This window comes from Lates calcarifer, linkage group LG9 (assembly GCF_001640805.2).
Source record: "Lates calcarifer isolate ASB-BC8 linkage group LG9, TLL_Latcal_v3, whole genome shotgun sequence".
NCBI classification, from domain to species: Eukaryota; Metazoa; Chordata; class Actinopteri; family Centropomidae; genus Lates; species Lates calcarifer.
In genome coordinates, this window is record NC_066841.1 from 10,060,677 (window position 1) to 10,623,423 (window position 562,747).

General features: G+C 40.5%; 48 protein-coding genes, 2 long non-coding RNA genes and 1 other non-coding gene across 70 annotated transcripts in view; 23 read left to right on the forward strand and 28 right to left on the reverse strand.

Moving 5' to 3' along the window:
• Positions 1-991: 991 nt before the first annotated feature.
• Positions 992-21,433, reverse strand: LOC108879849 (AP2-associated protein kinase 1). Of its 2 annotated transcripts, none has more exons than XM_018671268.2 (20): positions 20,025-21,433; positions 18,429-18,547; positions 17,049-17,157; positions 16,656-16,798; positions 15,884-16,005; positions 15,465-15,546; positions 14,838-14,970; positions 14,604-14,707; positions 14,172-14,254; positions 13,848-14,008; positions 13,232-13,353; positions 12,418-12,774; positions 12,171-12,307; positions 11,880-12,088; positions 11,716-11,805; positions 10,622-10,717; positions 9,975-10,082; positions 9,421-9,591; positions 8,733-8,840; positions 992-3,022 (listed from the first exon to the last, which is right to left on the reverse strand). In XM_018671268.2, the coding sequence occupies exons 1-20, from the start codon at positions 20,185-20,187 to the stop codon at positions 2,343-2,345; spliced, it is 3,297 nt and encodes a 1,098-aa protein (XP_018526784.1). In that variant the 5' UTR covers positions 20,188-21,433; the 3' UTR covers positions 992-2,342. The 2 variants fall into 2 exon arrangements, with proteins under 2 accessions (XP_018526784.1, XP_018526785.1); XM_018671269.2 differs by lacking the exon at positions 992-3,022 and adding an exon at positions 4,617-8,353.
• A 135-nt stretch (positions 21,434-21,568) lies between these two features.
• On the forward strand, positions 21,569-30,100 carry anxa4 (annexin A4). Its single transcript, XM_018671274.2, has 13 exons — positions 21,569-21,713; positions 23,012-23,061; positions 24,059-24,146; positions 24,881-24,975; positions 25,895-26,008; positions 26,701-26,791; positions 27,360-27,439; positions 27,858-27,914; positions 28,003-28,096; positions 28,415-28,510; positions 29,021-29,079; positions 29,442-29,564; positions 29,863-30,100. The coding sequence occupies exons 2-13, from the start codon at positions 23,053-23,055 to the stop codon at positions 29,917-29,919; spliced, it is 963 nt and encodes a 320-aa protein (XP_018526790.1). The 5' UTR covers positions 21,569-21,713; positions 23,012-23,052; the 3' UTR covers positions 29,920-30,100.
• Positions 30,101-37,504: 7,404 nt separating this feature from the next.
• On the forward strand, positions 37,505-42,933 carry prlhr2b (prolactin releasing hormone receptor 2b). Its single transcript, XM_018671272.2, has 3 exons — positions 37,505-37,570; positions 40,328-40,811; positions 42,069-42,933. The coding sequence occupies exons 2-3, from the start codon at positions 40,363-40,365 to the stop codon at positions 42,700-42,702; spliced, it is 1,083 nt and encodes a 360-aa protein (XP_018526788.1). The 5' UTR covers positions 37,505-37,570; positions 40,328-40,362; the 3' UTR covers positions 42,703-42,933.
• Positions 42,934-44,517: 1,584 nt separating this feature from the next.
• Positions 44,518-49,950, reverse strand: brf2 (BRF2 RNA polymerase III transcription initiation factor subunit). 2 transcript variants are annotated; one of them, XM_018671271.1, is made up of 4 exons: positions 49,587-49,950; positions 47,246-47,305; positions 46,798-47,119; positions 44,518-46,479 (listed from the first exon to the last, which is right to left on the reverse strand). In XM_018671271.1, exons 1-4 carry the CDS (start codon positions 49,732-49,734, stop codon positions 45,642-45,644), a joined length of 1,368 nt encoding a protein of 455 aa, XP_018526787.1. In that variant the 5' UTR covers positions 49,735-49,950; the 3' UTR covers positions 44,518-45,641. The 2 variants fall into 2 exon arrangements, with proteins under 2 accessions (XP_018526787.1, XP_050928855.1); XM_051072898.1 differs by lacking the exon at positions 49,587-49,950 and adding an exon at positions 48,462-48,545.
• Positions 49,951-50,376: 426 nt separating this feature from the next.
• rab11fip1b (RAB11 family interacting protein 1 (class I) b) lies at positions 50,377-65,130 on the reverse strand. The gene is made up of 6 exons (XM_018671327.2): positions 64,628-65,130; positions 56,282-56,712; positions 54,271-56,176; positions 52,090-52,860; positions 51,506-51,620; positions 50,377-51,334 (listed from the first exon to the last, which is right to left on the reverse strand). Exons 1-6 carry the CDS (start codon positions 64,978-64,980, stop codon positions 51,128-51,130), a joined length of 3,783 nt encoding a protein of 1,260 aa, XP_018526843.2. The 5' UTR covers positions 64,981-65,130; the 3' UTR covers positions 50,377-51,127.
• Positions 65,131-65,584: 454 nt separating this feature from the next.
• LOC108879897 (glycerol-3-phosphate acyltransferase 4) lies at positions 65,585-72,592 on the reverse strand. 2 transcript variants are annotated; one of them, XM_018671341.2, is made up of 13 exons: positions 72,242-72,592; positions 71,061-71,369; positions 69,973-70,042; positions 69,572-69,869; positions 69,395-69,469; positions 69,045-69,134; positions 68,722-68,815; positions 68,513-68,628; positions 67,547-67,602; positions 67,371-67,456; positions 67,155-67,283; positions 66,987-67,066; positions 65,585-66,718 (listed from the first exon to the last, which is right to left on the reverse strand). In XM_018671341.2, the coding sequence occupies exons 2-13, from the start codon at positions 71,226-71,228 to the stop codon at positions 66,541-66,543; spliced, it is 1,440 nt and encodes a 479-aa protein (XP_018526857.1). In that variant the 5' UTR covers positions 71,229-71,369; positions 72,242-72,592; the 3' UTR covers positions 65,585-66,540. The 2 variants fall into 2 exon arrangements, with proteins under 2 accessions (XP_018526857.1, XP_018526860.1); XM_018671344.2 differs by lacking the exons at positions 69,973-70,042; positions 72,242-72,592 and having other exon boundaries at positions 71,061-71,197.
• A 2,535-nt stretch (positions 72,593-75,127) lies between these two features.
• Positions 75,128-89,851, reverse strand: LOC108879895 (calcium-binding protein 1). 2 transcript variants are annotated; one of them, XM_018671340.2, is made up of 8 exons: positions 81,251-81,860; positions 78,242-78,409; positions 77,215-77,245; positions 76,959-77,102; positions 76,676-76,785; positions 76,305-76,379; positions 76,091-76,163; positions 75,128-75,526 (listed from the first exon to the last, which is right to left on the reverse strand). In XM_018671340.2, exons 1-8 carry the CDS (start codon positions 81,290-81,292, stop codon positions 75,501-75,503), a joined length of 669 nt encoding a protein of 222 aa, XP_018526856.1. In that variant the 5' UTR covers positions 81,293-81,860; the 3' UTR covers positions 75,128-75,500. The 2 variants fall into 2 exon arrangements, with proteins under 2 accessions (XP_018526856.1, XP_018526854.1); XM_018671338.2 differs by lacking the exons at positions 78,242-78,409; positions 81,251-81,860 and adding an exon at positions 88,624-89,851.
• A 10,552-nt stretch (positions 89,852-100,403) lies between these two features.
• ggt5b (gamma-glutamyltransferase 5b) lies at positions 100,404-107,726 on the forward strand. The gene is made up of 12 exons (XM_018671328.2): positions 100,404-100,908; positions 102,521-102,648; positions 102,747-102,842; positions 102,982-103,177; positions 103,813-103,979; positions 104,115-104,261; positions 104,430-104,560; positions 105,636-105,823; positions 105,947-106,038; positions 106,156-106,265; positions 106,350-106,460; positions 106,691-107,726. The coding sequence occupies exons 1-12, from the start codon at positions 100,736-100,738 to the stop codon at positions 106,835-106,837; spliced, it is 1,686 nt and encodes a 561-aa protein (XP_018526844.1). The 5' UTR covers positions 100,404-100,735; the 3' UTR covers positions 106,838-107,726.
• Positions 107,727-109,335: 1,609 nt separating this feature from the next.
• On the reverse strand, positions 109,336-118,208 carry ggt1b (gamma-glutamyltransferase 1b). The gene is made up of 13 exons (XM_018671336.2): positions 117,907-118,208; positions 116,648-116,843; positions 116,288-116,418; positions 116,078-116,167; positions 115,613-115,805; positions 115,327-115,487; positions 114,656-114,805; positions 112,490-112,626; positions 111,707-111,894; positions 111,478-111,605; positions 111,127-111,239; positions 110,881-110,994; positions 109,336-110,070 (listed from the first exon to the last, which is right to left on the reverse strand). The coding sequence occupies exons 2-13, from the start codon at positions 116,803-116,805 to the stop codon at positions 109,924-109,926; spliced, it is 1,710 nt and encodes a 569-aa protein (XP_018526852.1). The 5' UTR covers positions 116,806-116,843; positions 117,907-118,208; the 3' UTR covers positions 109,336-109,923.
• Positions 118,209-122,065: 3,857 nt separating this feature from the next.
• On the forward strand, positions 122,066-149,346 carry lrrc75bb (leucine rich repeat containing 75Bb). Its single transcript, XM_018671326.2, has 4 exons — positions 122,066-123,045; positions 128,164-128,292; positions 131,302-131,414; positions 146,786-149,346. Exons 1-4 carry the CDS (start codon positions 122,755-122,757, stop codon positions 147,387-147,389), a joined length of 1,137 nt encoding a protein of 378 aa, XP_018526842.1. The 5' UTR covers positions 122,066-122,754; the 3' UTR covers positions 147,390-149,346.
• Positions 149,347-155,035: 5,689 nt separating this feature from the next.
• On the forward strand, positions 155,036-172,604 carry rnf34b (ring finger protein 34b). Its single transcript, XM_018671220.2, is given in 9 exon segments — positions 155,036-155,181; positions 161,617-161,835; positions 164,735-165,097; positions 165,100-165,243; positions 167,846-167,908; positions 168,034-168,235; positions 168,337-168,360; positions 168,586-168,627; positions 169,861-172,604. Coding segments are annotated over 9 exon segments (1,371 nt in total). The 5' UTR covers positions 155,036-155,052; the 3' UTR covers positions 170,046-172,604.
• A 113-nt stretch (positions 172,605-172,717) lies between these two features.
• LOC108879821 (lysine-specific demethylase 2B) lies at positions 172,718-195,217 on the reverse strand. Its single transcript, XM_018671219.2, has 21 exons — positions 194,746-195,217; positions 194,014-194,158; positions 193,761-193,839; positions 193,579-193,625; positions 192,257-192,435; positions 192,011-192,117; positions 190,317-190,410; positions 190,017-190,170; positions 189,719-189,834; positions 188,691-188,817; positions 187,712-188,118; positions 187,538-187,624; positions 181,806-182,036; positions 180,083-180,226; positions 179,896-179,982; positions 179,436-179,762; positions 178,022-179,100; positions 177,765-177,928; positions 176,571-176,732; positions 175,865-176,083; positions 172,718-174,976 (listed from the first exon to the last, which is right to left on the reverse strand). Exons 1-21 carry the CDS (start codon positions 194,788-194,790, stop codon positions 174,795-174,797), a joined length of 4,182 nt encoding a protein of 1,393 aa, XP_018526735.1. The 5' UTR covers positions 194,791-195,217; the 3' UTR covers positions 172,718-174,794.
• A 155-nt stretch (positions 195,218-195,372) lies between these two features.
• orai1b (ORAI calcium release-activated calcium modulator 1b) lies at positions 195,373-196,958 on the forward strand. Its single transcript, XM_018671224.2, has 2 exons — positions 195,373-195,717; positions 195,825-196,958. Exons 1-2 carry the CDS (start codon positions 195,604-195,606, stop codon positions 196,380-196,382), a joined length of 672 nt encoding a protein of 223 aa, XP_018526740.1. The 5' UTR covers positions 195,373-195,603; the 3' UTR covers positions 196,383-196,958.
• A 1,065-nt stretch (positions 196,959-198,023) lies between these two features.
• On the reverse strand, positions 198,024-200,088 carry morn3 (MORN repeat containing 3). Of its 2 annotated transcripts, XM_018671223.2 has the most exons (7): positions 200,016-200,088; positions 199,748-199,817; positions 199,125-199,294; positions 198,850-199,007; positions 198,615-198,774; positions 198,326-198,510; positions 198,024-198,180 (listed from the first exon to the last, which is right to left on the reverse strand). In XM_018671223.2, exons 3-7 carry the CDS (start codon positions 199,267-199,269, stop codon positions 198,112-198,114), a joined length of 717 nt encoding a protein of 238 aa, XP_018526739.1. In that variant the 5' UTR covers positions 199,270-199,294; positions 199,748-199,817; positions 200,016-200,088; the 3' UTR covers positions 198,024-198,111. The 2 variants fall into 2 exon arrangements, with proteins under 2 accessions (XP_018526739.1, XP_018526738.1); XM_018671222.2 differs by lacking the exon at positions 200,016-200,088 and having other exon boundaries at positions 199,748-199,891.
• A 5-nt stretch (positions 200,089-200,093) lies between these two features.
• On the forward strand, positions 200,094-207,774 carry tmem120b (transmembrane protein 120B). Its single transcript, XM_018671221.2, has 12 exons — positions 200,094-200,251; positions 202,248-202,366; positions 202,977-203,093; positions 203,182-203,241; positions 203,351-203,446; positions 203,545-203,634; positions 203,752-203,817; positions 203,926-203,987; positions 205,318-205,410; positions 205,699-205,763; positions 206,074-206,142; positions 206,513-207,774. The coding sequence occupies exons 1-12, from the start codon at positions 200,189-200,191 to the stop codon at positions 206,627-206,629; spliced, it is 1,017 nt and encodes a 338-aa protein (XP_018526737.1). The 5' UTR covers positions 200,094-200,188; the 3' UTR covers positions 206,630-207,774.
• Positions 207,775-208,057: 283 nt separating this feature from the next.
• Positions 208,058-211,838, reverse strand: rhof (ras homolog family member F). Its single transcript, XM_018671226.2, has 5 exons — positions 211,381-211,838; positions 211,016-211,103; positions 209,949-210,058; positions 209,465-209,599; positions 208,058-209,235 (listed from the first exon to the last, which is right to left on the reverse strand). The coding sequence occupies exons 1-5, from the start codon at positions 211,513-211,515 to the stop codon at positions 209,071-209,073; spliced, it is 633 nt and encodes a 210-aa protein (XP_018526742.1). The 5' UTR covers positions 211,516-211,838; the 3' UTR covers positions 208,058-209,070.
• Positions 211,839-212,635: 797 nt separating this feature from the next.
• setd1ba (SET domain containing 1B, histone lysine methyltransferase a) lies at positions 212,636-232,828 on the forward strand. Its single transcript, XM_051072897.1, is given in 20 exon segments — positions 212,636-218,221; positions 218,451-218,602; positions 218,866-218,964; positions 219,283-219,553; positions 220,567-220,688; positions 221,314-221,559; positions 221,561-221,707; positions 221,709-222,419; positions 224,207-224,959; positions 225,779-225,952; positions 226,064-226,157; positions 226,275-226,486; positions 226,574-226,655; positions 226,744-227,112; positions 227,230-228,512; positions 228,833-229,000; positions 229,123-229,248; positions 229,425-229,544; positions 229,930-230,067; positions 230,212-232,828. Coding segments are annotated over 20 exon segments (5,502 nt in total). The 5' UTR covers positions 212,636-218,160; the 3' UTR covers positions 230,386-232,828.
• A 1,901-nt stretch (positions 232,829-234,729) lies between these two features.
• On the reverse strand, positions 234,730-238,035 carry car15 (carbonic anhydrase 15). The gene is made up of 8 exons (XM_018671295.2): positions 237,779-238,035; positions 237,618-237,647; positions 236,476-236,652; positions 236,238-236,383; positions 236,035-236,127; positions 235,883-235,949; positions 235,632-235,792; positions 234,730-235,535 (listed from the first exon to the last, which is right to left on the reverse strand). Exons 1-8 carry the CDS (start codon positions 237,828-237,830, stop codon positions 235,311-235,313), a joined length of 951 nt encoding a protein of 316 aa, XP_018526811.1. The 5' UTR covers positions 237,831-238,035; the 3' UTR covers positions 234,730-235,310.
• Positions 238,036-239,261: 1,226 nt separating this feature from the next.
• Positions 239,262-255,026, reverse strand: dgcr2 (DiGeorge syndrome critical region gene 2). Of its 2 annotated transcripts, XM_018671293.2 has the most exons (11): positions 254,501-255,026; positions 248,295-248,327; positions 247,007-247,129; positions 244,571-244,657; positions 244,232-244,442; positions 243,574-243,650; positions 243,277-243,459; positions 242,964-243,167; positions 242,198-242,350; positions 241,748-241,984; positions 239,262-241,655 (listed from the first exon to the last, which is right to left on the reverse strand). In XM_018671293.2, the coding sequence occupies exons 1-11, from the start codon at positions 254,580-254,582 to the stop codon at positions 241,426-241,428; spliced, it is 1,620 nt and encodes a 539-aa protein (XP_018526809.1). In that variant the 5' UTR covers positions 254,583-255,026; the 3' UTR covers positions 239,262-241,425. The 2 variants fall into 2 exon arrangements, with proteins under 2 accessions (XP_018526809.1, XP_018526810.1); XM_018671294.2 differs by lacking the exon at positions 248,295-248,327 and having other exon boundaries at positions 254,501-255,024.
• A 1,696-nt stretch (positions 255,027-256,722) lies between these two features.
• ess2 (ess-2 splicing factor homolog) lies at positions 256,723-260,942 on the reverse strand. 2 transcript variants are annotated; one of them, XM_018671333.2, is made up of 11 exons: positions 260,852-260,942; positions 260,525-260,763; positions 259,584-259,752; positions 259,357-259,440; positions 259,013-259,182; positions 258,564-258,681; positions 258,321-258,454; positions 258,025-258,127; positions 257,787-257,896; positions 257,571-257,686; positions 256,723-257,439 (listed from the first exon to the last, which is right to left on the reverse strand). In XM_018671333.2, exons 2-11 carry the CDS (start codon positions 260,669-260,671, stop codon positions 257,160-257,162), a joined length of 1,431 nt encoding a protein of 476 aa, XP_018526849.1. In that variant the 5' UTR covers positions 260,672-260,763; positions 260,852-260,942; the 3' UTR covers positions 256,723-257,159. The 2 variants fall into 2 exon arrangements, with proteins under 2 accessions (XP_018526849.1, XP_018526848.1); XM_018671332.2 differs by having other exon boundaries at positions 260,525-260,903.
• Positions 260,943-261,471: 529 nt separating this feature from the next.
• Positions 261,472-265,029, reverse strand: LOC108879843 (homeobox protein goosecoid-2). The gene is made up of 3 exons (XM_018671258.2): positions 262,634-265,029; positions 262,286-262,521; positions 261,472-262,007 (listed from the first exon to the last, which is right to left on the reverse strand). Exons 1-3 carry the CDS (start codon positions 262,869-262,871, stop codon positions 261,930-261,932), a joined length of 552 nt encoding a protein of 183 aa, XP_018526774.1. The 5' UTR covers positions 262,872-265,029; the 3' UTR covers positions 261,472-261,929.
• Positions 265,030-265,866: 837 nt separating this feature from the next.
• LOC108879841 (uncharacterized) lies at positions 265,867-268,361 on the forward strand. 2 transcript variants are annotated; one of them, XM_018671256.2, is made up of 2 exons: positions 265,867-266,089; positions 267,420-268,361. In XM_018671256.2, the coding sequence occupies exons 1-2, from the start codon at positions 265,960-265,962 to the stop codon at positions 268,130-268,132; spliced, it is 843 nt and encodes a 280-aa protein (XP_018526772.1). In that variant the 5' UTR covers positions 265,867-265,959; the 3' UTR covers positions 268,133-268,361. The 2 variants fall into 2 exon arrangements, with proteins under 2 accessions (XP_018526772.1, XP_050928857.1); XM_051072900.1 differs by lacking the exon at positions 265,867-266,089 and adding an exon at positions 266,128-266,628.
• Positions 268,362-268,444: 83 nt separating this feature from the next.
• Positions 268,445-271,892, reverse strand: rnf185 (ring finger protein 185). 2 transcript variants are annotated; one of them, XM_018671257.2, is made up of 7 exons: positions 271,813-271,892; positions 271,269-271,462; positions 270,466-270,484; positions 270,227-270,339; positions 269,959-270,013; positions 269,443-269,560; positions 268,445-269,345 (listed from the first exon to the last, which is right to left on the reverse strand). In XM_018671257.2, the coding sequence occupies exons 2-7, from the start codon at positions 271,445-271,447 to the stop codon at positions 269,248-269,250; spliced, it is 582 nt and encodes a 193-aa protein (XP_018526773.1). In that variant the 5' UTR covers positions 271,448-271,462; positions 271,813-271,892; the 3' UTR covers positions 268,445-269,247. The 2 variants fall into 2 exon arrangements, with proteins under 2 accessions (XP_018526773.1, XP_050928858.1); XM_051072901.1 differs by having other exon boundaries at positions 271,269-271,874.
• A 428-nt stretch (positions 271,893-272,320) lies between these two features.
• On the reverse strand, positions 272,321-276,041 carry LOC108879839 (chemerin-like receptor 1). 2 transcript variants are annotated; one of them, XM_018671251.2, is made up of 2 exons: positions 274,197-276,041; positions 272,321-274,060 (listed from the first exon to the last, which is right to left on the reverse strand). In XM_018671251.2, exons 1-2 carry the CDS (start codon positions 274,216-274,218, stop codon positions 273,036-273,038), a joined length of 1,047 nt encoding a protein of 348 aa, XP_018526767.1. In that variant the 5' UTR covers positions 274,219-276,041; the 3' UTR covers positions 272,321-273,035. The 2 variants fall into 2 exon arrangements, with proteins under 2 accessions (XP_018526767.1, XP_018526768.1); XM_018671252.2 differs by having other exon boundaries at positions 274,183-276,041.
• Positions 276,042-276,152: 111 nt separating this feature from the next.
• On the forward strand, positions 276,153-279,327 carry LOC127142806 (iron-sulfur cluster assembly scaffold protein IscU). The gene is made up of 5 exons (XM_051072902.1): positions 276,153-276,316; positions 277,873-277,986; positions 278,302-278,412; positions 278,549-278,627; positions 278,724-279,327. The coding sequence occupies exons 1-5, from the start codon at positions 276,215-276,217 to the stop codon at positions 278,813-278,815; spliced, it is 498 nt and encodes a 165-aa protein (XP_050928859.1). The 5' UTR covers positions 276,153-276,214; the 3' UTR covers positions 278,816-279,327.
• Positions 279,328-279,502: 175 nt separating this feature from the next.
• tmem119b (transmembrane protein 119b) lies at positions 279,503-283,514 on the reverse strand. Its single transcript, XM_018671255.2, has 2 exons — positions 282,125-283,514; positions 279,503-280,804 (listed from the first exon to the last, which is right to left on the reverse strand). The coding sequence occupies exon 2, from the start codon at positions 280,786-280,788 to the stop codon at positions 279,934-279,936; it is 855 nt and encodes a 284-aa protein (XP_018526771.1). The 5' UTR covers positions 280,789-280,804; positions 282,125-283,514; the 3' UTR covers positions 279,503-279,933.
• A 143-nt stretch (positions 283,515-283,657) lies between these two features.
• selplg (selectin P ligand) lies at positions 283,658-286,905 on the reverse strand. The gene is made up of 3 exons (XM_018671248.2): positions 286,571-286,905; positions 286,241-286,360; positions 283,658-285,672 (listed from the first exon to the last, which is right to left on the reverse strand). Exon 3 carries the CDS (start codon positions 285,655-285,657, stop codon positions 284,308-284,310), a length of 1,350 nt encoding a protein of 449 aa, XP_018526764.1. The 5' UTR covers positions 285,658-285,672; positions 286,241-286,360; positions 286,571-286,905; the 3' UTR covers positions 283,658-284,307.
• A 1,530-nt stretch (positions 286,906-288,435) lies between these two features.
• Positions 288,436-302,280, reverse strand: coro1cb (coronin, actin binding protein, 1Cb). Of its 3 annotated transcripts, none has more exons than XM_018671243.2 (11): positions 299,783-302,280; positions 294,488-294,687; positions 292,569-292,691; positions 292,354-292,483; positions 291,964-292,145; positions 291,725-291,844; positions 291,164-291,268; positions 290,922-291,067; positions 290,408-290,465; positions 290,014-290,259; positions 288,436-289,461 (listed from the first exon to the last, which is right to left on the reverse strand). In XM_018671243.2, exons 1-11 carry the CDS (start codon positions 302,265-302,267, stop codon positions 289,342-289,344), a joined length of 3,915 nt encoding a protein of 1,304 aa, XP_018526759.2. In that variant the 5' UTR covers positions 302,268-302,280; the 3' UTR covers positions 288,436-289,341. The 3 variants fall into 3 exon arrangements, with proteins under 3 accessions (XP_018526759.2, XP_018526760.1, XP_018526761.1); XM_018671244.2 differs by lacking the exon at positions 299,783-302,280 and adding an exon at positions 298,080-298,393; XM_018671245.2 differs by lacking the exon at positions 299,783-302,280 and adding an exon at positions 297,171-297,262.
• On the forward strand, positions 297,338-311,926 carry LOC108879844 (uncharacterized). Its single transcript, XR_001960401.2, has 3 exons — positions 297,338-297,484; positions 299,095-299,174; positions 311,353-311,926. It is a non-coding gene; the product is annotated as an uncharacterized LOC108879844 (long non-coding RNA).
• Positions 304,833-321,820, reverse strand: ssh1b (slingshot protein phosphatase 1b). Of its 2 annotated transcripts, XM_018671247.2 has the most exons (15): positions 321,393-321,820; positions 319,987-320,024; positions 316,495-316,595; positions 315,167-315,231; positions 314,831-314,952; positions 314,667-314,735; positions 314,178-314,243; positions 313,263-313,457; positions 312,840-312,933; positions 312,410-312,538; positions 312,172-312,218; positions 311,361-311,507; positions 310,652-310,852; positions 309,885-310,527; positions 304,833-309,721 (listed from the first exon to the last, which is right to left on the reverse strand). In XM_018671247.2, the coding sequence occupies exons 1-15, from the start codon at positions 321,471-321,473 to the stop codon at positions 309,077-309,079; spliced, it is 2,643 nt and encodes an 880-aa protein (XP_018526763.1). In that variant the 5' UTR covers positions 321,474-321,820; the 3' UTR covers positions 304,833-309,076. The 2 variants fall into 2 exon arrangements, with proteins under 2 accessions (XP_018526763.1, XP_018526762.1); XM_018671246.2 differs by lacking the exons at positions 319,987-320,024; positions 321,393-321,820 and adding an exon at positions 318,306-319,019.
• Positions 321,821-322,608: 788 nt separating this feature from the next.
• On the reverse strand, positions 322,609-332,557 carry svopb (SV2 related protein b). Its single transcript, XM_051072899.1, is given in 17 exon segments — positions 322,609-323,107; positions 323,264-323,353; positions 323,446-323,527; positions 323,612-323,723; positions 324,008-324,112; positions 324,204-324,280; positions 324,568-324,641; positions 324,749-324,877; positions 324,963-325,043; positions 325,045-325,089; positions 325,206-325,269; positions 325,343-325,467; positions 325,589-325,660; positions 325,747-325,845; positions 325,939-326,024; positions 331,976-332,145; positions 332,342-332,557. Coding segments are annotated over 17 exon segments (1,641 nt in total). The 5' UTR covers positions 332,404-332,557; the 3' UTR covers positions 322,609-322,939.
• A 5,477-nt stretch (positions 332,558-338,034) lies between these two features.
• On the forward strand, positions 338,035-347,161 carry myo1hb (myosin IHb). The gene is made up of 31 exons (XM_018671309.2): positions 338,035-338,096; positions 339,065-339,226; positions 339,636-339,751; positions 340,041-340,239; positions 340,339-340,419; positions 340,531-340,710; positions 340,792-340,890; positions 341,005-341,118; positions 341,242-341,313; positions 341,399-341,518; positions 341,711-341,778; positions 341,868-341,973; positions 342,071-342,151; positions 342,239-342,330; positions 342,469-342,563; positions 342,888-342,934; positions 343,211-343,291; positions 343,376-343,481; positions 343,638-343,869; positions 343,975-344,051; positions 344,143-344,211; positions 344,323-344,407; positions 344,516-344,678; positions 344,773-344,856; positions 345,090-345,183; positions 345,319-345,374; positions 345,451-345,586; positions 345,715-345,785; positions 346,248-346,345; positions 346,457-346,556; positions 346,634-347,161. The coding sequence occupies exons 2-31, from the start codon at positions 339,089-339,091 to the stop codon at positions 346,658-346,660; spliced, it is 3,087 nt and encodes a 1,028-aa protein (XP_018526825.1). The 5' UTR covers positions 338,035-338,096; positions 339,065-339,088; the 3' UTR covers positions 346,661-347,161.
• A 586-nt stretch (positions 347,162-347,747) lies between these two features.
• On the forward strand, positions 347,748-355,461 carry LOC108879890 (sushi domain containing 2). Its single transcript, XM_018671331.2, has 16 exons — positions 347,748-347,879; positions 348,295-348,493; positions 348,675-348,826; positions 348,961-349,128; positions 349,218-349,392; positions 349,618-349,819; positions 350,492-350,577; positions 351,355-351,623; positions 351,706-351,840; positions 351,933-352,088; positions 352,287-352,535; positions 352,683-352,866; positions 352,979-353,073; positions 353,191-353,370; positions 354,300-354,396; positions 354,554-355,461. Exons 1-16 carry the CDS (start codon positions 347,816-347,818, stop codon positions 354,597-354,599), a joined length of 2,457 nt encoding a protein of 818 aa, XP_018526847.1. The 5' UTR covers positions 347,748-347,815; the 3' UTR covers positions 354,600-355,461.
• A 1,228-nt stretch (positions 355,462-356,689) lies between these two features.
• Positions 356,690-358,490, forward strand: LOC108879898 (heat shock protein beta-1-like). Its single transcript, XM_018671345.2, is given in 4 exon segments — positions 356,690-357,030; positions 357,032-357,362; positions 357,482-357,545; positions 357,803-358,490. Coding segments are annotated over 4 exon segments (615 nt in total). The 5' UTR covers positions 356,690-356,970; the 3' UTR covers positions 357,963-358,490.
• Positions 358,491-360,618: 2,128 nt separating this feature from the next.
• Positions 360,619-367,709, forward strand: taok3b (TAO kinase 3b). The gene is made up of 8 exons (XM_018671330.2): positions 360,619-361,386; positions 362,192-362,428; positions 362,554-362,682; positions 362,783-362,986; positions 363,235-363,474; positions 364,068-364,280; positions 364,539-364,721; positions 365,810-367,709. The coding sequence occupies exons 2-8, from the start codon at positions 362,243-362,245 to the stop codon at positions 365,969-365,971; spliced, it is 1,317 nt and encodes a 438-aa protein (XP_018526846.1). The 5' UTR covers positions 360,619-361,386; positions 362,192-362,242; the 3' UTR covers positions 365,972-367,709.
• A 2,615-nt stretch (positions 367,710-370,324) lies between these two features.
• m17 (IL-6 subfamily cytokine M17) lies at positions 370,325-371,997 on the forward strand. Its single transcript, XM_018671215.2, has 3 exons — positions 370,325-370,462; positions 370,937-371,085; positions 371,236-371,997. Exons 1-3 carry the CDS (start codon positions 370,408-370,410, stop codon positions 371,698-371,700), a joined length of 669 nt encoding a protein of 222 aa, XP_018526731.1. The 5' UTR covers positions 370,325-370,407; the 3' UTR covers positions 371,701-371,997.
• A 2,429-nt stretch (positions 371,998-374,426) lies between these two features.
• Positions 374,427-377,581, reverse strand: tescb (tescalcin b). The gene is made up of 8 exons (XM_018671211.2): positions 377,282-377,581; positions 376,631-376,700; positions 376,262-376,342; positions 376,025-376,164; positions 375,868-375,929; positions 375,325-375,432; positions 375,188-375,235; positions 374,427-375,034 (listed from the first exon to the last, which is right to left on the reverse strand). Exons 1-8 carry the CDS (start codon positions 377,343-377,345, stop codon positions 374,957-374,959), a joined length of 651 nt encoding a protein of 216 aa, XP_018526727.1. The 5' UTR covers positions 377,346-377,581; the 3' UTR covers positions 374,427-374,956.
• Positions 377,582-398,978: 21,397 nt separating this feature from the next.
• trnar-ucg (transfer RNA arginine (anticodon UCG)) lies at positions 398,979-399,051 on the reverse strand. Its single transcript has one exon. It is a non-coding gene; the product is annotated as a tRNA-Arg (tRNA).
• A 263-nt stretch (positions 399,052-399,314) lies between these two features.
• LOC108879819 (uncharacterized) lies at positions 399,315-400,515 on the reverse strand. The gene is made up of 2 exons (XR_001960400.2): positions 400,417-400,515; positions 399,315-400,326 (listed from the first exon to the last, which is right to left on the reverse strand). It is a non-coding gene; the product is annotated as an uncharacterized LOC108879819 (long non-coding RNA).
• Positions 400,516-411,752: 11,237 nt separating this feature from the next.
• cabp7b (calcium binding protein 7b) lies at positions 411,753-430,598 on the forward strand. The gene is made up of 5 exons (XM_018671305.2): positions 411,753-412,751; positions 425,844-425,987; positions 426,109-426,221; positions 426,771-426,918; positions 427,018-430,598. The coding sequence occupies exons 1-5, from the start codon at positions 412,643-412,645 to the stop codon at positions 427,143-427,145; spliced, it is 642 nt and encodes a 213-aa protein (XP_018526821.1). The 5' UTR covers positions 411,753-412,642; the 3' UTR covers positions 427,146-430,598.
• Positions 430,599-431,284: 686 nt separating this feature from the next.
• Positions 431,285-434,310, reverse strand: zmat5 (zinc finger, matrin-type 5). Its single transcript, XM_018671307.2, has 6 exons — positions 434,150-434,310; positions 433,184-433,366; positions 432,822-432,884; positions 432,619-432,699; positions 432,291-432,399; positions 431,285-432,182 (listed from the first exon to the last, which is right to left on the reverse strand). Exons 2-6 carry the CDS (start codon positions 433,308-433,310, stop codon positions 432,035-432,037), a joined length of 528 nt encoding a protein of 175 aa, XP_018526823.1. The 5' UTR covers positions 433,311-433,366; positions 434,150-434,310; the 3' UTR covers positions 431,285-432,034.
• LOC108879875 (cytochrome b-c1 complex subunit 9) lies at positions 434,302-435,029 on the forward strand. The gene is made up of 2 exons (XM_018671308.2): positions 434,302-434,473; positions 434,679-435,029. The coding sequence occupies exons 1-2, from the start codon at positions 434,333-434,335 to the stop codon at positions 434,727-434,729; spliced, it is 192 nt and encodes a 63-aa protein (XP_018526824.1). The 5' UTR covers positions 434,302-434,332; the 3' UTR covers positions 434,730-435,029.
• Positions 435,030-435,181: 152 nt separating this feature from the next.
• On the reverse strand, positions 435,182-439,353 carry gal3st1b (galactose-3-O-sulfotransferase 1b). The gene is made up of 3 exons (XM_018671304.2): positions 439,205-439,353; positions 437,955-438,094; positions 435,182-437,875 (listed from the first exon to the last, which is right to left on the reverse strand). Exons 1-3 carry the CDS (start codon positions 439,301-439,303, stop codon positions 436,717-436,719), a joined length of 1,398 nt encoding a protein of 465 aa, XP_018526820.2. The 5' UTR covers positions 439,304-439,353; the 3' UTR covers positions 435,182-436,716.
• Positions 439,354-441,765: 2,412 nt separating this feature from the next.
• Positions 441,766-449,448, reverse strand: prodha (proline dehydrogenase (oxidase) 1a). The gene is made up of 14 exons (XM_018671285.2): positions 448,997-449,448; positions 448,660-448,868; positions 446,784-446,818; positions 446,245-446,394; positions 446,060-446,124; positions 445,467-445,583; positions 445,225-445,304; positions 444,995-445,076; positions 444,580-444,672; positions 444,289-444,435; positions 443,974-444,149; positions 443,789-443,887; positions 443,551-443,639; positions 441,766-442,561 (listed from the first exon to the last, which is right to left on the reverse strand). The coding sequence occupies exons 1-14, from the start codon at positions 449,333-449,335 to the stop codon at positions 442,371-442,373; spliced, it is 1,872 nt and encodes a 623-aa protein (XP_018526801.1). The 5' UTR covers positions 449,336-449,448; the 3' UTR covers positions 441,766-442,370.
• A 574-nt stretch (positions 449,449-450,022) lies between these two features.
• Positions 450,023-455,009, forward strand: srsf9 (serine and arginine rich splicing factor 9). Of its 4 annotated transcripts, none has more exons than XM_018671291.2 (5): positions 450,023-450,307; positions 451,775-451,955; positions 452,123-452,301; positions 453,850-454,022; positions 454,111-455,009. In XM_018671291.2, the coding sequence occupies exons 2-5, from the start codon at positions 451,798-451,800 to the stop codon at positions 454,336-454,338; spliced, it is 738 nt and encodes a 245-aa protein (XP_018526807.1). In that variant the 5' UTR covers positions 450,023-450,307; positions 451,775-451,797; the 3' UTR covers positions 454,339-455,009. The 4 variants fall into 4 exon arrangements, with proteins under 4 accessions (XP_018526807.1, XP_018526805.1, XP_018526803.1 ...); XM_018671289.2 differs by having other exon boundaries at positions 450,024-450,307; positions 451,754-451,955; XM_018671287.2 differs by having other exon boundaries at positions 450,025-450,307; positions 451,544-451,955.
• Positions 455,010-456,050: 1,041 nt separating this feature from the next.
• Positions 456,051-468,635, reverse strand: sgsm1b (small G protein signaling modulator 1b). Its single transcript, XM_051072905.1, has 24 exons — positions 468,573-468,635; positions 466,511-466,586; positions 465,477-465,639; positions 465,092-465,244; positions 464,715-464,782; positions 464,414-464,556; positions 464,195-464,326; positions 463,928-464,052; positions 463,770-463,837; positions 463,518-463,681; positions 463,269-463,398; positions 462,699-462,825; positions 462,552-462,616; positions 462,290-462,435; positions 462,034-462,162; positions 461,756-461,929; positions 461,524-461,592; positions 459,791-461,038; positions 459,586-459,710; positions 459,411-459,493; positions 459,169-459,278; positions 458,981-459,077; positions 458,710-458,877; positions 456,051-458,424 (listed from the first exon to the last, which is right to left on the reverse strand). The coding sequence occupies exons 1-24, from the start codon at positions 468,633-468,635 to the stop codon at positions 458,336-458,338; spliced, it is 3,915 nt and encodes a 1,304-aa protein (XP_050928862.1). The 3' UTR covers positions 456,051-458,335.
• Positions 468,636-470,025: 1,390 nt separating this feature from the next.
• git2b (G protein-coupled receptor kinase interacting ArfGAP 2b) lies at positions 470,026-485,668 on the forward strand. Of its 3 annotated transcripts, none has more exons than XM_018671261.2 (20): positions 470,026-470,255; positions 470,801-470,934; positions 471,043-471,155; positions 472,443-472,548; positions 473,334-473,420; positions 473,509-473,639; positions 474,585-474,679; positions 474,783-474,828; positions 475,114-475,165; positions 475,275-475,347; positions 475,453-475,550; positions 475,651-475,762; positions 476,354-476,505; positions 476,602-476,754; positions 479,131-479,340; positions 479,509-479,598; positions 480,207-480,289; positions 481,130-481,285; positions 482,613-482,676; positions 482,961-485,668. In XM_018671261.2, the coding sequence occupies exons 1-20, from the start codon at positions 470,204-470,206 to the stop codon at positions 483,168-483,170; spliced, it is 2,217 nt and encodes a 738-aa protein (XP_018526777.1). In that variant the 5' UTR covers positions 470,026-470,203; the 3' UTR covers positions 483,171-485,668. The 3 variants fall into 3 exon arrangements, with proteins under 3 accessions (XP_018526777.1, XP_018526778.1, XP_050928860.1); XM_018671262.2 differs by having other exon boundaries at positions 475,117-475,165; XM_051072903.1 differs by lacking the exon at positions 479,509-479,598 and having other exon boundaries at positions 470,027-470,255.
• A 105-nt stretch (positions 485,669-485,773) lies between these two features.
• Positions 485,774-505,387, forward strand: LOC108879848 (glycolipid transfer protein). Of its 2 annotated transcripts, XM_051072904.1 has the most exons (6): positions 485,774-485,985; positions 486,461-486,519; positions 486,678-486,811; positions 486,939-487,089; positions 487,247-487,458; positions 501,841-505,387. In XM_051072904.1, the coding sequence occupies exons 1-5, from the start codon at positions 485,883-485,885 to the stop codon at positions 487,427-487,429; spliced, it is 630 nt and encodes a 209-aa protein (XP_050928861.1). In that variant the 5' UTR covers positions 485,774-485,882; the 3' UTR covers positions 487,430-487,458; positions 501,841-505,387. The 2 variants fall into 2 exon arrangements, with proteins under 2 accessions (XP_050928861.1, XP_018526783.1); XM_018671267.2 differs by lacking the exon at positions 501,841-505,387 and having other exon boundaries at positions 485,775-485,985; positions 487,247-488,507.
• Positions 489,851-501,958, reverse strand: LOC108879847 (protein FAM222A). Its single transcript, XM_018671266.2, has 2 exons — positions 501,827-501,958; positions 489,851-492,572 (listed from the first exon to the last, which is right to left on the reverse strand). The coding sequence occupies exons 1-2, from the start codon at positions 501,954-501,956 to the stop codon at positions 491,143-491,145; spliced, it is 1,560 nt and encodes a 519-aa protein (XP_018526782.1). The 5' UTR covers positions 501,957-501,958; the 3' UTR covers positions 489,851-491,142.
• Positions 505,388-515,416: 10,029 nt separating the features above from the next.
• On the forward strand, positions 515,417-533,536 carry cplane1 (ciliogenesis and planar polarity effector 1). Its single transcript, XM_051072807.1, has 49 exons — positions 515,417-515,573; positions 515,767-515,944; positions 516,033-516,168; positions 516,270-516,389; positions 516,636-516,868; positions 516,976-517,079; positions 517,164-517,320; positions 517,427-517,530; positions 517,850-518,032; positions 518,302-518,551; positions 518,670-518,870; positions 519,027-519,817; positions 519,960-520,150; positions 520,357-520,437; positions 520,525-520,689; positions 520,939-521,103; positions 521,186-521,417; positions 521,547-521,683; positions 521,774-521,991; positions 522,073-522,237; positions 522,336-522,483; positions 522,566-522,675; positions 522,763-522,912; positions 523,023-523,134; positions 523,344-523,659; positions 523,747-524,871; positions 525,183-525,334; positions 525,422-525,495; positions 525,927-526,202; positions 526,286-526,660; positions 526,767-527,450; positions 527,540-527,721; positions 527,820-527,907; positions 528,003-528,078; positions 528,714-528,848; positions 529,078-529,140; positions 529,254-529,339; positions 529,627-529,867; positions 529,963-530,225; positions 530,360-530,459; positions 530,651-530,788; positions 531,117-531,159; positions 531,266-531,397; positions 531,486-531,663; positions 531,772-531,827; positions 531,909-532,076; positions 532,268-532,407; positions 532,557-532,828; positions 532,983-533,536. Exons 2-49 carry the CDS (start codon positions 515,864-515,866, stop codon positions 533,139-533,141), a joined length of 9,756 nt encoding a protein of 3,251 aa, XP_050928764.1. The 5' UTR covers positions 515,417-515,573; positions 515,767-515,863; the 3' UTR covers positions 533,142-533,536.
• Positions 533,537-533,986: 450 nt separating this feature from the next.
• Positions 533,987-562,747, forward strand: part of LOC108879867 (WD repeat-containing protein 70) — a 36,565-nt gene continuing 7,804 nt past the window's right edge. Inside the window, 14 exon segments of the mRNA XM_018671300.1 lie at positions 533,987-534,077; positions 534,754-534,813; positions 534,919-535,002; positions 535,080-535,185; positions 535,333-535,558; positions 536,812-536,838; positions 536,840-536,872; positions 537,454-537,587; positions 538,853-539,006; positions 541,596-541,672; positions 548,972-549,146; positions 557,171-557,270; positions 557,676-557,760; positions 557,866-558,004. Of these exon segments, the coding sequence (XP_018526816.1) occupies positions 534,053-534,077; positions 534,754-534,813; positions 534,919-535,002; positions 535,080-535,185; positions 535,333-535,558; positions 536,812-536,838; positions 536,840-536,872; positions 537,454-537,587; positions 538,853-539,006; positions 541,596-541,672; positions 548,972-549,146; positions 557,171-557,270; positions 557,676-557,760; positions 557,866-558,004 (1,425 nt within the window). The 5' untranslated portion in view covers positions 533,987-534,052.

Below are 562,747 nucleotides of genomic sequence, written 5' to 3' on the forward strand. Positions count from 1 at the left end.
AAAAATATGCTCAGCAGTGGCCTCAGCTTGGCCCAGTGTCACGGTCCACCTTGGCCGCACTAACAACTGCAATCACCGACGTCACACAGCTAATCAGCTCCACAGTCATGCGCAGTTTATGAACCAGTGTAGCTTCCACACAACCTTGAACCAATTTCCAATAAAAACCCCCAGATTTATCTATTTCCATTTACTCACCCTCCACTGTTTTTTTTCCATTGTGCTCTGCTCGTTCCAAGTTCAGGAAAGTGAATCTCGCACAAAAATGTCACATGACATTTTTTTGCGCATTGTTGAACAAAAACAAGTGGCTCATTTTTCACACAAGCTCAACTCCCTTTACCTCCCTGCAGAAGAGGTCTGAGCTGTAACTCATTTGTTTTTGTGCTGGTTTATTGGGGACTCGGCCTGACATGAAAAGTACTCATGAAATAGCAGACATAGTTTTATGGTGTTTATAGTCTTTTTTGGATCGTCCAGTTTTTATCTTTCCATTTTCATTTCGCCTCTGCGTGCGGTTTAATCTGCATAATCTGGTATTAATAAAAACAAAAATACAAGAGAAACCTTCTTGGAAAAACAATACCTTTGGCCTCTGTGCCCTGAGTGAAATTGAAAGTTGTATATTTTATAAAGACAGGAGTGTGACACTAACGCTGCAGAGCAACAACATCCTGCTGCACTTATTCAGACTCAGAAGACTGGGAGTCATTACTCACTTCAAGCAAAGCTCAGCAATCAGCACAATAAAGATGCCAAACATGCCACTAGCACCATTATGGAAATGAAAAAACATCTTAACCTCCTCAACACTCTCATTGCTGTCATCTGGCTAAAATTCAAACAGACATTTGTCATTATGTTCCATGACAGGTAGAGGCCGTGAAGGCCTGGGTCCTCTGGTGTGAAACAAGTTGGCATCTACCTTGACACACAGTACCACCAAATTATTATCAGGCTAAAGAGGGAGAAATTCAACATGACTGTAAAATTAGGATGCCATTATGTTCACAAAGCTTTAATAAAACACAATGTTTAAGTTTTCCTGACAATCCTTCCTAATGTCCAGTATTAATATTCAGAAAATATAAATGAAAAATACTATGCATCAAGCAAAGGCAGCATGGTTTACAAAAAGTCCTTATCTCTGCCAAAGTACAAGGCAAAATATATATAAATTATTGAAAATCTTATCAGTTTACGAGAAACTATTAAAAACTCGGCTCAGCAGAGATGATGTTGTGTTTCCTTTGTCTTTAGCAGCTCTCGAGAATGCCGTCTGACCTACTGTATAACCTTAAACTGTAAGACATCAGTGGATCTGAACCACTGACATGATATGTTTCATGCAAAATACAAAGATCAAAGACAAACAACAGTAACAGTTTCATCAAAATCAAACTCCTTTCAAGAAAGGTCTCAGAACACTGGTGTCGTTTGTGGGGAAATGGCAGCAGCAGTCTGTGAACAATTATTAAGCAGTAAAGCAGGTAAATTGAGCTTGAAATCACTGAAGTCTTAAACCAGCCATTTGGGATTTTTTTGTATGTCGCCTGTCTTTTCTGTAAATATTTGTAAAAATTCACAGTGCTTTAACATAAGTAACAGCTACAAAAGTACTTTCCCTCCTTCAACTGTGTGAAAATGTTTCACACCATTACATTTGACTTCTCTGGATTTTCTTTAGCTTGTAGCAAAACGTTTGGTATCTTTTGTAGCACTAATGCTACAACACTGATATTAAAGGCACAATCCGTAATGGAAATATGAACAAAAAAGGATAAAAAACTAGAAAGATTTAAAACTTAATGACTGCCAAATTGATTGACAGTTTTTTTTTAAGTAGGCAGAATAAAACTGAAAGCAGCTTCTTTACATCTTAGGTATTGATGTTTTCTGATGCTGTGAATATTTGTCCTCACAAAAGAAATGTTTGTGAAGAGTTCAGTAAAATAGGACACGCTGAGATACATGGTAAATACTGAAAAAAAGAAATTACAGTTTGGGCCTTTAACAAAACCCTTTTCAATGTCCTAAGTAGAGTTTTAAATTGAGTCCAGGATCTATCCACTGAACTTCATCCTAATAACTTCTCAGTCTAAGTTCAGAGTGTTGCAAATCAGATAACTGAGGTAGAACATTAAGTTTTAACAAGTACATACTTGGTATAGGGATAATTTAGTCATTTTAATACTGCAGCAATAATGACCATAGTAAAACTACTTTAGAAAATGGGTAATACTGCAACTTATTTATACTTTATGCTATACTTTTATGTTTATATTCCTTCATTTGTTGCAGAAAAAGCTCTGACTTGGCATTTTTAAGAGACGATTATATAATCAACGTTTCCCCTGAGAGAATCTTGGCTGAAAAGGTGCAGCAGTAAAGGGGTCATCGAGAGCTCTTCCCCCTATGGTCCAGGAATGCAGAGGCCCCACAGCCACAGAACCCACAGCGGCCTGCTGACCGATCCTGGACACGACCCTGTGCACCGCCACCGGCTGCTGGAGCAGAGGCTGACGAGGGGCCTGGATACCGAGAGATTGAGGAGCAGGGAGAGATGATACTGGGACCGGTTGACACTGTTTGCTGGTTTGAATTTGCTGTTTGACAGACTTAAATATGGGAGCGTTAGCTTTGGCGGTTTCCTGCCTCTTTCCAAACGGTGCCTGGAGGAAAACATCAGACGCCTCAACAGGTTTATGAGATGCAGAAAAGGAGGAGCCACTGAATGCCATCTTGCTTTCTTTTCCTGGTGTCTTAAAAGGGGCCAGCTGGAAGACATCAGAGGTGACTGGGCTGTTTGGAGGCTGGGGTACTTGGTTGACAGGCATGAAGTGAAAACTGGTGGAAGGAGTTGAAATCATATGGTGTTGCATGCTCCTCTCATCTGATTGCAGCATGTGTTTATTATAGTCACATGCAGCTGTGTGCTGGATCCATGGCCTTTGCTTCTCCTGCACAGAAGCCACAGTCCCAGAGCCTCGCAGCACATTACTGTTGAGCTCCCTCTGCAGGTCTGTATGTGGAAGAAATTGGAGAAACATGAAGACACATGCTTAGGAGCTTTGACTTTTAAACAAAGTCAAATTTAGCTCTTGACTCTCTTGCATATTCATTAAATAGAAAATAGCATCTATCAATGATATCAAATATAAAGAAATGAATGATTATCTGAATAAAATCTCTCTCAAATAGTTCAAAACACAGTGACACAAAGTGATCAAGGGGAAATAGTGTATAGTTTTAGTGAGAAAATACTGCATACTGCCGTGTTTTTAAATGCCAGGTCGAGTATGTGTTGTTCATCAGTGAGCTCAGATGGGCGGTGTGAAATATAGTGAAATATCAAGACAGGATTTTTGAGGCCAATATGGAGAAAAGCACCTTAACAATGTCTCTGATCTATTTAAGTGTTTCAATTATCCATGACAGTGTGTTGGTGAGTCAGCATGCACAGCACCTGGACCCACGAAACCAAAGCAGCTAAATGAAATCCAGACATCAATAATTTTATTATTTATATCTGTGCTTTTCCTACTGCGACATGTCAACATGTCCTCAGTGATAATAACTAAGATCTAATACTTTATTGTCCAATGTTCTTTTACTTTCCCCCTTTTCCTATTATTACACATTTTGAAATGAAACTGTTAAATCTGGCATTTAAATAAGTGTGACCAGGATTTATATTGAACGGGACATTTTATAGTAAAAAATTAAATGGTCAGTTATTTTTAGCATCTCATTGTTTACTGTCACACATCTAAAGCACATCTTTGTCATTTCTTTACTGCAATAATGTGACTTATGGGTCAATGAATAAACTGATACTGATGTCCTGTATCCCTGATTAGCTACGTTATGGCAATATGTCTATTGGTCAGGCTCTAGTATGAAATAAGCCTGAGTCAATCAACCAATCATCATTCCTAACTCTGTTATGTTTGGGAAAGTAAGATATGATTATCTTTCTGAAGACAAAGGCATAGTCAGAAAAATATAAAAACCAAAGATGGATTGAGATTTTAATGGGGCATGAAGCTGATGTTTGCTCTTACCTGAGAAGACTTAACCTGCTATCCAAGTAAAATAAGATGATTAGTGCATTACACAGTTAAACCAGCCCTGCTTTATTACGCTCCAGTTTAACAAATCATTTACTTTGTAAATTAAGCCCTTAGTCTCCCACCTAAAGTAATTCATGCACATATCTTTGCATGCAACTCTGATGAGAAACAATTAAAAGCATCAAATTCAATGCAGCTGAACCAGTGATATCATCTTTTTTATTCCACACATTTTTCTATTTTGTCAAAAACTGGTGTCTAAATTAGTCATAAGGCAACTCGACCACCTACTCCTCAGTCAGGTGTTAGGTTAGCAGTGGTGGCAGACTTAGGAACAACAGATAAAAATTGGGCTAAGTTTAAAAAGAAGTTGTTTAAAATGTGGAATATAATTACAAATGCTTATTTTTTCCCCTTTTACTGACAAATAATTATCAGCCCATAATTTTGTATAAATATCATGAACTTCTGTTGAGTTATATTAACCAATAATCTCAACAACAGTGATGACATAGGAAAATCTGACAATCAACACTCAACACATTGACATTCACATTTGTATTTTATTTGCCATCCCTTTATAATTCTTTAATTATCTCACAAAAATAGAAGGAGCACACGATACCACAGCTCTGACGCAGGTTTGGGCCATACAGACAAGAGGCGTCTCAAAACACTCAATAGTATCAGATTTCATTTTTGGCAAAACAACAGAGAGAACGAGGGGCTCCTGTTTTTCACATCAAGTACTAATCTCACTACCTGCTTGGCTTTACCAATTACAACAGCACACAGGCGGCTACAGGGAGAAAGCTCGGGAGTTGCATAGGTTCAAACAGTTAACTGCAAATGACTGAGCTGTTCAGTCCAAGGATCAGAAAGATGATGATTTAACAACATAAGCCTTCAGTTGTACATGCAGTACCTACAGTAAATACAACCAAAAGAGGCTGTTGCTTTGAAACCAGCCTCTCCTTGACTATTACAGGATGTGATTCAAATTTTAAATCAGTGAGTTCTGCTCAAAATACTCTCAAAAGTATGGGCAAAGGGATAACATTGAAACCAATGTTTAAACCCATCATCATGAATCATTTTTTATAATCAAAGAACATTTGAATAAATTGCTAACTTTGCAGCATAATTTTGGCACTACTCTTGGATTCTAGATTTTATGATTTAAGATTCAAAGTAGTGAGGTGACGTGTGATTTATTTTCTACTGCCACCTTAACTTTTCAACAGCCGCTGAATAGGTAGCAACATTTTACTCTGTAGTACATGTATGTAAGTGGAATATATCAGCGTAACATTTAAAGGGCATTTAAATGTTGAATAATGATTACATAATTAATTCTGGTCATTTACACGTGTCTTGCCCTCTTCAAGAATGGAGTATTTTGAGTAGATCTCACAAAAACATACTGTAACATACAGTATATGCTATTTAAAATCAGTTTCTAATATGACAAAATTGAAAAGAGGAGGTGGAGGTAGTCTTCCCACTGTAATCATGCATGGGAAGCAAAGTGACCTTGTTTGATCCTACAGAAACATTTATATTGCTGATTGGAGCTGATTTTTCAAACCCTGGACAGCTGACTTAATGCTGTCTGATAATCAAACCACTGCTACAGTGAGTGTTTTATCTTCACTGCAAAACTGGCAGATGACATCTTTTCCTCACACTTCACAGAGCCCCTCACATGTTACACATCAGACAAATTCTCTTAACTGTAATATGGAGCGCAGACTTCCAGAGGACAGCGAGACCGGGGAGCGGAAAGCCAATATGTTATCCAACCCTCAGAAAGAGTCATGTAACTCTAACTACCTGAGAGAATTTAGGGGGGCCTGTGCTTTCAGAAGAGATTTTAATGACAACATGATCCGTCGTCATGTTTGCAGCAAACAACAACACAAGTAGGCTACTGGAAAACACATCCAACAAGTCTGACTCCACACACACATACATACTTATCATAACACTGTATACCAACACACATGAACATAACATTCAACAACACTGCCATGCTTTTTTGATATGAATTCTGTGATCACTAAATCCAGTAAAGCAAAACAAAGCTTTACAAAGCACAATTTCAGAAAAAAGTTCTAGTTTAGCGATGAAATGAAACAGGACTAAGATTCAAGAGGTTAAGCTCCCACTCTCCAGAAAACTGTCGACTGTTTGGAATAAAAATACTGTATGATCCTTCATCAGTCCATGTAAACAAACATTACACAGGCTCACTTTCTTTTCACAAAGGTGGGATAAGACATGGGATTTAGCCTAATCTTCCAGGTCGAACAAAGACTAGGATTATCATCTATACATTTTAATGTACTGACAGTTATTGAGTAGATATAACCAAGAAAAAAAAAACTTTCTCAACACACAATTCCACAAAGAGGAATGAAATATTTATAGAGTATTCTTCAATATTATTCAGTGATTATGGTGTTAAGAATTATAGATATTTTTTATTTTATTATAGACTAATATTTATTTCTTACATTCATTCTCTAACACTCTATTCATATTAACATTTATTAACAGGAAAACAATGTCATGTCATGTATATAAATATACATATATATGTATATATTTATATATATGAGAGATTTCACAAGTAAAGCAATATGTTTTCCACAAGTAAAGCTTTATGACAATGACTTCATATATACATGGGAAGAATAACCAATTCTATGGTCTGGATAAGAGCCTGCAGGGGGTGCAGAAGATATCTATTTACATAAATTAGGAGTAAACAAATGACAGGAATGTAGGAAGGATTGCTCAATGTGGAATTAATGTTTGTGTTGATATTAAAAATAAAATGTGAGTGTGTGAAGATCATTTTTAAAATGCCACATTAGGTTGTTTTCTGTTCTGTGCCAAAAAATTACCTGAATAGTTATGAATGCTCTCTCTATATATAACAGTTACTGTATTCTACTATTTCCTATTACTGTTGATTATTCAAATTATTTTCATGATTTCATGCATTTCCTATACGTATGGCACACTGCTATAAACACTGTTAAATAACCGTGATGTGTCATTTAAATCCAAAACAACGTATTGCTCGCATCAAGGAAGAACAAATAAGCTAACAGCAAATGGTAACAGGTCCTTGTTTTAAAAGTACACTTTGTCTGTAAAACAAGTTTGCGTTGGATTGATGACATAATTTTTAAGATGTTTTTTAAGTAGTTATATTTAGAGTTTAGCAGATACTGTACACTTTCAGGACTCTTCCAGTCAGTGGTTTGCTTCACAGATTATTTTATGGCACTTCACTGTTTAGTCTGATTGGGGAAACTTTTTGTGTCCTGTTTTTCTCTTCATCACAATAAATTATTATGGTCCAGCGCAGAGAGAGAAGGAGGACGTGTGGTTATGGCTGTTTTGTTTCCAGATTGTGACATGATTTGATTTACTTTTTTCAGTCTAATCTATAGCAGCTTTAAATATTTAAGATATTCCATCCAACAGCCCGAGGCTGATAGAGGTAACACTTATGCTACTGTGCAAAATCAGGCTACATGACGAAGTTTCAAATAAGTTTCCCTTTGTAGAAGAAGTAAACTGACCTTATTTGAACAAATAGTCATTTAACTTTTCCATGGTTTTACTTTAAAATGTGCAAATTAATCTGGGGAGGAGAATTTAAAAGGCAAACAACGACAAATTCACTTGTGCACGATAATAACTACAACCACTTATAACTATGCCTATTGTACATTACAACAATGATCTTCTATTGTTTGCTATTAGACATAATGCAATATTGTTAAAACAAACTGGATAGCAATATTATATCCTGATTGACAGAAAGATGTAATGGTTAATCTTTCGAAAGGATAATGTTAGTGTACTGGCCGCTCTTGAACCAATGGACAATACATGATGCGCAGAGACTACAACATAGAGAAAATGTGAGTGAGAGGGCGAGAGATAAGAGGTGAAGAGAGGCCAGATAATGCAGTCGATATGGCAGAGAGAGGCGGGAATGAAGAAGCACTGAAAGGCGAAGGACATTTCTACTGTTGGAACTACAATGAAGATGACAGCCAGGGGGAGCAGGAAGCTAGCTATGACAACAGTGTTGATTGCAGTTATGCTATGCCAGTCTATAATCCAGTGTTACAGCTTCTACAGGGGAGGGAGGGCCGCCTACAAGTCGATGAGCTGGTCCACCAGCAGCAGGGAGCGGGCCAAGCTGGGCAGGCTGGATTCAGAGCCGCCACTGTTACTGCGCGAGTGGCCTCCTGAAACTGGCCGGAGAGACAAGGGGGGGAGTACAGGCAAACAGAAGGGAGGGAGAAGCAGAGGAGTGGGAGTCACAACGAGCAAACACAGCAGTCAAAGAGAGGGGGAGAGAGTTCAAGAAAGACAGAGAGAGAGAGAGAAAGAGAGAGGAGAGAAAAAGAGGGCAGAATTTACCCAATTACCTCTACTGGTTTTCAAACATTTTTAACTGAGGATGTAAAAACAGCGCAGGCACCTGATCCTGTTATCAGCAGGTTTGACGGTCACTGATTAATTAGCAAATTAGCATGCCACTGAACCTAGACAACACCCCTGGATGTGTCTATAATCTTAAACACAATCTTGACCCACCTGTGCTTCCTTGCAGAGACTGTAAAGACTTACCTTGGGAGTTCTTTCGGCCTGTGACGGGAATAGGATCAAACTCATCTTCTGTGCCGGCCTCTACACTGGCTTGTTGGGGCTCAAAGTCTGAGATCAGGAGAGATGAGTCTGCAGAGAATAGAGGAAGAGTAGGTATTTGATGTAACAGTATGTAAGCCTAATTGTGCCAGATGAAGGGGTGGAAACATAATAAAAAGACCAAAAAAAGTAAGAGTACATCAGCACAGCTACTGCAAAAACACATCCACTGCTCTCCCGTGCTCAAAAGGCAGTTTGATAAGATATTATGAGGAGAGATTAGTAGTAATTAGGATCATGCAGCTGGTGCACGCATTCAGGCTGTGATTCAGAGTTGGCACTGTCAACAACAGTCAAATGCCTTTGTTTTCCAGCCACGAGCAAACAACTCAACCACAGCTGTGGAGCTCTCAATCTGGAACACACAGAGCGGTTTAATAGATGATTCCATCCAAAAGAAGCACTTTTATTTAATGTTAGAAGTTTATGAAGTTATGACTGTCACAACAAATTTGAATTAGATGAATCTATTAAGGTGTGATGGATGCACTTCTGCTGCCACCCAGTGGTTGAAACTTGCAGGTTGCTCAAAAGTGCTGTGCTGCAAATAAATTGCAGATAAATAAACAATTAGTTCACTGCCTTCTTTTGTGAGATTCTGACAGCCTACCTGCTTTAAGCTGTGCGGAGTCTCCAGACAACAGACTGAAATCATCCAAAGCAGAGGCAGCGGAGGTGGGGGCAGAGGAGACGGAGGAGGTGGCACTGCTCACCGCTGGAGGGGCGGACGGACCAGAGATCAGAGAGCAGCCAAGGAGAGAGTCCTCTGCAGTGAGGGGGTCTGCAACAGGTCAGGAGAAGCCAAAGTTAGACAGAAAAGAGGGTAAGATTTTGTTATGGACAAGGACACAGATGCATACACTAACCCTTTGACTACGATTCCTTCTACTACTTACAAACTATAATAGTTCGAGGTTTCTTGAAACCCTTAGAAGTGCTCTGTGAGTAAAGATAAATATAAATAACCCTTCTCTCAGCTTATTAATAGAGAATATTAAAAAATCTACGCGAATTGTCCTGAAAGTAAAAACCTAAAAACCTTTTGTAACTCAAAAGTATTTATTCAAAACAACGTGGCACTAGTTGTGACATCTTAAACCTTTTTTGCTGAAAAACACAAGCCTGCTTATAGAAGAGCACATACACACACACACACACACACACCTTTTGCAGACTCTTCCACAGAGCCACCGAAGGGATCAGACAATGACAATAGGTCAGGAAGCATGAGTGAAGACGTGTCTGGAGATTTGAGTCCTTCAATCAGCTTTTCTAAAGGCCAGAGATAAAGGGCAGGGAGATATACTTGAACCAAGCACAAAAACTGTATCAGCTGGAGCACAACATGTAAAAGGGCTAATAGAAAAATATTACCAGTCTGACTAACAGACAGATAAATACATACAGTGTTCACAAGCATACTCCTTCAAAAGTAGTGGAAAATGTAGCAGGGGTCAAATAAAGAAATCTCCATAACAACAGAAGAGAACAAAGCCATTCAAGAACAGTAGCTGTTGTATAAACAGGTGTACTGGCTCCTCATCTACATAATGTTTAGATCATTATTTATTCATGTTAGTATTAATTTTTTCTAATCATGCATTTCATTTTACTAAGGATATTTTTGGACACATTGTTTTTTTCAGATATTCAGGACATTAGGATTTCTCAAATAACATATGTCTAGATTTTCTTGAAGTCAAAGACTTATCATGAATCTAAACAGATAACTGAGTTTTCAGGTCAAGTGTATGTTATGAGACAGTAACAAAAACAACATACAGCACGGATCCATCAGCAGATATTTTTACCTGGTGCATCGGACAGTTCAAGGGTACGGAAAGGATCTGGGACAGCCAACAGTGAGGCTCCTGAATCCACGTCAACAATGGCTGATGGTCTTTCAGCTGAGAAACAAAACAATGTTATACAAAGATGTGTAATGAAGACTAAAAATAAATGCAAGGAGGGCTTTAATACTAATGCTACAAACTTGTCTGATTTTAAGTGTTTACGGAAGTTACAACAGCTAAGGATATGTGCAATGTGCATTTTAAAGGAGCAGTTCAACATTTCCTCTAAGCTACGGTATTACCTCATTCAGTATATGAGTAAATTAAACCCACACTTTTCTGTCTTGTTAAGGGTAGCTCATAAACCATGAGTACATTTGCTAGGTACAGCAGCAGTCCTGCCAGGACTCTTCACATTAAAAGTCATTAAATGTTGGCATTTCTTTCATTCTGACTAAACCCTTTATTTTATTTATGTGGTGCACATGGGCAGTCTTTGCTTTTGAAAGCTTCATAAAGCTATGAGATTAATGGATCAGGTGCATTAAGAGGTTTACTTCTTGGTTTGACATTATATTGAACTCCTTCAGACTTATACAGTACAACGCATTATGTGGCATCAGAACAGCACTGAGGTATTAAAGTTGGGAACAACTTATCCAGATACTTTACTGTAAATCACAGTCTGAGTGACCTTACCAAAGACATGAATCAATCTTTAAATTTGCTTTGTTCTGATGTCCACAAGCTATTAGCAAGTCCACGCTAACTTATGCTAACTGCTGTTGTTTTCTCCTAAAAACTAAAAAGTTCATATTAAATACTTTTGGACAGTTTAATAAAATCACCTTGATATTCTTGTTCCATTTTATCACACTTACTACACTATTTTTAATGGTGGAACTACACTGGAGAGAAAAGATTTATGTAGCTGCTGTGTATGTGCTGTGTATGAAAACTCAGGATGTAGCATCATCCCATGTTTCTAAGACAGCGTGATTTTGTAATGACGGCACTGAACGGTCAGTGGAGAATAATGGGTTCAGGTCCATGCGTAAGACAGACAAGAGGAAAAACACTGTGGACACTCAGTAGGGAAAAGTGAGACATACCAGTTTCTTGGGGTTCATTTTCCACAGTTGACGCCTGCAAGCCTGGTATCAACTCTTCAGAAGAAGATGTCTCAGCATCTGAAGATTGGTCTAGTAAAAAAAAGGAAAAAAAAGGTTGGCATCTATTAATTAGTTAAAATACTACACACAAACACAAACTTTACCATTAGCCTTTTTGTCTTCCGTTTTGAATTCCTCAGCTGTGAGGTTGGAGAAGTTGTCATCATCGAAGGGGTTCCATGCGGGCTGTGTGGGGGTGTTGGTGGCACCACTGGAGGCAGGGACAGCAGGCCCAGCTTTGCTTTGGTCCTGGACTGCATCTCCAGCACCGAGCTGAACAGGTTGGGTGGTGCTTGGCAGAGATGTAAGTGATCTGGAGAGAAAAATGAAAAAAATATAATAAAACCTGAAATTTAACTGCTCTTCAGGTTTATTCCAGTATATGTATCACTTACTGGGAAGCATCTCCATTAGCTCCCTGCAGCTGCTGTGAATCACTAACTGGAACTGCAGCAACACTGCTCACTGCAGTGTCACTTGGGATGTGTTGGTGGCCTCGTTCTTCAGTTGTCTTTGGAGAAGCAGGTGGAGTCTGATCAAGAGACGTGCAGTGAAATCATAAAAAAGGATGGAAAAATAATTAACTATGTCAACTCTATAATGATGCTATTAAAGTTAGATGGTGAGCAGCATGCCACTCACAGTCTCAGCTGATTTTTGGCTGATCTCAGTGGAGGCAGGCTGAGCAGCTGCTGGCTGAGTTATCTGCTGTTGCTGCTGAGATACAGGCGGCTGACCAGGGACCGGTTTGCTGGGCGAAGGCTGGGCCGCCGGCTGCTGAGCCTGGCTAGCCTGCTTGCGTCGAGCTGGGCGCTGAGGTGGAGCTGGGCTGGACGGAGTCGGTGCTGCCTGCTGGGAGGTGGAGCTGACCACAGAAGGAGGTGTGGTCTGTTGCTGGACTGTTGGCTGTGCTTGTGGTTGGATGTCAGCTTTGGTCACTGGTGACACCGCTGCTGCTGCTGTAGTCTCTGCTCCTGTAGCTGTAACTTGCTGCACAACCTGTCACACAGACACAGACTATTTTATCTGCTGTCACTTATATTGATTCACCATTAAATCCATAATATCAGAAAAATGTCCAGGACTATTTCCCAGAAACCGAGGCTATGTCTTGAAATAGTTTGAAAAACAGAACAAATCCCAGAAATATACAGTTTAAAATGGAGAAAAGCAGCAAAAACTCACATTTAAAGAAAATGAAACCACTATTTTTTTCAAAATAAATGACAAACTATTATCAAACCTGTTGATTGATTGATTTTCTATAAATCAACTAATTGATTCATCAAGTATCTGTTTCAGCACTAGTGCAAAGACCCGTGTATGTCTGCCCTTACACATGCAGCATGTACTATGCTCTACTGAAGCAGTTTGCTTCTGTTGGTTTTGTACATTTGCATACACTTTAGAAAAAAAAATCTCCTTTGGCTGTTCAGTGTATTTAGTCAGTATGTACCTGCTTCTGCTGAGCCACAGCCTGACTGACATTGTTTTGTGACTGGATGAGAGGCAGAGCTGAAGTCTGCGCCTTCTGTGACTGCAGAGCTGCAGCTGGCTGAGAGAGGTCTAAGCTGACTCCTGTGGGATGTTAAAAAGAACACAGACTACACATTACTCCTGGGAGAGCATGACAATATTTTAATCTTAATACTTATACAGACGCAGAACAATGTGAAAATCCAAGTAACCTAAATAGGTTTATAGGAGCATTTGCGTTAATATTCATCTCTGACAAAATGTATTAAAGAGGATTATATAATCTGTTCAATGCTGATTTTAAAAAATCTAAGTGATCTGTAACAGGTACAAAGCTGAAGTGAAGCAGCATTTCAAGTGGCAGAGTGGAGAAAATAACTTCATAATCACTTTGAGTCTGTGGTTAGATTGCTTTAATTTGCTTGAGTCTTAACCTGCGTACCTGATCTGTTCCTGTCGAGAACTGCAGGATTCAAAGTGTGCACACAAAGGATTAGAGGGATTCCCGTCTCTATGCACATCTTTATTCAAAATCTTGGGTTTTCTTTTCTGTGACAGATAGGATAATAAGGACAGGGACTGAGTGCTGTACGTACCCACAGGCTGAGCTGCACCACCAGGGAGATTAGCCCGCTTGCGAGGGGTGAGAGCAGCAGGCTGGATGGGTAGGATGCCAGCAGCAGGCTGGGTATGGGCTGCTTTGGGCCTCTGGCGAGGGGTGATGGAGGTTTCAGTGGTGGGAATTGGATCTGTCAGTCTGGCAACAAAGGGAGGATGTTGGCCTTCTCGTTAATCATGGCAAACAGTGTTAACATAATTATTTAATGAGTATCAGAATACTGCCTGTACCTAATTACTTCCACAAAATGTAGTGTTACTACAGCTTTGATGGTAATACAGTGTAAGCAGGTCATGCTTGCCTGGGCTTAGTCTGGCTCTTCTTTGCTGCTGCAGCTTCACTCGCTTTGACTGGCTCAGGAAGTTTGGAGGGAATTGGAGAATTCTGGATTATGGAAAAAAAAATACAAAAACTTAAACAAAATTCCACAAGACAGAAGTATCAATGACAGCAGCACACAAACAAACTGTACAATAAAAACTTCTCTGATCCTTCAAGTTGGCAGCTCTGTTACTACAGAAGAATATCATCATGGCTAATAAGTATTTTCTCCTCTATGCGAATGATGACTTAGTGCAGATTTTCCTCCCACAGTGTGACAACTAACATGTCTGTTTATGTAGGTCAGGCAGAGAACCCGTGGCAGATTCCACTGAATACAAGAAAATCAATCCCTCATGAGAGAAAGCAAATCCAAATATTTCAGCTGACCCTGGTGCTGAGAGACACTGACCTTCACATTCTGAACAGGGCATGTCCGCTGAGCTAATTTAAAAGCAAAGTAGGACACCTGGTAGATATCTGGTCTTTTGTCTGGGTCCGGCTCCAGCATGTACCCTAAAAGAAACCATGAAGAAACACGAGTGAGACTCAAAAAATGGAGTCAGTGAATTTACACTTAAATCACATGAACATGCCTTTGTGAAAACTGAATTTGATGTTGAATTAATGTTTAAGTGGGACTAACGAATGAGGCAGTGAAGATCATAAGAGTAGCGCGAGTTATCTGGAATGGTGAAACTGCCATCACAGATGGCCACCTGGCTTTCACCAAAGGGCAGAGTGAAGAAGCACAACTTGTACAGCAAACAACCCAGTGCCTGGAGAAGACAATCACATGTATGCCCCATCACACCAAACACAAACAAGGAGAGGAGAGGAGAGGAGAGGAGAGGAGAGGAGAGGAGAGGAGAGGAGAGGAGAGGAGAGGAGAGGAGAGGAAAGGAGAGGAGATTTAACAAGAATACTAATAATGCACAGCAAGTCACACATGAATAAATAAACACCAGCAGGTAGAAGATTATAAAAGTATTCAGTCATAACACAGAGTCAAAAGTTTCTGGCTTTTAGGCAAATACAACTTAACCAACTTTTAACTTGTCTTTTTTAAGTACAAACAATCCCTAAAACTCATACATCTCCTACTTTAAACGTCTCTGTAATATGTAATATACTAACAATGGGACATGATGTCGAACTGGGTTCTACTGGAAAACCAGTTGTTCTGCACAATAGGTATTAGTTTCACAAAATACACTATAATTAAAGATTTTAGAGCAATTATTAGCTAATTGAGCTTGTCCTCTTCACTCACCCAGATATCTGCTTTGGTGGTGATAATCTTGTTGTTGTAGAGGTTCACCATTTCAGGGGCACGATATGATAAAGTGGTGTACCTGAGAGAAGACAGGAACAAATTAGTAAGAAAACGACCTGCTTTTAATATGGCAGTGAAATAAATCAGCCTACGCTGTAATATGTACTGATAAATGTGCATATATCCTAATGAAAGAAAGGATTTTAACTCTTGATAATTACATTGTGCATCAACCAAAACCTCCTTTGCACCCCAAGCATTGTATTTTTAGCAGCAAAGAACTGCTTGTATGTGATACATATGAGGATGAGGTGAACTTTTTTTTCCATTTCAATCACCCAATTAAAAACAACAAAGCATTTCCTTAAAGAAGTGATAAGGATATATCACAAAAGCAGATGAAAAGAGGTACAAACTTTTTGATCTCTTCCTCCACGGTGGCCACTCCTTCAGTCTGTGGACTCTGGAACTTGTTAGTGGCGCTGCCAAAGTCACACAGCACATAATGGCCCTTGTCGTGCAGGAGGATGTTCTCCACCTGTATGTAGATGAGGAAAGAGATGAGACTGTCACAGGGACGTGGAGCTGCTTTGGTTCAGGCCAGTGTGACTATACATAACAACATCCCAGTTTGGACTTTAAATGTCAGGAGGTGGTGCAGTAATTGACCTGCTCTGCAAAGTCAAACATCAGAGATGCTTGCCTCCTGAAACATGTGCACTTGAGTTAATGATGAATACAAATATCGAGGTGCAGCCACCGTCATATTATGACCTGCAGATTTAAACCAGAGTCGAAATTGTCAAACACTCCTATCAAGTTTAAGATTCTTTAAATGTAAATCAAGAGATCTGCACTGCAATAAAAAAGTCATGTTTCCGTGTGGATTAAAACTATTGAGTGACAGTAACCTAAAATTAATGTGACAACCATGCTGCAGTTCACTGGGCTCTGCAGTATTTTAAGTATTTCGACAACTGACAATCTCTTCTGTCTTCCTATTAGAGCTATTCATGATTAAACACAGCTTCAGCTCTACACAAACATATCAATCATGATTCTTCAAAAGACGTCACAGCATGGTGATTTACAGGAGGTTCTGACCCTGCTTTAACAGAGAACGGGCTGCCTGTGCTATCCTGCACACTACAAAGTACTCCACAGAATCAAAGTGGCAAAATGTGTCACCTTAAGGTCTCTGTGGATGATAGGTGTCTTGCGCTGGTGCAGGCGAGAAACAGCATCACAGGTGTCACAGAAGATCTGCAGCACCTCAGCCTCAGTGAAACCAGTCTGCAGCCTCTGATTCATCAAATTGACCACCTGCCCTCCTGTAAAATAACATCCAATTATACAGCAGCACAAACAACATGGGTAATTAACCTCAGTGGTATATGACTAAATGTTAACTTGTGTGTGTTTTTCTATTGTAACACAGATATTGTTTAGACTTGAATGTGTAATAAGTGTTTTTGTCAAACATTCTCTGACACAACTGCAGGTGTTGCTCAAACTCTAATAATTACAATAATCACAGTATGTGGTTACAGCCACACCCCACATGCCCCCGACAGCACTCACCTTTGCAGTAGTCCATAAGTATGAGAACCTCCCATACATCCCTCGATCCCATAGCTGTGATACTGGAGTCCAGATAACCAACAATGTTCTTGTGACCGACAAGGTCTTTCTGCAGGAACGCAAACACAAGTTCAACAGCATTAACAAATCTCTGTGCTTAAGGTTTGCACCAAAACATGCAGCTACTGGAAGGTGCTGCAATGTGTTCGTATACTATGTGGCTGTGGGTGAAGTGACTGGTTAGGTAAAACAGTCTGGGACATCAGGAAAATGTGGGAAAGGGAAGAAATGTTTTCCATTTTCTGCTGCAAAGCCTGCATTGAAAATTTGAATGGCATAAGCCCCAATATGGTCGATGTGAGATGAGATGCAGTGTGAGGCCATCGCCTGCAGAGGGAGCTGTGATGGAGAGCTGAAATCAGGGATCTATTAGGTAATGAAAAAATGTCAAGTACTACTGCTGAGGTGAAGGACTGTCAGTCTATACCTGCCAGTGTGAGGGACAGAGAACGAGAGAGAGAGAGAGAGAGAGAGAGAGAGAGAGAGAGAGAGAGAGAGAGAGAGAGAGAGAGAGAGAGAGAGATTGAGAATGATTGAGAGGTAAAGGACACAGCAGGAATGACTCTAGATATCATCTATCAATTCAAAAGCAAAACAAGGCCCCAAGTTGTTACAATAGTGCTGTTTGTAATTCTGTCCAGTGTTTATACAATATGCCACTTTTTTTTTTAATCTGACCATCTATTGCTTCCTTCCTTCCTTCCTTCCTTCCCAGGTATTCATTCAGACAGAAAAGAATGAGTTCTGTGCACAGAACCTGAACTCAGTGAATGCTACAAAAATGCTTTCCAAGACTGCTGATAGAAAAATTACATTTAGTGGTAGACTATCATGACATAAACGTCTGTTTATAGAGTAAATCAATTTCAGTTCTGCTCTTGTATTTTACCAGGTCAAGAGGTCTGACAGTGCCAGAATAGTCACATTTATAAGTATATGATTCGTATGTACAGTGAGTTTATACCAGGGCCATGTTCGGATTAGTTTTATGTCATATTAGCAAACGGATATCATTTACTATTAATTGTTTATTCATTATAAATATGCAAGGAAATACTATAAAAACAAAAACAAAGCCCAACAAGAGCCAGATGAATAAATAAAGAACAACTGTCCCAACAACACCACTGCAGGCTGTCTGTGTACTGAATTAAACACCAGTTCTGAACAGAGTAAGGCATAAGGAAATTTACAAGCACAGTTTGAGTTTCAGAGACATTTGTTTCCTTGTCACCCTCATATGTGGTTTTATCCAGCATACAAAACCACATGAGCTGAGAGCGAGAATAAGCAGATGAATGTTTAATCCCAGCGACTCACCATTATTTGAATCTCGCGTTTGCACACCTGCAGATCATGCTCATTGTTGACATACATCCTCTTCAGGGCACAACGCACCCCTTGATTTGTTCGTACAAGGAACACAATTGCAAAGCCACCTGCAGGTTTGAGAAAGATAACAAATTAAACTGTCAGCCGTCTAAGAGGTGATAGACATTATCAGCAAAACCTTGACAGTGAACAGTTGGACAGAAACCTAGAAAAAGCATGCTTGTTAACACACACTTAGAAGACTGTTAAAAGATTTAACTATGATCAATACAAAATAAGACAAAATAAGGTGAAAGTCTAGCATCGCACCTCTCTCACATGTCATGACATGCTCATTTTTACACCCAATCACTTCAACAACTGTTGCAATTTTCTGTCTGTGCAGCCTTACATCAATACGGACAACCAGGACCAAATGGTGCAGCCTTATAGTGTTATGTATTAGTCATGTCATTGCTGCAGGGTTTACGTAGAGGCCTACATTGTGGCCTAACCATCTGGTATAGCTCAGACCACAAATTCACTTTGCCGAGTTTAGTTGTGACAGCTTCATCAATTTCAGGCAGACACTGTGGCTTTATACTGCATCCTCATCTTGACACATGTGATGTGGTACTATATGGCTCTGTGGTCGAGATGCCTATAAACATGGGTGCAAGCTGAGGGTCTGCATCCACCCTCTGATGCAAATGTTTTAGTACAGTAGGTGCAGACATTCTGATCAGTTGTCCAACACTATCTTCCTACATTATTGAAAAACTGGACACTGGCTTTAAAAATCTTCACTGGCTGGCAGCCTGACGCACTGATTCATACTGTAACACAGACATAATTACCACAGTCTGTAGTCAGGAAAAATAAGAGTAGATGGGGTAGCTAATGTTCAACCAATAGTCAATGGCATTGAAGAATGTCGACAACAGTCACTCAAAGTACATTACCTCATACATAAATCACTGCAATATTCTCTCATTTAATTTATATACAGTAGTTGTATTAGGATGTACTGAGCCTGTCCTCACACATGATGCTCAATAAACTATTATTTAAAACACCGGATATACAGGAATGACATGAAGATTGAATTGAAAGAGACAGTTCACAATGATGGATTACTTTGTTTTGGTCAAGTACAGGCCTCTAAGTCTGCAATGTTGTACTGATCTCTAACAGTCTTACAAAGTCCCTGCCACTGGTATCTATATAGAAATCTAACAATTGTGTGATCTACAGCTTGTCTAGCTCTTCACTCATTCATTTGGTCAAATAACTGCACTAACTGTCCAGTGCCAAGTAGGTTTCCATCTCCCTTGAATTACACGTCTGAATCAAAAAACAGCAAAATAGGAAACTGTTGTGTTAGTCCGAGTACAGCTGAAAGAAAGCAGCAGGCCTCTGTTTTGCATTTATGTATCCAGGTTACATGTTAGATGCAAAGCTCCATCATTCCTGTGGGGATGGTGTAAGGTTACATCCCTGTACTGATATGTGCATTTGGTTTGAGCATGCAGGAACACACATTATACTCTTGCATCAACAACATGAATGGAAATGTAGAATTTGGTCTGTGCAACCCCTTCTCACCTTCAGCAATAATCTCCTCAACAGTGACTTGGTGTCGCCCGACAGTGAAGGCTCGTCCAATGAAATTTCCGCCTGCATGACTGGACCCGGAGCTGCCACCTCCTCCTCCAGAACCAGGCCCGGAGCTGACCAACTCCCGACGAGAATCAAAGAACTTCCTCATGTTGTCGAAATGACAGGATGAGTATTTGCGGATTCAGACAAGAGACGCACAGACGAGCTGCTTGTTTCCTGTGCACTGAATTATTGCACTGATAGATAACGCGAGTGTGGTTTGTAAAACCTAACGAATCTGACGCTTCGGGCGAAGTCTTATTTGCAGCCTCAAAACATGCAAGTGATGCCTTTGTCACTTATGATGATGTTGAGACAACCCAGATTTTTGGTGGCAAATTTCCCATTTGCTTGCCAACACAAGCCAGTTGGTGATAGCTAGAGCGGTTGCGACTAGCTGTTATGTAAGTGAATTACACCACCCAGGAGGCTAAAGCATCTCCGGAGAAAGTATTTCTTTAGCTATCCATCCAGCTGTTCATGGTCGGCTGCTGATGATGATAACATTAGGTCCTTCTCCATCTCGTCCAGCCATTACCAAGCTAGCTAAGTGCTAGCTACTTACGCGCTATGACATTTCGTGTAAGGTTATCCAGGTTATCCTCTGAAGATAATGTCCCCGAGTGCGATGTATCCGACGTGTAACTTGTGCAATAGCGTTGCCCGAAAAAATCTTTCCATCCTCATTCAAGTGAAGCCACCGTTTGTTGCCACATAGCTGCCCGTCTTGCTATTTAATTGCTCCCGTTTACAATAAAACTGTGATTTTTCGTGAGCTAACGCATTAGCGCGATGCAGCCTCTCTTCAACACAAACAAGCGCGGAGTCGGTAGGAAACTGAAGCCTCCGTCTGCTGCAACTGTGGCTGCAAAACCACGGAATTTGACATCTACCCAAACACAAGGCAGAGGTTTCAACCCAGCAGCCTAATCTCTGCAACCACAGAAATCTTTGGCTGCCAGCGATATCGCAACATCCTAGCTGTTGCTGTTGACGCGCGGAGGGAATTGTGGGTGTTGTAGTTCGGAGCGCAGCTGCAGCCCACCCCCTCCCACAACTCCCCCCTCGCTTATGTGGTCACATGCCGCGTTCAAGAACCACAGGGAATAGTTTACTTCAGCCTCAGTTTCAGTTCTGTAGGTCTATAAATATATATCAGGATTTCCCGAGAGTTTCGGTATTTCCCACTTGGTGAGAAGAACTACAGAGGAGTCAGCAAAACAGCGACAAAATGGCCGCAAAGCCACCATCATTAGCGATTTTACATCGAAATAAAATTCAATATCAACTGCAATTCAGCTAACTGAAAGACAAACTACACATACTATGTTTGTATCCGCTTTCACTTGCTTCTTGTCAAATGTGTAATACGAAAAATAACAAATTCAAGCTATTTCTATTGAGTAACTAGTAGTGCGTGAAGGGGGGGGGGGGGGTTCCGTGTTCCTCGTTTTGCCGACAATCGATGAATGCACCGGCGCGTGCTCGAACGTTCACGCAGGAGGAGGATCCTAAAAAAATTGCATCCTAGTGGGTGGGACGTCAGAGCAGCTGTGACTTTATAAGCTTTTACTGTCTGGGTACAGAGACGCTCCAACCTCCCGTCGGGCTCCAGACTAAGTTAATTGTCTCCAGGTAAGGTGTAGTTTAGTTCACGGCCATTCTTCTTTTCGAGGTGTTTTTGCGGTATATGAATTGACAGAGTACAGCTCAGACAGAGGCGGCTGGTTCTCTGTCTGCAGGGTGTGCCCATTAACTTCATGCCAAGTTAGCTGTTAACCCGCAAAGTGCTTCGCTTCCTGATTCACTTTTAAACGACTTTTTATTTGCACTTTATAATCTTAACCAAGCTCATTAGAGTCCAGATTTCTATGGCTTTGCAGAATACATATGAGTTGCAATAATAACTTTGGAGCTATAATTGTAGTGTCAACCTTGTTCAGTCTTTGCTTTTAACGTACAGTAGAGGAGGAATATCGCTTTCCTACTATTGCTCAATTTCCAGGGAATTGGCTGACGTTGGAGGTTTGTGATTCAAACTTCAATAGGCTATATTGAATAGGCGTTTTATAATTACCATCAACCGGAAGACGTGAGGTACCTTAAAGTTTGACAGGTGCTTGAAAATGACTACACCAAGCACTGACACATTGTTATTGTTGATATAAGTTGTGACTTTGTTTGCACAGTGTTACATAGTAGTTACTCACAACGTTAAACAACAGGAATAACTCTGTCATTACAATCTGTGCTCCATACACATGAAGCAATGTGAATGTCTTTGAGTCACCCGCTCTGTATTTACATAACACACCACTCAGGCATGGCTATTGACCTACACACACAGTTCAGGTCATTGTGTTTTAGTATATGTCTCTACCATCAACTGGAGTCCTGTTTTTGTCTGATTAGTAATTCAGACTTAAATTGTGATTGACTGGAAATAGGAAGAAGGTATTTTAATTAAAATCTCGGCTGTGGATATACACTTTCTGCAGCACAATGGCTTGTAAACTAACTGGGTCTTCTCAATATCTTTTTAACTGAATGGATTTTGATAGACATATGGTGTGGGTAAGTTTATCCCTACAGGCAGGAAAACAAAGAGGAGTGAAACACCACTATCTTTCCTGTTGGAGGAGTAATTACAGGTGTGTCCAAACAAACACTAGCTTAATGAGATTACCTTCGGGGACGCCAGCGTAGACGTGGGACACAGGAGAGCCCATGACCAAATGTGTGTGACGGAGGCCTTCTCTGAGATGATGAACAGCATACAATATTGATCAGAGGTTAATGAGGGTCATGTTCAAAACAGAGACAGTTTACTGCTCCTAAACCTGATGCTGCAGTGCATTTCTTTTTGTGTGTTATAAACAGGCACTTGTGCAATTGACATGCACATAACATGTTACTTATTTGTTCTTTTGTAGCTTTCTGCACCTCCAGTTTGGAAATCCACACCCTTTCTACAATGGCAGCGGTAAGTCAGTCCCGTAGGTGCTGCCCTACCTGTATATAGCCGCATTTACATTTATTTGCCTCTCTAGAAGAAAGTCTGCTCTGGACAATAGACTGTTTCATCGGTCCTTGTTTTGAATAAGGCTGTAGGGCAATTAGATATTCTAATTTAGAATTTTATTATTATATTATACTGCTACTGCGATACAAAATAACTATTGCAGGCCCATGATGCAAAGTAGGTCTGATGTCATTTTTATTATATACTGAACATAAACACAGACTGTACTATAAAAGTTGAATTAATATCAGTTTAAATTTGCATTTGCTCTTAAAGTCAGTCGTGATAGTACCTTGCAGTTCAGTGCAGTTGACAGTGATTTAATCTATTCAGTTAATTCAAAAAGTCATCATGTAATATATTGATAGTGTAAAAAAATCTTTTTGGTCGCCCAGCTTTAGTTGTAGAAATTATTTTCCTGATACATGTATAAAGGTTCATAGTAAATTCCTCAGAGATAGATTTCACAGCTCTTAATTTTTTCCTGCATGCCTGAAATGACAAAATACATCCCATTCTGTCACATGAATAGATGAGAACATTTACAGTGTGACACATTTGCCTTACACTTTACCATAATTGATGCTATTTAGCTTCAAAAAAATTCAATAAACTACTTTAAATTCCTAAAAGCACACCCTCTCCATCTTACTCACAAAAAAATCTAAAATCTGTGTGCATGCATATTTTTTATAATACAAATTTACCTGCTGCGCACAAGATGTCGCCTCCATGACTGAAAAGTCCTGAAATGCACATTGAACAATGATTAGATTCAAAGCTAGTTGAACAAGTCTTGAACTCATACATAAGGCAAGCACAGAGAAACTTTCTCACTTTAGCAGATTAATATGAGAATAGCACAATAAACACCTCCCCTCCACACAGATACTTTGTGTCTGTTTCTTTGTTTAACAGTTAAATAACTGTAATGATGTAATTTTAAATGTGTGACCAGATCGGAAATCGTGGAACAGTGACTGAGGCGGCCGGTTTCGACCCAGAGGCAGATGTCCAGAGGCTTAGAGGAGCTATGAAGGGAGCGGGTGAGTGATCCAGCCTCTGTCATCCAGAAACCATCATTAGCTAAAGATATGTCTTCCTGTGCCCTTAAGACGAGGTCTCCATGGAAGAAAAATATAATTACTCTCTTCCTCCTCTCCAGGAAAGTTTGAAAACTAAATTCAGAGTTGCTTAGTGCTCGTGTTGTCATGGCAGCTTGAAATTTGCTATAGTCCATCCACTCTGCTGGATGTGTCCTCGCACTTTGCCTCACCATTACACAATGTGTTGTAAAGCTTTCTCCTCACTCCTGATATGGAGGGTAAATTGATCTCGACTTCTGCTGATCATGCAGGAAGTAGTAGTAGCGAGCTAATCTCATTATGGGTCGCCCTGCTCTGAAACCATGTTAGCAGGTATGTACAGCTCAAAGAGGTTCATCCTAACAAACATTCAGGAGTGTAACAATCACATTTTTCTCTCTATCAACAAATATCATGGGGTGGAATGTTGATGCTGTTAGGGTTTGCAAGCATAATCATCTTCCCCTGACTCTAGTTTGAGCTCTATTACAAACAGATGGTTTCTGTGCTGTTGCCAACAAACAATGTGTGTTAGGATCATCTCCAGGGATGCAGCACTGGTGTCCGATTCTGTGTCCTACGCGCTGCTCTTAAGCTGAGTAGGAATATTGGAATCCGTGATCCTTACAATTTTAAACATTTAAAACTAATAGCGGCCAAGGTTATTAGATTCAGCATTTTTATATTTCTTGCAGGCACCGATGAGGCAGCAGTCATCGAAGTCATAGCACACCGTACTATTGCCCAGAGGCAGCGCATCAAAGAGGCCTACAAACAAGCGATTGGGAAGGTGAGAGTTTTGAAAGAGCTGTACATAAAGGCAGCAAACCAAGTCTAATTGTGAATGACACTATGTGTTGTCATAATAAATAACTGTGCATGAAGCAGAGAAAGCAGAGAAATGAGAGGTAGAACGCCAGAAGAATTTAAAAACCAGCCTTAAGAGGCTACTGGCAGCTGCTGCAGATGTGTCATCTCTTAGCCTCTTGTTCCATTGTGTACTCTCTCATCATTTTACATTAGGTGGAGTTCGACTGTGCTAGCAGCACTGATAATATGCAAGTTAACTATTGACTATAAAGCAGAAATTAGTACCAACTATATAAACAAAGACCAGGATAGACATGGCTTTGTATTCTGGAAAGGGGAATTTTTACTTCTATATAAACTTTACCCACAGACCTATGCTGCCCGCTTTTTTTGTTTCGTTACTATGTGGGTCAATATATTAACTAACAGGGAAGTCCGGGATGTTTATTGTATTGACATAATGAGTTAATGACCAGCTCACCACACAGTGTCTGTTAAGAGGTCAGTTATCTGTAAATTCCACTCAGGGAGCTGCAGAAAAAGCAAAGATTGTGAGTGGAATCCTCGCAGGCAGAAAGAGTGAGTCATGTTGCACACGGTGACGCCCACATGTGGTCACACAGGCCGGTTATGTGGAACAGCTTCTCTGTTCACAAGAAAACTGTGTCCAGAAAACCACACCCTCTAGCGGAGACTCAAGTCTTGTTGCTGGAATGTGTGAATGTCCACGCTGGCAGCACAAACCTCAACATGAAGCCACTGTTAACGGATATTTAATGTTATAGTTGATTAGATTTCATCACAGATTATTTTGTTATATATATATATATATATATATATATATATATATGATTTGGCTCTTTTCCTACTAATCCATCTGTTCCTGCCCCTCCCTGCAGGACCTGGCAGATGACCTGTCCTCAGAGCTGAGTGGGAACTTCAGGAGTGTTGTTCTAGGTCTGCTGATGCTGGCACCAGTGTACGATGCCTACGAGCTGAAAAATGCAATGAAGGTCAGTATTCGTCATCCATTTGTCCTGTTTTTAAAGGATAAGTCTGGTGATATATTCGATTTTTCCTATTGCCGTGAAATCATCTGAAAAGACCAGAACTGACGATGATCAAGTATTGTCCGTGTAGCTATAACAAAATTAGATTGTGCCATGGGGCTCCATTGTTGTCCAGAAACTATTAAAAACACTTGCGTGAGCCATACTGTGGCATTGTATGACATGTTTCCTCTATACAATGAACCTGGGCACTGTAGTTTATTTTGAATCAATCCCACATCCACTGTCCTGCTCCCCTTGATACTGTTATTCCCCAAACTTGTATTAATCCGCAGCTGAAAATAGTCCCTAAAACATATGTAGTTTACACCTGTTTGAGTAACATTTTCTAACAACTACAGTGCCCAGCTGAATTATTAAAAAATTATTTAGGTTGTTTTTTTTTGTTTGTTTGTTTGTTTGTTTTTTTGTTGTTGTTGTTTGTGATATGTCCTCAGTGAGTCCTCAGAGACTGACTCACTCATTGTTGGTTTTGAGGGAATTTGTGAGCAATAACAACAATAAAGAATATCACCAGCCTTATCCTTTAAGCAAATTCTTCTTCTATTGATAAGCTTGTCTTGTGTATTCAGTCAAAAGCATCACACCACCTTCATGTGCTCATATCTTGTTTTATCTGTACTATGTCATCACAGGGGGCTGGAACAGAAGAGGCTTGTCTCATTGATATTCTCGCCTCAAGGTCAAATGCTGAAATAAAAACCATCAATGCCTTCTACAAGAAAGGTAACTGCGCAATTTCTGTGAATAGAATTTCTGACATCAGATCATGGTATATCTCAGCGTCCGCAGATGCCTATGTGCTGTGTATGACATCCAATACCATGTACCAGTGACTATGCATTATTAGAAAACAGTGGGTGGAATAAATTATTCATAAAAGCCATTGTTGCTCTGTATGTGGCAGTTTATTGTTTGCTTATTTGTTCCTCTGTGGTTGTACTGACAGTAGTTGGCACATATTTTCAAAGTGGCTTTTAAATGGCTTAGTTTACATGTACAAGTTTCTTACATCCATAGTATCCTAGTTGGTGAATTTAGTTCACTATACATGAACATTAATGGAACCTCATTACTTTTACTAATCTCATAAAAGGTCTGGTCCTTAACATGTTGTATCTTGAACTAGGTAACTATTTGCTAACAGCATAAGCCATTAAAATGAACCAGGTTACTGGTTTTAATGTTGTGGCTGCTCACTGTATATCCATCATCATGTTGCATGTGGTGGCTGATTTTCTCTATTGGATTACACATTCTGTATTCTAATTTTGTTATGTATTTTTGTGGCCAGAATATGGGAAAGACCTGGAAGAGGATGTGTGTGGAGACACATCTGGGATGTTTCAGAGAGTTTTGGTCTCTTTACTCACGGTAAGCAAACATCAGCCTATATCTTCTCTGGGCTTGGGCCAATGCAAATGTTTCAATGGCACATTTAAATTAAAATTCAGTTTGATTTAAAAAAAAGAATGAAATTCAAGTAGAAACATAATGTATTCATTTCTTTGTATCTTCTGGAAAACATCACTGTTTCAGTAGATCAATTTTCTTTTCACTTGATTTGTAAGAAATTAAGTATTTTGAAATACGTCGGGACACACGAGTTGGAAAGTGTTAATAGGAACTTTGTGAAAACTTTTCCCAACCTCTGTTTGTTTAATAGAGGGAATAGTAGTCTCTTCTGTGTCATAAAACACCAGTTTTCCTTCTTTCTTTTTTTATTCTGTCTCCCTCATTAAGCAATACTACATTTATTTTAACTTAAGCTGCTCTGTTTTCTACGCTGTAGGCTGGACGGGATGAAAGCGATAAAGTGGATGAGGCCCAGGCTGTTCAAGATGCCAAGGTAAAGGTTCTGGTCTGTAGATGAAAGGCTGTGTTTAAGTCATGACTCCCTGTATACTCTGATTTTTTCTACATTCTTGTGATTGCAGGAAATCTATGAGGCTGGTGAGGCTCGATGGGGCACGGACGAGGTTAAATTCCTCACTGTGCTTTGTGTGAGGAACCGAAACCATCTGTTGCGAGGTACTCTCACTGTACCACTGTATTGACAAATATTATGTTAAGATCTGCAGATCTTCTAATATCCTTGTGTCTATTAGTGTTGTGTATCATGTGATTATACTTCCCTTTACCCAAGGCGGGTACAGAAGTCATGTAGAAGACTCAGGGGATTTTACTGACCCCTTGTGGGAGTTTTAGGCATAAACCTACTCTTTTTGTTGAAACACCGTTCATTCATGTTGTGTGTATTGTCATGACTTAAATGATGAATTTACTCTTTAATTATAACTTATGTAACTGTATTCTATTTACCTGTATATTATTGTTTCCTTCTTCCAGTGTTTGAGGAGTATCAGAAGATTTCTGGAAGAGACATTGAGGACAGCATTAAGAGGGAGATGTCTGGCTGTCTGGAGGACGTCTTCCTGGCCATAGGTCTGTCTCCTCTATGTCTTGCTCCTACAAATAGATATCAATAGATATAGAGATTCAAACTTGTCATTGGCAGCTGTTAACATTCAAGTTCAAATGAGCACAGATAGAGAAACTAGAACCCAGAAAATGAATGGAAATACCATTTACAGATACAGTATAGTAGTTGGTCTGAGGGAAATTTAGCAAAGAAACACACTGCGACAACTGCCTGGCACTTAGGTCACCAAAATAAACCTATGCAATAAATACTAATATTGTGAAGCTGCTATTCAGCTTTTGTTGACTCTATCATAGAGGTATTGATTTAACTCTGTGGAAATTATTTGAGCCTTCAGTTGGTGGTGTATTCCCTTTATTGTGAAGAGTTATGTTACTACACCTTTATGTCAAAACAGGGGACCAGACATTTCAGGTCACACTATATATATACACACACACACACACACACACACACACACACAATACAAAGGTGTTGCATCTTATATACTGGAATTTGTTTTTGCTTTGCAGTGAAATGCATGAGGAGCAAGCCAGCGTTCTTCGCAGAGCGATTATACAAATCAATGAAGGTAAATATTTCATGCTTGTAATGGAGCTACTATGCTAGCTGTGTGGCCATTAATAATCTTTTTTATGGTAAACAAGATGTTTTCAGTCAGAACTATATATCTTTGTGTATTTCTGTGTCCATGTGATAGAAGTGTTATTTTCTGCTTAATGTCGTCATACCCTCCCCTACGTCACAAACATGCTCTCATTACATTGATTCTTACTTTTACTCTGCACAGTTGAATTTACAGGCAATTAGAGTTATGGATATACATAATTACAGTAGTTACTGAACATCAGGAATGAGAAAAGCACATGATGTTATCATACTTAATGACGCAAGGTTTAGCCCAGTGTAAACACAGTCTCTCTCTCTTGTCAGGGGCTGGGCACCACAGATAGTGTCCTCATCAGAATAATGGTTGCTAGGGCTGAGATTGACATGTTGGACATTAAGGCGCAGTTCCTGAAGATGTATGGCAAGACTCTCTACTCCTTCATCAAGGTGAGCACCGGATACAAGGGGCGGGGAGACATTTTAGTCAGCAAAGGTTTTGCAATACGTCAACTCCACTTTAATGTAGCTTTGAACTGTCACTACACTGTAATTTACCACTGCTTTCACTGCATTTGATTGGCCAAATGTTCATCCTTAAGAAACAGTAATGTTATCTGGTTTTTCAAATACCTGAATAAAAATGTCACAGAATTTATTATAATTTTGGTTCTTTGATGAGCACGGCTGAAGTTATTCCCAGCACCGGCCCTTTGAAGTCTCACATATCTTTCTCTTCACTGCGTAGGGAGACACATCTGGAGACTACCGCAAAATCCTGCTGGAGCTGTGTGGAGGCGAGTAAAAAGAAACATCAGAGCAACTAACTCTGTCTTTATTCTGCAGACCACATTCTGAGCTTTTTTTTGTTGATCATGTCTCGTGTATCGTTTTTTCTTCTATGGCCTTCATATTTCACTGATTGACCACAGTGCCTTGTTTTACTGTTTGTAATATCAATTAAACCAAAGACCAATGACCTTTTACACGCGTCTGTGTTTTTGTTATTGATCATGTGTTAAGGATTAATTTATGGTATTGGTTAGAGAGAAGGATATATTCTCTCCACGTCTTAAAAAGCATAAAAGATGAATGTTATTGGTGTCTTGTTACAGCGCAATATTTTCATCACTGTCTCAGTCAGTGAAGTCCATTTGCTTAATTGGTCGCAAGTCCTCATTTGTTGAGTCAGCCCTGCGTCGTTTGACTCAATTACATTAACGGGATGCTGGCTTTATTTGGGCAGGCAGTAAAGTGAGCTTTAATCAAGTTAAGGAGGATGTCCCATAGCTCATACAAACTTACAGCTCCATACAGAACAATGAGCCTGGGAAATAATGTGAAGTGGTTGCACTCAAGGTGACCACTAGGTGGAACCAAAACAATCTCCATGTGTGTAGCAGCTAGGAGCTCAGTAGTACAGGAGATGAATGAGTTTTTAAACAGTACAGCTCTGAATGTTTTTCATTTAGCTGCAAAGTAGGACTCATCTTCAGTTTTCCCCTTCTGGCTGGGGAGCTGCCACCCTCTGTGTCCATCTGGTGAACGCCTCATTTAGTCATTTCTGAGTGTTCAGAGGTTTTCAAGGCAACTGGGAAGTTGATTACGGCACCAGAAATGCTGAGGTTTCTCAGTGGTATATTTGTTCTATGTGTTTTTTTTTTTGTCTCTTTACCCTTATTTACAGCAGCTGTAGCCATGTGCACAATAGTGTACAATACCTTCCAATACTTGACATTAAAACAAGAGAATAGTATTAGTTTATGAATCAAATGAAATGCTTTCAACCTTAGATGCCTCCTTTACTGTGTTCAGTATAAAAATTTTTATAAGCACCTTCGTTTATTTGAATACAAGGTTTGAAGTGTGCTCATTATACATTAAAAGGATTTCTTTTTTTCATCGTGTACTATAAAATATGATGTAATGAAAGCAAAAACTCTTTCAAGACCATTTAAAAAGAACAGGGTTGAGACGTGCAGGAAATCCTTGATAAATGTAAGAAAGTCCTATAAGGTATAACAACAAAAGCAGTGTAAGACAAAGTGGGGGCAGAAAATGAGAAGCACGCTTAATAACTCCAGGAATGTACTGAACATTAAGTCACACTGGGAGACAGTTTGTTCATATCCACTTTCACAGTACTGTAGATATCCTGTGCTGATCCTGAGTAAGTGAACAACAGAAATAACATAGCAACAGAAATAAGATGCATGGCAAAGGAGACGTGTCCTAATGTATACTGTGCACTCATCCCTCTGACTACTGGCATACAGTACGTAGGAGGTAAAGCTACTTACTGCATGAAAAAAGCTGTGAGTCAAAGTAATGCAACTTTCACTTTACTGTTCAACCCTGGTCTAGTTTCAGCATTACAATATACAAAGATAGAAATATAGAAATGTGAAGCAGAATTAAAACTGTTCACAGCCTATATTATTATTTTCAAGAAATACTGTTTATATCCTCCAAAATGTTTTGGCCCAACAAAATTTATTGAATGAGTCAGTTTTAGCTTTAGTTTTGTCATTTTAGCATTCTTTACTCTTATTAAAAATATATGAGAACTCTGGACCAAGACATTTTGATATAAGATCTCTTTTATAATCATATGGAGAGAGAGAGAATAAACAATAATGCTGAATTATCATCATGCATCATGTCTGTGTAGCTTAAAATCAATTCTTACTTTGGTTAAGCCACCTTTTACAAGAACTCATGTCTACACTTCATCTTACTGCATTCAACACAAGATAGTGTGAAAATATTATTATGTAGAGAGACTGATGTGAGATTGACACCACGCTTGTACTTGTCTGTTCAGTATGAAGCTACAACCAGAGGATAGTTAGCTTAGCTTAGCACAAAGACTGGAAATATCAAGCCTGGCTCTGTCCAAACAAAATCCACCTTCCGGCATGTCTAAAGCTTTAGAGCTGGATCTTAGATTTAGAGTAAAAACAATAGTTCTCAGTTTTAGAGAGACTATGTCTTTGGGAACACTGACTTCATGGAAGCCTGTTGTCACTGTGAGCTTGCAAGGCAAATCAAATATCATTATAATAGTCTAGTTCATTTCTTAAAGAAAAATCATACCAGATTGTCTTTGCTGCTTGAAAAAAGAAACTCTTCAATGCAAAGTCAAGCAGAGAAGGAACAGACTGTCTCATTTTAATTGCTCCTACAAAACATCAACACTAACACTGTAATTTTCTGCTCCACAGACAGTCTGGGGTTTCTGTCTGAAACACTATCACAAAGAGGAAAAACTCAGGTACTGAAATATGTGACAAGATCTACAGGATGAAACCTATACATGAGGGCAGTGTGTGTGTGTGTGAGGAGGGGGGCGCGTGTGGAAGGTGGACAGACCACTAGAAAGATAGCGTCAGACAAAGGGAAGGCCTTTGTTCTAATCACAGGGGACAGCTGAGAACAAGGGTGGTGAGAGTAGTGTGAAGCCCGCAGTGGAACCTCAGAGAGTCCACAAGAGGGAAGGGTGGGAGGAGACAGAGGCAGCCAACCGTTTGTTTCAATCATTGTTCAAGGTCAAAATTCTTTCTCTGGTAATCTACTGCTTTTTGTAGTAAAGCACTGACTGTTGGTAGATGCAGAGGAAGCAAACCATGAAACTCAAAACTATTCACTGTTTTTAATCTGATCACATGTCACAGACTGGAATTATTTATGAATTACTTAAAACTCAGCTAATCAGAAAACCTTTTTGACAACATATTTTTTTCTAGAATTCATGACAAGAAAATAAATCATACAATGTGTCTAGATGCACAAACATCTAGACACACACACAAAAATATGTCTGAAGATCACATTTGAAGTGTATATATCTGTAGCAACTACAGTTTAGCTCATAATTTACACAGCCAGCCAAACAAAATGCTTATTATGTTTGACCACTGAGAGATTATGCAGAAATGTGCATAATGCAGTAACACATCAGTGACACAGGCAGGTGGAAGGGAGTCCCCAGTGCAAAGAAAACTGAGATGGCAGATGGGATTTTAAAACGCACTCAGTTTACAGATGCAGAATCTTTTGACAGCCATTACTGTTAAAATTGTCTTTTCTTTGAAATTGCAGCTTCTTTCTATGTAAATGAGCCTCTGTCAGCGGCTCATATCGGGTCCTCGTTTGTAGAATAATAATCATTTCCGATCAGCCTCAGCTTTTCCAGAGATATTTATTCCAATCTGTAAACTTCATTTCCATTCTCATGATCAGTTCTCATAACTTGAACTGCAATGTAATCAATATTTAGTGCACATTTCATTATTCATTTAAGCTGTGAATTATCATGTAGATAGTCCACATTGGAGGCTATGGGCATAGCCAGCGGGCAACACAGAACATAGAAAATAAGAAACTTCCATTTCCACAGGAGAATAAAAAATTTAAAAGATGAACTTGAGTTGTGATTGAGAGAGAGAGGGACACACTGTGAGCCATATCAAGGTTAGAATAAGGGTCGTCCCCCAGAGAGACGTTCAGCCCTTGACTGACTGATGGTCAAAGGACTACTGATAACACACCCATTAATATGGAACAGGGCAAAGCTACTGTCATGAAGTTGAATACAATGAAATCCAAAACGTGACTGTTGCTATTTGCACATGTAACTGCAGGTAGAGCGAACTGGAATACAGACATTGTACCAGCTATATAGTAGATGACGAGAGAATGAAAGAAATCCAGAGACAGCTGTTAGGACACACTGATACTCAAAGATAACACCCAGCAGCAGACATGTGGAATCCATTAATATGATGCACAGAGACACACAACTACATGCTAATGTGAAGTCTGCACATACACATATCTTCATTCTAAATGCATGAGAAAGACTGACAGGACAGGACTCAATTGACAGTACTGTTTCAATGCACAGCACACTTTCTCACTCACCTCATGCTGGTGTCTGACCATGCAGATAGGTTTGATTATATGTGCCCAAAGTCTGAGACATCTGACTGTCTGCTGTTACATGCTGAGCAGGTAGTCTTAGAGATACAGCTGCCTACTACAGTTAAAAAAGAAGATATGAGAGCAGCGAGTGAGAACCAAACCAAAACAATGAGCTGAACGAGTCCAGTGATAATTCTCTGTGGGATTGTCATTTGGGCAACACTAGTCATGTGATTCATTGTATATCTTAATTATAGTCACAAGCTCAAGCTGAGATACCCTGACAACATAATCAGGGTTGCTCCCTCCACAGCCTCAGAAGACATTATACAAGCGTTTACAGTGACTGAGCAGTACTGCTTATAATAAGCAAACTTCATGTGTAAAATCAGTGGATTGAACACTTTGGGTCTCCATCAGATACGACCAAAGGCACATGATGAGAAATTAGTTTTTCCTTTGAAATTTGGTGGAATCAAATGTCATGAAAAGCAAAAGCATGTACAAATCACACCATCCTCTCTGGTCATTTCTGCCTTTCCTACATCAGTACTCTTGGGTCCGGCAGTCAGCAGCCCCATACTGTGCTTGTTTACATTGGACTTCACCAAGACTCCAGGTGTCAGAATGAGTTTTGTCTTCTTGTCATGAAGAAAGAGTTTGCAAGTCTCATGAGTCACATGAAGTGACGACCCACCACTCAGGAGATGCAATGTGAAGATCTTTGTCCTGGAGGGATTTGTTCACACTGAACGGAACAGCACTCTGATCACCAAGACTCCACATTGATGAGAAGTTCCTGAGGGAACAAAGCTTTCTCAGCGGAGCACTATATGAATCTGCTTTGGTGTTAAGTTCAAGCAGCCTCTTGTAGTGCTCAAATGGGCGTTCATTAGCTGTGGCTAGCTATCAGGCTGCTATCAGCTGGAAGCCAAGTGGCAGTGATGCTCAAACAGTACACAGAAAGGTGAACTTGTCATTGCCTTTCCTCTCCTCAAGATGAGGCTGCCTTTAAGTTTAGAGTGCATAATGATGCTTAATGGCATCAAAGAAATGACACAGACGTTAGAAATTCTCAAATGCGACAGAATATATTCATCTGTGATCTTACAGCTTGGTAAGTAAGTAAAGATTCATTTATATGGCACAGACACGCAGCCCACAGAGTTTAACCCAAAAGGCCCTGTTGGAGCCACAGCTTTTAGTTTTTACTCTACCAAGACATGTAATTACCTGCCTGCTGCAATGAGAAGAGCTCCTACATTATACTCATTTCAAATTAAACATGAAAACAAACTTCGAAAATTCATAATGAAGCCCAGCAAGGTGGCGTGGGGGCCACATCTCCTTGACTACTAATCACTCCACACTGGACATATTTGCATCAACAACACATTAACATATTTTAGCATCTTTTAATGGGCAGTTTCACCTGTTTGTTGAAATACTCCCACTTATGCAGATAACTCCATCTGGTTTGTGTCTTTTATTGAAAAGCAGCCACAGGCATGCTTCTCTGGGTGAAAGCACTGTACTGCCAGATAAACTTGTTGCTTCCTATAATGTCATCTTCTAAATCTGTGGTAATGATGTGACTGTCAGTAGATTTCCTCTGGCCCCTTGAGAAATAAACTGAAAACGTTTTTTTCTCTCTTTCCAGTGTCTCACTGATTTGCAACCTTGGCAATACAAAAAGATAGTACTGTCATTACAGTGGCATATGTATGAAGCATGGATGTTTTCACAGTCTTGGTTCTGATATGAACAGGCTGAATAGAGACAATAAAGCCCCTATTTTCCAAACTATATCTGGTTACATGCAGCGATCTGTGATCATATTTCTTCACATAGTTACTGGGAAGGTATGGCAAAGTGCTCCTGAGCAAGGCACTGAACCCAGAGTTGTTACAAAGTGGACAGGCCAGCGCCTTACATGGCAGCTCAGCTGCTGTCAGGGTGTGAGTGGGTGAGGCACTAGCTGTCTGTTAAGGGAGAAAAGCACTATATAGGTACAGTCCATTTACCATTTACTGTTGACAGAGTTTGCCGCTTCCAGAAAGCCTTACTCGTAGCTCTGAAAGTGGCCAAAATGGGTCCCACTGTGTCTACAATGGTTTATCTTTTTCATCTGTTGCTTTTTCTGACATTTTTTTTTTACAAATTTCTAGCTTGTGCTCAGTGCTACAAAACTGAAATGACAGACTAATGTTGTGCGGAGTGCTTACTTAAAGTCCATGCCAATTAATAAGAAGAGGAAGGAAGAACAGTGGAGGCATAACTACAGCCTTACTTCTACCATTCATCTTCCTTAAACAATGAAAAGGTCATTTTGTTGGTATTTTCAGCAAAAGAAATTAAATGTCTTAGCCTTACTTTGCCATTTGCAACTGAAGAGCAAGTAACTGTGAATCACACTGCACTTTAAAACCTTTTTATCGGGGAAGGTTTGTGGACAGTGGAATTACAGCAAGCACTCACTTATCTAGGTGGGAGTTTAGGGTATGATGCTTTAAATGGAGATATTTTTATCTTTTTTTTAAAAGTAAGAAGCTCCACACTGTGTCTCTGTCACTTGCAATTACAACAGATTTTTGTTGGAAACAAGGTTTTGATGAAGAGACAGTCATCAAATTACTATGAGGGGTGCAAATCTTTAGTTCTACCACAAATGAGTTGTGATTGGCATGTTCTGTACATGACGAACGTACCATCTTTTAGTGAGCTTAACAGGCATTTAAATCAGTAAATAGCAAGTAGAAACATCCAAGGACTATGGAAGCCAAGAACAGCCATAATGGCAATTCATTTTTAAATGCTGTTATCTCAAGATTACAACTTTATTATTTCATTATCTTGAAGTACAGAGCATGTTTTCTTGTAATAATGTTTTTCTAATAATAATTTATGTTGTTTATGTTGTTATCTCAAAAAATCATCCTTTTGTTTTATTGAAGCTTTTTATTTTGAGATAATGGCATTTTAAAAATTTATCGAAATGGTCTTTTTCAGCTTCCGTAAAGGACAAATGATGATGTTCTTTATTTGCCAAAGCTTGTTTGAAAGCACAACATTCAAATTAAAATTTTCACCAGCTGCGATGAGTGATAAATGCAAAATTCCTCAACACAGTGCACTAACAGCACAGTAATATGGTGTTAAATCAGAAGACTACTGGCACTGCACCTGGGGACACATCAACAAACAATCAATAATAACCTTCACTGTCTCCATCCTGACACCTATCTATACTGACCACTAACTAATCAGTTCAAGATTAAACGTCATTGTTAAGTCCAACCCAGGCATTAATCTTTTTGGGTCTCTGACATCTTATTGGCTTACTTTCATTTCCACAGACATCTCTCTCCCTCTCTATGTGTTTCTCTGCCTCTCTCTCTCTCTCTCTCTCCTCTCTCTCTCTCTCTTTCTGTCTCTTTCTAAACCAGCAGCAGCTTCAGCTCACTCTCTGTGGAGAGGTGCTTAAGGAAGGTCTGTTCATCATACTCTCACTCTCAACTAATCCAGAGACACAGGTAAGTTACTGGGTGATTTTTATCTGCATGTCTTTGGATGTTTAGTAATTTATTATCTGCTTGCCTCTTGTTGTAGGTATTAGTGGCATAACAAAACAACTAAATAAAGTACAATACAATACAATACAAAGCAATACAATAGAAATATGATCACTCGATTACAATTCTACTCTCAAAAGTAGTGAAAATATTCTTGAGAGTTGTAATAAAATGCATACTTTTCACATTGTTCTATGTCAAATGCTAATGAAAGAAATATTCGCACATCAAAAAGGTCACACTGCTTTTGAATTTCACGAGTTTTCATTTGTGATGCAGGCAACATTGCTAGGGCTCATACTATGTAATGCATGGATTTATGTTCATACCCAAGATTTGCATATCTATTTAAAAAATGCATTTTTTTCTCTGGTATTTAAATGTGCATTGAGGTATAAATTGGTAGAAGTTACACGACCAGAGCTCTGTTATGTAAGACTCCTTGACATTATAATCCAATAACTAACTAAACAGACCAATAACTAAACTTCAATAATAAAGTCGGACGAAATATTAGTGTGGGAGATAAATGTGTGGAAAAGGTTTCAGATATGGTCTTCAAATGATTGAAGATGGCACAGCATCTGTGAGTGTGAACATATCTATCCAACAAAATAAAATAATAATAAAAAGAAAAAGAAAATGATGGGGGAAAAATACATGTTTTTTTTTTTATTACTTTTTTGTGCTCTATTACATCAAAGTTGATAAAATACTGCACCATTTAGTTTGAACTGATTGAATATCTGAATGTTTCATTTTGGTAGATATGAACCTTTGAATTACAGTTAAAATAGAACTGTTCCACTCATAAGTAGCAGTAGCAGTAGTCAGTCTATAACATGAGCACAACAAAGATCACATTCATCCAATAAGTATGCATCAAAAGATTACTGTATACTCTCTACATGTAAGTCAAAGCCCTTTCATACATGGTAATACATAATTCATTTCCTTTTCAAGTTCTTAAGTCATATACAGCAAATACATCTGAGAATTGTGTACTTACTAGCACTGTATATGTCAATTTATATGCTAATTCATTACTGCTGCTTCTTCAGTATGTTATTTATTGATTTATTTGATTGTTTGATTTTATGGTGCAGTATTCACGTTTTAATTTTCCTACTTTTATTCTCCTGTTTCTTTACTTTGTTGTAAAGCACTTTGAGCTAAACTCCCTGTATGAAAATGCTATATAAATAAAGTTTACTATTATAAATTTTATCATTCATTTGAAAAAATGCTCATATAGGAATTGTTGAACATGAGAACTTGTCTTAAGCGCTGCAACTTATATCCAACTGGGATGACTAAAAAACCCAGCAAACAGAAAACAAAATCTGTGGTTACATTTTAGTAAAATCTCTCTTCCACACCCTTCATAAATATCATGATTAGCTGTCAGTGGTAAGTCTTTGCATCAAGTGTAGCATAAATTAGTTTCATATGGAAAAAAGTCCAAAGGTCCCTCTTTCCGAGTCACACTGGGTCATACTAATAAGCAGTGTGTGTCAGCTGTAACAGAACCTTGACAGCAACACTGTCAATGCAGCAGGTACAAGTTATGCAATGTGATAGGGTGAAATGGTGATGAAATTATGTACAAAATATTGGAAAAACCACATTAGCGAAGAGAAGTGACCTCACTGACACTGACCGTTAACAGGACATTTAAAAACACTACAACCGCAGGTTGTAAATCATGATAAAACTGATTTTAACTTTAGGGTATTATACTGCAAAAGTGTTTATATTGTTTCATCCACAACATGTAGTTTAAACAAATTTGATTTGATAGGAGTTTTATATGAGTGAAACATTATAAGAGCACTATATTTCACTAGATCAAGGGCTGTAAAAATGCTGATATGTCTTTAAAGTAACACATATTCTACATTCACCCATCAACCTATAGATTGGGTTAATGAAAGAGATGCTACAGATAATAACCAGTAACATTCATCGCAGCTGAGGCAACACATTCTTAAACAGCTGCCATTCTCCTGTGATAAGACCTAACTGTCAAATTCCAGACATTGCATCAGCAAGCTGGGTGGAAAATCAACCTCAAGCTTTGAAGTGAACTTAGCACCAGAGATTCAATATTTAGAAATCTCACGCCAAAGGGAATATTATGTTACAGACATCTTTCATCTCATTTTCTATGTTAAGCAGTCTCCATGAAATGTATGTGACAATGAAGATCAATTAAAAAGTAAAATATGTTTACTGTTTAATAAAATACAAAAAAATTAAGCATCTGAGTAATGTTGAATAATTGTATTGATGCTGTAAAGAGCTAAACACAGTTTGCTGGTTAGTAATGACACTAAAACAGAGCAGTATGATTTCTAACTGCTGACAGAACCCTGTGATTTGACATTTTCTATATGCACATTTCAGTGGAGGATGCATGACGTTGTGCTGCTCATCTTAGCTATTCACATTCAAATGCCTTCATAATTATAAAGCCTTCTAACAATGTGCTTTTCACCACTCTGTGCAAAAATGTGTTGGTGTTGGTAAAAGCATGGTTATTCAGTAATGGTCTTCCATTTTGTAAATGTCATGACCTGTTTTCATTATAATGTTTATAATGTTTTTGCATGGCATCCTTGGATTGAATACACCAATTTGACAGACATTTGACCTTAAGGAAAGTTGTTCATGTTCTGTTTTAACAGCTGCGAACCTGTTTTACTGTATTTTGAACAGTGTAGGTACTGACAGACTGAGTGAGCTCTGCCGCCATGGAGGGTAATCACAGTGGCTGGGCTGGAAGCACACAGCCGTCTGTGTCAGGAGAGCAGACAGAGGGACACATTTATGAGGTCGCGGTTCAGAGCAACTCCACCAATCGCAGCTCCCAGTTCGCAGATGTGGCCCTGCTGCAAAAATTCAAGCCTCTCATCATCCCCTGTTACGCACTCGTGGTGGTGGTGGGTGTTTTTGGGAATTACTTACTCCTCTATGTCATCTGCCGGACCCGCAAGATGCACAATGTCACCAACTTCTTTATCGGAAACCTGGCCTTCTCTGACATGCTCATGTGTGTGACTTGCGTCCCTTTTACTCTCGCCTACGCCTTCAATCCACATGGTTGGGTTTTTGGCCGCTCAATGTGCTATCTGGTGTTCCTCATCCAGCCTGTCACAGTCTACGTTTCAGTCTTCACACTCACTGCTATTGCTGTTGACAGGTGGGTGGATCTCTATGCACTGCAGGAATTCTGCCAGTGAGATCACAAGTGCAATTTTGAACTCTTCTTAAAGTTTTTTTCTGCTGTTGTCCCTCCTTTTAATCCTCTTCGCAGTTAAGTGCTTGTACCTGTTTGTGTAGCATAACTGTGCTGCTATTTTGACCTTGAAAAACAAATTTAAATCCCAAGAGGCCAAAAAAACAAAATGAATTCCTTCTCTATATAATCTATTTTACATTTTACAACTTTAAGTGTGAGTGGAGTATAATTGCAGGAAATGCAGTCATTACCCATCATCATTTATGTTCTAAAAATGAATTAGATTTATAGGGAGAATAATTAATGAGTGCTCACTCACTTTAAACAGTGGCACTTTAACATTAAAGGTTCACCACTCATGTTTAATAAATGCATGATTAAGACTCATTATGATTCAGTGTGTGCCTTAATACGTGATGTAACATGAACGCCGCTGTAATATTAATCAATGATCAGGCCTTTATTATCTCATGTGATGGAGCTTTAATTGACATAAATGAATTAACACTGAGTATAGCTGCATGAGTGAAATGTTGACATGAGTTTTGTGGTTTAACAAGCTTGTGAATCCATTTATGAATTCATGACCTATACCATTAAATGCAAAAGAGTTTAGGCTTTCAGCAGTATGTACCTGGTGGGACCAGACCAAAATCCAATTATCCGTATCTATGCTTTGAAAGAAGAATCAGGTATGTGCAAAGACATGTCCCCCACTGTTAGAGTCTTGAGATCCACAGGCTATTTGCTGCTCACTGTGAAAATTCAAAGCTTCCTTTTGCACTGAAAACTGCTGATTTCTCTCCCGCTGGAGCTGAGGACCAAATGAGGATTTTAAAAGCCAGTTGAAAACTCACCATTGGCTTTGCTTTCACAGAAAATTTACTATGACTGTCGTTGTTTTACCATGCATTTAAGTGATTTTCCTTTTTTCCTTCGTGGATTGTACTGGTCAAATTTTATACTCTGTCTTTTTTGTAAAGTACATTGTGCTGCATTTTTGCATAGTATAGTAACTGATTTGGAAAAAATTAACTGATTTAATATTCATTAATTAACTAATAATACTAATAGTAATAAAATTATGCTGCAGGACTTCATGATTATTCATTCATTAATTCATACATTGGATTATGATTAATCATGCAATAATTAAGCATTACTTTTAGCGAACTTATTATAAAGTACTACACTGTCTCTTTTTCATTTTCATTGCAGATATTATGCAACAGTTCATCCCTTGAAGAAGCGTACCTCTGTAGCTACTTGTGCTTCTGTCCTCTCTGGCATCTGGTTGCTGTCCTGTGGGCTGGTTGCTCCGGCAGTGACTCACACCTATCACGTAGAATTCAAAGAGGAAGGCTTCACCATCTGTGAGGAGTTCTGGTTGGGACAAGAGAAAGAGAGACGTGCTTATGCGTACAGCACTCTGCTGGTCACATACGTCCTGCCCCTGTCAGCTGTCTTTGTCTCTTATCTTTGCATCACCGTCAAACTGAGGAAATGTGTTGCACCAGGCCATAGGACACAGGACCAGGCAGGTGCTCAACAAGCTCGTAAGAGAAAGATCTTTCGTTTGGTTGCACTTTTGGTGTCTGCCTTTGCAGTGTGCTGGCTTCCTATTCACGTGTTCAATGTGCTGCGAGACATAGACATTCATCTCATTAATAAGCGCTACTTTTTACTCATACAACTGCTATGCCACCTGTGTGCCATGAGCTCATCTTGTTGTAACCCCTTCCTCTATGCATGGCTACATGATCGCTTCCGAGCTGAGTTACGGAAGATGTTCAAGTGCAATCATCGCATTGGAGTGCCCGCCAATCACTGTGCTGCCAGTGTGGTCTTGTAATCACCTACTGAAGAACATTCTCTGTTGTTATTTAAGTGTAAGTTAGTGTAAGTAGGTGATTTAAAACTTTGTTAGTGGCACCAAATAAATGGGAGTACATTCTGTGACCACTAGTGATATCCACACAAACTTTTCTTGGCAATCCAGTCACTATCATGTTGCATACAAAGATAAGGAGGATCAACTGGTTGACACCATCAGTATAGCGTCCATCCTCCATTGTCCACGAATATAAATAAAAGTTGACAATTTGACCTGAGGTTGTTGCTAGGAGAAAGATCGTGCAGAGTCCAACCTAGTAAAGGTTAGATATGCCCAATAAATTTAATCACAATCTGCTGCTTGGATTTTGATATTTCTTCTGTACAAGAGTACATGCTGTTGTTATGGTCTATCCTTTGGGGATCATGAATATCAGCAGCAGATTTTCTGGAAATTCAGTCCATTTTTTCAGTCCAAATTCAGTCCATTTTTTCAGTCCATTAGTGGATGACAGGCTAGGTGGTCAATTAAATCAGGAATAATTAAAAGAAGGTGTAGAAAGCCACTTTGGGACCACCCCCTGGAAACTATGAATATCCACACCCAACTTCAAGGCAACAAGGCCTGCTATTGTCAAGATATTTTTGTCTGGAAGTGTTGGATGAACAGATGGACAATCTGACCAACACCAGCCATTCTGGGGCCAACACTACTTGGGTCAACCCTTGGTGCAAGGGCCAAGCAGCTCTTTGATTATTGATGACATATTCCAAGCTGTGAGAGAGAACTGTGGTGAGGTAAATGCTGGAAATATCTAAAACTGCTCCTCAATATTTGATGTAATACAGTGCATATATCCTGCACATTTAACCTGTATAGAATGATGAGGGCTTCCTTTATAATATTTGTAAGGAGACAATCAATGTGATATAGAAGAAATGAAACCCTAGGGCTGTCCGCTTTCTTTTAACAAATGAATGAGGATACTAAATGAGGACAATCTAAATGACCTAGAAAAAGCCAGATAAGGGCTGCGCATGATGAAAAAGGTGAAGCTTTATTGGATGTGAGGAGCAAATGAAACCATCAGTTCAGATTGTGTTTGGAAATGGTCACTGCAGATGTGATTGTTTCTACTAGGGCACTGATGTCAAGTCTAATCCTTGTGTGGTGCTCCTCCTTGGAGCCCTGTGGAATATATTAAATTCATGAACTTGCTCCCCTGGGCTTTAATTTTCTCAAAGGCTGTAATTGATGAATATGCACCTTACTGCATAATTTATCAAATTGTTTCTGATAGCTTTGACTAATGGCTGTAAAAAATGAAACCATTGTAGTACAGTGTTTGGTTTTGTGTTCTCTCTTCTGTATTTTCTGTACACATATTTGTCTCAATATAGTCAGCAAGTTAGTGCCCATCATCATTCACTCAGTGACTGAATGATGTTGGGTACTTATGTGATGCACTTAAAATGACCACAAAAGTGTTTGTAAATTATGTATATGGTTTTGGTGTGCAAAAAATGTATACTCTGATGTATCAGCCTGTGCTATCACAACGTTGTGAAAAATTGTAAATAAAAATGCAGAGACCAAATGACTTCTTCGTCAGATCAATCTAACTGCATGATGGTAGAAGATAGTAATGAAATTACAACCAACTTGGTTAGAGTGCACTTGCGCAGCTAAATTTACTAATTAAATAATGGGGAGGACAGAGGTGTTTTCTGCATATCAACTAGGCCTGTTTAGGACATTGCGACAATGTGAGAATTTATTAATCGACCTTCATGCCAGCATAGTTGGTGCTTGCCAACAATGACATACACTTCCTGTAGTTGAATGGTGTTTATTCTTTAGTGACACATCCTGTGAAATAAGACCAGTTTAGCACAACTGTATTTCTGTTACTTACACCTGAAGTTCTGATCCAAAAATGTGTGCATCCCTACAAAACCTTAAGTGACTTTTAGTATTTTACTTAGGACCTGAATGTGGGGTCCACTGTATATAACATCCTGTGTTCCAGAGATGTATTAAATGGACTTGTACACTGCAGTTGCTAACATCAAATCACGATCACATCATATTTCAAAATAGCTCAGCGCTTGCAGAAACAGAATAAAATATTAAACTTAACAAAACCCAAGGGCTGATGTGAATCAAAGAAAAAAGAAAAGAATGTTGCCCGTTTCTGTGAAGACCTTAAAAAATTTATCATGTACCATGGCAATATTTTTTTTTTTCACTCTGAAAAGATGTTTAACAGTGTAATCACTATATTCTGAAATGCTAACAGTTTCGGTGAACTGATAGTGGAGTAGTAAACTTTTTTGGTGGAGTGAAAGTACTCCTTACTAACTAGACAATCAATACAATTAATGCTTTCATTGGAGATTTGGCATAGTAGGCCTTTTACACAAGACATTTTGACTTGTCAAAGTAGGAAAAGCAAAGATGGAACTAATAATATTAACAAAGACACTGTTCTATTCAAGTGTCCCAGTGAGCCTTGATAGTGTGACAATTAACCAGCATGCCAGCATCCTGAGACTGAGGCAGTTAAATTGAATTCCACCATTATTAGATGTATTATTTACAACTGTGTTTTTTCTTGCATAACATGACAAAAAAGCTTATTCAAAGGAAAGAGTTGTTATAAATGTGCAAAGCCATATCCTTTGAAAGAAAAGCATTTCACAGTCAGTTTCCCTTGGTTGCACATCATGTGATGGATCCAATAACTAGATTTTTTTTCAACAACTTCAAGCTTTATTTGAAAACAGACAAAATCTGTTTTGACTGGAATGAAACTACATTAAAAAGGTTGGGGGAAGATCTCATTATCAACCCAGTCCTATCAAATTGAAAACAGCTGCATTCAAGCTTAGAAATATATTTTATTTTGTATAATCAATGACCAAAGAGGTACACACTGGTCTCCACAGCATATCGAGCTATGATTTCTCACTTTCAGACATGGAAAACATCTTCTGTGCCAGAGCGAAGTCTCTAGCTTCTCTAGGAGTGCGGATATATGAGTCAATTTCACTGTCAGAGATCTCCTCGTCACCAGTTACATCCTTTGGCTCTGGCTGCTCCACTCTCCTTTTCTTGGCATGAATCACACATGGGGGAGCAAACAGCACTCTCTTTCCCCAGTTTTGTGATGAATCTTGACTACCCTGAGTGTAACTGTGTTGCTCAGATGCTGCACACTGATTATCATCTCCATCACCCGGTTGCTTGGCCCTTTCAGCATTCGATTCACATAGTTCCACAGAAGACAAGTCTGGAGTCTGCTCTACAACCTCTGATATTTGGGATGGAGCAGTTTCCTCAATTAGAGAGTCCTCACAGCTGGCCTGACAATCCGCCAGCAGAGCATCCTCGTGGGTTCTCAGAGCCCTCCTAAGCAGAGCGTCCCTGTGCTGCAGAATATCCTCCATCAGCCGAACAACATTATCTGGAGTCACTGGTTCCTTAACCCAGGGAATTTCCTTACCCAGCTTACACAGCACCTCCTTCATCTCAGTTATTCTCTTCAGAGCAGGCTTGTGCTTATTCACTTTGGCAATCTGACAGAATTTGTCCAGAGAGTATTTGAGCCGCTGCTTGGTGGGTTTCAAGGACTGCCAAGCCAAATAGATGGCTGCCATCATGATGGGGATGGGCTTACGGCCAGTCACAATCCAGGAATCTGCTGCCAGCTCCACCAGAGCCACGGCTCGTTTGGTCAAGTCCTTGGAGTTCTCAGCCAATTCTTCAGGAACATAGACAGAGCTAATTTTGTACCTGACAAAGAAAAACATCTTCAGTACATTTTAGATGATAACAATCAAGGACAATTTATTGAAGGCCTGAGTCATAAAAAATATACAGCAGCCTGTAACATTAGTTTAACTGTCAGTCAGTCTTCTGTATAAAGTGTGAATCATCTGTGAAAATGAAAAAATGAGAATGGATGCAAATGTTTGGACAGGTTGTAATTAGTTGGTATTAATCTGTCTCTATTCTACAATGTAAGAAATTAATCTTTTTAAATCACCTGTTTAACTATGCTATATTATTGAGTACTCCAAAGAAACATTAAGACCATCATCCTTCACTTACTCCTGACTGTGAGCCTCCATTACGTCAGTAACGTTAATAATTGGAGCTTTGATGTTGAGAATCTTAACCATTTCTTCATAAACTGCTCCCACCACCATCGAGTCGGCATCCAGCAGGCAGCTGATGGTTCCCATGGTAATGGGCCAGTTGAGCAGTCTGCAGCTTACAAGCACACAGCAACCAGCCAGAACTTCTTTCTTGTTGAGGCTCACTTTGATGAAACTTTTATGCTGATAGGCCTGGTTGTAGTAAGTCTCTGAAAGATCCTCAATTTCTCTGTTGACCCTGAGAGTCCGACATAAGGCTTTCACACGTTGCAGACCTATAGAAACAAATAAAAGGGGTATGAGCATGGCAATGTGAGAGCAGCGGGTTCAACTATATAGGGAAGTTTCTATGTAAAGACATCTGTATGCAGCAAGAGCCCCATTTAGAAAGAAGATCTCACCTTTTATTAGGTTCATACATGGCTTTTTGGCCACAGCTGTGGTTCTGCTGTAGCTAACCTCTGCAAAAAGAAAAGAGAAGAGTCAAAGCAAAGAAAATGTGATTAAATGGAAGTATCAGAGGCTTGGGTTTAACGATTCCAATACACCAACTGCCATGCTATGTAACAAAACATAAACACTTTTTGCACATTTTTCTGTACAACCTTGTGTAGGGAACAGAATGTGTTTTCGTCAGTATTATTAGTGTCATTTAAATGCTAAAATGCCAAACATGCCATGCCACTTTAGGATGTCTCCTTGCATTATAGCATAATGAAACAGACATTTTTCACTGTTTTCTGATAAACTAAACAATTAACTATTCAAACAATTAGCAGATGAATCAATAAAAAAAATAACTGTTGCAGCCATGTGATTTTACCATGTGATTTACATTTCCCCCCTTAACTCCAAGACACACCAGACACCATGTCTAGTAAAGGTTGTGAGACTGTAACAGACCAAAGTGGGACTACACTGCAGTTTGGTTTCCAAACCTTGTCACTGTACAGCTGTTAATTTCAGCTAGAAGCATCAATGGTCATCGCCTTCACTTTTAAACATACAGCACATTCTGTACCATTATTATTGTAGAGCAGTAAACAACTTAATGCTACCCAAGAAGAGCAGTGTTTTGAAGTTTCCTTTTGGCACACGGCTGGATTACATATCTGACCCTGTGTGTCAGCTGCCTTGAGGAGATTTAATTCATTGTACATTTGTTTGGAATATGCAACATCACAGCACAATATATCAGCTCAAATGATATGGACCTTAAGGCAGGTCCTGCATTATTAAAATCTGATTTAAATACCTAAATTAGGATGTGTTTCACCACATTACCATTAACAGCAAGGTACATGTGGGCCCACAGCCCCCCTTGTGAGTTAATCTGAGTTTTGATCTATGATGATCCTGCTGCAGGGACAGGGTACACTGAGGACAAGATTATCTGACTCTGGGCAGTTAACTCCTTTGCAGTCAAAAGAAAATCTACAAAGAATTAGTAATGCTGTGTAGCTGTCTTCTTAGATATCACTGCCAAGTTCAAAGGTGGCACAGCAAAAAATAATTCTCACAAAATAAATAGTGAATATAGTGGGGATAAAACAGAGAATCAAAATAAATGCACATAGAACACAAACAACTTGGGGAAAAAAGAGAAAAAAGCCTTACCCAATCGCCAGTCTAGACAGGTCCTCTAAGTCTAGACTGGCTGATGAAGAGTGAGTGCTGGCATGCAAATTGATGTGGACTTCTAGAAATGCAGTGAAAATGAACCAAACTGGTCAGGTTTGTCCTTCAAAACAAACCTGATTCTTTAAAAGTGGGGGGCACCAGATCCAATGCTGTGGTTCTGGTGTTTTCCAGTATTGTAGTGAATTGTTCTTCTAGCCAAAAACAATCAACGTAGAGTCTGGTTGCACAGCACAACCAGCAACCTAATCGGAGTTCACGTTTTGGAATCACATAATTTACTTAAACAACTTCAGGAAAATAAATAAGTAATTAAGGGGGTTTGCATCAAGATTGTTTGTTTATTATGTTATCATTTCATGCTACAAAATACCATTGGCTTTTTTTTGAGCAGGGGTGCAATAGGTCCCCAGGCTGGATGTCGTTTTATGAGATACGCAGCATAACCAGGACGAAATCCAGTATTAGTCTGGCCATACTGCCTAGCATTTAAAAAGGATATCTACACTATATCTTTATTAGGCTGTTTGGTAGGTGCTTCTAGCTATAATTAATGCAGTTGAATAGAACAATGACTAATCTAATAGTTTGTGTTTAAACTGTCTTACAGATGTGTTAATTCAACTGTAGGATTAGTTTGGAGGTTACAGTTTGTAGTGCTGTTGAACGGTATTGCATGAAACAGAGAAGTGTTTCTGTTATTTAGTATATCCTCATTAATATAAATGGGGAGGACAAAATAATAGAAACACCTGTGTCCATAAAGCAATATAATTTAACAGCAACACAAACTGCAGCCTCTGAACTAACAACAGAAATGTGGGATTTATTGTTGTATCAGACTGCATTAGTCTTAGATAGGAGTCCCTAATAAACTGCAAACTGATGTCTGTCAGATTTTATTCACAGTGGAGTTCTTAACAACGTTTGACAAAATTAGATGCTCTGGATTTTTTTAAAAATGTAATTCAATACTGAGAGTACCACAACCAAAATGAAATGACAGATAATAATCTCAAAATATGAAAAAACATAAATAAGGAGAGGGAAAGACCGACTCTCGGAGTTGTGACCAACAGGCTTCCGTATCATCACTGTTCATACCTGAACCTCCCACTGGGTCATTGGCCAGCGCTCCCTCGGACACCACGGAGCCACAGTCCACACACACCAGCTGCTGCTGAGCGTACAGGTCATCCTCTACGATGTTTGACGAGCCGCAGCCCGGGCAGCTCAAACCCGGACGAGACATTTTCTAAATAAGTAAATAAACGTCCACAACGCGCGCTCAGCGGAGAGACGGCTAGTTAGAGACAACAAAATAAGTTTTAAGTTTTTCAATTAAGTCTGAACATGATCTTAAACACTACATTGTCACTTAGGCACCCTGGACACTTTCGAAGCCCATGTGGACCGTAAACAGCTGCAGCTGATCGACCAATGAACGTTGCTATCGTCGGTCTGGAGGGGGCGAGTAAAATATGTCCGGGTATATACAATGTTCGGGGCATCATAGGTTCCGCTTGCTGCTTTCGCTCTTGGTTACAAAATGTTAGCTATGCTCATATATTATGTAACTAAGCAATTATCGTACAGTGCAACACTAGAAACTCTTCTGGACATATTTTGGATTAAATTCTAAATTAGTGAATACAAAAGGCTATAATCTCCATAGACAGTAAAGGCAGGTGGTAGGTATTATGAACTGTTAACACAAAACAAGAAAATTTGAAGTTAATTTGAGTGTGCAGTTAGTTTTTTAGGAAAATCACACCAGTGACACAGACATCCAAAGTATTGTCACAGAAAACCAAGACAGAGACAGATTTTATTAGGAAATAAAAAATAAATGTACCTTTCTTGACACCTTGAAGAGAGAAAGAAAAAGACTGAGTCATTTATTCAAGTGTTTATTTTGTTTTCTCATATTTTAATGCCACAAAGCAGTAACCTCAGTACAGTATAGTTATTCAGTGTATATCATGCTAATAGTGTAAGCTTAATTAAAGTGCCTTTTTGGGGTTAGTACAATCATGTAAACTTCTGACATTCAGTTCAAGAGCAGGAAACTTTATCTACATAATTAGTGCATATTTAGAGCAAAATGAGGCTCTTCTTTAAACTGGACATGTCACCAGTGAACAGCAAGGAAAGTGACAGTAGAAAAACAGACAGAATGTGTCATTTTTTGCCATGAAATATAAGAAGTCGTCATGTAGGCAGAATTAAACATTTATCAAAATTATAGCTCAACAGATGTTATGCTCAACATGAAAATAAGTTTTTTTCAGACATGTAAATACTGTAGCAAAGTGTCAAAAATATTACTAAATGCTTAGAAAAATGTAGAATTTCTTTGTGCTCTTTAACATCTTTGATATAATTTGATATAATCCCCCATTTTAAAGGCCCCTGGCTGAAAGTGCAACAGCCTCTGCAAAGGTCATTTTGCAAAAGATATTAGTCTTTATCATTATTCATTTGCCAATATGTTGAACTGTTCAAACCTCGTAAGCCTAAACATTTATTCCAGTAACCTTTCATAATATAATCCTCAAGTATTTCAAAGTGAAGTTTCTGTTGCAGAACCATTGTGAATTGGAGTCTGCACTGATTAGGGTACAGCAGGAATAAAATGAGTCCACCTAGACAGCCTTCTTCAAAGAGCTCATGGACATCAGGATACTGGGTTGCTCTTCCATGACGCGCACAAGTAAGTTGTCAATGTACTGCTCCAGCTCTGATATCTTTCTGTCTCTCTCAGACAGCTGGTTCTCCTGTTTCAGCACCAGAGAGATGAGTTCCTCTCGAGTCAGCTGGGAGTATGGCCCTTTCAGCCCAGTGTCATTTACCTGTGAGAGAATTCAGACCACAGAGAATATGTTGTCAATTCAAATTTCAAATGTTGATCCTATTTAAAGAACCAGGACAGAAACTTTCCTTTGTTCATTTCTTTTGAGAATCATGGTGGAAAATCTTTAAGCCACCCTAAAAAGTTTTGATCTAAAAAAAAAAAAAGATACCTTTGTTTTCTCTTGAACTTCACCAGGGATTCCTGTGGATTTGTTATCTTTTCCTCCTTGCACAATGGAGACAGACTGCTGTTCTTGGGGATTAAGGGGTTTTACAGGTTGAAGCCTGCAACGCAAACAAAAAGAGAGAAAGATGAAAGCACTGTCTGGATGGCAGTAAAAGCAAATGGGAGTGCTGATGTCCAAGTATGACTGTTTGTGAGGTGTATCAATTTCTATGACATCAAAGTGTAACCTATTTAAATATCACTAGTCAAGAGAATATGGTCTGTATTAATACTGCAAGCTAAATTGTCCACACCAACCATAGCAGATACATCACCATTAATAATACAAAGAAAGATGATTGACGAAAGATATAAATAGACAGAAAGATATAAATGATGAAATATAAATGAGGATGAATCATAGAAGACTCTACATTAGAGATTTGTGCAGCGCAAGTAATCTTTTTCCTTTTATGAAAATTAATGAAATTATGGCATGATATTGTGTCTGATCTATAATTTAAGATGAGATAGATGAATTGTATAAATATTCTTTTGCCCCACTGTTGAGGAACTGAGTTGTCTCACCTGCGTGAAGGTACAGGAGGCACTTCCTTTTTCACACCTGCCTCCTCTCCAGTGCTCTGTGCTCTCGCAAGCTTGGGCTCTTTTGGTGAAGTTTTCTGGGCAGTATCATCTGTAACGTGGTCTCCGTCAGTGTTTTGGTGGATTAAAGTGCTTGATGTGGGAGCTTTCTTTGCAGGAGGTGCAGGAGCATGGGCCATCTTTGAGGATTTGAATTTTTCTTGAGAGGCAGCATCTTGGGACACAGCTGGAGGCCATTGGATTGCATCAATAGGGGCTGTTGTGTCATCTTGGGCTGTGAGTTCATCTTCATCGTCTTCAAACGGATTTAAGCCATAAACAACAGGGACTTGTTTTGTCTCTGAAACACCTCTCTGGGAAATGTTGTCATTGGAAGACAAAGCTGTTTTGGGCTCAGATGACTCTTCCACAGAACGAGGTCTAGATGGGGCAGGACGTTTACTGTGTAAGCGTGCACTTGCTGCTCCTTTGGTGGTACTTGTTTGCTCCAAGCTCTGGGTGTTCTTCGTGTCTGTGAGAGGCTGACTCAGAGGAGCAATCATTTTCACCGAGCACTGAGGGAGAACACTGTCGGTTTTGACGTCTTTGTCGTTACCCTGCTTGTTAATTTGTGCCAGATGTCGCGTGGATACATCCTGCTCCCCCCAACTCTCGGCTTGACTCCTTCCTGGAGGCTGAGGAGCTGGTCGCTTCTCCCGTTGAGCACTGATGAGATCCTTTTCATCAGTGGAAATGGTCTTACCTCCCACAGATCTGGAATAGAGACAGACTACATGACGTTTCAGCATACTTAGGAGTGAAATGAAAGAGTCTGGAAACCAGATATAAGAACATGAAGTCATGAAGTATGTTGAACAAAAAGGATTAAAGCTATTTTGTGAACATACAAAAAAAAAAAACATGTCACAGAAGAAATGCCAAGTATCCTCATTTGAAAAAACAGTGTGAAAGCAGTGTAATATGGCAAGACATATTGATGTAATAACAAAAAACTGATTTTAATATGCCAAGCAAAACTCATCTAGAGAATTCTGTGAAAATACCATCCACCACTGTCAAACTCAGATTAACTACCCAAAGTTTTGAGTCATTTTCACTCCCTGTTCATATGACATCCAATACAATGAGGTAAGACTGTGCAATGAACTCCCAATCTCAGTTGACAAACGAAACGTATCCTTGCCAACACACACAGAGCTATGCAATTTTCATGATGGCGCTTTTAAATGAGAAATTGCTGTGCCTTCACTGGCTGTAAAATAGGAGATAAAGTAACAACTGAACATTCAGCCCCACACTTTCTGTACAGATAAAAGACTCTGGCTTTATATCATTTTCATCTCACATTCAAATTAAGTTTCACTGCCTCTTTTGGCGGTGTGTTTCTCATCCTGTTGTGTTATTGATAATGACTAGTTAAACCTTGCTGTGCAACAACTACAACCTTCACAGAGTGAGTGTAATTGATGAGACTGAAACAGCCTAGAAGTAGCCATTATGTATCTTTTTAGTTGCTCTTGTGGTGTGGATTTATGGATGATGATGTTGGTCTAGGCAGCACTTTGGTCCAGACTGAAACATCTCAACAAGCATCAGATGGACTGCTAAGAAATTTAGTACAGACATTCATGGTCCCCAGAGGGTGAATCCTAATGACTTTGGGTATCCTCTGAATTTTCCTGTAGCACCACCATGAGGTTGACATTTTTGGTTTTGATGCCTCAACAACTATTAGAATGACTACTATGAAATTTCATATGCCCTCAGGATGATTTGTGATAACTTTTGCGACTGCTTAGCTTTTCCTCGTCAGGTCAAAATTACAAAAAAATAAAATTTCAAACACTTTAGTTTAAGACCAAATACCTGCTAAACTAATGACATATCCATGACTCTCAGCTGCACTTTGTGTTTAGTGCAGTTATGTCGACATGCTAACACGCTACATGATGGTGAACATGGTAAACATTTTACCTGCTAAACACTCACACACACATTGTTATGAGCATGCTAGCATGCTGATGTTAGCATTTAGCTCAAAGCATCATTATGCACGGCCTCACAATCTAATATTTCTATTTATTATTTTATTTATTTTCTATTATAATATTTTTATTTTATGTATAATAATGTTTGTGATTCATGCAGATAACTTGAACTAACCCTTGTTGGACGTCCGACACTTCGGTTGTGCTGCTTTTGAGTTCAGCAGCTGAGTTGGGAATCTCCTCAAAGGGATTATATGAAAAGTTTTCATCAAAAGGATTAGTAGATGTAACTTCTGCTAGGCTTTCCACAGCTACTTTAGATTTCTGCCCAGCAGCTTTGTGTCCATCTTTTGCTTTATTTTCTCTTTTCTTCCTTTCTTCTTTATCAGCTGTTAACTTTTCGTTCTCCAGCTTCCTGGCCTCCTCTTCTTTCCTCTCCCTTTCAGCTTCCTCCATCCTCTTCTCTTCCTCCCTTTTAATTTTCTCTTCTTCCTCAATCCTCCTCTTCTCTTGTTCCTCTCGTATCCTCTTTTCCTCTGCTAACCTTTCCATTTCTTCCTTTTCCTTTTTAGCCCTCTCTTCCTCCTCCTGTTTCGCCCTCTCCTCCTCTATCCTAATTCTCTCCTCTTCCTCTTTCTGTTTTCGCTCTTGTTCTTCCAATCTCTCACACTCTTCCTTTTCCTTCCTAGCCCTCTCCTCCTCCTCTTGTCTCCTCTCCTTGTCTTTCCTAATCCTTTCCTCCTCCTCCCTCTGCCTTTTTTCTTCTTCCTCAATTCTCATCCTTTCCTGCTCCTCCAGCCTCCTCTTTTCCTCCCGCTCCTCTTCTTCCCTCCTAGCCCTCTCCGCTTCCTCTTCTTTCCTCCTTCTCTCCTCCGCTATCCTAATCCTTTCCTCTTCCTCCCTTCTAATTTTCTCTTCAGTCTCAATCCTTTCCCTTTCTTCCTCCTCTAGTTTTCTCTTTTCCTCTACCAGTCTGTCATATTCTTCCTTTTCCTTCCTAGCCCTCTCCTCTTCCTCTTTTCTTCTCCGCTCTTCCTCAGCTCTCTCTTTTTCCCTCCTTATCCTCTCCTCCTCCTCCTTTCTAGCTTGCTCCTCTTCAATCTTCCTTTCTTCTTCCAGTCTCCTCTTTTCCTCTGCTAATTTCTGCTCTTCTTCTCTCCTAATCCTCTCCTCTTCTTCTTGTCTCCTCCTTTCTTCCTGAATCCTTTCCTCCTCCACCCTGATCCTTTCCTCTTCCTCTCGTTGTCTTCTTTCTTCCTCGTCCATTCTCCGTCTTTCTTGTTCTTCTGTTCTCATCTTTTCTTCTGCTAACCTTTGACGCTCTTGCTCTTCTTCTCTCCTAATCCTCTCCTCTTCCTCTTGTCTTCTCCTCTGCTCCTGAGCCCTTTCCTCCTCCGCCCTAATCCTTTCCTCTTCCTCTCTTTGTCTTTTTTCTTCCTCCTCAACTCTCTTTCTTTCTTGTTCCTCTAGTCTCTTTTCCTCTGCTAACCTTTCCCTCTCTTCTTCCTCTCTCCTAACGCTCTCCTCTTCCTCCTGTCTCCTCCTCTCTTCCTCCCTCTGAATCCTTTCCTCTTCCTCCCTTCTAACTCTCTCTTCTTCTTCTTCAATCCTTCTTCTTTCCTCCTCCTCTTGTCTCCTCCTCTCCTCCGCCAACCTCTCGAGTGCTTCTTGCCTCTTCACTCTCTCTTCCTCCTCCTCCTCCTCTATTTTTCTCCTCCTTTCCTCCTCTTCCTCCCTTCTACGTTCATTTACATCTTCTGCTTTATTTGCTGTTTCAGCTGTCTCCTCTTCATCCTCCTCCTCCTCCGTCCAGGGTGAATATTGTCTCACTGCCCTGAGTGAATCAACAGATGGAGGGGAGCTTTCAGGGACATCTTCCATGGATCCATGGCCTGAGCTTGCCAGACTGAAGTTTGATCCGATGCGAGAGGTCCGAGGCGGTGGCTCTTCACAGTACACGTGACTGCCATTGATGCACAGGTTACTCTGTTCAGCACTGCCATGTTTTTGGTGGCCTGAGGATGAATCTTTGCTGTCTGAGCCTGAGCGTTTATGTATCTTGAACTTGAACTTCTTTTTACCTGAAAGGACATTGGAAAATGAACATGCATTTAATTACAAAGTAGACAATAGTGAATAAAAAGGAGTGAGGGTAATTGAGTGAATTAAAAACTGTTGCTCCTGACCTTCAGATGAATCCACATTCAGACCAGACGACTGGCTGCCGCTCAGTGAGGAGTTCTTCACAGGCAGAACGGACATGGACTGAGACATGTTCTTCTGCAGGTTGGACTTGGGAGAAAATAAAGACTTAATTTTATGTTTCTTCTTCTTCTCATCCTTCCCTGTGGTTAACTCCCCATCCCCATTCGCCGCCTCCTCCTCGCTGTCTGTCAGAACCTGAGTGACGGATGGCACCACACTGGACACGGTGTCTGATTCCTTCTTCTTGCCGCGAACTTTGTCCTTGAACTTGCCCAAGCGAGACCGGGACTTGCCAGCGGCTGAGAGATCGAACATGCTGGCTGTCATGTTGTTTCGCATGAACTGGATGTCCAGAAGCACCTCTCCTCTGTCTTTGTCTGCCTTGCCAGTCTTATCCAGCAACTTAAACCACCTGTTAGAGAGAGACAAACAGTACTTCAGACATAAGCTTTCAGGAAAGAACACATTCCATAGATAATTCTGGATGTCATTAATTTCTTGTTTTCATGTTGGCTCTCTAAAGGTTAAAAACATTCTTAGGCAAACATCAGATTTTTTTGCCCACTTGGGGGCAGGAGAAACAAGTTGTGAACAACACTGATATCACCCTTAAAACTGATATGGCAAATCTCTGTCAAAACAGTAAAGCTGCAGCTACAGAACGTCAGAACAGCCAAACAACTATAGTTTTTGATGCTTTAATGTACTGTTATAGAGTTGTCCTTATCTTATTGTCTTTGGCCATTTCTGGGCAACAAGTGTCTTTATTGACTTCATTTCTATTTATTTAATCTATTTTTTAATGTTTAATTATGTCCATAAACCTACTTTAGGGGTCGTTGTGGAAAGTAAGTAAAGTTAAAAAAAAAAAAAGTTAGACCGTGTAATAAGAGCTTCAAGATATGAAACTCACAGGCAAGTGACCATTACTTATTCACCATCTCCATCTGAGGCTGAGCTATATGGTTGAAATCCATATCACAATTTCAGTAAGAATATTTGATCTGATATCCATGTACAGTATACATCACAGTGTAATTAAATTGATCTGTTCAGCATAACTTCAGACAAAACTTTTCAAATGTGTAAAACAAACTTGTCAGTGTCTGATTCAGTTAGTTTTTAAATTAGAAATTACTCAGAATTACTTATTTGGATGACAGGTGTTTGTAAAAAATAAACACAGTATGATCATGATATGATTAAAAGCCAAGACACAATCATATTAAGTTAATAATTATCCAGTTCTACCAGGGTCCTGTGTTCATGCATGATTAAAACACTGTCTGCTGAGTGTTTCCATTCAGCCTGTACCTTTAAGATCTATCGCCTCATTCACTGTCTGTAAGAACAAGGTGTCACAGGGAAGGTGCCCCACCCCCACCCCCACCCCCTAACTGTTACTCACTATAATGTAAAGTACTGAATGGTTAAAACTGTCAAAACTCAAGCTGAGATTCAGTGCAGTGTGTTAATGTTCAGGCCTTGTCAATTTCTTTGTGGAAACTATGATGAATCCTGTAGCAAACGGAAAGTGACTCAGCAGCAACTTGAATGTTTTTGGAAAGTCTGTGGTGATCTAAGCACGACCAGCAAATTGACCATGAAGGAAAGTTTTTTTAAATAATAATAATGTCCTGTCAGTGGCAGCCTCTAAAGGGGAAGAATTTATGAATGCTTGCACTGTGGGTCTGTACATTTTTTGCATCAATATTTGACAACCTTCACTTTCCTTCTCACGGTCAAAAAGACTACATCAGGATTCTGTTATATACTGCAGCCGCTCATAACACTTTTCCACCCTGACATGTAGCACAGATTTATACTCAGTGAAAGCTTGTGACCCACTATGCCTTGACTACATGCATCAATATGTTCCTAAACATAGAGTGCAGACAATCAACAGGCCAGGTTGGCCGGAGAAGGACATTTTTAATCTAAGGAGATTCTAAGAAGTCTCTGCCTCTCACAAAACTGAAACTAGTCAGGTTCACAGGGAACCAATCTGCTATTAACCTCATCATCACCTTACTGCAGGCTGGTGGCACAGAGCAAGAATCAGCGCCAACAGCAACCGAGCAGGGTCACTTCCTTGATCTGTTACTTTAGATACAACACCCACATGTGGAATAGAAGGATGACAGTCAAAGAACCAAATATAAAAAGAGGTAACAACCTTGGACTAGCAACTTGAAATCTAAGTCTTGTAATAAAACATAGAAAAGCCCAGACAGACTCAGTAATGACAGAGTGTCAGCTCTGCACTGCATCTGCACCTGTGTCATGGTCCAGCACTGACAGTAGGGTCTCAGAATGAGCAGGATAATTTAACAGAACAACAAAAGGGAAGAGTCAGCATAAAAAGTGCTGAGGTCAGCTCACCACTGAACAAACAACTCCAACTGAAATCTGAATTCCTGAGGAAATGAGGAAGGGGCTGTGTGTACATGTGTGTGTGTGTGTGTGTGTGTGTGTGTGTGCGCAAAGAACACGTTTCTGTGCTGTGGCTGTGGTTTATCATCTTTTTCATAATGTGAAACACAAAAGTAGCCCTCAAATTTAACAGGTTGAGCTCACAAACGTTTTACAGAAAAATGTGGAAGCATTACACATTATTATATAAATATATAATGGTGTTTTGTGGATGTGTGTGGCTATGTGCCATAAACTGTATTTTTTTTCCCCACAGTTTACATAACACCTCCCCCTGAGATGCCACTGATGTATAAAATAGACCCAGCTGAATACAGTTATTTCCTCTCATTGGTCCTGAATCAGATATGGTGTCGAGATTCACCCTCCTCCTCCTCCTCCTGCTGCTGTCTCAGGAATGCTTCAGATGTATGGCACAAACAAACTAAAGAGGGAAACATCTTTTCCTGGAATTTGTGAAATGGGTGAAATTGCTGTCACAGTTCCCCTGCCTCCCACTGCTGATGAGTAATGGGATAGGATTTGAAAATTTCAGGCCTCAACATTATAAATATTCCACTGTTAGGCTTCTTTATGATTTGCCTGGTGAATATCCATCAGCAGAACACCACTAGACAGATAATGTAAATATTTATCATGTAAATGCAAACAGTATTCTGCAGCAGTTATGTTCTTACTCCCATGCACAGTGACGTATTTATATGTGGCACAAAGTTATGAAAAAGAATATTTTATTGAATCCCTCTGTAGTATTGTAGCATCCTTTTGAATAGTTTCACTGTCAAAGTAGAACACTTTTACAATTCCACTCAATCTTAACATAGTATTTTAGAAAAGGAAAGCTGATAGTAGTGTAGCATAGTTTCTACAGGCTAGGCATGAGTCACTGTTATTGTTTCTCAACTTTCAGAAGAACTTTCATATCATGATAATATTTTATGTTGTATCATCTCACACATTTCATTTTTTCCACCTGCATTAAGAAGTCTGGTGAATATGAAATTAATAAATATCTTTTTGTTTGTTTGTTTTATGCATATGAAGTGCCTATATGTCATCTGTTTCATTATTACCTCCACCACTGAGGTTATGCTTTCACCTGTGTCTGTCTGTTTTTCACGGTTTAGGCAAAAAGTACAAATGACTTGCACCAAACTTGGTGGAGGGACGGGCATGAGCCAGGAAAGATGTTTTGGTGTGGATCCAGTTAAAGAGGCAGATCCAGGAATTTCTTATCTTGCTCCTTAAAATTGCAAAATAGGGCATTTTTCAAGATTTTGGCCATGGCTGAGGTATGTGCTCTACTGAGGACCACTCTAGTTTTATACATGATTTTGTAAAAATTTGTGATAATGAACTGAACCATTACATCCAGTCCTATAGTATAGTAGTGTAATTCTAATATAATAACAGCAGTACAGTAGCTAATATAACATAGTGTAATGTAGTATAGCACAGCATAGCACATATAGTCTTGGCTTGAGTGTTAGTATTTGTAGACTACAGTATTGTACAGGAATAGCATTAGTATGAATGACTGTGAGTAGCATTAGGATAGTGTAGTACTTGTAAGATAGCATAATATTAGCATTAGTACAGTAATAGCAATAGGATAGGAACATAGGATTAGTACAGAATGGTAATAGTACTAATAGTATATTACAGTAGGTTTAATCCAAAAGCCTAGTCTTTAAAAATACTGTACTTCACTGATGCCTACAGAAGCCACTAATACAAATACATCCACATGTAAAAAAAAGAGAAGGAGTGAGCTACTTCAGTTAAATCAGACGGGAAGTTGCAAAAGTGTTTGGGCGTTAGCTGGTTAGGGTAGTAAGCAGTGTACAGGAGGAGGAACTAAAAGAGGCTTTCACTAAACAATGCCTTGATAATGATGATGCCGTTAAACACAGTAATCCCACACCCCTGTGAATAGTAGAAAGTGTGCTGCTCTGCTGTACAGACAGAACCAGAGGAGGATAATGCATGACTCCACATTTTGTAAATGTATTCTACTTTCTGCACACACACATCCTTCCTCATGTAGCCTGAACTACTGATAAGACAATGCCCCGAGTGCCTCAAGCCTCTCTTATCACAGAACACAGCTGCGTGAGTGGGAGAAGAGCTGAGTGAGTAAAACAGCTCAACAGTGATAATGTCCAAGGACCAAAACCATCCAGGGCTTATCGGATCAGTCCACATCCATAAGTCAGAAAAGCCAAACTGAAGATCCGCACAAAAGAACCAGAGTGAAGCTGAAAAGAAATTCCCTCTCCCATGTGTGTCACAAACCACTGGTTGAACCTTGTGCTATTTTTAAACTAAAATCAATGCTAGAGCACACACTTTTCTGGACAGCGCCTGTAACAGAGACTTTCTTTACTGTCGGTTTCTAAATATCCTTTAGCTACAATGGCTCTAAAGATGCTAGGAGGCTATTCTTCTCTATCTGGGGTTTGAGGCGCAGGTGCTCTTAGACCTGACCGGCAGATTTTGGTAATCGTGTAGGCACTAGAATACAGTCCACGTAATTCAGTGTGTCATTAGCCTCATGGATGTGGGTGTTATAATGAAGTTAGAAAACAGGCCTTCTCAGACATGTGAAGACATTTTGACATGTCTCAGTGGGAAAAGTACAGGTGTAAATGATAAAAGTCACAATGGCTGAATTTAAATCAGCCATTTCAGTTCCAGGGTCCTAGTATTGCACATGCTGGCTCATTATCAAACTGTCATGACTTTTGGAATAGAACAGAGCCAGTGATGATGTGATTATTAACAAATGTCTTTCCTACTGTGACAAGTTAAAATGTCTGCAGGGAAAAAGGCCTTTGACAACCACACATTAGAGTCAACCTTTTTTTTTTTTTTTACTTGAGCAGCCTCTATCAACGTGCTTACATTGTTTTTCTTACTGATATAACTTTTCTGTCCCATCCGTGTGAAACCAAAACAGTTACAGTCTCTGTTTTAGCCAATTCATTTTACTTATTGCTTTGTAAACGTAGCTACAAAGTTTTTTAAGTGCAAACAAAATTTGAACATTTTCAAATTCATGATATGATAATGAGATGCGATTGAAAGCTGATTGAAACAGCCATGGTTCTGCTTTGTCCACAGACTTTGCTTTTAAAGTTAAAAAATTATGGTCAGTGATTAGCATCAAAATGCCGCCATCATCAGACTACTGACACAATACTTACCAAGCGCATCAAAAAGAAGTACTAATGTAGACCTAACAGTATTAAGAATGCATTTATAAAAATATCAATTATTGCCTCACAGAATCTAAAAACATGATGCATCTGAAACAGTAGAGCTGTTGTGCTGGCAGCTGCTGGAACATGTTACACTGTTTGTCTGTCAGGGGTCAGTGCAGCCACAGTAGTTTTCTTCAGTAAGACTGACCTTGCTAGACTGTCCCTGATGCCATCACAGTTTGTTTTTGGTTGATAAAACTGTCAGGAATGTGAGGCTGAAGCTGGATTTAAACCTCAGAGGCAAAGGTGCACAGAAAAGATCAACAGAGACCAAGCGGTGCAATAACTCAAGACCAGCTAGAGCATGTTTGCTGCTTTAACAAAAAATAAAAAAGCAGTGTAAGAAATCCTCATGAAACTCTATGCACGTGTCAACATGCAGCAATGCTGAAGGGAAACTGGATTGTTCAAGGACACACTGCCAAAAAGGGGCAGATGTGAGCAGACAGAGACGCTAAAGCCATGAAACCCAGAACCATGCACGATTAAACATGTAGGATGCAGCCAGGTGAGGCTCAGCTTGAGAGTATGAGAAGTTTTGTGACATGTTGCATAAGTCACATCTCATTTCATGCTCTTAAATCTAATGGAGTATGGATTTTTCACTGTGACAGTCACAGCTTCTAAGAAGGTTTCCCCTTTGCTCTATTTCATGAAAGGTCTGCCATAATACGAGCATATGGTTTTATGATGAACAAAACAGGAGCAGGAATGAGTCACAACGTTGAATTCAACCTTGGGCTGTATTAGAATTCAAACAACGATCCCTAAGACATCAAACAGCTCAGACAGACTCAAACAATACCAAACAATTGTAGTTGAGTGTAGGAGAAGGAAGTGTGTGTGTGTGTGTGTTTGTGCATTGAGGCTGGTATGCAGCCTTCTTTTGTATAATACCAGTCACATGGCGGGGGACTAAAATGCCTTGAAACAGCTTAGCACAACAAAAGTTTTCCATTCGCACTGAACTTCAGACGTCCAACTGCGACGGAAAGATAAATCTCGCATTTCAAATTTTAAAAAGGAGGAAAAGAATTAAAATATTATATATATATTATATTTTCTTTGACCATGCAAAGAGCATATTTGCTGCATGAAGGGGCAGGTATAATCGTTACTGCTGAGACTGTACAGTTGCACCAGCAAGGCCTGTAAAACCTGATCACTGCCACTATTACCACAAACACAGGAGAGATGGGTGTGAATATTTAACACAATAGAAAGTAATCAGTTCATGTAATTACTTCACCTCCTTAGCTCATGTGTGTAATGTGAATTCCAATCAGAACGCTTGATGCTTTTAATCTCGCCAGCCTTATGAAAACGTGCTTCACTGAGCTTCAGTGAGGTGACGTTTGGGTTCTTCTTTGGGGCAATCTCTCTGTCATTGTCCAGTTCAGTCAGTCAAAGAGTGAATCTTTTGACTCACTTCATTCGCCCGAGTAAGTAATGCTGATTGGCATCCTTGAAGTCTGCAGGCGAGGGAGCAAATCCCTTAAGCTGCGGTGGAGCGAGTGGGCAACATTCGTAAGTCAAACCCAACGGGGCAGGCCTGTGTAGTGATGCATGGTTATGAGTGTGTGCGCATGTGTGCCTGAATATCTCACCTCTGTAGGGAAAAAAAAGGTACAAATATCATAGAGGGAAATCATACTCACCTCCAAAGAGTCTGTAGAGATGCACAAATTAAGCAAAACAAATTCATACGGCAAAACTAATCCACAGTTATCACAGACGCTGCATCATTTTTGTATTAAATAAACATGGTTTGTAATTATAAGGGATTTAACAGGGATTGTGTAGTTTTGTCCTGCAATACCACAAAGCCTAGCATGACTGACAGAAGCAGCAACCAGGAGTTGTCCCCCTGTGGTGCAGATGAAAATCAAAGTCACTTAGTCTGTTATGCACATCTCATGATTTACTCATTTACATGGAGCTAAAAGCAGAGAAGAGTAATGTGCCCTACACTAAAGTACTGCCTGTGTGCCAGAACACAGTCTTGGAACCACAGCACTGAGGTAAAGACACATGTAGCCAGTGTGGAGAAGCTTTGATGCCTTCAAAATACAGTGGTCATGTTAGTTGAGAGGATAAATCAGCACTTCCTGTCTCTCGGAGGGGGGGCAGAGGGTCAGCTGAAGAACAAGACTCATTTGATCGCACAAAGACGCTTCAGCAGGATGATTTGTTTTAACCACTCCAGGGGACAAGCTCAGTGCTGCTTCCTTGAAATTAGAGTTAATGTTATTTGTTTGGTAAAAAGCTTCAAGTCCACTGATTGATTAATTGATCAGTTACACTTTACCTGAAACTATTTTTGTTAAAATGAACTTCTTAAATGTGAATTTTATTCGGTTTTCTTGGTCTTCTATGATGATGAACTGAATATCTTTTGGTTTTTGGATTGTTGTTTGGACAATGCTTTCTACTTTACAAGCTACCCAACTGTACATGAAGTAATTAAGTAGACAAACCTTCACCAGCTGCAACACATGCATTAATAATCATAATCCCATAATATAATACAACCCTCAGAATGCTGAAATTGACCATTCTGTATAATGGGTGGGTATTTGGATTGTGATACTCATGTCACATGTCATGTCACTCCCTGTTGTGTGCACTTACTCGGTCTTATTGCGGCTTTTGTCCTCACTGAGCTGCAGCAGGTTGATGACAGCCTGTCCCAGCTGTTTGTCTGGACCCACCAGGGCCCGGTGAGAGACATAGACATGCAGCGTGCCCCGCTCTCCTCCACCTCCCCCGGACTGATGCAGCGGCGGCAGGTCGAAAGAGGCCTCCTCCTTCCACACCGGAGCCACGGTCTTCTCCACCACCGAGGTCTGGTACTTCTCCTTGCCCACTTGCATGACCGCGTACGCATCGTTGGTGCCGTTTTTCCCCTTTATCCTCAGGCCCCTGGCTTGGAGCACCGTTACCTGGACGCTTGTGGGACACCACTGCTGATCCGCCAGGGACATGTTGACGCCACTTGTTGCTGGATTATCGCGGTAGAAAGAGTTAAATCCAAAAACCAGAACGCAGCGGTGCCTACCATCAGCTCACCGCTGACACTGGTCACAAGCGGGGAAAAGTTTTCCCGTGAGCTTCGCTGAAGTTGAGGAAACAGCTGATTGGGCGTGGTTATACCGAGAATGGGTCCTGGTTTAAGACGAGACACTCCCACAGATTAACAGGTTAAAGGCTTTTGTGACGAACTGGACACACTGCTTGGTATGTCGTGTCCATTCACACCATAACAATCACTGACTGGAGACAATAGGCCACACCTGATCCTCTTTGACACCTGCCAGAGTGCATCAGCATCATCCGACATCAGCTGATTGACTGATCTGGGTGCTTCCTCGACACGTTTTAATATCACTCTAAGTCGAGTGCGCCCTCATTAAAGACAACCTTTAGTATTTCCAGTCAAGGCTCGTGTTCTGTAATAATCAGCAGCCACACTGCCATCTGCTCCTGCCTCAACATTCATGGCGCGTAAAAACACGAGACCTCTCTGCTCTAATAATTCTAAGGCTTAGAGAGAGGGAGTGCAGGATACCTGACAAGCCCGTGACAGCTGATAGGGTTCATATGGTTGGGTTCAGTTTCACATGCAGCTCCAGTTTGAATCTTAATCAGGCTGCAGTGCCAGTGTTGACATGGATTTCCTTCCACTTGCAGATCAGACGGATTGAAGGCTCTGAAATACTTTGAATGTGTTAATTTGTTTGCTTGTTTTAGCCCATTGATGGACTGACAACCTGTCCAGAGTTGATTCCCTTTCTGCTTAATACATAAAGGCTAATAATCTCCATGAGCCTGATTGGCTAGTATAGGGTGGGTATGGAAAATGTTAAACAGTTGTAAAACTGTTTAAATAAGTCTATACATTGATATGCACTTTTACTGCAAGATGGTTCATGTCTGAACACTGACTCCTGCTGTTTAAAAAAAGAATTGACAATTTTCTAGTCAAGTCAGTTTGTTTCTGGCTGTTTATGGCTAACACTTAGCACAAGGTCTGATGTTTTATCTCCCCAGCAAAGATTAAAGCTGAAGACACATGTAGAGTCTTGAGCCAATTAGCAGAGTGACGTACAAGTTTTGGCACCACCAAACTGTGTGTGTCTGACTGTGATGTAACACCTGTAGTACGAGACACTTTAAATAGGTGCAGCTTTATAAATAGCTGTGTACCACCAAGGATTATCTTCCATACTGAATTACGTCTTTATCATTCACAAAAAATATTTTAATGAGATAATATGACAGACTCACAGGACAATATGGGGTTTTGCTGTATAAATATTTTTAAAAAGTAAGTGTAACTATTCTGCTAATGTCACAACATATAACACATTAAATAAATATAAATTCAACACGGATAGAGACATAAATATCAAACAAAGCACAATATAACATACTTGTCTTTGGTTCTGAGCCAGGTAAAAATTATACACAATATAAAATTCTATATTGGTACTTTTATATTACATATACATATTAGAAAAATATGTCATACATTCAGTGTGTCCTCATTGTCCTTTGCTTGAATCTTGGTTGTTTCTATCCCCCTCTGGATTTTCCTCCTCTAATTGTCTGTCACCACTTTGGTCCTCCTGGTCCTGCTCACCCACAAGAACTTGGCTGTAGAGTTTCTGCTGCTCTTCTTTAAAAGCATCTTTCACTTTTGTTCGTTTCAGCCCTCCATCCCTGAGAGCACACAGGTAAGAAAGGAAAGGGGTATCACACACACTCAGCACTGTGTCATTAGTTACTGTTTCCACCAATCCTGAGAGGAAGAACTAAGATTGCCCCCATGAATTAGCTTCAGGGCGTAATACTGCACAGTTCCCGTCAAAGCTGAAAGGCTAATAATAATGTGTTTTGTGACACTGACAACTTCCCCCTTTCTAACAACCACTAACACATCAAATTTTATTGATATATATCATGACATTTGAATACAACACTGACTCACCAAATGAGATCCACTAAGCCTCCTTGTGCAGCTATGGCCGCTTTCACTCTGTTAGCAAACTGCACCGCATCCTCCCCTTCCTACCAGAGGACAGTAAAAAGGAACAGGCTGAGAAAAGGTGGAAAAAAAATACTGCAGTCTAGAAGTTATATCAATGATTAGTTTCACCTCTCTGTTCATTGGCGGCAGATACCAAACACTGCAGACAATGGCCCAGCTGCTCATCATCCTCAACAGATAATTCACCATGCCAAACTTACTGCTGTTCCAGAAGGCATCCCCAAACCGAGGATCATACTGCAAGGTGAAAATAAGGTCACATCAAGCCTATGTAAGAGCAACATGAGCGGGAAGAGGAAGAAAAACAAACAAAAAAGGTCCTACCTTAATGGCAACTGGATAGACAGTACAGGCTATTTCAAAGCTGCCTTTTTTGAACATCATCACTGATGTGTTATTGATGCAAGTACCTGGTGATGACATAGTGTGAAGATCTCAGCAACAACAAACCTTATGCGATCTGCACAAGTGTTTAAAAATATCAGGATCATGATACACACCTTCAGGGAAGATGAGGATGGGCTGTTTGGTTTTATCAGCAACATGATCGCCAAGCCTAAAATGACAAAGCAGATACAGTAATCCAAATATTTCAAGAAAATCCAGCCACTTACACAATTTATCTATACTGTAGTTTAAACCCTGGTTCTCTGAAAACTCAATCTGAGCGACTGCTATTATAGGAATGATCAGGACCAAATCATTACAGTGGACTCAGATGGTACAGGAGCCAAATCTGTGAAGCGATGACAGCTGAATTTTGAGATGAGATATGGTCTAAGAAAAGCTGAACAATAACTTGGGTGCTTATTACATGAAATGCAGTATATACTGTGTTTTAAATGCTTTTAAACACAAAGCTGCCAAGTCAGACTAAGACTGATCTACAACCTCCTTTATGTTAGACTATGTCCACTGTCAAGTGAATTGCTTGATGGCAATCAAACAGAGGCAAATCAATCAAAAAAGACTGATGTTTCTACATCAAGAACACAGGTATCTGATACAGTCTGAGGTCCACTCACACTGTTGCTGCCTCTGTGACGTGTATTATTTGCTGTAGTCAAATTTAGATTTCTGTGCAAAAATACTGTACAGTATGTACTGTGTGGTATGTGTAAGAGTATAAGTATACAATGTGTCACAGTAAACTCTGTCCACAATAAATACACATTATATTTCTATTAATAGTTCCCTCTTAGCCATTCTTGACCTTCACTGTGAACCTAATTAAGTGGAATTAAAATCTGAATAAGAAACACACAGGGGTGAATGACAAAGTAATATGCTCCACTGAAATAATCCCTTAATTGTATGTGCCTGACCATCCCCTCTGTGAAACTCACTTGTGTCCATCAGCCATATTACTTATCCAAATGAACATCCCAGATGATTATTGGGTGCTCAGCAGTAACACTAATGTAATCGGAGACAAGAGCAGTAACACTGAGATGCCGCAGTGCTACCTTTTGGCCACTAGGTGTCTGTCTTTGACTTCTGATCTTTCAAACCAGATGTGAGGAGACGATTTGACCATGGCTCTTTGGATCATTCCCATCAACCCTCCATGCGCCTGGCCGACCTGAGAGACAAGTTCAACTCAAGTTCAGCTCAGAAACAGCTTCTCTACTCAGAGAAACACACAAAGTATGCAGAGACACACAAACGTTTCTACCAAAGAGTAGCAGCCATCATTGGCCAAGATGATGACATCAATGGGTGTTGTATGATTGGCCACACAGATACCACCATTCTGTGGTTTGTTCTCCCTGCAATTAAACAAGTTTATTTAAGACACAGACATACAACTCAATGCCACAGATGTAGAACAACTATCACTATATGTGTTAAGCTTCTGTCAATGTTTTTCTTGTCATTATATTATTTGGGACAGAGACATTAAAAAAAAAACATAATGTAACGCCACCATGCTTATGAATGCCACTGTTCTGATAATAAGGAAGCTGATATTGTTGCTGAATATTAAATACCCTGTACCTGTTATGATAAGTGATGATTGCTGTGAGAGCTCTAACACAGATGCGGTAACACATCAGATGAACCTTCTCACTCAGGAAGGACCTCAGCCTGAAGACATACAACATTATACAGTGACAATCACTCCGGTCCCTTTAGTACTGATGCACACTTCAAGGTCTATCAAACAGCTGCTTTGTTTTTAAAGCAGGAGAACGATCCCTCAGGAAATAAATGTTATTTTAAACCTGATTGGCTAAAATGTGTGTGGTGCAGTGTACGTGTTATTACACTTGACAGTCTTGTAGCCAAACTTAGTCCCACCTTCACATGCACACTTTGAACTGTTATGGGAATCAGAGGAAACTTACTCTCTATTTGGCAAAAAGCCCACCAAGGTCGTCAGGACTAGGAGCAAACTAATGCCAGTGACTGCCAGAGTGACCCTGCAGGAAAGAGAACATATAGTTGACTAAAGACTGAAGCAGTTGTTTACCCATTCACAGCTCGTGCACTATGAGATTAATCTGCCTGCCTGTGACTCTGACCTGAGAGGCAGCAGGACGCCGTAGCGGACGAGGACCCCAAACCCCCACAGGACAGTGACTCTGAGACTTATGTGACGGAAGTTGTAGTTGCTTCGAGTCAGCAAGTTCCAGCTCTCCAGCTCCTGGGCCGAGAAGCACTTGGTCACCTCGTCATCCACGATGCTCTCCACGCCTCTCCGGCAGAAGTAGAAGATGTCTGCCATCTCAAACTCAGGCTCTGAGCGTAGGCAGCCTGCTGAACCACGGAGCTCCTGCATCTCCTGCTGCAAAGAAGATGGTGGCTCTTTGGCTATGATACCTGCAATGAGAAGAAGAAGAAAAAAAACATGTATTTGAGGTATTGGTTAAAAAATGACGATACGCATTCATAACTGAGAAATATACAAATATTACTTATTTACCATTACTATATGGCTTATAGAGTTCTTGATTCTTTTCCTTTGCTCCCATCTCCATTCGTAGCATTGCCCACTAATTTAAGAGAAAAAACATCAAGATAACTAAATCAGAAATCTATTAATAACTGTACTGTTTCATATGCAGTAACATAAGAGAGATGTACTATTACTGACCAAGCAGGCCTCCAAATTGCATTCAAGGGTAATAATTCAAAGTGAATATGGGCAACACAGACTGTGATATGATCAAAGTGATAATATTAGGCAGCATTATCCTTGGGGACTGCAGCTCTGCTTTTCTGAGAAGCCTGCAGCTGAGAAAACAACACAGATATTACAGAAACATTCAATACATACAATCCTCCACCCTTTGTCTCTCTTACTCAAACATAAGTAGGTCACAGTTTTGACGGATCAGACCTCTGCGCCACCTACTCCTAGAGAGAGGATGTTTAAAGAACAATCAGCACGCCAAATAAAGAACCACAATGACACCACTGAGAGCCGCATTAGGCTGACCAGCTCCAAGGGCTTCAAACAGAGCCTCATCCTGAGCCCTGAGAACCAACTCCAAGGGCAGGACAACTGGATTACAACAGCTGCCTTTTGGAAAGTGAGAAACTATTTTGCAAAATGCCCCAAAAAAAATTGTAGAAAAAAATGCCAGTAAACTTCATCCCAGGAGTCTGAGCTCCCTGCAGTATCTACACCTCCCCAGATGGTAGTCCCGTGGCTATAAGCTTGTTCTTCCCAGGGGTCTGTCCTAAAGCCTAAGTCTCTGAGGACAAGGATGCAACAACATGCCCTGTGCTTCTAACAGCTTCTCTGAGCTCTCCAGGGGTCCCACCCAGCAAAGAATACATTTTTAACAAATAAGTGAGATTAACACTGCAGGAACATTTTGTGCCAAACAGACTAATAACTCCAGGGCTGTACTATATCACTGTAGCAGTTTAGAGATAATGAAGGTATTTGTTCCAAAATAACCCCTTCAATTCACCAAATCCCCGGTTCAATAACATCAGAATACAAATGTCTTTAATTGTGTGACCCTCTCAAAATATTGTGCATTAAAGAGACCCAAAGCTCACCTCAAAGATTTTGAGAAGTGTCCTCATGTAGAATCTGCGCATACCAAAAGAGACTCCAAACACAGCTGGTATGATTATGAAGACGAACAGAAAAGTCCACCACACAGTGATGGAGATGCCAAGACACCTGCACAGCAGGTTGTCAACAGGAAAGGTAGACCAAGTCATGTTAACAGCCGAGGTGACGCAGAGGACAACGAGACTGCTCACAACACTGAACCCCTCAGCTTTATGGCGAGTCTTCTGGTCTGTTTGAGGCCTCCATGTCTGAAGCCGACAGTGACATGTAAATCAGGTAAAGCTCATTATCTGTGTTGGACAAAGACAGCACAAAATAGTCAGAAGAAGAACAAACTTTATACTTCCCATAGTTCCATTTCAGGTGACTTGTTCTACATTGTGATTGACTTTAAATGATCTTTTGCAGAATATCATATACTGCAGATTGCCAATGTATAAGGTAGATTTTCAGCCACATATTATCACTAATAGAAAAAATGTTTCTGTATTATCATACTGACATGCCACTGATATATTCTATGATCCTGGGCTACAGCGTATATATTGATATATTGGTAATGAATGCCCCTCTCCTGGTCAGTATTACTGGCAGTATGATTATATTATATTGTATTGTGTTGTATTATAGTATATTTTATTATATTAAATGCATCAATCTTCCATTGTGTTCTCTGTATTGTAATTAAAAAAAGAATAAAAATGTATTGTTTATATTGTTAATAATACACTTAAATGACCAATTTCTAGTATCTACCAAAATGTGTGTGATCAATAGTTATAAGTTATTATTGAAAAGCACCTAATTTAGATCATTAAGTACAGTGAATGGCCATTATGTAGAGTCACTGATATCTAGAAACGACGCTTTAGCTAAATATTGTTAAAAACGTTACGAATCGAATTTGAATTACAGAAAATAACTGATTTCGGTGCTTTGCTACATCACCAAACTGAGCATCCTGTAACGGGACACCTTCAACTCCACGTCTCTTTCCTTCAGAAGAGCTATATGTACATTAAATCAGGAAGTTCTGAGAAGTTCGGCTCATGTTATTTTACAAGTTATCTGCTAATAGTTGCAAAGCGCCGCTTTGACCCCCAGCTAACGGCTAATGGCTAATAGTACTGTGTTAGCTACATACAAAGCTAACGGCTCTTACCGTCCTCCGGATTTAACGCTATTAACGTTAGTCCTGTGTCGGAGGAGGATTGAGGTGACAGACGGTCAGGTAGCTCTCCATCTGGACAGTCGAAGCTGGAGCATAGGGATCTCTGACACACTGATATGGCTTTGCCTGCTTTTAGTAGCGTGCTACTGCTGGAGGCTGAGTTGGTTTGAGTCTTCATAGCAACAGGTGCCCAATGAGGGCTGCTGTCACTGCACTGTGGGCTGGACGAAGGTGGATCGCTGAGATGGATGGGGATAATGAAGGGGCAATAATAGTAGTGGGATACAGCTAACAAACATGGGAGATGATGTAGCAATAAAATGAGAACTGTGACTCACAGCTGTAGAGCTAACATAACCTTTAAAACAAGATGATTGCCATATACAAAGACAATAAATCTGCTTACAGTCACAGGTAATCCACCCACACTACTGTAAATGAGGTAAAGTTAATTAGCATGTTTATCCATGTCAATAATTTTCCCAAGTCTTGTATTTTCGGCACAGTACATTATAATATTTTAAGTTTGATCTACTTTATCATCTATAATTAATACATTTTAGTCAAAATGAAACAGGCATTTTGTTTTCATAAGAGAACGACAGCTTACTGAGAAGAAGACCTGTGTGTTTATAATAGTACAGAGGACTTGCCAGTGTGCTAGTCTTCACAGTCTTCATTTGTTGTTATGAAACTCACTACACATGTCAACATATTATTCATTCTGATACTGAAATGTTTGATAATGCTCATTTTGGCTTTTGAACCATAACATCACAGACCTGATTCTGTATTGTCTACAGACTACTGGATTTCAAGAGCTTAATTTTCCACAGCAATCCAAATATTGTCAAGAGGGTCCACTTTATTTTGGTCTCCACAAGCAGGACTGAATGTGAGAGGGAGGCAACGTTTATACAGTTCTGGTTGTACTTATCAAGCATTGTATACAGTATTAAAGTATTATATACTGTATTTACATTAGTCTATGGCCTGTGCGGTTACCAAAAACAAACACCTGTATCACAAGTGTAACTGTCTTGCTACCACTGTCAGGTATTGAAGAGTGTTGATAGGGATTACAATTTGCAATTTAGCAATTACAGTTATTACTGCAGCTACTAAAGCTCCATTACTTTTACTAAACAGATCATTTATAACAGTTTTGCTTCAGTTAACAGAATGGGTTGTGTGAGCTTGGTTGAGGTTCTGATAAGTTTAAAGTCATCTTAATTAAATGCTGTGTCTTCTTAGCTGGCTTGCTGTGTGCAGTCACTGGATCAAAACTAATGGTCATTAAATACCACCAAACCATAGGCTGACTGTTTGTCAAACCATGTCTCATTTTCTGTTTCTACACAACTGTAGCTTTATGGGCTGAGTAATGGAAACTTAAGAGAACTGTAATTAATTCCTTTTTGATGAGTAATGAGAAATTATTTATATTTCAAGCAACTTGCCCAATACTACTGGACACTACAAATGTATAGACACCTGCCATTCAATCAGAGCTGAGAATTCTCAGAGGGATAACCCTAACCCTCATCTTAAAAACATACAAACAAAAGAAAAGAAAGAACAGTCTAAAGCCCCGGTAACACTGTGGGGACCAGCTTTTTTGTCGCCAAATAAGAACTGAGTCTCCATAATGTGTGAGCAGATTCACGTCCCCATTAAACTGTTAATACAAGAGGAAACACACACTCTCCAATAAAAATCTTTATTTTTATATATTCTGCTACAAATTGCAGTTGTTTTCTAGCATGCATAGTTTCACACAGTTAAGACAAGTAAAATCACAAAGTAAGATTTCCCTTTAGAAGAATATCTTAACTTAGCATGCATATACCCCCATGTCCATTCATGAACAGTCAACCAATAATTTAGCTGCCCCAGGAACCACGGGGCATTTCAAGCAGCCATTTTGAAAATGCTATCCAGTGTATCACATTTCTAAAAACATACTGCAGACCCCTTACTACACTGAATGACACTCAAATAATATTTTTATAAACTTTCTTTGGCTTTTTCAGAAGAAGCTAATGTGGCTTCTTTATAAATAATGATAATGAAGGTAAGAGGATTTTAAAAAATTGGTATTAGAGATTATGCTAGGGGCAGTTAATGGATGAGGTTGATTGTTCAATTGATTTTGAGGTATCAAAGTTAAAAGTGAAAATGTTGTACCGAAGTGAAAATCACTTCAGGACTGTTCTATAGACTCAGTAGACTCACAAAACCCCAAAAGACAAGTACACTTATCAGAGCTGTTTGATAATAATCAAAGCATTAATAAAATTCATCTTTCATCTATAGTTTTCACACTCTGTTGATCACCTGCCACTGTGAGTTAGGTGCAGATGATCTGTTGAACTCAAAAAGTGTTTTATGTATTCTGAGTATTCATGCAGAGTAATATTCAGAATTAGTAAAACATACTGTGATTAAAAAGGCCTATCACAGTAGTCAAGATTAGTAACTCACCGTACCTAGAAAGAACTTCCTTCAAGAAATGCTGTAGTTGAAGGAATCTGCTCATTTTATGCACACTGAAAATTACATATATATGTATATATATCACAGTAAGATGTTATTTAAAGTCAGAAGAACTGCATCAGTGCTACATTACACATAATTACAAAACAAATATTGGCTTGCCTTTACCAGGGTTGGACAATAGTCTTAAGGGAGATAATAACTCTACAGTATAGGGTGGAGAGAAACAACAGTAATGCACAAAACACAAACACACAGCTTTGACAGGATCACATGAAATATTTCCATATTGCCATATTGTATTTGTGCTTCTCAGCATAATAAAGGAATGTGTTGTATTTGTGGGGTGTTTGCTGGCATACTGCTGTAGTCGAACATACGTATTCTTGATTGCTACTTTTATTAACAACAATAGTAAAGTGTTTGAGCATAATAAATACCCATTGGGTCAACAGCCACATCAGCATTAGAAATGTCGTTGGTTAAGGAAAATATGCTTTTTAAAATATACTTTGTAAAAGTCAGAAATGCAGCTGTTGGTTTCGTTTACGCTCTAAGAAACAGCGGCAACATGTGTTGCTCCAGGCTGCTGTGGTCAGCCTTTGTGCTTCAGCGTGGCAGTTTCAGGGCAGGGTTGATATGTTTTTGTTTTCTTGTTCATTGACAGAAGTGCAGAAGTTCAAGATCCATCAGGTCTCTCGCTCCCATTCATCCCATACCAACAAAAAATCCATCTTGGTTCTCTACAGCAAACTCATCGAGACATCATCCGCACAAATTCTGTGGGTGAAAGAGAAGGGCAGATTGTTTTACATACCACCTGCTTTAATTTAAATCCACAATAAAATATATGAAGTGCTCTCAATATATAGAACATGCATATCCAATCACAAAAGTCACATTAGTCAAAACTATGTTAACCATGATCTGCATGTATTCTAGCACTCCACAAGTACACTTTCTTTTTCGATGTTGCATGATACTGATGGATTGTATATAGAACACAGAGAAAATGTAAATTTTTGTTGATGTGAGAGCAGTTGTAGCACTGAGAGCAGCAGCACTGTCAGCCCGCATGCATCTTTTTCTCTGTGGGTAATCTATGAGGTGACATAATCCCTCGGTATGGAGATAATCTGACAGACAGACCTACTGCCTTCATCCCCTCACCTCACTATCAGCATGGTATTGGGATATCAGCCAGACACATGTTGGGATTTGGAATGTGTGCGTTTAAGAGCGAGACAGAAAGACGAGGAGGGAAGAGAAAGACTGCAACAGTAAAATGCTTTACTCTGTATGAATTGCAAATTGCAGTGTTGCATACCGCACAGGATTCTTTACCTTCAAAGTCTACATGTCCGTCCCCATTGAGATCTATGTCTCGTAGGATGTCCTCCAGATCTCTGTGTCCAACCTGAAGAAGTCAAATTGTGGCGAATCAAGGTGTGAACTTTGGTGGCACAAACTCAAGATCCAGACAAGATTCAGACAGACACAATGATTGATAGAGAGCTAGAGAGAGGAGGACAGACTCTCCCAGCAGCTCAGTCAGTACCTGTTGTCCTAAAAGTTTTTTCATCGCTTCTCTAAGTTCTGCTGTGCTGATCTGGCCATCACCATTTGTGTCAAACTGAAATTAAGAGAAAATGAGACAAATAATGAAAAAAGAGAAGCAATAATTACAATTTAATCATAGTACTCAATTGCAAAAAATACCTGGTGAACATCCTCAACAATGTTGACACTGGTATCTGACATAAAGTCCATAAAGTTACACCTGAATATAGAGTTTAAACTCTTCAGTCATATAAATTAATAAATTTCTACCTTGATTTTTCAACTCCATTTCAACCCATTGAAATTTTGTTTTGTTTTGTTTTGTTTTTTTTGTTTTTTCACAAGCTTTTCCCTCATGAGTTTCCTCACCTCCTTGAACGCATCCCTCAACTCTTTCACCCCTATCATGTCTGCTGTTTCAGCCAGCAGTTTGGGCCCCATGAGTTCAACAAAGTCTTCAAAGTCAACATGTCCTCCTACTGTTGGACAGAAGGAGAAGAGAATGACAGTTTAACTTTCAGGGTTTGCTTAGAGACATGAAAAGGGACATCATCCTATCTGCGCTCTATCTGATAAATAGTGATGCTTAAACGCTGTTTTTAAAGTGGATCTAAATGTGGAAACATGCACACACAGGCGCAGTTTTACTCACAGTTCATGTTGATCTGCTGGCTGAGTTCTATTAGCTCCATTTCTGTTGGCATGTAGCCCATAGTTCTCATGCAGTTCCCCAGGTCTTTACAGCCGATGAACCCATCTTTGTCTTTGTCGAACTCCCTGAAAGCCTCGCGCAACTCTGAGAGCAGAGATTAAGAATAACTGTGAGACAGATGTTTAAAAAACTGAGAATTTGGTTTTTAAGTTGCAGTTTTACTTTGTATTCTTCATTGTCCTGAAATACAACGTACCATCCATTTCTTCTGGCCTCAACTCTCGGTCCTGTGGAGGATCACAGTGCAAAGTTAGGATCCAAATACTGCTGATATTTCTAAAATCATGCCAATACGCAGCATTCCTTGCGCAACATGATGCTGTAAAAAATAAATAGGCGACTGTGGGTCTGTGCCACACAGTGCCAAGAGCCTGCAGATTTTCTTCCAGCCAGAGAGGAAGAGCTTATCAGTGAGATCACCTGCTGAAGTGTTTGGATGGGAGGAAAACATGCGGATTCTTGGCACACTGTGACACCTGGTCAAAAAATAACACATAATTAGGTATTGGCGTAAAAGTGAAACGGCAGAAACAAGATTAGGTACAAAATCTTGTAGCATTTTTTATGGTAGAAAGGAATCTGAACCATTTACTATGTCCATAGCATGATTTTTTTTCTTTTTAGGTATGTTGCTTACATTTCTGAAAGTGTGGAACAGAGATGGAAAGTATGCAGTAGTTCTTGTATTTGCCAGTCCATTGAATTAAAATGACTCTACGTCAACCCCTACATCCATTAAGAACAACAATCTGAGAACAATCAGTGAAGCAGCAGTCATCTACACAGTTTTCAGCATCCCTGTTTTCTTTAATAGCGAGACCTTGACTCTTCACTGCTGGAAATAGACAGAGAGAGATAATCGCCAGGTGAGCAGCATTTCTGCCGTCGCCATAACCCTGATCTAATAATCCTCCATCCTGCTACTAATGTCCACCATGTTTGTGAGTAATGCAGCCTCATGCATAAATATACGCACACACACACACACACACACACACACTACCAGTCAGCACTCTAGCTATCAAGAGGATTCCGTACTATAAAGATTCCAAGTTGTCATATTGTCAAAATACCATCTTCTCTGTTCTACCACAGTGCTGACATTACAGTTAGAGGTGATTACAGCACACATTCATGATGAGTGTCAGTTATTGTGTGTGTACTGTACAGTGTGCTAATCTTTCTTGGCATGCATGCACATGATATTTTCTGGACTTACGTACAGCCTGCCGGCTCTCAGCGAAGCCCTTGCGTAGAAAGATGCATGCAGGCCCCAGTACGTTGTGCATGTTGGCTCCGTTCTGGGCCAGGGCCACTAGCGGCTCAAGATAGGCCCCCCCAGAGCCCCCTTCCTCACAGGACTGCACTGCTTTGTAGTTCTTCTTCTGGTCCTGGGTCGGACGGGGCATCCCAGACATGGGAGCAGGGGGCAAAGACAGGGGTAAAGACCGTGACTCAGAATGCAGCAGCATGGAGCGAACAGGGAGCCAACATGGAGGTAGGATGGGTGGGGGGGTTCAAAAAGCATGAACAGAGGTCAGTCGTAGTGAGGTGTGAGGTTGGTCAGTCATCATGGAGGAAAGCACCTTGGTCAGAGGGAAGACAGTGTAATATATCCTGACACAAGCAACTGATGCCATCTATGACTCTGTCCTGATGCTCACAATCCTGCACAACAGCACTAAGCCTCCATACTGTTTGTAATAGGCGATGTCAGTATTGGTTAGCATGAATGCACTGCCCATTTTCATGTTAAAAAACACATTTGACAGCCTCATGTAACTGCTCTTTAATTAGTTTGATACATTCTTCACCCGCATATTTTCTTATCATAAAGGCTAATTGCAGTTCATTGAAAAGTCGGGTCTGAGTTTTCTATTTTTCGGCCTCCTTTCTAACTCCTATGATGAAATTTACTCACAAAAACTGCTGAAATCTAAGAAAGAGAAAGATGATCATACAAGTTTTAAAGAGGCCCCCAGGTAAGTCAGACTTCATTGGAATAGAATGTGAAGAGTAAAATAAAAATAATAAAGAGTAAAATTATTACCTACAGTGTATGTTGTGAGCACTACAGCTACAGAATCAACATGAGTGTATGTGGTTTTAACTGACAGCATTATGATTCTAAATAATGAGTCTAAATGTGTTAGTAGTGATAGTGGTGGTACAAGCACAATGTCTGTTAGAATTGAAAAGATTGATGACACAATGCATTTACAAGTACAAGGTGATGGTTACTGGAATTTTTCCAAGAGTGCCTAGTTTTTTGTGCATGCTACAAAATAACTGTGTTGTTCAGACAATAAGATTAAAGTTCAGCCAGCCATTTGATAATAATCTCCAATTAGCCAATCAACCAGGGGGTAAAAGTCGTTCTCACAGTAGTCATCCCAATTACAGAAGGAGCAACAGGTTAATTAAAAGCAGGCAATCGCTGCCTGCCAGTGGACCAAAAAAGCCTCCTCTAAATAAAGTCAAATAAGGTCCAACCATTTCTCTGACTAATATTTGAACTGAAGAGAGCAGCAGCCTAATCTGAGGCTAAATGCAGAACACTTCTAAACACTACTACACTATACACTACTAAAAAAAGGACTCTGTTTTCATGCTCTGCGATTGCTACTGCACATTCTTGCCAAGAAGAGATAAACAGAGTTTAAAGTAGTAACATCTCTTCTTGCTTATGAAACATGATCATTCTGGTCAGGTCTTCAATTACCCCAGTGTACCATCCAACCCGGTGGCTGAAAATCAGGCTAAAAGCAAGTGGAGTAGACTCACTGTCACAGCGAATTACCAAGGGACCTTTTTCTGCTGCTGCTTTAAATCTCTCAGACATGAGCTAGTACCCATCCTCAGATGGTTATTACAGTAAACATAAGACATCTGCATGTATACGAGATGAAAATTTAATATGCATACACATACTACATGCAAATACACACAGTCTTATATGCTCTACAAATGACCTTCACACTCCATCTGTTGCCATGCCAGTCCTAATGCCAGTTCGTGCATTCCTACAGTCCCCACCGCAGGAACGGATGCCCACTGGGTAATCTGACCAAGTGATGCATGGAGCAGGGCTGTCTGCGGGTATAACGTGCCAGAAAAAGTACTATGAAGCCATGCGCTAACAGTTATATAACCAAGAAGAAAAAAACACAGTGTTAGAGAAAGGCTGTAGTCAAGAAAGAACTTCTCCAGCACTTCAACCCCATTTTGCACAGATGGCATCAACAGTTGCTTGTCATATTGTGCCTCCTCAAGGATGTGCAGCTGCTGATATGAAGGGAAATCTATTTGTGGGATAGTCTGCCTGCTACAGAGAGTCTATTCAAGCATACAATGAGGGCAGCAGATGCAAGAGATGTATTGTGCAAATGATGGTGTTTCGTCTTGAGCTTTTAGAGAGACGGCTCTGAATGATCTTCCTACGTCCTCCCTCAAGTGTGCATTTAGGTTGTCATCGAAAAACGCTCAACGTCGGTGGCACATTGGAGCTGACAGAATCTGATATAACTGGAACAAGAAGCACCTGTTTGCAACATTTCCACTGACTGGCCACATCCCGCAGGTGCACGCTCAACAGGGTAAGTGCATCGCTGTGAGATCTGACTTGGCTGGTAAGGTGGCATCGCTGTGAGATCTGACTGACTCTAAAGTTTGGTGACACGATCCAAATTCACTGACTTCACCTCAGCCAGCAGGTCAAACACAAGCAGCACCGACCCAACTCCTATCTGACCTGCCTGAGAGGCTGAGATGTGGTTTCCAGGAAATGGAAACCATTCACTGATAAGCACAGAGAGATTTTTTCTGTATCCAAAAAGGCACATGATAGGATGCAAATGTCACCATTAATGCCTCAGTGCAATCCGATGAGGTACATGCTGAATGAGTTTTAAAGGAAGTCAATAAACTCCTGCATCAATAATCAACACTATAATAACCTGTGTTGGCAAATATTGACTGAAATGACAGCATAAGACACGAGCTTTCTCCTGAAACATTTATCCTGCCATGTGTTTGGGACCCAGCGACACGCAACACAGGGCAACAGCTGAACACAGTTTGGTAGTGAAAACCCAGTCAGATAGTCCACAGTGGTCAGTCAATACAGGTCCAGTCAAACAGCCTTCAGGCAGGTTGGAGAAACACCATGAGACAAACATGCAGGGGATTCAAGGGGATCACATCCAAAAGAAAAACCTCAGAGCAGACCTTACCTTCTTGGTGAAAATTTTAAGCGACTTTACAGAGTTGCCCATTGCAAAAAAAAAAAAAAAAAAAAAAAAGTCCTTCTTGTTTTATGTTTTCTCTCTGACTGTCTCTGTGTTGTGTGTGTGCCTGTATGTGAGTGCACGTGTATGCATGTGTGTTTGCATATGTTTCCGGGCATGCATGGGAAGAATAGGGGTGATCAGAAAGAGGAAGAGGGTTCAGTGGGTCATTGGCTAATGTAAGAGGACATCTGGAGGTAAAAGAAAAGCAGGGAGCGGAGCAGAGGTATCTCAGGAGGTGGCTAGAGGTGAGGAGGGAGAGGACAGAGGACCTAGAGGCAAGGATGCTGGGTGGTACGAAGGGAGGGACACTGAGACAAAAGGAGGGAATATGTAAACAAGAACAAAGGACAGATCAGGAGAACGCAAAGATAAGCGAGGGGAGAGGAAGCATGCATGTGAACAGAGCGAGATGCAAGCGCCAGGAGTAGAAAAAGCAAGATTGCTTATTCATTCCATCCCCTCTCCTACAGTGTCTTTCCTCCCTCCCTTCCCTTTACCCTCTCTCCCTCTCTCACCCTCTCTCCCTCTGTCCGTCTGTCTGTCTCTTGCTCTTTTTCCTTCACTCTCTCACCCACTCTTGCTCACTCCACAGTTTTAAACCATCTATGCGAATGTGACAGAAGAAGCTCGTTCGGACAAGCATATTACCTTCCCCTGAGCAAGATGCTGCAGACACTAATCCAAACACGCGCACACACACACACACACACACACACACACACACTCGATTAAACACACATGGATGTGGGGCTGTGGAGCTAAAAATATAACACATGCTTTCTCTTCCCCCTACTCTCCCATATCTCTCCCCACTCTACCCTCAGCATCCATCCCTCTCTCCCTCACTCTCTCTCCTACACAAACACACACACACACACACACACAGAGAGAGAGAGAGAGAGAGAGAGAGAGATGTAGAAGCATCACAAAGTCATGTTAAGCTTGAAGGGCTTGAATTCAGATCAAAGCCAAAATGTGCAAGAAATGACAAAGGATTCTGAACCACCGAGGATGCAAACTTAACACGTGCAAATGCAAACACACACACACACACACACACACACACACAGGCAGGCAAATAAATGCTCTCTTTCAGCCTTTCGTATGCATGCGCGCGCACACACACCACACACACACACACACACACAGTTTAGAGGGACTTGTGCTTTTTGAGTATTTTCATTTTATGGTACTGTACACTTTACTCTGCTACATCTCAGAGGGAAATGTTATATGGAAAAATGTTTACATCGCTCCATTTACTTTACAGCTATAGGGTTTTGTTGCATCCACGCATCAGTGACAATGATCAATAAGTCGTGAAGCTCCACTTCCCAAACTTTGACAGTGTCACAGGCACAGAGAAGATAAACTAAGCAACTGATATTTTCATTGTCATTAAATGTGGGCACAAAAGGTGTGACGACCAGGCAGAGATGCTGATCTAAGTGTTCGTTGGTGAGTTCACTCCAGTACGGACTGTGAAATGGTGTCATGCAGGTAAAATGAACACACGTTTCTGAGTGAACTCACATTTTTTGAGACATAAAGATTCTCTGCTTTGAATAAAATTTGTGTCTGATATGGTTTTTCCAAAAAAAAAAAAAAGATAGTTTCAATCACTTCCGTAAAAATACTTACACCCCACATTCATTCTCCCACAACCATGAATATGTAAATGTTGTTCATTTCAAGATTTGTAGTTGTGATGTTTTTTAAATCATGCTCACAAATTCACAGCTTAAACTTTACTCCTTCCAGCAGATAAACATAAAAAACAGTCCTCAAACTCTGCACATACAGTTTATCATTCTGCACAGTGAAACCCAAACGTCCACATGGAGTAACAATAAGCCAAACCCAATTTTGAGTGGATGTGGACTTTAAAGAAATGGCTACTTCTATCACCGCTGTCTAAAATGACAAACTACAGCATCCAGAACAAACCCACATTTTTGGGTTTATTCCAGCAGCGTTCACTCCTGAGGTAACTTTAGTGGCAGTCATTGCAACACTGATGTGCATCCTTATTTCCCTCTCCTGTTCGACCTTGTCTATTCTCTGCTATTTTAATAAACACATTCACGCCGAAGTCGTTTCAGATCTCACTCCCATTCAATATCTCTGCGGCTCCTCTGTGCTGCTCTGCGGATGATTCATCCAGCCTCTCACCGGAGGCTCATTGTGAACTTCAGAACACATCAGACGTCAGACACAGGAGCCGTCAGCTCTCATAATGTCAGACCATAGTGTGCACGGGCATGAGATCCATCTCTCCCCTCTCTCTCTCTCTCTCTCTCGTCCCTTCTCTCTAGCTGTATCCTTCTATTTCTCCCTCACAAGCTCTCTCACTCGGATGCACACAGTTTACTTTACACATTTACATAACTGCTTGCATGGCGACAACATCTCAGGAGAAAATCTTATCTGAATATCAGATGACTTTTTTGGGTGGGGGGGCTCATATTTCACAGACTAGTAAGGTGAAGCCATATGATTTTTTACAACATATTTCTTGCAAAGGAATCTATGTGCATGTACTAGACAGGGAGCTCATTCGAAGAGAAAATATTAACAATTGCTTTTGCTTTTTAATGAAGATTTTGAGCTCAAACATAATCTAATTTTATCCACTGCCATCATGTGTGTTAAATGAGCTGGGAGATGTAAAAAAGGGAAGGAAGGGACTGATGTAACAACAAGCTCTTATTTTTATCCTCCGAGCCATTCTCAAGAATCAGAATGTTTCCCTTTATTTGCAAATTTGGATGAAATGTGATCATTTCATGGTCAAACAAGTCATTTCTCTAAAGCCACTGAGTGTTAAATCTCAGTGTATCTGGATGTGAAGACAAAGGGATAAATACAGTGAGAGTGAGAGTTTTTTTGTGTGTGTGTGTCTGTGTGCGTACATTTTTGTCGTCATCAGAAGACGTCTGTGAGAAAACATACAGCACAATGCACACTTGCGTCATCTTCTTCTGCTCAGGCTGAGACGTCACACTTTAATCCTACAGTTGATTAATTCATTCAGATCAGAACAGATACTAAAACCTTCAACTTTCATGCTGATTATTCCGGTATTTCAGTTTTATTTGGGATAGTGCCACATGTACAAACAGCTGTTATTCTAGTTAAAGGTCTTGTGCGTCAGCAGGGGGAAGAAATATTGACAAGTCTCATTTCAGTCAATTAAACCTCTGTTGTTTTTCCTCTGACTCATTTATCCCTTGTCCTCTGTCTCCCAGTGTCTCTCACTGATTTTCCCTCCCAGCCTCAGGTCCTGCATAAATATTTAGCAGCATCACACACACACGTATAACTTAACGTTGCAGCACGTGCAGTTGTGCTCACAGGCTCTTACATTTCACCGCCTAATCCTTATCTCAAAAGGGGATTTAACCAAAGAGAGAATTTTCTACCTCCTCCATGCCAGCATGGATATAAAAATATCCATCTGTGTCTAAAAATAGCCTGCCATACTCTAGACATATGCTGTGGTGAATACAATGATGCTCATCTCTTTTTCCTCTAATTTCCACCCAGATTTCTCCCTATTTTGCCCTTTTTAGTGTCTTTTTTGTGCTGCACTTCTCCTCTGTCCTTTTCATTCCCTCTCAGATGTCATCAAGGTCAACGTGACCCCCCATTCCTCCCCCACCACCACCCCCCAGCAGAGGAAAGAGGGAGAGGAGGAAGAGAGAGATTTTGTAAGGGCAAATAAAAAGGGACCGACAGGCAGGAAACGTCAGCGGCTGCGAGTGTGAGATGAGTAGCAGGAAAACCAGTCAAGGAAGTGAGGAGCTAATCTGCGTTTTAAGACGTTTTCCTCACATTGTCTTCGTGGCTGTCTGGTAGGAGCAGGGAAGTGAGAGCTGATAGGTGTTTGCCTTACTCAACAGTCATCAGGTCTTCCAGCAACGGAACCCTGGTCCTGTTTTATTCCTTGCCCAACTCCCGATTTATCTGCTTCCCTCACTTTCTGCCCTTTTACTTTTCCTGGCTCACTGATGTGACACACAGATGACTATTAATCCCCCCCACCCCCACCCCTCTCTCTCCCTCTCACTCACACACACACCCTGTGGGTTCAAACCTATTAGTGCAAACGGTGCTTGCTCCCTCTGCTGGTTAATACACATATCCGTTCATCTAAATTTAATTTGAAAAGAAAATCGTCAGCTCCTCTGTAATAATTTCCCCCCAGCAGATAACAGACCTCTTTCTATAGCAGGTCTGTGCTGCGTTTTCAGATTTCCTGCGAGGGTGTTTTTGTAGAACAAGGTCAGTGAAGGTCGCAAAATCTGAGGGATGCAGTGATTGTCGAGGATCTCTCAAAATAGAAACTAAATTTCTACTGGGACAAAAAAAATTGTTCACACTGTCCTTGATGAAGGTGGCTGGTGTAACCTGGATAGTTGAATGTACATTAATAATGGTCCTGTTTTAAAAATATAAAATTTTCACATTAAAAAAATCTAATGAATCACTGGATCACAACCTATCTATAACCATCAAGCTGCAATAAAAACACATTCAGGCAGAAAAACCACATTTGTCCTTATTCTAACCCCCACACTAGCCTTTTTTGGTAATCATGATTCATCTTATGAATATGAAAGCGTGGATTATAAACTGGTAGCTTGGAGAAACATGTCTCCTTATGCTCTTCTATTTCTCAAATTTGCTCTGTCAGGTAGCATGTTTGCCAAAGGATTTGAATATTTTTACCAAGACAGGAAAAAAAAAAAAAAACACAGGAAAAAAACATAACAAAACAAAAAACACTCTGCCCTCCTCCAGTCTCTCATAATCAGGTCTTGACAGGCTATTTTTAGCTCCTTCCAAAGGCAGCGAGTGAGTTTTTTTGGGATTGTATGCAGATCTTGATGTTACATAAGAAAAATATGAAATTAAAGAGTTTGTGCTGTCACGTACAGTACATATTCGAGGGGCGTTAAAAGCACATTAGTGTGACTGTGTGGTCACTAGAATGAAACGGCTTGAGTAAGATGCTGAGCAGGTGCAAAAGCATGCGTGCACAAGCTGTCTCAGTTTTATTCGCTCTTTTATCATGTTGTTTCTTTTTCATTCTCGCACATACATCACTCACTCACACACTGTTTCCAGCACACAAACACTGATGTGCACGGCCAACTCTTGTCCACTCATAAATCCTCTTTGACTATTAACAGCTGTGTCTGATATGACTTAACTTCACAGTGACAACATCGCAGAAAACAGACAAACTTGCCCGCACTTTGAAAACTCAATGATTCGGTTACAAAATATATATTCAGAGCTGCTTTGTTTGCACTTTTGCTATGAATAATCTTATTTATTTCATCTGTACTTCTCATTTCTCTTACCAAAAACATTCAGCAGCCAGCATTGCTATTCAAATATACAATAACACAGCACAGTGCTCTCTGTTGCTTGGAAAATTCAAGAATTTCAGGTAGAAATGATCAGAACTTTTCACCTGATCAGTCATACATATGACAAAAACTGCTATTTCCACACACATCAGCAGCTCTGGAGACTTTATATAGCACACTGCTGCATGGATTTTGCCTCGCTGGAACCCCTAAGACTGATTGAAGCTCTGGCCTGGATTGAGAGGAGTTATTTCTGGAACACATTAGCACACAGGGAGGTAATTGTCTCCTCTTGAGCTTTTTATCATCAACACGGAAAGAAGGATTTCACTGGAACAAGAAAAAAAAAGAGACAGGAGTACTGTGCAGCCGCACACTCTGTCTGAGTGACAACGTAGAGCCCCCGTAGAAAACCAATGTGTTAGTGGGTGAACAGGTGATGCAGGGAAAAAGAGATGGACCCTTTATTTTCTGCTAACCCTCGCTCATCACAGTGTCAATAAAAGGTCTTGAAGGTGATTATGTTTTATCAAAACGTCTAATCTGAATGTGTGTCAGTTTAATTGTTCACTTACCTGTGTGTCCATGTGTGTGTGTGTGTGTGTGTGTGTGTGTGTGTGTGTGTTTGAGTGACAAGCTCACATCACTGAAAAGTTTTCCACACAGTCGGGTAAGATGATCCCCCCCACTGCTGTTCAGATGACAGCCACAGTGAAAGCAACTGTATTCATATTGGAGATGCATGACAGACTGGACCCCCTCCACCACCCCTGTCATGAAAGTGATGGATACCAGATACACGCAGAAGCCAGATTTGGACTGAAAACATGCATCCATATTTAATATGCCCTGCTAGGGTGACTGAAGGTCTAGTCACATGTGGCTTAAGAGGTTCCACCTGGTTCCAGGTCCACCTGCTGACAACTACCAGCTCTGCACCTCTGATAATAAGCATCCATGTTTATAGTCAGTTTGGCAAACTCCAATAAAACAGTAGAATATTATTAACATTTGCTCAGTTCAAATCAACACCACATCTGGGCACTTTTATACTGGGAAGATCAATTATTGGACTGGATTGTTTTTTTTTCCTTTTATATTGATACTGGACTTCTACTTATTCACTCTGTAAATCATCTCTCTCTCTTTTTTAGCTGCAATTTTCCCACCTATGGCTCCAATTGCACCCCCAGCTGTTGGTGGAGGGGGATCTCTCTTTGAATGTACCCTCTCCCAAATCCTCCACATTTGATAATGTTCTTTCTTGTCTTCATATAGAGAAGCTAGGTTGGGTATCATTGCTCATAAGGCTGAAAAACCCACTGAAATGGTATCTATGAAAAACATGTGACTGGACTGTAAAATATTGATAAGTGCATTTGTATTGAGACAAAAGTCTCCATGTTGCCATAATTACCTGAACCTATTTTATTCCCATCAGTTATTGTAACATTTTAGCCTTTGTGTCATATAAATGGAGTCAATTGTATTTTTCTTGGACAAAAAGAGACTTTCAGATATTTTTAACAGACTACTGAGACTTTGGGTCACTTCCAACCAAACGCTCTGACTCTGGATTCTTGATTCATGCTGCCGCTGATGATGATTTATTTACTTTACAGCTTGAAATCTTGCCCTTTGCATGGTGTTACACGACAAAACACCCACACATTTTACAGTGCATTATTGAGCTTTGAGCAAGATGATGATTGGACACTGTTTAAACTGATTTTTTTTTTTTTGTTGTTGTTGTTGTTGTTGTTGTTGTGTTTCATTAGGAAGAATAGCACAAACGTTGATTTGGGGAAGTGAGCTGTATAATAAAGCTTTTTTGATGTGTTAATGTGTTATTTTCTATTCCCTGCAGCTTGGGTTGTGCTTTGCATCTACTTTTAGGACGTTTCCAAAAGTTTTAATTTCCTCTCCATGCCTCCTTACCTGCCCAAAGACTGACTTCACTATGGGATGAAGACTAGAGTCATATTCAGAAGAGGTCGCGCTCAGTCTTTTGGATGTGCGGCTGGATGCGGGCTGGACAGGTGCACTCGCCGCAGGTGGGTCGGAGCTGAGGCTGGAGGACGACCCGGTGATGACTCTCTCCCTGGGCTCGAAAAAGAAAGCCGCGTCGTCCGCGTTTTGGGGATATGATGGAGTTGGAGAGGTCCTCCTGTCCTGCCGGGAGCCGCCCTGGTGATGGTGCTCTGCGGGAGGCAGCTCACCTCGGGAGGAGTCGTGGTGGTGATGCGAGTGTTTGGACCTGGAGGACTTGCCGCGCTCTCTCTGATGCCGACTCGTCCTGTGTCTCACGTCCTCCTGAGCGTAACCATCATCCTGCGGGCCGGTTTGCCGGTGAGCGTGGCTTTTCTGCACCCGGTGATGATCACCTAAATTTCGTGAGTCAGCGTGTCTGGGTTGGCAGAGAGGTCTCCGCGCGCTCGGCTCGCAGTCCTCCGTCCAGCCCGCATCATCGCCGCCTCCAGCTCCGGTGGGATGGCAGTGGCCGCGGTGACTCCGGTGACCGTGCGGACCGTGATCCGAGTGCGCGGACCTGCGGTTGAGCCCCGACGATCTCAGCAGAGAAGTGGTCGACTCGCTTTTCGGAAGAGAGGCGCTCATCGTTGGCTTTCTCTCGCTTGACGGGCGGAGCGAGTCTGCAGGCGGCTGGAGGTCGAGTAAAGGAAAAAGAAGGCTGTCTTCCGCCGCCACGTGCAGGTGTTCAGCATCAGCCAGTCGGACCCCCCTTCTCTTTCTCTCTAATCCACATCCACACACTCGACCATCACTGCACAGTCCGCGGTGATGAAGTTGCAGCAGCAGCAGCAGCCACCTGATCGAGCATCTGCAGAAGATGTGAAGTGGAGAGCCTGGTGATCTGGCAGCCAGGCGGTCAGTCTGACGCTTCACATGGGGGCTCCGCTAAGTTTGGATGACAGCACGGTGTTGCGCTGGCCGCGTGTCACACGCAGTCCACGCGCAAAGTTCAGTAAGACCCACGTCACTATAGATGATCCCTCGCATAATGAGCCGCCTGATGAGCATCATTCCCTTTTGATTATACTACAAACTGATTCATCGTTTGAGCGTCTCTATTACCAGCAAACTAACAGGTCTCCATATGCTTAATATCATCAGCATCAGTGGACAAGGCTTGGACCCACTCAAAACTCAACAAGTGGCTGCTGTGACATTAATGCCAGTGGACAGTTGTCTTTACCCAAGGACATGTCAGACAGCTCTGTGTCCTGCATCACTTAAATGTAACTTCATATTTTCACAAACTAAATATATTTAAAATGCCCTGGATCACTGCAAAATAATCTATAAAAGAAGGTGAAAATAAAGAAAAAACTTGAAAGATTACACAAAGTGAGATCATACTACACACCTCAGTAGTTAGCAAGTATTTCAGGCTATTATTAGTTACATAACCTTTTGGAAATTAACACCAAGGCACCAGTTACTTATTAGTCAGCACTGGGATAAACAAACTAGTGAAATGAGACATACAAAGCAGAAAAATATTAGAACAGAAAATCACCAGAGGTCAAACTAAATGATTATTTTGGAAGGAGTAAGCAAGTTTTTTGATGTGAACATGTTGGACGGCAGCTTTTTTGGACCAAATTACTTAAATAAGGAAAAGATTCTTCCAGATTACTTCATTTCTCATAGTCAGAATATTTCCCAGATTCACTATCCCTCAAGAAAAGCATCTAAGATCTCCCTACAAGAGGTAAAATTTCAACACAAAATATGGATCCTAACTTATGGAACTTTTCAGAGGTAATGAATGGGCCGTTTTCCCTCTATGTGCATATTAATTTCACTTTTCTATGTCAATAATTTGATTCTGACTTCACCCTCAATTAACTTTACAACTTTTGCCTACACAAAACAACAAACCAACAACACGGGTGCGTAAATTGGGTGTAATTACATTGCCAGGGCGTGAACATAATGGAACATTTGACTGTGGTCAAAATAATCACAGCAAAGTTCAAAAGGAAAAACACTGAAAATAAAAGCGTGACAATCCTTCGGTCTCATCCCATCTGCACACCCAGGGTCATAATTCTTGCAGCAGATGTCCAGGGATGCAGGGCAAAAAGCACATAATGATGTTAATATACCAAGCCAATTAGATACTCAAACTCTCACGAACTGTGTTTCACAGTGTTAAAGCTGAGAAATGAGCAGATTTTGCCCTCATCTCTCTGGGGAATTTTTGTTCTCTGACATCTGTGTCTCTGTCTTCTCTGCTCCAGGGAGAGGCAAAGTATCTTCACTCCATCACTCCCATCCCCCCTAGCTTCAATATCAGCCTGCTTTAACTCCTCTGCTACCTTTTTTATCCTCTGTGCATCTTAGTGTCACCAGTGCTGAGTCGCTGTTACTCTGTACTGTCATTATCAGGTGAAACCCTATCAGTTACACCACTGGCTTCATCATCCATGTCAACAACCTCTCCTTTTTATGGTAATCTATAAAAAATCTGATGTTTTGATCTCAACCTCAGTGCTGTTTTTTGGAAAACATCATTCTAAGAGAGGTGTGAGTCTTGTCTATTGACAAAATTTCAATGTCTAGCTCTGTCTTTATATGTTTCTCTTCATATGCCCCTCCCTCTCTTTCTCGCTCTCCTCTTCTGTAGACATTGAGCTGCAGCAGGGGACATACAAGCCTCAGGGTGCAATGTGGCCCATTTAATGTCCACAGAGACAGAAAGAGAGTGAAAAAATAACAACAACAACAACAGGAAAATGCGGTGTGTAATAATAAACAAAAATAAACACATATTTCAACAAAAACAAAACATCTGGGGGGAAAAACTGCAGAAAAAAAATTAAAAAAACCCCACAACACTGAAATTCTGTCACGTAAAAGACTAACTAAAAATGAAAGTGCATGTTTTTTTTTTTACTCTTTTTGGGGCCATGTCACATTCTATTTTTGCATTTATCCCCCTCTCCCCACCAACCCCTCCCACCCTGACGTCACCCACTCCAACTCTCAGCAGGGTCAGATGACCAAACTAACTTTCATGGCAAGTGCTGCAAAGCACACAGCTGCTGCTCTGTGTTCACAAACAGCAGAACTACCAGGGATATTTTGGTATTTGGTTGATGTCCTGGGTGAATTTAACAAAGAAAGGGGAAAACACAGCCTCAAGGTCCACTTACACATACTGTTTTGACCACATCACATGGTCTTCAAGGCCCCAGAATAAACAAGTGAGGGGGACTTGATATGAGATTGATTTTTAACTGCTGTCCCAGGTCAAGAATGAACTGAAAGGTCAATTCAATTTTTATTGTCTCGTGTATTAATAGTTATTAAAATCTCATATTGAGGATGAGCATGATTCCAAACTGGAGCACCACAGCATCAACGGTGCCAAATATCTGGGATCCAGCTGAGCGAGAGACCCTTAACTGTCTGAACTGCAACATCTTTGATGCACAGAACATAACGGAATATGAAGGAAAAAAAGAGAAACCTTGTTATACATTATAAAAAATATGTATATAAGCAGTCATTTTGGAAAGCTTACACACTTACACCTAACGCACCTAAAAGGAAAGACTGAGGCAAATGCTTAGAGAAAATACTGAGTCATACACAAATAGATGTATTGTAATGTAAACTTTAAAGATTAAAGGAGAGTGTGAATGAATGAATTAGTATTAGTATATTGAATTGTGTGTTGTTCATTTTTTTCCCCATCACTTTCATATTTCATACCAGAGTATATCTTGCATTGCTGTTGACCTTGTCGTCTAGTGCAGTTTGATACTTCTGAAAGATTAATCAGCGAGGTAAATAATTAACCACGCAGCAGCTGGGGGGCTACAAGGTGAAGAAAGGGCTCCTTCACCTGAATAATCACAACATTTTCCCCTCTCAACTCATGAACCATTTCTGTAGGATGTAGTATCAATACTGAAATAATACAAGCAGGATCACATGGAGCAAGAGGGAACCTAGAAACTGATACTTTGACAAAAGTTTTAAGTTCCGATGACAGACTTGCTGTCATCAATAGACTGATAGGATAATTAACTAAATACTCCTCTTGACCTTAACTTCCAATTAAATTGAATCCTGAAACTTGAAGTTTAAACTTGGAATTTCTATCATAGTGTCTTGCAATGTAGCTCATAAACCATGCTGTGATAAATGCTTAAACAATCATTAATGTAACATATTTTTGATGGATGATGAAAATATTTCAGACAAACAGTGTTATAGTGTGTTATAATTATCAAAGCGTGGTAAATCAGTGTACAGAGTAAGTGAGGCATCATCACCATTATCATGATCATCAGCTATAGCCCAGTTGGTAAACTGCACTGTGACAGACGCACAGCTTGTATTTTATAAATTACTCTCAGTTGTGCCTCTCATGAAACTACAGCAAAAGATATAGCAGGAGCTTTATGTGCTTTCTTTCCAATGCCAAATAAAATAGAAGCATAACACAATATTTATACCGACAACTAGTCACTACAGGCACAATGGATAGTAACAGGAATAGATAGTAACAGGAAGGTTGCTTTATAGATGTGTGTTTTGTTTTCATCTGTGTGGATACAGCAGTTTCCTTTCTTTGTAATCTTCCTAGGAAGAATAGGGAATTTTTTTTATCTGGGTACTGTTTCATTTCAAGGTGTAAGGTTTTATCAGCTGTAATCTCTATAGTTATTATTGAATTGCATTTTGTAATCTTTATTTTTAAGACTATCTGAGCTAATTGTACAGTACTGATACATTTTCTGCTGTAGGCAAGGTGACTTCTGGACATCTGTTTTATAACAGGACTTTTTCACAGAACAGAAATTCATAGCATAAAAGTGTTATAATGCTGTACAGATTGTTTAAGCCCCTTGATGCAAATGGGTGATTTTGGGCAATATACATAAAAACTGGTTTGACTTTGACCTGAAAAGTACAGTATAACCCTGATTAAGGGAGTATTGTTATTAAGTATACCAGTGGCAGAGCCCTGGTTAAAGGCATGTGCATTTGTACAAAGACAACAAAAGACATATCTGTGGGTATTCATTTTGATTACAAATAACAGACAAATAATCATTAGAGGCACATTGGTAGATAGATATTAACAGAGTAGTTGCTTTGTGTGTGTGTGTGTGTGTGTGTGTGTGTGTGTGTGTGTGTGTGTGTGTGTTGCATTTGACCTCATACCCTGAAATGCATCATATTTAACCCCTCTCTTTGTGCTCTCCAGTGTCTCCGTTTTCCTTTCTTTGTAATGTTCTTAGGAAGAGGAGGCTTAGTGTAGGCGATTGTTTATCTGGACACTGCTTCATTTCAAGGAGGTGCCAATGTAAGGTTTTATCAGCTTACCCTGTATGGTAGGCAAGGCGTGTTGATCACAGTTTCCCGCCCCAGGACCAGAGCTGTGTCATAAACAGTCTCAGTGTGGGTGACAAGGAAGGAAATCGCACAACTTTGATGCCAGCCATTGTGGATGTTTACTGTATCTCACCAATTCTGTTTTCCAAGGAGTCCTGGTAGATATTAAAAACAAACAAAAGAGAACACAATAAGAACAAGAAATAACATTTCTTAGTGGTTTTAGAAATACATTAATTGCACCGGGACTGACACGGGCCTGGTTGATGTCCACATCTCATAGTCTCTGCAAGCTCTTGAAAGAACAGAGCAGGCAGGGAGGTAACAGTGAAGTGAGGTCAAGTTGTGTCTGTAGCTGGATGAAAAAAACATTCACCAAATATAAATACCATTGTTATTTATTGTTATTTAAGATGACCAACACAAGAATGAGGGCTTGAGAGTGAGGACTGGACCAACCATGACAGGAAGCTTTAAACTTGAAAGGATAAGCAACATTCATAATATTTATAATAATCATAATAATGCTGTGGATCCTCGTTCCATGGGTGGTGGGGGAGGTTTCTATCACCAACAAGGCCTTTCTCAATCTGCATTGTCTGCACTCATCAGTCCCGGCCTGAGCACATGCTGAGTTCAAAGCCAGTTTTGACTTTTAACTTGGCCGACTGTCGCTGTGTCACCAAATTACCTTTTCAGATTTTTTACAAGAAAAAAATAGTATGCGAAGGTGAGAATTTGCAAGTTGGTGAAGAGGTCTTGGCAGCCCGGCTACAACCAGCCCAGCTCTCAAGAAGTCTTATCTCAGCGAGCACTTCGGTAATTGAAACCGATGTCCAGATGAAATATCATTTGGAAGATTCTAATCATCTCAGAGACTGAATGTAATATTTGCTGCTGCCAAACTGGTTTGAAGATCAAGCTGAGGTTCATGTTTTCAAATGGACAGTTAATACCTCTTTTATTCTTGGCCCTTTATTTGTATATAAACAGGTGATGTTAGCAAGAACACTGTTGTCCCAACTGCAAATCCTCTTCCTCTAAGAAGTCTGAACTCCTGAGTTCAACTTGCCACGTCTAAAGTCCAAATGACGCAAGCGTAAACTTCACATACTCTGTATTGATAAAGGGCTTAAGTCTGTAAACACGCACACCCTCATCAGAAGAAATCTAAACAAGGAAATTAAGGGAAAGCACCAGCAGCAGCTTCAAATTCTAAACACAACTGACCCTTTAAAACACAACATCTGCTCTAAGATTAGCTGTAACCCAAAAGATGAATAGTATAATAGCTGCTTTTTACACAACTGTGTCACCCAAGGATTTTTAGTCATTTGTCGTCTGACAGCTGATAGTTCATTGGACACACAAAACTCTCAGAACCAAAGTGTCCATTTTCTTGCAATGACTATTTTAGATGGGTGGGTAAAAAGGACACGGTGATGTGTTCATGTACTTCTTTCCAATCAGCCACAGCTGGACGAGGGAGGTGTTAATTCCTTTTGAGCTTAAACTACTTAATTTCCACCCACTCCAATAATGGTTTCATCACAGTAAATGGAGGGCTGGTGCAGTTCAATCAGTGTTACTGTTATCAGACACAGCAGGCGTGTTTCACTTTGAATGTGGTCGATGAAAGGAGGGAAATAAAGACTTCTCTAACTTACTACTGAATGTTTACCAATGAGCAACAAAAAGTAAAAAGCTTTTTTTTTTTTTACTTTGTTACTCTACGATAATATTTTTAATAAATGTTCTGACTTACAAATCTCAAAGTAATTCAAGGTTATTCCTTTCATTTCTGCAATGTTTACACTCTCTTACTTCTTTGATAAAACGCAGCAAATAGTGAAATAACAAAAATAATTTGCATGGAAATGTAGTCCATTTTATTATTAATATATTTGTGTCTGTGGCTGTTTTTTCAGCATACAGCAACAAAAATATAGCTGCATAAAGACACTGCATTGACATGGCAGAAGTGTATATTTCTGGAATGATGCAGTATCTGTGAAAACGGTGTGTGATCTGAATTATCTTGAATCTACCCTTCCATCGTGCCCCTGCTGCCCTGTTACATTTCCCTGTCTTTTTCGCTCCTCGGGGTGACTCAGCCAGATGAAAATTGTTTTGGAACTATTTATGCCTCAGAGGGGGGAAAAAAATAAAATATTTTGGTCACTCATCTGTCTATCAGCCTCCCAGTGATTTGTAATGCATGTTAACAATTACATAATCCAAAATTAGCGAAGACAAGACGAGCGACTGTTAGGGATCATGAATCATTCTCCTGGAGAATAAAAAGGTTACAGACTGCAAGAGGAAGTGAAAAGAATGTGACTGTGGATGAAAGAGCCCGTGGACTGAGAGCTGAAAAGGTGCAGCGCTCACATAGGATGCTGGATGTGAGTGAGCAGGGGCTGGCATTGGGTGGGTGGGGGTTTGGGGGGGGTGGGGTCGGTATGACGCAGTGAGGGCAGAATAATAACTATGCACTATTTATAGGAACACAACGACCTACAGTATGGTATCCTTGCAAAATATGCCCCTGCATCATCTCCGTGTGCTTTTCGTCTATGAAGATATTAATTATGATGCATGCAGTGTCTTGTCTTTTATTGAGATTAATTGGCTTCATAATTGAAAATAAACCAAATTACTCAACTTTCTGTGATTGCAGTGCTGTGGGCATTTGCACCCTGTTATGAAAAAATAGGTCATGTTGCCGTGACACTAAGCTAATGCAACATTAATTAACATAAACATACATGTGTTTTCTGGCTAGGTTTTATGTTTACAGGTCTTGTAAAGGTCATTAGTTACTGTACTATCCCTGCTATTTACAAACTCAGCTACAGCAGATGTCATTATAAGCACTCGTCTCTTGGAAAAGGAGTAATTTTGTCTAAATAATTTTAATGTTTAATCTTATCTCATATTATGACTTACAATTTTAAGACTTCAATTCCCAGTTTAAATGACTCACCATTTCACCAAACTACTGAAATTATAGGTGCCACCAAACCTATAGAGGAGCCAAGAACTTTACAAACTGAAAATGCACACACCATCTCCCCCTTGTGTTAGAGTTTCAACTGGCCATAGGCAGCATTGGACAGAATGCATTAAAATCATATAAATGTGCTCTCCTTCAGCACTGAAATAACATTTTACAAAATGCATGCATCACTGATTCAAACTGCAAACATATTTATGCTGTAGACACACTTCACGTGTCTGGCCTGGTAATATACTACTGCTGTGTGATCTACACTAAAAACAAAAAGAAAAATATTTTGGTAACTCATCTGTCTGTCAGCCTCAATATTATTTGTATTGCCCAAAAAAAAAAAAAAAAAAAGAAAACTTGCTGGCGTTATAATCTGTATAACATGTGAACCACTTTATCCTAAGACCAATGGTTCAGAGAAGGAAAATCTCCCAAAATAATAAAAGGGGAAAAAAAAGAAAAAACTAAACACATTCTGCTGAGGTTAAAGGTAAGCCTAGCATTGCAGTCAATATCAAAACAACTTACTATCAAGTAGAATCCAATTCAAGATCATGTTTATGCTTACTAGAAATAGCAGTGGCAGTGCTCACTCCCACGGCACTGGACTCACATGTTTCTCCGGGGCTCTGCCTCAGCTGAGGGTCAGCACCCAGGACAGTGACAGGCGATGCCAGCTTTGCCAGAGCACGTTCAGCACCTTGGTCAGCGACAGACACACTTGGCCACCAGGGAGAGTGCATGCTGAGGGCACTAGACTGAATGCCTTCGGGGTTTTTCATGGCCTGTTTGTTTGTGCCCTGGGCTGCTGCTTCTGTTCTGTGTCCCGGTAGACCAAGACTGTAACAGTTGTTACTCTGGATATGCCCAACCATATCATGATGATTCTAGGATCAATCACCCAGATTCTCTTCCTGTCTCACTCCACACTTTGGAGTACACAGCGCTACACATGCACATATCCTCTCAGTAATGAGCTGAGGGCACTACAGTCATGATAAGGGAAATGCACAGGAGTCATAATACAGCATTACAGAAAGGACTATTAAAAGCAAACAATGGATTTGGGTTAAGGCCAAAAGGTCCTTTGATCCTAACACACCCTCAGGACGTATAAATGATTGTGTGGTGTGTGAATTCCAGCACAAACACCAACACACCGATGCAAATTATTGGTCAGGATATGACAGCACCTTTACCAGATAATTCAAATAAATCACAAGGCTTTGTCTATTTCTCCCACAGGCTAATTATATGGGATCATGTGCAATTAGCTTCGATTATCAGATTGGCTTTCTCCCTTCTTCCCTTGCAGACCTGGTAATATACCAGCTTGCTCAGTCTTGTCTGCCACATCCATCTGCAGAGCTGAAACTCATATGTTTGGGTGGAGCTTTGTGGTTTCTTTGCTAATTTTATTGGTTCTCCCCTATTTTGGGTCACCTCCCAGCTGAGGAAAAAAAAAAAAAGATTCAGGTTCGGAGATAGACTGTCTGAGGTGTTGGCAGCGGCATTGTCCTCATGAGAGCCATGTTCCCAGTCTGGGCTTGTGCCACTTTACACAGCTTGAGGGTAGACTTGGCCATCTGGAGAATCTTAAGATTTGGGCCTGCCAACGTGTGCTGCAACATCAAAAACACAATGAAAGCTCATTGTGTTTTGTACAGCACCTCCATGTTCTCAGATCTGTTTTGGTTCCCTAGTTCACCAAGTTTAATCTACTCAAGGACATGTCAGTTCAAATGTTGCAGACTGGTGAGATTAAGGAGATTTCAATCTTCTTCTTTTTTTAATTGAAATAATCAGGACCAGTTTAAGCTGCAATGCTTTTGTTGCTGTTAGTTTCAAACCACTGGGAAAAAATGGGTCTAATTTTGAAAATGCACTCGCTTAAACTCAAATTTGTATTTTGATCTTAAATCTTTCCATACAATCAGGACTCTGTAGTGAGAGGCACAGGTGCATCTTATTTTTATTGCTCCTGGCACATTTTGCATACTTCACATACCCCACACACATAAAAGCACCTTATCTCTAACTCATATCATCCTTTATTTTTACCCAAAATGCTGCTGGCTCGGGTGTCTTTAAGCTTGATAACTTTATAACACAAGATTGTTTTGGGTGGATAGGTACATTATATCTATCAGCAGAGCACTGCAGCTTCCACTCTTGTTGTTTTGATGGTTTTGTGGGGTGAAAAGTTGAGATGTTATTTTGTAATTTGTTGAGAGCTGGAAACAGTCAAAACAATAGTTGGAAATGGTTCTGGCTGACTTTCAGTTTAGTTTTCAAGTTTCTGTGAGGCATTTGATTACAAACCATTGTTCTGTACATTTTTACTACAGAAGATACAGTTCCCTGATTTATTTTCATTTATATTATTTATCAGTCATTAGATTTATTTAATTAATAATTAAAATCAATTAGTTACTGGTTACTATTAAGATGAGATTAGATAATACAACAAGTTTTTGAAATAAATCACACTGAACCAGTGGTCTCCAACCTGTTTGGCTTCTGACGTCTGTAAGAGCAGCATGTAGTCAGTGTCACATTTCAGATGTCTGTGAGTTGTTAACAGCTCCATTAAACAGATATCTTTCCCTCTAAACCTCTCACATGGTTTCATTCCAGTAAATGTTCAAATGATCCAATATCTCACCAAAAATCAGAAATTAGAGAAAAACTCCTTAAAGTGAAAACAGATTTATGTCTAAGAACTTTGAAGCCCTCAGATCCATCTGGTGTCCCTGAAACTGTGTATAAAGTACTTCAAACCAGCTCCACCTCCAGCAGCTGTAAAAAGTAACATCCTGCTTACACACTGATGCTTCAGTATTACTCATCTTATAGTGTCACACATACTGATGTATCAGCCAGAGGGACCAAACCAATACTTTTACTTTATTACTAGAAGAAAAGTAAACTACTTTTCCTTATGTACTTATACTTAAGTAGGATTTTTCATGCAGTAATTTTACTTAGAATGGAGTATTATTCCATTGCTGTATTGGTAAGTAAATGATCTGATTTCTTCTGCTGTTAAGAATAAATAAACAAAGACTAAAGATACAGTACTTTACAGGCAGAGTTATATACAGCAGCCTGATGTGGTTTTAGCATCTGTGAGGCCTCATTTTAAAGACTCCAGTCTCCGCTGTGTCAGTGACACGGAGTTCACGTCAAGCATAATGGTCGAACGGGGAGCAGGCTGCGTTTCCTAGTACTGTGGCTCAGTTCATTGTTGGAAGAGGGCAAGAGTTGGAGAGCGTCACCAGCGTTGCACAACAATGAAAATGATAAGTTGTTAAACGCTTCAAAGACGCGCTCTGACAAATGATAACGCAGCCTTTCTCTTAAAAGCATGACTCTTATTTAAAGTGTTTCTGACATTCATATAAATGACATCGAAATGGGAATACGCGTGCGTCATGATTCCAAAGTATGGGTGTCGGGGGGCGTAGAGGATGTGGAGTAACACATATGTATGGTCACTGCAGTGCTACTTTCACTTCAGGGTAGTGGCTGATGGAGACAGGACGAGAACACGCACATTGAGGATTAGGCAGTAGTGTAGTAGTATTCACCGAGCGAGAGTGCGCGCGCGGAGAGGCAGCAACAGTTTCCTCACCACAAGGGTCTCCACAACAGAAGAAAAGTGAAATGGCTAAATATAAGCCCTGGCAGGTGTGCTGCTTTATCCTATCATGTCTGATCGGCGCTGTCGCCCTCATCTGCCTCTGCATCGCCTCGCTCGTGGACAGAGGATGTTCCAGCGGCAGCTTCAGGCGAGCGGCTGTGTCTGCGGACTCTCAGCGCTGTTCAGAGATTGGCCGGTAAGTGGGTTTTCTGACGGGAAAAGTTTTGTTCAACAGGAGGGCAAATAATCTGTTCTCGACTTACAGCGTCGAAAACCTCACAAAAGGAGTGATTTTTTTTCTTTTTGGAAATTTGACAGTTCTGTTAAGTCAAGCCTCTGTATGTTACTAGAAATATACATATATTTTCACCATGTGTGGGTTTTTTTATTCACAGTAATAATTGTACTCTCTGAAAACTCAATAGGCAATCAGGTTATACTCGCTGCTCTCCTGGGTGCAGATAAAAAGCTGAACTTAGCAATGGCATAAGCAGTTTAAGAGATTTGGTAGGCTCTGTTTAAAGAATGGAGATAATACCTGCAAGAAGTGAGTGTGGACATGCTATTCACTCTCCTCACCTCCTGCAAATTTGTTTTCATACTATCCTGTTGATGTGACTGTAAGAGAAAACTAGGTTTTTAAACCCACTAACTGGTGTCAGTCTTTCTAATGAGTGAAGAGACTTGGCTCTTTCTCTTATATACTCTGATGCAGTTATTCATTCAGAGGTGAGGCTAATGTGAACTCAATCAATCTGCCATCACAGTAACTTTAAATATAGAACAAAGGTGGAGCTTTTCTCCTTTTTTTCTGGAATGTGCATGTAAGTTTTCCGGCTTTTGTTTTCACAGCAGCAGAGAGGTTTTATCTGTCCCCTGCCAAGATTTGTCAGGGGTTCATTTCCCAGTTCATGTCAGAGACAATGAATATGAGCTCCATTAGTGATAGGGGTAGGTGCACTGAGGCAGCAGGCAAAATGTTTGAGTGATGAAAGACATTTTTCAGATGCAGACTGTGACTTAAATGCACTGATCAGGTTCATTCCTTCTACTGATGAGCAATGAGATAAAGTCTTAAAGAATACAACTGATGATTATAAAGAGAGTTACACAAATATACACCGGCATACAATATACACACACACAGTGCATACAAGTTGTAGCATCAGTTCATTGTTTCATCCTAGATTTCATTTTATCCCTGCTCAAAACTTAATTAACTTTTGGCATCTGGTGTAAAAAGGTATAAACCAGTATCAGTAATTGTTGCATTCATTGCCCTGTCTATGCAGTCTTACACGTTGTTCTGCCTCCTGATGAGAGTCCAGGATTCTGGGTTGACCCAAAGTACATAGAGCCAAAACATTCCCAACACTGCCTTCTCTTGTCACTTAGTGAACACATATGACCCCATGCCAACTTCTTAGTGAAAAGACCCATTCAGGGCTTTCTGAGAAAGGTTTCAGATTTTTTGTTTCTGTTGTGTAGTATAAATTAAGTTGGACAAGCCGATTTAAATCAAATGAGTTGTAATTTCTGAGAAAGACAGTTTACCTCATGAGTCAAGTTAAAAAAAAATTAGGAAAGAAAAGAAAGCACCACTGTATCCAGTGACTTCCAGCTCATGGTTTAAACTTGTCTCTTGGCAGCACTCATACCCTGAAACATAGGACGCTTAGATCTACTTTCATGTCATGTAGCTGTTAAAATATGTGTAAATGTGTGTCTGAGCATGAGTAAATATGTTGGTGACTTACCATGAGTTCTCATGTTTACCAAAACTGGAGTGAAAAATGACTGTTTTCCAGGAACATGCTCCAGCAGGGGGGGTCGGCAGTAGATGGCGCCATTGCAGCTCTTCTGTGCACATCTGTAGTCAATCCTCAGAGCATGGGGATCGGAGGAGGATCTATATTCACTATAAGAGATAAAACAGGTGGGTTTTGTCAATCATTTTTGCAACTTGAATTTTATCTCTTCTTAAATTATCATCATTGAGTTGGCCTGTTATTCTAATGGTTGTTCTCTTCTCAGGCAAAGTTAAAGTCTACAACTTCAGAGAGACTGTCCCACAGTCATTCAAGCCTAACCTGTTAAAGGACTGTCCAACCAATTTCACGTTTTCCACAGGTAGGCAGGGTCGTCCGTTAACGTGTGGTAGCAGATAATACACATCGTCTCCACACACTAAGTCCACCTGAAGTTTTCATCACTGGTTTACATTATTTGTTTAATGCAGCTGCACTGTTTTCCTATCTGTGAATTGCAGGTAGCCAGTGGATCGGCGTTCCTGGAGAGCTGCTGGGCTATCAGGTAGTTCACAAACTCTATGGGAAGCTGCCCTGGGCCAAGCTTTTTCAGCCAACAATCAGACTGGCCAGGGACGGCATCCCTGTGCCAGACTATCTGGAAAGGGTCTTGAACAACAAGCTTGTGAGAGGCCTCGTGAAAAAGTCATCTCTCTGGTACAGCTTCTCATTTTATTGCTTAGTGTCTGTAAGTTTTTAAAGGTCTCCAATAACAGATAAGAAATGTTTGAGGGCACTGATAAATGACAAGGGGCTGTGACCCTCACTTTTCTCATCTGTATATGACTGCAGGAATCATGGAACAAAGGGCTCTCCCATAAATCCCTTTGTGCAAGTCATTTCATGTTAGTTTTATGTAACCCCCCCCCTTGGTTAACAATTAATTCAGAGTATTTAACTTTGAGGATTTCGCATTGCATAATAGTTTAGCCTGGGCGGCATGCTCATTTGAGCACTTTTTGGATTAAGGAAAAATTTGCAAAAAAAAAAAAAAAAGCCAAAAAAAAGGTTCACGCTGTTGTTCTCAGCAGAACATTTCAGACCCACAGATAACAGAGGCACTTCCTTCACAAACGTGTGTGAAATGTTGCTTTCCCCAAATGCAAGGTTTAAAAAGGGGTGAGCTGGGGGTTAAGTGTGATGTGAAAAGCCTGAAACAGTGCATTTGGCTCCAGCCCACTTTAGCAAAAGTGTGCGCGCAGATGCAGAAACAAATTCCTGCACAGTATTTAACAATATTCATTGTTTATAACATGTTGTAATATGTGCTCTTACATTGATACTTTTTCCAGTTCCCTGCAAGTTTTATGCAAAAAGGACAAAACTGTTCTGAGCAAAGGAGACATCCTGAAGTTTTCTAAACTTGCTGAAACCATGGAAACCATTGCAGAGCAAGGGGCAGATGCCTTCTACAGTGGCAAGATAGGACAAGACTTAATCCAAGACATACAAGCTGCAGGTTGGTGCAATGACAACATGCTGTTGGCCAGGCAAGCTGGGGGTGTATACTTAAACAGACTGGAAAAGAAACTTTGAAAAGCAAGTATAATTTAAGATAAATAAGCTGTCTTTATATTCTACATGATTCTTTTAGGTGGGACATTGACAATGGAGGATCTGAGGGCATTCAAGGTGCGGGTGCAGGATGCATGGACAGTTCCTTTAGGAGATACTAAAATGCACATTCCACCACCACCTGCTGGGGGCGCCCTGCTTGCCTTCATTCTCGGACTTATGAAAGGTTTCATGTACTGTGTGATGACTTTTTCATGATCCTTTGAAATGATCTACTGTTGCAACTGAATGAGATTCTAGCTTCTAATAATTTACTGTGGATTACAAAAAGAGTGGAAAGCTCAAAAGGAGAACAAAAAAGTTATAACTTTGGTTGTTGTTCTCTTTTTTGCAGGGTTTTCCTTGACTCCAAACTCTGTGCATGGTGACCAAAGAATTCAGATGTACCATCATTACATAGAGGCAGTTAAATTTGCTAATGGACAAAGGAGGAGCATTACTGATCCTGAATTTAACAACAAAAAGGTTGGGATCTGGCTTACAGTTTAATGTTACAGTTGAGCATTTTAGTGACTTTCAGCTCATTGTTTTGGTTTTATGATCTTTACTGTATTGTGCAGTAGCTGTTCTCATCAACCCTGTTTTGGTGTTTCATAGAAAAAGCTCTGATAAACACAGTGTACGCCACCCGCCCAGCCTCAAACAGCAGACAAAAAGTTAGCGACTCTGTCTCCTGGAAATTACATTCATCTACAACTAATTTGCAACAGAAAATATGTTTTGAAGGAAACGTAACTGCAGCTAGATTATGTTTTCCATCAACATAATGAGGAAACTTAGTTAATTTTCTGGTATTTGGCTAGTTGCAAATTTTTCAGTAATATGTTCACAGACAACATCGTTTGTTTTCTGCTAAAATATCCAGTCCTGCAGATCAGTTTCCACTTCTTGTGCCTACAGCATTATCAAACATTTTTATGGTTATGTTTAAGTACTCACATCACTTGGTTAAGGTTCGGGAAAGATCGTGATCTGTTTTTTTTTTTTCAGAAAAAGTTCACAGTGACTTCAGAGACAACATGTTAATTTACATTTAAAGGTGCTATATGTAAGTTTTTGCTGTCAGTACATAACCAACTTTAGTGCTAACAGCTGTTTACTTATCAGTCTAAAAGAAACATACTAACTACTCACACATAGAACCTTTTGACCAAAACCACAATCATTCCTACCACAACTTAATTGAGAAAAGAGTTTAGTAGTATATTGACTTAATTTCTATGTAGCAGGGTTGCAGCGTGGAAGGTAAAACAGAGTGAGGGTTGGACTTGCATGGGAGTTATGTATCAGACTATTGCCTGACCAACTGGTCCAAGCCAAATAAATAGTTCAGCACATAACCGTGTCAGTACCGACATGTAAGTGGTGTCAGTCTTCTAATCTGACTCAGCAAAAAAGTGAATCAGCGAATTTCAAAAACTGAAGAAAATTAAGGAGAAAGGAAAAAGCAGCCATGTGAGATAAAGTGTATGCATAATATCTTAACCCAGCACTATATACGATGCTTCAGAGCTGTCTCATCATGACATTCTTCTTTCAGAATGCAGATCATTTGATTGATCCCTCCTTCATTAATCGCATCAGAGGGATGATTTCTTCAAACCGCACCCATGACAACTCCTACTACAACAACATGAAACCCTCCTCTGATCACATTGGGACAACACATGTGTCTGTCCTGGATGAAGATGGACTGGCTGTCTCTGCCACCAGCACTATAAACCAATTGTGAGCAGGAAGGATCCTCAAAAAGAAGATTTGTACATCACTGTCTTACTAGGAAAATTAGGAAATTATACTATGATATAATATTAATCCCCTTAGTCTACTGTGTTGTATTCTGTTCTATAGATTCGGAGGAGGTGTTTACTCTCCACGAACGGGCATCATCCTCAACAATGAGCTGTCTGACTTTTGTGGGAAAGCAGACACAGTGAGGGCAGGTAAAGTCCCAGACATAAACATAGCCTTTCAACCCGAGCCAACTCAATTTAAGACATTACTTAGCATAGACATTTAGTCTCTTTACAGTCTCATATAGAGTCTAATTGTTGTCGTAGGTGAACAGCCTCCCTCCTCGATGACTCCAGTAATACTGGAGTTGGGGTCTGGAGGAATCCTTATAATTGGTGGATCGGGAGGAAGCCTGATCACCTCAGCAGTGGCCTTGGTAACTCAATTTAGCTGTGGTTGCATTCTTGTTTGTCTAGTCTCTTATTTGTTTGCTTACATGATTCTCTTTTGTTTTGTGCAGTCTATAATAAATCACCTGTGGCTGGGGATGAGTCTGGAAGATGCCATCAGTGCTTGTATAGTCTTTGTTGATTCAAAGAACAATGTGAATTTTGAGCCTGGTTTCGACAAGGTGAAGTATTCATATTTTCATCCTCACTGTCCATTAATGGAATTCAAATTCACTGGACTGTGATGTCTGTCTAAAGAATAAAATTTCTATTTATGTTCATGAATTCTGATGGAGATTATCAGGACATAATCCTACAAAGATATTTCATTTACCTGTTAATCAGTTTTGAAATCTGAAGTGGGAAGGATAAGCCATGTTAATGTGTTCATGTGTGTGTTGTGTGCCCTCAGTCTGTGATGAATGGCCTCTATGGTCTTGGACACAAAAACGGTGACTGGACATTCTTCGTCAATGTGGTCAATGCCGTGGAAAAGGAGAAAGGCTGCATTGTGGCGGTGTCGGACAAAAGGAAGATGGGAAATTCAGCTGGATACTGACCATACAGACCACTAGGATGCAACACCTTCCCACTAAAATCCGTCCTTAAGACTGACTGAGCCTTTAGCCTTAAGAACAGTGAATGTGCAGCATCCCTGACAACAAAATGTGAGAAATTTGGAGCTCTGTTTTTTTTCTGAGAAAGAACCAGAACTGAAAAGCAACAGGAAGCTACTAATCTTTAAGGATAATTCCAGTTTATTATAACTTGGATTTCATTTTCATAGTTTTGGCCAACTTCTGTACCAACCAAAGTGATGTAGACTAACGCACCATTAGCACACCATCTGGCAGCTACTCATACTGCTTTTATGTACTGTAGGATCACACACTCCTGACCAAAGTGTAATGTGTGTGCAACAGCGAGGCATAAAAGAGTCTACTGTAGTCCAACAAAACCAAACATAGCGCTGTGTAATACTAAGTCTATTAATACCAATGAATGTTTTGTTTTCTGACTGAACTATGTAATTCTACAAAAGAACTGTTTTCTGTAGATGAGCCATGTAACCTGTACACAGACATCCTGACTGAGATATGAGTTGATGGTTGTTGTAGGCTGTCAGCTGCCCAAACAGGAAATTTTTACTGTGACCTTAAAGATTTTGCTGAATGTGAAAAGGATTTATTCAGGTTCTACAGCATATTGTGATCCTTCTTTAAACACTATGAAAATGCTGGAGAATTTCTTTTTAAATGAAACAAGCAGTAGATTCACAATGAACAAAACTATGTCAGAAAGTGTATTTTTACACTATCAGCATGTCATTTTGTATTTTCTCTGTGTTTTAGTATGTCGAAATGTTTTGTAAAATAATTCCACCTTTTTTTTATTACAATTTTTAGCTTTGAATATGTGTTGTCACAATAAAAGAGTCCAAAATAAAACCAGTCTGTCATCTTCGTCTTCAAAGACCATGAACACTGGTTAAACTAACATCTACAATATGCTTTTTACTGTGAACTACAGCTCTTTAAATGTTTATTCCTTGTTGTTAGTATAGTATGATCTGCAATAATCTACTTCATGTATTCCTGTTTGCCTTATTTCAGAGCAGAACTTTTGAACTGAAACAAAAGATGCAGTAATGAGATACGTTTCAGTGGAGAGACTCATGAATTAGAAATGATTTCTTAAGTGGATTCTGTTCCGTTTTCCTTCGAGCCACTAGATGTGAGTTATGAGAACATGCAAATTTTGCTCTGTCTGAAGCACCACTGTCTTTGTTGTACGATAAATGAGTTCATGTGGGTAAGTTATGACTTCATAGCTTTAGTGTCATGATATTACCCTCTTTGTATAAATAACAGCCATTTAAAGTGAGCTGCATTTTAAAGTATGTAAAAACAAAAAGTCTATTCATTGAGTCTTTCAGTCAAAGCAGAAGCTGTTACATAATCCTGTGATGACTCTCTTAACTTCAAGTGATAGCATACTTTCAGCCACAATGTCCCTTGATGAAGAAAATTATCTCAACTGTAGTTATTGGATGTCATTGAATATGCATTTTGTATGTGTGCATCATTATTTAAAACTATCATAATGCCATCCAAGGCAGTGGGATGAATTTAAACTATGTAGACTTTGATATACATAGAGACTTGACATTTTTTCATGCCTAGAGGGTGAGTAAATTGGTCTGTCTGAGTTGCATAACTCTGAAGTCCATTATAACTATGTGGAAGTGAGATTGTGCTTAATTGGGCCTTAAAGGAAAATTCCAGTCCTAACTACTGACTTTTGCAGTCTCCTTCTCCTTAAAAATGATTGTAGCCACACAAGGTAGCACAGCTGAAGCTATTTTAATATTACTTCTGCAGGCATCCTGGTAGACTAAGGAACTAAGGCGCATGCAGTGTATGTCTGCTTAGTTACTGTGTGGTTATGTGAGAAAAAAAATATGGAAAAAAAAACACTTGCAGCATGTGCTGTACCAATCTGACAAAAGTATCACAAACCATTAATGCTGGAAATTACCATTTAATTAAATATAAGTGTATGTCTGGTATGTGTTGTGAATATCAGACCACTGTGTATTACAACACTGTTTTTATCACATTCTTTTGTAGCAAAAAGCTGATAAAGGCATTATAATTTTACACTTTAATGCATTTCAGTAATTATGTAACACATTAACATCCCAGCTGAGAAAGGGAGAGCCCTGAATCCCAGTGGTGACAGTGAACAGCAACAGCTGTAATGTTATTATGGGGGTCATTATAGGCCATTGCACTCTGGGTTGTGGGAAATTACTGTAAGTCATTAAGTATGTGCTGTAGGACTGTTTGTCCCTGATGTGTTATACAGTGGTCCTTTATTTTAACAACAGCTCTTTCCTGCTCGCTCTGTTTGGTGTCACCTCACATGAACAGTCTCACTGAGACACAGTCTGTTAAAGTTTTAAATGACTGAAAATTGATATTTGAGTTTCCTGTTAGTTTTGGTTGATTTTTTTAACGTGTAAACTTCCTTTATTAAGAGTTCAGTCATTAGTAATTATTGTAGAAGTCACATATCATGTATTTAATGGGCAGCAATAACAGAAAACAGCTTCACACAGCTGATGATTTATAAAAGTGCTTCATAAATAGGTAGAAATCAGACACATTAAGACTGACACAGTGTAAACAAATCACTGTTTCTGTAGTGAGTAATGATTTCAACATTTACAGGTATCTCTATTTTCTTATTTCAGTTTCAACTTTTAAAAAAGCCTGAATGACAGTAAGGCTATACTTTTAATCTTAAATAATATCCTATGGCTGCTGCATTCCTTACTTCTCCTTATTTTTCACATAAAAATGAGATGACACAGAAATACAGCAGACATACAGAGTCAGAAGTCCTTTCACACTGAGGCACTTTGTTGTCAAGTTCATAAGCAATAGGTCCATGTTGTGTTATCTGAGTTGCTATGAAGTACATGAACATTATTCTAATGTAATGAGAGAACAGCTGGCGCCCAAGACAGCTGACACTGGTTCCTGGTTCCTTAGTAAATCTCTAATCTCTCAGCTCGTACCACTGGAGTCAAGGTTCACGCCGCTACAGTCTCTCTGCATAATCAGAAGTGTGTTTATGGTCTTAGTACACTGCAGCATACGCCCATTTGCGCGGATCTGACTGAGCGTGAAGTCCGTCATCATGACGAACCACCGCTTGCACCACGGCCCCTGTTGATTTGAGAAACTCTGTCTCGTGGTTCTTTGAAGCCAAACCATCCATGACGTTCTGTAAACAGGAGCATATATGAAGATACACTGACTCCATGCAAAACAAGGGAAACTGAGGAGTTGTGGTATGCTAAGCTTCTTCTGAAATGTATTTAAAGAACATGACAAAAAAAACATGGATTGGTTTTGAAAAACCAGGGTCTGCCTTTTGTAAACAGCTGTTAATGTTAATGTTGGCTATGTAGCAATAGCAAAACTTAAAAATACCACCTTTAAATGTGTGGAATGTGTGGATTGGTATTACTCTTTAAAGTCAGGCTAAAGTGCTTTTTTGGCTATAAATCATTATACTGTAAATCATTATACTGCATTAGAATCAGACAACACATGCACCATAAAGCTGTGTTAGCTTCAATTGAGTCATCAGAAACTCAGATATCTACTGTACAGGAGGAGCAATAGGACTTAAATCTTTACAGCACCTTTTTATCTTTGCCTGAGGAACAATGGCAGCTGATTAGAAAAGCTTATGTACAGGAAAAAGATATATTAGGATGTAAACTGTTCTAACAGGTCATAAAATTAATCAGTCAGTACTGGCCTTTGTTTTGTGATCAGAGGCAACCATGTACAGTATAATAATATGTTTTGCCAGCCTACAAATTATAGTATCACCATAGCAGTGCTGAAATATTTTTCCTCCTTGTTACGTTATGCACATCCCTGAAGGTAAATATAATACACACTGTCCTTGGTGTCAGTCGCGACTGAGGTGTAGAGGTTCAGTGTCCGCAGGGTTTTTCCCAACACACCACACTGCCCTGCTATTAGTCATTTATATCAGTATTATTTGCTTTGTGACACTCACTTTGTCAAAGTCAGGCTCGGCTACAGTGGTGTTTGGACTCAGCTGGTTGTGAAGCCTTGGATCTGAAACGGCTTTTTTCAGATCATAGTTGAAGAACAGTGCATTCAGAATCACCTACAAAACAACAAACATTTCAGCTAATGATAATTTAAACAGTCAAGAAGTGAGTAACATTGTTAATATACTTAACAGTAGAACACAGTGTACAATACACTGATTTTTACAGTACTGCATCAGCTGATGTACCTGTGCAATGGAAGTTGTGATTTTTGTTCCTCCTGAGCCTCCAACCACCATCTTAACTTTGTTGTTTTTATCAAAGAGGATGGTTGGACACATTGAAGACATTGGCCTTTTCCCTTTTAAAAGAATTGAATGGCAATATAAGTTTAAAACAATGTCAAATACTTTTGATTGACTTTGTATTTTTAATCTCAGTGCACAAAAAACACGATCCAAAGCTTTAAACATACTAACACTCTGACCTCAGCGTGACCTTTAATCAGCCTACTGCTGATAAGCCAGTCTGTATTACACTGTTTTTGAGGATCCTTATGTGTGTGTGTAAGTTTATGTGTGTGTTGGTTTTAATCTAACCTGGCCTGATGAAGTTGTTCGGTGAAGGAGGCACTCCAAAGCCGTTTGTGATGTGTGGGGAGCTGAAGTCATCCATCTCATTGTTGAGAATTATCCCAGTTGATCTTGACATGACTTTGGAGCCCAAACTGTAAGAATAAATAATCATTGAGACATCAGGGGAGAGAGAGACACATGCAACCAAGTGTTGATGGTAAAAATTTATCATGGCAGCATCATGAGGTCATACTATTGGTTGATGGTGCTGGTGGCTGCCACAGCGCTTCCATCTTCTGCTACTACGGACAGATGTGAGGTCCCGTGGTTTTCAGGAAGGTAAAACTCTGGCTCGTAGTAGTTCATGTGATGTGTGGTTTCATCCGTGATCTTTGTACGGAGCTCATCAGCATAGTAACTTGAAGTCATATTCTGGATGAGCTTTGGAGGAGAAAGTTGGACATAAAAATAAATGAAAATCAGAGTATTGATTCATTCTCTGGGAAATATTATTATTATTCAAACTTATCCAAAGATAAACATAGTCTTGCATGCTTTTAATTATTCTCTGTGTGGGGTCTTCAGGTGGGAAAGGTTAGAACAAGTCAGTGATGTCTATGGATTAAAGTGGCAGCTATTCTTTACCTCACACTGCACTCTATACAGCAGCTGAATATGTATACATGTATTCCAAACTGGTTACATCCTCCACTTCATACAACTTCTATATGTTCCCTTGCCAATGTTGCCATTGAACATAACTTAGGCAGCAACTCTTTCCAACGAAAACATGACTGGCAAAAAAGAATGTGCTTAATGAGCCACTGAGCAATCCATGGGGTGTAAATAGCCAAATAGCTGCTGTGTGACTATTCTCACCTGGGTGCTGTTTATTTAAAGCCACTATGTGAAGCTTTGTGCAGCAAATTTGAGCCTGGCTTGTGTGGTATCACTCTACCACTCCCTTTAAAACATGGTAAAGGTTACTGTGTGACTCCACAGAAATTAAAACCATCCCTTTAGCTGTTGATCTTACATCTGAAATGTTCAGAAACTTTGGATCTCCAAGTAAGGTCCTCTTTGCATAGGCAAAGCGAAAGGCCTCCACAATGCGATGGTAGGTTAGGATCTTATTCTCTGTGCTCTCCATACTATCTGACGTCAAGCTGTACCCTGTAAAAAAATACAGCAATCATCAGTAACTTGATTTAAACCACAGCCTCATTCATCTGTCTTCATTCAGATGGCTGTTCAGGTAGGGCAGGAGACACCTAAAACTTGACCCAGCCTGTTTCTGTGTTTTTATTTAGTCTAAAAGCTGCTGTGACCAGACTGTCGGTATTAGCCTGAGCTGACAGACACAAGAGGAAACCCGAGGAAAAGGCTCGGGAAATCAGAGAGTTTCGGTTTGATGGGTTTCAGCTGTCCGACAGAGACAGGAGTCACGGTAAATTAGGAGGATGAAAGTTTTGGGAAGTCACTGAAATGTGTGTGTGAAGCTTCCACCACTCAACTGTGTCCAATTAGAGGTAAATTGGTGAGATTAGTGTTAGTGTGCGAGGCAGGGGGGCACAGTGAGTGGGTGGTCAGTCAGACGAAAGGGAAGGTTCAGGGAGATTAATTACTTCAGAAGGAAGTTTCTCGTCTAATCCTCAGAGGCAGACACTGTCACTGTACTGAAAAGTCACTGAAGAGCAGTGAGACAGTGTCTTCAGCATGGATAGTTTGGATTTATGTTACAAATTTATAACCAGCCAACACAGGAGAAAGTTGAATCAGACAGATAACAGTGTACACAGAAATAATATATGACTATATAATGAAAATAACCAGGGTTTTGATTGATTTGATTTGATTGATAATATGTTCATGAACTTTGCTGATCAGACTTGGAGCTCTCAGGTGTGAGGACACAGACAGTAACTATCATTAGATCTTAATTACCTCAGTGATACAAAAGCTCTTCTGTCAGGGTAAGAGAGAAGGTCCCTCAGTGGCTTTAACTTCACTCTCTAAATTGTGGGAAGTTAAATTTAAACTTGATAATATTCTAGCAGCTTATTGCTTTGTGTCATGTTGAGGGAACCATCTGTTAGTGTCAGCAACAACAATCCAGTCAATTTGTCAGTGTCTTCTGAAACGACCCATGTTATGTTCCAAACATTATTCATATGAGCTTTTTTTGATCTTTTTTCACTTCTATAGCATATAGAATATATATGCTAAATGCTGCTAATGTGCTGTTTAGCTGGTAATGCTTACTATGTTTACCATCTTAATTAACATATTAGCACGTTAACATCTTCTAATTGCCATTAAACACACCTAGAGTACAGCTTAGGCTGATAAGAATGTCATTATTATAGATACCTGCACATGAGTCAAGTTACAGGACAAATTAAAATTTTGATATTATGATAGCACCAGATGAAAACTCCAGGAATCACCAAAGTGATTACCAAAATTATTCATCCTGTGGTAACTGAATGTCTGTACCAAATTTCATGGCAATTCAGCCAACAGCCATAAAACATTTTACTCTGAACAACAAATTTCAGCCTGTTGGTGGCACTACATGAAATACCAGGTCATTAGGATGCTTCATCTAGAAACTGAATATCTGTACCAAACTTGTGACTATAGGGTCAGTAGAGTGAGATTTTTTGCTGGAAAATTTTGACATGCTAGTGATGCTAAAATGTAGGATCACAAAGCTATTATGGTTCATCCTCTCTGGACCATGAATGTTATCATTGATAGATGGATATCTGTGAAGGTATTTCAACCTGGTGGACTGACCTACTCAGTAAAAGATGGAGAAGATTTTAGTCATGGTCTGAACCCACCAACATTGACTGTTTGACAAGAGGACAATGGGTCATTGTTTGCATGACCACAAAGTTTGTATCTGACAACGTGAACATTACTTGCACATTGTTTCAAAAATACTCTTTGTTTACAACCTTAATGATATCTGTGGTTGTCATATTACAGATAAATGTAGTGTTTCTCAATATAGTTCAAGCTCCTCTTAGGTAACTTAAGGTCAACACAGATTTTTATTCTAAGTGTATATTTCCTGAACAGTAGATCATCCTGCTGCTCAAAGTGAAGTCTTTCTGTGAGAACGAAGTGAAGGCAGCTCACATTAAAGCACATTCTCTCCCACTCGGGTGTTTTTGGACAAAGCATCAAGGCTTACCATTCAAGATGTTTAATATCAGCGAGAGCACAGGGCCGCTAGCGGGGGCATTGGGAACAGCCATGGTGTACTCCCCCACATTCACCCTTAAAGGGTTCTCATCCAAGACAGGCACATAATCCTTCAGATCCTCCATTGTGATGATACCGCCTAAACATAGATTGACAAACACTGTGAATGCACACTTGGACAGAACTGGAAATACAAATCCCTCTTACCATGGAAATTAGATTTGCAGAGAGAGGTGCATGTTACATATTTTATCACATATCCTGAAGTACTTTCAGCAAATGACTTTTAGTGATAATGGCAGTTCCAATAATGATGATAATGATAATATCCTTTTGCTTTGTGGGTACAGAAACATGATCTGATCTGCACAAATAGCTGTTTTGATTATAAAAGAAAGTCTAGATTAAAAAGATGACTCAACTTTGGAACTTATTCACCATAAATCACAAAGTAGAAACTTGCTATTGCTAGTTACAAAGACAATCAGCTTTTCTGTATATAATATATTATGTGATTTCACATTATTTGGTTATATAATGTATGCTCATCCATTTCCTAATTTAAACAAAAGCAAATTAAGAGCTTCAGGATCAGGATATATGATGACTGCCTCTTCAAACAAAATGTATAAGGTTTCTTGGACAAAAAAAAAATCCTACCTGCTGCCTGAATATCTGTCACAAGGTTCTGAGCTAGTTGTCCCTCATAGAAAGCATTCGGACCCTCTTCAGCTATTTTCCTATAGGTTTCCGCAAGCTCGGTAAATTTAATGGTTTCATTTTCTTTTAGGACGTCACCGTTTTTCCCACAGAACACTTCACTGAAAGAGAGGAGAGGATCGTTTAAGATGGTAATGGACAACGTTTTAGGCTACTTTCAAACCAGCAGACACTGATTTTTTTTACCACAAACACTCAGTCATTGACTCAGGTTGATGTTTCTCACCATAGAGCTTGGTCACTGATGATGGTAGCTTTGTGTCTGGACAGAGCAGAAGCAAGTGCCCTGCCCAAAGGAAAACCTTTTTCTGCAAGATCAATGCTTGGCTGGAACAAGTCTTTCCAAGGCAGTTTACCATGTCGTTTGTGTGCCATCTCATAACCTCGAATCTCCCCTGGTACAGCAATAGACAACCCTCCTACCACAGAAACCAAGGAAACAGTGTCTTATATTATTGCCTCATAAGTTACTCAGACATTATTTTAGGGCACTGGTACAATTTCTGCCCAAAAAGTGTTTTTATTTCTACTTCACCTGAGCTTTGAGTTTGGTATAATTCTTTAAACATACACTCTAACACTAGTGTTTCTTTTGTCTGTCACTATTGTGAAGCCATCCTCTTTCATAATAATGCTAACTGCAGCTTCCCTTGGCTCATTTCCATGTCTGACAGCAAAGGTTAAACATTACCTCTCTGGGATAAATCTGTGCTGTTCCCAAACATGTTCTCCGTTGCATTGCGTGGCGCAGTCTCCCTTGCATCAATGGTCTCAACTTTACCTGCGTATAAGGCACAAATACGGAAATACATTTGGGATCAGGAAGTTGTATGGGTTTGTTGTGTTGGTGGGAAAGTAAACAAAAGAGGAATGTGGGGTGGATATGTGTGTGAAGGTGTACCAGTCGCTGCGTTGTAGATGGTGAAGAAAAGTCCTCCTCCGATGCCCATACTGTGAGCGTTCATAAGTCCAACACACAATAAAGCAGCTATAGAGGCATCTACTGCAGATCCCCCTTTCAATAGTATGTCTCTGTGGTGAAATTAATTAAAACATACATGGGGAGGAGGATTAGGTCTTACACTTAAGATCCTAAGTCCCGGTGCAGGTGAAGCATACAATAAATAAATTAAATAGTGTGTGCGTGATTGGGTATGGCTTTACATGCGAGCGATGTAAAAGCATCTGTGTTTATTTTGTATGTTTGGATGCATGTATAAGTCTGTTTTCAGTATAATCAGTTGTGGAAGCAAGCTCTCACCTGCCGACCTCTGAGCATGGCCCAGCATCTGCTGCCACAGCTGCCTTCACATACACGTTTTGCCTCCTCCGCCCCACACCAAAGAAGACACCCACAAAAGTGGCGACTGCTGCCAAAAGCAGCATCGTCAGGGCCACAATTATTGTCTTCTTGGCCATTATTATATTTCAGGAACAATAAATAATTAATTTAATGTCTGTTAAGAGAAAAAAATATATTATTTGTATCTTAAAATGTATGAAAATTAATTGCACAAGCAAACCCTCTGTAAACTCAGACTTTCAGAATTACACATCATGTTATATAATAAAGGATTCAATATCACATTAATACTGGATTATCAACTGAATCAATAAAAATCCATAACTTTGAAACAATATGAAACTTCCCCTTAGAGGTTTATATTGAAATACAGAAATAGTACATAAAACTACATAATATTCCTTGTGTGGGAAAACAGAAGTAGTGAGTTTCATGTCAACTCTATTTTCAGATGCATGTTCACATTAAATCCCAAAAAATCCAGAAAACTTTTTCACAGGCAACATTAAATACAACCTAATGACAGCTGTTTAATTGTCACATACTGCAAATAACGACAGGTGTTACAGTGCAAAATTATTTCCCTTATCTGGCATAAGGAGAATTAACAAATAAAGGTAGATTAAATGTAAGGATGAAAACATACTATACTGCTCTGTTATACAGAAGTTACATAGTCAACTGCTATGGACTGCTGTGTACTGAGGTCTCTGCCAGCCAATATGCCTCTACATTATTGTGCTAACACATTAATTGTCTGAATCATACATTATACTGCAGAACAGATTTGTAAATGTGGGATGATCTGACTATGAGTGTATATCCTCCTGGCTGTAGCCAATAAGACAAAAAAGAAAAAGCCGTGACTATTTTAGCTTAATAATACCTCCAAACCCTAAAGCCTACTGTTATGCAGATTTTTTGGTTTGTCAAAGGAATGAAAGCAGATTACATAACAGGCAAGTGAATTGATTTAGTTGCAGAGCAAAAGAGCTTCTGTTGAACATTACAGTACACAAACCATTTATACAAAATTGTTGCCTGCCTTCACATCTCTAAGTACAAAGTTACTTCAACAATTAAAAGTTAAAGTGACAATTTGTGAAGTAAAACAACATGGAAGAATCCTTGTTTAAATTTAATTTTCCACAGACACTGTATCACCTGAATAACTGAAATTAACCTTTCAAAACATGTAAAATAATCTTCTGTCTTACCTTGATTTCTCTCAGGGGGCCTCAGCAACAGGCTGCTTGCTGTGTGCGTTTGCCTCGATCTGCAGCAGTTGATAGGTAATAGGCTCGCTGTGGTTCTCAATATGTAACTATCACAAAGTCATTAAACTTTAACCCACCCCACCATAAAGCACCCAACCTGTGTTACCGACAGGGAGGGAAATAAAATGCACACAAAGACAGAAAAAACAACTTGTGAAGATGTTCAAGTTATCACTCAGATACTTTGTCACTTGTATTCAATCTTCACATAAATTTCGAAAGTGCTACAGAGCACGAGCAAACCTTGCATGACCTTGAAACTGAGAGGAAACAACAATCCACTGCATGAATGGTACTTTATCTGCAGTGAGACTTAAACTTATCTATGACAAAGATTAACAAGCAGTAGCTTCAGTTTGCAGGTGGTTCATTTCAAATAGATGACATATGACTCTAGGTAGTCAACACAAAATGATAAAGTAGGGCCCTGTTTCACAGCTCTAAAGCAACGCTGCTCTAGCATAAATATATTGTTCTTTGGTTGTTGTTTTTTTTTTTGCATGACTGCTCACAAAACTTCTGATATTTTTAAGTTTTAAATAAAGTGCCTCCTCACCAGGAAAATGAAGGCTTTCAGGGCTGCAGGGAGAAGATCACATCTGCCATGAGGGGAGGAAAAGAAGAACAAACTGCAGGGGAACAGTGTGAAGGGGCGCAGAGCTGGATGAGTGTGGTCAGTTAAATAAGCAGCTAGGCCAATAGGTGGAGGGCAATGGGAACAAGACATGTCCCTGACTCTCAACTCTGACATGGGATCTCCAGGAAAGCTATTGCAGGTAACAGAAACCAAATCTCCTACTTCCTTTTGAATTGAGTCAGTAATGCTTAAACTTCCAGACTGCGCTGCCCCCAAGAAGCTCCACCAATAAAACAGTTCACAGAGAAAAGGGGGGGGGGGGGCAAAGTGCTCACAAATCTAATTTGTTTAAGCTCCAGATGGCCTGAAGGTGCTCAAGAAGGAATGGTGCATACACAAAATAGAGGAAAGGGGCCTGACAGAAATCCTTGACTTTGTTTCTCAGTCAGAGAGTCATGTTTAGGTTAAAAGTAATTCAGGTAAGCAGAGATTTTTCTTGTAATAAATGAAGCAATGGCAAGAAAAATCATATTCTACTGCAAAAAAAATCTTTCCACTTCCAAAATTGGGCGTTTAATGTGTATTATTGTGCAATTGTAGCCTTCAAAAGCCAAAAAATACTGGCAACACTTAAACAGACTGACAGTGATAGCACCATCCAAAGAGTCACCATAAATGCAGTCTCTTTTTCATTCATTTGATCCCTGCACTGGACAATTAGCTCCAGCTGTATTAACACTAACAGTTCATGTTTGTGTTTTCACAGCTGCAGCCCTTTAGCTGTACTAAATATCCAGTTAGTTTAAAAGAAAAAAGCTCCATTGTAAACAGGAATATATGGAGGTCAACTGCATGGCTATAACCCAAAAAAAGAGTTTTATTTAAATGACAAGTTGGTGACTCATTTTTTTGAGGATTACCATCCTCTGTTTCACATGAGAATTGCAGCTAAAGCTTCACACAGGCTCCCCCTGACTGACTGCCCCCAACAAAGGCTTGGTTTAATAATTCAATGAAAAAGAGATTTGAATACAGAATATGGTTTCTACAGTATAAGAAGATAATACATCAGACCACACATGTAATAAGTAATTATATAAGCCACATCTTGACCTGAGCATCTAGGTCTTTGTACTGGACAACATCTGCTAAACCAGCAGCTGCGCTGTGCTGTTCTTATTCCTTCTTTTGTTCAGAAACATATCCACTGTGTGTTTGCTCTTTATTTCTTGTGCATAGTGCAGAAAAGTCTACTCGTACCACTGACAAAGCAGCTTTTGTGCTGTCATCTTGCTTCCTCTTTTTCTCTTCTTCTCTTGTAAACCCAGTTACTTTGAGTATATAAAGAATATGTGACAAATCCTGATAGTATGTGAAACAACCATCTGTGCTGTAGCGGTGCTACAACAAACAACGCTGGTCTATAAATCACCTCCTATGCTGGAGGCAGGTTTGTAATACCAGTGAGACACCTCGACTGAGAGGAATGGGTCCAGCTCCAGGGCTGACGCTGTATAGACGAGGACCAGCTCGCCCCAAACCACCAGCATGAGGAGTGGGAGACAGTCAGCCACAGTACTTCTCACATCAGTGAAATCCCTAAATCCAGACTAATGATTCACTTTGAATTTAAGTGTTTGTGAACTCATAAACCACAGAATGACAGTGATGTCCCTCCTGTATTGAGGGGCAGAACAGAGGAAGAATGAGCAGCAAACTACATATCATGAAACATTCCCTCTCCTCCATGTTGTACATTTGTTCTTCTGGCTGCTAACTGTGACACATCCTGCACCAAAGCATCCAGGAGTTGACTGCATGTGTCAGGGGACAATAGGGGCGATTAAATGTTACGTGTACAGTTCACAGAAGCAGCTCACAGAGAGTTTCTCTAAGCTTCTCCAATGTCCTCTTGTGCCTATAGTCAGCGATCAGTTACTCGGGTCCCGGGCTGTTGTCTGACAATAATTTCTGACCGCATGCGTTTCTTTTCAGAGACTCCTGAACAGCAGCTCCTGTCTGCTGCCATCAGCCCATGAGGTGCTTGAAGAGAGCTGGCGCTCCATACATCCACATGTACATGTAAATAGGTACAAACCTTGTGGTGACAAGGATGCTGTTTTTTTCTAAGACTCTAAACCCTGCTCAAATCCAGAGTTGAGAAAAAGCAAGAGTCTATACAATCCGGGAGCTCATCGACCCTGAGAACGAGAGGTGGGAAATGAAATCCCTAAATCCAGACAGACAGAGCCAGTGAGTGCCATTAGACTTTAGTACAAGCATGATGGGGATGCACCAGGTGCTGAGGGACTACTCCATTACTCTATTCTCCAGCATAGAGCTCATTACGGTTTCCATGGCTTTGCATTTAGTCTGGGAGGTGAAATTACCTATTAAACTCCATCACAGTGGGGCCTGTGTCTGTTTGGTGATATAAGTGGGTTGCGATCCTCCACTGTTATATTATACAGGGCTGCTAGCGGATTAGGTTTTGAAAGCTTGGGCCCTAACTCATTTCTCATCCTTACTGAGCAGAGACATAAGGATTCACTCCATGTTTTCAGATTGGTAACATGAGCCATCTGTGTCAGTGACAGTGAATGTAGCTGAAGCAATGAGCAATGCAAGCACATCATCTCACCTGTGTAAATTGTCTCAGTTTAGCACTCCTGATGTTAATATTCCTTTGCCTGGAGTTAATCCTTACAGTGCATTTCTTTCTTTTGGTTTCATCAATGAATGTACAGAGGTCTTCACACAATATACAGGTGCCCGTATGAATACTGAAACAGGCTTTGCTTCCTGTAACAATTCCTCCTATTAATACTGGAAGAATAGATGAGGAAATCTTCCTGAAATGCTTGTGATGGAGGACAAAATTGCTGTTCTGTTCAAAAATATATTTCAGTGTTTATCTGCAGCTAATATGAGGCTCCAGTAGTCTGAGTTGGTTAAATCAAGCAGCATTTTTGCACATAACACGGACTGTGGATTTTGTCTCATGCCACTGACTTTGAAAGCACATTAGGAAGGGATCTTTTAGCAGCCAGCATGGAGGAACGGTTACAGCAAATAAACCTATTTCGATGTGCATATGTGCACCTGATTATTGTTTAAAGGAAGACTTGAAAAATTGTGAACCTTTCCTTTGAGGTTCAGTCATCCAAGTCATGATGAGTTATCGGTTAGTGGTAGGCTATGACAAATGCTACAGGAGTTGTATTAAAGAGCATCACTGTAGCAGTAGGGTGAGGCATTAAACCACCAGCTGCTGATTTGTTCTTTTTTAGAGATGTATCACAACTAATCCACTTGTTTTAAACTGATAGTCTTTCTCATGTTTTTTTTTTCTAGTATTATAATTAATTCTGTCCATCAACTCATCTGTGTTGGCTTGATCAATATTGTTACTGTTTTAATGGATACCCAAAGTTAAGCTTATGCAGTCTACATAACCATTGAGTCTCTTTTGCAATTTCAACTGGGGAGTTTTAGCATTATTACTTAGCATGGGTGCCCACCCTGCATACCTGTCATGATTGTACAGTACTGTCCACTGTCTCCAAATCCTAAGAAAGTTAGCACACACTGGTTTGGACAAAACAATATCAACACTTTTAAAAAGCAATATAGTGCAACACCTGTGTAATAAACACATATTTAGTTAATTGTCCTTTTTGGCAAAACAACAAAATATCTATCCATCCATCCAGTCTGTTACATTTTCATATCACCAGATTATGAAATTGTTACATAAGACCCTACAGGATTAAACAAGTCTACTTTCTCTGATTGATTCTGTGTCAAATAAATACCCTGTGCCTCGTGATGTGGGGTCAGACAAGAAAACTAAGCTGGGAGCCGTTTCCTACAGGAGTCTCACTCTCAGGCTGTGCAGAGTCACGATCTGATTGGCTGAGGAGCGCACCAGTTCTGAGTAAAGCAAAGGATGCCAGCGTGTTCAGGCAGTGCATGGACGGATGCAAGCAGGGGGACGACGACGAGACAGGGCGCACATTATTATTATTATGGTGATGCCTCACAGTTCTGACCAAGCTTTAAACTTTATGAGACACTATTTCACTGCAGGTAGATGTATTTCGGCACATCCCGCTGCAAGTTAAGTGTGATGTTTTGGCTGCATGTTGTAAAATCCCTCTCACCACCACCGCCGCCGCCGCCACTTATACCGACACATCCTCTCAGGAGTGATGGGTTCTAAGTTGACCAGGCAGAGAAGTCTCGATTTCGAGGGCAAATTGTCCAAGAGGAGACGGCAGAGAAATGACATCCCCGGAGAGAGCGAGAGAAGTGGCGGCAGAGGCGGCGGGGACTTGTTGTTTACCTCCTTGATGCTCAAGTCCGACAAGCTCCCAGGGATGCTGCGGAAAACCAACCACAGCCCATATGTCAGACGGGTGACTTGGATCCGGGAAATCCAGAGGCTTCTCCGGGAGCAGAAGATGGAGCAAGCAGCGGAAGTGCTCAAACTGCTGAGAAAGGTGAGGGATTGACATTATTTTGGATCCTTTAGTGTTCGTGTACTTGAAACTTTGTTATTGACGGAGGAAACGTGATTTAATTGACGCTTTAAGCGGGGTTAAGATATACACACGTGTGCAAAAAGTTCTTTCATGAGTTTCATGAGCAAATCACATTTAGACTTTGTCTATTTACTGAGAAACTACAGCAAGTTTTGCGTTAAGTCTGTAAAATGCATAATACAACAGCTGTGTATGCACATGTTGTGTCCTTACATCACAGTAAATCTGTCATGCACTTGCTACGGACGCATCTAGTTAAAAGCTCAGCTAGAAATTATATAATGATCACATGCATCTGCAATTGTCAGTGTGTTAATCATTTTCTAAAAGTTAAAATCATGTACTCATTTACTTTTCGCAACTTCTCATAAACGACTTTAGTGCAAGCCTTTGCAATAAAGACACGCCAAAGACAGTGGACTCTTTTGGCTTCTTTTAAAATTCCTGAGGAACAAAGTAGTACTCATAATGCCTCATTTGGTGAGACTCTGGTCTAAATCACCCACCTGTTTTGTCTGAAAGGGAGCGGTCATAGAGCCAAGTAGTTCGTGCTCTGAATATTCAGTGAGCTCCAAATCACACAGAACACTGAGTGTATTTTATGCCAGCCCTTCAGAAAAAACCAAAGCCATTCAAATGGGGAATTAGCAAAATAAACTAATATTGCTTTTATTCCTCAATGTGGCAAACCTTTTGATTTTAAGTGAATGACTGTTATATTTATACTGAGTAACTCTTATTGACAGAGTTAAGACTGCAAGGTTAAAAAAAATCTTGAGTAAATAACCTAAATGAATTGGAAGCTGCCATTGTTTACTGTTTCCTGTGTAAAGAGGGTTTGAAATATACATAAGAAAGAATGTTAAATATACAAATCCACATATAAAGGCACAGTTAATCTAAACTCAAATGTGGTATTGCTAATCTGTCCCTGTTGCACAGCATTGTGCAAACGGCTCTTTGCCGCAGTGTCACAGCTCCGAACTATAGCTAAGGTAAGGTTTTTCTGTCTTATCTGTTACACATTCCTGTGTAACACCTTCCCTGGTTTAATCCTCACTTTCTGAAGATTTATCCAAACTAGAGAGAAGAGGGGAGAGGAGAAAAAAAAAAATTGTTTCTAGAGCTCAGCTTGAGCTTTCTACTGCCTTCTGGTAGCTGTGCATTGATCAAAGGAGAACAGTTTTGAAGTTCAGACAAAAGCAGTTCTGATCAAGAGGGCCCCCTGTCATGAAAACTCCCTGCCCATCTGTACGCTGCCGTAGAATAAATTATACAGATGTGTGCAGATTAAAGCAGGAAACAATGCTACGGGTGCCTGAAAAGTCTGAGAGTGATAGATTTGTAAGTATCTCTGCACTGAAACCATTGACTGAGGATATAATGCTGTAGGTGTGGAATGAATTTAAACCTCTTTGTAAAGCATTATATTCATATTTGTGTGAAGCAGGAGGGACATGACTCATGTGTAGCTTCCTCTAAGACTTCAATGTGTCTGTCCATATTTATCAAAGCAGTCCCACAGTCACTCGTATCTTTTAAGAAAAAGGATTTTAAAGATCAACATGTAGGGTTTTCTCCATAGCTCTGCATTTAAACTGCTCACAAAGCACCAATACTCTCTCCATCGCTCACTGAGGTGAAGCCAGAGAGCTGCTACTGTTGTATGTCATTGGGGCTGAAGCCAAGTGTCTGACTAATAATACTTTCAAGACTGAAGGAAAAAAAAAAACTGGCAGTAGATCTCCTGTTGTTGTTCTCCAGTAGCAAAGCAGCTTTTTCCTGCAGGGATGGATGGATTTGGAGATAATCACCTTGAGATGATGGATGATGGAACATGTCTCTTTCACAAAGAGGAAGTCATTACAAAGAGGAACCAATAACAACAGCCTCCTCCACACTGTATCTCCATCGTAGATCTGCCTTCTGGGCCATTAAGTTAATTAGTTTGGGATCTTCTAGATATTCATTAGTAAACAAAGAATCAGCAATATACTCATATCAATTAAGCTCTGCAGCATGCACACTGGGTAGCCAATGTGCAGCAGTGGAGAAGACGCTAATTAAAGTGTCCTCCGTTGAGTATGAAGACCTTTTAGTATGACGTCTATGGTTAACTGTCACAACACACATTTTATTTATTTAACTTTAAATGCATCAATAAGAAAAAATGCCAGACTTTAGTGCCTGTGTGATCATATTAAATGTTCATCCATGCATCCTTTAATCTACAGTTATGGTGAGAATGCAATTGTTTTTTTAGGTCAAGGGCGAGGGATTAAAACACAATACCCTATTAAAAAAAAACTGTACTTGACACAGACCCACATTACTGGAATTGCTTGACAAAATACAATAGATGAGAGAGCCAATACCACTCTCATGTTGGTACACTAAATAGGCTACAGTCTGCAGCTCGTTAGCTTAGCTTAGCATAGATACACAGTTTGTTAGAGTGGTATCAATCTTCTCATCTGACTCTCAGCAAGAAAACAAATAAGCACACAATGCATGTGGCCTGTAGCTACAGCACAAATATAAAAATTCATGCAGTGGAGTTAAGTGTTCATTTGAAAGTCAAAGAGTGAACACTAGAGACTCACTTTTGGGTGGTGAATTATATTTCAATAAAATACTCATTTATTTAGATCTGAAAAATGAATAAAAGCACAAAGTCTGTAGAAAGTTCTCCTTTACTTGAGGGACACGTCACAAACTGTCTATGACTGTAGCAACATCAGTGGGGATGTGAGCAAAATGCCCTACTGCAAGAACAGTATACCCATGTGTAAGAGCATATAAGAAGCTATTCCTCATATGTCCTCTCACATCTGACTAAGCTGACATATTGACCTTGTCCTCCGCCAAAGCATTGTTGCCCCTGGCTGGGCATTAGTGTCTTTGAAACTTCAGGAAAACAGCTTTACGTTTTCACATGACAACCATGCAGTTATGACTTCATACCCTGGGTTTTGAAATGATTACATAAAGGGTCACAACTTTAAAGAACATTTAATCTTTAACTCTAAGAGAAAAAAAATTAAGTAAACAAAACTGGAGTTGGAAGGTCCATCACCTGACAGCTGTGACATGTTTCTTCCACCGAAGCAGAAAACTGTGGGACTGGATTTGCCGCACTGTGCAGTATATTTAATTGGATTCTAATGAACTGCATGTGTGGGATGATGTTCTGCAATTTGGAGCTCAATGCTTTATTCAGACTTTTTGTTGATGAGGCAGACATTTGATTAGATATGCTGCTTTCACAAGGACATTTGTTGTGGGATCTGAAGTCATGCAGGCATGTACACAGGCATCCTGTTGGTGACAAGTAGGAAAATATTTCATGCTTTTATGATTAGGAATCAGTCAAATTAATCCGTGGGATCAGATCTCTGTGTGTATTTTAGTTTTAGCTGTGAATCCCACACAAAGCTGTACAAAAACATATCTGATGCTGTGGCTTCACTACATGGTTAACACACTTCATCCTCATCATAAAAATAATCCTCAATTTCCTCCCAGCTCCTGTTTTTGGACAGTGAGTATCCACGGTCTGTACTAAATGAGGTTTATTGAAGGGAGAGTTGGTCTGGAGGATAGCCCAGCGCCAGGGAATCCCACAGAGCTCCTCTGTGATAAATCAACTCAAAAGCTGGAGGAGGAGAAAATGCTGATGGGAGTTTTCCTCTTTGCGTCCACTATGCCCCAAAGTGTTAGGGCTGTCAGAGCGTATAGAGCATAAAGCATGTTTTACGCAGCCTCCAGCCTCCTGCCTGCTATTTGAAAAACTGTTCAGCTCCTATAGAGCTGACAGTATTTACTGTTCAGCTTGTACAGTTTTACATGATATAAATATCCCTAGTGCTATAAACAAGAGGATGATGCTCCACTGAAACATGTTGTATCTGTTCTTTTCATGCAGTATGTCTATGATATAACAACATGTAAAAGCAGAGGAATCATCTTTTAACAGTTGTTGCTATGGAATAGGAAAGAAATAATTCACTTTCTTTCCTCTTACTACAAACCTTTCATCTTAATATTTTGTTTCATCTGCTCAGTTTCATGTCTTCCCTGCTGTGTGCTGTTGCTTTTTTAATCTGGTATAGTGTGTGTGCCTGTACTTGTGCTTTTCTCTATGTGAGGACCAGACCCTACAGAGTGGGAACATTTTGGGAAAGTGAGGACATTTTGGCCGGTCCTTAAACTTTAAATGGTTGTTTGAGGGTTAAGACTTGACTTTAGCATTCAGGTTAGACTTAGGTTTAGGTTAGGGTTGAGTAATGGTTGTAATAGCTGGGGTTAGGAAAAGCATTATATCAATGAGTGTCCTCACAAAGACAGAAGTGTGTGTGCGTATGTCTGCCCCGAAAAGGCGATGGATGGCACACGCTGGTGGGGCCATTTGATGTGTCTGAAAATGTTATATCTCAAATACTGGCTGTTAGTGACACGTCAGCACTCAAAGCATCACCTAAAGATGCAGCATCAATATATTTACATTGTCACCACAAATAGAAACAGCCTGAAGATGATACAAATATCATCATCCCCTGGGGATGTGTCCTGGATCCTTCTTTTATTAAACTGTTGTGCACATCACACAGTCTTTTACGAATGAATTCTGAAGATTAAAGGTAAAGGCAGAAGTGCATTTAACAGGAAATCAAAAAACATTTTCCTCAGATGGTTTAGTGTCGTGTTTGGTGAAAATGATAGGAAGTCCCTGTGGGCAATGCTACAAGTGAAACCAGCACACATACACACATATATTTCCTCAGATACATACCACCCCCCACCCCTAATCAGCTGGGTGTTAACACACGACTCTGATGGCAAAACCTTATCAGCTCACAGCCTGATAGCAGTGCAAGATGAAAGGGGATAATGAACAAAGCTTATAATCATCGACAATCTATTTTCATTAAAGTATCCATGAATTACCAGTTGAATATTGAATTAAGCTTGGCTCAGACATGGCTGTTCTAATCAAATGAATTTCTGAATTTATACAGTCCATGTTAGACATAGAAAGAGTTAACCAATTCACTTTCCTCTCTCCTTTTCTCTCAGGACTTGGGCCTCCAGGGAACATCTCTCAATGACATTTTGTACAAGAATGCAGCTTTTCTCAACCTGGTGGACCCCATTTCCCATGAGCTGCTGCTCAGCCTGGCTCGGGACCTGCAGTGTCCAAAGAGGGTAGGAATCATGAAAAACTATCTCTTTGTTCGAAACACAACAGGCTCCACATTAATTAACAGAACTACAATTCGAAACAGAACGGAGGCAAGCTGCAACATGTCCACATTTATTAGCCATGCCTCAGTGCATATGTCATGTTTGGTGTCATGCTATTGTGACAGCAGTGAACTATCAGTTTGCTTTCTCCAAATACATCTTAGCTGTTCAGCCAACAGCATAATGGATCACTATGCATGTCTTGACGTCTTTGAATTATGTTCAGTATTCAGCCTTATCATCTTGTGATTGGCTCAGGGTCAGCACAACATGTTCAGTCAAGTCAAATTAGTTTTATTTATATTGCCCAAAATCACAAAGGGGCTTTACACTCTGAACAACATACGACACCCTTAATCTTTAGACCCTCGATTCAGGTAAGGACAAGCTCCAAGAAAATTCATTAAAAGGCCTCAGGACGAGCAGCAGAGAAGGGACCTTCCTCCAGGACAGGCACACAATAGATGTTATATGTAGAGTTCATAGAAATAATAGTGGTAAAATTACAATATGGAAAAACAATATGTGCTAAATAACAAGCAATATACTGCATGAGAAGAAGAGATCCTATCAGTGATCAGTAGGCCTTCCCACCATGCAAGCAATCTTGCCATTGCAGAAAATAGTCATGAAATTTAAACTGCAAATTGTGTCTGCAACAGGTATCTTCTTTGATATTGTGCGTAGGAATTTTGATGACAAGCTACATGTAAAAAATTTGTTGAATTATTTGCTGCATTAGACTAATTGATTTGACATTTTTGGATGTTCATTTGTTTAGCCACAGTTCACAGTGCATTCTATGTAGTTTCTTTTATCATCAGTGTAAAATCAGATGAGAACTACTCCTGATTTCCAGCTATAAAGAGGGACATGTGCATGCTGTATGGTGAGTTAGAGAGGTCAGGGATGAATGGTAAGGCCAAAGGGAGGTACTGGGCCAGGGTTGGATTCAGCAGTGGCACAGTGTGGTCTGTCTTCCCTGCTGCTCCTGTGCTCTTTCAGTGCTCAGTGGCAAATGGGCAGCAGCTGCGCTCCAAGACCCGCAGGTGTATGAGACTATTGGTTTTGGTTGCTTCCTACTGGCAAGTGTGGGCAGGTGCCCAGTGGTCATCACGCTGAGGTCAACGGGGCTGGTGGCCATGGTCAAGTGGCACTGTGGCCCGTGGGGCAGCATGGCTTTGGCACCAACAGTGAGAGCACTTTCAGGGCAGTGACAGATGGCAGGTGGCCAATAGGATCAAACAGGAGAAGCTGGTGCTGCCAATTGTGCTAGTCCAATTGTGCTGTGAAGTCAGCCGAGTCCCAGGCTACAGACACCTCTTACTGTTTGTAAGGAACTGCACAAAAAATATTTGTTGGTCAGAAAAGGGCGAAGGAGAGGAAAATCTCAAGAGAAGTGTCCAAAGAAGGGTCGTGATATTTTTCAAAATGAAACATAGGGTTCAACCCCACTCACCACCCCAGTAATTTTTGTACAGTCCCTAAAGGTACAGACCTAAAGCAAAGGGTTGGTACAGCGAAAGTACAGTAAAAGATTTGGTCATATCAGTAACAGTTGTGCACAGCGATGTAACAGACGTGACTGCACAAAATGCAGATTTTTTTCATCAAGACAAACTCAGATAAGGATTAAGGTCAGATTTATATGATCAGTAAAATCAAGGACTGGTCCTTTAAGACATAAATTGTGGTTTATCTGGACCGAGAGTCAGCTCATCCACTTGTAGCTTGGAATATAAATCATATATATTAAAAATTCAAATTACATTTCAAACTCAGGTATGAAGGTGAAGACATGAAGAAGCAACTCAGAGAAGCTGTAAAACGCAGACCCAGGAGCCATTACAGTTATCTCAAGTCTGTACTTATCTGTTTTAGGAAAAGATGGGGTTTCCTTAAGATAAAGTCGCTGTGGTCTAGTTTTTATTTACCGACTTGAGATGATAATCACCTGTAAGAGACTCTAATCTTATCTCTTTTTGCTTTGGTGAGGAAAGCCCGGGAGGAAGGAAGGGAAAGTGAGGAGCTGGCAGCAATGTTCTCCTGACTGGCTGGCGACCCGTGGCAGGATACTGTCAGACGTGACAAGGATATAGAGGGGCAGTATGCTGGATTTAGGGCCTGGCAGCATCTGTGGCCACTATTTTCAACCACATTGAGATTTATTTAGATTATATATTCAAAGACATATTGAGGGCTAAAAAAATATATCATTTGTTGGTGTTTTGAATTTCACGGTCATCAGCTACAAACAGTTAATTTAATGTATGTTTACTTTTGATGCACTCAGGTTGACAAACCCATGATTCATTTCTAATAGTGCTTATAGAATTATAGTGCTGCACATTTAGGGACTTTGTTGATTCTTCCAGACCACTGTTTTCTAATAATACTTTCCCACTGCGAATCAGTATGCACCGCTATAACATCATGTTCAGTCATCCAAGTGGCTGCAACAGCAGTACTGAATGTTTTGAAGTATAAGACATGTTTGTTTGTCGCCCAAGAAAAGAAGTGGCAGCGGGAATGGTTAATCGCCTTAAGGTAAATTGCCCCTTTCTTTTTTTCTCTCTCGCCACATTGCCTCTTTCTTGTTGTCGTGTTGTACCATTAATTAGATTTAGCTTGCTCAGCGCAACCCATTCCATTTAAAGTCTTTGACGGAGGAGGAAGCGAGAAAAGAGAAGGCAAAGAGGAGGAGGATGAGGAGACATGGAGGAAGACTGAGGCAAAAGGGACACTAAATTAATGTTTTGATGTAGGAAATGTTTGATGCAGCAGTTTTCAAAGGATAAGACAAAGACTTTGTTACCAAGTGAAAATCAGTACATCAGTAGTTTGCAGGGATAAATAAAGGGAGATCCAGCATTCATAAATGATTTCTACTTTGTAGATATTTAACCTTGTGGAATAGGAACTGGCTTTGTATACACTGTCTATCATTCGTCCTTTGTGTGTGCATTGCAGGAGACTGACTCCCTCAAGTCCACCAACAAGATCTGCCGCCAGCTGATTTACCACCTGACCCCTCACTCCAAGTGGACGAGACAGAGCGTGCCCAGGAGGAAGTCTCAGGCCTGGTGAGTGTGTCCTCTGTGCTGTGCCATCACTCCTCAGATCGACAGTTCCTGCCACAGTAAACACATCCTTGCCGCGCGCATTAGTGCCACTCATAATCCTCCATAGGGTCTCTCTGAAATTCTAGTCTGACTTAGAGGAAGCCTGGGACAAGTCATTTGCCTGTTTCTGGGAAGATTTTCCCCCATTATTACATTTGTGATAATGTGTTAATTAGGTTTTAGGGTTTTCTTGTGGTGTTAAAATTGTTACTTCCTGGGAATCACTCGCTTTTGCAAGATCTTTGGGATTTCTTGCCACAAAGAATAACTGGTTTTAAAAAACAGAACTGCAGATAATTTACAATAAAACAATAACAATAAAATGATTTAATATGTTAGACTATGTGGTGATTATCTCTTCTCACATGTATGCCATCTTTGAGGTGAAAAACAACAGAATAATTTGATCCTTCAACAGATCATTAGTCTTACATATGAGCAGTTATAATGCAGAGTCTGACCATTACACTGTGCTGACCTGAGGTTATTATTGCTCCAGTGGCAGGGAAGGAATAATCCATCACATGCAGAGAGTTCGGTGTGTTATTTTGTTGGGATAGCATGAGGAGCTAGAGCACTGTTCACAGACAGTGATAACGTTAAGGACAATCCTAAACACTCACTGGGACAGATTATTATATTAAGTTTAGGGGACCTTTGTCACTATGGTTACAGTAATAGAGATGGTTATGGTTAGGGTACGACTGTGGTTATGGTTATAAAAACAACACTGACTGTCAGTTGGAAACAAGAAATGAACAGTCATCTCCCATGTTAAAAGCCAGTGTTTTGGTGTCTCTTCCCTATATGGACTTTGTTCCTCCATAACGGTGTCACCTGACTTGCTCCTTTGCTCCCTTCATAATTGTTTCAGCCACTAGTACACCTTATCATATTAACATAAACATACAAAAGTCCACTGTAAATTGTTTCGGAGCATTTGGTGCCTCAACGTTAGTGTTAATGAAGTTCTTTACTGGCCTGAGCCTAAGTCATCCACACCTTCATCTGTTAATTAAAGGTGAAATAAATTGGGCCACGTCCCTGGAGAAACTCAAGAAAAAACAAACTTCTAAATTTTGTGCTTTTAATATGTTGACCCAACAAGGGCTGAATTGAGGGCAGATGGACTTGATAGTAGACACTCAAAGTTGCTTCACCTCTCAACCAAGAGGCTTCTTCAGTTCTCTCTTTGAGGTGGAAAATAACACATTGCCCACCCAAAAGATTAATATGATTCTCTGTTCATCAGCAACAAAACTGAAGAAACATCTTGGATAAGAGGTGAAACGTCTGAGTGTCTACCATCAAATCCAGATCCCCTCCAATCAACCCTCCTTGAATAACCATTTTTCCTTTTGTGCATTTTATTTTTTTAAATAAAAAAAGTTAAAAAAAAAAACCTTTCTCAAGTTCGCATCCTCATACTTTTTGTTTCTTAATACACGAAGGTTTTGTCCACCATATTCTAGATCTAATTTGTAGTCAGGATTTCACTGTGAAGTGTCACTACAATGGTACGTCCATTTTCTCACTTGCCTCAGCAGCAAAACCAGTTTCCCACCTGATACTATCGTGACAAAAACAGCTCCACACCATTCGAAACAGCAGCCATGAGAAAAGAGATTCGTTTTTCAGATTCCCACATCATTAATGTGTACTCCCAAACTGTCTCCAAGAATGATCTGCTGAAACAAGAAACTAAGATAAGTAGCGTGATTGAATAATCTGAGATTTGAACTTGAGCCATCAGAGATCTCATACTGATCATCCACGCTTGAGCAAAATAAAGAACTAACAACAGAAATACACTGATTGTAGCAACTGTGAAAACGCTGTGTAAACAAATAAAAATGCTCTCCAACTCAAATTAAGTAACACTTACATTTGTGGAGATGTTATGAGGGGGAAAAAACCCATCTCTAATGATAATCATGAGGCTCCCTCTCCCTGAGCAATTAACCCAGATTGAAAGATTTTTTGACAGCTTGAGTTAACTTCCCGCCCAAGTCTCTTGGTTGCAATGTTTCGAAATAACACTCAACACAACAACAAGGCAGACTCTCCCAGTGTGCTCATTAGCAAGCTCTGTCTCTCTTTCAGCCTCCACTGCAACCATCCAGACAGCAGCACTTTACTGTGGGGCTCAAACCAGACTTGTTCCTTTTCTCCATGATTATTACGCTCACTACAATGTGCAGAAATTAATGTCTGTGGATCAAATGAAGCATTAAGACACAGTTTACATGATATCAAATGCTTTTCTGTCATTGATCCTTTCATTTTAGCCCAATCCGCCTTTCTCTCTCTCTCTCTCTCTCGCTGTCTGTCTCCTCCTCTTTCACCTTTCTGCTCTCCTCTCTCTTTTTTCCTTGTTCCTATCCCCTTGATTCATCCTATTTTAAAATCCCTTCCTTGCATTGATTTTCTTCCTCTCCTCTTTTTCTGTGGGGACTTTTTTCTCTTCTTCTTCTGAGAGTCCATTTTGTTCAACAGTTGCCACACAGAGCGGTTCTGCAGTTTGAGCTGAGGCTCTGGGGAAACGCTCTTGTCAGATGGAGAGAAAAAGGGGGGTGGGGGCAGGGGCGTGGAATCACTGCAAGGTTGCCGATTAGAAGTCGTAGTATTTCCCTCTTTTTCCTGCCTCGCCTCGAATTGATCGAGAATTTGATCTCTTCATATTTAGGAATGGAAAAGCATTAGCTATCACATAACCTATATTGCACTGGTACATTCTTATTTTCTCAGTGAACTAATATTGAAAAGTCTGTTTTATGAATCTGGGAACGTGCTGCAGCCCTGCTCTCCAACTGTGCCTCAAATTGGATTGGTTTCATGAAATATATGCAATTGGCTGCAAATCTTCCAGAGATCACACATAAATCATAACTCCTGCTTTATTACTCCAGCCTGTGTTGCTTTTACAACACTGTAACTGCAAAGCAAGTGTGTCACACTTAATATATTATCAAGGAAATTTCATTTTTTCTCTCTGCAGCTGCATGTGCCAGGTTTTGGAAAAGTACAATATTGCTGAGTCCCCAGAGGAGTTTTTAATGTTATTGTAATTGGTATTGAATTTCAGATTCATCAAGCTCATTTTTTTATTGTAAAAAAATTGCCCTTCCAGCACATTTTGATGAGATTAGACTCCAATTGCAGATGCTATTTCATTGCTTGTCTTTAGTGCAAGGCAATAATTGATGCTTACAGCAGCTATTGCAGACTTCAGTACAGTTAAAGAAATTACTGTGGTTCAAGAGGACTTCAGTGTTCGGCCTCACATACTAAGAAGACACTCCAAGTGTTGAAGGAATTCTGCATGCATCTGCATCTTTATTTGAGTCACATTATTGACAACATTGTTCAGCAGGATTAAGTTAAATGCTAATATCCAGTCATGCCAACCGGTGATAAGACTGAAACGAGTCATGGCAATGACAGCTGTTTGGGCAGGTGTCATCAACGGTGGGTGAGCGTAGATAGTCTGTCTGAGTCCTGATATTTGACCCGGACCTCCTACTGGTCAGACTAAAGTGCCCTTCCTCCCACGACTCACACTGTGAAAGCTGTCCAAAAGTCATTTTATCACTTTCATTTATCTTCATATGAAGCTTTTACAGTCACTGAACACAGGGTTACTGAAATAGTGACAAACAGTACTTTACCAGCTGCCAAAAATGCAAGTAGCCTGCATCCTCATGAAAGTAATAAAACAGTATTTATGGAAACTTTGTAATAACAAATACTGTCGTCAAATAGCAGGAGACCACAACAGGCATTGCTCTGCTGATTTCACTATCAACAACAGCATCTGGCAACATTTAACATTGCGAAAACGTTTGAAAACACATGTAATGTTGCACGAGTCAGACATTATACAATAAAATGTTCTCAAAGAATACAAAACATTTGACCATAACATGTCAGCAGTTGTGTCATGTCTGACTTTGTCATCTTCATGATGCAAGCAACAATAAGTAAAACACTTAAGAAACCAGGAGTACGAAAAAGACTGAGTCAGAGAGGGATCTGCAATCTTTCATTCAAAAAAAGTACAAAAGGTCTTAAGACTGGTCCTGAGCTTGACCTCGACTCAGACCCAGTCTTGACATGACAAAGATGCTCTTGCCCTTTTCCCATGTCCCATAAATACAGGGGGATTGGGCAAGAGAGGGAGGAAATGCTTAATTTTTTAGCACTGACTTCATACATACTAAAAATTCATCATCTCAGGCTGCTAAAGGCATCAGTATGCTTCCAACTCAAACAGCTTCTCAAACACCCACCACCTTCACCTTTCTAACATCAAAATTGGGAGGCTGAGTCACACAATCTTTGTAGTTTTCCAAAACTGGCAATCCAACAATCAGGCTGTGCTCAATCAGTGACTGGCCAGGTGTGCAGACCATCCAACAAGCACTTCTGATGACGCATATGGCAGTTAAAGTGTCCTGATTTGACACCAGACAACAGAGTGCAAGAACCAGATGCAGCCCAAAGTTGTAGGTCAGAGCTGACAAAGTTTCAGATTCCAACTTTCATCGCTAGAGATTCTGCTCTTCTAAGTGTTCAAGATTAAATCATCTCCTATCTAAACCCCTATCCCAAAATCTCCCAGCTCAGGTCTTGAAATACCAACTCTCTTCCCTTACATAAAATCATCCTGTGCTACTTCCACTGGTTCCCTGTAGCTGCTCAGATTTCAAATCCCAGATGCTGACAGACAGAATGACACTAAAATAACAATGTCCATACTGTACCTATAGGTCATTGTCTGTCCTGCACACCAGCCTGTGTCCTGAATAATGACTCCTCCAGACTACGCTTACAAATTAATCTCCTTATCACTAGTAATGTCCTTCCCACTTCAACAAGGTCACCACCTTCTCCTTGTCTTTGCTCACCGGACAGAAAACTAATTTCCTATAGTGGCACCTTACGTCATCCTCTCACTTCTGAATCATACCCTGGCAAGCATTAGCCGGTGAAAAGCCGTCTCTGCATCTTGTCTAAAACTATATTTGGTTGAGCTGTGAAAGTTTTTTTTTACATGTCTGTGTAATATTCTGGATGCTTATGACCACTTTTTCAAATGCATCTCAACGACTATATTTCTATCCTCGGTTTCCTCGACGGCTTTTCACCGGCTAATCACCAGAGAAGTGCTCACTGGGATTCTCTCTCCAGTTTCTCCCTGCTCTGCTCACGATAATTTGCTCTAATCTTTAAAGAAATCCCTTCTACCTCCCTTCCTCGCTGTTATTTTGAGCCCTTCTCCCTTATATGATCCTTCCAGGGCCGCAGTAATATTGTCAAGACACTACACCTCCCACCTTTGCAGTCCTCATTGTCGTGTGTGTTATTGACCTGTGAAATGAATCTTATTCTGCTCATTCAAGTTCATGTCCACACTGAGATAAGTTAAAGTCTATCTGAAAATCTAGTTTTTTACAGATATTTCATGATTTCCAGAGCGGCTGTGCCTCAGTACAGCCCTAATGCATGGCGTGGCACAGCCTCACAGAGCTATGGTCTTGTTTATGTTTATTTACATCAGTCATATGGAGCAGAGTAATATATGACTTGAGAGGAATGACAGAGAGAAATGTAATATTTCAACAGTTAAATTCTGTTGTTGGTCATCTGGATGCAGCAGCCACTGACTTGACTTGGACCCCTGGAAGGCTGAACAGGCTCTGACTCAGCACGCCTGACCTCTGCCTAACCTACAAGGTCGACTCCTGAGGCGAGGGCAAAGAAATCTGCCAGCACTGGGAAAGAGCATGTGGAAAATCTGAATTTTTGTTTTATTTCGAGTGCACAATCACAGATATGAGCTGTTTGATACAGTTTGCTCTCTCTGGTCATACTTTTATTCAGATATGAAGCATTTCACTTGACAGCATGCTGCGCTCACTCTGCTCTATCCACTTTCTATTTGACCTCCACTTTTAATAGAGACTTAAAGATCCAGCCACTATCCTCGCCCATGAATAATTGAGGGCTTCCCATGGTACAAACTGAGATCCTGGAGGATGAGGGGGAGGAGGAAGAGATGCTCAGTGTCCGCTCCAATCTACAGGGCACAGGGCCATAAGGAGATAATTAGAATGATTAAATATGTTGATAGGTAAACATAAGGTTGAAGGTGTTTTTAATTGAACAGAAATTGAAATTTCAGCATGCATGCTGTTGTAAATATCAGCATTTTCAAAACTTCCTTCGTTTTTATCCAAGGATTTAACCCCTCTTAACCTCTCATTGATTGAATTTTAACTGTAAATCTGAGATAAGGCTGCTGCTGCTTGTGAACAACAGAAACAAAGATTGTTGTACTTCTGATGATCTGTGGGTCTCGATCCTTTAAGGCTGATGCAGATTGCTCCCCCACCCTCCCATCAGGCCCCTCAGTCTGTGTTCGGAGCCCTGCATTTTAATGCTGGTTTCATAACTGTGCCTTGACATAGTATAGCAGACACAGGCGCACTCCTCCATGATATATAGTTATGTAATGCAAACTGTTTTCTATGCGTTCTGTCGCAGTATTCTTTTCTCCTAAGCATCCAGTTTGTCGCATCAAATCAAATCATGGGTGAATTTATAGCTCACCCGTGGAGTACATTTTGCATTTTACACGCTGCACAGTTGCATTATGGTACATTCAGTACCAAACGGTTTTATAATCATTGGCACAACAGCGCAAATATGCTCTTATCTTTGGTTATAAGTCACATATTATTAGGAGTAATCCATGTCTCGTCCATGTTGGGCTGTCTGTGTTATTTCTGGTGTAAACTGAGAGTAGTGGAGTGGAAAGTGAGATTTACAGATGAAATAAGGACTTTTTCTTCCTCCCTTATGTTGTCTTTGCTTCCTCCTTTCATTGCTCTCTCTCTCTCACTTTAGCATGGGCTGTGTGTGGCATTAAAGAAAAATGTTACTCCTGTTTCTGCCGTTTGGCATTTTTCCCACATTCATGCCCCAAGAGCCCATGAGAGGAGTATGAAGGAGGATTAACAGTTGCTGCACTCACTAGACCCCCTTTTTCTGTCTTATGTGCTAGTTAAAACTACACCTTCACATCTGTACAAAAGACTGGTGGGAACTAATTGTGCTACATCCTCAAGGATTTGACTTGTCTGCGTAGAAGTTGGGAGTACTTTAAGGGATTTGGCCCCTGATTTTAATGATTTGTGTCATTTTATGATAGATTCCCTTTTTTATTTTTAAGGGCGCATGTGCCATGTTCCTATCACTGCTTTCAGTTCACTCTGTGTTGACATCAGCATTGCTACTTTCCCCCAAAACTCTGAATTCAAAGTTTCCAAGAACCAAGTGACTGATCTGAGATGTCAAAACACTGCACTGCCCGGAGCTGCTCCATTGACAACGTACAATGGAGGAAGCCTTAATCGCCCCATCCGCTAAATGTTTCACTGAAATTTAATCCAAATCCAAATGAGCTTTGAGGCTATTTTTTCCTTCCCAGAAAATGTGCCATTATCCCCATGAAACTAGAGGACATTGGATAGTATATGCAATCACCACTTTCATGTTTCCCAGTACATTTTCTACAGAACTGTAGTATCAGTGTGACAGGCGCACAGTTGAGAAAATGGCATATTTAACTACATTTTTTGCGCAGAGTGACTGTAAAGGGTTCTCATTAACACAGGCCAAACTGTCCTGAAGTGTGAGAGTCACATATTTGATGCTAAAACTGAGCTGAGTTAAACAAACTGGTTCTATAGCCCAGGCCTGATGGCACATTCAGATAAAACACAAGCACAGGAAACAAAGAAGCAGTCCTTTACCAGCTCACTTTTCAAGCATGAGTTTGTACATTGGACCCTCAAGGCTCTCCCACGGCCATGCCAGACTACTGCACATGTATTATACAGATGCCTGGAGGCAAAACAGCTCAGATCGATCTAAGGAATAAACAAGTCAGGACCAAAGCGTTGATGAAGCAGACATTGATCTGACCAATCCCACGGGTCTGTGGAACAGCATCCACAACCAGTGTTTCTCAAGTGCTTTTATTTCATTCCCCTGAAATGAGTCAAGAGTCTCTGCATGCTCAGCAGGAAATAGATTTGAATTTGTGGAGGAGGAGAAGAGTTTCTCCTGAGATACTATATATTATCTCTGATCGGCTCCGTGATACACTGAAGTTATTATTATTATTCCTAGATATAAATATTTTCACAACCATTTCTATCAAGCTGACTGTGAGACAATCACCTAATAAGGTATATTTTAGAAAGAGTTCATAAGTTGTAAATATTTTTAATGGTTGATAAAAGATTTAGTAACAATTTAAGGATCAGCAATAGCCTAAATCATGAATAATGAGAACATCTTTTGGGTTGCCAGGCCAGCATATATCCTCCTCTAGCATTAGCTTTGTTAACCAACTTCCACTGTCTTTTAATTTTGCTGGTTTATTCACATCAATAAAACCGTGAAGAAATACTTTCACAATTATGCAAGTGTGCTAATTTGCTTTCTTTTGAAGAATTAAAAAAAGCCTTTTGTTAGCTTAAACAAATAAACTGTTAGTGAGCTTTAGCGCTGAAACAATTAGTCAATTCATCAATTAATCTAAATAAAATTAATCAGCCGGAATTTTTGGAATCAGTTTACCATTTTTCAAGCATAAAACACCAATCATTGTCTAATTTCAGCTTCTCCAATATTTTTTCTCCATGTTTTTGTTTTACAGTATGTCATTGTAAATTCATTGTTGGATTATAAATCTTTTATAAAATAAATAAATGGATCAAGAAAATGATGATCAGATTGACTGATTATAGAAATATTTCTTAGCAGCAATCTTAGTGGTGTCAGTCTTCTCATTAGTGTCAGAGGCACACACAGCACAAAAGCACATATCCCAAGATGTTGTACTATTTCTTGAATCCATTAGTTACAACTTATGAACCCTGTACGCAGTATGTCTGGAGTATAAAGTCATCAACCCCGGTAGCTGTAGTGAAGTCTCTGTGAACATACAGCAGTGCTGAAAAGACTGTGAATTCTCAGGAAAAGTCAAGTCAAACATCCATCCATCCATTATCTATACTGTTTATCCTTTAAAGGTTGCAAGGAGCTGAAGCCAGTCCCAGCTGACATTGGGCGAGAGGCAGGGTACACCCTGGACAGATCACCAGTCAATCGCAGGGCTGACATATAAAGACAAATAACCATTCACACTCACAGGCAATTTAGAGTCATCAATTAACCCAAGCATGTCTTCAGACTGTGGGGAGGACGCTGCAGTAAAGAAATCAAACAATTAAATATATTTGTTTTACCAAGCCAGACAGTCTTTTCACACTCACTGCCCATTGTTACATTAAATCACATAGTAACTGAACAGGAGGAAAGGAATATAATCTTTAACACCCCCCCGGTCTCTTGATGTATTACTGATTCATGAGAGTATATGAAGGGGAAAGTGTATTCTATGTGGGTGGGCAGATTACAAGTTTCTCCTGCCATTTGCTTTTAACTCACCCTGGTGGCAGAATACTGAAGTATTGTAAAAAAAAAAAAAAAAATGTCACTGTACTGCAATCTAGGAGAATATATGCCACTCATAGCCCTTTCTGAAACATTCACCTCTTCATTTCTCCATCTCCCTCTGGTTCAGTGTAGAGGAAGGGTTTGGTTGCATTCGAGTGGAAATTGATTAGCAGAAAAGCAAAGGAGAGGAGCTGCAGACTAACGCCGACAATGAGCACTTAACTTTTGTAACATCAAAAGAGACAAATACACCGACAATGAGTGGCACTGGGCCTGGGTTAAAAAATGAGTGCGAATACAGAAATCAATGGATCTGCCATGACCTATAATGAAGAAGCTTTTATCTTGTCTGGGGATGTATAGCACAAGAGATTAAAGATGGAACAATACAATAATCTATGTGGTAAATAACAGTGCAAACAAGCAAAGTGTAAATATTGTGTTATACTGTTAAAACACATTTCCATTATGCTGCATAAATAGACACTGCTGGAGGAGATGTGTCGTGTGTGCAGTTGTTACAGTTGTCTTTGGGCAGCTGAGTCTGTCTGGATAAATCTCTGTATCATCATTGGCAGCCTGCGAGAAAGATCAAGCCACTGTAGGTTTGTTATCTGGTGTGAACTCCATCCAGGGCAGTTTAAATACAGACTGAATCACTAATTCTTCAGCAGTGTATCCCTCAAAAATTCAGTTTCTAAAAATCATGCTTCATTAAAAGACACATCCTCTGGTTTTGCTCTGACCTTTTCCGTAAGCGCAACTCTTTCCCTGCACTCCATTTCAACATCACAAATCCCAGATGTTTCATTTCCTACCTCTGGGGTTTACATAACTATAGAACAGCAAGGACCCTTGTTCAGTGCGTAAAAGTTAACAACATCCCCAAGGAAAGACAGGCTATGAAAAGCAATTAGACAGTCTGCCTGAACCCACATTTAAGCAGCCAATAGTTTGACACATGAGAGTCAGTTCTTATTAGATTCCTGCACTGTTGTATCAGTTGCTCCTGAGGATGTCAATAGATGGATTTGTCTCAGTTGTTTGCTTTTAAATGAGTCTCAGTACAGGGGACGCTCTTGTTTCGCATCATGTTTATGCGGGTTGACTATCCTTTGAAGTTGTTTGTGTCTGTACTGGTCCAAGAGGATATGCACCACTGCCTACGAGCATGGCAGCCACATCAGAGGGAGTGAGATGAGACATTTTGTTGTTTATGTTGTTATCATTTCATGGCGATGGACTAGAGTTTACACTGTGGCTTTAGAAATGCTAGCTGTGCCCTCGGGCCTGCGCCCAGCCGAGCAGCCTGTAGGTGGAAGTGCGCCCACGTAGTCGGGTGGCGCCGGATTTGGAAGGAAGTCTGAAGTTGTCTTTACTCAGTCTCATTAAAAGCACATTAGAGCCCACCCTCCGACTGCATCACCCACTCAGCTACAGGCCCTGCCCTTCCTGTCACATGGACTAGCTCTTCCCACACATGTATAAGCATACAGGTGAGAGGGCAGGGCTCCAGCAGAGGCAGGGAAACCCTCCTATAAATAAGAGAACAAAAGTCGATGCTAATAATCGGTTTCATTACAGTAAAGTGCATAAGCTGCACAGCAGTACAGTAAATCCTCTGAAGTCACAAGAGTAGTCAGTGTGCCAAGAAGCTGCAGAAGCAGTAAGGCTTTCCCAGAATTTTTAAAAAACTACAATGACACAGAAGTCAATGAATCTATTAGTTGAACTTAGAGAAAATGTATCATTAAACATGAATTTAATAATCTGTCAGTTGTTTTAAGGAGTTTGTCATGCAAAGGAGATCAAACATTTACTGATTTCAGCTTCCTAAGTATGAGGACTTGCTATTTTAATTGCATATCCTTAGGTTTTGCACTGTTGGTCAGACAAAAGAAGCTATTTGAAGAGGTCACCTGAGACAGCTGGAAATGATGATGGACATTTTTCAGTATTTTCTGTCATTTTAAGGACTAAACCTGTGGTTCCCTGGCATTTTGGCTTGTTAACCCTAAAAAAAAAATCTATTTTTAGCAGCTACTTTGTTGCAGGTAGCATATATCTACAGATGGTCACAAAAGGAATGATGATTTTGAATATTTTTAGGGGCCTACAGATACCCACAAGACCTTAAATTTATTTTTGCAATTTTTTAGACGGACCTGAAACCCCAGCACACAAATCATTTGACTAAATTATTCATCAATTAATGGAGAAACTAATTGAAAGATTATTGATAATGATGATATAATTGATAGTTGCGACCCTAATATACCAAACCAAAAAATGATGATTTAAAAAAACTACAGGAATCATTTTCACATGAAAACTGATGTTAATATTTTAATCTGTGCATAATTATTTGGGCCTTAAGTGACCAAAATCCTGTTTTAATTCCATAACCTTTCAAGTGAGCCATTCACAAAGGATAAAAGAGAGAGTGAATACAGGTGCTTCAGCATATCAAATTCAGAACAACAGAGACAGTAAGATTGCATGAGGAAAAAAAGAAAAAAGGCCAAGAAATAGAAAGAGAAAGAAAGTGAGAGGCAGTGAGCAAGAGTGAGGATATGAAGGAGGGAGAGATGAATTATAGCCTACTCCTGGAATCAATAATCTTGTGAATCACAGCCCTGGTGTGCTACAGATCTTTTTCTCTCTCTTAACCGAGCAGAGAGGGTGACTGATGTAAAGAGCGCAGCCTGCCGATTTATGAGGCTCCTAGACAGACCAGAGAGCAGAGAGAGATGCGGGGATAATCCTTACTGTGCCTGAGGAAACAGAGGGACAAGCAAAGGCAAACGGGACTAAGACAAAGAGAAGATAAACCTAAGGCCAGTTTTAAACACAACATTTTTCTCCTGTTTGTCAGCTTTTTTAAACAAAGTCTCCCACGCTTCCACTTTATTATCATTTGTTTGACAGATGTCTTCCCTCTGACTCCTTCCAAGTATAAAGTGCCAATAAAAACAAGAGGGACTTACACACTGCAGTAAACTCTGCCTTAACACTTCAGTGCTACCATGACATGCATGCAGATGCCTTATAGTGCTTATGCATATTTCACTACATTCTGGTATAAGGAGAACATTTTGTCTCATATTGCCCAGTGCTTTCAGAGACAGTGAAGGATACAATGATCCAACCTGACAGATGTGATAGTTACAGTAGTACTTTTCCTGAAGATGGATTCACTTCACACCTGTTGTCTTAAGTCATTTGGACTGAAACAGGTGATCACTCGCCTTTATCACTCACCCAGTTTTGTCCCTCTACAGTGTGTCCGTGCGTCCATCATCTACCCTTTTATCCTCCTGTCTGTACCACATATTATCTTCAAAGACATTTATCAAATTCTGACAAGACTTAAAGGAAAAGTTTGACATTTTTGGAAAATATGTGTATTTGCTTCCCTGCTTGGGGTTAAATGAGAAGATTGTTTCAACTCTTATGCATGCACAGGAACTATAAAGGTACAACCATTACTTGAGCAACGTAGCTTTGCGTACCAAAACAGTAGCTCACTAAGTAACACACTGTATCTTGTTTGATTTGTACAAAAATCAAAGTGAAAAAACACAATTCATGGGGCTTAATGTGACCAGCTATGTCTAAGCTAGCTGGCCACTAGCGATAGCTTCATATTTTGACACAAGCTTATTATTTGTTTACACTCTGGAAGGTGAACTGATAAGGGCTACTAAAATATAAACAGACACAAATTTAAATACATGATTGACAAGGGTGCAGAGAGGTGCTTTTTGGAAAACCTATACTGTTATTATGAGCTTTAACTCCCATGCATCACACTTAACACGTTACAGCCCTTATTTCTTTTTCTACTTTAAATAACAGCATCAACACACTTAAATTACATGACAGCTAAACATGGCCAAATGTCAAAACACAAAGATTCAATACAGTAATTGAAAAATATTTATTTAACAACCCAATTTAGTTACTCAGTGGTACCATCCACGTTGGTGCGTTGTTGCAGGTCGTATGAAATCCTCAAGGTAAATATTGTCCGTACTCACTGTTCCTTGGAGATGGCAGAAAGCTGTTAGTAACAATCAACTCAAACCTCTCGTCCAGTGGTTAGCTGGACGATGAAGAAAACCCGTCTGAGTCTTGGTCCACGCGCAAAATGCAGGTTTCTCTGGCAGTGGCAGGTCCTGAGCACCTATACTGCAGCAGCATGTGCGGTAGCGTCCGAAGCACACTATCGACAAAAATCACAAACTCTAATAAACTTCTTGTCTGTTAACAACAAATGTCCATATTATTGCAGTTTCCGGATTCATACTCACTCGAGGGCTTAGTGGGGGGAAAACGTGCTTCCTACAGGCGCGAGAGCGACAGCTAGTTAGCTAAAAACAGTCCACGCGCGGCTGTGGTGTTTATGTTAATGTAGCAATATTACTGACTTTAACCCGCAACAAACACTGCTCATTCTCACACTCTTAGAACAACACCGACTCTTAACTTGGATGAAATACTTTAATTTGACAGTTTAATGGACCTACAAACAGCACCTAGCACCTCTCTGCTCAGACCCCCCTGTCTCATCGCTCTGAGTTTAGTCCCACCCCTTTAAGAATCCGGTAGGGTACAAAATCCCGACTTGACCTGATTGGCTGATAATAGACACCTGGCGGACATGAGAAGTTCAATGTCGACTCAAAACAGAGGAAATTTCAGTATATTTTGGAAAACCCACATTTCTCCATACTGATGCCAAAAATTACCAAATTCATATTCATATTTCAAGATATACAGTATAAGGACTGAACTGAAGTGCATTTTAAAGAGGACAATTGTAAACAAAATTAGTAGACACAGTAGACATGACAGGAGTGTATCAACTCTCTCATCTGAGTCTAAGCAAGAAAGTAAATCCAATAAAACTTTTCTTTAAGGGCAGGATGTGCGCTATTAGTCCATTTTGGTATTTTCAGAATCAATGGAGTGACTATAACTTTTCTCTGTTTATTGCTACCATATTTTATGACAGTTTTTATGTGATGTTGATTGGGTACAACATCAGAAAAGGGGATATCAGCAGTGAATTCTCTTGTTTTTTTAATTTGTAGACCAACTCAAGTGGTTTATTCACCCAGACACAAGTGAGCTGATTTTTAAAAATCTATGATGAATCTCTCTCGTGAATCTCTGAAAATGAGATATACCCCAGGGGTGCAACTACAACCCCAGCTCAAAAGAAGATGACACATTTATTTCTAATTAGGCCGGACAGGAGGTTAAAATGTTTATGTTTACCTTATTCACTCTAATTTCTTGTCATTTTTTTTATTCATTTGTAGTCTTTGATGGTTGATGTGTACTTAGAGACTTAACGCTGGCTTAGAGATGGCTTTACAGGAGAGAAGCAACACCCGAAACTGAAAACAGCTGGCGCCTTTCAGTGGATGACATTCAGCCCAGGAGACAGAATTTGTTGCTTGAGGGACTCAGACCAAGACACATTTAAATGCAAATTCTCTTCTTTACATTATTGATTGCTACACCCTCTACACTTTACTGTTGGATGCTGTTTCTTTTTTGCATACTTTGCAGTTTCCCTCCGCTTGTGGGACAGTGTGGTACCCCATTACAAGAGCCTTTTAAATCAATAACCTCAGTATCATTAAGTAAAGATCATTTGTCTTTACACACATTTGGAAAACTGACTGCTAATGCTGAAGAATTTGCACACTTTTAACACTAACAGATGGCAATTTTGTGCCTCAGAGATTCAACTTGTAAACAACATGAACTCTGTTTTGTCTCACACACAGTCTGAAGACCACCCTGAAGAAGAAACTGTCAGGAGATGTGGTCAACTTGTCAGGCATCCCACTGTCTGGCCGAGACGTCCACCGTGTGGCCTTTTACCTCCAGAGCAGCAGTGACGCGGTGTCGGCCGTGGACCTGAGCTTCACCGAGCTGCAGGATGAGAGCTTACGGCTGCTGCTGCCTTACCTCAGCTGCCTGCCAAAACTCACCATACTCGCAGTCAATGGCAACCGCCTGACAGTGGCCATCCTGAAGGACCTGACAGACACTGTAAAAGATCCCAAGAAGTTCCCCAGCCTGGCCTGGATTGACCTGGGCAACAATGTTGATATCTTCACCGTGCCACAGCCGCTTCTCGTGGCCCTTCGGCGGCGCTTCGGCTTGCGCAGCAGCCTCCCCACCATTTATGAGTACAGTGAGGCGCAGGCATTCGGTCGCTACAACCCAAACATGGAGACCTCCGTGGAGGAGCCCAGTCTCTACGAGGAGGGAGATGTAGAGGATGATGATAGAGAGGAGGAGGAGGACAGGCTGGAGCTTCAAGCCTGGGGCTTTGGAGAAGAAAACATGTCAAAAAATGTGCCGCTGCACCTCTGTGGGAGGTGATCGCCCCGAGCTGCTTTCTTTTAAACTGGCAGCCCCTTATATCCCTCTGTACCACCTCACCCTGAGCCTAGCCTCCTGTGTTAGCAGGTGTCATTGTGGCAGAAGATGCTCACAGTGACCCACATGTTTCTGAAAATAACTTTCAAATAAGTAACTGTGTTGTGTTTCCCTCTGGATGCTCTGTCTGCTGAAACCCAGCAATGCAGTGCAGACATCTCAGTGTTTGTACAGACAATAAGAATATATTTATATGGATTGATTTCACCCTCATGTATCCAAGAGAAGCTAAACTGAACTCAACAGGCTTGCTGTTTTCAGGTGCTTTATGTCCCTAAAGTTTTGTGCTCTCACACCTCGATGTTTCCTGTTATCTGCCACTGTCCATTGGAGCAGCTGGGGGTTAAGTGCCTTGCACAAGGGCACCTCAGCAGTAGCTGTTGAGGACTAGATGAGCGCTACTAATTCCCATTCCCCGCACACTATTTTTTTCTAGCTAGTTTGGCCTCTCTGACAACTTTGCCTCTGCTGCCCCCGTTTCTGTGAGAAGTCTGAATAAAGCAAAGTAACTAAATGTCCTACTTAAGAAATCAATTGGTTTAATTTCAACTGATGCTCTTGCCATGGTATTTATATTTTTAGTAAGAGCTCAGCTGCAGTGAGATTGTGTTCACATAAAATACACTTCCAGTGTTTTTTTCTGTTGGGTCACAGCACTCATTCAGTTATTTTTTAAATAAATCACGACTTAGTATAAATAAATGAAACGTGCTGAATCCATTTTTATTTATATTCCAGCCACTGGTCCTTCAGCACATGTTGATCTACCAATGCTGCAGCTGAATTGAGAGAAGCCCCAGTCTGATACACACATGCAGACATGCAGATGACACACACGCAGCGTTTGGTCGTGAGCTGCCGATGAACTGATTACTGCCTCTATCGGGTCTCGTCAGGCCCCTCCAGTCACAGATGGCGAGCAGGAGATCTTTTTTTTTCCAACTAAATAGGACTAGCCCCAGATAATTTTGTCCACTGGTGGTTCATGAGCGATTCTATTTATGAATCACACCATAAGCAAACCAGAGAGATGCCTGCTCTGTTTTTAAAGGCATACACAGAATTGGCATCACAAACAGCTCTGCTTCTGTCTTCTTCCTCTGTGGTGCTACAGTCTGCACATAAATCTTTGTTGTGGCATGAATAAACTGCATCGTTTTTTTTGTTTTGTTTTGTTTTTTTAGATGTGTAGTTGTCATCTTTTTGTTTTGTTTTTAAAAATGGGCATGACTGTTCACTGTAGCACAACATCAGACTCCATAGAGAAATGTATGTAAATGTATGTAATGTATGTACATTGATATCCCAATAAATTTTAGATTCTTTTTGTGGGTGGGTTGGATAAAAAATGCAACATGTCAACACAACTCTACAAGAGCCCACACTTTCACTGTCCTGCCTACAGATGTTAATGTGTTCTCTTTCCATGCTATTATTCAGGAAAATCTGTTTATTTGTGTTTACAGGGATATTAATGAACAGGATGCTTGGTTTGTGTGTGTGTGTGTGTGTGTGTGTATGAGAGCATAATTAGAGTGTGAGCCTGTGTGCATGAGTGTGTTCTGGACATGCAGAGTAAATTACTACCTTTGATCATAGAAATGAAATGTTTACTCATTTGCACTTTAAGGACAGCTCCGTCCCTGAATACACAAGCTTTGTTTTTCTGTGTTGTTGTTGACATAAAAAGCATACTGAGTCATTCACATCCTAAAGTAAATGTTTAAGTTATTGATAACTCATCAGCCTTGATACAAATTACTGTCATGATAACATTCATTTGTAAATTTATTTAATTTCACCCCCATGGCTCATTAAATTATGGCTCGCTTTTAAAATAAAAGTGATGTTTGCCTGCCGTTGCTTATGAAATAAACACGATTTGTTTGCCTTTTGTGGATTTTTCCTCCCACGCTGTTTATACCAAAGCTAAATATCTTTGGCTGTTAAATGTTCACCCACTCACTGACATTGTCTGTCAGCTGTTTGGTGCTGGGCATGTGCAGTGAATCTATAGAGCTTTTTCACAACCAAAACAGTTTAGGAGCAGAAAACCAAAAAACAATGAGCTGAAAGACAGTAAAGTGGTGGAAATATTCTACGTTTTTACATGTAACTGTCTGATGACTACTTTCAAAGTAAAATATATCATTGCTGATAAGTAGAAATATATATATATATATATATATATATATATATATATATATATAATGAACATTTTCCAGGACTATGAAAAATAGCCTTGTTTTAGCTTGATGACAGAATTTCTAAAGATGACATTTTCTGTAGAAAAGGGAAGAGCTTAGAATATTTCCTCAATTTGCCACAGAGCATGTAATTCTTCAGTCAAACTGAGCTGGAGAAACTGCTGCCTTTTTTTGTAGCGCGCAAAGTGGTGTAAAGTGGATCTTTAGAGCTTTTTCACAACCAAAACAGTTTAGGAGCAGAAAACTAAAACAATGAGCCAAAAGACACTGCAGAGCTCTGAGGTCAGGGGATGATTCTCCACTAAACACAACCTTTTTCACATTACAAACAGTCATCTGATCTATTGTTAATACAGAAATATTGAGTAATGAACCCTTAAAAATTAGGTCTACATGATACCCACACCCACCCTCCTGGAGGTTTGAATCTACATATTCTATTATACTATTTACTCTTTTGATAAATAGTGAAGGCTGGGACTTGATCTTACATTTTATAATGGCAAAAACTGTTTACTGTTTTAAAACTGTCTACTTGATCCTCCATCACACATAATTTGGGCATTATATAAAGCTATGAAGGTTAGTAATTGCTCTAATGCTCCAGGGACACATTAGAGATAGTCTGGTGGCTCTGAGGTTTTTCAGCAGCTGGTTTCCATGTCGGCATATAATATTGTGTGTGGATGAGAATGGTGCCCTGCATGGACCTGTCAGAGGCAGAATAATATCAACATCCTGCAGACTTGTAGAGACTCTGCTAGCGAGGCATTTTCATATTTGCAGGGGGGAGAGCCCAAGGCCATCCATCTACTAGCCCCTATTTGTCCCTCTAAACAGAGGAGAGTCGAATTACAGAGGATCCTGTTCTGGCTCAAACAACCCACAGACATTTAGTGGTTCAAGTCCTTCATATCTGTGCAGTTTGTCAGATTTAAACAGTGTCTCATGTGCAGCAGTGGGAAGTAACGAGGCATATACTCAAGTTGGGCAATTACAGTAAAGCTGAGTACAGGTTTCTGAAAATGATATTTTCTGTACAAATTAAGAAAAGGGAAGAGGTTAGAAAATTTCCTCAAAGTCACAAAAAGCATGTCATTCTTCAGCTGAACTGTAAGCATAAAATCCCCCAAAGTAGACAAGGTCAAAAAGTTAAAATATTATCTATAAAGTTTAAACTGAGCACCCCCTACATGTGCTGTGTATTTTGTCATCACTGAACAACAACTGCTCATGAACATATGATACCAAATGAAATATCGCACAGGAGATTATAATTATGTTTCACCTTTTCGAAGTGTTTGCACTGATGTTTCTGATAGATTACACTCCTTCTTCACTAAACCAACAGTCCAGCAGAGTTGTTATTCATTGACCTGGTTATTCTCAGCTGTGGGATTTTGAGCAGTAACAAGCAACAGGTTAGTACACCATGTACCACAGTGATGTTTGGAGGCGGAGGGAATGTTTTCACTCCTTGTTCAAACTCACACACAACATCCTCCCTTTGATAACAAAAACTCTGTTAGGATAGCTCATAAGACTACAGTGCTGCTTGTACAGCTGGACTTGGGAAGCAGTGGTGGAAGAAGCAGTGAGGTCCTTTAAGTAAAAGCATGAATGTCACTGTGTTAAAATAATCTGTTACGAGTAAAAGTCCTGCATCCAAAATTCAGTGGGATAAATGTGATGAGTTGTTAGATGATTCATGGGAGAGGAAAGAAGAAAATCACAAAGCTCTGATTCACAATTTAACTTCACTCCACTTTAACTTCTGGTTTCTGTAAAAGCAAAATAATTTTTCATCTTTGTGCCTTGAACAATCATTTAAATAAAACCTTGTGAGAAGTTTAGAGGGAAAATGTCTCTTCAGTTAAAACTCAGACATCTGAGACATAATAAAGTGCCCAAACCAGACACTCTTTTCTGTGGACCTGAGGACCACAAGCCACAATGGCTGTGAATAAGTCCTTGTATTTTATAAGCTTATCATAAGTTTTATGTGTAAAATCTCAGTCAGAGAGTGGCTGTAGCTGTGAGTGAAATGTATCATATTTCCTTCTAAATAATTTATTTGATTTGTTTGTCTGTTTATACAGCAAAAAACAAAACACAATTATTATAAAATATATACAACTGGACTCACACAAACTGTACAAACATACATGTAAGTCAGCAAACTCTCTTTACACAGCACTTTTCAACAGAGTAGTTTCTACAGGAAGACAGAAAGTAAAGGCAAGAAAAAGAAACAATGAAAAGACAGCATAGAAATATTAAGTTACTGAGTCTTTATTCTTGAGTTCCCTTTGCATATGAGCCAGTAATGACAAAATGTCTGACTTCTCCATAAATATAAATCCTGAATCAGTCACTTCATGAGCGGCAGATTGAGCTGCAGCAGAGTGCTCTTTTGGAAGGCATACATGCTCCATCTAGTGGCACTTGGCTGCACAGACGTGCTCCAGATGTCAGCTCCACGTGGGGCCTGTCGGTACAAGTAAATAGCTGGATGTTTCTCTAAAACTGGAATGAAACACAGAATGGTAATAATTACATATGAAATTTGGAGGAAATCCGATAAGACAAACACTGAGCTACAGTTGTTGTCTTGCTTGGTGTGTAAGATAAAGATCAGTTTCAGTAATTACTCTTTTCAAAGGAAGTCAAACAAATAAAATGTTTGTGGGAACAGGATCATTCAGATCAAAAATGTAAGTTACACGTGTTGTTTATTCATGTGCTACATCTGGCATGACTGTGTCTGTGTACATATGTGTGTGTGTGTGTGTGTGTGTGTGTGTGTGTGTGTGTGTGTGTGTGATAATAAATTATATTACAGCTCTTGTTGCACAATTGACAGAATGGGGTGTTGGACACTCTCCCAGTTTTAGAAGCCAATAGGTTTAAACTTGTCATCTGCATCCTATCCAAACTTAGTTTGTGACGTCTTTTGCCCATAAACTTCTCCCTGAAAAGTGTGAGGTCCAAAAACATCCCCAAATCGATGCCAGGTCTGAATATTTCATTCTCATTAGTTTCAGAGTAAATGAAAGTAAACTTGGTTTCCCCCAAGGAGACGAGAGGTTTCCGGTAAATGTGTATAATTTTGAATTGTAATTTCCATGACATGATCGCCTTTGTCATAAACTGCATAACAAGAAGCAGAGTGAGCGGATGAATTAGATTAGATTGTGCAACTGGGTGACCATGGGAGGCAGCTGTGAGGAGACAGAGCACAGAGGGCGATGGGGGGCAGCGTGGGAAGAAAGTGTGTGTGCTCACTTAACATATCAACAAATTATAAGTGTATGGAACTGAAATGCTTGGGTGATTGATTATCTGGAGTAAATTTAAAAGCAAAACTGTCAAAGACTCTTTCAAGCTTCTCTGAGACAAAGATATGCTGCTTTTCATTGTTTTATATCATTATTAATTGGACATTTTGAAGTTTTTGACTATTGCTCAGATAAAACAAGCACAATGGAAACATCACTATGGGCTCAGAGAAATCCTGATGGGTAATTTTCATTTTTTGCTTCATCTTTAAGACCAAAAGATTAAAGTTTCCCCCCTCCATGTTAAAATCTGTGCTTACTGTTGTTTCAAGTGGATGTTTGATCTTAACTGTGCAGACCGGTGCATGTGCAGAGTTTAACACTAAAGGGCTGTTTTCACATTCATCTACTAAAGAGAGAGATCTGACTTTATAATACGTACACATATGAGAGCAGGAGACATCTTGTGTCCAGCATTTAAAGTTTTGTGATTTTAACTATTCTCAAAAGCCAGGAGGGAAAAGGAGAGGAAAAAAAGAAAAAAGAAGCGCTGACATATACAGAACTCCCACTAAATGGTAGGTCAGGATTGGACAGGAAACAGGAGCACAACAGGAAACAGGAGTACAACAGATGACCTGTGCACCTTTCACACACTGCAGGACGGATTCAAAGCAGATTTTAATGCTGGCCTCTTCTCTTTTCATACCTGTGTCACTTCTGCCATCCAGCCTCTGTGGTAGATTTATTTCAATGAGTGATCATCAGTAGAATAACATATTGCTTTATTTACACATATTTATATCAGCATATGCTGCTTTGCTTTCCCTGGAAGATCTGGGCTGCACCTGTCACCTCTTTATTCATTTTATTGTTCCACCTTGTTCTTTAAGGATTCAGGAGTGAAGCTACTGTATGAGAACAAAGAGGTGTTTAGTTAAAGGGTCTGTTTACCCAAATTACAAAAAATTCATGTGGTGGTCAGAGCATTGAAACATCACAGTGTCCCAGTTACTCCAGATTATCCTCTGACTGATTTCATGGGAACAGCTTTCTCATATTTTTCGCATGTGAGAAAGAGTTCCACGCTCTAATACAACTTTGATGTTTGGTTTGGACACTGCAGAGGAATATTCAGGCCAATTCTCAAGCTCCTAAGTGTGTCACTGCCTGGCCTGCAGGCCTCAACAGATCTTTTAATGTGGCTGTGTGAAATAAAATAAACATAGAGGGGGTCACTGTTTGATGTACTGGAAATGGCAGAGAATTTAAAGAGACTGGTGCAGCAGCAGCAGCATAATACTGCATTTGCATCATTACGAGTCCTGAGACAGACACCTCAGACACATTTTTGTCTCGTGCACGACCAGATACACAACTTATAAATTCTGTATGATTTGAGGCTGCATTATACAGCGAGAACAGCACGAACAGCCCTCCTCTTCACTGCCCGCGGCTCTGTTCTGTCTGAACGATGATGATAGTGATGATGCAGCGCTATCTGCTGCCCCCTGCGGGCTCAAGGCGGGTAGTGGCGATGTAATGGAAGAACCCCCCCCTTCCTTTAATCTCCTTACTGCAGACAGCAGCCTTGCGTGCATAACATACACGCATTGGCACAGGTATGCACACACACACACACACACACAGGCAATAAATTAGATTGTAGATGCATTTATTTTTTTCATAAAGCAAACATAAATGCTTGGTTTTGCTTCTTCTGATTAAAATAATGCCATGATAGTAATATTGATAATAATCACGCCTCAAGTTGAGGAAAATAAAACATATGTAATTGCCTTGTAATTGCAACTAAATAAATAGTAAAGATTGTTTGTGTGGAAAAAGAAAACCACAACAAAAAATACAGTGATATGTATGTAAAATGTATCATATGTGGCTTACCACACTTACTGCTGACTGAAAAACAAAATATCTACACATGTGAGAGCGAAGCTGTGAAAATAGCATGATGCGTCCGTTAGGTTCGCACATGCGTCTTTACGCACGGCGCACGAACGCCCACTCCCCGCGCCGCGCCGAGGCGGATTGGCTGCTAAAGATACCCAGCGCCTGTGTACGGCCCCGTGGTTGGCTGCGGTTCTCTTGAACCATTACGTTATGCTTACTCCACACACACAGGGCAGTCGGAGAGAGGGAAGACGTAATGGTTTGATTCCCCTGTGCACTTGCGATGGTCGTCGTTCTGACATTACTCGGCAATTTCCTCAAACGGGAGGCGCAATGAAGGTATGTGATCCCGTTTGCGATTTCTTCCTTACGATTTGGGTTCGTTTTTAGCAGGGAGATTTCTTGGAGGGTTTTTTATGCACCGAGACGCAGGGAATATCTCCATCCTAATGTCAATTAATTTTGTGCATGTGCACTTAGTTGCAATTATATCAACAGGCTTGCGTTTTAATGCTGCATTGACTGTTTAATTTCAAGCTGTCATCAGATATCCACTTCATGCTGCTTTTACTGCTCAGTCAGATTTTTTATTATTATTATTTTCCTGGCGAGCTTGCAAGGCTGGAAATGCTTTCCCTGCATCCCCAGTCGCTCGGATAAACAGTAGGTACAGTGTGTAGCCTTTTAATGAGCCTGCTTTGACCCTCAGAGTGATAGTTCAGTGGACTAAAGCCGCAGGAGCGACGTCCATTCATCAGGCTTTAATCCGCTCTAATGAGATAGACACTGCGGTCAGTGAGTGGAGTGAGTGCGGGGATGTTTGGGAGACGTCTCGGTGAATCAGGAGAGAAAGAGAGGATCACCTCTCAGGTCCAGGCTGTGGAGGTTCACCGGAGTCTCTTCCTCTCAGTGTGTGTGTGTGTGTGTGTGTGTGTGTGTGTACTGTAGCAGAGACAGGCTGCAGCAGCAGCAGCACGGGGAGGAAAGGTGATGGTGCTGTCTGGCAGCTCGAGCTCAGGACTGATAATGATGAAGATGACGGCGATGATGTCATTGGTGGCTCTGGTGGCGGCAGGTTTTGTGGCGACAGTCGCGGTGAAAGGTTATAGGCTGGACTGCTACTACAGCCTTCATCATCATTATCATTATCATCATCATCATCATTAGCACTGTGTACACACAGTAAGAGTGAATCACCTGTTATTGCAGTTACAGTGTGAGTGACTGGGTGTCTCCTATTTGCAGCTGCCTCTTGCATCACTGACTTTAAAAGGCCTGAATTTGAAAATAAAACCTCTCTTATTGCCAGAGATGCAAAGTAAATACATGCATTTACTCAAACACAGCACCGCTTTGAAGAACACACACCGCACCTGAGTATTTATCATGCCCCGACTTTTATTCCACTACATTTCAGAGTGAAATATTGTGATGTGTGTGCCAGAGCAGAGGGTTCCCCCCCAAGCACCAGCTGCAAGCTAAACAGCTGGGTACTTGGCTGGTTGGATACTTTTATATCTAAATATCACTAAATGTCTGGAGTTAAGAGACGAGTCTACTGAGGTTTTTTATTTTGGTCAAATTAGTTACTTTGACCAAATCTCCTTCTCATGTGTACACAAGATGTTTTGTAGTAATGCTAATCTCCTGCTTAGTTGTTAAATTATTTGCTATCTTTGCTTCCATACACACATATAGTATTTAAGGTTTGCAGATCACTCTTTTAAAAATAGTAGAAAATGTCCCTTAGGTGCCTACTTTTCTGATCAAAACATAGGCATACATTTTAAGTATTTCCACAGCTGCAGTTAAGGTTTATATGTTAAACTGTCTGAGCTCATTTCATGTGATTTTCTGCTGCTCAAACACAACACAAAGTGGCTTCGCTCTCACACAGTGCACCAATAACACAGTGCCACTGAACAGACCCATTCTTCACAATGAATACTAGGTCATGCATTTAAATATTGGTTATCACAATATTGTGGAAGACAAGAGTACAGAGGTGCTTAAGCTCTGTTGGACGGTGCAGTTAATTTACCTAAGGCACATCATCATCCTCACTGTGTCCCAGGACAACAAAATGGACTTTTTTATTGCCTAATCTGCTTTAAATTGAAAAGCAGCTTTCCTGCCCCTGTGGAACAGACAGCGTTAGCCGAATTGTGTAAGCATACATCTCGGAGCGGGAGAGACTGCCGTACAGTACGTGTTATCGATGGCATTTTAATCAGGGATAGACCTGCGGCTTCATCTATATTATTTCAAAATGCATGTTTGACTTTCACACACGTTCCATTCAAAATCCTCTTACCATTTAATTTTCCCTGTCGTCAATAAGCACACACTGTGCTGTGCTGTGCTGTGCTGTACGTCATGGATGCAAACGCTGGCAAATCTCTGCTTAAATCATAAGATGTAACACTGATGTATGATCCAAAGTGGATCATACTTTATTCCAAATGAGACCAAGCTCGCTCAGGGCTGACTTCTAAAGTGGATGAAGAAGTCTAAAGCTATAAAGAGAGGCTGGGGGGCACAGCAGGTTTCTGGTGATGGTTGTAAAACAGTCCAGTTGTGTTTTAATATTGCAGGACAATCTCTGCAGCAGTCAATATGTGTTTGTATTGCTGCACCAGAAATACTCTCCAGGCTAAATCCTCCCTCCCAAATCATCCTCTGCCTTTGGAGTAAACTGTGTAAATCTGATATTTTGCAGACACAAATCCAAACTTAGCTGGTTAGCTGCTCAAGTTTTATGCGCATATCTCTCCAAACCTCAGTGGATTTGATGTCTGCGGGCTGCAGCAGATGAATCATGTACATCTACTACATGATTCAGCGATGTGTAATTTAAATGAAATACTGCGTTTTAGACCAATGACGAAAAGCGATAAATGAATCATTTTATTTTCTCTGATGTTGTTACTCCAGTCTGAACCGTCGGGCAGCTGAATTCACTTTTCACCGTGTGAGTGACGTTTCCAGTCGATGCCAGAGAAAAACAGGAGAGACAGAAAGAGGAAATGAAGTGTGTGAGAGAGACAGTGGATGATGGAAAGATAGCGAATAATGACGCTCTCTATGAAATAATGATGTTTACAGTGAAAGCATCATAATACTCTGCTGTGTGTCTGTGTATTGATCGCTGTATCATGTTTGCAAATGCATAGACTGGGGGCAGGACATTTGGCAACTATGAGAGATTTTGTCATGCCATATACAGATGGAGCTGTTAAAAGTTTCTTCCATCAGTTCAGAATTGCAACTGTCAGATGGACAGTTTAGAAAATGGATCAAAGTCAATGCAGAACCAGAGATATTATCTTCTTTAGCCCCAGATGATGATGACCCCAGTGACATTCATTAGACTTTAAACAACTTTTTTTTTTTTTTGCACATGCAGTGGTACTTCCCAAGACCTGTAAACACACTTTGATGCTCTCTTAGAACATGGTGCAAAGTGTTGGAAATCAGTGAGCACAGCTGATTTATACCAATGTTTGATTCTCACATTTTTCCATCAGTGTGAAGAAGTACCTTGATTTTTTTTTTAGCTGTTCTCAGAGGCCGTAATGTAGAGCAACAGGAAACATGGGGAGAGAGACAAGGGTTTGACATGGAAAGGTCTATACTGAGAATTGAATGCTACTATTTTGTTAGACTATGATTTTTGGTGTTTATTTCACTTGATTTAATTAACATAGACATTAATACATTAATCACATCAGCCGACTTTCTCGGGTTATGTTTAGAACTGCTTTTCCAAACATACTTTTCAGCAGTGGTTGCACAGAAATCCCATGATAAGTCACCTGATGTTGCTCACAAGAAGGTTAAAAAAAAAAAAAAAGTGTTATCGCTCCATTTCAGACTCGTTTCAGCTCAGAGTTAAACACCCCATAGTCTCCACATGACCCATTTAGGCCTTATCTATGGTCCTGTCCCATATGGTTACACTTGTCTGTGTCAATAGAGTTTTTGAGATTTGATCCTCAAACGCTAATTTTATGAGGTCAAATTACTGTTCATCCGCACGAGGCCTGCTGATTTCCCTCCACTGTGGCGTTTTTTTCTATTTAAATCTGTGCCACAGTTACTTTTTGCTGCTCTACCCCATTGGTGGCTTTGGGTGTGTGTGTGTGTGTGTGCGCGCTACATCTGGATTGTTTGTTGATCGTGTTCCGGCAGCAGTGTGAGAAATATCTCAGTTATTTGGCCGAGACCTGACATTCAAAGTGCTCAGAGGTGACAGTATTTCCAGAGGTATAGTATAAGTGATCAGACAGAGGAGAGAATATAGACGATACAACTAAAAAAAACAACAACAACAGTGTACTCCATGTGATGTTTGCTCTTGTCACTTGTTTGTTCGGGACTCCCTGCCTGCAGAGCTTACAGTGTGCTAATTGAAGTGACAGAGGGATCTCGTGCTGCTGGCTCAAAGCCAGATAAGACTGAGACTTCATGGGCAGACTGCAGCGGCTCCTCGTCCCGGAGAATGCAGTAAATATTCCTTTTTAGTGGCTTTGTTCCCTTACGAGAAAGGAATGCATCTAACCTGAGAGGCTTTTTAGCAGCTGAACATCATGTCAAGTTTAAGCCTTAAGGCGAATAATTCAAGTTGTTATGCATCGTGGTTTTATCGAGTGCATAAAGCTAGGGGAGTATATCATGACAAAGTGAGCTGCGTGTGGTAGATTTAACTGAGGACAAGTTACATAAAGCTAAAAACAGCCAATCAGCTGACAGAAAATCAATTGATAAGTCATTTATCAAGCAGAAATACCAAATATTTACTGCTTCCAGCTCCTCAAATTCAAGGGTTTGCTGATTTTGTCTGTTCTTTTCTACTGTAAATTGAATATTTTCAGGTTGGCCAGACAAAACAAGCTTGTCAAAGATGTCACTTTGGGCTGTGGGTAATGGTGACCAACATTTTTCTTTATTTTTTACATCATATAGACTAATTTGATGAGTCAGAATTTTAGTTTGGTGACAGATAGATGGACAGAAAAGCTGTTAAATGATTAATTCAGTGCGTGATTTGAACTTAGCAAACCCATCCTGGCTGTGTGGCTGCAGCGGGGGCAGACCTTCCTCCTTCTCGCCGTGACTCCACATATAGTGCCTCGCTCCTAAGATTACATAACGGATCCCTAAGCAGATGGGTGAGGTCAGATCACAGGGTGTTTGTGACAAGTCGGTGCAGAGCACTGCCTTAAGAGGAGATGTGGCAGGACCCTGTGAATTCCATTGTTTTCTCCGCATAGAGCCGGGAACCACAGAGGGCTTACATTATGCTCATGTCAGCTATTGATTCTGCAGGCTGGAGGGTGGTGGTGGGGGGGAGTGGGGTGGGGAGACAACAGAAGACATATTCTCTCCTCGCTGTCCTCCCCCTCCCTCCTCCTCTCATCAGTATGCTCCAAGGAGCCGTGGCTCCCATCACGCCATCTTTGCTCCCTGTCTCTGGCCCGTCTTGTGGTCAGCAAACACATCCGACTGATTCTCTCAGTGTGGGCTCTTGCTTTAACTTTACTGGCTGAGTGCACTAACTTAAAGCTAGTTTGTGTGTTTCCTCAGGACATACAGAGGCACCGTAACATACACATCTTCCCATTTGACCCCCACGAGATATTTGCTATTTGCTTGGCTCAGACTCCTCACATACCCTCGTGGCTCATTTGTTTATCAGATTGTAGAAAATAATGCAGTGACTGAGAAATTTAACCCGCAGATCTCTTTGGAGGACATCATTAATAGGAGCTCTTAGAGTCTACTTCTGTCTAATTATCTCTTAACCTCAAAGACTCTTAAAGAGCACTCTCCACTCCTCTTTCTTTTGCATTCATTCTCTTTCTCGTTTTTCTCTCTCATCGCCGTACCAAGGGACTCTATCTCCTTAAGCCATTTTGGGTATTATAGAGCAGAAGGCTGGATGATACAGTACAGTTCAAACAGTTTCATGATAGCACATAAAGGTGTCCAGTGAATGGAAAAACAGGACAAGGTCACAGAATTGTTTGATGAGTATGATGATATGAATCATTTGTGGCCTTCACAATATCCAGTTGAACAGGTGTTGACAGTCCTCTCTAAAGGTGTAATTTCCACTGGAAAATGGGACCATGTCTCCTACTTTTCAGAATTCTGTTTTTGTCCCCCCTCCCCTCGATTATACAGTCTCAGTTTGATTCATTCCCTGAAAGTGCATTAAACCATGTCCTCAACTGTCCAACTGCCAACATCTAAATGGGATGAGCCTTGAGTTGACAAAAATGTTAAAATGTTCATTCTGAGTCGCCTTCAGTTCTTACAATATGCTCGCAGCATTCAAGGTTTGCGAATGATTTGACCTTTGACTTTTTGGCCCTGGATTTTGTCTCTCAGGCAATATACAAGCTGTCCTAACTTCTTGGAGGAGGTTGTTAGGGCTGTATGTAGCTTGTGAGAAATGCTGCAAGCACTTGTCAGGGCAGAAAAAACTCCTCTGCATTTTTGGGTTAAGAAAAAAATAATAATTCAACTGTTTTTATTCACAGATAATTCTCCTAAAAAGACACAAGAGACACAACAGTTTCGTGAAATGTGAACAAAATTATTCACAAGACATGTATAAGATTGTAGCACTAAAAAATATGGAGTCCTGGGTTTGAATACTTCACTCAGAGGAAACACCATTTAGCTTCATTTAAAAACTAGAACAAGCTGAAGCAGAATACATATGACTGTCAGAGTGTGAGTTTGTGTTTCTGTCCGTGTGGTCCATAGGCGGGGGCGTCGTCCATGTGGGCGTCATGCTGCGGACTGCTGAACGAGGTGATGGGCACGGGCACGGTGCGGACGCAGCAACCAGGGTTCGGGGCAGGGGCGGGGCCCTTCCGCTTTGCCCCCAGCGCTGGGTACTCCACCTACCCCCCCACCAGCTCAGGGAGCGCCGGACAGCTGTGCAAGGCCTGCGGACTGGCCTTCTCTGTCTTCAGACGCAAGGTAAACCAGACTTGTGTGAGTGAAAAAAAGAGGTCACATGCTTTCAGAGACCAGCTGAGTAAAAATACAGTTTCATACAGCAAGCTAAGAAGGTGGTTTGAGACAGTAGGCATATGATGTCAAGAGACCATACCAGTGGGCTGCCTGGTTCCCCCCCCTTCACTGTCAGTGCTGTATAAAAATCAACTTGCAGAGACAGGGAACTTGCTTGAGTAATCCTTCACATTCCACATTTAGTCAGCGTTTTTTTTTTTTTTTTCTGAATTATGTAATCATTGCGTGCAGTTGTGAGAAGGACTCCTCATTCATGGTGCATTCACTGACATCCAGAATTAGTAAGTCACTTACTGAACAGAGACCTTTTTAATGTAAAACCCTGCAAGATAGTATGGATTTGATTCATATTTAAATATGTCTTTCCTTTCAAAATGAACCAAATCTGTAGTATGTTCAGTCCATATTAGACCAAACACGGTTGTATGTTGTTTTTCCTTCATCGGCTAAATCGCCTGCATGACATAACTCGTGAATGTGCTTCTTTTTGGGAGGTCAAAGCTCTAAAATATCTGTGTCTCAGTACATGATGAGTATTTATCCATTCTTTATTCTTACTGAGTCAGTTGGCTGAGCACACGTGCTGTTTTACAACAACATCCTTTTTAAGTGTTTTTAAGTGGACAGACAGCCATTAATAGAATGGGACAGCCAGTAAACAAAGCTCAGGCTCTATTAAGGCTAAGGCCACAAACAAGGTACAGGATGATCACATACAGCACAGCAAGTTCTTCACTGTGATGGAAAACTTGTCTGAAGCAAGTTTCAAGTCTCTGCAACTTTGTCTGTCTTGGTGATGGACAGTAGCTAAGTACATTTATTCAACTACTTTTGAGGTATTTATACTTTGCTTGAGTATTTCATTTAAATGATTATGTTATGCACAAAGAAAAAGCAAAGAAAAGCTATAAAAATACATTGATTTGTGTAGCAGAACTTTGTTTTTTCTTTCCTGTCCCAGAGCTGTCTCATGACCCCTCACATTTATCTTGTGAAACTTTTGAATGCTTGGGTGGAAACTAAGGTGAATAGAGAAAATAGAGAAAAAAATTAACTCTACATAAAGTAAAGTTAGCTCCACATTCACTAGTAAATAGTTGGGGAAAGGGAAAACATGTCATGGAGTATTTTTGCAGTGTTGCATTGGTACTTTTGATCTGAAAACGTCCTCTACCACAGTTAAAAGTTAGAAGTTTACTGAAAGTGTAAGTCAGCATTGTCAGTGAGACACAGCCTGTAGTTAATGTATAAAAAAGAACATGTGTGTATTAATTCTGGCATTTCCAGTGTCACTGTGCAGCTGCATGTGTCAGAGTTTAATGGCAGAGTGTATCTGTCTGGCAGTCAGACGCACCGAGACACTGATGAAAAGGCTGCAGCGCCCGCCTTCCTCTGTGCTCACCGCTTCAGATCACCCTATCGCCATCCACACACCAGTTGCCTCTCCAACAGCGGCTCGACTCCCCGGATACACACATTTGTGCACGAGCGTGATATTTTTATTCATAGTATGAAAAAAGACGTGTCAGGGGGATTAACAGCAAATGATGATACTGTCTGTTTCGGTGGAAATGTGCTTCTGCCGGACCAGAGCATATTTGTGCGCAAGTGATAAGAAAATGTTTACAGCTGCGGCCGACCTGCTTCCCTGCCTATTTGAAGTGTCAATCTACTCAGCTGCCTCTGTATCAGGAGACAGTGTAAAGCCTGTAAAATGTCAAACATCACCAGGAGCTATAGACAGTTTACTTCTCTTTTCTTTATTCTTTCCTAGAAAATAACTGAGTACACAGGATATGGGGCACTGTTATAGATGAAACTGTTGTTGGTTTATGGTTTCTCTCTCTTTTATTTAACACATTTCCCAAGGTGTTCATGTTTGTTTTGTCTTGCCAACAGTGCAAAAACTCAGAAATATGAAGTTCATAATATTAGAAAACTGCAAAATCCTCACATTTGACAAGCTGGAACATGCAGATGTTTGACATTTTTGCTTCATAAATGACCTCAAACATTGTTGATCCGTTTCTCACCGACTGGATAGGCTAATAGATCTCTGCAACTCATCGATCCATCACTGATATCAACACATGCTAAACAGAAAATCTATAATATCCACACTTTCTTCACACGTGGAGCAAAAACCTTGCTCATCTAGTTAGTTACAGTTTCTCATTGCAGTTTAAAAATAATTTTTAATAACAAAATAATTTTGTGAAATCTTGACAAAATAAAATCATGTTGTTGTGCACCAGTTCTACTGAAAGTTCCATCCATCCATCCATTTTCTATATCACTTATCCTTTGAGGCTTGTGAGAGGCTGGAGCCTATCCCAGCAGACATTGGGTAATTGCCAGTCTATCGCGGGGCTGACATATAGAGACAAACAACCATTCACACTCGCATTCACACTGTACTGAAAGTTAATACATAATAATAATGGGTTATGGCTCAGTTCTAATCAACAGTACCCTGCAAGTAAAACCACGGGCTGATGAATTATTCTGGTGCAAATTAAAACAAAGTTAACAGAAGCTGCAGTGAGCTCAGTTCTATCATATGACCCATTTTCCAAAACTGAAATCAGTTAAATCCCCGTCAATACATGGTTAATTTATTCATCAAAAGTGACACTGAGGATAAACAGTTTAATATGCTGACAGAAGTCAGACATCAGGGCCTACTTAGAGATAATGAAAAATACAGTTTCTTAAACGACAGTGTTGAAGATGAAATTACTCCAAAGATGAGTTTGGTTGCTCCAGTCAGAAGAAAAAGAATATCTGATCACATCATGTCTGTTTGAATTCGTCTTCCTCTTCTCTCCCTCCCCTCCCCCTACAGCACATCTGCTGTGATTGTAAGAAGAGTTTCTGCGCCCTGTGCTCGGTGCTGCAGGAGAACCTGCGCTGCTGCACGACCTGCCACCTGCTGCGCGGCACGGCCTTCCAGCGGCCCCGGCTCATGCAGCTCCGGGTGAAGGACCTGCGCCAGTACTTGCTGCTGCGCAACATCCCCACCGACACGTGCAGGGAGAAAGAGGACCTGGTGGACCTGGTGCTCTGCCATCAGGGGGCAAGGGAAACCCAGAGGGCAGCGGTGGTGGAGGAAGAGGACGAGGAAGAAGAGGAGGAGGAGGAGGAGGAAGAGGACGCACGTGGGGAGGAGAGAGAGGAGGAGGAGGAGGAGGAGGAGGATGAAGGGGAGATGATACAGACAGTCTGCACTCGCTCCCCCACTCGCATGCCGCCTCACCCCCCTCCGCCACGCGCTCCACCTCTGAGCAGTCGGTCCTCTCTGCCTCTCAGGGAGACGTGCTCAGCCCAAGTGACAGCTCAGGGACCACCAGCCAGGTCTGACAGAGTGCGCAGTTGTGGAAAAAACACACTGCTGACGTTCTAACACCATGTGCTGTGCAGCCACACACACACACACACACACACACACACACACAAACAAACTTGCATTCACTCATTCACTGATTTCCATATGCCTTTCACATCTGTCCTCATTCTATCCAAGATAATTAATTTCAAAGGTGAAATCAGCTTATTTACAAGTTTCAGCGTGGCTGTTTTAAGTCAGGAGAAGGCTTCTTCCTTTCAACTTCCTGACAAACAACCGCCCTCTCGTGCATATCTTTAGATGTCAGAGTTTATTTCATTCATTTCATCTCATCATGCTTTATTCCTTTTTCTGTCTTTGTGTGTGTGTGTGTGGGTGTGTGTGTGTGTGTGTTTTTCCGTTTTGTTCTTGTAGTGCTTTGTTCTGAATGAAGTGTTTCTCCCAGATATACTACATTTGTAGTTTTGTCTTCCCTCCACTGACATTGAAAAAGCTCAGCACTACTAGCTGACTGGTCCAGTGTCCACGTGACAGCTGGAAACAGCTGTGTTAGCTCTCTCTTTGTGTGTGTCTCTCTCTCTCACTCTGTGTGCTCTCTGACCAGCCAGCAACGCAGCTTAAGCCCTTTGCCTTTTTTAGGTCTGTTACATAGGCTGAGTCTGTTATGTAACAGCCACACAGGTTGAGAACTCCCCACAGCGTCACAGCTGCAGCTAAACAACAGAAACACTACAGTACATCCCTCCTCTCATCCCCCTTTAGATAATCTCTCTTCCTCTCTATCTTTTTTTCCCCCTTAGTTTGTGGCACATATATGCTTTAATTCTATGGCATCATATACTGGGTGTATGTATACATGCACTGCAGGAAAACCCCTTTTACAAACAAGCAGACATTTGTGTCGAACAGAAGTGACTTGAAATATTTATTGTGTTAAAATTAGGGCAGCAATCTGCCTTAAATCCAATTAAATTTTAAGTCTGAGATATAAATATAAGATCTAAGATTATCCCACCTTTGATATAGGGTTTCTGCAGTAGAGAGTAAATAGTAAAATAAAGTAAGAAGAGTAAAGTAAAAAGAGTACAGTCTAGTTATGTTGTAATTTGGTGCTATATGAATAAAACTGAATAGATTTTTAGTCCAATAACAACAAAATAAAATAAAATAAAGATATGTAATGTAATTAAAATAACCAGTTCTAGTTTTCCCTGCTTAGATTTTTGGGATATTGGAGTAACAACCATGGTGTCAGATTTCAGTGATATTTGGACCAATGAACCAGTGATTAAATGTTGGTGTGCATCCAGGAATTTTTAAAAGCATTTAATTTTCCTCTACAGAGCTTTTTAGTATTTCCTTATTAACCGGCACATGTAACCAATTTAGATTGTCAATCACCACACATACTTTGATGCAGATGAAACATTTATGAATAAGTTCTATTATTGAAGCAGTAAATTTTGCAGCCTTGACAGAAGTGTGCGCTCTCTGAGAGCTTTCTAGTACTTTCATATGTTTGAAACGGCCTAATGAAATCTTACATCGAGTCAAAGAAAGTTTGCTGCGGAGAGGTTTGGCACTTCGCGCGTGTTGAGGCTGCTGCTCGTTGTTTTTGTCTCAGAGGAGTCTAGCCTGAGTGAAGGCGTGACGTCTGGGCGAGGGCAGGCATCTCGCACCGCGACGCTGACGAATGCATTATTAATACATCTTCATTCGAGGAAGATAATCTGCTGGAATGTGCTGAAGCAGAGAGAGAGACAGAAACAGACCATAGGAGACACGAGAGTTTTCTTTTTTTTTTTTCTTTTTCTTTTTTTTCATGGTACAGAAACAGAGACTCTGCACTCCAGCATGATATCACAGACTTACAGCTTATTTCAGCTCTTCACAAGCTCTCTTTTGTCAAGAAGATAAAAGAATAAAGAGACCATATCTTCTCTAGATAGTACAGAGCCCTACACTCATACCAAACAGCGTCTGAACTGTTCTGCAGCTCCATTTATTCTCCTTTCATCCAACAAATTCCTGACCTCCACCTTCAAAGAGAATAATTAACTGCTGAGTTAAGAGCGGCTGAGTCAGTATTTAAACATCTCCATTTGTTCATTAGATATCTGAACAGTTGCAATTTAAAAATTAGATCACAGATAGCTGTGAAGTGTTTTTTTTTTTTTTAATCAAGGCAGTGATAGTCATACGAAGCAGGAAGAAATTTTAAATATCTTGCCATAGTGTTTAGAATTGTTGATTTAGAAAGAAGGAGCAGGACCAAGCTGTACTTTAATTTGCATTTTTCCTTGCTGAACAGGAAGCGATCGCCCTGTTAGTTGAGACAAAGAGACTGAGTGTCTTTCCAGTTCAGCTGCTTCCAATGTGGAATCAGTTGTTTTAAACTAAGAAGCTGAAGGTCATTTTGACTTTGACATTTCGTGCTGTGTGGTCAAACAGCACATGCTTTTAAGTTTTATCACTAATTAAGAAATTGGTGATAAAACAGTACATGTACAGTGTTTTAATAGGGTGAGAAGTGAGTGGAATGCTGTTAAGAGAGTTTAAACAAGGTAGGTAGGTAAATTGACTCCAGTATGTTGATTTCCACCCACACAGGAGCATGAGGATACTCCAACAGCGTCCCTCTTGAACCTGGAGCCCACTGAAAATATCATAGAGGTGTGTGACACTTAAAGGCACATGTCCACTTGAACCGAACAAACAGCCTTTATACCAGAAGTAAAAAGAGTGCCGGTACTGTCGGCCCTTCAGTGACCGCGGCTCTCTTTCTTTTCTGTTTCTAGGTCAGTCCGGCAACACAGAGGAGGATCAGGGCCTCGCTGTCTGATCTGGACAATGAGGAGGCGATAGAGAACCTGTCCGTCCGCCAGCTGAAAGAGATTCTCGCCAGGAACTTTGTCAATTACTCGGGCTGCTGCGAGAAGTGGGAGCTGCTGGAGCGAGTGCATCGACTCTACAGAGAAAATGAGCAGAACAGGAAATCCAGTAAGCACTTTTGATTTGACTTTTTTCTTTGTTTTTGTATCTAAATTCTATTGTTATATTGTTCTGTATGATAAAAATACCTTTCTCTGTTTTTTTCTCAGTGGAAAATGTGAGCATAACTGCAGGTAATTGTGCTTTTTATTACCATATTTGTAGCTATGATATATGACATTGCCATTTAATGCTTTTACTTACACCGTTAGCTCCCATTGATTATGGAATAAAGCTGCATTTAATGCATAAAAATCTCTTATAATTCCTGCTTCAACATTGTTTTATATTAAAGGGCAAATTCACTGTTTTCAAAACTAATCGATTTTCTTTATTACTGCCCGTTCTTATCTATAAAGTGGTTGCATATCCTCCACCTCTCTGCAACAGTGGAGTTGGAGGTAAGATGTTTTTATAACAAGCCACTTCACAGCACCTTTTGCATCTCTTCCATGAATAGATCCAGTGAAGGCATGCTGAAGCCATTTTTACCCACTTGATCCTATATATCATCCCATATATTATCACATTATGGTCACTTGAGTCATTATCTCCCGTCTTATTCGGTGTCTCCACATTCTGTCACTCGTGTTTCTTTTCCAGTGTGCATCATCTCATTTTACTCTGAAGGACAGCCTCTCATTCTGTCATTAATGCACTCTCTAAGAGCTTTTACCTCTTGATGAGTCATCATATTACTTCAGTGGCAGCATGTCTCCATCAGGTGTAATTACATTGTCAAGCTTCCTAGAGGCTCTCTTGTTGACATATAGGGCTTGAGTATCATATTAGCCCACTTAATAGTTAGACGTGAATGGACAGCAGACAGGCTGCAGCTTGATTGGCTTTTTAAGGTTGTGAGCAGCAGGAGCCAGATTTAGGCCAGTGAGCTGATCAGTCAGCTGTCAGACATTAAACTGACTGATTTGTGGCACATGAGAACATTTTGTGGTTAGTTTTCTATGGTTTATTTGTTACTTAAAATATAAAAGTAACAGGTCTGTAATCTGGGTCTGCTTGGTTTCAGTAGTCAACAAACCAGTTTAATGCTGTTGATAAAACATTCTCTCCGCAGAGTAGCTGTTCTGCAGCTTTCAGCCATATCACATGAACTTTGGCAGCAGATGGAGTTTTCCCACTTAACAGGGAGTTGGATTGTTTAGTTTTTCTGAGCACTTTAAGGACTTCTTGGCCATGTTTGCTTAAAAGCTGAGGGTCAGTTGAATACTGTTATCACTGGTGGATTGCATCAGTGATATGGTACAGTTGAACCTCCCATTAGATATCTGCAATGAGTCTGCTATGAGTCATTTGCTGTTTTTTGAATACCTTAGTTGAACTAAACCAAAAATCTAGCAAAGCAGTTTTGTGTAACAGATGTGGGATTTAGGTTTGGACAACGCTGACAAAACATTTTGTCGACAGATTTGGACACTTAATGACTGCTATAACCTAGAGAGTAGAGATTTAGAAGAGATAATTTACTGCTCATGGCCAAACAGAGGTGAATGACGTGGATATGCTAATTAGTCTGGGACTGCAGGAGCATAACTTCATACAACATCACTGAACTCCATAAAATGTGTTAATGAGCCTTACAGAGAACCATTATAACTTCATATTCCCATCCACAGATGGTGTCAAAGCTCAGCTGGCGGCTGACGAAAACTTGTGTCGCATCTGCATGGACGCTATCATCGACTGCGTGCTGCTGGAATGTGGTCACATGGTTACCTGCACCAAATGTGGGAAGAGGATGAGCGAGTGCCCCATCTGCAGGCAGTACGTAGTGCGGGCCGTGCACGTCTTCAAGTCTTAAAAAAAACTTGCGCATGCGTGTCAGAGCAGTGCCTCTGGCACGCACGCGGCCCGAGCCCTGAATTTATCATCACTGAGGATGAACTGCTGTGCATGACGTCTCGCAGGGCCTAATGCTGCAGCAGGCGTGAGCAACTTTCCGGTCCTTGAAACCAGACTGTTGCCTCTGGCCTACCACGGTTTGTTTCCCCACCCCTCTTACTAACTCATGTTTCAGTCCCACTTCGTCTCCCTGGTGGACCGTCGTCAGCTGCACCGGGACACTCACTCCTTTCTCTCTTTGGTCTGTTAAACACGCCCCCCGCCATCACTTTCTGCTCTCCATTCTCTGTTTAGATTTTACTCACAGGAGAGGAGAGGAGGTGGTCCCGTGGATACTTGAAGTGGTTCGGGGTTGTTCTGTGTGACAAAGAGAAGCAGCGTGATGAAAAATATAAGATCCCAGGGTTAGAGTCAATATGGTTTACACAGTCATGCCACATGACACTGTGTTATCTCCCTCAGTGTTCTTTAGGATGTGCAATATAAAAAAAGAGACTTACACATGTTTAGGACATGTCTATTTGTTAATCCGAATCCCATACGCACCGAGTCATCGCGTCTCACACACAGGAGGGTGTAAGGTGCCAAACGTCATGCCTTTGATTGATATTTGGGTTAGGATTTCACAGTATATGCATCTCATAACCAGCAAGCTTGGTGTGATAGTTTACTCTTTTTTTTTCTCTGTTTCCTCAAATGAACTTTAGGAAATAAAAGTGGGTACATGTAAACCTTTGAACACTTACTGTGTGAATGTGTTTTGCCGTTTCCTCATCTAAAAATTAAGTGCGCCGATGTGATTTCTGCTGTCTGCTGACAACACACACAAACAGTAAAAACCCACTGCTTGGTCACGTGACGTGCCGCACTACATTCCTTTTAGATCTGTTTTGAGAGTCAAAGTTCATTCATGACCTTTTGAAACAGCAGTATGACAAAAAAACCTACTTAAAACTCAAGGCCCGCTTACTAACTTTTTTTTCCACGCTTTCAACCACATCTCACCATTTTCATCAGCAGATAGTTTCCTCACTTGTCACGTCATGGAGATGGTTCAGCTGACATCACGTGATCTAAGGTGGTCATATGCTGTATAATCCCCTGAGATGTGGCTGAAACATGAGGAAAAAGCTAATAAGTGGACCTTGATTTAAGACACTATTTTTAAGTATATCTTAAAGACTTATTCCTCTTTAATTTTGAATAACTTCCACCAAGCAATACCATTTAATTTACAAGTCTACCAAGTGTCTTTGTTTGATTGTGTTGTCCGTTAATGTCAAATCTTAGGTAGGTAACAGGTGCTACTTCCTCTTTTTTGAGTGTAACATCAACATACCTTTTTGTCACGTTGTCACGGCATCCTTCCATCCGTCACACAGCAAGAGGTAGAAGAAGCCTGGTTTACTTTAACCTGTTATGCAAACCAAACACTTTGTTTTCTTGTCATGGGATCCAGTTAACTCAGATGTCACTATAATATCTGTGTACAGTATGCCTGTGGTATGTTTAAAAAAAAAAGCGGAATTGCTGTTAAGTGAATCGCATAGATAGTTTATATTGTTGTTTACTGATAAGTTATTAAATGTATATTTTTCCATGTACTTGGGAGACGACATGATTTAAAATTCTAATCAGTATGGAGGTTAAAAAAATAAAAAAATATACTGTTTTTCAGAATGTATTTCTGCTGGTTTTGGTCAGACGAGTTCCTCAGTCCTCTGATCGCGTCACTCTCTCACCATTAAAGTTGCGTCATGGTCTTGCGTTCTAGCACTTTTTGTTGTCGTCTGCTTCAGATCTAAAACCGACACTGACACCATGCACTGTAACAAACACTGTAACTCTGTAAGTCTGTTTGTTGATGCTGCTGTTTCTCAAAGATGTCATTCATGGGCAGCTACAGTATTATCAGAGTAGGAGGGTATCATGAGCACTCATAATCCTGGATCTTTATATTTTGGAATGTTGAACCTTTTTATTTTGGTAAACAAAAGAAAATGATTTATTAGATTCAATAAAATGCAGTACTACAAACCAGAACATAAAACCCTGCTCTTCATTTTGTAATTGGTCATACATTTAGGTTGATTTTTTGTTTATTTATTTTTTCTATTTTAGCCAACACAGCAGCTGGCATGTTGCAAATTATCAATAAAATGTATAAATATAATAAATAAATATAAATAATACAACTACAAATCTACTAACAGCAATATTCCAGTCTGAGCATATAATAATCTTCCTTATTTATACAAAATGCTTAGAGTTATAATCCTTAATCCTTTAAATACCATTTATGACACTTATGGCATTTTTCTGCATCAATGTGTTTATATTCAGAAATATCCTCTCTGTACATGTTTTGATTATTAGTGGCGAAGTCCGCCTTTCCCGCCCTGGATTCAAATTGCCCACCTATGCATGCTACAACATGAGTTTGTTTGGTTTCACTGTAATCAGATACATCCATTTTGCTGTATTTCTGACAAAGCAGCTTCTCAAGCAGTGTTGGCTGTAGTATTAAATTGCACTTGCTGTTACCATAGTAACCACAGGTGTCAGCAAATCTAACTAGACTTGAAATATTAAGGATTTGTTAAAAGCCAAAGGACCAAAAAGCACACACAGTTCAGTATTTAAAATGAATTTAATATCTCAAAGGTTGACTTAACTTTTCCTAGAGGCTTTACATATACATTATGTACATACAACATTTACAGTAATGTACTAAAATATTTCATGGAGACATGGTCGTCTAATAAAAACAAACAAACAAATACAATTTAAATGTAAACCCATCCACTGAATTGTATCAACTGCTATCCAAAAGGTACACAAAAACTTTTCTTTATTTTAAAAAAGTTTAGTTTTGAGATCAAGAAAAATGCAAACCCATCGAATCATTACACTGTAGAGGCTGAAATTTAGTAGACAAAGTTCCAATAGCAAAATGTTTTACTTCTGTATCACTTGAAATATTATGATGACAAATAAAGGTGCACAGTAAAAATAATACTTCCGAAAATGCTAACTGAAAGATTAAAATAGGCTGCAACGTTCTTTAACACAAAAGTCATAAAAAGTGAAACTTAAGGAACAGTTTTAAAGAAAACAACCAGGGTTCATAAATGTCTGTTTCAGTGGGATCTGTGAATAATGAATAAACAAAATCCAAGATTTTCACTTTTACATTTTCACAAGTCCGTTAGGAGAGATGTTTTTTGCAGGCTCTTCACATATAATACAGGGTGAATGGACATGCAGGGCCAATGAACCTCTCATCTCAGTCTATATTTATTACATTTGGAACTGAAACAGAATTTCTCAACCTTGTGGTCAGGACCTCATGTCTGGAGATTTACATGGATGTGCTTGACTGATACTAACATTGGTCTGATGTGTTTAAATAAAAAAAGGTCATGCCTTCCCTTTAGAAAAATACATCATTATTCTGTATTCATATTTCTGGGGTCACGAGAATTTTGGGATATGCACAATAAACCGGGTCATAGTTGAGAAAAAAGTTGAGTCATTTTTCATTTACTATTTGACCTCCAGTCTGTTTGACTGGGATACATTGTCTCATCTAAAAGATCTGTGTAAATGTAATATCCTAATCCTGGGTTTTATTGATTCTCTATTCCTTGCACGATTCAGCACTAAGTCTCTTTTTTCAATCACATGGAGTTCAGCTAGGGACAGGAGTAAACAGATGGTTATAATATTTAACAGTTACTAGATCTACTGACTGTGTTGTAAACAGATTTCTTTACTGCATGCAGCGCTAAAACGCTTCCTCTCACAAAGCACCAACAATTCTAAAGAGTGATGACTGACTGACAGACACCTTTGTATGCAGGTATGTCTTAATATAACCCAGTAACTAGAAGCTGTTAGTAGAATTAGCAGGACATTTTAGTGTTGAAAAAATATGCTTTATACACTGTACACTGTATAGTGTATGTGTGAATACATTCATGTATTCATATTTACTGTATCAGTGCAAATAAACTTTTTAAACTTTTCTTCTACATTTTTCATCCACAAGGACATAGCAACACCATATGTAGTGTTATGAAAAACAAAATGTACAGTACCTTTGTCCGATCAGAAACAGGGCACATACAATAAGATACAAAAACACCCACACAAACACAAGCTACCATCCTACAGTTTAGCAACAAATCCTTTGACTTTTGCCTCTTAACAATAAAGAGCTTAACAATAATGCCGACTGATTATCGATTTCAATGGTATGACACTGTGCACTGGTGCATTCAATACTGCACATAAATGTATGAAACACTTTCTGATACAAAAATATTACTCTATAATGCAATAAACTTTGCATTGGAACAAAAAATAGTCTATGAACACCAAAAGATAATCATAATACAATACATAAAACAACCAATACAAAGAAATAAATAACTTAGAAAACAGGTGCAAACAACAACAAAAACATTTTTGCAATATTGCCTTTGCTGGACAAGATCCACCATTTTTACATTCTGGCTTAGCAGCACAGCTTCCCTTTACATCAGGTTTTACAGAAACAGACACAGTCCTCGCGTCTGTTTAGTAGTCTGCAGATGTTTATGAAACACGGGTGCCGTTCTCCACGAGCACACAGTCATCTGCTGCCTCCATGTGGACAGTAGTTTCACCGCTTGTAAATGTCAAACTGTCTCCCTCGTTCGTCTGTCTAGCTGATCTTTTGCAGCAGTTTCTCCTCTATCAGTTCAAACTGCACGCTGACTGACATTTCTGCGATGAACTGGTCGCATCCCTCCTTGGTCACCTGTTTGCAGTATCGCAGGTCGATGTGACATATGCTGCCACAGCGCTTGAAATAGGTCAGCGACTGGTCTGTGACCCTGTTACAGACTGCACGAGGAGAAATTGGGTTAGAAGAAAAAGAACAAATGATGTGTAACGGGTCACCTGTACTGACAAAAGCTATGAGACACACGGATTAATCAACCCTTTAGGATATTCTAGGACATGAAATCCAAGGGCCTCATTATGGGGAGCAGTGTTTGGGAATAAATGTGGAGACTGATGTTCCCAACAGAAAGCAAGAATGCATTTGCCTATCAGCTGCTTCCATTACGGTCTTTTGATTCACTGCTTTCAACATTTAATGTTGTTTATTTTTAACGTTTTGTGCACTTTCCAATAAATGGTAAAATCCATTTTTATGGAATTTAATACCGCTGACAGAACAGCAAGAAGCAACACCACAAACTATGAAGTCGAATCACACCTCTCTAAAACAGTTCCAACAAAAACTGAACATTAAAATCTTCACAAAGATAGCATTTATTGTATTAGTTTTACTAAGTTGTACTCAAACTGGTGTACATCGCAGTATAAAAATGTAGGTGGTTTATTCTGTACCGTACCAGCTGGAAAATCTGTGGTGTCAGGTTTCAAATCATTCCCTGCTGGCAACTGCTTAACCATTTTACCAAAAGTGACAATGTTCATGTGCTACAGTGAGAATCTGTCACAGGTTTGGGTCTCTCCAGGCTAATTTGTGACCTGTGCTTACACTGTCTGGCAGGTGGGACAGCATGTACTTTGGTGGATGTTCTGCAGTAGTGTGAAGTATATGTTACTTGTGTTTAGTGAGGTAAAATGTGCAAAAACACCAGTTTGGTCCTTCAGATAAAGAGATGATACTTCAATACATCTAATAAATTCAAACTTCAGCCACAGCAGGGAGCAAGTCAAATGCAGGCAGGTCTACAGCCAACATAGACAGGCTCGTACCTGACAGGTTGATGTCAGTGAGCGAGTCTCTGGTGGTCGTCCCTGCAGCAGTCAGGATGTTGACAGACTGGTCAGTCACGTGGTTGCAGTAGCTGAGATCCAGCTTGGATAACAAGGGCATGTAACGGATGATGAGGCGCAGGGACGTGTCCGTGATGTCCAACCCTGCCAGACGCAGGTCCTCCACGTTACGCAGCTTACTTCTGTTGTCTAACTGACCTACAAGGTTTTGTTTAAAAAAAGAAGGAAGATATTTATTATATAGATATTTTTTATGGTGAACAAATTCCATGAAAAGACCAAAACCACTGATACTCACTAGAGCACCAAACATGTATTAATCCGCAGCTGAAAGTAGTCCCTAATAGTTACACTACTTACTCCTGTTTGAGTAACTGCACTACAGTGCAGTTCTTTAAAAAATGAAACAAGGTATTTGTGACCTGTTCTTAAATACTTATGTCATCCACAGGAACCATTGGTACAAACAGGCTTTGACAACAACAAATAGAAAAACTCTATAAACTCACTTTATAGATGTTTAGATTTGGCAACAAATCAGGTGAAGAACTGCCATGCATTGAAAGTAACTCACACAGTTTCCACTTTTCTCATTAATTTTCTATTACTCCATGGTCATGTTCACTCACTAAACCACTAATTTCTCAGACTGTTTAGTCAGAGCATGTGAATAGCAGGTTGGTACCTGGCCTGTTATCTGTGGGAGGCGACAGCAAGTCCCTCATCTGGGCATCTTTCAGTCCCTCAACCCACTGAACATCCAGAGTTCGCAGGAGAGGACAGCTGGAGGTGCAAAGAGCAGAAACAGCCACCCAGGAGCATCCCGACAGAAGAAGCACCCGCAGACCTGCAGACACAGCAAGGACACACAAAACGTTATGTCAAATCAAGCTACATTTTTCTGTGTTCTTCAAGCACGAGCATAGTACTGTAAGCTAAATATACTGAAGATTTATCTCATGTTCAGCCTGGTTAAAAAACGTGCCCTATTTTTCAGGATTTCTGTCTCCAGAGTTTGAGTTAATCTGAGGTCACAAAATAAACCAACGCAGATGCAGTGAGTATTCTCATCTAATTAACTAAATGATCCAGAGAAGAGATGTATAAGTAACAAAGAAAGTCATTGAAAGTAAACCATCTAAATTCAGGAGCCTCTGGGGATACAATTATCCATACGGAGGAGCCATATGGGAGCATGTTACTAGCACACGCTTGGCTCATATTCAAGAAATTTCACAAAGACAAAAGTTAAACTAACTTCTTAAAAACTGCACATGCGACATGACCATATCTGTTGTCAACACCAGAACGATACAGATACGTAATTTCCCCGTGGGAGTCATCCCAAAGGGATCAATAAAGTCTGTAGTCCTAAGTCTAAGAAAAACAGTAATGTTCCTGGCCCGTAGTGCATTCTGTTTTTCAGTTTTCACCAATCAAATATGTTGAAAAATCTGCAAAAAGACATTTAATCAAAGGTTAGGTAACTTTAATGTTTCCCCTTATTTTGCATATTATGGTTAAATACATGGTTGAACTGGTTAAATTACTGCATGTGCTAATGGATACAATTGTAAGGTTATATCACAGTGAGTCACAGTCTCCCCATATCTCTATAATTAACCTGTCAAGAATTTTTTTTCATAACCACTAAGAATCTACTGGGTAGCAAACTGGAATTTTCCTTTAATAAAACCCTCAGTTAATTCAGTTCATCCTCTGAGCCAATCTTTAGAAAATTATGAAGTGAGATAAATTGAATTTTGAAATGATCTCTCTGATCCTGTGAAATCTAACAAATACACAACATTGTCAGCTATATCTGTCACTTCATAAAACGCAAATACAAAGCAGTGTTTTTTTGGTTGAATGTGTGTACCTGGGAGTCTGTTGATGAGCCAGCTGAGTTGTTTCTTGGAGATGTTGGTCCAGCTGAGGTCCAGAGCCACCGGCTGTCTCCGGATGATGCCGCTCAGCATGAGAGGTGTGATGGACTTACAGCGGTTCAGATTGATGTGCTTCCAAAGCCTCTTGTCACAGCACCTGGTGAGACATACAGCAGATACTTTCATTGGAAAGCTGTGTGATGAAGTGTGGAGGACATGTTTTCAACTCCACAGTACATCGTGTACTCACCATCTGTTCCAGGTTCTGCAGACACGCATACAAACGCAAAGATCTCTGTGAGTCAGGTGACTGAACACCGTCATCCACATCTCTCGTCGCATCACGTGAGCCTCGCCATCGTTCAGCGGCAGTCTGTCAGGCGGAGGGCTGATGGGAGGGGGCCGGATCACGTGCCGCTCCATTTGGATGCATTTCGGCGGCGACCGGCAGGGGAGCGGCCGGGGGCATATGGGTGTGATCGGTGTGCTTCTGTTCCAACCGAGGGGCGAGTAACCGCGTGGCATCCCATTCACCTCTCGCCCCCGATGTCGCAGCCAGTCGCCCAGGTCACTGCTGCCGTTATTGAGAGGCCATCTAGGCTTCTGGTCATCTACTTCGTTCTCAGGCTCAGGTTTTATTGGCCTGTGGTTTTGATTGGCCAGGCAGTCGTCCGTTTTTAGTGGTCGTCTGTTTTGATTGGCCACACCTTCCTCCATTTTAAGGGCCCTGCGGCTCTGATTAGTGGTTGAGTCCTCTGTTTTTAGTGGCTTACGGTTCTGATTGGTCACAGAATCCTCATTCTTCAGTGGTCGCCGATTGTGATTGGCTGGACTGTCCTCCATCTTCACTGAACTGTGGTTCTGGCTGCTCAAACAGTCTTCTGTCTTGGGAATCTCCTGGTTGTACTCTTTGCTCAGCTCCTTGTTGGGGAGGCGTCGGCGCTGATGGCGAGCCTTCAGCTGAGCAGAGCTCCTCTCCTGAGCATCTCCTGATTCGCTGCTTGGTCCAGCTCTGGGAGAGTTGGAGGAGGACTGGTCACTTTCTCTGGCCGCAGATGTTCTCAGCAGTGGATTTAACATGACCTTGGCTTTGTCCTCTGCGCTACTGTCTCTCTCTTTCACCAGCATCTCCTCTTCCTCTTCCTCCACATCTTCCTCTTGGTCCTCGTCATCATACTCATTTTTCTCCTTTAAATGCATCCTGTCTAAAGAGAACCCATCGTCTTCATGATCCTCCTGGTCGTCGTCTTCATCACCGTGATCATTCTCTGTTTTGATTTGACGCAGCAGCTTTGGAGTCATTGGATCATCTGGTTTTGAAAGCTTCTTCTAAGAAAGAATAGAGGAACTTTTTAAGAAGTCAGAAATCTCACTTTATCAGTGTGAATTTGAAGATACTCTAATTAAAGTTTTTCATATTAAATTTTTACTATATATTCTATTTTAACGAAGGCAGCCCCAAATGGATTTAGGAAATTCTGACATATTTCAATTTCATTTTTAATTAAAAAGAAGGACAGAGTCTGCATATCAAGTAAATGCACACAGCATCTTGACCAAAAACTTGCGAAACTCTACAGGGCTAGGAGCCAATTAATGCGTTTTGTGACTCCACTTTGTCCAGCATGATTACAAACAAGATTACAAACAGATGAGGGTCTTACCTTCTTTTTCACGACAACAGGTTCATCATTGGTGTCAAAAAGTTTCCTCTTTTTCCGTAGTGGGTTGTCTTCAAGCCTTGGTCGTGGCATACCATCCAGTGAAAGCAAGGGGGGACGTTTTTTCAGAGGCTCTTCGTCTTTCCTCTTGGGGATTTCTTCCCGCTCTGCCTTTCTCTTCACAGCAGATGTGGTAGTCAAAGCAGTAACCGTTGCTGTAGCCACCATGGGAGGGTCAGGCTCCTCTTTTAAATCCCGGTTTAACCGCGGCTCTTTCAGCAGCGAGCCAGGAAGGTTTGATGCATACTTAAACCCTGGCCCCCTTTTTTGCTTTGAGGCCAAAAGGTTAGAAAAAAGAGAGCACAACTTTATTTCACTGGTTCTAAGATCCTGAGATACAGTCAACTGTGTAATCATTTCATGATTCAGACACATAGAGAACAAAGTCCATACAGATGCTTACTTTCCCTGTTTTCCCAGCATGGTTGCACTTTGGGCACTCCCAGCAGTTTGGCAGCTCATCATTGACTACTCCATTTGAATCTTTTACCTGAACAAAGGGAGCACATAGAGACTATTAAACAGTGAAAGGAAACAAACAGTATCTCAATCATTCTAAGAACGTGCTTCATAGATATTGAGTAATTTACCTTAAGACAGTTAGGATGAACAATCTCATTGCAGATGGAGCACTCCATTAGCATGAGATTAAATTTTTCTTCCTCATCCTCCACAGTGTCTTCCTTCCCTGCCTCTCCACAGACAAGACACACTGCTGTGTGGGGCAGGACGGGCTGGAGGAAAAACACATGGCAGACAATATCAAAAACTATCCTCTTTTTGAACAATTCCTATTGGCCAAAATTGTGACTAATAAACTAGTTAGCCCCCACTTTCTCCCTATTCTGTCACCTACACAATATCCAGTTGTTTAAGGTTCTATTACAGTGCTTCACTAGCTATTCACAATGTTTTGTGTATGCTACATGTGGACTTAACAGTATAATAAACACTATGATTTTTGAGATGTTAAGCAAAAACGTGATTTCAGAACATTTCACTGCAATGGCTCGTAATCGCCTATTCACATTACTTTACTAAGAAGCCAGAAAATTAAAAATCCAATGTGACTGATGTAATTCTGATGCGATGTGGAGCCTAAGAATCTGTGGATTCACTTAACACTGTTCCCATAATTAACATCAAGATAATGGGCAGTTTATACAGTGGAAAACTACTGTACTTCTGTTACTTTAATTGCTTTAATCACTGATGCTCTGAAAGTCTTGTTCATAGTCTGTCACCATAATTTATACTGAACATTTATTAGATTTTTATCTGATTACATTCACTCTGAATCCAGTATGTCATGAACTTAACAACTTCCAACTTGTTTGTTGATTACTGCAAATTAGCAAGCAAGTGAAATGCATTACCACCAACAAATGGGCTCATGTGGCACAGCAGGCGATGATGAACTGTGGTACATACTTAGCTCTTGAGTACTTCTCTGAAGCAGTATCAGAGTAAGTGAACATCAAGTGCGGGTTAAGCATATTGGCATATCTTTTAAGTGGGACACAGTTGCTAAAGAGCTTAGGACCGCAAGTGTGTGATTCTGGGGCAGATGCCAAATCTTGCTCACTTTGTAGAGGTCAATCATTCAAACTGAACCTATCTCATTGTCTATATTATGCTGTATGTTACAGAAACAATCAAACCCAGTCCTCTCTACACGTCTCTGTCCATGGTGCTGAAACATTCAAATACCCTCCCCAAGACCCTGTGCGAGTCCTGCTAACACTTCTGCTGCTGCTACTGCTACTTGCTTTATTATTATTACTTGTGTCACTACTAAAAACAAATACACAAAAGGACAGCAACCAGTCAGAGTTACCATAACAACCATTTGGAACACCCTACCAGTCACCTCGTACTGCCCCTAGCAACCATATTGAACACCATAGCAACTACCTTGCAACCTCACGGACACACATTTCTTTAAGCCCTACAAAAAAACAAAATGTAGACATGACAAGGGTTTTGGTTCTTTATGGTTTGTATGTATAGTTACAACCAAAACATATGGTATATACAAACAAGATATAACGTGAATTTGTGAGCTTTAGTGGTTTGCCTTCAGACATACCCAACATAGCTGTTTCCTACCATTTCCAGTCTTTATGCCTAGCTAACTGACTAGCTGCAGATCCACATTAAGCATGAATGCACAAAAAGGTTTCAATCTTCTCATTTAACTCTCAGCAAAAACGCATGTAAACGTATTTCCCAAAATGTCACACTATTCCTTTAAAATCATATACATATCAAAAATGAAAAAATCACAGGGAGCAAAATGAACCAGGAACTTACTGCGATGCACTGCCTCATGATGCAGGACTGTTTCATGCGACCCGGCCCGCCGAACTTCTTCATGTCTTTACAAAAGTGGCACTCTCCACACTCGGTCCGCAGGCATGCCTCGCATTTTCGACAGCGTGTCCTTCTCCTCCTGGCACCAGATGTTCCCCGACTAGCTGACAGCTTGACTGCTGATGCAGGAGAAGCTGCCATCTTAGGTTTCGGCCGATTGGGAGGCCGGGGCTAAAAGGATGAAGAGGATACTGTGTCAAATATCTAAGACCAGAAGCCAACAAAAAATACAAAATAAGCATGTAAAGGTCTGATGAATTACTTTGATGATGAAGTGTAAATTTATTTTTTTCAAATATATCATGTATGCAACTAGAAATGTGTGTAAACAAATACAGGTATAATAACTGCATTAATATAAGTGCATTCATACATATAGTCATAAGGTGAAGCAATATTTTGGAGCATGTAGGGTGTCAAAGGCAAAGAAAAAGACTTTTAGGTTTAGGATCCTTATCTCACCAGGCAATGAATGGTTAGTGAACCATATATTATCATATTAACATTTTTGTTTTTACATATTTACTAAGATTTATAAGTAAAAGGAGAGAATGAAGTTCTAAAGAGCATGTCAATCTAATGTTCTCTTACACTGCATTATATTAAAATAATGGTGCTATGGCCCAATAATGAGCACTTGTAATCATGTTATGTAATAAGAGAAAAACCAAAACATTATATTAAATTCAGCTGCGGTCAGTGGTGGGTGTAGGTGGTACTGCCTGATCCTTTTTATGCTCTCGCTGATTCTGGGTCAACAGTTCCAAACTCAGACACAAAAACAAAGAAAAAAGAAAGAAACAGCACCTGCATCCATATGTGCATGCACATATTACTGATATCCTCAAACACAAACCTGATCAAAACAGATCCTATCATATATATATAAACACATTATTCATGGCAGTTAAAGCACAAGAACCAGGAGAAAACAAACACATCAAGGATGTCCCCAGAGGCATCTTCCAGATTTAGCACTTCACTTGCTTGCATGTTTCTACTTCAAAGAGAAGCTGCACTTATGGCTACATTTCACACATGGATCACTAAGACCCATTATTCTGAGTTAGGGGGCGTGCAGACTGATTTATAACAGTACACATTAAATGTGCTCTATTTAATAGAAGTGGGTAATGGAGATGCGATGCCTTTGATCTGCATCATTATTGTTCTTGTGTTATATATTTTGCTCTTTTCAAAGCTAAGAACCCAACCACAACAACGTATTTTTAACATGAAAACCATATGTCAAAAATACTGGCAACCATGCCACGTGAGAAAATATGTGGCAGTGTGTGAGATGAAATAAATAAGAACAAGGAATGAAAAACACTGCAGCTCTTGGAAATGAAGATCAGATTTCTTTAGTTACATCGGCAGTGCAGATTTTCCTAGCGTCAGCATAGCAACAGCCACGTCCCGTTCCCTAACAGAACAGTCTATGACACACAGACTTGTAACCAATAAGAACTGTAATGAGACTCTCTAACAGAAAAAGAAAGCAGGCTCAATCTTAGGCACATTACAATAATTTATTCTAACAACAGCCATGAAAAGGACTGACATAGGCAGTCAGATATGTGGTTACCAGACAGGATTAGAGTGAAATATATTGGGGAGGGGGGTGTAGGGTGGGCGGTGGGGGGGTGCAGCCTGTACTGGACTGCTCTGGGGGTATTCAAGGGGATTACAGACAGGAGAAACACTGAAATGAGACCAGATATACATGCAAAACAAACCAAGCGCTGTGGCTAAAACCACCAAAATTTCCAAACCCTACTTTTGCCAAGTGGCAGAGAACAGGCTGAAGTTATGATCAATCTGCTAATGTTAGACCACAATAAATACCAGGTAGCAAGACACTGTGGTGGTCTTTATTATCACTATCTGTTCAATTACACCTTGTAATTTGAACTACAGGGGAGAGGGTTAAATCAAAACTGATAGAAAAAGATTTCAGATAGCTGTCCATACTGTCCCCTAAGTCCCCTCTAAACCCCCCTCTGTCTGCTAAGTGGGTGATCACTAAAGCAGATATCCCTCTGACAGAATTAAATGACAGAGGAGGTTGACAACAACACCACCGAAGAAATTAGGTAACCATCCTCTGTCTCAGGTAGTAGGTGCTTTTTTGCAACAACATCTAAGATATCTTGACCAGAAAATACATTACTGGTAGTCATTAGGTTAGCCATCAGTAATTGCTGTATACACACCCCTTTACAGCTCCTAGTGTATACATTTGCACAGTAATAAGGACAGTACAAGTGACCAACTGGTAATTTCTTGGCTCATCAAACCTCATTCAGCTGGGAATGATTATGAGGAGCAGACTCAGACTTATGTTCAGTGACACAGCCTCAGAAGCTCTTGAGCTAATGTGGAGACAGTGGAAATCAATTACTGCTTCACATCACCTTAAACACACACAGAAGACAGCGCACACTGAGCACAGATTGCTGAAACCACAGGACAAACTGTTTTATCAAAGCGCAAATAATTTAAAATCAGATAGTTGGTGGCCACATAAATACACCTAAAGTCTGCACTGACATGAACAGATTGCTGCCACATTTTTATGACGTTTCTCAAAAACTACTGAGACCCAAAGTTCATTATTTCTCTTTAGCTCGTTTAGGAATATGCCTGGAAACAACTGAAAAAAAAGGACGGATTACTTTCCTGTTAAGCTTTAGAGGTGGCATATGTTGTGAGGCTGTTGCTGCATTTGAAAAACCCCAAAAACATGTGATTGCACTAGTACACATTATGTAGTATTTAGTCCAGATTCTACTTGTGAGACAAAGCGTTATACAGCAACTCTAATAAAACCTCTGGCATGTATGTGTCAGAAGCAGTGAGGACTTGTATCAATCAGTTAAAAAAAGATGATAGTTGAAAATATAGTGTACAAGCAGGTGTTCTGGCACTTAAATGAATTTCAAAGTTATTCAGATTGGTGCTGGATGCTCAACTTTTGGCATTTCTGACTTTTGGGATACACTTCCTAAAATCCTAACAGTTACTCAGGCCGCTGTGGATGTCTGTAACTGATGTTCAAATAGCTGAACTGTGACACCAAGAACAGGTGCACTCACATGTCTGGAACAAACAGAACTGAGAATGTCTTCTGATATTTGTCAAAAGGGAAAGAGGAAAAACAGACTCAGTCATCTGCAGTCAATGTTTTTCAAATCAAAATGTGTCCACAGGATTAATGTAAAGGGGTGTGGTTCAGAGTTAAGTAGGAGAAATATTTAAATTAACGAGCACATTTCTTGCTGTGTAAGCAAGTCTCCTCTTAGATCAGCCTGAGCAATATCATAAAGTCTTTTCCTAATGACTTCTCTCTCATTAACACATAATGGCACGTTAACATGTATTTTTATTTTGCTGTCACACATATTCTAACATGCACATCTGCTCCTTTTACAATCAAACCATGAAATATTTATCCTCTGCACCTACGTGAATTCCCATTCCTCTGCTTCTCTCCTTTGAAACAACCAATAGCAGCCCGGAGGCTCTGAGCTATATAAACACAGCCTTCCGCTATTGCTGAATTTACCTGACAAAAACACACACAAGTATGCACACACACGCACACAAACAAACAAACAGAAAACCTATCAAAAAAATAAATAAAGGAAAAAAACACAAAGGGCAAAAATCAAAGACCATGCTCAGGAGAAAGACTGAATCAATGCATTTCTCTCCAGGTAGCTCCATTTCCTCGCTGCCCTGTGATGCTGCACACTGCTCTGTCTGGCACAAGCATTCCTCTGGTGGCCTCACTATGCCTGCCTGCACGGGTTTGATGTGCTAACCTGCTCAGAGTCTGAGTCGTAGTCCTCATCATCAGCGCTCAGCGACATGGCCATGGCTGGTTTTCACACACCGTCCAGCTCACAGCAAACTGACATGGCTGCAGTCTCCTCCTCCTTCTACTCCTGCTACTGCTGTCTGGCCTACAGCCCTCCCTCCTGCTCCAAAGCTCCACAATACCACAAGCAGATGTAGGAAACACAGACAAGCCTGCCTCATTAATATGGATTGACTCCCTGTGAAAGAGGAGGGGTGCTGCGAGGCATGGGGGCCAATAGGAGGCTGCTGTGGATCAGAATATGTACGGGGGGTGTCTGCCTCTATCCAATGAGAGGAGAAAATGCAGAGATGGTTTGTCATATTCATGATGAGTGTCACGGGGGGAGGAGAGCAGGCTCCACGCAGCCAATAGAGCCAGATGGCATCTCATTACAAAAGGCAAACACAAAGAGGCCCCACGACCAGCAGCTGGCCTTTGGAGGGACGGGTGGGGGTGATCCAGAGGGTCCGTGAGACCAATAGGAATCACCTCCATACATTCATTTACAACACATCCCATCCTCCCTCCTGGTGAGGCTTCTCTGCCTGTTACACAGCTTGTGCATTGTTGGGACAATCAATTATTCACAGAAAATTAAACCATGTACACAAATACAGAACATAAAATAGAGTCATAATGTGGCACATGCAAACACACTTTGCTAATTAAACTTGACATTTTACCTCATTTTGCCCTCTGTCTGAGCACATACTGTATTTTCCACCATTCTTATATTAACTTATGCAAATTTTGACAAATGGTGTTTTTTATATTATAATACTCTGCACCTAAGAGAACAGTGAAAATGAACTCCACATCTGTGCATCATTTCAGTTATTAGCATATTTATTTATTTATTATTTGACTCTAACCGGGGCATTGAACCAAATGGTATGCAAAGACTGCAAAAACCTTGATTTTGAATCTTTTAGCCTCCTACTCAGCTCAACACTTGATAAAATCAAAGGAGCAATGACACAGACATCAAGACACTAAAAGCACTTCAAGCCTGCAAGTGTTTACAGCTATTTAACATTCTTACAATATCACAATTTCACATGGACTTTGGAGGTGTTTTGTATACGAAACTGATGCCCAAAAGGCACATGCATAAATGGCATTTCCGTAATGAGTAGCTACATAAACTAAAAACTATGACTGAAAATGTCCTTTTTACTTGCATATTATAACTATTTCTGTTCAGGCCTGAGCTCAAAGTGATCTTGAAATGTGACAACAAACACATAAGCCATGAAAAAGTGAGGTGTGCATCTGCAGTGGGTCTGAAAAAAGTGCCATATGGTTGCGGTTCATTGTAAACAGGGTTTTATGTAGTTCACAGTTCACTTAAACGCTTATTTTGTGATCCAGAGCACAAATAAAGTGTCTTAATGATAACAAAATACAATATGTAGAAGAATATGTATGGGGGCGAGCAAAAAATAAATAATAAAAAAAACTCATTATTTACTTCGTTAGGCAATACTGCAGCCTGTTAAGTCAAAATTATGCAAATAAGTACATCTACTGCTCTAGGGAAGGAGTGCAATGACTGTCAAAACAAGAGAGGGAGGAGAGAATAAGAGGAACTAAAATTAATGAGACAACAAGAGGAGACTGAGGAAAAAGGTAAGAAAAGTAAGAGCAGGAAATGCTCCTAACTTCAGAGGGTACACAAAGATGACGATCAAGCCCAAATCAACTGTGTATAAAATGTTCATCAGCTTTATCTGACAGCCACAAAATAAATATAAGGCACTGTTAGGTGCAAAAGTAATCAGAGTGTGTGCACCTGAAATATTCTTACCTTTATATTTTTCTTAGGCCAGGACACCACAGGAACTCCAGTTATCGCTAATTTGGGGTCATCATCTGCATGTTCTTTTAAGAGAACCTAGATAGCCACAAAGGGGATGTCTATCAAATCATATCTATTATGTAAATGATTGTGTGTGTGCATTTTGTTTTTTGTTTTTTTTACCTTCATGTCCTCCAGCAGAGCTTGTGGGTTCTCTATTGCCTCTGGGACGCATTTCTTATTTTCAGGGAGTGACTCCAGCTTCTCAACCAGCGTCCTCAGTCCGTTCAGTTCAAACTCTGTCAAATGAGCCCATTTGTTCTGAGACTCTGAGGCTGGAGAGTCTGAGGGGGTTTTGGGGAAATCTAGAGCAGTGGAGCACGGATTACAGCTATCCTCAGAGTCCACAGATAAAATGGCTTTGAGGTGTTGGCCCCTCCCATTGTCTGGAGAGCAGGGACCATCCTGAGCAACTCTCTCTAGCTTTTCACCCTGGTCCTCCCTCACTTGAGTCTCACACGAGTCCTCGTTCATGTCCTGGCTCCTCGAGTCAGAGGAGGGGCTCTCTGTGTTTGCCTTTGTCTCATAGTCTGAAGGGACAAAATAACAGAGAAATGGAGTTATTGAGTGCCATCAGGTGCAGAAATAATATACTAAACGAGATCAAGCAAGGCATCTTGTTTATGTCCAACAGTAATGACATTAGAAAAAAGACATTAGATGAGAAGCAGCAGGGGGGATATGCCTACATTTGTAGTTATGCTCATAGCCTAACACGTGTTAGCTGGACTTTAAAACAGGCTTCATCTTGTACCCTCCAGGAGACATAACATCAAAGATCAGTCTGCCTGCAAACCTAATGACTTCACAGACTTCATGGGTTTTTATTCAAAGGTCTGAAGCAGTGAAATAAAGCTAATGTTCACAAATGGAATGAAAACTTTCCTGGACTTCGAAATAAGGGAGTGTTGAAACCGTTGCTGCAGAGCCCGTTAGAATGCAGCAGGACAGATGGAGATCAGAAATATCATTCATTATTAACATCTAATAAGAGATTTAGTAACTTGAGAGAGCTAATTACAACTGCAGTGCAAGATTTTAACAGAATCTGAGGGCACACGAGAGATATCACAAAATGGTTTTATTATTTAATTTCACTGACCCATTAGTGCAGGCTCTTTACGGATCTCCTGAGACAGGTAGGAGCGTTTGGTTAGGCAGTGCAGGTATCTCTCCAGGACATACCAGCACATCTCATAGTAGAATGGGAAACGAAACTTGGAGTGAACCTGAAAACAGGGACAAAAAATCGTGTTTACATGCACTCATGTAATCCAGTTATTCATGGCTTTTTGTAGTAACTAATTCCTTAAATGCCGTGTAATTCAAGACTCTAGTTTTCTTAATCAGTGTTGTTAGATTTCTGCAGGCAAAACCTGACTTCTTGTCGATGTACACATTTACTCAGATTTCTGTCTGCATGTGTATGACAGAGACCTCAGATAAGAACTGTACTGCTGACAGCAGTGCAAAAGGATAAATAGGCTGAGAGATTTTAACTCATAGCAATATGTCTTGCTCTGTCACAACAGAGGTTGTCCTCTCATGCATACAATCAAACTAAATGTGATTATTGTTACTTTTAAATAATATAGTTTAAAAACAGAATTGAAGAAGCCAATGAGCTTCACAAATAAAACAGCAGAGAGGAAATTACATTTCCCAAAAAATGGCTACACTGATATTAAAAAATATATGAATTCATCTTTGGCTATTTTTCAAGAAAACTAATAAAATTCTGATTCTATGCATATTTTTTCTGCATCAATATTAAGGTGGCAATAAAGTGTTTGGGTTTCCATTTCAAAAATATCTTTACAATACATACATCACATTGAAAAATGTACTTTTCTTTGATTGTTAGTCACTAGCATGGCCAGTGCTCCTTTCACAGGCTACCAAAATCATACAACACACAAATAAGCTTTTAACCATCTTTATGTCATTCCCAAATAATTTGCCCGTTGACTCTTTTCAAACTTCACTACACTAATTCCTCCTCCATCACATCTCTAATTCTTCACACACAAACACTTCACCTTCCCTGGTTCTCAGAGAGATTTATTTATCCCTGTTTACTGTGCTGCAATGCGGGTCAGCGCTCAGCAACATGTCAATGCAGACTCCCACCTTAGTCCTATTCTCTATCTCATGGATGGTAAGCTGCATAGGAATGTTAAAGCTGTGCAGAATGTTGCCTCCAAACACCAGCGTGTCCTCAGGAGTGTAGACAGCATGAATCCACCCTTAATTACAAAAAGCAAGAGTAAAATACATATATAAAGCTATGAGGATCATAGAGGATTCATGCAAACTCACATAGCTGAATATATGGTATGATGGTCAGATAAAGATTAGTATCTCTGTTCATTCAAGTGGCAGCTAATCTATTCCTGCTGGCTACTTTAAAACAACCATGCCAACACACCAGATGGGATGAAGAAGGTGTATCCTTGCTTAAGCTCCACTCTCTGGCATCCATCAGCTCGATCTCCCAGGAAGATATCACTCTGCTTTCCTGACAGGACCCAGTCCTCATACAGGGCAAGGTTATGAGTGGTGGGAGGCACCAGCCAGAACACCTGAGGAGAAGCAGAGATTCTTATTTAGAGGTTATACTGTGGTCATGGCCAACTGAAGTGGAATATCAACTCTAAAACTGTCAGCAGCAACACTCAAATGAATACTAATAAGTGAAGGTTTATGGCACAAAAAATCTTGAGCTTACTTTCTGTCCCTTGAATACATGATACCAAACTGAAGTTCCCCCAAAATCAATGTGGAAATCTGTGTAGCAGCCCTTCACGCTCATCAAACAATACCTATAAGACACAATTAAACAACAAAATAATTTACAAGACACACTGTATTAAATAGGTAGTGAAGATCTACATGTTTTATAGACTGACATTAATAAAAAGATCTAAAAAGGAAAAACACAGCTCAACCAATTAGAACGCAGCTGTAATCTCAGTTGTATTTTACAAAACATTTGCTACCAATATAAAACACCACTAGAAACCACTCACAAGAGCACTGCAGCACAGAAAATTGCTCACAACAGGACATCCACCCTCTGGAAATTAATTGAGGGATGAATGATTAGCTCTCTGAGACATAAATGATTCACTAATTCTGTTAGATGGAAGTAGCTCTGCAAAAATCCACACTGAGGTGCAAACAGAAATTTTTAAAAAGCTAATCTTTATATTGTATCATGTTATGCATCCCACTGAGAGATGATTCAGCTGTTTCTGGAAACTAATGGAGAGGTGGTTAGCAAATCAGCCATGGTAATCTGAGCAGTTACTGAATTTACCAGCAAACGTCAAGATTGGTCAGTTAATGACGTGTTAGCATTATGCCAGAATATTTGTCTCTGTCTATGGCAACAAATTACTTTTTGCAAAATGTATATGATTTGTGTATATAAAAAAGGTAAATAAGTAAATAAGCGTACTATAAAATTAAATGCAGCCGTAAAACATCAGAATAATATATCATCATATAATTATAATTATATGCTTTAAAACAGCATGGATTTTTTTCAGGCAACACTGTGGCAGGTGACAATTCACAGAGAAGCCTTCAAACATGAGCCTGCTTATGTAAAAATTGCAAGAGTAAAGATGTTTGAAAATGTTAAAACAAAATACATGTTCCTACAGTTAAAATGGCTTGTGGAAATGACTCCTTTGGTGAATACAGACACTTGGAAACATTGTTATTTTTAATAGAGCACTGGTTTCAGCATCATGTCCAACACCTTTAATAGTAAAATAACTAATACAGTCCACTGGTGGGAACGAACCACTGGTGATAATGAAATGAAAACTGCTGACATCTGTATTGGCTGAAATGAACCAATCCTTAGTTATTCCATCCTGTACAGCCAAGTAGCTACCACAAGCACACACCTGAATGAAAAATATTCAGTAAAAATAATTAGGATGATTAAATGTAACTCAGGAGAGGGGCAGAGAGGAGGAGAGTGGGATTAGTGGTGTCTCTGTGTGGTGGGAGGAAATACAAGCAATTGAGGTTAACAGGAATGGCAGAAATGGTTTTGATTCTTGGGTACAGTGCGTTCTAATGCTGACAGCTGATTGGCCGAGAGGTGTCCATGCAGTCAGACCACAGCTGTTATAAACCATCCTCCACCGTGGAATTCTCTGCTGCCTAGCAACAATCAAGAGCGCTTACAGGAGGTGGATAACTCCAACAGTATGCAGCGCTCCAACCGTAATGGAGAGATAGATGAAACATTCAGATGGGAGGGGAATTTGTATTTACTGCCAAGGAAGCAGGAATTTACTCCAAGTATTTTCTTTATCTTGCTCTACACGTCATTTTTAACTCAATAACATCAAGCTCCAAAGAGGATTTTTGACAAAACATAAACACAATTCAGTTGATTCATACCTTTGCACCTTAGGGTACTTCATCTCAGAGATTACATTGGTGGCTTCTGTTTGGCTTTGTTTCAGATCAAGAGGCCACATGTTGTCCACCCAGTCGACTTGATCCACCTGTGAGAGCGACAGAAACTGCACTTTTAGCCATTAATCAGTGTTGTTAGTCAAATTCTCTTTGATTATGGCGCCAGATCTGTCACCTTCATAAAACCTTTCCCAACATCACAGAGAGTGTCATGTTATGTTATGTTACCACTGTAGGTCGCTTGATGAGGTTCTCCAGCTTAGTGTGACTGAACTCTAAGCTGATGACGTTGAAGAGTTTGTCCCGCTCTTCCTCTGGTGTCTCGTAATATCGGACAAACTGAGCCATGCTCATTTCAGAGCCTTTCTGAGTGCTCACATCCATAACATCCACAGACCGACGGCTGCCTGCAAGAAACAACCAGTACTCAAGGTGAAATTAACCAATGCTTCCACTGTCATTAACATGTTATACAATCTGTATGTAAGATACAGAGAATAACATGAATACTTGTATTGTTCACATTTGACAGACTCCATTATAAACAACTGCAGCAGCTCATTACATATACATATAATTCACAATCTTGTCCACTAGATGGCACAACTACACCCTAATTATGCTTTGGCTTTATTATATTTCTTTCAGACTTTTAACATTTGTAAAATAACTGTAGTTGGAAAATTGTCTCATACAATTTTCTAATATATTAATAACAGATAAAAATTGCAAGATACTCCATGGAAACATACATAGTTTTTAAAGGACTACACAGAATGCCCAACAGTACCATAAAGTGGATATGGACATGCACGTCTACCTCACCCATCACACGTACATTGTAAAAATATCAGATAAATAGAGAGAGACAGACACGTGTGTGTGTGTGTGTGTGTTCACTAATTGAATAACAACATAAAACAGTATTACCAGTATGATAAGACATCATTTATGTGATTTAAACATACTCTGACTACAGCTTTTAACTACTTTGTGAATTATGTCTATCTGCCTGATTACTTTCAGCAATACATTACAGTTTTGGGGCTTGCTTTTCATTTGCTGGGTGCAATATATTACAAAAAAGCAGCTTTCTTTGGTTGAAACACTTTCTGGATTTATGCAAAAGGGTGGTACTTTGTGATTTCTCACAAACAAGTTTTATAGCTCACTGTCCTACTGTAAGGGCAGTTTGGGCATTTTTCTTATTAAATATTTTCCTTTTACAAACTGTGTTGTGATAGTAGATATGAACACGGATGAGACAATGTGACACTTTCTGAACGATTCAGATCATTTTACTCTAGTCTCTCACAACTTTTTTATTGCAGAGATTTGTTATCTGGCATGACCATGATTTAGAATTTTTATGAATCATTACTTTGAACAGCTCTCTCACTCACTAACCCACACCAGCTCTTATTCTCTGGATGGGCAGCTAGGATACTTCACCCCCCTTTTAGATGCATTCAAGTATAATTGTTACAGTAGTAAACACTTATACATTAGCTTTAGTGGGTGTGTGTTGTTGTTTGTGGCATTCAACTTACCAACTAAACCTTTAATTTCACTAACTGTAAATTCTGGATCAGGCATTCTATGTGAATCAAAGAGAGGGATAGATGACATTCAGTTAACCTGCTACATATTTTGCCAAATGGTTTAAAACATCGTCAAAGATTATTCTTGACAACTATCTGTAAACTGTGAATTCACAGGAATGGCTTCTCACCTTATCCCTAGTCCGTCTTTCTCTTTAAAAATGAGTGGGATCCTGAGAGCTTCCCTTTGCACATATTCATAAGTGAAGTCTGCAAGACAATAAGTGTGTGTTTTCAGTCCACAGCATTTGTACAATATTGTAGAAAAAGCATGCATATTGCCAACCAAAGGGACGTATGTCTTCTTTTATTGCAAAATATATAACAGCAAACAGAGGTAATAGCCAGTAAAAAGGAAATATGAGGTTATTTATGTTACATTACCTTTACCCTCCATCAAGTGGACGAAGTTTGCGCTGTAACTGTCACTGACAAGCTTTTCCTCCACACTGAAACCTCTGATGTTTGCAATTTCCTCAACATCAGACAAATCCTCGTTTTCGTCGTACATCCTCCGGCAGATGGAGCGCTGCCATAGAAAACGACATGATTTACATGACAAAACTCAAGGCACGCGTGGAAAGCGAGCTCGCACTGTCACAAAGGCCCCTCTCTGTACACAAACAGACCGTACGACTGATGTAAAATCACTCAACAATCATTTTACTCCAAACTTTAAAACTGGATCAAGGGGTCATATGCAAGGTTTTTTATTTATTTATTTTTTGATAGTACGTTACGTTACTATAGCAGCATCATTTTTCCTAAAATGTGACGTCAAGTACAATAACCATTAAACGACACTTGTCTTGGGAAAAGGCAGCTGTTTAGCTGGTATGTTATACCCATAACGACAAATATGGACTGTTTGCAGGATTTCACTGATTTATCTGGTTTTAACTACCGTACGCTCTCTGAACTATTACAAATATAAAGGAAGTTATAAAATGTAAAACGCTAGGTCTGTCGTTTTCGTCGTGGGCTCTGACTTGAGCAGCTTTAGTGACTTGACAAATATCCCAACGTTTATAGTTGCAAACGTTAGCTTGGCTAACTAATTAGCTCGCTGCCAGTCTCGCCTCATAAGCTAACGTTAACACGGCAGATGGTACACACCAGCCTGCGTCCAGAGTCAGCACACGTTTCCGCGGGCTGAGCCATCGTCCCTTGTGAATGTTTTCCAGTCACTCAGTTTCGGGAAAGCATCTCCGTGCGTAGTGAAGTTAAAGAAGCACTTAGCACGCTTTTCAGGTTCAAAACAAGGGAACCATGTTTTGTGTATTACGTCACCGCCAGGAACCAAAACATTGTTGGACAACGTCACGGCATGTCAGTCCGCCGCTTTTCATCTGATTCTACAAACCGAGAAATATCTAAATACACCGGGCAGAACACCGTTTATTTGTGCCCGGTCAAACCACATTACGTTTAAGTAACTATTTGCGGATGGCTCATTGTGAGGGGAAAAAAGAGATAACCGCCTGTCCATTTAAAAAAAAAAAGAAAGAAAGAAAAATAAACGCAGTTCTTAATTCACTTTCATTCATTTTAATAGCAGTAATACTTTCTGTGCGCTGGACGTGGCGCATATGACGTGGCCTGGTATAATAATGCATTTATCCGTTCGTGTGTTTTTCTTTCTTAATTACTACACATTGAAGGTTGTTATTACACCAGCATTAACCCAGAGCAGAGAAGTAACACCCCCATTACTGAGCATTTGCAGTTGGTAGTTTACTCTGTAGCGGATGTTGTCTTCTGAGCGCAGAGGCTTGTGGGTAATGTAAGGTGCAGGCACGCCGGAGACTGGTGGTGAAAAAATAGCTTCCGCAGTTCCGTCAGCTGGCGAGGGGTAAATGTTTTGTAAGTGTACACTGTTAGCATGTTGAACATTTGTTTCTGTCTTGTCCCGCAAGAGTAAAGAAGGTAACTACGCCAGCGCTGCTCGTCCAGTCCTCAGATAAAAGGCACAACATGAGTCTGAACGAGCATTCACTGCAAGCACTGTCCTGGAGAAAGCTGTACTTGAGTCGAGCTAAACTGAAGGCTTCTAGTCGGACATCAGCTCTGCTATCTGGATTTGCAATGGTAATACTGTCTCCAAAACGAACAACTTACCCTTCTGCAGTTCAGTAAGTCATACCACACAGCAGTGTTGTGTATAAAGTTGTGTTTCCTGTTCTCCTCCTTTCTAGGTGGCTATGGTAGAGGTGCAGCTGGACAACAGCTACCCTTATCCCCCTGCTCTCCTCATTGCCTTCAGTGCCTGCACCACTGTCCTTGTGGCTGTTCACCTGTTCGCTCTGATGGTCAGCACCTGCATTTTGCCCAATATAGAGGCCGTCAGCAACGTCCACAACCTCAACTCTGTGAAGGAGTCTCCACATGAGCGAATGCACCGACACATTGAACTGGCGTGGGCTTTTTCCACAGTTATTGGTACTTTGCTCTTTCTAGCCGAGGTGGTTCTACTCTGCTGGGTCAAATTTTTGCCTGTTAAGCCCAACAAGTCCAGCAATAATACGGTGTCATCTGGCGTGGCTGCTGCCATTACATCCACCTCTATCATGGTCCCCTTTGGTTTAGTCTTCATAGTCTTTGCTGTGCATTTCTACCGCTCCCTCGTCAGCCACAAGACTGACAGACAGTTTCAGGAGCTGGAGGAGCTATCCAACCTCACCAGGCTTCAGAATGAGCTGGACAACAGAGGGGAATCTTCCATCTTGCAGTCTCCAAGTTCACATTTCCCATAGACAAGTATGGTGGATACAAATCTATGGTTGAACTCTGACTACTTTGGATTTCTCCAAGCCAGAAGCCACATTATTGGCCTCTGATTTTTTACAGGAATGAAGATATATATCTCACCTCTTTGTTGTGAAATTTACTTTTGTGGAAAGAGTTGTATTTTTAGAAGACATGTTTGATCAACTGTGAACTCGCAAACCTGCCATAATGCATGTAACTTGAAATTGGAAAGTCTTAAATGTGGTAGTTGCTTGATTTATCTCTTACATTATGGCAGAGACATCTGAACAATAACTTGGAATCCTGTCTGTTGCCTGCTGCATTTATTTATCCGTTTGTCAGTGAACACTGGATTTGTTAATATATTACCTTTGTTGTGTTTTGTGAATCACAAGTATTTAACCCTTTCCTCCCTGTTCACTGTGTACATGATTTATTGTAATGTCCACCATTTGCATTTGTAACGCCTGTTAATTGTCAAGACTGAATCAACAGCTGCCAAAACTACAGTATTATTTGAGTACACTTGCTGACATGTGTAGCACAGGCTGTGGCGCTATAATAAACACTTTTTTTACCAAGTGGCAGTCAGAGTTTCTGAGTTTAGAAAAGAATTTCGATATACTATTTGAAAACATTGTATCTCCATCGTTATCTAGGCAACTTACATGCAATCAGTGACACAGGTTAAGCAACTCGCACCTGGAAAATTCTAAATTCATGAGTAGATTTATCACACCCTTTTCACAGGTAATAGTCCTTATGCTGTATGAGCAATTGAGCCAGTCCTGTCTGATGGTGAATTTTCATTAATTCTCTTGACACCAAAGCTTTTTAAAGAACTCTGACTCATTACACGTACTGCATAATCACATCTTGACCTCTGTGGAGTACTTGTTGATATTAGACACTAGCGTTCCTCTGTGCTACATTTTGTAAAGTCAGAGCCCCTCCACTTATCTCATATATCCTGAATTAGCATGTTGCTTTTATCATTTACTCATAAGAGTACCCATGGTGTGCTTGTCCATCAAACTGATGTTTATTCTAATTTAATTTAACTGGGGCTTCATTTTCAACAATCGAAAGAAACTGATAAATCTGAGTTAGCTGTGTGTATACAGAGAGGTAGAAGAATGAGGTTGGAGATCCATTCAGAATTCATTTTAGAAAGCAGAAAGTTGGTGCTATCTGGTCACCTTATGAGGTAGTTGTAGATGCTGATATTGAATCACAATTAGAGGTTGAGGTGGGGTGGTTCTTTCAGACCAGTTGTGGGATCTAATATTTTTATACTCGATTAGATAAACTGCTCAACTATGAACAAAATACAGAGCTTTCCAACCAAGTAATGAAGTGTAGCTTGTTTATCAATTAACTGTCATAAGTTCACAGGGACCATCAGAGTGTACAAGTATCGTCAGAATGCAGCAAAAATACAGCAAAGCCTAGTATTTTTTCCAGTATCTTCAAGAAAATAGTAAGAGGACCTGTCATTTGGATATTCCACATATACTAGCATTTTATTAATCACATGACCAGCTTTGACAGTCATAGTATCAAACAGGTCTAATATAGTGAATTTGGTAATTAGGTATATCATTAGATGTCTTTCTTCTTCTGTTAATATGGTGACAACCTGAGTATGCTAAATACCATTATGCCATCTCTCTTTTTTATTATTTTTTGTCTGCGTGTGTGGTGGAAACTTGCTGTTCATCCTCTCGATGTTGTTCATGAATAGTGACAGAGGTAGGCTGACTGGGCTTCCCTTAAGACCAACTGCATATCCACCAGGTGTATCTTAAAAAGAAGATATGTTCATGTTTTAATCCACAGTACCACATAAACGTTTTAGTTATACTGTGTCATGTAAGTGGTGTCAGTGTTGAGGTGAATCTGGTCATAAAATTAAATGTGTGGCTGTACAGCAGTCACAATGTTGTACCTGTGGAATTGGATACTTGGTTGGGGTTGGTGCTTCATCCCTTCCAAAATCAGACAGGGTCCCACATTTTGCTACTCCATCCACCCAAAAGCCTTCATAAAGCTGGCCTTTGTCAGAATAGCAGAACCTTCCATTACCGTTCTTTTTGCCATCTTGCCAGGCACCTTCATACCAGTTTCCATTTGCTGGGACACAATTTGGAAAGTATAGTTTTCACTATTCACCATCTTTCCTACAAAAGTATAGGTCTGTTTTTGATAAAAATGTATGAAAAGCAAATTGCTCTCACCAAATCGAATGATGCCCTGTCCATGATTCTTATCCTTCAACCACTCTCCTTCGTACATGTCTCCATTCTGGTAGTACATTCTTCCCCAGCCACTCCGATGGTCCTCGCTCCACCCCCCTTCATACACTTCTGAGTTACTGTAGAAGTACGTCCCATAGCCCTGGAGGGAGAGAAAGTGATGCAAAACATATCATGGAGAATAATTACATTTAGTTATCATATGGCAGATACATACATGCTTCTTCCCATTTTTCCATCTTCCACAGTACTTCCTTTCGTATTCCTTTTTTCCTGGGAGTAGTATGCTGTAGGTACCATATCCATCACGTTTTCCAAATTTCCACTCTCCATTATAAATGGCACCACACTTTCTCCAAACCTGAGTTCCCTTTCCTTGAAAAGATTAATAAGCATAAACATTTTAGTTCTAGTGTAACCAGACTGTATAATGACTTACAACCAGTTAATTTCTCAGTAGTCAGACAAAACTAACACAGCACAGTAGCTAACCATGCTTCTTGTTGTCCTGCCACTCTCCACAGTATTCATTTCCGCTGACCGAGAAAACTGTGTGCCGCAGTCCACATTTCTGTGACTTTAAATCCAACAGTGCTGAGAATGGCAGATTTTTTTGAGATGGTTTGATATATGGCATGGCTGGAGGCAGCTTGATGAAAATCCTGCAACATAAAAAAAAACACGTTAGACCCATGAAGCTGTAGGCCTACACTTTTTGCCCAAAAATGACAATATCATTACAAAAGGAGAGAACTCTACATTGTCCTGCTTCTTCTAGGAAATTGCAGGAAATTTATAGAGATTGTCAGAAAATAATTTAGCTAAGTATAAAATATCCTAATTTAAACAACAAAAAAACATCAACACCTGTTCCTCATGTATTGTTTACTTCTACTGGAGAGATTTTATAAAAAACAGTGCTGAACAGTGTTGCAAAAACAAGATATAGGGTGCAGACGAATGCCCATGAACCCACGTTTAGGCTAAAACTACATTTCTTTACATGGGATAGTTTACTACATTCAGGCCTTGCTCTTCACCTGGCTAGTTAACGTTACAAACCGGCAACACTTTAACTTAACAGATCAGGATATCAAACAGTCAAAAATACTCACCTTGGCGAAGTGTCCAAGTGGATGACTTACTTAAACTCAATCCGCTTGTAAACTCAGGCCATGTAGCTACCTAATACATAAAAAAACATGTTAGTCAGCTATCGACATTAAGTTGAGCGTTCGTTGTATCCTAGCAACAGAACTGTGTACTGTAGTTGGTGCAGAGTAAATTTAATTAAATGTTAATTTAAAATGAAAGTTAAATATGCGTGCTGGTACGTGATTCATTTTTTATATATGCATGTATTTATCATACACTTGTATTTACTTTTGTCTCAAAGTTAAACCGGTTCAGTTACATCGGTTGTCCTGACAGTGGTTTCCGATGTGCGCATGCTCCGAGCAGCCCAATTAAAAGAGCGTCTGAGTAGACAGTCAGTCCGAGTGAGGAGAGTCGGGGGGTAAAGCCGTCCTCTTCGCTTCATCAGCTTGTGCACCACAATGTCCAAACCGAAGTTTCAGGCGGAGTGGGAAGAAATTGACGAGGAATATCAACAATTACAGGTGACAGAGAACACCACAAACGAGAACATCATCGTCTATGGTAGATTTGCTGGTTGTAGTGTGTCGTGGATGGCACTGACAGCACACACTGTAGTGGCTACGTTAGTTTGGTTGGTTCTTTCCCGTTAGCCATTCATTCTCGGCTCAGCCTTAAACGCAGCATCGAGCCCAAAACTGCGATGCTGGTTGCAGCATCTGAGGGATGACTTATGTTTCACTGGACGTCTGTTATCTTTGACTTTATAACATCCCTGTGTTTTAGCCGCTAACGTTAGCAGCAGGTTGCTTGTCTTGCTGCTAGTGTTATGCGGCTAATAAGCAGCTATAGTAACTTAGCTAACCATACAGTGCAGCACTGTGCGAGCTATTAATATTATAAGCGGTTGCTACAAAAGTTACACTCAGGTCGAAAACTTCACTTGTTTGTTACTGTTGCTTTGTCAGAGAAAATAATTTCGTATTCACTGAATGCAGCATTACCAGACTAGGTCACTTAGCTAGCTGGCTAATTTGAAACAACACTACCAGTAGGATAAGTAATAGACAATAGAATATGATAGGCAAGAATACGGTTAACTTTGAGGTGCAAAGGGCGTCATGTGGTCTGTGGTGCCACCCCTCTCCTCATGCTGGCACCAGACAGCTGAGACATGGATATGTGATGCAATGAAATTTTAAAATCTGGAGCTGCTCCACAGGGAAAGATGATGAAGGTGACTGTCAGCTGTCTAGGGAGTTTCTTAAATGAAGCTCACATGCCCTGGTGAATAACTGGTGTCAGACATGTCACCTGCACAGAAGCAGTCTCCAATTCATAGTCAGTTGCATCCCCCCAGGTTTTATGTCTTTACATCTGTGGCTTTTCAGGTTCAAGTCCTAACTCTGGAGTCTGTGGCATTGACTTGACCATGTATACATTGTTGACCTTTAATAATCCATTGGAGATGCATCCCTTTTTAATTTGCATTATGTATGTTGACACTGATGAGAAAAAATGTCACATGACATACATACATTGTAATCACAATGAAAAGTGTGACTAGCTGTCAGCTTGCTTTTCCCCTCTGAAAGATCAGGATCTCTTACTGCTTTTCAGAGTGTTATTAACCTCAAAGCATGTATTGCACAAGGTCACAGCAAATGAGTAGTACCTACCTGAGTCCATAGCCTCCATGAAAAATGTACCAGTGTTTCACCGAGTGTTTCATACCAGGGCATGACAGTATTTTTATTTTAGGATCTACAAACCACATGAAATGCAGGTTGCACTTCCTCATTTTCAAGCAGACCTGCAGTGTAGGTGAGAGATTCAGTAGTGGACAAAACACCTTTGGCCACTTCTCCCATCTTAATGTTGAAATGAAATTTTGATTGTGAAAGTCTTAAACAAAGATTAGCCCTCAACACTCCCACACTACATGATCGCATCCACATCCTTCTAGAGTCTAGTAAAGTTGTGAGAACATGTGTAGAAAGCACAATAATGTGGATGTGCAAGTCATGCTTAGGGGGGAAGGAATGAGTTCTTAACCTCAGACCACAGGATTATGTCTGCTGATCATACACCCTCACCTCCACGCACTCATGAGCCAGTGCTGATGGGAGGAAAAGTGGGAAGCTGTGGTCTGGTTTACCAGCGTACTGTAAATGCATGGAAACTGGGATATATATGACATAAAGTCATTTATAAAGACATAAAGTCATGGGCTGTCTGTCTTCAGACAGAAGGATGAAACAAGGTTTTCCAGCATGAAGCATTTCCATCTTTGCTGAATAGAGACACTGTTCACCAGAGTGAGTAGGTTACATGTTCACTAGGTAAAGAGAGTATTTTCAGTAGATATGACAAAAACTCAATGTATGTTTGATGTAATCCTCTATCAGCATTTTTTATTTTTTTTTTTTTTTGGACTTACTGCCTGTTTCTCAGAGTTCGAAAACTTAGCTATCCATACATATTTTCTTTGTTCACTTTGTGCATACATTTGATCCCCAGGAAACTCACAAAATATACAGACAGAAACTGGAGGAGCTCACCAATCTTCAGGCAACATGCAGCAGCGCCATCAGTAAACAGAGAAAATGCCTAAAAGACCTAAGGCACAGCTTGACCAAGTAAGTATTCTCTTCATCAACATAGTGCACCACATGTTTTTTGTCTTACAAATCATTTGCTTACACTACAGTGAGTGTACCGATGTATCATAGTCTAACTCATTAGCCAATTTGAGTCACTATATTTCTAAATTGCATGTGAAGTAATTTGGTTAAAAATCTCCCTCCTTACTGTCCAAACATGGTGATCTTCTTGCAGGAACAGGCTGTGGAAAGTGTGCATGAAAGTTGATATTTTGTCAGCTCTCAAGGAAACAGTGGTGCAGCTAAGTCAACAAGGACAGGAAACGGTTTATAATCACTCAAAGTCACCCTGTATGGGAATGACAAGTAGTAGTGGCAGAATTAATTAATTTATTATTAACTGAAGAGTGGATGTTTACTTTCCTTGTGCAAATTAATGGTCTGCCAGTTTTTATTTCAGTGCTTAGGTTTGTGGCCATTATCTTGGTTAAGTGACCAGTTATTGAATTATTATCTTTCACTTTGACCCATATATCATAAATACAGCAAGATACTGACTCTTATCTCATGAAGAGTCAAGGTATTCTACCTCCTCTTGTTTACTTTTCCTCTCATCATTATCATCATTTTGTCTTTTCTTTTACAGGTGTGCGAAAACATGTGATGAGAATGACCTGAAACTAATAATGGACATCAAAACACAAATCAAAGATAAAGAAAATGTGTTCTTTGATATGGAAGCATATTTGCCAAAGAAGAATGGGTCAGTATTTTTTCATGTCGCCACACACACAGTGAATTTTATTTGTCAGATGCATTCATGTGTATGTCTTGCTTTGTTTTGTTCACAGACTGTACCTGAATTTGGTCCTGGGCAATGTGAACGTAACGCTTCTCAGCAACCAGGCAAAGTATGTTAAGTATTCTGCCTCGAGGACAGCCTGAAAAGATGAGCTTAGACTCTGGAACTCTGTGTATTGTTTGCTCATTTTCTCCTTGTCTTTCTGTTTATTCACATAGATTTGCCTACAAAGACGAGTATGAGAAGTTCAAGCTTTATATGACAATAATCCTGATGTTTGGAGCCATAACCTGCCTCTTCTTTCTCAACTGTCGGTGAGATGATGTTCTCCCCTCAGGCATTATTGCTGTTGTTGCTGTCTGCACTTAAATTAAAGAGTGGCTCACTGCTTTATTTTTTCTGTTTTGTTTAGTGTCACTGATGAAATCTTCAACTTTTTGCTAGTGTGGTACTACTGCACATTGACCATAAGGGAAAGCATCCTCATGAGCAATGGCTCCAGGTGTGTTGTGACATCAATTCAGGATTTATGATTTCTCTATGATATGATTTTGTATTTTGGAGAAGGGCTTGCTGAATTTCTGGGGTATGCTGTTGTAACTCTTTGTTTGCTTTTCAGGATCAAGGGTTGGTGGGTGTCTCACCATTATGTATCCACCTTTCTGTCAGGTGTGATGCTTACCTGGTGAGTTTTTGTCTTTGGTTCCATAGCGTCACATTGTTTCAGTAATCATATTGTAAACTTGTGTTCAAATATATACAGGTTCATTTACTGTTTTGTTTCTTTTTACAGGCCAGAGGGGCCCATGTATCAGATGTTCAGAAGCCAGTTTCTTGCTTTCTCCATCTATCAGAGTAAGAATTTTGAATCTGTTTGTTAGACTTGGTGCAAAATGTTACATCGTTGTGTATGTATGTGGGCTCTGAGGTTCAGTTGACAGAGGGTAATGTTGATTTTGTTCAGACTCAGGTTGGGGTTTGATTTTTTTCAGTTAAGCTGGTTGCACTGGCGACAGTAGGTTGATATGTGGCTTTCATCCTTTTAAAAAGCAACAGTCGCTTTTTCCTTTGTTTAGTTTAAACAGGGAACATGTAGTCACTCTTTTGTCATTAGTGCCTTGTTGCAAACATAAGATTTCAGGTTTGTTTGTTGACTTTGGAATGTAGCCACATTGTGGAACATCTGATCTGCCAAGTTCACTCAAGTTCAGTCTGTCCAGCAAATAAATTGTAACAAACCTTTGTGTTACATTATAAGTTGCAGACACCAGCTGTATCATTTGTATTATTGTTGTCCTGTACATACTGTGTTTGCTATTAAGCTAAATAAACGCCTTAACATAGGGATGCAGCTATTATTTTCAGTATTGATTAATCAGTCAGAGATGTAAAACAAATGGACAGCATTGTAAAATGTAAAAATCTGTTTTCTGCACCCATGGTTTCAACTGGTACGGGATGCATACTATTCATACTAGAATCTTTAAAACTGTACCTCAGGATCCAGACAACCATTAACTGCTCACCTCAGCATTTCCCCTAAAATATTCCTGTGTCAGATGTTGTCATTCTGCGAAACCAAGCCATGATAGTACACCAAGGCCAGAGCAGGTCAAGGGCAGGATCACCTGCAACACTATTATGTTACATAACGGTGAAACGGCCTGTGTTTTCAAGCTGGTAGGAGGGTGACGCAGCCATCTTCACACTAACAGCTGACACTAAACAGACTCTTGGACATGCAGTTGAACATAAGGATCCTGATGAATGGAGAAGATAGAATGGCTCAAGCTGAATTTTAGCGTGAATAATTCAAAACAAACAATGATAGATTGCAGATGCTTCACAAAAAGATGTCTTGAAATCTCTAGAAAATTTCTTCTCACCAGAATAGAGAAGTGATTTTTATGTCGCATACTGGTGGTTACAGTAGTTGCTTATCATATCACATGTAGACTCATAATGTGAGAACTAATGTGATGAGGCTCTCTGGTTACAGTTTTGGGTGATAAGTCAAATGATATACTGTGTCTCTTTTGTTGTTTTCTTTTTGAAGATAGAATGACCCGACCTAATTTCAGTGTATAAAGCTTCACATCACGGGCCTCTAATAGTGAGACGTGAGCCGTCTTTTTTGTTGTCTGTGCTGTAATCAGTAAATCTTACAACCCATTTCTCCTGCCAGGTTTTGTCCAGTTCCTCCAGTATTACTACCAGAGCGGCTGCTTATACCGGCTGCGAGCTTTGGGAGAGAGAAATCAGCTGGACCTCACAGTGGGTGAGTTGTAAGCTATTTTGGGTGCAAGTCATTTCAATCGTTTGAACTCTTGAGCCATCTGCAACACCATGTCTGGAAAAAAAAAAAATAGGGTAAAGGTGAGAAATTGAGACAGCTGCTAACATCAGTGTGCTGCCACGCAGATGTCGGAGTAACTTGAGTAAGGGCCTCTTTGAATTTGCTGCTCAAACCATCTCTAATGTCAGAGACAGCGCAGCAATCATTTGTGTAGTATTCTGTGTCACGTAGTCCCAAGGTCACTGTCACAGTTCCTCTGTGTCTCTGCAGAGGGATTTCAGTCCTGGATGTGGAGAGGCCTCACTTTTCTTTTGCCATTCCTCTTTTTTGGCCATGTAAGTAAAAACAACTTTTTTCTATTTTTTTGTTTAAGATCAAACCACAGCTTTATCGTCTTATTCCAATATATTTAATCAGGAAGACATGCGTAAGCTCATGAGGCAGTTTAACAACACCTTTTACACTAGTACCTGTCATTTGATCTGTATTAAGTGTATCATTTTTAGAGCCCGCAGTTCGACAAATGTAGTATTTCTGATGGGCTTTATCAGCAGAGGAGAACAATGTCAATCAAAGGGAAATTTTCTTGTGTAATCAGAGCACATGGAAACACTATGAAAGATAATGCCTCCTGTTCCTTTGCAGTTTTGGCAGCTCTACAACTCGGTGACCCTGTTTCGCTTGGCAGGACATGATGACTGTAAGGAGTGGCAGGTAAGGATCGCATTGGCAGACTGCTGCTTAAATGTCAAGAGACAGGCAGAGTTAAAAAGAGGAATAAGTTCACCAGCCTTTCTATAGAAAATAATTCACGCATGTTGCCTCTTTTTGTCCACATAAGCAAGTTTGGGGACATGAGTTGGCACCATAAGTTGACCACTTCAGTTATGTTAAAAGATGTGTAGCCTCATGCTGCACACATGCTTAAATCGATTTCTAGGAACACATCAACTTTATTACAGTGATGAAGTCTGTTGTAATCAACATGTCCTAGCCCGTCAAGATTTCAAAATAGAGACATAGCCACTGTTATACAAATGCATGTCATGACTTGTCGTGGAATATAATATGTTTTTTCTTTCAGGTATTTATGCTGGCGTTGACATTTCTCGTCCTGTTCCTGGGAAATTTTCTCACCACTGTAAAAGTCGTCCACCAAAAAATTCAGAAAAACCAGGAAAAGGTGAAAAAAAATGACTGAGACACAAACTTCCAACGAGACACCTCAAGATTCCTCCAACGGCCAGTGATGTTTGAAGCAACACGCACAATCGCTTGTTAGACTGACCACAGTGCGATCAGGCCGGGAGAAGACAAAGCTGAAACCAGTGTTTCTCTCAGGCTTCGATCACAGCAGCGGCGTCCAGCCAAAGTGTCTGGCGAACAGGCTTTTGCTTTCTAATGACTCGTTGTTGATGTTGATGTTGCTGCTCAGTCAGTCTCGACACAAAGTGTTGTTCACCTCATAGATGAACAGTTTGTCGCTTTATCTTGTACATAAAAAGTGAGTGGGAAGAATGCGTTTTGTTTGGGTGTTTGTGTCAGTGCATGAATCTGTCTGAAAGCCTTTGTTCAAATCATATGCAACTCAAGGAGGGCAGGTAGCTTCAGTTCACAGGACAGAATATAGTTTGCCTTTGAAGACCTAACGTCTGTCATGTACATACTTCATACTTCTGTGAAGTAGTATCAGTCAAACTGTCTCTGGCTCGAACAAACTTGGACATGTTCAATTTGGCACTGAGCTTCATATCTTGAAATTCCTAATTTTTTATGTGTAGTTCCTAACTCCCTATTGTGCTAATTCACTGCTAACCAGTATGTTTTTTTTACTAGACTTTTGTTCTTCAGAAATGACAAAGTCCTTCAACTAAAAAAAAAAAAAACATAAACCTGATACCTGACCGCCCAAAATTACCTTCAGTTTCATGGGAAAAAAAAATGTGTATATTTGGAGTCAGCAGTATATCTTCCAGTCTGGAGTCAGCAGCTGCTCTGTTTCTGTTGTTTTCTCTTCTTAGAAAGAGTCAGGATGTTTCACTAATGGGCTAAATTTTTACTGGCACAGGAAGAGCTTCAAGCTTATTAAACATTTTGTCACAAAGCCCTAAATTTAGAAAAAAGCTTTCAAATTCAGTCCATGCACAGTTTTTAGATTGTTATTGCTGTGCTGCTAGTTCCCATGTTGTTCTGTAATGTTGCAGAGATGTATCATGATCAAACGCTGCTATTGGCACTGGTACTGTAAGACTGGGATACACAGTGATGATTAATAATGTGCTGGATTATTGTTACTGTCTTTTTCTTTCCAATCAAAATACTAAATTAAATATTTGTAAGAATTAATTTATGACCAGTTCTGCTAGCTTAGTGAAGTTTTGTCTGGCTCACATTTCATGTTTGTTTTAAAGTATCACACAGAGGGTCTTTTTGGTTTTTTTTCAGCGATGGGGTCAGGTGGGTTCAAACGAACAGCTGAAGTGTCGGGTCTCTGTTGCCTTATTCTCCCTCCAGCCTATCACAGTTTTAAAAAAAGAAATCCTCCTTTTATTTTGAAAATCCAAAGACAGTGGCATTACATTTCTCTTTTCCCCCCCACAGTGCAATCATGCTCCTGAAGAGAATCACAGTATTTTATGTATCACTTTTATTGAGGGGAAATTAAAGCGTGTTGAGTTACAGACCATAATGATACATTTCATTGCCAGAGCTGCCAGAACACACAGAACAACTCAACTTTCTTTGATGTAGCTGATGTTGAATGTTTTCATCATTCATTTCAAGACTGTAACTGGTGCCTGAATATAGTCAGTGACAAGAGACAGTTGACAATTTGTGTACACTGTTGTAAGAAATATTAATAATTAAACACTTAGTTAAAAATTTTTAGCTGTGTTTCTTCTGCACTGAAACATAAAGTAATGGTGTTTATTTCAATGTGACATTCAGGGGTTCCAACACTAGTGGGCGCTGTTGGTAAAGACAAGAGCCCTCCATGAGTTGACAAAGCTTCTAAATTGCAGTCCAGTCTTCTGCTTTACTGGAAATGAACTAACTCTGTTGGGTGTTTATCAAGTTTTTTTCCTTCTCAAGTCTTTTAAAGCTACAGCTCCATCAGTAATTGAATTTCAGCAGCTTTTTTTATCAGGGCATTTGTTGATCAGACTAGACTGACATCAAAACTGATACTAAAAAAAACTATCAAGTTGACATTACAAGAACTAACTTAAAATTCTTCCAATAAATATGCTTTTCAGTAAAACATGGTGGTTTGCAAACAGTACAAAGTTTTGTAATAGGAAAAAATATATGTAAAAATTCAATTTTTATACAAAAGTAAAAATATGTTCAAAGATTCCAAAGGCATTTCAAGTCATATAATTTCCAACTGCTACTGCTGCAACTTCTTGCAAAATTGTCTTTCCTGTTGCATCGCTAGTCATTTTCGTTTGACGGTAAAAGAGAGACACACTCACAATTCAGTGAGGCCCAAACTTCCAGGGGCAAAACCAGCTGCCGCATCTGTCTTAAGACACCAAGCATCTTTGGTATCTGAACGTCCAGCCACTCTGAAACATGAAGTCAATCACCATCACCAATGACGCTCGCCCCTGCAGGAGTCAAGCCGCTGTCTTTTTGTCCTCACAAAACCACACATATCTTCTTCCTCTTGTGGTTTCTCTGTTTTCGATTGAAGGCCAAAGCCTTTTTGGTGGCCTCCCTGAAAATGTCTTCCACGTGCTCCTGATACTTTGCCGAACACTCGAGGTAGAGCTCTGCATTCATCTGCTGCCGGGTCTCCTCACCCTGCATCCAAAACCATCCCAACGCAAACATCAAGAATTAGACTGAGGAATCAGTGGTGCAATAAATCTGTTGTTGCATTTTGGAACTGTAGCACAGTTAATGTGGTTGCAGGTTCTGGTTAGGTTGCCTCATCTTGCATGATACAGTTTATATCCTGTAACCTCAAGTCAAAAAAATGCCTGTTTTCATAGATCAGTAGATATCTACACACTTCTTCTTCTTTTCTTACCTGTGTGTAAGTGATGGGAGCCAGATTCATAGCCTTCAGTTTCCTTGCACACTCTTTGTCCTTCCTGAGGTCAGTCTTGCAGCCAATCAGGATGACCGGTGTGTCCCGACAGAAGTGCTTCACCTCAGGGTACCACTGCATAAAGAAATAATAGTAATACACTGTCACATACACTCATTTAAGATAAAATATGTCTTGCTCTTTTAAACATTTGGATTACATGCATTTCTCACACTGTAAGTACAGAGAAGAGAAAGTGCCAGCACACCTACTTCCCTGCATGCATGAGGTCAATGTCCATGACTACATGAGTTAATCACAGCTAAAAGAATGCAGCTAATACCAACACACTAGACTCTGACAATCATTTACAGACTCAATTTGAACAGTAAACCTGAAACTCCAGTCGAACAGGGACATTCTTGTTTCTGTTTACCCACATGCGAAACTTGGCATGTTATTAAGGCACTTTAGAAATGATTACTTTTATCATGACATTCTCAAAGCTGGTGGGGTTGGTCACGTCAAAGCAGACAAGAACCAGATTGGCCTCTTGGTATGAAAGTGGCCGTAGTCTGTCATAGTCATCCTGCCCTAAAGAAAAAAAAGAAAAAAAAGGAAGGTGTGAAATATGTTTTAGCTGATATATGCAGAAGTGTGTACACACCCATAAATTCTTATGGGTGTGTACACACTTCTGCATAGATACTTAATTCTTGTGTGTGAATGACCAGCAGGACTGGAGAAAAAAAATATGGCTTTAGATGCCACAGCTGAGACATCAAGACTCAACATATGTTACAAAGTTCGGGTAGATGTACAAAGCCACATCCTGGCTTCAGCTTCCTTTTCCGCTGATGTAAGGAACCCTGCTGCAGTTGTACAGAAGATAAGTTGCCAACACACACTATTGTGGGTTTTAATGAGAATAAAATGACTTTTAAAAACTGCTCAGTTCACATAGGAACTTTGTGTTTTATGACCCACGGAAATTCAGCAGAATTTAGTTTGACCTCAAAATAACTGTAAGAACTGTACCTAAATAAATTACAGCAAAAATCAACAACATTGTTATTTAAAGTCAGCCATTATCAGATCAGACACTTAAACAAACGACTGACGTCAACATAAACTTTCAGTACAATTGTCCCTGTAACAGTTTGTTAGTGCAGTTACTAATATGCAAACAGTTCCTGAAAAAAGATTTTTGATGATGCTCTGACGTTAACATCGACCTTTACCACTTCCTCCATGTCTCTGAGCGTCAGAAAATAAGAAAGATAAAGACAGAGCACAAGCAGTGATACCTGAGCTTTAATACTTTAAAAGATATAACATTATAAAATAACACCAGCACTGACATCTGAGTCAGTCTGTCTGCTCTTCTATCTACGCACTGTTTCTATTATACTCCATCCAGTGGACACAGTGTGCGGTCACTGAGCTCAAAACCCCCACGTCTTTCCACATAATGTGAAATATACCACACTGAGACTTAAAACTGATTCATGGGTGTTCAACATAGAGGTGATTTTTGATTGAGAGGCTTACCGGCTGTGTCATACAGGTTGAGTTTTATCTCTTTTCCTCCCAGAGAGATGGTGGTGACATATTTTTCAAACACTGATGGCGCATATTTCTGTTTTTGACACACAAGAAAAAGATGTTGATTTCATGGTACAGCTTATATATTGACATATTCCTTAATATGTCACATTTAATTTACACGATTTACATTAGTAAACTCTTTAATAAGGGGAAATTCAGCTCACATTTATGAGATGTACTAAATTAGGGTTGAAAAAGGCAGATCAGATTATTAGTCTTTCACAGTTATGGGTAAGAAAATCATGTAACAAATTAATACACAATATGAAAATATAAGGTATAGTACTTGATATTACAGCTCCTCTTACCTCTGGAAAATCACCTTTGGCATAAACCATCAGAAGTGATGTTTTCCCGCAGCCTCCATCTCCAACAATCACAATTTTAAGTTCCTCTCCTTTTTTTGCGGTACCATTACCGGTCCTGGCACCGTTTTGTGTCATTTCGTCTCTAGAACAGTCAAATGGGTGTCAGGCGAGACGGGGCTGAAGATACTCCCTCGAGATTTAAGTCAAATACATGGTAAAGCCTGGTGAATCTATGTTTGGAAAGGTTGAGATGATTTGCAGGCAGTGTCATGAGAGAGGAACCGACAAGACTCATGTTTTACCAGGTAGCTCTCTCAGTTCACCACTTCCTGTTCCTGTCACATTGAAGCTGTTTCCAATTGACCCCCTACACTTGTCTCCTGTCCTATTGCCGGTCTGCTCTCTGAAAGCATCTCTGGGTATGAATAATGCAGCAGCTGAGTTGCACATGTGGAGCAGCTGAGTCTGACTGCTCCTACTTCCTCTACTGTATGTGCTCGCCTTTTTCACTCCATGGGTGGGTTCTCATTCTGAAGCACTGCCTCTATCCACGGAAGTGTGCGTGTGAAATAACGCTGAAAGTTTTCTCCACTAATGCTGTCAGATAAATCAGCACATTTTGTTATCACGGACAGTTATCACCTCAGTAAGATCTCCAAATTCTAAACTGTGAAGTCATGCTCTGATGACAGTGAAAGGACTGAATGAGTGTTCTGTTCCTCCATTAGAGCTTCTTTCTTTCGTTCCCTCTGAAATAAATACAGGTAAAACCTAAACCGGTTTCTCTTCTTCCTCTTAGATGAAGAACAAAAGATAATGTGACCTGTAATAACCCCGCTGTCTCACTTCTCTCAGATCCTTCAAATATACATTCCTATATGCATTTAGTTTTGGATTGCCCTTTCATTGTTTGACTGTGGATGTTTGAAACTTTATGGAATACTCCTTTAAAGTATATTACTGTAGGGATTATAATTGAATTATTTATACCACTGAAAAAAGTATCTGATTGTGTTGTTTTCAGATTACATACAAGTAATGGTATGTTACTTACAATTTAAGTGTTTTCCATTTGTGTGATCATTTGAATCCTCAGGGGTAGTTACAAGAAGATGTCAGTCATACTCCTCTGTTCAGTCTGTATGGATGAACACGGCAGTGACATCACAGGTTGGGGCGTCAGGACAAACTATTCTCTCTCGTCCCAGGGTGTAACGCACCGGCGTCTTGTCCAGCAGCAAACTCATTAAATGCAAATAAAGTGACCGAGCTCAGAGATCCTGTATGCTACTATACATTAAACCACCACAACATGTTTTTAAATGGGAGGCTGAAGTGGATAGGCTGCTTTAGAGTGTGATGAATAACTTATAAGAAATTATATTAAATGAGATTTCCCTTCAACATTGTTTCTCTTCTTTAATCAGGAATGGATGTTACAAATCAAAGCCAATTGGACATGCAGTGTAATCTTATCAATGCTTTGATGTACTACTGCTTATCAAATTACATGGATGCCTGAGTTTTTATAGACATTATATGCAATAAAATTAAACCTTTATATTAGGTTTGGGAATATGTTTCAGTCATGTAATAATTACATGTAGGTAGGTTACAGTGGGTGTGAGGAAGGAGCAATCATAGAGAATGAGCGTGCATAATCAGAGAATAAAAAAATGATTTGGAAATTATTGATTCACTGTCTGGTCTGGAAATATTTTCTCTGCCACTAAGGCAGCCAAACTCAAACAGACGAAGGCTACAAAGCCAAATTTACAGGCTAAATTTCAGTGGTCACTGGTGGGGAAAGGATGCAGTTAGTTGGTGGGTAGGAGTGAAGGAAGATTTTAGCAAGCTGTCCCTTTAAGAGGATAAGCTGACACTGCCCTTTACTTTGTCTATTTTAAGAAAACACATGTAATCTTTCAAGTATTTTTGCCTGAAAACACATGCACGCACGCTGTAGTAGCTAAATGACAATTTCAGCTCCTACAGCCATGTCAGCCTGCATCATGAACCACATTCCCTGTGTATTTTAATGTATATGTCATAAATATAGTACTGAGATTATATTAAGTTAAAAATTGGAGTGCAAGTCTATCAAAATGTACAACAATCTGCTTCAGTTTCCACAACAACAAAACATAAAAATGAGTGTAGAGTCTATTTATTCAAGCATCTCAAAAACACAGACAGGTGATAATATTGCCAAGTAAAAGAGACTAAATCACAAACCATACTGTGGCATCTTACACTAATAATACACTAACATGCAAAAATTTAAGAGCTAGAAAGAAGAGAGGCTGATGTTTTAAATAAAACAAATACAGTACCACCAGTCTGCATGAAAAATCCTTGAATGAGCGAGTGTACCCATAAATAAATCAAAAAACCCCACAAAGCGCCGAGGATACCTGATTTCAGTGGACAATCCGTCAGAATAAAAGGCTGGTCCTACAAAGAAAGACAAGAGAGAGAGGGTGCATGTAGCAGTTTGTCTGTCTGCCTGGTTTTTCTGGCTCCAGAGGAATTACCATGCACCGTTCTCATATGCCCCATATGCTTTTACATTACAGTGCTGTGTAGCTCAAGCTATGAAAAATTCCTGTGTAATAATAAAAAACAAAGAAGAGGTGCTTGTTTGACTCTCAAGGTGAAACTGGTAGTCTAACATATGAACAGCCCTATAAAGGATATTAAATTGTCCTGTAGGTGTACAAAATATCCATACATGTAAAGCCCCCTTTTCATCAGTTAATAAATAAAGAACAAATGTCAAAATAGTTGTTCGCCGTGCAGAGAGACAGCTGTCCGCAGAAGAGAGGCCAATCCTCTGAGTGTGGAATATTCCAGTCTGTCAGCGGCGCGCAATACTGAATGGCGCAACCCACCGGGGAGGAGTTTTTTTCTCTCGACCAAGGCCTATAAATAACCTTATAAACTGATTTGAACGCAACCCCTCCCCAACTAATGTCAAATGTTCACCTTTATAACACAAACAAAATTTTCACAATGTTTGCCCCCGTTTTGTTCCCCGTTGGGGGCGGGGGGGTTATTAACGAAGGTATGAGAGAGAAGAGGGGAGCGGTGTCTACTGCCTCGTGACCTGCAAATGGAGGAATGCGCGCACTTGGCAGTCGGATCTGAGAGTGGATATGGAGAAAGGCAGGCCTCTGACACCGCCGACTGCGATTTTCTGTGTCCTCAAACGCACTAAGCACACGTTCACGCAGCACACCAGAGTGCGGAATGTTATGCACCGTGTCGTGGCACACCTTAGAGACCCCCCCCCCCCCTTCTTACGCACGCGAGTAGAGACTCCCCCGCCCCCCACTCCTCTATTTAAGCGCCTTCACCGAACAAAAGGTAGACTCGCATCTTGTTTGTTTGTTATTATCTGGTCTATAGCACTTTAAAACACTCGATGACGGTGGATCCACCGGTCTTTTGTCTCGAGCCAGAGAGAGCAGGCGCAGGAATAAGCCCGAAGCACCCCCGGTGTTATTTTCACCCAGATACAAAACGACAGGGCTCGCTGCAGAGGATTCCTGTTGACCTTATATGGCAGTGTGGGGGTTGTTGCAACACGCTCCAGCTCTCGTGGCAACCGTCCAGAGCTCTCGGATTACTGCCGTTGCCAGGGCGAGTCAGCCCAGCAACCGACAGACTGAATGCATTTATTAACGTTTTCTTCCTCATACGCACTATCGACTGCTTTAGCTTCGTTTCCCCTTTTACTCGTAGTAAAACATACACCATTTTGAGGGGAAAAAAATCACCCCTGGTTCGGTTGATGTTAAGACTTCCTGTTGAATCACCGAGAAATGTCCTCGGAAAAAGGCTCTCTCCCCGAGTGAACGAGCCTCACCCAGTTATGGCGCAGCAACATTTTACAGCACAGTGCTCTCCTTTGTCTGTAAAGAAGCCATTTTGAGACAGAGAACAGCAGAGAAACCATTGCACAAGTGTAGCCTACATATCACCTAGAGGTGTCTACGGACAAAGGGAAGCAGTGAAATATACAAGATTTTTCCCTTTAAAGACTAATTTTGCTCGTTTAAGACTTGGATTACATGTTTTGAATGCTAACTGTAAGTTTACAACATCAATCATAAAAATGCTGGTTACAGTTTTTTAAGCAAAAGTAAATATAGTTTTTTGTTGATAACGTTTTAATCACGATTTATTATTGTTTCTGTTGTCTGTCCTCTATGAGAATACTTACATGTAGACACACAAACTGGCAAATTAAGTGAAATAGCTCAAAATCCGTTACCTTTTCAAAACAACATTTCCTTGTGGTTTTATATGATGTAGCTCAGTTGGAAATGTCGAAATGGAAGAGGTTATACTTGACTGCAATCCTGTCTTCTAGGAGAGAGAGGAGATGGTTTGCATATTGCCCACACAGATGATGCTTGAAGATGCATATGCGCTTGCAGAGAGGCAATGCCTGCCACTGATCAAAAAGTTTTCAAAAAGAGCTCTATCTGTCGTGCTAATGGATTCCTTCCTTTACAGGAGACGCTTTCCCACCCCTTATTAATGCCATTATTAGAGGATCCGAAGATGGAGCTGAAAACATTCCTCCTGCCCCTGCGTTTAGGCCTGTTAACTGCATTTCACCAAAGTGCTGAGGTAAATATTTTCACCATGAGAGTTTTCCCTCCATCTGTTTCCTCTTAAATTTGACCGTCTTTTTTAACCGTTGTATAAACTGTGAAAACGGCTACCTAATTGAGCTTCTTTATACATTTAAATATGCCCTTGAGGCAAGGTCAAGCCGACGTTTAGGCTACATTTGGCTCCTAAATGGCAAAAGGACAGCACAAACCTAGTCGTGCTTGAAGCTGTCTCCACAGTTGTAGGTAGGGTACAACTCAAGCCACCAGGGTGTTAAGCGTTGCTGTTGTGAGAGGAAAATGTTTAAAGTCATTAATCAAAGCAGAGGGACTATCAATCAACAGTCAAAACTGTGGGCAGCACAATAAACTATTTTGCAATAGGGCCATTAGTTATCCATGGCCTGCTTTCTGTCAGTTGAGGAGCAGTGGTATATAACCTGGACTGTAGGTTGTATATTTATTATATGTCAGCATGCCAGTGAACATATTGAATACAGTTGGTTGTTACAAATGTCACAATTTCTATGTGATCAAAGTGATGATAGCTCAGTAGATAAATTGACAGAAAATACTTTTTAGAACATTAAACTGCATGCCTCACATTTTACATTACCAAATTATCAAAATTGTAAAATTATTATAAGAGAGTTGAACTTACTCATTGCTACCCATTTCCTATAAGGCCATAAGTGCAATGCCAACAATCAGCCATTACACATTTTGTCACTTTAACTGTGTTCCCTCCCCCTCTAATTTAACATCTCTAAAACCATAAAACTGTTTATTCACAACATTTGGTTTCTTTTCACTTAAGAAATATAAATACTATTATATGGGTGTGCCATGACCTAGTTAAGACAAAGATGGATTCCAGGCAGAGGAAAAAAGGCTCAAAATGTCACAGGGTAATTACATCCAGTACATTCTCTTCCTTCTTCTCAATCCTTTAAAAGGAGGAATCATAGTTTTATCATAGTCCGTGAGAGATGAGGAAATCAAGTGTAAGATCCCTTTTGGAACAAAGGAAACCCATATAGGCCATTGAGTCCTGTTTTTTAGGAAAATGGCTGCCGAGAGCGCTCGGCCCCCTCTCTCTGCTCTCTGTTGAAGGACTCCTGAGCCGTGCCTCTAATAGCAGACAGCTCCTCTGCTGCTGCGCTCTGATTGGCCCGCCGAGCTGCCGCTGTTAACCAGCCAATTGCCCGAGCACTGCAAAACACCAGGCAATGTCAAACAAAACCCACTTTATTCGACAGTGTACAGTTAGCAAAAAAGATATATAAAATTAAAAAACGAGAAATCCACACGAGTGTAAGGTGATATGATAAAAAGTCCCGTAGTTCTTTGTAAAAAAAAAAAATAAAAAAAAAAAAAGAAGAAGAAGAAAAAAAAACGACGAACGGTTTGGCACTAGTTTGTTGGAGTGGATTAGACTAATTGACAGGGAAAGAGATGTAACCTAACAAGCCGCCGCATTCCAACGGTTATTAACGTTAGCCTGACTGTTTAATTCAACTCCTAACAACTGAACTTCGTATAAAAACCTTACTCCTCGGTTAGACCTTTCACGTAAACAGCTAGTGGTCGACAACTAGCTCCACAGCAACGGAAACCCCCCGTTTGCTTATTTTCGTTCTCAGATATTCGTGAACGCCCGCTAGTCTGCGCACAAAAACTTACGACCAAATGATTTTTATTAGCCTCCAGTGGCAGTTAAGAAGATATTGCCCCCTGTGTCTATCTTGTGTTTGCCATTTAGGTAAATGCAGTCGGCAGATTCAACACAAAAAATGATTGAGAGGTTTAGCGACACACGACAGTAACCAGACCTAAAATAATTTGATATATGCATAATACGTTGCTAATTGAGTCGGATAAAGTCTTATATTTTTAAATAAGGCAACAATGTTAGTATACGAGCAATGGAGGGAGAGATAAGTTTGCAGCGAAAGTGCGGCTAGCATCGGAGGTGGGCAAGCCTAGCGGTGTATTGTGGGAGAGACAGGAGCCACAGACCAGAGGCACACAATATGTGTTGGCTCTCGCCGAAAAGGAGGCAGTATTCTTCAAGCTAAATCATGTAATGTAAGCGGCGAAAGGAAAGCGATTTCGTCTTTTCATCAGTTAGAGAAAAACCACTCGATCGGGACGAACAATGTCCAAGCCTGGGGAGAGAAACAGATTGAACGAAGACCATGGCAGAAAGCAGAGTTCAAGTAAGCTTGTTCTTTTTTTCCTCTTTCTCCAGCCCTCCTAATGCCTGTTTTCCGTAACTGGGATATACGCTAGATCCCGTTTTCGCTCTCACTTGGGTTACCCCTTGCCACCAAAGTCATGCATCTGTACCGTTTGGCTGTTTTAAAGTGTTGGGGGCTGGTAGCAGGACCGTGTTTAGCGCTGCCTTCACGATAGCTCTCCTCTCCTTGTCGCTGCCTGTCGTTTCAGGTTTGGCGAACGGCATGGACAGTCATCCCGTCTGCGGCTCGGCGGAGAAGCGGAGTCACCACTGGAGAAGTTACAAGTTGATTATCGACCCGGCGCTGAAGAAGGGATCACACAAACTGTATCGCTACGATGGACAGACTTTCAGCATGCCCGTAAGTGGACCGCCTTTGACGGCGGCGAAACGGCTACAATAGTAACCGAGTAGCCGACCTCCATGATAGGTTACAATGTGTCTGTGTTGCCGCTGCTGGCCACAGGCATGTTCCAGCATCCTAAACGGCGTGTCGGAGGTGGAGGTTTTAATTGAACAACGCGTCCGGTTTGTGCAGGACTACTTTGCAACAAGTTAGTGGCGTGTGAAGTTGTGAATAGGATGGATAACATTGTGCCCCCCCTCCTCTGTCTTCTCCCACAGAACCCCGGGATACCACCGGTGGACATCGTCCGAGACCCGAGGATTGGCCGTCTCTGGACTAAGTACAAAGAGACGGATCTTCCGGTGCCCAAATTTAAGGTATATACTCTGACAAGTATGGTGCCAGGTTTTTTTTCCTTGTGGAAATGGGGTGCTGTCAAAAGTTGCAGACACACCCCCCTTACTCATCTGTGGGACGTATGGTTGTCGGAGGGCAGATGAGCACCAAAATAACATGCACCGCTCGGATGCATGCTTCATTTTTCAACTTTTTATTGTGTTTTTAACAGGACTAGTTCGGTTTAGTAACTGCTCTGGCACCGTCGTTCTTATCTCAGCTGTTAGAAATGACCCCACATGGTGCAACATTAACCCGAAAGCACTTACAACATTAACTTGTCTCCTCCTTTCTTCCAGATCGATGAGTGTTACATCGGCCCCGTGCCTCCAAAGGAGGTGACATTCGCCAGGCTCAACGACAACATCCGAGAAGGATTTCTTACGGACATGTGCAAAAAATTCGGAGAAATCGAGGAGGTCGAGATCCTGTACAATCCGAAGAACAAAAAACATCTGGGAATTGCCAAAGTTGTTTTTGAGACCGTGAAAGCCGCCAAGGTGGCCGTGCAGTCGCTTCACAACACGTCTGTTATGGGAAACATCATCCACGTGGAGCTGGACCCGAAAGGTAAACATGCAGTGATTCACTCGCTCAGTGAAAAGACGCGTAACCCACGTTTGTGCGCGATCGTGCCTGATTCTCTGCTGCAGGGATCACAAACATATTTGAAGTGAAATGTTGCCTTGTTTTGAGTTATGAGTAGGACAGCGGTCACGTGTGTAAATTTACGTGCGTTGCCTAGTAACGTGGGATAATTGAATTTCATTGAATGTAAGCCTGCTCCCACAAGCCCAGAGCTGAGGGTGCTGTGTACTCCCACTGTGCCTAATTTCAGACCTGTAAACAAACACAAACCAATCTGTCACTGCCCTCTCCCCTTCACACTGTTTCTGTTGAGTCACTTTTAATAGAAATCTCAGAGATGTCAGTTCAGTCAGTGGCACTGTTAAGATTCACATTCTCTGCTGCTGCTTTTGACTGATGCAAAACAGCAACTTTAATTCCTCTTAGGACAATGTCAGTATTTGTTGTTTAACTGGCAACAGTTTTGCACCTGTGCTTATTTAATGAGAAATAATAATGACAGATGTTTTTAATTATTGTGTGTACAGTTTAATTGCCTATATAAGTGCTATTTTCTTGAATTATTCCCACAAATGTATTTTTCTATAAAGTATTTATGTCTTTAGAAGAAGTGTAGCTGTGAGTGTTGCACGTTGTGTACAATATGCAAAATTTATGAAGACACATTTTGGTCATGTTATTGTAGCATTTCTGTAACACAGTTAATGTCTCAGGTTACCACGTGTACATTAACTATATTTATTGCATAACACAGTTGCATTTTACAGTTTACAGTTCATATGTTGGCAGGCATAAGTAGTGTTTTCATAATACCTGGCAAGTCTTAAACTGCATAAGTGCATGTTGGCCCTTTACAGATGTTTAGTTTGGGGTTCTGCTTCCCTCAAATAATCACTAATATTACAATCATGCCAGATTAGTTGTAATGAAACCCACTGGCATTAAGCCCACTCATAAACTTGGCAACAGATCCACTCATGTTTACTGTTCTGCAGGTGAGAATCGCCTTAGGTATTTCCAGCTCCTGATGAATGGCAGCTACACTCCGAGGACACTGCCTGTTGGTGGAGAGGAGGCCAGAGAAGTTTCCCCTCGAAGCCTGGCAGAAGCCTTACTGGTAAAACCCCTTTTATTTAAATATACAAATGTTCTTTTCTCTTTTTTTGTTCATGTTTTAGTTTATTTGAAATCACTTCCTAAACTGTGACAATGGGAGATGGATGATCATACATTTTAGTATTCTCCTATGTTGTCCTACTGGTTTTTGCATAGTCAGTCTTGAGAACAGTTCCATGTTACTGTGTAGATGGGGTTACTGAATTGTAGTGTTACTTTGTAGGAACGAACCAATTTGCCAACCTAAGCTGACATCCTTATCTGTAGTCCATTTTATCAGTGCAGCAGGTGGTGGAGTAGAGCAGAGGAAATGTTGTCCAGACCCTTGCCTGTGGACTGAAATCACAAAGCCACTGAAATGTGCACTTTGGCCTCATAGCATGAGATCCCCCAGGCATTGTGCCGGGATATTCTTATCCACCAGTTTGGCCTTTGAAATGGTCCTTGCAGGTGTACACGGTAAAACAGAACTGCTAGTGTTTTAGGGGAAACCTTCTCACTATATTTTGCAGCTGCATTGATGTACAGTAGCTCCTACGTTGCAGACATTCTTAGTGTTGTTCTTAGTAGTTGTGATGGTAGAGGTTTTGTATTGCCCCTGAGATGTTGTCTATGGCTTTTTTAAGGGCTGCGAGCCCATCCGCCGGTTGTCAGAGAGCAGTGTGTCAGCTGTGGGATCGACATTACCGCCCAGCAGCTCCACCACTCCTCTGTCCCTGGAGACGGGATACTCCACCGGAAGGCAGGACACACCCCAGTCGCAGGGAACCCCTCATACCCCACGCCAGTCAAGTACGCCCTTCTCTCAAGACTCCAATTATTCCAGTCGGCAGTCCACGCCTGCGTACCAGTCCAGCCGGCCCGAGAGCTCCTGGAGGATACAAATCCCGGAGACATGAGAGTAAGTTCCAGGATGCGTACAACCGGAGACCAGAGAGGCCTCAGTACCGGAGCAATATGTACCGAACTACGACATCTGAACAAGCTCCCTTCAAACAGCACCAACTCACCCCACCGGAACCGCCACCCTCCACCTCCTTCCTTCACCTACACTGCGCCTCCCCCTGCTACCCCCAACTTCAAGTCCGCTTTCTCACCCTACCAGGCCCCTTTGCCCCCCGCGTTCCCCCCGTCAGAACCAGCTTTCCATCACCCAGCCCAAAGGGAGGGTGAGTACCTCCGACCGCCGCAGCCGCCCCTGGCGGCTGCTACTGACTTTTTGCCCGTCAAGGAGAGACCGGAAACTCCTCCAATCCCCGAGCCACCGCCTGAGCCCGTTGCTCATCCAACCACCCCTCCACCCCAAACACCCGAACACTGCCCCTCACCCGGGTCCCCTGCGCTGGATCCAGAGCGCAATAGCCTGGATTCCCGCATTGAGATGCTCCTCAAAGAGAAAAGGACAAAACTGCTGCCATTCCTGGAGGAGCGAGACTCGGACACTGAGGTGCGGATGGAGGGAAGTCCGATTTCCTCCTCATCCTCTCAGCTATCCCCAATCCCCCCGTACACGAGCGGCTCTCAAGGTGGGCAGCAAAACTCCCGTCCCTCTAGCACAGGCTTGGAGGATATCAGTCCGACCCCACTGCCAGACTCGGAGGATGAGGAGCCAATTCTTGGAACTGCCTCTCTGATCAAGAGAATGAGCTCTCCTGTCCACGATAAGATGAGCAACAGTGACCTCAAAGATGGACATTTTCGAGGCCACACTCCCACTGATAAAATGGACACGGTAAGACACTTATTCTTTTTGTGATATTTGTATGAAAATAGTATGATAGATTTAAGATAATCTGTTGTTAGTCCAACAGCAGGGACATTTGCATGTAAATAACTGCATATTTGCATGAACAATGATAAGTGCATTGTTCCACATGTTAAGTCAGTCACACTTTAGTGGTAACAGCATCCTAGGGTGCCAAATGTTGCTAAAATTAGTTTGTATTAATTGCCATTATTAGTTGATAGTAGCGTGGTGCTGATGTTTACGCACAGCTGTGAATGACAGTTACACAGGGGACACAGGAAGTGAGGTCTAGTTTCAGTGTAAGGTGGTAGTAGTAAACTTTCCCTTTTGTTTTGTTCTTTTTGTTCTGCTTTGTAAAGGAAATTCCGGTTTCACAGCAAACCATGTGCAAAGGTGTCACAAAGAAAGGTGTTTGGTCTTTCAGTTAGTCGCTGTTGTACATTTTTGTGTAAAGAATGAAAGCAATCTTAAAAGTAATTATAGTCTTTGGGAGAATTTCCTTTTAAAATCATGTTTGTTAGCACAGTAGTTTCTGCATATCCAATTAAAAGATGAAAAATCCCCTGTCAGCATGAGTAAAAGAGCTGAAATTAGTTATGAATGAAAAGTTTTAGATGCAGAGCTTACAGCCTTACAAATACCTTCACATTCATGTGAAGCTGAGCCCCGTGTTTGTAGTCACAGCTACACCATCTGGCCTGTGATGTTGTATTTCTACACTTTGTGCTGTGCTTTGAAAGGAGAAATAAGAGCCGTTCTGCTGTTGGGGAATTGAACACTCTTGTTTCCTCTTTCTAACACTCACCGCACACGCTTGCTCGGAGGAAAACACAGTTTGGCTGTTGGCCCCATTCAACACCACACTTCCTGGTTTTGCTGAGCCTGACAGTCAGGATTGGCCACAGCGTCTCTGGTCTCACATTTCAAGTTATCGCAAAGCAAACAGTGCAAACAGGTCATTTGGGTAACGACACCACTCCCATGCTGAGTTTACTCTGCTTAGTTTCATTTCTGCAGCAGTTATGACAGAGATCCATCCATAATTACACAACAAGGAAGATTGTTATGTTTAACAGCATAAGTCTGTCATTAATATTTGCCGCTATGGTTTGATGCCTGAACAAACAGCTTTGTTTGGAAACATGTTGACCATCGACATAGGTCATTTGTGTTTGACTGTGCCAGTGCGTATACTAAACTTTGAACTTAGATCAGCATTAAAATGTTTGTTTCTCTTATTTTAGATGTCTAACTGGGAATCAAACCTCAACTCTATGTAGTGACTGAAATGTGTCCAAAGCAGACTAGTAGACTAGTATCAAAAACTGTCACAAACTTAACATAAGTTGGCATCAAATGCCCCATCAGATTTGTAATTTTATTAGCTTTTTGTTTGATTTTCACAGTTTTATTCAGCAAAAGCTCTGGCATGGCTGCTTGTGTATAGACAGCAATTTAGAACTTTGTATTTGCCAAAAAAGAGAATTGCTTCCATATTGTAACTAAAACTCAGGTATTATATCAGAACTAGTATTGAAAAATGTCAAATTATATCCAGCCATGTTTATCTTATGTTAAAGTTAAAGAGGCAGATTTGACAAAACAACCATAACTCAAATCCCACTTTCGAGCTTATCTCAGGGTCCTCATAAGTAAATGGTGTTTGCTCAGTTGTCATGGAGATATAAAGGGCAGATGATTGCACTTGTGTAACCTACAAAAAATAGATGTTCACCTAGCATAGTCCTGACAGGCTGTCCCTTTTCTCATAGGGTCATCAGTCGTCAGGGGAAGATATGGAAATCTCAGACGACGAGATGCCTGGGACTCCAATCACCAGCGGAGACTGCAGCAAGGGCATCGTTGTCAACTCTGCAGTGTCCCCAATGCAGACCATCCCCATCCCTCCCCCCGGTTTCCCCCCTCTTCCGCACCAAGCCGGCTTCCCGATCCCGCATCACCACCTGCCCCCTCACTCTGCCGTCCCAGGACATCCTCACCTGGCTGGTCATCCTGGAGTGCCTCCCCATATGCTGCCACCCATGGGTCCCTACCCTCATAGCATGATGCCACTGGTGCAAATGGAGCTGATGAACTGCTTGCGGTGGGAACAGTGGAGCACGGTTCCCATGTCGTTCCAGATGCAGCAGCAGATGTTGAGTCGCATAGCTCAGACTAGAGGGCCCTATGCTTATCCACATTTTATGGACAGTGGTGCATCGGGGCCGTTTGTCGGGCCTTACCCGCCTCTGTCTCTAGGTGCTGCGCCCACGAGCGGCAGCGCAGGGGCACCTGGACAGCAATGGCAGCATCCCAGCATACCAAAGTTCAACCCTACTGTTCCTCCTCCTGGGTATGAGAGCAAAAAGGAAGATCCGCACAAGGCCACTGTTGACGGTGTGCTGCTGGTCATTGTCAAAGAGCTGAAGGCCATCATGAAGAGGGACCTCAACCGTAAAATGGTGGAGGTGGTGGCTTTTAGAGCTTTTGACGACTGGTGGGATAAGAAGGAACGCTCAGCCAAAGTAAGTCTTTCATTTCACCTTTTGTGATATAAATACAGTGTTACTCAAAGAAACAGAGAGCTTATATCCACACATACACGGACTGTGTAGGAAAAATCTTCTTGCACTGCCTTTTACATTTTGATCAATGTCAGTTACATTGGCAAAATATATTAGGTACATGTTATATGAATAGAAGGCTTGGAGTGACATTAGTGTCATTCAGTCTGCGCTACAAAACAATTGTTCATCACTACAACGTAACTGTCCTTTCACAGTTGAATAACATGATACTTGGCACATTATTAAAGAATGATTGTAATGACCTCTCTGTGGTCCAGCCTATTGTAATAATAAACTCATATGATGATTCTGATAATTGTTTATAAAGTCTGACTAATGATTATAATTGCTACAAAAAATTGATAAAAAAAATCATTTTATAAGAATACTGACAGATTGTGAATAGTTGCTGCAATGCTAATTATGCTGAAAAGATTAATTATGATAAGCAGTGTATAATTTAAGTCATTTATCACAAATAGAAAAAATATTTTCTGTTGATCAGACAAAGCAAGCAAAATGAATACATGTCCTTTGGCTCTTAAAACATGAAGTGCACATTTTTGTGGCATTTTATAAACAATTCTAAATGATAAATTGGAAATATAATCGACTGGCCACTGATCATGAAAATAATCCTTAGTTATATTTACATGTGAGGCAGCACGTTTTATGAAAACTATTCTGTAGAAAATAATGTAAAGTCTGACCGACCTTTTGTTTGTTCTGTAACAGGGTTTAATACACTAGTAGTAAGAGTCATGTTGTTTTTCCCAGGCATCTTTGACTCCAGTGAAGGGCGCGGAGGGGAAAGAGGAAGAAAGACCCAAACCCAAAGAGACAATGGGTTCGAGTCTCCTGGAGAACTGGAACAAGGGTGAGGGACTGGGCTATGAGGGAATGGGCCTGGGAATTGGTTTGCGAGGAGCCATCCGCCTGCCCTCCTTCAAGGTAAGCCTTGACATTAGTCTTTTAATGAACACAGATAAGGAGGGGGTCTCTTTATTCTTTAGTCTTCAGTTTCACTTCCTGTTGATGTAAACGGTTACATGTTGCGCTCAGGTGAAAAGGAAGGACCCACCTGAGGCCACAGCAGTAGGCGACAACAAACGAGCCCGACCCTCCACTCCAGTGGACGACGAGCTTGAGGATGAAGGTGTCCCTCTACTGTTGATACAACAAAACAAATACTTTACGCATGCAGTTCTCTCTTTTCTTTCTGATGTTATAAAACAGCCAAAATCTCATTTATCTTGTGCTTCATTCCTGTCAGACCGGGATCGAGACCCAGCTGAGCTCCCCTCGGAAGATTCCAAAATGGACGGCGACGGCATGGCTGCAAAGAGACGACACTCGCGGCCGCTTGAACTGGACAGTGAGGGAGAGGAGGAGGTGGACACCTCAGGGAAGGAGGAGGAGTCTTTGTCTGACAGGGATGGGGAACCTGATGAAACGGAGGCTACAGACAGGGTGTCGTCGGACAAAGTAAGCTTTCTCAAAAGTTACTGCTAATTATATGCATTATTTGTGTGTTTTGGGTACATTTTAATGATAAACGTGATCATCTCCAAGGAGAGTGGTGATGAGGATGGTGATGATGAAGACGAGGGAGACTCATCCAGCGAGAGCACTTCCTCAGACTCATCTGATGATGGTAATTTAAATATCTGAACACAACAGTAGGTTCTTCCTGTGATGTATATTTCCTGTAGTTTATCACATCTTTGCTCCGATTCTTGCAGAAGCCGAGAGTTCAGCTTCCTCCAAGGCTAGCTCAGACTCTTCGGCAGAAAGCGAAGACTCCTCAGAGTACGAGTTAAGCTCGGAAGAGGAGGACGATGACGAGGACGAAGGCAGGGCAGCGACAGAGGATGAAGGCAAAGAGGCAGCCACGTCCTCGTCCTCTTCATCCTCATCCTCTTCGTCTTCTGATGAGGAGGAGGGGAAGGCGGAGGCAAAGCCTCCGAGCCCTCCTCCAAGACCGGTCCTAGAGGATAAGGAAGACAAGAGGAGCAAGGAGGAGCCAAGCAGCAAGCTCAAACGCAGACCTCCGAGTCCTGAGGAGGAGTTAATGGAGGACCTGAAGCCACCATCACCTAAAGACATCCGAGGTAAGCATTTGCTACTAATTCTTTATTGATCAGGAGACACATTCCAACAAAGGTATTTATCATTTTGAAGTGTTGGTGGCAAGTTAAATGAAATAAATATCTCCTCTTGTCTTCTAGTCAAAGAGCGAGACATCAGAGATGGCAACATTCCTGTAGTGAAGGCTGAACCTCAGGAGCATGTAGCGAACCTGCGGCCACCCACTCCCACAGGCGCCCTGCCCGACAGTGACCAGGAGATGAAAGCCAAAGGTAAAGCAGAGCCCCTGGAAGTAGCCTGCACCCCAGGTCGATTAGCCCCACCCCACTTAGATTCAAACACGCCTGTCCCCAAATCCGTCTCCACATCCTTAATGCACCTCCCGCTCCCTACTCACCCAGCGACAGAAGGTCGCTCCCTCCTTCATCCACCACCTGGTCCCCTACCTGACCTCCCACAGCGGGCCAGGCTCCCCACAGATGAGGATATCCCCCGCACACCGGGCAGGGACCTGATGGAGCGTGCCCGGAGTCTGGGCAAGTCCCAGAGCACGGACACGGTGCCCATCACGCCCGGCAGTGATGCCCCACTCACAGGCAGCAGCCTGTTGCTTAGCTCCCCTCACATCCCTGGTAGCCCCTTCTCCTACCCTGCTCAGTCCCCTGTCCTTAGTGCCGGAGTTCCCCGCACTCCAGGAAGAGACTTAACCTTCACCCCTGTCTTCCCTGACCCCACAGCACTAACTCTTAATAGAAAGGTATCCTCTGAGAGCCTGGATGATAGACCAGTTTTTAAAGAGCCGCCCATTAGTGCACTGCCTAACCAAGCCCTGTCAGCTGGCACAGAGCACTCAGCCAGTGTCCCTGAAGATCTGCCTGCTGGTCTCACTGTAGACGTCCCTGTGCCATCAGACACTGCCCCATCAAAGAGGAAACCTGGACGACCCAAAACCAAAAAGATCCCAGCTGCCTCCGCGGCCGATGAGTCTTTGGAGCTGTCATCGGAGTCCACCCCTCACGATGTGCATCCCGCAGATCTCTCCATGCAAATGATGTCCACCAAGTCTCCCAGCCACCCGATCCTGGACTTCCGGGAAGGAGAGGCGGAGCCTCAGACAGTCCTCCCTGCTGAAGACGGTTACCTGTCCTACAAAGAGGAGCCGGCCGTGGCCGTGAAGCCTGCTCGGAGGGCGCGGCGAGGCTGGGAGGAGCTGCTGCTGGACAGCCTGTCCCCTGTCACCACACCTCCCCGGCCGTACTTCAACCCACGGTCTGAGTTTGAGGAGATGACCATCCTGTACGACATCTGGAACGAGGGCATAGATGAGGAGGACATTCGGCTCCTGCAGATCACGTATGACAAGATGCTCCAGCAGGATAACGGCAATGACTGGCTCAATGACACACTGTGGGTCAACCATCCTCATATCCTTTACTACTTAACATCTACTGATCTACACCAAACACTGTTATCAGTAATATTAATCTTTATGTATTTATCACTTACTCTGCAAAGGGAGGGCACAGAATTAATCATGGAGATTAGTTCAGTTGAACACCACTGGAACAGATATTCAGGGTTGTTATTGTCTTGAAGTTGTTTTGCAAGCAGTGTATCAAATAGCTGCTCCCTCTGGTGGTGAAACTAAGGAACTGTTTTGGCTGGAATTAAGTAGTCTTGTTTCTGTTGAGTGTACAGTGTGGCATTCAAGGCCATTTCAGTTTCTTCCTTGACCCCTCTGTACCTACCAACATCCCTGGAGTGAAGAAAAAGAGGAGAGACGACGGCATGAGGGATCACATGACCGGCTGTGCCCGAAGCGAGGGATACTACAAGATCGACAAGAAGGACAAGATCAAATACCTTCAGAGCACACGGCTGCAGTCGGAGGAGCCGCCAGTCGACACACAGGTGGGCAGGAGATGATTAATTGTGACGCTTGAGTTAGTCTTTGTTGTAATAACATCAGAGGCGTGCTACATGTTAACTTGCTGTAAGTGAGCAGACCCATAACCCCCATCTTCTCTGTGCAGGGTATGAGTATTCCTGCACAGGTCCACGCTTCTACCAGAGCTGGGTCAGAGCGGCGGTCGGAGCAACGACGTTTGCTGTCCTCATTCGCGTGTGACAGTGACCTGCTGAAGTTCAACCAGCTGAAGGTAAACAAAATCAAACAGAACACTGGTCCAGTGCGCCGTTTGAGTCACCCTGAATATTATTAAAACCGCAACAACAAAAAAAGAACAGCAATCAAGAAAATAAAGGAGTTGCTGATACAGGATATATAACTTCAGCCTCGAGATGTTACCGACTTTTCTCCCATTTTCTGTTTCAGTTCCGAAAGAAGAAGATCAGGTTCTGCAAGTCGCACATCCACGACTGGGGTCTGTTTGCCATGGAGCCCATTGCTGCTGATGAAATGGTCATCGAGTACGTGGGACAGAACATCAGACAGGTGAGCATTTACTACATTTTATCCAAATGAATCGATCTGTTTACATTCATCTGACTCTCAAAGCACCATATTAACCTAAAATATAAATCTAGGGCATGTTTGCATTTCCAGGATAACATGGGCTGTTAATTAATTGCAGTTTATATCTACAGTATATATTTAGACTTCAGGTTTGCCAAGAAAATGTTTATCACTTGTTCTCTTCGTTCAAATTCAAAGAACTTTATTTGTATGCAGTGGTGTAATTAAAAAGTATTTGTCACTTCACTGATTGGAACAGTGACATCCACTGGATTTCTATCCACTACTATCTATACTCACATAAAGCTGTTAGTTTGATTTTAAAGCTGTCAGTGATCTAACAAGTGACCATTGTCATTTCCAGGTGATTGCAGACATGCGGGAGAAGCGCTACGAGGAGGAGGGCATTGGTAGCAGCTACATGTTCCGCGTTGACCACGACACCATCATAGATGCTACGAAGTGCGGCAACTTTGCCCGTTTCATCAACCACAGCTGCAATGTAAGGCAACATCTGCAGTGTCCTTTTGTAAAAGCTTCATGACCAGACTGCTGTTTTTTTAGACTTAAGATAAAATTTTGATTAAGAATTGGTTTAAATATTCTCCCTGCCCTGCATTATTTGTTGTTGTTTTTTTCCTTTCAGCCTAACTGTTATGCAAAGGTCATCACAGTGGAGTCTCAAAAGAAGATTGTGATCTACTCCAGGCAGCCCATCAATGTCAATGAGGAGATCACATATGACTACAAGTTCCCCATCGAGGACGAGAAGATCCCCTGTTTGTGTGGGGCAGAGAACTGCAGAGGAACGCTGAATTAACGTCCGCTCGAGGTCAGATGAATCTCCTGCAGGGTGTAAAAGCGCTTTCCCCTGAACCTTTCTTCAAGTTTTCCCTGGATATACACACACACACACACACACAGAGCAGACACGCATACACTCTGACTCTATGCCAACACCCCCGCCCTTGTGTAACGAGGAGGAACTGTGGAAGGGAAGGTTTTATTCAGGAGCAAGGGGAAGAAACCTGCAAGTCGCCTGGAGAGAGTTTAAGCTACCTGTACGGCACTCACTTCACATATTTAACTCTAGATTGTTTACGATTCATGGTGCTCTTGAAATGAAAAATGCATAGTTTTTTATGTATGCCAGTGACCCAGAATTTACAAAACACTTGACTTGCTGGTGCAGCATCTCCCTCCCCCTCCCTCCTCTCAACGTTGGACAGTATTTCAGCATGGCTCCTTCCACATCAAGTCCTGGTTTGTACAGTTTTAAACTTTTTTTTTCCCTCTATCTCATTTGTCTCATAAGCTTCACGTACACCACACGTGATACAACAAAAAAAAAAGAAAAAAAGAAAAAAAAAAACAACACAAACTCACATGATCAGCTGCTTTCTAACACTGTTGAGACGCACAAGCCCACCAGGAAAACAAAGCACCTCTCTGTGGGAGAAGGACGTGGTCGTCACGGATGCGGATGGAAGGTGACGAGCGCCGTTTCCATCCAGCGGTGGGAGGACGGTGGAGCTCCTACCTCCTCTGCACCAGTTTTCTTGGAAACGAATCAAACTGATGGGGGAAAAAAAAAAATTCAAGCAACAAAAATGATTAAATCCTGCCACAAAATCTGGACCTTTTTTTGGAAATCGCACCTGCTTTCACCAGCCAATGATGGATCGTGCTGCTTCCTATTAGTTTATGCAAAAGTTAAAGATGATGTGCAAAATTTGTATTAATGACTATTCCAGTGTTTTCCAGTTTTGTTTAGGTAGTAGTTCTCCTGTTGCTTGTTTCCTTCAAAAGACACTATATTTGTGTGTGTGTGTGAATGTGGTTGAATGTGTCAGGCTTCTGATTTAAGAGTATTTATCAACATATGTGTGTGTGTGTGTGTGTGTGTGTGTGTGTGTGTGCGCGCGCGCGCAAGTGTGAATGTGAGAGCACTGCCCCCTGTAGGCCAGAGTGCAGAAGGCCAACCAATCATGCAGAGCAAGAAAATTGGAAATTTAATCAGTTCCTGGGCAGCATCTGAAAGTACTTCCTAAACTAAAACTTTTCAGCTTCGGAAGAAAGAATTATTTCTTGTTTAAAGTGCCATATGAATGTGTAACTGTCCTCGGTTAACCTGAGCAGACAGGTGACAGGTATAAAAAGTCTGTTTTTTTTTCTTTCAGAGAGCTGTCACCTGCAGCTGTGGTAACATGCATGTGTAAAGAGTTGCTGTCTGTTTTGTTTTGGTTTTTTTTTTATCACTGGCATGGCCGTTTGGTGATGATGATGATGATGTTTTAGCCTCATCTGCACCTGAGGTCTCATGTCTGTGTGCTCGTAAGATTCCTCTTCAGCTGCGACACTTATTACTCTACCAGTGTTTAACGTTTCTTGCGAGACAGAAGTGTTCCTATGACTTCCTCATCGCAGTCAGCGAGGGCCGTTCTTTCGTTATATGATCTGAAAAAAAAAAATATTTGAATGCACTCGAGGCTTGCACTTCTCCTATACGCCCTCTTCGATCAGCCCCCCCCTCCCAAAAAAAAACCAAGTCAGTCATTGCTTTTCACGCCTTTCATTCAGTTGGATTGATTACAGAGATTTCTTCCTCCTTTTTTTCCACCAGTGATGTTTATATTGTATATGATTACTTGTACAGAAGATCTAAAGCTTTTTTATCTTCACAGGGGTGACACTTTTAAGACGCATCTTTATCCCTCTCCCTCTCTTTTTTTTTTTTAAACAAAAGACTGAGTATTTAAAACTATTTTCAGGGATCTGTAAAAGGAATCTGAGGGTTTAAAAGGTCGTTTATTTAAAGAAAAGGTCCACTGTGTACAGGAAAAGTCTCCACCTCCCTTTTTGAAAGATTGTTTCTTGTAGAAACGTCTTCATTTTCTGCCCATTTGCTTTATAATCCTAAAATGTGTAAATACTGTAACTGTGAATACTATATAAATATATATATTTTTGTTCCCTGGGATTTGCTACATGAACACAGCTCAGAGGTCTATGTAACATATGAGGCGAGCGATGAGCTGGTAGCAGGAAATTCAGCTTGTGTCAAGCTTTGTTTTTTTATTTTCTGTTGTAAATTCTATGAAAAGTTGTTTGCGGTGTGGAGAAGAAAAAAAAAAACAAGGTGCAGAATCGGCATGGGAAGAGGATTGGAGCGTCAGCCCGTTTCTCATGTCTATTTATTACACAACAAATGTATGAAAAAGGAAAAAAAATGGAAATAAAGCAATTTTGCATACATCCATAAACGGCGGTTTTCTTTGTTTTCATGAAACATCGATTCGGTGATGATTGACTGAGATAAACCCACGCAGTCTGACCGGTGCTGAATTTTCATGAATGAAAACAGTGGGCGGCAGCTGACCAAACAATGACCCTGTGTTAGGTTGCTTTGATCGAGGACCAGGTCATGTGATTCACCCCCTTTTGACAAACACACACACGCACACACACAGCCAGAATGTTTCACACCGCCATTAAGTCAGAATGAAAATGTTCACTCTGCAGTATTAAAAAGGAAAAATCTGAGTCCAGTCCAAGCCAAATTCAGTCAGATCACTGAGGGGAAGGCCAAGTCAAGTCACAAATCTTCATAGGCAAATGGAAAGCAACGAGGTGGAAGTGATGTCTTAAAGGATAGAGAGTGTAAAGTTACCAGTTAGATCACCAGGTCCTGGATAAATCTGGATCTGGGTGGAAAAATAAAAGGGTGCCCCATTACTTATTTTTAATGCTCCAGGACATGATCCTTGAATGTTTTTGCTTTCTAGTCTCAGGTAATTTTTTGTGTCTCTCTATAAGTCTGACTTGGCCAGATTTCACTCGTTGTTTCCTCCTCTGGGTGAAGCTGTGTTAATAATCAGTGAATTCAGCTGCTGTTGTGCTTGGTTGCAGTGACAATCTGCAGCCTGACATCACTTTCTCCCAACCCTGGACTCACATTCACACAGAGAGAAAAGGCTTACAGTGTGATCTGTGTGTGTGTGTGTGTGACACCCCGAGGCCGTGACAGGAGGAGGATGGTGTGACCACAAGCAGAGAGGATGGGATGGGAGAGTGAGCTTAGACAGCACGGGTGCCCAATACACACTCGTCTCCATCTGCTGAATGATATCAAAGGCACCATCACTGAGCAATCTGATTGGTCAGCCGTTATCACTCCAACTGTGCTCTTTTGTTTCCTTGGTCATCTTTCCAGCTTCTTTTTTAACAGCAGAGCTACTTATCTTCATTGTCGTAACATTTTGATGAAGTATTCACACAGAGTTTCCATTCAGCGCCTGTGTGAGCCTCCTGGGTTGTCTTATTTTAACATTTCATGCTAACATGGTAACAAATTTACAACTCACTGAAGGCTTTTTGCATAATTGCCTTTCTCTCACAGAACAGGAGACTATTCAAAAACTACAGGAAATATGATACAGATTATGGTGTGAATACAGGACAACTCTAACACTGACATTAGTATCATTTTATATATCATGTTTTTTGTTTTTTTTTAAATATATTTTTTCTTGCAAGTGTTTTTGTAATTCAGATTCACTCATTTGCATACCTTGAAGCTCTTCTCTGCACAATGGATGCCGGTGGGTCCTGGTAAATATGCAAAATAAATGCACACAAGAGGCAGTGATGCACACAGAACGTTTGCATGTTGGATGCAGGAGAGTCAGGTCATTACCAGACTGTAACTACTCTTTATCTTAGATCCTTTCCTAATGGACTCTGTGCTCCTCACCAGGTCTTTGGAGAAGTGATTTGACTTGGAAAAGCACAGGTGTTACCAGTGACACTAACGAGGACTCTGAAGCTGAACAGATTTCAGCTCGTTAATTACACCTGTGGTTTTTCTCCTACACAGACCGTGGAGAAGGCCTGTTGTAGGATTTTTAATGCACTAGACTCTGACTGAGAAGACACTCTAATGTGAGTTGCTGCCCCGACTGTTTCTTTTTTTTGTTTTTTTGTTTTTTTTCCGAATAAAACTCTGGATATTGTACTATGATAATACTTGATGTGAACAAATGCTAAAGCCAGTAAAACAGACAATATTCATGACCAACACTTACTTTTTGTCTTCCTTCTTCTTAGTTTTTTGCCATGCTAATGGTGTGGCTAAAAAGACAAACAACACAAAGAGACCTTTTTATCTAGTGCCACCATCAGGTCAAATTTTTATTTTGTCTGTCATGACATTCCCATCAGCCTCAAATGTATTTTTTATTTCTTTTTATTGCTAATAAGCAACTAACACAGTGAACAAGCATTAACATGTTAGCATGATCTGTAGCATTTAACCTGCTAGCACAACTATGTTCTCTTTGTCTTGTTTTTAAGTTTTTATCCTTTGTCTTTCACTATTATCACACTTAATTTTGTAATATTTGTTGAGCTACAAATAATCTCAGACCCAAAGTCAAATGAAAACTACCTCCAGCCTTTTCAAGAACAAGCTACTGTATAAATCAAAAGGCCTACAGTCATAAATTGGTCCATTCACATTATTTTAAATTGTTAGTAAAGCATTAATGGAGTCAGAGACAGCAGGGCACAATCATGAAAGATTTAGTGACAGTTCAACATATTACAGTACTCTTCTTCACAGTTTGTTTTTTATATTTATTTGTTGCTGGAGCATCTCTACAGATGTGAAAACTCTACACTGTGCCTCCTCTCATGAATTAATCTTTGTAGAGTTTTCATGTGTCATGATTTGGACCTAACGCAGCGTTAAAGTCCAGAGATGAAGCTTCCCAGCAGAATGATTTGAAGCAGCTGCGCTGACACAGCCAACACGAGGGGACGACTGGCCGTCCCTGTGAGGAGTATGGCATCTTTAGATGCAGAGACAATGCGACTGAAGGTGGGGTGGATGTGTCTGAAGTTGTTCTGCAGAGGTGTCACCTGCTCTGCGTCCTCCTCTGTGGAGAAGATCTGCGAGGTAAACTGAGCCAACTGAGGGGTAAACATAGAAATAATGTTCATTTACAGGACCCAGGATGACATCTTTTTTTCATAGGAAGAATATTCAAAATGACGTTAGAGACCTACTTGGGACCATGAGATATAGATGGGGACTTCATACAGAGTCCATACAACCACTTGAGAACAAGGAGGGGTGGTGAGGCTGCCGTAATAGCGGTAATACTGACTCATGCTGTGCTTCGGCAGAAGGCTCATCAGTGGGAATGGCTTGATTTTAGTAATTTGGCCTTGGGGAAGGATACACAGCCGTAATGAGAACAGTTACAAACAACACAAACAGCAAGCAGAAGTGATTTTTTTTGTGTGTTTCTTCAAACCTTTGTAAGCTACAGAGGATAGTTTTTGTGATATGTGCCCAAAGTGCATGTTGTCTGCGTAAACAACCTGCAAGAAAGAACAAAATCAGAATGGACTTGCATGATAATAACTGCAAACGCTTGAATATATCAAACAAATCTGACAAACTCACATCAATGAAGAATCCGAGAACAGCAAGTCCTGTTGGATCATCCAAGGCAGCAGTCAGATTTGGATGGATGGACTTCATGTTGACTATGTGCATCTGGAAATAAACATGAAAGTGCAGAGACATTAAGGGAAGGCTGCACTGCACCAGTCGGCTGCAACACCTTGTTTGTGACAGTGTAGAGCTGTCTACTGACCATACTGTACCTCCATTGGGTATCTGCGTCTGTCCACCATGTGCTCTGAGCCGTTGGTGGCGGGGCCTCCCCAGTGGAAGTGTAGCTGGATGGTGTGGTACACGCCTGGAAGACCTCCGCCACTCACTGACATGCCGCTGCCGACCTGCAGCACGACTACAAGCAACCAGAAATGAGCAATCACCAACACAGACGCACAAAAGAGACAATAACACGCAAGCTCAGGACAGTATCTGCAGAACATTCACCAGAGTGTCCGTCGTTTTTAAGCGTCCAGTGGCCTGTTTGGATTGCATCGAAGCCCTCCAGATATAAAGACTCCAGAGAGTCGTTTCGGATAACCTGGTGGTCCAAGTTGATGGGAGAGTGGTGCTCTTCAAGTAAGGGGTGACATGAAGGGAATGTGTCTCCCCATGCATAAGGATCTGAGGACAGAAGACAAACCACATGAACACCAAAGGACAAAGGAAACTGAATTTTCTAGAGGTTCTCAAGGAGCTTTCACTAATTGTCTAAAAGGAGCCATTTAATGGGTCATTTACGCCTTGAGAGTCGTTCAGGACACATGAGAGTTGTTGAACCACCCAGCCATCATGTGGGTCAGATGAGTCATGGTGTGAATGGGTGTTAAGCTGTCTGGGGAGGGAACCTCAAAGCTGCATTGTAGGTGGCTGATAGTTGATAGGTGATTATCAGTTATTGATCAGTATTTTACAATTAGTTGATAATTATCAGGAGAACCTCCAGTCCAGTTTCCTTCATATACCACTTGGAAATACCACGACCTGGATGACTGAGAATCTTCACAGAGTCTGAAAGTTCACTCTTGGAAACAGGTCAAGATATCGACTAAACAATGAGTCACTGAAAGGTCCATTTAGTAGCTGTTCCAGAGCTTTTGACCATATTACAAATTGTTCCTCAGATTTTGCCAGTTGTTACTGAATTACAGACTTGTCATCAGTGTTGGCTTAAAAGCTGAGACTGAAAGGTCAGTCTTGACTTTGGAAACGGTAGCTGACCCAACAGTCTCACCATGAGGTCCATTTACAGTAGCTGTTGTGATTGTTCTCTGTGAACTGAGATTGTTTTGTCAAAGAAAATATTGTTCTGCCACTCAGATTTTCCTTCTTTTGATGACTTTTTTTTTCTGAAACCTCTGTCCATGGGCCGCAGGGCGACGCTGCTTCACTTTAAACGCTCACAAGCCAAAAACAGCTCAGTTGGTTCAAAAACAATAACAGAGACAAAACTTCAGTGGCAGGTGAATAATGTGTCACATTGGCCAGTTAAGTGTTTGCATTTATGTTACATTGTTTGCTGTAGTACGAGACCATTCTCTGCAATTTGCTGTGTTTTTAAATTAGAAAATGAATCACAGGTTACTTACCACAATGTGGCTCATTGTAACAGTAGTCATCTGGAATATAAAAACAGCACAATGTTGACAAACATAATTTCTCTTCAGTCTTATTTAGTTAGCTTGAATGTAATGTATGTTACATATATAAATATTATTTTTGTCTTCTGAGACTGGAGCAGGACCCTCACCTGAATCAGCGTGTGAAACAACAATCATCAGGAGCGCAGCAGTCCAAATCATCGTAGGATCCCGCAGCCCGTTGGACCAGACAGGAGTCAGGTATCTGAGGTAGAATCTGTGCAAACGTCCGGCTTAAATAGGAACGGAGGTGAAAGCTGAGTTTTATTTTCTCCTGGTCTGATCAGTGAACCGTGTCATTACCAGTCTAGTGGTCTTTTCTGATCAACAGGCTCATTGATGCAAAGACAGAAGCAGCAGCAGCACCCCCCCCCCCCCTTGCTGCTGCCAGCATTGATGCCCGGTGACTAGTAACAAGACACAATCATCTCATGGGAAAGTCAGAGGATATGTAGCTTGTTGAATTAGAAAGGAACAGATTATATGTGGTTTAGCAACACAGATAACCAAATGAATAGGATGGAAAATGTGGAAACGTGAAGTTCAAATTGTAAAAAAAATTGTCCTGTCATTTTGTGAGATTACATTTTCATGAGCTTTTCCCTTTAGTTCCCATCATTGTCCACAGCAATATATTAAACCACTGAAAGAACATCCTCTTTATTCTAAATATAAAATATAAAAATACTGCATCAGTGTAGTTTACCTGTAAATCTGAACTAAATCTACTGGCTGATGAGTGAAATCCTTTGAGTCACTGAAATTTTATGCTTTCACATAAATGTCTTAAACATGTATTCCACCTGAAATAATAGTACTAGTAGTAAATAATAGTACTTTCCAAAAATAAATGAGAAAAAAAAAAAACATTAAACTAATTATGTAGCACCTTAACGTTCAGATGCTCTGTTTGTCATAAAGAAAAGTCTGATTTCTCCTTTACTATCAGACACAAGTGTGAAGCGTTTTGAGATGATGTTACACCTCTTCACCGTCTCATAAATTCAATCACCGTCTTGACTGAACAGCTCAGCGTTAAGTGCTACGTCTCTCCCATCCAGGAATAGATTGTGTGATTCTGTCACTACTTGGCCCGTGAGAACAAAGCCTCTTTTCTTCGGCGACAATGGTTTCCAGCAGGGTATCACTATCTCTGCTCTGCCTGCTGCCTTATGAGTCACTGTGAGGTGTTGCTATATCCGCTTTCTTTAAATTATTTGAATCTTGCGATTGCCGTGGATTGGATTTATCCAACGACCTCCATCTCACTGTTGGGGTGGGGTGGGGGATTTCCCTGCATCGCCACCTTAATCCTCTTTGACATTTGGTCACTGCAGACAGGAGGGATTTCTCCAGCGAGTCAAAGGACTCACAGAGCAGCTAAATGTCGAGACTGATGAGGTTCAACATAAAGTTCAGTATGTGTTCATACCCACTGACGCGTGAGTCGTCCTTCATGGTGCAATTTATTTGGCATTTGATTAGATGTACATCTACCTCAGAAAAAAAACACAAGCCTCCCCTCCCACCCACCTCTGCCCCAAATGAATCAGTTTGTAAAATTTAAAGGCTATGAAATAAATGACAATGAAATGTAGCATTTGTTGTATTATACATAAAACATTTCAAATCCAATAAAATTAGTTCTCACACCACCATAGTCTAGCACAGAAACTACAGTGTAAATGCAGCTGTTCGGGTTGTGGGCAGGTTTTCGATGCATACAGAGATATTAAACTATATGCAGGAGTCTTTTAACCTACTGTACAGGACACACTGTTGACCTAAAAATGTTTCCATCAACAAAAACAAACAAACAAAAAGGAAATCTCTCAGCATGCCAGAAGATAAAAACATGCACTGCAGGTTGAAAAATAAAACCAAACAAGCTTGATGAGAAAAAAAAAATCCAAACCAGTACATCTCCTATACACACATGCACATTTTCTACAATTTATGAGATTTTGTTTGTTGGATAATCCACAGTGGATTGTCAATATGCTAAATAAAAAAAAGGGGGGAGGGAAAAAGCTTAAGCACAAAAAATTATATTTTCTACATACATTCAGACATGAGATACACAGATGTGCACAGTCACTCAGACACACACATTTATAGCCGTTTTTCTCGAGGCAGATAAAAAGCGAGTTGAATGCTGGTGGTTGTGGGTCGACTCTGACTCAGACTTCCTCAAGCTTAGAAAATTCATCCTTGAGTGAATAAAACGATTGTCGTCATAACACGGGGGTCTAACTCATTCCAAACAGTTTACACTTTCTTTTATTATAATTTTTTTTGACTGCAGTCCCACTGAGAAACAAGAACAATTAACAGACCCATCAACACCAGAACAGATAAGTTTCACATCTACAGTCTGTGACATCGTCTTCATGGATAGCTGAGAACAACCTCAGTAACCGAGACAACAGATGTACTGCGTGAAGACATCACACATACAAACACATCAGGGATGGAGGGGCAGCATTCAAATGTGACAGCTGACAAATTACTTCCCAAAGAAACCTGATTTAATCGAGGGATGAGCGTGCAAAACGTTGAGCTTTGAGTTACTAAAACATGGTTTAGTTAGCAAATACACAACCACCCTGTGAAGAGTTGATGATAAAGTAACAACACTGGGACTATCTGTATGATGAAATAACTTCATGATTGGAACAGTTATTTTAAATAAATGCTGTTTTTTTTTTCCAAATTTAATGACAGGATATCATCCCTAATCTTCACACACACAGTTGAAAAGCGTCATTGCTTTCGCTCGCTGATCAGTTAGGAGATTGAGGCTGCAACTATCCCACGATAAAACAATCAGGATTACAGCCTGCAGTCATAAATTATCATCAAAAAGAACACAATACCAAACTCAGTATTTCAGTACCACAACATTCGTTGACACTTAAAGCGTTGTGTCAGTATTACCCTAATAAAAACCCTATAGGAGCAAACTAACTGTACCCTCTCGCAAGGTTAAACCTCTTAACTACAAAACATTTTTTGCTGGCAAATATGCGCTATAAACCTGGAAGACAGCTTCATGTATCAGTCTAATAAGAAACTGGGGGGAAGGAATAGAAATTGAGATCTGGGACATGCCGCGACAGACAGGGCCGATGAAAACATTTGTTCCTGGAGACAGATCGATACGGATACGTCTGTTTAAACGACAGAATGATGCAAACAAACAAAAAAAAGCACATGGAACGAAAAGCTGGCTTCACTGTCCGTCTGCCGTTATTTGTTTTGTGCCGGACCGAAACACACAAGTATTACAAATTTGACTGGCACAGACCTGAGGGAGTATTTACATCAGGGCCTCTCGACCAATCGGGCCAACTCTGAGATGTTTCAAAAGCTTTGCTCAGTCGACGCTTAAAGTAATAGTGCAGCTTTCTCAGCCTGTATGTAGTGTTTTTCCTCTCTGTACAGAAACAGTCCCTTCTGCTCCCTCAGATGCCAGTGTCTTTAAAAAAAAAAACAACAACAAAAAAAAAAAAAAACACTCAGAAGTTCAACTGCACAGTCTTCAGAAAGAGGGCATCCATCCGTCACCTCAGAGAAAACAGGCTGCTCCACCTTTTGATATGTCTGTACAAACTTTAACTCTCCTCTCCTCAGTCAGCATGTTGGATGAATGACACAACAGTGTGCTGCGTCCTTCTCCAGGTGCACAACGCACTCACGACCTTCCTCTACCAGCAGGTAATGTCCGGGTGCAGCTCCCTGCTGTCCGTCCACAGTCCTATACCACAGTGCTGAGGGAGGTGCAGTCTGCAGGCATGGGAGCGGGGGCGTGGCCATCTGTCGGGGTGTCGGGCCCCACCAGGAGGGTGCTGCTATCTATGGAGTCCTCTCTCTCCTGAGTGGATGGCGCCGAGTCCACTGTGGGACCAGAGGCGTTGGGAATATCGGCCTGGAGCCCGTCTCCCATGGCGTTCATCTGGCTTGGCACCATGGAAACCCCACTGTGCCCTGAAGGCAGAATCGGCAGAGAGAGGAAATGAAAACTCTCTTTTCTGTACACGATGAGATACATGAATAATGAGACAAGGATCTGCGCCTACCGAGGTCCACGTAGAGGAGGCTGTCTGGGTTGATGGAGGCCTCGTACGGAGGAGGCGGGTCGTCGGGGTGCTGGATGTCGGGGTATTTGTAGGCTGCGTACGGTGGAGGAGGCTCTTGGAAATGAAAAGCGCCTCCCTCTCCATCATCAGACAGATGCAGAGGAGTGAGGCCGGTGCCAAAGGCATCTGGGCCGTAGTCGAAGCCTGGGACTCGTCTTCCAAGGTTAAAGTGGTGCACTGGACAAAAAACAGACCGATACAGAGGATGATGTGAAACGGCTGCTACAATAAACAATATCAGATGCAGCATCTGAAATCAATGTAAAATAAAAACTGGTGCTGGCGTTAAATTAAGTGAAACTAATTATAATGAGAAAGCCTCATTACATAACCAAATTATCATCAACTAGAGAGTGGTGTGTGTGAATGTCCAACAAGCTTCATGCTCACAGTTTCCTCCGATCAGTGTTTCAATGCGTTCACGTCTCCGCTGACGGAGTCTGTGCACCATGAAGAGCAGCAGAGAGAGGATGAGGAAGGATGAGATGCAGCTGACGATCAGTCTCATCCCGCTGGCCATCGAGTCAAACAGACTGTTTCCGTCTGAGTGGGAAGAGGAGAAACGACTCAATAAGAATATTACTTTCTGCACGTGCGTTGGTTTAAAATGACCTGTTGATTTCACACTCCTGAGTGAGACAAATACATAAAATGTCCTTCTCTGGAAGAATTCTGTTTTGTTCATGTATTGTGCTTTAAAAACACACCGTCCAAAGTCACACATTAACACATCGTTTGTGTCAGATGAGCCCATGAAACAAAGCTCAGAGTAGACAGTAGACGCCAAGTCTTTATTTAAACCAGGCTAATTTTAATCCAGACATTCTTCTTCTTTAATTATTTCATTCCATTGTTCTGTTTAATAAATCTTTTAAAATAACATGCTGTACAGTGCAAAAAAAGGTCCTGTGGCTGACAGTAAAACTGCCAGTGCCAAGTTGCAATAAATAAAAATCTGTACATGTGTGAGGAGCGCCACCTTGTGGGACTGTGAGCACCAACTGCTGCATGAAATTGTCTTAATGTAAAGCTCCAAGAATTAATACTGTGTATCTATCTATCTGCTTCCACAACAGGTGAATGAATGCGTGTGAAAATATTCTGCGAAAACGAAATTCTGCTCTAATCAGTGAGATGTATCAGGAGGTGGCAGTACCTGGGTCCAGGCAGGTGAACTTGCAGCACTCTTTGGGATCCTTGCGGAAGTGCTGGCAGCCCTGCGGCCTCTCACACAGCGCAGCCACACACATCTCAGGCTCGCCGTCATGACACGTGCAGCTGAGGCATGGGTCGTCCCCCTTAGGGGTGAAGTAGTAGCCCTCGTTTACAACATTGTCTTTTATATCCACACATGTTTGCCCTGTCGGGGGAAATACAATATGAAGACACAGAGCAGACATCACAGCTGAGACAAAATAAACAGTTTCTGTTCTGACATATTTGAGGGAAAAGACAAAATGAGCACATACTCCTCTTGCAGAGAAAGGGGAACTTCTTGTAGCAGTTCTCAGCGTGCCAACTGTGCAGGCCTCGTTCATTCATGCTTTTGATTTGAAAGCGCTGCAGCTGGGCGCAGAAGACGTTGTCCTGGGTGGGAGACGCCTCCCCAAAATTGGTCAGACCTTCAGGTGGCAGAAACACCTGCATCGACCCTGTGGTGAGATATAACACCAGCAATTTTCAACACTGCTAACACTCAGGTTTAAGAACAGGACTTTGCCTCCTGTTCTTTCTGTTTAATGCAGACAAAACCAAATCTTAAATACCTTTGTATGCTACCTCCCAGCGGCCCTCCAGAGAGTGGTTCTGATTGGTGATCACATACTGGTAGCCCACCCAAAACCTTAAAAACAAACAAAAAGTACATTACTGCAATGTTTAAATTTAGTGTTAAATGGCCCATTTCAGCGTTATAGGACAATTTAAAATGATTAAACTGCCACTATTGGCCACTAGATGGCCTACAACCAATGACAGAGCACCAAAACTCCCCTACCTCTGCTACAGCAGACTGACACATTTAACTTTTTATATCATAGGAACAAACAAGATGAACAAGGACAAAGCATAAATTTAAAACTAGAAAAGTAGATCTGAAACTTAAAGATTTTGATCTCAAGCTGTAGAGTTCCCTGTTCTGTAACTGAAAGCAGTATTTTCAAACATACATGTTCAGGCAGCTATTTAAATAAAGTCTAATGAAAGAGGAGAGTTTTTCCTCACAGAAACTGGAAACTGTATAGAAACTTAATGCAATCACAAGAAAACATTAATCACATCTTATTAACTAGTAAATGACTTTAGGAAATGGCAAAGTTAAGCAGTAATAACATCCATGAAGTTCAGCTCTTTCTGGAAGTCACAGCAGAAGGTTTAGACTAATGCCACATTTTCCAAACAATAACGCAGTCAGTAAAAACTCACTTGCACTGGTCTCTGCGCTCACAGACTTTATCGTCAAAGTCCACCTCGATCTTCAGTATGAACTGCAGCTCCTCGTTGGTCACAAACGTTGCCAATGAGCCGTTGACTTTCTGACAAGTATCCACGGCCTGCCAGTAGTTCTCGTTCCTCAGGTAGACTTTGTAACAGCTGGCCGTCTTCTCGTAGTGGTGCCACCCGCTTGGGCATTTCTCTGTGGACGGAGAAGACGACTTTAGCATTGATTGATAAAAGCTGGGCGTGTGATCGTAGTGCAGATTCAACAAATACAGTGTACAACCAACTAAAATAAAGTGGGGGAGAGTAAAGTGAGATGCTTACTGTTGAAGCGCACAGGCTGAGCCACACCGATGACGTCTTCTACCTGATCATATCCGTTGCCAAAGCGAAACCTCTCCTCCTTTATAGCTGTAAGAAAATGACCTAAGTTCAACAAATGTGGAGAAGGTTTTTTTTCCAACTACATTAATTATACAATTCTGTGGAAATCACAGTGCACAGATTGGTTGTTGTTGATGTTGTGCAACCTGTTCAAAGCTTGTGATGTAATGAACCACTGTCAGACTGCTCCTGTGTTCAAAGGTAAGAACAAACCTTTTTCATTTGTCTGATAGCCTGATACATAAATAGATAAACCCATAAACCATCAGTGCTGCTTGTTTCTGCACCAGCTCTGCCTGGTCATTCCTCATTTTAAATCATGTCGGAAAAAAAGCTTTTTGTAAAAAGTAATACAGGTTCATGTATTGAATAAATGTCCACAGACTGTTTGGGCTCATACCAACATTCCTCTTGGCACACGCCTCTTTCTCCTTCTTACAGTGTACTTAATGTGCTTCTGATCAACATTTCTTCATCTGCCAAGGTTCATTACTTATAAAAGACATTTTGAAACATCAAGTTTGTGCCTTGATAATCATCTATGACTCAAACGATCAAGGAAGTAGATTGAAGATTTGAGGAAGATAAAAGCAGAACCAAAGTTTTGCAGACTGAGCGGATTGTATCCTCTTCTAAGCATAATGAAGAGTTAACAGTGATTCAGGTCTGGAGTCTGTATACACCATAATCTAGACTTTTTTCCCCAAGAATGATATCAATGTGAATCTCCTGCTAATATTCCACTAAAGTATTGTTTTGCTTCATTATATACAAGAAAAGGAAGGAATAACAAAACCATCTGAAAAACAAATTGCTACTAAACATTTACTAGTGATTTCTCAGAAGAAGAAAAAAAAAAGAAAAAAAAAAAACACTTGAGGCCGATCGGCTAAAATTAACAGAGTTCCTCTGCTGCACTTACTGTGAAATGTGAAATAACAGCAGTTTCAGTTCTCAGTTTTCTTTACCTTCAGACCATATTATTATTTTTAAAAAGTTTCATATGATACATTTTTTATTTTGAGACACCAGATATTCTGCAGTAGGTTGACCACGCAGTTTCTCATTACCTTACAGTATCAGTTCTATGTTGCATATGTTATCAGCTGTACAATTACAGATCTTTTGTTTGCAGCGTGGCTTTACTTTTGTGCAGCCTGCAACGTGTTTTATTTTATTTTATTTTTTGGCAGTCGGATATTTCATAATGCCATTTCCTCTTTTCAGTTTGACTTTACGAGGTTGAGCAGTTTTCTTTGGTATTTGTCTGGCTGGAATTAGTGTGAAGGATTGCTGCACCTTGCCATGTTATTCAGCAAAGAGCTAATCCCAAACAAGAACATTGATTTCCATGCGTGCTGTTGATTTGGCAGAAAATAGCCCCTCACTGAGGCATGTGTAAACATTATTTGGGTTTTCCTTGCATTCTTCTAGAAACGACAGCTACTCTGCATAGGCAAAAACATGATGTTCAGCTGCAAGCTGTTTCAGTGAATACTAATCAGCACATTTGCTTTTGAACATACAGAATACACTGTATACCCACTGGTGGTATGTAACTGTTTTATATAGAGAAGGAAAACAAGAGGAAGTTTCTGCTTTAGTGTTCAGTGCTGTTGTTTTATTTCCTGTTCTATAAATGAGTCCAATATAAACCCTCACTCAGTACATATTGTTATGGGCCTGCCTACAGTGTTAACTCAAAGCATGCACAATCACTGCTGTATGGAGGTCACATGCTGGACTCAATCCTTTCAATAATTCCTATTATGCGGTCAGAGATCTGGGGATAAGGTCTCTCTGGATTTAAGAGGGGAAAACAATAGGATTTCGGTCAAAGGCTTAGCCCTGCAACATCTCTTCACACAGTGTTGAAGAGATCAACAAACAGTAAACAAAAACACAGACACAGACATGTGCAGCCACTTTTGCCATCTGACACCATCAGTCCAGAGCAGCTAATCTTGCACTGTGGTTCACTGTGGTGGATTAGGAGGACTTTTCCATTCCTGTAGGCTTGAAACCAAAGCAAATCAGTTGGACTGAACTGTGTTTGTTTTTTTTTCTGTGCTATACACACACTACAAATGTGACCAGGACGTCCTGCAGTTCAGTTAGGGAACATCGTAGGCTTCTTCTCTCCATGTGTGGTCACTGTGCATCACTGAACACCTCTGAATACTGCCTGATTAGATCCCAATGCTTCCTTAAGACACTCTGGGTTCTTTCACACCTGTGTATAGAGCTGTCCAGCTGTGATCTGATCATTCGAGTGTAAAAAGGTCCTCGGTGTTGCTATTCTTTCCAGAAATCAATCATGTTACGGGTGTTAGGTAACAGAGTGGGTGTAAAAGGGCTTAAGTGAGCTATACTCACGGGGACAGTCCATCTCGTCGCTCTTGTCCTCACATGCTGTCCAGCCGTCACACTGCCAGGACATTGGGATACACTGCATCTTCCCACTGCGGCAGGCAAACTGCCCAGGGCTGCAGCGCTGCTCTGAAATACAAGAGAGTTCGCATGGTCAAACCTACATGTGACTAAGGCCTTATTCAAACAAGAGAAAACCATTTTAACTCAAGAATCTAGCAGAGGACTATATGAGGACACTCAAGCTTTCATTACAGTTGATGAAATAAGAGATCTCAGATGGTGATGGAGTGAAAACCAGGTGCAAACTGAGGAAATCACAGTCAAATAAGACCAGCACTACCACTGCAGCCAGCGGGATGAACTGAATCTGGGCACTTCAGTATACAATACACACACAAACACATACATCCTCTCAGCCTGTTAGCTCACCCACCAATTCAATATACTGAGACAGCAAAGAAGCACAAAACAGATAATTGGGTGAAATAAGAAAAGGAATCCTCCTGTTAAAAAAGAAAGTCCACTTTGGTAACTGAATAGGTTTAGATTAGGTCAGGGACACTTAAAAATGTGAATCTACCAAAAGAACATTTTTTATCTTGTGCCTGCAAGCTCGATCATGCCCGAATCATTTATCATATTCAACAAAATCACACCACTAAGAATAAAACAACAGGACTTTTGTGAACACGTCTTTAAATAACAGTTCACTAATGAGGGCGACAGGAAAGAGGCAGCCTGAGACCTGCAGCAGACACATACTAAACATCTATAGGCTTTTTGTCTGCTTATATCCCTCAGCAACGCAGTTCATGCTAAAGTGGGTCTCCATGCCATATGTGATTAACATAAGAGATGCCTCTTTATCAGAGCTGCCTGTGTTTAGCCTGGATCATGGGATGAATGAACCAGTTGTAAACTCACAAAAATAAGTCAATGCAACAATATTATTGATCATGGGAGAGGAAAATGAACTCACTGCCATGTTGTAACACTCTTGATATCAACTTAAAACCTATGCTTGTATAATATTAAGAGATGATGAGTTAAAGTCTGATCTTAAAACTGCAAAGAAATCCTGTTCCATTGAAAAGCACGTCTAAATGTAAGACCTTTAGACATTACTACAATCACAGGTGTTTTCAGGCTTTGAATTTTTCTAAGAGAAAGCTCTCATTTCCATCTGAAAAGCTCCATGGACAAAAAAAAGGTTCAAACTGAGGGAGCTGCTGATATACTCCAACAAAAAGGTCAGACAGCAACTACACTAGAAGACATACTGCTTGCTTACCTGACAATAATCTTGCCAGAGCTAGCCGCGGACCTGAAACAAATAGAGACAATAGAGTGACTATCCTGTGTGTCATTGTCTTGACTTTAAGGAAGTTTTCAATTGCACTTTTTTTTTTTTTTTTTTTTTTTTAAAAAGGAGAATGTTCATCCTATTTATGTTGCTCGGTTGTCTATAAAGAAATCCTCAACAATTCTCTGGCATTCCTCAGTGACCAGTGAATTCCCCAGTTGCTTTCCCAGTAGTGGGTGCATTAGACCATCTGTTCATGGATACAGGTGGTTACGTGTTCCTACAATGGACCTGGACCACCCACTCACCTGGCAAATATGGCTACACTATTTTTACTTGGAGAAGAAAAAAGGCTCAGAGCTATTTCAAGACTGTGACTGTTGTTTCACCTGTGTACCAACCACCTTATCTGACGTTAGACAAAACAGACTTTTAGCTTTGATGATCCCACAGAAAAAGGTCACAACCTACATGGGGCTTTAATACGGCGATTAAAACTGGTCTTTATTCATGCTGGAGTTCTGACTGAATAATAAAACAAATGTGGACATGTGGCTTGGACAGTTTTATTCTATTTCAACTGAGACTTAATTAAAAGTTTTCCCACCCTTACGTTATGACCATACAGCCTTATTTCTTTTAATAATTTAATCGTTCTGCAGCAGCTTCTCACTGAGCTTATATACGATCCAGCTGGTCCAGCCTGTTCAGACCTTCTGAAAATAAATAAATTAAAAGATGAATCATATTTTCAAAAACAGGAGGGATCTCACATTATACCAGATGCAGCATTTTATGCCCTAATGTAACAAGGTCACAAACCTTGCACTATCAAGTTGTACTGACTTTATTTTGCACAACATCCTCATCATGTGTGTAGCCAAGTAAAATAAAATTAATAAATATGATCATGTTTGACCCTGTTTTCACTTGTTAAACAAAGAGATCACTCTAGTTATGTTGTGATATATTTCAAAAGGCTGTGCTATCATTAACTATAAATGATAAGGGGAAAAAAAAAACACTTCAAAAAGCAAACCTATCCTTTGTGACTGACCTTAATTCAAATAGTCCATACTCTGCCAAAAGGTGTTTTAAAAGCCCTCTAACACAGCAGACGTCACCCTGTCTTAGTTAAGGCTAAGTGGATTGAGACGCATTACAGACCTGTCTCTGTCTCCTGGGACTGAATGCATTATCATTGATCCCATTGAGCCTGAATGTGTGTCAGGTTGATGGATAACATTAGGGAACCAATGTATTCCAAACGCACGAGAGAGGATTTGTGAATGATGTTAATAATTTATGTTTATATTTATACAGAAAAAGAATGGATGTCATGTGACTATGCTGCTTACGGCCTTTCAAAGACAATAAGTCAATCTTGTTTGAAGCGCTTTGCGAGATGCTGCAACTGTGTCAATATATAATATCTCTCACATTTACCAGTTTCCTGCCTTTGTCAGAGGGATGTGAGCATTTTCCTTGCCTGTGCATGGCTGCCGGGTGATGCATCGACTCCTCCGGCAGCCAAGGATTTTTTTTTTCAATGTGTCTTTTTCAATAATACATCTTGTAATAAGACTTGTTACCTTGCTATGTTAGGCTCCTGGGAAACTAACTAGCAAACAGAGCCCAAATCTAGCTGCTTTCTGCTCATTTAAAACATAGCTAATTCTTGTTAAGCCTCATCTACATGTGCTCAGGACTAGAAAATATATGCCTTGTACATCTGCGCTCTGTCTGAAAGACTTGCTGCCTGCACAAATCAGTATTCATGCTCTCTGGGTTTTTCTGATAACTGCTGCTGCTGGAAAATCCACAAGAAAAGAATTTATTCAGATAAAAGTAGCCTGCTGCTTTAGGTTACCAGATATTACAAGCTGAAGGCACGGCTCTGGCATCTCCAGATTATAACAGCCTGTATCTATAACAGCTTCAAGTTGAAGTGCGCTTCCCTCGTCATTATCTGAACATCCCGGTGATTGGGATGGAGTATCTGAACCAGCTGTGGTTAATATAGTAGCCTGAAAGCTCTTCTCTCCCTCAGTGTTTGGTAGCGATTTCACCAGAGCTGCACAAATTTGATAAGATGGTTCATGTTTTATTTTTGCTTCTGATAATGCTCAAGTGCATGACATGGATGCACACCTTCTGTATCTTAACAATCATCTGCCTGGGAATCATGGCATTAATGACTAATAAGTGACAAATGCAGCCACTTCTGAATTTTTGAGATAGGTTAGGAATAATGAGGAGCGAGCAGGATACAATCATCTCTCACTGAGGCCATTTCTTTCACAAGCTTTGGATTTTGCGATGTCAAGTCTACAAATGAGTGAACCCAGGTCACCCTGAGAAGAGTGAGCCTCTGCATCTCTTACATAACTGACAGGAGAGCACAAAGAAAATGAGACTGCCCCCAACTCGGTTTTACGGAAGTATAACGGCACAGTGAACTGGCCTTGTGCACACGCTGCATCATCTCCAGCCTCCAATGATTCACATCAGCTCTGAGGCTCACTGTTAAAAGCAGTGAGTGGGTACAGGCATTCATGTCCATTTCATTATACCCACCTCACATTTAAAACCAATGTATTCTCTCTGCTCTATGTGAATAAAAGCAGCGCGGGTCAAATTCCTTTAAAAACCGAGCTGTTTGGCTTTTATGTTAGAACTGATGTGACACGGCCTGTACTTAAAATGGTAAACACAAAAGCACTAAAGTCACTGAGGTTTGTCATATTAGAAGAAAAAAGTTAATACTGCTTGTAAAAAATCTATCCACAGGGGGTTGATGGGATATCAGGTACAAGACTCTTGGCTTCAGTCCTGTGGCATCATAAGTGTCCTGTCCTGACATTTTCCTCAACATTTTCATTTCTTCCACATGCACAACCACCTGCTCGACAACAAAAGGACCAGCAGCAGGAGCAAGATGCTGCAAAAGATTTCGGCTGTGCAGGTGAGAAAGTCTTGTTCTCAAGCCAGGAATGTGTAGGTGGTCAAGGCTGCCTCACAGACTCCCACAGCAGGAAAAATTCATTTGCGTTCTTGCAACTTGTAATTGATGACAGAGGTCGATAAAGCTGACAAAACACTACTCATACAGCGCTGTCCTTGGCAGAGGAATTTAATTTTACAAAGGTAAATCAATTATTCTTATCAATAAAGAAATATTTAACACTGATTTGGAAAGAGATACAGTAATATATGAAGCTTGTGCCTTTAGAGAGACTAAGATGAATGTTCAAGGCTGAAAAGTACATAATGTTATACACAGACTATAACAAATATGATTTTAGGAAAATTCATTAATTTAACAGAGTGGTGGTCTAGCTTGTTATTTGGGCAACATTTACCTCTTATCATCACATCCCCAATAAAAATGTTTCCTCAAGTCATGTCTTTATACATTAACTTCAGTGGTTTTCAAAAAAATAAAAATAAAAAAAAATTAACATCCCTGTAAGAATCTGTAGCTGTATTTCAAGTCCCTGTCCATTTGGGTCACCACAAGTTAACTGTCAACTACAGCTGTTTACGTCAGTGGAGATCAGGTGAACAAAAACATCTGACTGGTTTGTTGACAGATGATGCCTGCCAAAAGTTTAACTATGGCCAACTTTTTCTGTGCAGAACAAACAGCGATAAACTGGCTGCCACTGTGACACAGACGGGCTGTTCAGGCCCTCAGACAATGAACAAAGTCCAGTTGACTTTTTGCTCAAATTGATTGAAATTGCAAAGAGAAGATTTTAGTCGTTTTTAAGTCTTGGGCATGTTCACGCTGCGACCTTTGCCTGGTTCAATGATTTTCTTTCAAATATGTTCACTATTATTGGCTGTGTTGAGCCTCTGTGAACTTATTTAGAATCCGCACTGAAGTAGTTCAGTGTAACTCAGGCTTTGAGAGTAGCCGGTACACCTACATTTTAAGGTCAACAATCCACCTGACATGCACGTTTGTATCATGGGAGTAAACTGAAACAACCACAGGGCGTGCACATGCACTAACCACAGAGCCATTGCACCACCCTGTCATGTGTGTATAATCATATCCATTCTGTTTTTTGTTGCACGCTTTTGCATTAATGTACAGCATTATGCATAAGTATATGAGCAATCCACTCAATCTGTAGAGGGAAACGGACCAGATCATTAAAAGAGGTTCTGATCATATTTATCCTCCTGCCTTTGTCGTTCTCCCTGTGATGTAGAATGGGAAAAGCAAACCACATCCAAAAATTTTGACATTTTAATGTTGCCTGGCTCATTGGCAAGCAATCAGACATGGTTGTGTAAGACTGAAGGCTTTTTACACCTCGTTAAAAGCCACTAAAATGTGACAATTATGCACACTGTCAAGGATAGCTGCAGAAAACCTTAACCTTTAAAAGCTGCTTATCTTGCTTCTGTAACCTGCTGTGGAACAAGTGCCGAAACCAGGTAAGTAAGGTACAAATTGGTGAGTGACAAATGAACGCCTCCCGAAGATTTATACACCTGCTCAAATATCTTTTACTGAATTATGTTCCCAAAAAAACAGGATTATTCTGTTACTGAACGGTCCTACCCATTTGGGCATCGAGCTTTGGGAAGCCAGCACTTGATGTGCACAAGCATGTTCTACAAAAACACACCCTCTCTGACAAAGCCTGTGCAAGAGAGCAGGTAGTCCCCTGCAGGAGCCCTGGCATGAAGGCCATAGTATTACCCAAAAAACAAGCAGTGATTTCAGTGTCCACACACAATGTGAGGCCCAGGCAACACCAGGACTAGATACCAGGCTGAAAAATGGACGACACATAACCTTCACTTTTAAGATTAGTCACTCAAGTTATATAAACAAAAGTCTTGTGTTCACTACTGAACATCAGAGAGCAAACAATGAATTTGTCCTTGAAAAGATGAACAATAACAGTTGACTACACTCAATAAATGAGTACAAACAAACAAACCACAAAGAGCCTCCTAATATGAACTTTAATAAGAACCAAACCTCAACACAAACAAACAATTATCATGCAGGGGGGGCAGGAAGTTATTCTTTTAGACTGAACCAAACAACAATATATTTTCAATGAGTTAAACTGATAACAGTTTATCTAGTCAACACAGTGGCAAGGATCACAAGTCTGGACCTAAAGGAGATCACAAGATGCCTTTATCTTCTTGCTGCTTAAATGTATCCAGCAAAGGCTATGCAAGTGTTTATATTCGAAGTAAAGCAACTGAAACGTGTGAGCTAAAATCATTTGCTTGTTTGGTTCAAGAAACACTCTCCCAAAGAGGATTTTAGTGTACCAGTATTGTATTAGGGTGGTTTGATGATTTTAATCAGACGTGTGCACTATGCACTGCCCAATTAGGAGTCTTGTGGGGCTTTTATTAAGTCATGTATTGAGTCTCCAGTATGTTGCACCTGTGAAACGTGATTTCTATCCTGAGGTACAAAAAATATTGTTAATTTATCAACTTAGACGTTGCGTAAATATCCTGCAAATCATCATGATGATAAGTGTCATCACATTTACGTTACTGTGTATTTTGTCAGTCTGATCTGTTTAATTGTGTAGCTACAGGATGTGTGCATAAGAGCCAGAATTAGTGATGGAGAAGCATGAATCTCTGACATGCATTGTACATTACGGATTCATGACTGGAGCAGAGACTAACGAAGAGATGTAAGTGGAGGGTAAACAAACCTTTTTATTCAGAGGAGTTAAGATGCCCACCTTTTATGAGTCGGGAGAAGACTGTGCGGCATAATTTCCCAAATACAGCTCTATCAGTAAGTATGAAAACTAGCTAATTATTAAAGAGAAGCAGCTGTATTTGAAAAAATTTAACAGCGTTAAGTGTTTTTTCCTGAACATAAGCTAGCTGTGAGGGCTGTGTGGTTAAATCATGAAGTGTTTGTCGTTTAATGATTGCCAACTGGTGGTTTAAGTTGGCCTATTTTTAACAAATATTACAGCTCATGTGCTGACGGGGAGGCGGTTCCCCCACACTGTCCGGCAGCAGCAGCAGCAGCACGGCAGCGGAAAACCACCGGAGTCCGTGGTTTCTCCAGCAGGCCTCTCCGCCTGACCCACCGCTCTCTGCTTCCAACTGTAATCTCCGTTTCTCCCACTTTCCACACCAGCCCTCGGCAATGTAAGCAAAGAAGTAACAACTTGAGGTTTATTTACCTGTCCGTGGTGGGTCCGTTAACGTGAGGACGAAGAGAAGAGAGAAGAGGACGAAACTGCTGCTGTCAGCCTTTGGCAACATTTATCCTCCATTCATAGTAACTCCTCTATCCAGAAATTTAAACAATATACCGAGGATCTGCACCGCCGCCGCCGCCGCCCTCCTCTTCGGAATTACAACGTTAAACGCTTTACACAATTTCTACCCATTTTTACGCATTCAAAACGGCAGCTGACGAAGAAAACTAACGTACGTCAAGCATACTCGCAACGCACACCGAAACAGATTGCGGGTAATCTTGCCGAGCGGCTAACGTTAGCTAACTGGCTCTACCGTTAACGTCGTCCGTCCTCTCCCGCTGCTCGCTGGTGGAGCGGCGCTGATCCAAGATGGCTGCGGCCTCCCATCACAACAATCCCAAACATGCAATGCACAGGCTATCAGCTGGAGGAGCTGTCGGGGCGGAGTTTATCAGACGATAACCAATGTCTATGAGTGTGTGCATGTACCCGTTGAGATTATTATGTGATGAAACCAACCCAAAATATTATAACTGGGTGTATGGAGCGCACACACGCAGATGGCTGGCGCAGTTTATTATTTAACGGGACCCTGTGTTATCCACCACGCAGAGATTTTACTCAAAAACCAAGCCAACTAAAGTTATTATTACGCTAAAGCTGTCATGAAATTAGATTTGGCTTTATCATTTCGGACCAATGACCCTTAAAAATACATTAATATGCATTCTACTAATAAACTATTTTATAATAAGTTCTATTTTATGGCCTTTCTTCCATTCCTGGGACAGTCTGACCTGTTTGACCTTGTGAGATAGCCCATGGGTCAAACTCTTATGACTACAATTATCATAACAGTTGAGTCTTTAAGAACATTTTACAGCCTACCTTTTAAATCATACTGTATGAGACATTTAATGTCTTTAACAGCAGATTTTGGGGCTTAATATGTAGCATGATGTGAACAATTTCTGTGGAGCGAGGATCACAATTCATACAACACAGCTCAACTCCCATACTACACATGAAATAAAAGTTGTATAAATCCTAAAAATGCAGGTTATAATTGCAACTAACGTCTAATCCAGAAGCATTTTGAAGTTGCCTCTTGGCCCACTTACATAATGAGTCTCTTTTAGTCCAAAATTTCCTCTTTATGTTACCATTCCTCTGCCATTGCTCAGCAAGAAAATACTGTCTGGGGAAACAGAGGGAATTTCGTACTAAAAAGCCTGCACTGTCAGATGATATTCACTTGACTGAAGCCTTGTACTGATTTCTGCTGAGGATTGTGGAGTTTGTTCTCCACTTCTAAAGCTGGCATTGCACTAAGTTTCACGGACATACAGTGAACAGAGTTTCTTTCACTGCACACATGGGGATGCAAGCACTGTTTTAAGACCAAATGAAACCCTATACCTTATACTGCTTTTGTGATAAGCCTCAAAGCAAAGTAGACTCATTTTCTTACAAGAGATAAACATGCATATTAAACATTAACAGTGCTAAAAGTATGTAATGCACACAAACAATGTTTGATTGACTCCTTTATAATAAAAACACTGATCTGCGAACCAGGACGACCCTGAGAATACTAAGTTGAAAATCAAGCTGCAGCATGTGTGCCAACCTCCCAACACAACAGATCAACCTCATTCAATAAAAAATATGGCCTCAGGATACCCTGTAACTGCTTATGTTCCAAAAAACTGACTGAGGGCATGTTGGAGTATTTCTGGCAGTAGTTTAAACAGAACAGTATGACTGTGCCTTTACATCTGAAGCTTGCTCTAGAAAAAGAAGAAAGGTATAAAGTTAATATTCACAGTTCTGTTCTTCCATCAGTAGGAGGTAGAACAGAACAAGGATGTCATCTGGTGGTACATTTATTATTTTGTCAAAAATGTCTAATTTCATTATAGATTTTAAGAAAAAGGTTGTGTGGTTTTATGATGCTCTGCCTGTGAATTTTCAACTTTAAATTAAGAAGGCAGAGTAAAACAAAACATGTCATTTACACTGACAGTCTGTGAGCTGTCTAATTGAAGCCCTGTGTTTTTTCCCCCCATTTTAACACCAACACAAAAGTGCAATAATGAAGAAATCTGCTGTGAAGTAACAAAGCATGTACTTAGGATGCAGAGACACACACTGAAAAGTCACGGCTACGTGTATGAAGAACTGGGAGACAGACTACCGGATGCTGCGTGTTGAAAATCTAATTGGATGTATGATTCTCAGAAACAAATACTGAGTTATAATTATATTAAAAAATACCAGTTAAGCATGTGCTGGTAGGGATAGCACAAGTTTAACTGGAGGAAAACTGTACAAAAGTCTGAATGAAATGAAACCTTGCATTTGAGATGAAACAAAAAAATTGCAAAAAGATAAACAAATAATTACATAGCATTTGGACAATGTATTTCACAGGGATCTACATTAACGCATCTGTACAAAAATGTAACAAATAAATCTGTAAAAATTCCTCATGTACATTTCTTTATCCAGTCATCCAGCTGAAAGATTTGCTCTTTAATATGAGAAAACTGGGTCTGGAGAGTTTATAATAATAATGTTCTCCTCATAATAATAAGTCTACTTTTGTACAATCCGAGCAGAGAACAGCTTTTCTTACTCAGAAAAAGTCTGAGGCTTTCCGTCTCTTGGGAAGTTGCAGCAGATTGTCTGTGAGTGATGTAAGGTCCTGAGAGCTTGGCGTCTTGGCTTTGTTTGGTGTTGGTGTCCCCGATGGAGTGGCTGGGCCACCAAAGGGAGACTTGCAGCCGGTGACTCTGTGTGAGGGAGACGGAGTGTAGCTTGCTCTTAGCGCTTTGTCCGTGTATTTGCTAGAAGTTCGGTTTACGAGCCTCTGCAGAGCGGGGGTGAGGGCTGGACTCAGACCTTTAGGCGTTAGACTGCAACACAAAGGAGGCGGTGCTCAGTTAGCTCATGACAGTTGTGATTCATGACTGCACTAACAAATACTGTGGGGAACTAACAATGTTAAATACAGCGGATAAAAGGGTTGAGGGTTGAATGTCTTTACCTTGCAAGATTCTCTGTCACCTTTCGCAAAGCTTCCTGTTTCTTTGCACGGTTTTTAGCAGCAGCTTCATTGGCCATCTTTAAACCCAGCCTCTCTCGCCGTCCCGGCTCTGGAATCTTTTAGAAATTATATTAAGTGTGAATATCTTACAGCCTTTCAAATAATAAAAAAATCAGGACTGACAAAGCTTTGCAGCTAACAGTCAGTCTTCAGTACCTTAAATGATGGGCCGTGATTCCTCTCAACATATGGGGTGTCTGATCCATCCAGACGAAATGGGGTGCTCTCAATCTCACCCCAGGTCATCAGAGGTGACTCAGATACACCTGAGGGGACAAAAACAGCTTTCAGAAAATCTACTCCAAACGTAGGTGGAGCTCTTGAACCATCCATTTAAGGCAGTATTTAGTTTTACTTGTCATCGACGTGGAGGAGGATTTTAAGACCCACTTACCAGGTGCAGGGGAAGGCGTTCTTTCATAACCATATCCATTCACTGTCGGGGATTCATGTGGGATGAGCTCTTTCCCATCGGGGCCTACTTTACCCTGTTTGAACTGTACAAAAAAAACACATGATTTATCAGCTGTATCATTTATGAATAAACACTTTTACTCAACTGAAGAATAGACTGCCATGCAGAGACACTTCACTCACATGTATGGAGCACATTGCAATCAAAACAACATTACCCTGATGCAACACTGTGCCTTATTTTGGCTTTTCATGAACCATAATCCTAAAATTTACCTGTGCATTGAGAGCTGCAGCCTGCTGAATCTGGCTTTTGTTGAGAGCTTTGCTGAATGGGTCTCCCGCAAAGCGAGTATTCTTGTGAACTACCTCTCTTGGCTTCTTGAAAATAGCATCGTCGTCTTTAACACCTGAATTGGAAAATGTGAAAAGCACATTACATTTCATTTTTCCCTTCACAGCTTGATCAATTGCCTTTAGTGGGGATTCATGTTTAAAATAAAACATAAAAAATCTTACCCTCTGGATAATACATCAAGGCATTCTTGGCTTTATACTCCCATGTCTCCAATCCAGCTTTGACGCATTCAAGTGCTGCCTTCTCTACTGACGGTAAAGCAAGGTTCTCCTCATGGCGCTGAAACACATCAGTGTTTGTCATCAGTGAATGTTTTTACTGTAGTCTAGGGGTGTGTGCAAAATAATCGTCTGACTGTGGATGAACAACTGCCACTGAAAAGCCAAGCAACCCTCATGGTTGCAGTTTACAGGAATAAGCAGGAAGAAGCTACAAACCTGTCAGAGCCACAGCTGAAGTCCACAGGTGGTGACTGTTTGATTTGGTCACAGAAAATTTACTCAAAATTTAATTTTGGTTAAAAAAAATCTGTAATCAGAACACCTATGATGCAAGCAATCATATTTCATTTGCCTTGAAATTAAGAAAAGCCTCATCTAAAAATATGTACCTGCTTGTATTCAGTCTCAGCCTCATATAGCCAGGCATGCTTCAGTTTCTCCTTGTCCTTTGCCAGATCCATTATCTGTTCAAATGATGCATTATCCTCACTGGTATTTTTTGCCAAGAAACGATCCAGAGAGAGCAGCTCTTTCTCTTCCTTGTCATCGTCTTTGCTCTCTAAATAAAACATTGATAGAAATAGGGTTAAATTGCTGTTAAGAACGACATACAGCATGTGAAAAGATTTCACTAAAATGCAAAAAGGGGGTTTAAGGTGGAGCAAAGGGGCTCATGTAAACACACAAATCTTCAAATTGATTAGATCTTCAAATTTAAAAAATTAACACTTACCTCTATCTAAATCTTTATTGCCACGAGTGGAGGAGGGAGACCCTGAGCGACCCACTGGAGTCTCAAAGCTAGCTGGAGTCACATCTTAAACACAAAAAGGATGAATCGTTGTAAAGCACACTTGTGGAAACAGTAAAAATATCTGGTGAATAAATTCTTTCCTTCTGAGAGTAAGGTATAAAAACATGGAAAGTGTAGCGCTTACATTCACTTCTCATAATACTCACAGGGTGCAGAGGATCGTGGTGTAGATTTAGTCAAAGATGACCCATATCGGATAGATATCTCTCTCATTCTCTCAAGGTCTCCATTTTCCTCAGCTTCCAGATAGTCCTTCTGTGCTTGTAATTTTGTCACATCTGGAAAGAAATCCCTCTGGATAATCTTCTCTATACTCTGTTAGAAGTACAAAGATAGGTAACATTTGAGTAAGAGAGGATAATGGCATTTTGGTTTAATACTACAACACCAACAAAAATAGTTATAGAACTGACCAGTATTTCTGAGGCAAATCTCACTTTCATTCTTTCACATATATTTACTTGACTTGCTAGTCCAATAGTTCAAAATGGAAAGATATTTAATTCACAATGATAAGAAAAGCTTCACAATTCATCACATATGAAAAGCTGTTACCAGAGGTTTGGATTTCTTGCTTGGCAATTTATCAGAACGAGTATTAGATCATCAATAACGTTACCTGTCATTGGATGATTATTTAATGATCAGCTAAATAAGTCTCAGCTCTTCGTGTAACAGAGCAGGGTAAAGGATATTTTTGAACCCGCTGACTTATCATCATTAATTTAAGAAATTCCCAACAATGTAAAATCATAATTTTAGAATTACCAAAACCCTAGATCTTGTCTCCAGTAGTCTGATCTCATAAACTGCACTATTCCTTACAAAAATAAACAAGGCATGGGGCACCTCTGATTTGAAACGCGTGTCAAAGCTCGAGGGCACTAAAGAGATAATATGTAAGTTACATAGTCCCAAGTTAGAAAACACACAAAGCGAGAGTAATGTGTGTTACACCAAATAATTTCCCTATAAACCATTTCTTTGCTAGCATTAGCAAACGTGCTAGCAAAACACTGCTGTTCCTTGCCTGGTTACTACTGATGTATACCATAAGACCACGAACTGCTGTCTATCATTTAATTACCTCAATGTACTCCTCTTCATCAAGGACCTTCCTCTTCCGCTTCCCCGTCTCTTTCTCCTCGGGTTGCTGTCGGAGAGCCACTGTTGTTACCGCTGAGGGAACCAGAGTCCCGGACAGGGCTTTCCTCACGCTAGCGCTGCCTTCCATTGTGGACCCTGTTAGCCTCTCAAGCTAACGGCTGACGGCAATCGTTCAGAGACAAACACCGGCTGGTTGGAAACGCGAAGCGGCTTTTCCACCTGACAAGTACAATTCAAAACTGTAAACGACGTCGTAGATAATTACACGTTAGGAATAGCTGTGAACGAACAAACTGTAACGCATTACCTAACTTCTGGCCAGGGCAGCGACGTACGAACGACGTAGTGTCGTATAGTCTGAATTACGTCACAGGAAGTTTACGGACGTTCAGGAAATTCTCAGTATTTTTGTTTATTTTAACTTTTATAACTTAAAAAATAATACATTGTGTTCTATGATATGTACAGTATGTATTTGGAGTGCATCACTTTTTTTGGGTGGGAATAAGTTACTTGATATCAGTACGCAAATTACAAAATCTCATATTGGCCTATTATAATAATATATTGATGACTGATATAATTAATTTATAGGCTACCTGTTGCAATGTATCTTGACAGCAAAGCAATTATCACTGCTGCCATCATTAATTTTGCAACATGGACAAACACACAAGAATTCCAATGTGCTTGTACTTAAACGTGCCTGTGCAAATGGCAAATAAACTCTCTAATCATTAGTCCACTATGATTGTTGTCTAGAGTGTTAGAGGCCAGCAAGTTGGTGCAGCAGTGAGAGAAAGGACAGATTCTTCAGTCTATACAGTGCTCTAACTCAGTGCTCTAACCTAGGAATGATCTTGTAACCACACTAATTGGAGGATCCTGGTACTCACTGGTTTCAACTGGCTAACTGATATAGAGACCTGTTTGATGAAAGTCAAACGTTGCTGGACAATGAAAAAGTTCATCCATCTCTTGCAGAAGAACTTTATTTGTTATCAAGGACACTTTTTACACAACTGGTGCAAACTACAACACTCCATTTACAGACTCAAGATTCACCTTTCAGGGTTAGTATTACCATCTGCTGCCAGCACTTCTATCATGCACTCACACCAACCAGCTTCACAAAAAGGCTACAGAACTGTCTACAGTCATATGATTTGACTGACACAAAAATTCAGTGTTAGTTAAAAAAGGATTTTGTCTGGCAATTATGTTCTCTAACGATAGCAAGTAAAATTCTTCGTATTTATGTAACTCACCCTCTCTGTCTCTCTCTCTCTATCACACACACACACACACACACACACACACACACACACACACACAGTTCTCTTCTTTTTCAGTGCTGTCACCCATATACATATACAGTACAAAATTTAGTTTTCTGTATTTCCCACACCAAATGATAGTCTTTTTTGACGCCTCCACTTTGCTCTTCGGTTTTTAAACCAGACCTGTCAGAGAAGTTAGTTAGTTGTAATTTTATTGCTTTAGTGACATACTGTATTCACATTTAAATAAACAGAACATTAGATGGCATTATCAAATATCATTATGAACACAGACATTTAATAAAAACATAACAAACTGACAAAATTTGGTGCTATTATATCCCTTTCAATTACAGTTTTTAAAATTGCACACATTTATTACTCCTCATTCACTCAGGCATTAAACCATGTATAACTGAGTTAGTTTTAATTAAAGGCTGAATGCGTCACAGCAGTCTTACCTCTACCCTTTCTTCTCTCAAGTGAGTGCGCTGTGCTAATTTCTCTCTCGTGTTCACATCTGGGTACTGGTTCTGCAGGAACAGCTCCTCCAGTGCGTCCAGCTGCTCCTCTGTGAAAATAGTGCGGTGACGTCTGGTCCGCCTCTGCACCTGACCGGGTGACTGCTCATCTCTGCGAGCTTCTCCTAGCCTGCATGGGTTTGAGAGCACCACCGGGGTCCATCCGTATTGACAGGCTGCAGGGAGGAAATCTGATTTGAGGATTGGGGGCAGGGGGTATATAAGTGATACTAATAACAAAACCAATTTTTAAAACATGTGCCAGTGGAGCTGATGGTTTGGTCTTACCTTCAGGAATGTAATCAGACCTGAATATGTCTCCACAGTGGGAGCAGTAGCAGCAGCACAGGCAGGCATGATGAACGGTCTCAGTCTGGTCTCCAACGGGACTCACTGCCTTCTCTTTTAGTCCAGCACCACTCGTCCCACATGTCCGCCTGTCTCCATTACTGTTTGGATATTTGCTCAATATGTTTTCAATAGTGAAAGGAAACTTTTGTCTCTCCATCCTGATCAGTCCATCCATCACTAATGAAATTCCGATATTACTCAAGCAGTGATAATCACAGGATATTTACACATAGCACTTTTTGACTGTTCAGGCTCAGCTGCTCTTCTCCTTCTCCTCTCTCTACAACAGTGTGTCAGGCCCTTATAGTGAAATTGGGAGGCAAAAAAAAAGAAAAAAGAAAGAAAGTAAAACTATAATCCCCCCTATGGACCAGACACATAAAACGGTTGAAACTTAATTCCTAGCTAATCTGGGCAGTTTTGTGAAGAGGTTAGGGAGGACGGCAGATTCAGTTAATCTTGCCTCATTCCTTTCTCCAAAAGAAATCAGATTTCACTGCATAAAATGAGAAGTGGAGAGCTCCTAAGATCCTTATTGTTGAGGTTTTAGAGAAAAGGGGATTGCTCGGTATTAGAAACCTGGATTTAAAGATGAACGTTTTTTGGTGTGGCCGGAGACTTGTGTATGCTGAACTTGAGGATTAGCTCCCTAAATTTATTTCATAATGTCACTTTCCTATTTGGCTTTATCAACACATGATCTTGTGCAAATTAGCAGATATGTTCGGTAAATGACACGAGTCGAGGCTGCACTGACAACAACAAGGCATGCTAATTACACCCAGTAATCAGGGAGTTGCAGATAAATGAATGACTCATTTTGCCAGTGCTAGTGACGTGTGTGGTGACACTAATAGATTTGTATGCATTACTCAGTACAGATAAGCATGAATGGCAAAGGGTAAATTCAGAAAAGGGGCTCCTCTGTGTGGTTTGTATTCACAATCATGCATCGTGTGTATTATCTGTGCGGTGCAGTCTTTTCAGCCTGACTCCTCTGACAATGTGCACAGCTGAGGTAAAGCTATTACAGGTTAAATTCACCCCCACCATCACCTCCAACAAATCCTGTGATTTCATACAAGGCAATACACGAATTAATGGATTTCCACAATCTGTCTTAAGCTCCTCTTATAAGGGCTTTTGAAAACAGATAACAATAAACACCATCCCATCCTTTTCACTTGGGTTTAATAGCGTCCAGATTGTTGATGTATAGTTTGCGGAGCATGTGAGATCGCTATCTGCAGTCATTGTGGTTCTCAAAAGAAGGAATTGTACCATGTCCACATTGGTTCAAACAGTTCAAAATTCATTACTGGGGATTAGAATGATAAAGGTTTATTTTGTTGTTGTAAGAGCAATATTTGGTGTAAGAAGTAAAGTGAAGGAAACTATAAATGCCCCGTGGTTGGTACAGATTTCCAGATGGAACAGTAAAACATGATTTTTCTATCAGTGCTGCACTAGAAATGGTTCAGTTCAACACCACATGATTTTATGATGCCTGCTATTACCCTTCAAAAACACCCTGAGGTGTTATAAAGAGAAAAAAACAATAACTAGCAACTGATTTATTTTACTCTCTCACAGAAACAAAGCTCTGCCAAGCACCAGCTGAGATATACTGACAGAAAAAGCATGATCCGTGCCAGGCCGAGGGTGAAGAAGAAAATGCAATTACTTTTCTGTCTTGTCTTGTCATGATGCTGCATTTTGAAAACAGTTATTTCTGGAAAATATTGCACAGTTATCACACGGAATGGTAATTGTTCTGATGGTGCTGACATGTGAGTTTCTTTTCAGCATAATCATCATTGACTAACATGGCCTTTAGGTTACGTGTTGGGATCAGACATAACAAATGGCTTCTCACATAGCAGGTCAGTGGGAGGAAAAATGAAAACATGAATGATAAAGGACACAAATCAAATCAGTGCAATTCAAACAGGAGACACAGGATTATAAAATACACCCACACACACACTGACTGCTGGTAAATGAGCAGAGAACCACACATGGCATGAGACCATTCACGTGTGAAAAAGCTCAGTGTCTCTGCTTACTGCTGGACCGGGGCCCAAAACCTCCTGGGGGATCTGAGATTGCAGCTGTGTGACCAGGAAATGCAGAGGATCAACCTTCCTCTCTTGTGCAGGGAAACACAGTAACTGTTGAAGGTTAAGAAAACACTTGTTGGATAGCAATACCCCGAAGACTGGAGAGGAATCAAGAAAGCCGCTCTGTGGTTGCAGAAACTCAACATTTAATAGCAGTGAAAATACAAACATTATGTCGCTCTCCACATTTTTCTCCTCACATATTTCCCTTGAAAAATGAAAATGAGCTCTGGGATCTGGTGTTTAGTTTGTGTGGCTTCAACATCACCCTGCAGGCTTCCTGAACTAAGGTGGTGTTGAACTCACTGTGACCATATGTTTTGTTATTTAAGTTGGTTTATGTTACCAAGACTGGACAATACAATATACTCAGGAGTAGCATACTAAGGAGAAAGACAAATCACTCCCAAGTTCCAGTATGTACATATTCACTAAATCCATTTTTCTATGTCCTGTTACAGTCAACAGCTTTTAATACAATTAAATATAAATATAATTTACATTATGTAGCCTTCAACCCATGTTGTAGTTTGTTTAAATCTTCTTTTAATGTTTTTTAAAAGCAATTTTGATAAGCAAGACTTCTAATTTTACACCTTTTGAAAAGGTAATACTGTATTTAAGACTGGGCCAGTGTAGACAGTTTATAGTTTTATGTAGCAGAATTTTATTTAAGATGAAGATTTAAGATGGTAACAGGTTCATGTTTTGTAACTTCACTGTATACAACAGGTAACCGTGAAATTACAAAAATGGGGGGGGGGGGTCTTTTATGTATTTGTTTTGTCACCATGTCTGTGCCTCGGTAAATTAGATTCATTATCAAATCACGCTACTTCTTCTCTGATAATAAAGTTCAAACTTACCTTTCAGAAGAAACCGGGATGATGACGGTTGTCGGTTAAATTTTCTTTTCAACCACAGTAAACAGAGCAGTAATGCAAGCCACTGCACAGTCGTGCGCCCCCCTGTGACAGAAGACTACAATTGCCACCGGTGAACGGCAGGCAGAGCGACACAGCGCGGCAGACAGCCCGCCACTCGCGATAACTCGCGTTGCGTTGAGGCAGCAGCTGGGCGGAAAAGGCGGGAGAAGACTGCCGCTTCCGCGTCCGCGCAGCACAGACACAACAGTAGGGCAAAATGGACGATAAGTTAATATTGGCCGTATTTAATTACCCAGAGCTGTACAATGTCACTTTGCCGAATTACCGCTGCACAGAAAGTCGGGCAAATGCCTGGAGAAACATCAGCATCGTACTGGGTATCCCATGTGAGTGTTTGGTTGTTTATTTTGTTTATCACAACTTTACTGCCAGTTATTATTTGCGAAGGCGATATTGGCGTGGACGACAAAACAGACATAAATTACCAAAACAAACGTGTTCCTAGCAGATAGGGGTATTTTACGTGTCTATTAAGTTTTTTATTATTATTTTTTTTATCCGCGCGAGTGCAGCCCTGTGGTGTGGGCTGCAGCGGCGCGCACCGTGCTAGCGGTAGCAGCCGCAGCCCGTACGCCTAGGCCGCGCTGCACCGGACGGCACGGTCCAGCTCTACTACGGCGCCGCCAGCCGCGTGTCCAACACTGCACGGCGGAGGAAGGAAACATGCCCAGCGTCAAGGGCTCTGCTGTGTTCACCATGCCGCGTGCTTTTCATCACGCTCGATTACACCGCGTCCGTACAAACTGAAAGCTTCTCGAAGTCTCGTAGAAGCGGCGGTGGCGGCGACAGCACCACAACTACAGTGTGTTGGGATAAAACATGTCGGAGACAAGACACGGAGGCCAACAGCCTGAAAATTAACCAGGTGCGCAGAGTCACGGTCCGTGATGTATCGGCACCAAACACAGATGAACTAACCGTGACCTCCAAACATGGCGCAGCATCACCTAATATGAAGAAGAAAACAGAGTTAGCCTTTCTTTGTGTAACTTTACAGACTTATAATTAAAGCCACATTTCCCTCTTTGGATAAAGTATTGTTTTTCTGTATTTTAATACCCCCTTAATATACTATACTGTACAGGCATCAGGCTATACACTCCCTGGCCACTTTATCAAGTGCACTGATTTAATACTAACTGTAAAACTTTCCAAGAGGTGTTACTTCAGCTGTATGATTTCACTGAGTGTACTGTTTACAGTCTAAAACAAACAGCTAAAAACTAGTATGATCGTTTGATCAACACCTGAAATGTTAAATCAATCTTTATCTATTGGCAGAAAATTAATTGGCAATTATTAAAATAAGCAGTAAAACCTAAAAAAAAAAAAAAAACAACTTGTGGTGATTTGCTGCTTTTCTTCATCTTTCATCTTCATTTAGCATATTTCATTTTTGGACCATCAAACCAGCAATCTGAAGATGTCACCTTGGATTTAGGGAGATAATGTGACAAGCGTCTCTCAGTTTTCTGACATTTTACATAGCAAGATTAATCCATTCATTGAGAAAATAATTGAATCATAATAAACATTTCTCAATGTCTAGGTTGTTTTTATCTTGATTGATAGTTTTTCCTCATTCCTGTGCATTGTTAGTTAACAGGAGAATCATGTGATTTCTTGCTGCTCACAGTCTGATATTTTACTTTCTAGCTGAGGAGTGCAAAAGAAAATGGAAGAACATGAGAGACCGGTACTTGAAAGAAGTCCGAATGGAGATCAAAAGCAAGAAGCAGGGGGAGATCGTACAGAGTAGATGGAAATACAGACAACTTATGAATTTTATTGCACCCTTCACTGGATCAAGGAGTGGAGTTGCAGACATCTGCGGCAGCAATGATGATGACCATGACAACCCTGACAACGAATCTGGCAGCGCAGAGGGAGAAACCCCTTCGTCTGAGGCGGTCAAGACGCCGCAGTCTGTCATGAAGGTCCCTGCAAGTCAACCTGACCTCAAGCCCCAGGTAGCATTTGTGACGCAACTTCCTTCGATGTCTCAAGACACACAGATGGCCCAGCTGGCCGTTATGGCCAAGCTGCCGTCGAGCCCACAGATCGCCCCTGTCAGCAAAACTGGACGGAAACGGCGCCTGGTGCAAGACTCACTCTCATCGCCTTCTTCTCAACGCACACCATCTCCCACAAAGTGGCTGGTCAAAGACAATGGCACCTCATTTCCCACCAGGCCACGGGATGAGGATGAACTGTTTCTCCTGAGCTTTGTCCCAGCTCTGAAGCGACTTGCTCCACAGAAAAGGTGCGAGACAAAAATAAAAATCCAGCAGATTATGTACGAAGCAGAGTTCAACATTGCACAGTCAGAATCTCAAGAGAAACAGACGGAGCAAGAAACACAGGACTAGACCAACCTGACTTTTTTTTGGTACTTTATTGTGTTTTCTATAAACCTCTTCCACAAAATGACCAAAATATCTATTTTTCTTCTTTTTTTTTACAGCATTAAGTGGTTGAGTTTGCAGTACATCTTTTTTCATGTCAGAATGAAAAATAACAAAAACTAATTATACTTTTCAGCTGATCTTAGTATTGATCAAGTCATTTAAATTTTTCACACCACTTTGATTTGGTGTATCTTGATTTGCATATTAATTAGACAAGTAAGGCTTGTGCGAGAATGAAGCCCTAATTTACACTTTCATAGGAAAACAGACAGATGATGATTAACATCTTTATTTACATAACTTTACTGTCAATAGAGTGAATTCACATGTAGAGAAATGGTTTCATGTTAACTAACCAATCTCCATGTTAACTCTGTAATACAGTATTTTACATTTAATTATAGTGACATACGGAGCAAAATAAAATATAAGAGGAACACTGTTTCATAAATTAATCTTTCAACTGGTTTTATGCATCAATACAGTTCTTTTAAATCTCATCTAAAATAAAGAGACAATGTCTGACATTGTTTTGATTCCACAAAACGTGAATGATTTTGGTAACGAGACGTGTAATTTGTAAGATCAGGCAGAGCTAGATTAAAACAAAGAACATTCTTAGTACATTAGTGAACTGAGAAACAACATGGAGGAAGCGCATCTTGGACTCAGCGTGTAACTCAGTAGGATTCTTTGCAAGAGGTTAAAAGATGCCTGTTTCATGGAAGATGTTTCAATGTCACAGCAGGAAAAGAACAGGTGTAGATCATAACATTAACTGTCACTTTTCCTACTAAGACAAGTCAAAATGTCTGGTCTGAAAAAGACCTGATGACAATGGCAGCCAAGGTTACATAGTTCACTTTAAAAAGTTGTTTTTCTTAGATTAGCACACATATTTATTTTGGAAAAACCTCCTTCATTCAAATCTCGCATGGCTTGGTGAGGGGAAAAAAAAAAAAGACGTATGGAGGCAGAATCATGTTGACACAAACCGTGACAATGTGTCTTAAGGTCTCATCTTTGTCAAATCGTTCAGCTTAACCCAAGAACCAAGATGTTCTGTATCTGTGCTTTTATGCAATCAGCAGCCAAAACATAATCACCAGAGCAACAAACAGGAAGAGTCGAGACAGAAACTGCTCATCCATGTGCTGTGGAGTCCCAGGGGCCGCTGTTCAGGAAGTAATTCAACAGAGGTTATTTAATATAAATAAAAGAGTAATAAAAGATACAGTGTGTCCATGGTGGACAGTGTAAAACATAAATACCTGGAGGAGGTCTTCCGTCATTGATGTTAAAAGCTGTGGCAAAAATACCAAATGGAAAGGCACCGATTCCAAATGACATCTGGAAACCCCCATCTCCAAAGCCAAACCCTTGAAATCCCTGTAAAACATGGGGATTCTTTTAGTGTTTAGATACCTTGTCACAGTAAATGAGGCACAGTTTAACATATAGTTAGTCAGGTGTGACGCAACAGGCAGGGCATTTTGTGGTCATTCTCAAGAGACACCTCTGCAACTCAACACTTAGCATCTAATAGATCCCAGCGGGAGATGTCCTTTTGTTAATGAATAACGCATAGGGAAGCACGACAGCACCTGCATCATTCTATGTAATGGTTTCATCATGAGTGTGTAATCTTACTGAACAGGTGACACTGTACTGAGAAACTGCTGTCTGACATGTTTGGAATCAAGAAAACCTGAAGGTACAGATCTGGCACAAAATCATGAAATCATATACTCTGTTATCATGAAAGTGTATTTGAGCAGAGTACTTACACCTCGGTTTTCTGGCTCAGGCCTTTGCCCTTGTGGTCTAGGGGGTGTTCTTTCTCTAAAAAAAACAACAGCAGTTTGTAAAAGTCCTCATGATTACAGTTTTAAAAAGCTTTACATTATTACTCTCAATCAGTGGAATTAAATAATGCATTATAACATGTGAATGGAACATATTTACCATTGCAGTGTTAAAGAGAGGAGGACTGTGATTACATAATCAAAAACAACATTTTGAGTCAGCCTGATCGAACTACACAAAAGTACCAACCTGGGGTCTTGTTGACCTGTGCTTCCCCGACCATATAAGGGAATAACTTTGTCTCGACTGATGCCAGCTTTACACACTGGACACACTTGTCTGTTGGGTCTGGTCTCCAACCACTGCACAAAGACAAAGCCATATTAAGGTGCCAGCTACTTCAGTTATAAAAAACTTGAATGAAAAAGTCTGGTTATTGGCATTTGAATACAATGAAAAGGAAGAACACCAAGGTAGGCTCAACTCACCTGATGCAAACAAGGCCAACTGGTTGAGCGGGGATGCAGAGGAAGACGAGAGTTGAGGTGTTGGGGAGAGAAGAGGTTCGATTAGTGAAACATTTCATGTGTTGTGAAACAACATGAATGTGCAAAGTACACAACATTTTTTTTTATTTTAAAAATGGCATCAGACAGATGTGACAGATGAGGATGAGCTCAGCTACGAGAGGTTTAGGGGAAAACAAAAGCAAACATGGCTTCCTGTTACACAAAAGTTGGCTAGGGTTGGATTTGAGGAGGTGGACCTGGATACAGAGGCTGGAAAGCTTCCATGAAACCGACCAAGATGATAAGATCAAAACATGTTTGTTTACACACGTACTATGTTATACTGGGGGCAAACATTAAATCAGCAACATTAACCCAAATTCAAGTATTACCATCAAGTCAGAGGAAGAAATTTAATTCCATGTCTTTTTCAGACATGCCCTTTGGTCTTTAAACATGGACCAAGATAACTTAACACTGTTCTTCTTAGAATAAAGATAACATGCAAATCTCAAAACTGGTCAGACATCAGCAGCCAACTGATGATCAGTCAAATGTTTTTCACAGCTGAAATTGGCCTGCGTGGTGTGTGCCGATAAACTGGTGTAAACCTCTTGTTTATTTCTAATTCTATCATATGAGAAGTAAGATTAGCCCGACTATAAACAGTCCCAATAAAGCTGGGGATCTGGACTCCCTCTCAGCTGCCTGTGGCCTTAATACCTTGACTGAGGTGGGTTACAGTGCAAAACGTAAACAAGGAGTCACAGACATCAACGTACCAGAAGAGGTGCCCACACAGGCTGATCACTGCATCCTTGGCGGTGTCCAGACATATGTTACACTCGAAGGTGCTGTCCTGGTTGCCGCTGTCGGCCGCGGCCGAGCTGCTGGACCCAGGACTCGGGTTTTCGGTGGCCGCGGTGGAGCCAGAGGCTGGAGGGGGGGCTGCGGTGGCCATTTAAATGTAGATCCGCTACACAAGAAGGTACAGGTGGCGTGACTCCGCCGACAGCCGGGGTTTCAAAATATACTCATAACAGGGAGGTCCGGTAGTTGGGGGTTGTGGCTTACAAATGGGAGTAAACGGCAGACCGAACCTGAAGCGAATAATCCTCCAGAAGAGGAGTAAAATCAAACACCATCGGCTGCTAGCTGCGTTGCTAACGTTAGCAAGCGAAGAAGAAGAAGACAGAGAAAAGTGACGGTTTAACCAAAAACAAAGCAGCGAGCGACAGACACAGAAGCGCTAATCCAATCTGCCGTGGAGCATCTGATTGTGAGAAACTCGTAACTAGTTGGGAAAAGTTGGGAAAATATCCTTACAGCTGGTTGCATCACACATCCGCAGCACCGACCGGTAGTAGATTCTGAGGTGGAGGGGGCAGGGGGCGCGGCTACCAGGCAGTGCGTGGTATTCTGCTGCCCTCAGTTTGGTCTATCAGGAGCCTACAGCGAGAGGCTCCACAAATCAAGGTACTAGGTATTTGGAGATGTTTAAACATGCATTTATGTTTTATTGGCCTTGGGGGCAGCGCAACAATTGCTACAAACACAACATTAACATGTTACCACCTTATAAAGTTGATTTGTAAGCAGACACAAAGCTTAATTCTTCGGGAGTCCTGTTTTTAGCCACAGGGCAAATACAAGTCCAGTAGCCACTCTCTTTTTAGCTCTATTTTAGGCTCCACCAACTCTGTCTCTCTCTATTGTAAGGTGCAGGGTTGGAGGCCTCCTGCTGTAAAAACTAAACAATAAGCTTAAAAGAAACAAAAAATGGGGGGAACGTAGTGTAGGGTTGTAGGTTGTAGGGTAACAGCAAATGCAGTGATTCACATTGCAATTTTTAATTGATATAGGTTAACATTAAGTTCAGATTTAATATTTTTTAAATCAACTTTACTGAACATAAAATAGCACAAACATGATATACAACAGTACTGCCTGCTAGGGTTACAGTTTCAATTTACAGAACTTTGCAGAAGAAAGTCAGGACAATGAAAGTACATCAGTCATTTTGTTTACTTTCCTCTGTAAATTTTGACCACACACCAATTTCTAATAATAAGATTGATAACAGAGATATTTGTTTTTCAAGAACATTTCATAGAAACACATAGTTTTTGATAAGTCATGTGAATGTTTCACTTCTGTTATCTCTTACTTACAGTTAACTCAACTAAATTTCAATGTGTTGCAAATGATACATTTGATTCAATTCAAAAAACTTTACTCAGGCCTCAAGGTGCAGTTTGAAGCAAGCTGGTTTGCAAACATAACAGCACCCAAAACAAATTTTCACAGAAATGAAAACAATCTATAAAATACTAAATATCGGAATTATTTTTTTTTTTAAATTAAAAGACACAAAATTATTGTCAATGGTTTTATCATCATGATAAATAACTAACTGATATATACAGTTTGCTGTAACCAATACTTATCCAAAGCTAAACATGCAATTTTGTTGGACCACCCAGCTCTATAATCATGATTTATATGGTGGAGTCCTCTGTGCCATTGATGAGAAAGGTTTCAACTTAATTTTAGATAATTTCCATTGACTTGGACTTTGAGTGGTTGAGACCACCTGTACGAAAATCCTCTGCCATTGCCTCCTCTATTCTTGATGTCAAAGAGCGCCTCAGTGTTTGTTTAAAGTCATTACCAATGAAGACATATAGAACTGGGGATATGAAGCTGTTTGCTGATGCCAGGGTGGCCCCCACCTTCAATCCAGTCTGAAGTACCTCCAGGCTGTGTCTGTTCAAGTCCAACTCCAGAAGAACAAAGGTATGGTAGGGGACCCAACAGAAGAAAAATGACAAGATCAGCGCCACCATGACTTTGTAAGGCTTTGTTGACTTGATGGTCAAATTTCTGAGCTTCACACCGAGCACAGAGCAGCAGAAGACAATCATCAGGAAAGGAATCAGGAACCCACAGATGAATCGAGTCAGTGCCACCGCCTTGTGTCTGGACTTGTTCTCATAATTCATGTAGCACTGAGTGACTGAATCATGGACTGTGGTTTGTCTAAAGATCAGTGAGGGCAACGTCAGGAGAGCAGACAGAAGCCACATGAGGATGACAACCACAAACGCCCTCCGCACTGTCCGATGGTTATGTGACCAAACAGGAAACGAAATCATTAAACAGCGATCAGCGCTGATCAGAACCAGCAGAAACACGCTGCTGTACATGTTGAGAAACAGGGCGGAGGAGGAGAGCTTGCACAAGACCAGTCCAAAAGGCCAGTGTGAGGTTATCATATAGAATATGTTCAGGGGCAGAAATGCACAGAACAAGAAATCTGAAATGGCCAGACTGATGTACCAGGTGGTGATGACCGTTCTTTTCATTTTCCATCCACAGATCCAGATCACTAATGAATTTCCTCCAAGTCCAATAACAGTTATAATTATATTGACTGCCATCAGAACATGAGTCAAAGAAGACTGAGAAGTGTCCAAAGTCAGTAGTCCAGCTGTGGTAGTATTGGTCTCAGTTTCATTGACTGGGGTGTAATCGTCATACTCAGTGTAATCCACAGACATACTTGTTACTTTTTCTGTAATATTAAACACAATGTCTTTCTTTAGAAACATACACAAACTTACAAACACAGATGATTATAACCATTTACAATTTTATCATGAAAATATATTTTAGTTTATCATATAAAACACACACATTTAAGTACTCACGTTCGTCTCGCTGAGAAAGCATACACTCTGAGGTTCCTTTTTACTGTGCCGCTTGCTGCCAAATGTAACTTCTCACTTCTGTTTCTTGACGTAAATGACAAAACAATCAGGAATGATATGTAATGGAACAAGTGAGAGTCAGCTGCCTACCCTCCACTCACTTACTGAAAATACATTTTGTATTTGTGGGTGAGACCATTGTCAGCAGTTGCAGAGGTTTTTACCTGGTTACAGAGGGTAAATTAACGGAAAGAATTTTTTTTCTGATGTTTTTAAGTGGGTGTTTTTGAGTCTTACAACAGCACGCTGTTGCAATCTCACAAAGGAGATCCCCTTCACAAAGAGACAAATCTACAAGCCTACATCCATTAACCAAGGGTGTGCCAATTGACCATTTTAGCAGAATTGTAATGTGAGAAAAAACTTAGGTCAAAAGCAGTTTCCTGTTTCAGGGTTTGTTGTAACTCAAAGAACATTTAATTCCTTTATTTCAGACTACAAATCAGTATTAAAAAAAGAAAAAGATAAAATGTCAAAATGTCAAAAAATGCCATCAAACACTTCAACATACCTTAGAAATAATATTAATTAAGACCTACATGTCTATGTATCACTGCCAATAATTATACTGTGACTATGTTATCTTTAGGACTGAAATCACAGTCCTATAGATGATTAACAAAAACAGAACAATAAATGGCAGGAAGAGGAATTTTTTGTCTTGCATGTGATTATTTCCACATGTTTGTGAGTGTGAAAACTTCTATATCCAGATGTGTTAGAGTGTTAGTACAACCTTTCTAACATAAACTGTAAAAGTATACTTTGTTTGCAGTGAAATTTCCTCATCATCATGTCACAATATCGGAAACAGTGGTGGTTCTTGTTGTTTATTAAGGTTTTCACTCCAAATAAAGGAATATGTGGTAAAGGTAACTGAGTTGAAACATTTAAGGTCTGTATCTTCCAAGAGGAAATTTATGGAGGCCCAGAATTCCAACCAATAGTCCTGCCTATGTGACATATAAATACACGCCAGCATCCTCACTCTAGTCAGTTTCTAATCATTTATAGAGCAATTCAACTTCTCCCGTCACGTTTTACAGCGTTGTTGTGAGTCACATTTTTGTTTAGTTCCCCAAAAAATCATATGATCCAGTTAAACAACAGAGTAAAAGCTGAGTATATTATTTTCAGTCAGTGAGTCTAACCAACTAACAGGAGTACCTGGAACACTGACCTATACCCAGCTTTATATACTGCATGTTGCATTTGTTCCAATGCCTTATTTGCATTTGTGGAAGATGTATTTAGATCATTTTATTTGGTAAAAATACAGATACCAGATACCACTATATAGCATTATTACAAAATTACAACTAAAAGGTTTTTACAATTTTACTTTGATAAAAGTACAGAATTATTACCACTATACTTAAGTATTAAAAGTAAATGCATCACTCAAGCATAATCGGCACTGTATTCTCATAATGTATGTACTGCTATTGTGTTATTATTACTGATGTGTAAGTCTAGAATCTGGTGGAACTTATATGTTCTCTACATTATTGTTGGATAGTTCTAGAAAGTACATTTGCTCATGACTGTATTTCTTATTTCTATTGTGTAACACTTCTAGCAATAAATATTGCACCCCACTATATTTACGTATCTGAAAGCTACTTTGCAGGATACTGTTTTAGGTAAATATTTTGTTCTACAGGTGTATGGGTATTTACAACAAAGAGCAGTACACGACTTGAACTAAAACAAGTAAATATTTATCCATTATTCTTTTTCAAATCTTCAAATTTATATGTTTTAGGATTGGGTGCATGATTGTTCACCTTCAACAAACTGTATTATGAAAAGACCTCCACTTGTTTATATAAACTGGGCATGCGCAGATGTTAGCTTAGCGCTAATTTAGCCCCGCCCCTTGGCTGTGACGTATCGCCTGCTCCAGCTCGAGCTGCTCTATTCCCTTTCAAACTGCGTCATTCTCGCTGTCTCTCAACATGGCGGGTACCGTGGCGAACAAGTGTCTCAGTCCTCTGGCTTTCCTCACCAGGAGGCTCTCTGCTCCGGAGTTCATCACTCAGTGCTGTTACCACAAGAAGGTAAAACATCCAGTCTGCTACAGCTTTACGGAACACGGGACGGGCCACAGTTTTTCTGCTGCTGTTTGATCTCTGTTTACAGTTTGATACGAATGAGTAGTTACAGTTTGATGGAGGTAACCTGGCTCAGGTGATGAGATGGAGCTGGAGCTTAAAATTCAGTTTTCTTGAAAAACAAAACGGGAGTTTGTTTGTTACAGGAATCATTAAAAGGTATTAAATCTAATTACTGTCATCCTAAATTAATGTTACTGTTATTAGATAATCACATATTATGACGCACGTCTGAGTCTATGTTGCATTAATTTGGGAATTCTGGGAAGTCCTGAAAAAATGTTAGATTATGATAAACTGTATCATCTCTGCTGGATTCCCATATCCCATTTATACTTGTGTGATCATGAAATATCTACTTCATGATCAAATTATATTCTATGTGGTATTAGATAAGTCATAAATGTAACATTGTTAACCCAGCAGAAACCCTGTACATGGTTTCCTTTATAAATTGCCCCATGTTACATCAGTCTACAGCCATGTGTGTTACATAGCAAAAGTGTGACAGAAACAAGTAAATTGTCATTTGTGAAACACCAGAATGTTACCTAAAATTACTTAAAATTATTAGTTTCATGTTACAGCTAGTTAGCAAGTAGAAGACTAGAATAATGTCACTAATCTGCCGCCCAGCTGGCCTCTGCACCAGCTTTGATACTTGAATCACATCCGATTAATAAGCTTTAAGGGCTGTCATTACAGTGAAGGAGCACAGTGTGCTGAACAACTTGTAAATGTTCTCTAACACCTGTGGAAGAATTGTTTTTTTTCTTGCCAGTGTAACATATTTCGGCTATATTACACAGTGGTCACATTTAGGTGGTTAGTTTGAGTTTCATTGTGAGGCGACAGTCTGATGCAACAGGGAGAAATGGGGCTGTGGACCTTAGAATCATTCACGTCAATCAAATTAGTTTATGCTTGTAAACAGATGATTTGTGTTCCCTGGATGTTGAAATATAATATACCTTTAGCGACAGGCTTTTGTGGCTGTGAAGAAGTGTAATCATGAGCCATCAACTGGTAAACCTGGCTTTAGAGTCGACATTGCACCTGGTAAAATGGTTATAAATCTGCTCTTGTTTTCAACGTGCACAAAAAATATCCTTAAAAAGCCCAGGCATGCAGTAATTTGAAGTCACATGAAATTTTGTGTGTTAAATGTTGTCCTATTTAGGAAATGCACTACAAAACAAGCACAGCCAGTGTGTGTTTTTGTCTTAGTGAGAATGACTCAGCAGAAACTAGGGGAAGGGGGCAGGATGCAGCAGTTGGTATAGGGGACAATGAAATCCGGTTCTAATCTGTTTATTTCAGTGTCCCTTACGTAATGGAGGAAACTTGTTGTTGTATAACAGTAATCCTCAGGATTTCTAGACATTTATTTTCTGATTGTAGTTGATTGGAAAAACCATTCAAGCAGTGGTCTGTGTTCCTCTCATGTATTTTAGTATTATGAAATACTGTCAACAGTGTTTGCCTTTCTCTGTCACTTCAAGGTAGTAGATCATTATGAGAACCCAAGGAACGTGGGCTCCCTGGACAAAAACTCCAAGAATGTTGGAACCGGCTTGGTGGGAGCTCCAGCCTGTGGAGATGTAATGAAGCTGCAGGTAACTATGGATGGATTACAGCCTTTGTGTACACACACAGCCATTAGTGGCTGCATTATAAGAACACAGCACTGACAGCACTGATGCACTACATCTTTGTATTGTCAAATAGATAGCGCTAAGTCTACATGATTTAGTTTAGCATTGCTATAAAGCATTTCCTCTGTTATTTTTTTTAGAAGTAAACACACTGTGCAGTTTACTTGAACATTAACAGGAGCAATTATTTTTATCCGGTTCACAATGAAATGATCACTTGTAGTTTTTTTTCCCCTGTGGTTCTTTGGCAAACTGTTAACACTCTCACTTTGACAGATTGAGGTTGATGACCAGGGGAAGATTGTGGACGCCAGGTTCAAAACCTTTGGCTGCGGCTCTGCTATCGCCTCCAGCTCTCTGGCCACCGAGTGGGTGAAGGGCAAATCTGTGAGTGAACAAATTTAACACTTCTTTCTCACTTCTGTAATTTTTCTTGTTTATTTCGCTCTGCTCATGTCTCATCATTGACTAGGAAAGGTTTTTGTCTTTACTGGAGCTACAGTATATGTGCTTTTCTTTTCAGGTGGATGAAGCTTTGACAATAAAGAACACTGACATTGCCAAAGAGCTCAGTCTTCCACCGGTTAAACTTCACTGCTCCAGTAAGTCTTCAGTGAATTTGTCTAATGACAATCTTCTTTCCCAAACTGTTTTAGACACGTACGTATATTCAATCTTTAATTCCTCTTCCTCCCCAGTGCTTGCGGAGGATGCCATCAAGGCTGCTCTGGCTGACTATCGCCTCAAGCAACAGGACGACCAGCAGGAGGCAGTCAGGGCCAGCAATTAAACTGAGCACTCTCACTCTCACTCCGAGCTGGACGCCACTGCTCGCTTCCAGGAAGAGAAGTAGCAGCAAGTCCATTTTCCTGCAGTATCAATAACGCACACCTAATATGTTGATGACAAGTTAACCACCATCAACCTTCTGTAGCAGTGTTACGCCAGGCTTAGTCTGTGGTCCTTCAACCCTGCACCCTTTATCCTTTAGCCTGTCACGTAAACGCACAATGTAAGCACTGTTTGGGTTGTTGGTACAAAGTTGAGCCTTATTTTTGAGATTGTGATATATTTTTGGATTTCGAGCTTGAGGAGCGCACATTTCAAATGGTGTGATAGCAGATATCAGTTAAAGATGAGAGCTGTTAAAGTGTCCTGTCTGCACCCTAAGCACTGACCTTTTGATATGCAATTGAGCAAAGTGGCTTGAAACAATGACAAAGACCCACTGGTTTTATGTATAATTTATAATTATTTAGTAATGCTTCCTTGATAATCTGCAATAAAACTATCCTGAATCACTGTTTTTGTTTTGAGTGCAATCTATTACTTTGAACAGCCTGAACAGTAGATGTTTTTCACCTCATGTATTTTTTACCGTAAATGGAAGGCACAGGCTTATCTAATTTCATTAATTAATTTCAAACAATAGACAATATAATGGTATGTAAGGAGGAGGTATAGGTGTACACAGTAGGAGGTATACCAACAATGTCTGAATTTTATTGTGCTTACATAAAACCAAAGCTGATGTGTAAAATGTTGTCAGTACTCAATGTTTTTGCGCAGAAGTTAAGAGGGACTGTACTACACTGTAAATGTTTACTGAAGTGGCCCCTATGCAGAAACACACTCACTAAGTGGAATTTCAGATATCCAACAAAAACAACAGCATAATAACCCCATAAAAGGAAATTGTTTTTGTGCCAGATATTAAAGACATTACTCTATGAAACATGTATGAAATGCCATAATAATATCCAGTATCCAGTCACAGGAAAGGAGTGATTGGATCTTTCTTTTACATTTCCCTCTTAAAGCTTTTGAGGTTTACTGAACAAACTGCCACTGTTGAATTCAAAATGGATCCAAGTGGACAATATATTCAGGTCACAGTGTTCAGAGTAGTTAGAAGGCAGTTTTCTCTCCTGCGATCAGCTGCAGAGTAGCAGAGTCATTGTGAATATGCAGAGAGGAGGGACGGAGACCCCTGCCAATTAAGGGCTCCTGTGAGTCATCCTCCTCTGTCTGGGGCTTCTCTGGAGGACTCGGCTCTTGGCTGCTTTCTGCTGTAGCCGTTTCGCCGTCGGACAGCTCGCACGGCTCCTTTTCCTCAGGGAGACTCGGTAGCTGCTGATCCAGGATGCTGCCATCTGGCTTGGAACTGTCCTCAGGGCTGTGATCTGCTGCTTTCTGACTGTGGTCACTTGCCTCTGCAGCATCAACAGATTTAGTTGGCGTGCGCAGGCTCTTGGCGGCCCTCATGATGTCGGCCTGGAGCTGCTTGTGAGAGTCCACTGGCTCGCTCTCCTGCTCAGGAGCAGGTTTTTCTGGCACTTCATTAAAGGGTTTAGCACCTCCGGTTTTGTCCCTGTGGTCCACGTACATTTTCGAGGGGAAGGAGGAAGGGTAGTAGGCGTTGACCTTTCGTCTGCGGCTCATGAAAATCGCCCCACAGATAATAAGGAAGAGAAGGAGGATTAAAGTAGCTATAACAAGGATGAGGAGCATGTTCTCCTCTAGAAAGTTCACAACCTGACTCAGAAAGTCAGTTTCCACATGGATGGGGCCAACAGGTGTGGTCTGGTACTCAGAGAAACTGTAGCTGGTGGGCACGGAGGAAGTTAAGTTACCTAGTTCTTCCTCCGTAATTTCGTCTGTACTTCCCTCCGCAATACTGTAAAGAGGTAGAGGTGTGGCCAAACTGCTGCTGATGCAAAACACCACACACAGACCAATCTGATGAAGGGCCATCGGGAGCATTGTGTCCCCTCGGGGTCTGTAAATAACAGTAAACGTCAGTAGCTGTAATGTCAGTGCCATATGGGAAGATAGTTTGTGCCTCTCATGTATTTCCATTACATGCACAGAACTAAACATCTGTTTTTCTGAAAACATCTTTCACCCATCCTTCAGTTCGTGCCACTGCCTCTTAATCCAGACAAAGATGGTAGCTGGGAATGACATGTCTATGCTCAATTTGTTGGTGAAACAAAACTATGAATAGATTTTATTGTTAGTTATATTTGTCTAGATCTGTGTTTCATTGGATTTTCTATATTTAATATTGAAAAAGAGCAATAAAAGTAGTTGTTTTTGGGCAGCACACTGAATATTTTTTCATCCACATGGTCAGATGAGCCTCTGTGGATTCTGGAAATACCTTCAGAACAGCAAGTGTTGTTAAATGCACAAAACCACACACAAAATCCAGTGTTTAGCTCTGTAACTTGAATATTATTGTAATGCATGAGAGGCAAAACCAAGTGCATAATTATATAGGGAAGCAAGGATCCATGTAATCTGTACTGCCAATATTGTAATTTCAACACATCAATGAGTTTCTGCACATTAAATGTAACCTTTATGTGCACTATGAAACTGACATAACTTGTCTGTGCCAAAACAATGACTAAATCAGTCATCAGTCTTTGCTAATTCACCACAAAGTCATACACACTGGCTCCAGCTCGGCCTGAACTTCCCACTCATTCAGATGAGATGAGTCTATTAAACACACATGCTGTACGGTAGCAGACACCCAGAGCACAGAGTTAAAAGTGGAAAGGGAGAGCACAAACTAAAACCAGAGCTATCAAACCTGGGTGAACCAACCCTTTAAACACTGAACACCAGCTTTAGTCTACTGCAGTTATTTGTCTGGATCGCAGTCAGCTCTCTGCTCAGTCTGTGAGTCAACTGGCAGCAGCTCCCACACTTTTATCCTTATTCAGCTGCATCTGTGTGCAAGCTGGGCCACATGAAACACAGCGCTCATCTGGAGAAGGAGGGCTGGGAGTTCTTTTTTTTAAAAATCACCTTCTAACCCCAGACTGAGTATACGCAACCACACGTCTGTGTAGTCAGACACATAAACATACAGGATGCACATCACGCGGCCATATGCACACAGATATACACATGGAGGAAGAATGACCTAGATTCTGTCTTTTGCCCATTTTAACATCTAAAACGTTGAATTGTCACGTGGGCTAATAGGATGTCAAGAAATCCCAATTCTGCCTCAGTGTGCAACATTCAATGGAAAAAACTTACTTTAGAGGCAAAACTGTATGAAAGGACAAAACATTTTACTCACCATCCACTGTAGCAGGAGAAGTGTCTCAGTTTGAATCACCTCTGTTGGAGGATGAGTGAAACCAGTCTGGAAAAAGTGAACTGAGAAACAGAGAACGCACAGCAAAGAGTAGCGAGTGCTCTTTGAGCCACGCCACTTCTGCAGTTTCAGATTTCAGGCTGGAGGTTTGTCTGGATAGTGCAAAAAAAAAAAAAAAATGTCATTAACCATGAGGACAAATCCCTCCTTTTGCTTCTCTGCTGTTTTCCTCCCCCCCACCTCTTCAGTTTCCCTGAGAGTGTCTGGGCTCTCCGGCCTGCACACAGATTGTTCTGGTTAGGTAGGAGTTTATAATGTGCAGTGGGGGCAGGGTCCTCTCCTGCACTCTCCTGTGTGGCTAACTTGATTTGCCAGACCAAGACAACAAAAAATAAATACTTTGCGGCTATAAAAACAAACCCCAAAACATCACGATCTGCAATCTTATCTACAGTATTCCTCCAGGGTTCCCTCAGAAGTAGCCTGTGATTGACAGCTCGGCCTTCCCTTCACCCCCTCCGCCTCTGACACTGATGACTAACAGCTGACCTCTGGAGGTAAAAAAAGAGTCAGAGAGCAGCCTGTGTGAGTGACTGGCTAATGCAGGAAAAGGTTAATGTTTCCTGTGTGGACAAAACACCAGTAACAGGCAGGAGAAGGGGGAAGGAGAGGTGCACACACTGAAGGCTGTTAGAAACAATGTGGTGTTTCTTTCCCCCTCCAGAGACAAGCAATTAAGCTCACACGGTGCATGTGTGTGTGTGTGTGTGACCACTTAAGGGAGCTGGTGGTGTGACGACGTATGAGTGAGCCTGCAAGCGCGCGTTTGTGAATGCATTTTTGGCAAGTCCGCTGTGTTTGTGATCAGCAGAGACAAGTCTAACTTTATATGGTCATCAGGAGCAGGAGATGAGGTCCAGCATCCTCCAGGTTTACATTGGTCTCGGCTCTGTCGATAGTCATCAGTGTCTGTTTCAGCTGCACATTGCTAAACGTACAAAAAAAAAAAAGAAGAAGAAGAAGGAAAAACAACATGGCTTCATAGGCCTAATAAGCATTCAGGGCTCTGTTTTCTTTTCGCAGGAAGGGAAGTGAATATGAAATCGGGTCCAGGGCAGAAGAAAAGGCTTTTATTAAGCCTTTCATAAATAAGGGAAGTGACTAAGTTCACAGTACGCTCAGAGACACAGGGGAGGGGCATGAAATAAAAACTGCAACTTACCATATCTTGTATGTATTTTGGACATTTTCAGCACAAAGTGTATCTAAATTACCCAGAAAATGATCTTATTCTAAATGATTGTGTGGATGTGTGAAGTCTAATTATTGTCTAATAATTTCCTGGTAAGGCTGCTGGAAAGAATTATGTAATTTGGGATTAATCCTAGGTAAAATACAGAATGTATACAACTGGTAAACTCCCAAATAATAACCTAGACTACAAATCTCCGATCTTTGTCTCTATTGCATGGTTCTTCCCAGGAAAGTTGTGAAAAATTATAAGAGAGCCTTAAAAAACATCAAAACATTTAATAAGACACTCTTTAATAAATTATACCAATACAGATACTGCATCTCTACACTAACACCTACATAAGCAGAGTAATATAAAGTTTATCATTGATCAAAATACTCCATTTGTACAATTAAACTTCAGAGCTGCTAGAACAGCACCTGTAAACTGAACAGTGTCTGTGAAGAACAGTAACCTCTTGACAAAACAAGCCTTCCTGTATCTCGTCGCTAAGTGAAATACCAGCAGGGCTCAGCGCAGGATGTTTGAAAAAAAAATCTTTGATCATGCTCCTCTTCCTGGCTTAAAGTCTCCAGTGGTTGGCAAGTGTAAAATTATGGAGAAAAACATGTTAATTCTTGCTTAAAATACATGTTTGATGACCCAACTTCACCAAATACCAGATATGATTAATGGTGCATTAATGTGAAACAGTGCTGTTTTTTTTCCTTCTTCTTCTTCGTGCATTTGTGTAGTTGTGGTTTCTCTGTCTCTTCCTGCAGAGGAGTAGGGTGTACAATGAAGTTGAACCACCAACTTCAAAGAGGAAACATTGTTTTACTAAAACAGCAACTGTTTCCACATCACTGGCATCAGCCACATCAGTCCAATCTGGGGGCTGATAAAGTCACATCAGTCGTGGTAAATCCATCTAAACGTTACGTTCATTTTCTGGAAGGAAGCTGCTGAGGGTGAGGTTATCTCCCCCTTCCTCATCACTGTCTCCCCCACTCGGGAACACCAGGACTCCGTTGGTGATCGGGTTGTGTTGCCTCGTGTAGGTGTAAGTCCTCTCGGGCAGCAGGGCAGAGATGCACATCATCTCGGTGGCCTGCTGCGGTTTCTTGACCCTGTACTTCCTCGCCGACAGCTTGGCGCACAGGATGATGGTAGAGACCATGAAGATGGTGGCCAACCCGGCCAACAAGGCAATGGCGATGAGGCAGCGGTTTGCCACGCTCCGGGTATTGCAGGGTAGGACCTCAGTGCTGGGTGAGCCCTTTGAGGCTTCGCAAGGCCTCGACGCAGTCGCCAGGGTTGATCTGGTCGACGGAACTGGCGACGTCTTGGCATCACGAGGGATCAAGATTCCTGCTGGACTGGTAGAGTTGGCAGAAGAAGTGGAGATAGAGGAGTCATTCCAGGCTGTGGTGTTGGAGGACCTCATGGTAAAGCTTGACCCCATTGTGTCAGGGGACTGTGATGTGGAGACGTGGGTGCTTGTATTAGAAATGGGCTGAGACGTGGGTGAAAGCCCACCACTTTTGGTGGATGTCTCAGTTACTGTGACAGGTGAAGAAGTGAGGTCAAACGCAGGTACCACCTCAGAGGTAGGGTTCGCTGTCATTGAGGTCGCAGTAGAAGCTGAGGGGCTGCTGATGGAGTGTGGAGCCTGAGTGGAACTATCAGAGGTGGTGCTGGAAGATAACATGGATGTTAGATCGGGGTTAGTGGTGGATGGCGGCAGCGACGAAAACACGGTCACTATTGCTGAAGGTACTTCAGGAGTTGTTGTAGAATTTGTCACATTAGCAGACGTGGTTGGTGATTGCTGCAGTACCTCATCCTGTGTAGGTTTAGCTGTTTCTGAGATCGTTGTATCATGTGAAGGTTGTGCATCAGCTGCAGCTGTGGTCACTGCTGAGGAGAGGCTAAGCAACTGGGGACCCGGGCTGCTTGTAGCTGTTGCTATGATAGTCACAACAACCAAATCATCTGTGCTGCCTCTCACAGCTGCCTCGTCTGTTTCCATTGTGGGTGACACATTGGTCTCTGTTGCTGCAGTAACTTCTGCAGATTTGTGAGTCGGATCCCAGGTCTCTGTTACATTCTGAGGTACTTGTGCAGTGGTGAGAGGCCTGTTTGCCTTGTTTGATTCAGCTGTTGAGTTGTTGCTGCTGCTGCTGGTTTCAGGGATGGACGAGCTCTTGGTCTCCATAGAAAACAAAACAGATATCCCCCATAGCAGAGTCACATACACCTTCACACTGAGGAGCATCATTGTTGAATAACAGATCTGAAATGACAGAAAAGATTTAAGTTTACAGGGTCCAACGCATGAGGCTGTGTAAGAACACCAGTAAACAGTTGTAGAAGTACTCGTAACGACACACACATGGGGGAAAAATCAGTGTGTGTCATGTGTCTGCTAGTGACATCTTATGATGAAACAGTCATGAGTCTTGCACCACACCCATTGTTACGATTTCACAGAAAAATATACAGAACTACTGCATTTGTAGAGTAAAACTGAAACTGCCTTAAAAAGGGGAAAAAAACTCAGTTTAAATGTTTTTTTTTTTTCAATCTAAAAAAGTTTCAACTGCAGCAAAAGATTCAAAATACTACTAGTGATACTACTTTTGAAATGTTGTCAATGTTAAGGATACAACAAGGGTTTAAGGAAGGAAGAAAACAACCTAGATAAATCTATTTCCTTTGTTAACAGAACAGAACATTTTTACAGGGGATTTTTTTGAAATGTAACTTTATCCAAAAGGAAACAGTCGACCACAAAAACCAGAAACAGTCAACCAGAACAAAGATTTTAAAAGTGTCCGCGGAGACCCGTGTTAGTGTCTTACCTTGCTGCTGGAGAAGCACAGAGATGGATGTGAGGACAAAAACTGACAAAAGTTCAACTTCAGTTCATTTCAGTCTCTGTGGAAGAACATCCTTGGAGTGCTGGCATTCTGATTGTGGCACTGCTTGATAGAAGAAACAGGAAATGTTCACACAAAAAAATACAGCGCTATATAACATTTTCAGATAGTCAGATATAGACTGACACTTCCCTTTGAAACTCACAGCTTTAGGTTGCATCAGTGAGGAAGTGAACACCACGAGTACTACATCAACTTAGTTTCCATATTTTAATATTGTATATCAGTTCATCGGCAGATTAAGCGTCTTACCTGGCAGATGGAGAGGTTCAGCAGTGTTCAGGTGCTGCTGTGCAGAGCATGTTTCCTCTGAATGTCCTGTTGTTCTGATGAAAGCAGCAGGAAGTGCTCAGTTCTGTAAACTGCTCAGATGTTTTTTTGCATGTCAACCTTTGATCAGACTTCTGTCTAAGATTTAAAGCTATATGTCATGTGGAGAAAAAGCCTTAAGTCACCCACTGATAGTCACCCACAGTGATAGAAGATCATCTATAGGAGGTCAACATGGAATGGGACAGTGCTATGCAACAACAGTCAAAACAACTAAAGTTCGGACCCTGTGAGGAAATAGAAATGATCTAGTCTGGAAATCATAACTGTCACTTCCTGTATTGGTGAGTCATGCTGAGATGTGGTTATGAAAAAACACTATTGAGTTTTAAGGGACACGAAGATACTTTGTTTTCAGTGTTTTGAACGTTGCCATGCTTTGAAAAAAAGTCTCTAAGAATGACTTTGACGCAGGTGTTGCTGCTTTGTTCTGTCTACACTCAGGTGGCAGTTTATTAGGTACGTCTTATTAAAGGTAATACAACAGTTCTGCAATAAATCCTCCTTTGTGAGGGTTATAATGTTTTAGAGAGGTGTATGATCATTATATATCATTACAACAGTGAGGGCAGGCTAAATAACAGAAATACCTCTCTGTTTAATGCAATACAGTTCAAGAGCATCAGTCTGCAGCCTCCAAAATGATCATACAGTTGAATCAGGTCATTTTGGAGACTAGAACAGCACAAACTGAACATTATAACCTTCATGAAGGGAGGACGTATTGCAGGACTGCCAGGACTGCTGTATTAGAGAAAAGAAAGAAAGAAAAATAATGATGATAATAAATTGAAAAACTTTAGTGTGAATACTACCAGCATTCATACTAATAAGACATTTCACATGTTCTATCAGGTTTCCTAAAATGCGTCTACCCAGGGTTGCTCAGGCGTACAACCCAGCTATATTTGATTTTTGATTGTAGTCTAGTGTTACTGTAATAAAATCTTGTAGGCACAAAAATCATACCAACATAAAACTGATGACCATAACTCAGATGGTTGATTTTCATTGCTCAGTAGCGTGATGTAGCTATCAGCTGGAAACACAGTATTAAACCACATATGCACTGTGTCACATTACAGCACATGTAATGACAGACTCACTGCCTTGCTCTTCATATGTTGCTGTCACTCTCCCCAGCTACATATAAAACCAACACTAAAGTTCAGACAACTTCTCTTTCAGTGTTAACAGAAGGTATTCCAGGAAATGTGGAAGTGAATTAGTTACTCAAGCTATAAGAGTAGCAATGACTTCAGTGCTGAATGAGGCCAGTTTAGGTCTAGTGCACATGTTCATGCTGCCACATGTAAATTATGAGAATTTGCAAATGGTGGGGAAATCACATTCATGTTTATGACCTCATGGCCTGCTGCCTTAGCACCACCATCAGGCAAGAAAAGTAACAGCTAACTGGGGAGGTTAAAGGTTTTGGTGGGGCTGAGGTTGAGTTAGAGCTTTAGTTGATAGTTGATACTTTTTAAAAGTTATCTTGGAAGCAAAAATTCCACAGATTCATCTGATTTTGAAGTTTCGGTGGGTCGATTAATCAGTAATAACAATAACTGTTTGCTGCAGCCCTAGATTGAGTGCTGTCTTTTATGAAATCTGAAGTGCAACGAACACCCACCTTCTTCTCCTTCCATCCACAACAATCGTACCACACAGTGCCTCAGTAGAAGAAGTAGCCAGATCCATAACAGTAGGAATACCACACTTTACCAGCCTGAAAGGTTCCACTAAGACAAGAAGAAATGTAAAAAATAGAAAGGTAAAACAACAGATTTTCATGTGTAAAATCTTTATTATGTGCACAGAACTGTTTGTCAGGGGTTCAGTGAAACACAAGCTGGGTGAGTGGTCCCTTCCCAACACCAAATACGCACTGGAGAGGGTGACTTTTAAGTTTGACCCTTAACAGTGACAAGAGGCACCACTACATTTGCACAACATTTACACCAGAGAGATGCAACCCGCCCTCCCGCCCACCCCCAACCCCTTCCCATTAAAACCCGATGTTAAATTTCAATCCCAGAAGAACAGGAACAAAATGTTTTAGAAGGAATTCTTCCACATTCATAAATCTGATGGTTAGCAATGAGCAAACTGGTGGGAGGAAAGAAGTTCGACAGCTATTGTTTAAAAAAAAGAGAAATCCAGCTCAACTAACTCATTCTACCAGGTTGTGACTGGAATGTACAACAGGAGAGAAAATAAATGTAAAAGCAGTGCATGAAACCGCACACGATTCATATTTGGCAACACAAAAAAAGAACAATGGAAATAGTGATGCTACATACAGTTTTTGAGTACAAACTTCACATAAGAATGTTTTACCACGATTTGAAAACAAAAAAAACAAAAAACAAACAAACAAAAAAAGAGTTAAGACTTTTCCTTCAACAAAATGTCTCTTCTTCAAATGTGTACATGAGCTGCAAGAGTTTTTCCTTTTCTCAGTGTGTGTCAGGGCGAAGTGTGAAACCTGGGAGGCTTGATGAGGGAAAAAAAAAAGTTCATCTTGGAATGTAGGCTTGGACTCACCATGGAGACGACGCCAAGCCGGATGAAGCCGAATCTTGAAAATTTGGCCGTGGCTGACCACCCCCCGCCTGCCCGTCTGTTCGATTCTCTCCAGAACAACCGATGGTCCTGGGAAGTGGGGTGGGGGTGGGAGTGGGGCCTGCTTCTTACATGGCGACCTTGGCAACCTGCTCTTCCAGTCTGGCGATTCGACGGTCTTGAAGGATGACGCGGTCCCTGAGTGACTTGAACTCTCGGAGTACCTCTTCCAGTTTGTCTTCCATTTTCTGGGCAAAAATGGAAAGACGGTTAGCTTGACAAAATACTTTGCACTTCTCATTAAGCGCTTCAGAGGCTGGTAAAGATTTCTAGAGCTGCTTACAGCAGATTTTGTGGGCAATAGCTATTTACCGTATCTACTTTAAAACTAATTTTGCTGTTAATCCTGGTCAAATAAGCAGGGACTGCACAGGAAATGAAGCCCTGTAGCTGTTAACATTTTCCTTTGCTGCTCCACTGAATTGTGACCCAAATACCAAAGTATGTGCTGATCCATAACTTCTGTCAATTGTTCCAACCATAATAATTACTGTGGATGAGGGAGTACAAATGTCAGCAAAAAATACTGTGTGTGCAAGTTAGACAAGTGCTACTTTGAACTCAGAGAGAAAACAGTAATCATAATCTATTTTTAAGAACCTAGTTATACTAATAAAAAAGTAGGAATAAACAGTTGAAAGTTGAATCAGTTGAAGGAAAAATAGTTTTGAGAAAAAACACTGGGGTATATGACATGTTCATACAGTTCTGCAAATGTGGTCTCATCGTTCAACACTTACTACTGAGGGCTGTGGAGAAGCGTGCTTCTGGACAGTCGAGATGCTGTGCTCTGCTTTTGTGGCCGGCTTGGTCTCCAGGACGTTCGTCTTGACCACTTTCAGATCCCGGTTCTTCGTGGAGACGTAGCCGTCTTTGAGTGAGATGAGGATGGGGCCTCCGTTCTTGCCGGCAAACCACTCCTCTGCCTCCAGGGCGGGGTCAGGGCCGGCTGTGTCCGGGTACAGGTCGTCCTGGAACAGATCCGACTGGGCAGGTGGAGAGAGCAGAGAGGACATGGGAAATGAAGAAAGGAGGACTGGGTAGAACACTGACAGATATGGATGGAGGAAAATTACCTGTATAAAGCAGCAGTGAAGGAACAGCATATTTATTACTTGACTTAAACAGACTTACCTTACGTGGGACTGTCATGATGATTGGTTCACATTTTCTCTCATGTAATTTGTAAAACCTACAGAGACAACAGCAAGAATAGTAAGTTATATAAAAATATGTTTTAAATAAAGTAATACATTCAGATTAATACACATTAGTAATAAAATAAAAAAATGAAAATAAAGCTAGATTTAATTAACTTTGTAGTTTAGCTACTTAGACAGACCCTCACATAATCAGTGATTTTCTCTATATGTTTCTCTTCATATTGTGGTAAAAGGAACGTGTTTACACTAAACTGTGGTCATTAGGTGATTAAGACAGAAAAATTATCTGCAACAATTTTGAAAAAAAAAACTAATTGCTTTTTAAATTTTTTGAAGCAAAACTGATTCCAGATTTTAAAATATGAATATTTATTGCCAGGCTGAAGAACTATGTAATAAAACAGAAACATGCATATTTTTCAGATAAATTTGGTAATAACCAAAAAAATAATGATCCTAACATGTCAGCTGAATTGCTGTGTTACCTTGCAATTTCACACTTGTTGACATCCAGGCCTCTTTTGGGCATGTATCCCATGCCCCTCTGGGGCTCCTTGGTGGAAAAGGTGTTGAGGTAGTGAACAAACGGTGCCTCATCTGTGATCTCAAAGTACCGGATGCTGCTGTCACCCTGAGGACACACAGTCACAACTAAAAGTCAGTTTGTGAATCTAAGTATTACAACTGGGAAACAAAACAGAAATATCTGTATTATAAGGAATCTCACCTTTCCACACAGGTAGACTACATTGGTGTCAGGGTCGTAGAATGGCAGCAGAACTCCATTACTGGTGTCCATCTCTTGAACACATATTGGCTCATCCATGTTGTCCTGGTAACACAAAATTCAGCATTTCAGTACAGTTTCACAGTACAGATTAATGATTAAAATCCAATTATTGCTGATTGTCTGTATGAGTTGCCCCTGTGTTCAGTGCATGCCAAACTCTCGCATATAGAGAACAATCAACAGGAATAAATCTCATATTTAAAATTACTCCTCACTGGTTTCTCTCTTTTCTCTTTGTATTCACTGCCCCCTGCTGGAGCTGAGATGTTACAGACACATATAGTTGAGAGAAAGAAGCAAAGAGAGAGAGAGCATGTTCACCACAGGAGCGACTGATGAGGTCAACACATTGACCTATATCATTGTCAGGAAGCTGTTCAGAGCAAGGCTCTATAAAAGTTCTACATCACATTAAAAGTTCCATGTGTCATGTAGATAGCAGTGTTTCTGTGATGTGTCAGAGCGTGAAGGATTGAATGAGACTCTACACTGACGTACACTTTTCCACAGGGCTAGCTGGCGCTCGCTCATGCGGCTGAATCCGGTGGTGAAAATGTTTCCGTCTGCTAAAAAGATGGCTCTCATTGGTCGAGCTCCCTCGTGGGCTTTGTCCTTCTCCTGATAAATGAGACAAAAACACCTGTCAGATTGGGCAGCCATGTTTGTAGACACTGTAGGTGTTTCTATTCCACACGTCAGGCATCCTCTCCCCAGATCCCCACGGCGTTTTCACTTACCGTCACAATCTTTTTCTTACGGGGGTCGATGACACGGACCTTCTTGTCCTTGCAGGCGGTGCAGAGCAGGCTGCCGTTGCGGCTCCAGCTGACACTAAAGATAACATCGGGGTGCATGTCCTCCAGGTTGATCATGGCCTCCCCCGTGCCCACATTCCAGATGATGATCTGGTTGTCGCACCCTAAAATGGACACAAACAGCACAGCCTGACTGCACACACCTCTGCGTCCAAGTCTATTTTCGGCACTTTACATCACACAAGGCAACGCGACAGGAGGCAGTCTCTGAGATAATTGGTCAGATTTGGAGTTCAGCTGTGCACAGGGGGACAAATGGAAGACCAGTTTGAGGGCAGAGGGTATGCACCAGAGGCTCTAGTTGAATGTTACCTGCACTGAGGAGAACATTGCGAGCGGTGGGATGCCAAGACACAATGCCAACCCTCTTAGAGTGGCCCTCTAACACCACCACAGGGTCTGAGAGGGGATTCTCCAGCCCGTTCTCAGGGATCTGCCAAACCTAAAATCAGACATAAAATAAAGCAGATAAAGAAAAGTAGAAGCTACAAAATAATTGATGCTTTAAAGATGAACCATGTCCTTACCATGACTGTGCAGTCCTCTGAGCCGCTCGCAATAACGAGGTCATTGTGAGGACACCAGTCGATGTCCAACACTGGGCCTGTGTGACCACATACTGTTGGGTAGACCTTGTCTATGCGGCCGGTCTACGGGACAGAGGACAACAAAGGGGTTAAAGAGTGTGACCTAAGGTAGAGCAATAAAGTTCAGGAAGCTGATCCTGGTCAGAGAGATATGAAAATGACTGACACACAGGGCTGACATAACTATCCTGTCCTCTAGATAAGTTTTATTTAATCATGCGTGACTACACAAATATTCTTCGCTTTTCTATGACAATCATGTTGCAGTTTCACTTAACAGCTGACTTCATACTTGGATACTAAGTTTAATTTTCACGTGAGCACACTATAAACAAGTTTTTACTGCAGTGACCTTTCTCAGCAGGGCGGACATCTGTGATTTCTACCTGTTGTAGCAGCTTCTCCAGAGGCAGGACATTATACAGTGAATATAAATTAATTAACCCAGTGGCCTAAAATAATGAGCAGCCGTCTCCTCTGTGAGTATCATGTGCTCACTGAGGCAACTGTAACAGGATACAAATCAGATGCCTTTACTATCAGGCAGACTTAAACATTGATTATCTATGGGGTTTGCTACAGATATGAGCCTCAGGAAACGGCAGGACGGGGTCACAGCAGCAGTAAACTGATGAGCAGGCCTATGGAATTGACTCACCACATGCTTTGAAAGCTACAACTGGCTACAACCTCTGGATATGCGTTACACCCTCGATATCCAATTCTGTTCCTCAAGGACCTGTACTTAAAGCCACCATGTGTAGGATTACAGAATTTCTGACTTTGGTGTGCATGTCGTCAGAATAATTATAAAAATTCCACAGCCACACTTGCCACTTTGTGAGAATATACTTAACAGGCCAAACAGTGCTTTGAGCTAAATGCTAACAAAATCATTACAATTCATCCTGTGGGGAACACGAGTGTGTGCAACGAATTCCATGAAAATCCCTGCAAAATTTATACAAACATTTCACTCAAAACCACAAAAGTCAACCTCATGGTGGCATTAGAGGAAAAGTGAGGGGATTGCTGGAGTTACTAGGATTCATCGTCTGTGGAACATCAACACCTGTAGAAAATTTCATTACAATTCATCCTATAACTGTTATGGCTAAAATTATATACAATGTGCTGTGCTGACAATGTGTTCACACTAATGAAAGAATCCCACTGTTACAACTTTCCAAGATTAGCATCACTAGGCTACTCAAGATGGTCGCTGACTATGCTATATTAATAAGACAGTAATGTAATTTGCACAGTGAAATAACACTTATCCTGTGTTAAGTGCTGGTTGTATGCAGAGGGGCACTGATACCATTTTTCTACTAAGGACCACACTGAGTCCGTAGTAGAAAAGTCCTGACTGCTGTGCGTAGTAAACTATGAAAAGTTTTGATAACATGAATGTTTATTCAGTAAGTGCCATAGCTTAGTTCAATAGCTGCTCTCATCTATTTAGGGTTGCAGTGATGTTAACTGCTTTGCCTGCCAAGTTGCCTATCCTGTACTGAAGCTTTCAGAAAAATGCAAATTCAGAGGGGCAAGTACCACTTGGATACTGACGTGAACAGGATTTAGAATTTGGAAAAAGTGAACTTCAATATGACACAAACTCTGCCTGAGCCACAGACAGAGCAGTTGTGGCTCATTATCCACCACAGCAAAGTAAATACCAGCAAAGCACCAGCCCTCAAGGACCAGAATTGAAGATTTGATGCTTTAAACCATCCTTGTTTAAGTCCACTGAACTGAGTGTAATAAGACAACAAAGAGGGACATTGTATTTGTATCTTCAGTAACCCCCCCTTTCCTGTTTAAATTTTATATATTTTTTTAGTAGCAGAGTATCTCACCTTTTGTAGAGGAAGGACAAGAAAGGCTCCTCCCCCGCTGGCCTCTATGATGATGGCAACAAACTTGGGGTTGACGGCACAGAAGGAGCTGTCCCACGTGACCCTGGAGACACGGATGTCATCGTAGCACTGGTCGTTCCTCACGGCCTGACCGAAGACGTGACGGAACTTGCTCTGTCGCACAACTCGCCGCAACATATCTACAGAGATAAATAAGAGTACAGTTGGTCAGAGCTCCTGAGAGTTTTGCCCACAAATGTTCTTGTTAAAGGAATTTTTGTTTTGTCAAAAGTGGACATTTTTCCTCAGAAACTGATGTTATGAAATCTGAAAATGAGCATCCTTCTGTCACCGCTGAGCATGCAAACCTTGAGGGGTACGTCTGGCTTACTGCCAGCAGTCTGTCTGATCTGAGATTATGTTTGTTAGCTTTGACTGAGTTTGTTCCTGTGCATGCAGAATCCTACTGGAAAACATTTTTCTCTGGCTGTGTTTACTTCCGTATCTTAGTGTAATATCCCAGACTTCTGAGAGAAAAAAGTTTTAATTCTCTAAAGGTTGTCAACTAACAGACAGACTTGTTCTATTCATTTCAACAGTGTACAGTGTATGGATGTCTACTGGAGTTAGGCTCAGTTAACTTTAATTAGATTTAAATTTAAAGTTTTAGTAGTTATTAATATTTAGGCTACTTCATGACACCTCATCAAGTTAGTTCCACTTCTACAACTGACTGCAAAACCCAAACCTACAGCCAAGCAGTTTCTCTTACAGAGCCAAGAAAAAAAAATCACAATCAGGCAAACCAAAGTGAATTGTGAATCTGAGGTAGCTCTATAGCCTTAACAGTGTCTAACCCTTTATCCTATTTCTTCTCTATGACATCTCATCATTAATTCCTGAAATGCGTCTGTGGCATCTGTGATAAGTTGAATTCATTAAGAAAAGCATCCTCTGCCTTTCCTGGATACCTACCAGAAAACAAAAGTTTGAGTGGTAACAACAATGGTGCCAATGCTATGATGTGTGGCATGTCCACAAATTGGGAGGGACTTAGAGCAATGTTTTTTCAAAGCAGCACAGTAGTGTAGTGCTATGCTGGACAATACACTAGTGTATATTTTGGGGTTTACTGATTAGGACACAGGAAATAAGATATTTTTTCAGAACTGTCATCAGTGATGTTATATTATTAAACTGAGCACACAACAGATGGCCTGTTGCTGCTCTGAGATTCTGGAAATGCTTTCAGTTGTTGATCCACACTGTGGCTGTGTGCACCCTCACTCCCATTTCTGCCTCAAGACAAGTCATTCATCAAGTGTAGACAAATGTTCCCAGAGCAGATTCCACTGTTGGCATCTTGGCTAGATCTGCAGCCACAACATGAAAACCAAACCGAGTGGAAATTCTCCAGAAACTTGACTTGTCTTGAAGCATTGTTTTATATAACTCCAAAAACTCTGTCTTTGATACCTGAGGAATTTCTCATCATTTTAGCAACATGCTTAGCTGTGTAATTATGTGGAAAATATAGCGTCTCAGGGTGGCAATTAAGCTGCCGGTCCCCGGCGACATACTGTGCTGTTATACAGGATGCCGCAGGATTTTTCTGCAGTTATCCTCAGGTCTGTCATCGCACCAAACCACCTGCTTCTTCACACTCAATCGTGGATTATGAGAATGGAAAAGCTGAATCACTGCCCTCTGGATCTAATATAGAAACTTGCATTTTTCCTTCTTTTTCAGCAACACCAGAACATATTTTACAGAGGAGAACAGCTTGGTTGCTCAGACCAAGTTTTTTGCTTAAACCTACGTAACTGGATTTTGATATCAAATGTCAGGTTTTTAAATCATGATGTCAGTTTTTTGTATATGCTTAGTTATTCTGTATTTTTAATGATCATAATGATGTTAACATGCAATATGTCAAAACACACAATTCAGTAAAACTAGCTTAAAGTCACAATATTATACTATACACCACTAGACACCCACACAAGAAACTTGTGAAGCAATAACAGTGGATGTGTTGACTAGAGTAAAACTAAATGGTGTTTTCATCCCAAATAACAAGTCTGAGGCAGACAGATAATGGACACTAACCATATAACCTCAAGTATTGTACACGTAGCCTTAAAATACTTTCATCAACAACTATCTTATCATCTAAGACAGAGAGAAATGAACAGTTTCATGGTGGATTACTGAACATGATCCTTTTTATCAATCAAATACTCCCCCTAGTATGGCCTTGATTCATAAAGCAATGTCCCACAGAGCCGTGAACACTGATCATGCTCTTACAAGGCTGCATAATGCCTGGACAGCGTAGGACTACAGTTTACGCTGACCAGAGCATCATGATGGTGGCCTGGCTGATAGAAGTGAACTCAATGATAGGCCTTGTCACAGCAGTTAATGCGAAGATATTACGGTCCAAGAGAGCAAGCTGAATGAGACTTTGATGGCTTCTCTGATATTAATAAAATGTAGTCAGCAGCCCTGCAGGGGTCTGCCCCCCCTTTCCCCGTCTGTTATTCATTTCTGTCTGGACAATGCGACTACATGGGTGTGCACAACACCACCAAATAATCCATCACTATCCCTACACCTCTGCCTGAGCTTATCATAATGCTGGCATGTTACATTTTTAAATACATGTGCTGAATACACCGACCGATCTTGTGGACTGAGGATGCAGCTGCACGGTGTAACCGTTAGACAATGGTTGCTTGCTAACGTTAGCTGATGTTACCACAAAGCTCGGTGCGTCCCCTCCTCCCCATTTAAACAAGTGGCTACAAACTAGAAAATCAAGGTGATAACGAGACACAGCTGTGATATGTTTAAACCAGCTGTGTGAGTAATTTCAAAACAAGTCGTTGATGCTGTTGGGAAGCTTTGGAGGGAGATACGTTAGCAATGCATGCTAACAAAACGTTGCCGTTACCGAAACAAGGGGGTGGACCGAGTATGCTGATTTATATTTTGGTGAGTACGCTCCAGATGTGACTCTCACTTACAAACGCCACAAAGCATAAGGTTTGATTGAGCTGCTAAAATTCATAAAAACACTGTATGTAAATTAAAGTATAACGTAAAAGGGAGGCGACGATAACGGCAAAGTAGACCGTGTTCCGCCGCACTGCCCCGGCCGGCAGCTCAGCAGCTGTGCCGGGGCTGGTCCCGTCTCAACAGCCGCCGACACACTGAAACACCGCAAACAGAGTGAAGTGTTTTTATTCACATTTACTTGAAAATATCACATAAGCAGTCACCAGACTTTTTTGTTACGGCCCTGCAGAGCTGCCCACTCAGACTAAAATGTTTAATTTCCCCTCTCTTATCCTGCCAGTGTGTTTGGCATCCACAGTTCAGTTTAGCTAGGATAGCGTCCTAGCCTAGCTGCTAACTGTTAGCTGCGGTGGACCGCCGCCAGCTGACGCAAGTGCAGATATTTCCACCCGAGGTTTTTGGCTGCTCCCATTCTCAAACCCATCCAGCCAGCTAAATGGATGCTGCACAACCCCGACCGACCGATCACATGGAAAATGCACAGTGCTAAGAGACTTTTAAGGTTTCTTACCTCCTAAATCTATGCAAGATTTTCGTTAGCACGGGGGTAATCAATCACAACACATGAATCTGGTAGTTTAGGCGCGCCCTTATCCTGCAGGACGTTGCTCTAATATCCCTGGTCTCCACAAAAAAAAAAAAAAAAAAAAAACAAGGCCAGCCGCCTCTCCTGCCTGCAAATTTTTGACCCGGAGTAAGTGATTTAGATGTAGTTGTTATTTCAGGATGCAAGTTGACGGATAGAGCATCTCCTGTCCGCTCCTCACCTGCGGAAGATTAGCAATCGTCTATTCTCATCGTTATTAAATTCAATAGGATACGGTGACGACCGGCTACGGCACATGCGCAAACGAAAAGTCAGATTTAATTTCCCAAGGCTGTGAATGGGGATGGGACTTCAGGAGGAACAGTGGGTTTCTCCCCAAGTCGACCTCGTGTCTCTTGAAGTACAACTACTGAATCAGGTTCGAATTCTTAATCAGAATTTTGTTCAGCTATGCAAAAATGTGGATTTCATAGCCAGCAGCATCTTTTGTTTCAGGGTCCCTCCCTTCCCCCTCTGTCCCATCCCACCCTAGCCTGTCCTGCTCAAACACAATAAAGAAACCCCGCTCCCCACAGTCTGTGATTCACCCACACATCACAAATATTTAGGAAACACAGCTATAAACCATTTCCTCTGTTTGCCCTTTCAGTAATTATGTTGTTTCAAAACATGTTTGCACCCTTTCCCTGATTAAATGTTAGGGCTCTAGCAGCTAAAGTTTATTCCTCAGTTTCACTCATTTTAAGTAGATGCCTAAAATGAGTGGATACATGTATAAAGATCTCAAATTTTTAACGTAGGTTTTAGACTCTAGAGTTGGAACCTTTTTGTGAGTTGGTCTGCAGGTAGATGCTACACAATTTCAGTAGTCATGAGCAATTATTGAGTAATCTCTTAAATGAATGGATGAGAGATGTAGAAGAAAGAGGAAAGAAAGAGGATTCAATTGCTTATTTCTTTACCTGCTTGTTTCTATAAGGGCAAGGGGCTTGGACTCTATCCAGAGGAGGTGGGCAAACACCATGGGCAGTTGCCAGGACTGCCACTGGGATTGTTAAGGTAGATAAACACATTAATACTCACATTTACACCTACATTAGATGAATTTGAGTCCCTAGTTCACCCTGAGCTGCATGTGTTTGGGGTGTGGGATAAATCTGAGGTGAACAGGGGCTAAAATTAAAAAGAGGAGGGTCCCTTGTGAGAGGATTAACTTGGTTTACTGAGTGATTGAATGACATGGATTTCTCTTTTTGTCCTCAACAATCATGTAAATGCTACTAAGTCATAGTTTAGTCTCTCAGAAAGTTATCTGGGAAAACCCTGCTTTGTTTTTTATCAAATTACTCTCCCAACCAGACAAGAAAAACAAGACTCTTGATAGAATTAGGTTTAAAAGTTTAGATGTCACATATTACATAACTGAGATCCTGTTGTTCCCTTACTGGCAGAGATATTGTTGGACTTTTTTCAATGAGCATGGATACATCAGCTGCTTTTAATTAAGTACATGCTTTGACACATGCTTAATTCTCTGTGGGTTGGTCACAATATATTTATTATTATTATTATTTCAAAAACTGCAAGTCAGTCAGTTTCAGAGGGTCACAATCTCCTAAAGAAGACAGAACTAATGTGTTCAAGCTTTGACTGTCCCAAGTTCTTACCTTTCTTTGGAGGTGGTTGAACTTCTGGTGGTCTCTCTTTGGATTTCTTTGGGACATCGAAGGCATTCTTCATTTGGGACACTTTCACACTTGGACTCTGCTCTGCCACTCGAACCTGAGCTTTAGGCCCTTCGGATCTGACCCGGCTCTGGTCTCTCTGCATTTGATTTGTTTCCTTGATAATTTCTGCCACAGGCTTGTAGGAACCCACCTCACCGCCACTTCCTGCATCCCTATAAGTGCTGTGATCAGTCACATCTTTACGGTAACCATAGTTAGCGTGGTTGTCATTGCTGACCTGTGTGCTGACTCTCGCAGACAGGAGCTCAGGGAAGATTTCTCTTTTTCCTGAACAAGCAGGTTTTGGTCTTTGGATTTCTTTGCCCGACGTGACCTCTGGTATGTCTAGACTCTCTGTGGACGCAAAAGGATTTTGGGGCTTTTTCGTAACAGGAGGAGGTGAGCTTTTATATCTGGCTTGTCTCTCCAGGAATACCCTCCTCTGCAACATGTCCAGGTTTTGCGGCTCCTCATCTGGAGACAGTTTTGCCACGCGCCCACAGTAGTCATAGTCAATCATATCTCCATACTTATCATCCATTTGTGTGAGTGAAAGGTGTTGCCAGGGGCCGAGGTCAACCGACAGACGTCGTATGTTGGCTGGCACAGCGTAAGTGCCTTTTTCATCCCACAGCAAGCACATGTCCTGATTAATTGGAGCGTTGCATGGAAGATCTTTGTTAAAATGAAAAGTGTGTCTTCTCTTCACCTTCTCCTCAGATCGCAGATGATCTTTGCCTCTTCTTTGCACGTCAGTAGACATTAATTGTGCAGTTTTGAGCTTTATAAATGGGTTTTTAGGTTTTTTGGGGACAGGTGGAGGTGGACCTTTAACTTTGGGCTTTTCTTTTGGCACAGACTCGTCTTTAGAGTCACGAGAGGCGGGTGAGGTGCCTGGCACCGTCTGTGAACTGGCTGCATTTGTATCAAGTTGTGTTGCCATTGTTGTGTCTTTCTCAGGCAACAGATGAGTTAAAGGTGGAGGGGTGATGACGGCAGAGAAGCAAACAAGCTCACTCTCCCTCTTTAGGCTCGCTATCTGTATCTTTCCATCACTGCCTTCATTCCCTGGCAGAGGGAGACAAGGGATCAAATCGCATTGTTCCAATGAAAATGAGAGACTGTCTTGCAGTCGTGCTATTTCAGAGCTAGAGGGCTTGGCCTTTGGTGGGTGAGAGTCTGCTGCTCTATCGATCGCTTGGCCATCCTCTGTCTTGGTGAATGAACTAAGAGTACCTGCTTTAGCCCTCTTAGAGACAGCACCAGCAAACCTGTTCTGATGATACTGGTCAGCTTGTGTTTTTTGTGCAATAAATCCCAAATTGTGGCTTTCCTTATGTTGATTTTGTGATTCTCTGAAGCAAGGATTCTGGTCTGACCTGACAGCTCTCTCCCAACCCCCCTCTTCCTGTGTTAGGAATGAGGAATTAGTAGAAACTTGCCCCTTGCCATGGTCATTCATATTTTGCTCCTCCTTGGCTTTTCCTCTCCCAGTTGTCTCAGTGTGGGCAGCTCCAACATGACTGACTCCTTTTAGCGGACACCTGCTGCCTGTCACTTCAGCCAAATGTTGACCCATTTCACTCTCAAAACAGGCAGCGGGTGAACTCTTAGCACATGCTTCCCCTGTCTCAGTCTTGACTAAAACTCTGTCAGATGTTCTCTTGCTTTTATTCTCATACCCCCTTTCCTGAGGGGTATTCGTGGAAGGTTGTGGAAGATTACCATTACTGTAGGTAGTGGAAGAGTCCTCTTCAACTTTTCTTTTAATAGATGACTGCAGATTCTCTGTTTTTATCCTGACGTCATTATTTTCTCCATCGGAAGACAACCAAGATTCATCCCTCTCTAGTACCACAAAGTCCTCCTCATTCGTGGGATCACATGAGGCTGTTAGACCCCTGGTTTGAGTGTCAGGACCTAACTTGCTACAGTCAATTTCAGATTTCTTCCCATTTCCCTGCTCCTCCATAGCTGTAGTCCAAGAAAAGGCCACAGCTTTCCTCTGAAAACCTTGCTTTTTGTTTGAAGTTGGTCTGCTCTCCTCAGGGCCCAGGACAGTTTTTGACTCCTTTACAGTTCGAGTGACACTTCGGCTCTCCCTGTCTCCACCCACCCTCTCTCCCATGGTGTTGAGAGGGTGCTCCTGCTGACCTAGAGGCCTGATTGGCTGCCCAGTTTGGGAGTCTGTACGTGCAGGAGTGACTGTGTGCTCCCCCGCGTGCCCAGTCGCCTGGCCACTGACGCTGATCCCGGTAATCCCGCCAGTACTCTGTGGGGTCGCAAAACTGCCATCATCCTGATCCCTGCTCTCATCTTGCTCTGTCGTCTCTGTCTGTTGTGTCTCTCCAGTCTGATCAGACCAATCTGAATTACCAAGTGACTCTTCATCTTTCTCAGACAGCTTTTCCAGCTTCTGGCCCATGGTCGTTGTTCTGTCTTAGCATTAGGAAAAGAGAGAGACAAATGTCAAGGCTCAGCAGCGGATTTATAAACAAGCCACAGTGGCGTGATGACGATGGCTTGCCTCCCCATCCCATTGAAATGAAATCACACAACAGACACTGCGGTCTATCTTTGACTATCATGAATCTTTCTCTATTTTTGTATATTCTTCTGTACGGCTCACGCTTGCCCTCCCAAGGCCTCTCTGCCTATCTCTCCCATATTCTGTTGGAAAGGAATGTACTGGTGGCTATAATTAAAGTTGGTCCGACTGCTGCCAGTGAGTCAGGAGGCCAAAAAGAAACAAGACAAGTGAGATAAGAGGTCAGCTGCCAGGTGCCAAGGTCAAATAAAACGTCCAGAGAAAATGTGATTTAGTAAATGCTTCCAAATACATGAACTATAAATCATTTCAAATCATTGTGGTGCTCTGTACCAATAAGTCTTTAATTACATCAAAGCCATGTTTAGTATGATTTCTGAGTTTAATAAGTCATTTTGTACAAACAGCCAGCACAGTGTGAGACATCACGCACAGTCAATTACTGGTCTGGAGACAAGGCGTGTTTGTGCTGTGCGTTCCTCCCCTCAAACTATCTGAATGTTTATGATTGTTTTGGTTACGGGGTCTATAGAAAGGTCACCTGGAATACGTGATACCAGTCACAAGTGCTTTGACTTCTGAACTGAATTGTTTGTCTGGAGCTTGATGAGAGTTTAACCATCGACATGATGGATGGTGGAAGAGAGATTATTACAAAAGGAAAACAGCTCAACAGGCTTTAAAGTGGCATGTGGAATCTGAGTATTTTTAGACTGCAAATAAACAACTAAATGTACAGGATGCATACACAACAATAAAAAAACAATAATTACAATAAGTTAAGTACAATAAGTTGTTTTGCAGAAACATACATTTAAGTTAAACTTTAAAAAAACAGTTGATTTAAGTATCTGTTACATGCTAAACTGCCATATATCTTAAATATTCTTTGACTTTGTGAGCTGATAGGTGAGTGAGGAAAGAGAGGTGACTGAACCTCTTCACCCTGCATCTGCAATCATGCGCTCTGCTGCTTAAGCTACTTCAAGCCTGAGAGGCGTTGAGTGACATTTTTTTTTTTCAAGCCTGTCTATTTAACAAACATGCTTGTATATGGCATGTAAATAAAACTAGTCCACTTGAAGCTTATTGGCTGATTTTTGTCTACAAATAATGGCTCTCTAGACCAGTGATTTCCAACTGGTTAGAATATACCGTATAGCTTAAAAGCTCACCTGGTCACCTGGTTTATTTACTTGTAATAGAGCATTCATCCTTTAACCATCTGATGTTGTTTAACTGCAGCTCTGGTTTTCTGGTATGATGTGGCTCAGTATAATCCAGTGCTTGACAGATACATGCGCTTGCAGCTTTAGTGTATCTAAAGTGTTATTTTGGGATGGATGTGTTATAATGGCAGCAGTGGGAGGCATCTGTGACACTGGCTTGTGAAACCCCCCTTCCTCATTCTCACTCTATCTCTCTTTCCATTTCCCATTCTTGTGTATCTCATGCTTCCAATACTAAGCACACAGTTTATAAGAGACTTGTGACTTAGAGTACAGTAACTATTAGCCTGGTCTTAGGATTGACTTTGTTTTTTCCAACAAAACAGTCTACCAGGCCTTTATAGCATTAAGTATTTGACAGAATAGAACACTAATTCAAATGGTCAGTACAACAGGATGATATTCAGACACATATCTAGTTTGACAGTAAAATTTTCACAGCATTCTGCATGGCAGGACTAAGGGTCATAAAAGATACAGAGATAAAGATACATGTGGCACGATGGATTTATGCAATATAGCAGCTCAGAATGAGCAATTTCTGTGGCTCCAATAATATGGTTATGTTTAGTTAACTACAGATGTATACAGTATTCCATATACAATACTGGCATGCCAGTTTTTCACACCTTTACATGAAAATTCTTCTGTTATCAATGTGGAAAACTTTTTATTGACCTTAAGCATTTCAATTCTCCTCCTGACCTGTTGTAACATTTACCATGAGAATCAATACTGACTATTCTTATTGATGCTTCCCTTCAAAAAAAATTAACTATTTGCAGTTTTGAAAACTAATAAACAGTATAGTTACACTGATATAAAATCATCTGAGAGCCTGAGGGGTAGTACATTAGAAAAAATATTTACTTACTGAGGCCAGTGCTTAAAGATGATGCCCTGTCTGCCTGTGATCCTGTCAGACTTTGGTCTTTCTGGGAGATCTTCCTCTTCAGCCGTCACCTGCCCCATGATGTCACACAGACTTCATTTGACTAATTCAATAAGATCACTCTCTGCCCTGTCCATTTAACTAAAAGAGCAAGTCAAAGCCAGAGAGTGACGGAAGCTTTTCAAGTAAGCACAGATGAACAGGGCTTTTCTCATGATATATTTCTTTCCCCTTTAAGTGTCTCTACTCTAGTTTCGTCACACACCAATCATTTTTATGTGTTGAGTGTTACCACTTCCCAAATAACTTAATTTAAACGGATTATGCAGAGGAAATGGTTTATTTCCATGATAAACATTAGACTGGACATCATTTTAACAAAATGTAAAAAAAAGTGCATTACACATGAACATTGGCAATGTACAGTACAGTACACAAAAGTTAACAAAAAACCAATCAACGTAACAAAATCTTACTCCCAGGTAGGTTTTTCATGTTCTGTATTTTCAACTCATCTCATACTCACATGCTTTGGGGCAGACTTGTGCTCTACGAATACACTCTATAAATGCCTGCACCCTCCCTACTGAAGTTACAACATGTCTTAATGTCGTTCCTCAACTTCTGGCCCTTAAGTAGGATTGTCAGTTTGATGCCTGCTGCCTGGGAATAATGCAATAAAAACAATCATTGCCATTTTTAATAGAGCCTGAAGACATTTGTCTAAATTAGAGATGGCCCGAAATCTTTTTTTTTTCTGTGGTGCAAACACGAGAACTTAATTATAAGTATTCCTCAATACACAGTAGCATTATCAGTGCTTTTCTTAATATTGACCACATCTGCAAGCTAATGTACTTCAATAGCAAATTGTAGAGAAAAATATATACAGACTGGTAAATTTCAGAGACTTAAATCCTTCTTATCTAATGTTTTAATGTAAATGATAGTTCTCATTCCAGCAAGTAAGGTTCTTCAGCCAGCTATTGAACCAATACAGTGTACCACAACAATATCAAACAAATACAATATTATTATAGGCTATTAATAAATGGAAGTCCATCAAGTATGTGTGTATCGAGGGAGAGGAGGCTGCTGTGCATGAGCTTATGTGTGTTTGCATACATTATATTATGTGCCAAGTTATACATTGCGAGGAGCATGGTTATTATTGGGAGTGAGGGTAAATAATGTACAATGAAACCAGACCATCAACACACTCACAGAAACTTTGCAAAGCCTGTGATGCTTTATGACACAGCTAAGGCCGAGGTTAAGGCACTTAAATGCGAAAACAAATTCAACACATGAAGCAAAGAAGCGAACATAGTGCTATGGTCTGGGAACGTGAACAGAAGGTTGTAGTGCGGGTAACATCACGTAAATGTCAAGCACCCTCATCAGGCCCACCTGTCAAGAGCAATAACATACTGACAACAACTGGCTGAAATTAGAGTCATATTAAGAATGTATCAAAGGAACGGTTTGAGATTTTGGGAGGTAGGCTTATTTGTTTTCTTGCCAAGAGAAAAGATCAAAATCACTTTCTTGTCTGTGTGGTAAATATGATCATAGCCAGTGGTGGTTTAGCTTAGCATATAGTCTAGAAGTAAAGAAACATATAGCGTAGGTCTATCCAAAGGTTAAACAAAATCTGCCTGTTAGCGCCACTCTAGCTCACAGTTGTAAAGTGTAAAAATAACTAGATGTTGTTTTACACTTTTATTTTTGTAAGAATTAAACAAAAGAGATACTGGTCATGGGATTTTCTTATCTTCCGACAGAACCAGGCTAGTGGTTTTTCCCCAGTCAGTGTTAGGCTAAGCTAACTGGCAGCTAGCTGTTACTTAATATTTACCATACACACATGACAGCGGTATCAGTCTTGTCATCTACCTTTTGACAAGAGGGCAAATAAACAAATTTCCCAAAATGTCAAACTAGTCATTTAATCTGTCTTTCAGAGCCCTCAGTGAGCTCTCCACTTTTTGACATCACTTAATTCTTTTAGCTGCAATATTCATAAACTACCTTATGATAACTACAACTTTTTTTTTCTATTTCTATTATTCTGTGTGTGGTATCTGATACTGTCAACAACTTTCTGTAAGTGCCTTATGTTACATCATGCTCAAATGGCCACATGAGGGAAAGAACAAGTTAAATGCAAAACCAAATTACTTAAATCTAACTAGTGGAGCAAACCTGCAGCTCCCTGGGATCCAGTTAAGGGAGGAGAAGGAACAGAGGATGCATTATTGTTGTTTATCTAAGTTTCTACTGATCTAATAGAAGAAAAGCAAAATCTACAAAAATGAGAATAATCCCATGATTAAAGATGATGAAATAATTTGCATTCATTCTTTGCACAGTTTTCATTTCTTCTGAAGCACTCAGATCTTTAAACACAGTAATAACACTTATATGTGCTTTCCCTGCAAACAAACAGGCATCATTTAGTATCATTCTAGCACACCCAGCGTGCCAAAAACGGTAAGAACACAACATCAACCAAACAGAGGAACTTGCAGAGTAACACCCTGTGGCACAGCAACTTTGGATTGGTGGCACAATTTTAACGCAACAGTTTAAAAATATGCCTCAAGCTATTTGAACACATACAAAATGAAAAGGTTTAAATACCAAATGAAAAACTTCAATTAACCAACTGCAGGAGGAGAAGAATTGAGATGTCTAAAACCTGTTAAGCTGGGCTTTGCAGTTTTCTTGATAGGTTACATTTCTGTATTTAAAATAAAGGAAATCTAATCTTGTGAATAAATTAATCAATACTCATTCTAATTTTCACACTGTAAATTCAAATATTTCAATTGGTAATTTGAAAGTCCAAATAATAACAACTGGAGTGCAGTAAATTATCAACAAAATTTACAGCAGCATCTGGTATTGACTGTAACTTAAAGAATATCAAACTACTTCTTTCTATTGTCTCTATTTCTGCCTCAGTGTTTTTAAATGAATTCTTATTAGATGTAGCTATAGATCTGAAATATTCCTGTGAATGGGTACTGGAGTTGTGTTTAAGTGCTATGTCTATACATAACTGGTGTGCTTTTGAAAATATTTGTAGTCTGAGGTTTTTCAAAATATTAACAAAAAGGTAAGTGGGTGAGCCATGTTAACCATGGGAGCCTCTTAGATAAATGACTACCCAGATCCAGGCTGGGTAAGAAGGTAAAAAAAAAAGTATGTGTAACTGGTCAAAGGAAATTGCGCTGAGCGTCTTTGTTGGCTATAATCAGAAAGATGATAAACTGGACCTGGAGACATGATATGGCTTTGGTTACATCAGAAATTATCTGACAAAGAATGATATTTACGCTCATGAATGTTTCATGATGCCTGAATGTTGTAACATCTTTCAACAAGAGAAAAGTATTTCTTCAGTCGTTCTTTGAGGCATAAGAAAAGGAGTTCAATTCAATCACTTTACCGACGCCCTTTGTTGTCACATAAACTGAATAATGACAAATTTCAATCTGTTAAATTTTCAGTATTTAAAAACTCACTGAAAATTAAAGACGACTTTAATATGTTTTCTGCTGAAGCACGTTGAGGATATGTTTCGTAATACTGCAGTCATGCGTGGCTAAACTGAGCACTTTAAGGACATGATTACATTAACTTTAATGGAACGGATCAGGATGAACCAACCACTGAGCAGAGACAAAACAGTCTTTGACCAAAACAGTCTGAGATGCTTGTGGTCCGAGGTACGACGCTTTTCAAAGAGGCAGAAAAAGGCTCACATATGCTCACTTCCTTTTTTTCTCTAAAAAGATGATTATGCTTTCACATGAAATGCCCTCTTGTGATGCAAAAGCAGCTGCAGCAGGGAAAGTATAAGTGAAGTTAAATGAGGATTCAGTTATCAGTGGTAACATGAGGTGATACTGAATGCAATCAATGGGGCTCAATGGCAAACATTCATTGAGCTCCTGTTGATACTGTTGATGAGCTGGATTGAAAAACATACAGTACACTGACAGAAGCATGTTACTCCAGGTATTTTTCTTTCCATCAACGTCAAAGTGTCAAACTACAGATCTCTCAGGAGTCAGAAAGGGATAACAATTACATCTTATAAACCTCCACTGTCTCCTGTTCTGGGAAAACACCAAACCTGTCTGTTGAGGGTAAAATGGCAGCGTAATGCTCATCTCCACCGGGCTGTGGGAGGGAGTGTGATGATCCTGTAAGTGGGGTGGGGCGGGCAGGTTCAGAAGAGACCAGACAGGCCTCAAAATAGATCTGAGGGACACGTGAAGGACACAAGAAATTCTTCAGTCCCAGTTTAGCCAGAAGCATTCAAGCCTTTAGCATATGGTAAAAACAACCAGCCTAATCTGGATCTTCATGCCAGCAGACAATGTCAGGACACTCTGTGAATGCACAGAGGGCTGTTGCAGCTTGTTACATAGGAGCTTGAGGCCGGGACATGATCAGAGCAGAGCTTCGTTTCTGGTACAACACCACAGGCCCACAGCCATCATAGTGTGCCTGGTGGAGGCAGTGGTGAGCCTCCTCCTCCTCATTCTCTTCCCTTAAGGCAGGGGCCCCACTGGGAGCTGGCCCTCCATGGCCAAGCTTGGCAGCTTTTCAAGCCGCTCCGCCCTCTGTCGCATCAGTTCCAGACCGAATTCTATCCCCAGTCCTGGCATTTGCAGCTGGGCCAGAGCCTGCTGCTGGAGCTCCACTGCACCGCCAGGTTGTAACTTCAAACCTTCAGTGGTAGTCACGTCGATGGCCCCCGTACCCTCCCTTGATATTTGTACTTCCACGTGCCCGCCCTGCGGTTCATCCATGTCCTCTGTCTCCACTGAGCTGCGGTCAGGAGGCGTGTCCTCACAGCTCATGGGTGAGACCAGTTTCTGGCGGTTGGCTGATGGGAAAGATGGGACACCTAGGGCGCAGGTGGCACAGCGGTAAAGGTGAGTGCAGGGCTGGACCAAAGTAGGCGGGATAACTGCAGGGGCAGGCAGGGACTGCAGAATTGGAGTTGAAGCAAAATTTGTCCCGGGCGGATCTATGCATATGGAAGGGACAGTGCAATGGCGGGAGGGGTTAAGGCGGTGGGAACGACCTCCTGCTGGACGGTCACAACGCCGGCCTTGTGGCAGACGCAGGCAGTCTTTACAGGACTGATAGGAGGGCTTCACTTTTAAAGGGTTTCCTGTGCTAGCACTGTCCTAAATGGAGGAAAATTGGAACAGGATACAGTATATGGTCAGTGGCATGCAGAGTATCTAAAATGTTACATTAGATATGCTTTTGACATGAAAAACATAAAATATGTAGATAAACACATAACATGACTTTACCACTGTAAAAATCCACATTTTCTCAACTCACGTCAAAAGCTGCAGGGCAGCTGCGTTTTGCAGCTAGGCGGTTGCTGTTGTTGGTGTTCAGGTTGGCTAGGCCCAACCGGCTTTCCTCCGTCCTCTCAGCCTCCTCCCCTGCCCTCTTCCCATCCGAATTTCCAGGCGTTTGAGCCAAGGCCGCCATCTCCGCTTCCTCTTTCTTTGCCTCTTCCTCATCCTCTTCCTCCAAAGTACTGAACTCGAGTCTCAGTCTCATGTCCTCCAGGGGGTCGAGACGTCCACACGTCTGAGCTGCTGTGCCCTCACCGGGCAGTGCTAAATGGGCCATAGGGAAACCCTCGTCCTCCAACAGGGCGTCCCTCTCCACGTCCTCAATCTCAATGAAGACTCTCTCCATACCCAGCAGAGGGGGGCCCCGCACTGGGGTGGAGGGCTCACTGTCTAGTGCTGAGTCTGACAAACGCCTGAAGTAGTAATTATAGTTCAGAGAGTCAAGGGGCTCCATCTCCAGACCCATACCTCTGCAGGGAGATGCCCCGCAGCCTCCCCAGGCTTCTTCCTCTCTGAGCACTGGTGTCTCTTCCCCACCAGCGCAGTGGCCAGAGGCTTGCAAATCATCTGATCCCTCTTCATCAGTCTCAGGCCTCCATAGCTTGTTGTGGCGCTGTTTGCTGTGAAGGTGAGAAACACATAGAAAGCTTCACAAAGCAGCTGTACAATTTTTAATGCCAGCAGCATGTGTGTAATATCTAATAGTTTTATACAAAGCAGCTGTGTGATTGGAGACCTTCTTACCTAGCATCGAGGATCCCCTCATACTCTGCCAGCTGTCTCATGAAACCAGCGTTTGGCTGAGCTATGCTGCGTTTCTGCTTAACAAAGTTGTAGGCCTTCTCCAGAGACCAGCTGTACTCTTTCATTGCATAGGCAATAACTGTAGAGGCAGACCGGCTCACCCCCATCTTACAGTGCACCAGGCACTTGGAATTGTTCTTCCTATTGGACAGGAAAGAAACTCATTTAATATCAGCTGATGATTGTGTTGAGATTATTAGAAACATTGGATGTGGTGCTCTTCCATTTTTATTTTTACAAACATCCTTTTTGACTTCAGGTTAGCATGGGTAGACAGTTGCATAGCAACCAGACTGACTGCACCATTTCAGCTCTCTCCTCTGTTACTGGCAACAACTCACGGCCATGTCTTGCATATGGGCGGGAGAAAAACATGTCCTGTGTGATCACGGCCCCAGTACTCGCAGAGGATACATGATGTGAGATGGTCAGACTGTGATGATTTAAAAATGTTGACTAAAAACACCATCTATTAATACCACAGTGGTGTGGGAGCACGGTCATGTTGCAGAGTCTCTGATCAAACATTTCTTGGATAACAGCCTATATTTTCTCTCTTAAATCTTGCATCACAGCCCCTCGCCTGTTCTGTCAAATGCACCTAAAAGGCACCACCTCACTGGTTTATTTTTGATTTGCAGGGTCTCACTTGGCTTTGACAATAAAGTTGTAGGTGTCGTTCCAGTGCGCCAGCAGGTCGGTGGCATCCTCATCGTACACACGGACGTTGTGATAAGAGAACATCCCTGGGAAGAAGTTGTCGATCTCTCTGGTAACATTCAGGATGTAACCCACTCTGCAACCACAACAACAAAGCATTAGTTTTTCTTTTCCTGACTATTAGTTAAATTGTTACTCAATACACAGAATAGAAATGAATCTGATTCACATGGAGATTCTCTGCTGAGCTGATTAAATTACTGACTGAGAGCCATGTAGAAAAGTGCCTTTGTTTTCAACAGATTAACTTGATATAATTTTATTCTTTGCCTGCCAAAGCCTAAGATGTAAGATTGAAATATTGCTTTATTACATTTACTGGCTACTATCAATACAGTGTCTGGACTCAGTTCTGTTTCTGTGGCAGAACATTCAATTCAACATCTGCACGTGAACCAACACACTACTTCTAACATTAACTATGACATGCTGTACATCTCAATTTTCAAGACAAAATACTCATAAATAAAGTATATTTTGCTTGTTGAACTAAAAGCTGTGCCAAGACTTCAGCTCCTTTTGTGTTGTATTTTCATAGTCGAAGACTTTAAAAACTGAGAGCTAAAACAAATGGATGTGTCATCCAGACACACCTGAAGGTAATCTAACAGGGGAGATAAAGGTGCTTTATGTACAGATAATAGCAACTGTCAAGGAAAAATATATATGTATAGCATTTATTTAAGAAGATACCATTTAGGATTAAATCAGGAAAATATGATATGTGTCTATCAGCTCACCCACAGTCACGTAGTTCTTCCAGGTTTGAAGCGTTCCACTCAGAGCCCTACAGAGGTAAAGACATGGAAACCTTTCAATTAGACTAATATTTATAAGTTTAATATTAAAGGCTACTTTAGCTAGTTTAACAATAAACCACAGTGTGGCAGTAGTTGAGCATCAGACGAGAAAAGAGAAGAAAAACTAAATAGTATGACGTAAAGACATGCCAAGGTAGCATAAAGTAAAAATTCTCACCAAGTACACGTGGTCAAAGATAAGTGTGGCCTTGTCCATCTGACCCAGGATCAAAAGCATCTCGTTGTCTATGAACTCCTTGTACTCTTTGAGGTTGCAGCTCATATGCTGCTCCAGCTCATTACGAATCTGAAGAAGAGGATAAAACATATTTAAAAATCTATTAACAAGGTTTCACAGTGTTTTTCCCACAACAAGTAAGAGACTTTTGATTTGAACTTCTTTTTGTTTCGTTTTGCTTCTTATTATCTGTGCACAGTGGCATGGCAAATTATTTTGATGGTGTGCCGAAATGTGAAAACCATTCTTTCACAACCATTGTATAAAAGACATTCACATTTGCCAAGATGTATCTTTTTCCTGCAGTACAGTGTTATGGAAAACTCTAGACCAAATACACACATTGTTGAGGTGTTCATTTGTCACATACCTCCTTTGATGTGATGTTCTCCAGGTCTTGAAACATCATGATGTTGCGTAGCTTAGCTTTAATGAGACATTCTGTTCTCTCTCGCTCAGTTGGCCTGCACATAATGAATCAAAACATCAGGGTTTCTGTCTGAATGAAGACCAGCATAACAGCCGAAAACAAAGGGCAGATTACAAAAGGACAACAGCTGGTGTCTACAGCACTGCCATGAATAAGGACATACACAAGCTAGGCATGTTAGAACTCAGGAGCAATTGGTCTGTTTGAAAAGGTAACACCAATACTGTTTCTCAAAATACAAGTCTCAGTACAAGTCTCAGTCCTCTTCCAGCACAGTTTTCCTACATGTCATGTTACACTTGCCGCTCCAGTTTTCTCACAACTAAAAACTTCTGTTGCAAAAAGCAGCCTGGAGGGTCTCACCGGTCGACAAACATGGTGGGTGAATCGGACCGGGTGGTCTCCAGGTCGGTCATAGCGTTCCACTCATTGATGCAGCTTTGCTCTGAGGTGATGCAGCTCTCATAGAAGGCCATCCACGTGAGAGCAATACCCCCCGGGAAGTAGTTGAACCGACGTGACACCTCGCATGCTTTGTGGAGGACTTGCAGGGCAGACCTGTGGTGACAAAAGTCATCAGTGTCAAGATGGATGTAACGTGACAGGAGAAGAGCAAATAAAGAAACCTGTTCTCAGAGAAGAAAATGAGGCAGATTTGTTTATTAGTAATTCTGCAAAGTGACCAGCAGGTGGCATGTGGATGCAATAGGAAGTCTTTGAACAAACAGTGGTGACAGTAGTGAGCAGTGCAGTGGCCCATATAGCTACATTGGACCAGGAATATAGTGGGAAATTTATATGAAACAGTCAAAAGTTGTTTTAAATAGAACCAAACCAAGATGTGCATTTTTATATGGATATGGTTGGAATAACAAATAATTGGTGACGTTTTGTGTGTAGTTTTGTTAAGAAAAGTGTTGACACTAGGCTTACAAGTACAAAGCTTCAATTTTGGAATAAGTCCAAGCAGTTCTTTTTCTACCTTTCTAATGGAGCTGCTACTTGATCCCATAATTGAGCTAACCTAGGCTAATTTCAGTGTTTAGCATGCTGTTCCTTCACCCTGCACACAGGCACAAAAAGGATCCAAATTTGTGACTAGTCTTAATTAAAAATTGTACCAATTGTTACCACAAACTGCTTTGATCTATTACATATATAAGAGCCCAAGACAACATTCATCCAGTGGGGACAATGTATAACCCTCAGTCCTGATATGAGTGCACACAATAAAAACACACAATAGTAATCCCAGATAAACATGAAGAATTTCCTCACCACATGGCCTGGACAGAAACAGGCTTGAAGACATGTGACCGCCCTGCTGTGTTCACGCTGAAGCCTCTGGTAAGGAAGAAAAGGAGGAGGAGGAGGAGACGGAGGATCAGTTTTGAGTCTGGATGGAGATGAAGAGAGATGAGGGGGGGGATGTAAACACAGACTGGATGGGGCTCGTTCATGGGACTATTCAGGCCACCAACCAGTGGAACATTCTGCCGGCATACAGACGCAGAGACAATGTTAACAGGTCAGCAAGAACTGTTCTCACATGGGGAGAGAAAAATGAATGTAATTCACTCCTCTGCCACTGGTAGGCAGTAAAACCTAAAAGGCAGAAAACAACCAAAATCCATGTCTGACTTGTGCCAAGATGCAGCTTCAGACCTGGCTGAAGTTGAGCAGACATTTACAGATAAACCTACATTTTGCAGGCTGACTCAAGCATTAATCATTACATTTTTAATGAAAGAACAAAATGAAACTTACCCATCTCCGTCTAAATGTATGTTGGTGTCACTCCACAGTGGCAGCACCATCCCAATAGAGCAATTTTTACTGGGGGGGGGGGTGTCAGAAAAATTAAAGAATTAAACAAATCTAACAATCAGATTAAATTGTACCAACTCTCAAGTTGCAGAGGGATTAATTACCTGTCTTTATCTGTGAAGTCCATTCCCAGGACGATGTTTTCTTCTGTGTCTTGATGGCCATTGGTGTAGATAACCACCATGTAGCGCACTCGGTCCGACCATCCGCTCTCTAACCGTACAGCCTGTGGAACAAAAGGAGACACTGCAAGAGACTGTGTTTGGAATAAAAATATCCAGTGTTTACTGCTGCTGTCATGCAATTATTGTATGATAATATATGTGACTGCATGATATATATCCCTGAGTCTGAAATCAAACACACTGTGTCTCAGTAAACAACTCTTTTCTAAAATGGTGAGAAAAATTTGAGAAATAAAGTGTAAGTATTCTACAAACCAGTTTAATGCGATCTTCAGACCGGAGGACCTTAAACATGACCTGGAGGTGTTGAGGTAAATCACCTGAAAATGAACCATTGAGACTGATTATAAAACTGAATGAGGTACAGATAAGTACAGTCTTTTTTCTGATTGATTAGACCTATTAAATCAGCTAAACCACCTTGAGGTTATTATCACAGTCTGGACATCTAGACAGGATATCTGAGGCCATAACAGAGAAAATGATTTTCTGTCATTGTAACTTAAATGAAAAATACAGTAACTGCAACTTCCATTAATAATCTGAAAAATGCTACTAAGATTGCACCTGTAATACAGAGTAAATAACACACACTCTACTCAATAACATGCCTTGCTACAGACACTCCCTCTGAGTTTTCTAACAAAAAAGAAAACTAAACTAAAGGTCAGCTACAAACTGATCATTCATTGTCTTTTATTGTGCATTCATTGTTGGTTTTCTTTTCCAGTGGGAGAAGAAAAATGTTTGCAGATTTCTCTCAATGAAGACAAATCTAAACTCCGCAACCTGCCAGGTGGTGTTAGATAACAGGGTTTAGCACCACCTGGCAGGTTGTAGGGTTTAGATTTGTCTTCACTGAGCTAGTGAGTGACAGTTAGTAACACCAGAGTCATGCACAGACTTTTGACTTCATTTGTCCACAAATGACTTCAGACTCAACAAGGAAAAACTGAGCTTTTACTGATGGACTGTACTGAACATTTCATTTATTTTTAGATTCTGCATGACTATGACAGATTTTAATGTCTCTTTGATGTGCAGACAAACAGGGGCAGCGTGATTGTGCAGTTGGCTAAATCTGTTGGCAACAATAAATTAGAAATGTTGGAGATGTTGGATCAGAAGAGAGATAAAAAACACACAGATATCTGCACTAATTTAGACTATACAGGCGTCGTCAATCACCGAGAGCTGGATGACGACGTCAGCATTGTTCTAGTTTCAAGGATGAAAGAAAAGAGTGATGAAAAGTACAAATCTGCAAGTCCTCTCTCTCTCTCTCTCTGATCATCTTATATATTCATTATTTTCATATTTCAAGACCAAATGCAGCTTTTTAAAAAATACAAAGAGCTTATATGTAGATTTGTGGGCGTCCCTGGTGTTCAGCTGCAGGTCACTTCAGGTCGGACCCAACTAGGTAACAGTTCAGAATAAACACAGACAAACCCACAGAGGGAAAAGCCACCTCAGCAAGTACAATTTTCCTTTTGTCTGGAGCTCATTTGTGCCGAGAGTACGGGCAAAAAGAACAAGAAACAAAGCTTCTTGTCTCTGTGTAGTCGCGTATTTGTTCCTACCTGCATGTTTGTGGTGGGTCGGGGTCTTTGGTCCTTGTGCACTGCCGCCCTGCTGGAGGAAGAGGGCGGCTCCTTTGACCATGAAGAAGCTCTCACTGAGGCTGAAAAAAAGTAGAGTGGAAAATAAATTGAGGGCAACTGAATGTCTTAAGAGTAAACTTTGGGAAACGATCAATTAGAAAAAATCAATTAGAATGCAAGAAATCTCAATCCCAGAAGATCTGTTATAGACAGAACAACACCTTTTCTACTCAACACTTGTATCTGGACAATCACACACATACCATGCTTTTATTCATCTATACATACCTTACACCACTGATCCCTTCCATATCCCTCAGCCCATCTTATTCTTGTTTCAGACTGAAACAGGGAATAAGTCATTTCCATCCATACAGTATTTCTCATGACATATGAGAGGAAGAGTCTTCAACACATAAGACACAAGCTCCAACAACACTGATTAACTCAATTCTAACCAAACTCCACTATTTCAAAATAAAACTACACAAAAGCGTCTCTTCCATATCTAACACTTTTATAAGCATCAGAAGCCCCATTGTTTTTTTTAATGTATTTTACATTATTTCTAAAGTCATTACCTCTAATCTAGAACCAGATTATCTAGTCTCCCTGTTTACTTTTATCTCCTGAGTTTACTTTGTTACAGCTGTTCCTATATTTTAAGAAGATACTTGTACAAGACATTCTTCAGCTTTATAAATGTTAAACTGAATCACTGTTATCTGTATGTGAAGTAAACTGCTAAATAAAACATGTTTGGGGATAAATATCTCTCCACAGACTACAGAATAGTAAGGCTGCAAAGCAATTAATCTGAATATTACTTTCTTACTAAGAGACATCTTTACATTGGTTGTTTTGTTAAACTAAAAGTCCAAAGCCTTAGGATATTTAGTTTACTGTCACATGAGATGAAGAAAAGTTGCAAATCGTCAAAACTGAGAAATGACCTCAGTCACGATACTGTATGTATAGTGAGCAGGCAGGTGTGGCCTGTAGTCTCTCATTGGTTCAGCGAGGAAGAGGACAGAAGCCTCATCAGTGACTGAAAGTCATCAGAGTCCTGATCCAGCGACTTTTACAGCCCTGTGTTTTTACAGCATCATGAACAGACTCCACTTGATCGGCTTTGCTGACCTTTGATGAGTCAAGCGTTACACCGTGGCTCTCCATATGTTGCTCAGGCTTTAAAACCTGCTCCCTGTCCAGCTGTGCTGGTGATGCAGCACTCCTGGGTCATGACTTTGTTCTGAAGGCTGCAGCGAGCAGGAGGGAGAGCTTTAGCTTCTTCTCTCACACAGGACAGGGTGCAGCTTTGTTTAAACCACAGTCTCATTCCCCTCTCAACCAACACACACAAAGCCTGGTATGACTGAGTGGGACCATCACAAAGCCTTTTGTTTTCGGCTCTTCTGCTACGTGGCATCATTGTCTCTTTTCAAATTTATGCAGAGGACTGATGACTTGGAAACAAGAGGTAAATTAACTACAAAGCTTGATGCAACATGAAACCGGCAAAAATAACTTCCCTTGAACAAACTGACACCACTCAGAAAAGACTTGAATGCTCGAACATTATGCTTTGACAGAAAAGCAAACTCCTCTCCCATTTGTTGCCAGGATCTCTACCATGTTTATAAAATCATCTTCTGTCCTAAAAATGTTACATTTCATGCTGATAAATCAAATTACCCACTGATAGCAGACATCTCACACTGCCACTGAGTACTGAGTTACTTAAATATCTTCTATCAAGTCTTTATGTTTGTGCCCCTGAGAAAACTTACATGCGACAAATCTCCCTCCGAGTCAGAGCAGCTTTCTCCACAAAGTGAGGCAGCACGGTTATCATGGCTTTATGTGAAGGTTTCACGACCAGGTGCATCCTGCTGGTTGTTCTACTGCTGACAGTCCACTTCGAAGAACTCCAAAAAGTCCTTTCCATTCATCCTCTAAACCCTCACACTGACTGCAGCCTCCCCTGAGCAGCATATTTTGGTTCAACGTCTCTCATCGTGGTCTTGTTCTTGGCATGTCCTTCCTCTCCTCCTACCACAGCTTTCTTCCCATTTCGGTCCATCGACCCTTCCTCGTCTGTGCTGCTGCTGCTGCTGCTCTGTCTCCGCTCTCCCCGTCTCCTCCTCGCAGCACGTGCTCTCCCTCTGCCACAATATTGTCATTCATGTGAGTGCACGGGAGGCGGTTGGAAACGCTACTTGGCGTCAGTCTCAAGTTTGACATGCAGAATCCTAAGTTAAGACTCGACACTGATGAATCATTGAGCCGCAGAAACATGTTACTCATTGAGCGAGACTAAAGCATGACATGAATGTTTTCAACTGTGAATGACCCCCACACACACACAGCGGGCACAATGACGGAGTCTGTGCCAGAGCTTCGCTGACACAAATCATGGCTACGTCTGTGACGTCGTGTTGATTAAAGAAAAGCTTTGTGACCCAGCAGGAGCATCAGTTCATGTACTCTCTGTTACGCAACTGAGGCGAGGAAACATTAAAAGAATCCGTCACATTAATCAGCAGCACTTCCAGGAGCTTTCTCCTTAACAACAGTGAGAAACTACAAGCCATTAGACAAAATGGACTTGATGCTGGAGAGGACATGACGAGCAGCTCATCACTTGCCAAAATACTTTTTAATCATCAAGGCAGCGCGAATGCACCAAAAAGGTCAATGCAGTGGCAATGTTAAATCAACCCTATTTCTAAGAAGAATATTCAGAGAGCTATGAGCCGTTAACCCTTGTTCCCATTAAAGAACCATTAAATCCACTGTAGAATCAACTGCGCTGTTTGGCAGAAACACAACCAAATAATACACATCAACAGCAGTCTATAAGATGAAGTTAGAACTTAGAAAATAGGTGACATTGTTGTAAAGTGGCTGTATTTCATGATGCCATCTGTACCCTTTGGTGTCGGTCAATAACTTCATTTAAACATCATGTAGAGAGAAGCTGAAAAAAACAGTTCCATGTGCTATCTTTATGTCGGTAGTACATGGAAAATGTTTTAAAAGAAACTTTAAAATCTGTGAATTATGAATATTTTCAGGAATTTATACAGATTTTCAATGAAAAAGGCACAAACCCCAGCTGGAATAAAATATAAACAGACTAAAATATAAACAAAAAATGTTCCAGCCTGAACTGCTCACTAAGCGTAGTGAGCAGTTTTGTTAAGATTATACTCTTACATCGACATCTTAAAATGTAACACAGCTGTTTTCAGTCATCCATGTAGTTCTGCAATTTCAAGACGTCACTACTTGTTGGGATTTCCCCATGTTGCAACTACAGAGTGGATTCACCCGGGGTCAGAGGGCCCACTGACCACAAAGACAGAACAAAGATGCATTTCACAATTTTTATGAAACTGTTTGTGTTGCCTTGTAAATTAGTTAGACGTCTTTGTCTCGATAAAACTTCAAATACACAAAAGATCTTACCTCTGATTATTTTTCCGGTCATCGTCGCTTCCAAAATCCTGAAAGACAAAAACAAGGCAGACAATTTAACCACTGATACAGTTTGAGGAAAACTGGAACCATGTAATGTTCATGAGGAGTCAGAGAAGGTTTTACATTTTCCCCATGTATTTAAAACCAGTCTTTTCATGAATATTTGTAGAACTGGCGAGTTGTTTTTGCTGGCTGGATCTGTGAGCAGAGACTGTGCATATTAAGGCAGCTGTTTGGTCTTTAAGATGCAAAATGGTACAGTAGTGCCCAACTGAAATAAAGTGTGCCTGCGCCATCTGCTGGTCCTGCCAGGTCAGTGCTGTGATCTCATCTGTTATGAACGTCCCATAGAGCTGCCAGCTGAATCATTAGGACACCTTCAAACAGCACAAGTTCAGCAGAAAACACATCCAAACATCACACCCGTCCACACCTCCCCTGACTCCCTCCGCCTCCCGCCTCTGCCAGGGTGACTCTTGGCAGAACAGTGAGGAGAAAGTGATATTAAAAACCCACTTATGATCAAAAGAAGAATGTCACTGCTTATTTTTGTGCCTCGGTGCAGTCAGCCTACTTATGAGCACATAATCCACTTTCCTAAAACTAGAAACTAGAGCACATACCCTGATGTTATGATTTCACTGGGATGTAAAATGTGGCACTGCTCCACATTTGAATGTTGACATTGTTTGCCAGTGAGATTCCAGTTTTGCAGACTAACTTCTGCTTCACAAAAGCAGTGTTATTTCTATTGTCAGGAGCTGAACCTGCAGTTTCCTTGAGCTCAAAACTTATTACTCATTTACAGTCTAATGACGTCGAATATTAAGAGTTTTGGCTGGGAGCCTAGTGGTATCTCATCACTCATGAAGTGTTTCTGCAAGTTCACAAACATCTGATCGAGCTGTCCTGGGGCACACACAATCCTGAAAATTGGTGGAATCTCCCTTTAAAGTCGCCCCCCCCCCCCCCCCCAACACTCAGGCTGCATCACTGCCAATAAAAAGCCCAATAACAAGGAGGGAGGACCACCTGAGTGCAACGCAGCAAATGTTTGTGCAGCAGCAAAATGAGCACTTTGTTCTGACAGCTAAACCCAGCAGCAGCAGCAGCGACCCCCCCCCCTCTCCCTCCTTCCCTCCCTCCCCCGCTGCAGGATTTTGTTTACAAATCCTGCTGCCACAGTAGTCACAAACAAGTCTTTGCTGGTAACAATGCAACAATATATCAAGTTTATAACACGCACAGCAGTGGCGAAAGTGAGGTTAACCCTACACCCGCAGGATATTAAACACCACCCAGGACTATATTGATACGGGCTCCTGAAGGCGCATTTCTCTCGGCGTTTCCTCATACCGACTATACAAAGACCGAGCCCCGGCTTTTCCACTTACCTCCCCCGCACTGCTGTTGGTCGTGCTGGCCGAGGATGCTGCACTAGGGGTGGGAGAGCGCTGGAGAGTCACCAGGGCCATGGTCGGCGGGCTGCAGCCGTGCAGGGGCAGCAGAAGAGGAGAGGAGAGGAGAGGGAGAAGGGAGGGGAGGAGGAGGATCTAAGAAGATGCGCCGCTGAGATTGTCTCTTGTCACCGGGGAGAAAATGCCTAGTCAGACTCTCATCCAGCAGCACCTGAATCTCGAGCCCCGGCGGTAGTCCCTTTGGCTCCTGCTCCGTGCGTCCCCTCTGCGGTTACCGGAGTCCTCATGAGCGGGAAGTCGTGAAAGGTTTCCGCCGTTTGTAGCGACCCAGCAGCGGCAGACCCCGAGATTTCATCGCTGGTGCGCAGACAGACAAACAAAACACGGTGCAGGTTGCAAGCGGGGCAGAAATGACATGCAGCTCTGTCGGCTGTCTGTGATTGGCTGGCCTAGTTCGCGTGTGTGCTGTCATTGGGCCAATGTTGTCAAGGTGACTGGCCAGACTAGGAACTCCCAAATACAAATGTTGATGAAATGATATTCTGCTTCATGTTAAGAAATGCAGCGAGGCTGACAATTATTTTCATTATTGATCAATCTTGCTGATTATTTTTTAGATGAACTGTTGGGTCATTATAACCTGACATCGTAAAACCGCCACAATTTCCTACAGTCCAGGATGATGTAATAAAATGCGATGTTTTGTCTGACCAACAGCTTAAAATCCCCAAATAATCAATGTACCATAATGTAAAAAGCAGCAAAATTGATCATTTGAAACAGTTTAAACAAGAATATCAAGATTTCATATTTAATCAATTAACTTTCTCATTTAGGGAATTTTTGCAGCTAATGACTGTTTTCATTATTGATTAATCAGCCAATTATTTTCCCAGTGAATGTTTTGTGTATAAAATGCGAGGCAGTTGTGAGAAATTCCTGTTCTGATTCAGGTTTTAAAAATTATTATCATAATTTTTTGCCAATCAAGTAATCAGCTATTTGTCGCAACTCAAGATAATTGATTAATCAACTACTCATTTATGTAGAGCCATAATTACAAAATTACATTTACTGACAAAATAAATGCTAAAACAGTGTAAATAACTTTAATAGACAAAGGCTTCATTCAAAACTAAATACAAGAAGTCATTTTAAATAAAATGCTCAGCCTCTTGAGGGCAAGGTTTAAAATGTGTAGCTCTGAGCAGAGCCTGCATAGCACATCATTTCCTCTGTTGGTTCTCATGGCCTCAGTGGAAGAGAGGATAAACAAACCAGTCCAAGCAAAAGTGAGCTTCCGCTCTCATTAGACATGGGCAGTAGGCCTACCCTCAATTATCACTCCCTGTAATGAGATTGTCCCCTGCTGCTCTTCACCCATCATCGCTCAGATGATTCAGTCCGTAGTTAAAGAGACAACTGCAGGCATCCGCAGCAGCCTGGGGAGGTGACAAAATATGCTTTTTTCATGCCTCCTGGTTGATCTAACCCTGTTGTGAGGAGTGTGTTGTGCCATTGGACTAGGTGGTTGTGGAGCTTGTCTGCCCTCTGGCCTCTGGGCCAGGATGGGACTCCTGCAGAGCCCTGCCTAATGTCTCGATGGGCAGGATCAAGGACGCAATGCCAGCCAGCACAGCACAGCAACAGTACACCAGCAGGGCTGAAGACACAGATGATCCGAGTAACACCTGGAACCAAAGTACAAACACTGAGGAGCCGGGCAGAGAAACATACAGTCTCATCTGAAGGAGTCTGATATCAGACTGGTGCTTGAAATATTTTCTACATTTGAATCTGAAATACAAAACTCATGAACAACTCTCTCCTTCAGTCATCACTCATACCTGTGCCACAAAGGGGGTGATCATGGCACCCACCCTGGCTATTGCACTGGAGGTGCCCATTGCTAAGGCTCGGTTTTCTGTAGGATATACCTGATGACATAGAGAGAGGAGCATTTTATCCAAATATGTTATCAAATATGTTCAACGTAAAAGTGGTAAAATGGTGTAAAATGTAGACCCACCTCTGGTGTGTAAACATAAACGGCTTGAAATCCTCCAGAGATGAAGGCTCTGGCTATAAAGATGAAGATGGTAAGAGTCGTCCTACAACAAAAAGAGGAACACAGAGAGTTGAGCAGAGTGTTTAAATAAAGTCTGACAAAATAAGCCTCATAGAGACAAACTTACCTCCCAATACAAGCACATAAGGGCAGAGCGAACAAAGAAAACATGAAGAAAGACAGTGCCAGGCTTTTCTTTCTGCCAATATACTCAACTGCCAGAAGGATAATGAAAATACCTGAAACAAACATGAAAAACAAACTAACTTCAAGTTAAAACTTTTGAAGTTTGACCTGTACTTATTCTATACATATAGAGTTACAGTTCTACGATGCTACAATTAAAGCAGGGCTTGAGTTTCCATGTTGTCTCTGGTTTTTGTTACAGTATGATTCATGGATGATGGAGAAATAAAGAAGCACTCTCTGGGTATGAGCTTCTTGGCCACAGCCTCATATTTTAACTCCACAGTTCCAATTACAAACTACAGCTCCTAGAAAATGTTAATAGGAAGCAGTTCACCTGGGAATTCAGCCAAGGTCGTCCATAAAAGGTCTTTGTAGTCAGCTGATGTCAAATATTTGCATTCAAGACTACAGCTCGATCCAATCTTGTCCTCTTGGATCGCTATGAGGAAGAAGCACAGTTTTATTTTAGTATTTTCTCAAATTGTGACAAAGATCAAAGGTGGATCCAAAGTGGAGCAGCTGTTACTCACCCCCACATGAATCTTCAGCTTGCAACAGTTCAGTTGTCAACAGGACTATCCCGTAGTAGGAGAAAGCATTTGCAAACCTTTGGATAAAATAATAATATAACGTTCGAGAAATCAAATAATGTACATTAAATACATGACTGGATCAACTACAGGCCACTACCAACCACAGCACCACATCAACTGAAAGAACAAACGTCTTAAAATTATATTTACATCTGAAAGATGAGGTTATTATCTAAAAGCTCTGATCATTTCAGTTCACAATGGAATAAAATGATGCAAACCCCCAAACAACTGACCAACCAACAAACCAACTCATACACCTGGTTGGTAATAAAACAGAAAATGTGTTACTCAAACTAACCATATAAACCAGAGAAGAAGCGTAGTCCTCCAATACTGAGGAGTGAAGAGATCTTTGATCTGTCCACGGTCATTCTGTACCATTAAAAACAGAAGGAATATTAGTTAATATAAACAATTAAGCACTGTATAGGGCACACATGTCTTCTTCTTTGCATTTTCTAACACATCTTTAACCTCACCTGTTTACAAACAGTAATCTTCCCTTGAGGTAAAACCTTGCCATTGTCTTTGGCGATGCGTGCTAAAGTCGCCATGGCCTTCTCTCTTCTTCCTGTCAGCAGGTCAAAACGAGGACTTTCAGGCAGCCACTGTGTGACATAGAGTTCAGATCTGTGTTACACAGCCACTGAGTAACTCAGCTTTTTTCAAATCTTAAGGATCTCCATTACGTACAAAGCAGAAGCAAACAAAGATTGCCATTGGTAAAGCAGACAGTATAAGCAGCCACTTCCAGCCGAGAGTGGGCATTACCAAGCAGGGCCAGGAGGACCTCAAACACAGCACCACCTGCCCAGAATACCTGATACACAAAAAACACTGATCAGGAGGGAATTAATGAACAGTTTACTTAATCAGATCAGTCAAGATTCAATACTGCAATATAGTTATGTATCAATAACAAAATCACCACAGTACCGCAATCAGCATGATGCACATGCCTCTCGCCTTCACTGGGAGGAATTCTGAGTAGAGCGTCACCCTAAAAAGAGATTTTTAATATTTGAGGCATCATTAAGACGCGTCTTCATTTATGAAAGAAGCGGGCAGCTTACGCCTGAGGAGCTCCTCCGACGCCAAAGCCTGCGAGGCCCCGCAGGACAAGGAGCCAGCCGTACACTGGAGCAAAGGTACTCATCAGGCCGTAGTACAGAGTCCAGCACATACAAATTACCAGACACTGTTAACCACAGAAACATATAAGGAAAAAAAACATGAGTTAAACAGGAGATAATTTACAAAAAACAGTAAAATAAAATCACAAAATCATAAATGATAAAGACAGATATGAGGCTACTTACAACTTTTCTGCCGTACTTGTCACACAACTTCCCCCATACAGGTGAACCAATCCCCATCCCAACAAACACCACCTGGGGCAAAAAAAAGCATCTGTGTACAAACATTTACACACAAACAAAATCAACAAGATATAGAGTTGTGGCAAAAGAGACTTTACCGATGTTAAGAGAGCCACCTCGTAGCTGTGCAGCCTCCACTCACAGTGCAACTGGGGGCCTAAGATGCTGAGGATCATCATCTCCATGGCATCCCCTAACTGCACTCAGAGAGGCACAGCGCTACATGAGAGATGCACAGTAACTGGGAGTCAGAGAGAATCAGACCTCTCCACATGTTTTAAGAGTCCTACCCATGACAGTCCGGTGAGGAGAGAGATTTTCCACTGGAACTTTCCAAAACCAATAACCTCCAGTACATCGTCTACTGTCAAGGTTTCTGTAAATAGAGAGGAGATGGTCACTGTACCTTCATTCTCACCTGTACAGAAATGTTACAGAATCTCAAGACAAGCAAGACAACATGTCGTTGTACAGTATATACAACAACACTGGGTATTACACCTTCCCAAAAGATCACAGCTCAAATTATGATGCAGGAGCTGATATGTGACTCTTTCTGAAAAGCAGAAGCGGATTAGACTAAGCTGCCAACAGACCTCAGGTCAGTACACAAACTGAGTTGTTGACTGAACTTAAGTATTCTAATTAAGTTCAGTTTACTAGGAATTTCTAATTATGTTTTTCCACCTCATGGTACTTTACACGACATGGAAATTCTTCACTTTTTACTTTTCAAATTCACATTTTCACATTAAAAAAAACAACATATGATTAATTAATCAAATATGATGCAGTCCAGTCCAGGCCCACCCATCCCCCCACGAGCCTTAGGGATAAGCAGTATAGATAATGGATGTATGTATGTTTTAGACTGAACTATCCAAAACTATATAAAGCAGTTAAAATTAGCTCCACCCAATCCTGACAGCTGTGTAATGAATTCTCTGATACTTCATTGAATATGTAAAGATAAAAACAGGATGAACTGCAACTAAAAGTCTTGTACAAACCTTCACTTTTATTAGATCCATATGTGGATGCAGCCCATCTGCCTGCTGAGTCGACTGTTGCTGAGGCTATAGTGTAGACACTGGAGTCTGTGACCTGGGACTCATTTCGGTGACCCACAAAACTTGCCTCACCCCTTGATGTCATCACACTGAAAGGTAAAAAAAAAGGTATTATTAAGCACAAAAGATTGAATTTCAAGTAATATATATCATCGTTTCACAACTCAGGTTTATCTCAAAGTGTTCATTTCCAGCATCACAAATATGGGAAATTAAAAACATGACATAATTTTGAAATTTTACCCTTGTTCAGGATTCTTCCTCCACTTGTAACTGATCTTAACCAGTGTTAACCAGACAGCTGTGAGGCTCAGCAAATACACCTGCTAGTTTTGTGTTCAACCTGCTGGAGCAGTAACTTAAGGGTTTCAGTGAGACACCCAATCAGAGAACAATACCTGCAGAGAGGAAGGGGAGGAGTTACATCAGACAAATATGTGCTATTTCAGGAGGATAGTTTTGTGGATTAAATTCTGACCTTGTCAAAATAGGTCATTCACATTCAATATGTAAAGATAAAAAGAGGATGAACTGCAACTAATGCAGCTAACTTCTGAAAATTATTCAATAAAAAAAATCTTAGTCCATAGAGTGATGAAAATGACCACAAAGGCAGATTTTCATTATTTTGGTTTTATTATTGTGAATAATTAAATTACAAACAAAAATAAATCCAGCGTAGATAAAGCTGACTGTTATAATTTATTCCCATCATCTTAGTTGAAGCTTTTAGTAAATGTTCATATCCAGTGGGACTTCTTAACCTGTTCTTGTGACCACAGACAGACTGTATATAATTAAAGAGTGTAAGTTCAGCAGGGAGAGGTAAAGCCAAGAGCTACATTTTCACCAGCTCTGTGGATGGGTGGCGGAGGAACTGTTGTAGCCTGCAGCTGACAGCAGGTTGTGCTCTCATACTGCTGGTGTTGTAGGTGTCAGTAGGTCAAAAGTAAACCGACCAACAGTTCAAAACCCCCAAACAATTAACTTAGTATACTGTTAACATAAAGGAAAACAGGAAATTTCTACAGTTGGGCAGTTTAAACATGAGTTTGTATAGTATTTTCTATATAGTCAATTAACATTCTTAATTGTTGCAGCTGTGGACTAATTGATTAATCAACTAACTGTTCATGTACAGCCATAGTAACAGAGTCATTTATCTCTTACAATACTGAGATTTACTGATAAAATAAATCCTAAAACAGTGTACACAACTTTAATGGACAAAGGCTTCATTCAAAACAAAATACAAGAAGTCATTTTAAATAAAATGCTCAGCCTCTTGAGGGCAAGGTTGAAAATGTGTAGCTCTGAGCAGAGCCTGCATGGTGCATCATCATTTCCTCTGTTGGTTCTCATGGCCTCAGTGGAAGAGAGGATAAACAAACCAGTCCAAGCAAAAGTGAGCTTCCGCTCTCATTAGACATGGGCAGTAGGCCTACCCTCAATTATCACTCCCTGCCTGTAATGAGATTGTTCCCTGCTGCTCTTCACCCATCATCGCTCAGATGATTCAGTCCGTAGTTAAAGAGACAACTGCGACATCCGCAGCAGCCTGGGGAGGTGACAAAATATGCTTTTTTCATGCCTCCTGGTTGATCTAACCCTGTTGTGAGGAGTGTGTTGTGCCATTAGACTAACTGGTTGTGGAGCTTGTCTGCCCTCTGGCCTCTTGGCCAGGATGGGACTCCTGCAGAGCCCTGCCTAATGTCTCGATGGGCAGGATCAAGGACGCAATGCCAGCCAGCACAGCACAGCAACAGTACACCAACACAGTCACAGGCACTGATGATCTGAGCAACACCTGGAACCAAAACACAAACACTGAGGAACCGAGCAGAGAAACATACAGTCTCATCTGACGGAGTCAATGAAACAGGCACTAATAATAAAGTCAAACATCATATAGCACAGTCTCATCTTTTCTGGTGTTTTTGTTGAAGACCTTTGTAAAGTGAAAATTCCCTCTCTGGGCAGCTTTGCACAAAATTTCCATTCAATATTGGCAGATTGACTAGGTAAGGCTCTCCCCTTCCTAACTGCTATTTTTCAGATGTTTTGTAACAAGGACAGTCGCTCATTCATACCTGTGCCACAAAGGGGGTGATGACGGCACCCACCCTGGCCATCATACTAGCAGCCCCCATCGCTAAGGCTCGGTTTTCTGTAGGATATACCTGATGAAAAAGAGGAAAGGGAATTTTATCCAAACATATTAAATATGTTCAATGTAAAAGTGGTAAAATGGTGTAAAATGTAGACCCACCTCTGGTGTGTAAAGAAAAACAGCTTGGTATCCTCCAGAGATGAAGGCTCTAGCAATAAAGATGAAGACGGTAAGAGCCGTCCTACAACAAAAAGAGGAGTGAAAGGAGTTGAACAGAAATGTACTGCTGTTATTCCAATATGACAAAATAAGCCTCATAGAGAGAAAACTTACCTCCCAATACAAGCACATAAGGGCAGAGTGAACAAAGAAAACATGAAGAAAGATAGCCCCATGCTCTTCTTCCTGCCAATACACTCAACTGCCAGAAGGATAACGAAAATACCTGAAACAAACATGAAAAACATGCTTCCTCAATTCTATACATAAAGAAATACAGTTCTACAATCAAAGCAGGACTTGAGTTTCCATGTTGTCTCCGGTTTTTGTTACAGTATGATTCATGGATGATGGAGAAATAAAGAAGCACTCTCTGGGTATGAGCTTCTTGGCCACAGCCTCATATTTTAACCCCACAGTTCCAATTACAAACTACAGCTCCTAGAAAATGTTAATAGGAAGCAGTTCACCTGGGAATTCAGCCAAGGTCGTCCATAAAAGGTCTTTGTAGTCAGCTGATGTCAAATATTTGCATTCAAGACTACAGCTCGGTTCAATCTTGGCCCCTTGGATCGCTATGAGGAAGAAGCACAGTTTTATTTTGGTACTTGCTCTAAATGTGACAAAGATGAAAAACAGATCCACCTGGAGCAGCTGTTACTCACCCCCACATGAATCTTCAGCTTGCAACATCTCAGTTGTCAACAGGACTATCCCGTAGTAGGAGAAAGCATTTGCAAACCTTTGGAGTTGCACAGGAAGTTGAAAATAAAGCATTAAATACATGGCTGGATCCACCACAGAACTCAACCAACCACAGCACAACATCAACTGAAAGAACAAAAGTGACCACAAACCAGCTCACACACGGTGAACCTGGAGATTTCCAGGGCTGTTACCTGACTTTCCCCGTTGGTAATCCAGCCCTGATTAAATAATTATCTTTCATCAAAATACCTGATCAATGAAAGTTGACAGAAAATCAAAACAGAAAATGTGTTACTCAAACTAACCATATAAACCAGAGAAGAAGCGTAGTCCTCCAATACTGAGGAGTGAAGAGATCTTTGATCTGTCCACGGTCATTCTGTACCATTAAAAACAGAAGGAATATTTGTTAATATAAACAATTAAGCACTGTATAGGGCACATGTGTCTTCTTCTTTGCATTTTCTAACACATCTTTAACCTCACCTGTTTATAAACACTAATCTTCCCTTGAGGTAAAACCTTGCCATTGTCTTTGGCGATGCGTGCTAAAGTCGCCATGGCCTTTTCTCTTCGTCCTGTCAGCAGGTCAAAACGAGGACTTTCAGGCAGCCACTGTGTGACATAGAGTTCAGATCTGTGTTATCTGCAGCTGTGTGAGAAAACCACAGCTAACACAGCTCCTTTTTTTAATCTTAGAGATCTCAATTAAACATACGTACAAAGCAGAAGCAAACAAAGATTGCCACTGGTGAAGTGGACAGGATGAGCAGCCACCTCCAGCCAAGAGTGGGCATTACCAACAGGGCCAGGAGGACCTCAAACACAGCACCACCTGCCCAGAATACCTGATACACACAAACACATCAGTCAGGTGGGAATTAATTAACTGTTTACTTAATCAGATCAGTCAAGATCATGAATCAATAACAAAATCACCACAGTACCGCAATCAGCATGACACACATGCCTCTTGCCTTCACTGGGAGGAATTCGGAGTAATATGTCACCCTACAGAGAGGAAGGATACTTTCCTTAATTTTTAATACTTAAAAAATCATTACGTCATCTTGTCATTTATGAATGAAGCGGGCAGCTTACGCCTGAGGACACCCTCCGACGCCAACACCTACGAGGCCTCGCAGGACCAGGAGCCAGCCGTACACTGGAGCAAAGGTACTCATCAGGCCGTAGTACAGAGTCCAGCACATACACATTACCAGACCCTGTTAACCACAGAAACATTTAGAGAAAGCACAAAATGTAAACTAGAGATAATTTACAAAAATAAATAAATAACTAAATCATACATGATGAACACACATGTGAGGCTACTTACAATTTTTCTGCCATACTTGTCAGATACATTTCCCCATATTGGTGAACCAATCCCCATTCCAACAAACACCACCTGAGGTAAAAAAAAAAAAAAAGCATCTGAGCACCTGACAACATTTACACACAAGCAAAATCAACAAGATGTAGAATAGTACCAAAACAGACTTTACCGATGTTATGAGAGCCACTTCATAGCTGTGCAGCCTCCACTCACAGTGCAGATGGGGCCCTAAGATGCTGAGAAGCATGACCTCCATGGCGTCCCCTAACTGCACTCAGAGAGGCACAGCACCATATGAGAGATGCACAGTAACTGGGAGTCAGAGAGAATCAGACCTCTCCACATGTTTTAAGAGTCCTACCCATGACAGTCCGGTGAGGAGAGAGATTTTCCACTGGAACTTTCCAAAACCAATGACCTCCAGTACATCGTCTACTGTCAAGGTTTCTGTAAATAGAGAGGAGACAGTCACATGCAAGACTTAATGCTATTATACAGCATCAGTATCTGTATGCAGCTGAGCAAACTAAGCTGCAAACAGACTTCAGATCAGAGGTCTGAGGAGACTAGTTGACTGAACTCAAGTCCAGGACTATTAGTAATCCTGAACTTGAAACAGTAGTGAAAAGTAATTCAACACATTCACTCAAGTACACCAGGAAATTTTGCACTTTTTACTCCACTACACTTCTTCACTTTAGATGTTTAAATACAAAACATGTATTAATGCATCAGTAATAATGACCCAGTAGCAATCAAACACTGACAGCTGTGTAGTGAATACCTTTGGTTTTCATACTTTAAATACATCATATACACAAGATCATATAAAGATTTTTTTTTTTTAACGGATTAATTACATCTAATAGTATTATACAAACCTTCAGTTTTATTAGATCCATATGTGGATGCAGCCTGTCTGGTCGCTGAGTCGACTGTTGCTGAGGCTATAGTGCAGAGCTCGGTGTCTGTGACCTGGGACTCATCGCTGTGACCCACCAAGCCTGATTCCCCCCTCGATGTCATCACACTGAAAGAAGAAACGTGGACACTGAGAAGCACAAAAAGTTACATTTCAAGTAAATACACAATCACATATATTTGTCTGAGTGGACGTTAAATCTGTGACAGTCTAGTACGTAAACACAGCACGGCAGGTTTCAAGTTGCAGTTGCAGTATGTTCATTTCCGGCATCACAAACAGAGATAATAACATCATTTTGTTTTTACTCTAGTTTTGTTTTTACCCTTGTTCAGGATTCTTCCACCGCTTGTAAGCGATCTTAACCGGTCTGAACCACGAGTCCATTTCAGCGTCAGTTAGACAGCTGCGAGGCTCAGCAAACACACCGGCGACTTGTTGTCCAACCTGCTGGAGCAGTCACCTCAGGGTTTCAGTGAGACACCCGTTCAGACAACAATACCTGCAGAGAGGAGGGGGAGGAGTTACATCAGATAAATACGCGCGGATAAATACGGACATGGACAAAAGTTTCGCAGGTGAACTTCCGACTTTGGCAAAATAAGTCATTCACAACCACGTCTCTCTAATTTAGATGACAAAGTAAAATAATTCAAGAAAGATGTGTGATGAAACATCCACAGAGCCATTTGAAATAGTTTTTGTTTTATTATTGTGAATATTTAAATCATAAACAAAAATATAACCAGCACAGATAAAGCTGGCTGTAACAATGTAATCCATTCCCATCCTCAACAACGGTATACTAAGTTTAATTATTTTAAGCAAACTCAAGGATTGTAGGTGTTTTTGTGACCACAGCAGATTACATGCCATCAAAGAATGAGGGCTAAAAACAGAGAAATAGAAGTGAGTATAAGTCCAGCAGGAAGAGACATTTTCAGCACCTCTGTGGACAGGAAGCTGAGGAGCTGTTATAACATGTAGCTGACAGCAGGTTGTGCTCTCATACTGCTATACTCAGATCCTTAACTTAAGTAAAAGTGCCAATATAGTAATGAAGAAATACTCCAGTACAAGCAAAAGTTGAGCATTCAGCATCCCAGTCAAGAAAAAGTACGGACATATTAACCCTGAAGTATAGAGATTTACTTGGCCCTGATAAGATTAATCAGCACTGCGTGAACTCGTTTAGCAACAGGCTTGGATGTAACAGATGTTCATTTATATGTAAAAATCCTGCACTGTTTGGCCTGCAAATAGATAGACTTATCATATGTTTTTGCAACCATAGATGTTAGATACATATAGTGATATAAAAGCACAACATTTCCCTCTGACATGTGGTGGAGTGAACATATTTATGTATCATGAATGTAAATAAAAAAGTAAAGTAAAATGTTAATGTACAGTACTTTTACTTGAGCAAATGTAGTTATTACATTCCACTGCTGATTGGCCGGGTAATATGCTGGTGACCTAGTTGTCTACAGCATATATCACACAAAGTACCAAAAATAATGACTTGAACATTTAAATTTCACAGTTGAAATGGATTATTTACTGCCTCTATTTACTGAGGATATCTTCATAAAATTAGAAATATGTCTGTGGCTGTTGGAGACTTTCAGCCCTTCATTGTGAATAAGGCCAACCTGAAAATAAAAGCTGGAGAAAAGTAGGACGCCGTGAGGACATGCTGAGGCTGCTGCATTATGGGACGGTCATAAATACAACACAGGTAGAGTACACAGCACATCCCTCGTCCCCACATCCTCTGATCACATCAGCTGCTTGGCCAGACTCACAAAGAAGAACACAGAACCCCAGCAAAGCTTTTTTTTTTTCCCCGGCATGGACTCAGAGGTAAGCTTTGATATTTATATGCTTAAAATTAAGTGCCAAAATATTTCGTTTTAATTTTTATTTTGGACCTGTGAATGACCTATGCTGCTAACAGATATTTAGTCTGATAACTGTGATTTACATGCATGATCATCTGGTTGTTGAAATCACTAAAACAGTTGGTTTTGTGACAGTACTTCAGTTATTGTACAATTTGTTCACTGAATGCTCCACTTCTGAAACTAATAGCCTCACAGCCTGTTCTGGCCTTCAGAGTCCTGCCCCTGCGACAGCAATCTGTTTGCTCACATGAATAAAGGATTAGTTGAAAGTTTAGTTGTTTGGGTCTAATTGAGCCTGTGAATATTTATTTGGACAAGCAGTGGATCGAGGACACGTCGTGATCCAACTTGGCCTTCACTCTTTAGAAACAAGATTTCAATAGGCCGTGTTATTTAACTCTTATCAGATGCTGAGATTTTGAGGTGTGTGTGTGTGTGTGGGTGGGTGTGTGCTTGTGTGTGTAAGTCCTTACTGTACAGTGTGTAGTTTGAAGAATCTTTTCTAATTACTGAGGCACACCGTCACAGAAGATACTCTTGCAGTTCAGAGAAGAACCAGTTTTTTTTGTGTGTATTTTCAGGAGGGCTGGGCATCAACACCACATGTTAACAGCTAATGCTGAGATTCTTCGTCTTCTTGATTTTCAATACTCATTTTTGAAAATGAAATGTATTATTTAAAATACTGTTTTATTATAATTGCACTGTATTTTATTGGGCACAGTTATTTCATGGACAGTGCAAAAAAATCATGGATGTGTGTGTGTGGCTCCTGATGATTGCTAAACACCTGTAAATGCTAATAATGTTGTATCTCAATGAGAGCTCAGATGATATAATCAGCATGAACACTAAGCCTTAATGGATAAATTAGGTTTTTCATGGGTGCACAGTAAACAAGAGGATGTGGCTGTTAGATTTGGTGAGCATGGTGGACGCTTATTCTGAGAGCAGTGCTCTTCTTTAAAGACTGAACAGATCCTAGAAATCCCTCATTATTTGCATAATGGATTACATTATGCTAATGCTGGTTTTTCCAACATGCTCTCTTATGTCTCCACTGTGTTTTGGCTGATCTTCAGGCAGTAATGTAAGATGCCTTTGTTGATGCCTACAGGAAGCCCAATGTTAAAATTTAAACAGACGGAATTAGAGGACAACGTTACGCTGCCCGCAGGCCTGTCACAACTGAACCAGCTGGACCAAGAGAAAAAGATGAGATAAGAGCACCAGGATGTGTGATATTTTAGTTTAGGTTTATGTCAGTTTTAAAAACAGCATAAGGTATTGGCAAGTTTGGAGGTATCCAGGGTCATTAGTTCGGTCTTTATCTCTTCCCCCTTCATTTACTGACACCTCTCTACCTTACTTTTCAAAATAAAGGCTTTAAAAAACATATATTTTAAAAAACCTAAGTAAGATTTTGTGACATTTCTGTTGATTTCTTGAAGTATATATAGTATATATGATTATAAAATAAAACACATAATACATAAAAATAAATACATTCTAGTATAGTACTAATTTACATTTTTATGTAAAAGCTTTAGTATGTTGAAAATGGTGCCACCAGTATTCGCAATAATTACAACAGCATATAATGACATAGGTCTGTAATTAATTTTTGATTTAGACAGTTGATGTCAGAGAATCTGCAATAATTTAATCCCCAGCTGGTCAGAACACTGTGCCTCTGATGAGCAGTTAGTAATTAGTTTGAAATGCATCTGCCTAATCAAAGATCAGTAATCGAATACCTGGGCAGTAATTTTGTGGGGAGGAGGGTGAGGACGGGTCTCTGGGAGGATAGAGTTACCAGATCCTTGTATTACATACCTGCACACACACATACACAAGCACACACACACTCTTCCTTAAACACATAGTGTAGCTGTTCAACACTCAGGTGAAGCGCTGAATGAATGTTTGCTGCCTGGGCTCCATGAATGTTTAACCAGCCCAGTGCTTCCAGAGCCAGGTAGCTCATTACTGCCTCATTACCTACAATGCAGGGACACCAGCCCAGCAGGAAGCAGCAGTGCCACCCTCCTCCTCCTCCTCCTCTTCTGCCTCTCCGTCCCATCAGGCCGTGGTACTGGGCCTGCTCCGAGCCAGTATTTGAATCAGGAGCTGGTGCAAACCTGAGCGGCACAGGAGACAGAGTAGATTCTTGGTGAAATATCCGCGACTAACTTGAACAGACGGCACAATGGGAGAACTTCTCAGCTACTAAAACTGCTGTTACAGGCTGTGTCTGTCTTAGTTGTACACCTGAAGACTGAAGTTCAGAATAGTTTGGATTTATCAGGTTCATCACACAAGACTGATTCAACCATGACGCACATGGCTTTGGAAGTAAAGGAGGTAATTACATGGACATGGTTTGTTGGCTTCTGTTGTGTTATTGTTCTTCAAACCAATATTGTAGACTTTTGTGTGATTATAGCATCAAAATTAGTGTCAGATTTTAATCCTACACATAAAAAGTAGCTTTAAAGCTGCACTAATTAATATTTTTATACTGACACTGAATCAAATGACTGTGTAATGTTAAAGGTATCTCTTGCAGTTAAAAATCCACAGGGAATTAACCTCTGATGAACCCACTATACTTGGTCAGTACCAAATGGCAAACAAGGTTAGCAACTAGCTGGTCGAACACAGTGGAGCATTTAGCAGCTACAGAGCCAGATATTTCCCTCAGGAGTTAGTGAAGACCAAAACAGAGCTAAAAGGAGAGTGAATATTGGACTGGATGCGGAAATGCTAACAGGTTCACAACACATTTTTATGGTGGTAATGTGTGAATATTGTGTTGTCAGCTTATTTCACTGTCTCTAAATGTTGACACCCCCCTCCCCCCAAAAAATGTTTGTAAGCTACCAGGAATTTAGTGCCCAGAAGTAACAGATTTTTATCATTCAGAGATGCAGAAATATGTAGTATGTTATGATGTGTGAAACAGTAGCAACTGAGCAGGTACTGTACTTGACTGGTGAGATGTAGGCCAGTTGACGGTCAGGTTTCTCTAGACACCTGGAGCCCCCTAAATGTGTGTTGCCCTGGGTGATGTGTGGTGTCAGTCAATGACCCACGAGGAGTGCTATCTCTTTCAGGAGCCTAACTGCCACTTTGTGGCTGCGTAACAGGATCCTGCACCATACTGGATAGACAGGGACAATGGAGTGCCCTCTCGGGTGATGGTCTCCAGGTCAGATAGACTTTCCTGTTCCGCTGTAGCCTGACATCAAAATTTGATGTTTACGGTAGAAGTTAATTTTGAGGTTTTGTGTGTTGCCCCATATACATGACAGTGTTTTGTTTGTCTGCGGTAATATGTTTGCCTTTAAATCGTAAATGTTCTTTCCTCTCACACAGTCAAATCAAATGACAATATTGCCAAGGAAATGTCACCTCTTATCTTGTGGCTCTTTGTGTTTGCACAATCGCCCATCCTCTTATGGCATAGTGTTGTTTTCCCATCTGCCAGAGTTCACGTTTCTTTTGAATGGCAGAAAATCTCTGCCCTGCGCTCTGTGCCCACAGAGTGCCAACAACAGGGCGAGTGAGAGGGACCTAGCTGCTCACTGCTGGACCTCCTAATGGAAAAGTGTGTTTTTTGGTTCAAGATATGTAGCAAGTAAGTGCGATATAAACAGATAAAATTGATATTCATTGGTTATACATTTAGTGTATAGAGCTACAACATTTACAGGGGAGAGAGAGTGTGATGATGGACATTTGCTTGAGTTTCGTCTCCAGCATGATTTGATTATCAAGATCAATAAGTCTTTGTTTTTTCTGATGAATCACCCAATACGTTGCAGCCTTTCTCAAACTTCCACAATCTAAACTCTATGTGATTTAGAGTAACATTCAGTAACTGGCTGAAAGGAGTAGAGACCATCGCACAAGCATATTGAATGTGTTCAGGAAACATCTCATTTATCTCCACAAACACAAAAACAAACACCAACACACAGAAATACATATTTAGAATGAGATTTGCTTCCTGTCTTGTACACCACATTATTAATGGTTTCCTATAGTGAAGGAAGTAGAGACTGTGATCTATCAGTGTTTCCTGTCATACTACTTTCCTTTCCCCTCAATAAAACCAGATGTTCAGTTCAGAAAAGGCACTGAGGCACACACTCATCAAGGACCCTCAGGGTAGGTAACTTTTTGACTCTTTTTTTCCCTCGTTGAACATTTTAATGATCACACGCCGTTTTCAGGACGTGATTTATTGTGACATTTTGCTGTGAATGTCTGGGTCAGTAGAGCAACAGCTTGTTTTACCGGAGAATGACTGTCAGTTAGTCTGACTTGGTGACAGGTCAAATTGGCAGTGATGGGTGCCAAACTACTGAAGCATAATACTGGGCGGCTCTTTCATAGCACCATAATTAAAGTGCATTGCATTTGCTGATTATTTTACCTGGCTCCTCTTTGGCTGTGTATTAAATTGCAGAACAAATCCTGTGTTTATGCATTTTTATAATGAATGTAATTACTTCTTGATTGCATTTGAGGTCATATTTGTCAGTTATTGTTGAAGCCTGCATTGAACTGTCATACAACTTAAATAGAGGAGGTTTATGAAGCTTCTAGAGTAGATGGAGAATTTGGTGTCCGCTCTGTCCTTGCCATGAACATGACTGATGGCTCTTTAGAGAGCACTGGAGCAGATTAGATAGTGGTGGCTGAATTTAGATTTGTCATGAGCATAAAGGATGTAGCCAAGGCCACACAACAGCTCTGACTGGAAGTTACAGATATAGGGACATACAGGGAGGAAATTAGTCACTCTCAGGGACATATATATCCTAGGTTATCCATAATTGTGTGTTTTGGTTTGTGTGTGTGTTGCTGAGTGACAACTTCAAGAAAAGCAGAGAACTTTTGAGGAAAACAGGACAGAAAGGAAATTGATGGGACATATATAGGCCTGGTGTTGACAGCAAAAACTGAGATAAAAATATAAATATAATAATATCTGTAGATTTCATCAGGGAGAGCAATAAAATTGATCATCAAGGTCTCATAAAATGCACAGTACAGCTTTGTCATGCTACTTGGTTTTCTTGTGATACCCTGTTTCTTTGTTATGTCACTGATGTGTCCCTGTCTGGGCACAGAGCCTGGAGGAGCGGTGTAACCGGATGCTGAGGAACATGGAGGCCTCCCTGACAGCACGGGATCGCGTGGGCATCCAGGATTTCGTTCTCCTGGACGCCTACACCAGTGAGAGTGCCTTCCTGGACAACCTGAGGAAGCGCTTCCACGAGAATCTCATTTACGTGAGTCTTTCCTGTGTGGTTTAATTTTGGATAACCAGGCTCTACTCTTTCTCTTACACTCTAATTAAACGTCATGCCCTCGACCTTCAACCCGACAGGGTCCTAATGCTGCGTTGCCTTCTGCTGAATCTGGCACCTTGTGTTGCTGAAGCAGCAGCTCCTGTTCTTTTCATTTGCAGAGTGAGCACTCTAAAGGTCGCAGCTGTCTTTAAGGTCATGACAAGTGATTAACCAAACTTATTGCTTCTGATAAGAGGAGCAAAATTACTTATCAGTGAAATAATGCATACACACCACACCGCTGGAGGTCTTTTTAATGTCATGTCATTTTTGAGAAAAACAATCTCCTCTATTATCAAATGTGCAAGAGTTGCAGACCATGACTTCCTGTCCTTGTCTTTCTCTGCAGACGTACATTGGGACTCTCTTGGTGTCTGTCAACCCTTATAAAGAGTTAGACATCTACAGCAAGAAACAAATGGATACCTACATGGGAGTTAACTTCTTTGAGTTGCCACCTCATATGTAAGAATTTCTTATATTCTGGACTGTTATTGTCATACAGTTGGAGCTATGGATGGGTCCTTTCAATGTTCAGTTCTTACATAAGATAAAACTATAAATAAATCATTATATTCTTAGCTCCTATAGGTATGACAGTGTTGGTCCACTACTTTGGTCCAGACTGCAATATCTCAACTTCTACTGGATGGATTACCCAATTTTTGGAAATTTGTGGTCTCCAGAGGATGAAACCTAATATTTTTTTGAGTATGAATGTTACACAATGGCTGAATTGTCACTGTGCTTTCAGATATGCGCTGGCAGACAACGTCTTCCGCACTATGCTGTCAGAGTTCAACAACCACTTCATCCTGATCTCGGGGGAGAGCGGGGCCGGAAAGACTGAGGCCTCCAAGAAAATCCTTCAGTTTTATGCTGTCAGCTGCCCAAGTACCAGGCTCCTGAACAATGTTCGAGACAGACTGCTTCTCTCTAATCCAGTGCTTGAGGTCAGTGACATGGACATGTGTGCCCAAAGCTTCTGATGTGTAAGACCAAATTTTAAAGAAAGAATTTTAGTGCCCTTTTTTGTGTTTTATATCTTCCAGGCTTTTGGAAATGCCAAAACCCTTAAGAATGACAACTCAAGTCGCTTTGGGAAATACATGGACATCCAGTTCGACCACCAGGTGGACTTAAACATCTTCAGATCACATAGATAATATATACACAGTAAAAATTAAGCCCTTACGGTTACATTTATCACAGACTTGAGGTTAAAGATTACCTTTCTCCCTCAGGGTGGTGCAGTTGGTGGTCACATCCTCAGTTACCTGCTGGAGAAGTCCCGTGTGGTTCACCAGAACCACGGAGAGAGAAACTTCCACATCTTCTATCAGCTGGTGGAGGGAGGGGAGGAAGATCTGCTCCGCTGGCTTGGCTTAGAGAGAAACTGCCAGCACTACAGTTATCTGGTGCAGGTCAGTGTTAAAAAAAAGAAGAAAAAAAAAAACACTTGATTTATCTCTTGACTCAGACCTTTTATTCTTTGTCATCATTAGGGTGATTGTGCCAAAGTTAGCTCTATCAATGATAAAAGTGACTGGAGAACAGTGCGAAAAGCCCTCTCTGTCATAGACTTCAGCGAGAGTGATACTGAGGTGAGGTAGTACAGTAAATTATGCAATGAAACTGGACAAAACCTCATATAAAACCATGTATGATAACATTTGCCGCAGATTTGTAAACTAGTTTTCTTTCTTGGTGTAATGCAGCACTTGTTTGGAATCATTGCCAGTGTGCTCCACCTGGGAAACATCAAGTTTGAAGCAGATGTTCGAGGATATGCCACTCTCAACAACAACCAGGAGATGCACTGGGTGTCAAAGGTGAGACGCAAACAATCTGTAGATTGTTTAGACCCTTCATTTCTCTTTGTGCAACTTTCTGATGGATACAATGGAGAAAATCTGGTGTTACATGTCTGGTTTTGCTTTGCCTTTGCTGTGCAGTTGCTGGGGATTCCTGCTCATGTGCTACAACAGGGCTTAACTCACAGGAAGATTGAAGCCAAAACAGAGGAGGTGACTTTATGTCTAAAAGTATGAAATATGTTTAAATTGTTTAAAATACTCACGTTTAATCATCTCCCTTGTTCTGATGTTAAAGGTATTCAGTCCCTTCTCTGTGGACCATGCAGTATATGCCAGGGATGCTCTTGCCAAAGCCATCTATGGCCGCACTTTCAACTGGCTGGTCAACAAGATCAATGAATCTTTAGCTAACAAGGTGAGTAAAAAAAAAAAACAAAAAAAACAGAGCATCTGAAAATATCCACTTCTGGAAACAGCAAATGTAGCTCATTCTTTCTACAACGTCGTTTTATTGGTTTAAAGTAACATGAGCATATGTGTGTGAATTTCTCTGGAGAGGTTTGGCTACACAAGAGAGAGAGAGTGATTTTGTTTAAATTAAATCTAGGATTCCTCCAGAAAGACAGTGATTGGTCTGCTGGACATCTATGGGTTTGAGGTTTTCAGTGTGAACAGGTAAGACCTAGAACAAATTGGATTATTCTTAACAGCACGAGCGTGAAATGAAGAATCATGTTACTGACAGTGTCTGTGATTTATTTTAGCTTCGAGCAGTTTTGCATCAACTATTGTAACGAGAAGCTGCAGCAGCTTTTCATCCAGCTGACCCTCAAATCAGAGCAGGAGGAGTACGAGATGGAAGGAATTGAAGTAAAAACACAATTTTTCCTCATATTTTCATCACATCAGTGGCTCAACACTGTTTTTCAACTGCTTATCCTTACATTGTTTTTTTCTATATGCACAGTGGGAACCAGTGCCATATTTCAACAACAAGATCATCTGTGACCTTGTGGAGGAGAAATACAGAGGAATCATCTCACTATTGGTAAAGATGTGATTGAGTTTTGGTCATTCAAAAAGACTGTGCCGCAAAAGTAAAACCAAATTCTGATGCTCATCCTTTCACATACAGGACGAGGAATGTTTACGTCCTGGAGAAGCCACAGATCTCACCTTCCTGGAGAAGATGGAGGAAAAGATTGGTGGTCATCCTCATTTTGTCTCGTGAGTTCTGACGATTTTGCTTCACAGGAAATGCACATTGAATTCATAAGGTTAAGGAACATAACCCAGGGGTCAAACCAGTGTATCTCCTAGCAATAAACATCCTAATAACCTACAATGACTTTCCCGTTCCTGCAGACATAAACTGGCAGACCAAAAGACAAGGAAAACACTGGAAAGAGGAGACTTCCGCCTCCTGCACTACGCTGGGGAAGTTACCTACTGTGTCGTTGGTAAGAGGTGAAATACTTCTTGACATATTTCTGTTCACATCTTTCTGTATTGAAGTGCCATTAAGTGAGCCTACGGCAAATTATATAATGTGGTGTAACAGTAACAGAAGTAAGGAAAAGTCATAAATTAATTACACATTAGCCACGATATACTACTAGTCATTCCAGACCAAGGCTATAGCTGCAACAAGTGTACAGAAATGAGAATGCTTATTTATTTCCTGTGATTGTAATGAATTAATCAATTTGCATTTGTAAGAGAAGGAATGTGTTGTTGCAAATAAAATTAATAATTGAAATCAATTTTGTTCTTTAAACTCTCAGGATTCTTGGACAAAAACAATGATCTCTTGTATCGAAACGGGAAAGAGGTAATTTCATTTCATGTGTATCATCTGAAACCAGGTGATACCCATATTAGGTCTGTTTGGCCTTGAAAATGAGCGCAAATGCATTTGATTCGCTGTATTACACAAATGCACTATTTGTTCTGAATGTACTGTATGACCTCTAATGTCTTCCACTGCTGCCAAAAACACAGACATAGAGCTAAAAATATGTTCAAGAATAAAAGGGCATAGCTCTCACATTACATTATTATTTAAGGGAAACTTGTATGACATGTTGTGTCCCCTGTTCTTCTTAAGGTCATGAGACAGTCCAAGAATGCCATCATCAAGCACTGTTTTCCTTCTACTGAACCTGACAGCAAGAAGAGACCTGAAACTGTAAGAAATGTTTCATTATTCACAACAATGCTGTAAACAAACTATTAGTTCTCACAGTTGTGCCAATTTCCTGTAACTCCTCAGGTGGTGACTCAGTTTAAGAGCAGCCTGGTGGGCTTGACAGAGATCCTGATGTCCAAAGAGCCCTGGTACGTCCGCTGCATTAAACCCAATGAAGCCAAGCAGCCAGGTGAGGCCTTGTGTCCCAAAAAACCGCACACGTCTGCAAAAGCTGTAGAGCCGTTAGTCAAACTACTTGTGTGTTCAGCTTCCTGTTAGGCAATACATGACATTAGACTGCACACCTTTGACCCATGAACTCTTAGTATTGTGGTGTCTCTGGCAGGACGCTTTGATGACGTATTGGTGAGACATCAGGTGAAGTACCTGGGGCTGATGGAGCACCTGAGGGTCAGGCGCGCTGGATTTGCTTACCGCCGCAAATATGAGATCTTCCTCCAGAGGTACAAGCCTTTGTGTCCCGACACCTGGCCCAACTGGAAAGGCACAGCAGCAGAGGGCGTGCAGCGCCTGATCAAACACCTGGGTTACAAATCTGATGAATACAAGATGGGCAGGTGAGCAGATGTTAATGGTTGGGTGTCACAGATGGGTCTATAATGGGTTCTAGTTCACAAGGTAGGAAATACAGAATTGACTTGCCTGGTTGTCTTCCCTTCAAGGACAAAAATTTTCATCCGCCACCCTAGAACTCTGTTTGCGACAGAAGACGCATTTCAGGTCTGCAAACATAAGCTAGGTGAGATGTTGTTGCTGTAAATCACTTTGTGATACTACAGTAAGCATCAAAAATGTACTGAAGGTGAAACTGTTGACTGTTACTGTTGCAGCAACAAGAATTCAGGCCAAGTACAAAGGCTACAGGGTGAAAGGAGACTTCCTGAAACAGAGAGAAGCTGGTGAGAGATGACATGGCAACACATTTGTTTCTAGGCACCAAGCAAAATCTTTCCCTTGACTAAATGTAGAATTTGACCCATTTTTTCTGTTACCTTGTCTTATCTAAACAGCCACTAAGATTGAGACCTGCTGGAGAGGTCTGATGGCCAGAAAAGAGCGAGAAAAGAGAGCTTGGGCTGTCAAGGTCATCAAGAAGTAAGTTAACACAACACAATCTATTCTGAGATTTAACAAGATGACAATTATGGCAGTAAGGTAACAGTCTGATAGAGGCTAGGTCACCTGTCTGTTCATTTGTTCTAGGTTCATTAAAGGTTTCATGACCAGAAATCAGCCAGCCTGCATTGACAACACTGAGTACCTGGCATATGTGAGGCAGAGCTACCTCACACGGCTGAGGGAAAACCTGCCCAAAACAGTCCTGGAGAAAGACTCCTGGCTCACCCCTCCGCCTATAATGCAGGAGGTAGGTGGTGATTTTATTACATTTTTTTTCTCAGTTTTGGTAGTGGCAGCTCACTGTGGAGGTGTCAAATCAAACAACTATATTTTTTTTATAGGTGTCCCAGCTTTTGAAGAAGATCTACATTCGCCACATGGTACGGAAATACATTCGAGGAATTACTCCACTGAGGAAAGCACAGGTACAATCCACCATCTCTCACTCACAATATTATATTTATATGAGTGTTGAAGCCATGATATACATATACATTTGAATGTTGACATCCAGTCTACATTACAGTCTACATCTCTGCACCAATGCCATGGTCAGATCTAAATCAATTCCTCCCATATTTATATGCACATTTATACACACAGTCTGCATATCATACTTCTATTATTATCTATTTTAAGATTGTCTCCCTGTTTCCAGCTTATGTTAAAAGAACAGACAAGCTCCATGTTCAAAGGAAAGAAAGAAAACTACCCCTTCAGTGTGTGCAGACCATTCATGGACACCAGGATAAGTAAGACTGCAGAATGTTTTCTTGTCACTGAATGTACTTACAAGGGAATTACTGAGACGTTATTGCATTATATATTCAGTTTGTGTGTGAAATCCTGTCTCATGGATTCTCAATAGTTTCTGTTATTTTATTAAGGTGCTGAGGACATAAATATCAAAGTGCTTCAGATGATACGGCACGAGCAAATCAAGGTAAACTGATGTTACAATTTACTTTGCATTAATATCATTTTTATCCACTCTGACCTTGTGTATCCTCTGCCCACAGTACAGTGTGCCAGTGGTGAAATACGACAGGAACGGGTTCAGGCCTCGTCTCCGGCAGCTCATCTTCACCCTGGAAGCTGCCTACCTGGTGGAGGAGGCCAAGATCAAGCAGCGGATAGATTACAGCTCTCTGAAAGGTAACGAGTGAGACAATTAGACAAGATGAGCACCGTTATCTGGAAGGAGAGCTGCATCGTATACACATGAAACTTGCTGTTATAGACACGCATGATTCAAGTTTTAAAAGTTACACTTTTTTTTATAGGTGTATCAGTTAGCAACCTGAGCGACAACTTCCTGATCCTTCATGTTACATGTGATGACATCAAGCAAAAGGTATAAAGACTGGTGTCTTTTTTAATATCCAACTTTACTTCAAAAATAGATGACATCATGACAACAACATCTGTATGTTATTTATTGTTTAGTAACAGTTTAGAGACAGAATGGTAAGACAATGCCCATTGTGAACAACATGTAACCAAGGTCCCTGGCTGGATTAAAACCAGGGACATTGTAGTTCATGGTTCATGCCTGTAGGCTACCAGGGCACCCTGATACTCAGTGAATTTCTGAAATTTGCAGTGTAAGGATCAGCTTGGACCATTTGATCATTAGTCCCCATAACTCCTCATAAGTCAATAACTGTATACCCAAAAAAGCAGTTTGTGACTCTGCTGGACTGCTCCTCATTAAATCATGACGTAAGCTGAGGCAGACCATAGATCAGACTACAGCCATAACTAAATGGGGTCATCATATCTAATGGTTGAATGACAGCGACATTTGTTCCTTCAGGGGGATCTGGTTCTGCAGTGTGACTACCTGTTTGAGGCCCTGACCAAGCTGAATGTTATTGCCAACAAGCAGAACTGCATCAAAGTGGTCCAGGGCAGGTACAGGATCTGGAATTTCTACAGTAATATTAACCTGAAAGCTAGAAATCTGAATGGTAAAAAATGATGGGTGAGTCTAATTTAATGTGAAAGTGTTACTGTCACTTGCAGTGTGCGATTTGACATCCAGCCCGGCAGAGAGGGGTTTGTGGACTTCAAGAGTGGTCAGGAGTCCATGGTCTACAGGGCAAAGAATGGCCATTTGATGGTGGTGAGTACAGACTTCAGACAATGTTGAATTATTACAAACACAACCAACAACTGACCAAGCTCTTTGTGTGTTTTTAGGAATCAACGAAAACCAAGTCAAGATGATGATGCCAGTAATGCGGAATGATGCTGCTCCTCTAAATCTCAAATCTTGAATCAACAGCCATGACTATTCTATAATCCTGCTCCATGGCTGTTGCCAATAACCAGTGTTGGCTGAATTTTTATTTTTTGCATCTTTATGACAATGAAATACAATGAAGTATATGCAATTATTTCACAATTACTGCCAATACCGTAGTAGTAGAGAGCGTAAAACATATTCATAGCAGAGCCTGGCCACAATATCAGTGGTTCTGCTTGTTACTAATATTTTGATCTTAAATCATCTATGTGAACAAACTGATTCTAGCTCAGATTAATGGACATCAACCATCCTTAATATGAAGAGAAGCACTTATAATTTTTTTTATGTTTTATTAAGTAGAAATGTTGTCTAGATTATTACAGTAGAGAAAAATATTAAATATGTGTGCAGCCATGAATGTAACAGTGTTTATACCTCACACATGCTTTATCTTTACATTAAAACATGTTAAACTACAATGCATATATTAAGTGTCTTTAATTTTTTTAAGTTCAGCATTGAACAAAAATAAAAATATGACACTGTGATGATTCCTGAGGCAGCAGCTCCACCTACTGGCCTTTTTATTTTTTTTATCCTATTGATCAGTGTTTGAGCAAATACTGTGCTCTTCAGAATAAGAGGGCAAATATTGGTTCATAGAAAGAAAAAAAAGAGTAAATACTGCATTCAGAATAATGGGTGTGTAGGAGACCCACCATTGCACCACTGTCACTCCTGTCCTCTAACATCAACCCTCAGAGTTCAACAGGAGTTCAAGGTTTGAAGGTCAAGGAAGGGCCATGAAGGCACTGCTGTGATACAGTATTTTCATGTCAGTTAAAACCACAGTGCACTATATTTTTTTTTCAACTAATGTTAATGGATATTTTCAATGCAGAAAAGTTTGTTTTTAATTTGCTAGTATCTCCACAATTGTGTCTTGATAGGTTCTTTATCTAAATATGGTCAAAGGTCAGGGCGGTACAGTTGAATCATTATAACCTATGGCTGATGATTAAACAAGTTTGTAAATGCTCGTGATTAAAAGGACCAAAGTTTAAAATAATGCTCAGTAGCTGTAGCTCAACATTAGGAGTGTGCAGCAAAAACCTCAGTGTACAGTTTCAGCCATGATACAAAGATTTAAAGTAGTAATATTTGTCCTTCTGGTTTCATGTATCTGCAGGACATTAGGTAAGTTACCCACGAACTTCAAAATTGTTAAAACTTTTACATATGTTGTAACTAATGTCTGATTTTAAACAACCTTGTACTTCTGTCTTACTCAGAGTTAAATGAGAAGATCTTCATAATGGAGTTAACTCAGTGGTTCATTATAAAATTTTATGGAGTTTAGTATTTTGCTGTTTCTGCAAAAAAGCAGCAGCAGCTTGTGTATGTTTGTCTGTGTGTTTTGTGTGGGGGTATTCAGAGGTCAAAAGCTGACCTATAGAACCTAGCAAAACAAGCAGTCACAAAGCAGAAAATGTGAATCCCTGAATCCATTTTAAGATTCAATAATCTGTTCAGATTTAAACTTATCAATTGCTTGATTAAAATATAAGTTAAAATATTTCTATGCATCATTAAAAGCATTTTTTCTGGACAGGTCAGACATGTGAAGGAAACTGTGGAAAACAACTAGATTTTTGTTCATGTCACCCGACGTGTAAGTCTCTGAAGAACTGCTGTGCAGACTATAAACAGTACTGTGTGGAACTCTTTCCATATTCTGGGACCATTTTTGGTGGGACAGATTTTATTGTCCTTGAGGCATCCTTCAATAAGAGTTCCCAGATTATATGCAAGTAAGACTTTTACATTATGTTCCTAAACCTGTTGTGGTTATACCTTTAATTGATTAATTATGGTAAAGTGAAATATGTAATTGATAGACAGTCTTCTTCTAGGATCCTACCTGTGTCACAGTAATGTTATTCAGTTGAAGTGCTGTACAGATACTTGCTAATCGTTCTTTTATAATGGCAGGTTCAACAATAATACCAATACTGTGGGATATGTGGATGAAAACAGTAGAGGCCATTGCATCTCCCCACTGCTCTATGAGACAGGATGGGTCCCTCTGCACATCTCCTCAGATAATGGCACTACATTCAGCAGAGTTGGAGCCTGGCTCGCAGGTACTGTACCTGTCTACATATTCTCATGAGGATTACTTAAAAAAAAACCCTCTCAGAATTTAACAACATGTAGTTTTGATTTTTGGTGTTGAAACAACTTTAATGTATGATTTATTTTAAATGTGTTGCTGCAGTACATACTGGCAAGTTAGATTCTAAGTTCAAGGCAACTCTGGTCAACTCAACAAAATGGCAGTACTATGGCACGCCTAATGTTGGAGGAACTCTTGAGATGACTTGGAATACATCTTTGGTCAGAGCTGAGAGGGTCAATATAGAGCTCTGGGGATACAGAGAGACCGGTGAGTACAATTCTAATGTATATACACTTCATAGATCACATGACCTAGCTGGGGAAAACACTGAATATTTTTAAAATGCTCCTCTGTAGGAGAGCCCTATTCAGACTACTGGCAGGGTGAGTGGGAGTATCTCTACTCCCTGGCAAAGAATCAGCCCAATAATGGTTCCTTCAGCTTTTTGCCCAAACCAGCAGCGAACGGCTTCTCAAGTTGGGAGCTTGGCTCTGTACGCATCAGCCCCAGTACCTACCCTGATGGCACATGGTAGGTACCATCACTTTCTATATTTTATAGATGACTGCAATAAAGATTCATTTTTGCTATTCAATTTCACAAGATGTAAATTAGATTAGATTAGATTAGATAAATCCAAAGATCATTACATTTTAGTAGTAAAAAGCAGATTATGTAAGTCTGATATTTCAACAAAAACACAAACAATTAATGAACCTAAACAGTAGTTAACAGTTGTCTATATGTTTCATTTAGGAATGTACAAGCTGCATGGACTGAGGATCATGCTCTAGCCTGGCATCTGGAGGAGAAATTTAGGCAGAACTCAACAGCCTGGGCCCTGGAGAAATGTGTAGCATGGGACCAGCTGGAAAATCAGCTGCCCAACTTCCTCAATGAAATCATAGACTGCCCCTGCACCCTGGCTCAAGCCAGAGCAGACACTGGGAGGTTTCATGTAAGTGTGAAGAGTAGCTTCACAAAATCTAAAGAAAGCTTAAACATTAAGACAGAAATACATAGGATCAAAAAAGAAAATTAGAAAGGTTTTGTAATGATAAACTACCAGACACAGACTAATAACTGTTTGTTTACCCAGAGTGCTGGATCAACTTATCAGAAATCAATAATATGATTTAGATCTGGATTGGAAACGTTAGTTTTTGGGCTGAGCTGCGCACAGCGTGTAGCATTACCTTACAGGTTAAAGATAAAAGTATTACTTACTTACTTCTTGTATTTATGATGACATGTTTATGACTGCAGCCTGTTACTAATGCTCACAGCTTATCAGTTCAAAGTCAAAGAGGAGTCTCTGCTAATTATAGTATTTACAAGAACACGCACTCTGAACACATGTCAGCGTAGATATTATTACCTTTTAGGGTTAGATAAAATGTTAAAACTGCACGTTTTAGAGCCAGTGACGTGGTGTGCTACTGAGGACTGAGAGTGAAGCATTTGCTTATTAACTGCTGTCACACTGTGGACAAACAAACTGAATAACCAAGTGGCTTTGTTGTGTTAGAATTATGTCTCTGGACTGAGCTGCACCAGCTTTTCATAAACATGATCACAGAGAAACGTATGTTTGGCCGCCTGCTCACAGACACTGTATTTCTCTCCTCAGACTGATTATGGCTGTGACATAGAGAAAGGGAGTGTGTGCACCTACCACCCTGGGAGTGTTCACTGTGTGAGGGCAATACAAGCCAGGTGAGACCTTTACTGAGACTGTTAACCTGCCCGCACAGGTGGGTGACAACACCATAAAAAATTTAACAAGTGCTACTTTATTTTGTAAGTTTATATACTAGATTGTAATACCTGCCCCAATGATCAGTATGTCTGAATCTGTGACATTTAGCGGAGAGGGAAAAACCTCCAGTGCCCTCTAATACATAGATTATATATTAAAATGGAGACATGTGGCATCTCAGTCGCTAAGATCTTTTCAGGTCCTCTCCTAATTTATGTAGCATATGTTAAAAACATTTGCTCATGTCAAACAATTATTTTATTATTATTATTTATTTATTTATTTGTTTGTTTGTTGTTGAAGTGACCTTATGTTGATATACTTTATTTGCTTAAAATTAAGCTTTAGGTGACATAAAAAGCAAAAGGAAATGGCTATCTTTCAGTATGTTCTTCCTCATTCTGCACTTTGTAGCCATTTGGCTACTTTTTCTTTTACCTGTACTCTTATCTATAACCTCAATGACCTGCCCACTACTGGTCATTGCTACCTCATCCGTACAATAAGTTGTAGTAAATACCCTCCTTATCCTCCTTGTACTCACTTGCATAATTGCACGTAATCCTCTGAGTAAATGTATGGCACCTGGAACAGTAAAATGACACCATAAGTACTGATAAATGGAGCTACGGAGACAAATAAGCACCTGATCATTACTGTAAATTTATACTTAGAAATATTTATCTAAGTATCCTGAAACTAAAAGGAAAAATTATTGTTGGATCTGTCAACAGCCCTAAGTATGCAGCAGGACAACAGTGTTGTTACGACAGCACTGGTGCTCAGGTCCTGACGGCAGACTCAATCGGGGGCAGCACTCCAGACCGAGCACACGACTGGGGCTCGCCTCCTTACAAGAGACCTCCTCGGATCCCTGGGCAGTCCCACTGGGTCTATGACGTCCTGAGCTTCTACTATTGCTGCCTGTGGTCGGACAACTGCCACTACTACTTCAAACACCGGCCTTCCAGTGACTGCAGGCGTTACCAGTCGCCCAGCTCAGGTGAGTGAATCATTAACAGTCAGTGTGTTTTTGTCATTATTGTGAACTGTGAAGTTGTAAAGTTTTTTGTGTGCAATTCCAGCTGTGGTGTTTGGAGATCCCCACTTCATAACATTTGACGGTGTCAGCTACTCCTTCAACGGCAAAGGGGAGTACACTTTGGTGTCCTCAGAAATGAAACAGCTAACAATCCAAGGCAGAACTGAACCTGTGAATGGTGAGCTACTGAGTGTCTGTGTTCTCAACAATAATCACTACCACTAAATATTCTAACAAATGTTTCTACTGAACTGCTTCTCTCACTATTAGAAACCATAAAAGCCACGCAGTTATCAGCTGTGGCCATGAAAGAAGCATCCTCTGATGTTATTGAGGTGCGGCTTGTCAGTGGTCACAACGGCCTTGAGGTGCTGCAGAATCAAAAAACCCTCTCCTTTACTGAGCAGACCTGGATGGACTTGTATGGTGAGACCCTGATTCTCCTCACTGCTCATGATGATTCATTTGATCTTACTACTCCTGTTGAAATGTTGTAAAATGTATTCCCTTTGTTCATTTTATTTTACAGGAAGTATAAATGTTACATATGCTTTCAGGTCCTTTGAAGAAAGTTCTTGGTATAGGCTTGTTGTAATCTTAATTTTAACAAAACCTCTCTTGTAGGTGTGTTTGTATTTTCTCCTACCCCGACAAATGTGACCGTGATGTTCCCCTCTGGAGCTGGAGTGGAAGTGCGACTGAGAGGGGGAACCATGACAACCACTGTGCTGCTGCCAGAGGAGTTCACAGATTCTACTCTCGGACTGCTGGGAAAGATGAACGGTGACGCCACGGACGACCTTGTCCTCAGCAACGGCGAACTTGTGCAGAACCAGAGCAACCCAGAGGAGCTGTTCAGCTTCGGAGTGAGCTGTAAGGAATCAATGAAATCTCAGATTATTGGTCAAAATTCCTGTGATATTTTCATCTTTTTTTTTTATTTTCATCTGATAGTTTCTACTTAAATTCCTGCAATTTTGATTATTTATAGTAACTGTACATCTTTCTATTGTCTCACAGGGGCTGTATCCAACAAGTCTGCCTTGTTTACATATGATTCAGAATATCTTTTGGACACATATTACCATGCTCCCAGACATGACCACAGTTTTATTCCAATGTTTTCTGCCCCTGAGAGACCAGATGACCCATTAGGACAACAGGCATCTGAGATATGCACCGGAGAGGGATCTAAGTTCTGTAGGTGTGTGAAAAAAGCTTTCCCCCGACTTTCTCTTATTATAATAATGAATCAGCAATCAATCCAATCAAACAATTGTTCCAGTAATTTTCTGATCATTTCCTCTGTACTGTAGGTATGATATCCTGGTAGGTCGTAGTCCAAGCATGGGAAATGCTACCAAGCTGTCTTTCCAGAGTCACATTTCTCTTGTGGATGATCTAAAGCCAGGTAAGTAGAGAGGATGATAAGGTCTATGAAAATGACCAGTTTATTTAATTATATACAGCGTTAATTATATACAACGTGTATTTGGTTTCCAGTGTTAGTTATTGTTGTACTCTGCAGTGATATCCTGTGGCTGGCTTTCACCACCTAATAATGGGAGGAAGGAGGGGACCACGTATTTACAGGGAGCTAAGGTTCAGCTTTTCTGCGATGATGGCTTCACCCTGAAGGGATCAGCAGAGCGCGTATGCCAGGAGAACGGCCTGTGGTCTGGAGAGGAGACAACCTGCGTGGTTCCCAGTATGAATAAATGATGAAATCAGTCTTGCCCAGTGATTTTTATCTTCACAAATCACATGGGAGTGTCTGTGTTTGAGCATGCACGTTTACGTGTGAGTGTGTGTCTTTGTGGGCGTCATCTGATCCATCGAATCGGCTCTGAAGTGTCTGGAAAATTAAATCACTTTCATGACCTTTTCATCTTTGACGTTTCCACTCAGAATTACTTATAAGACTACTGACTCTAATAAAAATGCACACAACAAATTGGAAATACAAAGAATTTAGCAATGCAACAACTCTGTGGGTCAACTAATCACTGTGAAGACGGACTCCTTCCTTATCCACAATATAGGCCTGTCAAGCTTCAATCCTTAAGTGATTAAATGTGTAAGCCATCAGCCTGATGGGGGGGGTGTTCTTCTTCCAAATCTGAGCCGAGCCCTTAACGGCTCTAAATGGAAAGTCAAGGGATCACCAAAATTACAATTACAAATTACAATTCATCTGCTGGGGACAATGAATGTCTATACCAAATTTCATGGAAACGCATCCAGCAGTTAAAACATTTCACTAAAAACTACAAATGCGAACTTCATGATGGTGCTACAGAGAAAGAGAGAAAAATCAGGGGATCACCAAAATCAGTGGGATTCATCCTCGACATGGATACCAAATCTATCCAATAGTTTTTGAAATATTTCAAAATGGACCAAGGTGATGTCTGCCCAACCGAAAGACTGCTGCTAGCAAAATGACTGAATCAAACAGTCTGGCCTATATGTCATCAGTTTGATTCTGGCTCAGGACCTTTTTTTGCCTGTCCTCTCTCTTCCTGTCTAAACTATCTAGTTAAGGCAAAATAAATCAATTCAATAATCAAACCCACTAAATCTTAATTAATAGTTTGTATTCCACTGAGAACTTAATACATCTCTGTGATATTTCAGGTAATCTTGCAGGAATTGTGGCCGGTTCAGTCATTGGAGCTCTAGCACTGATTGTAATTATAACGACAATTGTCCTCGCCTCCAAAAAACAGAAAAGGTGCAGTACAGTATCTAAAATCTACACTCCTAACAAGAATTAATTAATTTAACTGAAATGGAAAAAGTTTAACAGATAGGCTGTGTGTTGTAGTTTTCTGCTATGACATGAAAGTAATTTTTTTCTCTTTCTTGTTCCTTTCTTTTTTTAATTTCAGAAAAGCTGCACGTTCAAAGGAAACAACGACAAGTGAGGCCCTCTAACCACAACTTTAGCTTCACTGTCACACTGTTCGTGTTCATGTCTTCACCTTCGGAAAAATGGACAACTTATCTTATCTCTAATCTTATTTTAAAATATATCATAATGTTGAGCAAAGGTCCCTGCACAGCTAAAGAGTAACTACACAATACATCTTCTATGGCAGAAAAGTATTGTCGGACTGACTTCTATGGTACCTGTGTTGCACTTTTGACCACACCTGTCATCACTGCACAGCACTCTGGGCTAAAAACTGCAGCTTTAGGTTTTTTGTAAAGTGAAAGCACTTTGTTGTTTGTTTTTTGTCTTCACAGTAGTCCTAATTCAATAACACAATACTGTAGGTCTGTTCAACACATTAACAATAATTGATAAAACATCTGTCAAACATGGAGCGACATTCTACCTGCAGCTGTTTGAACACTCCATTATTAAGTCAAAGTATCAAGTTAGAGCTTTGTGTGCTTGAGCTACTGAAGAAAAAGGAAATCTTGGGTCAGCTCTTCAGATCACATGTGTATTTCCAGAAATTAACTGACCTCTGTATTGTGTATGTATTCTTTCTGTATTGTCTTCAAGTGCTGATGAATATTATTGTTAAACAGTTTATTATTTTCAAATTTGTTGAACAATAAAGTTCTTCTAATACAGTGATATTCTGTGTCATATCAGGAGTAGTGGAGTAATAAGCAAAGACATGGAAATACTCCAATTTTTCTTCTTAAACACATAACTTGAGTAAAGGGTTAGATACCAAAACTGTGTCTGACCAGTCTTTAGCCTCACTACTGCAATGTGTATGGATGTCTGTTTGTACTTATCTCACTAACTGTAATACTAACAATAAAAATAGAATAAACATGACTGTTCACTTGTATGGAAGCCAAGCAAGCACAGAGTGCTCAGTTCACCATCACAGGGCCCTAACACATAAAGAACATGTTGCATAGCTGCTACACTGACATGACTATCAGACTTAATAGAGTTAATAAACAGCCGACTTTCCGCTCCACCGGTGACCCTGTGCACCTCTTTATTACCTTCAAAATGCACAGACATAACAGACAGTTGCATTTAATAACAGCAGTAGTAGTGGGGTGACTCAACTAATGACCTCACTGTCCTCACATTTATGTGAATGATGAATTCTTCATAAAAACTAAATTTAAAACCATAAAGATTTGTCACATCTACTCTGTGCTAATAATGGCTTTTATGGTCTTCCTAATAGGCCATTTATCAGCTATCAAAGCATTGTAGAACAAAATGTTATCAGCTAACAAATACAAGGTGAGCCAGGTGATTTATGTGGGCTGATTAGGCCTGTTGACAGCTGCTGTTACCTGCTCCTGGTGATGGTATAACTGAGGAGTTTGTAGAATGCAATGTATATAATTCTATGGTTTCTTTTGGTTGCAAACCATAGTCTAATTTCCTGTCAATGGTAACATTATGTATATGCTTACCTCAACTATAGCTACTTGGTGGCACTGTGTGTCTATCATTGTATTGCTCAATATTTATCTGGTTAATACTTTTGACTAATGCTTTGGATGAGTGCTGATGAAAAGGCTACAAATATTGCGTCATTAATAAATATCATTCCTCTCAGATGGCGAATTGCTTATTGATTTATTCATCTAAAGCTCTGTTCATTATTTGTACAACATAACACTCATGAGGATGCAGCTCTACATGTAAAATTCCTCACCATCACTCCACTGCGTCAGTCTTACACTCCATCACTTTGTCCTGGATGTAAACACGTCCTCGTTCTTATAATATAGAATTATTTGCCCTGGATACCCATCACACAATGATGTTTATTTGGTCTTGAGTTTTCTCCTCAATCCTGGCTTTAGAAACTGGGAGTTGTTGTTTACTGTGTGACTCTGAATGTACGTGCTGTTCCCTCACATAACACAAGGCTGTGATTTCTATGGACAAAGAGCACCAGTATGTGACAAGACTGCAGAGGCCCCTGCTGAATAAACTGTCCGCTTGCTGCTTCCAGAGTCATTCACCAACAACTTGCCACAGACACTCCAGAGATATAAATACAAATAATTAGCATTATCCACTTCAGGTTCCAGGGCAACGGGGGAGTAACATCCCAGCTCAGGACATACCAAGACGCTCTCATCCCTTAGATCATGCTTACTGCTGGACAAGTGTTAAAATGAATCAGCTGAGTATATAAAGTGTGTGAGTGGAGCACTACCAATGCCAATTCAGCCTTTTCCTCAAAGAATAAAAGATACAGCTGCCCTATTGTTTAGCGTCCAGGTCATCAGACTTGTTTGTCAGGGTGGAGCTATAAACTTTGCAGTTTCAACATCGCTTTCCCTCATTCTAGAGCTTATTTTCTAGGATATGGGTGAGCCAGATAAAATATTATCTCGTCCCATTTTCCGCAGAGATGTCAGCTGGGATCCCTTTCCCAAACTGGACGGAGCCTCGCCGAATCTTCGCGCAGGATTTTGGCCTCCCTCCCTTTCTGGAACCTGGTGATCTGGACTGGATAGACTGGGCGAAGAAGAGACTGGCATCTTTCTCCTGGCCTGGGTACACACAGACTCCCCTCCTGCCTCCACTCAGCAGTCAGCACCCTGCGGCGTTGAACCAAAAGGATCTGAGACAACTAACAAGTGGAGTGTCAGAGATCCGAACGGGGCAGGACAGCTGGAAGATTAACCTGGATGTCAATCACTTCTCGCCAGAGGAGATTACAATCACAACCAAGGAGGGCTACCTGCAAATATCAGGTACTGCATGTGCTACTTATGAGTTGAAAACTAAGTAAAAGGAAGTTGTGAATGAAATGCTATATAATTTGGTATTTTTACACTGTGTTTTTATAACTATGTCTGTTTTTCATTTCAAGGAAATCATGAGGAGAGGCAAGATGTGCATGGATTGGTTTCAAGATGCTTCACACGGAAATATAAGTAGGTTATCTCTCATTTTGAGCTATTAATCTATACAGTTTGACATTAAGAAAACAAATACTGAACATTTCATGAGGTCATAAGAGGTCACACATCATGATAAGGTATCCTGCAGCAACAGATGCCATATTAGGTCTGCCAAGAGAAATAAACACACAGAGGTAACAAAGAAAAGTTTGTGTAGCTACATACAATGACTGCACTTTGCTTGAGTTTCTGCGTTGGTTGCTGAGACATTTCTTCATCATTTGTTAAAGGTTACCGCACGGGGTGGACTTGCAGCACATCAGTTCATCATTGTCTGGTGATGGAGTCCTGTCCGTAGAGGCTCCCGTTCCTGGGACAACCATCAGCGACCCGGCCAATGAGCTCGTCATACCTGTTCAGATCAGACAGAAGCAGGATGTTGAAAAGTGAAACCAGAAAGCAGAACCAGTAGCAGCTGTAGCAACCTTATAGCACTGACAAAAAAAAGAAGAAAAAACTGTTTGCTACAGCTTACTAAATGTGATTTACGATAACAGAAAGATAACTTTCCTGTCATGAGATACTGTCTGCTACTGTAATGCATTATCATCACTACAGTACCATATAACAGTAACTTTCATTTTTAAAATCAAATGCAAACTCATCAAAGTAAAAGAGAACTGACTTTGGAAATGAGAAATAATTTTTGCATGGTGTGGCATTTCAAAAAGAACATAGTTAGTAGTTTTTAATACACTTGTCATCATTTCCTCTGTATAACAGGGCAGTATAGCCAAGTAGAGAATTAATTGGGATGAGTATAATTTTGCTTTTGAGGAGGAGAAACACTGGGAAAGCTGCAGTATGGATTCATTTTGTGTGTTTGTACTGAAAGTTGTACTCTGATATCTTAAATAACCTCCAATAGCCTCATGAAGCTGTGCTTGTGCCATATAATCAATAAATATATTAAACAACTCCTGCCATAAAATAAAAAGAATGTAATTTTCTCATTTCATTGATGATGCACTTATTAGGAGATTATCAGATTAGAACAAACCAGTTTAATCTGTATTATTTGTTCTTCCATTGTTCATCTAATTCTAAAGGCAAAATGTCAAATGGTCTCCTGAATGTGGGCACAGAAATCCTGTTTACTGCATTAGTCAACCATGTATGAGGTGGTTTTGTCCATAGTATTTATGTTCAAGTTTATTTATTCATATAGCCAATAGTTTATCATCAATAATTTATCTCAATGACCACAAAATCAGCCCATGTTGATCTTACTAATCAGCTGTTAGAGATTTGTGTTCAGTGTTATTTGTCATGAAGTTATTTGGCAAGAATGAGTCCACACTTCCATGTATATAATCAGCATCATCTCTGCAAATGCAGTAGAGGTTGAAGGGGTCAAGAGTGAAAGTCAGGTGCTGGCATCATCTGATGAAGGCCGGAACATTCAAAAGTAAACAGTGACATCTAGTGTTTGAGTAGAATATTTATGGTAATGAATATGAGTTACTCTATCTGTCCTGTATGACATCACATGGATTATTGTGATAGTGGAAATAAATAAATAAAAATACAGAGGAGCTGGAGAGTAGAACTCCTCTACAAGCAGGAAACCTAACCATGATATAACCATATCTGGCCAATACCTTCAATTTGACAGTGTAGACATAATTTACAGATGGTTTCAACAATGCTACCACACTGATTCTTCACAGTAATAGTTTCCTGCTCTTGTTTTGGTTCATGAACAAAACTTTTATTCTTTCACTAATTCTTCTCTTTGTTCTTCCTGACCAGCACAGTGCAATCTTCTTCCTAATTAATGTCGTGTCAGTTTAAATAAAGAGCTTATTGTAAAATCACCATAGACAATAGGTTTGTCAGACCATTAACGTACATTAACACATTCAATAGTAGCTCTGTGCAACTCAGTGAGTCGAGGATCTCTCTGCTGCAGCCCCATCACTGACGTACACGTACAGAGGCTTCAAAAGGCCCGCCATCCTTCCTCCATCCATCACCAACCTCACAGTCACCAGCAAGGATTAAAGCATGTACACTACACATTCCATGACTGGACCTTTCAGGCATCAAACCCAAGAAATGTGCTCAGGAATAAAAGACCCCAACAACACTTCAAGACAAGTTCCACCTTAAACAAATAGTGGACCCCTTAAGAAAACAATTCACAGGTGGTTGTGGTTGCTGGGTTGTTAGGGCATTTTGAGGTAGCTGCTATAGCTGGTTGATAGGGTGTTCAGCAGGGTTGATAGGGTTATACTAGGTGGTTGTGGTTGCTAAGGTGTTCCTCATAGTTTCTAGGTGGTTGTTAGGTTCTGTAGGGTGGTTGCTGTGGTAATTCTGCGTGATAGCTGGGACTATTGTATGGTTGCTAGGGTGTACTTGTGTTTGCAGTTGTCACAGAAGCACTATTAATAACGCTGGTAGTGGCAGCAGTAGTAGTGGCGATGACAGTATGAATTTGACACAATGTGATGTATTCAGCACCATGGAGAGAAACTCTGAGACCGTATTTAAAAGTCTGTCTCTGTCGCCCTCCACTGGTCACATGAAGCAACGATGGGAACAATAACAGGTAAAAATACTCAGGTTTATGCTCACGTCTCACACCATAACAAAATACAGATAATGTTCATAGTCCACAGGAGATGTTTTTTTTAAATCTGAGTTTTATGATGATATGGATCTAATTTTCCAATTTCTCACTTGAGAAAAGGAATTTTGAAAAAAGAAAAAAAACCACCATCTTTCTCAAAAACTATGATAGGCATCATAAAGCTGCTCCGTTTGTATAATGTATGATGTCGTTGTGGGGTTTCAAAAAGGAGGGGATTTAGTGGAAAGAAATAGTAGCAATAATGATGATGTCATTTGTACAGATTTTTACAAATACTGATTTACATGTGTGGTAACTACATAAAGTGGACGTTGTTCTTTTCATATGAGATCATGCCATTATTAATATTTGTGATTTAAAACATACATTTTGTGATAGAGTGAGATGTTAAATAACTTTAGGCTTGCTGAGACGTGCCTGTAGTATTGCGGTGTCTCTTTAAAGGAAGGGGGAGTGTAGAAGAGGGACAGAGGAAAGAGATGAATAGAAGGCACCAGAACCACCTACCATGACCAAGTGCGCTGTAAATGTAGGACAGAAATTCGAGTGGAATACAAACGGATCATCAAGCGACATATTCGAGGAAAAACCATGTTTGGATGTGCCTTATCTGATTCAAATATTTTTAAATATGGTACCACATGCGATCATGGGAACACAGGAAAAGTACATTTCCTCCCAAACATTTCTTGCATTTTGAGACGGAAAAGAAGAGTGGCAGTAAAATACATCCCTGTGCTATCTCTCTCCGATTACCAATGGTAGGCATTGCATAATTCACCCTTATCCACCGGAGCCGTTTGGTTCCTCCTCTTTGGGAAGAGGGGGACGCCAGAAAAAAAACCGACTACATCCAGTAGCTGCCTTTTCGGTGGTGCCTGCAATTGTTTGGCAATGCCCTTTTCTCTCTTAGGAAGGACTTGCAGACAGTAGCGGGGGAACAAGCAGGGGAAGGATGCATTTAACGCTGGATGTGTGCTGCATTCAGGGAGATTCGGCAGTAATAGCAGCTCTAGCAGAAACGGCGAGTGCGGAGGGCCTGGGAAGCACCCAGCCCCACTATCTCCTCCTTTTCCTCCCCCCCTGCAGGACCATGCTTGCGTGAGGGATGAGGCTGTGCACAGGGACACCAGGCCAGAGCTGCGGCCTACATCTCACAAGAGCCGGTCTCTCGACTGCAAGATCTGTGAACACATTGCCACCATCAAATCAGCATCTTTGGTACGCAGCTCCCTCTTTCCAGCGTTTGCAATAAAAACGAAAAAAAGGGGGGGAGGGATACGTGTGTGAGTGTGTGTGTGCGCGTGCGCGTGTGTGTTAGTGTATGTGTGCGTGTGTGCAGGGGGCTGAGGAGGGGAGGGAAGGGGTGTCTGTGTTCTCAGCTGTACATCTGTAGTCATGGCAACCAGATCCTGTTAATGGATGTCATTTTTTCCATCCTCAGCTTCCCTCTCTGCTTCTGCCTTTTATGTGTGTGCATTGCATTTATATGTATTCCATGTAAATCTCTTCCTTCTGTCTGTTCCCAATGAGATTTGGTTTTATGTCATAGATTGTAAAAGGTGCATTTCCACATTTTCTCTCAGTGGTCATCTTGGATTGTTGCCTCACAGACTGGTCTTGATCCTAATCTTGACATCATATAGATATCACTAGCTTACTGGAAAGGACACTGGAGTGATTGATTAATTAATTTATGCTGCTTGATATTATCATGAGTTGTTCTATAAATGGTATTAAATGGCAGAGCCTCTTCATACTGATTACACTGAGACTTCTGTAGCACTCATGAACCCTTGTTAAATTCTTAGGCTATTGTGGATGTGTAGTAATCTGCAGACTGATTGCTTTTCTTTGAGAAAATTGTTCTTTGCCACTGTGCTGCATGTGGTCTGTTTTTAGGCCACAGCCTCTGACTTACCAGCTGGCTCTCTCCTGTTTTTTTCCCCCATCTCCATCACGACAGTTGTTTCTCTCTGCCTGCTCTGTGTCTTTTACTTCCTGCCTCCTGTGTTCCTCTGTCTAGGTCATCAGGTAGATCCAGGAGCATGAGCAGGACTTTGAGCTGCGGGAGCAGATGTCTGGGTATAAGCGCATGCGGCGGCAGCACCAGAAGCAGCTGATCGCCCTGGAGAACAGGCTAAAGGCCGAGATGGATGAGCATAGGCTCCGGCTGCAGAAGGAATTAGAGACACATGCGAACAACACTTACATAGAGCTGGAAAGACTGGCCAAACGCCACGCTGCTCAAACAGATAAAGAGGTAAAGCAGGTGTTACTGATGAATGAAGTGGAAACTACAGAGTGATTTCATTCACTTTAAGTCAAAGAGTCAGTTGTACAGGGAGTTTTGGGTGATAATTTGAATATTGTTACATCTTCTCACAGATGAAGTCAGCTGCAGCAGAAGAGAGGAGGATCCAGCAACAGATTGTTGCTCAGCAAAAGAAAGAGCTGACTACTTTCTTAGAAAACCAGAAAAAGGAGTACAGGCTTTGCAAAGACAAGATCAAAGAAGTAAATTTCATGAACAGACATAATACAGAGTTTATGTGCTTCTGTTGTCTTCAGATCATACAAACTCACTTGTTCTGTTGTGTTTGTTTCATGTGTGAAGGAGATGAATGAAGACCCTTGTACACCCAAGGAGGAGAAGCAGGAGCGTCTGTCCAGGCACAAAGAAACAATGCAGCGCTCTCAGGCTGAGGAGGAAGCTCATCTGTTGGCCCAGCAGAGGCTGGTCTACGACCGGAGCTGCAGGGCCCTGAAACGCCGGAGTCTGGTTAGGAGGCATGAGTTTGAACAGGAGCAACTGAGAGAGGTAGTGACACTTTACAACATTATATAACATCATGTGTAGTTGTCAGACTATAGAAAACCAGTGGAACCAATGAGGTGGTCTAGAAGGATATCATAAGCAACTATCTGCGTAATATAGTGCTCACACAAAGCAAAACAAGTACTAAGATTTCTCCACAAAGTAAATGATCCATGTTTAGAATATTGTGGAAAGCAGAGTTTGTGTATATTGGCATTAAAAATATAATTTTGTCAAACTTTTTGTCCCAGGAGCTGAACAAGAAGAGGACCCAGAAGGAGATGGAACATGCCCTGATGATCCGGCAGGACGAGTCTACCCAGGACCTGGAGCGCAGGCAGCTGCAGATGCTGCAGAGGCTGCGTGTTGAACTCATGCGGCTGCAGCACCAGACAGAGCTCGAAAACCAGGAGGAGTACAACGGCCGGCGGCAGAGAGAACTACACAGGAAACACACTCTGGAGCAGCGGCAGCAGCCCAGAAACCTCAAGGTGGTTGGAGCGTTTTCTTTGCCACTGTACTGCATGCTGTTATTTAGCGAGTTGATATCCAACAACTAACTTTCAAGAAAAGTTTGCTGGTAAAAGGAATGGGACAGTATTCACAATAAAAAGATTGTATCTTGGATTTAAAATACTGCACTTCTGACATTTGGTAAACTGAGTATGTACCTTGTATTCATATTCTACATTTCCAAATAGAAAAGTGTAGAAAAACATCAACCATGTTGCCATGAGAACTGCTTCTTCCAAAACATTGCTGCAATAACTTTCACAAATTTGAATATTTCCACTCTCTTTGTCCATTAATTGACAGTATCTTTGAGTTTGAGCTACAGTACAGAGGAGAAATGAAAGCTTACTTATGCAAACTAAAACGTTCAAGGGCACTGCAAACAAACAGACTCATTAATGAATTAATTATTAATACAACTTTATCCAAATTATTTACTCCATATTAAAGGGTTGCTTGAGTACAAAGTGAAATTAAATACATAAAAGTTGCCTTGATAAATGTGGTTTATGCCATATTTGGACGACTTCTGTTTAACCCTGTTTTACCATCTGAATTTAACCCTCTGCAGACGCTGGAGATGCAGATCAAGAAACAGTTCCAGGATACTTGCAAGGTGCAGAACAAGCAGTACAAAGCTCTTAGAAACCATCAGCTGGAGGTGTCCCCCAAAGGTGACCATAAGACCATCCTGAAGAGCCTGAAAGAGGAGCAGACACGCAAGCTGGCCGTACTGGCTGAGCAGTACGAGCAGAGCATCAATGAGATGATGGCCTCACAAGCGGTATGAGCATCCTGAAGCATCTTGTCATGAGGAGCAAAAGTGGAACTCATTCATCATTTGTATGTTCTATACTTATTTGTGCACACCTAAGTCCTTCACATCAGCCTAATGGTAACAGTGACCACTATATGTAACTTCATCATGCATTTGAAAATGTAAAATTCTGCTTAAAGCTAAAGTTTTGCCCTGTAGTTCGATAAGCAAGGCTCAACCCAGGCTAATGTTGCCAATGTGTTTGTGACTACCTTGGGTCTCTAGATGAGATTAGAAGCAGAGCAGGAAACCGAGTGCCAAGCTCTGAAGCAGCAGCTGAAGCAAGAGATGGAGCTCCTGGACGCCTACCAGAGAAAAACCAAGTCACAGATGGAGACCCAACATGAGCGAGAGCAGCAGAAACTTGAGCAGAAGGTCTCCATACGCAGAGCGCACCTTGAACAGAAGGTAGGTTTAAGATGAAAGCCATTCTAAAATACTTGAAGTAAATGCAGCATAATACCAAACTATAGAAAATTATCTCAGCATAGGTTGGCAGATAGATAAATGTGTAAAAGGAGATCTACTATATGGTGGTATTTTCAGCAGACTGAACAATTTAGTGCCTCATTAGAGACCCCTAGAGACTGTAATATTCATTACAACTGCAAATACAAAAGTACTGTGGGGAATGAACAAACAACTTACAACAATTTTACTACTCTTTAACCCTACCAGTAGTTTAGCTAAAATGTACATTTTGCCACATAAAATCTCAGGTTCAGTTACTTCTGACTTGGACATGTGTTCCAATGATTTGGTAGAGTTTGCAGTTGGGAAGGCAATGATGGGTTTCACCACCTCCTAGTGGTTGGTTGGGATATATTAGTTGGGAATTGCCCTACTGATGAAGCTCATTGCTCGCAGGTGTGCATAAACAGTAAACGTGGCAGTGTCAGTCAGTCTTTTGTTGGTACACCTCTTTTTCTATTGTATAAATATGTATGGTCTCTAGAGGATGAAACCTAATGTCTTTGGTGATCCTCTGACTTTTTATCTAGCGCCATGTGGTGAGTAAAATGTCTCGACAACTACTGGATGGATTGCTTTGAAATTTAAGATCACACATTTAGGGACTAACAATTACTTTTTGTTATTGATTAATGTGTCAATTATTTCGTCAATTAATTTATTCATTGTTTGAGATAAAAAATGTGTGAAAATGGTCAAAACAAAAGCTCGTGCAGAGATCATCAAATTTCTTGTTTCATCTGATCAACACTCCATAATTAAAATAGTTGCAGAATAATTTTATGTAGATTGATAAATTGCTTTAGATGTGGGGCCAAAGGTCAGGAGAGCCTTCACTGACAGTAAAATTAATCCTTTAGGAGCCATGAATATCCATATTAAATATCATGGCAACCTGGCAAGTAGCTTGCATGATTTCTTACTATGAAAGTGTTAGTTACTGAAGTTACTGACTAGCAGGGCAAAACACAAGCTCAAATTTAGAGTGCAACAAAATGATTACAATCATGTTTTTTTGACTGCAGATTGAAGAGGAACTGGCGGCACTTCAGAAGGAGCGCACCGAAAGGATCAAGCACTTGTTGGAACGTCAGGACAGAGAAATTAACAGTTTTGACACAGAAAGTAGAAGTCTCGGCTTTGGAAGCCTGGGATCTCTGGACTTCCCCAAAGAAGACAACAGATGAAAGTGGACTTATCTTTAGAGGACAACATATCCGTGCCCTTTTCATGTCCACTCGACCGTTTGTCACATCCATGGTGACAAAGCTGGATAACTTTCTCTATTGCTTTTCTTCTCTCTTAGATATTGCATCTTTGAATCGAGGTGTTACGTGCAATGAGAACTTCTTTTGTGAAACTTGAAGGGGGAAAGTAAAACAAAAGAATCTACAACATGTCAATAAAAATCAAACCTAGTCAGTGTAACTCAAAACTTATGTGTTAAAAATAACAGACTCTTTCCTCCATGCCATTTCCTCCTTTTGGTATGAAATGAATAAATCAGGAAATTTTAGTAAAATGGGCACTTTGATATGTTTAAGTAGAAACCCATCATGTTCATATGATGCTTAATGTGTGTTACATGGAGGGACATTGTGGAATGTGAGCTGCGGACTCCCCCGTGGTGTTAAGCTGCTTTGTCTTTTTTTTTTTTTTTTTTTTTTTAAGTTTTATTTCATTTTGTTCTACTTGTTTTATTTTATGCTCTGAATGTGAATATTACTGTATGGGGTCACTGGAAAACGTCAGAGTTTATTTTTCTTTGGTCATACTTCCATATTGTGCTTATGCATACAGTATACTGTGGTCCCTCACTTTTCTAGGCAACAGTTCTTACCTTTTCTTTTATTTGACATGTAGGATCAATTGGCATTAGCTTGATCAACCCATTTATCTTATCACAACTCAAGATCCCACTTGGTAAAACTGCTTATTATTGCATGCACTTTAAGGACAAATTCAGGTTGTGAAGTGACGCATGAATCTGTCAGAGATTTTAGCTGTTTGTAAATAAAAGTGGTCATAGCATTTTTTAATTTTTTTTTTTTTCATTTTTGTTTTAAGCCTATGGATACTGGACATAAGCGCCATATTTGATATGATAATTTCACAAATGCCTTTATTTAAGTTGTGCCTGAAGCAGATTTTAGTTACGTGTTTGTTATATCTATATTTTATTTACTGAGGCCGGCACCATTTTGTTTTGGTTTCATCTAAACTTGTGAATCATTTAATGTTCACTAATCAAAGTTCTTGTAAAGGAAAATGGTGAGAATTGTGCTGTATAACTTTTGATATGAATATTTGTACATGAGAATATAGCTAGAACATACAGAGACACTGGTCTATTACTGATAACAGAGCTTAACGATAAAGATTTTGCTTCATTTTTGTTTTATAATATAGAGATATGGTCATACAATAGCTCAATATATTGCTAAGTCAAATCACTAGACTCTCAGATTGTATAAATGCTGGTGAATGGAACCACAGACTTCTTATAATATCATTCCGATGATCTTTTATGAATCAACGGTTACTACTAAAACAAACACAACAACATGTGGGTCCAGGTTGCATTTGAGTAATTAGTGTCTAATGATCAGATTTACGTATTTTTTGCCATGTTCATTATGGTCATTGAACAGGTTGCACAATGTTTCCATTTATACTGAATGGAAAGATAATTGTTTGGTGCTTAATTTCTAATACCACCTTTAGCCTTGTAGTTTTTTGTCTTGGAGAGACGATTGATTTTTACAAAATGTAAACATGAAGCATTTTGAAAACCCCCTCTGAGTCAAAACACTACTAAGTTTTTCAGACACTCATGACATATTTAGAGTACCCCATGCAGTGAAACCCTCTAAAAATGAAGTATATGTATGAAAAAATAAATACTATTTTATCACGGGTCAGTTTTTTTAAACATTGTTTAATGTGGTGGTCTTGAATGCAACCCTGTTATGTTTGACAGGTATTACATCGCCTGTTTTTTTCTTTTCATTTCAGAGCCACAACTTGTATTAATGTTCAATCATATTCCTCACAGGGCTGAAAAGGTGGAAGATGTCCCCTGAAATTAACAAAGTATTTTAAACAGAGGAATACAATGACATTCAAATATAGTTTCTGATGGCAATAGAATTAAATGCTCTTATTTTACACCTAGAAACCTAAATTCTGAATTTGTTATGTTTGACCAGAGTGTGCTCTGAAGTTCAATGACTCCTTTCGATTTTTCAGCCTTTTACATTTTCACAAACTTTCTGAAATTTGATGAAAAATGTTTCTCATATGCAGTAAGGCCTTTTGACTGGTCACATATAACTGAAGCCTTTGTGGACAAACGGTTCCATGAAAAAAGTGCTATTGGGGTACTTGAATAAGGTTTGCCTGAGGGCTTCAGAACAGCTATGAACCTTACAATTTGTGTGAATTTTAAGTTACTAGAAAGATGTATTTAGTTAGAATAAAGGGGACTTTCCTAAACAACCTTATTCACCATTTCCTGTGCAGTTTAAAGACAAAATAAAAGAGATTCTGTTGAAAAAAAAAGGAGTTTCAGTCAACATCCTGCATCTTATGACAGTGCGTTTCTTATTGTATGTGGTTGAATTTCCCTGTAATGCTTTGTTATGTGGTCTAGGGCTTCTCACTTTTACTTTTCTCGGTGCAACGTGACCGCATATGACCTATATTGTATCAAATGCTGTTTGTTTGTAATTTACTGTAGATCTACAGATACACATGTAGGTCAAAGATAACTCATGAAAACCTGAACTTTGAAAATGGGAACAGGAGGTGAGAGGGAAGTTAAACTGCAGAGCGTTCATACCTTCTTACATTTCAGTGTAAACTTGCTTGATTTAGGTGTTGATTGGTGTTTCTTTTTTTGTCTTTACTGTATATGCTGGCAGGAATCTGCCTGTAGTTTCCTTGAACTGTCAACGTTTGTGGCACCATCTGCAGCAGTTGCCCGCCTCACCACAACCCCTCTGTTATCCCCTGGGGCAACTGGAAAGCCCCGAGGATAGCAGAGGAGCGGTTAGCCTTTACCTGAAGTAGTGCTGACAGGGTTGTGGTGTGTCGAGTTCCCCCTGTCTTTTCTCAAGTAGTCAGTGGTTTGATAACAGCACCTAGTGTGGATGCTTGAGACCTGACTACAACAACAACAACAAAAAGAAAACTGGGAGATCATGTCAGCTCTTAGGGCAAAGATAACCTTTCTCTCACACATAGCAATGTTTTTCTGTCCTGCAGTCTGACCTCTGATCCACCCCGTGATGTGGACGGCTGACTAAACACATCACAGGGTGTCTCCAAGCAGAAGTGACCACCATTCATAGAAGAAGTCAGTGATGGTGGTGACGAAGATGAGATTAGACAACACACGAAAAAACCCAGTTTGTGTTATTTTCACATTTTACATCTCCCTCTAGTTCCTCCTCCCGATCTACCCAAACAAACCACCGGACCAGAGGATGCAACACCATGATATGTCACAATGAAATCATCTCCTGAAAACGTGAGCAAAAGTCTGTCAGAGGCTTAAACTTGTGGTGTGATGACACCGACATATTGCCTGCTTTAGCTAAGGGGACCCACCCCTTTACGCACTTGTAAAAGTTTCTGATTGAGAAATGCATTTCCTGTGACCTTGCCAGCTTCCTGCACAGTACACAGATGAAAAATATTGTTGCAAAAAAAGAAAAAAAAAAGACACGAGTGGTCTGTGGAGCAGTTGTTACAGTTATGGTAAAATTCAGTGGAAGTGTTTTACCATAAACAGGAGGTGAAAGGTTTATCTCATTCTCATTCAGTGGCATTGCAGTTTTTAAGAATGTTATGTACTGTAGCATCTAGGCACCAATAACTGCAAGACTAAAGTCATTTTTAGTCATATCAAAGCCACTGAAAGATCCACACAAAGTCCCTCACTGGAGATTAGATTGTTATAGTATGCATGCTTCCATTTGAATTCAAGGAACTTTACAGGTTTCTTATGGTACAGAATAAAGCTAGCTGGTTCATAATGTAGAAAGTGCAAATGAAACATCATCACTGTGCAGCTTGTGCACTGCGGTGAGCTCACTTTTACTTCTCACACCCTCCAAGTTTTTACCTTCTCACCCCCCACCCTCTCTCTAGAGGGTGGTAAAAAAAAGGCAGTGAACTGTGTCAAAGGGTAGGTTGAACCCACTGCTTAAATTATTTTAATCCACATAGTTTTATAGTTTCCTAAATTTAGCCGGCTTATGTTTCTCAAGCGAATTAAATATACCTTATATGTCTATATTATTCCATGCACACATAAAAAGGAAGTGCTATTAAAATGTTATATTTGTGATGGTCACTCATGTTATAATGATTAGGAAATGTCCCTACATGCCTACTCTGTGCAGAGGCATGTAGGGACATTGCCCACTTGTTTCATACAGAGCAAAGAAAAAAAAATGCACATCTGAAAAAAGGAGGAAATTCTGGGAAATTTGGTTGCCTCACAAAGTGCACGTCATTTCCTCCTATGACAAATGTGTGGTTTCTGTCTTTTAAAAAAGTTTGAAAGCAGTGTGATTATGACAAGTCTGCGCAATTTGCCTGTGATACTCAGTGGAGAATGAATGGTCATGTAAAGAGCATGCATTTTCAACAGTTTACGGAACTGGCAGCAAGTAAGTTTTATCACATCTGTTTCTCTATTCACATATCAAAGAGCAATTAAACACTGTAGCATCTTTTCTTTCCATTGTGCATGCTGTTGCTGTTGTGGTTATTTTCGGTGCTTTATAGCTGCTGTTAAGACTAACTGAAGTTTCATAATCAGTTTCAGTGCTTCACTGTTTTTTAATAACATTTTGTAGTTTTGTTCCTGCATGACTGAAGTAAATCAGTTTTAAACTGTTTGGAGAATCTGTTGAATACTTAAAGAAACATATGATGGCATATAAGAATATATATAAGATAAAGAGTTGTACAACGACTGAACTGATAACACAGCAGACTTGTGTTCCCTTTTTTATTTGCTGAATGTTTTCTAGGTGGATCTATTTTTACCTCTTTGGCTCGCCACTTGTGGCTTTAAAATGAAGTTCCCCTCATTGATGTGATGTAGGATAACCATAACTGACTGGTTCCTTTCTCCTCAGCATTACTCTCTCTCCTGTTGGTTATGGCTGTTGATTCAACAAAAACTGTGGCGGCAAGCAGAAACCAGGAGTGTGGGAATTCTCTGCAGCAGACTTTGAAGCTCACCAGACTCGCACAGAAGGAATCTGTCGACCTCATCAAGACATATGTGAGTGCAGACATAAAAGTGCTATATCTTTTTTTTCTGTTAAAAGCCCATGTGCTTGTTGTATATGTCGACGTTACACAGACGTCGACTGTTTGTGTTCCTCTTTAAGATGTGTGGCATAATTAATCTGATTATCTTTTTTTTTTGCAGAAAGCCTCTCAAGGAGAGATGTCAGAGCTCCTCTGCAAGGTTTCAGTCAACAACATCCCTGACCCCAACATCTCCGGCCTGGAGCCCTCAGAGAAGATAGTGAGCATCTACACGCACCTCCAAGCCTTCATCCCACATTTCAAACGGGTGTACGAGCAGCAGGCAGATTTACAGATACCCACGAGCCCGCTGCTGGCCGAGCTCGCCGGCGCCAGCGCTCGCAGCAGGAACCTGGCTGCTCTTGTGAAAAGCTTTTACCAGAGCCTTTTCCCTAACCAGCCTATGCCAGAGCCGGCGGGGGGGCCGACGACACTACCTCCACCTCAGAACGTGTTCCAGCAGAAGGTCTATGGCTGTGTGGTCCTGAAGACCTACAAAGAGCTGCTGTCAAATGTTTCCAGACAACTGAGAACTCTAAAGAACAAAGTCTGCAGGAGGAGGATACAAATAAACACACCCTTCTGAGGATGACCTAAGGCTGGCCTTAGACAGTCAGTTTCCAACTTTACTAATATTCACTGGCTTTTGATAAAGACTTAAAAAGAAATGTGCATATGAAGGTGGCTGGTACATCAGTGTAATGGAGCCTATTTATGGTATTTAATATTTATTTTCTTGTTTCTGATAAAAAGAAATGCTGTTAAAAGATGAAGAGTGTCTCTATGCATGTCATGTATATTTATCTGTTACGTAACGTTCTACTTTGCTGGTGTACACTTATTTACTATATACAGAATTATTAAAAGATATTTTGCAGCTGTACCTCTGTCTTTTGATTTCTTTGTGTGATTGCATCTATAATGTACAAATCCAGCAACACAGGAGTAGTACAATATATCTGTTTTGACACTGTTAACAAGTTTTTTCCTGCTTTTGACGAGTTAAAAAAAGAAAAAAGAAAAAAAAAAATCAGAAAACAGTACAATTCATGTACGAAGCATCATGTGCTGTTTTCTGCACAGTATCAGTCCATCAAGAGGAGTTAAAAGAAAATCAGGAAGCTGCTGAGACGCTGACTGAGCTGATATCAGCTCAGAATGACGCATGTGTTCAGCACAAGGCTGCCATCAGATAGGAAAGATTTCATGACACTGGCGGGCTGTCTGGCTGGTCACAAGGTGTGGGTGGGTGTGGGTCAGATAACTGTATGTGTTAACAGTGCGCGGTTTGCAAACTCACATCGTCATATAGATGGAGATGCAACTATGTGAAGGGTGGGGTGTGGGAAAACACAACAGAAAAAAATTCCCTTGAATAATGAATAATAGACATGACGTGCAAACTTGTCATCGATACATATATATATACATATATACACCACAGATACCAAATATTTTTGTAGGAATGAAGTAATGCTTAACTAAACTTTCCTCAGATCACAAGCCTCTCAGGAAACTGGAAGTAGATGGGGGATTCACTCTAGGTCATGAATCAAGTTCCTTGTTATAACTCTGCTTTATTTAAAGCACAAACACAGAGGCTACCTCAGGACAACAGCAATTCTTCAGTCTACATTATTTATTCATTTTCACTACCCACTACCTGCTTTGTAGGACCTAACAGGGGGTTGAAGTCTATCCCAGCAGATACAGTATTTGTGAAAATGCAGAGGCACCTTGCACAGGTCATAAGAAGACCTTGCTTTTTTGCCTGAAAAACAATCTGCATACTTTCAATGGCAACACCACCAACAGAACTGGACAGGGCTGGAGATCGAACCCTTTGCAGTTGCTGTAACTGCTGACCCACCTGTCACCAGTCAACAGCACATTACTATAAGAATGTGTTGACTTCTGCTAAACTGCAACAGTTTTTGTCAAACTACTGTTTCCAAAGTCAGTAATATAATTTTCTGTAAGGTGCCTGCTTAGTGAAGGAGGGAAGGACACTTGATGTAGTTTACAGGCTTGATGTAAACTATATGCAGCAGTACTAAAATTTGCTGCATTGAAATCAATTTAAATGCAAGACAATATGCAATATGAAGAAAATGATCATTATTATATTTCAACTCAGACTAAAAAAAGCAAGGACCATGTTGACCAAATGTTAGTTTTAGGGATTTATATACATGAAAAATACAAGGTGTTATATGATGGATCATGTAATATGAAAAAAGACTATGATCATCACTGAAAACAATGTGACTGTGCAGCGAGGAACACAAGTAGTGACAATTCATCATCATCATCATTTTACATAATCTGAAATTGCATTACAAAATTCGTTGATGAATCAGGTGCAAGTTCATTACCATTTAACATGCTTTATATGTTTTGACCTGTAGAGGGCAGTATACACCCATGATGTCAAAGTGCATCAGAAGTCTGTGCAGGCCAGGGTAGGTAATCAGAGTGCAACTTGTGTGCAGCTTCCCAGAAAATGAAACAGACTTGTAAGATCAGAGACCTGCTTCTGACTGCCCATCTACTTGCATTCATTCTTACATTGCTTTCATGTTGATTTTTTTCTTTACATTTTCCACTTGGCTGTTCTTGATTTTTGGCATACACAAGATAGCTGTTTTGAGTAAGTAGTAATAGGACTGATGAGAGCTCCTGAAACTTCTGCTATGATGAGGCTGTAAAAGCTTTAATCACACTTGTCTTATATGTTGGAATAAAAAAGTGTCTGTGGTTTAAGTGTCGCTACATTAGACATAAAATGTTCAACTATCATCCCTAGCATCACTGTCACTCATGATTTTATGATCTATTGAGAGTCAGTGATATTTAAACTGTTCATAAACATAAACAAGACTGAGCACCAATAATCAGTTTCCATATTCTCAAACACACTCTGTGTTATGACTTCTCTGTCTTGTTAAAGACAAGTTTCCAAATACAACATATTATAATGAGATTATACTGTATACCACAGAGCACACAATTAACTTTGACTATGAGTCATTGTTTTTTCTGAGAAAGTATGGTGTGGCCAGCTGGATGTTTTTTTTCCCATGTACACTTAATTGTATTTGTTTGTTTATACCACTTGTCACTGTGTGTGTTTTGTTGAAAAAGTCACAATAATCTTTGTAAAGTGAAGCAGGATGGAGATAAAAATGGATTTGACGAAAAATCATTTTATATTTTACTGTCTGCTTTTAAGCATTTACTGTAATCTCGCATGACCGCACTCCCATTTCCTTTTTTTAAAATCAGAAATGCACATCATGAACTGGAGTCCAATGTGTTTCATGGGGTCTTTTATTGTGCAAATGTAGTGTGTGGCATATGCACCACGTTAAATACGCTGCAGTGTCAGAGTGAAGGCATTTCAAAATATTATCTTTGTATTTTTAGACATATATAGATATTTTTAAAGACGTATTCTTATATCCCTGATTATTGAGAGTTATTGATTTATGGCGTTAACATTTATAAAGGTTCATTTAGCATCCATATTTGCATGCATAGTCGTACTGTCTGTTCCTCCAGACATGGATATATGATTATTGCTTTGTTCAACTACTGATAAGCTGTTTATCACCTTAGTGATTATCTCATATTATTGCTTAAATTCAAATAAACTACCTTTGCTACATCTACAATATAAATATTTTCTTTAGATTTGCATAGTTATTCATAGTAAGGCATATAGTCAATGCAAGCGACATAAGTTGGTGTAGGAAACAAGCAATAGTTGCTGTTACAGTGAAACCAGAAATATCCGTTGTCAGAGTCTTCCCAAAGTCACTGAATAGTTTAACGTACCAACCTCACTTGCACAGGGTTGTCGTGTCCATATTCAAAAAGCGAATGTTCATTTTTGATTCGATTTCAAAGCCAGCCAGCAACTGCAAAGAGAGTTTTACATTAGTTACAGCTGTAACTCCTACCACTTCATTCAGGATGATCCGTAGTAATTATACTTGCATATTTAAATGTACTTTCAATGTATGCTAAACTAACATATAGAGTATACTATAGTGTATACTCTGTGTACCAACCTTGAGGAAATGCTCAAATGTAATGCCCTCATAGAATTCATCAGGTTCCTGTGTAAGAGAAAGCGAGGTTACTGACATTGTCCAGACAAACGGTAATTCAAACGTAACGTTATCTTGAGATGCTACAGCTTACATACCATGTGACCCATTGAAATACTGGCCACCTCTAACATGGCTGCATCAGCAATGCTTTTTGCCGTTTCCTTTCCCAGTGCCCCGCTGCGTGACAACAGCTCCTCCACCACCTGGAGGTTTTGAACAACAGTTGAAGTATAATAATATTACTATAATGACCACAAGACTCGAATCCCTGACATACCAGAGGCCTGAGGAAATGACACGCCTCCTCCCATCCCTAATTAGCTGCAAATTAACTGTGCTGCAGGAAGGCAGCTGACTCTCAAGTGGTGGAGTGGAGACGCACGTTTTCCAACAGTGGAGCTAGATATGAAACACAGAGATAACTTCTACTGTGTCAAATCTGTATCTTCATTCACCTTCAAAATTCAATTGAAAATGATCTAATAATGCTGGTAAATATGGATGCAGATGATAAACTCATGGTGACTCTGATTTCTCCAAAGACAGCAGACATTGTTATTGTCTTCTGTAGTGGACTTAAGTTCATTAAAAAGGTTTAAAATTGCACGAGCGGCCCGTGGAAGTGAGCAGAGGCTTACATGTCTGTATTCCTCGAGGGTTATCGTCCCATCGTTGTCTGTGTCATGCATGTTGAATAAAACTGCAGAGAAGAACACAACCGTCAGTTTAACTGCTGTGCGTCAGTCACAAATTATGTCAATCATGTGATCATGTGATTTGTTTTTTAAGACACACATCTCAGTTTCTCCTTCCTGACGCTCTCACGCTGTTCATCTGTCATGTTCAGAGACGGGGGCCTGAAATGGGACATGACCACCAGGAACTCCTCAAAGCCAATCTCGTCAACCGTCCCCTCGCCATTCTGACGGTAGTTTCTACAGGAATACACAAATATCTGTCAAATGTACAGGTACCAACTGTTTGTGATACTTTGAAAACAAAAGTAAATACGTTTATGTGTTGTCACTGTACCTTCTGTCAAAGAAAGCCTCTATGATCTGTGCACGGATGGGATTGCATGCCAGATCTGGGATTTCATTAAAGTGATCTCTCCTGTGGGCGTAAAAAATTTTTAAGGAGTGGCACATGGTGACATATATGACAACAAGTGTTGTAAGATTTTAAAAGTACAGCATGAAGCCTGTTAGGCAGGTTTCCAGTCGAAAAGAAATCTGGCAAAAGGCCAAGCTGATTGTTTTTTTTTCCATATGGAAAGTTATTTGCTTTAAAAATAAATCACAAGAAAAACAAAACACCACAAAGATGACACTGAATAATTCACATTATACCACTTAAAATTCCTAGATCATCAATTATAGCTCAAAATCAAGATGAATTTACCGCAGAGTTGTTTCATTGTGGCTCAGCTGTTTGAATCTTTTATGCAGGACTCCAATCTGTTCGAATGAAACTGAAAACAGAAAAATAAATAAATAAAAAAAATCAACCTTAGCACCATTTACCACTTGCCCGTGTGCAGACTAGGATTAACTCACAGGTTAATTTGTGTGCAAGCAAAAAATAGAAATAACAGGCATAAAACTGTTCAAATCAATAAATAAGCAACTTGTTGGTTGAGAGTCTTTAATCCCTGGCAAGTTTTACTGGGAGCTTTCAAGGCAGTAGATTTGGATATTCATATTTTATGCAAAACACTTTAGTTTGCTGCTGTCTGTCCCTATGCAACTATCACACTCAGTGAAACTTACACTCCCACTGACTTCAATTATTCATTGCTGCTGCACCAGACAGGGTCGTTTACCTTAGACACGGATATGTGTAATTGTATGTCAAATAATAGTCATCCCTTTTTTAGACATGGCACATATTATGACATTTCCCCTTTACGATAAAGCAGAATTAAAATTAGACTGAATAAGAAGTATATTTGCAACACACTGAGCTCGTGTTTTAACACGTCCTACACATCTGGCTGATTCATTTCGAAAGAAACGCCTAAAGCCAGTGCAAACATTAATAGTAACTACTCACATCCCGTCTTCTCCGCCAGATCAATGTATTCTGGCTGACCAGGTGAGGACTGTAGGGCACCCATGCCTCCCACCTGCCCGGTCCAGTTTTAATGGAGCCCGGAGACGGAAATGAACCGAAACTGTTGGAACTGAAACGGATCTCAGAGGGTCATGTTTCGGAATCATCCATCTCCACCTGAGTTTGTGTGAGCGTGTGTATGTGTAAGCTATTACATATCCAGAGCTCACGCCTCCTTTTCCCTTAGCGGTCGCCAGGCAGGTCTCATCCTCTGCAAACAGCACAGGCCACTTCCGCAACTACCGTCTTGATGACGACACAGTTTGAGGAACAACAGGCTGCAGTTTCAATTATTTATTCAGACTTGTGTGTGTGTGTGTGTGTGTGTGTGTGTGGGTGGGTGGTTTTTTTTTGAAAAAATCATTTATTCAGAGGCTGCGAGCGTTGAGTGTGGCCTGTTTGTTTACTGTCCATGCGGGAAAGACGGAGTGCAGAGATAGAAGTTACATAAGTAGCTCTTAGATATCAAAATACGGGCTCAAGTCACTGAAATATGAGAGATGTTGTTTCAAACTGCACAGAAATTTGAAGCATTTTAAACATTTCTTCATATTATATGACCATGAATTACTATAATGCCAATTTACTGCTTTACCCCATTTAACCCTGCCAGTTCCACAGGTGGAACCACCTGTATAGACTTATCCTTTGCAGTAAAACAGAGATTGTACCACCACAAAATCTCATTCTGGACATGTCAACGCTTCCAAAATGATCAGACACGTCAAGCTGACCTACTGCAAAATCCTTATAAAATGATCTACAAGACACCTATGAATGTTTCCATATGGTATGATTGTGTAGCTGTAAAAACATGGCATTTTGATAGATATAAACAAAATATTAGAGTATGAAAACAATCTCCCCATTTAGTAACTGCTCTGGAGCTGTAAATCACATCCCATAGTCTTCATTAGTGAGATAAATTTATCAGTTGTCACAGAAATGCAGGTGTTTTATTTTTTAAGGTGCTTCAAATGCATTTTAGCTTGATAAGTTGATATGACAGAAAGCTCCAGAACAGTTACTAAATGGAGGTGAGATTTTTTTTTGGACTGGTGTTTCTAATATCAAGCATGGACTTTGAACCTCGCTATTGTGTAGTGTTTATTGTGTCCTGTGCTGCCAAACTGACAGAGCGTGACTTTTTGCTGGAAGTTGAAATATTTGTGGTGGTTATCAGAACTGAATGGCATGTCCATTGTATTTGATCAAGCTGGAAGTTTAAACTTCTGACCTCTGCTTCTGACTCCACGAGTGCTGCAGGTTTGTCATCTACCTGAGCTGAACTGGACAATATACTGCGCATCCACCGTGAGACTTAAATGACTCACTCATGCTCTGACTGTTTCAGATTACACAACTTCTTGAGGTTTTAACCACTTCTTAAACAGCACTTGACACAGAAAGATAAATGGCTGCAACAAATGAAAGATTAAAGCTTAAGGCAGAAATCTGCTGCAGTGCTGGTTTAAACCATCAAGCGTGTTGCATGTAAGGCCATTTTCAGGAAAAGGTCTGTTGTGACATCACTTATGGGGGTGTAGCCTGGAGATAAAACATCACAAACACAGATCAGCCAGCAAGTGAGTCACTGTTACTTGTCTGAACTCCGATAACTTACTCACACACAGCATGTGGGGAGTGTTATTATCAACGTATCCTACGCGAGGATCTGCAATGAGCTCAAATATGTTTTGTTTGTCAGAGACAGTAATTGTCAGCTCTTATCAGCCAACCACTTGAAGAGTTCAGTCAATATTTGTAAAAAGGACCACATTTGTAATTATATATAAGCCTATTCTATTTTTATGCAGACCTACAATATGAAAATGAAACAATACACATGGAAAAAGCGCCATATGGTGTCTGACAAGCTTTAATAAATGATCTCTTCTTGATGACTGTGGTCCTGGCTTTGTGTTGTAAAGAACTTCCTCATGTACGCAATGTACAATCATTCCACTAACCAAAGTGAAACAAGCTAAATGCTGAATATATTATTGATCAAAACTATGTAGTACTGGTATACACCACAGGATGGCAGCATATTGTCAACAACTAGATGAACATTGGTTTCTGACTGTGAAGAAACATCAGTTATTCCTAAATTTGTTTTGTTTCCATTTGGGGCAGGGGCAAAAGATACATATGATGTGTGTGTGTGTGTGTGTGTGTGTGTGTGTATGTGTTTGTGTGTGTGTGTACATCGAAGTGCATTTATTTTATACTGTGTTTACCCTCAGTCACTTGAGGATAGTATTTATGGTTCCATATCATGTCATTCTCTTCACATTAACTGTGTTGAATATACTGTTAATCACAGGGTGCTCATTTTCAGTCTTATATCAACAAATTATACACTGTCACTTCTCTTTCCCCTGTCATTTGTATGGCATTGTGTGGGTTCTTATCAATTTATAATGAGCTGATCCCAACCTGTCCTATTTCACAGCTGTTTCCAGAGCTGTCAAACCTCCCACAATGTGTGATGGTTGCATCCTCCAGTCATGAGGAATAGCTGTCACTGCTAATGGTGAATCAACAGGCATCATGAGGAAAACACAAGCAAACTGCTCGGAAAACAAAATCATCTTATCCTGCTGTTTTACCTTGTTATCTTCCACTGGACACTGTTCTTTTACATGCTAGCTGACAGTGATGCAAAATGTGACAGATCACCTTTTCATTTTTGATATTCCCTCATCTAGACACCATTATCCAGGTGGATCTCACAAACTGACCAAAAGAACCTTCCTGATTAACACTGTGCTTGAAGTTGAGAATTTATGGAAATTGTCACTTTTTAAGCTTAAGCACTCAACAGGTTTCCTCGCCCTCCCGTCTCCTCATACACAGTCTATTAGGAAACCTGAAAGCCCCATTATGACACTAGTCAATTATGAAGTAAATTAAGGTGCAGTAACAGAATATAATGAGTGCTGGGAGGGTTCCTTGGACTCTTTCTATTTGTTTCTCCAATTAGAGTCCCCCCCTCAAGATATAATCATCTGCTTGTGAGAGCTTTTTATGTTCTCTGGTGTGACTTTGAGAAAATGCAGTCTGTGTCAAGCCATTAGTCCCTGCACCATGTTCAGATTAACCAGTTAGGGGGCCTCAAGGTAATAATTTGTTGTTAGGTCCTCATTGCCCACCCTTCCCTCACGCCCTCACCTTGAGACCTATCCAAGAAACCAACAATATCTGCTAGACTGGAACACTACTTGGCCTCATGTTTTCCTGTGTGCCATTCACTGCCAGTGCCATTAATCAAACCTTACCTATATTTAACCATATGTGTAAGTTTAAGTTCCAAAATTACATTTTAGCACAAGATTTGAACAATGCAGGTTAGTTGATATTTTCCTTTAGAGGTGCAAACTCCTACATACATTTCAAATAAATCACATTACATAACCAGTTGAACTGAAGGTCTGGAGGGTTCTAGTCCCCGGGGAAGTTGCCTGCTTTGCCAAGTTTGTGATCCTGCCTGTCCAACTACTGCCAATGAAGTAACTAATGAAACTAAAAAACAGTTTAAAATGGTTTAATTATCTGTAAGCTACTGGCCCACAACAGCTCAGAGTAAAAGAGGATGTTAGTGGTTGAAAGAGCTCAACAAAATCAGAACATGTTCATTTATTCTCCCTGTGCAGGAGAATTGATGCATCTAATAGTACGCAATCTATCTGGTCTGAAAAACAACAATACATTTTCTTTTCTTTATCAGTCTCTGCCCTTGAAACGTTCTTTCTCATAAAATTGTCTCACTCACTGCGTGTTGTGTTTGTGTGTCTGTGCTGTAAATATTACAGAGCGCACCACACGTTTGATGGCTGGAAATTGATTTGAATAAAGACTCTGCTTCAGAGAGAGAGGGGGGGGGGAATAAGGAGATGCCTGTTACATAGGGAGACAAAAAAAAAAAAAAAGGGTTGGAAAAGCATGGCCAAGGAGAGAGGGCAGCCTGAGCCTGTTTTGCATGCACGGGGGCTTCTGTGGGAGAAGGAGTTGACAGGGCGCCGCAGTGCTGCCTCCAGCTCTCAGACAACAGCTGCTCAGAAAGAGGAGACGTCCTGAGGGTGCTGCGACATGTCTCGCTCTTTCTCCATCTCTCTTTTCACCTGTCTGCCTCTTCCTTTCACCAAACAGACACACGCTTAGACACATGCGCAACTTGCTGCCTCCCCTACATTCATACACACACGTCTCGTTCTCAATGACACACAAACACACACACAGGGGCGTGTGGGTTGTGGGATTAATAAGTAATTGGCAGGATGCCTGCTCTCAAACAAAAACACTCAAAATAAACCAGGTATAGCTGAATTTTTGATGGAACCTGTTGTTTGCTCTTCTCTCTCGTTAAGATGTTTATGAAGAATAATTATCAGCAGTTTAATGGAAGTGAAACGTTCTACCTGCTCTATTTTCCAAGCTGCTGATGACAAAGAATTGAGTTGACAAGCCTTTGAATTAACAACAAAAACACAATTTTAAAAATTTGGCATCTGTATAATTTGGTTACTTGTGAAATTTGTGTGATGGCTTTTGATTCATCTCCTCATGCAAAGAATAGAAAACCAATTTATGCTGAGTAATTTCATTCACAACCTGAGAATCAAGCGCAGCAATATTCGTATTTCTATTGTCACCACAACTTTTGTGAGAGTGATGAATTATATCTCACAATAACGTTGTAGATTGTTTGATGCGACAGCTCACATATTTCATGACTGATGAAACGTTTTCTTTCCTTTCGCAGACAAAACCCCATTAAAGAAAGACTCCCCTCATGCCAAAGTATCAATCTGTGTTTCCTCAGACGTTCTCGGTCTCACATTAAAACTTAAGGGAACATTTAATTCCAAATGAATACCAGTTAATTAATCCAAATGAGCGCATGACAAATTTATGAATGGTCACCCCACATTCATAAGGCATGCTATACATTAATATAAATTGAGCTGAAATAAGATTCAGAACCCAGTTTTTTGTTTGGCTACTTTTAATTACTTTCATCACTTTAGAGGTGACCCAGTTCTAAAATCAAAACATCCAGAAAGGGCGGGCGGGGTGCTGAGAATTGAATGAGAATAATTACTGTTTCTCATGAGAGGGGATACTAGCTGAAAATACCTTCAGTCTATGTGGCTAAAAAAGAATAAAATATTATACATGGGTACAACCTAAGATTATGTGTCCAGTGCTGAAGAGCAATGTCAGCGCTTGTATGTGGTTTTAATCTTATTACTCATTCTACTGCAATAAATCAGGAAAGTAATTTCACAGCTTTTTCAGTTTGCTTTTGAATTGATAGCACATAAAAGGACAAAAAATGTGCCTTTTTTGCCCTTGGTTTGTCGATTCAGAAAAGGAGAAAGGATTGCAGAGGCATGGATGGGGCTTGCTCTGATCTCCAGACAGAAAGAAATCAATTTCAGAGTACAAGCGGTTCAGAGACAGGCAAAGACGATGCTACAGTTTAAGACAGTATGGTTGTAGTAGTTTGTCAGTGAAGTTTAGAGGCATAAAAGTCATTATATCACAATCAAGAGGATTTATTTAAGATATAAAATCCATCAAAACTATCCATTTTTTGGTGGTAATACAATAACTTCCTCTTGCTCCTGTGGGGGGGTAGGGATCCCTCATCTCTCCCAGGCCAGATTGTAGATACAATCCCTCAAGTGTGTCCTTGGTTTGTTCTAGGGTGTCTTCCAGGTTGGTCATGCCCCAGAACACCTCCAAACAGAACCTGGCATTTTCATGGGATGCCTTAACCACCTCAGACAGCTCCTGGCAATGCTAAGAAGGAGAGGTTTTTCAGAATCACAGAGCTCTCTTTAACGTAGACGGTGTCCAGCCACCCAGCGGGGAAACCTCATAAAAGTTGCTTGTATCTGCAATCTCATTATTTCTGTCACTATTCAAAGGTCGTGACCACGTTTGAGGATTTGAATGAGAACTGGCAGATAAAATGAGAGCTTTACTTTATAGCTCAGTTCTGACTCCCCCACCACATTCTGATGCAAAGCCTGTCAGCTGATGCCCCTAACTGATCATCAATCTCACAATCCTTTGTAACATTGCTCTACAATACTTCACCTGAACTCCTCCATTTGTGGCAGCTGCTCTATCTTCACCTAGAATGAGAAATCCACCCTTTTCTCCATCCGACCTCTATGATGAACACTCCAAGGTCACAATTCGGTGAAGCCAACAGGAGAACATTACCCATAAAAAAGAAGAAATGCCACCACAGTGTCGCCAAATGTCAAGTGTTCCACATTTGCATTTAGTTAACTGATTAAATTAAAAGGTTTCTATTCAAGTGCACATGTTGCAGCCAAGTGCTCAATATGAATTGAACTGACTGTTCACTACGCCGTTCCACTACTTTCCTCAGTCACAGTGTTGCCTGCAAGCTTTTGAAAGTCTTGGTAATTTTTCCAATGTTGGATCTTGGATTTCAGACAGGTGGAAAAAAAAAGCTGTCATGTGATTTCTAGCTAGCACTTGACTTAGGTGGCCAAAATGAAAACTGTTGCTAGCAGATTTTATCAGCTGATTTTTGAATGTTTCAAGTTGACTCATTTGAAAACAGGAATCATGACATTATGCTAATAAGACCGAGGCTAAAGCTGTTACTGTTTCTAGTTAGCTGGAAGTGCTAACTTTTGCAGCTTTTATACATTCCTCACACAGACACTGCCATCCAAATTCTTTATCACTCTCACTACTGGTGCAACTATATGTATCTCCTTGTTACAGAGTTTCCCTGAAGTAACACTAATTTGCAGATTACCTGCTCCTCCTGGGTAACCTTTCAGAAAAAACAATCTCATGTGGAATAGTGCTTACAGCATACCCTTGAGATGGATCACTTTATTGGCTGCTATCTGTCACCTAAAATGTTTATTGTCAAATGGCATTTTGGCCTTGCTGCTAAGCAGGCATCTTGTACCCAGTGTGCGAAAGTTATGCTCAGGGCTTTAGCCTACAATACACAGTAATGTCTTATTTGTCAGTACAATTATCTAAATACCAAGTGCAAGGAATGAATGTGTTATGGCCTTTAATGTTGCCTAAGTGGCACAAAATGAAGAGTTTCCAGACATTTCATTGTGAGGGAATAAAAATACGGAAAGGTCATGTGGGAATACGGACATCTGTATTGTTCCATTAAGCTGTAGATCTCAAGGATTCAGGCCCATTGCTCTGACCTTACATGTAATCAAAGTCGATAACAGAGGTGTTTATACCTCCAGGCTCTGAATGCCAACATATTAACTGGTTTGCTTTGACGTTAATTTAGGACTACATAAATGCTTTAACCTATTTAACCTCATCCACCTTCAGTGGGTTCATTAGAAATTCAAATTATGAACACAAACATTATGCAAGTCTACCGAGCTTAAATGTAAAAACAAGTCATTATTGCAAAGATCCTAGTGATCCAAAAATATGTCACACAAAATTACAGAAAAATAAGCATAAAATGATGATAAGACATGCAGAATTTTCCATCTGAAATAATGGTACAGCTGAAAAAAAATGCATCTTGGATTTCAGTATTTCACTCAGCATATAGAGTACGTGATATGCATATATTTTGATATCAAAAGCAAGGACAGCTGTTCAAGCCTTAAGAGAGAGAATATTGAGTAGATGTGGGGCATGGCAGAGGTGGTAGACTGTATACTGCAGATGAATATGTGATGATTGGATGGGGTACAGAAACCTGTGATTAGGAATTACAGCCGACCCATCTGGGCCACGTTCTGTCCCCTGAATTGATTACTGATTTAAAAGAGACCAAAGTTGCTGTTTTTTGTTGCTGTTTTTTTTTTTTAAACTAATATTATTTTTTTCAGTTTCCAATATGTGTTGGTCTTCCTCTGGTCTCATTTGTCACCCAAACCAATTGAAATCAGGTGAAAACAAAACATTCAAAATTTCTCCAATCATGCAGTAAAAAACTTTCATTAACATTCTTGACCCAAGGCCCAAGGGCAAATATTTGCTTTTTGCCCCCTACTGGCCCTGCACCCAATGTGCATGTATCCTGTCATTCACATTAACCCAAGTGAGACCATCACTGCTGGAGTAAGTATTACAGTGGAGCTTGGTTTTGTTACTTTCATCAACAAGATTAAGAGTAAATATGTCTTTACCACATTTGTGACAATTAATCTGACATTTGTCAAAAATAAAAAACATTAACCCTTTAATTCTCAGCATTCAAACCTGAAAGACAATTTGCTTATAAGGATTTATGACTTGACATTTATTTGCTCTGACATGAGATCTGACTGAGACTTAATTTAAATTAAAGACATGAACATAAAAACAGCTCGAATGTGTAAAAAATGTCAGCTGTGCTGAGTCCTTCCTGCATTATTTAGATCTTACCTAGGGCACCACCTTGACCAAATCCAGCACGATTAGCTGGAGTGAAAACAAACAGGGACTCTGGAGTCTCAGGATCAGCACTGAGAGCCACTGTTAGTTGCTGTACCAAGGTCAGAAACTTGACAAATAATTGTTGTTGATGAAATAAACTATCTAGTCCAGAGAGAAGTAATCAAATTGTTTCCCGTGACATATGCTGTGAGTATTCACGATTCTCAGCAGACGAATCGTAATGATGTCAGTGAACGTCTGAACTTTCTCTAGCACCGCCCTTCTCTTTTTATCCAGTGTATCATGATTTAACTGGCAGGATGAATACTGTAAGGTAAAGTTGGTAAAGTGAATCATTTCCCTTCCCTTCTATTTCAGTAACCTATGATGTACAGACAAAACTAACACACAGAATGTGTTAAAAAGGCACATCATAAAACATAACCAATACATGTCAGTGCATCTGGAGGTTAAGGCTGTATCTGTGTGACATCCTGTTTTACACTGGTTTTCTTAAACACACACACACACACACACACCTTATTCTCTTGGTCTGAGCAGACTGTTCTTTGTACTTCACCTCAGAAAGCAAACAATACACTCATGTAAGTCTACATAAAAATGCATGGTCATGAGCCAAGGTCAGCGCTCTGTTAGTGAATGTTCAGTTCCGCTGTCATACCTGTCAGTAAAGTTACACTATTTGTCTGTATTTTTACAGGGATGTACAAATACCAAGGAACAGCAAAAGAGCTGTATGCCAAGTTATAGTTATTAAAAAAAAAAAAACTACAACACCGGAGCAAAAACATACCTTTATTTATACATTTTGTTTAAAAACAGAACAAGGCACTGAAAAACACCTGATCACAAATCACCACTCTAATTTATTCCATGCTGGTGAAAACGGATGTGACCCAAAGTATCTCTGTCTGTCTTCATCCTGAACAGTTCCAGCTTGTGCATCTCCCTGAAGGCAGACGGGGAAGCTTCAAAAGGGTTTTTGGCTATCAAGGGAGTTTCAGCCGGTTTTATCCTTGCCTTCCTGTTGCTCCTGTTTTTGTTGTACGCAGGACACTGAAGCATTCCACAGAGAGGGCAGCTTTGTAGTTTGAAGGGAAAATGGTTAATATTTAAATCAAGCAAGAAATAATCAGTACAATAGTTTTAATGGGTAATATTCTTCTGAATGGGTATAGATGCTATAGAAGTAACACCTGTAGAAATTCAGAAACTTTGTGAAACAACAGTGTGTGGTTTTTGTGCAAGAATGATCAATGGGTCTTGACTCTGGCCGTTTCCTGGTGCCTAAAAAATGGTAGAGCCGCCCTGGATCTGTGCCCAGTCAATGTAAGGTCTGCACAGAATAGATGCTGTTTTGTATGCTAACCTTGAAGAAATTCTTGGACTGGTTACAGTCAGGGAATTGGTACACCTGAGCAATGCTGACTCTCATTTGGAAGTTGAGAAGAATCCCCTCGTTCCCTCCTGCACCGTGCCGTGCCCCCCCCCGCATCAGAGCGATTATTGCTTGTGACCCTTTTTCTTCCTATTCACTCTCCTGCGCTGCGTGAAAGCATTGACGCGCAGTGCTTCAGCAGGAAGTGGGAAACAGGGCTCTCGAGCAGCTATATTATGTTATCTGCAGCTCAGTCTCTCCCCAGGCCCCCTGCTTAATGCTCAGAAAAGACCTGTTGTGTTGAGATACGGGCCTGTGTCACGCTGTGCCATGGCACAGCGGCAATCAGCTGTAGTGTTTACCTGCTGCATTGCTGTCAAGGTCAGCGGATTGTGATGGCTGTGGCCCAATTCATGGGCATTGGGTAAGACCTGTGTGAGGTGAAGAGATGTTGAATTTTTATTATACACAGAGATCAGACGCTTGTGCCACCACTTTTTTTGAACTGCAGAGTAGGTTGGATGGGGATTTAGTGGTGTTTCAAAGTGATTCTCCTGCAGGATGACAGTCAATCAAGCTTGACAGGAAGTGTGTGTCGCTACAGCGATTATCAGCTCCTGTGAGTCCTCTTGGCAGGGGTGTGTGCCATTGTTGGGCTTCAATCCATAAGCCTGAGTTCTTTTAGGTGAGGATGTCTGAGTTAAATAGGAGGTTTCACACTGTAAACTTAACAACATATCTAGAACTGTTTAATACAGTCCCTTAGAGAGTTTCATCTGTGTTCAAAGACCTAGACTAACCTTCACTGTCATTGCTGTCTGATGTCTTCTTGTGTTCTCGCTGCCATACAGATTTTAATTGTTTATCAGGGTCATTATCATTCAGTCACAGACTGTGACGCTGGCAGTAGATCCATAATAGGCTAGCAGTAGGGTAATCAATCACAGCGCGTCGGGCAGCAACACTTGACACATGACATCTAAAATCCAAAACGCGACAGCCACATACACAGCTCTTTGCTGCTTTGAAGGTTTTCCCAAATGAGTTTCAAGAAGAATCTTCAAGGAGAAATTTGCAGTGATCTTCAAATCGCAGCACTCTTTCATATGGTGTTTACATCTGGCCAATCAGATTTGGGCACCAGGTACATACAGCTGATCCAAAATTTTTGAACTGTTTCACTCTCCAAAAGAGCTTTTCCAAAGAAGGTCACAAAGTAGGAAAGTTTACCTTGCAGTAGATGTCTGCACTGAATTTTTCTAATAATTATGTGTATGTACAACCATTATTACTTTACTTGAGAAAACAAAGTTACAAAACTTAAATAGAATTCAAATTTTATCAGAAAGATTAATTTATTAAAAATGTACTGAATTATTAAAAAAATGCTTCTCTTGCCTTTACCAAACTGTGCTTGGATTAAAAAAAAGACAAAGAAAGAAGATATAACAATTACAGACTGCACTTTCAAATTGAAAGAATCACCTATTAAAAAAAATCAGGCCATGTTTTAACCTGCACACTTCTGAGTACTGCTCACCCGCACAGGTGTCTTCAATAATTGTGGCTGATTAGACCTCTGCTCAGGTTCAAGGTGGGTGGAGCTTTAATGAGATTTACATGAGACTACCAAATGCAATTAGAATGCATTTTTAGATGCTTTTGGGTCATTGTTTTTGTCCATCAGTCAGTGTAGCTAAATAATCAGTATTATTAAGTTCTACTCTGGATCATATTGTGGTGTAATATTGTGCAGAAATGTATCATTTTGATGAGCTTATTATGGTGTTGTACTGAATAAAATTACATGTTAGTCTGCTGCAATTGCATCATATAATCCTTTGTCACACCTCATGTCAGATTGTATTGTATTATGTGCTTTTTTTAAAAAGATAAAAGATCCTAACGGGTGTAACATGTCTATCAGTGTCTGTACAAAATCATTCATATTCATTATGTAGTCCACTAGATACTGTGGTCTGTTAATTCTGTCATTATACCCAAAGAAATGGACACAAATCATAACATAAAAAGCAGTGTGCAATCATTGGTCACTTTCAAAGATGTATATACATAGTGAAAATTAGATGGCTGTCAGACAAGATGAACGACCTGAGTAGTGCCTGACATTGTTTTGATCTTGCCAACATTACTCAGTCCTCTACAATTTCCTATAAAGTGAGTGGTGAATAAGTTAATAACTTCTCACACAGCCATGGCTCTGAGAAGGGATCTAATCAGGCAAAATAAGTGAAAACACCTGTGGACCATGGCTGCACAGGGCCAAGAACTACATGTGCACGTCTGTTAGGTTGTCTTTTATTACATAATTCTCACACATTAAACTTGGTTGTAATATTTTGTCATGGGCTGACAAACTGTGTTTCAGTAGAGTTTATATGATATTCAGCTGCAAAAGATCACACCACTGCACCGCGCATCCCACGACCTAATGTCTGTTATCTGTAGGCAACAGCTTGAAAGTTTGATCCCTGTGATACCACGTCACATCAAAGGGGAGTAAATAAAGGGGAGAGCACGGTTGGTGGGTTATTGAGTAGACATGTTGTTCTGCTGTGTTTACTGCTCAGTCAAACAGGTGACAGAGAAGGATTTCCACCACAGTGACAGGCGTGTTCTCCAAACTGTGTCACTCTGTTTCTGTTTTTAGTTTCTTCCGAGAAAAGGCGAGAGAATGGCCCCTTCAGGTGTGCAGCTGGAGGAGTGTGTAGTCTGAATCACAGCAGGTTGTTTTATACGTCAAGTTTCAATCTGGATTAATACCTGCTGCTGAATAAGATAGGTCTCTTTGTGGCATATTTAATGTGACTCATGAATAATTTGTCATTTCTCTCAAGGTGAGGAATTCTTTCAGATAAAGGTAGACGCACAGAAGCACAGCTGAGAAAGGATAAATAAAAAACTTCTGTGTCATCACAATTAGAAATGCTTTGTTGGCCAAACTAATTTTGTTTATGCAGGATGGGATTTCCCTCAAGTATCCCTCATGAAATCAGTTAGAAGGATATCATTTCTTTCAGTGAGCACTCACACATGAGCTATAGTGCTTCAACAGAGGACTGGAAATCCATTGAGAAAAGCTGAACGTTTAATTCAACTAATGCAGATATTTCCCCCCTGATGACCTCCCTCCTCTTGGTTAATTAACTAAATGATCAACAGCTGATGCCAGGATCAAGGTCAAGTTCTGTTTCCCCATTTTGTAAAAAAGGAAACGATGAAGCCTGGAACAGAATATGTGCACAGGGTAAAATTTAAGAAAAATTGTAGTAGTAAAAGCCTGCATGTCAAGTCAGTAATAGCGTCAATATATTAAAGCAATATTATGCAACAGTTTTTTCCACTGACTTGTAATAGGGAGAATGGTGCCTCTTTCATTCCCACTCTGCACCCTAAATGCCTGTTCTTGCACTTTGTAACTTCAGTGAGCAATTAGGATCTCCCATGAGAAGTGCTTAAATGAGTGATAGTCAGCAGCTTAAACTGCTGGAAATCATGTGCAGCAAATTCATGAGTAATGCCGAACTGTGAATCAATCAAAAAGACTCAAGACGCCATTAAAAAACCAGTGTGCATTTCCCATATCCTTCAAGGAAACCTTTAAAAATATCAGTAATTCTAAACAGAGTTTGGCGTCTTTGTTATACCGACAGCACTTCCAGTTCCAGACAAATAAACTCTGGCTGGAATATATGGCCGTGTTTCAGTGCAGTGAGTGGGGCTATGCAGTCGGAGCTCCTGTCAAGGCTTTATTTTCTCGGAGCCCAACAGAATTAATTACCACTTGTGGCTGCACAGGCTGCTGCAGCTCAGGAAAAGTTACACTGTGTGGCTTTAATTTGTTTTTGTAAATAGAGAATGTTATAGGGAAACACATTTTATTTGTATTATAATTTTTGTGGTTATAAGAGTAGTTATTATCTGCACGGTTTTTATTGCTATATGCATATCCAATGCTAGTATTGGTCATTTTTCTACGTATGTGTTGTTTACTAGTGATAGCAACACACACACAATTCCTGTTGAAAAAAGGCAGCTTAGATTCTTGAGGATCCAATCATATTTTTCTAGATCATACCACTATAATTTGAGCTGGTGCTGCTCAGACCAGTCTTGCCTTCACATCTTGAGCCCCATTAAAGCCTGGCATTTCTCCGAAAGCAATAGGAACTTGAGAGGATTCCGTGCAGCCAAAAGTAGTCAGTCAAAATCTGATTCTGGCACCAATGCGTTATCGTGTGGATCCACAAAACACATTCATGACATAATCGCTGAAAAGTGTGATTTATGTGACAAGTAGCTGCTGAAATTCAATTTGCAAATGTGAGAATGTGTTCAACTCTGCAAGAGCCAACCACAATAACATAAAGAATTTGAATTTTTCTTCTTTTTTGGAGGGAATGGGGGTACCCAGTTTGGAGCCCTTATAACCACATGATAAATATAAACCAGTCAGGGCAGGGTATTCCATAATAATCAAGTGTGTAAATAGGCTGCAGTGGCAGCAAATCAACCCCACCTGTAAACATGACAGATGGACTGAGAGGAGGAGCAGTGACCCCCTTGCTTGTTTGGAGGGGAACCACACTGGTGTGGCAGAAAACAGAAATTTTGACAGACAGTTTTGGATTAAATTAGTGGGCATAACGGAGGCAGGAAGGAGGAGGAGAGCGAAAACACTGACTGGGTTTGCTCACAGCACGGCTATATCCAGCACCGTACCAGACCTTCTCCATTTCACCCCTGTGTTTGTAATTCTCTGATGCTGCATCTCCATTTCTTCCTAAACAACTTTAAGAATTGATTTAATTAGCTACACGCATGCTGATGAATCCATTCATTTAGGAAGAATTTAAAGAACAAATCAAATTTTAATTTTTTGACTGTTTTGTATGTAGATGACAGCATTTTATGATTTCATTTTAGATTGCTTTTGCATTGATGGTCTTATCATTTATGAGTCTAAAACCCTTGACTTTGGGGGGGGGGGTGATAGTTATCTGGAGACTCAAAATGAGCTGCACCACACTGACTCTGATCTACTTGTAAAAAAGGACAATGCTCATTTTTCTTTTTTCTAAGAGACAAGCTCTCTTGAACCTTCAATGTCTTTGTTTCATATCACTTTCAGAAATGAAAAAACTGACCTCAAGTAGTAGCAATATCTGGGTGTTCTGATTCAAAAACACACATGCAATCTACATGATTGCAACACACAATCTACAAGATTATAAGAGCATCCGCTCTTTGGAAACTTAATCTCTCTGTGTGATGTCATGGGCTCATGAGCATAGAGGAGATTAATATGGCAATTGTGTTGAAAGACCAGGCCATTCATGAGAAGTGTTTTAATAGCCCTGATATATCTAAATCAGACAGCTGCTGTCTGCACATAAATCTTCCTACTTCCGATAGAACAATGCCATGTATTAATTGGGAGGGCAGTACAGGGAGAATATAATCACCTGCAGGCTGCATAATCAAAAACAATGCATTGTTTGCATTCCTGAGACGTGGACAGGCTATGTGACTGAGTGAGCAGTTACATTTTGAACTTATAGATATGATAAGCATGAAGATAAGGGTAGGAAAATATATAGAAGCAGATGGGAGGTTGTTGGAGAAAAGACATTAAAACAGAAAGGGAAAATAAAGAGAAAATTAGAGGCAGAGAGACAGATGTAATGGCTTACCCAAAGTGGAGTTTCACCATTGTTATTCATAGAATTGCATGCTTGGATTAGGAGGAGGTTTCTCACCCACATAACATTCTCATGGCCTGAAATTGCCACTTAATTCAATGATGGTGCAATGAGATCGGGCATGATTAGAAAAAAAAAAAAGGAGCATTGGCACAGCCTGGCAAGGAGCTGGATAAAGACATCTTTTGTTTTTATACAGGGAATGAACATCACACGCCAAATACAGTTTTTTATTGAATTTAAACTTTGCATTTTAATCCCACCACCACACTTTACTAGTGTGGTTTCCATTTACTTTTTTACATTTTACCAGGATTCGGGGATTAAAAATGGAGGCAGGCTGGAAACACTGGAAAAGAAGCGACTGCAACAAAGTACCTGGGCCAGATTCAAGCCCATGTCACAGTTTCATGGTTTTGTACTTCAGCCCAGTGAGTCCCCAGGACACCATAATCTCTCTCTTCACAGTGTCATTATCACCTTCAGGACCAAAGAAAGTTCCCCCAGAATCCTCTGATGGTGAAATCTTACTTAATGCATCTTTAATGATTATACAATCCTAGCAGCTCCTGGTGCACGATTGATGTCTCAACCTTAGACCCTGCAAAAACAAGCACAGTCCAGAGAGACTGAGTCTGTATTATTATGCACATTAAGGGATATGCATATAGTTGCAATGTCTGCTGCAAAGCGTGTAATCTGTATCAGAAAAAAAGGTAATATTAGCTCAGCTTACTGGAGAGAAAATTAGGATTTTTATCCTTGCATTTCTGCGCATCAACCACACTGTAAATCTACCTCTCAAACACGATTTCACTTCTTTTGATAGGACAGATCAGAGTGTGAGTCAATCTGGAGAGTTATAAGACTGAGTCTGTAAAGCTCAAACGCAGCCCAGATAATCTTCGCTGACCACGGGTTTTGGCAAAAGCAACTGATCCCCCCACCCCCCATCCTGGTCCACTCCTCCACCCCTGTGGGTACCAATGGCCGGTGTCCTATCAGGAACAGTCCTTGTCTGGAGGCATGTTCCAGAGATAACAGACCCACTGGAGAATGGGGACAATAAGCAGATGAAAGGTCTGGGAGGAGCTGAATAAACACTGAAGTCAATATTATTGAATTTGTTGAACAAACTCTGCATCTCAGGGAGAGCTTATTATGCATGCAAGGAAACCTCCAGCTACTGTATATTAGCCAAAAGCTAAAGGATGAATTTCTGACTGTTGTCCAGTATACATGTGTTTCTCTCTGTGACATCTGCTCCTGTGCAAGATACTGCACTAACACGTACAGTATGTGCCTCTGTAAAACTGCTTTGATCTTTTCTCCCAAATGCATGAGATTAAATGAACAAAAGTACCAAAAAAAAAAAAAAGTCCTGTAGCAACAACACTTGGCGGAGAAACATAATGGCAGATGAAAAAAAAAAACAACTGTTTACTTAGTTCAACTAAAATGCAGAGGAATGTGTGTGTCTACTTACAATAAGAAAGCAGAATTTAAAGAGCAGAATTTAAATCCAACGTGTGTCTGACTGCAGTAAATATATTTATATGCAAAAAAACCCAGCAAATAAACTCTTGGCTTGAAAATGAGCACACACAAAAAAACCCATTCATGCATAAATATTTTAATGAAACAATAAATTAAAAAGAGGCTTCCTAAACTAATCTATGAATAAGTGTTCAACTTGAGACCATAGCTCATTCAAAGCTAACATGTTTCACTCCTGTTCCTAATGTAGAGGAACAGGGCCGCTGCATCTGCTTCACCTGTGTGTGTGTTTGTGTGTGTGTGTGTCTACTAGCTGGACCAGCACTGTCGGGATTTCCCGTTCTGTTTCACTGTGGTAATTGAAACCGTGCAGGTGTGAGGCTCAGTGCACAGGGACTTCATTAGTAAAGAGAGAGATTTTACCTGACCCATTTTCAGAATACCCCAAGTGCCACAGAGAGCTTCTTTGACACCCCAACTCCTGTTTCGACATAAAGAGGAAGGGTGATTAATTTATCGCTGTGGCATGTTGATCCACAGAGAGCATCTCTGGGTAATTTCCAGACCTTGAGTCCTAGAGGTCTGCAAGGTCAAGGTCAGCATGACTGGTGATCAATCTTAAATATTTCTCTTTTAAACCGTATAAAATTCATGCTATTGCTTCGTAAAATGTGTTTTTGTTTGTTTGCTTGTGTCAGAAAATACAGCCCCCGTCCCACAAAAAAACTCTTCTCAGTTCCAGTCAAGCTGACACAGACAGATGTGGATCTTTTAAAGATCTCCCTGTTGATAGATTAATGCAGACGTGTGCGTGGAATTGTCTAGTTTGGAAATCACTTTGCTGTGAGCTGACTGTCCGCTCACTGGAAGGAAGCAGACAGGCATGAGCGGAATATCAAGTGTCACACAGATGGCAATCACTGTTACTATTGCGGGATGTGCATATTACAAAATCAATGTCGGGAAATTCATTTAGACATTTTCTCGCAATTAAAATTCCTAAACACATTAAAACTGGATATAAACTCTTCTAACTCTAACTACTACTTCTAACTGAGGTTATTGTTTTACCTGCACAGAGGAATAAACCAATTGACAATGACCTTGTGTTTGTTTATTTCATGAGTAGGACAGGTGTCGCTCATAAGAGCACGGCTACAGTATACATGAATAACTCTTCAAATATCATGCTTACATTAATGAGAACAATCAACCAGATCTCAAAAAACATTGAATTGTTCACTTGATAATGATTTTGTTTTCTGTATGCATGCAACATGTTCAAATTAGCTCAGAAATGAAACTGTTGTTTGTTTGTCTGCACTAGTTGAGGAAAGTTTTTTTTCCAGCAACATTGCACAACTGCGCTTCACTGAGACAAAGACATATAACTCATTATTGGGAGAAGTGACGCATCAAATAAGTTGATTTTTTTTTGTTGTTTGTAAGAATCTTTGATTAATATGATGGAGCATGACACTCTGCTGGAAATTCATGACAGTATGCAGCAATTTGTGGAGTTAGAGTTGTGTATAGCATTATTTAATTGTTGAAACTCTCTCCATACAAACTCTTATTAGGGAGAAAATGTTGGGTTTAAATCTGCTTTCAACACAGAGAAGTGAGAAAACTACCCATTTTTAGACAGTAACTGTCAGCTGTGACCAAAGACCAACAAGTAAAGCCTGTGACTTGTTTTTTTTGCTAAGCAATGATTATGACACAGCTTCCTCCGTGATAAAATTGTCCGGGAGTTGTGTCCGATCCCTAATGAGTCTGGGGTCGACAACTGGCACAGACCTAATGGGTCATGAAAAGCTTATTTCACTCTGTGTCAACTAGGGAGGCAGATTTTGATTCATCCCAAATCTGCATACCCAATTTACATTTCAAAAGGCAGCAATCCTTTTAATTTCCATGAAATTGGGTGTCTATTAGAGGGTGACTTAGATACATGGAATACAGGAGTCAGTCCAATAGGATTTTGACTTGGAGAACAACACACGTGGGAAATTACCATGCAAATTATTGATGGGTTAACCTCCTCTCATTTTTTTTTCTACCATTAATCAACACTACCTCCCAAATCTTCATAACCAGTACCTTCTCACACCAATAAATATTTAAATACCGTGATCCTTCCTTTAATATTGTCTTTTTATAACATCATTGCCTAGGGCTTTCTGCTGTAGAGCTGAAAGAAAACTTTCATGTTTTATTAGGTCAGGATTTGAAAAAATAATCATCTTATCAATCGTTTTCCAATTTGCACATTTTTTGTATATTTAATGGTTTTGCAAATGCCCTCAGTGGCTTGCTTGCAGTTTTAATGGTAGCTAAAGTGTTTAATACAGCATCATATTATATTGCCTTTTACTTCTGTTGCCCTGGGATCTGAGTCAAAATTATGTAACTCCTTATTCTGCTCAGATGGATCATCCTCTGATCTTTCCTGGGCAAGACAGAAGTATTTCGTGACCTAATTCTCCAAATGCACAATTGAGTGCTTACAGGATGGATCTATGAATGTAGGTCAACAAGACACTTTTATGGGTCAGTTTTGCTAAAGGGCTGAGCTTCATCAAAGAGCCAAGGAACTTTTGTGTATAAGAAGCCATGACTGCATCGTTTTTCAGTATAATATTATCAAAGTTATTCATTCTCTGGTTTTCTGCCTCATCCACTGAGGACTGAAACACCTCCTTAATTTTGAACAAAGAACATTGATGATACTCAACCATGTCTTCATGAAAACTGTCTGTAATATTTGCTTCCCAGAGGCTGGTGTGGATACATCTGTCTCTGTATCAGAAGAAATTTTCTCGCATGTAATCCTTTTTCTTGCCCGAGACAATGTCACCACAAAACAGCTCAAAGAGGTCACAAATTTAGTTTACCCCAGTGTCTTGTCTCTCATAAATAGCCCCCCCCCCCCCGGCTCTGAACCATCTCATTTTAAACATGCTCTTGTCTAGCCTAGAAGCATTTTGGATCTGTCTCTTAACTTCTGTTAGAGAAGGTTGTGTCAAACCAACTTTTTGGCTATTTAAAGTCAAATGTCTTTCAGACATTTTGTGGCATTTGGTAATGCTACAGTAAAAAATACTTGTGTGAATGATCTCCAGCTGATCCATAACACTCCATATAAATCCTTCTGTGCTACTGCCTCTAATACAATCAATTAGCAGCCTTAGTCCGTTAGCTTGGTCAAGTTGAAGGCTAAAGCTGAAGAAAGACACAGTGGAGTTTGTTGTAGGAAATGTCCAGGGCCAGATAAAGGAGGCCAAAAATGCTGATGAAGAAAGAGATGACAGCAGAGTTAACAGGAAACCTGAATTGGTCTTGCTTGAAGGGCAAGAGAGTACAGAAGATGGTGGAGAGAGATTGCAAACAGCTACAGTTGAAGAGGGAGTCCTGCTTAGACAGAGGAGGTTAATCAAATGGTAACACACAAAAACGCCTTTGTGGAGAATCCAGTGTTTGAATCTAAACAATGTTTCATTTTCCAATTAAATCTCTTGGATAAAAAGACACACGATGTTGAAACAGAAACAAAGACTGCTTTGGAAAAGCATGATAAAAGAACCAAAAGTGTGCAATTATACAGCTGGTTTAAGAATAATTAATGGAAACTTTTATTTTGAAAGGTCATCTGTAGCTCCAAAACAAAGCTTTCTCTCTTTTGTTGTTACACTTTCTCTTTCTCAAATATTTTTTTTGCGATATCATTAAAAACATGCCTGAGGAGAGAGGACTCGCAGGTGTTTCTGTTAACACCATTCAAAGATCTGGGGAATAATAATAGAGGAAGTCCTCACAGTCAGAAGATCACAATCTCTAAACAAACGGGTATTATGATGGTTATTATTACTATTATTACCCATGGATACCTTTATATATTATTTTTCACAGCCTGGTTTCCTTGATAGTATCTTTTACAGCTGATGGGTTAAATTGTCCTTCAAAGAGTTTTTGTCTTTGATGAGATCTGCATCAAGAGGATGTGATTACTGACTATGATAAGAGGCTAAATTAAATATGTGGAATGTCCTTGTCAGACCAAACAGCTAAGCAAACCATTGCACTAATAGCCAGAGGGATCCTTGCAATGTGAAAGGCAATTTAATGTTTTATGAGTCATTTCTGAGAAGACTATCATTTACAGATGATCATTTAAAGGCAATAATTCAAAGATGACCATTTAAAAGCCATTTAATTGAACATATCCTGCAGCTGTCTTTGGTTCTTTTAGTTGTTCAAAACAGGCTGGCAAGGAGATTTAATATGCTGAGTCAGAAGTGTTTTAACTTAATGTCAACGTAAGACAGTGTTTGATGCCATAAAATCTGATTTCCCCACTTAAACTCTTTGAAACTTTTATTGTATCAGCCTGTGCCCATCAGTAGTTCAGTTACACTGGTGTTTCAAATCAGTTCGCTTTTATTATTTTAATTTAATGTTATTAAATTTTTTTGTCTAAAGTGACAACTTGTTACAACATCCCAAACACGCTCCATTAAAACATAAATTGCCTGAAGAGGAATCAGAAATGTTGTTCAAAGCACACACACAGCATTATTGCTGAGTTAAGGAAGAAACACAAGGTAAGTTTCAACCACGAAGGGACTCGAACCCTCAATCTTCTGATCCGAAGTCAGACGCCTTGTCCATTAGGCCACGTGGTCACATGTGTAAGCAAAATCCGTGTACTTTACTGATTTTTACTGACAGGAAATGACACATGCACCAGTGAACCAAACAGCCACCTGCCACAGCCAATGAGCATGTGTTTTTCCAAAGACTTGATAATATATTTTACATACATATTCTGCCTGTTTTATAGTTGTTGTGCACTGTTGAACTGGGACACAGCTATTGTCTGTTCATACATAAACATACACAATTAGACAAGATTTTTAAAATTAGCCAAAAACTGAGACCATCTATGTGTGTGTGCAGGGTTTATGAACAAAAGTTTAAACAAAAAAGGACAAACAACTTCTCTTTTTCATAGAAGACACTGTGATGTGTTGTAGTAGAAAAAGCACAGGTGTAAATAATGAAATTAATCACTGTCACAGTTTACTGGGATGCTTGAATAGAACAGAGTCATCATCATCAGTAACACCTGTGCTTTTCCTGAAAACTGAATCATGTCAGTAGCTGTAATTTCGTTATAATTCTAAACAGGTTTTGAATAGGCAGTGTGGTGAAGTGACAAAATAAAGTATGTTCTGTTAAAAGAAAAAATGAATTGGATGGTGGTGAAACAGCTCTAACACTTCAAAAACCAAACAACTTTGATTCCTCTTTCTCACTCTCTCTTTTTTTTAGTTAATTAGCAGTGGCATTCTGAAGTCGCAGCTTGATTGACATTTGACAGAAAGTATTTCACCATTTTCTGTTTTGTTGTGTACTAACTGTAAAAACAGTACACTGTAAAGATTAGTATTAGTTTGCATTTAAAATTCTAGATAAACTTCATAACACAGTTTCCAGCGCATGAGTATCCTCACATCTACCCAGCTCCTCTAACAATAATCCTTTAACCCTCAGCTCAGTCCCTTTCCAGGCAGCTCGGTTCCAGCTCAGCACACCGTGTGTAGAAACGAGCTCAACCACGTCTAGTTGGCAACACTGGACTTTCCTGCAAAGCTCCCTTATTCCCCAGACAGACGACGTATCCAGACCCAGATTCTGGAGACGTGGGAGGGGGGGAAGGGGTGCGGTCGATCCTAACGCTGCTGTTCTTCTCCCTGCAGGTCGTGAGCCATGACTCAGTCCTGGTTCCTCCTACTTCGTGTTTGTCCGGAAATCCACCCGGGACCTGTTTGCCGATGGAGACCCCACGATGAGCTTGAGTGCTCCAGATAACACAGTTCATCGGGTCACAGAGAGACACGGATCCACCCACCACTGTAATGTATCCAGTCTGAAAGGACTCCTTGACCCACCTTGCACTGTGATATAGACACACACAGAAAACACACAATCAGAAAGATATAGCTCAGCCAATTCATAAATTCTATAGACATTTAAAAGTTCCTAACCCCTTCTAATTTGTCTACATTTACTGAAGCCTTGGCAGATTCTCTTATTTAATGTATCCACTGTTGTCATCATGGCTCTGCCATTCCCTCCCTGTCCAGCAGGTGTTCCTGCCATTCATCATCACCTGACTGCCACACCCACCCTGCTCACCTGCAGCTTATTCTCTCATTAGCTCCCCAGACACATGTACCTGCTTTCTCTAGCTCCCCAATAGTTTGGCAGGTTGTTTATTGTGCTCCCTGCTGTGGTGTCGCAGTCTTGCCTTTTATCCTCCTCGCTTTATTACTGACCTATGCCTGCCTGATTATGCCCCTTTGGACTTGCTGTGTTGTTGTTTTTTTCTTGTCTCTGCTTGTTAACTTACCCGGTTTTAACATCGACTCGCTTTAACCTTGCTTCAGTTCACTGTGTTCTCCCTGTGAGACATGCTTTTCAGTCAACACCTTGCTTGCCAAGATTGTTACAGTTATACAGAAAGATTGAAACTTTTTAGGAACTTTGAAGAATAAGAAAGTCCTGTAGACCTCTGACCTGAGAGATAAGTTTCTTCATACATGATATTGTAAATTAGCATGATTTATAGGATGAAGTACTGCAGCAGATACCAAACTGGACCAAGGTAACTGTTCTGCCAGCTTCTGACTGCACATTTTGTTCCAGTGTGTGTGTTAGGTTGCATTTCTTGAGAAACACAACATTAGCTAATAGGTTTTGGTCCCATAGATGGAAAAATACAGAAAGAGGAACATGAAAAAGTTGCAAAACTGCCGATGTCAGAAAAATTTGATCATCACATCTTCCTTCTTGGTGCGAATAAGCAACGAGAAGGAAGTTTCCTAAAGTGCTTACATCCCTAAAAATTTCAATTACAGCTTTCAATTTTCTTTTTACTGGAAAGTATAGTAGTGCTGATTTGCATGCAATATTATCACATACTATTCAAAAAAAAAAAAAAAAAAAAAAAAACTGAATTGCTTTCAGCCTATCTTGTGTAGCAGAGAGGGGGGATAAAGGGTGTGTGAGGTGAGAGGGTTTCTTATAAACCCTCTCACCTCACCTGACCCTTTTTGTGTCCTGTCCACACAACTTTCCCTGCCTTAAACCACCCCACATCCTTCCAGTTGGTGTTCATACTGCCATGTCTGAAATCTGCCACAGACTTTATATTTGATCCTCATGACAAATCCCATAATGGGAGTATTTGGAGGAACAGTTTGTTCCACAGTCAAACTCATCATTCTGGAGAGGCATCTTAGTAAAAGTCTTCTAACTGAGTGATATCCCTGCAGTTGTCTGTTTTTATATTGGACATCCTGTCAGGAAGCAAACAGTTATAGCGGCTTCCTGAGTTGTAGCAACCCTTCAAATTGGATGAGAGCATCTGCTGCTTCATTAAGAAATCCAGCCAGAGGATGTTCTTTCTGTGAAAATGAAGAAGCAACAGCCTCGAAGGAACCCTGCAGAGTTTTCTTTGTAAACAAAGACTGTTTTGTTTACAGTCAGTGTTTCTCAACAAGAAACTGTGCGTATCCTTAAGGTCTAACAACAAACATTTGCAAAGGCCCTTTTTGCATTGTTTGCATCAGCTTGTTGTTTTCTTATTTTCCATTTACTGGGGAACTGCTTACAACACACCTCCCATCAAATGGCAATATTACATCACCCCCACCCCACCTCCATGCTTGTGATGTGCACGTGATATCCATGCACATGTACTAGTAAGACATGCAAACAAAAAATATACAGGGACATGCTCCACAGCACCACTTGTGGTCAAAACCTGTAACCTTTTAAAAGCCATTCTGGTCACCTTCTCAGTTTCTCAAGGACAACCTCCAGCGTGTTATCCACTCTCTTACTGTATGTTGGTGATTGGCTGTCAGCTGACTCCATAAAAGAACCGCATGGCACGGGGGCAAAGAAGAGGGCAGGGAGAATCACCCCCGACCCTGTGCAAACTAACCATCTGTTCCAAAAAACTTTGCTTTAAGAGACTGGTGCTGATTCAACAAAATTAAAATCATGAGGTGGTGTCGGACCCAACCGGCTATTGTAAAAGTCTCCTTCAGATTATCTACTGGCTGCAAAAGTGAATTGATTTCTTCTTTAAAAAAACAAGGCTCAGCCACTGTAAAGCATCTGTGAGCCAAAAATTAGCTTCAAATTAGATTTTACTTGTTGAAGTTTCTGCATGTGTCTCCTTAAAGCCATCGTAATGTGGTTGATCAACTGCAGACCAGAACATGTTGACATGCCCAAAGGATTATCAAACATATTGCCTTAATATTTCCACCTCTGGCTGTGCAGCAAAGACAGAAGGATTGTGTGGAGAAAACAGCTTTATTACTCCGGAGGCAACCGACCCAGAGAACTGTAAAATTGGTCACAGAAATGGTATTGATCTGGCTTTTCAAAGCTCTGTTGTGACTTGACTCGTAATGCTCCTTTTGTAAATGCTCCCTCTCTGCTCTGTCTTTACCCCCCTCCCCACCTGCTACATGTGATATTATCATAGAATGTGTGAGAGAGAAGCTATTGTTAGATTTTGATTGAATGGCTGAGATTTCATTACTGTGGTGTAATTTGCAAAAGTAAAAGTCATCTTCAAACAAAGATTAAGATTAAAGATTAAGTATTAGTTTTAAGTCATTTATTCAGAGAAACCTTGAGAAAATCACCCTACTGAAGGGCTTGTCAGTAAAGGAGATCCCTCTGAAAAGATTAAAAGTTTCCATAATTGATCTTGAGTCATGCTTTGGTAAATGTACATGGGACTGCCCATTCACAGCACGGGGTGACCTTGTGAGAAGCAGGAATGGCCCTCACACAGATTCCAACCTGGGCTGCAGCATAATGGAATTGGAGATGAGGAGGATGAGCCAGTGCAACCAGCTTGCGCAGACAATGACTGATCATCTGGGGAATGCTACCTAACATAATGCATTACTGCAACATAATTGACTTTAGTGCAAGACAAGATCCCTACGGACTAACAGTTTAGCCTCAAGGTCACAGGTTTTGGACAGAGAGCAACATGAGTATGAGGAGGTTTACGTCAAGAATAGGTGGACAAAAGAGTAAAATACACAAAGAGATCCATTACCCTTGACCTTGCTAACAGCAGAATGGATGAAACAGTGTGGTTATATACATCTCACAACAACCATGGATCCCATTTAATGGAATCTTGACCTTCTACAGCAATTCAACAGCTTCTTCCCTGGATAGTATTCCTGGGAATATCAGTCTTTACAGGACTGGTGAGAGATTTCTCAAGAGATACACTTCACCATGAAATGCAGCAATACATACATAAATTCTGTGCGCTGTACGATTATCTCATCGGTAGATGTGGTGGAGGAAGCTGCTTCTGACATTTAACGAGGCCCGCTGACTGGGTCTGGCTTCAGTCTCTGGCCAAATGACAGCATATTTAGTGTCATCACCCATCAAGCATCTGTCAGTCTGCTGTGCCTCTTACCCTGATTGATGGTCACCCCCTGGTGTATAGTGAACAGCGTGCCATCCGACCACCGTGTCACTATCCGTAGTTAATGACCCGCTCGAAGGTTTCCATGACTGAACAGAGACCAAGAAAAGTTTCCTGCATGTCTGTGCAGACAGTCACAGCCACTTAATAATGCACACATAGTACATGTAAACAAATGGGTAAACAAGTTAATATGATTATTCCAGGCCACGGTGTGTGCTACTGATGGTATTTTAATGTGCACACATGTAGATTGTTTCTATCATCCATCATGCATAACTGCAAAGGGAATAGTTATTTACATTTTATGATGGTTTGTGCAAGACTTTTTCCCGCACTGAGGTGTATCCTGGCATTTTATCCTGAGATTAGACTGTAGCAGAATAAATCTACCATGAGGATTCTTGTATTTATTTATTCATATTAAGTGAAAGCCACAGAGCTTTGTATATGTGTTCAGGATGAGATGAATGAGCCCTTAATGCTCATCCTTGTTGAAGGTTATTAACTGATGTTAATGTTTCATTGTTAGATGCAGTGGGTTATGAAGATGGACTCCAAATGCAGCCACTCAAGTCCAATAACTTGTCCTGCTGGTAAAATGTTTATTGATGGAATAATCTGTGCAATGATTTGCCTGTTGTGTGGGACAAAGACATTATGCTTCAGCAGCGGCCCACAATAAAAGAAGAGTGGGTTTTCGTACAATAGTAATGTTTCAGTCTGATTGCTAGACTATAAAAGTGGAGAGGGGGAGTGAAAGTTTTACTAGAAGGTAGAAAAGGAAATCAGTCTTGTGTAAAATGAGCTCAAATCTTTAATCCCTGTTGGGTAAACCCTGTATCTGTCCCAGGGATATGGAGGAGAAACTCTCACTGTATATAGGAATTAAATGGAAAAAGAAATGATTTTATTTGGATTGTACAGCATGTAGTGATTTTCACTCATATTTCCACCACATCTAATGTCAAATAAGAAATTATTTATATTGCTTCCATTAAACTGAGAACAATATCAGAGCAGTGGAGGCTGACCAAGCTGATAACTAGTTTTATTCTACACTGATCAGCTGTTCATTCATATGTAATTGTGAAAAGTGCACTACAAAAGTAAAAGAGATTTAATAAAAGAGCAGGAGATAGCTTTTCTTCTTCCTGATATTCTCTCCAGTTGTTTCTCAAGAGACACGTCTTGCATCAGGGCCCTGCTATTGAACATGAAGGTCCCCTTAGAGCTGTTTTCCACCTGTCAGGATGTTTTTAGGTCTCCTGGGGTGGCAGCTGCCATGTTTTCCTGATTGTGGGATTAGACGGATGGGGTAAGGATACCGGGCTAGAGATAGCATCAGCACTCAACAACAACATGACGTCAACGGAGTCACCATGATGTGTAGCTTGATTGTCTGTTTTAATGCATGTGGTGACTTATTTCTTTCTACTTTGCTCCAAACTGATCTGATGTATCATGTTGATTGGACGGAAAAGACAGGATACATAAAGTACACAACCCTGTCAGAATGTAATCTCGTAGAATTATCTAAGAAATACAAATGATCCAGTTTCAAATAACTTTGAGTGTTTGTGTAAAGGATTTTTAACATTATGTGCTAATTCAGCTCATACACCATTTTTTACTCTGCATACATCAATCATTTAAAGAAACATGGGATTCAGTTCACTCATTGTATTAGTATTATAGTATGTAATTTTTTCACCATTTAGACACACCATTAAACAAAACTGTAACTTCTTTGAAAGAGTTTACACCAAATACTGTTCATGCAGTAATAGCTTTTTTGTCTTTTTTAAAATGACATGTACTTATATTTTCTATGTAAACATTGACTCTGCAGTTCCCTTCAGTTCTGTGAGTGTTTTCAGTGTCTTTTAACTCATTGTTTTTGGTTTTCTGACTAGCATCTTTGTTTTGGTTTACTCAGTATTCTTTTCTGATGCAGGAGGCACTTTAAAAACCCACTGTGCACTACCTTCACAGTGCTAAACAGCTTTTAGCAAAGAGCCAGATATTTCTCCCAGGAGTTAGTAAAGACCAAAGTCAAAGTTAAAGGAGAGCACATATTGGACTTACATTCATCAGGGGGCCAGAAAGTGACTTTCTAACAAGCTTTTCAACATTAACTTAAAAATTTGGCTGCATGTCAAAATCAGTAACTGAAAGAGAGTTTTACATATAATATATAAATCTCAAGAAATATTTTTTGCACATCTGTTACAGACACTTCTACCGATGAATTAACTACCAGTGATGATGAGAACTGTCTAGATTTACTCATTTTTGATTAAGTATTCATATGCAATTTTTTTTTATGATGTCTTACAACCCTTAAAATAGCTTAAATTATCTTGATCTATCTATTATTTTACAATATCTTGGGACCATTTTGACTGAGGTGAGGTTTAGTCAGACTTTTTGTTGTTTGTCAGGGAATCACCGCTCCAGTCTTTTCTTTATAGAGCTGTTGGAAAGCGCCAGCATGACCATCAACCAATCACACCTCTGGATTTTAGGGCGTCACACCATGAGTGGCCAATCAGATTTTTATGCCACACCTAGTCTGTCCCCAGACATTCCTGAGGCGGTCAGAGTTATTCAAAAGGGTACAGCAATTGATGTCCTCATTATATTTTAATACATCACTTGAATACGTGCTGATGAAAAAATTCAATAAGCACTCGTAGGTGCTCTTCTGGCCCTCACAGGGTGCAAGAAGAAATGAATTACATCACTATTGGTCATGAAGATTCATGATGAATCTTTCATCAGGATGCCAGGGAATTCTCACAATTGCTGTTAATGACAAAGCGTGCCATCTGCCACGGCAACAGGTAATTTAAGGAATCCATCATAATCTGCTGTCACAGACGTGAACAAACAGGCTGCAGACAACACCCAAATGCCTGGTTGTCTGTTCTCTACCAACAAGCAATAAGTTTACTCTCTGTGCTTAGGATGTTTCAGACATCCTAAGCACATACATTCAGAAGTGCATTTTTCATCTCATTTTAATTGAACATGTTTTACAGCATGATGACATCATAACCCTCCTCAAACAGGCCAGTGCATTAGACCCGAGGTTCACGTATACACCGGTGCGTGGTACAGTCTGACCCAACCAAGGACACATTAGTGTCAGGGAAGTTGACCGAGCCAGAGCAGGCACTCATGCTGAATGTGAATTGCAATAAAGCATTTTATCATCAAATATTCATGAATCACCGTGCATTACAGCCCGTGATGTACGCCGGTGTCTAATTGCCAATTACACCTGCAGCTCACAGAGCCTGATGGTGAAAATGATAGTGAGCGTAACAATATGACAGAAAAATGTGTGAGGTCGTTTCTTAATACACTTCTCATTTAATAAATCTAACACCATAAAAATAATAAACATCTTAATGAACATGTTTTGAAGGACAATGAAGGATCTCTGTTAGAAGATAACTATAAGAAGGTGACCTCGAGAGGAATTTAATAAAGAGCGTCACACCCATCCCAAAAAAAACACCAGCGGTGGAGATTAAGAGATGTGACATCTGTACTGACATCTTAACAGCTTGGTTTATAGTGGTGAAACAAGAAAAACACACATCCTTTGATGTCAGTAGAAGCCTTTTTTTATGAGTGTATCCAGGTCTCATCTACACCTTATACTCTATGAATACAATGCTGCTAGAGGAAACTGACATTGTTGTTGTTGTTTCATGATGCATTTTGTGGAAATATCTGGCTTGAACTAATATTCAGTGAGGAATTTCACACAAATGTCATGTTTCCTGCATAAATAGAGTAAAAAAAAGTATGTAGATCATATAGCTGATTACTGCGCTATGAAAACCATGGATCAACTGGTGTCATGAGGTAAGAAAAACGGCCCTGTTTTTAGCTTTGCGGTAGTGTTTCTTCTTGTCTTTGGATGGCGACAGTACAATAAAATATGCAATTTGTGGGTCTCAAGAACGAGCTTGTTATTATTCCTTCATTGTTTTTCTGTCTGAATGACATCTGCATGCTGTTCCTCTTCCATTTCTCCCTCTTACCATGTTGAAGGATTTATGTGGAGTTTCTTCCTTGTTCCACTTTGTGACTTTGGGCTATATAAATACAATTCACTTGACTGAATTCTCCACTGACTGGTAGCTCAGTCACAAATGTATCACAGTGATTATCCAAACCACTTTTTGTGCCAAGCCTCTAACAAACCCAGATAAAGTAAATGGGGGGACAAAAAAACAATGGATATCTGACACGTTTCTTTTGTACGTGTTGGGGAGCTGTTTCAATTCTGATCACATAAAAGCTGTCTGTGGTGCGACCTCATAGTTTCTGAAACCAAAGGTTCTTTAGTCAATTACAAAAGCAATCAATAATCCCAAATGAATCTTTGACGGTAAGCTGTTTTGATGTAGGTGCCATTGATGAGATTTTTGGAACTTCTTTCTGCACTGTTAGTTTTATAGATTGCATTTGCCATGTGGGGAAAATGCTGTTCCAGTTTGTTTAGTTTAAAATGACCTGTGTTTCCTTAAAATAAACATGAATCTCATCACAAGGAGCTAGTTACATCAAGAAGAGGACAAAATGACACACAATAGCATATGAATGTCAAGTAAGTTGTGTTACGGAACTTGCCTTTAATATGTTGTTCAACCACACATGGACCTCACGAGATAAGACATCAAGAAATATAAATCCAAAGAGATGTCTAACCAGGGGACTTTAGCTCCTCCACCATGTTTAACAGCAGGGGCCGGTGTCACAAAGACAGATTTTGACTGTTGCTTAGATTGACCTAGTCACCAGCCTAGAGAGGAATGTCTAAACTCATTTATTGCACGAAGCAGCCCACTTTTTAAACCTCCTAACAGCATAAAACCTCAGCTCAGTGCAGACCTGTAGCAGAGCTGAGCTGCTTGTGGCTTCTTAATGCAGCAGGACTCAATACTTCTGCTAACTCATCAGTCAGGCTCAGGATATTTTTCTTTAAAGGCAAGCAAAAAATTACTGACGATGTCCTCGCTGCTGTATATTTCCTGCAGCTGTAAAAACTCTTTGCCTTCTCATTACTAGCTTCACAACATTGTTGGGGGAAAAAACACAAATTATCAGCCAAGTTTTGCTCTTTTTTGTCACTCAGTGCCACCGGTCGGCAGGTGTCACTGATTGTTACCATGGAAACGTGGCTCTTAGTTAGCCTGTGGGTAGAGTGGAAAACTTTAGGGCGAAAAATAACTTGGCCTTTATTCCTTTCTGTGCAGCTTGCATTTGTCTGATCTGAGAGCAACATTAATCTTTGGATTTCTGAATTTTAAACAATCTTGGTAGAAAAACAGAGTCAGAATTCCAACCTGTGTGCTGTTTTATACCATTAAAAATACCTTTGTTAACTTACTGTAAGATATTTTACAAGAGTTTTCCTCCATCTAGCTCTGAATATTTCCATCCTGACCTCCTGGATGTCAGCAGCCAGTGGTTCTGATATCTCTTACCTCCCTGCTTTCAGGTCTGTTGCCTCTGTGGACAGCTCTCAGCCTGCCCTGGAGGCTTAATTTGATGAAGATAGGATGGATGTCAGGATGGAGGTGCTCTCAACTGGTGGAGGCCCCCGGGCTGGGATGAGCTCCCTCTCTGTCATCCCTGCTGAATGACCGGCGTGGCTACTTTTGAACCCTGAGAGGCATATATTAGCTGTCTACTCGTGGTTGCAGCTGCATGGCCATCTATTGCGTTACACAGGTGTCTCTCACACTCCTATCTCATAAAATATTAGCAGGTCTGGGTGTGAGGAGTCTGAGAGTGACTGAGCTGTTCACAGAGGCTTTTCAGACTTCTCTAGAGAATAAGAAATGTCTTGGCTCAGAATGCTGTATATAGATAAAAGAACAGTCTGAACACATTTATTTTACTCATTTGCAGAATCGTTACATTTTGCTATGAAGGTAATTGTGCTTTATGCTCAAGAAACTATGTTTTAAGTGACTGTTTAATAACAGCTCTGTTTGTACTCATCTATGGATTCATGCTATCGAATATGTTTCATGAATGCAGTGTCTATGTTGGATATTTGAGAATATTATTGGCTTTGACATATGCTGCAAAGAACATTTTCTAATTTAATTCCTATCAACATGTGTTTTTAGGAACAGCAAGTATCACAATTACAGGATGTCTGTGCTACTTCCAGAATTTTAAAGACTGCATGGAAATGATTTAAGTCTCAGACTCCATGTATCCTCCATGTATCCATCATGTTGCGCAGGAGAAAGAACAAAGCCTGTTTTTCAGGTTTTAAGAAGTTGGCTTGTGTGAGCACAAAACCTGCAGGAGGCTCAGGTGCAGCCAAAAGAGACAATCCCCTCATGTTCAGAGGGGAATAGACCTGTCAGTCCTGCAAAACCCTTGAAGAACCAACCAGCGGAACCACATGCAGCTCTCTCCGTCTCTCAGCACACATCACACTTATCTGGCGTGAACCAGGGTGGAAAGATAGAAATGCAGAGGATCATCATGCAAAATGCAGGAATTCTCAGCAAGGGGATTTTTGTTTGTGTTTTCTGAGGGTTTTTTTCTGCATTGTTGATTTGGATGCATCGCATTGAACATTCATCACATTTCAACGAGTCGTACGGCTGGTTCTGAACATAAAAGGAGGGTTTTTTTTGCTGCTTTGTTTTGGGTTGAAATAAATAAATAAGTATGCTGTCTGCAAACCTCTGTGTGGGCTTGCTCATTTTCAGGAAAGGAATCGTTATCAATTTGGCAAATTCAGATTTACCCAGTGAACCGATGTCAGTTTTTTAAAAAAGACATAAGGGTGCAATACCTCCTATAAATCCTTGGCCTTCACAAGAATCCTAGAAAGAAAGTGTATCTTTCCAAGAGAAATATATTCAGCCTGGATTGATGAGTGAGAGACAAGGCTCTTTGCTCTGAGTTGTTTATGCTGCATTCAACTTACTGTCAGTGAGGTCATTTTGTATATTGATGACTTCACACTCTGTGTTTTAAGGGAATAGTTCGACATTTTCCATTTTCCTATAGAGGAAAGAAAAGAAAAGACTGACTCATCTGTCTGTAGGGTAAAAATATGAAACTACCTGCACTGTCATTCTGGTTTCATTACCTTTGGACAGAGCCAGGCTTACTTCCAGTCTTTATGCTAAGCTAAGCTAACTGGCTGCTGGCTGTGGCTTTATAGGTATCATGGAAGGTGGGGTGGCGTGTACTGTGTACATGAGGTTTGTTTGCTGTTTCCTCCTGTCCACATGGCCAAATATATATATATATATATATATATATATATATATATATATATACATATATATATGTATATAAAAGAATCTCAATTTTTTAAAATTTCTATTCTGCACTTCACTAAATCCCTGTGTGATCATGAACTGTTTATTGAATATCTGGAATATGCTTAGTGGCCTACCAAACAGCCTGAGGCTTGATTTAATTTTTTAACAGGGCTAGTAGTCCAATATTATGACCAAACTAAAAGCTGAAATGCTAAAGAAAAAAGGGCTCAAGAGCCTCACTTGTTGCTCCATCCTCACTTTTTTCCTGATCCATTAAACGTGCTACAATCTTTATTGTATATTGGTCCAAGAGCATTTCTGACTTACGCTTTCAGTTAACAGACAAACTGGGGGCAGAAAGAGGAAAATCTCATTGCAGGCGGACAGTTTGGAAACGGTCAATAGACTCCGCTGTGACAGAGGCGGCATTATGGTGGAGGCGTGCGTGCGTGCGTGTGCGTGTGTGTGTGCTGCTTTTGTGAGAGCCTCCAAATGAGACTGGAGGAGACAGCTGGAGAGAGAAAGAGCGAGAGAGGGAGTGAGAGGATCAGTGCCTCATACAGCGTGTCTGTATCAGATGAGAAGGGGGTCACCCAGGATTCCCTTGAAACTGCTCTCCAGGAAAAAAAAAATGTTCCAAGATTTTTTTTGTACCTCGTTTGCTGGATAGGATCAGCTCGTCGGTGCTGCTGCTTTATCCTCTATCATCGATTCTTTCTTTTCTTTTCTTTTTTCTTTAAGAAGATGCCGAAACGGGAAAGAAAAGTGAGACAGAAAATATCGGGAATAGACGCGTTGTAGGAATCAGTGAAATCAATGGAGAAAAGATCGATTTAGAGCAAACATTTTTGTACTTGATTTCCATTTTTCATTCCCCCCCTTTTTAATGATTTCCAAATGCTGAAGTGCAGGAGCTATACGTGAATAGAAGAATGGCAAAGTAGCCTATTTATGTTTGGATCAAGATTTTAATGAGCTAATCAACATCTGAATGGTGATTTAAGGTATTATTGATGCCTAAAATATCACAGTCTTTGCTCGTCAGGCTATGAAGTAAAAGTTTTAGCTGTCTTTTTTTTAATGAAATGGCATTGCCCGTTTGCTTCATATCTTGCTTACAGTAGGCTGCTACAGGGCTATGCTTTGAAACCAAAGGCGATTTACAAGCTGCATTCTTGGTCAAACACGCAGCCCCCAGCGCAAGGTGATTTTATTCAGATTTTTAGCATTCTCGAAAAAAAAACAAAACAAAACAAAACACACGACTTTGCGGAGTGGTGGTGGTTCCCTGTGTGCTTTTGGTTGAGATTTTCTTTTAAATATATCAAGGACAGTAGCAAAGGGTCTGTCTTTAAAACTCCGGAGAGCTAGGCTATATGAAGATCGCGACACAGTTGTTGGTTTTCCCTCGCAGAAATGCCAGTGCGTGCTGTGACCACCAGGTTCATGTACAAGGGACTTTGCACTATTCCAGATGTCCTCTCCTACCGGACCCCTGTTAACCTGCCTGAAGATGAGGTGGAAGGTGAGTCTCACTCATGTGAATTTGCTTTTGGCTGGATTGTGATTTTAAAGTTGGTGTTATTGTTGAGACTTGTTGTTGCATCTGAACGCGACGTCCAGCTGGTAAACCAGTTCAGGACCCTGGAGAGATCCTGCCGGTGTGCGCTTCTTCTTCCTGATTCATAGATCTGAGTGAGCTGTAAAAAAGGTTCAGTGGTACAGATATTTTACATCACGGTGAAAGTTCAAATGTTCCACAAAATCTGGGACAAGCTATGTGCATTGTAGTCACCGTTTTATCTCCTCACCTGACTCTGTTTTTGCTCACTGTTGCTTCTGATTTTTGTCACAAAGACACAAAATTAACCATCAAACTGTCATTTTTTGGGGGGAAGTTGTTCAAAATTTCACATTGCAATAAATAGCTAATAATCCTTTACATTTTACAACACAGTCCAAGCTCTGTATACATGGCATACTGTCATAAATTTGAGAGTTAAGACTATGTTTAAGCACAATACCATAGCTCCTGGTTGTATCCATGGCACCTGTGAGACTTAATTCCTCCTGATATCACTTCCTGTAGATCTTTTGTGTTTTAGTCAAATCAGGGTTTAACACTTGTCCTAAAAAGAGGATCCTCAAACATGAAAACACCTGAATGAATGACAGTTTTATAAAATGTAGATGAACAATGTCACTTCAGGAAAATCTATGGCAGAAAAAAAGCCATCAATACGATGGGAGATTGATTCATTTCTAATCTTGAATTACATCCTCTCATCTCTTTTGGGTTTGTTTGATGTATTGCATTTTGTTAACGACCATCTACAGCACAGTGTTGCACTTAGCCACCACCCAAAAAGATTCATTGGACCATTAAAACCACTCTTTCTGTTGTAAATGTAGTGCATAGCTGTTAGAAATGGAGGTTTTGTTTTGGCAAATGGTCCTCACAATGAGAAAGCACAGCTGGCAGTGATTTGGAACAAAGCCAGGCAGACTACAATAAAGAGATAACTCTGATCAGATTTGATATCACGAATTCCTTTTATGAGAAGGGAATTCCATTTCCCCTTCTTCTGTCTGTAGGTTGCCCGGGCCCACAAGTGGCTGCCTGCCCTTGCTTTGAGCTACTCATTTGACATTGAAAATCCACTATCTGCAATGACGACGTAAATTTGATTAAAAGGTTGGCCATGGAAAAGGAAGATTTAGAATAACAGTAAAATGACAAGAATGTTGTGTGTTGCAGGAGAAGTTGCGCAGTCAGTGATGATACAGCTTTTTAGGTAATGGAGAAATCTTTTCAAACTGTAGTTTACTAATTGAGCCACATTAAATATTCAGAACACAGTGTGACGGAGCATTCAACCGTAAATGTATTTACCAAGGGAAGACTCACTGAGCACATAATGCACTGCCACATTTACATGGCCTCACACCTCAGAGGTACCCAGGGTAAACAGTCGCTGAGCACCTCCACCAGCACAGATAAAGTGTTAAGGAACAGGTATAAAGGTTTCATATTCTTTTTAGATCCTCAGCCAGACTGAGGGTTTTGATCAGCAACCTCCCACGTACTGGCCTAGGCACCCTTTACACTACTGCTGCTCCACCTTAACACACAGTGTGGGGGCTGCAGTACTGTCTAAATGAATGTTGTTGGTCTGTGACCAGTGCTGCAGTCCACTGAGTCTGAATGAAAATCACTCCCTTTTTCACAGTGGTCTGAAAACCAACCTAAAAATCTGGTTTCATCCACAAAATCTTTAATTACTTCAGGGCAGAAGTTCCCTGATTGCTCAACTCATGTAATTACTCTCCCTAATCATATTTATGATAATAGTTTCTTTCCTTGCAAGGTGTGTATATATATATATATTCCCAGTGTAATCTGACACATGTAGAATAATTAGAGAAATATATTATGAACACATCACTGAACTGCAATATATTACACTTTGGAAAATGGCTATAAAAATAACACTGGGAAAAAAAGCCCAGTAATGGTGGGTATTGATTTTGAGACTCAAAGCACAAGTGTAGAGTATGTCGGAACAAATAAATCCCTCAACCCAATAAAATCTGAGTAGAAACCCACCTGGATTTTGTGTAGGATTACTATTTTGTTAACATAGCACGTTGCTAAAAACTCATGGAAAGATTTGATTCAGTGGTTACCAAACAGAGCCAAGCAGCTATACCCTAACATACCTATATACAAATGCAACAATAGTAAATGAATATACTGTATATATATTTTCTAATTTTTATTAGAAAAGAAAAAACAAACATGACTCATGTGATTAAGTCAAAGCAAACTTGTCTTGGTGACATTGTTGCAGAGAAATGCTGACTACCACACTGCCAAAAACATCACACAAGGACAAAAGGACTTTGTATCCAAAAAGACAGTTCATGTCACAATATGGGCGCTAAATGGAAAAAAAAAAAAAAACTGCCACTGGTAAATAAAAAGAGTTTTGACTCCACTTCAGGTGGAACTGTAGATGATAAGTAGTGAATTGTCTGTTGTGCTGATGGTCATCTGAGCACGAGCTTTCCAGCAGCTGTTAAAAGTGTTTTGTAATTTATCCTCTAAATATATGAATGTAGCATTCCTAATTTCCAAACTGTAGCTAAATTCAACAACAACTGCTTGCCTTTAATCAGGTTCTTCAATGTCTAAGCAACCAGCGATCACTTTGGCTCCACTATTAAAGCCCATGCTGAAGCGCACTGAGCTGCAGTTTCTTGAATGCCCACTAGATGCTGTTTCAGTAACACTTGACTGCATTCAACTAATTGAGACAACTCCCTGTTTCTTTATTATAGAAGAAAGCTGACAACATTTTCTCTCCATGGTGAATTTGATGATTTAATCCGCTATGATTTGGGCCTTGGTGGCATTTCTAAAAATGGTTGTATCATTTAAAAGCTGCAGCAGACAAAATGAACTGTGTGATAGAAAATAACTGGAGGACACACCATTCATCATTTCAAGGAAGAATAAAGACAGAATTATTTCTTTGCGCATTTAATGCAGATTTTCTTACTTCATAACAAATACATTTGTCAGTAGCATCATTTAAATCCAATTATGACAAATTACCTTACAGATTTGTTTTCAAATTTTCAATTCATTTAATGATAATTAACAGATAAATCATCCTTGTAAAAATCTTTGTAATCCTGCCACGTCAAGACCTTTGCTATCTTTAATCTGACATCATATTTGGATCACAATTATATCCACAGTGTATATGCTATATTTGGAACAACTCTATGAATCCCATTAAATCTCAGTGTGGGATGCATTTCATGCGATTCATTTCAAATCTAAGAAATTCTGTTGATGGTGCAAAAAAAACAAAACAACAACAACAACAAAAAAAAACCTTAACAACCACCCCCCCGGTACAATGAGGAATATATTCATCGTAGCAGCAGTGATAAGGATTAAAGACACTTGCACTGAATAGAGACGACATTGTTTATATTGGGTGAGCTTTAGGGAGGCTGATTAAGCACTCACAGCTCTTAATGGATCTGCTTCCAGTGAATGTGTGTTTTTTTGAACAGATGGTTGCCTAGGTGGGCAGGGTCAGTGGCGAGGCTTCCTGCCCTTTTATTTGCCCTTGTGTCATGCAGTTGTCATAAACACTCATATGTATTCAAACCATTACTACTGTAAAAAGCAATTGTTCTCCCACTTAATTCCAAAGAATGTGCTTGTAGGTAACTCTCATCCAAAACCTGATTAGTTTAAGTCCTAATTATACGATCCTTCAAATCATTAACCTTGGGCATTAGGTTGTTTAGGTAGTCTCCCTGTTATCTCTCTGTGTATCTGTGGAAGGGAAAGACCATTAATTCATCACAAATTGCATCTACACTTACACTTCAGCCACTCAGACTGCTTATCTCAATGACACAACAGTAATCACCTTATTATTCATTTTCTTCAACGCATCCATTAAACATTTATGTGTGTATTCACCCTGTGTGAACGAGGTACACACACAGAGCATAATTTGGTAAATGTCTATGTGGACCTAATGCTGTGCCAAGTGTCTCCCCATTTAATGAGCACAATATTAAAACCAAGGTCCAGAGCCAAGTTCAGCCCATTATGCATGACCGACTGGGATAACTGAATACATCTATGATATTTTGAACATACATTGAAATATCTCCATTACCTTTTAATGATTGCATTCTGAAATGTATACAAAGTAATGCCTGATCATGCAGTTATAGGTATATCCACAATATATATATAAGATATCGGACACAAATTGTAATTCCATTAAAATTCTATGTGGAAGTCTTGAGCAATATTTTGGCACTTTAAATGTTTTGAAAGGAAATATTCTGTGTATGTTATATTTGAGTTATAAGAATTAGTGTTATTCAAAATGACCATAATCACATCTTTAATATTTTACAAAATTTCCCACCAACTCATTTCATTAAAAGACATATTCATTTGATCACTCATCAGTTGTTTTTTGTTTTTGTTTTTTAAAAAAGGAGCTTAACCTTGTTAACATTATAAATGTGCAAAGCCCATAACTAACTAACAGCAAACCGGCAGACACTTTAACTGCACACATGTTGACATAGATAAGACTCTCGTTTTATGGCTGAACAGTCATGATTTCCCGGCAGTTACACTCTTGGAGGTCTCCGCGAGCTTGTATCACTCCTCGAAGCATCCCTGACAGAGATGTGAACAGTATTTATAGATCACAGTGAGCGGGAGAATCCCCCAGACATCAGGCATTGTAGTGGAGTGTAGACTGTCTTCCACTTTGTATGCAAAGCTGTCTTCTTTTGTGCTTGCAAATGGAACGGTATTTGCAGCAATATTGTAAACAGACAAGTGTACACTGTGTTCTATATGTGTGTGTTACTGCGTTCCAGCTGTCAGGGATCTATAACTGTAAATATACTGTACACGAACAGAGTAACATTTGTCAGGTCAGATTTACAGTGGTTAGAGATGCTCTCTGTATCCTGAAAAATACTGCATGGGTCTCTCTTGTCCAGTTGACTTCAGAAAAGATAAAACAGTGAACATGAACAGACCAACAACATCAAGGCTGGAAAATTATAGACAAGACACTTAAGGCTCTGTTATCTTTGCTGTATTGTTTAATGTGGCTTCCTCTGTGGTCAAAGACAAATGTCTGGTCATTACTGTTGCAGCCGTCCAGAGAGATTCACAGTTTCAAACAACATTGTTTAACGCTGTTACAAGATGTTAATTATGAGAACGTGTCCTTACTCTCCCCTTGTCTGTCCACACTGTCGACAACAGCCATATTTCATTTACATCGTCACAGTGAGTTGGAAACACTTAGACACAAAGCAAATGTTAACTGATGAAAACTTAGCCTGTTACTGGATGAAACTGGTCGTATACTCACCAGAGAGCATCATCTTGAAAACAGCATTGTAATCAATCTCTTAGTTTTTTTTTTTAACTTTACAATTGTTTTATTTTGAAAATCCTTAGAGAGCTGGCAAGTAGAAGCAGCTTCATTACGGGGTACAGAGGTTACAGTTGACTAATAAAACAACAAAAGCAAAACATCAAATAAAAACATAAATTCAGCTGAAGTCAAACCTGTACTGTGTATATGAGCAATAAGTCATTTGAGTCTGTCCTGCAAAACAGCAGCAACTGCTAATAAAGTCAAGCTAAATAATTCTTAATAATTTTCCCAGAAAGTGCATGTCATGGAATTTCAACTCAGCCTGCAAAGAGCTGCAGGTATAGTGAGAGCATTTCAAGTACTTTTTGACAGAGGGAGTTGTTTTTTAGCCGCAGGGCTTGTACAGCACGTCTTCGCTGTCTCTAGTGACTGTGTGTGTTTGTGTGAATGTAATAAAGTGGAGACCGAAAAGTAGAGATGAAGTGTGAATGTGCAGGCCTCGTGATGATGGGTTGACTTATGATTTTTTTTTTTTTTTTTGTGTGTGTGTGTTATTTTAAGACACTCCACATGGACAATAAAGTATCACGTCTTGCCACATCATGGTTCATCATATCTCCTCAGTTCACATCTTAGTGACAGACAGCAACATGAAAACTGTGTCAACTGTGTGCGCCTAGTTTGACCACTGGGCTTCAAACTGAGCCATAAATATCAGTTGTTTTTTGCTGCACAGTTTAGTGGTAATTCCACAGCCCTTAGTATGCTTTTTTGTTTGCATTATTTCAACAGTGTTTGTATTACGTGTAGAGCTATTTTTGTTTTGGTAAGAGAGCCTTAATGCAGCCTCTCTCGGCTGTACAGTGTTTTTATTTTTGTAGACTGTAGTTAATATGATTCACATGTTCCCTCCCTTTCATTATCGGAAAGGAGGATGTCATGGGTGTCATCATACCATTATTGATGTAACCACCTGGGAGGGGGCTCTTTTTTAATGAAGAGTCTGATTCATCTCCCTGTGAATATTTTTTATCCTCTAACTGATTTTCTGTAACTACCTCAGTAAGAAGCCTTTTAATAAGAAAACTATACTTTTGTTGTTCAGTCCCACATTTTTTATTTTTTAAGCAGAGCATGTCAATTAGTAACATTTGACCATTGAGGTTGCTGTACCTAATATAATCCATTTTCTGTGAAAAAGACACAGGTTTCCAATGCCTTAATTTACATCCCTTTCAGCTAGCTTCATCTTGGACTGACACAAAAGATCCTGTTTGATCCTGACTGGCCAAGTACAATTAGTGGGAAGACCTGAGTCTCTCATTTTTCCAATGCAAATTGATATCCAGTTTCTGAATGTGATTGGGTTATCTGCTGAATAATGGATACAGGATGTGATGTGGATCATAAATAACAGAATTTCATGTTTAAAAATGTGGTGAATATTTTGAAACAAAGCCTAGTGTGTATAGTGTTGCAAGTTCTGCTCATTCACTTAGAGTAACTTTGGAGACTGAGGACTGCCAGTTGCTATTATTCAATTCTCTTCTCTTCAGTTCCTGTGGAGTGAAGAGACCTCTCCATCTACCTCCTGCTGTATTAACTCCATTACTGTTTCCTGCACAATGTCATGATCGTTACTGAAGGTGAAGAGTGGTTTTGCAGTAAACTGGACAATCACAGTAGGGAGCTCTCAGTGGTGGTACATGGTGGATGCTTTTCCTCAAGGATAAAGTTGTTTGGTTCCTTGTTCAAAGAACAACATGTGTTTCTCTTTAATCCCCTGACAAAGTTTTTTTGGTCTCTTCTCCACTGCATAGAAATAATGGAAACAAGGACTCTCCCAATCCATCCCTGTATATATATATATATATATATATATAAAAAAAAAATATATATATATATATATATATATACATAAAACACTGTTATCACCTCTGTTTTCAGTTCCAGTCAGATCATGAATGTCTTGTTAGCTTCCTTTTAAATACAAATGGCATGTTTAGAATACAAAGGTGACACACAACAGTGTCATCTATCTCCAAAGGCTGTGTTGGTCTCATGCGCTCTCTTGCGCCTCTTGAAGCCACTGGCTCGAAGCCACTATTTGGGATTTCCCCAATTATTTGGGGGAGAGAGCTTCAGTGGCCTTTCTGCCACTGCCAGTGGCACTGACACTTTGCCAGTGTGCAGCAGTGGGTTTCTTGGCATCAGCCTTCGTCATGGACCATTTTCATGGACCATTTTAGCTGCACCAGCAACCAGCACAAATCACTCTGTCAGTCGGTCAGAGAGGTCAGTGGGATCTGTTGGTCCTTATGTTCTGCTATGGCTCACCTGGAAAGTCAGCAGACTTTTTAAGTCCTGGGTTCAAATCTCAGGGTTGGCTCTTTGATGTTTGAGACAAATCAGTTCCAGCTTATTACAAATTATATACAGGCTCCCAAAAAGTACATCTCATCACAGGGGGAGGGATGAGGATGAGGTAACACCTGATTTACTAAGATAATGAATGAAGGACAAATGTGATAATCTGACACCAGGTGAAATAACAAACAGCTCCACACTGAAGAATAGATAAACATCAACCAATCCTGTTTGCTCTACAGGAAACAATCAGCGTCATGAATCTGTTGGCAGCTGTTGTTCTAACCTGCCATGAAATTATCAGTCAGTATTTCATTTTGTCCTTGTGTGGCAAAATTTGACGAATTGGGTATATCACTTTTGTTTCAGTAACCTCCAAAGGCTGTTCAATAATGTAATTTGCTTTCCCCCTTTTTTGCCTCATGTGGCCCAGGCCTCCAACATTTGTAATAAAGGATACACCAGAAGGCATCACCTCCATGAGAGAGTGGTACGAACTGGTGGCCAAACAAACAAACATGTCCCCAGAACCAAAGGTACTCTTGTGCCACTAAGTAAAAAGCAACAGAAACAGAAATATTTCCCCTGCAGTGTCCAGAACCCCTTTTCAAGATGATGCAACACCTGTTGCCAGGATGTAGAGTCAGAAACAAAAAGAAATTATTTACTGGTGTGGATGTATGACAAAGGTAGCTACGCTCATGACTCACTGGCACATTTGTTTGGACCATCCATAAAGCAGTATTCAATAAACCAGTGCTGTCAGCATCAGATTTCTATCTGGATGCTGAGTGCCAGGAGTACCTGAGTGCCTGAGTTGCTCAGTTATATACTATAGTAGGAATTAAGTTATTTTGCTATAGGGAAATCTTGTATTAATAAATTCAGAATTATCACTTGCCCTGGTTACATTAGGCATTTTGTTTTGAATTGCTGAGGAGCATTTTGACAGCCGAATGGGCTTTGTTCAGTTCTGTTACTTGAGTAAAAATAGGCTAATCATAGTGTATACTTACAAAATGGATGTTGGACATTTGTTTGTAGTTTAGATTTCAATCCATGCTCTTTCTATGCTTTACCAGTTTTGTCAGATGACCCTACAATTACTTTTGTGACCTGTCTATTTATGATAATGTGCTGTCCTTTTTAATTGTAAACAGTGGGCCCATAAAATGCTGTTTCTGTCATCCCATCCCATCTATACACATATACCAAAGAATTTCTTTCTGATCTATTCAGTCTGCTACAGCATACTTGTCATTGTGGACACACCCACATCCATGTTTTTATCCTTGACTTGACTCTGAACACTGATGACGTATTTTGTTTGACTCATTGTTACAGTCAATGACATTACCTCATTTTTTATGACTAATGTGCCACAATATCTTAGTCACTGATCATGTTTTACAGCAACTTTACAGTCACAGCGTTGTTGACCAATAACTTATTTCACACCAATATCAGAGATTTGCCTAAAAGTATTAAACGTGTCTAGTCATACCATGACCACAATTACTTGCTGCTGTGAGGGATATGATGAGATTTTCTTTCTTTCTTTTAAAATTCCTGTTATTACTTACGGTACAAGGATTTTGGTCTGGCCCTGACATTAGATAACAGCATTTGCTCCCTCACAGCAGTACAAGGTTACTTAGATTGTCTGATCAAGGACTCACAGTGGAACAAAAGCTGATTTTGTTTAACATCTAAAAGCTCACTTTTACCAGTATTTGTTGAGTCCGTATCAGAGATGGATTTCCAAGGTTGTTGTACTCGTACTGTATTGCATCATATGGTGTTCAGATTTATGTGTCTACCCTCTGCATTCCAGTATCAGTGAACTTCAATATATGGGACCATAGGAAATTAACAATTTAGTATATGGAGTGTTAAACATTTACACATCATCTACATCAAGAATGTAAATTATCTCTATTTAATTTTTTAAAACCGGCAGATAGATTATATGTGAGATTATAACCAACTCTTCCATTACAGAGAGGTAGTGTCCCTGTTGTGCATTTTTTCTATGCATTTTTTTTTTTTTTTTAATATTTACTCTTCACGGTGCGAAAATCAGTAGTCCAGCCACCTCCCAGCTGGCTCAGTGAATTCATTATTTGTCACTGGCACCAGAGGTCATGACATTGAATCTAGGGTGGTGCTGAAGGAAGATAACAAAACTCAAGCAGCACTGCTGGCTGTAATTTAGACAAATATGTTGTGTCTGATATGTCAAGGTATGGTTCAGACAATGTCACTTGCCCAGAAGGACCCCAATTTATGCACCTCAACAGTGTCTTCTATTTTCTCTCAGGGCTATAGACTGCCACTGTGGGCTATCACTTGTAAACACTCTCAGTCACTCATGTATACAAGATGGATGGTCAGTGCGTGTCCATGCAAATTACACGTGGTGCTCGCCCAATCGCATACCTGCATGCAAATTAGTTGTCTCCATCATAGATGCACTTGATAAAATCACACGCTTCCAATGCATATGAAGTTCAAATGAAGTTCATATAAGCTCTTTTGTCTAGCCACAGTATTCAGGTAGAAGATATGACAGAGAATGACTTCCCTCTCTGCTTCCAATATAACTGGCTAGCATTGCTCATGCATTGATTTAAACAATTTCTGCAGTGGTGTGTAAATTATACCTGTTCTGTTACCTGTCTGGTTTCATCTAACATTTTATATAACGTGACTACTGAGGAAGCATCGAGGAGTCTTCTATATTAGAGGATCTGCATCAAAAAGAACCACTGAAGTTCAGCCTTTGATGTGCAACTGCTCTTTTCACCACTTCAAACAGCATGCTGTTATACAGGGTGAGGACAGGAGCCAAATGGCAATGTTTATGGATTATTTACCAAAAGATGTAGTTAATTATAAACACATGGACCTGCTCACTGCTGTCTGTAACAACCAATTGTGTTACGACCATGGTGACAGGTATTAGCACTGAAGATGCTTATTAGTATACATCTAAAGCAAACAAGGAATTTGCACCAGTATATTAAAAAACTGTGGGAGCTATAGCCCACATAGTGCCCAAAGTTTAGGGGTTGAAAAGTAATAGGACACATTCATATGAAGGCAGACAAAAACATCATATTTAATATTTTGCGTAAAATCCTTTGCAATCAGTGACTGTCTGAAGTCTTTAACCCATAGACACCAGCAATCAGCTAGTTAGCTTTGTGTCCTCCCTGGTGATGCTCTCCCAGGCTTTCACTTCAGCTCTTACTTGTTGTGGGGTCTCTCTGCCTTTAGGCTGGTCTTCTGCAGCTGGAATACAGCTCAACTGCACTGAGATCAGATGACTGACTTGGCCATTTAAGATTACCCCAACTCCTCAACCTGAAAAGTTCTTTGGCAGCTTTGGCCATATGTTTAGGTTTGTTGTCCTGCTGAATGATGAAATGCGGTTTGATGCATTTGGTTGAGTCTGTGCACAGAGTGCTCCTGTATACCTCTGCATTCACCCTGTTGTTTCCATCAGCAGTGAAATCATCAATAAATGCCAGTGTGTCAGGTCCTGTGGCAACCATACACGCCCAAGATATAACAGAAACACCGCCATGTTTGACAGATGAGATGGTGGTTTTGGGTCATAAGCTACTTTCTCTCCACATCCCCCACTTTCCATCATTTTGATAGGGGTTGATTTTTGTTTTATTTCATAAAACTTTATTCCACAACCAGTTTCTTTTTTGTATGTTTTTGCAAACTGCAATCTGGCCTTTCAGTTTTTACCAGTCTTACCACGGGGTTGCATCTAGTGGTGAAGCCTCTGAAGTTATGGCTGTGAAGTTTTCTCGATTGTTGACAAAGAAATATGTATGCCTACAATCTGGAGAGCATTCTGAACTTGCTGTGCAGGGTTTTTCTTAACCATGCAAATGATTTTCCAGTCATACTCAAGATTTGCGCTACTCCATCTGCCAGATTGTTTACCATCTACTTTTCCTGTGCACACCTTCCTATTTAGAATATACCCAACTTTGTGCATGAATTAACACCGAAATAATGCATTACATTTGAACCCATGCAATTTGAGCTTTATGTGTTGAAAGGGATTCATCTCCCACACAGTTCTTTAAATACTGATCTAAACCTACTCAAATTAAAACTGAGACTGGCACTGTAATGTTGTATTCATTGGACTGAATTTGTAGAAGCACAGAGCCTGAAGTACAAAAAACATGTAACTGTCCAAATATGATCTTAATTGTATGTAATAGATTCTCTGTCCATGCTGCTGAAGCATTCAACTCTGACTCTCTCGAGGTGATAAAAAATTCAACTACAGTCTCTCTGCCTCTATCCACGGTGCTGAGACATTCAACTATGATCATTTGTGTCTCCTTCTATGGTGCTCATGAATTCAGCAGTGTTTAAAATCACTCCCTATTTACTGAGTAGTGCACTATACTTACTGTACAGCATTTTATTTGGGTGTGTAAAATGTATGCACTGTATACCCTCAAGATTTCCCTTGATAGACTGAGAAAGTAGTGTCCATGGCATGTACACCACAGTACAATGTACATTTAAGCAGATCAGAAAACATTTGACAGACACCACACCTGTGAATAAACAATAGAGTGATTTCAGACCAGTCTCTCTAATTCAACTACAGTTTCTTTGTCTCTACCTGTGGTGCTGATACGCTGTGTCAGAGCTTTTGACAGTGACAGTGGAGGCTGGTCTATGAACTGATTAATGACAATGTCATAAAACAAAGTTATAATCATATAAAATGGGTATTTTAGGAGTTACATTGTAACTGTCAATAATGACAACTAAACTCTAGGATTAAATCATTATTGGTTTGGACCTTTCATGGGAATTATTCACAATGGGAAAATAAAAAGTATCACCAGACACCAGACTTATCCGTTGATGACATTTTAAAGACTTTTTAAAGGGACTCTGTGCGCTTCTGCAATATTTGCAACTAGAAAAAAAAGCTTTAAACTGTTCTTTTCCATCAATTTTCACCCTTCAAACACAAAATACATTAAAATATTCAGTCATGTTTCCCCTTTCTAAAAAATAAACATCTAAGGAGCAGGGATTATACTTTTGCAGCTATGAATCAGAATAACTGTCACTTTTATAAACTTGAAACTACTTTTAATTCTTTATTTAAAAACTGCATACACACATATTTCAAATCAACATGTTCAACCGAGCCAGCTGTTGCTCCCAGTATGAAAGTGATAAATCTTGTTCTATACTTCGTTCCTTCCTCTCCACTCTTAATTCAATTATTGCCCTCCCTCTTCCAACAGAGATTCGTGAGGCTTTCAAAGTATTTGACCGAGATGGGAATGGCTTTATCTCAAAGCAGGAGTTGGGGATGGCCATGCGCTCACTGGGCTACATGCCCAATGAGGTGGAGCTGGAGGTTATCATCCAAAGACTTGACATGGATGGTACGTTATTCTCTCTCTCTCTCTTGGACAGAAAGTTAATGAGTGCACAGGCTACTGCATATAATCCAGCAAATGAACTATACATGGACACATTTGTAATTTTCTTTGTCTGTTTCATCAGGAGATGGTCAGGTTGGCTTTGAGGAGTTTGTCACATTGCTTGGTCCTAAACTCTCTTCTGCTGGAATGCCTGATAAATTCCATGGAGCAGACTTTGATTCAGTATTTTGGAAGGTATGTGTTGTCATCAATCAAGTGCAGTCGAGTCTTTACCTCCTCCTTTATCAGTGTCTAATCCATTCTCTTTCCGCTTTTGAGTAACTTTTCCTGAGGGCTTTTTTGAAGAGCCATCTGTTTTAATTAGTATGTCGGTGCAAAAATGTAGTCATATAAACAACAATGATTTTAGTATTATTATTACATTATGTGTTTTATTCCAAGTTGCTTCTCTGACCTTCCTCACAAAAGTTCTTCATTTCCAAATGACCTTGACAGACTGCACCATGCTGATAATTACATCACATGCAGAACATCCATTCCTTGCATTTAGTTTCGTTATCAAATAATTTATTTCACTATCTGATGTTAATGAAAATGTATGCTGTTTTGATGGAATAGCCCACCGAATACTCTCCCTCTCTAACTAGCATTCATGGCCAGGAGTGACCCAGTGCGACTGATATTTATTGCTGACCTGCAGCTTATGTGCGTCACTGAGGGGCATTGAGGCAGAAGTTCTTTCTCTGCTAATTAGACCGTTCTTGGTGTTTTCTGTCTTCCCAGTGCGACATGCAGAAACTGACTGTGGATGAGCTTAAGAGACTGCTTTACGATACATTCCGCGACCACCTCACTATGAAAGACATTGAGAACATCATCATGACTGAGGAGAGCCACCTGAACAGTCAAGAGTGCCACGTGGACATTGACAGTATGTCAGATTTGTCTCACACATTGTTGTTCAGGCATTTTTTAAATCTCTCTTAAGATGCTCAGGTGTGCTAATATTGTCTTCTAAATCTTTCCACAGCAAGTCCAACACAACAGGAAAAGCACACGTGTGTGCGTAAAAGCCTGATTTGTGCCTTCGCCATCGCGTTCATCATCAGTGTTATGCTCATTGCAGCGAATCAAATGCTCCGCAGAGGGATGAAGTAAACTTGTGTTTCCAGAAGATTACAATGAGATTTAAAGATGGACACTAAAAAAAGCAAACGTTAACCCAAATACTTAACTGTTTTTGGTTTTGTTCAACAACCACAATGATGCTATTACAGCTCATCTCTAAAATAGATTAATTGATGTCATGCAGTGGTTCTGTATGACCACTAACCATAGCATACCATGGTGAAACAGAGAGACTGAAAGAAAGACACTTCAAGGGCTGATTAGTACCCGAACAGCATTATATCTGATTCAAATGATGTTTTCTAAGAAATTAGAAAGGAGAGCAGACAATAGAAGAATTTGGTATTTCACTGTACAGTATGTGCTGTAGTAATAGCTGTGCTGTGTCTAATATATCAACCAATCAATGTTGTTGAGAAATGCACCCAATAATGATAGTAGCGATGATTGCAATACAAAGTGCTGATGAGCCACATATTACACAGTTTTAAATCACTTGCTAAAAACATAAGGACAAATGACTGTGCACTGCATAATGTGTCTCTTTAAAGCCTCTGTTTATTTTAGTGTGCCAAGATTTTTAGTCCAGAAGTACAACTCACATGCAGTTTAACAGATTTTACTAAACCGACACCATCTGTGATCTAAATCTTGCCAAATAGTAATTCAAGACACAAGATTAGACTACTACTAAACACTTAATGAATTCTTGAGCTAGAAAAACTCATGGAGGCTACACTAAACTGTTAATAGAATATCACAGTATAATGACAACTTTTTAGCCAAGCTAGTGGAGTCGCTCTGAGGGAGACACTACTTTGTTCCAGACTGAAATATCTCTGAAATATATGTGTTATGTGTGTGTTTGTGTGTGTGTGCAGAGATTCATGGTGCACAGTATCTTAATCCTATGGCATCACCATGGGGATGACATTTGTGGTTTTGGGTGAAATATCATAACAACTATTGGATGAACTGCAGTAAAATTTGGTACAGACATTCATATTCCCCTCAGGATGAACTGTAAGAACTTTGTTGATCCTTAAACCTTTCATCTCGGGCCATCACTATGTCAAATTTTGAATTTGTCCAATACTTTCGGTTTGTAACAAAATACCTGCACCACCAATAACATTCTCACTTCTGTACTTTGTGTTTAGTGCTAAGCAACAAATGTTAGCATGTTATTGTGCAACTCTAAGATGGTGAACATGGTAACCATTGTACCTGCTAAACATCAGCATGTTAGTATTAGCACTGCTATTCCTGAGTACAGACTCATAGAGCCAATAGTATGTCTGTAGACTCATAGAGAAATTGTTGTGAAGTTATATAGAGATTTAGGACTACACACACTGGGTGTCATGAAATTACGTTAATCTGTCAGGTGCACTGATTTGTTACTTTAGCAAAATGCTACCAACCATTTCATATTTTGCAAAGCATCATGCTATTATTCAGCAAGTCCAAGCGCAGCTTAAACTTAGAGGCACATGCAAAGACATGAATAGAAGGAAAGTCCATTGCCCAAATTTTTCCACCATGACAATGAGAAGTACAAAGAACCCAACAATTGGAATAAACTGGTAAACAAGCACAGGAACACTCTGGAAAGCACTGCTAAAAAGAGAGAGGTTGGAGACATTAAGACACAGGCTGTGACCCTCAACCACATGCTGTGTACGCCAGTCAGCTGCTCTGCTGAAAAATCCCATGGTCCATTTCTAAAGATGTCACGGTTTTCTAAAAATTAATTGGTTTGTTTTTAAGCTCAGAGTGAGCCTTCCCTGACTGAGCAGCTGGGGGTTTCTTTGTAAATCAAACAGCTGTTTTCCCAGCTGAAATGTGAACAACTGTCAGTTTAAAAGCCAATGGAGGCGAACAATGAACTCACACTAATACATACAAAATGCTGCTGCATATTTCAAACTTGTGCATCAATAACAGGCACCAATATGAGTCATAATGAGTCAGAGTGAAAGACATTTGAGTAGCTGTATGACCCGAGCTACCAGCTGTGAATAAATTCAACCGTAACATGTTTAGAGATTCAACAAAACTAGGTATTAACTGTAATATTAATGGAAAATGAGTATGGGGGATATTCAACTCACATGGCACACTTGCATGTACATTGAATTAGAAATAAATGTGTGTTCTATGTGTGAGATTAAATTTTGTATTCTGATGTACGTATTCAAATAATTATGCAATTTGTAAAGTGATCACTGCAAAAAACAAAAAAACAAAAACAAAAAAAAAACAGTATTTGACATTTTCCTGTAAATGTCGAATTTTGTGGATGTGCAAACAATATCAAATACTAAATACTTTGCAGTATGCTGTGAAAAATAATTTAACATATCATAAAGATGTTGTTTTCTGGCTTTTCCATGGACCACCAAAACAACATATTGTTTAAAGTATAACATGGTTATATTTTCTTACTTGGAAAAGTGAAACATTAAATCTATGTGATTTTATTATGAATGTAAGCATAATGTTTTGTAAAAAAACAAACAAAAATGTACAAGAAAAAATATCAGGTTTCTGATATATAATTTCCAGTTTGACTGGACATTCAGATAAAGGTTCATTACATTGCTTATCCTGATTTGTTAAAATTAATTTTTAAGAACGTTTTCTTTAACAAATGTTTGTCAAATTTGACAAGTTTTACAAAATGCTATATATTTTTTCTCGCTCTTTTTATCTGAAAGTTTATCAAAGCTAGAACGCAAGAGGAAAAGTATGAGGCAGTGAAAATCATTCTGGCAATAAAACTGATATTTTATCTCATATATAGTAGCTGTATATGTAATAACTACTTATATGACATCACATTACCTCTCCATGTGAACATATCATGTAAGGTATGGGTTTTGTGTGAATGTAAAATATAGTTATTGTGTCGAATCTTGTCTTATGACATATAAGCAAATATTGTGTCCTATTCTGTATGTTAAAGTGTTTTAATGAGCGGATTTATGTGCACTTTGTTGATAGGTTGTCTTAATTGTTGTTATGAATTTGATTTGAATTGTCAGTGTCTTCTGTTCTGTGCCTTTGTCACTTGAAAGTATTAAAACCTACACTCTCATGCCCTGTCTGAAAAACTTTTAAAAAGATGAGAAATCTGATCAAATTTGATAAAATCATCACTTTTGATGACAATTAGTCTGATGCTAAATGTATTTTTGAATTTAAATTAATAATCAGTAATCTAAATACCATAAATATTTCTGGATTATGTTTCTGTCTCCTCTGTTCTTGATGAAAGTTACTCTAACTTCCAGTTAAAACTTGCTGCACCGACCTACTTTAAAACTACCAGTAGTTTTAATGTCTAGATTGAGAATATCCTATGCTGTTTTATTTCTGTAACTCTTACAGCACATGTAGAGGTTACTGCATCAGTTATACACTAATGTAAGTGGTGTCTAGATGCATGTAGTCTAATAAAAACAAAGGTATCAAAAATGAGCCACGTGGTTGTTTTTCTTTTAACAAGTACAGAGCAGCTAACATGAAAAAAAGAAGAGCAGATCTGAATTGGGATGCTTGTCAGGGTACACAAGAAAACAAGAGTGAACTCATTACTCATTCAACCATTTCAGATCAGCAAAGGAGACAGTCAGGACCTGGTGGTGAGATGGCCCTCTGTGCACTGTCAGGCATGTTAAGGACACATTAGTAACAGGGCTCAGCACACAGCCTGCAGCAAGAAAGGCCATTTCCTTTGAGTTACATTGTAGTGCACTTCATGTAGTAATGTGTGCACAAGTACCTGGGCTATGGGATAAGAAAACACATAGATACAGGTTGCAATTGGGTGAAATTAAGGAAGTTTCCATTAAAAAGGCCAAATCACGCACAAGAGAGACATAATAAGCTTCAGAGTGCATGATGGGATTCCAAGTTGTCCTAATGAACATGTGGACTATTGATTGTCTACAAGTAGACTGAGATTTATTGGATACAAATGACTGCTAGAGGGGGATGAGTGTTTGTGTCACAGCAGAGGGTAATTACAGGACCAAACAAAGAAAATCAAGCTCACTTCTTAGGTATGACTGAGAATGTGTCTTCACTGAAAAAGGAACAGAAGCTTGTTCTGGCCAAGACAGGTGTATAAGACGTGGCATTGTCAAAATTATACTAAACAGACATAAGCAATTAAAGCAATTTAATGATGATTCTGCTGGAAACACTGCATTGCATATGCAACAAATGTGGAATGTTCAAAGTACATACATCTCCGCATAACCTCAGTTGAGGGAAATAATCTAACTGATGTTTTCAAAAGGCATGAGGCTCGTCGATAAAAATGTATTAACAAACTTCATGATTTAGGAAGTAAACTGGTGTTTTCCAGTGACTGGGTTCAAAATAAAATGAAGTCACGAGATCGGTGATACCTGATGACGCAACACAGGTTTAAAATAAAGAGAAAAAAATTATTTCCATCTGCTCAACAGTCCTCCATTCCTTTTGGGACTACATGACATCAAATGTAACTCCTGAGAGGAGTCTCATTGTAAAGAACTCTGCTGCTGATTTGTGGAGCAATCAACAACACACTGTCACTCTGACATTCAAGCTTTTATTCATTTTAAATTGGCTCCTTAAGCTTGACACTTAAATAGATTATTTTAAAAATCATTATCTGCAAATAAAAATAAATTACTTTTACTTTACAAAATATGCCAATTGGTATGTAGAATCAAGTACTTAATTCCAATTTTCAAAATGAGAAATGGCTACAAAAAGCTTTTCAGTATCAACTGAAAACTTCACTTCAAACTTTCAAATACATATATGACACCATCCCTTCATAGAAACTGTACCTGTACCATTCTTCCTTCTGTTAATGTCACATATCCATTTAACAGTGATTTAAACACCGAAGTGAATATCTCTCAGCCCCAGTCACTGCTCACTTTGACGTTCCATCCGCCTGGAGGAGGAGGTAGAAGTGATGGTGGAAGGTCAGGAATGCAAAGAAGCTGTTGAGGTATGTCACCGTCTGTTTGGCCCTCTTCACTGTCTTCCTTATTTTTTAGATCTCTGCAGAAGGTAAATAATTGAACAGCTGAATTCTAAATCAACAGGAATAACCATTAGCCATGCACACCATGTGTGACTGAGCGCTGAAACAAAAATGAACTTGGATACCCTTTGCTACTGAGGGCAGTTCGCTTCTTTTCCCTTCTAGAGAGCCAGTCTTCTACACTTCGCCCAGGCATAATTCTGTCCTGAGAGTCCTCTCTGTGCTGTCTTTCATCTGATGGACAAGAAAAATGTTACTCCTCTCAACACAGATTTATCCACACAATCAAATGTGCCTGACAACTTGCACTAGTTTGATTTGCACACAACCAATTTCTTGCAAGAATGATTTAGATAAACAAAATATTTATAGGTGCAAATGTGTGGCATATTCTAACAGTAACATATTCATTTTAAAACATCTCAATCACGTGGTAGACAGCAGCACCCTTACCTTCCACTTGTCTTTTTAGGTTAAACAGCTCCTCTTCAGACATATGAGAAAACCTGCAGTTTGGGCCAAAATCACAAATTCCTAAAAAAAAAAATCAAAAAAAAAAAAAAAGAAAAAAAAGAAAAAAATCCAAGAAATAAAGATGTTTACAAACATGCATTTCATATAACATAGTATGTAATATAGCTGAACTGTTTGTTTACCTTTTTGGAGAAACTTCCTACAGGGTTTCTTTGTTTGCTCATCATATAAAATAGCTGCATAGTCTGTAAAAAGAGAAATGACAGTGGGTCTATGGTTGTTAATATAATCTTCCAATGTCAACAGGTGGGCAGCTAAGTTGGCATAATGAAATGTTAGAGACTTAATTCTCCAATCACAGTCACATAAATAGGTTTAAGACTTGCCTTGACATCTTAAATAGTAAACCTTAAATAGTGCTCCTATACTTAAAAATAGTATTTTTCTGTATATGATCACTGTCTGGTTTAACAAGCACACATTTAGACAAGAACATCATATGTCCACTCATCTCGCTGGTCACAGAAACAAGTGCAAGTCTCACCTCGAAAATTGTCAAACCAGGCCTTTTTAGCTCTGTGATGCTGAACACCATTCAGATGTTTTTTCCTGTTATGCATGTTGTCCTGAAAGGACCTGTCACAGTAGTCACAGTAGTATCTCTTCCCCATGGTGAAGATTGTGGGTTCAAACCAGTACAATGTCACCTTTGAAACCTCTGAAAATACTGTAAACAGAAAACAATACGGTCCTTGTTGAGTTTTATACAACCAGTAAAACAAAACGTAAAGATATTTCATTTACAATTATATAAAACAGAGACAAGCACTGACAATGCATCGTCTGTCAACTAATAAATCAATCAACCGATTCTTTAATAACTAGTATGTATGAGTCACAACATAACAGACCTAGTTTGGCCCTATCATAGTCTGCTGTTTTAACATTCGAGGCTTTTGCATTCATGTCCGTTACTTTACTTCTGGGAAAAAAAACTCTCATTTTTACATTCATTTTTGCCATTAATGCGTGTCAATGAAAAATCATCAATGTAAAATCAGATACGTCTAGAACTAAAACATGACATGGGAAGCGCAAATTGATACCAGCCCAATCTCTGCTACCAAGAACAACCAGGAACATCAGCAATATCATAAACAACACCACAACAGGTGGTATTAGTTTGATATTGGTTTGCTGCCATCTCCTGTTTTGATGAGGAAGGCGCGTCGATTAAAACAACTTTTATTTTGAAAATGCCTGGGTATGACTTCCTGTTCAACTCTGAAGATACAAACAGCCACGAATCTATTGGTAGAGAGTTGTTGAAAATGTTGGAAATACATTGAACAAATAAACAAATGGTCTGATGCTTGTAAGATACTTCCCAACGTAGCAACCCATAATACGCCTAAATATTTGCCCACGGCGGTGTTACATCGGGATAGTCAGCTCACATGCTTACAGTTACCCAAACGGCCGTTATACTTAAACAGCAAAAAACACAAACCATTCCTGGAACAGCGATGTCCTCCTTATCGGTTTTTAGTCTACGCCAAGTAAATACAAAAGCACTGGGAAAGACAAGATACGTCGCTGGCGTACAGTATTTCAGTAGAGTCTTTATTCTTTCGACCGCCTGAAGCGGACGTTTGTTGCTGCAGCATCCGGTCCTGCGCAGTCTTTCACCAACATGGCGCTGGCAAAGTCCGTCTACAATCTGCTCTTCAGGAGAACGTCTACTTTCGCTATAACCATCATGGTTGGAGCAGTCTTCTTTGAACGAATATTCGACCAAGGTGGCGACGCGATTTTTGAGCAAATGAATCACGGGGTAAGTGTGTCCGCCGGTGTTTTTAAATGCTTGTCTTATCCTGACCTTGTAAGCAGAGGGCGAAGCGGCGTTGATGTTAGCTAAGCTAGCTTGCCCCGCTGAGCCGAGCGATTGCGTCCTTTTAGTGTCAGTAAACTGAACTTTATTTGTCGACACAGTGTGTTTGATATGAAAATAACCTTTTCGAACCTGCGTTTCATTGCAGAAATTATGGAAACACATCAAACACAATTATGAGAACAAAGACGAGGAATAGGACGGGGTAATCTGAGGCTAAAGTGCAACTGTTGTCACACTTCCATCATCCATTCTTCCTGGACTCCACACCTGAATCAAGCAGCAGTCAACATGGACAATGTGCTCAGAGTCATGCCCAGGCTGGCAGCGGCTACCAGAGGACCTGTGGGAGCTGATTAACTGCCCAGACCACCATGAAGATGGAGCAATGGTTCTTGCCGTCTCGCCCCCTACTACCCTTTCCACTGTTGTTATTTGTAATGCCTTCGTTCTCCTCCCAGATTGTAAATGGTTAAATTAAACATGTTAATGTCTTACAGACCTTGCAATGGTTTTGATTTGTCATTTATTTCGACACATGTGAAGTAGTGTTTATAATTTGACATTACTAGAATTTTCACAGCCATAGCCATGTTATGTCACATGAAATGGTGTCAAGAGCTTCTTATACAAATTAAATGCAAATCTTGGTAAAGAGGTATGAAAGTATTTATGTGTAACAGTTATTTCTAGTAAAACAAGCAGGCTTAAAAAAACCCCACAGTGGATGGATTCTTTTATCCTTGTCATAGAACCACAGCTGTTCCTCTAGGCTTTGATGTATCTTCTTTGTCATTATTTGGTAAATGATTCCAATACATTAGAGAGAAATTGAACAGAGATGCAGATGACAATGTGGGTTGGCAGAAATTGGCATTTCTTTGCAAAACATTCATTTTGGTGATGCTTAATTTCCCTGAGGGAGTCATCCCAAGGGATCAATAAAGTCTAGTCTAAGTCATTATGCAGTGCAGTATGACAGACAATGTGTTAAAAAAAAGGATGTTTTACATGCAGTAAAGGCTGATTTTGAGACCTGAATGCCCATAGTATAGCAAGCATTATATCCAATTTATGAGAAAGTCCATATGTGTCAAATAACAAAAGTATTACAGTAATACTTATTACAACTTGCATGTACATAGCATATTACAAAACAAATTACAAACTGCACACATTTACAAAACATAAAGGACCCCTTAGGGCTGGCAGAATTCAGAGCTACAGTAAATACACAGCTTATACATTTTATCACTCAAGTAAATCGGTCTCATGCAGACAATACTGTACATTAGGTCTCTGTAATTAGCTACCACGTGTCTTGTGTATCAGGTTCAAGCACCTCTATCATAAATAATTTTTACCCAGAGGATGGGCCTACATTTTCAAGCTGCAGGGAAAGAATGTGTCCTTTGTAGATGGATTTAAAGATATGTTACATTGTGATGAAAACAGAACTAACTAGTGAAACTCAGCTTCTCAGTTGACATAAAAGACTTTCCTAGCCTGATGCTGAGGATTCAGCTATATCCAATGTAAGGATATTTTTAGTTTAGGGTGGACGTATCAGTGAAGCTTATGTAAACCAGCAGAACAGGGTCAGACAAGGCCACAACCATTCAAATGCATCACAAACAGCTGCTCTTGAGTGTCAGGCCTTTAGATGGCACTCTTAACACTTCTTGTCCCTTTGAATAACAGGAAGGGTACTCTCAGCAACAAAAAAGCTAAAACTGGTGGCTCAGTGGCAGCTGTCACACACCATTTTGAATGAACAAAAAAATTAGCACCTGAGCCCATGACAGAAAACTACATCCTTCGTAACATTCTTAGATATTGAATATGTAAATCTTAACAAGGAAGTGAGCAGAATTTGACTGATTTAGGTACAACATAGAGGAATATTCCTGTTCATACTTTAAGCCTGGACCTATAGATGATGAGTGGAGGTATCTAAGATAACTGTGCCATCTGTAGGCCTATTTGGGAGTGATGAGAATTTCCTGAATGTGCTTCTAAAGAGGAGTTCAGCTTCTCTGTAATATGAACATATAATATTACTCAAAAGAAAACTTGCAAAATGTACTAAAATGAGAGGGAAAGACTTGTTATAAATAGGCATCATATATACATGTTGCATGGATTTCTATCGCTGTATTTCAGTTTATAAAGTATTTTAATCCAAGTCAAACTGTAAAAACAGTATCTTTAAACCAACCCCATAATCGGGTAAGCCACAGGCTTACACCCAATTCTGATAAGTACTGTATTTCAGGTGTGAGCATTTTTTCACAAATTGTCCTGAATTTGGGATCAGTGTCTTTCTTCATGTTGTACCCCAGGATAGAAGACTCTCCAACGGGCTGCCAGGGCATGAAACGTTTGTTCTGAATCTTTTGGGGCTCGACTGCATTTCCACCCTCGAGACAGATGGCCTTCATCTCTGCATTTCTTCTCCTCAGCTCATTTACCTCCTGTTTCATTCTTTCTTTCCCGTAGGCCTCTACTTTGGCCCAGAAGGTAGCATTAAAGTGCTGATAGAGCCTCCAGTCAGCCCCGTTCCACTCCAGAGCTTTGGCTCTGAACTCGGGAGTCAGTCGAGAAACAGATGAACTCTTGCGAGCATTTAGCTTAAAATATATAATGTCCTCCATGGTCCAACAGAGTTTGTCCTTAAGCAGGATGAGAGACTCTTCAAAATATTCTGCTATAAGGACCAGATCAAAGTGTTTTGATAAGTTATGAATATGGCTCATTACACGAGGATCATCAGCTTTGACATCGTTATCAAAGCCAAAGTCAAAAAAGAGCAGATTTTTAAGATAGAATGAGTTGTAGGCCTCTGGGCTGTAGAAGGTCCGAGGATTGCTTAGAAACTCCATCAGTTTATTCTCTCCATTGATCCTCCATGTCAGAGGAACTGTTTTGTGATAATAATGGAAGGACGACTCAAAGAGATCCACTGGGTCACGCAAGATGGTGATGTACACGGCATCCGGAGGCAAAAGCTTGGCCACTTCTTGGTGGTCAAAGCGCATGTGGTTACAAACAATATTGAAACACTCTCCGGGCCTGTAGCCCTTCACCTGGGAGCAAAGGAAAGGCGATGGGTAGAAGAAGTCATTGCGTCCATCAGGGAAGGCAAATTTGAGCTTGTGCTTTTCACCAAATCTGAACAGAATGTTGAGTATAGTGCTACTAGCAGTTTTATGGGTCTTCATGAACATGATGTTGACTGCGGGGGTGCACCCTTCTGACTGGGATTTGGTGCTTTGAGAGGGGGTGGTCACATTGTTCTTCAACAATCCTGCCATGCTGAGAGGACATGTGTCCTCCTGGTGGCCCCTGTAAATAAAGCACATGGATATGTATCTACATTCTTATCTTAAATGACTAAAACAATGCTTTTCTTTTGAATGTTTACCTGATCTTCACTTGAGTTGGGTTGAAGCAGTAGAGCACCAGTACGATGTTGGTCAGTAAAACCCAGAGTAACAGCCCTCGTACTACAGGTGTGCACTTAATTCCTTTTTTGCCAGACATTACTAAAACCCAAAGAGGCACCTGAAAGTGAAATTAAAGAGCATATGTGTATAGAAAATTAAATTACACAATGTCAGAGGGATACATACCAGTACACCTGAAGAAACAATATAACAATACAAAACAACATATTAGAATAAAGTGAGAAGAAAGGACTTCCCATCATTACTTAAGCATTACTGTTACACCCAAGGGTGCAATATAGGACAAATAGTACATTATCATATCCACACAAACACTCCATGTATACACACATGCATGCATACACAGTATATACATACACATGTGCACACAGATACAGATAAACATCCACACACAATAACATTTACCTTGCACATGCCCATGTACACACGTTTCGTATCCATATTTGTTTATACAGACAAAGAGGAAAATACATATACGCATCTTGTTGGATTCTGCTGTGTAACTGTTTTTCTCACAGAGCCAATCAGCAGCCAGCATGAAAATCATAAACAGCTGTAGTGCCCTGCGGCAATTTTTACACACAGGGCAACTAATTACCCCCTTACCTCATCTCATCCCTCTGTACAATAATTATTGTGTATTTACAGAAAGAAATGCTTGATTTATTTAAATTGAATGTCACCCATAGTATTTATCACCACCAAAAAGAAGAGGTTAAAAGAAGATCTAATAAGCTATCAGATAATACAGATATGCAAGAAAACTGCTGAATCATTCTTTCTGTCAAATAAAATGCAGAGCCCCCATGTTTACACTTTAAACATGTTTATGGTTCTTAGAACAAAGAGCAGAGACAGAAGGGGGAAAAGAGCCACTAACATTAAAAAACACAGTTTAGGTATAAATGTCTTGTAACAGCACAATGTTCTCTCTAGGAAAAGAAAAGTTAAAATAAAAATGGAAAACTGGACAGATATTCACTTAAACTTTATAAAAGAAGCAATTCAGAGAAATTCAAATAGGTGGTGTGATGTGAAAAGGTACATGTATCCCTGCTCTGACTTCTTACCTCTGACACTGACAGTCATATGGGTAGTTACATTTTTGTTACATTTTGTGTCACTCTGTCATAGAGCAAGAGTAAATCAAAGAACCTGAACAATACACCTGTGGAAGCATGTGTGGAAGAAATAGAGCTTTCTTTACCTTCAGACGCAGCATTAGCAGGCAGTGTTTAGGCAAGGGTTTTCTGCAAGGTGAAAGGAAATCCTCTATTGTTAAACTGTACACATGCTCTGAAGTCATGTCTCATTGGCTGTGAGAGTTCAAAGAAATCAGATGTGAATTCCCCTCCCACGGGCTCTGAACTGGTTTAGGCTACTGCTGCATGGCACAACCCTACATAACTGTTCCAACAGATTTGTAGTACAAAAAATCAGCTATGGTACTAAAATGAGGCTACCGTAAAAAAAATACATTTAACTATAACTGATATTGTGCTATTATTGAATTATAAAAGTATATAGACCTAGAGCTTCACTATTATTTTGAACAGCTGAAGAGGACTTGCCTCTGATCTAAAACCAGGAGACAGTGAAGTGAACCCTTCTTCTCAGGCTCCAAAAAGTAAAGGTGTGGTGGTAAACCCCAGCAGAAGCTCCGAGAAAGCAGATATGCATAGATAAATATCTTTTTTGTTTATTGTTTATGAGAACTTGTTGGTCCAGTCATACCAGAGTCACCTAAAGTAGGGAGAGTTAAAGTTTGTCCAACAGAAACAACTATGGGCTGGTTTCATATATATAATATATAGTTGATGTATTAAGTACAATAATAGCAATACCATAAAACAGTGTACAGAACAGTGCATAGTACAAAACAGTGTAGTGCACAATAAAGATGTCTTAATAATGCTGTATATAACATCTACCTGTATAGACTGATAGACTTTATTTAAGGGTTGTGTTTCCCATCAAAAATGTTGTAAATACACTTAAGAGCACACCTAGCAGGGTCTGCCTGGTCTCCACCCAGCTGCGTGTTGTGGGGCTGGCTCAATGTTTTTCTTTAGTCTCCAGATACCTGGACGCAGGTGTTGCCTCAGCTGCTGCTGCTTCTGTTGACTTGGGCTGTAGCTGAATCATCTCTGATTCACATCGATCTAGCATAGGGCACTCACTGGCCCCTGTTTGGCAAAGGCCACAGTTGTTGTCACTAAACATCAGAATACGTCAAAGAGGATAGCCAGATATGTCACTATGAGATGAGAGCAAGTTTGCATCTATCCAGTCTGGGGTTTCTATAGTCAGGGCTGCCTACAGTGGAAGAAACTGGAGTTTGGTTAACTTAAAAGCAGTAACAGACTGTCTTACAATATTATGTCAGTCAGGATGTGGAGCCTTTGAGTCTCTAACTCCATAAATCCTCCTCATGCATCTAAGAAACTTTACAGATGTTTGTATTTCAGTATTGTTCAATAGTAAACATAACTCAGTCTTTTTTTTAATTATTTGTTTTTTACTGTTTTAATCAATAATTGTATAGATTTTACAATTGTACAAAAAATGGCATATACTGTTACAGCAGCCAAACAAAGAATGATGAAAAACATCAAAGAATGAAAACATGACATGTTACTAGGTTAACAAGATATCCTAAAATCAACTCTCCAAGTTAAGACAGATGCTTAAACCACTCAGAGTAGTTATTGTACACATCAACCCTACAGACCAATAAAGACAGCTTGTTAATGGACCATTGACAAACTTAAACTTAAAATAAGTGGTATTGTATTAGAATTATGACACTGACATCAGAGGTTATGAAAACCAGACAGAAAGGTGAAAAACCTCAAAGCCACTGCATAAAAATAAATCCAAACCAAAATGAAATGCTTAGGTTGACAAAATTCATGTATGTAATAGTGTGGGGGGTATTATGGGACTGGTGTTTTTCCTTTATTATGATTAAATATCAAATTTTCATGTATAAACTACTGTAGTGTAAAATATAATCGATCAATGATCAACTTTTACCTTCTTTCCAAAAATACCCTGTATAGTTTACAGTTTAAAAATTTTTCAACAATCTTTCAGAGGACTACACCGGACAGCACAACTCACAAACAACTGAAAGGCTTTAGGCAGTGTCAAAACCAAAGATACTGACACAACCAGTCCATGACTCCTCTCTAAATTAACAAACTGACGCGACAGGCAGCTCTCTACTTCCATGTAATGGTGCAGGTGTTCTTAGAGAACTTGGGTGCAGTTTTCCTTGAAAGCAGTAATCACAGTATGTCCTTGTAACATTTTGGAAGGCAGGGTGAAATAGTATCTGGATTACTGCTTTAAAGATCATTTGTCAAAAAGACATCCTCAACTTCAGAGAAAACTGTTCTCAACTTCAGAGAAAACTGAAAGCACGAGATACTACTTTTGGCTCTGTAGACAATAAAAGGAGCTTATCTGTTAGAATCAAAATGAAGGTTTCATACTGCAAACAATCACTCCCAAGGAAGAGGAGGTGGCATTCTTGCACAAATCAGTGTGTGTGCAGTTTACATTTTATGCATTCTCTCCTGATTTCTGATGATGCTCTTATTGTTTATACTTTGATGGACAACATGTTATGACTTAAAACCAGACATATGAATATAAACCTAAACATAAGCCTTTTTTATGTGATTAAAAATCTCTATGCTGCACAATAATCAACAAATGACTTATTAAAGTTGGTTAATACAATGACACATAATATCAGCAATAAACAAGTTTAAATAATTTACTTTTTAATAATTTATAATAAGTTGTACAGCAGCAGACCGCTTCCAGTTAATCTTGTGGAAAATCATTAGGCACTTTTAAGTGACAGCTAAATAAAAATAATCTTAGCACTGAACAAAACATACAAAGATTGTCTTTCACCATTTTAAAAAGCATGTGACAGCTTTTTATATACAAGTAAGCCACCTTTGGTAGCCATATAAACACAAGGAAGGATACATGTTTCGAGTCATAAACATTTGCAAAAGCTCTTAAGCAAATGAGCAAATTTAGATTTTGGCAGAACTGATTCTGAGGATTACCACGGCCAGTTTTAGCTTAAATAAACTGACGCTGATTTTGAGGCAAATGATCACTTCTTAAAGCAACACCATGTGTATCGCTACAAAGCAAAACAAATCCCTATCATAATCTGCACTTTAAATACCTGTCAGTAAAACTGTAAGACGTTCTTCAATACTATGCAGCCTGGCAAGAAAAGGAAGGCCATTAATCTTCCTCTACTAACAGTGGTTAGCAGGTAGTGGTACAGTTGGTGGTGGAATGCTTACACAAATACTCCAGTTGGCATGTTATGGTCGTGTGACTCAGTAGACAGGCTTGTAGAAAATCTGACCACCCAGCACCCTGCGTTTCAGCTCCTTCCACAGGAGGCTGCGCTCTCTCTGAGATCCCTTCATGAAGCCGCGGTTTTCTTGAGCGCGACGAGACAGATATGGAATGACCTCGTTGACTGGGCCATATGGGACATACTTGTAGACTGGGAAACCTGCTTGACCTGTTTTTAACACAGAGCAATGGAACAAGTGTTAAAACAATACTCATTACCTCCACCGTGTGTGCGTTCCATGTCATGACTTTGCACGTAATGTCTATTAACAGCATTCAAATATGGATGCAGCAGAGAAATAGTCAGAACAGCACACTAAATTACTTTTCTTAATGAAGTCATTTAACTGATGACAGCTCACATAGTTAACAAGATAGATATACATTATAACTGTGCTAAAAAACAAGTTGGAGGAAAAAATTCTCAATAAAATTGTGCAGTAGATTAAAGCATTATCTTCTTTTATTCAAAACTGAATTTATGGTGAATAAATATTGGATTAGTGATCAGTGATAAGTGATAAGACAAGGTCAAAGTAACTTGTAAGTTTTGCAAATCGAAGAAAGATTACATCTGCTACTGCATTAACCTGTTCATCTCCAATAAACCTCTCCTCTGATCACCAAATCATTACACTATTTTTTTAAAAACAGCACATTTTTAGAAATCAAAGTTTAGTGTTATCAGTTATCAGTGCTCTGTCTCTCAGTTGCAAGACACAGCTCCTGTTTAGCCCTCACATGATATCCACAAACCTGGCTGGCTAACTAGTTTCACCTCAAAGACACACACAGGGTCTGATTATTGTTTTATGGTCCATAAGATACACCATGTACATCTACTAAGTGTTAAACAATACTGGGTGGTGATATATATATATTTTTAGAGTGATATTGAGCGTCCCTGATAAATCAAGCTGACATAACATTTGGTAATAGACAGTTAAGGACATTGAGAAACTGGAGTTGTTTGTTCCCGAGATATCTACAGATTGTAGAGATGATTTCTAAGGTCAGAGGCTGGCGAGTATTGAAAAGCTGACATCTGCAGGGTTTCTGGTTCAGTGGAACCTCAAGGCCACATGACTCAGTGATGTAAGCCTCCGTGATTCTGTAACACACTGTTTACTTTTAGTAACCAAGCTGAGCACCACATACCTAATGGGAAGCTGATCTGGTCACACATGCCCAGCAGCTGTCCAAAGTAAACTTTATTCTCAGTGGGTGAAAGGCCCATCTCATTCATCCTGAAAAAACACAGAAACACGCATGTTAAAGGGCTGTTAGATAATAAGAGGTGCAGTGTTTTAACATTGGTGTAGCTTTCTGTAAATCCTATAATTGAGAGGTTTAAAGCTTTCATGTATGTTAAAGCAAAATCTGTACAAATACATACTTTTCTAGGGTGAATTTCACTGTGTCCTCATTGTGAGATGCAACCATGACATTTGCTTTCCTGCTGTGTTCAATCTCCTCCAACACGTACTCCAAACACCTGGACAAACAATGCGGCAGATGGTCAGGATTCGGACATTTTCTAGGTGATCCACAAAAGGGCCTTGTTAATAATTAAAGACTTACTTGTGATACATCCTGTTAGTGGCCTCATAGTCTGGGTTTATTGGGTCTTCGTAGCCAATCTCCTTGGCCCTGGCTCTCTCTTGGTACATGTAGGCTCCACGGACCAGTTTGGCACCAAAGTACCAGCCCTCCCGTCGCGACAGCTCAACATCCACAGTTACATTGTCGTAGGCTTCCTAAAAGCAATGAATTGTTGAAAAGAAAAACCACACACAAAAGGATGTGATAATTTATTACACAAAGAGAATTGCAGCTTTAAAGAATCAGTGGTGAAAATTGTAACAACAAGCTGTCATGAGGGAACTGTAGTCTCACCTTGAGGTAACACTGGTAGGTGTTGAAAATGATTGGCTTTTCTTTGTTGAATTTCCTCTGCATTTCTAGGGTCAGTCGACTAATCGCTGGCTGGAAGTATGTTTGCTCGGCATCCACCATTAGCCTTACCCCATTCTCTAAAGCATGCTGGAGCACACAAAGATTATTTACAGTTTAAATGGTTTTATACACGCAAGTGACACTCCTCAATGTACACAAGAGAAATCAGCAAAACATGACCTTATTATCATTATTTACTACATACAAATATATTTGTTTTGGTTTCCTCACCTTGGCCAGAACGTCCACTCTCTGCAGCATTCTCTTCATCTGGCTCTCCTCCTCAGCTGTAAACTTGTTCAGCAAAGGTTCCAGGTGGCCTGTCTGCACAACCAACACACAACACACATTTAGGATCATAAGATATCTACAAACTTTAATTGCAAGTAACAGAAACTGGGTGGGTGGGGCCGTGATGAGAGCCTCTGCCAATTTTTCCTGCGGCCTTTTTCAAACTGAAACCAAAAGTTTCCGTCCTTGCTGCCAGTGGCTCCGTTAACATATCAACTCACATCAGCACAGCTCACAGTGACCATGAGAAACAGGCGGCCTATTGAGCCACCACAAGTAGTCCAGAGTTCTCCCCCCGCCCCCCTTTCAGAGTCTGGGCACTCTCTGGGCACATATTTACATTACAATGACTCACCTCAAGGTTCGGCACCATGAGCAGATTGGAGATTTTTGTTGTATCGTTTATTAAACTGTTCCAGTCCAGCAGATCTATTGTTCTGGGATTTAGATGTGAGAAAATGAATATCAGAATATGTAAAATTCCAGTAAAAGTTGCAGAATAATTAGTGCTAGTTTAGCTAAGAAGACTAAACCACAGGTCCCTTAATGTCTGTGCTGTTATTATTCCATGAGTGACTCTCTTACCCTGACAAACCCAGCTTCTCTCCAGTAAACCAGTTCTCAATGTCATCCTTGTCTCCAACACCCAGCTTAGTCAGGCTTTCCTACAAAGAAATGTGTCAGTAATTTAAAAACATATATTGGATTAAGTGGCACTAAAAGTCATAAAATGAAACCATTGGAGACAACTAAAGATGATATGATGACAGCAGTTATGCATGAGCAAGACTGAACCTGCTCTAGAATTTGCTGAGGGCTAGACGCACCTTGAGTTGTTCCAGCTCCAGTTTTTGCTCCAAAACCATCATTTGTGATTTTCCCTGTTGAGCTGCGAGGAAGTTGAAGAACTGTCTCCATTTAACCAGGACTTCTGAAAACTGGAGCTGTTCACACACATAAATGATCAAGTTATAACACTGCATTAGAACCATAATGTGATGGTATTAGTTGTACACATCAGTATTTTATTCAGAAAAATTACATCCCTTGCTCACTGGTTATTGGCACATCATCAGTACAACACTGACAATGTGAATCCACCACCTGACACAGGAAAAATGTTTTTCTTTAACATGACAGTCCTTCTTGTCAACTATAATTTCAGTGATAACACTGAAGGCATCTACAGTTTGTATGTAATAATGTGAATCTATGATTGTACTAATCTATTGGCACTGACTCAAAACCATAAAGAGATAAAAAGTCAATGTTTTATTTCCCCATAACTCTGTAATTGTGATCTTGTGCCAATACACTGTTAGTGTTAGATCTGAAACCACTGCTATTACCTACTAAATACAATTCATAACTATATCTAAATTCTGTCACATAACTTTTGGGGACATTAAGTTAAACTTACAAGGAACTGTGGGCGTCCCAGAGCTGTCATTTTGATGGCAGAAAATCCATCAGAGGAGGCTCCACCTGAAATTCATAACAAATGTACCTTTTTATTTTAATGGTGTTTGTGTTTGTACAGTCATTATATAATAGCCATACTCTAGCTAACATATTAATTACTTCTATATAAACTTTACTACTTACCGGAGGCTTTAATGCAGTTTATGAATGTCTCCATTTGGTTGTCACATTTGGCCTCATCTGCATAGAAATATGTGCGAGCACTGATAACTCCCCCACGCCTGTCCCCAAACTGACGATGAGCCTTATATTTCTTCTCACGATGATCAGCACCTGGAGTGAGGAACAAATTTACGTTAGCAGCTTGACGTGGTAAAAACAATTTTTGTGTTTAGATGAAAGACCATTACTTGCCAGAAAGAGTAATATTGAGAATATGTGTTGAGGAATCATTGTTGTTACTGATAAATTAATTAATTATCGCATAAGATTTAGAAATAAGGCCAGAGAGAGCACCACTAGGTGGATGATATAAGTCCGCTGGACTGGACATTTCATAACCCACTAGATCCAGATATTACCAGTGCTCTCCAGGTTGGTCACGTGGTTACATAACTTGACATACCAATCCTGACACTTGACATAAGTCTCGTGTTGCACTCGCACCAAGCCAAAGCAAGTGAATTTCAAAGCAAACCAGCCACCACATTTAATATACACACCTGGACTTTCTTTCTCTGCTTCAGAAACACATGAACTGAAAAAGAAGGGGAGAGTCTCATTAGAGCAGTAAAAATTATTCATTGCATCCACATACAGCATTTTACTTTGGGATGCAACAAATGGAAAATTGATTCAGCGTCTATACTTTCTCGTACTATCAGAGTCCACTGATATCTAATAACTTCTTATGTCATTTTCAGACAGATTACATCATTACACCATCCTTTGCCACAGCAGGGTCTAAAGATTTTCTATTCTGACCTATAGACATTAGATTTTGAAATATGGAAAAGCAAAGAGAAAATGTTGTGTGTGTTTTTCTTTCACAAGACTTTTAAACCAGTCTAGCAGAGACGTTGTCATGGAATTATAATGACCTCATTTTCTAGACACGTTGTGACACGAGAGATGTATCAGAGAACACACACTGCTTGTCTTCTCCATAGAGATAACAGTCTTTCCCTGTGTGGATTCAAAGAAGGTGCTGGAAAAGATAACTGAAATCTAAATCAGAAAATGTGCTTGGATTTAGTCCAGCATGTGTATGTTCGTGCCTTGTAAGGTAATCCTCAGTTATAGAAATAATCTTATTTCCTCCTCAGGGTGTTGCATAACACTTCCGTGCAAATGGGTGTGTGTGTGATCCATGAAAGGATCCAGCACATAACTCTAAAAGGCTGGCAGCCTTTTCATGAGGTACATCCCCCTGCTGAATAACCAGCTCAACCAATCAGAGGTGAGGGGTTTCTCCCAGCCGACCAATAAGGGAGAAGCACTGTTTTGCTACTAGAGAATAAATAAAACACATCAGGTTTGGATTACAGCTTGTGTATGTGGTGGAAACATACCAGGGATCACCTGACTCATGTAAATTTGATAAGAACCTTAACAGAAGCCCTGCCTAAAGTGATAAGATGATAAACTGCTATCAGTGTGCAGTATAGCTCAGTGGAATATTTTATACACTACGTCCTGTATGTAAATAAAGGAGTCAAAGGATGTTTCGCAGAGGGACAACATTTACTAAGGACATGGAAGAGAGAATTATAAAATATCAAGTTCACAATAAGAGTATTAAACTGAACTGGTTGGCTCAAACGTTTCAAATATCAGTCCTGTATGTTTTGAACAGTGACTCACTGTCGCCAGCATATTCTGTACACCTGCATCAAGGTTGGTTCAAACTCCTCAGGGGTCAACATGAGTTGTTGGGCCCTACAATACGGACTCCACAGTCACAAAGCCCAATGGCCTTTAAAAAAATATGGTCATGAATACTTTGGTGTAAAGGCAATGGCTAAAGTTAAGTCTAGTAGGTCTACATACTTAACCATTCCCAACCATTCACCATCAAACAACTCTTTGTAATACATGTGGATTTACACTTTATCGGTCCTTGACTGGACTTTAATAATAGCACAGCTATAAAGCTATTCTTTTTTGGAAATCTATTCATTGCAATGATTTTCTTTTACTCCTGAAATTGCTCTCCCCAATGTGCAGCTCCTATTACACTCATGTATGGGGTGGGGGGAAGGGGGGTGTCTCTCTCTCTTCAAGTTTCTCCCAGAGAACTGCTCTTTTCTTTCTCCCAAGAACCTTTGTTGTTGTGGCTTAGTTACACCCGTTGACACATTTCTCATGATACTGGGCCGGACAGATAAACTGGAGTTACTTTTTAATATAGTATGTTATGCAACTGATAAATGCCCCCTCATGTTGTGCACATCTGGCACATATTACAGCTGAAATGTTGATTAACTACGCTTGGTTTAAAGCACGAATGCATCATTTCATTATGTGTGGACCTGCAGTATAATGAAAAAATAGCCTACACTGTTATGAGTCCTGCTCTGTCAGATTATTATAACTTACTCCATTTCCTTCTTCTCTGCCTCCTCTTGTGTCAAGTCCTCTTCAACACTGTAGTCCAAAACCGCCCCTACTCCAAAGGCCTGATTCTTCTGAATTAAAGGTTTGATGGAGTTGTGGTCTTCCCCCGCCACAAACTGACCATAGAAGGTCATCTTCATCAGCTTCTCAAACATCCACTGACCCAACAGCTTCTTACTTAGATCCATCAACTGATAACAAAGCAAGAACGAGAGGGTTTTTATTATTCAGTGGTTATTATAATAGCATAACCCCCTGTTCATTAGACAGTAGGACTCAATCTTTATTGTAACTTATCTAAAGTTGAAAAACAACTCACCTCTTTGTTCTTGTCAACGAGCAGGTCAATTGTACAAAGCTTGAATACCAGCAGACTCCGGAGCAGCTCAATGTTACCTTTGCTTTTGTAGGCTTCTTGAGTGTTGTCGAAGTCAATGTGGATTTTACTCAGCTGTGTGTTTGCAGCATTTTTGTTCTCGCTGATGAGTTCAACCGGCACCGTTTCTACCACGGGGCAGCCATCCATCTGCTGTTCTTTCTCTTCTTGGCTCTTGGTGGATGCCGCCGTTGATCGACATCTTGCAGGTGAAATGCGTATTTTCCCGACATTGCTCGAGTTTGCTCTAACAAGAGCGGCAATGAACTTCGTGTACGACATGGTTTCTTTTCCCTTTCTTACTGAGCTCAACGATGCACCGGCCACGAGACCCTGCCTTCACCACACAATACCGTCTCTAAGCTGTTGCTTAGGATGTGCGCGCTGGGCAGTTACTTTTAAAGTCATATCGCGTTGGGGGGGGGGCGGTGCCTTAGTTGTTATGTCACGCGGGAACACATGGCCACATGGTGCGTGTCCTCATACACCACCTGAACGTACTGAGAGAAACTCACTGTCCCCATGTATAGAATCTGGTCGGCATTTTGTCTCTCTTACTGAACCTCGACCTTTCAATAAAATCCAATGCAACTCCATACAAAACTGAACGTTACATCTTTCACACTGGTAGTATATTACAGGGCTAATTGTATTGTACTGTAGTATACTAGTCTATATCGAACTTGCCCAGTATGTTACCCTGTCTTCTGCATTCAGAAATTTCATTCACGATCATGTGGTTTCCATTCAAGTGACACTTCCTTGCTTCACAGTAGTTACACATGTAGTGTATTGTCAGCATCTTCCTTCCTCTTTAAAAAAAAAAAAAAAAATCAGTATAGCTTACAATATCACTAAACCTGCTTGTATATAGAAATTAGGCAATGCAACTCCAGTTTATTTCCTTATCAAAGCATATCTAACGGTCACACAAATAAAAAGAGATAGAGAGTGCCAATGACTTCAAGATAGTATTAGGGTTGCGTAACAACCCATCTAGAGAGCTCATCCCTGAAACTCGCCGAGAAAAGCAACCAGAACAGATCGAAGATATGCAAATATCAAAACCTGCTTGTTTTACAGCATCTTCCCGGCGAGAGGCAGCAAAGTAATGGGCACTACGGTCTGCCGGAAATGCGAAGTAGAAGAAGACACCGAGCTGCTTGCTAATGTTGCTAACTAACACGGAAGTAGCACAGCGTGCTAATCGGTAGCGTTAAATTTATAAAAAGGCGCCCATACTTGCTTTGAAAGGTAATTGGTCTTTTTTTTTATTTAGGTGTTATTCGCTGCACTCATTTAATGCACATGCCACTACCAACTAATTGCTAGTATATTCGAGTGTGAGAAATATTGGTGCATTTTAGCCGAAATAGACGCTCATTAGCACGACTAGCTGACCTTACATTATCAACAAAGAGACTGGGGGGGTATCGTTATTGCTGGAGTGAATAACATGATCTCTGGTTGGCGTTCACGTTTAAGCCGCTAATATCAAGCTGAATGACCCCGTTAAATTGTTTTCTGGTGCACTGTGGCTCACCAAAGATGTGTGTTAGAGAAACCACTTGTATACTAAGCAACCCATCGTAAATAACCGACGGCAGCTAACGATAGCTGGGCAGCTGGAGGCTAGTTTAACCATGGGCTACGGCAAAAGGTGAATGCTTGGCGACCACCTTCATTTGCAGCCTCATAATTAATATTAATAATGAAGTAAATAAATAAATCTGCCAACAGCTGGCAGGTAGCAAACAGGTTTGGTCGGTTTACCAGCTGCTTTATACGATTCACCATCTCAGAAATGTCTTGAAGCCCCGAAACATATAAATATTTAAGATTGTGCAAGAGAAATATTTTGCCAACATGATTACTTCTAAAATTAGATAGTTGTCTGGTACAAATATTATGTACAACGAGTACAAATATCTCTAAATAGCAGTACAGTTCAATAAAAAATTAATATGGTGTTTAAAGTTAAAATGTTTATTTGTTGGGGACATTATGAGAGATGTGTTAATTAAAGTCAAGGGTAACATTTAAGGCTGTTGCTTGGTGTTATTACAGTTCTAACTTTCACTAACAGGCTTACATGTGTCTTAGAATTACCTTGGTAAATACTGATAGATATCTTAGTTATCATACACAGATGACAAATTAAAGGATAAACTTAAATAAATGGACACAGTGCCTTATCAAATGCAAATTAATGCATGACTGATACATCAGTCAAGTCAGTTAAATCCAGTATGGGTAGAGCTATAATGCAGATGCTTCAGTGTAGGGCACAAGAGGTTGCAGACTGGTTTAACCAGTATGAAAATGATGTGAATCATTCGCTCAGGCATGTGTGCAAATGCAGTGTGTATTAAAGCAGGTGTATGTCCCAGGGTTCATTTTCCAGTAGACTTTCTCCATATTATGCTTATAAGAATAATACTGTAACTATTTTTCAAGGTTGTTGGACATTCATTACCCTGTGTTTTAAAGTTTTCAGGCTTGGATCCGAGGTCCTCTGCCGTTTGTCTTGATCTCATCATTTACTACTTTGATGGCTGCATCCCTGGTTTAGAGTTTTGTTTTTGTCTAAATTAAGAAATTGGAAGCGGATGGACTAAGTTTTGGATTTGGACTAGCATTAGGATAAGGACCACTGCCACAGCTATTTGTGAAAACACGAAGTGATCTTAAAGTCTGCAGGTGCCCCCCATTCTGTGTCAGCAGTGCCACTCAAATCAACCAACATGTCAGATGGCCGGATCTATGTGGGGAATCTTCCCGTGGATGTCCAGGAGAGAGACATTGAGGATCTCTTCTACAAATATGGAAAAATCCGTGATATTGAATTGAAGAACAATAGAGGCACTATCCCTTTTGCCTTCGTCCGATTTGAAGACCCACGGTGAGTTTTTGGGATGGCGAATCAAATTCCCTTTGTTGGATACCTTAAATTCTGTGGTATAACATCGTCTCCTGACTGCCAGCAGGGAATGGATAGAGACGACATTTCCAGGTGAATGTCCGCTAGTGAAACAGGCGTACTTTGAGTTCTTTGCTCTCTTCTCTTAGGGATGCAGATGATGCTGTCTATGGAAGGAATGGATATGGATATGGAGACTCCAAGCTGCGTGTTGAGTATCCACGATCAACTGGTGCTAAATTTGGTCCTATGGGAGGTGGTGGAGGAGGACCAAGGGGAAGGTTTGGACCCCCAACTCGAAGATCTGAATTCCGCGTCATAGTGACTGGTAGGTGGACGTCATGAGTCATAGCCAGTTAGTATTTGTCTCTCTTTCGCTGCGACCTGGAGGTCAAGGGGACTGGTAGGAAGGTGGACGCAAGAGTCGTAGGCAGATATTTTTCTCTCTCATGGCGGATTGGAGGACAAGGGGCCCTAGTAGAGGACGTCATGAGTCGTAGGCAGATTCGTTTCTCTCACTCTCTCATGGCGGATTGGAGGACAACTAGTAGAGGACGTCATGAGTCGTAGGCAGATATATTCCTCTCTCTCATGGCGGATTGGAGGACAAAGGGACTAGTAGAGGACGTCATGAGTCGTAGGCAGATATATTCCTCTCTCTCATGGCGGATTGGAGGACAAGGGGACTAGTAGAGGACATCATGAGTCATAGGCAGATACGTTTCTCTCTATCATGACGGACTGGAGGTCAAAAGGACTAAGAGGATGAGGTCAAATCAGCTCCTTAAGTCATGAAAAACAAATCGGTAAACTGAAACCGGTCATGTTGGCTGTGTAATCCCAAACACCAACTATAGTGACTGGTAGGTGTCATTTTGTTATTATATATCATTATTTGTTGTGTTTATATATTTATCCTATGTTTATACAAGCATGTTTGTAGAAGCTGTAAGAAATTGGGCTGCTTATCAAACCCCATAAGGTTTTAGATAAAGTTGCCTGACTTGACCGGTCATAATAGAGCAGATTTCATGTATAACACCGTAGGGTTCTGGTAAGAAAATATTGGGCTTCACCCAACAGTTTCAATAAAATTGTTTTATAGTTACTACTTCTTCTATCTGCAAGGATAAGACCATCAGTGAAAATCAGTACTACACACAGGAGCTTGTGAATATTGATTGGCAAATTGTTTAGAATTATAGAGGTACAAAAGTAAAATGAATGTTAATTTTTCCTAGTGACAATTAAGGTGGTTGTCCACTGAGCATTTCCAACTCAGTATTTGACTTTAAACTCTGAGTTTAACAATGAATAACTGCACTGGAGGAAAAATGTCAATGATTAAAGACCATGTACATAAGTACTTTGTGAGGTAAGAATACTAAAATCAGCCAATCACATAGCTTGAAATTCAGTTGCCTATAACAGTCATTACAAAAGATGTACATTTTAAAGCTTTGTAGCGCTTATATCTTTGTCTCTGTGTGAATTCAGTTTAGCATTTTTAATCTATCAATTGGTGAACAGTTCACTCTGACAACAGCCCATGAGGCAAGAAGGAACAGTAGTTGTTATTGCTATGTAACATTCCTAACTGAAAAATATGATTTGTCAGGAAAAAGGTAAACAATCAATGATGATTGTAGTCTAACCATGGAGTATTATGACATTATCCTGGTGCTGAATAATTCATAAGGAAATATACCCATGTAAATTTATATTAAAACCCAAGCTTTTTCCATCTATTTTCCATCTAGCTTTTATATTTCAGTTGCTGTGTGTCCCTACAATGATTTAAAGTTAAAAATACCAGGTAAATTAAGGCAAGGGAGAAACTTCTGTGCCCATCACATTTGTCTTTTTCCCATTTCAGGGTTACCACCAACTGGGAGCTGGCAGGATCTGAAAGATCATATGCGCGAGGCAGGAGATGTTTGTTTTGCAGATGTGCAGCGAGACGGAGAGGGTGTGGTGGAATTTCTCCGTAGAGAGGACATGGAGTACGCTTTACGCAGACTGGATCGGACTGAGTTCCGTTCGCATCAGGTGAGCGCCAGTAATGATGAGATTTAATCTCTTACCCTTTAAATAGTTAAAGAAACAAATGTCATGTTTTTTTTTTTTCCTTTGGTAGGGTGAGACTGCTTACATCCGTGTCTATGAGGAAAGGGGCACTCCCAACTGGGGTCGGTCGCGCTCTCGCTCCAGATCCAGGGGCCGATATTCGCCACCCTACCATAACAGAGGATCACCCCCTCCGCGCTACCAGTCACCTCCACGCCACGCTATGTCACGCCATAGTCCACCCCCCAGGAGGCACCCTCCACAGCACCATAGCCCACCGCCGCGTCATTATCGGTAGAAAGGCCCATCATTTATAGAGGAATTGGGGAAAATGTTTTGTAATTCTACTTTTAATTTTATTTTTTTTAACCCCAGGCCTCCTCGTAGGATACACCATTGTTACTTCTTGCTATATACATTCCATGGTCAGGATCTCCTGAACACCCTGCTCCTTCCCACAGCCTTAAAATGTTTTGTTTTGTTTTTTTTTCTTTTGCAGGAAAACTGTATTTGCTCACTGTATAACATTTGAGATTTCTTTTATAAAGAAATCCTGGGTTGTGATGTCTTCGACAGGAACCAGTACAAAGATATGTTATATTGCCCAAAACTAATGACGCAGCTCTGCAGCTATCAGGCTAAAAGTCATACCGCTTTTTAAACTCTTGACAAAATTTTCCTTTTTTGTGTGTCACATTTCAGCAGCTTTAAGTATGAAGTTTTTTTTTTTTTGCCAATTTAAGAACCTGTGAAGCTAATCAATATCCTCCTCTTACTCAAAACATGTCAAATTAGTGAGCCTTTTAGACTAGTGACACGTTGACTGTGAGCCTCACCTGTCAGATTATTTTTTTAAATGATGTGTGAACCTCTGACCGAGGTGGCCTGTAGGTGGACTATAATTTGTATGCATCTCTAATGTTGTTTTTTGTTTTTTCTTTACCAATAAAATGCAAACTTTTACTGTGATAGTTTCATTCCTTGTCCATAACATGTATAGTTATCATATATAGTTAATTGGCATGTTGACATTGATGCTTATAAGTACCAGGTTACACTGCTTGGGATACTCAGTCTACTGTATAACAAAACCTTTTAAAGTACGAACGAAACAAATGGAAGAATCCCTAAGTTTGACAGGGTGGTTACAGGTTCAAAGAGAATATTGGAACTTATGCTGGAACTTGGTCTAAAAAGTCTGATTGCTGTATACCTACCCTTTTCCACAGCAGGTATTTTAACATCCCATAATAGGAACAGCACAGGGTACTTGTAACATTAACAATGACTCCATTCTAGTCAAGTGTCCCAGTAAGCCTGCAAAAAACCAGGGCCTGAAGCAGTGATCATTATTATTTTTTTTTTTATTTACACCTGTGATGTTTCACTGCCACGTGTCAAAATGTCATCCACAAAAAAAAACTATTTTAAAATAAGCAAAGATTTTATTGGAATTTTATATAAAGGTCATAGATTTTTTGCCTAGTAAGCTGTCAAATATCCCCCAATAACAGTATGTGAATATACAGTGTATACTGAAATGTAGCCTTTCCAACCTTAATGTATGATAAGGTGGTTGAAATGTAGGTCGTCCAGCCTGTTTCTCTTCATCTTAAGCATTGTCTGTTACTGACAGGCCCAGTGAATGGTGAAAACATCACAAAAAAATTTTCAAGTACAGCCGAAGCTACGGTAAGGCAATGAAATTCTCTCAGACAATCTGTCTGTGCTGTGGTGAAGGGATAAGAAGGGAATTTTATACAGAAAAAGACTTGAGCTTTGGAAAATACCCACTTGATTCATCTAACTCTGACTGCTCATATTAGGTTCAGCTTTCATTAACATCCCATTCGAAAGACAAACAGTAGCCACCAAAAACTTGACTCAGTTCCTGTTTAACTTGTACAACATACAAGTTTTATATATAGATAGTTTGAAAATGACTGTAGCTTTTCAGGCGCGTATAAAACTGTGTAGTGTCTCTGAAAAGTATACACAAGGCACATTGGATGCAAAATATAATATTTTTAATACACAATAAATTAAGTATACCAGGTGACAATTTGAGAAGACACAGAAAAAAATAAAAATATATTTATTCCCAATGACATACTGTCTTTCTGTTCATTATAATCTGTTAAAGCCCATATACTGTACAGACATTGTATTGCATTTAATAAATATGTACTAGCTTGTTTTTTTGTACAATAAGTCCGTTTCTTTTAAACACATTGTATACAGTAAATCTTCTGACAGCAAACACAGCAATACACAAACAGCAATACTCAGGCATGTTTTTGAAGATCATATGGAGACACATTAGCAGTTATATCAAAGCACTGGAATTTAAGCCACAGTGAACCAAACATGGGTGTGCTTTGGCTATTTTGCAACTGTGAGTGGCACCAATGAAACATATTTTCTGACGTATCTCTGTTGTTGTCTACCAATGTCATATATAGTTGTTTTATCAGCTGAGATTTTTAAATATCCATCTGCTAAAGATGTCAGATTCACGTTAACTGGGATTTCATTGGGATTGCTCTCTACCATTAAATAATGTGAGGGGGCAGAAGATTCAGTGGTGTATATCTCAAAACTTGCACACATAAAAAAAGATTATATCCATGGCTACATACCACTGAATAACTATCACTGAACTCACCCTTTAAATGTGATACTATCCAAGAGGTGGGCAGTAGCAAATCTGGTGGCCATTACTGTCTGGACCAAGAGGTGAGCCCACCAAGGAAATGGAGGGCACCAGATCCAACTGAGCAGGCTGAGCACAACTTGACTGCCCTTTCAGATGAATAAATCAAAGAGGTAAACCCATGGGGGCGGAGGGTAAAAAATAGCTTTACAGGACACAAAATGTAACTGAGGAAGATCTATGAAAAATGGCAAGTATCAGCCTCAAATGAAAGGTTAAGTGGTTAGCCAGCAGACTTCCTTTTTAACCAGATATGAATACAGAGATTTTGAGGTAATAGTGAAGAGAAATGCACAGTTACTCCAGGAAATATCATCAATTATCGAGAACCTTGCTGCCAGTTTTGGCATAAGGAACTGACCAGAGTGTGTTAAAGTCAAGGCAACATAGATCTGCAGGGCAAGATGGAGGCAGGAAACTATGAAACTTCTTAGGGGTAAAGTGAAAGAGTACAAAGGAAGAAGGATACCTTCACTGCACACCTCGTTGGGTTTACCACAGGCTCATAATTAACCATCACAGCAGCTGTCACAATGTTGCAAGGAAGCAGAACTTTTTAGCACTGTTGTGTCTTGATGTTGTGAGAACCAGCAGCTGAATTCTTCAGCGTGAGCAGCATTTTGTCAGTCAAGGGAAGAAAAATGTACTCAACATCTGCATTAACCACTTGAATGAGCTGGAATTAAGCAGGCTGAATCACACCTTAATCTATGCATAGTGGAGGACTGAGATAGAAAGAGCACGCAGTGTGAGAACTTTGGGAACTGGGGAAATGGCGATACTGTATATGCAAACTATGTGCAATCATGCTGCACTGCACAGAGTTTACAGGTTCAGTCTGTATATCCTGCTAGCTTGTGTGCACCACAGGCAAACACAGAGAGAGGGCCCACCAAGCCTGAGAAAGGCCAGCTAGTGGTCCTCAGAATGGCTGTTGAGAAGCAAACCAGTGACCACACATGCTACTTGGACACAACCTGGCACTAACCAACTACGACCTGGTCGGTAGCGCCTCTAATGCTTACAAAACCAAAATCATCTAACAATGCCAGATATTATTACTGAAAATATATTCAAGTGTATCACAAGATGTTTAACCATGGCAGCTACCATTTCAGCAAAATAATAAGACTGAAACTATATTCAAGTGCATCACAAGATGTATAAGTATGGCAGGTATAACTTGACAAAATTAACCTTTAAGAATAACAATACAGTGAAGAATTTGGTTGCTGTATCCCTGAAAGAATAGCTAAGTTTAAGGCAAAATAAATAACATCCTGAAGCAGTTTCAACAAGGGTACATTCACTAGGTGAACAATAACACTTTAAAAAGAAATGTACTGGCAATACTTGCATCTCCTGAATATAGAAAGGAGCAAGTGGAGATAAGTTGTTATACAACTATCTTAGAGTAATGAGCAGTTTTAATGACCAATTGTCTTTTAGCACTTAACCAATCACTGCATCTCATTTACACTGATTTCTTTCCTCTTGAATACATGACTGTTACGTGGTTGTGTCGGTAACTTCAAACAATGTAGCGCAAAGGACCATGGGAGTTAAACAGCAGCATCGGGCATCACTTGTTTTCAATGAGAGTCTGCACTTTGTGGACCAGGTCTCGAGCCATCATCAGGACTTGGGGGACGTTGTGTCGCTCTGCCATTTCTGAGAAGAGAATTTGAAAATCATTGTAACTTATAAGAGGTAAATACAGTACTAACTACACTAAGTAATGGCATTTAACAAGAAAATGTTATGTAAAAATTTCCTTTTGTCAAAGTTTTAATGTCTATTTCGAAAGGCCCCCGAATCATCATAGCTGAAGCTGAAGTGTTATAACAACTGGTTCACTTTGCTTCAATTGATTATTAGAATTGTATGTCAATCTAGTGTAATTCTGAATAAACTCTGGTAATTGTTTTCCAGTTCCACTATACTGTAGCATCTTACCATTGAAGAACTTGATGATGTCTGTGAAGTCCATGTTATTTTCTAGGATGATGTCCCTGTACATCTCCACAAGTGCCAGAGCAATGAAGAGCACAAAGTGCTCAGAGGAGGTGTGCTTGGCTGCCCAGATTGTTTCCCACACCGAGAACACATCATCATACACCATTTCTGTTTGGAAAAACAGCAATCAGATTACAATCAGTATCACGTAGTGTGAAACACTAAGCTCACTTCAGTGACAATAAATCATGGTGCCTGCATTTCCCATCACCTCTTTTGAAGTCCAGTAGAAACCAGCGATAGCAGAAGTAGAAGTGGGTATAGTCTCCATTCTGCTGCATCAGTTCAAACAGCTCAGAGTCCAGGATCTACAAGTATAAAAACAAAATGCTTTCATTAGCCTACAGCTTGTTTGAATATGCATGCATCCGTCTGTGCACATATAGGTACAGTACATACCTGGATAAGAGAACGCATATTGGCAAAATGAGAGTCCATAGCACCTCCGTGAGGAAAATTCTGGTTCATCCTCTTCATCAGCTCAGTGAAGCAGCTAAATGCCATGACCTCTGGGAAGCGCACACACACACACACACACACACACACACACACACAATTTTAACAAGTGGTTCATTTAGCCTTTTGTGTGCACTTCTACAAATTGGATGATAAAGTTTGCTCTTAAAAAAAGTTTCACCCACCATCGTCCAGAATAACCAGTAGCGGAGCCAGCAGGTCACACATGCCCTGGACGTATCCTGTATCCAGATGCTGCCACACGTAACTACGAGGACAACCAGAGTTTTATCATAATGTTGATTTGTCTCACCTGTTGAGTTGAGACAAACCTCAGATACAAGATTACAACACATTTACCTGCACATTATATTTCGCAGCTTCTCCAGGTTCTCAGGAGTGAAGTACCAATACGTTCTGTCACAGCGTCTGACATCTTTGTCAATGCGATGTAAGTTTATCAAGTACATGTCCAGTGTTTCTTGCTGCAAAAATAAAAGTGAATTCAGTTAGCATGTGTTTATGAAAAAAGGAAGTATGTCTGTTTATCATGTGTCAGGCTTACAGAATAGGTTTGTTCCTCTGAGGATTCATCGTGTTTGGTGTCTCCTCCCACCTCTGCAGACTCTGCTTCAGTGAGCACATTCTCCATCTCAGGCTCCTCTTCAGAAAGGCCCAGGTCTGTGCCCTCAGGACTGGTGTTACAAGCTGTGTCCAGATGGTGATCTAGGACAAGGCCCTCGGACGCCATTTTCTCTCTCTGTGCCAGAGAGATGGGCGGTGCAGCAAGGACTGCCAAAGGCCTGGCCTTAATATCCTCAGAGGTCACACATGTTATCCCTGCAGGAATGTCCTCCATTTCCAGCGCAGAAGGAGAGTCATCTGAATCTGCTGTGTCTGGAGACTGCCGAGAGTGGGACGATAATGAAAGGCTCCCTCTGGACGCTGACTGCAGAGCATTCAGCACTTGTCTGACTGGTGAATTTGAACCAGGTTTGTCTAGTGGAATTTCTGCAGCTTTGTCCTTTTTGGTTTCAGCCAAGTCACAAACTGTTGCTTCAGCTCCCTTCCTTTCTGACTCTGTGGCACTGGTCTTGATCATTTGTGATGGGTTTTTTTCAGTAGGTGTTTCAATTTTTTCTGAAATCTCTGACTTTTTTTCAGCTGGTGGATTAGTGTCTTTTTCTGCTGTGGTCGGACATAATGGCTCCACTTCCAGATCTTTGCTCTTGTGTGCTTGAAAAGTCAAGGTCTGCCCAAGTGGAGGTGCTTGGAAATATTCATTATGAATCTCTGTTTCCAGCTTTAGAACATTAGTGTTCTCTGGAGCTCTTATATTCATATTTGTGTCCACTCCCTTTAAATCTTTAGATTGCTCATTCATTGTTATATCTTTTTCTTCTACTTTAGCTTTATCTTCAGCCTCAGATGTCTCTTTTGACTTACTAATTTCAGTGTCCTGAACTACCTCACTTTCTGGGACTGTCTCCATCTTTTCAATATCTGAGACCTTTTCCTTGGCTGCTGGGTCCATAACATTCAATCCCCCTGGCTGTGATCCAGTTGTAATCTTCTCATTTAAGACTTCTGATGCTTCAGCTAACGGCTGAGATGTTGTAGATCCAACAGCTGGCTCTGTTACAAGAGGCTTGTTTTCGGAAGCTACATGTTCATTTGATGGATCTGGAGAGGTGGGGTTCAAGGAGGGAAGCTGTGTGGATTCTGCAGTGCCATTTGTGATGTCCTTCACTGGACTACTGTGCTCCACTTCTCCCTCCTCAGCCCTGGGCTCAGACTCAATCTGATCCACTGCCTCAACTGATCCAAATACCTGGTAACCGAAGGAAAGTGGTGAACGTGCAATTCGTTATGGATCCAATTGCACTGATATGGATTAATGTTGAAGGATTACACCAGTCGTTTTGCATGTGTTAGCCCATTACCTACAAATCACATATACTTTACATAGCTACAGTCTCCCCTGACCTTTCCTCTAGCACCACCTGCAGGTCAATATTCACTCATCCCAAGAAATATCTCAACATCAACTGGATAGATTACCATGTAATTCTGTAAAGATGCTCACAGCCCCAAAATGATGTATGCTAATTAATTTGGTAATCCCCTCTCAGGATCCTCTAGCACCTCTATCAGGTCAAAATGTATGTTTGTCCAATATTGACTACCTATTTCAAGCAAGGAAAATGGAACTTCTTGACTACAAACAAATTGAAACAACTGGGCTAAAACATGCAAAAACACTGGACACTATTATTAGAGATAGAGTAACTGTACTACCTGTACGCTACTGCTGGAATCACTCTGAGAGTGGGTATTCTGTTGATCCGAGCTGCTACTTATAGATGACTGGAGTGGAAAAAGCATCACACAAGAGACAAATGGCAGAGCTGTCAACCAAGTTACTTGGAAATGTGCAAATAATACTATAAAATGTTCCCTTTCATGTTATGTCTGATGTGATAGTGGTTACATAATGGAGCCCATTTTCATGGAAAAACATCAAACTTGCATCTGTACTGATGGTAGAATCCCGCTGCACTGGTCCTCTTTCCACACTGGCTCCAGATGAACATCTGGCAAGGGCCTCAGCGTGTTTCTCTCTCTCCCTCTGACGGACAATGGCTTCACAACCCTGCCACTCCTTCATAGTCTGCTCGTACATGATCTGCATCTGCTCATCAATCTGGAACAGAAAACATCTAAACAAAGACTGTGGCACATCCAAGTATGTGTACGTGAATCTCGTGCACTAAAACACTTTGACAGTCTGACAGGATATAGAAATACCTCCAGTCTGGACTTCTCAGTCATGGTGAATTGGTAGTGTCCCAACAGGAAGGGCCAGACCTCTTTGCGTAGTGAAGGAGCCACACCACCAAAATACACAAGCCTGTGTATCTCCTTCTCCTCATAGGCCTGAACCAGAGAAGTTTGTTATTTATCAACTCACACTGAAATCACACATTAAATAAGAGCCATTTAATACAGCAATAATTTTGACAAATATATATGTTATGGTCTGTTGCTCAGGTATGATTCTTACAGAGCTGTCCTTGAGGAACCTGCCCCAGACCTCCACAGAGAGGCCTCCTTTGGCATCACAGGGCACATCAGGGTCAACTATAGTGGTGTTCACCAGAGCAGAAAGGTGGGTACGAACTGTTGACAGATGACGGCAGTACGCAAGCCCTGGAGAGGAAAGAAAAAAGTTTTCATACTGATAAGAGCTATTATTTCACCAAGAACCAAGAATCAATTTGAATGACATTATCCCCAAAATTAATCAAAGAGTTGTTTGTACTCACATCCATAGAAAGCACGGGAGATTATCTGGTACTTCATGGTGTCACAAAGGAGCTTTAAGGGAGCTCTGGTTGAATGAGAAAATGGCAAAATTAGTCAAGTGGATAAATTTGAATGTAGATTTGGGCCTGTCCCTGGGAAATAATTACCTTTCTTGATTACAGCCATTAGGCAGAGAGCCGTCAGAAGAGCCATTTTGTGAGCAGGAGGAACAGGAGGACTTTCTGGGGGTTGGTTGCCACATGTTCACACCCTGGTCCATCAGCTCTAGAGCCACTAAAAAGCAAAATACCCCTAATCATTACTGTTGCTACCATGAGCATCATATGCAAGTAAAAAAACTGATGAAATTCTGATTAAAAGTGCATGGTTGAAAATAATAATACTTTTTAAAAACATGGAAAAAACAAACAGAGGGAGAGGATGGAGATGGAGATGTGGTAGACAAACAACTTTATGTCCATGCAAAGTCTCCGACTATAATATGAAATGAACACACAGGCACTAAATAGGCAGGAAAAGGATAAGAAATGTAGCAGCTTAACAACAGAGGAAATTAATTAGAAAGATGTACTGTAGGGTAAACAGATTTATCTAAACTGAAGTTGTCTAACTTGTGAATCAGTATTAAGAGCATAATGTAAACACAGATGTAATCTTCGATGATTCTTCATTAGATCAGCACAGGGAGGCAGAGCAGGAAGATTAAAGACACTTACTGAACTCCATCTGATTGCCAGGAAAGAGGATCCGAAACACATAATCGGTTGCTTCATCATCTTCCTTATCTGATACAGAATCACATGAGCCATGTGGACTCCTCTTTCGCAGTTTAGGGAAAACCTTTCCCTGTAAATGGAAAGGCCCACTGTAGCTTAGGACAGCACAGCTAACTCTAAACAGTATATCGAGTTGAAAATAAAAGGCCAAGGAAGCATTTCTTTCACATTTTCTCTGTTCATGCTGACCTTTCCTCTCTGATTCCAGAGTGGTGGATCCAGCTGTCCGTGGGGTAGCAGGCCGGTCTCCAGGCAGGTGAGGAACTGCAGGAGGTGGCCTCCCTTAGGGAAATGTAGAGGAGGTCTCTGGATCCCATCCTGGCTCACCAAAACTACTGTCCCACCACTGTTCACTGAAAAGGTAAACACAATGTCTAACAAGATAAACAACTCTTCAAACTCCTTCTTTGGATACAGTAATATATGGGGGTATTACTGTACCTTGCTGATGACAGTGAAGATAAACAATCTCTTCCAAACGAATAGTCATCGCATAATCCCAATAAACGCTGTAAGAAAGATGAGTGAATGGAAGCCACTGAGTCAAGTGTGTAAAAACAAAATCTTTCTCTTATTAGTTTGGGTTCTATCTAACTAACCTTTTCTCAGAATCTAACTCCCCCACATTGCCATTCATCAGCTGATTGGGCGTCCATTTCAGTGTCATGAGATCTGCAGTTTGATGCAGAGAGAGGTAGCCTGGGATGGCCTCCATGTCATCTCTCTGCAGATACAAATAAGAGCTTTTTTATCACAGCATGTCTGATTGCAATACTGTTTAGATAACTTGAGAATAAATCAGTTAATGGACACACCAAGTTCCCCACAATGTGAACAACCCTCTTTTAAAGCAGAGATACACGTACAGGCTGCACCAGGACATTGTTCTTTCCAAACAGCAGTGTGGCTCTGGAGTTTTGGTGCAGGGATTCAACATATTCCCTCACCCACATGAGAGGGCGATCATCCATGCTACCACTGGACTGTCTCTTCTGGATCTGATACAGGTTAAGATGATATCAGAAGAATTACACATTTCATATTACATACAGTAGTTTATGGCTGACTGTCTTTGACTGTCTAACCAGGGCAGGTCTTCTGGAGGGAGAGTCCTGCCGACAGTGGCCGCTATGGATCCGATGTCGCTGTACGAGCTCGTCCGCAGACGGGTCTGTCCAGAAGTGGTCTGCAGTCTTAACTTTGGTGTACTCCAAAGCACAAGGGCCAACTGCAAAACAGGGCTAATCAGTTTAAAGCAATACAGATATTCTGATATTCTTCTAAGTTCTGAGTCACTGATTGTATGAAGTGAAAGTTAGTATAGCAAAGGGCTTAGCTGTTATAGTGTAGCCATACCCTATATAGATTAAAGGGGTTTATAAATACCCAATAGAGATGCAAGAATTGGTCCATCCACAGGATCCATAAGCATAGCTTCTTTCTCATAGAAGGCACTGCAGGAAACATGAGAGACATTTTAGGATTTAAAAAATGATACCTGACTTCCTGTTTAAGTATCATAGCTGTCAAGGAGAGGTGTAAAATAACCACAAACAGTAATATGGGATGTTGACAGACTTTACAATGTGTGTAATAGAGCATGTGGTAAAATACTGTTTTAGACACCTTGAGTTGTTTCTAATATCCATGAAGGAATCTGTATCTGTAGAGAACTGCATAAGGCAAAATAATGGTCCTGAAAGGAGGAGATAATGTTCTGAAGCCAGAGACATATAAATGGATTAAATGATGTATGACAATACCTGCTGTTCTCTACCAAGTACAGGACAATCTTGTCCAGGAGCTTCTCCATCAGTGCAGTTCGAATCCACAAGTGTTTTAGTGCCTGAGGAGGGAGGTTGGCCAACTTAGACTGCCGACTGCGGTCATTACTCAGCGAAGAGTTGTTCTGCTTGCTGAAAAACAGATGAGAAACCTGACAGATGAGATGTCAATACGGGTTGTTAGAATGGAAGAGATACATAGGATAGCAAGGGGTTATATAAGGGGTTATATATATATATATTAGGATGCAATATGGCACGTAAAAGTGGAAAACAAAAGGATGATATATAATACTGTAAGAGAAATAATGCATGAGATGATTTTATGTCACTTGCCTCTCATGGGCAGAATTTAAGATTTCACCTGTTTTCGATGAGCTGTTCCAGCTCCTGGACCTTATGGCAGAGTTCCTCAGCAGGTGTGAAGCTTTTTGCCACCTTCATAAAGAGGGCTGCAACCTTGTTACTGCACAGCAGGCCTGCAATACGGCGCTTCAGTCCATGAAGCACGCAGGCCTCCACTACAGCTACATACAAAAACACAGAGAATTAGAAAATATTTGATCTTGGTTTTAAAAAAATTCAGTTCAATTTTGTTCATGTATTTATTTCTTTCAGAGCATCTTTTTATTTGCTTTGGTTTTGTTTCTCTCGCATGAGCACAATATAATTTCCTCTTGTTGAAAGCCTCAAGCATTAATAGTTTTAACCAAAAAAAAAAAAAAAAAAACAGGTGAGAAGCAAACACAGGTGGCACAAGTAGAAATAGGCTTAAATCTCTCCAACACTGTCTCTACTGTTGCTAGGATATGAGGGATGTGAATCACACATGCCTCACTCCTGGTTAGTATCAGCACCTTTGAAGGGTGTTAGTCTACTCTAATACATATCTATCCTATCCACCTTATTAAATATAAATAGGCATGACTAATAGCAATGAAAAAAAATTGTTAGGATTTATATTAGTTGAATAGACTGTAAAGGACTGTTTTACACTGTGAGGATGAACTCGTAGGAGGTGACAGAGCTTGACACAGAGTGATGTCGGCCATCATTCTGAACTGTACGTGGAAATGAAGTTGTAACCAGTACTGTGACCTATACTGTTTGATACAGCATGTCATGTGCTTCAATGTTTGAAATTGGATACAAACAGCCCACATTTTTCTAATTTCACAAAAAAATTATGCCACAAGATTCAAAAAAATCTATACTTTGCCTCATCTCTCCCTCTTTATAGCAGCCTCCTGTGCAGCCTATGATACCCATTCTTAAGTTAAACAGTATAGCTGACTGATAAGACAAGGAGCATGTCACCTTAAGTTTGGAAGGACCTGACCAAGAAATATGGCTTAGTGTTCATTGCAGTCACAATATGTTTAATACAAAAACATTTACCACAGAAAGATATGATGTGGCTGCTGTCAGCATGCACAAATTTCCTCGTTACTGCCTCCTCCATAATTTGTTTCACCTAAGAGAGAAAGGTACACAGTGAGACAAGACTTAATCTGTCTGACGCAGTTGCATAAGGTGACAAAGAGTCAAAACAAAAAGCACATGGGTAAGCATGGTGCCTCAGTATTTTCATGCGCAAGCTTCAGCATGCCCAATTTCTGTGGGGGAGAGGGGGTAATCCAGCAGTTTAGTACTCCAAGTCGATACATTTGGAGAGCTTATAGGGAGAAAGAGATTCTAACAAGGGTCACAATCGAAGCAACTTGGTAGGGTCTTGGTGAAAGATTCTCTTATCCCACATGTCTTAATACTATGTTTATAATGCAGCTTTTCTTTGATAGATTTGAGGTCCCCAAGCCAAACCTGAGATAACTCTGACGACATGGGCCAGGGTTGTTTTCTCAGACCTGATAAAGCTCCTCTAGAGCCATGGAGGACATTGCATTACTGTTTTCACAGGCTGAATAAATACTCCCCAAGACAAGCAAACTGATCATAATGTGTAAAATTGGTAGAGTGCTTTGAACACAATTTAAGAGGCTGATATTTTACTGAAATATTGAAATATTTTACTGTAACATTCCTGTTATAGAATCAAGTGGGAATTTAGTGCCTTATTTAAACAGGTATGTAGTTTAATTATAATGAATGTCACTGAAATCCCAAAGGTTCCTGATTATAGTTCAACATGTTTCATTACCATTAGAAGAAGAGGAATCCTTTATTCACTACATATGTTTTTACACACTCAGGAATTTGACCAGTGCATTCAACCTATCCGTGAACAGCAACCACAAGAACTCAGAACAGTGAACACACACACACACACACACACACACACACACACAACAGAGCAGTGGGCAGCTGGCAGCTGCAGTGCCTGAGGAGCAGTTCCGGGGGGGTGTTTAGGGTGCCTTGCTCAAGGGCACTTGAGCCGTGAATACTGAGGAAAGGGAAAGCGCTGGACATTTACTCCCCACCCACCCATTTTTTTCTATGGGTCTAGGGAATCGAACAGGTGATCTTTTCAAACAAAGGTTCATTGGAAAACATGGGCTTATCTCTTTCCTTTATATGAATAAGCAAGCTGAAATGTCTGCTTTGTAAAAAAAAAAAAAAAAAAAAAAAGACCCAGACATTTATGCCAAGATGAAATCAAAATTAAAAACAAAACCCATAGTTTTAACCCTATACCTACATCTCAGAGCTAAGCCCCTCCTTGCTGCAGGATCTGGTACCAGAGTCATGGATGCTCGAGAGGCAATGAGTCACAGGTGAGGGGGAGCACGGATACGACAAGCCTGGAAGTACCTGGCTTTCTCAGCAATGAATAAAACATCCTGTTTTCTCTACCCTCGGGAATCATGGAGTCACTGAGCAGTTTGGAAGGGTCTGCAGTGAGCTCTCTTTAATTTCTTTGTAGATTCACATCCATGCAAATGGCTCATAATGCAGTGATAAATCACCCAACTTGACTTGGACAAGCACATTAAAAGATGCCAAATAAAACAGATGCCAAGGTCACACCTTTAAGTTCTGAATAATAAAATGGTGTGTGTTACAGAAATGTCAGTTTAACCAGGATTTCTTCAGAGACAGAGAGAGAGAGATAGAGAGACTACTCCAGTAGCCTATGAAAAAACAGGTATTGCATGGATCTTGAATGTGTAGTTTTTTCCCCCGATACAAAATCATCATCACCACCATCATCAGTATTATCGTCATCACCACCATCATCGTCATCATCATCTTACGCCAGCAGTCAAAAACAGACTGGTAGCCTGTGTAATTTCACAATCATCCTAATGGCATCCACTCTGATTACGATGTAAAATAAATGGGCTTTTTAATGATAAACAGGCCTGTGGCGTAATCGTGGCTGAACGATGTCCACACACACACAAACACAGACACAGACACACACACACACACACACTGCTTGCAGCGCCCAGTAAACATACACAGTGATGAGCAAGAGAGAAATAAAAAAAATGCAGCGAACCTCTTTCTTCACATTGCGCAGCAATTTCTGACGCGTCTCGGCCTCTGTCACAGGAGAAAACATAATGAATATGCTGATCAGATTTACCGTATCGGAAATTAATAGTGACAGACTCAACGACAGGGGAAAAATAATAACGGCGGCCGTACCTCCCATCGCTCCAGGCAGGGTGTAGTGACTGACAACGCACAGCCTTTTTTTGGTGGATGTCTTGAAAGCCAATGTAGACAACAGTGGTTGAAAGGTAGAGAGCCTCTGAGATGTACGATGTGTTCTTCGCGACTAAATTAAACCTATCTGCTACCTCTCAGAGAACCAACACCCCTTTAAAGTCACAGTAGCCTATACATTAAGACACACAACGCCAACACCTACACACACATACACAAATACAACATGTTTCAGATTTACAATATGTATATTTGAGCCTGTGCCAAATAAATATTTGCATAAACATTTAGGTGTGTAATAAAAAGTTTTTTTTTGTCACATTTCCCATAAAATCCTCTGAGCCTAATTATTTTCTATTGTGGAACATATATGGTAACCTAAACCTAAAGAGCCTCAGAGCAAATTAGTAATCTAATTATAACAGTTAGACTAGTAATGTATAATGTTTTGATGTATTGTCTTTTGGATTGTTATTTAACCTATTGTAAGCTTTGTATAATCTGCTTAGGCAATACTGAACTTAATTCTAATTTTTAGATCTTTTTTTAAAAAGCAAAATAGCAGAATAAAATCACTGATCTACTGATACTGAATTAAAAGAGAGGGCAGCTGTGCATCCCACTCACATAAACACTGAAATGAAAGCGTGAGATCACACAGACCACAGGGTGCAATCTAAATTTCTTGTCAGTAAGGAAATGATACAGCTAGCGTGTGTAGATTTTTCAGAGAAATAGACAGACTTTATTGAAGAAGACTCCAACACTAAGTCTAAAATGCAACAATGTAAAAATATTCAGCTACAATGCAAAATTATCGTTAAGTTACAGAAGTTTTATCAGCAAACACTACTCACTATACACCATGCAATGCTGTGGTGCATCAGTATCTGAGCAGTACTGTGATGTTGTGTGTTGCTGGTTAAGGTAGAATACATTTTGTTATTTTATATGTTGAAATGTGGTGAGGTATAAGAAAGCTCTAAAGTAGCATCAAATGGAAATGCTCAGGTAAAGTACCTCAATTGCACTAGAGTACAATACTTGAGTACTCGAGAGGCAAACAGATGCTGATAAAAATGAGTTTTGTGATTTATTTTACCATAATTTTAATCTCACTTGTGGTGGGCTACAGATCAAAGGTTGACAAACGTAGACTACACACATACAAACATTTTGCCCCTTACTGATGGCGAGTTGGGCCAGTGGGCTGTGATAAGACAGCAAAGGAAACGAGGAAGGAAGCAGACAAGGAAGCAGAGAGGAGGCTGTGTAAGTATTGGAATGGGACACCGCTTTGTTCAACAGTAGGGGAGGGCAGACGAGCACAGTTGCTCTCTGTTAGAGGCGTTAAACACAATCTACTGGGGCGGACCATCCCGTCTTATATTTGTCCAGCTGTGTTAAAACGCGCCTTACAAATATTTGTCTTTCGTAGACTCAGAGGATTTCTATCGAGGGATGTCAAAGCGAGTACGAAGCAGAGAGGTCTGCGCTGATTGCAGTGCTCCGGGTAAGATGTCAAACAGGCTAGCTTTAACGTTAGCTGCCTAGCTAACCAGCTAGCCTTGACTACAACTTAACGTCCAGTTAGCTAACCTAGTTAACATTACCAAACGTCCATAACTAATTAGCGTTTTGCTAGCTACATTGCTAACTGTAGTGGTAGTAAAATTTCCTCCCGTGGACACATTCATTAAAATGTGTCGTATCTGTCTTGTCTGTACAGTCACATGAACTTGTCTGAATTTGAAATTCTTTGCTCGAAATGTCTTAAATGATGGTTTGTGGTAGTTTATTGTTAACGGTGGGTTAGCTTAATTAGCTACCTTGCTAACTTAACCCACGCCTGGTTACATTAGTGACTGTGATGTGTCGAAGACATTAGGCAGCAACTAATCTGGTGGAGTTATCTGTGACTGTCACTTGGCGAATATCCTTATCTGGCTTTAATTGACGAATTGTCGTAAACGCTTTAATTTAAGGTTGTGTTGAACGTTGTTATTTATTCACCGGAACTCTGGCGCGCTAACCAACAAATTTTGCATCTTATATTAGAGCCACGCTGGGCCTCTGTTAACAGGGGTGTGTTGATCTGCGATGAGTGCTGCAGCATCCATCGAGGTCTGGGGCGACACAGCTCTCAGGTCCGACATCTGACTCATTCTCCGTGGCCACCCTCCCAGTTACAGGTGAAGACACTGACACCCCCAAGACTCATCATCAAGTGACTGGGACTACCTTATGTATACTGTAATGAATTTTCTCTATGTGATCTGTTTTGTGGTTTCATGTCTTAGATGGTCCAGACATTGTATGGCAATGGTGCTAATTCCATATGGGAGCATAGCCTTCTGGACCCTTCCTCTTCAGTGAGTGGAAAGCGCAAAGCAAACCCCCAGGACAGAGTTCAGTAAGTGCTTTTAAGGATTTTGATGTGTCAGTCCTGCTTCTGGTATGCTTGTTTGCACTTTGTTGTTAACTCCTATTGGCAAGATTGATTCTCACAGTTAAGGTCAGTGAACATGCAAAATTGGCCCTCTGTACCATGAAGATGACTCAAGGGACTTAGGTGGGTTGGTCTGTTGACATGCAGTTGGGAAAATGAATGTTCAGTTAAATGCAAGTGCCGATATCCTAATCATGTTGACTATATGCGATCGATTTGACATTTTTCTTACCAGCAGTATGTACTGTAGCTCAGAGGACGAAACAGAAAGCAAAATCTGTGAAGCAGAGAGATGTGATTTAGTCATCCACTGCCAGGTATAAACACTGTGTCAGCTTGGTGTCTGGCTGGTGGAGTAAAGATAAATAGTCAGCCACATATAAACACAACCATGCTCAGTCCGACCCTCACGCCCAGAGCAAATGCATTCAATCATCATACAACGGACAGATGCATACAGAGTGTACGCATTGCACCAAACAGGAAGCAGCTATCCTCAATCTCAAATATAGCTTTCAACTTTAGCGAGTGCATCCACCGCAGCAACTTTCCCAGGGGGACTAAGAACCTTTTGAGGAAATAAACCTGAGTTTTGACCGGAGCAACCAGGACCAAATTCAGTTCTAGTAGGATGGTCCCAGTTGTTTAAAAAAGGTTGCCTCCTTGGGGGTTATACTTTCTGATGGTTTGCTGATTGGTCAAACACAGACTCTGCAGCCACTCCATTCAGTATTTTGGTATTGATTAGGACATAGGCTAGAGTTTTCTAGCTGTTTCTTATGTTAAAAACAAAGTTAGGCTTTGTTGTTGGCTTCCTCATCAGTATAGTGCACTGTACTCTATCTGCACAGAGATATACACACTGTCATATGACAGTGAGGAAGGATAGATGGCCTTTGGGTTTCAATGGAATTTGTAATTCTAGTTCCAAGGGAGGGTGTGTTTCTGAGAAGGGGTTCTCCTTTATTTTTTCCTCTTGACTGAAGTGACAGCAATTTATCTACAGTCCTGCGCTGTAGTATGTTTGAATGTGTAATGGAGGAATTGCTTTACCACTGATCAAGTATTGCACATTCAAATTTGCAACTATGCCTGATTTAAATATTAGACACCAGGACATCCCTAGTTGAAAATGTTTTGAATGTTGTTTATCTTAAGCAAATGTAATTTATGTGCCGTGATAGTCACGTGAAAATAATAATTTAAATGGCCTTGGTTTTATATATGAACATATTTTGTTGTTGTTTTCAGTCCCAACAAGACAGAGTTCATCAAGGCCAAATATCAAATGTTGGCATATGTCCATCGGATGCCTTGTCGGGAGGATGACAGTGTAACCGCAAAAGACCTCAGCAAGGTGAGAAGTTTCTACATTCTTTATCTACCGATGTTTATTAGAGAGACTAACCCACCATTGTTCCATGCGAATAAACTTCTTGGAGACAGTAAAACCAGTGACCAGTAGAAAACAAGTGTGAAATAAAGTTACATTTGTCCTCTGAATGACATAGGTTGCACCCATCTTTTACCATAACAAAGCAAGTTCTTTTTGGTGTTTGACTTTGTTGAGTACTTCCTCTAAATTGCAGAAATAGCATGGCCTATTTATATATTGATACTTACCATTAGTCATGCTCATGCCATGACTATCAAATAGTGCAGCCTGTCTGACCACAACTCTTGGAACAGCTGCCAGTATTTCACACCGTTATTGGATTTGTGTAGTGATTTCGCTATTATTCCTTACAAATAACTGGATAAAATAAATAAACTTGATTATATGCATATGAATATTAGGCATTTCAGTAACCTTTTATGCTTAACTAAACCAAATAAAATGTTTAATGAATTAAAGAGAAAAGTGTATAAATGCATGTAAGCATGCAAGAATTTTTGTATTTAATGCACCCGTTAATGTATTAGATATTTTAATATTCTTGTATCTGTGAACCTTCCTTTAAAGTGAGACCCTCTTAATTTCAAAAATCCTACCTTTTATCATATATAAATATATTCATCTTTTATATTTCCAGCAGGATCATGCATCTTGTCAGTCAGTACTGGGCATGTGTATGCAGTGAAGCCAGTACTGTGTGTATTTATAATCAAATTAAAATAAATTCCTTGTCCATCTCCTTTCAGCAACTCCACTCCAGTGTTCGGACTGGAAACCTGGAGACCTGTCTTCGACTCTTATCTTTGGGAGCACAGGCCAACTTCTTCCATCCAGTAAGTCTAGTGCAAAGGGCCAAAAAAAAACCCAGATTAAGTTGACATAATGCTAATGCTTCATCATTATGTGTCTGTGGAACCACAGGAGAAGGGAAACACCCCACTACACATAGCAGCCAAAGCAGGTCAGATGTTACAAGCAGAACTATTGGCAGTCTATGGAGCTGATCCTGGGGCTCTGGACTCAAGTGGAAAGACCCCCATTGATTACGCAAGGTAAAAAAACTGTCTATATTTTTAATTCAGCACTTGCTTATTTATACATTTGTTCTACTAAATGATTTTAGATATGGGCAATGGGAAGTCTGTATGAACACTATACAATGTTAAAAAAATCTTTTCATTTTAGAGCAGTCACAATAACAAACTTGTTTGAGGCTTTGAATTGCAAGTCATAGTTAGGAAACTGTATGGGCGTCTTCTGTCCACCATTATTTCTGGTGAGTTCTGTGATCTAATCTCACAGTGTTGTTGGCTACATGAAAAACAGTTATAGTGACTGTTGTGGTTTACATGACTACCCGTTAGTGTGGCTGCAAGCATCACCTTAGCAGATACAGCCCAGCTCACTGGTGGCTGTGCTACAGGAAATGATACACATCCTTTGGAGATTTAAACAACTACACAGAAGAAAACTGATGCAAGTATACTATGTGTACTATTTATATACAGGCATGTTAATGAGGAAATGTTGCACATTGTCAGTTAAAGGAAAAGTGTCAGAAGGTAACCAAAAACTGGCAGACACAGCCTAGTTAGAAACTGTGAAAAAACACAGTCGTCGAATGAAATGGCTAAAATATTTAGCATGCCTTACACTACAATGAACACTGGACAGAGACCCCAGTGACATTATGTCAGAGTCTGACTAATACAAACAACAGTATGACTAACTGAGAGTGGAGGCGAATGAAAAATGCTGTGTTAGCTGACTCAGCTCAAGAAGTTAAGCAGAAGTTTGATAAAAGACATAGGAATAGAAAATGAAATATAATGGAGCTGACAGTGTCATATCAAGGAGCTACCAAACCATCTTTGTACTTTAATTGAGAAACTTATTTTTTGTGAACTTAATAGACAGAGAAATTTGTACCTGAGGCATTTATTTTTAGTACAGTGGCATATTTCTGAAACATGACCTTTTATTCCTGATCTGTGCAGACAAGCTGGGCACCAGGAGCTGGCAGAGAGGCTAGTGGAGATCCAGTATGAACTCACTGACCGGTTAACATTTTACCTTTGTGGTAGAAGGCCAGGTAAGTACATTGTACACATCAAGCACAGCTGCTGTATGGCATTTAAGAGCCATTGTTTATTTTTCTTTTCATCACTCACCATCATGTCTTCGTTGTGTTGTAGATCACAGAAATGGGCAACACTTCATCATTCCACAGATGGCAGACAGGTAATATGTATACTCCAAGTTGTAGGCATTTTCTTACCTATTAGTTAGTGAATGCTATGTGGTTTACTTTTATTGTATGTAATGTAGGCAGCATGATAGACTTTGACAATATAATTACAATCCTTTTTTCCTATGCTGCCTTGGATGGATAAGGAATAAGTAAGTGTCTTTGTAGCTTCTGTGTTTCTCATTTTTTCTGTGGACTTTTGTCAATAGAAAAATAATCATTTTTAAAATTTGTTTTTTCTTTTAAATTGATTTCTTTCTTTTTTTTTTTGTCCAAAGCAGTCTGGATTTGTCAGAGTTTGCAAAAGCTGCAAAGAAGAAGCTTCAGTCGGTGAGATATTTTTACTTGTGATTTGTTTCCTGTAAATTCCAACTGCATCCTCTGTCACTTGCTATTCAGTTGTTCTATGAGGCAGAACTTCTGCTTTATTCTGTTGTAGCTAAGTAACCATCAGTTTGAAGAACTTGCCATGGACGTTTATGATGAAGTTGACAGAAGAGAAACAGATGCCGGTAAAATTCCAAGAATTGTAAAAAAAAATAAAATAATAAAATAATAATAATATATAATGGTTTTTACCCCTGTGTTTTATTTTCTACTATTTTGTGTTTTTTCAGTGTGGTTAGCCACTCAGAACCACAGCACACTTGTAACTGACACCACAGTTGTACCTTTCCTGCCTGTCAATCCAGAGTACTCATCTACCAGAAACCAGGCAAGGGATTTTACCAGTGTTGCCCCGTGTAAACTTCAATTTGTTGTGTAAAGACTAGGTTTAACAGTGCTGCCATATTTCTCCTTTTTGTGTTTCTCAGGGTCGTCAAAAATTGGCGAGGTTTAGTGCTCATGAATTTGCCACCCTGGTGATCGATATTCTAACAGATGCCAAACGACGGCAGTGGGGTAATTCCTGTGACAGTCCTAAAGGTAGGCTCCTTTTACTTCTAATTTAGCAGACCTTGAATTCTCTGTTTAGGGTTTTATTGTTGTCTGTATTGCACTAAATCTACTTGTAAACATATGACCCACATACTTGTATACTATGTACTTGTTAGCATACATATAGTATGTTAAGTTACTAAGTACACTGTAAAACTATATATAAGCAGTGAAGAAAGCTTATTTTCATACAAATAAGATGCAGAAGGTCAGTATTGAATTTTGTATTCAAATGTGGACCATGTAGGTCAACTTTATAGGCCACAATTAGAATGTGGACTGTGTGTAGTAATGTTAATGCAGAAGTCCAGACAAACACAGACTGTGAATTGGGGCTTTAATAATGAAAACCTGTGCATCCTGTAAGCTATCGCAAACAACATCACAGCCTTGTTTTTTGCCTGGTGCCTCCTCAGAAGAAGAGAAAAGATTGTTTGGGGTAATAAAGGGGAAGTCCTGATTTTTGGATTCAGTAAATGAAAATTAAAATTGTTCCATAGCTGTTTGATTTTGACAGCTCCTGATAGATGGCAGGGCTTGTTTGATCTCCAATCCTTTGATCTGGTGATCTCCCTTCAGAGAATGTGGAGCTCATCCTTCAGGGAATAGACAGTCGCCATAACAGTGAGAGCCAGGACAATGACCAGCCAGATTACGACAGTGTGGCATCAGATGAAGATCCAGTACAAGAGGCCACATGTGGGGACAGCTGTAATGATGGGAGGACCAAGGTTAGTGTTTGTTACTATTACGGTAATTAAACACAACATCTTGCTTTAGTTTTTAAACTGATTCACCCTATCCCATGTAACATGTTCTACCTGCAGAGCTCAGAGTCATCTGACCTCTCTGATGGGCCAATCACAGTGCAAGAATTTATGGAGGTGAAGAGCGCCCTCACTGCATCAGAAGCCAAAATACAACAGCTTCTCAAAGTCAACTGTCACCTTAGTGAAGAGCTGCGGATGATGCAAAGCAAGGTTAGTTGATGCAGGGCAAAGTGGACTTGTACTGCAGATTGTTTTGATTTGCAGGTGATCCACTATTTAATTATATGGTTACACTCATTAATATTTCAAGATTTTTAATAAGTGGTTATTGCTCCCCTCAAGTTGCATTAGGACTACAAACAATATGCCTTGTTGTGACAGTTTTACAAAGGCAACACTGCTGTACTCTGTTCTCCCTAGAGGCGTGAAGTGTATTTAAGTGTTTGAGACTTTCTCTCCTAGCAACTCCAAAACACAGTCGTTCTTAAAATATTGTGTTTGCCAGACCTGATCCTCCTCCATGTTACTAGAGACATTTATTTAATTGTTTAATTTCCCTCATGGACATGAGTAATTTATGTTAAGGACATGCCTCTTCCCAATTAAAAATTATACAATATAAGACTTACTCTGTGGATGGATTTGTAGTTGTAGGGAAGACTAGACTGTGACAAGTAAATGAATGATAATACCACAGGGACTCTATGTCACTAGTGTAATACAGAAAATGACTGCTATGTTTCTAGATGGGTGAAATTCTTGTGGTGATAATTATTATAATCACCACAGGAATCTGCTATGCTGTTCAGTTAAACAGCAAAACAGGATTTAGTCTTAGAGTTGTTTGTGATCTAAAACAGAGGATTCATAGAGAGGTCCGGGTCGATGTCAGCAGCACTTATCCACAAACCACAACCACCGAGTACATTCTTATCCACCATCATAAATCTATAGGACCATCCAGCAGCCACAAGTCACTAACCACCTAAATGTGATTATTAGTGTTGGAGTGTGGCTGAATCACTGGAGTTATCAACTCAGTACTTGCCATTATAGAAATGTCATTGAATTGGGTCCACAACACCTCCAGAAGGCATTTAAAAAGTACTGGCAAACCACAACAACCCACAACCACTTCATGTATATTTTTATCTTAGGCTTATCGTGCCACACAGTTCCTCGTGTCTTAGCATTTTTTTCCACTTAGCCCCAGTGGTTTTTAGATATGCACATAGTTTCAGTTTAATCTGCTGAAATTTTGAGGAACCCCTCCCCATCTTAAAATGTCCACCACCACTCTGGTTATTGGTTATTTAGCAAAATACATAAACTTTGGTGTTGACAGGTTTTACTATTATTCTCATTACAGTTAATTCTCTCTTTGGTAGAAAATACCTCCCAGTCAGATAGGATTAGTGGAACTTCATGAAATTTGGTTTTTATTCTATCAATAGAACCAACCAGGTTCATTCCTCTGTGATCTGATAAATCTCAGCTCTTACCTTAAATCTCTTACCTCTGCTAGACATGTGAGCACCTGATAACATTGCCAAGTGTATAATCCTGAGGATAGACCAAATTGGCATGCTTCAACAATGTTTTGTGATTTAACAAGAAAACAAGACCGGAGGGTTTGTCACCTACGCACCCACATTTGGAGATGGCAGCATTTCATTTTGTTTTCTTTGATGCCTCAAATTCCTCACTACCCAGTTTCTGTCTCTCTACACTTGGCTGAGGGACAATGTTAACACAATGTACTGCCTCCTCCTGCTGGTTTATTTTCTCTTTAACCATGCTGCTTTTTCTCTGACATACGTTGCCTCTCTCCATTCTAGTCCCTTATCTTCCTCACCCTTCTTGCACCCACTAAAACCTTAATTAGTGACACAGAGAAACCCTGATGTATTTCCAAACGTATAAGCTAATAAACTTATAAAATCTTGTTTTTAAATGTTCTTAGTCTTGTAAGTCAAGTCAAGTCAAGTCAAATTTCATTTATATAGCGCCAATTCACAACAGACGTTATCTCGAGGCACTGTACATATAGAGCAGGTCTAGACCGTAGTCTTTATCTTAAAATTTAAGACAATGTAAGACAAAGTAGCAAACTGTAGGCAGCACTGCTTTTGTGTTAGCCTGGTAATGTGTAGTGTTGTACTTTATCTGATATCCCAAAAGTTAATTTGTTGACCTTATATGATCATTTGCTTAATAATATTGGCAGGAAGCTGAGCAAGTCATGTTTCCCATCGCCCTTTTCAGTTTCAAAAAGAGCGATGAAGTGATATTTCATGTAAATAAGGGCAACCACCGCTGCAGCAGTTTCTCAGGGGGTCACACTTCAGGTGTTGCTGCCAACACATAGTGTCAGCACTTCATTTGTCAAAGAAGCAAACTTTTTGTTGTTAGAAAAACTTTGAAGGGAAACCAAAAACAAAACAGAGGTGAAGATGAACTCCACATAGAGGAATTGCTTTTCTCCTTGAGGCTAAGCTGTGTTTCACTCTATTATTGATGTCTGGCCAAGCTTTTGTAAGGAGATCAGCCCCCAGCTAGAGTTGAAAGATATTTTGTTCTCTACAGCTGAACTCCCTGCAGAGTGAAAACTCAACACTGCGATGGCAGACCCCCAGCGGACAGCAGCACCTCCAGGGGCCCTTTGGCCGACACCCACCCCGCGGAGGTCGCGCCATGTCCATGTATGAGACGGGTTCGACTCCCAGGCAGTACCCCCACCGAGCCGAAACAGCACGGCACGAAGATGGAGTCATTTTACAACCCTTCCCAACCAATGTAAGCATAGAAGCACCAGTGTTCCTGATGGATTGTTCTCACAAGACAAAAATAATGATGCCTGGCTTGGGGCTGGTGTTGGTTTTTCATTCATTCATTCATTCATTCATTCAGTCATTCATTGCATCTCAATAAGAGTATGCTCAACTTGATTTGACCCCTTTCTAGATTGGGAGGGGTCCTTTGGGGACGGCTGCTTCCTCCCTCCCTACCTTCCCCTCTTCCCTGTCCTGGTCGTGGGATGAGAGATCTCGAAGGGTTAAGTACCGAAGTTCCCCTCGGTTTTAAAGGCAGCCCCAGGGGACGGCGAAAACTGTCCCCCTGCTTGACCCTCACAGTCTTCTCTCTCCTGACCTGTCTTTAGACTGCTTTTTACAAGTATCGCCTGCCTGCATGCATGCACCACAGTGCCTCTGCTACAGTTCCAATTACCTCCAGCTTTTTCTCTACAGTGAACCTCAAATAAATGTCAGAAGTGATGATGAAATGTTGCATCAGCTGTTTGAATGATCAGACAGCAGAGTCCAATATCCAAGGGAGATAGATAAAATGGCTCTTCACAATGTGTTTACTAGTCATAGCCACTGATAAGAGAGCACAGTTTACAGAGGGATTTCTTCGCATCTACTAATCGCATCCACTGTAGTATGCGCTGTTGCAACACAGTGATCCTGGTTGTATATTTCCTGTCTTTTTCTCTTCATCTGCTTTAAAACCAAATGTCTGATAATGTGATTGTTGCTTTTTTTCAGAAATGCATGATTCTGACTTGTATTTGCCTTCAGTTGCTCCTATAATAAGTCTGTGCTAATCACATACACTATATTATGTGTTTGATTGATGGTAATCCACTGATGTCCCTATAGGGTTGTAGTCTGGAAGGACGAAGCACTATGCTGGAGAATGATTGTGATACTACACCCAACCACTCTGAACTGGAGGAGACTGGGTAAGACATTTTTCAAGTTAACTTTGTACTGTACTGTCCTGTCCACAACAATAATGACTTTAACTGTTCATTTTAAAACACTGTATTGTCTGTGAAGGTTTGGAAGTATTTGTACATTTTATCACTGATATAAAGCACTAGAAATGTATAAACTTTCTTTGGTAAAATCTGATGGTTGTTTCTTCAGATGAATACATAAAAATATATTTTTGGTTTAAAATAATAATATTAAGTTACGTGATGAATGCAAGACTAACCGAAATAAACTGCTGTTAAGAGGAAACAAAAAGAAGTAGTCTGAAGTTAAATAAATGGGAAGGCTTTTCCTGGCGCAGATGATGACATCATTGCAGCAAAAGTTTTCAAAGTTAAGTGACACGAAGAGAGAGGACAAAGCTAGACTAACATTAGTTTTGAATGTTTAGAATGATACAATCTGTTTGTACAGTACTAAGTTGACATATTGCACCTGTTTGACGCAAGTTACCAGTTGCAAAAAATCAACACATGAGCAGGAGCCAGGAGCTTTGCACGTCATCCTCCTCCTGTCACTGCTATTGGCTTTTTACTAAGTAGCTAAAAAATAAATGGATCAAGTTCTTCACTGAATATAGCACACAAGTAGCTAATTTTATGTCAGCTACTTTGTTATTGTATAATTTTAATGCTATCTTATTTTTGGTCTAAGATGGTGTCTAACATGAATTACGATGTCCAGCCTTAAACTTAGTTGAATTTTCCAAATCACAACCAACCTGCAGGGTACAACCTGTGTCTTTATGCATTGCAATGCATACAGACCTAAGTAGTGATAAGGCATTTTTTACTTTGCATTTGTAGCAGCCCCCCTTCAACCTCTGATGCTGTGGAACCAGAGGAGGAGGGTGAGGAAGATGCCACCCTGCCATGCACAGAGGACGTCATCTGTAAGACGGAGCAGATCACTAAGAACATACAGGAGCTTCTGAGAGCTGCCCAGGAGACCAAACACGAAAGGTAGTTTATAACAAATATGCAGTCAATTAATTACATAATTAAAAAGAAAATAAATCAACATCTAAAATATCAAATATATTCAAAGATCAGATCTTCACATTATTTGATAGGCTATTAGCTATGGTTTGTATCCTGACAGGCCATATATTTCAACTGTGTCTGTATTTCTTTCGTTTTTTCTGCCCTTTTTTTTTTTAACTAAATGGAGTAACTTCCTCTGTCTCAGCTGCTTCTAGGTCAGTGGTTTTCAATAGTTATCCCCAGGCCTAGGGCCCTGCTTGTTTTCGTTCATTCTAGACAAGTAACCATTAACTATTTTTCACCTAAGTTGGTCAGTCACATATTATAGAAAACCAGCAGAGCTCTGGTTCCAAAGACTGGGATTCACTGATTTTGAGCCTTGTAGACTGGCCTCTGTCCCTGTGTCCTTGAAACCCCTGCCTCTGCTGGGGGCAGGCCTCGCATCTTTTAATGCAGCTGACAGGAAACAAACACCACGTGATCACATGTTCCCCTGTGACCTGCCAAATCCACTGCAACTTAGTCAGTGAGGTTTCCTGTATCCATCCATGTGTTCAAATCTTGCATTTTTAGTTTCGCATTACTGCACTTTTCCTGTTTTTATCTTGATGTGAAATATTAACCATTTCCCTCATCTTACACCTATTTTTATTATTTAGAGATGTGTGTACCATTTAGTTAAAGCTTAAAACTGTCATGGTTCTTTTGACATGCACAAATTTTAATATTAATGTGTGACCTGTATAAAATAGGCTTTCACGGCTTGATTATTGGTTTAGGATTGACATGTGGTCTCCTTGACCACATAAAATTGCTCTCAGGGTGAGTGTAAATCATGATGTTGATGTATTTATCCTTTCGTGAAGTGTCACTGAAATTAAAGCTCTCACCAACTGTACTGCCTACTAAACGTACGTTATTTCACCCAAGTTGGCTATCTTAGAGTTCGTGAAGGTTCCACCGTTACTATCCATACAGTATGGTTAGTTACATAATCAAAGAAATATGGTAGATAAGCAGTGGTTGAGATATTAATTGCTAGTTATCATTAAATGGGAGACTGTATTTGCAGCCACATCATGTTACCTAGGGATACTGAAACTGTAAACACCAGTGCCAAAGCAGCAGAAATTACTTGCAAATAATATGTGAATGAAATGTGCATTATGCTGTAACTATTAAGGGTATTCATTGTTGGAACAAGGAATATAACCTCAGACTGTTCTCTTTGAGGTTCAGTGTTTCTATACATGGCACAGGAGTGGTTGATCACTCATTCATTTCTTTTGTCTCCCATCTCCAACAGCTTTCTGCCTTGCTCTGAAAAGATCTGCATGGCTGTGACTGAGATGGCCGCCCTGTTTCCCAAGGTAAGATGACTCCCTCTGCAGCTTGGTCTCCCTCCCCCAGAGTAATTAAAGGATTTGTTGTTTGTTTGAAAACAGCCACAGGGAATCTAAAATGACTTGTCTAGATGGGAAGGCCTTGTTCATTGCATTACTTAGTTTTATGTTTACCATTTATTGAATTACTTTGTTTTGTTTACTCACACACACACAAACACAGTGCCCGTGGGCCTACTGACCACAATGAGAGTTAATTTATGGACGTTGTCATGTCAGTCCCTTATCGAGTCTCCATCATCCCCCCACAGAGGCCGTCCTCAGAGACGGTGAGAGGATCTCTGTGTCTGCTCACTTCAAGCGCCAGCCGGCTGCATGGAGAGTGCCAAAAGGCTGCGGATCACAACCCCTGCCCTTCAGACATCCAGCTGGTCACCCAGCAGGTCATCCAGTGCGCCTATGATATTGCCAAAGCTGCCAAGCAACTTGTCACTGTGACAACCAAAGAAAATAACAACTAACTAAAAACCCAAAGACATTTCTGATACACCCAAAACACAGGTTATCAATGATGTTGCTAATTTCAGCTTAATCAGTGTTAACACCATTTTTTTATTTTCCCATATTAATCAGTGTGATCATTTACATACATTCCTTGAGATGGGACATTCGGTAAAAGAAAAAAAAAAAACATTCTAAATTAGGGATCATTTAAAAGCTTTATTTATTTTGTTGTTTTTGTACCATGGTAATATGGAGTAAAGAAATGTCTTTAAAGATGTAGGACAAAATTATTTAGTATTCTTTACCTCATAAAAAGTTACATTTAATCCACACAATTTCTAAAAGTGCAATGTTGTGTGTGTGTGTGTATATATATATAAAACAATCAGAACAACAAGCAGTTGAGCCTTCTACATTGTACTTTTCTTCTTAGTACTTTAGTGGACACCAGAGGTAATCAGTTGTGCTCCTTGAGTCTTGTTTCTGGCACTGCTGTGCTGCCAGAGAGGACCAAAAGTCTGCAAGACACCTGGCATCAAGGATCAGAATAGATGAACCTTAATCTACCCCAGAGACATTGGTTTATTTTACTTTTGTCATTTTAAATGTTTTTTTTTTTTTTTCAAACGATGCAATGACAGTGTTTCAATCTTGAATCATGATGATCGTGACACCACTTGCTTATAGTTCAGATGTTTGTTTAGTAAGCAAACTGTGATTCTAAAAAAAAAAAAAAAAACAGCTTCAGTGCATTGAGCACCATGTAAGGCCAGCAGTACCAAGAGTTTGCAAGCTCTCATTCCATCCAGTCCCTTCACGCTGGTTGAAGGTGTGTGTATAGGTAAGGTTTCAGTAGTTTTTGGAGTTCTAATGTTACAGCCATACTTCTGATGTGTATGTATGTATGTGTGTGCGTGTGTGTGTGTGTATGGGCGCAGTTGTCACAGAGATGGCCTCGATGGCCCATGTGAAATCCATTTTGAATCAATTTTAATAGCATTATGCAAATATATAAGATGTATGTATCCATGTAATTCTTTATCAAAATAATCCAAATGCTATTCTATTTATAAACTGTATGTCATACCTCTAAGAAAATATCAATGTTTATTTTCATAAGCTTTTGTTTAACATGATGCTCCTCACAGGCTAACTTTTGTTCTGAGGTTTGGGACGTCTCAGCTGGCAGTTAGTTATAGGCAACTTGTGATCTCTGTTTATTTGGTGTGGTGCTGTAACTCCAGTGTGTTAGATGCTGCCTGTGGTCACATATGTACCGCTATGGTTTACAATCAATGATAAAGTAAATGTGCCCTCAAAGTTAGAGTACCTGTTGTAGAACTTGGGTCCAATGTGTCAATCATTGTTGTGAGCCAGATAAGTTTAAACCAGGGGTTGGAAAGAGAATGAGAATACCATGCACAAGTTGAGTACATGTAATACAAGATTACTCAAGTACAAGTAAGATTACAGTATTGAAACATGTTCATTCAAAGATGAAAAGTATCTCTTTCAAAGACTTGCTACTTGAAGTTGCTTCACTTCATGTGGTCAGCATTAAAAGAGCCAGAGTAGTATCTTGTCTGTAACCATTTCAATATGAATATGCAGCCACATCGCTTAAGCAATCCCTCTCAAATTTAGTGATGCTTTCCGAAGTGGAGAGCATCTTTTCTTAATAAGGAAGCTTTCTCAGAAGGCTGCCTCTGGAGGGAAAAGAGCTTCAAAGCTTCTTTGGTACAGATTATTATTTCATTAATTTCTTCTGGTTTTTCCTCTTTTTTTGTAAATCACTTTCGTGCTTTTTGAGTTTTTGTCTTTTCCTGTATGAGAGAGCCAGCCATGCAGACTGTCTTGTGATTTAACCACAAGTTACTTTCATTTTCCTTCTTTCAGTAATATAATCAGTGTTCTTTTCATTTTAATTAGATTTAAAACGTTATAAAGCAAGACCATGTAACTTTTGCCAAATAGCCAATGTGGCTGCCAACTGAAAATTATACATGCTAAGAACTACTGCAAGAAGAGAATAGTTCATCATACAGAAATAACTTTCCAGAGTTTTCCACATTAGCCACCATAAGCTAGTGGTCATACCAGACCAATTAAGGTCAGTTTTGCCCCCCCCCCCCCCCCAACAGTATGATGAATTGAACAATGGTTCATTTTATTGCTAATGAATTCAAAATTTCATTTGTAAGAGAAAGAATGTGTTACTTCTTCTTTGAAAAATTAGTTCATGCTGCTTTAAATCTGCATTCATTAAAAAAAAATTAACTGTTTGGGCCATGACAACAAGTAAGTCATTCTTCTAAAATGAAAGTAAAAATACAGATTTTCAGATAATGAGCTACATTTTTAAAGTACATGAAAAAATAAGTGCATGTATTCAGTTAGTTTCCACCCCTGGTTTCGACTCTGGCATTTAATTCCCTGTAACTTTTAGCCTACCACTGCCTCTGTGGTTGAAAACACTCCCTGCCTTAGATATAATAAAGTATAACTCGTACCTCAACTATCTCATTGTCGTGTTTTGTGGACATACAGCAGGTTTTTCAACACGCCCTTGTGTAATTCCCCACCTGTTGGAGAAGGACGATAGTGATAGGGGCTGGTGGCGCTTCCCCACCCATCTGACAAGAAGAGAGTTCCGGGTTCTTTCCAGCCGAGAGCTACTCGCTACTCCAACTGTTGCTGCTCTTTCATCGCGGCGTTTATACGGCAGCGCTATGTCTCTTTTACTGGACAACCAATTCAAAGAGCTGCCTCCTGACAAGTCGGTGGACACAAAGTTGTTCCTGGACACTGTTTCTCATATCCCTGCATTCTTTGGTGAGTATATCTACTTGGAAGTCGATATAAAAACACGCTTAAAGGTGACTTCACGAGACGCTGCTGGCGCGTGGCAGTCGATGTTACGGTTCATACTTTGCCGACTTGTTCCTCATGACATTGTTGATTCAAATGGCTTGTCACTTGTTTGATCTGCGAGTGTGCCTTTAAGACAGGACGTGTTTTTTTCCCACACACACACACACACACACACACACACGGCTGAAGTGGAGCTGCTGGGTCACGGTGGGGACCTGAACCAGCTGAAGCCTATAGAGAAACTCTTTGTTTACTCATTGAACAGCTCACACATTGACCTCATTGTGATTTAACTGAGACTATGTATTCACTGCACCCCCCCTCTCCTATTTGAAAAGGCTGATTTGTATCCATCCCCCCCTTTGAGCCAGGGACATGTGTGATAAAGTCATTCATATTTTATTGCTTTGCTCTCAAATGTCTGTCTCTCTTTCAGACTGCTTGGGATCAACAGTGTTTTCAGTCATCAAATCCGACATTAATGGCAATATAACGGTGAGATACGGATCTGTCTGTGCATTTTCACGCCTCTGCCAGTGCACTGGTGTGTTTTCATACCACAGTTAGGAATTTAAATGTGAGCTGGGGCCCAGTGGTGCAGCCCCCTCCATGCAAACTCAACTCATGTATTTTTTTCTTCTTTTTTTTTTCAGAAAATTAGAGGAGTATATATGAAGGATCCTGCAAAGTATGTCACCCTGCAGGATATCCTGGTGGCAGAGCGAGAAGCCCATGCAGCAGAGTGGCCTAAAGTTGGAGCAACATTAGCTCTGATGTGGCTGAAAAGGTGAGCACTCCCTGAACTCGGTGTTATGTCACACTGATTGTTGAACCCTCAGTTGTTGAGCTGAAACAAACAAAACTGGCTTGTTTCTCTTCTTTTTTTCTTTTTCAATACTGGGTCTCTCCTGCAGGGGTCTCCGTTTCATACAGATCCTGCTGCAGAGTTTGGCAGATGGAGACAGGGATGAGAACAACCCCAACCTGATTCAGGTCAATGTCACCAAAGCCTACCAAGAGGCGCTGAAGAAATACCATGGCTGGTTTGTGCAGAGGATTTTCCAAGTGAGGAAGATGTTTCCATTCTTAACCATTGATTTTATTTTTAGAATAAAAACAGTTGACAAAACCTGACTCATTTGAAACAGTAGATTGTGATGTGTTGAAGGACTGCGTCTATTTAACGTTCACACAAGTTCTTTTTTTTTTTTGTATGCTGCAGGCAGCGTTACACGCAGCTCCCTACAGATCAAACTTTCTCAAGGCACTGTCGAAGGGAGAGGAAGTGAAGGAGGAGGACTGTCTGGCAAACGTGCGTCAGTTCCTGGTTAATTACACTGCCACTATAGATGCCATCTACGACATGTACACAGATCTAAACGCAGAGCTGGACTACACTGTTTGACGGCCCAGGACATTCACTGGACTGGACAGGTGCAGGAGTGTCCTTCTTGTGTCAGACAAGTCTGGCATTTGAAGTTGTTTTTAATAGGATTGTTTTAATTTTCCTTTTAAGTGTGGTATTTATTACTCTTGATTATGCCTTACTTAATATTAATACTGTATATTTGGTCTTAAAATTATGCAAATGCCTGAAATTTAAACAATCACTCTAACAGAAGGTTATGTTTGTTCTTGTACAAAATTCCAAATAACTGAAAGATTGTTACAGCACCACTCAGATTATGTAATTGTGGAGCTGCTTTATTTATAGCATTAACTGGCAGCTTTCACCTGACCCATTGAGAGAAGAATACAGAAATGTTCTATTAGTACGGGGAAACATTTCTATTAATTTTTCTCTGCCTCCTGAGCCCAAGCGTTACCTCAGCTGTTAACCTGGGATCAGCGGCCCCAGTGACTTTTTAATTTAACAGTACATTTCCACTTGTATATTAATTGCTGGAGTCCACTGAGTACCTTGGTGTTACTGAACAAATACTTAATATTTTTGAAGCGAGCGCAGAGTGAATATATTTGCAAGCAATTCTGTTTCAGAGAGAGACTTTTTTTTTTCCCCCCCAGAGGCTTTTTCCCTGGGATGAGTTTGTTGTGTGTCTGTGTTTAGCAGGGAGGTGTGGTTGAGCTGTGTGAGCTTGTTTTGTTTGTATTCTTCTGTGGCCTGCTACATTCCTATTTTTGCCTCATGCTATGATGTCTAAAAATAGCTTAAATTCCAGGACACAGTGTGTCATGTGCACATTTATTAATAGGTTATTAATTACTAGTGGATCCACATTTTCTGTATGAATACTTTAAGATTGGTTGTTTGTTTCTGGATAATCAGCTATCATCAGATTTGTTCTTATCACAAAATCTTCATGTTTGATTATTGACTAAAACTTTTAGTCAAACCAGTAAAATCACACTTACACATTCAGTTCATTAGTTTTACTCTAGGTGGCGATATTTACATGCTTTTTGTTTCTTTTGTAATCACATTTGCAGTGCAGTTTCTGCATGAGACATTTGAAATTATGTTCCTGTTAAAAATCAAACTATGTTTGCAGTGCAGATATAGTTACAGCCTAATGAGATCTTAAATGGCTCCTTAAAAACTGTTTTTATTGATGTTGTCTTTAATTCTGCAAGGGCTGTTTTGTAGAAAGGTCTTGATAAACCTGAATCTGCTCTCAGCAAAAATGTTTCCAAGGCTGGCTGATGATAAAAATGCTGGTACATTTGAGTTGGAGCACTATTTTTTTTTTTAAATTCAAACATTGGCTGTTAATCTGAGGGAAAATCCCCTCTCTTTTTCATGTCTCCTAATCCTCCAAATCGACCAACCTCTTCCTCTGCCCAGTCTTACTTATCTGAAGTGTGTCCCAGAGGCCAGAGTGGCTCTGGTTCCTCTCCCAAAGGAGCCGCAGCCTGAGCTAATCGTCTCTGAGAGAGAGCAAGAGGAGCATGTCTGTAATCCTGTAGGTTTATCAGAAGAGTGGCCTGGCCTGGCCTGTCCTGACTGATAGATAGGATGGAAAAGCTCCAAGCGAAGCCGGAACACAATGGGCTAAAGACAGGAAATCATTTACAGCAAAGCCTCAATGACAAAACCACTGACCTTTAACTCTGAAATATTTATCTGCAGTGAAGTCATCAATTGAATATTGCAGTTTTATTCACAACAGTGCATCTAATGCCATTATTCACGCCATCCAGGTTATTTGTTTTGTAATAGGCTACTTAAAGTGGGTGCGCATTTTATGTCTGTGGTGATCTAAACTACATTACTGCTATAGCGTCCAATTTAGAGGGACAAATGAAGCGAAATAAGAGGTGCATGCAGGCACACCATCTAAGATTAGCAATTCAGTCGCTGGGTAATAGCAAGCCCATTTCTAAATAATGTGAACAGTAATATTCATGTAGATTTATCTTCAAGAAAGCTTGTATTTTTCATACACAAATGTAATATCTTAAGGAGAAGGCCAGCACATTTATATGTATTTTGAGGTATTCAATGGCTTCTGCCTCAAGCGCTGGCCATCCATCTACACTAACATAATTCACTATAACAAAATTAGTGCTTTCAACTTGCATCATTTATAGAGCACCCAGTCCAATGTATTTTAGCTAAGCATTGACTTACATCATATTATAAACCTGAGATCCTCCAGTGAAAAGATGGATCTTAATAAAATGAGATCTGTGGCTGCAAAAAAAGACACGCCCGGTGGTTAAGCTTTAAATCCCTTTGCAATAAAACCAGAAAAATGTCTCGTCTTTCCACAGCTAGTTTATCATTCATGAATATAATCACGCCGTCTTCCCGGCTACACGTTTGACAGATTAGAGCTAATAATATGCAATAACACAAACTACTTGCTGGGTTTAGAAAATTTCATTTACTTGACAATCCTTATTAAGAAGAGGCAAAAAAGGGGTGAGGGTTTAGGGTCATACATTGCAAAATGTAGTTATTTCACCAACATACTTCATGGAGAGCGCTCACATGTTCATATATAATAATTGCACTTTATAATTATAGAGACAGTTTTCTATTTAACTCAACAGGCCGACATAAATAAATAGTATTACAGAACCAGTGCAGACACACAAAGATCTACTCAGTCTCACGTCTCACACCATCAGAGATAATATAGCCCTACAAAGAAGATAGTGTAAATGATTCAGGTGGCCTGCTCCAAAACATAGCACGCCGTTGTGTGAAACAGTGTCACAACCTTCCAGAGGAAAAAAAATATTTTTTCATTCAAGAAAAATGTCCACACAACCTCTTAAAAATATCAAACGAAATAAACAAAAATAACAACCAAAGGGCACATGTTGCTTGGCCTGAATGCCACAGTGTTGATTTGGATATGCAACAGTCCTAATATGCTGAGCTCAGCGTGACAATGTTAAATCAATTAAGATGTTAAATAACATAACCTTGTCTATGACTGCATAACAAAAAAAAACAAAACAAAAAAAAATCACATTTGTACGCAAATGATGAAAATGTTTCCCCATACAGCAGCTAGGAGATTTGCATCATATTGCAGAAGCCGGGTGCGCTGTGTGTGTGTGTGTGTGTGTGTGTGTGTGTGTGTGTATAACACGGGAGTCACTGAAAAGAGGACAAAACTAATGAAGCAGCAAACAACTAATATTTCAGTGGATAATTAAGGAATGTTCCCTCTCAAATAAGAAGCCATTGTATGTAAAAATATACAATATATTCACAAAAAGAGATCCTTCCCAGATTCAAGTGTTTTTTAGAAGGGTACCAATGATTATTTCAGTTCAGTGAGTTTCCATTTTTGTAAAGGCCTACGGAGGAATCACCTGCAAAATAAGACTTTGTTTGTTTTAAAAATGTAATGGCAAACTCTGATTGGGTGCTCAGCATTGGTAATTAAATGAAGAACAGCAGGCATATTTGATGGCCATTTAGGATATAAAAATAAAACATGAGAAGTCCATAAGATAAACCTATATCTTAAGTCATGATTATCATTTACCATCGGGCTTATAGCACAAAGCCTTCTACAAATACAGTACATGCACAAACTAAAAAAGGCATGTCTCAGTCTCATAGATGTCTGAACTGACGCACGTCCTCTTCCTATAATAGGTTTTTCGCACCTGCGTCCCGTTGTGTACCAGCACCTCGTCTTATCTGTAGACAGGGAGTTGGATGTGGGTTTGCTGGTGGTGCTCCAGCAGCTGAGGCATCCCCATGGCTTCGTACCCACGGCCCAGCATGCGTTCTTTGATGCAGGGAGGGTGGATCTCACTGATGAGGCACTCCAGAGACTGCAGGCTGCTGCTAAGTACTGCGGCGTGGCACAGGCTAGAACTAGGCAGCCCGCAACAGAGGTTTTGGTCTGCGCTGTAGGCCTGGGTGTGAGGGGGAAAAGGAGGGTGGAGCTGCGGCTGGTGACGCTGAGGATGGTTGTGGTGGTGGTGGTTGTGTTGATGGCGGTTTGGGTGGAGATGTGGATGGGAGAGCCCCAGATCTCTCGGCCTGGCTGCACATGTACCCGTTGCCAGCACCTGAGAAGTATAACAGTCGCTGTTAGGGGTGGTCACGACGCCGTCCCAGAGAGGGGCGAAGTACTGTCCGACAGAGAACTCCCCCTGCATGGGAGCACAGTTCAGAGAGGAGCCGCTGACCCGCTCCTGCCCAGTACCTACGCTGGGGGGATGCGGCCTGTAGGACAGCTGTGAGGAGCACGCCAAAGGGAGGCAGGTTTGAGGAGACTGGCCAACCCCAGCCTCTGCTGCTCTGTGCCCCTGAGCACTGTTACTCACACTGTACATCCTCACTGCTACATGCTGATACGACTGCTGCTGCTGCTGCTGCTGCATTTGATGTTTGTGCTGCCACACTGTGTAGTCTCCTTTCTCTAAGTAACCAGCTTTGGCTATGTCTGCGCTCTGTGTAGGTAGCACCGCTCCCGTGAATGCCAGACTGCTCTGGGGCGGCACTCCCAGGACAAAGTCTGAGTCTGAATGTGCCACTGCAGCCACAGCCTGCAGAGAGGGGCTGGCTCGAGCCTCCCCCCCCAGCTGCGGGGCCTGGCTGTGGGGAACTCTGCTCATCTGCCTCATCAGGCTTTGAACCTCTGCCAGCTCAGACTGGGGGGCCAGGCTCTGATCTCCGGAGGCCATCCCTGCACTAGAACAAAGTGTCTCAATGGGTACATCAGGGGGCTTACATGCGCTTATATGATAGGCCTTGTGCCCGTGTCTGACAGTGTAGCCATTATTCAGAGGATTATTATACGGTGCCACAGAGGCCTGTGTGTTTGCATGTTTAGTCCTCCTGCCCTCTGAGTTTTTCACCACACCTTTGACCACAACAGAGGCTTTGACGATGGCCAGCAAGCCCTGGTAGCCTCCTGAGTACGGGTGTGAATACGGGCTGTAGCGGTGGCCTGTGGTGTCTAAGCCGTTGACTGTTTTGTTGAGCTGTTTGTGCTGCGGCACCCGCACGTCAGATGGGAAGATTTTGATGGACAGCGGGCTGTTGGCGGTCTTCTGGGCAAAAGCATCCAACTCTGCAGGAGAGGGGTACCGAGAAATCATGGAGGCTGGCTCGCCTGAGAAAGGAAACAGACAAAAATAAGTGATTAGTCTACCAGAAGCCCGATGAAAACCTTTTATCTTGTGTGTGTGTGTGTGTGTGTGTGTGTGTGTTTGTTATTCTGTTGTTTTTTCCCTTTCATTCTCAAACCTATTTCAGGGAATAATGGGAGACATCGACGTGTCTTACAAACCAATTTTAGGGAGGGAAACACCTCCAGCACTGCTTGATCAGTGCTTAATGAAATTAAGTCAGACTTTGTTCAACAGAGAATTAGTTTACCAAAGGAAATCAAAAAAAAAGGGAGAAGAGCAGTGGCAACAGGAGAGGGGAGAGACACTAATTTTACTGCAGTGGCTCCAATGAGACAGATTTGAAGATATTTAGGTGTTAAAACCAAAGATTGAGGAACAAGCAGCTGTGCTTTAGACAAAAGGTAAAAAATCACTGATTGGATTAATTATTGATTGATATTTCAGTAATTTGCCTAAATGCTGATCCACGCTTAATATTTGGTATTTTTTCAGTAACACTCTCATCATTCAGGCATCATTGGTTCCTGGCTATGAAATTTTATCCCACTTCATGCTTTTATGAACCTGAACCTTTTTACTGTAAAAGCCCGGATCCTGAATTGTGAAGGAAAAGTCGTCGCAGATGGGGGGGCGGACAAAATCACAGAGAGCACCACTGATTGAATTGTGTGTGTGTTTGTGTGAGAAAGCTAACAGGACAAACTAAGATTGGATTTAAATACTATTATTCAGGCAATTTCATGGCTGCTTAACTCCTCGCAACAAAGGAAAGGTGGAGAAGGGGCCCCTCCATTTAAAAACAATAAATCACCTGTTAGAAATTACCGCCACCTTTCCGAATGACACTTTTATGGAATTCCTGACATAAAAAGAAAAAGCTCCGAAATTAACCTGGATCACGCTGTAAATTGGCAGAAATCATGGCAGGCAAAATAACAAGCCTGTAATCTGCAACAAAAGGGCTAAAAAAAAAAAAAAAAAAAAAAACCAAAACACTTCATTTCATTTTCAATAACAAAACCAATTCCAGCTATGCAGGGGAGAGGCTCACTTGTTGTTCCCATTTGAAATTGATTTGGGAGTTCATTTCATTTCAGGCCTACAGTGAGCCTCCCGACTGTGAAAATGATTCAATCTACAAGATCCATCTCATGAAAGAAATAAATTGGGTGTTTAAAATGGAGGAAAGAGGTAAGGTGGAGTGCTCAATCCATCCAGAAATCTCCCAGCGGAGCAGAAGGAGCAAGCACCATGGTGCCAGGAGCATGAATGAATTCTACAGAGAAATACAACAAAGCAAAACACTGCTTATTATGTATCATGGTGTAGTGCTGCTATAGAAAACAATGACATCTGGGATGGTGGAGAGGTGTTTATACTGTATACAACATCAAGATGTGAGCTCTCTCTTCTCTGGTTTCCCATAATCCTACTCACAGGGAGAGAGAGAGGTAACGGGGAAAAACCAGCTGCAATAACAGTTTCTGGCCTTTGGCTAAAAACTGAATATTCATGACTGCAAAATGAAATGTAGAGGAGGTGGTTCTCACCCACCTGAAAGAAGCTTAGGTGATGGGAAATGATATTAGAGTATAACAAATCCTCAAATCAAGACACGCCGGCATTGCTACCACAGCACACAACTTTCTATTTTCTGCCCTAAGACAATGTTGCTCAATTACCAAAGACAGATAATTTAGCCGTTTTCTTGCTCGGTAAAATGTCAGTGTTAAGCCCTGCGTGCTGCGATTGGCTTGCTGTTCCGCAAACATTTCAAGCACTTTGAATGCTAACACGTCTTCACAGGGTGTCTGATATTGTTAGTCCAGAGATTACAGCCCTGTCAGAGCCGTGGAGACACAACACAGCTGCACTTCCCACTGTGGCTGCCTTAATGTGGCACTATGGAAACCTCATTAGCAAACAGGCCTTCCCCACTCCGCATTCACATATGTAAGACCACTACTGTGTGGCACATGCATGAAAAGGGGGATGATTTTTGAGCCGGTCTTGGATAATGTGAAGTTAAAACTGAGATCAGAAACAGCATGACTGGCATTAAAGCTCCTCTAAATTACAACCAGGGGTAATTGTTTCAACCTTGAGGACTTTAATACCAATCAGTGGTGTTAAATTGCAGTAAACTGAGCACAGCACGTCGTGGTTACCAGTCAGTGGTGGCTGGTAGCAGTGGTAAAAAGTGTATCTTGAATTTTTTGTACAAAATCTGGTTCATTTCATTGCAAAAACACACCCAACTCAAAAAGTACCTAAAATGTGTGGATCATTAATTATGTGTCACTGTGATAGCTGAAGTTTCCCTCTGAACGTGCCAAAAATTCAGATTCAGATTCTGATTCTGATTCTGAAAGCCAAGAGCCTACTTTGCAGAGGGTGCTGTCTCACCCAAACTCTCAACATAAGGGCCCATGCATACAAGCAAAAGTGATAATTGATGCATCACTTCTATGGTGCTCCGCAGGTGTCATTTGCACTTTCCGAAATCGAATTTGAAAGCTTTGCGTTGTTGCTTTATTTTTTGCTGTGCATTTGACCCTTTTTTTAAACAGCTGGCATATTTCAAAACACGCGCATCGGCTGCTTCCAGCTCATTTTGGCCTTTATCCTGACAACAAGCAAATAAATAAATAGTAAAAATGTACAAATGAGGCCAACTTTTTCCACCAACCTTATTATTACTTAGTGGGCTGCAGACATTATATTCATCCCAGCTATTTTGCTCTTTTAAAACCCAGGTATTTGAACTGCAGCACAAGAATGTACAAGCCAGTAAATTAGTAAATGCTTTCACCGAGCAGGTGAAATGCCTCAGCTACAACACAGCTGTACACTTTTACCTCAAGAAAAGTAGGAGTCTCTTAATGAGCCTATGTTGCCTTTAGGAGACGATTTTATTTATGTTGCTCTTCTGGTAGCTCATTTATGCAGGCTTAAATTTTAGTACATAGTCAGCACTTAATCCAGAGGAAATGTTCGGCATAGACCACAGACCAACTGAAAGTGGCTCAAAATTACATTACTTCTGTTTACCCCCAAACCTGGGGTCACCACGGGCGGCTGAAAGATAAATCTTTATTTCTATCCTATCCTTACCATCTCTCTCTAGCTTTACCTCTGCAAACCAGTGGCTTGGTTAAAACAGATACAACAAACAGATAAACTACTCATCTGTGAATTCAGTCTAAAAAATCTTCTTTAGATTGTCAACTATACATTTTATTGTGACATGGTTTTCTGTGCAGTCACAACAATATTCGGTGGTGTAAAACTAAGATAAAAAATGAAAACAAATATGAGGCTGTTCACATGACAACGGGGAAATGGCAGCTACGTGTTGTCAGGTAAGGAATGGCAGAGAGATAATTAGCAGTCTGACCTTAAGCACTTAATCACCCTGAACCTGCAGACTGCACGCTGTTTCACTCCTCAGCCCTGACAGAGAGCAGAGGCACAGAGGGAAAAAAAAAAAAAAAACCAGCACAGAAAACAACATCAGCCACTTTTTGCAGGCTACCTTGGCCAAGGCATCATGCAGCGCTTATACATTTAAATTCTTTGACCCTTTAACAATTTCTCCACACACTTGCTTTCAGACGGGAGGGGGGGGTCTGATTGAAGTAGGTTACGTGGGATTAAAAAGCTTGTTTGGATTTTTCTTTTCCTCAAAAATCTGCATAATGATGCTGATGTGCGACGCATCTACAGCTCTAGATTGATAGATTTAATGGTCCCTGCTACTCTGGCTTGAATATTTTCTTGGTTCGAGGGGGCTCTGCACATTAAACATGCTGCTCAACTGTTGTGGCACCATGCTGAGTGAAACTGGCACACTTTCATAGGAAACACCTAATCCTGATTTCTTCTTTCTATGCAGGAGACTTGCTTTGAAAGAAACAGTTGGGGGTGGGGGTGGGGGGCAAATCATAAACTCTAATCACCACTAGGCGTAATTTATTGTGCGTGTGTGTATTTGTGACTTAAACAAAGAGATTTCAAAAATGTTAGCATAAAAATAATCTGAGGGGGATAAAACATGGCATTTTTAGTCACACCATGGCGTGTGCATGTATATATATGGTCTTTCATAAGCCTGATTCCACCCCCATACAATTCTGCCACTTTAAACTGCTTAATCTTTTTCCCGTGGTCACACTCGAAGCCATTTCTCTCCAGATTAGAAGCTGGAGACTTCATTGTTTTGGAGCAGTTTAAGTTAATCACTAATTTATGGGCAAAACAAGCCCCAGGGGCAGAGCTGAAAAACAGGAGTTGGGCCCAGCTCATTGCCTTTCCAAAACCACCACTTCCAGCCATTAAATACCCGCAGGGGCCAACATAAGGAAACAATTAGAATGACCGCTAGATATGATTCCCACAGGAGATAAAACAAAAATTCATAAATTATTCCTTATTAATATCTGTGCGTGTTGGCTGAACTGCCAGCCAAATAAAATCCCACAGGTCTTTTGATGTTACGCTGAAGACTTATTGTGAACACTTCTGTGAGATAGCATGTTTTTCAAGAGTCAAATCCTCAGCAGGAACACGGCACCGAGAACTGGCAGTTAATTACAGAACAGTGCTTCTCAGCAGGCGTAAATACTTGTTTACCACACCAATAATCCTGATATTTAAAATACTCTGGCCTAACTTAATAACCAGGGACTGAGCTCAGCACATTCACAATGCATTTAAAACCTATGGCTCTGTTACCATGACAACCTCCTCTTTGCACCCACTTGGCCCAATAAGCCCAGTCATTAGAACCATGTAATTAATTGGCCCTGCCTTCAGTCATCTGTTTGAGATGAGCTTCTACAGTTGACTATCTGCTGGTTAAGACAGAGCAACGAACACAGAAACTAGCAGCTGCTGGGTTCTCGCCACAAATTGAAAATAAAATTATCCTGTTTATTTATTTTGCGTCATTTACATGATTATATGTAAATTGTATTCATTGTTGATGGATAACTTCAGTCAGTCAATTTCCATCTTCAGCCAGGGGCATAACATGTCAAACCAAGCACAGAGCTACACAGCTACCACAATGGCAATGATTTATTAAGTTGTTACAGAGTTTCCAAGGTATAAGAGCGATTTCAGGCGCCCCTGGCTCTGGAAGTAATAGTCCCATTCATTTTCTCATCGATAATTTTAGGTGACTCACAGTTGGAGCACTTCTAGGGCTTAGATAGACGTAAAACTCTCCGAGCTTTATTAGCACAAAATATAAAACAATTGTGGTAGAAAATAACTTTGGTTGAAAAATAAGTGTATGGGTACATAAAAAACATAGTTGAGAAGCCAACTACAATTCCCAAGGTGCATTTGAAATCAGCTCACTTTTAGATTCTGGGTCAATTTTGGGATAAATTTGGCAACAATATAACACTGTTTTGTTCCCAAATGTAACAATGTACTGTTTTGAACTAGCTGTCGTTGTGACTTGTACCAGCTTTGATTGGTTCTCCATAGTAACAGTGGCCGAGGCTCATGGGTACTGTAGTATTTAGAGCCATCTGCCATGCAAACTTGCAGACAAAACCTGATTAAACTAGTTGCAATAACACACAGCTACAGGGTGACTTATGTTTCTTCAACATTTGCATTCAGTTGAAGCTGTGTTTCAGGCCACCTGACAAATATAAAGGCAAATCATATTCTATTAAGATATGATGTAGTCTATACATTAAAAATCTTTAATGTTAGCCTGCTAAATATTTGACATTTTTAATCAGCGAGTAACATTAGTTATCTTTTCTGTTTAGTGCTGGACAGGGCAGCAGAGTTGTTTGCTGAAAACGGCCGCCTGCTGCTGTTAGAAACAGAGCTAATGATTAATACAGGTTTAAAGAGTCTCATCACCAGTAAGGTGCAGTATCAGCAGCTTTCCTCGTGTCAAAGTACTTCAATGAAAAGGCATTAATATTTATCTCCTAAGAGGTTAACAAAAGGTTGCCAGTTAATGCCTCCATGTGGTTTAGGCAACCTAACAACCAAGACAACCATTAGATAGAGATGTATGAAATGGAAACAGTAGACACAGGATGTGCTGACACCAGGGCGCATGCTCTTAAATCTCACTCACACTAACTTCTCTCTTCATAACATTCACAAACACACAAAAATAAAAATACAGACACCCATTCACCCCATTTTCACATGCCTCGCTGTTTCCATGTCCATAATCTCTACATGAAGGGTGCTCATAGAACAGAGTAACCTCAGGGTTGAACACTTAGTTATGTGTGCTCAAGGAGGCTCTGGCGAATACTCCTTTGCACCAGTGTCACTCCTCATTTGTTTCTGTGCCGCTTGGCCCAGCTTGGGCAAAGTTTCCCCGTCTAAAAGCCGGCCTGAGCACAGGCCAGGCCAGCAGCGTGGGAAAAAAAAGAAGCATTTCCAGCCCCTGCTTTCAAGCTGAGATAGCAGAGAAGAGCACGCAGCTCTCATTCACTCTCATCGCATAATTCCTAACACTCGTTTCTCAGAAATCTTTCACATGGGTCTGTGTGGCTGAGAGCTTTCATGCCCTCTGCCTTCCATTTATTGATGGCTAAAAATGGAAATGGCTTTCAAAAGCACAGCAGCGACCAAAGACTGTCCCCATTTAACTCGATCCAACAACGACTCATTTAATGAAGGAGCCGGGGCCACACAGACTGAGCTCCCATTGGCGGTCTGTTTCCCCCATGGCTGTGCTTGAAATGTCAGGCTTGAGCTGGAGGGGTGCTGCACTACGCACAGTCGCAGTACATAAAACTCAATGGGTGGTGGGTGGGGGTGGAAGGGTGGGAGGCCCTGCAGGTAAACAGGATGAGAAATGCACCCCTGGTTCTGCCTCAGGCAAACTAGGCCCTTCTGTCCTAACGTTTAGCAGACAAGTGCTCCACTGATTCCCAATTAATATTTAATAACAACAACAACAAAAAAAAGACAAAGAGGCATTTCACCCAGGGAGAGAGATGGGAGATGAGGAGATGGGGGAGATGGAGCTTGAGAGAGGAGGAATTTCAGCATTTCAAACATGAGGTCAGTTGGATATACAGTGAAGTCTAAAAATAATACTGCAAAAAAACTGTCATCAATTAACTACACAGTCTGTCTGTGACACCACTACACAGGTATTTCCTCTTCATCTGGCTGATTGGACCTCATCTCAGGCTCATGTTGTTATTATACACTTCCCTTGGCTGATATCCCTGTTAGTCTTGTTGCACCTGTTAGATCAGGGTAACTCTTACGGCTCTTATCTATCCAAAACATACGTAAACACCTGTGTGTACAATCAGGTGTTAAGTTAAAACAGACGCTGAAATCTGATAATTACATGCTCAGTTAAACTTTGTATAACAGTGCGGTGCATGATACGTAAATAATGGTATTCTATATGAAAATGCACAGCCCCATGCAAATGAACGAAACATTTACTGGCAACAGGGTCAGTCAGATAAGATCACCTGGAACACTGCCCTGTCCTACACACAAAAGACACACATATCATCTGAATGTACACCATGTTACTGGCCAATATTTGCATACTTTTTCTTTCTCAGAGAAAGCCTGAACTGTACTGTTACATGTACGTACATTGACCCCTGTTAGCTTCTGCAGTGCAGTAGCTATTCTTCCATGGGTTTAAATACAGACAACACATTAAATATATGACAGCACAGGCTCAGAATAATAACATCTCCAACATTTATACCAAAAAGTAAACAAAAGGACCAAATATTTTAATATATTATTATTATTATTGTTGTTGTTGTTGTTGTTGTTAATAATAATAATAATTTAAGATATTTTATGGCTAAGTGCATTTATGAAACTACAACACCAACACACACACACACACACTCAGCTGAGCTCCTAAACTGTAAGTAGTAGATCTTCAATATAGCTTCAAACCAGACCCAGCAGAGTATGAGGCATCAGCAATTTTTTTAAAGCAATTGAGAAAAGGAAACCACAGCAGAATAACTTCATTTGTAGTTTGATCTCATTATATGAATCTGGACTATCCAGGAAGAAAAGAGACTGTGTAATTTGGATCACTTCACAAATAATATGGATGTAGAGTTGTGTATGTTTAAAAAAAAAAAAAAAGATCAGACCAAGAACTAAATCTGCAGACATGCTGCATTAAACCAATTAACTGAAAGAAATCTAATCACAAATGTCAATCCAGGTTAGTCCCAAAGATACCCACTGAACCTTTCTGTGCATGCGGTATAATCAGTCAAAATGAAGGTCAAACAACACTGATGTGCGAGCGCTTTCTGCACAAAATGTGAACATCATTAGTGACCCTGTATGGGAGAGTTGATTAACTCTGTAATTTCAGAGTCCACTTTGACCTGAACGCATTTGCACTGCAGGAGCACGCTGATTAGCAGCCCAATTAAAAGGCATCATCATCAGGAGGCCCATTATTTTTAATTCGAGAAGCTTTGCAACAGCTGAAATCTCAACTCACTGCTAGAACCATGCGTTTCTATGTATTCAACTAATGTTGTTTGTACATTGTGACCATACTCGCTAAGATATTTGATGTCTTTTACAAAGAAAGCATCAAACAGATAGATATCTAGATGCATAGCCATTCCCTGGTTTGGACCCAAGATCTGACAAACCAGTCCCACCCTATTTGGACCCTTTTTCTGGTCAGGTTTCTGGAGGAATGTGTCACGTGAGATATAGATGAAGGAAGGTTATAATGTGTTTGACAGAAAATGCTGATTATGAGCAGTTGTGTTGATATTTATTCTGTTGATTGTGTTTAGGGGTGTTTTTCTAGTGTTAACTTGTGGTATTTATCTATTGTGTAACAGATAAATCACTACTGCAAGTTAATCAATTTACTAATTGTTATTTCCTGGAGTAGGAGGGGCCGCTGTTGTATAAAAAACAGGAGTTGGCTCTTCTCCCAGGAGTTCAGACCATGCTGGCATGAGAAAGCTACAGTGGCATCCAAGGGTCCAAACTTAAAAGGACAATGCTTGTGCAGAGCTGCTTTTTTTTGTTTGACTGGTTTTCTCCATTTTTTGAATGATCTTTATGTGAACTTGGGAGATGGCAAGGTCAAGCTGAACATCAACATTAAAAAGTCATTCTGGAGCAAGACCAAGAAATCCTACCAGTCACTAATATTGTCTTAAACTGGCCTGTTCAACTGATAAATCTGTAGAGTGCTTGCCGTCTGATACAGACTCACCTTTGTGTGTGCAGGGCTGCAGTGGTGGTACTGGCAGCAGTAATGGCGGTGGTGGAACATCGAGGCTTTTGGGTGTGCAGGCCAGATGCTGCGACGAGAGGTTCTGCCGTCTCTGGATACAGGCCAGCATGTTAGTTCACTAGGGCTGTACACAGCCTGGGTAAACCTGCTAGAATAAAGGGGAAAACAATGGTTTTCACTTTATAGCCAATACTATGAACACCAAAGGTAATGCTGATTAAACAAGACTAAAAGCAACAGCGTTTTGGGCTAAATGCTAACTTCAGCATGCTAATATTGTCATGATGACAAAGCTAACATGCTGGTGTTAAGCAGGTATATGTAAATCACGTTCAACGTTAGCTACTTAGCACATTAGAGTATCAATTGAGGCTGATGGGAATATCATTTGTTTTGCAGATATTAGGTCATAAACAATTAATTTAAATTTTGAATGGCGGTATTTAAATTCTGAATGTCAGTATCAAAATTTCATGGCAATCCCATCAATTAGCCATTGAGATATTTCACAAAAAAACAAAAATGTCAGCCTTGTGGTACCACTGAAGGTAAAGTCAGAGGACCAGCAAAGTCTGTAAGTCTCATTCTCTAAAGACCACAAATGCCTGTATGAAATTTTATGGCATTCAGGGCTGTAGTTGTTGAGATATTCCAGTCTGGACCAAGGTGGTGGACCAATACTGTCATCCATAAAGAAACAGTGCTAGCATGACTTAGAAACCTTTATCCGATTGCATTGTCATGCCACATAGATCTGAGGATCACTGGAAAGAAAGTAGATGCCAACTTAAAGTTTGGAAGAAAAATCAAATGATAAGCAATACATTCAAACTCTTGCATCAAACATCAATTTGAAGAAAACTGCAGGCATGCACACCACACAAAAACCCCATAGGAGACTCTCCTCTTTCAAAAACATTGCTTCCACGTTACTTCAGTAGCTTAGATATCTTAAAACTCTTCAACGTCTTGGGTCCTTTTACCATATTAAAACTCCGAAGCCCCGCTTTGAACTGCCGAGACTGTGCATTTAAGAAAGTAATATCACTTAATGATGACTCCATCTCCTCCCCCTGCTTAGTTGTTATGATGGTTCTTTCCTGTTATCAACCTTGGTCTGTCGGCTGCAATCACACAGATCATTTACAAGGCCTCCTGTAGCCTCAGGCTGTGTGTTTCAATTTGTAACTAGCCCTGAGACCTGGGTTCCTTGTTCCATAAATTTATGGCTGTATTGATCAGCAGAGAAAGCCAAAACCAGCTCACTCCCTAAAATAGGCTGGGCTGTTTGCAGAGTTAAGTATTGTCGGAGGAAATGAGAGGCTGGGTCTGAAAAAGAAGGCGCCTCTCCACAGCTGTGCTGATTGAAGCAATCACTCTGAAAAGAAAGCCAGGCATTGGGGGAATATTTCAGAGATAATCGCATTTGACATTCTCTTTGATTATCTGAAAGAGTCAGCAAATCTGAAAGCTAGCACTGCAAAACTAAAAAACCTGGGGCTACCATAAAATACTTATTACCGTATGTAAATCAGGTATCTTGTAGACCAACAACTGCAATCAATGCAAAATATGACAGATGTGTGGCCTATAAGTCTGTCGTTAATGGTTGATAAATCCAATGATTGCTAATAGAAAGAGACACAGTAGGCCTATTTTCATTTCAAGACAGTAGTCCCCAACAAGGGTGATATAAGCCTGCAGCATACAGCTGTCAGACTGCCTCTTTTTCTCGTTTGGTTTTTCAGTTCTTCAGGATTTTTGCCTTCATTTCTCCCTCAGGGTCCAGGGGCCAGCTAAAGTGAGTCAACCACAGAACAGAGTGTTCAGTGATGAGCTGCAGAAACATGATTACCTTCGCCTCAAAAAGGAAGAAGAGACAGAGTGGCTTTCATTTTACTCAGGTGCCAGCCCTCGCTCTTCTCTTCCTCGTGCGCCCGCTTCCCCTCCTCCGCTCAACATCTGTCCCTTGGTGACAAGCCCACTTCAAAACTGCTCGGTGCAACCTGTCTCGTCTGAGCACACACATCTGAGGAGCTAAAAGCCTCGGCATGGTCAGATTCCATTTTGGAAATAATAGCAGTTTCACAACAACCCCTTCCATTACCACACATTTGTCGGGAGGGAGGTGCCGAAAACGCAGAAGGAACACAAGAGAGAAAAAAGTATCTCCAGGGAAATCCCTTCACTAGCAGAAAATGAGACGTGAATTGGAATACCTTCCATTACCCCCGTAATTTGCAGCTGGAAGAAAATACATCAAGGAGGTCATTATAATTCAAAGGGAGGCCAGCAGTGGCTTTGAGAAAAAAAAGTTTCACTGAAAGCAGAAACGGGAGCTAGATACGATGCATAAAGTACAAGTAATGATGGTTTCTTTCATCCCTGCTATCTAAATTTTAAATTTAAAGAGATTTTATGAAAACTTAAGCTTAAAATTGCCTTCTTGCTCTTGAATAGAATTACCCGAAAAAGGGAAGAGAGATAAGAGATGAAAGCGCTCCCAGAATTCATGATAATATCTGGGCTAAGTTCTCAAGCAATATCAGTTCTCCATTTAATGTTCTGCTCAACAAAAAAAGTTCTGTGTCTTGCACTTTCTTATGATGTCATATCAAGATTTCTCACAACTGTGACTGCTGAAATTATATCTGACGACGGCAAAGTAACTGTCAGCAATCTTAAAAATGGCAGTCATTATTGTAGTTCAACTCAACCTTCACAAATAAGGTCAAAGATCTTTGTCATTAACATAATAGTCAGTGTGTTACTCTCCGTCCAAGACAGTTTGCTTCAATCAGCTGCTCAATCAGCAGCTAGTCTTTATGGAACACATTATGGTAGAGGTTATAAACCATATATCTCACGTTTCACATTTACCCCAAAGCCCATACTTTGGCACTTTGAGCGTCTTACAAGTTCACTTCCTCAAGGACTTCTGTAACACGCATATTAAGGAGAAGGACGCAAAGTTTAAGCTGCAAGGACGTCTAATCCTCGCCACTCTCGGGTGACATCCACACAGCTGATAAGGCAGCGTGATGTGGTCCGCTGAGGGCGTGCCAGTGAGATAAAGACCTTTTGCTTCGCAGTCCATCTGACTGTCCCCCCCCAGTTTCCCTGATAAGGTTGTTTTGGTAGACATGTTTATTTTTAAGCCTCTTCCCTCATCATTGACAGGATTTAAAATGCCTCATTTTCTAATGTCATCCATCCTGGGATCAGGAATGGGGCATTTTCTGAGAAGATAAGGTCAACTGAGGGAGCCATAAGGGAAGTGATGGAGAGACTTTATAATGGCTGCTTCAGTTTAGCAGGCAGATAGCTGATGCCTTACTTGTTATTATTTTAATAGCATCTGTTCAAGAAAAAATATACCCTATAGCTAATTTTCTGGAGACAGCTATTGATGCATTGTCATCAAACTAGCACAAATCATATACATGCTATAATAGGGAGCCTGACTTATGTTAAACTGCAGACTGTCTATGCTATTTCTTTGGATAATAAAGCTGGGTATGCATGATTACCCACACAATATTATGTTTTAAAAAATCAAATATGGGCCATGCCTAACTTTTTACCTGTTTGGCTGTGCAAAGTGGCAGCATAAGAATAACCATCAAAGCGGGAAAAAGCCCTAAATTATACAGGGACTCAGACGAGAGCATCTGTCTGACCTTCTGGAGTCTTTTATGACTCTGCACAGCATCAAGGGTCAGAGCGAAGATAGAGGCAAATTGCAAAGAGAGCCTCCCTCTCAGCAAACATGAAATGCACAGGGAAAAAAAAGATACACACTGGCTTTACACACACGCACACTCGCCCTGCCACATTTACACACACATTCACCCCTCCTTAACCGAACCATCTCAGCTCCTGTTAGCAGTTCTCAGAATCCTCAGTTAATAATTAGATGATAATGAAAAAGGTTTAAGACGAGCACCCTTTTCACTCTCTGGGTGGATTAGCATGTGAGTGCTATGCTAATGTTTTTCCTTCCTTCCACTCAGAAATTGCAGACGAGCGAAGAGGGGAAAGGGAAAGAACACAAAAGCAAAAAAAAGAAGACTAATTTAGAAAGAAAGAAATGATTAACAAAGAGCTATTGGTTATTAGAGAGGAGAAAAAGCAGTGTCCCTCTTTGAATGAACATGACATGGCCCATGAATAACAATCCACTTATTGTATAATTAATTGTATATTATGTATGGCTTTTACACCGTCTTCAAAGTAGGCACTGCAGGAACCTGTTTAAGTAATGGAGACCAGACAAGCAGTCTGACATACAGGGCTGCTGCAGCTGCTGGATTCATCTCTATACACCCTTCCTCACACACACACATACACACACAGATCCCCCAACCCCCTCATACATTTTTAATAGAATCTATTACTTCTGGATTAGCCGATAAGAGCTGCCCTGGTTAAATTCTATAATAGTTTGCATAATTGGTATCAGAGCAGCATATAAGAGAGACCCAGATTTCTCTTCTCTCCTTCTCTGTGGAGAAAGAAGAAAAAAGGACACAAAGGTTCACATACAGGATAACCAAACAACCCAGAGCCACACTGCACTACACTGCAAGAACACTCAAGGCCCGAGGCTGATAACAATGAGCCTCATTTCCATTGAGATTAGCTCCTGTAAAAGGTATTACAACAGTTTTTAAAAGCGTTTCCTATACAACTTGTGTGCCAGTGCAAAATTTATGTAAATACAATTGCTGGGCAATATTCTGACAGATGTCCACAGCATTCAGTTGGATGTAAATCATGCAGCATCAGTGGCCGGGTGTCTGGAAAAAAACATTTAACATTACACTTTTGCTCATGCAGAATTTCATGTAGCAGCCGCAACACAGCTGGGTTCTAATGAAGCCGAGGGCGCAGAAGTCAGGATCGTGCCGGAAATCACAGGTCTTCAACTCTGTAGCGGCAGTCAATCATCAAACTGACTGATCTCTTCTCTACAGTACCTTCAACATATTGCCTCACCATTGCAAAGACGCACATAATAAGGTAAAGTCTGCTGTTTTTATAAATCAAATATAAACCCGCACATCATTATTGTACAAACTAAATTTCCCTCATGTTCTTCAGAGTCTGTAAATTGCAGTTTCCCCCCTGCACAAATTCCTCATTGGTCTACTGTGCAAAGCGATTTACACACTTTATGGTAATCTACTACCAATATGAAAACTACATCAATCAACATTTCACAATCGATTTACCATCTAAAAAAAAGTTAGTTATTTGGAAATCCAGAAAAATGACATATTAAATATGAAAAGTCTTAAGTTAGCGAAAGATTGATTTACACATAAAGTTAGAACTGATGTTTTTCCCAACTACCTGCAGAAAAAAACCCTGCAGTCACACATAAAACTTGTGACCATATTTCCCTTTCTGCCTTTCTATTCCCGCTACCACCGGTGAAAATAACATACATCACCTTCAGCAGGAACAAGCTCAGCAAACAGTTATTTAATATTTTAACATCTAACACTGCAGCAACAAATGGTTTGAAATGAATGACAGTCCAACTCTTTGGGATCAGAGCTTGCTCCATTAACTTCAGAAGCAGCCACAGCTACTGCCAGCATGAAGTATTTGTCCATGAGGTTTGCAGTTTTGACAATCAATCAATCATTTACCCTGGAGTTAATAAAAGCCACTTCTGTGAGTCAGTCTTTCAAAACACTAGTATGACAATTGGTGGTTAACCCATCCAATATATGTATGAACTATACGATCATTGCTTTTTTAGTTCCTTGAATAAGTGGCATTTAGCAAGCTTTCAAGTGTGCAGTTATGCATGATGAAATGATTGGTTGAGATACACAAGAGAGAGGAGGTTGTACTCTTGGGTTTGTTATTTAGAAAACAGCAATTCAGGCTTTTTATTCGTACAGATGCGGAGCACAAATTTAGCCATTAATCCAAAGCTTCACAATTAAGTCTTATCTTTTGTGAGCAGCCTTGGAAGGGAGTAGAAAACTGTGGACTGACCCAAATCTGCCCTTGCACGTAGACACGGTGCCAAGGTAAAAGAAACTCACTACATGGGGTAAAGTCTGGCTAGCGCCAAGGTAGCATTAGAGGGTAAACAGAGCCTTATCTTATCCTTATCCCAGTATGCACACTGAGACACACTGTCAAAGAGCCATGGGTATGCTGTCCAGCCTTTAGAAAACCTTGACTTCAAAGATAACAGATGGTGAAAGAGCAAGCTGAAGATTTTGTAGGGAGATAGCGTCTTTTTCAAAAGAGGTGAACTGTGATTTAAGTTTCACGTTGACGTCTGTCGGTCAACTCGGCAGCGGGCATTTTTAGGCTTCCAATTTCACAAAGGAGAAGGTAAAGATGAGTGAAAAATCCTCTCCCTGACTAGTTGCTTGAAATACTTTTACGGGTCACCGATTCCTCCTAGTCATTAAAATCATGAAACAAACAAAAACTCATTAGATACTGTAGAGAAAAAATACTGCTGGTATGGCTCTTATGTGGGAGATAACCTAATGATAAGCTCTCTACCAGGCATCAAAACATCAAAATATTCTAGGAAAGAAAAAAAAAAAGCCAGGCTTTGATCTCTAGACCAACTAAAGATGTCATCATCTCACTGCCTTTCTGTTCAGGGCAAATGATACTGCATCAATTGCAATTTGGCCGTCTTAATCGTTAATTTGAAGTAATGACCGAGCACCATCGTGTAGACAAAATAAAGATTACTGGAGTTCCACATAACCCTGCCAGTCCTGTCCCCTCTCCAGTGACCCCCAGAGGCCCGGTCCTTAACCTCCCACCTTTAACCCCCATCTCACTACCCCTTCATCCTATTAGAATGAAAAGACCAATTAGACAGATTTCAAAAGATGGCAGGCTGCCTGTAATTACACATGACATCTCTTAGCAGATAAAAAGGTGATTACAAAGGGCGCACAGGAGAAATTGCTAAGCAACCGAGCCAGTGACATTATCCCTGTAAGTTGGGAAGAGAGAGGCTGGGCGCACATACTGTATATTTTCAAAGTCATTTTGCATCATCTTATCTTTCAGTCTCCTAACTACAGACTGCTGCACAACAGAAAACCCACTGTACACTTAACAAGCCTTAAACGTGGAGCAGTGGATGACATGGCAGAAAAAGACATGACCTTAATCAGTCCTTGCACTGGCCCGGGTAATAATCATCCAAGAAAAGGTCATTCTCGTGGCGAGCCGCCGTTTCCTCCATTCAGTAATTCGGCGAAGCCTGGAGATTGGGCGAGCCTGGGGAAAACTTCACAATAAATCAAGAGCTGAAGCTTCGCTTCTGAGAAAGCAAAAGGGAAACAGGCAGCCAAATGACAAATCCCTTCTCTTCACAGAGTTGGAATTACTGCTGGGGTGTGATGTGAGATCAGAGGGAAACCCCCATAGGATACCTGCACACTGACTGCTCATGATACAATGCAATTTACAACCCTCTCGCAATAAAAAGAGATTCAGGCCCCAAGCAAAGCATATTTCAAGCAAACAACAAAAACATGAATCTGTCATTGTGTAATTATAATGTTTTACAACTGAGGAGCACATTTGCTAAAGTACAAGTAGAACTTTAGAGTGTGAGAAGCAGATTTACAGATTTATTCCAACAATATACTTTATGATGAAAAGAAGATGAGGCAATAGTAATATTGTGGACATTGTGGTAAATCAAAGGCCACAGAGACATAATTTGAATATGTTTAAAGGACATAATAAAATAGAAAGCTACGCCTATTCCTGATAGCCACGTTCCTGGAAATAAAAATTAACCCAGGCAAGTTGACATAGGCTACTTTTCTCCTCTGGTTTAGAAAATAACCACAAAAAAGAAGGACAATAAAACACCAAATTGCTGGCCTTTCTTTTCTGCCTCTGGTGAGAAGCTGTGACATCCCATCTCTCTGGGTAATAAAGAGTCTGGCACAGGCAGGGGGAAAAAAAAGAAGAAGAAAAAAAAAAAAGAAAGAGCATGCAGGGTAGAATTTCACACCTGGCCAATAATCTATAGGGCCCCCTCTGCTGCAGCTATAACCTTCAACCTCGGCTGCCACCGGTGCAGTGAGGTGCGATGATCCCACCTCCGGCTTCTAGACAATAGAAATGGAAACCCCTTCAGAGGCAGCCCTGAATGACCGATAATATACTTCAAAGCACTTCCCGTTTCCACTGAGATGCTGACATATAAAGCGCCTTTGAGTGCACGCAGACCCATCATCCAATTCACAAATGCACACAGATGAGAATAGAAATTGCACTGGCTCACAGCAGAACAGCACTGAAAGAAAAAAAAAAAACATTTAGAAACTACAGATGTTTGTTATCAAAATGTTTCTCATCCATATAATTACCAATGTAGGCCCATAATTCCCTGTATTTAACTATTGAATACATTTCAGGGAGAAGTCTGCCATTAAAGGAGTTATTCTGTACAGTGAATATAAAGTACACACCTCATAGCTGGACTCGGCCCATATAAATACACATTAAGGCAATAGCAGGACACTGATATATAGTAAGGGCGAGACGCTCCTATCCATTAGTGCGCACTGGGCATCTTTCACCACTTTAGCGCTGTCGACCTAAAATCAATGCAGGGCGAATCCTGACATCATGCACAGAGGCATCTTTACAACCATACATCTTTTTCTTTCCTTGACTCTGTCATTGTCGTGTAGTCAACACAGCAACCATTAAAAATCAATTCAGCCGCTTCAACTGCAGAGGAAAGAAAACATTTTTTGCGCTGGGAAACACCCCCCCCCCCCACGAGCTCTCTCACACACACGCACACACACACATACACATACAGCATCCCCTAAACATCATGATGGAAATATGAGAAACATAATCGATGTCTTACAGAGTTTTGTCTTATCATAAGGCTTGTTTATCTTTGGTTCGCCACGGCTGATTGGTTGTTCTCCTGCTCGGAAGGCGTATTTCCTCTGCAAAAGCAATCTCGCCACTGATTTCGCGATGCGCACTGGAGACCTCCGGAGATAAATCCATTGATGAAGCTGGCTCCGGTGACTGTTACTTCTTCAACATATTCAACACTCGCGTTCGAGACAATTTCGCCGATTGTGTTTTCCGTACAAGCTGCTCGCATCTCATCCCAGAAGCCGACAAAGCTGAGTGAGTGAGTGAGTGAGTGAGTGTGTGTATGCCACAGAGAGAGAGAGAGAGAGAGAGAGAGATAGAGAGAGAGAGAGAGAGAGAGAGAGAGAGAGAGAGTGATGTCGGAATGGCAATGAGTGCTCTGCACTGTTGAAACCGGCTCCGGGCCAATCAATCAAGGCTGTATTTGAATATTCCCACGGCTCGGCCAATCGTATGCGAGAGAAGGCGGCCGCTGCCGTGATGCCAAACCCGTCAAAGTAAGCACGTTGCTGTTTCGCGGAAAGATTTAAAGGAGAAGACCATTTGATGTATTAACAAGAAAACAAATGCGAGTCTATCGTGATTTCCTGCACGTCTGATCGATAAAGAAAACCACACATCAGCCCTGTATTTTTGTTTCTACACCTCAGCCAATCAGCAGAGTTTAATTAAATCTTAATCCTAATAAATTGTGCAAGAGCAGAGCTGGAAGAAAAACCTGCATCATTTGCGGGGGGAAAGTATCCAGATCAATTACATAAGTATAAGTTGTAATACCACACAAAATATTCAATTACAAGGAAATGTCCTGCATTCAAAATTAAAAATCCAAAACCATTATCAACCAAAATCCACTTAAACCATATTCTTAAACACTTCTTATCCTCCAAAGTGCTATATTATCATTTTAAGGTAGTCAAGGTTGATAGGTGTTAGATGGATAGTTCATCATATTTTACAAGATGATCATGCTTGTATATGTTTTTATAATCTGAATCTCTTCAGTCACCCTGTACACTTAGCCAAGCTGTTTCATAAATGTGGCGATGATTTCTAATCAACCTGAGATGTAGTGAAGTAGAAAGTATAAAGCAGCATAGAAGAGAAAGTGCATGTACCTCAAAATTGTATTTAAGTACATGTACTTAAGAGAAGTTTTGAATTTACTGATAATAGTGCTATGGTACTTCAGTAAAGTACTTAGTTACTTTCCATGACTGACTGGGAGACAGAAGGAGACACCTTAAAATATAACTCAATCCAGCTCAGCTACATCACAAACCTAAACTGCTAAGGCATTGCTAAGATCTTTGCGACACATGATCGTTGATCCTAAAAACTCCTAAAACTTGCCCATGCATAGTAAGAACCGGTTTAACCCAGAAAAGCTGCAGCATCTCAAACAAAAAGCAATATTCAAAAAAGGGGCAAGAAAACCTCGCCAATGCAAATGACTAATGTAGCCTGACAGAAAATAGAGAACTAATTTCACTATAAATCCTCTCTCTCAGGTTAGAAATATCTCAGGATAAGAGCTTGTCACGATCTGTTGCTGAAAACAATTTAGTGTGCCATTTTCGCAGCAGACAGTCTGAGTTGTCATAGGATAAAAACCACAGCTGTAATTAATCTCTGCTGCCAACAGTGTCTCCCAGTTTGAGGATCCTGGTATTATGCTCGATGGCTCACTGTGACTGTTAAATGTAATGAAGCCATCATTGATGTAATTATTCATACCTCTGCTTTGCCTACTATCTCAAGAGTCAAGTCAAAATGAATTAGGTGTGTTGTGTGTATATGTGTCTAGTCAGCACCCACAAAATCTAAATTTTAATTGAAACCAGTTAATCCAGCTCTCAAAATATCAACATTATATGTAAAACAATGGTGTGACACCGAGTGTGTCACAGTGTGTGTTTCTGGTTAGAGTCAAGGATGTATTTTCATGTTGTGCGCTTAAATTTGAGCACTTATCACTGTAATAGTTTGCTGTCTTGTTACCTTTAAGGGCATGAGGTGTGTGACATATTCAGATTGAAAAGACAGTCTATGCTTGACTACTCAACCAGCTTAAATCTAATAATAAGTTCCCTGGCTGCCAAAATATACACGCTGTAAGTCTAATGGCATCACAGCATGAGGTGACTGCATTATAGGGGAGAAGTAAATCTACCTGTACATTTATATGGGTGTGCATGTGTGTGTGTGCGTGTGTGTGTGTGTGTGTGTGTGTGTGTGTGTGTGTGTGTGTGTGTGGTGTGTGTGTACTTGCTTATTTCCCAAGTTGATGTGTCTACTCTGCAGACACTGCCATCCAAAATAGGCCTTTTTCACTGAAGACATTTTGACATGTCACCGAAGGAAAAGTGCGGGTGTGAATAATAAAATTAATGACTGCTGAATTCTGTTTAGTCACACTGTCATGGCTTACAGGAACACTTGAATAGAGCAGAGCCATCATTAATGTTATTAGTAACACCAGCGCTCTTCCTACTATGACAAGCAAAGATTTCTGGAATGAAAAAAGCTTTTTAATCCCAATCCCACCATATGGTGTGTGCTGTATGTCTGCTGATGAGTTTAACATAGCCAGCCTCGCCTCTGCTCTTAAGGAAGAGACAATTTGGAAATAAATTATTTGCTTTATTGTTGAGATTCTTATTTTTGACAAGAAGGAAAGTAAGTGCACAAACAAAAATCAGTTCATCCTTAAATGCTGAATTGAGCATCCTGTTCGTTTATCAATACGTAACACACATTGCACAGATTATAATGGAAACCAACCATACAAACCCTAACCCTTCAAAGACAGGTGTTTGTTACTTCCAGAGAAAGCCAATCAGGCGCACACCGAGCAGTGAGACTTACAGCAGACAGACTGAAAAAGAATATTGTATTGTTTCTTGACAGCTCCCTGAGTGGCATTTTTCAGTATGAATGAGGCCTGCAGATGGCAAACGAGGTTACCATGCCAACTTCTGTCCCGATATTGAAAACTGAAAATGTAGTTGGAAAATAGTTATCTAGTTAATCACATGTTGCTCTCATGACTGTGCAGGGTATCAAAAATAAAAGGAGTCTACTGTTAGCATAGGAGCATTATGTGTACATAATACAGATCCTCTCTGGTTAAACACGTTAAGTAGTCGGTCAGTAGGTTTATAGAAGACAATGTCAGATTACTGTACATAAGAAAATGTTGCCTCTCTAAATTAAAATTGTTTTTATTTCAGAATCAGTTAGAATCAATTACATGAGAGAGGACTTATGTATTTGTCCTATGAATGTACAAAGTCTGTACAGGATTGTAACTACTCTCACCCTGATCATCATTCTGTTCTGGCCATGTCCTCATGTGATGTCAAGCTCGCCCTCTTAAGACAGTCCTCATCAGACCAGAATGAACCTGGCAGTGACAGTAATAAAGAGCTCCATCTGTGCCTGGCAGGAAGAGGCAAATGAACCAATTAAGGGTCTGGTGAAGTCTCCTCTTTCACCTATTGGCAATGGCTGCCGTCATCTTCATCATGATGAAAAGGAGAGAGTGCAAGGGTAATTAAATACCAGCAGGGGCCAGGGGGCAAACCTAATAACTCTCTGTAACAAGCCAATAAGAAACCTTATTGCTTAAGGGTTCACACAACCTAGAGCATGTTAATAGTGGAGGAGACCACTTACTGCACACTAACATTCAGATAGTTAATAGGCTGCATGTTACTCAGAGAAAATTAACCTTGTGGAGAGATTTCAGCAATAGCTCAGAGACCAAGTACAAAAACCCTCTTATGCCACCTTATAATGTAATTTCTTCTACTTGAGTCACGACTGGCTTTTAACGTGAACTCAAAAACACTTTGCTGTGCTGAATATACCTACAGTGCCTGGTAATCCTTGTTGGAGCATGTTGCCATCTGCTGGCAAAAGAATGCTTGTAAAACAGTATTTTGCAGCGTCTGTGAACGTGCAGCCCAGATCTGGATCTCAACTACCTATGGCAAAGGTTAGGGTTACTAGTCATTGCAAATTGAGAGGACAAAGGCACTGTGGTGTGCTCTGATTTAATGTGTTTTTATTTCTTCCTTGGTGTGAGATGATGGGAGATATTAATGTCACCATGTAATATTATAAGGTATTATAAAGGGAGGGCTAATTTTTTGTCTCTCCCGGCTTAATTATTTATAATTAAGTGTATTAAGTTTTTTTTCCAGCAAAGTATTTTGGAAAATGTTAGATTAAAAGTTAAAAGTATAAAGCTTTCTCTTGCCTGAACAGATGTAAACTTTCACAAGTATAATATTGTCATAATTTCAGTGAGTTGAATGTTTTTGGAAAATTATTAACTTAAGCACGCTGAAATAGTTATTAACAATTCATTTTTGTTATACCATAATATGAACTGACATTTATCACAAAATTACTTTGAATGTGAGGAAAACTTAAAAACCTGATTATTCTCTGGCAATTATTAATATTCAGCAAATTCCACAGATAATATTCAGGGACTACATTTTATTGGCTTAAACTTGTCAGTGTGAAGCCTCTGGTCACATATAGTGACTAATACAGTTAAAACCCCAACATTATGAAGGTAAATAATAATAAAAAAAATCCTCCAATTATTTTCCGCCAGGCGTTGGCTAGTTACGTCTCTACATCTGCGTTCCTACGGCAACGCGTCGAAGCTTCCTCGAGGAGGATCATGGGAAACAATTCTGGCTACTGAACAGGAGGGAGTTTCGAAATATTTCACGATTAGCTACGGTATAACATGCAATACCGTCGTTATATTACGTTTTCGATGTAAACATAACACGTGAGTATAGCCAGTGTATCTGAAGTACTCAGGTTAAGCTTTTTACGGGAACAGTGTTCCGCGCTGTAAGCAAAATTAGCTAGGTGGCTAACGGTAGTTAACGGTATGAAAACAGTGGATAGTTAAGCTATGTAGATAATCAGAATGTTTACATTGCAGCAAATAAACGTGTTGTTTGTCTTCTAACCAATAGATTTACGTCGTGTTGCTTGGCCAGAGGGATCCTGTAATTTCGATTAACACACCCTGAATGCATAATCACGGCGAAGAACTGATGCTGCTTGTTAAACATGGAGCTAAAGTTGGAGGTTGTTTTGTCATCCAGCATCAAAAGGAAGAAACCATGGCCGCGATTCTGCTGGCTTGGGCAGGTCGGGAGAGTAAAGTGTAAAAAGCAAAACCTTTGCCATCTTTTGTTACAAGAAAATCACAATGAACCCATGTCGTCTCACTTCCCAGGAGAAGGAGTCTGTGTTCCTGCTAGATGACAAACGAATCAGTGAAATCAACATGGTGTCTGGTCGCACCAAGAAGAGGACCCCTAAACTCCATCCTTTGCTCAGCAGTGTGGTGAAAATGGCTTCATCCCACAATGGTGAGTTAAATATACAAACTCAAAGCAAAACATTTGTCACCTGTCAATTCTGAGAATACATTTATACTTACCTGTTGTTATTGTTGTTGCTGTTGTTTTAGGTATGTGGCTTTGTGGACTTCTGGTCTCAGGAGAACTCTTTCTGTGGAACAGGGATAAAGACTTGTTGAAGACTGCTGCAGCTGCCCCAGAAGTTGTACAAATGCTTACCTCTGGTCAAGGTACGCACAGTATGTTTAAGTGGCATACACATCAGTCTGTTTTTTAAACTGCGTGGTTAGCAGCAGAAGATATTATCAGTCACTGGGAAGATGTGGTAGAGTTAATTAAACCAAGAGATGTACAAGTGCATATTTGCATTCATATAGCTGCAGATTCTTAAGGTGATGTTTATACTTTCTTTGTTTACAACATGAGCTGCACAGTATCCCGATCCTCATTGTTGATGGATGTATGTGTTTTCACAGGAAATGCAGCGCGCTTGTCTCTACAGGTTTCAGGGGATGGAATGCGTGTGCTACTGGTAGCCATAACAGGGCAAGTCTTCCTGTGGGAGTGTATGGATGTCAGGGATTTGACAGGAGTACGAGATGGCACAGTCAAGGGACACTGGGCACATATACAGCCCCTTGAGAAAACCATTCTGCCTTCCCAACAAGACAAAGAAGCATCCCAGCACACCATTTTTGTAAAGACAGAGGTCTGTAATGTAGTAAGACTGCAGGTTTATTATATTGTGTAATGTTTCAATCAGTGGCACTGTTTTACAGATGTGCAGTTATTACATCTTTCTTCAAACTCCCTTAGGCTATGGGTGATGCCTGCTTATCAGCCCTTGTTTTCACATCTGGAAAGAATCTGATCATCACCTGTCTGAAAATTCAATGGGAGGAGGGCCACATGAGAGTGGGGTGAGTGAGCAGGTCTATGTACAGTAACAGTCAGTACTCTCTCTGGATATTACGGTAGTAAAAAGTCCACATTTCTTTTTGTAGTTCTTCGGGATATAGCATACAGTGGGCCACCAAAACACACCCCATGTCTCATCTCACCCCACCCTGCCAACCAGTGAAGTCTAGAGGGGCTTTGGTGCCAGCCTTCTCCCCAGATGGCCGACTGTTAGCCATCGTCCTGAACCAGAGGCAGCCAAAGGTGAGCACCTGGCACCTTTTTTCACATCTTCAGCTTTTCCTTTTTCCAGGTAGATAATCTGTAGAAATGTGAATCAAGATTTGTCTTTTGTTTTTTTTTTAATCAGGCTACACAAGTCCTTTATGTGAGCACACAGAATTTTGTCTCAGTATCAAGTGGCCTCGGAGGATGTGGAAGTAAGAAAATGGAAATCCCCTCTAAATATATAAGGTACAGTATGCATGAGTAAAAATGGGGACAGGTGTTGTAGTTGGTGTTATGCAGTAGTCAGCCAATGAGTGGCTTTATCTGAGGGTAAACATCTGTTTAGTCAGAATGTCTAAATATTGCTGGTGAAGGTTCATGACTGAATCATCACGACTTTAAATAAACACAGTGGTGTTGACAGTTTGAGCATTTCCCAGCATCACTAGAGAAGAAAACAACTTTTACATCACCTGAAGGCCATCTGTCATTAGAACTACTGAGAAATCTCTGATGCACAGTGTGCATTTATTTAGAAAACAACTTAGCATATCCTCTCTTTTAGGTCCTACTGGGTGGGCAGTGTGAGTTGGTCACCCAGTGGCCTTTTCCTGGCTTGTGTCCTCAAGAGAGGCTCCCTGCTTATGGTGGCTCGCCTTGGGGGGCTTCTCACACTAACAAGCACTGGTTGCAGTGTTGACTTTGGGCCTGCACAATTCCTACCCCTGCACCCTCTCGTCACGTACAGGTATACATCTGACATCTACATACACCAGGGTTGATCTTCTTAGTTATTGTTTCCTCTCAAATGTGGTCATCTTTTCAATTGATTTCTTCACTCTTAATTTTCCACAAGAGAGTCATGCCATTGCCTCTCTCTTATTATTTTACCAAAGCATGAATGAAAAATGAATTCAACGTGAAATGTGATGGTTTATTGCATGTAATGTTTATCTTGTTTGCTCAATGTAATAAAAGTTTTATTGTTTTTTCACCAACTGTACTTTCTCTCTGTAGACCACCAGTGTCTGCAGGAAAAGGGGAGGCCTCTATGTCCAGTTCTAGCTTGTCTGTGCAGGACATCCTGAGGCAGCGATATTCTGTGACCTGGCATCCACGGCTGTTGTATCTCATTGTGTCTGATGGCTACATGGCCACAGTCATGAGGGTGCTAGATAGGCCTTCTCCTGCTGTGTTCCTGAAAACACTCCTAAAGGACACAAGCAAGGATCTCGAGAAGGCCAGCCGGATACTGGATAAATCACAGGTGGTAAACCAGGGTAGTATGAGTGGGAGTAGGGATCTTAGTCATCTTCAGCTTTTGTATGTACTTTCCTCAGAACTATTCTTAACGATATGTCTTTGCTCACATTCATTACTTTCAGATTCATGTGAGGGCATGGTTGGAGTCTGTATCTTGCCTGAATCTTGACAGCAGCCTTGAGGCACTCAACCCCACTGCTACATGTGGACCCACCACCACAGACTCTGTCTTCTCAGCAGCCACAGAGAGGTCCACTTTGCCACTTTTCCTGCAGGACCAGGGGACACTGGGTGGAACCAAGGAGCTTCTTGAAAAAGTACAGGTTGGTCACATGTTACCAGCGAGAAAATTATAGCTTTAGATTCTGTGTAAGAATAATCAACCTAGTATTCTGCATGTAATTACACTGAATAAGAACACATCATCATGGCTGCTTATAACTGTCTTTGACTTGCTGTTTGACTGTGTGGTTTCCTAGACTTTCTTTGAGGATGACTCTGATTTAGATGGACCTCCTGCTGGTTCTCATTTGGAGGCTGGTGGTCGTTTGGAGTTTGCTTCCATGTTTGACACACTCCATGCCCTGGATACCCACACTGACTCTGGACTTATTACTGGTCCAGATTATCAAAAGGACTTTGCCGAAACAGAGAGAAAGACTTCTCTTCATCGTGAACTTGGGAAAATCCAGAGTAAACTGCTAACAGCCTGGGCTTTTAGCATGTCTCTAGGAAATGCTGTGGAACACAGAGCTGGTCTGCTGAAGCATATCCTCTGTTGTGTGGTGCGATTTGCTGCTTTGCTCCATTTGATCCCCAGCTCCACGGTCCACACAGGAAAAAAGAATACCACAGTTCCTACTTGCCTGCTTCATCTTATCAAAGCCCTTCTATCTTTTCTTCCCTGGGATAGCGCTCACTCAGATGGGCCGTGCTGCCTGGGGCTGGTGGTAGAGCTCAGTAAACGGCTGGCACGTCTCATGCTGACCCCTCACCCTGAGTTCTACCAGACCGGTCACTGTCAGCTGTCATCTCAAAATCTATCCTCCACCCTGCATATCTTGCAGCTGGTCTCTGATTCTCTAGACCACACCTACAGCCTGCAGCAAAGAACTGTCTGGTCCTCTGCAGAGAAGGAATCTATTTCCCGGCCACCACAGCTCTGGCCTTCAGATGTACACTATGTGCCTCTGCTACAATTTGAAGAGAAAGCAAAGAATCTCAGCTCGCTACATCAGGAACAGCCTGTCCCTCAGCGACCATCCAGCAGGTAGAGACTGACTCTTGGCTTTTTATGTACCAGTGTTTATGAGCAAATATGTTGTTGTTGATTTCAGCCTGGGTAATTTTGTGCCATGCTTCACCTAGAATTTAAAGTCAAAGAAGATTGGTGATTTTCTGTTTTTGGCCAGATTGTTTGGAGTATGGCAGTGGGTGTACAAGATCACCCAGCAGTATCTGGAAGAACTTGAAAGGTTTAAAGGCTGCGATGGGTGGGAGGAGGAGCAGCAACAGTTGTCTCTCATCATGTCACAGATCCAAACAGCTCTGCAGGCTACAGGAGGAAGGCTGGAGGAGGGCCCTGCACTGCTGAGTTACCCAGGTCTGAAACAGATGAACTGTTTACCTAACTATGGTTATTGTACCAGCTACAGGACATAAATAAAATGTTGATTTTGTACATTTATGGTAAACAAACCCAATAAAAAATACAATAGAGTAGTTTTACTGTGATTCAGATCAATTAGAAGAATAGTTATGTCTGAATAATCACTGGTGTTGTTTAGCATTTCACGCTCCTCCCCCCAGGTGAACATCTTTTCCTGTGTGGCATGTATCCAAAAAGTGCTGATGCTTGGCAGTCCCAAATTTGTGAGGAGAGTGTCAAAAGTAAGGATCATTGTTTCAGTATTTCCCTTAAGGTACACCACATGTTCTCATTCAGTCTGAAATGGTAATTGTATGTCTTTTTATTAGGTTGTGATCGTAGGGTCTTCCAGGAGACACGGCTTTGTCTGGCACTCCTGTACAGTCTCTTGTCCCAGTATTGTCTAAGGGAGGCCCAGGAGTTAGGTGACCACATGGCCCGCCTAATACTGCACAGGGCTGGACACCAGAAAGACAATATGTCTTGCATAACAGGTCAGCCATGCCTAATAATTCCTCTGTCATAGAAAGTTTTCACATGTGAGTCAGTTAAAGCAATTAGGTTGTAAATAACTAGCATCTCAACCTTCCCAGATTTACTTAGATACATTAATAAAATATGACACACTGTCTGAAAGGTGGAGCTGTGGAATAAAAGTGTGCCTTTGTTTCTCTGTGATTACACAAATAACAGTTATACCTCACTGTGTTAGTTATTAGCCCTGTTTTTGTGTCTTGTTGCAGACTCTCTTCCTTGCCCGTGGCTCCCGATGGACCTCCAAAGTGAAGCAGCCTGTGCAGTGGTTCAGACCCTGGGGAGATTCATGGCCTCGTACTTCACCAACCAACCCCTCCATATCCTGCCCCCTCACAATGTGACTGTCCTGCCTCCACTACATTTACCTGATGGTAAGTTTCCAAAAGTTATTTATCAGTTAAAAAGATTATTTCTTCATTAATATTGCAAATGTGGTAATATGTCTTTTCTCAGCTCCCAGTGTTGGGCGCTTGGTGCCACTGTGCCAGGAGGAGGTGGCTTCAGCAGTTCGACAACAGCATCTGTCAGAAGTGTGGACAGTGGAGTACGCCCAGGACCTGCTCCTGCTAGGAGGTCTGCTTCCTGAGGCTGTGTGGTTGGCTTACCATCTTGGGGACTGGAAGACAGCAGTGTCTCTGAGTCTGGCCTATACAAGCTATTGCACTGATCACTTCAACTTTGCTCGGTCAGTGTGATAGAAGGCATTCAAAATAATTAGGGAGAGAATAATAATGTGTATGGTGCAAGTTTTTGTTACTTTTGCCAGTTTCGAACTTTGTTTTCATGAGCATACCTGTGACATCTTTTATGATAGGCTGAGGAGGAGAGAGCTCCATCTCCCGACAGTTCTGGAAGCAGAAAACATTTTTCAGGCTGAGTTGGAGTGTCTTCTTGGCAATAAGTCCAACTCCCAGGAGCACAGAGACATGGATGGTGACAAGAGCTTTATAGGTATGTGTGACCTGACAACTGTTAGATGACGACAACACACATAAAACCCTTTAATTTTAATCTGTGCCTTGTCTCACCTCCTTTTAATAGACCCTTTGGAAGGAGAAGACTGGGATTCATTGCAGGTTTCCATACAGGAGATTCTGAAAGCATCAGTCATGGCTGGAGTGAACGTTATGTCTTCACCCTTGTCTTCCTTGCTGGAAACAGCCAAGGACTTGTGTTCCTGCCTACCTATGTTGGTGCCCAATGGACTATATCTACCTTCCCCACCTCTTTATTGTCCTCAGCCTTCCCCCAACACACAGGTATATGAAGTAGAAGATCAACATTTACCTTTGTTCACATACAAATCCTGTAAGTAAATGTTGCGTGTGTCTCATTTTTAGGACCCAATAGGGACAACAGGGCAGTTTGCAGAAGTTGCATCACGTCACAAAGTGTCTGGGGTTCTGCAAAGATTACTTTTACTTCTGAGATCTGCTCGTTGTTGCCATCCTGCTGCCCAGTGGTACATCACCCATCTGCGCCATGCCAGACACCTACTATACAAGGTACGTAAAGGGTGTCAGTGTTTAAAAGTTTGTGATTACACTTTATGATGAAGTGCCATACCATCTTAAATAGTGGAAATATCTGGTGTTGTTTTCAGATCAAGAAGAAGTACTCATATCCAGCGGCTGCTGAAGAAGAGAGGGCTTTCCCAGACGGCCTGATGAAGTTTGTCACCCGAAGTGGATTCTTCAGACGGGGACTTAACAAAGACAGTCACTTGGACCCTGATACCATCCAAATTATAAGTAAGATGCCATGTAATGTGCAATGTGGCTATTATTATATCAGTTTTCAGATAGTACTTATTAACTATATTTCTGCTACAAGTCTGTTTCAGAGAGCTGTGTGGTTTATGCTGGATGCTGCATGTCAGAGACCAACTCTCCATTTCCTGCAGGAAATATCAGGCTGCCAGACAGCAGAGTAGAGATGAACAGGTATTATATTTGTGTGTGGTTGTGTGACTGTAAATATTCTTAGCTACCGACACCCTGTGAGTTATGTTGTGTATTTGTGTCCCTTAGGTCTCTGGTGATTCAGAAGTGAGATCTAGCTGCATCGATGCTCTCCAGTGGGCCTGTCGTTTTCTGCCTTTCTCACGCTTTCTCAATGCTGAAGAAATTCTTCAGGACATACTACTCAGCCTTGTGTCTGAACTACCTCCCGCCTCTTTGGTGAAATGACTTTGATACTTGCCATTTCTTACACAAGCAGTGTTTATTAAAGTAAAACTGACTGACCTTGAGTTATTAAATTTATCATCCTTCCCTGTTCTTCTTCTTAGGTGGCCGACATGCTGGTGCGAGCCTTCCCGCAGGAGGAAGAGTCTGTCAGAGTCCCGCTGAGAGAGAAGTATAACTCACTGCTGCAGAGACTGAGGCAATGCAGTGTCCTTGGTATGAACATCTCTGTTCACTAAGTTACTTTAAAAAGCTATACAACACTTAAAGGATGTGATTTGTGTGTATTGATTTAAGTGAATACATAAACAGGGATTTAGCATTATCTGGTAAAAATTATCTTGTTGTATTGAAGAGATTGTGCCTTTGCTTTAAGGCCACATGTAATGTATTTTTAAATGTCACTGTCTCTTTTCTGTCTCTAGAAGGAGAAAAAGAGGAGGTGGATGAGTTGATGATGGTTCTGATTCAAGACAAACACAGGCAGAGGAGAAAACATCTTGGGCGTTTGCGGAGGCACCTGGCCCCACCTGAGCTCCATCTGTGGGAGAAAGAGGAGGAAGAAGAGGACAGGGGAAGCAAACACGGGATGGCCGTGTTAAGGCAGCTCTCACTGGGTACAAGCCTGAGCACCAGCACTTTAACAGACTGTGGGTTCCCCCCAGTGTGTAGTGATGGAGACACAGCAGAGAATACATCTGAGGCCATCTCCCCTGAACAGCACAGCCAGCTCATGACCAGGTAGCCAGTGTGGAATAAAAGCACTGCTATTACTCTGATGTATCATCTGTGTTGTGGCTTATTATGTGCTCTGTTTTTTCTTTTCAGGGACAAAAAAGCAAAAAAAGGAAGAGACAGACAATATGCAAAGAAGACTGCTGTTAAGATCAAAAATGCTATTCAAGAGGAGACTCACCTAGACGACACCAAGGGGAGTGAGAAGTCCTCCCTACCAGTGGTTGGTACCTGGGAGTTTGAGTTGGAAGATGAGGAGTACTTAAACTTCCTGGAGCTCTTCCTCAGCTATGTGCTAGAGAAGGATAGCGCTGATGGAGGGGACTCAGGCAGTGAACTTCCTTTGCTGAAGAGCTTCTCCTCCCAGCTGAGGGAGAGAGAGCTGCATTCCCTCACTTTTGATGTGCTCACGAGTATTCATCGCCGTCAAAGAGATGGGCACCACCCTGGGAGAAAACACTGGAGTAATGATCCCCCAGTGTTCAGAGCTGGGTGCTGCTACAAGCCTGTTAAACAAGGTACAACACCTGAGCCACAAACATCTTCCATTTGGAGTGAAGCCCCCATATCCAGAACTAGCCTTTCTGTCAGCTCTCTTCCTGGGCTAAGAACTGGCAGGCAAAAAGGTTTGTTTGGCCTCCGACAGCAAAGCAGTGTGCCATTAGCCCAAAGAATGAAAGGAGGCCAGTCTGCTTCTGAAACTAGCCCTGTTCAAAGTGCCTTTCCCATGGGGCAGCCACCAGAGGCCTCGATATTTGGCTCCTCAACTTCAGTGGAAGCTGTGATTGAACTGCAGCAGGGTCTGGATCCTAAATTAGAGGCTCAGTTTCCAGAGCTGGGCAGGCTGCTGGAGTGGATGGTACGCTGGGCTGATAGGAGGGTGCTACTGGGACATCATGGCAAAAAGAAGAAAGAGAGGGGAGGAGGGGCTGGAGGGGCAGCAAATGAAGGAGTAGTGATTCGTGTCAAAGCCTCAGCGCCCGCTGTCCTCACTTCCCTCAGCTTACTGGAGTGGAGGTACACTGCTCTACTCGGGATGGACAGCTATAGTGCCCACATCCAAGTTCCAGAAACACAATGGACTGTAGCCCCTGTGCTGCAACCTGATGTGGGCAGGAAGCTGGAGAGAGAGAGCAGTGTTGATACAGGCTACCCTGGGTCAGCCAACACTCCCATCACTGGTCTTGATCACAATCTACAACAAGGAGAACTGTCCATGTGAGTGCCCCATGCTTTTATATACAAGTACTTGTTATTGGGGTAGTTAGAGACATATCAAGCCAGTTTGTGCTATAAAGTTTGAAATATAGACAACCAAATATCTTGAAATTTGGTTGTTGACAGATAAGTTGGTATGTCAACAAATATCACAGTAATTGGACACATGGTGATAGAAAAAATAAAATTGTACCCATGTTTATTTTGTATTGTAGTAATTGATTCAATAATTTGTTTTTCTTCATTTTACTGTTTATATGAAGAATCTATTGTACCTTTTAATATATGTTTATTTGTTTGTTTTCCTGTAGTGGTTCTCGTACAGATGAACCAGAGGAACTGACATTTCACAGGACACCTCTCTCTAATGACCAGGATCAACTGACTCTTGATGCTCAACGGAGACAGTCCCACTCACAACAACTATCTCTCGATGACTTAGATGTTACACCTGAAAAAGAAGGTATGATACTTGGTTATACTGGATTATAAAAGTTCCTGGAATGCAACCCCCTCATAAGAGAGAATATTAATTGATTTCTTTCTGTAGGCAAAAGTAGTAGCAGTGAGGGATTGGAGGTATCATCCTCTATTTCCCATGGAAACATCTGTACACCTGAAACGGTGAATATTACCATTCAGGATTTCCATTCTTCTTATGTATCATCAAGATCAAAGCACAAATAACTGTACTTTTTTTCCTTCTCAGAGTTTAAAGCTTGCAGACCTGGATGTTTCAGGAAAACACTGAAGATGTGTCCAGTTCCACCTCTTTGTGAGTTTTTTAATGTTGCTTGTTCAACGTTGGAAAAACACATGTGAATGTGTAAATGTTTTAAAAAAAAGGTTAGTGCCAAAATTATAGCAGAAGTTTTATCAGTACTGCATAATTCTTCTAGAGTCCAAGTCTATTTTGTTACGTAATGTTTTCTATACTTAATTAACAGTAATTCTTCAACACCACACCTGGAATTCGAAAAACTTTCTGAGTTAATGATATATTAACGATTGTGGTGGCATTTGAATGCTGAAATTGTCTGTTATGTTGTTCACAGTTTTTTTTCTGTCATCCCAGCAGTCTACAAGCTCCTCCACACCCAGAACCCCAAGCTCCTCCCATTGTCCAGCCTGAGGCCTCGGTTCATGCAGAGCGCACTGATTCAATTGGAGTGCTGCTCCCCAATACACCTGTAGATCCTCCAAGCCTTCAACCACAAAGCTCCACAGCTGGTGCACCCACTGCTGTTTCTACTGACCCCAATCAGCCATCATCAACTCAGACTCCACCAATGAGACAGCGACTGGGTGAAGACTTATTTAGATTGGTTCAGGTAAGAACAGACTGATTCAAAGGAGAAGTCTGCACTCAACTGTCCTTTATGGTGAACTGAAGTGTTTTTGTCCTTTGTTGCAGAATATCAACTACATGAGTCTGATGGAAGTTTTGGGAGCATCATTTTCCAACCTGCAACTTGCCCAGCAGAGCTCTGCTTTGGCTCAGTCTAACATGAACTCCTCACACCCTAATGTGCCTTCATCTTATACGACCAATTTCATTACTCAACCAAATGTCTTACCTGTTCAGACCGCCATTTCTGCAGCACCGCAGACACAGGCAGGTGTGCCAAATTCAGGATCCAAAAACACTCACTTCAGTCAGGCCCCTGTATGTATGTTTGCAGACCAGCCTGCTGTACAAAGCTCAGGGAAAACCTCTCCAACAGATGGCCAGCATCAGATCACCAGGAATCTACCCTCCACTGTGAATAGTGCAGGTGTAAATTATCAGGTATTGGCCAAATGTATTTTAAAGTTGTAACATATTGTCTTTTTGTGTAAACAATATCTAAATGAAACAGTGAAATCAAGCTAATTATCGCTTCTCTCTTCTTCAGGAAATGCAGCCTCTGACTGTCCAGGCAGAGTCGCCAGAAATCCAGTTTAGACAAAACAGGAGGTTAATCCCATCCTCCCAGGGGCTACTAGCCACTACTGACAATAGTCATGCTGTTCCCAATGCTCCCATGGAGCTGCCCTCTAATGATAGCATTCAAAATGACCCTGCTTCCCAGGTCTTTGGCATGAAGTTACTTCAGCTCCATCGTCCTCCGTTGCCCCAGCAGAGTGCCCCACACTATCCTCCAGTCCAAGTTGCCCAGATGCTGCACACTGCAAACCTTGCACCTCTAGAATCCCATCAGCCCAAACTTAAACACAGTCATCACGTCGCCTCAAAGAGGGCAGAAGAGGAAAAAAGAAATGGGTCTTCAGTTCCAAGAAGACATCTCAGTTTTAATCATTTACATGATCCAGCTCCCAGGAACTCTCAACCCCAGATTCAGATACCAGAGAGGTCCAGGGGGCAGGAGTTCTTGTTACTTCCTCCTGCTTTAACAGCTCATATGCCTGCACCAACGCAGGGCCTTCGCCTGCTGCACTGTGAACCTGCTCCACATAGCAACATCACCTTCCCCAAACTACCCTTACCATCTTTTTCTAGGCCCTCCACCGCCATTGCAGCTCCAATTGGAGAAACACCTCCAATTAAGCTTCTACATATAGAGTCTGGACCAAAAATGGTAAGCAATACATCTGTGACTTCAAGATGTTTAAATTAGGTATCATGAAATCTTGCGTTGTAATTTACAGATATCTGTCTCTGCCACAGATTGTGCCCGTGGCAGCTCCTTCAACCCAAATGACCCGTCTCTTCTCCATGGAGGAGTTGACAAGTTCAGTGATCGGGAAGCAGAACATTGAAGAGGCTCAACTGCAGTTGCTTAGAGTAGACCCACCCACTGAAAGCACAAGACCAGCTACCACTTTTCCCAGCTCTAACTCCAGCAAGAGGCAATCACATATATTATTAGTGATGTTATTGATTGTAAATTTCATTGATCATGATGCTGATTATTTTACTCTCTCTGCTTGCTGTGTGTTGTTTATAGGCAGAGGAGGAGAGAGGAGAAGGCAGGGAGGGCAAGAAAAACAGAGGTCACATTCAGACCAAATGAGCCCATCATCCCTACGCAAGAGGTAGACCAGTATCACTTTTAATAGGAAGTATTTTGTGCTATGAACAATATTAAATTCTTATTCCATTTTCATTTCGTGTGTTCCAATGTCTTCAGCCAACAGAGCCAGTAAATGCAGAGCCTGCAGCTATAGAGGAGATCACCCCCGGACATGACTTTGCCATTCCTCTTGGTAAGTCTCAGATATATTCCTGACTATACACATCTTTTCCAAAGATAGACCAGTTACTGTGCATTCAAATGATTTAGGTCCACTATGTTGCCAGCTAATAGATTAGAAGTAGATTGGTGGCATTAAAGAAAGGACTGGCTTCGTAGCAGTAATAAAAAGAAACAGTGATAAAGACCAATAATTCAGTGTTTTATTATATGTGGAAAATGCAAGATAAACACAGACCACTACATCTCAGAGGAAGGACCAAGATCTGCATTATTGCAGTTTAAAATTTATAGTGATTGAATAAAGTGAGGTTGCACTTTGCCCGTTTAATTGCCTGGATCTCACGTGCAATTTCTTTGATGGCTTGGCACTAATCTCATTCTGTTGAAATGCGGATGAGTTAAGTTTTCCTTGAGCTTTCTTCTGCCTTATTAAGCTTGAAGATAATCAAAAGAGCAAAGTGTACTTAAGTTGATTGTAGTAATCTTGTTTTAATTAGCAAAATATCATAGCAATTTACCCAGTGGTCTTTATTTGTATATGTAATTCATGCACAGTAATTTAGGTCTTAACCAGACACATGGGTAGATTATAATTCTGTGTTTACAATTCTATTGATTTCTCTTTTCATTAACTTCAAATCCAAGGATCCTTTGACTCCTTGCTGACTGGTCAGAGATTATTGAACAAGGCCATATCCACTTCAGCTGAGCTCCACGCTTTTGCATCCACATGTAAAAGACCCCCAGAGTGCCATGATGCTTTCACCAACACAGACCCAAGTGAGTGAAGATTAATAGTATTAATATTCTGCACTGTTATCACACTGCTCTTGTGATTGTAATTGATCGAAATGCTGTGGTAATGTGCTTTTTTGATCAATCAAAAATTAATAACAAATTGAATTTTTATGTTCTGCCTCTGTTCAGTAAAATAAAGGGGTTGTTTTAACCGCATGATTTTCAAAACCTAGAGTCTGAGATAGTGACATGTTGACCGTTTTCCCTTCAGCTTCTCCTCCCACACTTGTGGATAAAGCTGTGTCTGCCTCCGTGGCTCCTAGAATCCCTAAACGTAAGTTGATCTGAATTTGTACGTGCAAGGACAGCACAGAACTTTTAATTTTTTCTGAATACAACGTTGAGTTAAACTGTATGTGTATGTGTGTATGTGTTTTCTCCACACAGCACAAAGTTCACAGAATTTCCAGGTTTGTAATGAACATCCCGTTCAAGACACAGATGACACCCCAAAGAAACCAGAGAAGATTTTGGTAAGAGGCCAAACATGAATGTGGACTTAGGGCTTGTGAATGGTCATTCCAGGTCATTCCACATTCTACATTTTGTAATGACCATAGTACAGTATACTAGTACCTGCTTTTCACTGCGTAGAATGCAATATGTCTTTTTTACAAAACTGACCATGGTCTCCATATTTTCATATATGTTCTATGCACATGCATACCTTTTTTATATTAAATTTGCATTCTAGCTAGGGTTTACTTTAATTAATGGATATTATGATACACTTCTCTCTGTTTCTTCGTCTTTGTCTCAGGATCTGCATGGCCGCCAGTTCATAAGTGTTTTGGATCTAGAAGACAAAGCACTGCACCATGATTTGCCGCTGAGTCTCAGCCCAGGAACACATGATGTTCCTTCCGTCCGCCCCTCTTCACCCACTTCTGCTGAGCTTCATGCTCTTGCAACTTCTGTTATTAGGAGTGCTGCTGCAGCTGCTGATCCGCAACCCTCAATCGTGATTCCAGACAATCTCCTGAAACCCACCATTTACCCAGGTCTTTATTTAGAGGGTCTTACATGATCAAATGTGATGAAGGACAACACTGTTGGTAAAATTTGGTCTAAATATCTGTTGTAACGTGTACTTTAGATTTCCCTGAGGATTCTCTGCCACTCAGCCACATTGAGCCCAATACAGATCAAGAGACAGTCACTTCACAAGATGTGGCAGATCCAACTCTCGACTCTACGATTTGTCGAGCCATAAAGACGCAAAGTGTTGGGCCTCACACAGCCTCCTCCTCGCCTCCTACAGTCTGGTTCTCCTCCCGCCTGTCAGAGCTGGATGCCCAGTTGGCTGCACTACAGAACATTGCAGACTATCTGGAGATGGACTTTTCCAACTCCAGGATGGTATTATTTTTACATAAGCATGTTGATTTTATATTCATTTTGCTCATTTTTTGTTTTTTTTTTTAATAACAACCAAGTTTACAAATTTGCTAATAAGGCTGACACATTTTCTGTCCTGCTTTGTTTTTGTGTAGCTGGTGAACACCATTGAAAAGCTCACCCCGGTCTTGACTCCTGATGTGAAGACTACAATGGCAGTAAAAAAAACAGTCAGACTGTCTGTTCCACAGGAAGGTGCGCCTCCAAACACTTCATCTATATAGAAATTCAAAACTGCATTGTATTTAAATCCCATTGCAACTCATTGAAACCAAGAAGCAAAAGTTGCTGCTTTAATAGAGTTAACACATAACACAATACAATTGTTTTTTTTTTTTTAAATAAGCCTCTACTAATGCCAGGTGTATATTCTCCATCTGTAACAGCATGGACACCACGATCTGACACTGAAACTGAACCGAACGTCCATGAAGAGGAAGAGGAAAATCAGGAACCATCTTTCCATTATTTATCCCCTTCTCACGGTCACAGAGTTGGTCCCGCCTATCTTCACACCCCTCCAAGTAAAGCTGCAGTTTATTCACACATTTCCTGAAAAAAGTTACTACTTCAAACACATTACTTACTGTATAAATAGTTATATTTTAAAATGTCTGATAAAGGTAAAAGGTTTTACACATTGTTCAGGTATGTCACAGTAATACTCCTGAATGCCAACTGCAAATTAAAAGAAAGTTGAATATTAAGTAACTAAGACCTCAACTCAACTATTGCTGATTTTAGATGGATTCTTTATCTTTCTGTAGTCAGATACATGGTTATTTTCACAGTACAGCCATAATGTTAAAAGCTGCCATTTCAGCTGTGTAATGTTGTCTGTTTCTCCCCCAGAAACAAAAGATCAGCTGACTGAAGCATCTGGAATATCTCATCTGTAAGTTTAAATGTAGTCTGAAGTCTTATAACCATGTTGTGACTTATATAATCAGTTATGGATCTCTCAGTTCACAATGCTTTTCCCTCTACCTGATAATCTCCAGATGGGAAGATGAGACTCTAGGTCAGACTGGGCTATCTGATACAGCTGAGATCTTAGACGAGTTGGTAAGGGAAGGGTATTTATCCCCGACTGACCTGGATTTGTCCACTTCACACATTGCACACCATAACAGGTATGGTACCTACCAAAAACAAATGGCTGCTAAAACAACTTTGTGTGTGTCCCTGAGCTGAAAGAGAAAGTTATGTGACCCACAACAGGCTGGATCAGCAGCAAAGAAGCCGGATGTCACAGAAAAGTGTCCTTCCAGAGGACGAGAGGAGAGAGCTGAGGATCTGGATGAGAAGGAAACAGAGGGAAAGACTGGTTGTTTATCAAAAACACAGAGAGAGCCTGAGGGAGAGGGAGCGTAAACCTTTTTCTACCTCTGGAAAAGTGGTGAGATGTGGTCACCTTTTTGCTAGAATTGATATTTCATTGCACGTTATGTTTTTTAACATTGCATCCATGTTCTCATATACTATTACTGTACCCCTCCTTCTACAGAAATCAACAAACAGAAATCAAACGACCATTTGGAGAACAAGAGAGGAAAAAGAAAAGTATGTACCTGCTTTCATTGTCTGTGCACAGGAGACATACATGTGTAGGAATGTAACTCTTATTTGCATTTGGTTTAATAGGTTCATGCTTCTGGAGCAGTACAACCAGAGGACCCATGAAGCTTGTTCTTTAGCCAGTGACACTCTCACTACACGTCCAGTCCCACGCAGCTCTTCACAGGCTGAGGCTCCTCCGTTTCCCTCCACCACACGGTCTACCTCAGCTCCACCTGCTGGCAGCACTTACAGGTATTGTCTGCCACTGTAAATCCGACCAGGCTCTTGTCTCATTAAATAGCAATTGTACTCCGATACATGAATCAATCATTAATTATTCTGTAAAGATCAGAATCTGTATGGACGCAAGTCTGTTTTGCACATTCATTCTAAACATCTGTAAACATCTAGATTCAGTAATGTAGGTTATATCATTTTCTTAGGGCTTACAGTGTATCTGCCAATGATAAAAGAATTACGTCCCAGTCAGGACAAACTCAGCCCCACCTCCGTCCATGGACGGCTGAGGTGCAGGGACGGCCTTCTGAGGATCACTCCAGGAGACTGGGACTACATAGACCCGGTATTGTAATAATATTCAACTAAACTGATATTACCTGTGAAAAAATAAGTACTTTGACAAATATTTTTCCACTTAATGCCATGAAAGAAAATATTACATTTGGAAAAACTTATTTATGTTGTGTAATTTATTTATTTACTTGGTATTAGTTACCTCTCTGCCAAGGGATCGTCTGTCTCAGGTGACCAGGCGTGGCATGCTCACTGACACAAAGAGCCATACTAAACTGCTCAGAGCCGGCCGGAGTGAGGAGCGGCATGTTGGACTCCAGAGAAAGACACAGTCGACCAAAAGTCCGTCAGGAGCAACTGGAATCCAGAGGGAGCAGACGAAGACAGAAGACAGAGAAAAGGTGAACCCTTGGGAGCCCTCCTCAGAAATGAATAGGCTCCTGGACCTAGGGGAGTCAGAGTCTAACATAGTAAGAATCCCATTTTTCATCACATATTAGCCTAAATCTGAGAGGAATGTTGCTTTTCTATTAAGTAGCAATGATGTCACAAATGGAAATAATTTTTTGGTGATAGATGGTGTGGTCTCAGGTCAAGTTTAATCCATTGATGTACACTTCACAGGTTTTGGCTGGGCTGTTGGATGAGCAGGATGATGGTGCCAGAGCTGGTGTGTCAGGGATGGACTGGCTGGACAACCTGTCTGAGAGCGCCAGCAGCAGCAGCCTCAGCAAAATAGACTGGGCTGCTATTGAGAGGATGGTGGCTGCAGAGGACATTTGAGTTTCTCAAGGAAAGGAAAAACAGTGCCATGGTGACAATAAAGTAGATGGTATAGGGAAAAAAAACTTCCAAGATTTTATGTGCCTATTAAGAATACTATAAATCAGAAGCATTATAAACTGTGATAATAGAAATGATCATTTTTAGATATGAACAGTGGTGATAATAAATGTGTTGCAACAGATTGTTTTTTTTTTTTTTTAATATTTTTAAAGTAGACCTACAATAAATGTGATGTAATCACTTTCTTTGTCTTACTGACATCTGATGTCCTCTTCTTGAGAATGTAGGTTTGTGCCATTTATGTGTAAGTGTGCAGAGTTTTCTAAATTTATAATTTATTTTTGTACAGCCTTGATCACCTTACAATTAAATATCTGGATTAAAGCATTTAAAAGCTGTTTCCTCCCATTTTCATTGTTTTCTCGACCTGCAGCCTGATAGAGCTACCCACTAAATGCACATAAGCATCTTAATGTTTAATGTTTGACTCATTTTATTGTTAGTGTGATTTTTTTCCCGGCAAATATCACAGAGGCAGACATATTTCTGTAGTCTGTATTCTGTAGTCTAAATGTAACCAGGAGGCCTTTTGCCTCTTGTGTTATACTCTGGATTTTGCAGTGGATCTATCTAAATTTGACAGATTGCTTACACACGCTTATACTTCACACTATAAAAAGTGATGCTGTATTTAATCTCTTGTATTAAACCAAACGTATCTTTCGCGTAAAAAAAACATTAACAGAAATCCCTCTTAAATGACACTTCATTTATGTGCTATAACGAATAAAGCATCCTGCACAGGTCAACTGCGGCGCTCTGAGCTCAGCCTGTGAGCTAAACACGAAGAGAAGAAGAAGAAGAAGAAGGACTTCCGGAGGTCAAAGGTGACCGTCGTATTTGAAAACATGGATCCCAACAAAGTGGACGAAGGTAGCAACTTTTTGCTCTCACACGTCTAGAAAGTTTAGTACATCAGTTTTTCACAACTTAAATATATGTGCCGGTATAACGGGCTGCATTTCCAGTTTGCTTGACATTTCTCAGCTAGCTACCTTAAGCAAGTATGTGAAAAGAAGCAAACGTCGTTGCTGTTCTTGCTAGCTTATTTGATAGCAAGCATTTATTACCAACGCAGACTCTTAAAACTTTAACTTTACCCGTAGTTAGCCATAGCTTTAATTCTCTTAAAAGCCGTTATTGTTCTTTATTGTACCCAAGTCTCCGTATTTTACCATAACATTACATTTAAGCGATCTAGAGGGATGACACTTGTTGGGCATGCACATTTGACTGTAGGGCATCAAACCACATGAGACTTATGACCATGTATAGTTTTTGTTATATTCTTACTTGTGGCTGACTGCTTATGCTATCATTTATGTGTTTTAAGCTTTCACAGCTTCATACTTACTTTTTTCACACTCTGGTTTACAAAGGTGGTCACTGAATGGTGCTTGTAGTTGAAAAGGCTTTGTTTACAAAGAAAACAACACAATCAAGAGAGCTACATACTGTATTTTTGTGCATTCTTGTAAAAAGCCAATTGTTACTACAGTTCTCATAATAAACAAGATGATAATAACTACTGCCCTGGCCATTTTTGCAGCATCAGGAAAGATGAGTGGTGATGGAGACATTTCATCTGTCATGGGATTCTCTGGGTTTGGTATGTCTAATCCAGCACAATACTTAAATATTTGGTATTTGCTTATTTTGATCATTGTGTATTAAATGTGACAATATGAGTCATGGCAGTCATTGTTCCTAACAGGTAAGAAAGCCCGCACATTTGACCTGGATGCCATTTTTGAACAGACCCGACGAACAGCTATTGAGCGGAGTCAGCGTGTATTAGGTAGGTTTATCAACTAGCATTATTTGACAAGTCGTTTTGTAATGCAGAGTATGTAATTGTAATTGCTGTATCCCTAGAGGAGCGGCAGAAGGAGACTCCGATGGAGGAGGAAGGAGAGAGCTCCAAGTCAGTCAAGTCATCAGTTCAATCTCAGAAAGACAAAGCCGCAGCTGCTACTTCCAGGTAACCAGAGATTTCTGAGTTTTTGCGTTTGATTCAACACTATATTACAGTTTGCTCTTTATCTCAGGGGTTAATTTACATGTCTGTTATTTGAGTGTGATAAAAGTTTTTGCTTTCTCTGACAATTCAATTGTCTTTTCTTTTTAGAAAAGAGCAGAGTGACAGCAGCAGTGACAGTGGCTCAGGCTCAGACTCAGATTCCGACTCTGACTCTGCGCTTATTGGGCCTCCAGTACCTTGTCAACGCACAGCAGAGGAGGATGATGATGAGCTTGTTGGACCGCCTCTTCCACCAGGTTACACAGGCAGCGCAGCTCACAGTGATGATGACGACGATGACGATCAGGAGGCACAAGATGATGATGATGATGACGTATGTCTGAAATGACCCATTTAACAGAATGTATTTTGTGAAAATGACAAAATATCTCCCATAGGTACACAATGTGAATGTCCTTGAGTTTTTATTTGTTCTGTTTAAAATGTTCCATCTGTCTTCCTGCTGCCTCACATTTGCCTTTTTCACAACAAATGTTTTAACTTAGTAGGAAAAGCACAGGCATTAAAAATAACAATATGATGGCTCTGGTATACTCAAGTGTTCCAGTAAGTTGAAACAGTGAACTATCATTTATTTTATTATTTACAAGTGTGCTTTTCCTCAGTGACATGTCAAAATCTCTTCTGTAAAAAAAAAGCCTATTAAGACACCAGTTGCTGCTGTATTGTGCGGCACTTTTAAGATTCCACCATTAGATGGCAGCACAAGAGAATATAAGCAGTGATGTCTGTTGCACTGTAAATAATGAGATTATCATGCTGTTTTGCTGAACAGTAGTTCTGTTGTCAGTTTGGTATTTTTTCTGTTTTATTGTGTCTCCATGCTGGTTACAGTCATGGCTGGAGGTATTATGTTTTCAGGTTGGCTGTCCTTCTGTCCCATTCTTATGAAGGCAGTATCTTAGGAACGCTTTCAGGGAATTTCTTCAGATTTGACACAAATTTCCACTTGGACTCAAGGATGAACTGATTAGATTTGGGTGGTCAAAGGTCAAAGGTCTAGGTCACTGTGAGCTCACAAAACATGTTTTTGGCTATAATTCAAGAATTCATAAGATAATAATGACTAAATTTAACACAAATGTCAACTAGGATAAAATGATGAAGTGATGACATTTTATGTCCAATAAGTGTCAAAGGTCAGCTTCACTGTGACATCATCATGTTCTGCCAAAAACACTTTTTTGGCCATTATTTAACACCATAACTCAGGAAGACAGGGGAGATTGTGACCACATTTCCTGCAACTTGTCTATTTGGTGGAGGTATATAACTACTACCAGTTTATATGTATCATCATATTAAATGATGATGATGCATACACTACATTGGTGTATGTCCCAAGCTGTGAGTGAAATAGTTCAGGTCCTAACTTTTCACATTCATCAGTGCCAATGTTCCCAGTCAGTAATTTGCAGCAGATGACTGATTCCAGACTTTTTAGTCACACAACCAGTTCTTTTTTGATTGAATCTTGGAATGAAATGCTACCATGTAACTACACACCTAATTCAGTCCTGTCTTCTTTTACTGTTTCCTTGTATTCATCTCAACTTTCTGCTCCAGAATCCAGTGAAGAAGATTCCAGACACACCATGAGATCACTCTACAGCATGGCACCAAGACAGTAAGAACTTCTTCTTTCAGCACTTAAATGATTATAATTGTTGATGATATGGTTCTGTGGAAATTTATTCAATGACTTTCTGTTAGGAAAAAAGAATAAGAAGGTCTTTATTCATCATAAGTGGTTTGTAATCAGCACCAAGATGTATTACATTAGCAGACACTAAACATCTCATAGTGCAGATCTGCATCAGTTACTAGATTTTCAGCCAAGGTTACCCAACTTTTTGCTGAATTTTAGTAAATGCAGCAGCAAGTCTTTTTGCTTGCTATTTTGCAGCAGTGAGAAAAAAAGGTGAATTTAATTTTGAGTTCTCTTTGTCCTAAGTGAAGAGCCAATGTGGTGTCCAGATTCTCTGCTGATTGCAGTTGAAGACAGTTTAGATTCGAATAATTGGTTGATTACACAAGAACAAACTTTAAATATTTTGCTGCCTTTAGAGGAGGCACTATGACAACACTGTCAAAAATTTCTAACAGATTAAGAAACTTTCCACAGTTGGTTTGCCTCTTTTGGAGGATAATTTAAAAATGAACTGATAGATTGTCTTTAACTTGTAAATAAAACACCTCTCTCCTCAGGTGTCGGCTCTTGGCTTAGACCCCTCTGGAGCCCGTCTGGTGACTGGTGGATATGACTATGATGTTCGTTTCTGGGATTTTGCCGGGATGGACCAGGCTCTGCAGGCCTTCAGGTCCCTGCAGCCCTGTGAGTGGTGAGTCTGTTTCTGAGAACACAACGTGGGACATCAGCACAGTTGCTTAACATGTGGTTAATTAGTTTCATGCAAACATGCAGTACACTCACTGTGCCAAAGTGTACACATATACACAAACACACATTTGTTGAGCTTCATTGAGCCTCACGTTAACTCTGTGACATCCTCTCTTTTCATTCAAAATGAGCCTTTCAGAAGCAGATGGTTGAGATATGTGGGTGTTTGTGTGTCCGCGTGTGTTTATTCTGTCTTCCACTGAAGCCATCATCAAAGATCTAATTCTTTTTGGTTTTGGGAACCAGAGGGTTGAGCTGGAGCAGGCTTCCCCTTATTAACAAAAATTTACGCTACATTTAATTTGATTGCAGTGTGATTCAGTAGCCTGTTTGGTTTACCTAACAAGCTTCATATAGAAAGCTGTGCTGTTGAGGTCTACTGTTCCTCTTTCCTCAAAAAGGCAACTCATGAGCTTGAACATGAGTCAAACTTGTGTCAAACAATGAAGAATCTGAGCATTTGGGGCTATTTGAAGATACCAGTTAAGAACGGCACTGATGCTAGCCTCACTTTCATTTCAGCAATGGAACTTTTGGTCTATGTATGGAAATTTTGGTGCCCCATCTACCCCCTGCTGTGTTAATGCTATTTGATATTGACCCCAATTGCTAATCTCGCTCTGGTTAAGTGGTCCAGATAGTTGTCGGTCTCTTCACTTGCATGCACTGCTGTGCATTGTAGAATGGCATAAGTGCAAAATTGAAAACATAAAAATCACATATTGTTTTTGAAAATGTTTTTTTTTAATGCATACTTTATGTTTTTAATGTAGCACATGTCAGTAATAACAGATCTTTATTATGTTTATTTACTCTCAATGGTTTTCATTATGTTTTGTGTGTGTAATATGTTTCAGCGTGTGTTAATAGTCTTTCCGTTTCTTAGCTTTAAAATGCCATTATGCTCTGTTATGATTAAGTATGTTTGTGTGTTGCTTGTTGTACATCAAAGTGACCAACCATCAGATGTACATCAGATGTTGTGCTGTTTTGTTCCTATAGCTACACTTATCTGGTGTTTGTTTTTTTTCCCTTTTGAAGGAGTAAAAGCTTCTTATATAACAATGTTTTTGGTATAACAGTGTTTTTGGTCCAATTACAGTTCACAGATGGCTTGTAAACACGCACAAAGACATCAGAACTTATCAGCACCACAAAAATGCAATCTGTTGTCTTCATGTGTGTCTTGTGTGTGTATCCCCTCAGCCATCAGATCAAGTCCCTACAGTACAGCATCACTGGTGATGTCATCCTGGTGGTTTCTGGTAACTCACAGGCCAAGGTGTTGGACCGCGATGGTTTCAATGTCATGGAGTGTGTGAAGGGAGACCAGTACATTGTGGATATGGCTAACACCAAGGTATGCCAAAGTAGCACTCACAAATAACTGGGATTTATTTCAACTTTGGTCTTATTGTCATAATTTTTGCTGTTGTTTATACTGAATATAATAATGCTATAATAATACTCATCACTGCAACCACAGTAAGCCCAGCAGGAGGAATAAACATGAGTTTAACTAGGATGTTAGTCTGTAAACTGAGATGAACATTTACAACAGACAGCTTGGATAATGATTTATTTTTCCCTTCAAAATAAATTTAAGTAACTGGAGGTTTGTTTAACACTTGCCTGATATTTCTTGCCTTGTCCAGTCTCTTTTTAGGGATGTCGCCACATTCACAGATTTAAAACTATAGAAATAGGACTGAGAGTCATAATTAACTGGAATTAATCTTAAATATGTCACATGTATTTATTTATATAGCAACAGCAGCTTGCCCAAGAGTGACTGCTAATTCTAAACACAGGCTGGATATTCTGCTCTGTGGGTTAACCCTGCCAACGAGTAATAGTAGCAAGGTGTAGCTATGAGCTGGTCTGTTTTTGTATGTGAGGATAATCGTCAGTGCTGTGTGTACAGCCAGAGGCAGTCTCAGGGGGAGAGGAACAGCACATGCTTTCATTACTGTCGCGGTTCATCTCTCGCTTGTACCTGCATCTACAAAGGAAGATCTTAATTCAGTGTCCATGTTTGGGTTTTGCTAAGCTTAAGAAAGCCTTATTGGTGGTCACTAACCATCTGTGCCATCTGCAGTGCATTTAGACATGGTTTATACCACCCATATGAATTACTTGAACAAGTGAAGGCCCATTGATTGCGAGTAGTGTTTTCCTGGATGTCCTACATTCTTGTCCTGCTCAGTCCCATCTGGAGCTGAAGGGAGGGTCTGGTTCAATGAAAATGCGTTTTGGCCTGCTGACAGCGTCCCAGTCGATTAGTTGTGTCTCATGTGATAATTAAGTCCTTGCCTTTACTCTTCCTCTGTCAGCAGCCAATTACTTGCCTCCAACTCACCCTGCTGAGTGCAGAGAGACTTGCCACACACTGTATAAGCTTGCAGTGATGTTTCTTTAATAAACACTCCAAAATTCAAAAAGATCAAAACCAAGAAAAGCAGTAAATCCTCACAAAGGAATGTTTCGTACACTCACATATCATACTTTTGTTTTTAATTTTTATTTATTTATTTTCACTGACTATTCAGCTCCAAGTTGTAGTCTATCTAATGCACTTTCAGTGAAAACAAACCCAGCAGCTAGTAGTGGCCCCAGTGTGTCAGTTTTTGTTATTAGGAAGGGTTCTTTTCTTGGCTCTGTTTGTCATTAAAATACTCTATTTGTGTTCACTGTTACTATGAATATCAGTCTGTTTCTCCTTAGTCATTGGCAATTTGTTGCCTTAAACTGTTAAGGAAAAGGAATCAGATTTGTTTAGGAAGGTAGCGGCTCCTTTACCCTAATCATGAAGCATGTGTGTTTATTTTGATGTTGTTGCTCAGAGCAGAGAGGCAGTTGAGTCATTTGCAGCCCATTGGAGCTTTAACCTCATCATATAGTGAGTGTGTATTTTACCATAAAATTTAACAACTGGCCATTTTGTTATTAATCCTTTCTAGTCATTAAACAGCAGGACTTAGGACTTCCCTTTTCTTGATTATGAAAGTGGTGTGTTTAAAGTATTTGACAGTGAACAGGCAGCCCACTCTTCCTGATGCACACATACCAATGACATTTGGTTGACTTCTGCTCATGCAAGGCTTTGCTTTCTTAAGCATCCTGTCAAATAGCAGTATGTCATATCTGAAGCCTCACTGCAGCTCGCTCAAGTGTTCCTCTCTGACCTGGCGACTGGGGAGGCCTCTCTCTGGGTTATTCCACTTTGAAGTCATTTGTTATGAGTAATTCTCCACAGGACTACTCTAGAAGAGGAAATGTCTAAAAGTTACTCTGCTAGAAGCTTGCTGTTTGAAGCTGTTACACTGCCCTCTGCACTGCCTCAGAGTTCACTGGCTCAGTTGTAAGGCAAGGCCTCTGTCAAGGTTACAAAATGATCATTTTAAAGGTCCTTTTCTGAGCTCTTTAGCAGAGCCCTTTAAGGTGAATTCAGATGAAGAAAAATAACTTCCCAGGATCTTTTGCATGTGTCTCTGTGGATACAGGCCTCACAGTTACCATGTAGTTCACACTACACACCTCTCAAAAAGCATCGTCACAAAAACGTAATACCACCCCTGAAGTAATTAAGTAGTGACCTTTTATGCAGCAGTCTTGGCTCCAGATTTAACAGTGAAGAGCAACAGCTGTCTTTGCACACAATTTGTGTGCAGTGAGATTGCAAAATACATCTTCATTAATTTACCTTCATTGATTCCTCCTGGTGACCAGCTCCTACTGGCTGCAACGGTTACAGCTGGGCTCTAAATACCAAATGACTTTGAAAACAGTTTTAGGGCAAACAGCAACCCTGAATGTCAAGACTGGATCTACAGTAAACCTCACAATTCAAGTATGCGCTCAAAGCAACTAGAAGCTAACCACTGATCAGCAACAATTTAGAGCGTGTTAAAAGTCTGCACTTTGTTAATTTTCTTTCTGCTTTTTTCAGGGCCACACAGCTATGCTGAATTGTGGCTTCTGGCATCCCAAGATTAAGGAAGAGTTCATGACCTGCTCCAATGACGGGTGAGAGAGTCTAACAAGTCCCTTCTGTCTTTCTTGTAGCTTCTATATCATACATAAAACTAAATAATCATGATGTAATCCTGTAAATTTGCCGAAGGAGAAACAGACATGAAAATGGCCATTAGATGCACAGGCATGTGTTATTGTCACAAATAATTATTTAGGAAAGGCAACTTAAAGCAACTCTGTAATGCAACAGTATATGAAAGAGGAGCCATGGTGTCTTTATAAGTAATTATCAGAAATACTATATGCTGCCCTGTCTCACCTACATCTTTTTCTAACTGTAAATAAATTCATTCAGCTTATTTTGTTGCATTATTCCATGACTTATCAGGATTTGCAAAAAAAACCGACAATGATCTAATGTGCAGTGATTACCAGACACAACCAAAACAGCTATTTATGTTTTTTGGATGTGGCATATTGTATGATAACATTGATAGACATAGACATAGAGATAGACTCCTGAATATTATGATTTACTTGTCCAACATTTTGTCCTTACTGGGCCACTGACTAGTGTATGCCATGTCTAAGGTAATGTACACAACTGAACAGACTTTTCTTTGCTCTCCTCTCCTCTGTCACCAGCAGGGAGTCCTCTAGTCCAGACTATGCCTCTGGAAAGAGTAGCTTGGCCTCACAGCTGTGCATTGATACATGGCACATTTCACACTGGACATTGTCCAAATGCAGCCCTTCATTTTTATGCAGAAATTTGGACCAGAACAACACTGCAGGAGATAACAAAATGTCACTCACAAACACATAATCTTTCTGTTCCAGTCAGCAGAGCATTTGCAGTCTCCTGTTTCATTAAAAACAGCACTAGACCTGAATGATGGCAGAAGCTGTAACCCTTTGCTGTGTGTATAGGTGTGCGTGAATATTTGTGAGTGAGAGCACAGTGATGAGTCTAAGTGAGTGTGACAGGCAGCAGTGCAGAAACCCAGGGCTATCATCATTAAGTGGAAACAAGGGCCTGGCTTTGTGGGCAGGCCGCAGCCCAGTGTTTACCAGTGTTACTGCTCTCCCAGATGTGGAGGCTGGTTTATTTAGCTCTTATTGAGGCTCTGGAAATCCTCCCCTGGCACGTTAACACTGGGTGTTGCCCCTGGCCAGCTCACAGGAGAACAGCGGAGAGGAGCGCACAGGGAGCCATTCACAGGCAGAGCAGCTGCATGTGAGAAAGGTTCACAGCAGCAGAGCAGGTCAGCACAGCAACCTGAGTCTCAGAGACTGAAAGAGGCAGTGATGAAGAAAGGAAAGAGAGAGAGGGACTGCCTATAGTGATTTATAGGTGGTAGAGGTTGTCCTTCTAACGCTTCCTAAATTTCCCATATTGCACCTCTACTGATCATCACATTAATAATGAGCAGTGCAGTTCAGGCATTACCTGAAGATTAAGTGCTTTACTTTCTTGGTGGACCCACTACCCCTTCTCACTTCTTCAATCAAAAGTCCCTCTCATTCCCCCAGTGCAAACAAAATGTAGCCACCAGGGTTTAAACAGGTGCCAAACACACAGATCATGTTACTTAAATCCTTGTTTCTGCAATCTGGTAACCCATCATTTTCAGCATTCAAGATTTCAGGATGCATAGGTTTTTGTTTTGTTTTTATTTTTGGCAGAGCAAATGTTGCATCTTTGAGAGGACAGACACTGTGTGGATTTTACTCTGCTGGGTGTTTGCTGATCCATCCAGATATGTGGGGTTCTGGATTTTACTCAGCAGATTTATTCTGCTTCTTGAACCAGGCCCCAACTTTCAAATACTGTCTTAAAAAAAGATTTTTCCCAAAATACTTCACCTTTGCAATGTGAGTCCTGGATGGGATTTGTTTTTAAAGTTTGATTTTGTCAGTAAAAGTTCAATATATGTTTGGGAGTGTGTTTTCTTTATTGACAGGAGTGTAAGCCTATCACAGTCAGATGTGGTGGTTGCCTTTAGTTCATTTCTCTTTAACTCCATCATGTTTTCCTCTTGTATTTCCCCCAAGATTTGTGGCTTCTGGTTTCAGTAACTGCCAAAATGCCAGCCAGTGATATCTGAGCTCAAATCATTCTCCTCAGAAAGTGATGAGTAATAACACAGACAGTATGTCCAGGACTCTGCTGTCTGTGGATGACAACATGACTCTGTGATCCAAAACTGAAACATGAACTTCAGGACTGGCTTCTGCCAAATAGGTGTTTGTATTAATCCCCACTGTGAAGGCAGAGCTGGGACACTGCTGTCTCTTCATAGGTGAACCTTTGGAATTATGGGCCTAATGTACTAAAACCCCATGTATAACCTTAGGATATTCTAGGCTTTCAGTCCACACAGATTATTAATGCTCCAGTTATTTTGGGGGGACCATCAAACACTGTTTTGTCCTCTGCTCCTCAACACTTCATTTACACCACTCCATCCACTTCAGTGCCATCCTTTGAATAGTTATGAATAGGTATGACTACAGATTGTAGTCAGTAGGCCTCTTGACAATGGACCAGCAGTTGGCCAACAGTACCAGTGGGTGCCTGCTATTGGTTACGTCTGCTTAAACATCAGACCAACATCTTGGTCTTTCTTCCTCTATCAGCCTAGTTGAAGTCTTTGTTGTGTTTATTTGAATAGGTTATTAAGCATGATCACTGGACCGCCCAGCTCCTTAATTAAAGATCCCCCACCAGTTGTGTGGAATCTCATTCATAAGAACTGCCTCCCAGCTCTTTGAATGATTTCATCAACCCAGACATTTCTCTCTGAGAGGAAGTGGATGAGAGGGAAGTACTGATGAAGCAGTTTCAATAATGCAGCAGCAGGGTGGTAGCGATTGTCCCTGCACACTGAGTGTTGAAAAGGAGCTTGAGCAGAACTGTGCGACTGAAGTTGGTTAGTGAAAAGCATTTCTGCTCAGACTGGTGTGAATGTGTCAACATTTCACATTCTTCTGTCATTCTGTTTGAGAGTTTGTGTAAAATGGCACAATGTTTTCCGACAATATTCATGTCTGATCTGAGGGTGCCAAATTCGTGTTAAACAGAGAGGCACTTTAACTAAGTCTTTGCTGAAAGACTGAACACCTGTTTGAAAACTGCAGATTTATTTCTCAGAAAGTGAAGGCAATATGTGCTGGGTCTACTCCCGGTGGAAGTATTTTTTTGGCAGGTTTAAACTTGAGGTAAACTAAAATGTGAGTGGGACTTTGTGTCAGTGGTGTATTTTGAGACCTGCAGCCTTTTCTAATGAGCACAATCTAAAACTTGTGGCTTAAAAATGCTTGAATATGTTCTGTTAAAAGTTAGCCAAAAAAAAAAAAGCATAACAAACTATAACTTAAATTTAGGAAAACTTTGCAGCAGTGGCTTCAAGGACGTGACATTGCTGATTCTTTGTTTTATTGTGTGTAGTTCCATGGTGCCCCAGGAGAACAATCAAAAATTCATGTTGTGCTCTTTTTGTGACTGAAATTTCCGCCAGCGGAGCAGAGGATAGGACAAACGGCGACTTTCTAATTGGGCCCACATGTTACTTCTGTTGAATCTTGAGACACACTTACGCATGTGCACACATAAATACACACAATTTGAGGAATGTTTCCAAGAGGTTTGAATGCCAGGGATTCCCTTCGTGCTGGCCTGGTGTCAGGGCTGCAGCTGGACTTTGACGTGTAGCTGTATACAAGGAGACCCAGAGGACAACATGGCAGGTCCTTTTTACTGCTGAGGAACAATCTATTTGTCTTCATCGTGGGCTCCAACCAAACACATTCCTGAATGTGCCACATGTATCACATCAACATGTGGCACATTCAGGAGTATCATTGGAGAGCACCCACAAAAATAGTCACACAAAGATTCACAATCCATTCTGTGGGTATCAGTAATCGATGGTTTTTTTGGGCAAGAGTAGTCAGCACCTGTGTTCAAAGTGTTATTTAAAGCTTTGTATAGGTCAGTATTTCATAGAGTTCTCAAGTTTTTGTATCCTGTATGTCCTAATTGATGATTTCTGGCATACTGATCTGACCAAGCAAGTAGGTAATTTTTCAGTGCTTTCAGCCAAATGCTTGGCAGCAGCTTATTTAGGATTTTTTAAAAAGAAAGAGCAGTACTGCTGGGTTATTGAATGTGATCTGCATGACAGAACAGGGATGAAGAGTGAGGACAGACACCACAAAGTGAACGTAAGCATGTTGGGGCGATTCACACAGTTTGACACATCAGGTTCATCCACAGTCCAGCGCATCTCCAACCGTTACCCGCCTTACAATGCAACTGTTCCATATCCTGCCCAAGAAAGCACATACCGTACCTTCAAGTAGTGCATTTATGCCTCTTGTTGAGTTTACAGTCATGGCCGAATTTTTGACTGACATTGACTTCTGTGTCTTTAGTGTGTGGTTGTGTGTTTCTTATCTTGGCCTCCAATGTAGCATCGGAGTGTGAATGTGTGTGTATAGGTGAACGTGAACGTGACCTGTAGTGTGCAGTACTTTGAGTGGTCAATGTGACTAGAAAAGCACTATGTAAGTGCAGTCCCATTTACTGAACTGAATATTGTGGGGAGATCTGGAAGCATCTTATCAGCCAGATTGCATGTTTAAATCTGAGGAGCTGTCTTAATTTTTAATTACTCCCCGAGTCCAGAGTTTTGTCTTTGTACTGTGTGGTCTTACCTGCTCTGCTAAGGCCTTGGTAGGTTTATCTGCTAGCTTCAAGCCACAGTAATAATGTTGTGAATTTGCTTGAATCATCATCTCATTGTACCCACAGTGCATCTTTGCTTAGACCACAGTGTTTTCTTCTTTTGCTTCCTTGCTTGAATGCTACTGTGCATATCCCCTCTACTAAATCCCTCAGTTATTTCCCCACTTTGTCTTCTTCAGCTGTGATGGAAGATGGAGCATCTTTTCTCCTAATCCGCTTTTCTCATAACAGAGCCCCAGTTAGTCAGTCAACCGGCGATCAGGCAACACAACAGGGCCCCATAGCCGGAATTCAACCAATAAACAACCTTATACAAGATGTATGCCTTTCTTTTCCCTCTTTCTTCCCTATCTCATCATCTGGGAAAATGATCCTAGCAACCATCACCCCCACTAGGGCCTATAACCTGACGGACAGATAAAATCTGGGGCCAAGGGAGCTGTCACTCTGCAGTTGATGTGTGAACGACTGCACTACCTCGTAAAGTGCACACGCATGGCTGAGGATGTATGGGTCTCATTTTTATTACATTCACCCCTCTGTCTCTGAAGCGTTTGTGTGGGAAAAAATGGGCTGCTGATTGAAGGGAAAACAGGGTCGCACAGGGAAGAGGAAAAGGGTGAAGGCATTGTCCTTGAATGTTTCTGGTGGTTTCTTCATGCCACATATGAATATTTTGACATCTCATACTCTTTCATTGTTATCACCTTCCCAAAACAGTCACCCACTCTGAAAGAGGGAGGTTTGAGACTGCCCCAGATGTTTCCCTCTGGAATAAAAGGTGGAACTTTAATTAGATGAAACTGCAGTTCATTTTTTATTATTACCTCTTTTCATTTTTGTTACTCTAGTGGAATGAGAATAGAAAGTTTTTACACTTTAATTAACAAAATTAGACTACCATATATTAGAGCTGACAGCTTCCCCTTCCGTATCGTCTTCTGTCTGTCTGCTCTGACAGATGTGTGCAGCCTTTATTCTGTGTTCGTAGTTGGCTCAACACCGGTGGGCTCCATCCTCTCGGCTCTATCCCCCCACAGCCAGCAGTGTCATGTTTTGGAAAGGGCCCTTACAATAAATAGCATTCCAGGTTTTGTGTGCTACACGAAAGGTTATGTTGTCTTTATTGGCTTGACAGACGCCTAAAGTCTTCCGTAAACAAAATCGAGATGTCTGTGTGAGGCAGCAGGTGGACCAATTTGTCATCCAGTCCATGGCTATCACTCTTTCTCATTGACTCTCACACATACACATTTATATCTGCTCATGTAAACACTTACTGTACAATGCAGAAGCCAGTACAATGTTGTACTGGGCAACCTCCTTTTATATATGTGGCTTATGCACCTTTTTTCCCAGCAAGAGTTTTTTTTGATTTATGAACAGCTTTGGTTTATACGGATTTAAACACAACTATGCATCAAACAGAGTTTTATTTGACCCTTGCCAGTTCTCACTCAAACCATATGTCTTCAGCTGGCATTTGTATCACATTGTTAGACTTATCCAAACACAGTTGAGTGTGTATATCTGTGACTTTGTATCCAGCCACGGAGGAATCCTTGCCTGGCTGTTAGTAGCAGCCCTGCCTGCGTGTTTATGCTCCTCTGCTGACCTCATGACCCAAAGGTCACGATGCTCACTAAAGCAAGCAGTGGGTTACAGACACATTTGGACACACTCTGTCTGGCTTGAGTGTTGGTATGGGTATGTGAGAGGTTGGCTAAACATTTTTCTGTGTAGTTATATATTTCAATAAATAAATGTTGAGCTTTAAGTCTTTAAACGTGATGTGTGGTACCGGTGGGCACCTCAGTTTGTCCTTTGTCATCATTTTCTTCAGTTTTTACAGATATCTTTTAGATCACTACAGCATCCGTTATTTAGTTTTTGTTTTTCTGGTGATATTACAAAAGCTCTGGCAGGTTTGAAATTCAAAGTATTCAGAAATACTGACAACTGCTTGGACAAGCATAAGCTGCTTGCTCCAAGGTTTTTTTTTTTTCATCCTTTGCCTCTTATTTTAACAGATAGTTCACACTTAAGTTGTTTTTTGTGTTTCACTCTGTGATGAATGGAAAACTTGACCATACTATATGACTTCATTGCGCACTGTTTAAGTGCAAGTGTAGTTTTATTACTGGCTTGATGTCAAAACTATCATCATTTAAGTCAGGCTAATGTGTTTTAAATATAAATCTGGAACTATCAGGGATTCTTATTGAGCTTACATCCGATTACATTTAGGAAATTTTCAATTGAACATATATGAAAAATCTGCTTTTAAAGTCCTTGTTCTCAGTGGTTCTGGTTGTGTAATCTGTTCAACAGATGTAGGAGAGAGAATTTGAATTTCATGGAAGCTTCAGACATGCCTGTCAGACTGATGTACTGTTCTGCTGTTTGCTAACCCCTCACCCTGCAACACATACCTGCCTAACCTCAAGTTCATAAGAATGACCGGGACACACTGTATCTCTATATGTTTCAGATTTATTATGGTGGTGGATGGTGTTAGTGACCAAGGGGGGACAGATATTTTATGACCGCTTCATGAGAGTTAAGCAAGGATAAATGAAATTTTCTCTGTCTGTCCACAGCACTGTGCGCACATGGGACTTGAACTCGGAGAAGAAGCACAAGTCTGTGTTCAAACCACGCTCCTTCCAGGGGAAGAAGGTCATACCCACATGCTGCACCTACAGCCGTGATGGGAAGCTCATTGCAGCAGGCTGCCAAGATGGTACCATCCAGATCTGGGACAGAAACCTCAGTGTGAGTCTTAAAACACACACACATACCAACCACCACAATGTGCAAACAATGTGGTTGTAAACATGGGATGTCTGTTTTGTTATGGCCTCGGCTACAGAGTCATGAGACTCAGGTCATCTGGTCACAGGCCAGAGAGGTCAAAGTTCACCATGTCATTAACACTGACCAGAATTCAAATGCCTGGCTTTAAAATGCATTTGCTCTAACTGGGAGTAGTTGTGAATGTTATTAAATAGCCTGTCTGACTTGTATTGACCCTGTTATCACATTAACCAACTTTGGCCAGAGTCGCCCTTGCTGTATCCAAACATAAGCTCACAGCTGTGTTAGAGGCTCTATGAAGCTGTTGTTAGACACATGCTTTGAGCTGAATGCTAACATCGCCATGCTAACATGTGGATGTCAATAATATTTACTATCCTTTCAATCAAAATTTTATGTGTTAGCATGCTAGCATTTACTAATTGGCACTAAACACAAAGTACAGATCAGAGGAAAAGGCAAGGGAACACCAGGGGGATGTGAATGTGTGTATCATATTTAATGGTAATCCATCCAGTAGTTGCTGAGACATTTTACTCAAAACCACAAATGAACCTAAGCTTATGATAAAAGTGGCAGATTGACAGACAGAATCACCATTCCTCTCTAACATGACTAAAGATAGCGGATTATGTAACTGAATTAACTGACGTGTGATGATGGAGTTGAGTTGCATGGAAGTTGCTGGGAGGCCCAATCGCAATTTCCCTCTGTAGATTTTCCGCTATTAGTTAATTAGGCAATTAAGTGATCAAAGTGTTCATTCCATTCTTCAAGATTCACATTGTTGAGGTAATAGTTGATCTTGGCTCCTGGGAAGCATTACTCTCATTTATTTGGCTGTTTTCACTTGAGTTATTTGACAGATCGTCACTGTGGATAAAAATGACTTCCATTCCCGGCTGGGGAATGCACCTCTTCCATCTCTCAATGAGTAGATCTTCTGAAGCACTCAAATGTTATATCACTGATGGTTACTCCTTAACCCATGCTTCCCTGTCTGCCCACGAGTCTGTCTTCTTGATGGCTGTCATTGTGGCACCTCTCTGGTCAGGGTCTGGGCAGCAAAGGGATATTACTTGCTGTCCTGATGAACAATGACAGAGACGGTTTGGCAGGTTCTTACTCACTTGTTTTTTCACACACAAGATTCACTTCTGCAGCACAGATGGGAAGAGGAGAAAAAAAGGTAGTGTGTTTCTGTTGAAGAGGGACTTAAGAGGACCTGCAGTGCTCATAAGTCAATATTTTCAAAGAAGACATATTGCAGGCATTATTCCAGTGTAGTATTGTCTTACATTATGTCTAACTCTTTTGCAAACATGGTTTCACAACTTATCCACCTAGGAGTCCTAAAACATTATAGACCCACATTTTAAAATGGGAAATAAAATTGATAAAGGGCAACAGTATGCACAGATATTGCTAAATACATTCTTAGACAACCAGTATCAGAACAACATAGGATGATTGGGTGTGAACTTTTTTTCGTGAACTGTCTGGAGAATAAGAAGTTGTTTTCCTGACCTTAAGGTTTTGCCACATTTCTATTCTAATTCTTTTGTTCCACTTCATATCCTTTCATCTGTCCAACCCCATATGTGGATAAGGTTGAATGCTTCTGTTATTTCATATGAGAATAGCGACAGTGACAATTAAGCTGTAGTTAGTGAGTTGGAACAGCCTGATTGGACAGAGCGGCTTATCCAGATTAGTCAAATGAGAAGTAGGCTACATGGTAATTACTCCAATAGTCAACTTCCTAATCACAGGACACAAAAACAATGTGGTTAGATAAGGGATTTATTTTCTTTCTTATTTTTTCTTATTGTGTGAGTGTCTATACACAGGTTGTATAGTCTCCCGCCTTCTCTCCACTCACACATCATTCTACCCCTGGGCTGCTCGTAGAAGCAGGCTCCAAATGATTGGGTTAAAGCTCTCAAAATTTATTACCCCTCCTTCTCCAAACTAAATATTTACCCAGCGTCCCATAGCAGCTTACAATAGTCATGTCTGTTGCCTGACCACTGGAGCCTGTCTTGTCTGAATGGCTCAAGAATTTAGTCAGTGCCCTCTGCCCTAATCAGCAACCTGTGCCGTTGACTCAAATTCAGCCACAAGCCTAAAAAGGAGTAGACCTCTCTATGCTTTTATTGCGACCCCCCACTCCCAGCAAAGCCTATCTCCTGTTGTATTGCTGCTATTACTCATGGCCAGAATATGCAGGCAGATCAATCATGATCAATCATGTACATGACCTTGATCTCAAGCTCAGCCTGAAGAGAAGCTATTGAGGATGACACATCGTGCTCTTGAACCCTGACACTGGTTGATTGATCCTATGATGGGAGTCAAGTAGGTCTTTTTTAGTGGACTGCCACAGAGAGTGATTGCATGCTCATTCTCTGACCAGAGGGGTCGGTGCCAGAATTACAAGACCGCATTTAAATGGTTGCCAGGTAATGTGCACTCTGTGATACTTAGTGCATTGAGGGTGCAGGCCCTCGATCCAAAACATTACCACAGAGACCTGAGGAATGCTATGATGTCACTGGTGGACTTAGATGTTTCCAGACTTCAAAGTGGGACCCCAAAAGAGGTGGTTTTGATAAGCTACACAGTGGGGAGTGTACTATGAGACAAGATGGCATGGCGAACTGTCTCTTGTTTTCTGCATATGCTGTCACTGCAATCGATCCTTAATTATGAGCAAACCCAGACATCCCCAAGATGTTTTTAGTTGGTCCACAGCTGAATTTTGATCTGTGTTGATCCTTTATGATTCTTCCTTTGAGCCCATCTTGTTTTTATAAAACTGATCAAGATTCCAGGATCCTTTTCCTCCACTCAACACCCACTTTTTGCTCCAGTTCCATATAGCTTATTGTCACCTGCATAAACTGACCACCAGTTCTGACCAGCATATCATTTGCAGTCACCAGCCTAAAAGGACCCTCAATGCCCAAAATAATGTGTCTCTGCACAGTATCACCGTCAACTACTAACTCTATATACTCATAAAAGAGGGGGCTGATGGGGAGATTCAAACAGACAATCACATAAGAACTTAAAGTCCATAAAAAAAAAGTTTAGGAAGTTGTTTAGGATTTGATAACCAGCACGAGTACATATACAGCCTGAACCTGTCTTCATGGAAGTATTTGAAGTGCAATCATACTGGTCCGCCAGGCTATCTAAAGACAGCTTGGTCACAGACATTTACACTAGATCTCAGTCCTGCAGTAGATTATCCCTCCTATCAACCCTTTCAATATGTGGTGTTACTAAAGGACTGTTGAGATCCTAAGAAAACTACAGCTTTTAGAATTGTACTTATTCCTCATCCATGTTTTAACCCATAAGAAAGAGACAAGCAAGTACAGAACATTATAAAATCACTTTTTTTTTTTTTTTAGCTGAGACATACAGTAGAGGAATACAGTTACTTTAATGTAGACCACTATTGGATTATCTGGACATCCAATCCAATGTGATCCTCTAACACACACACGGCTTCACATCACATCACCACTCGATTTCCATGAAAGATCAGAGCAGCTGTTCAGGACTGTGGTTTGGCCACTTGATTCTCAGAAAGAAACAAAGGTCAGAGAGAGATGTAACAACTGACTGCACATTGGGCATCATTAAGTCTTTCAGGTGTGTGGTTGTAAAAATACAGAGGTAGGAGAAATGTAGAGCCACACAGTATTTATATAATGATACTCAGATAGTGTGGTTAGGAACAGTTGGCCCTGTGGTAGATTGCTATCATAGTCTGCTGAGGATGAAACCCAATGCTGTGTTCCTCCAGCTATTTATCAACTCCTGCTGCCGAATGTGTGTAGATGTGGATCAGGTCTCTGTGTGTGGATGTGGATCAGGTCTCTGTGTGTGCATGTAATTGTGCATATGCATATATGGATGTACAATGTCATATTAAGTTGTATACTTGCATATCTGTTTAAAAACTACTGACATTGGCTTGATTTATCCCACAGTTCATAATGATACTTGTTGGCTAGAGTGAAGGGCACAGCTCATGGAGGCTGTCACAAGGCGTGAGAGAAGTTTCAAACAGTGTATGAGAATCCGGTTTCACAAACCGGCTGTGTAGATTATCACAGGAAGCAAACGCCATGGCATCTACCAATGCCAGCCAACATCAGGATAGTAAATAAACACTCAGGCTTTCACAACAGCAGTATATGATCTATAAATAACTGGATTGCGTGTTATGTTTGCAATAAGCAGCTAGAATGACCACAAGCTACCTATTAAAGGCACAGCGTTTTCTGATTCATAGTCAAGTAATAATTAAGATAAATATCGGCCATCCCATTTTTTGGTATTTCTATCATAATTGTTGTTCCAGTCTGCTTCACTGTGTCTGTTTTTTCTTTTGAGCATTACCTCTGGTAATGAGTTGGGCAGGGAAACATTTATCTTCAGTGCAAACAAAACAGATTGAAGGCGGTGTAACATAGCACAACAGTGTAACATAAAAGGGGTTAAAGCATAGCATGTGCTAACAGCAGATGGTGTTAATCTTAAAACAAAAGATGTTGGATAAAAAGTGGAAAAAAAAAAAAAAAAAAAAAAGTGGAATGATTCATCTCGGGTCGAACAAGAGCTCATAACTTTTCTTACTAGTTGACCTGAGGAAACCTGTAGCCATAGTGAAAAACAGTTTTGAAGAAAAAAATCATTTTAGGAAAAAACAAACACATCTGTGCAGTTCTCTCTGAAGTTATATAAGGAAGATTTCATCACCTTTTCACTGCAGTATATTTATGGTGTAGTATCTACATGTTTGGTGCCATATACTCTCACTCTGCAAGTCTTCACCTCTCAGACACTAGTATTTTCCTGCAAACTGTAGAAACTAGCCTGGACTATCTTCACAGCCTGACACATTTTTATGATTTTACTTTGAGCTTCATGTAACAGCTCATAAGACAAGATAATTACAAGGAAGTGGTTCCACACCATACCCTTTTGTTCATAGTCCATTGATCTCACCCAGCCTATTTGTGCATACCATGTATAGATGCGTCCACACTTACATGAATGGAAATTATGTGTCTGGATAAGCTTCCATTGTCCATGTGCACATGGACACAGTGGTCGCTGTGATTGCATGATTGAAATGGGCCCCCTCTGTGTCCTTGTTTTAGGTTGATAAAAAAAGTAGACAATTCTCTAAGCTCAGTCACCATGTACCCTAAAGCTAGACTATTATATGTTTGACTGCCTTTAAGCCTTACACATTATATTTTAGCTGCTACTTATAAGGTTTAGAAAGCCTATGGCCTAACTCTTCCACACCTGCTGCAAGATTAGAAAATGTAGTTTTTACATTAAATTGACCTCTTGACTTTCTCATCCAACTCAATTTTAGTGCAGCAAATAAAAGAATAGGTAGATAATCTAAGATAACAAATGAGGAAAATGGAATTGAGTCAAAGGTAATATATGATTAAGATGATGATGAAATGAAGCAGAAAATTATCCCTGGAGAGGCGAAGTGGCCAAGGCCTGGAAAAGTGGAATCTGTGTTATCTACAGTTCAAGGTAACAGTGTTATCTGTCTCGTCCAAGTTAATAACTTCCCTCCATTTACTTTGGAAGTGAAGTATGGCCTCGTTTCCTTCTTGTGTCATGATGACACATCACTCATTCACCTCACGCTCCACTCTCCCCTGCTATTTTCGCCAGCATTTCACTATATTTCTCTATCTTATCTGTCTTCTACACTCTGTGCTCACTTCAAATTCCTTATCCACTTTTCTTGGTCAAAAGCCTGTATTGCTGCAATTCCCTTTTCACTGATTTATTTGCATTCCGTTGAGAATTAATGAAAGTGTAGCTGTATTAACCAAGGTTATGTTTGTTTGAGTGTTAGCAAGCCTACTTCTCAGACTGTTGCTTCACCAGCGTCTAGTAATGATCGATCTCTGTAAACTGGCTGTATTCAGGCCAGGTAAAACTCAGGCACTGGGGACTAAATGTGGGAAGAAGCAGAGAGAAAACACAGACAAAAAGGCATTTAGATATTAGATTAGTTAACCAACAGAAAACTAATTGACAACAATTTTGAGAATTTGCTGATCACTGAAGTCATTTATCAGTCAAAATTGCAAAAACAATGTCACATCTTTATTTACTGGTCATCTTGTTTTTCACTGCTGTACCACATTTTGCGTGGTCATGTACTTCAACACAGCTTCTCTTCTTGCACTTCCTTTGTGTGTACTATGTGTGAGAAAGACGGAGAAAATTATCTGTGTTTGGGGGGGGGGGAGTGTTGAGCTGGGTTATTTCCAGCCTGGAGCTGCAGACTTGGCACACATACGCACTCTGTACTACAGTAGTACACCACTCACTCTGAGTGCACACTGAGGAAGTACATCGACTGGCAGGCTAGCTTGGAAACAGCTGTTTCGTCAAGAAATTTAAATGCTCCTGTTTGCAGAGGATACATTGCTGCAGTGGCTGGGATTAATTAAGAATATTCAGCTTGACTTGAATTGTTCATAAGGAATTTGTCATGGTTTCCAAAATATCTCTACAATGCCACCACCTAATTGTATACTTGAGAAGCTGGAAGCACAGTTTTACATTTTTGGTGGAAAGTGATTTCCCGCTTATTAGAATAGTTGCATTAATTTACTGTCAATTGACTGATTGATTGATTAATCAGCTCATAATTTTAGCTCCACTCATATAGTGCTCCAGAACTGGAGTTTGTCTATGCTACTGCAGTCATCAACATTTGACTTCACTAGAAAAGAAAGCTTTTATAGTTTATTAGTTTATAAAGAGCATTAAAAAATGATAATGTAGAGACTTATTAGGTATCCTAATAATGGTCCCTGGTATGGGTCAAGCTCCAAAAGCACTGGTTCCTCCACTTCCCATAATGTAACTTTAAAATGTGTAAAATTGGTGAAATTCTCCTTTAACTGTTTTTGGGAGTGGGTGGTCTTACTTTTTAAGTTTAAGTTAGTTTAAGTTTTGCCTATATTTTGTAATTGATCCTGGTTGTGACACTTCACATAACTGCTGTTACTGGCTGAGGCTTGTGACATAACACTTGTCTGAGGATGGCTAATAATAAGAGGGAATCAGCGGGACGATATTGGCCGAGGGCTGCAGTTACAAGGGTGTCTGTTGTGCATTATTGGCTGGTAAAATGTACGCAGTAGGAATATTATAATACTATTTCAGGTAAGACCAAAGGAGAAATCTAAATCCCAGACAGGCACTGAAGCTTGCCAAAGTAAATCTCTGTGGTCTGTAGTCTTGCTAAAGAGCATGGTGGGCAAAGGGTACAGTGTGTTAAGTTGCTGGTATTTCATAAGGTGTAGTGGGCTTCGTAGTTAAATATATAGTACAGTATTCATGGAGAGAATGGAAACCGTGTGTTGTTTTGAAGACAGAGGGAATAAAAAGGGCTTTTTGTTACTGCAGTGACAGACAGAAATGTCTCCTAGTGAAGCAAAGCAGTTTCATAGTGTAGTTCTTCAAGGGATTATAAGAACTCTTTTTAATATTGATGATCAGTAGTAACCACAGCAGCATGTTTATGGAAACTACAGAGAGAGTCAGGACTGCACTAGTTAGTTGTTTTCTTCCATAATTAATGATCAATTCCATCTAGCTAGGTTTCTGTCTGTCTCTGTAATGTCTTTTGAGACTTGTTTGTGATGAATTTTAACAGTATATAAATAAACCTGAAACTGTATTTGCTCAAGTATTTCTATTTTTGTCATTTGCACAAGTCTATTATTAGACACAAACAGGAGGGACTTTCTGCAATCAAGACCTCTGTTCTAGACTTTCCCTTTCATATACATTTACAAAGGACCTAAGTCTGAAACTGCAGTCATCTTACACATCAATACAAAACCATAACTTCACCAGACCCTGTACATATCAATGTGGTCAATCCATTGTTTTCCTCTTTTTCTTCCTAGGTCCACACAAAGTTCCACTGTCGGCAAGCACACACTCCAGGATCAGACACCTCCTGCCTCTCTTTTTCCTATGATGGCATGACTCTCGCTTCACGAGGAGGTAAGAAAAAGATCTTATCTAACAAACCCCACAGCCAGCTATTGCTGATGTTGCACCCCGGTTCAGAGCCTCCAATTTTTAGGTCCAATGCTTAAACACTGATGTGATGATTTTTCAGCAGAGAAGAAGCTCATTTCTTACTGAGTTTGCAAATAAACAGGGACTACCACCAATAAAACACTCAGTTCCTTCTCGGGGCACAACGCAGTCTCTAACACAAAGATAAACAGAAGTAACTCCTGACTCATGAAGAGTCCTTCACCCAACATATTTCTATAATCTAAATGAAGAATAATTCTTCCTTCCTCGCTGTATAGTAAGGACAAGCTGGCACACAGTAGTAAAGTAAATAATCTTTAGGGAAGTTCCGCTGATGACTAGGAGTAAATCTTACACTGTTTTAAGGTGACGACACCCTGAAGACGTGGGATATTCGCAACTTCAGGAAGCCTGTGAATGTAGCTACTGGATTAACCAACTACTTTTCCATGTGAGACTTTTTTAACTGTCATCTTAATTACAATCTACCCATTTGCTATTCTTGTTATGAGTGGATTGTGAACTGATGTTGCATGTGTGTAATTTTCCCTGTTAGGACTGACTGCTGTTTTAGCCCAGATGACAAGCTTCTTGTGACTGGGACGTCAGTGAAGAAAGAGGAGGGAAATGGGAAGCTGGTTTTCTTTGACCGAGCTTCCTTTCAGAGAGTCTATGAAATAGAAGTTACCAATGCAGTAAGTTCTTTCTCAAGCTCCACAGCCACAAATGCTCTGTTAGAGTTGATATGATATGTTGGTTACAAACCAAAATGCCCCAAAATGATGCACAGTGGAAAAGAGACATAATGAATCCACAATGAAAACATAATGAAACCAATGTGGATGTCATTTCTTCTCCATATAAGTAGTCTGTGTAAGAAAACTGCAGCCCTGAAGTATTTTTCTATGATAACATCTTGAAAACACAACAGTAGTCACATTTTGACAGCTGTAAAGATTTGTCTTGCCTGATATGGATATTTATTTAACTTCCTATTTAACCCAACGCAGACAAGTTTATTTTAACAGCATGTGTAGTGTGAACATCAGAGGAATTTGGAGAGACACACTGTGTCTAAAACTGTGAAGTCAACAGCCTCTGGTATTTATAATTATTTAATAATAACGCTGAAAGTTATATATGATAAAGTCTGACATCAGTCCACATGTCTGAATTGATGTCAGTTCACTCAGAGAGAGAAATCAGTTTTTCTTTTCTCTCAAATATCAAATAGCACAATCCTCTGGCAGTTACTAGACATTTTCCCTTTAAATCACTTTGTAATCCAGGATGAAAAATTAACAGTAGCATTATTTGAGGGGAAAATACAGAGGAAGATGAGATGAGTCATAGAGGGGAATAAAGGCGAAGGAGGAAACCTACGAAGTGGTTTGAGGAAAGCTAGGAGAAAGTGGAGTAATGTGACCTTTCTTTATTGCAAGTCATTCCCACAATCCTTTGGCAGGACAGCTATTGACGCTTTTATATGAAATGCCTCTGAGTTACATTTGAAATTAAATTATCTACGGACACAATAAGCATGTTCCATTCACAGATGCACAGACTACACTGTCACACACGTTAGCATACTATGTACTTTAGACTAATCCTGCTTTCTCAGAAATCCATTTGGTGAGGGCACCCAGCCATAGGTGCTGAAATGAAGGGCAGAGGTGCTGTCTTCAGGAGAAAAACTTTTTTTGTTGCTTCCTGCTCCTCCTCCTCTCTCTCGCTCTCCTTCTTCAACCCCTTTTCAACAGATTTAACACTGTGTATCTGTAGTCATAACAGTGAGGTCTGACAGAGGCTAATGGCTTCTAACTTGGTCTCCCCGGCTAAGGCATGACACTTTCACATGGGCCATTAGATGAACATGTTTGAGAGAGGGGGAAAAAGACAAAAGCTGGGTTTGTGTGTATCTATGCATCCCCCTGCCTGGCCAGCCAGCTGCTGCTAGCTTGCAAACCTTGGCACAGCGTCCACATTAAGAGCACACCCCGCTGCACAGTTGTACTAACTGAGGGGAGGGGAGGGTGGTCTGTGCTTTGGTTGACCCATTTTATCGGAGTGAAAATGCAATTTAAAAAAGACTGGATTCACTTTTATCTCTTGTCACCTTTTTATCTAAATGTGACATGAATTTCGTGTCACTTCAGATGTTAGATTTTAGCTTAAAACATTAGTAATTAGATTACACTAACTTTAATGTAATAATAGCTGTCAAAAATGAAACAAAAGGGTTACTGTTGAATTCAAACTTGAGTGTAAACTTTCAAGTCTGCACATGCTATTTAACTGACAGAGAGCTCCATGACCCTGTCAGTGCAGACCGCTGAAGTTAGAATAAAGTGAAGAAAAATGACACTACGTTGAACTTGGATTGACAGAGTTCTCTGTTGGTTACTTTGATGAGTAAAGGAACTAAGAATAGCATTTTTAACATTGGTATACTCTGTCACCGCCAATTGATTGACAACACTTTGGTGTATTTACCACCAAGAAATGCTTTTACTGAGACGACAATCACTAAGGTCTTACGCTGTTCTTTGTGCAAGTGTTTCTCAAAATTAAAACAACATTTACTAGGTACCCTGTTGTGTAGATGTGGTGGTACTATACCTCTCTCCTCTAGATATGTAGAGCTTGTTTCTTGCAGTAGTTAAAAGGTGACAGTCCATAAAACAGTGCTAAACAGTGCGTTCTAGTTGAAGTGCACCTTTGAGTGTTCAGTATTAACGGTGTCACTCAAAGACAGTAGGTGGCATTATTCATTTGTGAACAACATAAATGGCATGGATGTCTGTCATTCAGTAGTTATCATCATATTTAAAATCTATAAACCGAATCAGCTGTAACATTTGCACTCACTTTCACTGTGGTGATGCCATTGCTATATGCAGCATCAAAGAAAGACCTCAAACACTTTGGGTCAAAGAGTCTGTTTGGAACTTAACAACCCACCTCCTCCCTTGCATCACCCCATGGACGTTTGTCTTCTCTTTCACTTTACTGAAGAGGGTAAACATTTGGAAGTGATTTTTCCATTGGCCTTTCACTTGTTCCACCATCTGCCATTGTGAGAAACTCTGAAAGCTTCAGCTCAGTTTCACTGGAAGGACGGCAAAACCCCTTCCTGTCTGCTCACCCTTTCTGCTCCACAGAAATCCAGCAAATTTCCCACAAAATCCAACCCGGTGCCACGAAAAACAATGCAGTCTAGAGACTGGTACAGGCTGCCAATAGCCTTGGCACTGGTTTTATTTGTGTTAATTGTACTAACCTCTCAAAATTTATATGGTAATGATTGAAGTACTTTAATTATGCTTTTTTCCTCCAAAAAGAAGTTCAGCTGATTCGATTTATGGAAATAACCTTTGAAGCCATTCACATATTTCAGAGGTTTCTTGCTTTCTTACTCTTAAACTTAATTGCTTTTTGTAGCCATAAAAGCTACAAGTTTGCGCGTCAACATTTTGTGTTGATTGGACACATGGATAGAGAAGGGGGTGTCGAAAAAACATGTTATGTTGGGGTGTAATGCTGTTTGTGCACTTTCTAAAACTCGATAAAAGAAATTCTAAGCAGCCATGGATGGTAATAGTTGTTGATAGCTGTGATAAATGACTGTAATTTAGCAAAATTGCATTGATATTTTTGTTTACTTTTGGCATTTTGACATTAAGAGAGCAAACAGAAACAGAGAGAGGTTTAGAGAATATACCATATCATATCAGTTAAATGTGGTTGACATGCACTCAGTGAACCTGATGAATGTGCTATTTACTATGTTTACATCGGCCGCCTGCCTCTCAGATGGCCCAAGAATTTAAGTGCAGTCTTTATAAAGTGGCGTACCAGGCAGGCGAGTAAAAGGAAGGGCCACCAATCATTTCTAACTAAACAGTCTACATAACCCCAGACCTGGATTCTGGGGTGTGCATGGGAGCAGAGGCTGTTTTAGGCCCATTTGGTAAATACTTCAGACACCCTTAAGCTTATCTTAGTCCATCAAAAGGGGCAGGAACTAGGTGAGACCCTGCTGACTATCAAAGCACTGAGCTTTTTGGCTGGATTTCAAATGGAGATCTAGTGAAACCTGCAGCCCTCATGTGCTTTCTGTAATGTGTGCTGGATGTGGAGCTCTGTCTGTATTCACTTTTCAACTTACATGCATGACTGCACTTGTTAACATGCATCCTTATGTTACATTAAGACAGTTAGTTACATGACTTACACTTGTTGAATATTGAAGCATGAATTGTGCACACCATGTTGTTTTTTTGTAGAAAATGTCACTCCATAAAGTAAATAATTGGAGAGAAAGAAAATTTGATGCACCAGATCAGTAGTTACCTTATTAAATCAATCAAGTAACAGCCAGATGTGACACAGTACCATATTGCATACTTTTACAACAATATACCTACAAAACTTGCACCAACATAAAATGATTGTTGGTGCATGACTGTCCCCACTGTACTTATAGTTACAGACTTACATGTAGTTACAGTCTCATTATCTCACATGTAGACGGATGATCGGTATCGGTAGGAATCAGAATTGGGAGAGGAGGCAGGTTCAGGGCATCACTAATATGATGTGCTAATGCTTGTACTTGAACATTTGAAATCTTACAGGTTAGAGCCTCTAAATAATCAGAATGACTTCTTGAATATGCTGAAAAACCTGAGTGACTCCAATCTTGATTATTATTCTTATTCAGTATTATATAATGTTTCTCTGCATAGAGAGGCCCCCTTGTAGCTGTTTGCCCATGCTACATCTACCATCTCATGCCTGATAGCTTTTGGACAGTGGGCTGCTCTCTTGCTACTCTGCAAGGAGGCCTTTGATATGAATTGTTGGTCTTTCATCCTCAGTAAGAGCAGCCAAGCCTGAAATGTGTAAGGGAGGCCTTGCTCTTTCTTGTGCATCTTACCAAGTAAATCTCGGAAGATGTGAAAACCAGTTGTTCCAGTAAGGTAGTTCATACTAATTACAGACTTCTTGGACATGTGCCCACTCAATGTGTAGCTGAGGTGATAAGAGTGTGCTGTGTTTCCCCCTCCTCTGCTGCAGTCACTTGGCCCATGTGTTCATTCTGTCAGAGGCAGTGCACATTTGGATCCACTCACCAGCGGCTAAATAAGTCACACAGCTGTGACCATTGTCTCCCATTAGTGCTGCATAACTTTATTTCATAATCAGCATAGATATTACGTGAGTAGCTGTTGTCTTATTTATCCCTAATCAGCCTTTGGTATTTTAATCTGATGGGACATGGGGGGCTGCTACTGAAGAACAGACTGATTAAAGTTTCCTCCTTCATGATGTGATGTAATTTTGTGGACATGAAGCGTAAACAGGGTTTCCTAGAGTATAAACATGCTGCTCTGAATATCTGGAAAGCGGTCTTACTATTGGACTGGACTGAGCTG

Bases quoted from the DNA above. Each gene is read 5' to 3' on its own strand.
- brf2 (XM_018671271.1), bottom strand. From the start codon at position 49,734: ATGTCTCGTCCGGGTTTGAGCTGCCCGGGCTGCGGCTCGTCAAACATC. The intron at 47,306-49,586 runs GTATGAACAGTG...TTCTTTTTGCAG, and splicing joins TGACCCAGTGGGAGGTTCAG to AGGTTAGCTACAGCAGAACC. The intron at 46,480-46,797 runs GTAAGTGAAGGA...TTTCTTTGTCAG, and splicing joins ATGGAGGCTCACAGTCAGGA to GTACAAAATTAGCTCTGTCT.
- rnf185 (XM_018671257.2), bottom strand. From the start codon at position 271,447: ATGGCCACCGCAGCCCCCCCTCCAGCCTCTGGCTCCACCGCGGCCACC. The intron at 269,561-269,958 runs GTAAGTACTCTG...CATGTTTTACAG, and splicing joins CTGAGCCAGAAAACCGAGGT to GGATTTCAAGGGTTTGGCTT. The intron at 269,346-269,442 runs GTATTTATGTTT...CTTCCTGAACAG, and splicing joins TGACGGAAGACCTCCTCCAG to CGGCCCCTGGGACTCCACAG.
- LOC108879821 (XM_018671219.2), bottom strand. From the start codon at position 194,790: ATGGCTCAGCCCGCGGAAACGTGTGCTGACTCTGGACGCAGGCTG. The intron at 193,840-194,013 runs GTAATGTAACAT...ATTGTCTTGCAG, and splicing joins CCACTTGATGGAGGGTAAAG to ACTTCACTTATGAATATGTG. The intron at 179,101-179,435 runs GTAAGACCCTCA...ATTCTTTCTTAG, and splicing joins CTGTTGTCGTGAAAAAGAAG to AAGAAGCTTTCAAAACCAGA.
- git2b (XM_018671261.2), top strand. From the start codon at position 470,204: ATGTCAAAGCGAGTACGAAGCAGAGAGGTCTGCGCTGATTGCAGTGCT. The intron at 470,256-470,800 runs GTAAGATGTCAA...ATCTTATATTAG, and splicing joins CGCTGATTGCAGTGCTCCGG to AGCCACGCTGGGCCTCTGTT. The intron at 473,640-474,584 runs GTAAAAAAACTG...TGATCTGTGCAG, and splicing joins ACCCCCATTGATTACGCAAG to ACAAGCTGGGCACCAGGAGC.
- srsf9 (XM_018671291.2), top strand. From the start codon at position 451,798: ATGTCAGATGGCCGGATCTATGTGGGGAATCTTCCCGTGGATGTCCAG. The intron at 451,956-452,122 runs GTGAGTTTTTGG...CTCTTCTCTTAG, and splicing joins GTCCGATTTGAAGACCCACG to GGATGCAGATGATGCTGTCT. The intron at 454,023-454,110 runs GTGAGCGCCAGT...TTCCTTTGGTAG, and splicing joins CTGAGTTCCGTTCGCATCAG to GGTGAGACTGCTTACATCCG.
- rab11fip1b (XM_018671327.2), bottom strand. From the start codon at position 64,980: ATGTCCCTGGCGGATCAGCAGTGGTGTCCCACAAGCGTCCAGGTAACG. The intron at 52,861-54,270 runs GTTAGTTCAAGT...TCTCTATTCCAG, and splicing joins GTGTCGGACGTCCAACAAGG to ATCTGTGGGAGGTAAGACCA. The intron at 51,621-52,089 runs GTGAGACAACTC...TTTGCGTTGCAG, and splicing joins CCTCCTGTACCTTCACGCAG to GCTTCAACCTGTAAAACCCC.
- car15 (XM_018671295.2), bottom strand. From the start codon at position 237,830: ATGATTTGGACTGCTGCGCTCCTGATGATTGTTGTTTCACACGCTGAT. The intron at 236,128-236,237 runs GTACAGTATGGT...GTTTATTTCCAG, and splicing joins GACGCAGATACCCAATGGAG to ATGCACATAGTCAACATGAA. The intron at 235,950-236,034 runs GTGAGTTTGTCA...TCTTTCTTGCAG, and splicing joins TTCTCGGATTCTTCATTGAT to GTTGTTTACGCAGACAACAT.
- zmat5 (XM_018671307.2), bottom strand. From the start codon at position 433,310: ATGGGGAAGAGATACTACTGTGACTACTGTGACAGGTCCTTTCAGGAC. The intron at 432,400-432,618 runs GTAAGGGTGCTG...CTTGTCCATCAG, and splicing joins CCTAAAAAGACAAGTGGAAG to ATGAAAGACAGCACAGAGAG. The intron at 432,183-432,290 runs GTATCCAAGTTC...TACCTTCTGCAG, and splicing joins ACTGCCCTCAGTAGCAAAGG to AGATCTAAAAAATAAGGAAG.
- rhof (XM_018671226.2), bottom strand. From the start codon at position 211,515: ATGACACAAAACGGTGCCAGGACCGGTAATGGTACCGCAAAAAAAGGA. The intron at 211,104-211,380 runs GTAAGAGGAGCT...TGTCAAAAACAG, and splicing joins CCAAAGGTGATTTTCCAGAG to AAATATGCGCCATCAGTGTT. The intron at 210,059-211,015 runs GTAAGCCTCTCA...TTTTTTCTTTAG, and splicing joins CAACCTGTATGACACAGCCG to GGCAGGATGACTATGACAGA.
- ggt5b (XM_018671328.2), top strand. From the start codon at position 100,736: ATGGCTAAATATAAGCCCTGGCAGGTGTGCTGCTTTATCCTATCATGT. The intron at 100,909-102,520 runs GTAAGTGGGTTT...ACTGTTTTCCAG, and splicing joins CGCTGTTCAGAGATTGGCCG to GAACATGCTCCAGCAGGGGG. The intron at 102,843-102,981 runs GTAGGCAGGGTC...TGTGAATTGCAG, and splicing joins CAATTTCACGTTTTCCACAG to GTAGCCAGTGGATCGGCGTT.
- taok3b (XM_018671330.2), top strand. From the start codon at position 362,243: ATGTCTGGGTATAAGCGCATGCGGCGGCAGCACCAGAAGCAGCTGATC. The intron at 362,683-362,782 runs GTAAATTTCATG...TCATGTGTGAAG, and splicing joins GCAAAGACAAGATCAAAGAA to GAGATGAATGAAGACCCTTG. The intron at 362,987-363,234 runs GTAGTGACACTT...TTTTTGTCCCAG, and splicing joins AACAGGAGCAACTGAGAGAG to GAGCTGAACAAGAAGAGGAC.
- tmem120b (XM_018671221.2), top strand. From the start codon at position 200,189: ATGTCCAAACCGAAGTTTCAGGCGGAGTGGGAAGAAATTGACGAGGAA. The intron at 203,635-203,751 runs GTGTGTTGTGAC...TTTGCTTTTCAG, and splicing joins CTCATGAGCAATGGCTCCAG to GATCAAGGGTTGGTGGGTGT. The intron at 203,818-203,925 runs GTGAGTTTTTGT...TTCTTTTTACAG, and splicing joins TCAGGTGTGATGCTTACCTG to GCCAGAGGGGCCCATGTATC.
- tescb (XM_018671211.2), bottom strand. From the start codon at position 377,345: ATGGGTGCCCTACAGTCCTCACCTGGTCAGCCAGAATACATTGATCTG. The intron at 376,165-376,261 runs GTACAGTGACAA...GTATTCCTGTAG, and splicing joins GAGGCTTTCTTTGACAGAAG to AAACTACCGTCAGAATGGCG. The intron at 375,236-375,324 runs GTATGTAAGCTG...TCTCTTACACAG, and splicing joins GTATTTCAATGGGTCACATG to GAACCTGATGAATTCTATGA.
- ess2 (XM_018671333.2), bottom strand. From the start codon at position 260,671: ATGGAAGGCAGCGCTAGCGTGAGGAAAGCCCTGTCCGGGACTCTGGTT. The intron at 258,455-258,563 runs GTAAGATTTTTT...TTTCCAATTCAG, and splicing joins CTTGATGTATTATCCAGAGG to GTGTTAAAGACGACGATGCT. The intron at 257,440-257,570 runs GTAAAGACATTC...TTTGTGTTGCAG, and splicing joins GTGACAGAGAATCTTGCAAG to TCTAACGCCTAAAGGTCTGA.
- LOC108879875 (XM_018671308.2), top strand. From the start codon at position 434,333: ATGGCGCTGGCAAAGTCCGTCTACAATCTGCTCTTCAGGAGAACGTCT. The intron at 434,474-434,678 runs GTAAGTGTGTCC...GTTTCATTGCAG, and splicing joins TTGAGCAAATGAATCACGGG to AAATTATGGAAACACATCAA.
- morn3 (XM_018671223.2), bottom strand. From the start codon at position 199,269: ATGCCATATATCAAACCATCTCAAAAAAATCTGCCATTCTCAGCACTG. The intron at 199,008-199,124 runs GTTAGCTACTGT...AATCTTTTCAAG, and splicing joins GCAGGACAACAAGAAGCATG to GAAAGGGAACTCAGGTTTGG. The intron at 198,775-198,849 runs GTATGTATCTGC...CTCTCCCTCCAG, and splicing joins GGAAAAATGGGAAGAAGCAT to GGCTATGGGACGTACTTCTA.
- LOC108879841 (XM_018671256.2), top strand. From the start codon at position 265,960: ATGGACGATAAGTTAATATTGGCCGTATTTAATTACCCAGAGCTGTAC. The intron at 266,090-267,419 runs GTGAGTGTTTGG...TTTACTTTCTAG, and splicing joins CATCGTACTGGGTATCCCAT to CTGAGGAGTGCAAAAGAAAA.
- dgcr2 (XM_018671293.2), bottom strand. From the start codon at position 254,582: ATGTTGCCAAAGGCTGACAGCAGCAGTTTCGTCCTCTTCTCTCTTCTC. The intron at 243,651-244,231 runs GTGAGTTTTTAC...TTTGTTTTTAAG, and splicing joins GAGCGCAGAGACCAGTGCAA to GTTTTGGGTGGGCTACCAGT. The intron at 241,985-242,197 runs GTGAGCATGAAG...TTTTTTGTCCAG, and splicing joins AACACTGATCGGAGGAAACT to TGCACCACTTTAACCTTGGA.
- LOC108879839 (XM_018671251.2), bottom strand. From the start codon at position 274,218: ATGCTTTCTCAGCGAGACGAAC. The intron at 274,061-274,196 runs GTGAGTACTTAA...TTAATATTACAG, and splicing joins GCTTTCTCAGCGAGACGAAC to AAAAAGTAACAAGTATGTCT.
- lrrc75bb (XM_018671326.2), top strand. From the start codon at position 122,755: ATGGGTTCTAAGTTGACCAGGCAGAGAAGTCTCGATTTCGAGGGCAAA. The intron at 123,046-128,163 runs GTGAGGGATTGA...CTTTTCTCTCAG, and splicing joins TGCTCAAACTGCTGAGAAAG to GACTTGGGCCTCCAGGGAAC. The intron at 128,293-131,301 runs GTAGGAATCATG...TGTGCATTGCAG, and splicing joins ACCTGCAGTGTCCAAAGAGG to GAGACTGACTCCCTCAAGTC.
- LOC108879849 (XM_018671268.2), bottom strand. From the start codon at position 20,187: ATGAGGAAGTTCTTTGATTCTCGTCGGGAGTTGGTCAGCTCCGGGCCT. The intron at 13,354-13,847 runs GTACGTACAGCA...AACATCCCACAG, and splicing joins TGGTGCAGCTCAGCCTGTGG to GAGTCAGCTTAGACCTCTCT. The intron at 10,083-10,621 runs GTAAAAATATCT...TCTGGCCTTTAG, and splicing joins TGAACTGTCCGATGCACCAG to AAAAGCTGATTGAAGGACTC.
- ssh1b (XM_018671246.2), bottom strand. From the start codon at position 318,463: ATGGAAAGGACTTTTTGGAGTTCTTCGAAGTGGACTGTCAGCAGTAGA. The intron at 316,596-318,305 runs GTAAGTTTTCTC...ACTTTTTTTCAG, and splicing joins CGGAGGGAGATTTGTCGCAT to CCTCAGTGAGAGCTTCTTCA. The intron at 309,722-309,884 runs GTGAGTTGAGAA...TCCTCCATTTAG, and splicing joins GCTGCCCTGCAGCTTTTGAC to GACAGTGCTAGCACAGGAAA.
- LOC108879847 (XM_018671266.2), bottom strand. From the start codon at position 501,956: ATGCTGGCCTGTATCCAGAGACGGCAGAACCTCTCGTCGCAGCATCTG. The intron at 492,573-501,826 runs GTGAGTCTGTAT...TTCCTTTCTCAG, and splicing joins GCAGCCCTGCACACACAAAG to GCGAGCCAGCCTCCATGATT.
- LOC108879843 (XM_018671258.2), bottom strand. From the start codon at position 262,871: ATGGATGGACTGATCAGGATGGAGAGACAAAAGTTTCCTTTCACTATT. The intron at 262,522-262,633 runs GTAAGACCAAAC...TCCTCCCTGCAG, and splicing joins GTCTGATTACATTCCTGAAG to CCTGTCAATACGGATGGACC. The intron at 262,008-262,285 runs GTAAGACTGCTG...CTTCTCTGACAG, and splicing joins TGAGAGAAGAAAGGGTAGAG to GTCTGGTTTAAAAACCGAAG.
- prodha (XM_018671285.2), bottom strand. From the start codon at position 449,335: ATGTCGTACACGAAGTTCATTGCCGCTCTTGTTAGAGCAAACTCGAGC. The intron at 444,673-444,994 runs GTGAGTCATTGT...TTGGTTGTGCAG, and splicing joins TCATGGTGCCGAACCTTGAG to ACAGGCCACCTGGAACCTTT. The intron at 443,888-443,973 runs GTAAGTCTTTAA...TTGTTTGTCCAG, and splicing joins ACTAACAGGATGTATCACAA to GTGTTTGGAGTACGTGTTGG.
- gal3st1b (XM_018671304.2), bottom strand. From the start codon at position 439,303: ATGACTTCAGAGCATGTGTACAGTTTAACAATAGAGGATTTCCTTTCA. The intron at 438,095-439,204 runs GTAAAGAAAGCT...TTTCACTTTCAG, and splicing joins TGCTAATGCTGCGTCTGAAG to GTGCCTCTTTGGGTTTTAGT. The intron at 437,876-437,954 runs GTAAACATTCAA...CTTTATTTACAG, and splicing joins CCAACTCAAGTGAAGATCAG to GGGCCACCAGGAGGACACAT.
- sgsm1b (XM_051072905.1), bottom strand. From the start codon at position 468,635: ATGTTTTCTCCTGTGACAGAGGCCGAGACGCGTCAGAAATTGCTGCGC. The intron at 462,826-463,268 runs GTAAGTGTCTTT...TTTGCTTTTTAG, and splicing joins TGGCAATCAGATGGAGTTCA to TGGCTCTAGAGCTGATGGAC. The intron at 462,617-462,698 runs GTAATTATTTCC...TCATTCAACCAG, and splicing joins AATGGCTGTAATCAAGAAAG to AGCTCCCTTAAAGCTCCTTT.
- m17 (XM_018671215.2), top strand. From the start codon at position 370,408: ATGAATGGTCATGTAAAGAGCATGCATTTTCAACAGTTTACGGAACTG. The intron at 370,463-370,936 runs GTAAGTTTTATC...CTTTCTCCTCAG, and splicing joins GTTTACGGAACTGGCAGCAA to CATTACTCTCTCTCCTGTTG. The intron at 371,086-371,235 runs GTGAGTGCAGAC...TTTTTTTTGCAG, and splicing joins TCGACCTCATCAAGACATAT to AAAGCCTCTCAAGGAGAGAT.
- prlhr2b (XM_018671272.2), top strand. From the start codon at position 40,363: ATGGAGGGTAATCACAGTGGCTGGGCTGGAAGCACACAGCCGTCTGTG. The intron at 40,812-42,068 runs GTGGGTGGATCT...TTTTCATTGCAG, and splicing joins ACTGCTATTGCTGTTGACAG to ATATTATGCAACAGTTCATC.
- tmem119b (XM_018671255.2), bottom strand. From the start codon at position 280,788: ATGCTCCCGATGGCCCTTCATCAGATTGGTCTGTGTGTGGTGTTTTGC.
- myo1hb (XM_018671309.2), top strand. From the start codon at position 339,089: ATGCTGAGGAACATGGAGGCCTCCCTGACAGCACGGGATCGCGTGGGC. The intron at 340,240-340,338 runs GTCAGTGACATG...TATATCTTCCAG, and splicing joins TCTCTAATCCAGTGCTTGAG to GCTTTTGGAAATGCCAAAAC. The intron at 344,212-344,322 runs GTGAGAGATGAC...TTATCTAAACAG, and splicing joins CCTGAAACAGAGAGAAGCTG to CCACTAAGATTGAGACCTGC.
- LOC127142806 (XM_051072902.1), top strand. From the start codon at position 276,215: ATGGCGGGTACCGTGGCGAACAAGTGTCTCAGTCCTCTGGCTTTCCTC. The intron at 276,317-277,872 runs GTAAAACATCCA...TGTCACTTCAAG, and splicing joins AGTGCTGTTACCACAAGAAG to GTAGTAGATCATTATGAGAA. The intron at 278,628-278,723 runs GTAAGTCTTCAG...CTTCCTCCCCAG, and splicing joins GGTTAAACTTCACTGCTCCA to TGCTTGCGGAGGATGCCATC.
- LOC108879848 (XM_051072904.1), top strand. From the start codon at position 485,883: ATGTCTCTTTTACTGGACAACCAATTCAAAGAGCTGCCTCCTGACAAG. The intron at 485,986-486,460 runs GTGAGTATATCT...TCTCTCTTTCAG, and splicing joins TCATATCCCTGCATTCTTTG to ACTGCTTGGGATCAACAGTG. The intron at 486,520-486,677 runs GTGAGATACGGA...TTTTTTTTTCAG, and splicing joins ACATTAATGGCAATATAACG to AAAATTAGAGGAGTATATAT.
- LOC108879890 (XM_018671331.2), top strand. From the start codon at position 347,816: ATGATACAAAGATTTAAAGTAGTAATATTTGTCCTTCTGGTTTCATGT. The intron at 349,129-349,217 runs GTGAGTACAATT...GCTCCTCTGTAG, and splicing joins CTGGGGATACAGAGAGACCG to GAGAGCCCTATTCAGACTAC. The intron at 351,841-351,932 runs GTGAGCTACTGA...TCTCACTATTAG, and splicing joins CAGAACTGAACCTGTGAATG to AAACCATAAAAGCCACGCAG.
- LOC108879895 (XM_018671338.2), bottom strand. From the start codon at position 89,301: ATGAGCGCCTCTCTTCCGAAAAGCGAGTCGACCACTTCTCTGCTGAGA. The intron at 76,786-76,958 runs GTGAGTAAAACT...TCTGTCCAACAG, and splicing joins CCAGCAGATCAACATGAACT to TAGGAGGACATGTTGACTTT. The intron at 76,164-76,304 runs GTACTGACTGAG...TGACTTCTTCAG, and splicing joins AAAAACTTTTAGGACAACAG to GTTGGACACAGAGATCTGGA.
- anxa4 (XM_018671274.2), top strand. The intron at 24,147-24,880 runs GTGAGTGATCCA...TATTTCTTGCAG, and splicing joins AGGAGCTATGAAGGGAGCGG to GCACCGATGAGGCAGCAGTC. The intron at 26,792-27,359 runs GTAACTGCGCAA...TTTTGTGGCCAG, and splicing joins CAATGCCTTCTACAAGAAAG to AATATGGGAAAGACCTGGAA.
- LOC108879897 (XM_018671341.2), bottom strand. From the start codon at position 71,228: ATGACTTGGTCTACCTTTCCTGTTGACAACCTGCTGTGCAGGTGTCTT. The intron at 67,603-68,512 runs GTAGCACTGCGG...TTGTCATTTTAG, and splicing joins AGACACCTAGTGGCCAAAAG to GCTTGGCGATCATGTTGCTG. The intron at 66,719-66,986 runs GTGAGTCAGTGT...GTGTGCTCTCAG, and splicing joins GGCTTAGTGGATCTCATTTG to GGATGGAGGGCTGAAACGAA.
- coro1cb (XM_018671243.2), bottom strand. From the start codon at position 302,267: ATGGGCCAGAAGCTGGAAAAGCTGTCTGAGAAAGATGAAGAGTCACTT. The intron at 292,484-292,568 runs GTAAGGACATGG...GTCTGATTTTAG, and splicing joins CAGAGGACTGCACAGTCATG to GTTTGGCAGATCCCTGAGAA. The intron at 289,462-290,013 runs GTAAGTGTTGAA...ATTTTTGCCCAG, and splicing joins CTTCTCCACAGCCCTCAGTA to AAAATGGAAGACAAACTGGA.
- selplg (XM_018671248.2), bottom strand. From the start codon at position 285,657: ATGATGCTCCTCAGTGTGAAGGTGTATGTGACTCTGCTATGGGGGATA.
- orai1b (XM_018671224.2), top strand. From the start codon at position 195,604: ATGAGTCTGAACGAGCATTCACTGCAAGCACTGTCCTGGAGAAAGCTG. The intron at 195,718-195,824 runs GTAATACTGTCT...CCTCCTTTCTAG, and splicing joins TGCTATCTGGATTTGCAATG to GTGGCTATGGTAGAGGTGCA.
- ggt1b (XM_018671336.2), bottom strand. From the start codon at position 116,805: ATGGCCAAGAAGACAATAATTGTGGCCCTGACGATGCTGCTTTTGGCA. The intron at 111,606-111,706 runs GTATGACCTCAT...TTATTCTTACAG, and splicing joins ACCAGCACCATCAACCAATA to TTTGGGCTCCAAAGTCATGT. The intron at 110,995-111,126 runs GTACATCAGCTG...GTTGTTTTGTAG, and splicing joins TCACAACTTCCATTGCACAG to GTGATTCTGAATGCACTGTT.
- cabp7b (XM_018671305.2), top strand. From the start codon at position 412,643: ATGCCAGTGCGTGCTGTGACCACCAGGTTCATGTACAAGGGACTTTGC. The intron at 425,988-426,108 runs GTACGTTATTCT...CTGTTTCATCAG, and splicing joins CCAAAGACTTGACATGGATG to GAGATGGTCAGGTTGGCTTT. The intron at 426,919-427,017 runs GTATGTCAGATT...ATCTTTCCACAG, and splicing joins GTGCCACGTGGACATTGACA to CAAGTCCAACACAACAGGAA.
- cplane1 (XM_051072807.1), top strand. From the start codon at position 515,864: ATGGAGCTAAAGTTGGAGGTTGTTTTGTCATCCAGCATCAAAAGGAAG. The intron at 521,684-521,773 runs GTATGTGTGACC...TCCTTTTAATAG, and splicing joins TGGTGACAAGAGCTTTATAG to ACCCTTTGGAAGGAGAAGAC. The intron at 522,676-522,762 runs GTATTATATTTG...TGTGTCCCTTAG, and splicing joins AGCAGAGTAGAGATGAACAG to GTCTCTGGTGATTCAGAAGT.